The following is a 509,733-nucleotide window of genomic DNA, read 5'->3' as shown; positions in this document are numbered from 1 at the left end:
GTGTGCGCGCGCGCGCTTACTTTTTAGAATGCGCCATTTGTCAAAAGCAAGAGGCATTTCACTATCAACAGGATAACAGATCTTCGGTTTAATGTGTTTTGAAGAAGACATTCTTCTTATCCTGCTAATATTAGTCTTACGATTGTCACTCACAATGCGCAACACGAAAAAACCGCAAGCTTCGAATTCCTTTATTGTTTTGAGTGTTAATATGAGTAGTCCAGTTACAAACATGGCCACCTCCATTTCTTAAAATTTTTCAGGAGAGGCAAAAAACTGTTTAATACATTTCCTACTAACCTTTTGAGTTAATTTTTTGAATGCAGATTCTCAGCAATATCAGAAACATATTTACATAAATATTTTTATATGATATTCCATAGTTAAGTAGAAAATCACTGTTGAAATATGGAGTTGGCCAAGTTTGTAAGTAACCAATGGAGCTGGCCACCTTTGTAACTGAACTCCACGCCTAATGCACTGATTTAACATAGTAAAATGGTCAGTAATTCTAAAATTTATGACAGATGCATTCAACAAACATGTAATATGTAAAATTGTCAATTTTAATGAAGAAAATGCGATTATTTTATAAGTGAGACAAATATAAGAAAGTTGATCTTTCATACATTTTATGATAGTTTTCAGTTTTTTGAAACTTCACAAATCACTTCAACAACTTCAAAATCACCCTCAGTATTCTGAATGAGACATTCACAACAATCAGCCTCTGCAGGTACCTCTGGCTTGGTGTCATTTTCGTCAATAATCTTTTGAAACCATTTCAGTTTCTCATGTTTGTTCCACTCCTCTCCATAGTGTTTCTGAAGCAATTTTCTCACATCTTGTATCTTCAATGGCTTTACTCTGATGCCAGGAACTAGTTCTGTAGGATTTATATCTTTCGGTCGTTTACCTTTTACCTTTACCGTTTATCTTTTTTTCGTAACTGATAAAGACTGCGCAATCTCAAAATTATGATTGAGTTCCCCACTAACAGTAATCGAGTTTGACATCCTTGTTAGCACAAGTCTTTTAATTTGTGAAATTTTAAAGTGAAGTGCTCCAGAATCTTTCACACACGTTTTAGCTTCAGCTTTCCAATCAAGATTATTCCAGTGGGTTTTCAGGAGCTTTACCATTCCATGTTTCCTAAAAACATCGTGGTAGTCTTGTAGTTGAACAATTGTACCCACTTTCTTTAAATCTCTTACAATTGTTCCAAAAACTCTATCGCTCGGCATGTAAGAATGGCCAGTGATATTTTTCTCCGTATCACAAAGTAGCATTTTGATGTATAATTGCCTAATTCCTTTTACGGTACAATAAAACTATTAACAACAGATAAAAATTTCTAGTACAGCAATCGTTCATATCACACAATATCAACAACCACTGTTTACTTCCAGTTCCCACAAAAATCTGTGCCAGTCACGTGATTAAATTGAAACTTATGATTGGTCGACGTGGAATTGGTCGATTTTGTTACCAATGCCTTAAGGAGTTGGACGTTTATGTAACTTAGGTTGATTTTATAATGCTAAATTAACACTGTTATGGCCGATTTTGATACGAAATATTCTCGTAATGAGATTCCCCATATTCTTTACTGTATGAATCGGCAATAACCCCGATTTTTTAAAAAATGGAGTTGGCCATGTTTGTAACTAGGCTACTCATATATAGCTCTGTACCTGAAAGCCTCCTAAACAAGAAAAATGCTGCTGTAACCTTTATTTTGTAGTCGCAGCAGAAATTATAAAACAGAAAAGGTTATTGACTAGGGTAATCCGATTTCTACTTTCGCTTGCACGACAATCATCTTGAGTAGTATTTATTCGCTCAACATGGAATGAAGCGTCTTGCTGTTGAAAGAAGGTGTCGAGTTTCTTGTCATATAACAACTGCTGTTCGATGGACTACCAACAAACACAATCTCTCTGCTTCATTTAGGCGCTGACTTTCTGCTAAGAGGCGCTCCTTTACTGAGAGTGTTATTCCAGTCTCGCAGTTTATATCTCCTACGTAGCGTGAAAGTGTGGATTTATTCGGTGTGCCAGACATATCGTTTCGGTGATCTTGAATTGAAATTCGACGAGAAATTCTGTTTTGAAGTGACATTTAGTCATTGATGACGTTATTCATTGAAAGTAAATTCATGAAACCAAATCCCACTTGCCGATCTGCTTTTCATCTTATATTAAGGCTCACAGTAGTAAATAATATTATGAACATAAACATTAAAACGGTTCACGACCACAGAAACAAGCCAAATAAGGAAAACACTGGCTCAAATTACACCAGCACTATTAGCAATGATCACTGAGTGTGTCTCGTCAAGCAGACTAATGCCAGCTTCTCAGCGCTCCTAGCGCCTGAACTTGTAACTACGCCGTGTTCGCTCATTTACATGTGTGACTGGGCGAATGAGAAGGCGTATTAGCGCAGTCATAGTAGAGGGCGATGATAAAACAAAAACGCAGCAGCACATTGCCAACTGTTACAAAATGAAATGCGGCAGACGAGTACCAACACAAAAGCCGCAACATATATAAAATAAGAGTTTTGTCTGTACATTGCTTAAAATTTGAAAATAAATGGTATTTCTGTATCAGCCATGTCCATAGTAACAAGAAAATGCACTTTTTAATTTTCCGTAATTTCTGTCTGTCTGTATGTACACGCGTCACGAGAAAACGGCCGAAGAGAATTTAATGAAAATCGGTATGTAAAGTCCGGGAATAAGTCGCTACAATGTAGGCCATAAATAATCTTTTACCGGGCGAGTTGGCCGTGCGCGTAGAGGCGCGCGGCTGTGAGCTTGCATCCGGGAGATAGTAGGTTCGAATCCCACTATCGGCAGCCCTGAAAATGGTTTTCCGTGGTTTCCCATTTTCACACCAGGCAAATGCTGGGGCTGTACCTTAATTAAGGCCACGGCCGCTTCCTTCCAACTCCTAGGCCTTTCCTATCCCATCGTCGCCATAAGACCTATCTGTGTCGGTGCGACGTAAAGCCCCTAGCAAAAAAAAAAAAAAAAAAAAAATCTTTTCACGCTGAGAGAAATGGTAGTTTAGGGGAAGGCCTAAAATTTAATTCTCAAATATTTATATCATTAGTGGTCCTATCTTAATGAAAACCGGTATGTAAAGTTCTAAAATAAGTTGCTACAATATAAACTATAAATAATCTTATTCACTATGAAAGAAATGGTAGTTTAGGGGAAGGCCTAAAATTTCATTCACAAATATTTTTGTTATTAGTGGTCCTATCTTAATTAAAATACGTATGCAAAGTCGGCGATTAAGTTGCTACAATCTACGCCATAAATAATCTTATTAACACTGAGAAAAATGGTAGTTTAGGGAAAGGCCTAAAATTTAATTCTCAAATATTTATATTATTAGTGGTCCTACCTTAAGGAAAACCGGTATGTAAAGTTCTAAAATAAGTTGCTACAATATAAACTATGAATAATCTTATTCACTCTGAAAGAAATTGTAGTTTAGGGGAAGGCCTAAAATTTCATTCGCACATATTTGTTATTAGTGGTCCTATCTTAATTAAAATAGGAATGCAAAGTCAGCGAATAAGTCGCTACAATCTAGGCCATAAATAACTTTATTCACGCTGAGCAAAATGGTAGTTTAGAGGAAGGCCCAAAATTTAATTCTCGAATATTTGTTATTAGTGGTCTTATGGACAATTACTATATAAATAGAGTTACATAGTATTAAATTTCCGATCATTTATGTCTTATACATTTTGACCGTATCAGCTATGATAACGGAGATATTCATGAATATGGATTTTTGTTGCTAAGATCATATCAGCGCCGTCACGAGAAAATGGGTAAACAGAATTTAATGAAAATCAGTATGTAAAGTCGGGGAATAAGGAACTACGGTCTACGCTATAATTGATTTTATAAGACGGCCTTATATTACAGAGTCGAAAGAAAACTGAATGTGAAGGACTCCAATACAGAAAGCTCATATCAATGATCAAAAATAACATTACATTGACCATTGTTTGTTGTGATTTGCTTTGTCCCTCTGTTGTCATTCATCTCCGATAGATGGGATTACTGCTGAATACCGAGTTTTTTTTAATTTGCTCTACGTCGCGCCGACACAGATAGGACTCATGGCGACGATGGGATACGAAAGGGCTAGGAGTGGGAAGGAAGCATCCCCTACGTTAATTATGTTATAGCCCCAGCATTTTCCTGGTGTGAAAATTGGAGACCACGGAAAACTATCTTCAGGGCTGTCGACAGTGGAGTTCGAACCCACTACCTCCCGAATCCAAGCTCACAGCTATGCGCCCCTAAATGCACAGCCAACTCACCCAGTCATACCGAGTATAACAGCCTGTCTGAAAATTGGCAGGAAGTAGCTGGGGAGTTAGATAAACTTCTGATATTACTGATAGTAACAAACTGGTTCATCATAGCATTCGAGCTATTCAATTCCTTCTCTGAGGCATTGATTGGAATGAGCAGTGTGCATATTTAACGGAATAATGGCAGAGAAGAGTTCACGGCTGTCTGCGGTCTGGTCATTGGAACTTTGGATTGTTAGATCAGCACTGTTCGTTAAAAGTGAGAAAATGTGCAGTTTATTAATTTGATTGAGTATTTTATATAACATTGCTTCTAATCACTACATTCCTTCTGACGACTTCAGGTAGGAAAAACACAGACAGTCCTTCTGAGAATCCCGTCGCGAAGCATGGGTAGATCAGCTAATAAATAATAAATGAGACAGTTGTCTGAGCGGAAAATAATAACAGCATCATGGATGCAGAACTGAAGACTCGTGGCCTCTGGGATCCAGCATAATGGTTTGTCTTGTGGTCATTTATTGACCTTGTCTATTTCTTTGGATTTGTTATTCTTTGCTTATTTGCAGAGAAAAATACTGTGTTATCAGCTTCAGGGCTGAAGTAGTATACACATGGATTTCCAGGCTTGGTACCATGTATAACAGTTAACCGAGAAAGTATGATGTGTGTTTACTTCAATCTATGAACATCTGACTTCTTGATAGAGGAAAACTTGATATGGTGATCACTAGGAATGGGTCGAATTAGTTAATTTGTATGAACTAGTTCATTCGATACAGTTTGCCAGTTTAAGTCGTTCAAATGAACATGGTAGTTCATAAGCTGATGCCGTGCAAATAGCTCTTGTCCCATCTCATTCAAATGAATGAAATAGCTTATCAACTGTCATGGCGGCACCTAGTTGGAGGAGTGATAGTTTTCCGTGCCATACATGAGCAAGTAAGTTAATTTAGCAGTAGATGGTTTTTGCTTGCGTCTTCGTCCTCCTTTAAAATGAATCACAGATTGTTTAGCCTTAGACTACCCTCAGATGATGTTTAAAGTTTGAGGGTTCAAGAGGTATATGAATCAACTGTTAAAGATTAAGCTGGTAAACAGCTTTTTCCATGAGGAAACATTGCTTTAGGACAGAGGTGCTCACTCTAGGTTTTTTATTGTGCAGGTACACAGCATAAAATTGGGGGACAGATGGGTGAGCAATCAGTGTGTGTGATTCAGTGACAGCAATTTCGTGGTTACGTCACAGGCATGAAGATCAATGAATGACGAATATTCAGTTGAGTATTAAGGGACTAGTGTTTTTTTGTTTTGTTTTTCCATTGGACAGAATTCGAGGTAATTCCCAATATAACCTATGGTTTAAGAAATCATTACTCTATTGGAAAGGAACAAACAAGTATCACATCAATTCATATATATTACTGGTAGAAAGAAACAAGAAAAGGAACACATAATATGACAAATACAATGACAGGTCAGTGTGGGAAGAGGGAGCACAGGAAGAGCAGGCAAGGACAATACCTCAAAATATATTTATACTGCACACAATGAATTGAAATTTTCATTTCAGTAAAAGTCCGCTATAGCAAGGACTCCATTATAACGACATCTTTTTATGTCCCTTGAAAATCCCTATATTAAACTTTGTACTATCCTTCAGTAACAGCGAGAGTCCTATCACTGAAGCATCCGTTATTACGAGTGATTAAGCGTGCATAATTTCTTCCATTATCAATATCTATGCACTCCAGCGATTATATTGAATGTGATCGATCATCTTCGGTATAGATTTTCCACTGTGCACTAACGAGCTCTCGTCGATATTTGAACTTGAAGGCGATATTGGAGTCGATTAGTAATACTCGTTGACTGGTGTTCTACAAGCAGAATTCGAAATGAATAAATGCGTAAATAATGTGGCTGATAGCAGTAGTTAACTCGTTAGAAATAAAGGCTGAAGTAAACGATTGCTTCATTTTAAAACTTGTGTACTGAAATTAAGTAAGAATGCGATACACATCAAGTTACGGCGCAGAGAGGATGGCTGATTTCGGAGGTTAGTTTTATCAAATACAGTAAAGAATACGCGACACTTACGGATTTCGCTTTGCTAAAATGGGAGACAATTCGACGGTGGCGCTCCTAGTGACGATCTGAACAAATCGCGCTAAATTCAAATATCAATGGAAATGGATAAATAAATTTCGTCTAGCAAGGAAGTATTATTGAGATATTAACTTCGAAGTTGCTAAAGCAATTCTGGATAAATGAATGAAGAATTATTTAAACGGTTATTATTCAAAGACTGAAATTAGACATAAACAAGAAGTGAAATGGACTGGTGTGAAATGACTTGATCTTTCATTTATGCATTACTTTTTTAGCTTTAGCATTCCTGCCTGAACTCTTACGGTTGGATTTGTCTTTTTTTCTCATTTAAAAACATTGTATCATCACATTAAGACACTTGTCAATAAAAATATCGGCACATTCCTTACACATATGATGCAATGATTTAACATTTAATAGCTGAACAATTTTCCTCTTAACATGAAGCCTACTAACAGAAAGATATTCCTTACACATATGATGCAATGAATTAACATTTAATAATAATAATGTTTTTTTGTTTTACGTCCCACTAACTACTCTTTTACGGTTTTCGGAGACGCCGAGGTGCCGGAATTTAGTCCCACAGGAGTTGTTTTACGTGCCAATAAATCTACCGACACGAGGCTGACGTATTTGAGCACCTTCAAATACCACCGGACTGAGCCAGGATCGAACCTGCCAAGTTGGGGTCAGAAGGCCAGCGCCTTAACCGTCTGAGCCACTCAGCCCGGCGAATTAACATTTAATAGCTGGACAATTTTCCTCCTAACATGAAGCCTACTAACAGAAAGATAATCTGTAAAATCCCGGCTTTAATCTGAGAAGAGGGATAAAGAAAGAAAAGTATGAAAATGTTGTCGATAGTGATGCTTTAAGGAATATTTACGTACAATTAGAGCAAAAATGTAACATACCCTTGGCTATATTGTCGAGGATTTCTGAAGTCGCTGGCCTGGAAATGATCTGAACAGATCTTATAATTCTTATATAAGCGTAACGTCCCTTCTTTCTTATACACCTTATCCAAATCGCTTCCGTGACATTTCAAAACCCACAGATCACACCGACAACAACACATCGGTATTGACGGTTAACTGCTGCACTATAGAATAAAATATGCGTATTACATTTTATGCCAGTTAAAATATGGGTCGAGCAGGTCAGAAGATTATGAAGTACTATAAAAATCTCTGTCACTGGAAGAATATATATGGAAACACAATATTACTTACATGTTCTTGTCACGAGGGAACCTAAAGAACGACCGCGCATTTTTCTCTACTTCGTAATTACTGCAGCCAAACACAGCACATACCTTTCCCCTCATGTTGAGAGGAGATATCAAGGAATGACACACACTACTATTTATTTATGTCAACTCACTGAAAACGCATAAATAACACCAAAAACTTCACACAAAAATACACGTGCTCTTATGAGAGGATCAGTACTGTTCAGTGAGCTCCAGTAGCTGTCCCTCGATATCTCGCTCAGTGTCGCGTATTATCTCTACTGTATTTGGTGTTATTCAGTAAAACCTATTTAGGCGTTAACTGAGAAAACTTACTATTGAATACACGAATAAAAACTATCCAACACGAATATATAAACACTTGATACGTTTTTTTCCGACATGCATGCATTTGATGACACAGTGAAAAATATAGGCTGTCTACCGTTTCTAAAGATGCGATGGGAGTATCAAAAGGCGTGAAAAAGACGAGGGGGCAAATATGAAAAGCTTTTCCGCTGGGGATTATCAAATTAAAACTGTGTATTAAAAGGTGCGTAAAATAACTGACAATAAAAATAAAAACGTTTGCAGTGGGGGCTCGTAAAAGTATTGTACCAGGAAGGCCGAGGTCCTGGTCCATATTAATTGAAAGAAATGTAATCCCAGCATTAAAGATCCGACCGACGTACGAACATCCATGTAAAGAATGTTCCAGTATGTGCCAGACCCTACGAGTACGCTAGGCGGAGTCAAGTGACGTCACCTGTCGCTCGAAGCTCACCTCCCCTAGAGATATTTCTCGAAAGAATTTTTCTTTTAACAGCTTTTTAACACCTTAACCAATTTCAACGGGACAAACGCTGAATTATAGCAAACATCATAAAAGTTAATCCCTGTAAATTTCAAATTAATTCATCAAACGGTTGTTGAGTTATAACAATTTAAAGTCTCAACGAAATTACGTAATTACGGTCACATGGCCGAGAGAGAGCTGCCACCCCTCCCTGCGCTGGTATCTATATATGTCAAGGCCAGATAGCCCGCAAACCAGTGCAGTACAGTACAGTACCGTACAAGGACAAGCAGACAACTGTGTGAGTGAGATAGTGAAGAGACCGGCCCGCGTACAGTATGTTCGCGCAGTCACGGTAGAAGTACTTTCGTCGTATCTCCAGAACGCGAAATTCTATCGCCGATAAAGGACGTCGCACTGCAGTTAGTATGTCGCGTCGCGATTACAATATAATCCTAAAAAGACATTTAAGACTGTAACACGAGTGAACTTATTGGAGTACAAATATTAACTATTTCATTACGTGTGGACTTAGGCAACGTCAAGTAACATTAAACTTCTACAGAGCCTAATACTTAAGAATCACCAGAACTTATTTTTTTTTCTCGAGTATTGCATTATATTTCTTTATTCACGTCACATCAATATTTTGAATGAAAAAGTAAGAACTTTTCTGAGTTAATATAACAGGATTAGCAGAAAATCTAACTTAATGACTGTGTTCACAGACTGTGCTTATCGACTTGCTTTCTTTTTTTTTTTTTCTTCAAGTGTGAACTGTGTGATTAAGAACGTTTCAATAACGACTGTAAATAGTATTTAGTACAGAAAGGACTGTGATTCTTCATACGCCATAAATAGTGTTCAACAGTGTAAGTGATAACCAGTCGCACTAAATGAATTTTCGTGTGCGAAACTCAACAGTTCCAGCTGTCATCACCTCATCGGGAACGTCAACATCGCCGATCCTGATTCTACATGGAACATTCCAGATGTCCATCTTTCGACATTTGGTAACAACAGTTCTTGTCATAAGTGAGTAACAAACTGACTCAACTTTTTCATTTATTTTGAACAGTGAAAATTCAGTGTCGCGTGTGAACAATTTTCATAATTTTCTCAAAAGTGATAAATTTAATTTCAATTTCATTTCTCGTAGAAAGACTGTAGGATTTCAAGTGTGCTGTATAACGAGATTGACGAACTGAGAACTGAAAACTTTTAATAATTTCTCATATCCATTTACCATTATAAAAGTGTGCTTAGGTTTAAAAAGACTTTAGGTGGAAATTCACACATATGAAAGACTTTGAAACCAATGATATTTATGCCATTTTTTTTCAAGAAGATTATTTTCAACATTTAATTTCAATATAAATTTTGAGTCAACAATCATACCGCAGGGTGAGAAATTAATAAATTGTTTTGGAAAAAAAATTATTTACCATCTATTATTCGCTCTGCGAGACTATCCTTCTCTGTATCGGCTCCAAAAACCAGTTCCACTCCCTGAGGTCCTACTCATGCCCTTTGCCCACAATTTTTCCTGGTACAGTATCGGCGCATTATTGCAGATCACACTCTTCGACCATGAATTATTTGGAGGTTAAATTCGGCCATGTGCAAGCGAAATGACTTTGACCATCATCTTGAATGCGACAACACTTCGATCTACTTGAGTCGAAACTTGAAGGTGCGAGTTTCAACATACGCGCCACCATTGAAAGATGTGGATGCCTGTCCACTTCCTGGATTTGTCTTCATTAATAAAAAATTTCACAAATTTTTCAGTATCTATAATGGGGCTACCACAAGACAAATACACCCCCTGTGGGTGGGGGACACAGACGAAGAATACACCCACGGTATCCCCTACCTGTCGTAAGAGGTGACCAATAGATGATTGTATTAGAACCAAGAAACTACTTGTGATTAGTACCATCACGTAGGGAACACAATGGGTTGCCTTTACTTGCGAGTAGTACCACTATATTAGGTACACAATAGGTTTGTGATTAGTAGTGAATCTGTATGGGTTTGCCAGTACCCGCGATTAGTACCATTGTGAGAAACACCACGGGTCTGGGCGTTGCATGTGATTAGTATCGCTATAATACCAATACATCAGCGACACCATGGGTCTGCGTTGCCTGTGATTAGTACCCACTATATGATGAACACCTCGGGAATACTGGCGCCCGTGATTAGTACACGTTACACTATGGGTTTGCGTTGCCTATGAGTGGCACCATTATGTGAGAAACATCATAGGTCTGCATTACCTGTGCGAAGTAGTAGTAGCATAATGTGTGGAACACCGTGGGTCTATGCTACTTTTATTAGAACCAAAACATGACAAATACCATGGTTCTACTTTACTAGCGATAAGTACCATTATGTAGGGCCCTTGACCTTAATTTTGGACCCCTTTAGACAACAAGCATTCTCGATTCAGGATTGTACATTAGAAGTAGTTCCATGGTCAGTAATACTGTTGTTTATGATAGTTTCTGGGTCGTATCCACTGACTGTTTTAAATTCATATCCATTCATTCTTCTTCATCACTTTTTTGTTCTGGTCAGTGGACGATTTTGAATTTTTAAATTGTCATTACATTTCGTCTCATTTCTTACCATTAGGGGCTGACGACTTAGATGTTAGGCCCCTTCCAACAACAAGCACAATCATCAGAAGACAAATATGCACCACGCTAGTCAACTTCACACGTTTATGTTCCTGATCCTTACGTAGCCTATCGCGCAACAAATAGTACCGTAGCTATCCAGCATTGCATCACTCAACACAGAATACATTTCTAACTTCTGGATGGAATGTGAAATAGAAGCACAAACAGGCTTACTGGGTTATTCAGCAATATCAGCTAAAACCAGAGAGCAAAACTGAACTTTCCTCAGGCTAATGGCTTGCTTCCTGAAGCTATAATCTAAAGCCGAGTTTACACGAGGACAGTATGCAAGACAGGACAATATTGTATTGTCCTGGTATTGTCCTGTGCTCCGTGAACAGTTCCCTTGCGCAGGACAAGACAATATCAAGTCGTCCGCTTTCCATCATGAGAATGGATCCACGATGCCGTGCTCTTCAAGGAAAATTAAGGAAATTGATTCATATCTTATACGAAGATGTGTTAGATATAGTTGAAGACGTTATAACTAAAAATAAGAAGAGATTGTGGTTACGGAAATGGTTGTCACGCAGATCTTCATTAGGATCGTCTGTTTTATTATTAAAATAATTAGAAGAACCTCAAGAATATAAAATGTGCATGAAGATGTCAACTGAATGTTTTGAAGACCTGAGGAAGGTCTCACCGATGATTCAACGTAACGATACATTAATGAGAGAAGCAATACCCGCCAGAGAAAAACTACAAATTACTCTAACATAATTATCAACAGGACAATAAGAGCGATGGTGGGGGAAGGCATTGTCCCGATAGATAGGAAGCGAGGCTAACTCGTAAGACAGTAGCTTATTCATTGTCCTGTCCTCGGCTAGTTCGTTCACACGAGGACAATATTGTCTTGGCTCACTGTATTGTCCAGTCTACTGTCCTCGTGTAAACTCTGTGTAATACAGTAGAGACAATACGCGACACTTACGGATTTAGCCTTGCTAATATGGGAGACAATTCGACGGTGGCGCTCCTAGTGACTTGACCTGAAAAAATCGCGTTAAATTCAAATATCAATGGAAATGTGTATACGGAAATGGATAAATAAATTACGTCTAGAAAGAAAGTGTTATTGAGATATTAACTTCGAAGTTGCTAAAGCAATTCTGGATAAATGAATGAAGAATTATATGAAAGACTGAAATTAGTCATATAAACAAGATGTGAAATGGCTTGATCTTTCATTTATGCATTACTTTTTTAGCTTTAGCATTCCTGACTGGACTTTTAGGTTGGATTTGTCTTTTTTCTCATTAAAAAAACATTGTATCATCACATTAAGACACTTGTCAATAAAAATATCAGCACATTCCTTACACACATGATGCAATGAATTACCATTTAAAATCTGGACAATTTTTCTCTTAACATGAAGCCTACTAACAGAAAGCAACGTCGCCATAAGACCTATCTGTGTCGGTGCGACGTAAAGCCCCTAGCATCAATCAACAGAAAGCAAATCTACAAAATCCTGGCTTTAATCTGAGAAGAGGGATAAAAGAAAGAAAATATGAAAATGTTGTCGATAGTGATGCTTGGAGGAATATTTACGTACAATTAGAGTAAAAATGTAACATTCACTTGGCTGTATAATCGAGGATTTTTAAAGTCGCTGGCCTGGAAATGATCTGAACAGATCTTATAATTCTTATATAAGCGCAACGTCCCTTCTTTTTTGTACACCTTATCCAAATCACTTCTGTGACATTTCAAAACCCACAGATCACACCGACAACAACACATCGGTATTGAAGGTTAACTGCTGCACTATACAATATAATATGCGTATTATATTTTAAGCCAGTTAAAATATGGGTCGAGCAGGTCAGAAGATTATGAAGTACTATAAAAATCTCTGTCACTGGAAGAATATATATGCAAACACAATATTACTTCCATTTTCTTGTCACGAGGGAACGTGAAGAACGACCGCGCATTATTCTGTACTTCATAGTTACTGCAGCCAAACACAGCACATACCTTTCCCCTCATGTTGAGAGGAGATATCAAGGAATGACACACGTTACTATTTAATTACGTCAACTCACTGAAAACGCATAAATAACACTAAAAACTTCACACAAAAATACACGTGCTCTTATGACAGAACCAGTAGTTTTCAGATCTACTCGGTAGAGAGAGCTCCAATAGCTGTCACTCGGTATCTCTCTCAGTGTCGCGTATTGTCTCTACTGTATTTGCTATAATTTACTCTAAAGTTCCGGAATTCAAGGCCATTCCCGTTTTCCTGTAAATTTCCCCGATCTGCCTCCTGTGGCAAGGGCTGTATGTGTTAGAAATCACGTTCCTTTCACAAGAGACGATAGAGAACAGTTTCAGGGCTGGGAAAATGTGATCGTACTGAGCGATAAAAATGAATTTTTTTTGACACAATAAACGAGGTATTTTTAAATAGATTTAATCCGACGTGAATTGGGACTTTGAATTTACGATGTGCTAAGTGAGAAATCGCTTTAATGAGGAATGCGCACTACGAGGTTACACGATATTTTCTTCCGCCTGGTTAAGTTTCGGAAAGGGTGTTCCCGAGTAATTTACAGCGAAAAGGTTATCATTACTCTACTGGTGCTTGAAATACGTTTTCATGACACACATCCACGAACCTACTACGCTGGCGTAGCAGGGGGAGAGGTGATACTCCCAGGGCGGATAGGGGGGTCCTAACCGGCTTGCCGGCGGACTTGGAAATAAAATACCTCTCGCGGACCAAACACACTACCCCCTGCGGGTGGGAGACGCACATGTCGAATACACCCGCGGTATCCCCTGCCTGGCGTAAGAGGTGACTAAAAGGGGCCCAAGGGACTCTCAACTTGGGAGTGTGGATTGGCGACCACGGGGCCCTTAGCTGAGTCTTGGCATTGCTTCCACTTGTGCCAGGCCCCTCACTTTCGCCTATCCTGTCCGACCTCCCTTGGTCAGCTCTTGTTCTTTTCCGACCCCGACGGTATTAGAGCATTCGAGGCCTAGGGAGTCTTTCATTTTCATGCCCTTCGAGACCCTTGCCTTTCTTCGTCCGTTACTTAATTTTTCGAAGTGACGGATCCCTTCTTTCTTTTTTTCTCTCTCTCTCTCTACCCCCTGTGGGTGGAGGACGCAGACGAAAAATACACCCACGGTATCCTCTGCCTGTCGAGAGAGTCGACTAAAAGGAGCGACCAAGGGATGATTGTCTTAGAACCATGAAACTACTTTGATTAGTACCATCACGCGGGGAACACCATTGGTCGCCTTTACTTGCGAGTAGTACAACTATACTAGGTACGAAATAGGTTTGTGATTAGTATAAGCAGTGACTTGGTTCGCCTGTGGGTTTCCAGTACCCGTGAGTCGTACCCATGTGAGCAACACCGCGGGCCGATGCCTGTGAGTTGTACCACTATATGAGCGACACCGTGGGTCTGCGTTGCCTGTGATTAGTACCCACTATGTGAGGAACACCACGGGAATACCGGCACCCGTGACTAATACACCTAGGTGAGGAACCTCATCGGTTTGCGTTGGCTATGAGTGGCGCCATTGTGTGAGAAACACCATAGGTCTGCGTTACCTGTACGACGTACAATACTTGTGAGTAGTACCATCATTGTGTGGACCACCGTGAGTCTTTGCTACTTTTGATTAGTACTCCAACATGACAAATACCATGTTTCTACTTTACTAGCGGTAAGTGCCATTCTAAGGGGCCTTAGACCTGGATTTTTGACCCCTTTAGACGTCAAGCATCCTCGAGTCAGGATTGTGTGTTATAAGTGGTCCCTTGGTCAGTAATAACTCTTATTTATGATCTTTTCTTGAGTCGGATCCACTGTTTGTTTTGTTTTGTTTTTTTGGTTTATTAGTACGTTTACATGCACGATTCAGATCGATCTGAGTACACTTCCCGTATTGAAAACGCCATGTAAACGGGGACTCAATTCGAATTGAGTTCCATGTAAACTCGGATCGTACTGAGATCGTATTGAAAACGACTGGGCAGACACTTCATGTTTGTTCTGACGAAATTATCATCATCAAAGGTCTGTCGAAATAACAAATATAATAAGTCGCTAAATGTATTTACCTATATAAATGATCAGCAACTGCAATAATATTATAAAACGGCCAGCTCTTGCGATTAACAAAATCACGATAACCTTCTGTTGGGGGTAAAATGGGAATGTGCGTTCCATCTATTGCACACATTACATTTGGAATACCACACACACTTTCAAAACTGAAAGTTATCTCCTGGGCTTCTACTGCATTTGGCGTTTTTAAATTCTGAGATATGATATCGATTTTACTACAATTCTGTTCATGTTGACTGGTGGATTCAATACGATACGGTACTCAAATAGCCTACTAAATGTAAACGCGAATCTTATTCAATGCGGTAAGTGTACTCAAATCGATCTCAATCCCCATGTAAACGTACTACATGTCCATCCGTTCATTCTTCATGACATTTTTAAATTTTGGTCAGTGGATGATTTTGAACTTTTTGTTGACATTCTATTTCGTACTATTAGGGGCCGATGACCTCGATGTTAGGCCCTTTTAAACAACAAGCATCATCATCATCATGATACATATGAGGTTAGGTTAGGCGACTCTGTTTGAATAAGAAAACGAAAGTTTGCCACTGGAGTGATACTACTCCAATTCTTCAGAATGAAATTGAACATCCGCGTTCAAGTTGTATCGGAATTAACGATTTAAGTCGTAGTATGGAAATCTGGAAAAACGCAAGTTTTGAACAAACGGATTGGGAGTTTTCCCGACTTTAACGAAAAATCAGATATAGCGACAATCCTCTATAGTAAGTAAATATTTTAAGATGTAGGCGTAGGGAGGTGGCAAACCCATCGCCCAGTGGGAAACCACTGCAATCAGCCACCCGAGTATTGGCGGGAAAACCTACCTCATTGGGTTAGGAGAAAATGCCAACCCAGAATCCTGAATATCTGGGGTTGTCCCTCTGCAGTTAACAACCGTAGTTGTAAATCGGAGCTTGCTCCACCCAAGAAAATCAACCATGCAAAGGTCTTTTAGGGAAAAAAATCCATCGTCCTGTCCAAGAAAGCAGGAGAAGGCTACATCGGATTCGGTGGGTAGCCACTTCGAAGGCGTCAATGAGTCAGAACGTTGGCAATCACCCATTCCTATGCCAGCACATAAGAACAGGATCAAACAAGATCAGATCAACAACATTGCAACTCATAATTATCTACTTAAAGCAGGAAAACTAAAGAACTTGACGGGACGAATTAGATAAACAGAAAATTTTAGTATCTGGACTCCAGAAGATGATAAATACTACTGAAGAACAATTCGAATCTCAAGGCTACAGAATTTACTACGGTAAACCTGGAATAATTGTTATGTAACAATGCCCCCATATCGGAACTGGGTATATAGCAAGACCGACTCCAATCCTCAGACCGTAATATTAAAAAAATATGGCGGCCGAAGTAGCCGGATTGCTGGTAATGGCTAACACGAAAATATCACGTGTTTACGGTGGTAAATTAACATGATAAATGTAACATCATAGGGAAAATCACTTTTACACGCATGAAAACGCTTCGCCAACAAGAATCACATATATTCTACTAGAAGAGAGATCAACAAGCTGATTGTTTAGAAATATCAATTCGTCAAATAACGTTTTTTCTTAGATTTCACTTCGCTGGATGGATGAAAATACATGATAAAACTGTTAAAATGATACTTCTAACATCATTGTGAATGTTTCAAAATAAATTAAGGTACGAAATTCCTCGATTTATTCGCTGTGAAACTGTGAAACACAATTTGTTGCCTTAGTTTTGAAGTGGTGAACAATTTCTTAAATTCAGCACCCAACGAATAGTAAGTACACCTGAAATAATAATGCTATTGGCTTTACGTCCCACTAACTACATCTGTTACGGTTTTCGGAGACGTCGAAGTGCCAAAACTTAGTCCTGCAGTAGTTCTTTTACATGCCAGTAAATCTACCGACACGAGGCTGACGTATTTGAGCACCTTCAAATACTACCGGTCTGAACCAGGATCGAATCTGCCAACTTAGGGTCAGAAGGCCATCGCCTTAACCGTCTGACCACTCAGCCCAAGTACACCCGAAATGATTATGTTAACCCAATGAACGGCCCTGGTAATGCTAACATAATGCTGACATATGGCATAGCAGCACTTCACACAGTGATAGTAATCTTATTAGTGATGAAACGTTCAGACACTAAAGATATAATAGGTTTTTACTCATTAACCTAGTAAAATTTTACAAATTTGCAATGTTTATATTCTCAGTTCATAACTTGCAGATATTCCCTACTATATTCACTAACTGATTTTACTTTTCGGACATACCGTTATATGATATAGACTGCACTTTTGACCACAGAGAGAGCAAACACACTCATTGTTCGGTTTATGGAAGGTGGTATTCCTGCAGATACAGTGGTGAAAGCCATGTATAGCTAGCCTGGTAACAACACCCCTTTGTTCTTGAACTTCTGTAGTCCAGTTTCTGTCACATATACCACTTGTGCTGTAGAACTCCTCTTCATTTCTTCTCTCTTCACCTCTCTCAGTCGTTGAAGCTTCTGGCTTGATCTAGTAGCTGGCAGTGAGTATTTTAATCGTACGTTCTCTATGAAGAAGGTTCCCCTCATAAGAACATAAACTAGCCTTGAAGGTGACGCCTTGCTCACACACATTACTCTCTTCATGAAATACGCCGTCACATTTTAAGTTTCCGTTAAGTCAATAAATGACGGCTTTACCCAAATTATTTCAATACCATAGGTGACTATTGGCTCTATAGCACTGTGAAAGTGTTTCATCGCCGTATCAGTTGACAGCTGAGTTATGTACCTCTGATGTCCGCGGCGGATTTTTCCTGAATATGTATCCTGAAGGAACTTCCTGTAGATTGCATGGTGATTCCTAAGTACTTGTACTTCTTAAAAACTTCAAGCAGTTCACCATCTAACATTATGTTGTCTTTTGCTGCTTGTTTCCCTCCTTTTATAACACCATTTGGACAGTTTTCTCATTATTTATATTAAGATGATTAACCTCAATCCATTTCTGTAGTTCAGCTATTGCTGTTTTCACTTCTTTGTTTGATGATCCAATCATTATATCATCTGCATATATGATCAAAGTAGCCTTCGAATTATCGTTTATGATTGACATGACATCTGCCGTTAGTGTATTAAACAGAGTAGGGCTGATAGGATCACCATGCATGACACCGTTGGTTTGAATTATTTTCCTCGATCTTATGTCGTTGTTATTTTTTTACTTTACGTCGCACCGACACAGATAGGTCTTATGACGACGATGGGATAGGAAAGGCCTAGGAGTTGGAAGGAAGCGGCCGTGGCCTTAATTAAGGTACAGTCCCAGCATTTGCCTGGTGTGAAAATGGGAAACCACTGAAAATCATCTTCAGGGCTGCCGACAGTGGGGTTCGAACCTACTGTCTCCCGAATACTGGATACTGGCCGCACTTAAGCGACTGCAGCTATCGAGCTCGGTATGTCGTTGTTACTAATTTCAATGTAATTGTATCTCATGATGTTTTGTATTATCAAGGTGAGTGGGTAGCTTTCCCCTATAATGTCTCCCAATTCTTCCCGTGGCTTTCTTCTGTTCACTAGGTCAAAGGCTTTTCTGTATTCTAGTATTTTTTCTTGGGATGTCGTAATCCTTTTTGTACATTAGAAGTTTCACGGGAATTCCAAACTGGGAATCTGGTAGATCAGGATCAGTTAGTATATTAAGCCTTTCGTTAACAATACACGTAAATACCTTAAAGAGGACATCCTTCAGCACAATTTCTCTATAGGAATCCGGGTTGTCGAACGATCCTTTCCCTTTGTAAAGAATTTTCATTGTTGCTGTCCTCCATTTTTTTTTTTCGTATTTCCCTGTTTGAAAACATTTGTTTAAGAGGGCCACCCATATGTATATCAGGTTATCTGCAGATGTCTTCAGGTGTTCCGAAAAAATTCCTTCCCTTCCTGTCGCTTTTTAAAATCTTGGTTTGTTACTCTCATTATTTATTTAGTAATTACTGTGTCATTGAACTCATCACTTGCGGGCTCAATATTGTATGCCTCGTCTGAGTACATTTGATTTAAAATTCCAATGAAATGTGTCTCCCATGGTTCGATAGAAATTTCGCAAGATGTATTTGCAGTTTTCCTATTTAATGCCACGTAAGGATTTTTAAGGCCTCTTGTACTTGCTTTTTCGCCTCTTTTTCTACATACTCCTTTCTCTTCGTTTCCAGTATAATTTTATATCGTCTTCTCCTCTGCGCATACCGTGTCAGTCTTTCCTTTTGATTGGACGTTTTGGCTATGTGTAGAGCCTCCAAAACTACCTTTCTTTCTCTGTAGCATTCGTTATCGAATCATAACTGTGCATATCTTTTCTTACGTTCTACACAGGCTGATTGTAGCAGGCTTGTAGCAATATTTGCGGCTTCATTTAATTTTCCCTCTTCAATGTGCTGTTTTGCCTCTTCGACCTTGTTGTAATTTTGTTTTAATTTCTCTACATCTTTCTGGTGTACCTGTGATGGATTTCTGTCTTCTTGTTCCTTGCCGGCCCCTCCATATGATTGTTGTCAACGGTACATGTTTCCTTATTGCTGCAGCTAGTGCTACCTGTTCAATTATGTTTATTTCATATCCTCTGTAGAAAACCAGGTCTATTGCGCTAGATCCGTTCGATGCTATATAAGTTACGAGCTCTGGCTTGTTTATAAGAGTGAATCCTTCCTCATTCATAATGTCCAGTATGATTTCTGTTTTCTGATTTGGTTTATCTAAACTCGCGTTGAAATCCCCTGCAAATATTACGCTTCTTTCGGTTTCTACCTGTATTATTGCCTTCATAATTGATTTCACCGCATCCCCTAGAGAGGTGTCTGGTTTTAAGTACATTCCAATAATGGTCAGGCTTTCATCGTAACTATGTTGTATTCTTTTCTTATTTCTCCGATCTTCCCCACTGTTGGTTTGAGGAGTATTAAGACCCCTTCTGACGGCCTACCTAATGTTGATTGTGTTGTGAACGGGTTTAAGACGAAGTACGGCAATGCCTTTAGTACAACTATTCTAAAGCTCTAAAGCATTAATAGAGAAATGGATTAGGAATATACATCGTGACTATTTTGAAGTTGATGTCAAAAGAGTAATGTAATTTTGAATTGATTCCTTCTGCGTTAACTCTTATCAAGTAGACTACTCAAATTGAAACTCGTCTTCGTAGGTTACAGTCATCAATGTTTAGAGCCAATAGAGATGTTTGCATTCATGTCCCTCAATGGGTACAGACCTATTGTATCTCGAATGTCTGGCCGTTTCATTACTAAGTTTACCATCATTGCGTGAGGTGCTGGTATGCCATACGTCAACATATGTTTTGAGAGATTCCAAAAAGGAAAACTTAGCTTTACCAGGGCCGGATGTTCTTTCCTCTCTAGGTGCTGAACATTAAAAATTATCCACCCCTTCAAAACTAAGGCAACATGTTATGTTTCTTAGTTCCTCCTTTTTTTACATTCAAAATGGTGTTATAAAATATATTGTTTTAACGGTTTTATCGTGTATTTCCATCTATATAGGGACGTGAGTATGTCTAAACCTTCCTTATCCCGTTTCTCTACGGGATCGGGTGTGACATGGGATGAATCTTCGTAGCGAGTTTTTATGACCAGATGGCCTTCCTGTCGTCAACCTCATCAGAGAAGTTAATGAAATGAAAGTAATGTCGTGATATATGATAGTAGGAAGTGAGAGGGTGAAACCCGGTGCCGAAATATAGCGTAATCCTGTCGAATAGCAGTAAGGGGTCTGCTAAAGGCTTAAAGTCTCCATCCGACGGACGAACGACTATCAATAGTGTCATACATTTGAACGCTGCGGAGAGGTTTTGAACGGAATCCAGCTTTTGGCACGCAATCTAGTGATTAGAAATTGTATACCGCCACCTCTCTTAGCCTGTCGGTCAGCATTCTGATGGTGAAATCTTTTTCGACCAACGGGATTCTAACCAGCTAACCACGGTGTCAGACCATATAGACTTGACACAACAATCATGGTCACCAGGCGGGCTTCTTATTTGACTATGTGCAATTTCTACAGAAGCAGCTTGCTTGTTACGAGCTCTGGCTTGTTTATAAGAGTGAATCCTTCCTCATTCATAATGTCCAGTATGATTTCTGTTTTCTGATTTGGTTTATCTAAACTCGCGTTGAAATCTCCTGCAAATATTACGCTTCTTTCGGTTTCTACCTGTATTATTGCCTTCATAATTGATTTCACCGCATCCCCTAGAGAGGTGTCTGGTTTTAGTAGAATATATAATTCTAGATTATTATATGTGATGGGTAGTTGCTGGCGAAGCGTTGTCATGCGTGTAACAGTGATTTTCCTTATAATGTTACATTTATCACATTTAATTACCGCCGTTGGTATAATATGTACTTGATATTTTCATGTTCGTCATTACCAGCAATACGGCTACTTCGGCCGCCATGTTTTTTAATATTACGGTCTGACTATTGGAGTCGGTCTTGACTCAGTGGTGGTGCGTGAGAAGTGTATGCAGCACTGGATGTAGGCTCCACGCTACCTGCCTCACTGTCATTGCTGGCAAAGAGGATAGAATAGATTGATGGGAAGTTGTTGCTGCCTGTCCCGCAGTCGTGGGACAGTTGTAGAGCAAACAACATCACTGTAGCCAATTGATTACATAATGGAAACATTTACATGTGCCGAATTACCTGATATTCACCTCGTTTACGGAGCAGCTGGAGAAGCTGCACATGCGGCGAGGAAGCTGTATAGACAACGATTTCCAAACCACCGTATTTCCAATAGCACAACGTTCGTCGCTGTGTACCGAAGGCTGTAGGACTCAGGCTCGCTTCATCCTCGGATCGAGTGTCGTGGACCGCATCGTTATCCCTCGGATCTTCGGCGGGAAGAAGGAATTTTTCTAAAACTTGTCGAAGAGAGACCGACTATAAGCACAAAGACCTTGGCAAGACAAGTATGTACACCTAATTAGACTGGTCATCGTACCATTGCGTGAACATATTGCACCCACAGCACTACCAAAGAGTTCAGCAACTCACCAAGCAAGTAGCCGCATGGTTTGGGTCTCTTAGCTATCAGCTTGCATTCGGGAGATAGTGGATTCGAACCCCACTGCCAGGAGCCCTGAAGATGGTTTTCCGTGATTTCTCATTTCACACATTTCACACCAGGCAAATGCTGGGGCTATACGTTAATTGAGGCCACGGTTGCTTCTTTCCAATTCCTAGTGCTTTCCTATCCCATCGTCGCAGTAAGACCTATCTGTGCCGGTGTGACGCAAAGCAAATTGTTAAAAAAGAAAAGTTGAGCACTTCCAAGAAGCGGATTACCTACCAAAAGCTGAATTCTGTACCTGGTTCTTGCAACGATATGATCGTAATGCAGACGTTCCCCACAGTGTGTTGGTTACAGATGAGGCATCCTTTACCTGGGAGGGTATCATTAATTTTTACAATGCCCATACATGGGCAGAAGAAGACCCTCATGCCATTCACCAAAATCATTTCCAGCACAAGTTTTCTAAAAATATTAGGGCTGTAATTTTGGGAGATCAGTTTCTTGGATCATTGGAACTGCCTGCTTGACTGACTGGCTCTAGTTATCTCCATTGTCTGTAGTCTTCTCTGCCAGAGTCTCTGGACGACGTTGCACTACAGCAAGACCAACTCCAATACTCAGACCACAATGCAAAAAAAAAAAGTACATGGCTGCCGTACCAGGCCAAAGCTGACATGGCGACGAATAACCTAATAATAGTCATAAGAAATTTGTAGTACGAAAATATTTATCCATGGTTATCAAACACGCAATATTTGAAACATAAAATAGCAGTGGTAATTTAAATTGCGTTTTTATTTTTTTATGAGAGTATGTCACATAGAGCGGACTTTGAAAGCTTTACAACAGACTGTAAGTTATATGTACGACTTCATTTAAATGTAAACACATACTCAAGAAAATTACAGACTAGGCTAAGTAACATAACACCAACAAAAAAATCAGTTTTCCTTCTCTTAACACTAGCACAACATACCTATTAGGTCATTATTCACCCTTCACCAAAATATTGCAGTCAAACAAAACTAGTAGTGCACACTTCCAACAAACAAATTAGGCCTACAGACTAAGCAACATAACACCAAGCACAGAAAAAAATGTGTTTTCCTCCTAACTTATTAACACTAACACGACATACACATTAGCTCATTATTCACCCTTCACCAACATTTTGCAGTCGAACCATACTAGTAGTGCACACATCCAACATACAACTTAGGCCTATAGCCAAGCAAAGAAAACAGTTTTCTTCCTAACTTAATAACACTAACACAACATACCCATTAGCTCATGATACACCCTTCACCAAAATATTGCAGTCAAACAAAACTAACACTGTGCATATCCAAAAAAACAATTTTAAAGAAAGTTTCTACACCAAAAAATAAACATTTAATTACTCAAAATTAATTTATTTATTTATTTATTACCTTAAAGTTACTTGCTGCTGAGTTTCAATTCTTTCCTAATGTGCTGTTTCTGCCTGAGAGTTGTTTCATCAGTCTTTCTCTTGGCACCCTGCTTTTCTCAAGTTTCTTGGCAATTTCTTGGGAGATTTTCTTTTCATTTAAGACCTTTGTGTAATTATTAATAAAAATATTGGCCAGAATTTTTACACACTTCTTCATAATTCTGGTCAAAGGAACTCCACACTTGCATACATCACTCGCATTATCAATACTACTTTCAAAGGTTTCAACTCCTAAAGCGACTATCGCATCCCTTTGGTTTTCTAATTTTGAAAATTCTGCTTCATAAGCACTACTTATGAGGACCTGAAAGAGCATGAATATTTTACAACACATAGAAACCATGATCGGTGATGGGCACTTCAAGCCACCTCTGTTTAACTGCCTAAAATATGAGAGCATTTGGTCAATATCACAGTGTATCACCATTTCTTCTTCGGACTGTAGCATCTCAACACAATCAGCACATTTGTTATACTTCTTAAGCTTCTCAATAACCTTTATACTAGTATAGCTGGCAATACAAATGAGAATCTTCTGTGAGTGGGGTGGGATTGTTACACACTCTATGCCACCTAATGCTAGCTCAATCTTGTCTAAATTCTGAACTTGTTTCTTCTGGACACTGTGTAGTTCAGTTGAAAAATCATCGAGTGTGAATTCACCAAGTGTACAAGAATGCATTTTTAGTATGCTCAGCACTTTCAATTTTCTCTCCAACTCAAGAATCTGTTCAACTGAAACATTATAAGCATACCCACTTAACCTTCTATAAGACTCCAAACCTTCCTTCCAAACTATCAGTTTGTAACTTTGCTGTAAGTACATATGACCAGTTAAAATTACTAAAAATGTACCTACACAACTGAACTATTGCTGTCAAAGTATGTGTCAAAGCAAGGTAAGTTTCATTACTCAGTTTCTCTGCAGCATGCGACATGTGCCAAACATCAATGTAAACTTTCAAACTTTCTAGGAGAGTGAGTTTAGGATCATCAGGACCAGTAATGGGATTGGAGTCATCATTTTTGGTATATTTTCCCTTCATTGGATGCTGAACATTGGATATTGCCCACACCTACCAATCAACTTCAAGAACTGAATTGTGCCAATAGAAATATCAACACCTTCACTCTTCAACACTTCTAGAGCTGCAATATTCTTTACATCAAAAATATTTACTGCCAAGGAAACATTCTGCCGTTCCACTGAAGTAGGAAAAAGTGCTTTTCTTGATAAATTCGATGCCAGTTTCAAAAGCATGTTTCTTTCTGAGTGGAATACATCTTTCAAGTCTGAAAATCTAGCTTCAACTGTAGAATACTGACAGGTAGCAGTACCACCAGGAACAGTGAGCATGTTACTAATTACTGGAAAAGTCTCTTCAACATTTGGAATAGTGAATGATTAGACCTATTGAGCCAGTTATTTCTGATACACTTGAGTATGTGAACACTATCAAACAGAAGACAAATGACACTCGATGAATTAAATGTGTTTGGAATACAAGGTTTTAGAGAACCACCACACAACAATTCAAACATTCTTCTGTTTGTACTATGATTGTCTGAAAACATACACACAACTTCAAACTCTAATTCATTCATAAGTTTTAAAACCTCCATTGTGAGTTTCCAAAGTGTTTCTGCATTTAGTTTTGTTACCGGGAAGAGACCAATAACGTCTTTGTGGTCAGAAAGAATTAAAGACGACATAAAAAACCTGAATGGTGGTAGCTGGATCCAGCTCAGAACTATTTTCTGCCACTCCCAAAATCTTTCCACCTTTATATGTCAGTTTAGAACTGACAAAGACTTCATCCAACATCAATGTCACAACTTTATCATTGTGTTGGAGAAGTTTAGCCTTCTCCTTCAAAAGTGCTTTTTGAGAAGGCCCAATACCAGTGCTATTTGGACCTATTTTTGTCAAAAAGTGTCCTAAATAGACAGGATGTGGTAAAGTCATCACATGTGTATTCCTCAACATGCGATAAGCCCCAGGAAAAGAATAAATCGGGGCCTTTTAAAACTGTTTGGACATACATAAGGTTTAAAATTCTTACATATAAATAATCTCAGATACTACAGTATACTTGCGATGCTTCTCTCCTGTAAAAAAGAAAGCCCAAAAAGTATGTAATAATAATAATAATAATGTTATTTGTTTTACGTCCCACTAACTACTTTTTAAGGTCTTCGGAGACGCCGAGGTGCCGGAATTTAGTCCCCCCAAAAGTATGAATAAGGACTAAATGCGTAATTTAAGAGGACGGTGTTCAGGTGCAGTTAATTAACACAAAATCAATTTACTGTTCATAGTAAGACTTCTAACAACATACGTTTAGAAGGAGGGCTCGTATATTTAGCTATTTTTTGTCTAAATGACCAGAAATTTGGTACCTATAATTCTGCCCAACGACCGAAATTGTCCTTTCTCGTTACGAAGCGGATGAGCGAAATTTTAGGCCTACAAACGTTGGCGAGATTTTGGGGTAAAATAGACAAAATATTATCATCGGCGGTTTAGACCCTAGCTTTCTGAGCCCAAGTTGGCAGGTTCGAGCCTGGCTCAGTCCGGTGATACTTGAAGGTGCTCAAAATAAGTCAGTATCCTCTAAATAGATAGATTTAGCGGCACATGAAAGAACTCTCGTGGGCAAAAATTCTGACACCTCAGCGTCTCCGAAAACCGTGCAAGTACTTAATGGGACGTAAAACCATTATTATTATCATTATTATTATTATTATTATTATCATTATTATTATTATTATTGTTGTCAATGTTTTCTAAACGTGATTGCAAGTGAAAATATGACACTCGGTTGTCGTTGCAGCCTATTGTGGAGTTTTTATTCAGCTTTTCCTGAAATGTATGATTTGCTTGAAGATTTTAACTTTTAAAATTATTTCCGGTAATGGAAGGGGAGAGTGGTAAAATTATTTGATTGAAGAGAATACTTACAATATTTTTACAATTTGATTTACATCACACCGACACAGATAGGCCTTACGGCGATGATGGGATAGGAAAGGACTAGGAGTGGGAAGGAAGCGCCCGTGGGCTTAATTAAGGTACAGCCCCAGCATTTGCCTGATGTGAAAATGGGAAACCACAGAAAACCATCTTCAGGGCTGCCGACAGTAGGGTTGGAACCCACTATTTCCCTAAAGCAAGCTTACAGCTGCGTGACCCTAACCGCACGACCAACTCTCTCGGTCAATAATTCATAATGCTTGTATATAGTCCTACATGACATTTAAAGGAATAATAATATTGACGAAAGTAAAGGACTCATGTGTTCACACGGTGTTGCAAATCTCTAAATTGTAAAAAGTGGTAAGGTATAAATGGGGACTGCTACACGTATTGTACGAAGGGAAAGCAACAAACTGCATATACAGAAAATATATTCAATAGCTTTAAATAGGCCTACTATAAATACACACAAAAAGGGAAAAACGGACCACAGTTCCAGGCTATCATGCACATCTTTTCTTATTTTCTTTTTTGTACCAATTCGCTTTACGTCGCACCGATACACATAGGTCTTACGATGACTATGGGACAGGACAAGGCTAGGAGTGTGAAGGAAATGACTGTGGCCTTCATTAAGGTACAGTCCCAGCATTTGCCTGGTGTAAAATTTGGAAACCATCTCCAGAGCTGCCAAAAGTGAGGTTCAAACATACTATTTCTTGAATGCAAGCTGGCTGCACTCACTCGCTCGGTATCATACACTTGATTTCTCTGGATATTCGCTTGCAAAGGCATGACCATTCAGTGGAAGGAAAATGTCATCCCTTATATTTCGTAAAACATTAATTTCAGTCTTCAAGGTAAGATATAAAGAATTTCATTCATGCCGACAGGGGAATCAGTCGCGAAGTCAGTCCAAGTAGGCCAATTCACATGACAATAAGTGTCACGCAAAGTATTATTTTATACAACGGAAATGAATTTCAAGGAAAATACCTGTGAAATGATATGCCATGGACATTTGTGAACCTCACTATGCAGCCATAAGCTGCACAGGAGACTGGCATTTTCCTTCAGAGAAGTATATACTTCAATTTATCGGGAAGCTCCAGTAGTGACAGTGCCAAACAATCCAGCTTTTGCCAAACATCGCACTCGTTCAACTTCGCACGCGACTGCAGCGTCAATGCTACCTCTAGTGTATAATTACTAACTCTATGGGTATAGTCCCGACAGCTGGCAATCGAGGTCCTCCGAATTAAATCCACTATTTTTATTTCTGTAGCCACCTCAAAAACTTGGTGTATCAAGAGGAAATTGCCGATGAAGGAACTCTAAGACAACGTATTTGGGATGCCGTCGCAATTGTGAGAGCTGACGTGGAGGTGTGGAGGCGGGTAAGGGCTTTATGGCGTCTCCACAAGGAAGTCTGTCATCAAGTTAACGGATGACATTTCAGTATTTCCTGAACTTCGGACGTTCAAGTACATGTTCCAGTAATTTCGGAGTCATGTTCAGAGTTATGATTAATAATGCGGAGTTGTTGACAGTTCAATATTTTCACTATTTAAGCGTGGCGGTTAACTTTAATAATAATAATAATAATAATAATAATAATAATAATAATAATAATAATAATAATAATAATAATAATGTTATTTGCTTACGTCCCATTAACTTATTTTTACGATTTTCGGAGACTCCGAGGTGGCGGAAATTTGTCCCACAGGTATTCTTTAACCTGGTAGTAAGTCTATTGATATGAAAGTGACGTATTTGAGCAGTTCTAAATACCACCAGACTGAACCAGGATTAAGCCTGCCAAGTAAGGACCAGGAGCCAGTGCTTTAACCGTCTGAGCCACTCAGTCCGTAAACTTTTATTTTGATACTGTTAATAAGCACTGCAAACGCAGCAATAAGTTACAATGCTTTCTTTTACCATTATACATGTTCTTTTCGTATGGAAGGACGAACTGTAGATACGTTTAATTTGTTGTTGTTGTTTGAGTCATCAGTCCATAGAATGATTTGATGCAGCTCTCCATGCCACCCTATCCTGTGCTAACCTTTTCATTTCTACGTAACTATTGCATCCTACATCTGCTCTAATCTGCTTGTCATATTCATACCTTTAATATTTAATATTTAACGTTTAATTTATGTAGTTTAATAACATGTAGGCTACATTATCCGTTTGAAACAAAACGTTCGATGTGCTTTAATAAATCACTTTCAATACTACTCATTTGGATATCGTTTCCCGTGCATTATTTCCTTCACGCAAGGAAGATTGTTCACGTATACGTCAGGATGATTTTTCCTTGTTCATTCTCTCTTTATGCAATGCAAAACGGGGATAGTAGCACACTTCATATCCTGGAGTGGCTATCCCAACCCTACGCTCGAATAATAATTATAATACGGTACCACACAACCTTACAGACCCCGCTGCGACACAAATGGTTAGGCCATTTCCACACTCACTAGAGAATGGGACTGATGACCACAGATATCCCAATCGCCTAAAGGACCTAACAGCAACAGAACCCACATCAACACCGGCTAATCGATACATCTCCATTAACCGAGTACGATGACCAAGGCCGTCTGAAAATCTTGAAACGGAAACAAAATGCTAACAATTTCTCGTTGGCAGGTTGCCCGTAAATAAACAAAACTGGTTGGTGAAGAATATTACGTAACATACCATGACCCAGTAGCACCAGCCTTCAGCTGTTATCGTGGACAGGCTGCCCATATACCGTACATAAACAAAGCAAAGGTAACCATTCATATCAAAGAGGCGTATTAACTACTCTAAAAACATCAAATCCCTTTGCTCACGAAAGTAACTTCTGACGATTACTAAAGAAAATGATATGTATTGGTTCGACATATCATTCTCGATTGCTACAAGAAATATCTGCATTCATAGCCCTAACACTCTGTATACCCTAGTACACTATTCTGATATCGCTAAACGCAAATACCGACTTTCAAGAAGCCTTTTCTCCGTGATGTTCAGACAAACATTCAGACAGAAAAAGGTTGAAATGAATCGGGTTTTTTTTTTTTTTTTTGTATTCCTCAACTACGAAATATGAGGCCAAAAAAATACCGAGCGGAGTGGCTATGGTGCCAAGCTCAGCATTCGAGAGACGCGTTGGTTCGAAACACACCGTCGGCTGTCCCGAAAATGGTTTTCTGTGGTTTCCCATTTTCACTTCCAAGAAAATGCCGGGGCAGTTCCTATTCATAGGCCACAGCCGATTTCTTCCATCTCCATACCAAGTTTCATTCACCATTCATTTCATCTTAATTTGCTGCTCGACTGAGGCTGGCGTCAGGAAAGGCACTAGACCATAAAAAACTTGCCATATACATTTATCTCACTTCATCCCCGACCCTGTATCAAGAAACGGGACGAAGGGGGAGACAATGAATTATAAAAATAAATTTTGTAATCAGTGGCGTACATAGATGTTTGTCGGTGGGGGGAGCCATTTTCAGGACTGGTTCTTCAAAGGCAATTTACCGATATTATTATTATTATTATTATTATTATTATTATTATTATTATTATTATTACAAGGTATTATTTTTGTCGCAGGTCCTACTTTCAACGTGAGAAAACAAAGTGATTCGATCAATAATGGGGTTTTATTATTATTTTATATTTAACTTTTTAAAAGTAAATTCAAATGATCTCTCTCCTTGCGTACGCCACTATATGTACTTAATATTAAACAATGAGCAGAAAATAATTACTCTGGTTGGGACGCCTCGTTGCTCGTTCATAACCAGAGAAGGAGGTGTTTCGAGGTAGAGGACATTCATCAAATCGCACACTGGATTGTTCTCAATTTGGGAATATGTAAACTGCGCCAATGGGCATCTGGGGCTAATTTACGCTTTTCGTCGCCATAAGACCTATCTGTGTCGGTGCGCATAAAGCAAATAGAAAAGAAAGAAAAAATTATGCTTTCATACTAGCTGCTGATTTAGGCCTACTGAGCCACTGTTTGAGTGACTGTACCATGGATATCACTTAGTTCATATTTTATCACTTTCACTCCTAAAGGGTGGTGGCCAAGGTTTTATTTGAATGTTTCCCTATTGTTTGGACTTGAGTCATACCCGCTGTTCTCTTCATTTCCCGAAATTCGTGAAAACAATTTAAAATACATATTAAACAAATATTACGTAAATACTTAGTGAAATACTCAGTAAATGTTATATACTTGTAACAAATGCCACTTTTGTTGCCGAGGTATTAACCACTGCTTCCCCCGGAATGATGTTTCTTTACGAAACATATTATTATATTGATATACTAGCTGATCTACCCTTACTTCGCTACGGGATTCTAAGAAAGACAGTCTTTGTAGTTTTTCTAACCACAGTTAGTTAACTTAGACCATTACAAAAACGTCAGTAGGAATGTAGGGATTAAAAGCAATGCTATAATATAAAATACTCGCTCAAATTAAAAACCGCACATTTTCTCACTTTTAACGAACAGTACCACGATGCCGATCTAACAGTCCAAAGTTCCAGTGCTGGTATGACCAGGTCGCAGACAGCCGTAAACACTCCTCTGGCATTATTCCGTTAATTATGCACACTGCTCATTCTAATCAGTGCCTCAGAGTAGAGATTGAATAGCTGCAATGCTATGATGAGCCAGTGTGTTACGTACCAGTATGTATGTATGTATGTATGTATGTATGTATGTATGTATGTATGTATGTATGTATGTATGTATGTATGTATGTATGTATGTATGTATGTATGTATGTGTGTGTATGTGTATGTATGTATGTATGTATGTATGTATGTATGTATGTATGTATGTATGTATGTATGTATGTATGTATGTATGTATGTATGTATGTATGTATGTATGTATTGTGACCGTTCGTGGGACGCCTAACTCGGAGATGATAATAAATTTTATAATTTCGCTCGACTAGTATTCAGGGGTTTACATGATCTTCCACTCAGGGCATGGCCCTTCGGAAAGGAAGCGGTCACATCCTATCAATACTTAGTCCGATAATAATCTAACATCAGATTCAAGATAATAAGCTCACTAAAACTAGGCATAAATGAATATTTGCAATGAGAAATTGGAAGTATAATAATTTTAATAAAATGAAATTAACTGGCTACAACTGAACAACTGAATATGCAACGTAAAAAAATATTAACTTTGTGCATCACAACCGCACCGTATTAAAGAATCAAGTCCATCTTGAAAAATAATTGTCAGTCATTTAAGTTAAAATCACATCATTACGCAACACTGTTTCATTTAAATAAATATAAATTGATATAATGGAAAATCAGCAATTTCAGTCTCAAATCGATCATCTTGTTTGTTCATTTCTGACGTATTACTAGACGAACCTGTCCTCCCTGCTCTACTTCTCTTATTACTTCATTATAATTACCTAACTAACTGAGTAATAACTTGAATTTTCTAACAGCGCATGATAAACACCGAAAATCCATCAAATACATAATAATATCAGTGCTCCATGATCAATTAACTGCATGTCTCCGTCCAACCAACGGCGTCATGTGGCTGCACCTGAAAAGGTACTATCTACTGACATAAATAAGCAAACTATCAAGTGCCAGACGATCTGCGTTGCATCGGCTCCATTCCATCCTGCTGAAAATACACCTACAGCGCTAACTTACTACCTCTAGCAATACTACAAGCTGATCTACAGTACAGGTGACAATAATCTCACAATCAAATAGTCGTTCGAGTAGCTTGTCGAAGATCCTACTCGTATATTCGTAAATACATTCCGCTACCCATGTGATACCAAATTAAACTCATGTCAGCTCGCATGCCTATCCAAACTCTTCGAAAAGCATTCAAAACAACGCTACGAAACACGCTCATCTAATAAACTCAAATATACGCGGCGGAAATACCTTTCAATACTATTATCCTAACCATTGGCCATCTCAAAGAATTACATTACTACCGCAATTCACCACTCAATAAATCATTCCCTGCTTATACCGTCAACTATACCTTTAGATGACCCTACATATTTTACGCTACACAATGTCCACCACATAATGAGAAATCATCATCCCCTACATAAATGAGCTAAATATCTTTGAAGAGCTTCACTATTATTCATACGACCATCACTGAGTCGATCCACTAAACATATCACAACACTCCGCGGAATTATACATTACCATAAGATCACCACTTCAAATATTTCACACATCAGCACATCAAAACTTACCTGTGGCATTCAAGATCACACACGCCTTATAACTGTTCCACAAACACCGAAAACAACGCAGGAAAGATCGCCTAACCCTAGTATTCACCAACGGAAAACGATATTCTAATATACGCAGCAGCATTACATGACGTTACCAACACCGTTAGCACGTTAGAACATTCAAGTCATTTCATTTTATATCACCTGTGTGACATTAAAAAAAAATCTACTTCTACTATAAGCATCTACAAGTAAACAAGAAGGGCAAGGTTCGACTACTCATCTGACTTCTTCGTTTTTCCATGGGTATTGGTCGTCAGGTTATTTCTTCAGCCATCTCATTCATCTCGGCAGAGTGCGGATCCACCAGGATCCTACCAGTTTACTCGGACATCTCTTCTATATGAACTTCCTTATTCACAAATATAGGCAACATCTTGAGTTCAACCTGAAACTTGAACAGAATGGTTAGATCGAATTCGTACATATTTTTTAAATCCACTGTTATAGATTAATACTGGCCTGTGTAAATTTTATATCGCTCAATGCTATAGGCCTACTTAGTTTGTTAACGTATTTAGGCCTCAACTTCTTCAATTTTATGAGCTTTAATTCGGATATACGGGCTGAGCTCTCTATTGCTTCACGATCCTTTTTGTACTCTTCAACAATCGACATTTAAAACAAATTCCAACTTCATTATTTCAATAAAAAACGAGGCTGCTTTCCATAAGCTACACAACTACGATCCTGATTTCTTTACATCTGGTTTTGACATTGAGGAACGTTATCACAGAGATCCACAAAGGAACACACGCTACTATTGTTTGTTCTTTCCACTTGAAATACGTCACGCCACACGCCTGTTAGATAATTAAATGCATATAATTCCGGCTCAGTCCATGGCCTCCTTAATGTCTGTTATACTAGATGTGATGTCTGGCCGATTTTCTTCTCAACTGTTACTGCAAGTATTTATTGATACCCGCTTGTGACTACACGGTTTTACACGCGGTCCGATGTGTACCACGGGGTTCCGAGCTTGATCTATCGATTCTCATCCATACGATCTACTATCAATTCGCGAGTTGTGTCGGCTCATATCATACGAATATTAAATTCGCCGCACATCAACAGTTATTTTACCACCATGCCGTCCACATGCATTTATCATGCTTATGACCTCCAATGACTCTCTGACATGTAATTGCACGTCATTGGAAGGTCATAGTATGTATGTATGTATGTATGTATGTATGTATGTATGTATGTATGTATGTATGTATGTATGTATGTATGTATGTATGTATGTTTGTATGTATGTATGTATGTATGTATGTATGTATGTATGTATGTATGTATGTATGTATGTATGTATGTATGTATGTATGTTGGGTATTTAGCCCGAAAGCTGGTTGGATCCTCCACGCCTCCACCAGTACCAGTAGTATCAGAAAATGTATGAACCAGAGGAATGACATGCTTAAGAAGAAAGTTATCTAACTCCGCCAATATTCAGGCAGGCTGTTATACTAGGTACGACCGGGCGAGTTGGCCATGCGGTTAGGGGCGGGAGGTAGTGGGTTCGAAAACCACTGTCGACAGCCCTGAAGATGGTTTTCCGTGGTCTCCCGTTTTCACACCATGCAAATGGTGGGGCTGTAACGTAATTAACGTCAGGGCCGCTTCCTTTCCACTCCTAGCCCTTTCCTATCCCATCGTCGCCATAATACATCTGTGTCAGTGCGACGTAAAGTTATTGTTGTTTAATGTTATGAGCTTCCTGTATTGTAGGCTTTCGCATTTAGTTTTCTTTCGACTCTGTGGTATTAGGACGTCTTACGAAAGTATTTATAGCGTAGAATGTAGTTCCTTATTCCCCGACTTTACATAACGATTTTCATTAAATTCTGTCTACCCATTTTCTCGTGACATGGCACTGATATGGACTTAGCAACAAAAATCCACATTCATGGATATCACTGTTGTAGCCGGTACGGTAAAAATGTATAAGACATAAATGATCGTAAATGTAATACTATATAACTTTGGTAATGCAGTATTTGTCGATAGGACCATTAATAACACAAATATTTGAGAATTAAATTTTAGGCCTTCCTCTAAAGTACCATTCCACTCAGCGTGAATAAAATTATTTATGACCTAGATTGTAGTGACTTATTTCCCGACTTTGCATATCGATTTTCATTTGGATAGGACCACTACTAACATAAAAATTTGAGAATTTAAGTTTAGGCCTTTCCCTAAACTACCATTTATTAGACCTAGAGTGTAGCGACTTATTTCTCGACTTTACATACCGATTTCCATTAAATTCTCTTCAGCCGTTTTCTCGTGATGCAGACAGAAATTACGGAAAATTAAAAAGTGCATTTCCTTGCTACTATGGACACGACCGATATAGAAATACCATTCTTTTTAAATCCTGAGCAGTGTACAGACAAAACTCTTATTACAGTATATATATATTTGCTATCGATATATAAGCCCTAGACGTTTGAATGTGTTTCTCCAGGCATGTGGCTTGACACCCTCATGGTCGAGAGATTGAAGCTGAAAGATCCAAAGGTGAACACTGACGCAGTTTACACACTTTTCGGGAGGTAGAGAGATTGATCCTTCTACATTCCTTTGACAGCTGGCGCAGTTTTGCTATCAGTCCACAACTTCACGTCTGATGGTATACAGGCTACCCAAATAAAACGAAAAAAAAATGCGATGACACTATCAAAGAGTGATGTGTTAAACAGATAAGATATTCTTGTGGTTGCAGGAATGATACATCTATGACGATCACCTTAACGTCATTGGTTGATGACGTAGTCGTGATTCGCTGAGTGAATAATCCTAACCGCATGCATGTAGCTCGTGGATCTGACCGAGTGCGTAGGCCTGTCAGTGGTCTGCGAGTTGGTACAGTTGTCAGGCGCTTTGTCTTCGTCTGGTAAGTACAGCCATTATTCTACTGTTATCAGCTGTTTCGTTCATGGTTCATGGTCCTCCATGCTTGAACAGGGATGCTACAAATACGTTCAAGTAAAAAATAAGCGCCAAGCTGACAATACGAAGAATCACCGTCTTCCGGCTAAGTTTAAAGCTCTACAGCTCGAAGTAAGTGACTAATAGTGGCCATATAGAATGTGGATTTTATCTTCTTCTCCTCCCTGTGGAATGCTGAGATTGTATTTTGGTTCAAGTATGATTGATTCTATCCCAGGCTCCGATGGACTATTTTTTTTTTTTTTTTTTTTTTTTTTTTCAGTTTTGAAAATATTGACAACTATAGTTACCTTATAGAACTCGATATGTATGTATGTATGTATGTATGTATGTATGTCGAGTCTTCAGTCCAAAGATTGGTTAGCTCCCCATCAGCCGTCATTAGATAGCCTAAGCGTCACTAAAGATCTGTACTAACGAAATAAGGAATGATTGCTTTCCTCGCCGCCGGGCTGAGTGGCTCAGACGGTTGAGGCGCTGGCCTTCTGACCGCGACTTGGGAGGTTCGATTCTGGCTCAGTTCGGTGGTATTTGAAGGTGCTCAAATACGTCAGCCTCGTGTCGGTAGATTTAATGGCACGTAAAAGAACTCCTGCGGGACTAAATTCCGGCATCTCGGCGTCTCCAAAAACTGGAAAAGTAGTGGGACGTAAAACCAATAACATTATTATTATTATTATTATTTCCTCGCCGAGTCAGAAAGTGCTATTGCCTCCGTCAATTTCATATTGTTAAGGGCAATAACACAATATACAGAATGTTCCTAAAAATGCGAAAAGTAATCGGGACGTGGATAGCTCACCTCAAAACAAAACGTCCGGAGTATTGTACATCGTGATCCAGGCAATGAATGCAATTAAGGGCTCCATGCCCACTGTAAATGGTTAGCGTGCTGGCCTTTGGTCACAGGGGTCCCGGGTTCGATTCCCTGCAGGGTCGGGAATTTTAACCATCATTTGGTTAATTTCCCTGGCGCGGGGGCTGGGTGTATGTGCTGTCTTCATCATCATTTCATCCTCATCACGACGAGCAGGTCGCCTACGGGAATCAAATCAAAAGACCTGCACCTGGCGAGCCGAACCCGTCCTGGGATCTCCCGACACAAAAAGCCATACGCCATTTCATTTCATTCCAATGCAATTGAGTACTCGCAGCAACTTGAACATGTTAAAAAAACCGTCGAGAATGATTATTGGTAAAGACAAGTGGGAAAAATGGCAGGAAGATACTCGGAATGAGGAGGTAAAGGCTAATTTAGGAATGATCTTGATGGTTGAAGTTTCTACGTATATAAACAGGCTTCGGTGGTTAGGCGAATGGAGGAGGATAAGTTATCTAGGAGAATAATGGCCTCGGCCTTGGGGAGTAAGAGAAGTAGGAGACCAAGGTGACGATGGTTAGATTCAGTTTGTAGTGATTTAAGGATAAGAGGTGCGGAACTAAATGAGGTCACACAGCAAATAGAGGATTTTTATTTTATTTTTACAATTGGCTTTACGTCGCACCGACACAGACAGGTTATGGTGACGACGGGAGAGGAAAGGCCTGGGAGTTGGAAGGAGGCGGCAATGGCCTTAATTAAGATACAATCCCAGCATTTGCCTGGTGTGGAAATGGGAAACCACGGAAAACCATCTTCAGGGCTGCCGACAGTGGGGTTCGAACCCACTATCTTCCGGATGCAAGCTCACATCTGCGCGGCCCTAACCACACGGCCAACTCATCCGTTAAAAAAAGACGATTGTGAGGGCACGTAAGTTAATTTAGAAAGGCTTGCAGAGTGAATTTTGAAAGGCATAACAGTCTATAATGAAGGTGTGTGTACATTTCGTATACTCTGGAAAGTAGACAGAAAGGAGAGTCTTCTAATATGGATCCGCTACTTAGCTTTAATTCATGTCTACACATACCAGCACGTTAAAGGACTTCTTTTCAGGCCTATTCACTGATTAACATTCAAGGCTATCACTATGGTTTTGATGCGTTGATTGATCTGCCAAACATTATAACACGTAGAGGAACCTATTTATTTATTTATTTATTTATTTATTTATTTATTTATTTATTTATTTATTTATTTATTTATTTGTTTGTTTGTTTGTTTGTTTGTTTGTTTGTTTGTTTGTTTGTTTGTTTGTTTAACATCGCACTAACTCAGATATGTTTTCAGCGACGATGGGATAGAAAAGGGCTAGGAATGGAAAGGACGCGACCATGGCTACAATTAAGGAACAACTCCAGCATTCTTCTAGTGTAAAAATAGAAAACCACAGAAAACACTGTCCATGTCTATCGATGCTGGTGTTTAATCACGCCATTTCCCGAACGCAAACTTACAACTACACGGCCCTTACCACGGAGCCAACTCGGTCTTTTCAAGAATGATGATTGATGATGTTGCAAATGGACTGGAAAAGAGGGAAAATTATAGTTACAGGAAAGATGGTAGTTGTACGAGACTGTTGATATCATGGTCATAGCCATCCAACCTTCAGTTATGCTTGGAATCCGAACTATAGGGTCGTGACTTTACATATCAAAACTTCCGCATATAGTATCATGGACTCGAACTGTGGACGCCTAGATGAGAGGCCAGTGACGATTTTACTCACTTAAGTTCCCCCTCGTCTCGTTAACGTTGGGACAAGAATGAATATGATTAAACCTGGAGAGATCGAAGGAGAAATGATAATATAAGACCCATCCTGGGGCCCAGTAGTAGCCAACCCAACCCTGCCTCATACGTTGTGATCGATCGATCAATCAATCAATCAATCAATCAATCAATCAATCAATCAATCAATCAATCAATCAATCAATCACCATTGATCTGCATTTAGGGCAGTCGCCCAGGTAGCAGATTCCCTAACTGTTGCTTCACTTTTCTTAAATGTTTGCAAAGAATTTGGAAATTTATTGAACATCTCCCTTGGTAAATTATTCCAGTCCCTAACTCCCCTTCCTATAAACGAATATTTCTCTCAATTTGTCCTCTTGAAGTCCAACTTTATCTTCATATTGTGATCTTTCCTACTTTTGAAAACACCAGTCAAACTTATTCGTCTACTAATGTTATTCCACGTCATCTCTCCTCTGACAACTCGGAACATACGACTTAGTCGAGCAGCTCGTCTCCTTTCTCCCAAGTCTCTCCAGCCCTCCAGACGGTGTGCTTTCCTGCGTTAGAAGTTCACTAATGATCCGTCATTATGGTGTTAATAGTGCTGAAATGAAATTGCGTACGGCTTTTAGTGCCGGGATATCCCAGGACGGGTTCGGCTCGCCAGGTGCAGGTCTTTCTATTTGACGCCTGTAGGTGACCTGCGCATCATGATGAGGATGAAATGATGATAAAGACAACACATACACCCAGGCCCCGTGCCATTGGAATTAACCAATTAAGGTTAAAATCCCGACCCGGCCGGGAATCGAACCCGGGACCCTCTGAACCGAAGGCGAGCACGCTGACCGTTCAGCCAACGAGTCGGACGTTAATAGTGCTGAATGTAACCCACTGTTTAAACTAACATAGGTTGTGGAAGTAATTTCACCGAGTGAGTTGGCTATGCGGTACGGATCACATAGTTGTAAGCTTGTATTCAGGAGATGGTAAGTTGAGCCTTACCATCGTCGGGAGCCAGAATATAGTTTTCAGTGGTTTTTTTTTCATTTTTTTAATGTTCCTGCCGGAGCTGTACTTTAATTATGACCTTGGCTGCTACCTTCCAAGTTCTAGTCCTCTTCTGTCCCAGTGTCTCCCAAATCCGCCGTATTAAAGCTACGTTCAACTATAGCAGAAGCAACAACAACAAGAAGTAACCTTTGGCTTCTTCGACTTTGACTTGCCGGCTGTCGTACCAGATCTTAACTCACGCTGTGGATCAGTGGTAGATTCTCGGCTGGGTCTCAAAATCGCTGATTCTAACTCGACACAGGTAGTCGGATTTTTGAAGGGAGGAAAGAAGTCTAGTTAGCAATCCATGTCGTGTGATGTCGGCATGTAAAAGATCTCTGGTGACAAGTTTGGTGTTTACCCGACCACAGCCTGTGACTATACCACCCACTAGAGATCTGCTACCGAGGTCGATAGCCGCAGTCGCTTAAATGCGGCCAGAATCCAGTATTCGGGAGATAGTGGGTTCGAACCCCACTGTCGGCAACTCTGAAGATGGTTTTCCGTGGTTTCCCATTTTCACACCTGGCAAATGCTGGGGCTGTACCTTAATTAAGGTCACGGACGCTTTCTTTCCACTCCTAGCCCTTTCCTGTCCCATCGTCGCCATAAGACCTATCTGTGTCGGTGCGACGTAAAGCAACTTGTAAAAAAAAAAAAAAAAAAAAAAAAAAATTTGCTATCTGGCAGAGTAAAACGGAATGTCGAAATTGACACGGAGGCAACGTAGATGATGTCAAATATAAATGCCTGTACACAACAGCTGACGCTATATGATTTTACGATTATTATTATTATTATTATTATTATTATTATTAGTGGTATTGCCCCTCCGCAGTCGGGGGATAGTGAGTCTCCCTTTTACCTGGAGATCCTGCGTTCGATCCCCAGCCAGATCAAGGATTTTTAACTGGATCTGAGTACCGGTTCGAGGTCCACTCAGTCTGTGAGAACAATTGAGAAGTTGTATAACGGTGAGATACCGACCCCGGCCTAGAAAGCTAAGAGAGGATTCGTCGTGCTGACCCCATGTCATATCATAGTCTGGAGGCCTTTGGAATGAGAAGCGGTCGCTTGGTAGGCCAAGGTCCGTCAGGGATTTATAGCAATGGAGGAGAAATTATTATTATTATTATTATTATTATTATTATTATTATTATTATTATTATTATTATTATTATTATTATTATTATTATTATTATTATTATTATTATTCCGGGGATACCGTGAAACCCAGAGGTGAAAGAAGGTGCGGGCATGAATGGGTGGATATATAAAGAACAGAATACTAATTTAAAACTTTAAAATTTATATTTCCTCCTAATATCATTTTCTTTTCAAATTTTAAATAGGGTTAGAAAATAACAATTAATCAGGTACAAGAGTTTAACTCGTACGCTTGAGTAACGATTTTAGAGAGGTCTAGAATAATCAGATAACAATAATTTCACAATATGAGCTTTAAGCTCCCTAATTACAAATTTTACATGACCACTGCTGCTCCTTTCCACCAACAGTCAAGAAGACGGATCTCCCAATTTTTACACCAGTAGGACGAGCGTCCTTACTCTCTACACAATTACTTCCTAGGAGACTATTCTCCAAAATTACAAGTTCCAGGCCTATTAAGGCACCTACCTACATTTTACAAAGCCAAACAGTAAACACTCTCTTATATGGTCAACAGTCTACATAATTTACCTTAAAAGTAAAAGAATGAAATTGACTTTAACAGGGGTAACAAGTACCCATACTACGTGGCCTTTGGTGAATACAAAAGGTTAAAGTTACAGGCCGAAAATCAAAAGGTTAAGATGCGAACACTTGCACTCCCTCAAATTCACACGAAAATACCTAAAACCCTATGTGGGCTTATGGCCCGACGTTACAGAGGCTAAGCCTATACTATGGAGGTGACTAGATGGAAAGAAAGTTTACAAAATTAAGATAAATTTAAAGGTTACAAAATCATAGTCACCTCAATATCAAGTTGAGAGGGAACACAAGAGGGTTCCTCACTCTTTATTCCGTAAGTTCGGGTAAGTTCTTTAGACTTGAGTGAGAATTCACAGTTACATTGCGAAAGAAATGTGAAATCAATCAGTCACTACTGATCTGCATTTAGGGCAGTCGCCCAGGTGGCAGATTCCCTATCTGTTGTTTTCCTAGCCTTTTCTTAAATGATCGCAAAGAAATTGGAAAATTATTGAACATTTCCCTTGGTAAGTTATTCCAATCCCTAACTCCCCTTCCTATAAACGAATATTTGCCCCAATTTGTCCTCTTGAATTCCAACTTTATCTTCCTATTGTGATCTTTCCTACTTTTAAAGACACCACTCAAACTTACTCGTCTACTGATGTCCTCCCACGCCAACCTTCCCCTCGAGCTAGCTTTGAAAGACAATTGTTGTTAAGCAGAATCTGCCATTACCTTGAGCTGGTGGATCTCTTGAAGATGGACGAGGGAGCCCTTCCCCCTGCCTCCGCTACGTACACACTCTAAACCTCTTGACTGGAGCGATCTCAAAGACAGTATGGCCCGAAATGTCACAGCTTTTAAATCGGAGAGGAAGGTTTCAGATTTCTCTGGGTCGAAACCCTGACACACCCCCAATTTTCACGGGCCAATCAAATAAATATCAAAAACCGTAATTGGTTAATTAAATAAATGTACACATTTTCTGATTGGTTAACATATTAAGTTGGCGGGAAGAGATAGAAGTGTTGAAAACTTTAGAACACCAAAAACAATCAATACAAAATTCAGTTTAGGAAACCTTGACACACAAAATTACTTCAAAATTTAATTGTTCATTCTCGTACCAGAGGGCGCATCTAAGTTGATAATAGAGACATATCGAAAAATGTCCAAACTTCTTGTATCAAACACTTTGACGACCGAGTTCTAGATGGCCTAGTCAAAGGCGCTTAATTTAAATGCACTGGGCGAGTGTACCTCCGGTACATTTATTATTATTATTATTATTATTATTATTATTATTATTATTATGCCACTTTTCCAAAACCGGTGGGGTCGCGGGGGCGAACTGCGTCGCACATATGGATTTGGCTACATTTTGCGGCCAGATGCCCTTGCTGACGCCAACCCTATATGGAGGAATGTATAATTTATTACTATTGCGTGTTTCTGTAAGTGGTTGGTTGGTAGTGTGGTGTGGTGTCTGTATTTGAAGAGTGTTGGAGAAAACACAAACACCCAGTCCCGAGTCAGAAGAATTAATCAGACGCGATAAAAATCCCCGACCTCGCCGGGAATCGAACCCGCGACCCTCTGAACCGAAGGCCTAAACGCTGACCTTTCAGCCAATGAGTCGTATTATTATTATTATTATTATTAGTTTATTATTATTATTATTATTATTATTATTATTATTATTATTATTATTATTATTATTATTATTATTAGCAAGGCCTAGTTGGTCATGGCTTTGACGAGTAGAATAACTTGTTCGACGGAGGTGTAGCCTAGTTGTTAGGAATGTAATCATTTATTGCAGCCAGCGGCCGTGGCCTTAATTAAGGTACAGAAGGGTCCTCCTTTTACGACATTTGGCTGCATCTTTTCTGGAACTAGACCGACGACCTGCGAATCGTGATTTGTAGGCCGCTCACCCCCCATGACGTAGAATCCCTTGACTGCCAATTGGCATTTAAGAGTGCTTAAATGCGAGAGATCTGTGTCAGCAGATTTACTGACATCATAAGAAATTCCTTTACAAGGCAAAATACAGGCAATCTAGCGTCTGTAAATACATATAGCAGAACGTTGTTATTATTATTATTATTATTATTATTATTATTATTATTATTATTATTAATTACTTTTCTGCTAGCGGTTTAATGTCACGCTAACACATCGAAGGTACTCGGTGACGCAAGGAAGGGAAAGGTTAGACGGGCTTGGGAGTCATGCCGAGAAATTAGCACCAAACACAAACACGCCGTGGGTGTTACCGTAGCACACTTACTAAGGCACGATCGTGTCAGCACGGAGGTGCGTGTTCAAATCCCTCTCATGGCAAAGTTTTTTCTTCGATTCTTGCTCCCAAGCCTGTCTTGGGCCACGTGCAGATTTAGCAACGTTACCGCGCAAAGCCCACCAAGGGCCATAGCAGTGTTGAAACACCGGATCCCGTGAGATCTCCGAAGTTAAGCAACATTGGGCGTGGTCAAGATTTGGATCGGTTGCCACGCGCTGTTGAGGGGTGGGGGGGGGGGGTTAAGGGAATGGAGGAGTAGAAAGGAACTGGCCACCCTACCGTACGTAAACTCCGGCTCAGGCACACCTCTGTGGAGGTTCGGACCTGGCTTCGGACAGAATAGACCCTTACGTTACATTACCGCGCAAAGCCCATTTGAATTCGCCCGCGAAGCGATCTGATTGGCTAACTCCAGCAGCTGATAAAATGACAACGGCGTGAAATATCGATTTTTTTTTTTTTGAAATTATGTATCAGTATGGCCAACCCTCCAACGCTCATATACTCGGTTCACGTTGTTTCCTAGTGTACCGTACCTACTAGCCGTTAGCATCTTGGAAAAGTTGGTACAATTTCACGATTGAAAAAGCCTAAAGAGCTCGAAAAAATTGTTATTATCAAACTACTGTAGACCAGATGGAACAATCATTTTGAACCCTTATTTAATATCTACTGCCGGCCCCGTGGTGTAGGGGTAGTGTGTCTGCCTCTTACTCGGAGGCCCCGGGTTCGATTCCCGGCCAGGTCAGGGATTTTTACCTGAACCTGAGGGTTGGTTCGAGGTCCACTCAGCCTACGTGATTAGAATTGAGGAGCTATCTGACGGTGAGATAGCGGGCCCAATCTAGAAAGCCAAGAATAACGGCCGAGAGGATTCGTCGTGCTGATCACACGACACCTCGAAATCTGCAGGCCTTCGGGCTGAGCAGCGATAGCCTGGTAGGTTAAGGCCCTTCAAGGGCTGTAGTGCGATACTTTAATACTTACTGGTTGTATGTCCCACTAACCACTCTTGCCGTTTTCATACAAGCCGCGGTAGCAATTGTTTCTCGCAGTTCTTTTACGTGCCAGAAAATCTACCGACACGAGGATGACGAATATGAGCGCCTTCAGATACCACGGAACTGAGCTAGGATCGAACCCAACAACTTGAGCTCAGAATGCCAGAGCTCTACCGTCTGAGCTACTATGCCCCGTGAAACATAATTTAACAATTAACCAACCTTTTTAGGAACTCTTCTTCTTCTTGATCTGTTTACCCTCCAGGGTCGGTTTTTCCCTCGGACTCGGCGAGGGATCCCACCTCCACCACCTCAAGGGCAGTGTCCTGGAGCGCCAGACTCTCGCTCGGGGGATACCACGGGGGAAGATGACCAGTAACTATGCTGCATAGGGGGAATGGGAAGGTTGGAAGGGATAGACAAGGAAGAGGGAAGGAAGCGTCCGTGGCCTTAAGTTAGGTACCATCCCGGCAATTGCCTGCAGGAGAAGGGGGAAACCACGGAAAACCACTTCCAGGATGGCTGAGGTGAGAATTTAACCCACCTCTACTCAGTTGATCCCGAGGCTGAGTGGACCCCGTTCCAGCCCTCGTACCACTTTTCAAATTTCGTGGCAGAGCCGGGAATCGAACCCGGGCCTCCGGGGGTGGCAGCTAATCACACTAACCACTACACCACAGAGGCGGACTTTTGGGAGCTCGTGTTTGGGAATACCCAGATGCAGCCGTCAAACTAACTGGCGTGGTGTGTTTAATCTTTCTGAGATAATTGTTATCTTAACTCACACTCTGTTTACAACGATTGTGGTAGAGCAGTCACGGATATTGCGCCTCGAGACAGAGGACGAAACGTGACCTGAGGGAAAGGTAGCTGAGTAGGACATAGTTGGAATCTCGGTCAGCGTAAATAAGATATGCAATATTCTAGTTTCTGTTCTTTGTGACCGACTAGTTCACCTGAATGTGACCACCATTGATGGTTTCGAGGGGGCGTGATAGGTACAGTAAACAACATTTTACAACTAACGATTTTTCAGTGAAAATTCATGTAAATATGTAGAGGCATGAGTTTTTCGCATTAATTTATGTTTGATTTCGCGAAAAGGAAATAATTTTTCGCGTTATTTCGCGAAATAGGGCTGACCCTATCGCTTTTATTTCGTTTTAATCCTTTCCTAAAGTTATTCATAAAGAGCTTAATTCGTGAGATTTGTGAATTATTATTTATGTGGAAGATAGATAAATAAATATAAGCATTATTGATAATAATTCATTATAGGGTGAAAGCTATGGCCGTGTAGGGTGATGGGGTAATTTGTTATGTAATCTTGATTAGGGCTTATTATAGTATAGTACTATATATATTATCACAAGATTAATAATCGCGTACCGGTATATCTGGAGATCCCTGTCGATGTGCGGATATATTTTGTGGCTGTTGTTGTTGTTGTTGTTATTGCTAATAAGTTTTCGGTGACAGTGATATACTACCGTCCTAAGCGAATTCAACGCATCTGCAGAATTTTAGTTTTTGTGATAAATGTATCCCGTGGGTTTTGTAGGGTGGTTTTCAACGATTTTGCATAGCCAAAATTAATATATCTACAACCAACATCGAGCTATTAGCCATATTTTGTTTGGCGTATGTTACAAAAGGGGCTGCCTGGCCGAGGCGGTAAAGGCGTGCTCGGTTCGCCCGGAAGGACGTGGGTTCGAATCCCCGTCAGGAAGTCGTAAATTTAAGAAACGAGATTTCCGCTTCCGGAGGTGCATATGGCCCTGAGGTTCAATCAGCCTACACCAAAAATGAGTACCAGGTTAATTCCTGGCGGCCGGGCGTAGAGCTAATCACTCTACCCCATCACGTGCCGAGGTTAACAATGATGGAAGCTTTTACCTTCCACTCCTCCAAGGGCCTTCATGGCCTGTACGGAGGTGACTTTGCTTTGTATGTTACAAAATCGCTGTTTATGACGACTTAAAACTTAGCCGAAATGGCTATCTTGCATCGTATCTGCTCAAAAATACGGTAAGCGTGTTACGGAAACAGCAGAGAACTCAAAATCTAAAATGTCAATTATCTCAAAACATTTTGTACGTATGTTGAATTCGCTTAGGACTCAGTATAGAAAAGGGCTACAATTGTACGTATGTTGAATTCGCTTAGGACTCAGTATAGAAAAGGGCTACAATTGGGAAGAAACCTTCATTAAGGTATAATCTCACTATTTACCTCGTGTGAAAATGGGAAATCGCGGGAAACAATCTTCAGAACTACCGATGAACCCGCTACCTCCCGAATGTAAGAGTATAGGAACGCTACTTGTACCTCGCAGCCAATTCATTCGATTACTGCGGTTGATGATGATCATAAGATTAACAATCATGTTACTAACTTACCTGAATGTAATCACCATTCACTGTATGTTAGGGTTTAGTAGTAGGTGGGTGTGATGACTGAACAATATTTCACCAAGGCGCCTGCTGTTCAAATCTCAGCCAAAGCATGTATTTCCCATTATTAATGTACTATATAGAGTTGCAGAAAATGAGTTCTAACATGTAAATATAGTGTTTCCGGACCCATGTTAATATAACATATTTTCTTCTTCTGCGTGTAAGGAATGTTCGAAGTTTGGCTGTACCTTATTGTTAGACCCAGAAATAATTAAACGAAAGTATTTAAATTGTTTAATTATCATTGTTAGGTCTTTCTCGGTTTCTCTGCTCCTACTTAACCTGTCCTCACATGAACCCACCATCACGGACAGTTCATGCACACAACTTCATTTATCGAATTCATTCCCAACAGCCTTTATACCGTTTATTGGAATAGCCCTTTAACCATTGTTCCCTTCTGCTTAAACCACCGACCGTTCTCGCTACTTTGATATCTGTTACCTGTAGCTTATGAATTAAATATTCTGAGTCCACCCATATTTCTTTCCGTCTCGACAAGGTCGGCCGCTTGCTCGAAATGCAAGGATAGCTGTTTAAACTCATTTTCCTGTCATAGAAACAGAATACCGTTGATCACAACTTTGAGCTTTTTCATCATAGTTATTGTTACCGTGTTTTAGCGGTAGTTATGCGTAAAAGAAGGTGCGGGTGTGAATGGGTTTCAAGCTACGAAATTATAGTGCATGTAAAATTAATTTAAAATTTAACAAGGTTATATTTTCTTTTCAAAAACAAAGCAATAACAGACATGGCAGGTACAATGTAGCAAAACAAGGGGAGTTACAATATTTACAGGTTTTGGGCTTCACGCCCTGACTTCAGCGATCAGCTCAGTTTTACCACAAACACAAGTTTTAACAGAGGGGCAGAAAACCCCATTCATCCCTAGGAGCCCCTGGCTCCGAATTACACAGAAAAGCCTCCACGAGGCATATGACACTCCATTTTCAAAAGAGCGATCCGCTCTCAAAATTTAAGCCTCTCAAAGGCCACACCAAACTCTACCTTCAAGCTGTCCTCTAAGGACGTATTCACAGGGGTAAAATACCCAACCTACTGAGGTCTATTACATGAAAAGAAGGTTGATTACATGACCTCTAAAATAACAATTTGAGAGGAGGCTAACCGCACTCCTGATACACTTTGTTTAAAACCTACTTGGCACTAGGCCGATAATACAAGGGCTAATCCCATACTACAGAGGTGACTTAAGAAAATAACAATTTACATTACATCACGGAAGAATTGGTTTGAGAAAATAAGTTCACCTCAAAACAATATGAATGGGAACTCGAGAGGGTTAGCACTCTCTATCCCAATATGTAGTTTAGAAGATAGGATAGGTACCAGTAGTCTTTACATTTTAAAGGAAAGTTACATGGTGGAAGGCCTAGAACCCGCCCCGAAGGTTAAACTGCTGAGCAAGCAAAGAAAGAAGTTATTACTTGGCCATTACCTTGTTGTAGACGCCGCCGAAGAAAGAGGCGCTTCCCGCCTCCTGCTATGTACTTAATACACTGAAAGATGGAACAGAAGTGGCCCCGAGACCCTAAAATCAGCAGTTTATATCCTCTCGCGGAAGATTCTAGGCATTAGGGGAAAGAAAACACCCTCCCACAAAATTTTTATTGGCTAGGGAAAAGAAACCCCTACATAGAGGAAAAAGAAACACATTATTGGTGGAAAATTAATTAAAGAAATTCGGGATTGGCTAGATCCAAACTAAGGGGAAAAAGAGGGGTATACAGCCAACTTAAACAATGACAGAAAGAAATTTAACAAAGAACAAACTCTTGAAATAAAAATTTCTCCAACAAAATAGTTCTTTGACTCCGCACTAGGTCGCACTATTGTTGATCTTCAGTAGTGTCCTCTAGAAGAGAAAGTTCACACTTCTTACTTCAAGCGAAACAAAAACACATCAAAAATGACACAGTTCACAAACTCAAAAATTTCCAGGTAGTGACATCTTCTGAGAAATTAGTAGATTAATAGTGTAGATAAAGTTCAGACTTCCTCCAGAAGAGGAGTTTCAACCGGCGCAACTTTTAAATAAACAGAGTAGAGGTGTACCGCCCGGTACAGACCTCCCCCCCCAAAAGTTCCTCCAGGGGTGACACATGAAATCAGTTTGAAACAAGTTCCAAGTTATAAGTTGAATATGAAAATAGATTACAAGATTTTCAGAATGTTGTGTGATTCAGTTTCACAATTTGTTGTTGCAGGTGAAGTAAAGTCTTTCTGTTTGTAGAAGTTGAATTTCTGAAGATAAACTTTTAATACTTGAAAGTGATGAAAAATTTGGCAATGTCCACCAAATATTGTTGTTGAATTCCCAAGTGTAATCATTACTTATAGTAACTGTTCATGTAGTTGATGTTGATGAAGTGAGGTGGCCAGACCGGCCGTTGCAGCTGGCGTCCAAAGGAGGCCGCTCGGACCCCTCAAGTACCCTGAGATACCGCTCGCCCGCACTATGAGGGGAGCAGAGGAGTTGAAACACGCCGCGCCCGCGGTGAACATATACAGGCTGCGGGCAAGTAGCAGGTCGTGCGCCGCACATCAGCCTTGGCCGGGAGGAGAGCTCCGGCTCGCCGGGCACATGTCGTCTTCGCTGGAGAGGAGGGGGCCCATCCCCCTCCCCAGTCGCTGCACGGCGCTGCGCGGCTGCGGGGGCGCTGAAACATTAAAGCTAGGCGGCAGAATTGTGTTGGACAATCATCTTCTTTGAGGGTACAGGCTTGTGGAGAGGTTGAGGGGCCAGCGGCGTGTAGATATCCATGGCATTTACTATTATGAAGCCACAGTGTAAGGTGGAGCAGGAGACGGGAGCGTGGTAATGGCCGTGGCAAGAACAGGATGGCAGTTTAACGGATCGGGGCAGGTTTTACACAAGGCTTACATCAAAACCAAAATATTACAGAAGGGGCAGAATGCCTTAAAAATGAAACTCAAAAAAAAAAAAAAATAACCTTCATATCCTTTCAAAATAATATGAAGCAAGTTAACAGAGAAATTACACCGGTTTCACCTGGGACAGGTGAACTCTAAATATCCTCTCGGTGGCTGGATTACTTAGCAATAAGGTAACCGGCGTAAGAAAATCGAGAATGATACAAGGCCCATGAAATCTGGGGGCAAGCTTGCCCGCGGGAACAAAATTTTTGACCATAACCTGGTCACCTACCTTCAAAGTGGTGGGTCTCCGTCCACGATCATACCTTTCCCTAACCTTTTCATGAGATACTTTAAGATTAGCTTTAGCCTTCTTCCAAAGATCTTTAATGTTGTCCGGATCTATTGTCTCGGGCAGAATGTCATTCAGAGACCAGAGGTTAGAGAGCGGCGTGTTGGGAACGAACTTAAACATCAAAGAAGCTGGAGTAAATTTGTGTGATTCATGAACCGCCGAATTCAAAGCAAAAGCTAACCAATGCAGGGACGTGTCCCACCTAGAATGATCTTCATGATGATAGGCAATAAGTGCGGACCTGAGATTACGGTTAACCCGTTCAGCCAGAGATGGTTGAGGGTAATAAGCAGATGTAGTTACATGAGAGATGGACAAGTCAAAACAGAATTTACGAAACAGATTTGATGTAAAAGCTTTAGCATTATCAGATACAATGTATTGGCACGGACCAAAAGAAGCAAAAATAGAATTTAGGCAAGTAATGGTGGACTGAGCGGTAGCCAGCTTAGTCGGAAATAACCAAGAAAATCTAGTAAAGCCATCTACGCACACAAAGATGAACTTGTTAGCATTACCCTTTGACTGGGGGAAGGGTCCTACATGATCGATATACAGGCGTTCCATGGGGCGCGACGCTTGATGCGAAGACAAAAGGCCTACCTTGGTGGACATGGTGGGTTTACTAAGCAAACAAGATTTACAAGCTTTTACAAGTTCACGGATTTCACCGTCCATACCTTTCCAAATGAACATTTCACGAATTTTTTCACGGGTTTTAAAGATTCCAAGATGCCCTCCTAATGGGGTCTCATGATAATACTTGAAGATCATAGGCACAAGAACAGCTGGAACGACAACCTTCATCATCTTGTCATGCCTCGAAGGGCAACATAAAACACCATTCCTCAGAACATAAGGGACGACATGTTCCCCAGAAGAAAGGGTTTCCATTATCGGAGCCAGCGTCGGATCTTCACGTTGGTATTTCTCGATATCCCTAAAGAGCATGGGAACATCTGTTAGGATGGCATTAACCTCAGATAGTATGGACTCGGAAGGTGATGAACTGTCGTCAGGTTCATGGGTCTCGACGTCGTTAGAAAACATACGGCTGAGTCCATCAGCAACAACATTTTCAGTACCTCTGATATGTCGTACATCGAATTGGAAGGCAGAAATACGGATGGCCCAACGGGCTATACGACCAGTACGACGCGGCCTACCTAAGACCCAGCTTAAGGCTTGATTATCTGTCTCCAGATCGAATTTGACGTGTTCCAGATAGAGACGGAACTTTTCTAAGGCGAATAAGACTGCCAAACCTTCAAGCTCATATATGGAGTACTTTGCTTCTTGAGCTGACAATGTCCTAGACGCATAGGCGATGGGTCGCCTCCCTCGTTCAGTCTGTTGAAGAAGGACTGCAGCTACCGCCGACGACGACGCGTCGGTTTGGACGATGAATTTCTTCGAGAAATCAGGCATAGCAAGTACAGGGGCATTACAGAGAGCTAATTTAAGGTCTTCAAAAGCGGCTTGTTGAGAAGGTCCCCACTCAAATTTGATGCCTTTCCTACGTAGAAGGTTTAAGGGCGCCGCTCTATTAGCAAAATTAGGAATGAACTTCCTGAAGAAATTCACCATACCGATGAACCTGGCGATACCTTTAATGTCCTTGGGAGGTTTAAAATCACGGATGGCCTGTGTTCTAGAATGATCGACTGCTACTCCATCGGGTGACACAATATGCCCTAGGAATGACATAGAGGGCTTAGCAAAGGCAACCTTGGACAACTTAACAGTTAACCCAGCCTTACGAAGGCGATTGAGAACTTCTCGCAGATGGTCTAGATGTTCTTCAAAGGTTTCGGAAAATACGACGACATCATCCAAGTAGTGATATAAGTACTCAAATTTGATGTCGGAAAAGACCCTATCTAGTAGCCTAGTGAGTACAGCTGCCCCCGTGGGGAGCCCGAAAGGCACGCGGTTGTATTCGTATAAATTCCAGTCCGTGGCAAACGCTGTAAGATGTTTAGACTCTTCGGCTAGAGGAATTTGGTTGTAGGCCTGATTCAAATCCAAGATCGTGAAGAACTTGGCCTTACGAAACCATGAAAAACAAGAATGAAGGTCGGGAAGGGGCACAGATTGCAACACCACCTTCCGATTGAGAGCCCTGTAATCAATGACAGGCCTGAAGCCTCCTTGGGGTTTCGGGACTAGAAAAATAGGCGAAGAATACGCTGACTTAGAGGGCCTAATAATACCATCCTTCAACATCTGATCGATGATTTCTTTTAGAGCCTTCATTTTAGGTGGAGATAGCCTATAAGGTGGAAAACGGACAGGAATCGAATCCGTGACCTCAATTTTGTATTCAATAAGGTCAGTAACACCAAGAGTATCAGAGAACACCTCGGGAAACGACTGACACAATTTGCGAATACTATCAGCCTGCTCCTCAGGTAGATGTCTAAGGTCTAACAACATCTCATCCTGGGTAGGCGAAATAGATGAACATGATGCAGAATTACACTTTAATAGAGGGATTTTACAATTAGAGGCAAATTTGAATGTGCACGACTTACTCTGAAGATCGAGCACAAGACCCGTGTGAGACATGAAGTCCGCTCCCAGTATGATGGGGCAAGACAAATGCTTGGCCACAAACAATTTGATTTTCCATGTAAATTTAAAAACCCGAATTTTGACATGTAAGGAACCTAGAATTTCTAATGGAGATGAATTAGCCGAAACATATTTAACAGGAGATGAGTCATAGTCAGGGAGTTTACAAACAGCTTTCAATTTAGAATACCAATCAGCCGAAATAATGGAACAAACACTGCCTGAATCTAAGAGAGCTGTTATAGGCTCGTTATTTAACTCAATCTTAAGAAAAGGAACAGGTGCGGGGGTATCCGCCGCAATCCTAAGGCACTCTTTAGGGCATTCAAAAGATGAATTTGAAGGCTGGTCGTTCTCTGCATTTACAACCTGTTTACTAGGGGCTGAGTCTCGGGAAGATGGATTAGTCGGCTCAGCCGACGCCACTAGTCACTTTTTATTATTGGCATAGCTGAAATTTGCACCAGAAGTTGAGCAGGAGGGGGTGCTATTTGAGTTTGGGCAATTCTTGGCGATATGTGAGAAGGCCCCACACTTAAAACAGCCTTGTGATGACCCTGCTCCATTCCTTGTCCCACTTGACTTGATCAGAGGACACTTATTCCGCAGATGGTCAGGCGACCCGCAAGCATAACATTTACGGGGATTGACTGGTCGGCGAGGTGGAGGCCGAGTGTTACTAAAGGAAGGCGGGGGTTCTTTCGCGACACGCAAAGAATCGGCGTATCTAACTCCTTCCGCTGAGACTGCCAATGCTTCAAGTTCCGAGAAAGTTTGCGGGCACGCCGCGAAACACAAATATGACCTATAGGATGGTGAAATACCTTCCACAATAGCTTGTACAATTTGATCCTCAGGGAAGTGAAGAGCAAACACCCTAGTATAAAACTTAATGTCCTGTATGAAATCAGCCAAGTTTTCATCCAAACGCTGTACACGATAATAATACTTCTGAATAAGGGAGGACCTGGCCCTAGCCGGGATGAAGTTAGCTAGCAAATGGGCATGGAAATCCTCGATAGAAGATTGCTCGGCAATGGCTCTAACTATTTTGTCAGATAGAACACCAATAGCATAAGGATAGATAATTTGCAAAATTTGACATGGGGAAAGAGAAAACACAAGGGCATGATCCTGAAATTCCACTAGAAATCTTAAAAATGAAATTACGTCACTGGTGGTGTTGACGGAAAACTTAGAGATACCTCTAAGCAACATTGCCAATGGATGAGGCAAGCTGCTGAACCCAGGTGACATAGTCATTAAAGGTTTCAATGGCAAAGAAGTTAATTCAGAGCGGATGTTACTCAATGACGCACGGCGTTCAGATTCGTTGTTCGATGGGGCAGAGATAGTTTGAGCAGCAACGGTTATCCTATTGACTTCTCCCTGAGGAGGCGCTTCCTCGTTACCTACATTCACCGTGGCGGGTTGATCAGTTTTGGGAGGAACTTCGCCGGTTAGCAATTGAGTGACCTTATTAGACAATTCAGAAATAGTTTCAAGGAGCGTATTAGCGTCCTTCCTCTGAACGTCATTCACCTTTAGAGACAACAGATCATTAACTCTATTTGCAAAGTGATACAGCCTGCCTTGCACACGCTTAATTTGATTAGGAGACGGATCGTTCTCATCAAAAAAGCTGACTACAGATGCTAGCCCAGTAATATTCTCGACAATCGTGGAAAGAGAGTCATCAATTTCTTTCTCTCCCAAGTTGGGGATGGAAATGGGCAAATCAAGGGACTCTCTAAGCTTGTTGGTGTCGATTGCAACCGTGCCTCCAGATTGCACATTTCTGATAGTTAACTCGTATATCAACTCCTCTTTGCGCAAGTAGTTAAGGAGGAGAACATCGCGAGGGCCGGGCATGATGACAGAACAATTTTGAAAAACTCAAAAAATTCCAGCAACTGAGAAAATTGTTAGAGTTCGAATCAAAGCAATGTTTAGCCGTCAAAAGGGGCTAAATTGAGACCCATTCAACCACGCTCTGCTACCACTTGTTACCGTGTTTTAGCGGTAGTTATGCGTAAAAGAAGGTGCGGGTGTGAATGGGTTTCAAGCTACGAAATTATAGTGCATGTAAAATTAATTTAAAATTTAACAAGGTTATATTTTCTTTTCAAAAACAAAGCAATTACAGACATGGCAGGTACAATGTAGCAAAACAAGGGGAGTTACAATATTTACAGGTTTTGGGCTTCACGCCCTGACTTCAGCGATCAGCTCAGTTTTACCACAAACACAAGTTTTAACAGAGGGGCAGAAAACCCCATTCATCCCTAGGAGCCCCTGGCTCCGAATTACACAGAAAAGCCTCCACGAGGCATATGACACTCCATTTTCAAAAGAGCGATCCGCTCTCAAAATTTAAGCCTCTCAAAGGCCACACCAAACTCTACCTTCAAGCTGTCCTCTAAGGACGTATTCACAGGGGTAAAATACCCAACCTACTGAGGTCTATTACATGAAAAGAAGGTTGATTACATGACCTCTAAAATAACAATTTGAGAGGAGGCTAACCGCACTCCTGATACACTTTGTTTAAAACCTACTTGGCACTAGGCCGATAATACAAGGGCTAATCCCATACTACAGAGGTGACTTAAGAAAATAACAATTTACATTACATCACGGAAGAATTGGTTTGAGAAAATAAGTTCACCTCAAAACAATATGAATGGGAACTCGAGAGGGTTAGCACTCTCTATCCCAATATGTAGTTTAGAAGATAGGATAGGTACCAGTAGTCTTTACATTTTAAAGGAAAGTTACATGGTGGAAGGCCTAGAACCCGCCCCGAAGGTTAAACTGCTGAGCAAGCAAAGAAAGAAGTTATTACTTGGCCATTACCTTGTTGTAGACGCCGCCGAAGAAAGAGGCGCTTCCCGCCTCCTGCTATGTACTTAATACACTGAAAGATGGAACAGAAGTGGCCCCGAGACCCTAAAATCAGCAGTTTATATCCTCTCGCGGAAGATTCTAGGCATTAGGGGAAAGAAAACACCCTCCCACAAAATTTTTATTGGCTAGGGAAAAGAAACCCCTACATAGAGGAAAAAGAAACACATTATTGGTGGAAAATTAATTAAAGAAATTCGGGATTGGCTAGATCCAAACTAAGGGGAAAAAGAGGGGTATACAGCCAACTTAAACAATGACAGAAAGAAATTTAACAAAGAACAAACTCTTGAAATAAAAATTTCTCCAACAAAATAGTTCTTTGACTCCGCACTAGGTCGCACTATTGTTGATCTTCAGTAGTGTCCTCTAGAAGAGAAAGTTCACACTTCTTACTTCAAGCGAAACAAAAACACATCAAAAATGACACAGTTCACAAACTCAAAAATTTCCAGGTAGTGACATCTTCTGAGAAATTAGTAGATTAATAGTGTAGATAAAGTTCAGACTTCCTCCAGAAGAGGAGTTTCAACTGGCGCAACTTTTAAATAAACAGAGTAGAGGTGTACCGCCCGGTACAGTTATCTTTGAGCTTTTTCATAAGAGTTTAACTTAAAGTTACCGTCTCACGGGGACAGTCCCCGAATTAATACTTTTGTCCCTGGTAAAAATATGTCCCCGGAATATTCCCGATTTTTAATAATATCCGAAATTGCCCTCATTTTCAAACGTAGTCTGTTTGATAGCATTCGTCATGCTGAAAGTTAAGTTCCTAGAAACCATTCCACAGCGAGAAAAATTTGAGGATACAGTAATTTCTTCACAACCTAAATAGGCATGCTTACCTTTGATGAAGATGCTCCGTTTGATGAAATATTATCTTCAGTCAAGACAGTTGTGAATCAAGATAAGAGAATGGAATGTGAACCATGCCAACATTACAAGATGGAGTGATGCTCTTTCTTTTTTAAAAAAATCTTACATATTTGAAGGAGTAAACGATCCCTTACGTTTATTCAGCCGCAGAAACCTGTTGAGATCTTCTTATATCAAAAATGTTCCCAGAAGGAAACATAATTTAACTTCGTCGAAAGCAAAACGTTCAAACACTTTAGGCTTTTTCAATCGTGAAGTGACCAGCGTTTCGCCCCAATGTAGCAGCGGACTCATCACTTGGACTGCCACACCTTTCCAAGACGCTGACGGCTACAGTAGGGCCCACGAGAGTTGAAGTCTGACGTTTAGCGCCACCGGCGAGAAAAAGTTGACTAACGCTGCTCGAAAATGGCCTGTTGCTATGGCAACGATAACAGAGTTGCAACATTTTAGGACGCTATAATCACGTGGATTGGCTTGCTCTCAGTCACTTTTGTCGTTCATATTCTGACTGATTTATTTTCTCGATGAAGTATCGTCTTCCTATTGTGTTTATTATACGTAGTTTATTCCTGAATTGTACAGGTACCGTTAACAATCCGAGTTAAATAATAAAAAACTATCAATGTGGGTAGTGTTGTTCTATTCTGTGATTAACATGTGCATTTGTTGAGGTTATTGTCAGAAACTGATGATTTTGTTAGTGATTATGAAATCTTTTATATATATCGATAATGTCGTGTTCTGTCTTAAATGCTGGAATTATTAACACTAGCTTAGGAACCGGTCAAGGGTAAATTAATTGTATTAGGCCTAGGCCTACATGTTTTATTAAACACTCAGCCTGTCTGAAAGGGTGGTAGGCTGCAAATGGAGGTAACTATGACAACGCAGCGTACTTCGTAGTTACAGCTTTCGCCGCTCACCTGTCAGACTTCAACTCTCTTGGGCCCTACTATAGTGCGCCGAGGAGACACCACTGCAAGCGTATGCAGAATCACGGCCGACTGGATCCCTCGCTGGGCTCCTAGCTACCAGCTAGTTAGAGTTGTTTGATTTTGGCAGAGCAGTTTGTTTCAATCTTGTAGTAATTTAAGTTAATATGATAATAACGTAAATAATAATATTAGCAAGAACGTTGGCAATAGCAGCAAAGGGGCCAATGACCTAGATGTAAGGCCGCTTTCAACAACAATCATCATCATCAAGCAATAGCAGCCCTCGCTCCGCACGACCTTACTTCTAAATTGAAGTTTCGCAAAACAAATGAGCATCGCCTTACCTCTGTTGCCAGCGCGCTACGCCCGCGAGAACAGCTGATACAATATGACCGCGATAAACAGCCCTTGTAAAATGTAATACCGTACTCAGAAAAACTAATGAATATGGATTGAAAACAAATTCACAAAAACTACACTTACTAACAACATCTGACACTAATAAGTATATTATTAAGAATAAAAGAAAATGAGGAAATAACACATCACTCACCGCTAATGGCAGGCACAGGAAGGAGGTTATGGCCTACAAAGGGAACACTCCACTAATCTCAGAGTTACTGGAATCCTCCAACAATATGAAAAACACACTAATTACTGAAGGAAAATGCAAAAGATCGCGAACCATACCGAATACCATACACGCTAAGCGAAATACGTTAACCACGTGGTGAATATAATTAATGTAGTTGGCAACTAGGTTTCGAGATCGTGCTCTGCCGATATAAATCGATATGAATGGCAGCTTGGGATTGGTTGGATGTCTATGCTTCAGCGCATAATCACCAGAGAGAGCCAAAATCTTCCAAAACGTCAATTTAGAAGTAGAGCCGTGCGGGGTTAGGAACAAAGAGGATAGAATAGACGGTTAGGAACTAGCTAGAGCGACGCATCAAGTCGGCCGTGGTAAGACAATGCAGGAACGGTGCACTAGGGGAAGTATGTATATACCACTTGGATAAATGCTTGCCTTACGATTTTATATCTATGTTTGTCAGAGAGTAATGCTTCTGTTAGAATATGGACATGATTCGAACTTGTCAGTGAATGAGATAATGTACTAATGCAGTCAAATCCATGTTCTTTGTTATCACAAACTTAAAATGACATGCCAGGAATTTGTAACAAAGCTTTCTTCAAGACAGGACATATTACCAAAGATTTTCTTCGGAAAAGTTGAGTGATTTTGCCAGAGCAGTTTGTTTCCATCTTGTAGTAATTTAAGTTAATATGATAATACAGTGAATAATAATATTAGCAAGAACGTCGACAATAGCAGCAGAGGGGCCTATGACCTAGATGTTAGGCCGCTTTCAACAAGAAGTATCATCATCAAGCAATAGCAGCAGAAAAAACAATAACAACAGCATTAACAATACCGGCAGTGTATGTTAGCGATCGTACTGTGGAACTAACATGTATCCCCGGATTTCTGGTTGAAAATCCGGTAATCTTAGCTTACCTGCGGCTTCATACACATGGAATTCTTTCAAGTTTGTTACGAATTTCAATCGGCTGTAGTTCGTCCCGTGACTAGATACAAACTATTTCTAGGAAGTCCGGACATCGTGGTTACGTGTTATCTTCCTCACCGTGTCGTCTCAGAACTCACGCGTCTTAAAACTCACGACTACCTATCAAAATTCACGAATTCCGAGAAGAGGATTAGTAAGAGTAGGTTTCTTTACCTGGGCCAGTCTCAAAACTCACGAGCCGGGCCAATTCTCCTTTGAAATGGATAAATGCCCACCCTACTCATATAACGGCTGTAGATATTTAAACATTTAATCGGAATTGTGCGAGAAAGTCCATTGTTAATGCCAACCGGAACTGCGTGACCTCTTGTAATTGGCACCTCTGTCGTCAAGCGACGAGGCTGTCGTATAGGACATAGGAAAAGTTTTCATTTCCCTTTTCTCTGGCGGGTTTGGAGCTTTGAAGGAGTCGAGAGATGGGTTGGGGCAGTTTGATTCGGTGAAGGAGATGGGGGCGGGAGTGTTCCGAGTTCTTGACTTAGTGCTTTATTATTTTGTTTCTTATTACCTTTTAAATATTTGAAAACATTCAATTTTAATACATACAATGGAGTTTGAGCTTTCGTGTGGGTACAATTGTGACTGAATTATTATAAAGATTGAATTTGGTGATAGTTTACAGTTATGCCAGTTATTTTCATTTGTGGTTCATTGCATTTACATAGTTTGTATATGGAGTTTATACATAGAGAATTGGATTTACAGTTATTTACAATGTTGGTTGATAGAATTTTGTACAGTGACGGAGTGAATCTGCAGTGGTGAAAAACTGAGTTATATTTTCCCCCTAAAATACCATAATTAAATATACATTACGTACTGGAGGCTTGGTCTGAAGCTCTCTCCCACCGTTGCAATGTTATTTTTTAACATATTGTATACATATCGGGATTCTAGTGCTACCTATACCATGATTACATTATGTACCGGTACAGGTTTTTTCAGTTGATATCCATTTGGAGTCTTTTTACTTTACAGTGGTCTTACAGAGAATATTTACAAATTGCTGTGCTGCAAATTTGTACAAAAATATTGAGTTAGTAGTTAATGTTTAACAGTTCATGTGAGATGAAAGTTAGAAGCCTGACACAAGTAAATGTTATAGGCTTCAGTGAGGCCGACTTTCTGACCCTTTCGCCAGAGACTTTGAAATAAATGGAAGAAGCATCCTTGCAGTTTGACAGAAGGAAATACTTCATTTATTGCTTTGATAGTAGCTGCCTCTAAGTCGATCTTTATTTCATTTGGGTTCCATTCTAGGATCTGATTTAAGTAATCTCTTTGCGTTTCTCTTGCAAATATCATAGGTGTTATATTTGTTTCCACACCGGTACTTGCAAGATCAGCATGTATCGTACATAGCTGTGAAAACTGGCTGCTGTAAATTTTGAAAGTGCCATCCATTAAACATGTCCTATGCGCTTTGAGGAATTCTCTTCCTTTTGCGCTTGAAAATACTAATGTTCTTTCTCCATTGATGTTGCCTCCAAAAAGAAAGGTACTGCCATCGGTCATGCGTAGAGCACCTTCGTCTAAATTACTATTGTTTGGGTGTGATGGTTCTCTTTTTGACTCCCTGGGCGTTATTTCGGCGTCTGTAGAGCGTTGCTTTTACATTGAAAACTGACGTACTTGATCATTTCATATCATCTTTGCTGCAAGTATTCAAATTCTTCATTGCAGACCTGAAACAAACAAGATTATCGTCAATCAGCCACCACTGATTTGCATTTAGGACGGTCGCCCACGTGGAAGATTTCCTATTTGTTGTTTGCCTAGTCTTTTCTTAAATAATTGCAAAGAATTTGGAAATGTATTGAACATCTCCCTTGTTATCGTTACCATCTCGTACTTAACTTATAGTAATACCGTAATAAAAGCACCAACATGCCTTAGACCTAAATATTCACTGATTCGGAACAAATGTACGAATGTGATTTCTAAACAGTTTCCATTAAAATGACACAGATCACAGACTTTTAGCTAAAATACACAGACGGACACGCACGGGTCCCTAATAAAAAATAAATTTTTAACTTACTTGTGTAACTGATGTTCTTGGCCTAGATGACTGCTTGCTTCATCAGGTACACGCCTGAAACCTTATACCATTTGCTTTACGTCGCACCGACGCAGATAGGTCTTATGGCGACGATAGGAGAGGAAAATGCTATAGTTGATGATGATTATGATGATGCTTGTTGTTTGAAGGGGCCTAACATCTAAGGTCATCGGCCCCGAGTGCTCTAAGTTCATTCCATGTTAAGAAAACAGTATTGCTCTTATGACAACAGGGTTGCCATATCAAACGGCTCTGCTCAACACAATCACGGATAAACGGCGGCACATAAAATTGTGAAATTTAATATTGAAGTTCAAGATAAAAAGCCGTAGAAACTAAGCTTCAAATTATTTTTATGAACTAAAGGGGACGGGGTGTTTATAGGGTCTATTTTTGGTTTGTACAGAATCATAGGTAAACTACAGCATTTAAAAAAATTCTCAGCTTTGAAGTGTAAGGCAAATTGGGGGGGGGGGGGGGGGGCAGAGAGAAAATATTTTTTATAGACTCGAGGGGTGAGGGATGCATTTAACTGCATTTAATAAATTTACTCAGGCAACGCGGGGTACTACTGTGCTGTCGTATCGCTCACAAAAACAATAGTAACACTTAAATGCGGTCGTGAAGAAAGTGGTAAAATTAAAATGCGCTTACGAAAAGAACAGCTAAATAACAAAACTAAGCACAAATAAAACACACGGCAATTTTTTTTATCAGTACAAGTTATACCACGATGTATCACTGGACACCACAACAACGAAATCTTCAGTAACAACTTCAGTACAGTACAAAAATAATAGAAAATACACAAATACTATGTAATATGACACCAACTCCCATTCAACACAAGTACGAACTGATTTAAAGTATAAAAACACACACGCAACAAATAAATACTGTAGATGACTTCACTACAGAAGTGACCGGGCGAGTTGGCCGTGCGCGTAGAGGCGCGCGGCTGTGAGCTTGCATCCGGGAGATAGTAGGTTCGAATCCCACTATCGGCAGCCCTGAAGATGGTTTTCCGTGGTTTCCCATTTTCACACCAGGCAAATGCTGGGGCTGTACCTTAATTAAGGCCACGGCCGCTTCCTTCCAACTCCTAGGCCCTTCCTATCCCATCGTCGCCATAAGACCTATCTGTGTCGGTGCGACGTAAAGCCCCTAGCAAAAAAAAAAAAAAAAAAAAAAAAAAAACTACAGAAGTGAGCTGCCTGCGGTTCATAGAGTGAAGGACTACACGGTGCTTGTACCACAGCAACACAGAAGGAAAATGAAGGAAGGCAACGAAGCGATGACTATTCCTGCCATTGTGCTTCCTCCCTACAAATATATTTATGAAAAAGAAAATGGTATATAGTTATTTTAATAACTCACGGGAAAAAATGTCTCATCCTTTGTATATGTCTTTCGTAATACATTACAAAGTACAGTATAACATTCGTTAATCACGAGGAATTATGGGTGTCTCGGAGGGGGTGTGTTCACTCGTTGTAGAGCCATAAGACCAATGCTGTTTTCTTAACGTGGAATGAGCTATAGGGAGTGGGAAGGGAGCGACCGTGGCCAAGCAGAATAACTGAGCCGAGATCTGTGCTATACTTGGAGAGTTTGGTCTGCGGTAGAGCGATAATTCCTATTAAAAACACGGGATGACGGGAAGTCCCTTTCTAAAAGTGGGTGGACAAACGGGGTTGCAAGGACAGCGTGAGTCACCGCGGAGGTGATCCCTCCTGCAGTCATCACAGGTACATGCTCTCCGGAGTCGTGAGTTTTGAGATTCATTAAAATGTTGATTTAGCTACTAGTTTGTTGTCGTGAGTTTTGAGACGTAATCGCGCCCTAGTCGCATGGAGTTGTTGTATGGCCTGTAGGCCTATGCATTGCCTACGTTATACCAGCACCACCTAGATATCCACTTAGTACAGTATCTAGGCGGTGTTGGCTATACTTAAGGCCGTGAAGGAGATGTTCTGAGAAGCGGCTCGGCATTGCACCGCTAGATCGCATTGTTAAGACCTGTTAAACCGTACGCTTTTTTTTCTAGTGGCTTTACGTCGCACCGACACAGATAGGTCTTATGGCGAGGATGGGATAGGAAAGGCCTAGGAGTTGGAAGGAAGCAGCCGTGGCCGTAATTAAGGTACAGTCCCAGCATTTGCCTGGTGTGAAAATGGGAAACCACGGAAAACTATCTTCAGGGCTGCCGTACGCTTTTATCAGGCGGGGATTCATAATTCGCCGCGTTTGAATTGAATGAATAGATATAACACACTTATGACTTATGAGAACAAAAACTTTCACTTCACATTATAATAAATAACCGCTTTAATATAAAACGTTAAATAGCAGTAAATATTCTGCTGCATACTGTGAATTATAATTTTAGCACTTTCCGACTTAGGGGCTTTGTTATGAAATTCTTCATGAAATCAATGACAGTCGTAATATTTTTTGCATGACTGTTATGTATTGGTTTGAGAAACTTTGTTACAATAATATCAGGGAGCGGCTCTTGATAAACCTCACGTATAAATGTTGGTATGAATTTGCTTACACCTTAGGAGGGTGATATCGGTCTCATTTTTCCTCACACAGTTGTCATTTCACTTCATAAAATCTTTGCGCCGTACCTAATTTATGATGGAATGTATGGACTGCCATCCTTGTGACATGTCGAAGTTCATAGTTTGCGCCTGTAGCGTAGATATTCGAGCCATACATGGTCCCATTCTGAACTCCTCTATAAATAATGGTTCTTTACAGAGCTTGCACGCTAATCTCGATTGCGTATTCAAAGGTACGCATTTTATTTTCTCTAAAGTTCTAGATCGGTTACAGATATTTTTCCCAAATAATTTAATTAGTTTAAATAATTTTGATACTATTGGTAGCAATAGGGCTGATTGCAGCATGGTAGTGCTGCTCTTATAGAGAGTTTATGGAGGTCTTTAATTTTATATTTCACTCTGGTAGGTACTACTGCTCTCTCTCTCTCTCTCTCTCTCTCTCTCTCTCTCTCGTGTGTGTTCTGAAGGAGTTAATTGTCACAGTGATCCCAAGGCAATTGAAGGAATTAGCTAATCCTACATCTTTATTACATTATATAAAATATGAAGGACGCACGAATGCTTTGAAGAGCTATCTCGACAATGTTAATTCTCGGCAAGGACAGGGCTAAAGTCTGCCACCTAGCGGCAGAAAGACGGAACCGCTGTGACTGCACTTTTGGCTTTTAAACACCTGCATTTCACGGCCTTGTCAGTGTATAACATGGGCAATGGTATATATATGATACAGTAACAAGGTGTCTTCAGCTTAAAACCTACATGAGCAATCTTGTAACGAAAAAAGGCAGGACATTTTTGAAAATTGAAAATACTGATCTACTTCTCCCGCTATTTTCGCACTAGCTAGTAGTCGTGGGTGTGAATCATGCTGCAGTTGTAGACTTGGTCCGGTTCAATTTTAATTTAGTGTGGCTATTTCTAGCCGAGTGCAGCCCTTGTAAGGCAGACCGTACGATGAGGGTGGGCGGTATCTGCCATGTGTAGATAATTGCGTGATATTGTGGTGGAAGATAGTGTTATGTGTGGTGTGTGAGTTGCACAAACACCCAGCCCCCGGGCCAGTGGAATTAACCAATTAAGGTTAAAATCCCCGACTCGGCTGGGAATCGAACCCGGGGCCCTCTGAACCGAAGGCCAGTACGCTGACCATTCGGCCAACGAGTCGGACAGCCCAGTTCAATGGAAGGCCTGATGCCAACCCTATTTGAGGTGTTTTTGTGGAGAATTGTAGTGTGACGTGTTGTGTGTAAATTATGAAATGTGCATTGATACAAACATAAAATCCAGTATCCGAGTTCATGGAATTAAGCAAACGCGGCTAAAATCCTCGACCCGGCCAGGAGTCGAACCTAGAACCATCTGAACCGAGGGCCTGGAGCTTATAAGTAAATAACTCTTGTGGTAAAATAAATATTAAAGTTTCACTTTTATTAAAATGAAGATAATAATAATAATAATAATAATAATAATAATAATAATAATAATAATAATAATAATAATATAGTTTCAACTACTATATGCAGCAATTTAAATTTGGCACCATTTAGATTGCCAGTACTTTTAGTTTTATTGTTCCATTTTATTCTGATAGATTGCAAAAAAAGAAATGAATGGCGTATGGCTTTTAGTGCCAGGAGTGTCCGAGGACAAGTTCGGCTGGCCAGTATTGCAGGTCTTTTGATTTGACTATATTAGGATGAAATAATGATGAAGATGACACATACACCCAGCCCCCGTGCCAGCAAAATTAACAAATGCGTCTGGCGGGTTTAAACTCACAAAATTGGGATCCGAAGGACGAATTTCTATCACTGATCTACAGAGGAAGTCTATATATTTCCAGAGAAGGTGAATAGAATAAATATATGTCTTTTGCTACAGTTTAAACAGGAGAATTTCTAGAACTAACGAATAGAATGTGTTATGACCGCTATCAGCCTTCTCATTGGTACAAGTGATAGTCCAAAGTCATATGCGAAATTTCAGGTAAGTTACTACGTACGTATTATTATTATTATTATTATTATTATTATTATTATTATTATTATTATTATTATTATTATTATTTTCAGACCAACTTTGCTTTACGGGAGCGAAAGCTGGGTGGACTCAGGATATCTTATTCATAAGTTAGAAGTAACAGACATGAAAGTAGCAAGAATGATTGCTGGTACAAACAGGTGGGAACAATGGCAGGAGGGTACTCGGAATGAGGAGATAAAGGCTAATTTAGGAATGAACTCGATGGATGAAGCTGTACGCACAAACCGGCTTCGGTGGTGGGGTCATGTGAGACGAATGGAGGAGGATAGGTTACCTAGGAGAATAATGGACTCTGCTATGGAGGGTAAGAGAAGTAGAGGTAGACCAAGACGACGATGGTTAGACTCGGTTTCTAACGATTTAAAGATAAGAGGTATAGAACTGAATGAGGCCACAACACCAGTTGCAAATCGAGGAATGTGGCGACGTTTAGTAAATTCACAGAGGCTTGCAGACTGAACGCTGAAAGGCATAACAGTCTATAATGATAATGAATGTATGTATGTATGTACTATTATTATTATTACTATTATTAAATAATAATGCTACTAGCTTTACGTCCCACTAACTACTTTTACGGTTTTCGGAGACGCCGAGGTGCCGGAATTTTGTCCCTCAGGAGTTCTTTTACGTGCCAGTAAATCTACCGACACGAGGCTGACATATTTGAGTACCTTCAAATATCACCGGACTGAGCCAGGATCGAACCTGCCAAGTTGGGGTCAGAAAGCCAGCGCCTCAACCGTCTGAGCCACTCAGCCCAGCATTATTATTATTATTATTATTATTATTATTATTATTATTATTATTATTATTATTATTATTATTTCCGGCTTCTTGGCTGAAAGGTCAGCGTAGTGACCTTCGGAATATAGAGCCCCGGGTTCTATTCCCAGCTGGCCGTGGGTTTTAACCAGTTTGTTTAATTCCTGCAGCTCGGGGGTTGGTTTTTTGTGATCATTTTAGCACACCCCTTTACTTACAGCACATCACACTGCAACGATGCTGGCTGAGTAGCACAGACGGTAGAGTGCTCTCTTTCTGAACTCAAATTGGAGGGATCGATCCCGGCTCAGTCCGGTAGTATTTGGAGTTGCTCAAATACGTCAGTCTCGTGTCGTTATATTTACTGGCACATAAAAAAAACCTCCTGCGGGACAAAATTCCAGCACCTTAGTGTCTCCGAAAACCATAAAATGTAGTAGTAGTAGTAGTATAGATTCTCAGCTTGTGTATTGTGGACTCTAACCCTTTTCCAATATGCATATTGATATCCTAGTAAGTATATTATTCCGCTTGACAGAATGAAATCCCATCTACTGGTCTGAACATAGCGATTTCCGTTCCACTTAATTCCAGGATGCTATGGTTGTGTGGAGGAAAGAGGAGGGAGCATAGAAGGAAGAGCTAAACACTTCCTTGTCTGTCCAGTCTCCATATGAGACAAAGAAGATTCGTACTAGGAAGCTTCCTGAAGTTGAAAATTGCGAACAAAAACAAGTAGATTTATGTACAGCAAAAATAGAGTTTCAACAAAACATACTGTAGGCTATATACAGTCCCCAAGGAATACCAATATGTCTATAAAGATTTTATTGAAAATGATCTAACTACTTCAATACATATTATCACTTTCCGTATCATCTTCGTACTTTTTATAGCTACCTTCTTCTTTTTCTTGATGGATGCAGTGTCTCTTGGCATAGATCACAGCAAAATGTTACTTTCACTGAAATCTGTCTCATAATGGCCGTGGCAATATGGAAGCTGCCCTGAGGTGTGGATGGCGCGAGTAATGAGATTCGGAGCACGGTTGGTGCATCTGGGTTATGAAAGGTGTTACTGGTGGTGTCAGCCATCCTAGCACAATGAGAAAAGCAATGGGAACCTCCTTCACTCCTACGTATGGCGCCGCCGCCGGTTTTTGTGGTTTCTGTGTGAATGGATAACTTTTGGTGGTGCTATTTGAGGATCCAACCACCCTCCGAGCTGAAGACTTAAGAGACAGGCTTTTTATATATGTATTTGGAACGGAATTAGTGTATCGCATTTCCGACTGTTATCACTGACGTTTCGGTGCATATTGTATTAATAAGAATGAAATGGCGTCTGTCTGTCTTCTGAAACATCATGTCTAAACGGTTGGGCGGAATTACATGATATTTTCCGCAAACATTTTCAGAGGGATCTGTGGCATAGCGATGTTTTATGTCAACATATGTGTATGTTGGGTATTCAGCCCGAAGGCTGGTTGGATCCTCAACAGGTTCACCATTAGCTGTCATAGATGGCCTAGGTGTCACTGAAGAGGCGTACTAGGGAAATGCGGAGTGAGGTAGTTTCCCGTTGCTTTCCTCACTGAGCCAGAAGTTGCTATTGCACATCAGTCTGCCAAGCCCACTGAAATGCGTGCACCGACCACCCTATGAGCGACATCTTCACACCATTCATAGCAGGGACTGGCTGCATAAGGAATGGCATTACTAGCGTCACTCATACCTCAGCCACTTTCATATTGTCAAAGCCAAGGATAAGACTGAGACAGGTCACTGAAAGTAACAATTTTATTCTAGCCCATACCAGAAGACATAGTGCACTGTAAACACTACATCTTGCCAGCAAAGGCCTATAGACTTGAAAACAGCAGCGACGGTTAGAGGTGGGGAGGGGGCAGTCGCCCTTTTATTTTGTGGAGAAAACATTGCATTTTATTTCATTTTAGTCGATTGAAATTAGGATTTTTTTAAAAATTTGTACAAGCCCTGTTGTGACCGAGCTCGATAGCTGCAGTCGCTTAAATGCGGCCAGTATCTAGTATTCGGGAGATAGTGAGTTCGAACCCCACTGTCGGCAGCCCTGAAGATGGTTTTCTGTGGTTTCCCATTTTCCAACCAGGCAAATGCTTGGGGCTATATCTTAATTAAGGCCATGGCTGCTTCCTTACCGCTCCTAGCCCTTTCCTGTCCCATCGTCGCCATAAGACCTATCTGTGTCGGTGCGACGTAAATCCAATTGTTAAAAAAAAAAATCCCCTATTTACAACTGGCTGTGTGACCTCATTTAGTTCCGGGGTGGGTCACTGTAACGTCCCAAAAAATAGCATTTGAAAAGTTCATTTGAAATTACAAATTACCGTACCTTAAAGAAATCACGACAAAAACCACCACCATCGCCAGTTAACATGTTTGAACAGTGCTTCCATGTTACCGATACTCAGCATCCTTCTATTCCATCGTCGCCATAAGACATATCTGTGTCGGTGCGACGTAAAGCAAAAAAAAAAAAAATATAATAATAATAATAAAATTACGGCGACCCTTGTTTGGGTCGCGATTTATAGGTTAAGAACCCCTGGTCTACAGTGTAATATGCAATACTTGAAGTGCGATATGATTGCATGTATGAGATACACGCAATGGAAAAATAATGGAGGCAGATTATACTATGAACTGTGTCTGATGTGACATTTGGAAGCTAAGAACCTGTTAGGTGGCCATGAGTCCATATGCGAATGTAAATCCGCCCACTTCCAGTTACTTGGAGCGAGTACCAAACCAACTCGTTTTGTGACAGTTGACATGATGATATTTCTGCTGGGAAGGGAATTTCTGTAGTTACGATAAGGAGTTCCAAATGTAAACTAATACGGTGAATTGCCCTCAACTATTTTAATTAACATCAACAAAGGAGTTAAAAGAACAGTCTAATATCTATAGACAGCAGAGACTGTGTGGCTAAAAGATGGGAGGTATGTGAACTTACGAAAGACTATCAGAAGTGTCGAAAACTCTTGAGTACCGTGACATGACGTGTCCGTTTGAGAGACTCTTGTTTGCCTAATGATTACTGAAGTATTCAAAAGGAATGCATGGAAGTTCGTATATAATTTGGAGAGAGAATCGTAGCATTATTTGTAGTAGAAATAGTAAAGCCTCTCTAAGCAAAGGACGTGATAGTCGAGTTGCTCTGATATTAGCTTCTAGCCAAGGCAGCGAAAGTTCGAATACCGGCCAATACACGCACATAAAACTAGCGATCCTGGGCTATCAGCAGTCACGTAAAACTATAAGTTTGCTGTTTTTCTCAAAGCCTCTCCGTAAAGGCTATAAAGGCCCTTGCCGGCTTCCACCATCCGTAACCTCGGCTCTAAATGGAATAGAGTGGTTACCTCTATGCCTGACACCCCCTCCCCACCCCCCCCACCCCCACTTTTCCCTTCGATTTTTGTGTAGGCTGGGTAGACCTCAGGTCCCTATGCCTCTGCAGAGGTAAAAACACCTCCGCTAGGCAGTCCCTCAATAGTTGAAATACCAATAAACATTGCTGTTCAAAACTACTGTACACACAGTACCGACATATGTACAGTACATTTTATTTTACATCTACTCTAATTATAGGTTTGTCACTAGGACAAAGTATATTTCATTTTCCATTTAGGTCCCTTGTGCTATTTGTATAAGTGTTGTTTCCTCTACTCAAAACTTGACAGATGTTCATACACTGAATTAAGTTTTGCAAGAGGCGCAGAAGAGACCAAGGCCTTTGTATTTCCTTGCCGTGTATATATAACATGCTCTGGCGTATCGGTCGGTAGTTGAAGGACCTCTTCCAGGTTGCTTTTTACTATCTTATCTGCATCGCATAGAAACAACTGTGGAAATTTGTGTATAGATGTTGCCCGGAATGGAGGTATTGAACAGTTTAGAATTTGGAATTTGTGGTCTTCTTGCAGTAAAAGTGCGTTAACAAGAATTTCTACACGGTATCTTAGTTCTTCAGAGTGTTTTGAAGATAACAAACATTTATGCCTAGATACTGTATTGGTTCACCAAGGGCTTGTCCGGCTTTATGGCTAAATGGTTAGCGTGCTGGCCTGTGGCCCTGGGGTCCCGGGTTAGATTCCCGGCTGGGTAGAGGATTTTAACCTTCATTGGAAAATTCTAATGGCTCGGGGGCTGGGTGTTTGTGCCGTTTTCAGCATTAGATTTTATCATAGGTAGGATCCCAACCTCACAGACACGCAGGTCGCCTATACGGCGCCAACTCGAAACATCTGCACCAGGCCTCTTCAGAGGCCACACGCCATTATTACCAAGGGCTTGAGTTCTTACTTCTTGTTGATTTATACAGCAGCTTTTATCTGAATATTTATCTTTCTTGACGCATACAGCTGCAGATTTAGAAACACTGATGTCGAGGCCTATTTCTTGAAAACGTTGTAGCGCAATTTTAGTCAGTTCAGCTGCTACGTCCACGCTGTTACCGATGATTACCGTGCCATCTGCGGAAGCTCATGATCGTTCGTCTTTGTTCTCCTTTGATTAGTGGGAAACCATATTGACTAGCTATGGATTCTTCAGATAACTCTGCAACAATGTGATCTGTTGATAAATTATACAGAGCAGGAGATTGTGGAGAACCTTGCAGTAGCCTATGTAGTTTAAATTGGATGGGGTCAATTTTCTGGTTTCGTGTTTCGATTTAGTACTATTTTCTTCTTTTAAATTCATAATGAGATTAGTCAATTTATTGGGAATACCTGAAGAAATCGAGAGTATTCCTTAGATGGAGGTGTCCCACATTGTCAAACGCTTTTCTGATATCTAAAAATACCACGCAGGCGTCGTGTTTGTTCACCGTAGCCGAACGCAAAACCGCCTCTAATATCGACGAGTCTATTTGTCTTCCTAGGGATTTATTGAATCCCTTCTTGTTCTGATTGAAACTAATATGCTGACGAAACCTTTGGTCTAGTACTCTTTCAATTACCCCCCGAATTCTGCTACAGATGGTGATTGGACGCCAGTTAGCTAGGCAATCAGTGTCTTCGCCTTTGTGAACGAGAGCCGTCCTGGCTCTTTTCAGAGCGGATGGTACAACACCAGTTTGCAGCATTCTACAATTCAACGAAATGGTTTCACAGGCAATTTAATTCTTAATTGTTCGAACAATGATATGATCGGGACCGCTGGCCGTGTCTACCGAAATTCTCTTTATTGCAGCATTTACCCTTTCTTTAGAAATATTGTCATTACAAATTTCGTATTGCTCAATAAATTCAGCTTCGCTAACTTTCTAAGGGTATTCCGGTCTCATGTTATCATTGGTGTTTGAAAATGAAGTACGTAAACAATTTTTGTCTATAGTGCATAACGATTCTTCGCACCCGAATACTGTGCGAATAGCCTTCCTACGTTGATTGTAATCATGAAACTGAGCTAACCGATACCCTACAAATATTTGCACTTTCGTTTCTCTTTGTCTTTCTTAGTAGGTCGTTCTGGATTGGAACTAGTTTTATTTGATCGCTGACCAACTAGACTCACAGAGCGCGTTGATGCTATGCGGAATATTGAACACCTCACGCATCGCCATGTTGTGGGCGCTTCAGTTTCGAATGCATAGTTAACACAGTTAGTTACAGTTCCTCACGAGCTTCCTTATTTAATAGTGTAGGTTAGTGATCTGTTTATTATACAGGGTGAAGCCTAACTCCACCGACAAACTTTCGGAGGTTGTTCAGGGATACCTTCTGAGTAGCCTATATAGGTATATCGGGACCCGTGGTTTCCGATGGCTCGTTACACAGTAGTTGCATTGCATTTCGTTTCGCTTGTTGCCCCAATTAGCTTTGTATCTGTATTGCACTGAAAATAATAATAATAATAATAATAATAATAATAATAATAATAATAATAATAATAATAATAATAATAATAATAATAATAATAATAATAATAATAATAACCAGTACGTAAGCCTGTCTTCGACGGTCAAAATTAGTATGTAAAATGTAATTAGAAATTTGAAATGAACATGTTAATATATCTTAGGAATAAAAGTTACACTTAGGATGTTATATACGTGTCAGTTGTACAGAATCGTAACAGATAGTATGAAATTTCCTTATAATCCATATTGAGTGTAGTTGTAGATGGAAGTTGTATTTTGACGTTTATGGATCTGTGAACTCTTGATAAAGCTATAGTACATAACTTATAGCTATCCATGGGTAAACAGTGGTGTGGAGAGATTCATCCCAAATCTATGTAAATTTTGTTCCTGTGCTTTGTTGCCTGTGGTAGGGAAAACTTAGAAGAAATTGGTTCCGTTTAGGAACGAATGGTATGTCAGAATTTCCAAATCTATTCTTGAAATAAAACTTGTTTTTCCTGAATCCGAGTCCGTCAGTATTTTTTCATGGACAGTATCTTTGCCTAGCTTTACCCACAGAGTTTACCACAGTCAAACTCGTTCCATTGCACAGAGCAACATTAGCATTTAGATTGTGAAGAAGAATATTAGAACGCATCTAACTTTTATGTTTATCTTGTGAGGTGAAGGATCAAGAGAGTTAAAGAAAATACATGTACTGCCTCATGAACATCGTCGCATTCTGCGGAGTCAGTGGTTAATGTATTGTTATTTTGTCCCTTCTAGAATGTTCAGAACCTGTTGGTTGATAATGTTAATTTGTCCTAGTACTTTCGGAAAAGACATTAATTCTCATTTGGATGCGAAGAAAAACGAATTAAATATTGTACAATAATTTTTGGAATTTGATTTTAGAAATCTCAATGCAATTTTGGCCTAGTTCTCCACTGATTCACTACAGTTGGACTGTACAGCATTAACAGTCCTTTTTGGTTTAAATATCTTAATTTAGGGCTATAAAGTAGAGTAATTAAAAATTGACTAAATAGGAGTCGGGAACAATGAAGATATAAAATCGTTCTTCGACTGATATTTGAAGTTGTTAGAAGTGGTTCAAAACTTCTGCAGTTCATTTAACTGTCATTTTCAATTTCCCACCATTTGTACGTAGATTTCTGATTTATTTCCTAAGACAATACCTTCATTTTTGTTGCAACTCCTTTCAACATCTCAATAAACTTAAAAAGTAATACGGAATTATTGCATTTACTTTCAGTGTCGTAGCTTGATTAATAACTGACAGCAACCTGTCTATAATGTTGTAGCTCAAACAATATGGCGGTCACGCGTATCCATTGTTTTAATTCTGGCTGCACATTGCTGAGGTGCTCGTTGGCTGTACGGAAGGTTTTGCTCGATTGTTTTCCTTGGCAACCGTGAGAGGTGTTGTTTGAACTTCAGCAAATAGTTTGAAGTTTATTTACTGGTATATTTTGAAGAACTTTGTGCCTCCAGTCGCTACCTAATACTTACACATTACGATACGCTTAGTCGTGTGCTACGTGTTTTCATTATTTGGTTGTGAGGATTCTTTTTTCTTGTTTAAGTGCTAGTGCCGTGTGTTATTATGGCTGCCTCCAGTGGAGGTGAAAGCCTTTTGTTAGGAGATAAGTTAGTTGTTGCGCAGGAGGAAGAAGTTCGGATGCAAGACGAATCTTCTGGAAACCTGGCAACTCAATCAATTTTGACAGACTCACAATTATCACAAAATTCTAATTCTAATGGTGTCAATGTACTGCCGCCTATGGAACGTGAACAGTATTCCCATTCACACCTTGGACCTTATATTGTGTACGTTGAATCTCTGGAAAACAAAAATTTAGGGCAACTCCATCCTATGGCCCTTGGGAGACATTTTTATGAACGTAATATTCCCGTCCAGTCTATCTCCCGTAAAGGTCGTAATCGCCTACAAATAATTTTTAATAATGCGGGCCAAGCCAACGATTTTCTGTGCCACCCTCTGCTCACATCTCTACATCTTAAGGCATACATCCCGTCATCTAATATTTTTCGTGTGGGGATTATTCGAGATGTGGATAAGAACCTTTCTGAAGACGACATTCGACTTTATCTTACTTCAACCGTACCGGTTAAAGCAGTACAACGTCTCAATCGTCGCATTGTTTCCAATGATGGAGTTGGTTATGTCCCCACTGGGTCAATTAAAATTACTTTTCGAGCCCAAAAGTTGCCTACACAAGTGTCTCTTTTCCAAGTCTACTTGCATGTTGAGCCTTTCATTTTTTCCCCTGTTCTTTGCAGAAAATGCCTCCGATATGGTCATACACAGGCCCAATGTCGTGCACAGGTAGCACGCTGCGGAAAGTGCTCAATGGAGCACGCCACCGATCATTGTACATCTCAAATTGCAAAATGTGTGTATTGCAAAGGCCCACATCCAACGGGAGCAATAACTTGTCCGGAACACAAATACCAACAAGAGATAAAGAAGGTCATGAGCACGGAACATATCTCATTTCAAGATGCTAAGAACAAGACTTCCCTCCCTCATTATCATCCGTCTCAACACCCCCAGGATTTTCCCTCCCTGGTACCAGAACAAGTCTCTTCTTCCCCTGTTCAAGATTTTTCTAGAAAACGTAAATTTACACAAGTAATCCAGAAATCTGCCCCTCCGCCTTTGACTCCGGGTTATGATAGAACTGGTTATCTTGCCTTGGTACGCCCTGACCCTGGTTCTACGGGCCGGGTTCCATTTTCTTCTCCTCCGCCTGCTACAACACCATCTTCTCTTCCCACAGCATCACCTCCCTCTACTTCGGGTCCTAGTTACCCGCCCCGATCCCACGACTCTCAACTGTTAATACAAAGAAACCAAGTACATCAAGAAATCCAACAAATCTTATTCTTGCTTCTTCAGAATGTGGGAGGAGAGTCTCCCATTTCACCGGTAATTTATCAACTACGAGATCGCATCGCTCATATCCTTACCCTATATGATACGCGTTTTGCAGTGGAACGCTAGAAGTCTTTTTCATAAAAAACATGAACTTCAACTGTTAATTCAGGAAACATGTGCTAACATCATTATAATACAAGAAACGTGGTTTTATGCAAACACCCTTTTTCATCTTCCTGATTTTCGAGTCGAACGCCTTGATACTAATGGAAGTGAAGGCCTTGCCATTTTTATTCATAAGTCTATTCCATATGTCCCCTTTCTTCTGACGCATTGCATTCCAAATACTCTTGCTTTAGGTATTATCGTGCGAAATATATATTTCATCAATATGTATTGTCCTCCTGATGTTTATATCTCTACCTCTCACTGGTCCCGCTTCCTTACCCAATTTGATTCCATAGACAATGTTTTTCTCTTTGGTGATTTTAATTGTTCCCATACTGCCTGGGGTAGTTCTAAAGATACATCTAAAGGGACAAATTTTCTTACGGCAACTCAATCCCATCACTTTACCCTTTTAAATGACGGGTCCCCAACTCGACTCACCCCTCCTGGTTCACCCCCTAGTTCTGTTGATCTTTCGCTCTGCCATGACCACATGACTCCTAATACCGTGTGGCATATACTCAGTGACACTCATCTGAGTGATCATTTCCCTATTATTATTTCTTTTGGTGTTTGTAAACCACCCTTTTCCTCATCCCCACCCTCTCAGCTCAGTAATATTCGGTCTTTCCGAAATTTTGATAAACAATCGTATTGTAGTTTCCTTCACACCCATTTCCTTCAATACACGCCCAATACCTTAGACTATCCTACCCTTCTACGCATTCTCTCCTCATATGTTGAGACTTTCCATCCATTCAAATTTATCCCCTCCCTCTGCCCCCGTCCTTATCAGAAAATACATTGGTGGGACGACGAATGTCACAAGTTAATACTGCGGCGAACAGCTTTATTTAAATTGTATCGTAAGAATATGACACTAGCTAATTATTTAACATTGAAACGTCATAATGCATGTATCAAACGCATATTTAATGCAAAGAGACGCGAGTCTTGGAAGGCCTTCATCTCCTCTCTTAATCATCGCGTATCTGCAACATCCCTTTGGAACGCCATTCGCGCACTTACCCGTGTTACTTCTGTACATCCTGCGCATTCGATTATTCTGCCTAATGTCCTTCTTTCTTTTCTATATACTATAACACCTGACTTCACAATTCCGCCTCCCTTTTCTTCTTTCCGTCCCATATCCCCCCAATTTTCTGTTTTACTTCAACCCATCCAACTGTCCGAATTACAGTCCGTTTTACAAGTAGTTCGTAGTTCATCTCCTGGTCCTGATAGTATCACTTACACTATGCTCCGACTTTTACCCCATACCGGTCTTCTTGTCTTACTTTCTCTTTTTAATAATATCCTTCTCACCTTACAGGTACCGGCACAGTGGAACAACTTTCATTTAGTCCCAATTCTTAAACCTGGAAAAGATCCCTCTTCTCCTTTAAGTTATCGTGGCATTGTTTTAAGTTCCTGTGTTAGGAAACTCTTTCAAAAAATTATACTACGGCGTCTTCTCTGGGTTATGGAGAAACATCAGATCCTTCCTAAATATCAGTATGCCTTTTTTAAAGGACGTAGCACACAAGATCCACTCAATATTTTGTTGACTGATCTCCTACTAGCTAGACATCGTAAACATAGCACTATTACTGTTTTTCTTGATATTCAAGGAGCTTATGATTCCGTTCCTTTACATCTATTATGGTCGTGCCTTGATTCGCTTGGCTTTCCCTCTGCTTTTATTTCTCTATTAGAACGCCTATATACTTCTCGCACTCTCATTCTCAAATCCCCCTTCCCCCCGTTTCCAGGAAGACACGTTTCGCATGGAGTCCCACAGGGTGATATACTAAGCGGTATCCTCTTTGCGCTTTATATGCGAGATTTAGAACGTATAATTACAAAGAACGCACGAGTTTTAGCTTACGCAGACGACTATGTTTTATACGTATCACATGATAGTGTTGATGTGTGTAGGAGAAAAATAGAATGTGTCCTTCATGAGGTTGCTCTCTGGTTACATGAACATGGTTTCTCTCTCTCGCCTTCCAAATGTGCTGCAATCCTATTTACCCATACTCGCGCTCCTAACCGTTCTCCTCTCCTTCTTGATCGTCTTACTATCCCCTTTGTTAATCAGCATCCCTACCTTGGAGTCATATTGGACCACAAATTATCATGGTCTCCTTATGTGGTCTCTCTTCAACGTAAAACTGATCGTTTTATTTCTATTTTACGTACGATCACCCGTCGAAGTTGGGGCGCTGACCCCGTTACAGCTATTCTCCTTTACAGAGCAACTATTCGATCCTTGCTAGATTATTGTGCTCTTTTTATCGACACCGCTTCTGCTACTACCCTTGCACGTTTAAATACAATACAATACCGCGCACTACGTGTCTGTTTAGGAGCACTTAAAACTACACCAACCAATGCCTTATTAATAGAAGCCGGTGAACAGCCTTTAAAGATTCGGCGACAGACTATAGCCGCTAAGTATGTCCTCAAACATTTTACTGTCACCCGGTCTCAGCTTATCCCCAAGCTACGACTTTTACATTCTTATTATTCTTCCAAATCTCCCCGTGGAAACCGTGTCCCTGCTTTATATACCGCATTTCGTTCTCTTATACCAAGAGAAGATGAGCTCCTCCGTTTACCCACGTTGCCTTTATACTCTATCCCTTATGACAGTCAGTCCTTTTGTCCTCAAGTAATTATATCTTCTTCTGAATCATTTTCTTGTCTAACACATTCTACTCCTCTTTCCCCTCTTGCAACTAAACGTATTCGACTTTCCCTCTACATAAGGGAAGTAAGCATTTTTACTGACGGATCAAAATCAGCACACGGCGTTGGAGCAGCCTTTTATATCCCCCAACCATATACTCTCTCTGAGTTTTCCCTCCCTTCTGCCTTTTCTGTTTTTACCGCCGAATTGTTTGCTATTCGACAAGCCCTCATTACCATCAGGTCACATGCTTATGATAAGGTTACGATTTTCACGGATGCACAAAATGTTCTGCATGCCTTATGCTCGCCTCTCTCTTCCCCTAATTGGTACTTATATAGCGTTAAGTATCTCTTATATATCCTTACTCGTTCTGGTGTTTATATAACTCTAGTTTGGGTTCCCAGTCACTCTGGTATCATGGGGAATGAGACTGCTGATCAGGCAGCTAAACGAGCATCACAACAATCCCCCTCTCTTTTTCTTGCGATCCCCCCTTCTGATCTCATTCATGAAGTGCGGGATATAGCATATCAACATTGGCAGTCCGATTGGAATGAAACGTCACGAGAAAAGGGATGTTTTTATCATCAATTACAACCTGTTATTCCTCTTAAACCGTGGTTTTATTATGGTACGTACTCTCGACGCCATATCACATCTATTATACGTCTACGTTTTAATCATGCCCTTACTCCCCAATATAAAAATCGTTTTCATCTTCCTCCCCCAACTTCCTGTGCTTGTGGCTTGTCTGATACTGACAGTAATCATCTTCTGTTACAATGTCCTGCTTTTGATGTTCCCCGCCAGCGCTTCCTATCCTCTTTGCTTAACATGGGCATCCCCTTCCCCACAAGTATTTCGTGTTTATTATCCTCTCTAACTCCTAATCTTGTGAACAGCATAAATCAGTTTCTTGATGAAGCACATATTATATTATAATCCTCTGACAGTCTCTTTATGCTCTCTCTTCCATTGCAAAATGTTTATCATAATTTTGGTAGGATATAAATCTCTTTACCCTCTGTCTATATGTTATCATCGTTTTCTTGTGTGACTCCTATAGAATGTTTTTTTTTCCCTTTTTTTTCTATCAATTACTTTTTAAAGTACAATACGAGTGATACATGTGTCAGTGTTAAGTAATTAATGTTTTCGTGACTGGACGATAACACATGAGTCCAACCACACCTTTCAAGAAGAAGAAGAAGAAGAAGAAGAAGGTTTTGCTAATATGGCGATGAGCACAAATCTTGGCCCCACCGAGAGAATGCATTGCAATACGTGTCGCCATCTCTGTGTTATTCTGTGGTCGTTGGCAACCTCCTCAAATACAGTAGAGACAATACGCGACACTCTGCGAGATATCGAGGGATAGTGATTAGAGCTCTATCCAGCGGAGTGACCTGGAGTTAATGATTCTGTCATAAGAGCACGTGTATTTGTTTGTGAAGTTTTTGGCGATATTTATGCGTTTGCAGTAAGTTGACATAAGTAAATAGTAGCGTGTGTTGTTCCTTTATATCTCCTCTCAACATGAGTGGAAAGATTTGTGCTGTGTTTGGCTGCAATAACTATGAAGTGCAGAAGGATTCACGGTCTTTCTTCCGTTTCCCTCGTGACAAGAAAATGTAAGTAAATATTGTGTTTGCATACATATTCTTCAAGTGACACGAGGTTTTTGTAGTATTTCCTAAACTTATGACCTGCGCGACCCATATTTTAACTGGCATAAAATATAATTTTATTTTATTGTATAGTGCAGCAGTTAACCTTCAATACCGATGTGTTGTTGTAGGTGCGATCTGTGGTTTTTGATTTAATTAAGGAAAATGCCTGTGCATATGTGTGTGGCTGCTTGTGTTCCAAGTTATTCCATTTGGAATGCCGTAATGCGTTGTCAAGCACTGAAGAAAATGTAGGTGACTTAAGAAATGTACATATTGTTTTGAAAAATATGATGATGCAAATTTGCTTTATTCTAATATAATGGCAGGTATTACCTATAGGGAAATTTTGAATGTTTTTGAGGCTAAATTTATAGATTCTCTTTCTGTTAGTAGGCTTCAAGTTAAGTGGAAAATTGTCCAGCTCTTAAATGTCAATTCATTGAATCATGTGTTTAAGGAATGTGCCGATATTTTTATTGACGAGTGTCCTAATGTGATGATACAATGTTTTTTAAAAGGAGGAAAAAGACAAATCTAGCCGTAGAAGTTCAGGCAGGAATGCTAAAGGTAGAAAAGTAATGCATAAATGAAAGAATAAGCCCTTTCACAGCAGTCCATTTCACATCTTGATTATATGTCTAATTTCAGTCTTTAAAATAATAACCTGTTAAATAATTCTTCATTCGTTTATCCAGAATTGCTTTACGAACTTTGAAGTTAATATCTTAATAACACTTTCTTTTAGACGTAATTTATTTATCCATTTCCGTATATGCTTTTCCATTGATATTTGAACTTAGCGCGAATTTTCAGGTCACGACACTAGGAGTGCAACTTGCGAATTGTCTCCCATTTTAATAAGGCTAAATCCGGAAGTGTCGCGTATTGTCTCTACTGTATTTGACCACCTACAGCGGAGCTTCAGATAGGCTATGTAATTTTCTTTAAAAAGTCAAAAAAGAATCTTGGTTGTGAGAGTTTCAATGTAGTTTTCTAGGAAAGGGGAGACAACAACATATATTTGGTGTGAATTTCAGCTGATGAAACATTCTAGTTTTTTTTTTCCATTATCGCTGTGAATGACAGACAGAATAGGAATTTTATACATACCTATATATAGATGTTACATTGTTTTACGTCCAATATGTTCAATATTGGTATCGTCTACGTCTGCTCTTTGGATTCCTCTGAGTGTTTTTTGTTGACTTACTAATTTCGCTCTTTATTCAGCAGGATGTGCTCGATATGTCTTATAAACTTAAAATACTTCCCGCAGTATGGACATTGCTGCTCCGCCCGGCGCTTCGGCTGGATGGTGTGTACCGGCCTTCGGTTCAGAGGGATTTTAATCGTTTCTGTTAATTGCTGTAACGCGAAGGCTGGGAGTTTGTGCCGACGGGTGGGGCCAGGCGTGAAGACCGGCACTGTGCCCCAGACCCGTCTCCCGAATGCAGAGGCGTAGAGCCATGGTAGAGCCGTGGCCACCTTTCCTGTGCTCGGTGTTGAAAACTAGTCAACTGCTTCAGATGGGGCCTAAAGTATAAAACTCGATGCATCTCTCTTACGATTCGTTTTACGTGAAAAAAGCTCATGGCAATATTTATTTAGAATTTTTGTACTATACTTCTCTTTCGGAGTCAGTGAAAAATAAGGGAAATATCAGTAGCAGTCGTGTGAAAGTTTAAGGCCACAAGACGGTAACTAACTCTATAGACTGTAAAGACACCTGGTATGGAGATCGTTCCGGCACGTTTTAAAGTCAGAGTACAGAGCTGTTGGACCAAGGGTAAGCCGTGACCTCTTAAGGGACGAAACCCAAGGGCCGAAACCCACTCTGAATCTACCGACCTGTTAAGTATACCGCCCCGAGGCTGGGTGAATCCTCAAAACACTTCTGCTTTAAACTTTTAAGACATAGCGAAAGGCACGGCAAGTACAATGCTCGTTTGGTTGTTTATGAAGAAGCTATTGGATATTTTAAAATTTAATTCTTAGTTATTTTTATTGTTCAGTTATTTTAACAATTATCTCCAATGACTGGAGATGCATTTTTCTCGACTGTAGCAAAGACGATTATGCAGTTCCGGGGCTTGCCACACCGTACCGCTAGATGTCATCGCCGTCGCTGTTCGCATTCCACTCAATGCGCTTGAAATACAGCTGTTCGGTATTGCCACAGTCAAGTATTTGGTTGACTTACGGGTGGAGTTATGCCTGCTATGAGGTGTTGATAGTGAATAGGGAGTGTGCACATTTAGTGGAAAAAGGCAGAGCAGTGTTCAACGCTATCTGTGGCCCGGCCAATCCTGCTCTGGAATTGGGCGTTATTAGAATGCCAGCGTAGTACTGTTCGTGAAAAGTGAGAAACTGTACCGTTTTTCATTTCATCGAACATTACTATGATAGCATTGCTTTTAACCGTGACATTCCAGCCGGGCAATATTGCATTATTTTTTATTTTAAATTCCGGGAACAAAAATACACAATGCAATGAATTCTTTAAAAATAGTTTATAAAGACCTCGAAATAATTAAAAACGATTTGTGAGAATACTGACCTCACTGCAATGGCCGATGTCGAGTTAAGTTTAGTACTTGTTTGTGTCTGTTACAGCATCACGGGAAAATGGATGGATGCATTTTAATTCAATTTGGAATTTCAGTTTAGAATAAGGTCGAGTAGGATCTTAGCTACACGTTGTTGAAAAATAGTCAACAGGAGGGGCTGCTTCAGATGAGGCCTAAAGTATAAAACTCGATGCATCTCTCTTACGATTCGTTTTACGTGAAAAAAGCTCATCGCAACATTTATTAAGAATTTTTGTACTATACTTCTCTTTCGGAGTCAGTGAAAAATAAGGGAAATATCAGTAGCAGTCGTGTGAAAGTTTAAGGCCACAAGACGGTAACTAACTCTATAGACTGTAAAGACACCTGGTATGGAGATCGTTCCGGCACGTTTTAAAGTCCTTGTACGTCTGTCAGTAATTTTTTTTAAATTAACCCGATATTTGGCTTTCATTTATACCGGAAGGAAGAGGTCTAATCAAGATCAGAAAAAACACCTAAAAGGGCAACAGAGAGCAAGGAAGCGCGTACTTCTCAAGCCACTGACAGGGAGAGGCATGCCTCAGAATCCGGGAACAATAAATATTGGGGGGGGGGGGTGGACAAAATGTAATCACGCATATGCTAAGTGGTTGTTTCGTCAAGAGCGGGCACTGCAGTTATTTAGTAATAATGTGCTATCACGTGCCTGTATATTCACGATAGCACTACTAATGTTTAAAAGAGATATAATCCAAATCCGCGAATTAGGCAAAAGCATTAGCTCATTGACAAATGATTCCGGACACCTCCTTCCGAAGAGGATCTTTTAATTCATGCCTGACCGTCTATATAGACAATATCTACATTATAACATGGCATGAATGCAAGCAAAATTCCTCTGTCTCTCTAAAGCTGCCCACGTTACATTAACGTTATATTTGCTGGTCACAGACTTGAGATTCCTCTGTTGAGAGGTGCTAAATGGGATGAAAGTCAATCCACTATCACTAAACAAGAAAGAAATTGCTCTCACAGTTTCACTTAAGAGCCAGATTTACGACCGCACCACGCTACTTACCAAAGCACGCTTTCACATTCTGTACACTCACACATTAAACAAGTGGCGAGCAATTGTTCCCAAGGTACGATATAACACAGTGTGTAGGCTAAACTTGTAAGACAGGAAAAGAAAACACAGTACCTACATTTTTACATAACGTTTATTAATTTTTAAGGTACTTTACTTTGCACCGACAGGTCTTATGGCGAAGATGGGGTGGGAAAGGGCTAGGAGTAGGAAGGAAGCGGCTGTCGCGTTAATTAAGATACAGCCCCAGTATTTGCCTGGTGTGAAAATGGGAGACCACGGAAACTATCTTCAATGTTACCGACGGAGGGGTTCGAACCCACTATCTTCCGAACGCAAGCTCACAGCTGTGCGTCCCTAACCGCACAGCCAACTCGCTCGGTACATGTTTATCATGTAATCTGATATCTCTCTACTTTTCTTGCACAGTTGAACGAATTCATTGCATTTCAGTATACAATATGGCTACTCGGTGCTCAACATAAGTTACGTGACCTCTTTTTAAAGGGGGATGCTTATGAGGACCACAATTTAACAGAAATTCTAATTAATGTGTATGTTTAGTTTTCATCTCGCAGACTGTATGGATCCTCAGCAGCTCCGCTATCAGCTGTCATAACCTAGGTGTCAATGAAGAGCATAATAGGGAAATGAGGAGTGAAGTAGTTTCCCGTTGCTTTCCTCACCGAGCCAGGAGTAGTTGTTATTACATTCAATCTGCCAAACACACTGAAATATACCAGCCGTCCCTATGAATGTCTGTTTCAGATCATTCATAATAGGGGCTGGCTGCATAAGAAATAGCATTACTAGCATAGCTGTCCGACTCGTTGGCTGAATGGTCAGCGTGCTGGTCTTCGGTTCCGAGGGTCCCGGGTTCGATTCCCGGTTGCGTTGGGGATTTTAACCTTCATTCCTTAATTCCAGTGGCTCGGGGACTGGGTCTTTGTTCTGTCCCCAATATACCTGCAACTCACACACCACACATAACACTATCCTTCACCACAATAACACGCAGTTACCTACACATGGCAGATGCCGCCCACCCTCATCGGATAGTCCGCCTTACAAGGGCTGTATTCGGCTAGAAATAACCACACGAAATGATATTACTAGCATAGCTCATACCGTCATGTCGTCAAAGCCAAGGATAAGACTGAAACAGATCAATGAAAGTAACAAATTAATTAATTCATTCATTAATATCAAAAGACATAGTGCACTGTAAAGACTGGGTCTCATCAACAAAGGCAGAATTCTAATTTATGTCACAGTTAACTTGACTTTGTACAAAGACTGGCATGTAACCCCCACTATAATAGTAAATAGATGCTAATTAGTTCTTGACATAAATACAATAATAGTTAATTTCTCCTAAATGGTTTGAAATATGTTACATTAATGGACAGTGGCTTCGCCGACATTTCGCCAATATCTGCATTTTAAATTATGTTTATAATTACGGTAATTATTCTTGTGGGTATTTTTCTTGTTAGCTGCGAGTAATTACACAATAAATGTACTATAAAATAATGTTAGCTTTTAACAATGTATTACTTCAAGTTTCCTCACTAAGACCAGTTTCCTCTGGAGTGTAACAAACCCTCCCTCACTAGATGCGTAACAAAATATTCACTTCACCATTCAAAGGCTATAGGGATGTATCACGCAAAACTTGTCCGCTAGGCAGCGTAATGGTAGTACCCGGTATGCGCTTTCCGCTGCTCGATTGTTTTACATTAGTCTTATATGGAGTATTCCTACATTTGCGATCATTGAAACGAAACTTTTGCTTTAAATGCGTTTTTGTTAAGAATGAATTCTTAAAGTACAAATAGCATTTTGATAGCATTCTTAATACGGTATTTTTTCTTTTCTTTGCCGGTTATAGGCGTACATAAGGCACGACATTGGTGTGACAGCAGTGCCTGGGGCTACATCAGTACGACTGAATTTCATTTCCGTGCAGCGTACGAGGTTCAGGATCTTGTTTCGGACCATAAGCCAAATACCGGTATAAAAATTTCAAATTTGGAAGTAATGTTCAGGAAGTCTGAAACTGGTGGTGCTCCAGTGTCCAATTATAGGCCACTGTGTGATTCAGGGTACCGTACCGCACACGGTGTTATGGCTGTTTTTATACTTCTATATCTTCTTGCTCTCGGAGTTATTTCCAACGTACCGGTGCCATACCATGACAATATCGAAGGTACAGCGTTCTCCTTAAGTCTTCGTCTTTCGTCTAAAATGATTGAAATACGTCATAATAACTTTTCAGAATGTACTACCTTATTATCAAATTATTTCTTAATTAGTAATAATTAGCTTATTTACCAGTTTCAGTAATGCCATAATCTTCATCTGTAAAATGTTTCGAGCAGACTTTGATATTAGGAGTCATATTTTTATTTCGTAGGTCCTGCCTACGAATCGCATGCAACCACTTTTTACGGAAAGCATCTTGCTTAGGAAATTGATGGTATGAATACGCTCGACCTTGATTTTGGGGCATTGGGGCACAGCAGTAGTCAGGCATCACAATTTTCTTGTCATCTTTGCTGTCGTAACGATATATTAAATCTTTAACTTCAGCATTTAACTAGGTAACTTCCATTAAAAACACATATAAACAAATGACGATCGACAAGCGCATACCGGATACTACACGTGAGACATCTATCGGTAGTGTTTCAGTACATCCCTATTCACTAGCCGCTAGTTAGTAGTGACGACCGTCACACAGGCGAGTACAGCGCTAGTGATGAGTGAGTCACGTGACTCCAACTCGTAACTTAGAGGCTGGTAAAACCGCCAGTAAAACTCTCGCTAGCGAGCACTAGCTCCTTGAGTTTTGGGTGTCACGCTTGGCTAATAACCAGCGAGTGCTCGCTGTTAATTACTGGCAGCTGGTAAACTACCCTGGCATGACACAGCGCTCGCTACAAGACTGATCGCTTCTCGCCTGGTGGAAGGGGAACCTCGCTAACACATATTTTTTCGCTTCGCCACAGTATCTCTAAGATTTTTGTTCGGCCGGGTGGTCCTCAACTTTAAATTGCTACCCAGCCGACCATAAATAGCATATAGGCTGACGCCTCGTTGGCAGTCGGCCTTCCCAACCCACCATGTCTTACTGCCTAATCCCCGGAGTAGATCCAACCATCTCTGAAGATGCCATCTACCAAGACCTTCGTACAGCCGGCGTCCCGGCTTATAACGCCTACCGATTGATGGATGACCTCACTTCCACTCCAACATCGCAGATTTTGGTACATCTCCCGGGAGACGACGCCCTGCAACGCCTCTTCGCCTCCGGAGCGACCATTCGCCATAAGACCTACGCAGTGGTGCCACCTCCGATGTCCATCCAAGACCAGCTCTCTGCGGATTCATCGATTGTTCCAGTCTTCAACGCGTCTCTACCCCGGATATTGCCTCAGCCACCATCATTCTTCTTCTGAACGACTCCTACTCCCACGACCACTATGACGACCGCATATACCAGTTCTCAACTTCCCATCACCATTGTCACAACTTGTCATCCTTCACCAGTAATGTCCTCATCCCTCCCACTACTCACGCCTACTACAACCCCGCCACACTTTTCCACCCCGTTGACTTGGACCACCGCAGCTCCGTCATCGTCGCCTCTACAAGACACCTCCGCAACAGCCGACGCCCCACCACCATCGCCACAGCAGCAACCGCCGTCCATCCATGCCACGTTTAGTTGCGTCCTACGCGGGATTCCACCTGACATCTCTGAACGGGCCATCCTACAGGAACTCCACGCGGACGGCGTTCCCGCCCGACACGCGATTCCCATCCACAACACCAACGGCCCTACTTACTTGGTGCGGCTCCAGCTTTCCAGTGCCGACGACGTTCAACATCTCATCCGTACCGGCGCTCGTATCAACGGCCATCGTCACAAAGTGGAGCCCTCCCGTTCTCCACCCCAACCTGTTCGCTTTCCTTCAGCTACTTCACATCGTCGCCCCCGGCCAGCCGTTCCTCCTATTCCACCTTTTCCACAAGTTTGTCAACCCCCTCCCCAACCTAGTTTCATTCCCCCCACCCCTTCCGACATTCGACCTTCTTCGCTTTCTTACCACTTCTCTTTCTAATATCACAGCCACCCTCCATCTCCTCACCTTGCATCTCCACCCAAGACCTCTCTTCTAATCTTCATCTTTCCCAGCTTTGCACTTCATCTTTTCCCTGTCTACTCTTGCACTCTCCTCTGAATATTTAATCCTTGTACACATCCCCGATAATGAAATACTATCCGCACACACCTCCCAATTCCATACATCAATTACCCTCCTCCCCACACCATTACTCCTTCTCCAACCTGCTGAAACTCCTGGCCAGAGTGAAGGCGTAACCTTCAGGGTGGCCCGCCCTACCCCTTCAGGGTGGGGAATGAAAACTTTAAAAAGAAGAAGAAGCGCTCGCTAGCCGTCAGCATACCGGCTACATTAGAGGTTCTTTAATTTCTTCATATCATGGATCCCCTTTGCAAATCTGATGGCACATATGGAACCCTTTACATAAGCACATAAGCACCTTTGTAGAAAATGAATTTCTTTTATCGAAAACTGTGTGCCATATACAAAGAATGAACAAAGTAAGCAGTATCCTGTCGCGGTGGGCTCTCAGGAGCACATGAGCACGTGAACACCCAGTTCTAATGGATATTGACCCATTCCTGGATAATTCAAAATTGTTTCCCTTGTTTCTGCCTCATTTCGTCAATCGATCGAAAGTATTCGACTTATTTCGAAGGTCCGTTACACTGACAGCTGTTCGTTTCGACTGACAATGCAGAGCTGCTGCTGCTGCAACGTGTTTCATTCCCCGCCCTTCGGGCGAGGCGGGCCCCTAGACAGTGTCGCTGTCTCCCAGGCCGGAGATGTTGAAAGAATTGGGGAAGGACCAATATTGTAAGGAGGAGGGTAAGTGGAATTAATGGTTGAGGAGGTGTGCTCGGATGTTATTTAAATACCAGGGATGTGTGGAAGGGGTGAAAATTCAGAGAAGTGTACTAGGGCTGCCATGAAAGGTTAGTAGGTGTAAGGTTGCGGAGATATTGTACAAGGAGGTGATGAGAAGTCTGAGAAGGTCGGCTGTTAAGGGTGGTGAGAAGGAGAATTGAGTTGGTGGACGAACGTGCGAGGGAGTTCGATATGAGGGGGCTGGCCGGGGTCGAAGACGTGGGCTGGTGGGAGTTCTAGGAGGGGAGCGTGAAGGTTCCACTTGATGTTGACGACCGTAGATACGTGCCCCGCTGGTAATAAGACGTTGGACTGCTTCTTCCGTAGGCAGGTGGAGACGGACGAGATAGGTTGGTCCGGAGTTGTTCCAAATTCGGAAGGCACGACGCACAGGAATGCCTTCGAGATTAAGTTCTTGGATAACCTCTCGATCTGAGATGTCAGGATCCACGCCGCGTAAGACACAACTATGCATAGTGGTGCGATCTGGCAGTGGTGATGTTGAATGACGCACGGTGTCTGCTGGAGGTGAAGGCTGTAGGACTGGTGTCGTAGCAGAGGTTTCTTCAGCGATGGTCGAACGGTTGAAGTAGCGGGGAGGGATGTACAGGTAACTGGGCGGATCAGGGTATGGCGGCAGAGGAAGGGTCGTAGTCAGAAGAGGGGAAGAATGGGAGTACGTAACCGTTGTGATAGGAAGGTAGGGAATGCGAAGTGCGCAGGTCGTGGTGGTTGTTGTTGTGGTAGGAGTGGTACTGGTTGTCATGGTGAGGAGAAAAGAGTAGGTAGAGGGGTGGCTAACTTCCAACAAGGCGTCAGCCAATTTGCTTTTTTGAAGTCGGCGAAGTAGCTGGAGTAGAGATGCTGAGCCACCCGGCCGACAAAAAAAATTAAGGAGTAAGCGGAGTTCTGAGACGTACGAAGAGTTCAAGAGCTGATGCAAGTTTCGAGTTGCGCGAGAAGGATTTCCAATGCAGAGAGCGCACTGGAGATTTTGCTACGAGCCTGAAGACTATACGCATGCGCATGGAGATGACGTCATGTTTTATGCACAGATAACTCCATTAGCGAGGAGCACGGTAAGGTATATGTGCCTTTCATTCTACAACTACCCTCAAACAAGTGATAGTATTACAGTTGACCGCAAGGGTCAACCACCTCCCCTATTACTGTTGGCCACAGCTCCCAGAAGTTATTATTGCATTACATCGCCGGAAGATTTCGCTAGTAGGTAATTCAGACCATGGTTCGTAATCGCGGGAAGAAGTTTGCTTTACATTGTGAGTGGAGAATCGTTTCTATTTCAGTTACTTAATTCAATTAATGTAGTAATAATTGCACGCACTATTTTTATGCTTGTTGTCATACTTAGGTGAACTTCGTGCTGGGCAAATCCAAGAATATTGTTCGCATCTTTTAATATTACCTACAATACAGCATTGTAGATGAGCCTCCGTGGCTCAGACGGCAGCGCGTTGGCCTCTCACCCGCTGGATACCGTGGTTCAAATCCCGGTCACTCCATGTGAGATTTGTGATGGACAAAGCGGAGGCGGGACAGGTTTTTCTCCGGTACTCCTGTTTTCTCTGTCATCTTTCATTCCAGCAACACTCTCCATTTTCATTTCATAGCATCTATCAGTCATTAATATATCACTGTGGGAGTGGCGACCCCATCGTACTAATAGCCTATATCTGATTCATTCATTCCATCCCTGACCCGGCCAATGACTGGAAAACAGGTTGTAGGTTTTCATTTTCATTTTCACAGCATTGTAGCGAAGTTGCTGTGAATTTTACTTTTACTGAGCTGAGTATTGAACATGCCAACTTTCAGAAATCCGTCTGAGTCACTCAGCCCGGCAGTCGTATCTTTAGTTTTGTTGCACAGTCACTGATTAGTTTCGGAAAAATGCATCCTCGGTTATAGGGGTTCTACCATTTTATGAGTGGAGAAGCAACAGTACAAGGAACTTTTAGTGAAATGATTTAAGAAAGTTATTTTATACTGATTTTGTACTGTTTTGAGACGTGAATGCACAATTTGTTGTGAACCCCCTGAAAATTTTGTCACGAGCCGCCACTGGCAGTATCTATAAAAAATTATGTTCTTCAGTGTAATGCAAAAATGAATGGCAACTCTATACAAAAATGAAATGTAATAATCAAGTGCAAATTGCATAAAACAAAACAAATACTCAATTCTGTTTTGAAGTTTATTAGAATAAGAACGTTGTTATTGCTTGGCATGAATAAGATGGAACTGTGGAACCGTTTTTGACAAGACAATGTGCTAGTTATCTTTGACATACAATCGATGTCCACTTGTTTTTTGTTTTGATATAAACAAGTTCTGAAATCCCGCCTCGCAAAGGTATATAGGGTGAATCACCTGAAACTTGCACCCCGAATATTTCTGAGGTGGAAGGTGTTATTGATGTTCTGTTTTCACAGAAATGAAGTGGAACCAATAGCTCATAATTATAGTTCATACATAGTCATTAATAATTATTAGAATGTGTATATATTTTAGAAAGTTACGTTTTCAAATGGAACAAATCCTATTAATCGTAACAAAATAAAACAAGAGTAAATTAGAATGTCAAGGGCGTATTTTTATTTTTCTTGCTTTTCAGCATTCTAGTACAAGTAGTTTGCGAGATATCGTATTTTGAAAATTGTAAATACCGGCATTTCTCTGCTCCATGTGTCATTACTAATCTAAAAAAATGTGAATAAACAAATTATTTGGATTCTGAAAAAGAAAGAGAATTGGTCTTCAAAGACTATGTTAAAACTGACGACCACCAGCTCCAATACAAGGGTCTAGTCTGCCATGTAGAGATTGATGTACACGTTCTAGCATTTCATCAGAAATTTCAGCGCAGGCAGCAGCAATTCGTCGTTTGATATCATCTGATGTAGTCGTTATGTCCTTGTAAACAGTGTCCTTTAGGAGCGAAAGAAATCTAAAGGGGTCAAATCTGGTGAAAGGGCCGACCAAAGTAGAGGTCCCCTTCGTTCAATTCAACGATTTGGAAACAATCGGTAAAGACAAGCTGTAGTATGTCGTCCACTATGCGTTGGATAGCCAGCATACTGATATCACATGCTCCTCCTAGTCTGCAGTAAAACGCCTTCTAACAATAATAATGTTATTGTTTTTACGTCCCACTAACAACTGTTGACAGTTGACGGAGACGCCGATGAGCCAGAATTTTGTCCCTTAGGAGTTCTTTTACGTGCCAGTAAATCTACCGACACAAGGCTGACGAGGCTACAAATACCACCGGACTGAGCCAGGATCGAACCTGCCAAGTTAGGGTCAGAAGGCCAGCGCCTCAACCGTCTGAGCCACTCAGCCCGACCGTCTTCTAACATCTGTGGAAGTTGGTCTGTTAGGAGCTTGAGATAATTCTGAGAATCTAGCGTTCCGTCTTTAAAAAGGGCCAAGATCTGATGGTTCACTGTTCCACCAAACATTTAAACTCCATGGACGCTGACGTTCCACCTGAAGAAGCCAATGGGGGTTGTGTACGAACCAACAGTGCATGTTTCGGAGGTTTACTTAACCATGGTTTGTAAATGTTTCTTCTTCGCTAAACAAGATGGGCTACATGAAAAATGTGGTTTATTTTGTCTTAATGCTCATGTACAAACAGTAGCGGCGATTAGGTGGGGACAGTTGAAACTGGGATGCAACTGGGAATTATAGCAATTATTTTTAAAAAAGCAATTTGTACAAACCCTGTTGTCTTATCAGCTAATTCCTTCGTTTATTTTCTTTTATCACCGAGCTCGATAGCTGCAGTCGCTTGAGTACGGCCAGTATCCAGTCGGGAGATAGTGGATTCGAACCCCACTGTCGGCAGCCCTGAAGATGGTTTTCCTTGATTTCCCATTTTCACACGAGGCAAATGCTGGGGCTGTAATTTAATTAAGGCCACGGGCGCTTCCTTCCCAGTCCTAGCCCTTTCCTGTCCCATCGTCGCCATAAAATCTATATCTGTCGGTGCGACGTAAAGCCAATAGCAAAAAAAAAAAAAATTTAAAAAATAATCATAAACAAATTCTTTGCGGAAATACGTACAAAATGTCGTTCGACCCGGGTAACCGATTTGGATAGCGTCACAGCAAGTAGTGGAGACTTTCCTTGTCCTGAGAGGAAGGGTAGCAGGGGTATTTTTTTTTTCTAAGGTCATGGACACTGAGGTATGATACACCCGCTTGCCGCGCACATTCGTCTGTCTGGCAGTCTCTTCAGCGTCTGTTAGCTTTTAAGTGTGTAGTCAAATAATTCTTTTTTTTTTTTTTTTTTTTTTTTTTGCTAGGGGCTTTACGTCGCGCCGATACAGATAGGTCTTATGGCGACGATGGGATAGGAAAGGCCTAGGAGTTGGAAGGAAGCGGCCGTGGCCTTAATTAAGGTACAGCCCCAGCATTTGCCTGGTGTGAAAATGGGAAACCACGGAAAACCATTTTCAGGGCTGCCGATAGTGGGATTCGAACCTACTATCTCCCGGATGCAAGCTCACAGCCGCGCGCCTCAATAATTGATTTTAATTGTATATTCACGCCGTATTTCTTTTTCATTGCAACAAATGTGAAATATTGTTCCTTTCGTTAAAATTTTATTGCACAGTACAGTACTGAATCGAAATATCAGCAAACTATTATTACCGCACTTACAATGGTAAACTGTCAATCGTTACCTCTCTGTGGAAGCTCGCACAGAGAGCATTAAAAAAAACCATTTTGTAGCCTTAATTTTAGTTTTGATGCATATACGCCCCCCCCCCCCGGCCGCTATATCCCGCAAACCCGGGTGTTGTTTGTTGTCTGTATTTTTAATTTTTTTTTATAATTTTTTTTTCCAGTACTTTTAATTGCTAGTCGCCGCTACTGTGTACAAAAGTTAACACGATTGTCAAAACCGTTTCCATGCAGCTCTTGGTGGAGACAGACATGATACGATGTAATTTTTGGCGGTGGAGAACGTGTAGTGCCAGCCATGGCAGTAAGTACACACTTGCCTGACACATGCCACTTCCTCCGGCGATTGCACAGTAGCAGTGTTGCCAACACGGTGGTTTTACCACTAAATCTAGTATTTTTTACTTCGTCAGAGGGTAAATTTTAACTCATGGTTGGCAGTGGGAAATTTAATCTTTTTTCATGTTTATAGTAGTGGATATTTTGATGATTTTCCAACTTAACTTTTATGCAATATATAAACATGTAATAGTTCATATTTTTTAAGTTCTTGGTGTTGACAGTCATGATGCCATCAAAAGGCGAGGCGGGGAAGACCCGAACTGCGGGCTGAGCTTGGATGCAGGGCATTCCCATAAAGAGAAGGAGACAAGGTACACTTCAGTGCGTCTTTCTTCTGTCATAGTGAAGTGCCAAATGCACTTACGATTGTTATAGAGTCATTGCTTTCCCTTTCTTAATCGTGTAACTTTGACACCAGAGCAGAGATAAATTTATCAGTTAAATAAACGTGTCTCGAGCCATGCACACCGCGAATTTATGTGTAAAGTAATGAAATACTGCGATACGAATAGCACCAATCTATCTCGGGAGCTAGCAAGATTTACACTGACGCGCCTAGTATTTTGCCATGGTCAAATGCGGAATTCGAGATAATTTTTATTCAGCAGACCCTTACTAAAATTAAAGCAAAAATTAGAATGAGGCCCGAAATGATAAATTTGCAGGACTGAGAAGAAACAACAATGCTGCCTCATGAACTACCAAATTAAGTATTATAACAATACAATCTGCTTTACGTCGCACCGACACAGATAGATCTTACGGCGACTGGTATAGGAAAGTGCTAGAAAGGAAGCACCGTGCCCTTAGTTAAGGTAGAGCCCCAGTACGTGCCTGGTGTGAAATGGGAAACCACGGAAAAACATTTTCATGTCACAGTTCTCTGCGAAACGTTAAGAATTTCACCTCTTGACACGGCATAAGACCAAAAGCCTATACAGTATCATGTCTATAAGTACGGGCCGTGAAAGCATTAATGGCAAAATTTTCAGGGCTGTCGACAGTAGAGTTCGAATCCGCTATCTCCCGAATTCAAGCTCACAGTCGTGTGCCCCTAATGCAGCATTACGACAATTAAGTTAGGAATTGTCAAAACATAGCAGACATATCTCCCTCATCTGTGCCTTCTATCGAAATGTTAGGAACAGACATCAATGATCACGGACTATAGGTTCATCTTGAAATATATTTCGAATACTTTAACATTTGAACTAAAAGGATATACTTAATTTCCTTTTTCATGTAGTATTTCCGTAATTCAACTAATCTTAAGAACGAGATGTTGCGGAGGTTAGGGGCGGCTAGTGGTTTCTGGTGGTTTTCAAGCGGCCGTTTAGTTGATTATCCTATTCCACTACTGGCAACACTGCACGGTAATGCTGGGAGCGGAGCAGTTCCTCTTATGATTGCAATCGGCGAATGCAGCGCTACATCCGGTATTGTCTGTGTCTGTTAGGTCATCAGCCCAGAGGCTGGTTGGATCCTCAAATAGCACCACCAAAGGTTATGCGGTTATAAGGAAACCAAAAAAACCAATGGCAGCACCAAAATGAGGCGTACTAGGCAAGATGAGGAGTGAGGTAGTTTGCCATTGCTTTCCTCACTGGGTCAGAAAGTACTATTGCAGCACAACTGACCCTATGAGCAGCACCTTTCATAACACTCAGATGCACTAGTCATGCTCTGAATGTCATTACTCAGCACTACCCATATCCCAGCAACTTCCATATTGTCACAGCCATGGATGTTGACTAGGACTTCGATGGAAGCTACACTTTACTCTGGCCTGTGCCAAGAGATGGATGCAAAAGTACTGTATCCATACAATCCAGTTGTAAACTGTTGCTCAGGAACCAATCGTTGCTCCGGAGGGTCGAAGGAGGACGGAGGAACAGTACTGCGTGTATGCTCACTTCCAGTTGCTGTAATGGTTCAGAGCGGATGTGCTAGCAACGTAGTAAATACTGCTTTATTTGTATGAAGAAGACGAATACATGAAATACGTACAATCTCATTTATCGTTAGTATTTAATTTGTCGATTACTTTTTTAATAATTTGCTTTACGTCACACCGACGCAGCTAGGTCTTATGGCGACGATGGGATAGGAATTGCCTAGGAGTGGGAAGGAATAGACCGTGGCGTTGATTAAGGCACAGTCCCAGCATTTGCCTGGCGTGAAATTGAAAAACCACGGAAAACTATTCCAGGGCTGCCGACAGTAGGGTTCGAACCCACTATCTCCCGAATGCAAGCTGATAGCTACGTGACTCAAACCCCGAAGCCACTTGCTCAGTCCACTATCGTTTATACATAACGTAACAGAAAATACGTAGATTTTGAACGTACAGCACCAGCATTTGCATGACATAGGACGTCATATGCATCTGTGGAGGCCGTAGTGAAACCTGCATTTTACATCCGTCCCGTGCACCGTTGCAGCAGTTCGCGGATTAACAAATTTGAATTACCCGCCAGTGACTTCACTCGGAGGTCTTCGGAACAAAAATGAAAACAACTGCTCTGCTCCGCTCCAACCGATCCCAACACTAGTTGTAGCCCTGAAGACGCCTTTCCGTAGTTTTCCATTTGTGTATGGAACAATCATGTGCACTTACGTACACTTCATTTCTGTGAAAACAGCACATCAATAGTAGGCCTACCATTTATTAGAATGTGTATTATTTTAGAAAGTTATATTTTTCAAATCGAACAATGCCTATTGATATTAACAAACTAAAACTAAAGGTAATTAGAATGTCAATAGTGTTTTTTCTTTTCTTTTTCGGGATTCTAGTACAATAAATTTACGAGCTATCGTGTTTTGAAAATTGTAAATACCGACAAATGTCTGCTCCATCCAAAGCATGGTGTATGGAGATGCTGTTTGTGCTTGTGCTCTGTGCGCGGAACGATATCGCAATAGATTCCCGAGAGATATCGTTGCCAACATTGGTTAGAAGGGATTCGGCTTTAGAAGCGTTTAGGACGCTCGACCGAGTGCATGAACCAAATATCCGAACTTGCGGTTCCTCTCGTACTGAGCAAGATTACGATCGCAACGACCAGTCATTAGTAGGGTAAAACGAACCTGTCCCACGACGATCTAAACCCAGCTCACGTTCCCTATTAGTGGGTGAACAATCCAACGCTTGGCGAATTCTGCTTCGCAATGATAGGAAGAGCCGACATCGAAGGATCAAAAAGCGACGTCGCTATGAACGCTTGGCCGCCACAAACCAGTTATCCCTGTGATAACATTTCTGACACCTCTTGCTGGAAACTCTCCAAGCCAAAAGGATCGATAGGCCGTTCTTTCGAAGTCCCTGTGCGTACTGAACATCGGGATCAAGCCAGCTTTTGCCCTTTTGCTCCACGCGAGGTTTCTGTCTTCGCTGAGCCGGACACCCGCGTTATTCTTTGACAGATGTACCGCCCCAGTCAAACTCCCCGCCTGGCAGTGTCCTCGAATCGGATCACGCGAGGGAGTGACAGCAGTCACGCCGCCGCTCGCGCGTGAGCAGGGAAGAATCCCAGACGCACGCACGACGACGACACGACTGACGAGGGTCCACGAGCACGACGCATCCTTAACACGCTTGGCTCGAGAATACCGTGACGCCAGGGCTGAAAGCAGGTGACGCACGCGCTCCGCCCAACCGTGTATGTAAAGAAACGATAAAGTAGTGGTATTTCACCGGCGATGTTGCCATCTCTCACTTATGCTACACCTCGCATGTCTCCTTACAATGCCAGACTAGAGTCAAGCTCAGTCCGGCCCCGCGGTGTAGGGGGCAACGCGTCCGCCTGTCACCCGGCGGCCCCGGGTTCGATTCCCGGCCGGGTCAGGGGTTTTTAATTGTAAAATGAATAATATCCCTGGCTTGGGGACTGGGTGTTTGTGTCGTCCTTAACATTCCTTTCCTCACATTCAACACTTTACACTTCCGCAATTTCTAAATACACGCATGTTCATAACATATGGTGCAAAATAGGCCAAAAGATCTTTCTAGGTCGACGCCCCGAAAAAAAGAGTCAGGCTCAACAGGGTCTTCTTACCCCGCTAATTCTATCAAGCCCGTTCCCTTGGCAGTGGTTTGCCTAGATAGTAGATAGGGACAGTGGGAATCAAAAAAATAGAGACTCAAGATTTTCACGTCGTATAGAGGCGCATAAAACTACTGCAATGTGCGGATCTACAGCTACAACGGCTAGAACCCTCTTCTCGAGTCACTCACTTGTTTCTGTTACGTTTTCTAGGTGTGGCACTTTCATTTTCCCGTAGTTGGTTGAAAAGGTTCACAAATCATTGTCGAGATGGATGACGTCTACTGGGATATCGTTCCGCGCATAGAGCACAAGCTCGAACAGCATTCTTTCTACAATCTCCATACACCATGCTTTTGGATGGAGCAGACATTTTTCGGTATTTACAATTTTCAAAACACGATAGCTCGTAAATCAATTGTACTTGAATCGTAAAAAAAAGAAAAAAAAAAGCACCCTTGATATTCTAATTACCTTCAGTTTTAGTTTGTTAATTATTCCATTTGAAAAATATAACTTTCTAAAATAATACACATTCTAATAAATAATTATTAAAATGTGTGTATTGAACCCTTTAGGTCCATATTGAGGGATACCTACCTTCCTTACCTATCAGCAAAGTTCATGAGATCTGTCTCTTGGGTCGTATCGGGTTCTTCGTCACTTGCTGAGGTAAAGGTAGGGTTCAGTAATTCTAATCTATCTACTGGAATGAAAGGTCTGTTTAAAAGATTCCTATTTATTCAGGAAAATTCTGAAGCAATCTGATATGTCAACGGTATCATAGAAGTCAATTGTGTCCACTGGACACCACAATCATTTTTACATAAACGTCAGAACACTGGTGTGAGACTTTAACGTAACTGCCTGACGGGCATTCATACTAGAAACCATTGTCTCAATTATTAATCATTTAAGAAAGGAAAGTCTGGAAATCCTTAAATTCGGCTTCCATGTGAGACCACATGTACCATCATAGTGATTCGTTATGGTCCAGCCCTCGTAACACGAACTCTGGACTCTGGGTATAATTAAGGCCGTCCAATCGGTATGTGCCACACAGTGGTTCTACGGCATGGACCCTTAATTGAATCAATGTGACCTGCGTCTATGTCATGGACCGACATCTAATCTTCTAAGTTACTTTAAAGTCAATGTGGATGATGACCGCAAGGAAATGATGCTACAATGGCATATGCCCTAATCCAAGTCACTGAGGTTGATGACCCCCTGACCACCCAAGTTTCTAGGCTGAAGGCTAAACACAATTAAGTTACATCGGTTGATGACCAAAGTTTCCACTTTACTATCCCCAGCACATTCACTGCTCAATCAATCAAAGTTCAATAATTACAGCAATAGCAATGCTCACAAACTTTGTGGCAGTAAAATCCATTTCCTTCGGATATGTCCCCTTAATCGTTACTTTATATCTTAATATTCCCCCAGAAAAACAAACTAAAATTTCCAGAATGCATCTCCAAGTTATTCGCTTGATTAAAGTTATTTCAAATGCGGTTTCACTGAATTTAATAATTAAATAAATTTAAATGATTTAACGAAATGTTAAAGAACAGTAAATTTTATCTCCGCGGACTCTGGTTTCTTCACAAATTCCTACGCAGCTGTGATGTGAATTCAATCTTGTGATGTTTGTCTGGCTGGAAAAGAATTGTTACATAATTCATGTCCAGTTATATATCTTGTCTCATGATTTCACACTTTAAAATCTAATCTAGTCCTAACCGTTATTAACACTTGGATAGCCTATGAATCTACGTACAAACCAAACAACTCGCCATATAATTACGATGTCATATCTCGTCATACCATTTATGAATTTTGCACACCCCTCACAGACAAACCAATCATCACGACCATCGCTCTATATTTTGGACAACCCTGAATTTGGTTACTCTGTTCCTTATACTCAAAGTTCGTGATTTCAAATGTTCATTACGTCCCCAGTTAAACAAATTTTACAGTATTTCACAATACTCAGATCATTACCGGCTATGAATTTCAACTAAATCCAGCATTTTAACGTTTTCCCCGGCCAAGAATACAGTACAATCTCAATTCCACGCCTGTCCCGTTATCACAGCTGAGGCCTCTCGTCCCCAAGTTCGCTTGGCAGTTACATGAAACACCTGGTTTATTCCAGTTGACTGGCTTCTCAAAATGCTCTCTTTAAACTCTGCCGACAAATTTAAACAAATACGATATTCTAACCAACAAAATGCACAGATTATGCTTCAAGATGTCCACACTAGTTATACGCGTCGCCAATTAATACCGCTATGGATTTCTATGTATTTCTTTCCATTCCCAACATTATAAAATATACCTCGGGCTATCGTGTCCCGGCTTCAATGACAGGACTCTAATCTGATTCGCACATCTCATCTCAACTCATATAAAACATTCCTCGGGCTTCCATGTCCCGGCTTCAATGACAGGTCCAACCTGATTCACAAATCTCATATCAACAAAACTAACCTCTGTTTCCCAGCTCCACAATTATCATCGACAAAGAACTGGAATAAAATCCTTACTAGAAATCTCGACGTCTAATATCGCACAATGCATTAATCATGAATAACTTCGCATAAATGATATCGTATTTAATAACTTGATTTTTACGAGAAATGACTGAAACATTCTACTAGATCTTTTTATTGTCAGTCAGACACAGTTTAAAATGGGCCTAGAAAAACGTTTCTCTCCGTGACCAAATTCATCACCCTAGGTTCTCACCCGACAGCGCGCTTCCACTCGATTGAAAATGAGTGACCATGGATTCCTACCTTATTAACGTCAAATTGAAGACAGAAAAATTTTACGTCGACTGAACATCTTAATTTGGCATCACAAAATATAGGCAGTACACTCACACGGATGACGATCTACATTGAACGTGATATCACTTCGAAACCCTATTCAATAACTTTTTACAACATTATACGGCACTCGCAAGACTTCAAAAATTGTATCCAAGTGGAAAATAAAACAAATGACTCTTTTAGTCGTATTCTCACATTTACAAAACTTAGTAGGGGTGACTACTGCGTCGTATATCCCCATTCAAATACACTTTTAGAGATCATGAGACAAGATATAAGAGGTAGTAAGATGGAAAGTCACCTACCTCATGCAGTCACACCATTGTTCGTCATAGGGCTCACCTGCGACCCTGGCATTTTATTTAGCAATTTTTACATTCATGGCTGTACAGCTCATTATGTTTCCTCAGGTTTCCTGGAATAAAGCATTTAAAAAAAGAAAATACCCTTCACTTGTTTGCTGAGCGCACACGATGGACTATAATTATTTCCGCACACGAATTACTTAATCACATTAGAATTTATTCAGTACTTTGACCGTCCTATCTGGTACAATTATTTCACTCAAGAAAACTATCTCCTCATGGAGACAAGACCTAGCCACAATGGCTAAAATCTGCAGTTGAACTCAGTCTACTTTCGTTGGTTTGATTTCGCAGAGCAGCTCAACAATTTTTCGTCCGCTTTGTATCACAAATGCCGGAGAAGGAGACTTCGTCATGGCGTCCCTTCATATTTATAGCAGTTACCCCCTCTCTTCGGATATCTCCCTTTGCCGCCAAGAAAATTTCTATACATTTTCTGACTTAACTGAACTGTAATTTCAAGAGTTTTGAAAGTGACTACATGCTTGCTACATTTCTGGCGGTAGTGTTCATGGACATTTAAAATTTTTACGGGTTCGATTTGTGAGATGATTGACCTCCTTTGATAGGCACTATATTTTTTTGACTTGGCTTGGATCACGCCATGTACACGCGCTTTGAAATAGTTCACAAAAATGAGTTGAGATTCTTCCGCCGTCGACACGTGTGGCTGACGTCACGTACCCCAGAGCGTGGGACCGAAGGTAATCACCCCCTCGTCACGTGTCAAATCCATGCTATCAAGAATCCAACTTTTAAATGATTGTCGATTTATGCATAATGTTCTTAGGGCACAAAGGTCATGGGTTCAGTATGGAACAATTATGAGCTCTTAGGTACACTTCATTTCTGTGAAAACAGCACATCAATAGTGCCTTCCATTTCAGAAATATCTGGGGTGCAAGATTTAGGTGATTCACTCCATATAGTGAGAAACGGTATTACAACACCCATAGCGTAGTCGTTTAACTGTGATACTTAATATTTGTATTAAATTGCTCAGAAATCAAATTTCTCCGTTGCTATTATTCTGCTCACATTAAATTGATAGTGAATATAAATGTACATTTCCTATTGACTTTCATGGATTCCCCGAAGCCCATCCACGGACTCTAGGTTCAAAACTCGGGGCTGCATTGTTTGAGAGTGAACCAATAAAAGCAGACATCAATAGTGAGCACTCTCTTTAGGGATACTATTTCTTTTAAGAGAACGTAATCTTGGCTTAGATGAGTATAAGAACTAGAATGCTCTGGATGTCGATACATTCTGAAAACCACATACTTTTCTGTGAACTGGGTTCGTAAATAGCATTCTTTGTGTACTTAATCTGTTTTCCTCGTAGCCGTACACACGTAAGTTACCTTCTGAGATCTTTAAGCACCTGCGGCTTATCATCCTTTATCGCTCCGTAGGTGGTGTCAGTTACAGCAAGTGGGCAGTTAGTCACACAATAAACTGTGGATAATGTTCTGAAGGATATAATGCAATGTAGTAAGCCGTTCAAGTTTACGGCTGCGTATTCATGAGGTATGTCTAATAAGAATTCTTGATTCGGCTCAGGGACTCGGGAAGGAACCAGTGACAACTCGTAAATTCTGGTTTAGGGGATGCATCTGGAAAAAATGCAAACATCGACGCAAATAGACCGTCATTCCAAACACATTTTTCAAGAGAAAACAACAAACAAGGCCAACTGAAAATTTTATTTAAGATCTCACATCCGCTAATCCAATGGTCTGTTTCATAAATATTTCTGTTCAAATGACGAACACACAACTTAAGCTGTGTAGTTACGTTCAGAGTTGGACGCGGTTGTCCTTCATTTATAATTAAGTTTTTCTCCGTAAAAGAAAGTATACTAAATGTTTCTCTTAATAATCGTTCAATTACACAATGGTGGGAATTCAATTCGGATTGCGCGGCAGAAACGCGAGACCCTGGCGCTCCTACATCCATGCCTGCTGAACTACTCTCTGATCGGTGTGATGTCATTACAAAATCGCATCATTCTCGCATTTTCTTTGTTTGATATTTACACTACAAGCACACGAAACTGAATCATTTATATTACAACACACATTTGTCATATATAATAATTTACAGCACAAGAAAAGAACGGCTCGCAAGCAAGAACTCCAGTATTTCACGAAATAGCAAATAAATCCCGGCCACACGCGACAACTTACAGGATTCCACCTTGCACTGCCCTCTTGACGGATGTGGCTGTTCGTTCCGCATTCCAACCCCACGAAAGAGATCAACAAACAACACGGGTCCAATGCTCGTGCTGCCATCTCTGGAGTAGTTTGGCAATTAGTAGCAGTCACTAGCCAGCGACGCTAGTTTCATCCAAGACCGACTCCAGTCCTCAGACCTTAATGCTACTCTCGATCGTTCAAAGATGCCGATTCGAGTAGCAGGAATTGTTGTAAATGTGGGTTTGTTTTGGTTTGTTGCAACGAGCTAGAAAGAGGACTATAGAGTGGCTAACATGGCTGCTACAGCGCTCTGGGTGGTGCCAAGACGAAATAGCGACTCCATAGTTTAAGCGCCATTCATATAATTTCTTCCGCATACGGTGCGATACTTTTAACAGATTAGATCGAAGAAATTATGCTCTCTACGTGTGTGGCATGCAATTGCATAAATTGTAGAGAAAACACGAAGAATAAATATCATATTTCAGACAAGATTTTTTTTTTTTTTTACTAAAGTACACAGTTTTGGGCGATTAGCAGAATTACGTTGCCTGTGTAGCACAATCCAGCACGTGTACATTAGGCCTACTTTTATTTTCTTGTAGGAACTGGCAGCCAAACACGATAAAAATGTATCCTGCCTGACTAAATGGCTCAGACGGTAGAGCGCTAGCTTTCTGAGCCCAGTTTGCCATATTTGGTATTTGAAGGTGCTCAGATAGGTCACCTTTGTGTCAATAGATTTACTGGCCCGCAAGGGAACTCCACCGGGGCAAAACTCCGGCACTTCAGCTTCTCCGAAAACCGTACTAAGTAGTCGGTAGGACGAAAAACCAAGACCACTATTTATTATTACATTGTATCCTACAGAGCACATTTCCCCCCAGCATTTTGAAAATAAATATAAAGTGAACAACGGTGTTACAAGGCGCCTGCTGTCCAACGCCACACCTACAATATTTAGAATTTCCTAGTCACCACATCCCCTCTGCCAACGATGAGGACTTTCAGTCCTACATCACCACTACTACTGAGCGAGTTGGCAACGTGCTTCGCGGTATATAGCTCTTAGCTTGCATTCGGGATATAGTGAGTTCTAATTCCACTGCCGACAGCACTGATAGCTGGTTTTCCGTGGTTCCCATTTTCACATCAGGCAAATACGGGGGCTGCTGTACCTTAATGCCACTGACACTTCCTTCGCAGTCCTAGTATTTTCCTATCCCATCGTAGCTATAAGGCGTGTCTGAGAGGGTGCTACATAAGGCAAATAAAAATCGGCGTTACCGTAATCTTCTTCCAAAGATAACCGAAGTGAATTATCTAGGAAAGTTAACTTATGTGGTTTAAGAGCATTATCACAAGAAGAACTGTTCTCTTTTTCAACAATTATTTCAAATTGTTTATCCTACAAATTCTTGTTATTATTATTATTATTATTATTATTATTATTATTATTATTATTATTATTATTATTATTATTATTATTATTAGGGGATACTTTATTACACCATTGTTCACTTCAAACCTTGTACCCCACGGCTCTAGAATACTTATTTTTCGTAAATTATTATTAGTTTTACGTCCTATTAACTACTTTTTCGGATAAGCCAGGTGCCGGAATGTTGTCCCGCAGGAGTTCTGAGGGATATCAGCACCTTCAAATACTATCGTACTGAGCCAGGATCGAACCTGCCAAGTTGTTTAGTGTCGGCTCCTTGGCTGAATAATCAGCGTGCTGGCCTGTGGTTCAGAGGGCACCGGATTCGACCGGGTTGAGGATTTTAACCGGGTAGTCGACAATTAATTACTCTGGATTCGGAACTGGATAACCTTCTTCATCTACACACAACAGAACATACTACAAACCACTACAGAAACACGCAATAGTAAATACATCACTCCACCTAGGGTTGGCGTCGTCAGGAAGGGCATCCGGTCGCAAAATTAGGCTAAATCCATACAAAATTCCAATTCCAGGTAAATGGAAAGATACTAGGATTTATTATTATTATTATTATTATTATTATTATTATTATTATTATTATTATTATTATTATTATTATTATTATTATTATTATGAAAGTTATATGAATTATTTCTCGATGTTGTTATATTACTTTGCTCAAGGTTTTCTGTTCTATATTTTCACTCCCTGTAAGTGGGTCTAAATTTTTGGCAATGTCTTGTGATTTGTTTTGTAATTCGGACTACTGGAAATGCGCTAATTTTCTTTCTTTATACAATATGTAAGTACGTAGCCTGTATCTTGTATTTTTAATGTCCTTTTAAACAGACATTGCGCATCTTTGAGTGCTTCCCTAATAAAGAAAACTGTGAAACGGTATTTATTCCCGCAGCCTCTGTACTTGCTTCATCACAAGCCCACTCGATTTGATCGCTTACAATATGGCGGACGTGGCTTTCAAGTAGATTCAAATATGGTGGTCCAATAGCCACTCTATAGTCCTCTTTCTAGCTCGTTGGTTTGTTGTTATCGTATGTAGTCGGTGTAATTTTATGAAAGTTGGCAATAAATGTTAGTTTCTTTGTAGAATATAGGTGTGCGAGTGTATTTATATGAGTCAGTGGACACATAGGATCTGTAATTATACGCAGTAATGTGAGAATGTGCTTGTTTTGATCGTGTTTTTACCCATTAAAGAACATGAGTGCACTACGTGGACCAGGCACTATGGCAGTGCCTCTCATACAACTATTCTTAAGTTTACTATGGAATAGAACATTAAGAGAGAAATGGATTGGGAATATACATCGTGATTAATTTGAAGTCCATGACAAAACTGCAGCGTGCATACATCATTTTGAGAATAAGTCTGTGGTTAGGGAAGCCATTTATCTAGTTCCAAACTATTCGTGTTCCTCGAAAAATATTAATTTAGATAGAATATAATTGATATTGTGATATTCCGTCAGTGACTATGTGCTTCAAAGTGTCGAGTGATTTAGATGCATGTGTATTTTACAATAATCTGTGCTTTGCCTGCGGAAATGTTTGGCTGGATCTTGGGGTATAACAAAACTTATAAGTGTGACAGATGGAGCAATCTGTATATTGTTACATAGACGAAATAGTGACTTAAGAGGGATTAGCTGGGTTTGTAACGTAGGATTTTACACTACCAACACCTTCCGATTCATGCTGTGGTTGCCTGTTATCAAGCAGACTGCGCCGAACTGAAGCTCGTCCATGTGGTTAAATAGCAATGTTTAGTCAAAAGTGTTTTTGCACTCATGTTCTTTAATGGGTAAAACCTATTATATCTTAAGTGTCCGAATGTTTCATTACTAAGGTTACTCATTGTGTGAAGTGCTGCTATGCCATATGTCAACATTATGTTAGCATTACCAGGGCCGTTCATTGGGTTAACATAAACATTTCGGGTGTACTTGGGCTGAGTGACTCAGACGGTTAAATCGCTGGCCTTCTGACCCCAAGTTGGCAGATTCGATCCTGGCTCAGTCCGGTGGTATTTGAAGGTGCTCAAATACGTCAGCCTCGTGTCGGTAGATTTACTGGCACGTAAAGAAACTACTGCAGGAGTAAATTTCGGCACTTCGACGTCTCCGAAAACCGTAAAAAATGTAGTTATTGGGACATAAAGCCAATAACATTATTATTTCGGGTGTACTTCCCATTCATTGGGTGGTGAATTTAAAAAATTGTCCACCACTTCAAAACAAAGGCAAGAAATTATGTTTCATAGTTCTCGTGAGAGCGAATAAATCGAGGAAATTCGCACCTAAATTTATTTTGAAACATTCAAAATGATGTTACAAACATCAGTTTAACAGTTTTATCATGTATTTTTATCTATCCAGCGAAGTGGAATATAAGAGAAAACGTTATCTGACGAATTGAAATTTCTAAATAATCAGCTCGTTGGTCTCTTTTTTAGTAGAATATATGCAATTCTAGTTGATTATATGTGGTGCGTACTTGTTGGCGAAGCGTTTCCATACGTGTAAAAGTGATTTTCCCTATGATGTTACATTTATCACGTTAAATTACCGCTGAGTATATAACATGTACGTGATATTTTCGTGTTAGCCAATACCAGCAATCCGGCTACTTCGGCCGCCATGTTTTTTAATATTACGGTCTAAGGATTGGAGTCGGTCTTGTTTCATCCATCTCTGAGTATCGATAACAATTCATATTTATTTTTCATTACAAATACAAAGGACGTAACACACAATCGCATGTATGGGAAATTCGCCACTGGAATAAACAGTTTAATAATAATAATAATAATAATAATAATAATAATAATAATAATAATAATAATAATAATAATAATAATGAATCGTCTACTATGACAATCTCCTAATGGGAAGCGTGTCATACTAAAAGAGAATATATATTGTGGTGCCGTGCATTTGCTGGCTAAACCTAGTGTTTACAGTGCACTATATCTTCTGGTATTGGCTAGATCAAACTCATTGACCTGTCTCAGAATCATCCTTAGCTTTGACGTTATGAAAGTGACGAGGGTATGAGTTATGCTAGTAAAGCCATTCCATATGCCGTCAGCCTCTGCTATGAACTGTATGAAAATGTTGCTCATGGGGTCGGTTGATGCGTGCGTTTCGGTGGGCTTGGAAGAATGATATTTAATAGCAACTTCTGGCTCGGTGAAGATAGCAACGGCTAACTACCTCACTCATTCCCCTATGAGATCTATTCACTGAGGCCTAGGCCATCAATGGCAGCTGATGGCGAAGCTCTTTTGAGGATCAAACCAGCCTTCGGACTGAATACTCAATAAGCATACATACATACATACATACATACATACATACATACATACATACATACATACATACATACATACATACATACATACATACATACATACATACATACATACATACATACATACATACATACATAATGAGGCCTGCCGTGAAAAAAACCTACGAACATTTTGCTACAATAGAATAATATCGTAAGTATGAAGGTTGAAAACAAAAATGTTAGCTCTCACTGTCGCTGAATTGAGGTTAGAGACCCATGGCCCAAACAAATTCGTTCTTCCTAATGTTTTACCTGCAACTCTGGCCGACACCTTCGGTGCCATGTTGATCTTGCCCCACGGCTCGAACCAATCAAAAACAGATAACAGGCGTAGACATTCTTTAAGCACCTCAGCATTTCCTGCCATTGATACAGTCGCCACTTTTATAACGCTAAGAAATCTTCGAACAAGATCACACTGAAGACGTCACGATAAAAAAAAAGAAGCAAATGAAAATGTACGGCTTTGTATGAAAAAAACGAAAAACAACGAAAATAATTCTCGATGAACGCTGTTCCATGAAAAATAAAACATTGTCAGCATCTTCAAAACCCGACGTGATAGAGCAAAACAGTTTTCAGATTTGAAATCAACATGAAAATCTGCACTAGAAACAGTAAACATCCAGTGAGATATCCGCCCCTTGTCAATCGATAATAGCTATATCAAAAAATGTGCCATTTATAAAAGTTGTGCAAAATATAATCTTTGATCTTGTATATTTCATGTGTTTTTCTGTACAATGAAAAGTAACAGAAATTATCGTGATCTCCAAAAATATTAGTTCTATCTAAAGTAAATCAAACCAAACCCAATGTCGCAACAGCCCCAAAGGGCCATGGCTCAGCTCGAAGGTCTACAGATTACGAGGTGTCACGTGGTTATCACGGTGAATCCTCTTGGCCGTTATTCTTGGTTTCCTAGACCACGGCTGCCATCTCACCGCCAGATGACTCCTTAAGTGTAATCACGTAGGCTGAGTGGACCTCGAACCAGCCTTCGGATCATGGTAAAAATCCCTGATCTGGCCAGGAATCGAACCAGGGACCTCCGGGTAAGAGGCAGGCACGCTAGCCGTACACTGCGGGGCCGGCATCTAAAGAAGTAGCAACAACAAATATACACTGATAAAGAATTGAATTAAATATAGCAGCTCTTTTGGCAAAATTGCACTGTGGTCGTCGCGGCAAATGTAAGGAATGGCGTGGCAAGTGAATGAAATGTTGCCGTACACCATATTGCCCTTGTGAGTATCATTTCAACTCAGAAAGGGTAAGGCACAAAATCTCAGCACATTTTATCGCCACCAGATTGTTATCACCATCTCTGAAATTGTGTAGGCACTGAGATTTTCATGGGCCACTGTGTCAAAAGTGTACCGTGGGTACATGGATTCGAACAAAATCACCGCCATCGGGGTCATCTACTGTGGCGTACAACGTGTTGATGATTCGGGTCACTACGGCTAGCTCGGATGGTAAGAGTGGATAGACCGGCCACAGTGCGCGCCCATTCAATGCTCGACAACAACAATTCAACCATCCAGAACAATCTACTCGCAATGTCGTACAGAAGCCACCATTCCACAAGATTACTTCTGCTCACCGCACGTCACAAAGCGCAAAGACTGACATGAGGAAAGGAAAAATGCTGTCAGATACTTGGAGCAAGAAGAAAGGCTTCCTGAACTGGTGAGTCGAGGTACCAGTTGGTACATGCCGATGGCAGGGTATGCGTGGGTCGTCAAACACCCCTCTTGCCAGCAGCATACAGTTCAGTCTGATAGTGATGGTTTTCTCGCATGGGGACTGTTCAAGTGGAATGAATATTGGAACACTAGTTATATCTGCAAACGTCCCCCACCGGCGAATGATAGATGAACATGAGGATGCCTGCCTGTTCCCCAATGTCACCTGACCTCAGTCCTGTTGAACACATCAGAGTTGCTGTCGAGAGGGATAAATGCGCCGTGGACCTTGCTCTGACTGATCTCCGTGTATTATGGGAAGGCGTACAGAGGTCATGTGTAAATTTGGTTTCCAGCGCTGTCGATATCTTGTAGAGTCCATGCCACCGTCATTGGGGTGAAAGGGGGTGTTATACGCTACTAGTCAGGTACCGGTATCTCTCATTCTGTTTGCTCAACTGTGTATAAAATCCAACTTACGTTCTAGTCTTTATATCTGATGGAGTGTTACCTTGCGAGCTATAATTACGGAAATATTAACTATTTTATATTTGTATTCGTAAGTCTTTGCTGGCAGGACCTATTGTTTACAGTGCACTATGTCTTCTGGTATGGGCTAGAGCAATTTTGTTACTTTCATTGATCTGTCTCTGTCTTATCCTTGGCTTTGACAATATGAAAGTGACTGAGGTATGAGCGATGCTAGTAATGCCATTCCTTGTGCAGCCAGTCCCTGCTATGAATGGTGTGAAAACGTTGCTCATAGGGTCGGTTGGTGCATGCATTTCAGTGGGCTTGGCAGACTGATATGTAATAGCAACTTCTGGCTCGGTGAGGAAAGCAACGGGAAACGACCTCACTCCTCATTTCCCTAGTACGCCTCTTCAGTGATGGCTAGGCCATCTATGACAGCTGACGGCGGAGCTGTTGAGGATCCAACCAGCCTTAGGGCTGAAGACTGAACATACATACACATAGTCTATCAACAGCGAGCATCGCCGACATGGAAATATTGTTCAGTCATCAAGGTGGCATGCTAATGGCGGTAGTAGTGGTTGTTACCGTGAATGTTTTATGAGCTGCACAGGGGGCAGTGGGGAGGATGTTACTGGGGGATAGACACCCCCATCCCCATGGAAATTTTAAAAAAGAAAATAAACAGAAACTAGCAATAAACAATAAACTAAATAAACATTCAGAGACATAATTGTAGAACCAACAGAACTGTTGAATCTATTTTCTAAGAAGCCTCGGAAGTTGGTTTTTAGATTGTAAACTGAACATGTCATTCGCAGTAAAACTGTTAACCTTGTTCTGTATTTTAATGTAAGAATTTGTAGTGTACTGCAATCTGAATATCAACATAATTCACTTGTATCAGCGTCCTTATAATGGCAAGTCGTGCATGCGCGCACCACAAAAGCACTTTCATTGTGTTCTATCATAATTGTGTAACTATAGGGACCGTGCGTATAGCGAGTGCTGCCATCTGGTGGCTTTATCTTAAGTAACTGGTAGGAGCGGTTGGAGCATTTTTCACCATCGAGTTATTGAATAGTGTTTTTTTATTTTACTAGCTGTAAGTCTTTGGCTGTTCACATTGCTTACTGAGGTAGCCTACATTTTGATTAGGTTCTTTCAGCATATTCTCTAAGCATGAACGATACTCATAGTACCGCACCAGTAAACGCAGTAAATGTCACGTGAACTGTTCCGTGTACGGTTGTAATTAAACCTACTAAAACAGCCCACCAGGAACGAAATTTTTTCCTTTTCCAGCCGCAGCTGCCCATAAATCAGAAGGGAAGCATGGATAACATATTTAAAACGTTCAACACTTGATGGAAAACTGTGGGTTCCTGCCATTAATTCCAGAATCTGCATCCGACACTTTACTGATGGAACACCTACCAGAGACCCTGATAGCCCTGGATATAAACCTACTTTGCATATGTTACCACGAAGAACTAATGAGGACGAAATACAGAGGGATCTGACAGTCAGGTACAAGAGGAGGAAAAGGAGACAAAGTGAAATGCAAGAAAATATGAATTCTATTCCTGAATCACAATCTCCCCTAACTGTTTGTAGTATAGGTATTCATACTGATAATTTACCATTTTCATATGACCAGGGAAATGTAAATGTACTATTTTGTAATTTATATTTGCCCAGTGATAATTCAAAATGTGATTCAGAAACTCTGACGATTTTACACACGAAAGTGTTAGACAAACAAAACACGTACGGAAGCGCTGCGACGTAGCAGAAAAAATAGTTGTAAGGTACTAAGGTATGTATCCATATGACTCTCTTCGAGTAAAATATTTCGTACTTTTTCTTAATTTACCGCAGATTTTACACTTTATTTGAGTAAAAAAAATTATTATCTTCCATTTGGGACAAATCATACCGTGACATTTCGTGGATCGGATTAGTTCACGTAAGCAAAGGATCTAAATTAAGATTTTTTAAATTCTTATCTTAATGTTAATATTATATGGGGTTCGACTAACATTTGTCTATCTCAGACATAAACCAGATACTTCTTTTGAAAGTTTTTCTTCCACCTGATATATGTGATGGCTATCATTAAGCTTTCTTCCTTTCCTTAAAGTAGAATTCCTAAAATACTGAGAACTCCACATAATTTTCTGAAAACCCACTAGAATAACAGCATTCGACATAGTTGATTAATTCAAATTATACGTATTCACAACACTGGCGTAGCCAAGGGGGGGGGGGGCCACTGGGGCGGGGCCCCCCCCCAAAATGTTTCCTGAAACTAGAGCGAAGATCAGCCGTTGTTTTACGTACGATACGAACAACTTAAAACTTACACCTAAATGACGAATTAACGAAGCGACAAAGAATCTACTAGCAGGGCTCAATACGGCCATTCATAATTCTCCATATTTGTACTGCTTGAATGAAAGGAAGTCACTTAGGATTGTGATGCGCGGGGATATTTCACTGTAGAGGCCTCAGTATTGGGAATGTGTTGACAAATGCCAAAGATGAGGAAAGGGGCAATTAACTAGGGATTACTCAGTAGAGGGCCGGAACGTGACCACCGAGATAACTGGGTCCACAGCCAGAAACAGTTGAACAACATCGTGTCAGCTTTTGCAGATCAGTTCCAGGAAACTGGGGTTGTACCGTGGTTGAAAGATGTGCTGTGTTTAAGTTGCAGCGTTCGGAAGACTGTGACAGGATTGTGAGCTGCACGTTAGTTTCTCATTTTGTGCCATATAATAACTTTATTTGTCACTAAGGGCAAAATAATGTGCATCCTCGGTAAGTTATGATTTTTTTTAAATTCTAATAGCAAGACAGATCGCAGATGCGTACCTTAGTTCTATAGGTAGGTCCATATATTTTGTCAAATGCCAAGGGACTGATTGGAACTTCAAATGGCACCATCAAAAGTGCATGTAACTACCTTGTAATTAGCGGACGTGATAACTCAGTTCCAATGGTTCTATCTTCTCATCAAGACGGCCGAAGCTTGAGTCGCAGTCGATGCATGAAACATTTTTAAAATGGGAAGTCACGTTCTATTGATACCGATTCTGCTTAAAACACTAGGTCGCGTGCCTTACTTTTTGTTACGGAGTTTTCCGTGGTAGTTAGAGGTGAAAGAAGGTGCGGGTGTGAACGGGTCTCAAGCTACGAAATTAGAGTTCATGTAAAATTAACAAGGTTATATTTTCTTTCCAAAATAAAGAAATAACAAGCATGGCAGGTACAGAGTAGCAAGGCAACAAAATGTAGTTACAATATTTACCGGATTTGGGCTTCGCGCCCCGACTTCACAATTCTTGGGCAATCAGCCCAACCTTACTTCAAAATAAGTTTTAACAGAGGGGCAGAAAACCCCATTCATGCTCAGGAGCACTTGCTCCAAATTACACAGAAAAAGCCTCCTCGAGGCATACAACACTCAATTTTCAAGAAAGAGCCACTCGCTCTCAAACCTTAAGCCTCTCAAAGGCCACACCAAACTCCACCTTCAAGTTGTCCTCTCAGGACATAGACACAGGGGTAAAATACCCAACCTACTGAGGTCTATTAAGTGAGAAAAAGATTAATTACATGACCTCTAAAATAACAATTTGAGAGGAGGCGAACTTGCGCTCCTAATACACTTTGTTTAAAACCTACTTGGCACTAGGCCATTAATGCAGGGGCTAATCCCATACTAAAGAGGTGACTTTAGAAGGAACAATTTACATTACGTTAACGAAGAATAGGTTGAGAAAAAATAAGTTCACCTCAAAACAATATGAGTGGGAGCTCGAGAGGGTTAAGCACTCTCTATCCCGATATGCAGTTTAAAGATAGAATAGATACCAAGGGTCTTTACATTTTAAGGAAGGTTACATTATGGAAAATCTTCGGACCCGCCCCGAGAGTTAAACTGCTGAGCTAGCAAAGAAAGAAGTTATTAATCGGCCATTACCTTGTTGTTGACCGCTGCCGAAGAAAGAGGCGCTTCCCGCCCCCTGCTATGTACTTTACACACTGAAAGATGGAACAGAAGTGGCGCAGAGACCCAAAAATCAGCAGTTTATATACTCTCGCGGAAAGTTCGAGGCGTTTTTGGAATGAGAACACCCTCCCACCAAAACTTTATTGGTTAGGGATAAGCAGCATATTCAAGTTGGGGGAAGATACATCAGATTGGTCAGAAATTAATTAAAGAAATTCGGGATTGGCTAAATACAAAACAAGGGGAAAGAGAGGGGTATACAGCCAACTTAAACATAACAGAAAAAAATTAACAAGAAACAAACTTTTGAAATAAAAATTTCTCCAAAAAACAGTTCTTTCACATCGCACTAGGGTGCACCATTGTAGTTTTTCAGTAGTGTCCTCTAGAAGAGAAAGTTCACACTTCTTACTACCGGTAAAACAAAAATACATCAAAAGTGGCACAGTTCAAAAACTCCAAACTTTCCACGTAGTGACATCTTCTGAGAAACTTGAAAATTAATACCGCCGATAAAGTTCAGACTTCCTCCAGCAGAGGAGTTTCAACTGGCGCACATTTTAAATTAGCGGCGTGGAGGTGTACCGCCAGGTACAGACCTCCCCCCCCCCCCAAAAGTTCCTCCAGGGGTGACACATGCAATTTGTTTGGAAACAAGGTCCAAGTTTTGATGTTGATATGGAGATTAATTGCAGAAGTATTTATAAGATTTTCTTAATTTGGTTTGATTCAGTTTCAAAATTTTGTTGTAACTGGTGAAGTAAAGTCTTTATGTTTGTAGAAGTTGAATACAGAAGGAAAACTTTTAATACTTGAAAGTGAAGAAAAATTTTCAAAGTCCACCAAATATTGCTGTTGAATTCCCAAGTGTAGTAATTGCTGATAGTAAATGTCCATGTAGTTGATTAAATAGGATGGCCAGACCGGCCGCTGCAGCTTGTGTTCAAAGGCGGCCGCTCGGACCCCTCAAGTACCCTGAGATACCGCTCGCCCGCACTATGAGGGGAGCAGTGGTGTTGAAGCACGCCGCGCCCGCGGTGAACATATACAGGCTGCGGGCAAGTAGCAGGTCGTGCGCCGCACATCAGCCTTGGCCGGGAGGAGGGCTCCGGCTCGCCGTACACTGGTCGACCTCGCTGGAAGAGAGGGGGCCCTTCCTCTATTCCAGTAGCGGTACAGCGCCGCGCGGCTGCGGGGGCACTGAAACATTAAAGCTAGGCGGCAGAATTTTGTTGGACCATCATCTTTTTTGAGGGCACAGGCTTGTGGAGAGGTTGAGGGGCCAGCGGCGTGCAGATATCCATGGCATTTTATATAAGCAAGCCACTGTGTGTAGTGGAGTAGGGGACGGGAGCGTGGTAATGGCTTTGGCAAGGACAGGATGGCAGTTTAACGGTTCGGGGCAGGTTTTACAAAAATGCTTACATATAAAACAAAATATTATAGAAGGGGCAGAAAGCCTTAAAAGTGAAACTCAAAAAAATATAACCTTCATATTCCTTTCAAGATAATATGAGGCAAGTTAGCACAGCAATTATACAGGTTTCACCTGCGACAGGTGAACCCTAAATATCCTCTCGGTGGCTGGATTACTTAATAACAACGTAACAGGCGTAAGGAAATCGAGAATGATACACGGCCCATGAAATCTGGGGGCAAGCTTGCCCGCGGGAACAAAATTCTTGACCATCACTTGGTCGCCTACCTTCAAATTGGTGGGTCTCCGTCCACGATCATATCTTTCCCTAACCTTTTCATGAGAGACTTTAAGATTGGCTTTAGCCTTCTTCCAAAGATCTTTGATATTATCTGGATCTATTGTCTCAGGTAGAATGTCACTCAGAGACCAGAGGTTAGAGAGCGGCGTGTTGGGAACAAACTTGAACATCAAAGAGGCTGGAGTAAATTTATGTGATTCATGAACCGCCGAATTCAAAGCAAAAGCTAACCAATGCAGGGACGTGTCCCACCTGGAATGATCTTCATGATGATAGGCAATAAGCGCGGACCTGAGATTACGGTTAACCCGTTCAGCCAGAGATGGTTGAGGATAATAAGCAAAAGTAGTTACATGAGAGATGGACAAGTCAAAACAGAATTTACGAAAAAGATTTTATGTGAACGCCTTAGCATTATCAGACACAATATATTGGCACGGACCAAAAGAGGCAAAAATAGAATTTAAGCAAGTAATGGTGGACTGAGCGGTAGCCAGCTTAGTCGGAAATAACCAGGAAAATCTTGTAAAACCATCTACGCATACAAAGATGAACTTGTTGGCATTTCCCTTTGACTGGGGGAAGGGTCCTACATAATCAATATACAGGCGTTCCATGGGGCGCGACGCTTGATGCGAAGACAAAAGGCCTACCTTGGTGGACATGGTGGGTTTACTGAGCAAACAAGATTTACAAGCTTTTACTAGTTCCCGGATTTCACCGTCCATACCCTTCCAGATGAACCTTTCACGAATCTTTTCACGAGTTTTAAAGATTCCAAGATGCCCCCCTAATGGGGTCACATGATAGTACTTGAAGATCATAGGCACAAGAACAGCTGGAACGACAACCTTCATCATCTTATCATGCCTCGAAGGGCAACATAGAACACCATTCCTCAGAACATAAGGGACAACATGTTCCCCAGAAGAAAGGGTTTCCATTATCGGAGCCAGCGTCGGATCTTCACGTTGGTATTTCTCGATATCCCTAAAGAGCATGGGAGCATCTGTTAAGATGGCATTAACATCAGATAGTATGGACTCGGGAGGTGATGAACTGTCGACCGGTTCATGGGTCTCAACGTCGTTGGAAAACATACGGCTGAGTCCATCAGCGACAACATTTTCGGTACCTCGGATATGCCTGACATCGAATTGGAAGGCAGAAATACGGATGGCCCAACGGGCTATACGACCAGTACGACGCGGCCTACCTAAGACCCAGCTTAAGGCTTGATTATCTGTCTCCAGGTCGAATTTGACATGTTCCAGATAGAGACGGAACTTTTCTAAGGCAAATAAGACTGCCAAACCTTCGAGCTCATAGATGGAATACTTGGCTTCTTGAGCCGATAGAGTCCTAGATGCATAGGCGATGGGTCGCCCCCCTAGTTCAGTCTCTTGAAGAAGGACTGCAGCTACTGCTGACGACGACGCGTCAGTTTGGACGATGAATTTCTTTGAGAAATCAGGCATAGCAAGGACAGGGGCATTACAGAGAGCTAATTTAAGATCTTCAAAAGCGGCTTGTTGAGAAGGTCCCCACTCGAATTTGATGCCTTTCCTACGAAGAAGGTTCAAGGGCGCCGCTCTATTAGCGAAGTTAGGAATAAACTTCCTGAAGAAAATCACCATACCAATGAACCTGGCGATACCTTTAACGTCCTTGGGAGGTTTAAAATCACGGATGGACTGTGTTCTGGAATGATCGACGGCAACACCATCAGGTGACACAATATGCCCTAGGAATGACATAGAGGGCTTAGCAAAGGCAACCTTGGACAACTTCACAGTTAACCCAGCCTTACGAAGGCGATTGAGAACTTCTCGCAGATGATCTAGATGTTCTTCAAAGGTCTCCGAAAATACGACGACATCATTCAAGTAGTGATACAAGTACTCAAATTTGATGTCGGAGAAGACCCTATCTAGCAGCGTAGTGAGTACAGCTGCTCCCGTGGGGAGCCCGAAAGGCACGCGGTTGTATTCATACAAATTCCAATCCGTAGCAAACGCTGTAAGATGTTTAGACTCTTCGGCAAGGGGAATTTGATTATAGGCCTGATTCAAGTCCAAGATAGTAAAGAACTTGGCCTTACGAAACCATAAAAAACAAGAATGAAGGTCAGGAAGGGGCACAGATTGCAACACCACCTTCCGATTGAGAGCCCTATAATCAATGACAGGCCTGAAGCCTCCTTGGGGTTTCGGGACTAGAAAAATAGGCGAAGAATACGCCGACTTAGAGGGCCTAATAATACCATCCTTCAACATTTGATCGATGATCTCTTTCAATGCCTTCATTTTAGGTGGAGATAGCCTATATGGTGGAAAACGGACAGGAATCGAATCCGTGACCTCAATTTTGTATTCAATAAGGTCAGTAACACCAAGAGTATCAGAGAACACCTCTGGAAACGACTGACACAACTTACGAATACTATCAGCCTGCTCCTCAGGTAGATGTCTAAGGTCTAACAACATCTCATCCTGGGTAGGCGAAATAGATGAACATGATGCAGAATTACATTTTAACAAGGGGATTTTACAATTGGAAGCAAATTTGAATGTGCACGACTTACCCTGAAGATCGAGCACAAGACCAGTGTGGGAAATGAAGTCAGCTCCCAATATAATGGGGCAAGACAAGTGCTTGGCCACAAACAATTTGATTTTCCATGTAAATTTAAAAATACGAATTTTGACCTGTAAAGAACCTAGAATTTCTAATGGAGATGAATTAGCCGAAACATATTGAACAGGAGATGAGCCATACTCAGGTAGTTTACAAACAGATTTCAATTTTGAATACCATTGGTCCGAAATAATTGAACAAACACTGCCTGAATCTAATAGAGCTGTTATAGGCTCGTTATTTAACTCAATCTTAAGAAAAGGAACAGGTGCGGGGGAATCCGCCGCGATCCTAAGACACTCTTTGGGGCATTCAAAAGATAGATTTGCAGATTGAACATTCCCTGAATTTACGACCTGTTTGCCAGGGGCTGAGCCTCGGGAAGATGGATTAGTCGACTCAGCCGAAGCCACTAGTCACTTTTGATTGTTGTTGGAAGTTGCACCTGAAGTTGAGCAGGAGGGGGTGCTATTCGAATTGCGACAATTCTTGGCGATATGTGAGAAAGCCCCACATTTAAAACAACCTTGTGATGAACCAGTTCCATTCCTTGTCCCACTAGACTTGAGCAATGGGCACTTGTTCTGAAGATGGTCGGGCGACCCGCAAGCATAGCATTTACGAGGTGTGACTGGTCGGCGAGGAGGAGGTGGCCGAGGATGACCAAAAGAAGGAGGGGGTTCTTTCGCGACACGCAAAGAATCGGCGTATCTAACTCCTTCCGCTGAGACGGCCAATGCTTCAAGTTCAGAGAAGGTTTGCGGGCACGCCGCGAAACACAAATATGACCTATAGGATGGTGAAATTCCTTCTACAATAGCCTGTACAATCTGATCTTCAGGAAAATGAAGGGCAAACACCCTAGTATAGAATTTAATATCTTGGATGAAGTCTGCTAAGTTTTCATCCAAACGCTGTACACGATAATAGTACTTCTGAATAAGGGAGGACCTGGCCCTAGCCGGGATGAAGTTAGCTAGCAAGTGGGCGTGGAAATCCTCAATAGATGATTGCTCGGCAATGGCTCTTACTATTTTGTCTGAGAGAATACCAATTGCATAGGGATAGATGATTTGCAAAATCTGACATGGGGAAAGAGAAAACACAAGGGCATGATCCTGAAATTCAACTAAAAATCTTAAAAATGAAATTACGTCACTGGTGGTATTAACGGAAAACTTAGAGATACCTCTGAGCAACATTGCCAATGGATGAGGCAAGCTGCTAAACCCGGGTGACATAGTAGGTAAAGGTTTCAATGGCAAGGAAGTTAATTCAGAACGTATATTATTCAACGATGCACGGCGTTCAGACTCGTTGTCCAATGGGGCAGAGATAGTTTGAGCAGCCACGGTTATCCTATTGGCTTCTCCCTTAGGAGGCTCTTCCTCGCTACCTACATTCATCGTGGTGGGTTGATCAATTTTGGGAGGAACTTCCCCAGTTAACAATTGAGTGACCTTGCTAGATAATTCAGAAATACTTTCAAGCAACGTACTAACTTCCTTCCTCTGAACGTCATTCAACTTCAGAGACAACAGATCGTTAACTCTATTTGAAAAATGATATAGCCTGGCTTGCACACGCTTAATTTGATTAGGAGAAGGATCATTTTCGTCAAAAAAACTAACTACCGATGCTAGCCCAGTAGTATTCTCGGTGATCGTGGAAAGAGAGTCGTCAATTTCTTTCTCTCCCAAATTGGGGATGGAAATGGGCAAATCAAGGGACTCTCTAAGCTTGTTGGTGTCTATCGCAACTGTGCCTCCAGATTGCACATTTCTGATAGTTAACTCATAGATCAACTCCTCCTTGCGCAAATAGTTAAGATGGAGTACATCGCGAGGGCCGGGCATGATGACAGAAAAATTTTGAAACAGGAAAGATCAAAATTTCCAGCAACTGAGAAAATTGTTAGAGTTTGAATCAAAGCAATGTTTAGCCGTCAAAAGGGGCTAAATTGAGACCCATTCAACCACGCTCTGCTACCACTTGTTACGGAGTTTTCCGTGGTAGTTAGAGGTGAAAGAAGGTGCGGGTGTGAACGGGTCTCAAGCTACGAAATTAGAGTTCATGTAAAATTAACAAGGTTATATTTTCTTTCCAAAATAAAGAAATAACAAGCATGGCAGGTACAGAGTAGCAAGGCAACAAAATGTAGTTACAATATTTACCGGATTTGGGCTTCGCGCCCCGACTTCACAATTCTTGGGCAATCAGCCCAACCTTACTTCAAAATAAGTTTTAACAGAGGGGCAGAAAACCCCATTCATGCTCAGGAGCACTTGCTCCAAATTACACAGAAAAAGCCTCCTCGAGGCATACAACACTCAATTTTCAAGAAAGAGCCACTCGCTCTCAAACCTTAAGCCTCTCAAAGGCCACACCAAACTCCACCTTCAAGTTGTCCTCTCAGGACATAGACACAGGGGTAAAATACCCAACCTACTGAGGTCTATTAAGTGAGAAAAAGATTAATTACATGACCTCTAAAATAACAATTTGAGAGGAGGCGAACTTGCGCTCCTAATACACTTTGTTTAAAACCTACTTGGCACTAGGCCATTAATGCAGGGGCTAATCCCATACTAAAGAGGTGACTTTAGAAGGAACAATTTACATTACGTTAACGAAGAATAGGTTGAGAAAAAATAAGTTCACCTCAAAACAATATGAGTGGGAGCTCGAGAGGGTTAAGCACTCTCTATCCCGATATGCAGTTTAAAGATAGAATAGATACCAAGGGTCTTTACATTTTAAGGAAGGTTACATTATGGAAAATCTTCGGACCCGCCCCGAGAGTTAAACTGCTGAGCTAGCAAAGAAAGAAGTTATTAATCGGCCATTACCTTGTTGTTGACCGCTGCTGAAGAAAGAGGCGCTTCCCGCCCCCTGCTATGTACTTTACACACTGAAAGATGGAACAGAAGTGGCGCAGAGACCCAAAAATCAGCAGTTTATATACTCTCGCGGAAAGTTCGAGGCGTTTTTTGGAATGAGAACACCCTCCCACCAAAACTTTATTGGTTAGGGATAAGCAGCATATTCAAGTTGGGGGAAGATACATCAGATTGGTCAGAAATTAATTAAAGAAATTCGGGATTGGCTAAATACAAAACAAGGGGAAAGAGAGGGGTATACAGCCAACTTAAACAATAACAGAAAAAAAATTAACAAGAAACAAACTTTTGAAATAAAAATTTGTCCAAAAAACAGTTCTTTCACATCGCACTAGGGTGCACCATTGTAGTTTTTCAGTAGTGTCCTCTAGAAGAGAAAGTTCACACTTCTTACTACCGGTAAAACAAAAATACATCAAAAGTGGCACAGTTCAAAAACTCCAAACTTTCCACGTAGTGACATCTTCTGAGAAACTTGAAAATTAATACCGTCGATAAAGTTCAGACTTCCTCCAGCAGAGGAGTTTCAACTGGCGCACATTTTAAATTAGCGGCTTGGAGGTGTACCGCCCGGTACACTTTTCTTTAGTACTTTTGAGTAACAACCGCATCATTTATGATGGTGTATTTTGAATATCAACCATTCTTCGGGCTTACCTTGTACCTTAAATGGTGAGTGGATGCAGTGGCGTACCCACGAAATAATTTCAGTGGCCAAGTCTAGGCCAGTAGCGTGGTTACAACTTTTCCATGGAAGGGGTTGTGAAAAGATATTTTATTTTGTATTTAGAATTTGCTTTACGTCGCACCGTAGGTCTTATGGCAACGATGGGGAAGTAAAGGGTTAGGAGTGGGAAGGAAGCGGCCGTAGCCTTAATTGTATGTTCAGTCTTCAGCCCTAAGGCTGGTTGGATCCTCAACAGCTCCGCCATCAGCTGTCATTAAGGTGTGAAAATGGGAAACCACCGAAAACCATCTTTAGGGCTGCCGACAGTGGGGTTCGAAGCGGATGCAAGCACACAGCTGTGCGCCCTTAACCGCACGGCCAACTCTCCCGGTGGATATGAAAAGAAAGCCGGTCCTACCGAGTGCGGTGACGGATCTTCTGTAGATATTGATGGTTTTGATTGTTACCATGTAATTATATCCAACAATCGAAATCATGGCTTCTGTATTCTAAACCGGCTGCATTATTGAAACTGTTCGTAAAATTGATAATATCGTTCTTCGTTTGTAAGGAAGTAGAATGTTCATTTAATTTTTTTCTAAAAAAAGAACCACTTTGGTACTACGCCCCGTGAAGGTGACTACCTGCCAGGTCGTAGATATTTCGATCACGGGAGACTCATGGCCAACTCTATTGCACCCACAAACAAGGCTGTATCTTCCCGATCCCATGCCTTTCTTAACTCTGTCAGCGGCGGGCATCGAATGCAGGATGCCTTAAGTCTAATTCTAAAATAAGGTGACCTAAAAGTAACAAGCCGACCCCGCGGTGTAGGGGTAGTTTGCCTGCCTCTTACCGGAGGCCCCGGGTTCGATTCCTGACCAGGTCAGGGGTTTTACCTGGATCTGAGGACTGGTTCGAAGTACACTCAGCCCACGAGCTTATAATTGAGGAGCTATCTGACGGTGAGATAACGGCCTCGGTCTAGAAAGCCTAGAATAACAGCGGAGAGGATTCGTCGTGCTGACCACAGGACACCTCGTAATTTGCAGGACTTCGGGCTGAACAGCGGTCGCTTGGTAGGCGATGGCCCTTCGGGGCTGTTTCGCCATGGAGTTTGGTTTGGAAAAGTGTACAGAGAAGGAATCGACACCCCTGCAAGGCTCTTTAGTTTCCAGCTAGTTCTTCCGTCCGGTCTCGTGCATTTAGGACAGTTGGAAAACGTACGCCTTAATAAATGCTCTTCATAAAACCTGTGTAAACATACTAACTGAATCTATTTATAACAATAATCACAAACGCCTCCTTTTCATGTGGTTCAGTTGGTTGAGTCGCTGTCCTTCTGAGTCCGACTTCGCAGGTTCAAATCCCGACTTTGGTCGGTGGCCCTCAAAACGGTGTTGAAATGGCAACAGCTCCATGTCGTTGGTTTCTGGCACGTTAATAAAAATTATACATATGAATATTAGCGTCATAAAACTGTAACTTAATGCTATTATATTCTGCACCCCAGGCTTGCGAGGGAAACGAATTAACAATTTGCTTTACGTCGCAACGACACTGATAGGCCTTATGGTGACGGTGGATAGGAAAGGCGTAGGAGTTGGAATGAACCGGTCGTGGCCTTATTTAACGTACAGCCCCGGCATTTGCCTGGTGTGAAAATGGGAAACCACGGGAAACCATTTTCAGGGCCGCCGACAGAAGGGTTCGAATCCACTGACTCCCGGATGCAAGCTCACAACTGCGCTGCCCTAACCGCTGGGGAAACTAATAGGACAAGGTAAACACTCCCTAGCATATGTTGTGACATATTTTTCTTTACCAACTAACAAAAATCTATACCCATACCCCTTAAATTCTATATTTACTTATTTATTTATTAGCGCCTTTTTTACAGTGGCGAAGTTAGGGTTCGAGGCCCTCTCGTATACTTAACCACATACTAATCAAACTCTTAAATAAAATACTGAGATACGTAAAACAGTTAAAACTACATAAATTAATAGTTTTAAAAATAAATTTTAATACATTACTAACTAAATTAATATTAAAACTAATTAATATTGAAAAGTGCGGCTGCATGGCTAAATGGTTAGCGAGTTGGTCTTTGGTCACAGGGGTTCTGGATTCGATTCCCAGCAGGGTCGGGAATTTTAACCATCATTGGTTAATTTCGCTGGCACGGGGGCTGGGTGTATGTGTCGTCTTCATCATCATTACATTCTCATCCCGACGCGCAGGTCGCCTACAGGTGTCAAATAAAAATACCTGCACCTGGCGAGCCTAACATGTCCTCGGATACTCCTGGCACTAAAAGCCATACGTCATTTCATTTCAATATTAAAAACTCTTAAAAATGACATCCTCAGGCACGCACATATTCACATGTCAACCATTCAGTCAGCTGTCCTCAGCAGGTAGTCTCGGCAGGTTTAATTTAATTTCGTGAGGCTATTTCTAGCCGAGTGTAGCCCTTGTAAGGCAGACCCTCCGATGAGGGTGGGCGGCATCTCTCATGTGTAGGTAACTGCGTGTTATTGTGGTGGAGGATAGTGTTATGTGGTGTGTGTGAGTTGCAGGGATGTTGGGGACAGCACAAATACCCATCCCCCCGGGCCATTGGAATTAACCAATGAAGGTGAAAATCCCCGACCCGGCGGGGTATCGAACCCGGGACCCTCTGAACCGAAGGCCAGTACGCTGACCATTCAGCCAACGAGTCGGACGTCTCGGCAGGTGACCTTAATAAACAGCTAGTTTCTCTGAGCTGAGCTGACAGGGAATTCCATAATATGACGCCGATCACCACAAATAATCTATTAATTGTATTTGTGCGGTGCAGTGGAATAGAATGATAGGATCTAGAACGTGTATTTAAGTTGTGAAATGATGATAAAAAGGTGAATTTAGAAGAAATATACAGTGGCTGACTTTCAGCTAACACTCCTAAACACCATCGTTAAAGTGTGTAGCTGCCGACGTTTATCAGGCTTCAGCCATGAGACAGCCTGATAGTATGGGGTGGTATGAACATCGTACCCGATGTTGTAAATAAATCTCAGGCAGGAATTCAGTGCTCGTTGAAGTTTAAGTGTTTCTTCTCTCGTTATATCAACTAATACAACGTAACAGTAATCAAGAATAGGGAGAATGAGTGTCGTTATTAGTTTTGCCTTTAGCTCAAATGGAAATATATCCCTCTGCCGTTTAAGAGGGTGAAGCACTCCAAAAGTCTTTTTTACGTATTTCTTTCGTGTGACCAGAACAATCAAGTGTTTCATTCATAAATAAGCCAAGATTTTTAACCGGTTTACTGTGGGGAATAATGTTCCCATTCAGTAGGATAGGCGGGATTGCGACATTGTTTGAGCAGCTCAGTAATTTTCGTGGTCCAATTATGATTGCCTGAAATTTTGTGGAGTTTAGTATAAGAGAATTTCGTTGTGCATATATATACTGAGTCATCAGAGGTCATTGTTAATATCTTGTCTTGCAGTGTCGATATGTTATTTCCTGTCACGGATGGTATGTCATTGATATAAATACAGAAAAGTAAGGGCCCTAGAATACTGCCCTGCGGGACACCACTAAGTTTCATTTTCCATTTAGAGGCCTTGTCGTTTACTGTTACACTCTGTTGATGGTTACTCAAATAATAACTAAGAAAAGCGCAGCCAGGTCGAAATTTAGCAATTCCATTTACTTTATCGCAGTCGGAATTTCTATAGTGTCAAAGGTGCTACTGAAGTCAAGAATGATAAGTTTAGTGAGCAGTCGTTTGTCTATAGCGTTTCTTCTTACCTTCAAAAGTGCTGTCGCGGTACAGTGACCCTTCTTAAATCCAGATTGCAAAGGGTCCAAAGAAGCATTTTTATTTAGGTATTCCAGAACTTGCTCATATACTAAACGTTCAAAGGCTTTAGAAAGCGCAGGGAGTATGAACACATGACGAATGTCAAAGAGAGATTGTGGGTCTAAACTCTTAGGTACCAGTACAATATTCAATATTGTCTGATTCCCAGACAGTAGGGAAAATTCCGTTTAGTAAACAGTAGTTCAGTATGTGCGTCAGTATAGGCAGGACAGCACCAATAATGTTATGTATAAAAGTAATATGATTATCATCTACACGCGTGGCCTTTGATTTAATCGAGTACAAAGCCTTTTTAACCTGATTTTCTGTGACACTGTGAAATGTGAATGGTGGATTGGCTGGAGGGGAGGGCGGTGATTCGGTGCAGTTAATTGGGGTAGGTTGAATATTTATTCTACTAGAGTAATCGTTCAGTTCGTCAAGTAGAATATCAGGAGTTGTCTGGCTCTGTTGATGTTTTCCTATTCCCAGAGCTCTAAATTGGTCCCATACGCGACTGGAATTAAAGTTGTTAGCTAAATTCCGGAAATATGCACATTTTTTATTTCTGATTAACTGCTTTGTGCGATTTCTTAAGATGCGGTAAGATTCGAAGTCTGTGTCATCTAAGGTTTGTTTATGATGTCGAAATAACGAGTCACGGTGGGCCATCATTCTCTTGGTTTCAACATCTAGCCATGGAGGAGGGCGAGAAACCTTTATTCGACGTGTATGTGTGTGTGTTTCTTTGCCGCATTAATCGTATAAAGTGTGACTTCTTTATAGCTTATCTCATGACCATTATTATAATAAAATTACCGTATTTATATTCTGGCTTGGGGACTTGGTATTTGTCCCAACATTTTCCTCTTCATATTCAGACAACATACTACACTACCAAGCACCAAAGAAACACACAACAGTGATTACATCGCTCCATATAGGGTTGGCGTCGGGAAGAACATCCGGCCGTAAATCAGGGCCAAATTCACATGTGCGACAGAGTTCGCACCCGTGACCCCACAGATGTAGGAACAACGGAATAATAATAATAATAATAATAATAATAATAATAATAATAATAATAGTAATAATAATAATAATAATAATAATAATAATAATAATAATATGATGATGATGATGATGATGATGATGATGATGATGATGATGATGATGATTACTATTAGCTTCCGGAATCCGCACGAATCCACCACTCTTACTTGGATCCAAGGAGACTCATTTCCTTTTTAGGTATTCTATACCACCTACACTTTGGAAGTTTGGTCACCTATCAAAATAAATGCCCCCCCCCCCCCAAACTGAAATCCTGGCTACGCTACTGATTCACAACACATCTCAATAAGTAAACGACAGCTGATGTTATTCTGGTGTTTCTCCTGCCGATGAATAATCGTCTCTTCCGCTAGGGGCGCTGCGGTCGAAAATTTGTTGTTACGCACGGTCCCTTATGGTACACTACTGAAGCTGCATAACTATTTAACAGGAAAATACCAAGAATTAACCATCTGTGCTTTCTTGTAAACAGGAATTGTATCCAATATCTTGTCATTGAAGTGTCGTACAGATAGTATAGTAGGTCTATACAGAACAATATGTGTATGATTGAGTGTATAATCTGTTGCGTGCAGACTGTGGGAAAGTACATTCACCGTCGAACGCTTTGAAGGATTCTTTCTTAAATGAAATGATCCTACCAAGCATAATGTTGTAAAACTGAAAACCGATCAGATATTTCCCTTATCATTTCTTCGTTTAGTGATTGGTTTACTCAGTAAGCACTACTTGTAAATGCATTGCCTGAAGAATAGCATTTTTGCAGACGGTATATGAATTACAAGATACATATTAACAGTTTGTCCGACTCCTTGGCTGAATGGCCAGCGTTGAGGCCTTTGATTCAAAGGGTCCCGGGTTCCATTCACGTCTAATTAATTCTTCTGGCTCGGGGGACTGTGTGTTTGTGTTTGTCCCAACACTTTCCTCTTCATATGAAGGCAACATACTGCACTACCAACCACCACACAAACACACAATAGTGATTAGATCCCTCCATATAGGGTTGGCGTCAGGAAGGGCATCCGGCCGTAAAACAGGACCGAATCCCGCGATCCCACGATTGTGGGAAAAGCGTAAGAATAAGAAGATGTTTGATTGACAGTTTATTTAGTCTGATTATCAACGGGGGGGGGTCTATGCTAATCCCTAGGCCACGGTGATGGTTGGAGTGGGATATCTTAAAAGTTTACCGGGCTGAGTGGCTCACCGGCGCTGGCCTTCTGACCCCAACTTGGGAGGTTCGATCCTGGCTTAGTCCGGTGGTATTTCAAGATGCTCAAATACGTCAGTCTCGTGTCGGTAGATTTAATGGCACGTATAAGAACTCATGCGGAACGAAATTCCGGCACCTTGGCGTCTCCGAAACCCATAAAGGTAGTTAGTGGGACGTAAAGCCAATAACATTATTATTATTTTACATCCCCTGGAGACGATCCTCTTCCCAACATAATCGATCAAGTTTTCCCCCAAAGTGACTTAATCACAATAAGAAAAACACAATCCTACTAAATCACAATAAGAAAAACACAAGCCTACTAGACATCGGTACAATCACTCATCAGATGCCAGCCTCTGATAGACTGGAATTATTTTTAGGAAAGGCCCACGCGCCGGACATTTAAAACCTGCGGTAGACCTTTAAATGCAGTATGTCGGAGAACGGGGAGGAAAAAAAAACATCGCTAATCGTTCCGCAAAAAGTCAGAGGTAGCCTATATTTATGATGAGAAATTATAAAATCGATTTTTCGACAGTTTTTTTTTTTTTGTGGCTAAATTTAACTTCCCGTGTCCCTTAATGAGAAGCCAGTAGCCTAACAAAATCACTCCAGTATCAAGCTCTCACGTCCAGAAATGCAATACACAGTAAAACATAACATGTGTACAGTAATAAAATCGTATACTGTTGTCTCTCCTATTTTTTTCTTCCTAACACTTTTCTCAATGTATTGGGGTCGGGACTTTAAATTGGCCCAGTTTTTCAGGCGGATGCTCTTCCCGACGCCAACCCTATGCGGAGGGATGTTTCTGTGCTAGTTGGTATTGTGGTGTGTGGCATGCAGATAGAGAGGTGTATGTTAGAACGAACATAAACACCCATTCCCCGAGCCGTACGCAATTAAAATCCCCAGTCCAGTCGGGAATTGAACCCGGGGCCCTCTGAACCTAAGACCAGTACGCTGACAATTCAGATAAGAAGCTGGACAATCTTAGACTGTATTACCTCTCCAAATACTTTGTATACTAATACAACTTAGAACTGAATTTCTTGATCCCCTAGCCAAGTCAAGTCATCCCCGTACAGGCCATGAAGGCCCTTCGGAGGGGTGGAAGGTAAAGTCTTCCACTATTCGTAACCTCGGCACTGGATGGGGTAGAGTGGTTAGCTCTACGCCTGGCCTCCTTTGCCCCCAGGAATAAACCTGGTACTCACCGGGCGAGTTGGCCGTGCGCGTAGAGGCGCGCGGCTGTGAGCTTGTATCCGGGAGATAGTAGGTTCGAATCCCACTATCGGCAGCCCTGAAAATGGTTTTCCGTGGTTTCCCATTTTCACACCAGGCAAATGCTGGGGCTGTACCTTAATTAAGGCCACGGCCGCTTCCTTCCAACTCCTAGGCCTTTCCTATCCCATCGTCGCCATAAGACCTATCTGTGTCGGTGCGACGTAAAGCCCCTAGCAAAAAAAAACCTGGTACTCATTTTGTACTCATTTTTGGTGTAGGCTGAGTGAACCTCAGAGCCATGCGCACCTCCGGAAGTGAACTTCCTGACGGGGATTCGAACCCACGTCCTTCCGGGCGAACCGAGCACGCCTTTACCGCCTCGGCCAGGCAGCCCCATAACGGTTAAAAGAGTATTTATATACCTAATGAGTGTTCGAGGATGCATGCAGGGGGCTTTCCCACTGTCGGATTTGTTGTGTAGTAGCGGCAGACGGGGAGACGCAAGAGAGTGCCTCTGTTAAAAATAGTACCTGTTTGGGTTGATTCACTTAGGAATGAAACCACTTCAGTGTATAGCGCAAGTGGTCGGAACTGTGTCTGTTCCTTCGGTATGACGGTGTTTCGGCATATAAAAAGTGTGCATTTCCTATCGAAGTGTAGTCCTTGGATTTAATGTGCAGAATTAGCATGTTTTTGTTGATACCTACGTGTTCCTATTTTGTGTGAAATAAGTGGTTTGCAAAGGCAGAAAGTGTGCTTAGTTCAAATACTATAGTATTTTCCATATACGGTACTGTTTATTGACATTTTGCGTGTTTTGTCTAACGTATATAATTTGGTGGCATCAACCGCATTTCTGGTAAGTTGTAGATTTTCTTTAGTTATATTCCGATTAAATAAAATTCCCAAGAAGTATTATAGTATAATAATTTCTTGTGGCTATTTCTAGCCGAGTGTAGCCCTTGTAAGGCAGACCCTCCCGATGATGGTGGGCGGCATCTGCCATGTGTAGGTAACTGCGTGTGGAGGATAGTGTTATGTGTGGTGTGTGAGTTGCAGGGATGTTGGGGACAGCACAAATACCCAACCCCCGAGCCAATGGAATTAACCAATGAAGCTTAAAATCTCCGACCCGGTCGGGAATCGAACTCGGGACCCTCTGAACCGAAGGCCACTACGCCAACGAGTCGGAAGTATTATAGTAAAGACAAGGAAAGATGGAGTGAGAAATGAAGACGCCAGGAAGGAAATTGTAATAAATAGGCTAAGTTGGTTTGGACAGGCAAAGAGAATGGAGGAAGGTAGGATATCGAAACTGATAAATGAAAACCTACAACCTGTTTTCCAGTCTTTGACCGGGTCAGGGATGGAATGAATGAAGCAGATATAGGCTATTAGTACGATGGGGTCGCCACTCCCAAAGTGATTTATTAATGAATGATAGATGCTACGAAACGAGAATGGAGAGTGTTGCTGGAATGAAATATGACAGGGAAAACCGGAGTACCCAGAGAAAAACCTGTCCCGCCTCCGCTTTGTCCAGCACAAATCTCGCATGGAACGACCGGGATTTGAACCACGGTATCCAGCAGTGAGAGACCGACGCGCTGCCGTCTGAGCCACGGAGGCTCATCGGACCTGATAATGGTGGCTAAATTTGACGCAAAAAAAAAAAAGAACAAGAGGGAGATCGGTATAAGAAGAAGGAATCTGGAATGGATCAGAATTGCAGAAGAAGAGTGGTGGAAGGAAAGAGGAAGGTGGTGAAGTACCATAAATATCCTAAAACTTCTGGAGCTAGATAAGGGGAAATTATGATATTCCGGTGTTAGGGTACGAATATGCCGGGTGGGTTTACTTCTCACTCAGTACTCCTTTTTCTTCAGAGAGGAATCTGGGAGATGCAAAACAAACCCATATACTGTATTTCAATAGTGGCGTTCATACCGGCACTTCACTCATCCCTCTTCTCTCCGCTCCTCCTTCAAAAATCAAATCGGTTTGATTTTGGAGCGATGAGCTTCTTGAGTGCTGTTCCGTGATTTGTTGACTCAATGTCCAGGCCGCCTACTCATAATGTCATCGGCCTATGTTTATTGAAGGTAAAATATCAATATTAAATTAGTAGACTACTTGTTTAATACAGTATTGTCTTTACTCTACAAATGTAATCTTTCGTTGAAGTGCGGATTACTTTATTGACATGGAGCATAATATTACGTTACTACTGCTTACGTAATTATAAACCGAGCTCGATAGCTCCAGTCGCTTAAGTGTGGCCAGAATCCAGTATTCGGGAGATAGTAGGTTCGAACCCCACTGTCGGCAGCCCTGAAGGTGGTTTTCCGTGGTTTCCCATTTTCACGCCAGGCAAATGCTGGGGCAGTACCTTAATTTAGGCCACGGCCGCTTCCCTTCATGTCCCATCGTCGCCCGCCATAAGACCTATCTGTGTCAGTGCGACGTAAAGCAACTAGCAAAAAAAAAAAAAAAAAAAAAAAACGTTAATTATAATGACCACTTTTTCTTCAAAGGAAATAGGGTTGACATGATACGATAGTTGTTGTACTTCCGTGGTTTCGTATTGCCTTTAATTCCTTTTGGCAAATATTGAAATGTCTGCATTCTCCTTCTTCTTCTACCACTTTTTCCCACACCTGTGAGGTCGCGGATGCGAACTGTGTCGCACATGTGGATTTAACCATGTTTACGGCCGGATGCCCTTCCCTGACGCCAATCCTATATGGAGGGATGTAATCACTATTGCGTGTTTCTGTGGTGTCGGTAGTGTGTTGTGTTGTCTGAATATGAAGGGGAGAACGTTGGGATAACCGCAAACAGCCAGTACCCGAGCCAGAAGAATTAATCAGACGTGATTAAAATCCCCGACTTGGCCGGGGATCGAAGCCAGGATTCACTGAACCGAAGGCCTCAACGCTGACCATTCAGTCAAGGAGTTGGCATTGAAATGTCTGCATTGGCTTTCTTAAATAATCATGGAATTTCTGTGGGTCTTTCTTCACTTCCTGGTATAAATGGTGATATTCACCGAATGTCTGCTTTCTTGTATTAATTGGATGTGCGCTGTACATACCTTCTGCCAGAACTTGAAATCAAATACAGTTTGCTTGCTACTGCAAGTTCATCATCACTACTGCTACTCTACTTAACCATTATGTACACGGATAATTGCGAACATTTACATAAAAACAACATTAAATTTAAAGAACACAACGCGATCTTCTTATGAATGCAGCACAATCGTAACTGGATGAAAAACTTTTCTTCGTTAATGAAGAAAAAGCGAGGGTCCTGCACCCGGTATGTGAGCCTTTGAATGATGAGTGGAGAGCTCTGCTATGAGCGATGAGTGAGGAGTAATCTACCCGGCATGTTCGTAACGTTATTTCTTAACCCTTAAGCACACGCGCCAGATCTTAAGACGCAGGCACACGCGTGGGGGTGCTTTCCACCCCACATATCATTGTATTGTAAAATATGAATTACTGTATTAATTGGAGCTTTTAAGATAGTTAATGTCAGAATGACTCTTTCTGCGGGGATCCGGCCATAAAGGTACAAGAGAGGGGAGAGCACAGGGAAGTTATTTGTACATTTCACTATGAAATAAAATGACCTGGGTGGATTCCACCCCATATGCGTATGTTTGAAGGTTAATGCTTTCTCGTATTAAGGGGCGGATCCTACCGATGTTTTGGACCAGAGATGAAAAAAAAAAAAATCCTTTGGTACTAGTAGACTCTTCAAATTTTGTATATGCGGCCATTTTTAAAGGTCGTACGGAGGCATTTAAATCACATCTATGTGCCTCTTTAACTGTGTATGCCCGTTCTAACTTTGCTACTTTTTTTTCAAACGTACCGGTAACAATTTCTAGAATTCAAAATGATAAATTTGGACTTTGTTAACTTCAAGCTTTAAACAAGCATCATTTCAGTACCCATGTTTAAAATGATTGATACCTTGTATCAACTCATGGAAAAATCAGTTATTTTTAGGATGTGATCCCTCTTACTATGAAAATTGTCAAATATAAAAGTTTTTAATTAAGAGCAAACATAATAATATAAATTATTCCTTTGACCTCCCTAACTTTCAGAAAAAAGACAAGTTACAACCCAGAAAACAAACTTTTGGTGCCCCTGGTGCATTTTATAAAAATACTGGTTTTTTTTGTTTTTTTGTTTTTTTCGAAAAGAGAGCCTAATTTTGCTCAATTGAAACCAAATGTTGATATTTGTTTTACTGTGCAAACTGTTCCACCGAATTTAGTATAAATCGGGCTAAAAATTTCCCGAATGTCTTTTAAAATCCTGTACCTGCCTGGAATACGTAACTTAAATAGTGTGATAGCACTATATGTTGGTATAGTGGAGTTTAGGAATTTTATCCATCTGTTGGATACATCTACCGGGCACTGTAGTTTTGTAAATATAAGTAACTCTTCACCTTCCTCATACCAATGCCAGCATGTTATCTTAAGCATATATTTACCTTTGTTCAGGAGTTTGGACGGTTATATGGATTGCAGACATATCTACAGTATACCGATGGTGGTATCCTCCTTTACAGTCCCAACAACATATTTAAATAAGCAATATGTTATTTATACGCAGATGTGTCTGTATGACTCACTCGTCTAAGCTGATAGAGTGGTTTCCGAAAGTTACTGAACTTCAATGTTGTGAGGAGACACGCAAAAACACTTGAGGATGTATTTCCAATCGCTGTCTTATACTGTATTTCTTGTGTTAGGTAATCATTTCGGCGGCCGAAAGTATACGCTGTTGTTACTGATTTATATTTTGTAGTGTGGAGCATCTTGGTCATGAGCCTTGCTAATTTGTACACAATCGTATCGTATCGTAATCTGTTTACCCTCCAGGGTCGGTTTTCCCTCGGACTCGGCGAGGGATCCCACCTCTACCGCCTCAAGGGCAGTGTCCTGGAGCTTCAGACTCTGGGTCGGTGGGTACAACTGGGGAGGATGACCAGTACCTCGCCCAGGCGGCCCTACCTGCTATGCTGAACAGGGGCCTTGTGGGGGGATGGGAAGATTGGAAGGGATAGACAAGGAAGTGGGAAGGAAGCGGTCGTGGCCTTAAGTTAGGTACCATCCTGGCATTTGCCTGGAGGAGAAGTGGGAAACCACGGAAAACCACTTCCAGGATGGCTGAGGTGGGAATCGAACCCACCTCTACTCAGTTGACCTCCCGAGGCTGAGTGGACCCCGTTCCAGCCCTCGTACCACTTTTCAAATTTCTTGGCGGAGCCGGGAATCGAACCCGGACCTCTGGGGGTGGCAGCTAATCACACTAACCACTACACCACAGAGGCGGATTTGTACACAAACTGTTTGAAAATCCTTGGTGCAAACTGTGCAGTAATTAGAAAAGGGGATGGACTTAGTGGATCAACATTCTTCACATATTTGTCAAAAATCTACGCAGACAACTGTTTACTGTTATGGTAGTGTTTTTGTATTTGTATTAATTTGATTATCCCTCAACTTTGATCAGGTAGCAAGAGAGCTTGATAGATGTAGAGAAACGAGTCGTCGTTGGTTGAATCCTGACATTAGTATTTTTTTTTTTTCAGCGACCTTCTTTCCTTCACCAAGCAAACAAAAACATGCTACCTTTCATTCGGTCAAGGGGTATTTTCTCTTCTACCTAGCCTGAAAATAATACAATTATCACTCCCACTATATAAACAAAAAAGGTATGAGACTCCAAAATGTAAATGAACTCTTTCATACTTTCAGTGGCGTGCGGTGAACACGTTCGTTACCCCAGAGGCAAAAATGATTTTTAAATATAAGCATCGTAGCCCTACTACACTCTCTACAGTCAACATTACCATTGTATAAGGCTGCATTTTTCGCCGGAAGGTCTACCTAAGGAAGGTCTTTCAAGAATATTTTCAACCACAAACTCGCATATATTTCCAAATTGATATTCATGGCAGTAACGGCACCATCATATCTTAATTTATAGCAGATTTTAAACAATGTACTTACAGTTACATCCGGTGACACTTCGTGATAGTACAATACAGTCATGGTTTTCACAAAAATACACTGGGACTATTTGTTTTTAACTTTAAAAGCCTAACGTTAACTGAATCAGCATAATTTAACTGGTATTTTACCGTTGCCGAAGTTTTATAGTTTAACTCGCCTGAGTGTACGTGCATCAACGACAGACGAGAGAAAGTATTCGTCACTTCGTATAACACATGTTATATTCCAAGAGAACACCAAAAAAAAAAAAAAAAATCACCATATACCATCATCACAAACAACCAACTACAACATTATTTTATTTCGCGCTTAGTTCTGTGTTCATGCTGGGCAACCTGAATATTTTTCTGCGGCTCTCCGAGAACATGCTCTACACGTGTCATCAGTGAATTGCTCGAAAAAACTTTATACATGCCAAAATCGGAGAAAAAATGTCTTCTATATTACAATTGATTTCATAAACTGGCTCTATTTTTATTAGCAAGACGATGTGCAAGTGGCTAACATGTTGATATTATTCTTGTAGTCCGACTCGTTGGCTGAATGGTCAGCGTACTGGCCCTCCGTTCAGAGGGTAGCGGGTTCGATTCCCGGCTGGGTCGGTGATTTTAACCTTCATTGGTTAATTCCAGTGGCTCGGGGGCTGGGTGTTTGTGCTTTCCCCAACATCCCTACAACTCACACACCACACAAAACACTATCCTCAACAACAATAAAACGCAGTTGCCTACACGTGGCAGATGCCGCCCACCCTCATCGTAGGGTCTGCCGTACAAGGGCTGCACTCGGATAGAAATAGCCACACGAAATTTTATTATTCTTGTAGTCTCTAATGTGTGGTGCTGAACACTTCGAGTGTCAAGTATTAAAACTAACATACCTTTTCCAAGCTAGCTGGCCTGTCGTCGTAAAGTGCTGTCAGGGGAGGGCACACAGCCCCGCCCCGCTCCCAGGACAAGGAAGCTTCAAGCGTGATGTGAGTATACTTACATCATGGCTTCAAGTGCCTGCGTCAACCAAAGCGACTTAAATTTCGTTGGGGTGGCTCTCTTTCGCGCCGGCAAGGAAACCTAGCTCGCTTGAGAACTTGAAATGCGGAAGAGCGAGCGGATTTTCGAGACAGCTGTACTTGGCGAGTTGGCCGTGCGGCTGTGAGCTTGCATGCGGGAGATAGTGAGTTCGAATCCCACTGTCGGTAGCCCTGAAGATGATTTTTTTTTTTTTGGTTTTTTTGGTTTCCCATTTTTCACACCAGGCAAATGCTGGGGCTATAACTTAAGGCCACGGCCGCTTCCTTCCAACTCCCAGGCCTTTCCTATCCCATCGTCGCCATGACCTATCTGTGTCGGTGCAATGTAAAGCCACTAGCAAAAAAAAAAAAAAAAAAAAAAAAAAGTTCGCAGTTTCTAAACTTTATAAATAGCGTTCTAAGGAATAATAAGAAAATGTAAATGTAAAGTTATTTACTCCAGAAGAGCTGGGGTACATGGGGCTCAGTGTACGCCACTGAATAATTTGTGTAATGCCGGTACCTAGCTGTTGCATGCTCGTCGTTGAAGGGTTATAGTTTTTGTAATTACAGCAGTAATGCTATCTAGCGGAGATCAATGATAACACCTCAATTAACTACAGTCAGTGTGATGTTACTGTTCATCACATCATCAGTTTTATGGGTTAGACCATAACTTCAAATAATGCATAACGCCAATAACGGAAACTCAGTGCTAAAACAGGCTCTACAGCTACTACTAGCGCTCCAAGCGGTCTAAGCTGAAGCAACAACAGTTTGGCGCTAAGAAGAATGATTGCTGCCCGTGTGATTACGAGCAGGTATTCTACTTTTTTATGTTGAGCTGTAAAGCCGGAAAGGTTTGTTCGGTATATTTATGCAAGGAATATAGGTCGTTTTCCACGTTTCCACTAGGTAAAGAAGCGTAAGTAATGATGACCGATAAGAGTAAAATAACTCTTCTTTGTTAGAATGAATTTCAGCTACAGTTTTAGATTGGTCCATGAGCTTTGATTATTTATCTATTGTTGTTATAATCTTCTATTTCAATCTAGAACTTGTGCTGAGTGGTTTCCATAAATTATATATGGTGCCATTTGTATGCGGATGAGGTGAAGAGTTACTTATATATTTACAAAACCACATTGCCCAGCAGAAATGTCGAAGGACAGTCACTTTATTCAAGAACAATAAGAACAATACGATTTGTGGGGTCAAATTCTCTAGGTGCTCTGATCAGATTATGTTGATGTGCTCAAAGCAACATTTTGAAGGTGATTAATCTATTATCTACAAAAAGACATAAATAAAAGCAAATTTGTAAATGACCTGAAGAAATTGAAGGTAACTACCAGAAGATGATGAAAATAATGTTTTATTTTTGTAGTTATGAATACTGAGTCGCCTCTGTGGTGTAGTAGTTAGCGTGATTAGCTGCCACCCCCGGAGGTCCGGGTTCGATTCCCGGCTCTGCCACGAAATTTGAAAAGTGGTACGAGGGCTGGAACGGAGTCCACTCAGCCTCGGGAGGTCAACTGATCAGAGGTGGGTTCGATTCCCACCTCAGCCATCCTCGAAGTGGTTTTCCGTGGTTTCCCACTTTTCCTCCAGGCAAATGCCGGGATGGTACCTCACTTAAGGCCACGGCCGCTTCCTTCCCTCTTCCTTGCCTGTCCCTTCCAATCTCCCCATCCCTCTACAAGGCCCCTGTTCAGCATAGCAGGTGAGGCCGCCTGGGCGAGGTACTGGTCATTCTCCCCAGTTGTATCCCCCGACCCAAAGTCTGAAGCTCCAGGACACTGCCCTCGAGGCGGTAGAGGTGGGATCCCTCGCTGAGTCCGAGGGAAAAGCCAACCCTGGAGGGTAAACAGATTAAGATAAGTTATGAATACTTTTAATAAACGATTTAGGGATGACTATGACACATTGAAATAATATGTAAAATGTATGTATATAACTGTGTGTACATAGTGTCTGAAAGAAATAACAAACCCTGTCATATACAGTTTATTTTATATCTCATTAACGCACGAATACGTCAAACAAAGCGAATATCCGGTGTTGACGTTGTATATTATTTGACTACATTTATTTTTCTTGCGGGTCGGCTGTATTACGGGATCCAAGGTCAAGGGAATCCTTCACTATCTCTACAGAAACGCACGGCTATTATTTATACTCAGAGACATTTAATTCAGAGCCTCCGTGGCTCAGGCGCCAGCGCGCCGGCTCTCACCGCTGGGTTCCTGGTTCAAATCCCGGTCACACCATGCGAGATTTGTGCTGAACAAAGCGGGGGCGGGGCAGGTTTTTTCCGGGTACTCCGGTTTTCCCTGTCATATTTCATTCCAGTAACACTCTCCAATATTTCATTTCATCTGTCATTCATAAATAATTGCTCCAGAGGAATGCGTCAGGCTTCGGCAGCCGGCACAATTCCTATACACGCCGCTAGACGGAGGCTTCATTCATTCCATTCCTGACCCGGTAGATTTCATCTCGCTTGACCTCCTAGAATATTACACTCTCTCTCTGACACTGAGTTTCTTCCAGAGAATTTTGTCTGATGGTTACGGACTTCTGGGTCGATGTGAGCACAAACATTACATTTCTTTTGATCATTATTTCCTGCAATTGCTGGAAGATATAACCTCTACATTTCCTACGACTACTGGATTCCTTGAAGACCGCCTAACTTTCTATTATTTCTAATGTAGTGGTACTTCTTTCAACATAGGAAATAAATATCAACGGAGAAATTTGACACTGTATGCTTTGGCCCCCTTAATATCGCTACGCCACTGGACACTACTCAAAGCAACAGTGCCGGCCGGGAACTTCAGTATGGCCCGCATGGCTGCGCCACGGTAGCATGTCGTCAGTCTATCACATGATAACCGAAACGAGTGTCAGGTATTGGCGTTGTATAGCATTTGGTCGCATTTAATTTTCTTACTATTCCGCGTTATTACGTGATCGAAGGTTAAGGGAGTCTTTAATTTCCTTCTCCTTTCATTACTCCCTTTTCTCTTATTCATATTCTTCACGTGTTTCTTCTATTTTTTGATGATCCTTATTAGGGGAGGTAGGTATCGGACGGCGGCTGGTATCGGACAATCACAGATGTCTTTGCTAGCAGCATGTCGCAGAACCTGTTTAGTTACTCACAGGTCCGCTTGCATGTTAATAATAATAATGTTATTTGTTTTACGTCCCATTAACTACTCTTTTACGGTTTTCGGAGACGCCGAGGTGCCGGAATTTAGTCCCGAAGGAGTTCTTTTACATGCCAGTAAATCTACCGACACGAGGCTGACGTATTTGAGCACCTTCAAATACCACCGGACTGAGCCAGGATCGAATCTGCCAAGCTGGGGTCAGAAGGCCAGCGCCTCAACCGTCTGAGCCACTCAGCCCGGCCGCTTGCATGTTTGAAGGGTGGGTACATCCTATTCAGTCGAAAGGCAGGGTCGTTTATGAGTGGTGGTGTATTTTGTCCTTTGTGTGATTTTCGGCCGGCACGGATTTTTTTTTTTACCAAGAAGTAGCAGCAACAGGGATAAGAGTCATTGAAATTTAAGTACAATAGCAGAAACAGTATTCCTTACTCTGTAATGTCGTGGGTTTAGAATCAGTTTCTTTTCGCACGTTCAGTTCCTATTGTTTCTTAAGGGAGTTATTCGGGCGGTATCGAACAGGAAACTGGCGTGCGGTATCGGACATCATAGGTTGCAGTTCCGTCCGGGTTACTGATAGTACTATCCTTTGTTTTAGGTAAATATGGGGAAGGTGCGAGGTTAATTGGAAGAAAGCCATATGGTACTAGCCGTGAATAGTGTCAGGGGCAATAGAATGAGTATTATTAGAGAGGGCAGTCAATGTTCCTCTGTTCCACAAAAGCACGTTAGGTGATAGAATTAAAGCTCCAGATTCCAATAAAAGCGTGTACGGCGAACAGTGAGACTTATCAGAGAACATTCACAGATGAAGAAGATAATGACCTGTACATGCATATCAAAGCCCCGACGGTCAGCTCATGCCACTCAACAAAAGATAATTTTTAAAACTTGTGTATCAATTTGCTGAGGACTTGAGAGCTGAACATAGGTTTAATAAAATTAAAATTATGGCAGAAAGTCCTTTTTTTATTATTTTATGAAGAGGCACCAGGACCTCCGCTTGAGGACGGCTGAGTCTACCAGCTTGCAGCGAGGAGTAGGCTTCAACAAGGAACAAGTGGATAAATTTTTTTGATAAATTAAATGATCTTATGACTAAATAGTTGTTTGGTCGATCAAAAATCTTCAACGCTAATGAGTGTGATATTTGCAGAATGGCTAAACGTTAATCCGTTTGTATTTTGAATATGAATAAATCTCTTTTTGTTAAAAATATTGATTGTCCGATACCACCCTCCATTTTTCAAACCTACGAAAGTGTAATGACCTCGTAATTTGTTAATATTGTCCGTGTTTTTAATTGTGATTTAATATGTTCTAGTGAGTACGTTAATATAAGAATATAGATGCTTATAAAATTATTCTTTTCCTATTCCTTAAAAAAATTATGGCAGAAAAGTTAAACTGTCCGATACCTCCCGATATTCCCCTATCTTCATCATCAGTATGGGCCGATGACCACATGACTTTGCACCGTATAAAAATCACGACAGTAGGGACCATCATCGCCATTTAACTCGCATGATGACGACTGAACAATATTCGATGTCAGAGCTTTTCGGCGCTGGTGGACAAACTCTATTAATATATCTAAATTCGTGAATGAATATATTTCTTACCGTTGCTCGTACTGTAAAAATTGTATTTTTTTATAATTTTTCTCATGTACAGTTTTTTGATAGAACTAATATTTTCGGATATATTTGGACATTATTGGTAAAACGTAATAACGAGTGTCTCCGTTTTTAATCATCGCACGGTAAAACGTGTGAAACATAAAGGACTGAACATTATATTTGCATAACTTGCATCATGGTTTCCACAGTTTTTTCGATACAGCTAATATTAACGGAGAAATTTGACGTTTTCTGTTTGTTGACCCTCTTAGTATTGCTAAGCCACTGGACACTAAGCAAATAATATATGTGTATAACTAGCTGATGTACCCGTGCTTCGCTACGGGATTCCTAACTGGAGTCAACATAGGTCATTACGAAAACGTCATTAGGAATATAGCGATTAAAAGCAATGTTATCACACACAATATTCCATCAAATGAAAAACCGCACATTTCCTCACTTCTAACGGACAGTACTACAGTACTGGAATGACCAGGCAGCAGACAGCCGTGAACACTCCTCTGCCATTATTCCGTTAAATATGCACACTGCTCATTCCAATCAGTGCCTCAGTAGGGATTGAATAGCTCGAATGCTGTGATGAACCAGTGTGTTACGTACCAGTAGTATCAGAACATTAGTATCAGAGGATTAGCATGCTAAAGAAGAAAGTTATGAACCTCGCCAGCTACTTCCTGTCAATATTCAGGTAGGCTGTTACACTCGGTATGACCGGGCGAGTTGGCCGTGTGGTTAAGGGTGTGCAGCTGTGGGCTTGCATTCGGGAGATAGTGGATTCGAACCCCACTGTTGGCAGCCCTGAAGATGGTATTCCGCGGTTTCTCATTTTCACACCAGGTAAATGCTGGGGATGTACCTTAATTAAGACCAAGACCGCTTCCTTCACACTCCTAACCCTTTCCTATGCAATCGTCGTCATAAGACCTATCTGTGTCGGTGCGACGTAAAGCAAATCTTAAAAAATACTCGGTACGCAGCAGTTATCTTATCTATCAGAGATGAGTGGCAACAGAAGACACAAAGCGCATCACAACAAACAATGGTCAATGCGATGTTGATAAATTTTATGAGCTTTCTGTATTGTAGGCCTTCACATTTAGTTTTCTTTCGATTCTGTGATATTAAGGCATCTTATAAAATTATGTATAGCGTAGACTGTAGTTCCTTATTCTCCGACTTAACATACCGATTTTCATTAAATTCTGTTTACCCATATTCTCGTGACTCAGCGCTGATATAGACTTAGTAACGAAAATCCAAATTCATGAATATCTCTGTGATCATAGCCGGTACGGTAACAATGTATCAGACATAAACGATCGGAAATTTAATACTATATAACTTTAGTTATGCAGTATTTATCGATATGTCCACTAATAACAAATATTTGAGAATTACATTTATGGCCTTCCCTAAACTACCATTTCACTCAGCGTGAATACAATTATTTTTGGCCTACATTGTAGCGACTTATTCCCCGACTTTCCTACCGATTTTCATTAAATTATCTTCAGCCGTTTTCTCGTGATGCGTGTACAGACAGACAGACAGACAGACAGACAGACAGACAGACAGACAGACAGACAGACAGACAGACAGACAGACAGACAGACAGACAGACAGACAGACAGACATTACGGAAAATTAAAAAAGTGCATTTCCTTGATACTATGGACACGACTGATAGGCCCTACATAAATACCATCCTTTTTAAACTCTGATCACTATACAGAGGAAAAATGTGCCTCCAAGTCAGATAGGTTTTCATCCGCCAGTGTAGTGAATTGAGATTTTCTGACTCAGCGGGTACTCCTATTAAACAGATGAGTAAAAGGGCATAGTTTTTGCCCTCGGACTATACACTATTCCCCACGTCGGAAATTAAAGAGTATTCACTGCTCACGAAAATGTGTGGTGTTTCATTTGATCGAGAATTCCATATGAAAGCATTGCTTTTAATCGCGCCATTCCTACTGACGTCATTCTAATGTATGTTCATTTCAGTTGGGAAAACCACTAAGACAGTCTTTTTGAGGATGTAAAAAGGCAGATGAAGAGTGAGTGTCTACCATTATAATGAAAACTCCCCAACCTGATTGTGACTGATGGTATGCAAGCGGGTCTACCATTACAGTGAAAACTCCCTAACTCAGTCTGGATAGTGCTTTTCCCAACTGCAATCAACATAGGTCATTACAATGACGCCAGTAGGAATGTCGCGATTAAAAGCAATGCTATCATAGAAAATACTCGATCAAATGAAAAACCACACATTTTCTCACTTTTTACGAACAGCAGCACTACACTGCCGATCTAACAGTCGAAAGTTCCAGAGCTGGAATGACCAGGCCGCAGACAGACGTGATTCGTGAACACTCTTCGTCTTTTTTCGGCGGAGAGAGGGTCGAATAGTGGAGACTCCCAGGGCAAAAAATATGCCCTTTTACTAATGTTTCCTAGGACTACACGATGAGTCGGAAAATATAAATTCACTACAGTGGCGGTGGAAAAATCTATCTGACTCGGAGGCAAATTTTTCCTCCAAGCCAGAGGAGAAACCCCCTCTTCACTGATAATTTGAAAAAAATTAATGTAGAATTTAATAAAAGTGAAGAGGAAGAAGCTTTTCTTAAGAGACGGCTCTTTTCAGGGTTGAATTTTGAATTATTTAGTGAATTGTTGTGCTATAATTTGGAATAGGCCTAAATTGTCATTCAAGACCAGGCCATACCACCACTACTACTACCACTACTACTACTACTGCTAAGTCAGCCTCTGCCTTAAGTATGCACACTGTTCATTCAAAACAGCGCGTCAGAGTAGGGATCGAATAACTGGAAAACTATGAAGAACCAGTGTGTTACGTACCAGCTGTATCAGAAAGTATATGAACCAGAGGAATGGCATGCTAAATAAGAAAGTTTTCTAACTCTCCGGCTATTTCCCGGCAATATTCAGTCAGGCTATTATACTCTGTATGCATGCAGCAGTAATCCCATCTGTCGGAGTTGAGAGGCAGCATAAGAGACAAATAACATCACAACAAACAATGGTCAATGTTATGTTATTGTTGATCAATGTTATGCGCTTTCGATATTGTAGGCCTTCACATTTAGTTTTATTCCGACTATGAAATACCACCCATCATAGTCGGTACGGCAAAACTGAATAAAACATAAATGATGGGAAATTGTATTCTCTGTAACTTTTGTTATGTAGTACTTTTCGGTAGGACCAAAACCATAGGTATTTAAAAATTAAATTTTAGGCGCCTTCCCCGAAACTAACATTTCATCCAGGGTGAATAAAATTGTTTATAGCTTCGACTGTAGTTTCTTATTCCCCGACTCTGTATACCGATTGTCGCTCAATTCTGTTAACCCATTTTCTTGAGGCTCGGCGTCGATATGGACTTAGCAACAAAAATACAAATTCATGAATATCTGTGTTATTGTAGCCGGTACGGTAAAATGTATAAGACATAAATGGTCGGAAATTTAATTCTAATAACTCTGGTCATGTAGTATTTATCGGTACGACCACTAATAATATAAATATTTGAGAATTACATTTTTGGCCTCCCCGCAAACTACCATTTCATTCAGCGTGAATAAAATGATTGATAGCCTAGATTGTAGTAACTCATTCACTGACTTTGTATACTAGTTTTCAATGAGATAGGACCACTAATGATGTAAATACTTAACTATTAAATTTTAGGCCTTCCCCTGAACTACTATTTCACTCAGCGTGAATAAAATTATTCATAGCCTAGATTGTAGCGAATTCCCCGACTTTGCATGCCAATTTATATTAAGATAGGACCACTAATAACATAAATATTTGAAAATTAAATTTTAGGCCTTCCCCTAAACTACCATTTCTATCAGCGTGAATAAAATTATTTATAGCTTAGATTGTAGCGACTTATTCTCCGACTTTACATACTGACTTTTATTAAATTCTATTTAGCCGTTTTCTAGTGATGCGTGTACATACATACATACATACATACATACATACATACAGACAGACAGACAGACAGACAGACAGACAGACAGACAGACAGACAGACAGACAGACAGACAGACAGACAGACAGACAGACAGACAGACAGACAGACAGACAGACAGACAGACAGACAGAAATTACGGAAAAGTAAAAAGTGAATTTCCTTGTTACTGTGGACATGACCTATGCAGAAATGCCATTCTTTTCAAATTCTAAGCAATGTACATACAAAACTCTTATTATATATATATATATAGCTCCCAGGAATGAACGTGGTACTCATTTGTTGGAGTAAGCTGAGTGAACCTCAGGGCCATATGCACCTCCAGAAGTGAAAATCTCCTTTCTTGAATTTTTCGACTTCCTGATGGGGAATTGAACCCACGTCCTTCCAGTTGAACCGAGTAAGTCTTTACTGCCTCGGCCAGGCAGCCCCAAATAATATAGGCTATGGCCTAGTACACAGTTCGACTATTCTTGAATTTAAATACCGGGCTTCGAGAAATTCTGTTCAGCCGTTTCCCCGTGGTGTCGCCACAACTACACAAATACAAAAATGGAACTGAACTTATTTCAGATTTTTGTTTACCTAATTCGAGATAAAAACTAAGTATGCGGTAAAAATTTTAAGTGTACGGACAAAATTGTAATTTTATTTATATGATGTAGTTAACGTATCCAGTGCGTGGGAAATAATTAATTACACCGATACAATCTATAACCGGTGACTGGGATGGTTCAGCATTTTAGTGATGTGTATAACTAGAGTTGGAATAGGTATCCTGCAACTGGTTATAAGACTTTTCCTGCTCTCTTCTGGTCTGATAGTGGACAATTCCGGGGAGAAAAACCACTTAACCGCTATCTTTTTAATGTTAATGTTTTATGTCCCACCAACTAGGTTCTTATATGTGCCAGTAAATCTACCAACGCGAGGCTGGCGTATTTAAGCACCGAAATACTACTGTACTGACCAGGGATCGAATCCGACAACTTGAGCACTGAAGGCTAGCGCTCTACAGTCCGAGCTATTGAACCGCTATCAACGATTGGATTGGCTACGTCTGTGTTTGAGTGGTAGAATGTAGGCCTCCAGACCCCCAGACTGCGGGTTCAAATCCGGCAGATGTAGTCGGATTTTTGAAGGGAGGAAAAAGTCCATTCGACGCTCCATGTCATACGATGTCAGCATGTAAAAGATCTCTGGTGACACATTTGATGTTTACCCGACACGATTCATTAAAACTCAGCCACAGATGCCCAAAAGAGATCCGATTTTTTCTGCCATCTATTAGGCCGTTGAACGTTGAAATTGATGACCAGGCAGCCAGATAGCGTCAAATTAAAATGTCTGCTTACAGTAGCTGTGGTGTGATTGCCATGTGGCCTGTTCCAGGTCTTTGTAGTTGATACGTTTGGATGACTTGCGCATCTGGGAAGTCGGGCTGATGCCATTCAGTAGTTCTTGTTCTTCTTCTCCTTATTATTATTATTATTATTATTATTATTATTATTATTATTATTATTATTATTATTATTGTTACGGAGTTTTCCGTGGTAGGCAGAGGTGAAAGAAGGTGCGGGTGTGAATAGGTCTCCAGCTACGAAAGCAAAATTAATTTAAAATTTAACAAGGTTATATTTTCTTTTCAAAAACAAAGAAATAACAAGCATGGCAGGTACAAAGTAGCAAATCAAAAAGGGTAGTTACAATATTTACAGGAATTGGGCTTCGCGCCCTGATTTTACACTGCTTGGGCAATCAGCTCAGTTTTACCCCAAACACGAGTTTTAACAGAGGGGCAGAAAACCCCATTCATACCTAGGAGCCCTTGCTCCAAATTACACAGAAAAGCCTCCACGAGGCATACAACACTCAATTTTCAAAAGAGCCAGTCGCTCTCAAAATTTAAGCCTCTCCCAGGCCACACCAAACTCCACCTTCAAGTTGTCCTCACTGGACATAGACACAGGGGTAAAATACCCAACCTACTGAGGTCTATTAAATAAAAATGGGCAATTACATGACCTCTAAAATAACAATTTGAGAGGAGGCGATCTTGCACTCCTAATACACTTGTTTTTAAAAACCTAATCTGGCTCTAGGCCACTAATGCAAGGGCTAATCCCATACTACCGAGGTGACTTTAGAAAAGAGCAATTTGTTTTACCTTAACGAAGAATAGGTTGAGAAAATAAGTTCACCTCAAGACAATGTGAGTGGGAGCTCGAGAGGGTTAGCACTCTCTATCCCAATATGCAGCTTAAAAGAGAATAGAAGAAAAGATCGTTACATTTTAGGAAAAGGTTACATGGAGGAACGCTTCGCACCCGCCCCGAGAGTTAAACTGCTGAGCTAGCAAAGAAAGAATTTATTAATCGGCCATTACCTTATTGATGACCGCTGCCGAGGAAAGAGGCGCTTCCCGCCTCCTGCTATGTACTTTATACACTGAAAGATGGAACAGAAGTGGCCCGGAGACCCTAAAATCAGCAGTTTAAATACTCTCGCAGAAGGTTCTAGGCGTTAGGGGAATGAAAACACCCTCCCGCGATGATTTTATTGGTAGATCAATAAACCCCCTACACAATACTAAGAAGAAACACATAATTGGTGGAAAATTAATTCAAGAAATTCGGGATAGGCTAGATTTAAAACAAGGGGAAAGAAGGGGTTAATATTGCCAACTTAACCAAAGACTGAAAAAAATTTAGCAAAGAACAACCATTTGAAATAAAAATTTCTCCAACAAAATAGTTCTTTGACTCCGCACTAGGTTGCACTATTGTTGATCTTCAGTAGTGTCCTCTAGAAGAGAAAGTTCACACTTCTTACTTCAAGCGAAACAAAACCACATCAAAAATGACACAGTTCAAAAACTCAAAATTTTCCACGTGGTGACATCTTCTGAGAAAGTAGAGAATTAATAGCGTAGATAAAGTTCAGACTTCCTCCAGCAGAGGAGTTTCAACTGGCGCACATTTTAAATTAGCGGAGTGGAGGTGTACCGCCCGGTACAATTATTATTATTATTATTATTATTATTATTATTATTATTATTATTATTATTATTATTATTATTATTATTATTATCATCGAGAGGATTCAAAGCAATTACGAAGCTTTTTGGTGAGAGGCATGTCGGTTAGGAATGTACTATACTTTATGTGTTTGGCTCAAGGATTCGCTATATTCGACCGAGCAAGTGGCTGTGCGGTTTGGGTCACATAGCTATCAGCTTGCATTTGGGGGATAGTGGGTTCGAACCCCATTGTCAGCAGCCCTGAAGATGATTTTCCGTGGTTTCGTATTTTCACCTCTGGCAAATGCTGGGACTGTACCTTAATTAACGCCACGGTCGCTTTCTTCCCAGCTCTTTCCTATTCCATCGTCGCCATAAGACATATCTGCGTCGGTGCGACGTAAAGCAGACTGTAAAAAAATACAAGTACAAGAGTACCACCTCACATTGTTTTCAACGTAACAGGTACAGCCACATTTGTTTGGCCAAACAGTAATAAGCGTACTCTGATTAGTTTCTCGGAGCTATTAACTTTCAGTCCCATAAAAATTACTGATATTACTGCTATCAAGGACCATTAATGCTGATAAAAAAATATTACATTGCAATTTTTTGGAATGTTGATTGTTTTGCCTTTAATGGCTTATAACTCTCCACTTCCCATACCTGTGCATTGGGTGTTTCAAAACTTTCATCATTTTGGTGTCTCTACAACGTCATCTGTAATAACTGAGCCGAGCTGATTGGCTCAGACGGTAGAAGCGCTGCCCTACTGAGCCTAAGTTATCAGATTCGATTTTTTTTTCCTGGTGGAATTTGAGGTTCTCAAATGCGCTATCCTCGTGTCAGTAGATTATTATTTATTTTTTGCTAGGGGTTTAACATTGCAGTGCACGAGATGCAGGTGTGAAGTACGTTCAACCTTGTTCTATCCATATGGAAAGAGGGATACAATATTAGTAACGTTCCTTGTGAGTGATATCAAGCCGTGAAGATGTTATTAGTGTTATGCCAATCAGTTTCGTTCTGGATTGTAGATCGGGATACTTTGCAAGTTGCTTTACGTCGCACCGACACAGATAGGTCTTATGGCGACGATGGGACAGGAGAGGGAAGGAAGCGTCCATGGCCATAGTTAAGGTAAAGCCCCAGCATTTGCTTGGTGTGAAAATGGGAAACCACGGAAAACCATTTTCAGGTCTGTCGAATACTGGATACTGGCCGCACTTCAGCGACTGCAGCTATCGAGCTCGGTAGATCGGGATACAATAAAATACCCGACATTAGGTATATTTTCAGTCCCCCAAAACAAAAGGATTTCATTTCTTCAAGCGTCGATTCTTCTTCAGGGCAAAGGAAATCTGGCGTGACTTTCAAGCTCAGAAATCTGTTAAGTCTGCTCGCAAACTTTCAGAAGTAACGTATACATTCTGATGGTGAGTATTTTTTTTTAAAAAATTTAATTCAGTTCTGTGTGTAATTCCGTGTAAAATAAATAACAGCGCTAGCTAGTGGACCTACCTGAAGACCATTGACAGATTGCAGGTGATGGATGGTGAATGGACGGGATAGATATTATGGTGCTTATTGTGTCATTGCGTAATATTTATCTAGTAGGGTAAAAATCTCTCTTCTCTTGGCGCGTAGGTATAAAAAGGATAATAACCCGGTAAGCATTTAGTTTTAACTCCAGTTCTATTATTTCAATGCCTTTATACATACATACATACATACATACATACATACATACATACATACATACATACATACATACATACATACATACATACATACATACATACATACATTATCATTATAGACTGTTATGCCTTTCAGCTTTCAGTCTGAAAGCCTCTGAGAATTTACTAAACGTCGCCACAATCCTCGATTTGCAACTAGTGTTGTGGCCTCACTTAGTTCTATACCTCTTATCTTTAAATCGTTAGAAACCGAGTCTAACCATCGTCGTCTTGGTCTCCCTTTACTTCTCTTACCCTCCATAGCAGAGTCCATTATTCTCCTAGGTAACCTATCCTCCTCCATTCGCCTCATATGATTCCACCACCGAAGCCGGTTTATGCGTACAGCTTCATCCATCGAGTTCATTCCTAAATTAGCCTTTATCGCCTCATTCCGAGTACCCTTCTGCCATTGTTCCCACCTGTTTGTACCGGCAATCATTCTTGCTACTTTCATGTCTGTTACTTCTAACTTATGAATAAGATATCCTGAGTCCACCCAGCTTTCGCTCCCGTAAAGCAAAGTTGGTCTGAAAACAGACCGATGTAAAGCTGACTTCCTTCTTACAGAATACTGCTGATCGCAACTGCGAGCTCACTGCATTAGCTTTACTACACCTTGATTCAATCTCGCTTACTATATTACCATCCTGGGAGAACACACAACCTAAATACTTGATATTATCGACCTGTTCTAGCTTTGTATCACCAATCTGACATTCAATTCTGTTGAATTTCTTACCTACTGACATCAATTTATTCTTCGAGAGGCTAATTTTCATACCACACTCATTGCACCTATTTTGAAGTTCCAAGATTTGAGACTGCAGGCTTTCGGCACAGTCTGCCATTAAGACCAAGTCGTCAGCATAGGCCAAACTGCTTACTACATTTCCACCTAACTGAATCCCTCCCTGCCATTTTATACCTTTCAGCAGATGATCCATGTAAACTACGAACAGCAAAAGTGAAAGATTACAGCCATGTCTAACCCCTGAAAGTACCCTGAACCAAGAACTCATTCTACCATCAATTCTCACTGAAGCCCAATTGTCTACATAAATGCCTTTGATTGATTTTAATAACCTACATTTAATTCCATACTCCCCCAGTATAGTGAACATCTTCTCCCTCGGTACCCTGTCATATGCTTTCTCTAGATTTACGAAACATAGCCTATTCCTCTCATAGCATTTTTCAATTACCTGGCGCATACTGAAAATCTGATCCTGATAGCCTCTCTGTGGTCTAAAACCACACTGGTTTTCATCCAACTTCCTCTCAACCACTGATCGCACCCTCCCTTCCAAGATGCCAGTGAATACTTTGCCTGGTATACTAATCAATGAGATGAGATACCTCGATAGTTGTTGCAATCCTTCCTGTTCCCTTGCTTATAGATAGGTGCAATTACTGCTTTTCTCCAATTTGAAGGTAACTTACCAACACTCCACGCTAATTTTACTACTCTATGAAGCCATTTCATACCTGCTTTCCCACTATACTTCACCATTTCAGGTCTAATTTCATCTATTCCTGCTGCCTTATGACAATGGAGTTTATTTACCATCCTTTCCACTTCCTCAAGCATAATTTCACCAACATCATTTTCTTCCTCCCCATGAGCTTGGCTGTTTGCAACACCACCAGGATGATTTCCTTTTACATTGAGAAGATGTTCAAAATATTCCCTCAACCTCTCCAGTGATTCCCTGGGATCTATTATGAGTTCACCTGAATAATCAAAACACTGTTCATTTCCTTTTTTCCCTCCCTTCCTAAGATTCTTTATTACTGTCCAGAAAGGTTTCCCTGCTGCTTGACCTAGCCTTTCCAGGTTATTACCAAAATTTTCCCATGACTTCTTTTTGGATTCAACAACTATTTGTTTCGCTCTGTTTCTTTCATCTACGTACAAATCCCTGTCTGCCTCGGCCCTTGTTTGGAGCCATTCTTGATAAGCCTTCTTTTTACGTTTACAGGCTGCTCTCACTTCATCATTCCACCAAGATGTTCGCCTTTTCCCATCTTTACACACAGTTGTTCCTAGGCATTCCCTTGCTGTTTCTACTACAGCATCCCTGTATGCCACCCATTCGCTTTCTATGTCCTGAACCTGCTTACTGTCTACTGTTTGAAACTTCTCACTAATCATATCCATGTACTTATGTCTAATTTCCTCGTCCTGGAGATTTTCTACCCTTATTCGTTTGCAGACAAATATCACTTTCTCTACCCTAGGCCTAGAGATACTTAGTTCACTACAGATCAGGTAGTGGTCTGTATCATCGAAAACTCCCATTCCTAACAGATCTCCTGAATTCAAAGTCTGTTAAGATATAGTCTATTATAGATCTGGTACCCCTAGCCTCCCGTGTGTAGCGGTGAATAGCCTTATGCTTGAAGAATGTATTCGTAACTGCTAAACCCATACTAGCACAGAAGTCCAGCAAACGCTTCCCATTCCCATTAGCTTCCATATCTTCCCCACATTTACCAATCACCCTTTCGTATCCTTCAGTTCTATTCCCAACTCTCGCATTGAAATCGCCCATTAGCACTATTCTATCCTTGATGTTGACCCTCACCACGATGTCACTCAATGCTTCATAAAACTTGTCCACTTCATCCTCATCTGCACCCTCACATGGTAAATACACGGACACAATTCTAGTCCTAATTCCTCCAACTGACAAATCTACCCACATCATTCGCTCATTTACGTGCCTAACAGAACTATGTTGCGTGCAATGGTATTCCTGATAAAGAGCCCTACCCCAGACTCTGCCCTTCCCTTTCTAACACCCGTCAAGTACACTTTATAATCTCCTTTCTCTTCCTCGTTATCTCTCCTTACCCGAATATCACTTACTCCTAGCACATCCAGATGCATCCTCTTTGCTGACTCAGCCAGTTCTACCTTCTTTCTTCCATAAGCCCCATTAATATTAATAGCTCCCCATCGAATTCCATTTCGTTCGCCAAGTTGTTTCCAAGGAGTCCCTCGCCTGTCAAATGGGAGTGGGACTCCATTACTCCCATAGGCCCGAGGCTTGCTTAAAATGTTCTGAGCTCGGTAAATTCATGAAGCAGGATGCTACCCTACTTGCACATAGTCCAAGTGAGAATCTCTCCTCTAACGGGTTATGGACCACTGGTGAATTGTATAGTCCCAGCCGCCTGAGCACAAGGAGGGCCACGACTCAGAATATGTCCGAGATGCCCACTCCCATTCCATAGCAATTGGTATCCCGACTCTCAGGACCACTTACTAGGCCACTCAGCCGTTGCCCATGGTTCACGAACTAGGACGTGACTACAGTAACCCACAAACATGAATTATTATTATTATTATTATTATTATTATTATTATTATTATTATTATTATTATTATTATTATTATTATTATTATTATTATTATTATTATTATTATTATTTCAGTGTTGTGATTTTATTAGATGGTATCTTGCCTGCTATATTCATATGTAACCTTGTGTACGTTAACCCTTTCGATATTTCAGCATTTAGCTAATCGGCATTTTTATTTCTACTTGAGCATAGTCGGGTAAAATAATAATAATAATAATAATAATAATAATAATAATAATAATAATAATAATAATAATAATAATAATAATAATAATAATTTCGCCTGGTTATTTCTAGCCGAGTGCAGCCCTTATAAGGCAGACCCTCCGATGAGGGTGGGCAGCATCTGCCATGGGTAGGTAACTGCGTGTTATTGTGGTGGAAGATAGTGTTATATGTGGTGTGTCAGTTGCACAAACACCCAGCACGCTAACCATTTACCCATGGAGCCGGACATAATAATAATAATAATAATAATAATAATAATAATAATAATAATAATAATAATAATAATAATAATAATAATAAGTAATAATAATAATAATAATAATAATAATAATAATAATAATAATAATAATAATAATAATAATAAGTAATAATAATAATAATAATAATAATAATAATTAATAACCTGTCGGGGGACCACTGTTGCTCATGTCCGTAGGTTTAACCTTAAATTACCCTACACATGTCCCCCGGGTGGTGCTAAGTGAGCAACATCAGAATAAGATGAGACCGAACTGTCGTATACGACCTCCCGGTCAAGGAAAATGGAGAAGAATCATACCTAGAGGCCCTTCTCAGGGCCCTCAAGTTCGTAACATTGGCCCTTCAATGAAAATATGCCAGCTTAACATCGAGGGCATAAGCAGAGCAAAGTGTGAACACCTAGCAAAGATTCTCAAAGAACACCAGACTCATATCATCCTGCTTCAAGAAACCCACACGGAAAATGATCTCCAGCTGCAATCCAGAGGGAGAATTCCAGGATTTAAATTAGTGTCCGCAGTTAATCACGCAAAGTATGGGATTGCCACCTATGTGAGGAGTGATATTACCCACTATCAAGTCTTGCCATCCTTCTCAGATAATGAAATATTTACTACCTCAATCAAAGTTTGTGATTTGACAGTAGTTAACGTATATAAACCTCCTGGAACTCCCTGGCCGTCTCCACCAATTCCATCTCTGCAAAATCCAAGTATAATTGCGGGCGACTTCAACAGCCATCACACACTATGGGGATACAAAGAGAATGACAGTAATGGGGAAAAGCTCACTGACTGGATGGAAACTGAAAACCTTAAGCTTATCTATGATGCCAAGGATAAGGCTTCCTTCTCTTCTGCACGATGGAACAAAGAATACACCCCGGATCTCTGTTTTGTAACGCAGTTACAACACCCACTCAGCAACATACGACGCACAGTGCTCAACAAATTTCCTCACAGTCAGCACAGACCAATAATTATCCAGTCTGGATTGCTTGTGCCCATCGTTCACTCCTGCCCGAAAAAGAGATGGAATTTTAAAAAAGCCAATTGGGAAGAATTTTCTAAACATATTGACTCCAACCTGCGATGGATAAGACCTATCCATAGTAACTACAGCAGATTCATCGGTGTGGTTAAAAGTGCAGCAAAACGATGTATCCCAAGAGGATATCGTAAACAATACATCCCCGGCTGGAACGAGGAGAGTGAAAGGCTCTTCAAAGAATTTGAGGCCAATGGTGACCCAGATACAGCTTCGGAACTGTTACAATCCCTAGATGAAAATAGGAAGAGAATTTGGCAAGAAACAGTAGAGTCCCTAGACTTCACTCACTCCAGCAGAGAAGCTTGGAGCCTGATCAGGAAATTGGACACACCAAATAGCAAAATTAGACCGAAAACAAGCATCAGTCTAGACGACATGGCCAAGCATATGATCTGTACCTCAAAGGTCTCAGTTGAAAAGCATCATAGAAGGCACGTAAAGCACCTCCTGAAGGAAAAGAAACAATCGGCTCAACGATCCTCTGAATTCTCTGCCCCATTTCAACTACAAGAAACTAAGCAGGCCTTAGAAAGTCTAAAACCTGGCAAAGCGGCAGGCGCTGATGGTATATATCTAGAGTTCCTTCTTCATCTTGGACCAGCTGCTGCTAAATGGCTTACTAACTTCTTCACAAACATACTAGAGACAGGTAACCTACCTTCAGTCTTCAAGAAAACAAAAATAATAGCTGTATTGAAAACATCTAAGGACCCAACAAAAGTTGAGAGTTACCGGCCAATAGCACTACTCAGTGTTACAATGAAGCTTATGGAAAGGTTGATATATAACAGGATTTTTGCGACAATAAACCAGCATATTCCAGTCGAGCAAGCTGGATTTAGACCTGGACGAGGATGTGAAGAACAGGTTTTAGCACTAGTTACCCATATTGAAAATGGATTTGAGAACAAAATGGTAAGCACGGCCGTCTTCTTAGATCTGACAGCTGCTTATGACACCGTGTGGCAAGATAAGCTCCTTCTCAAATTTATCAGCATCATCCCTTGTCTGAAACTCTCCACATTACTCAGTAACATGCTGAGTAATAGGTACTTCCAGATTTTTTCCGAAGACTCCAGAAGTAAAGTACATAAGATAAATGGCGGACTCCCTCAGGGCTCTGTATTGGCCCCTCTTCTATTCAACCTGTACACACATGACCTTCCTGTAACTAAATCCAGAAAATTCATCTACGCAGATGACATCGCATTGGTTGCCCAACATCAACGCTTCGATGAGTCTGAGTCGACGCTTACATCAGACTTAAAGATTCTAGACAGTTACTTTTATCACAACCACCTTAGACCAAACCCCAAGAAAACTGTTGTGTCTACCTTCCATTTGCGGAATAGAAGTGCTGGGTACAAACCAACCATACCATTCAAAGGAGAGAATCTTCAGTATTGTAGTAACCCAAAATACCTGGGAGTCACCCTGGACAGGTCCTTGACCTACAAGAATCACCTCTATAATGTGTCAGCCAAGATCAAGACCAGAAATAACATCCTCCAAAAGCTGGCAGGTACATCCTGGGGTGCTAATGCCCAAGTCCTGAGATCCACTGCTCTTGCACTCTCTTATTCCGTCGCTGAATATTGCTGCTCTACCTGGCTTAACAGTGCTCACACTGGATTAGTAGACACCCAGCTGAACCAAGCAATGCGTATCATTACAGGATGCATCCGACCAACTAACACACACTGGCTTCCCACCCTAAGCCACATACCACCTCCATCCCTAAGAAGATCACAGTCACTGCTTAACTTGTGGAAGAAAATTGAAAACAATCCTCACCTTCCTATTCATTCTGACATAGCAGCTTCCCCAGCTAAACGACTGAAATCCAGACACCCTTCTTGGCGTACTGCAATGAATTTACAGGACACCTCCTTTAATGTATCGGACGCCTGGAAAGAACAATGGCAACAGCAATCCGCATTACCACATCACCACATCATTGAGAACCCATGCAAGTGCCCAGATGGTTTTTCTCTTCCCAGACGGCAATGGAGGATGCTAAATCGAATTAGGACCGGCCAAGGTAGATGTGGAGCCACTCTCTTCAAATGGGGATGGAAGACATCACCGCAATGTGACTGCGGACAAGGGGAACAGACAGTGGAACACCTTGCATTTGAGTGTCCTTTGCGTAGTTTCAGAGGCTCTATTGAGGACTTAAACTATGTCTCAAACGAAGCTCTTCTCTGGCTATTAAATTTTGACATGGAACTTTAGTTACGAGCTTGAGATGGTAGTTGTATATATTGTAAATAATATTGTATTCATCATACGCTAAATAAAATAATAAATAATAACCTGTCTATGCATTATTTTATTATTGCGAAATATTTGTGTAGTAGGAGACCATCTCTCTACAAAACTTGGCTCTTACTTGACTCCCACTGTTGTAATTAGGATAGGCTTAACTGCAGTTTGGAATTATTTTAATTATTGTGTGTTCCTTTCGATATTCAGTAATTAACGGCGGTTTTCAATCTGTTAGGGTGTTGTAGGATAAACATTTAATAATACAATAGGCCTAAGTAGTTTAGTTAGTATATTAATTGCCTTGTTGTCGTGTGACTCTTGTGTACTATCCTAGACAATATTTCTTTCGTTTGATTTGTTATTGGTTTTTTGATTTTTTTACACAGAATAAATTACGAGATCTTTGCTGATTTTTAAGTACCGGTATCCCATAAAGAAGAGTAAAGAATGGCTAAGGAATGCAGGTGTAGGAACTGTGAGTGTGGCCAGGCATTAAGGAGTGTGAGGGAGGAGTTGTTGAGTTCGAGGAAGATACATTTATTTATTTATTTATTTATTTAATTAATTAATTAATTTATTTATTTATTTATTTATTTATTTATGTTTGCAATTTGTTTTACGTCGCACCGGCACAGGTAGGTTTTATGGCGACGATGGGATAGGAAAGGATTAGGAGTGGGAAGGAAGCACCCGTGGCCTTAATTAAGACACAGCCCCAGCATTTGTCTGGTGTGAAAATGGAAAACCACGGAAAACCATCTTCAGGAAGACAACTAGGATTCTCTCGGAGGACAGGAAGGAAAGGCCTCCCTCCAACAGTGTACGGGATACGGTAGGTGTTCCAGAGGACTGGGAAGGAAAGGGGGAATTGTAGAAGACAGGTAGTCCAATGTTTTAAGGGGAAGGGAAATTGCAGGCTGTATTCAGGAGCAGAATTCAGGACAGGTATCAGTGAGGAAAGCGGTATGAGTCACAGCAGGGAAGATGAGGAGCAGGGAACTGATGCAGAGGAGTGCGGAAATAGGAGGCAAGAAAAAGGTAGGAAATGGAAATGTAGAGTAGAGGATAGGAAAAGAAAGGTGGAACAGCGTCATGGGAGGGAAAAAGGGATGAGGAAGTAGCTTCTGCAGCCGTCATGAAAGATAGGGAGACTACGAGTGGGGGGAGGGGGGATCAAATGAGGTGGGTTGGGTTGAGGCTCTGGTCATGGGTGAAACCACTGTTAGATATGTGTGGAAAGTGTGTGGAGGAAAGGGAATCAGGGTAGAGTGTTATCCAGGAATTAGGTTAAGGCAAATGGTTAGGAAAGTAGAAGAGAAGGAGGAGGGAAAGGGGAGGTGGTATTACACGTTGCAACCAACAACGTAAGGCAAGCAGGAAGTACCAACATAGCTGGGGGTGTGTGGGATCTGGTTAATGCAGCACTGGTGAAGTTTAAAGAAGCGGAGATTGTTATCAGTGGAATACTGTGTGGGAGGGATACTGACTGAAAGGTGATCGGGGATTTAAATTAGACTATGGAGTGGGTATGTGGAAAACTGGGAGTGAGATTTCTAGATCCTAATGAGTGGGTAGGTAGGAGATAGGGATCTGCGCTCAGATGGCCTTCACTTGAACTGTAGTGGTACGTATAAGTTAAGAAGTTTGTTTAGTAGGGTTATAGGGAGGTACATGCAGGGAAACGGGGTGGACTAGGGAGCGGTGATAACGGTACAGGGATCTGGAAGTCAACTAGGGATGACATTAAAATGTTAGTGTTGAACTGTGAAGTATTGTAAAGAAAGGAATATAATGAAGTAATTTAAAAATCCAGATACTGTAATAATAGTTGAATCATGGCTGAGAAATGACATAATGGGTGCAGAAATTTTCTCACGGAACTGGAATGTGTATCGTAGAAACAGGATAGGAATGACAAGAGGGAGAGTATTCATTCTGCTGAAAGAAGAATTTGTAAGCTACGAAAATGTTAAAGATGACAAACATGAAATTCTAGGTGTAAGGCTTATCTCCTAGGCAACTTAATGTTTTTGAGTGTACAGACCTGGAACGGGTGGCGCAGACACTGATGCAGAATTACTTGATAAGATAATCAGCTATACTTCCTGATCAAAAGTATCCGGACATCCATCTGAAGTTGCACTTAGACTTTACCTGTGCCACGTTCCCTATTCTTCTTCTTCCTCCTCTTTTCCCCCATATGTGGGGTAGCGGTTTCGAACTGTGTCGCAAATGTGAATTTGGCCCTGTTTTAGGCCGGATATCCTTCCTGACGCCAACCCCATATGGAAGTATGTAATCACTAGCCTATTGCGTGTTTCTGTAGTACTTGGTAGTGTAGTGTGTTGTCTGAATATGAAGATGAAGGTGTTGGAAAACCACAAACACACTGTCCCCGATCCAGTAGAATTAATCGAACGTGATTAAAATCCCTGACCCGGCTGGGAATCGAACTCGATACCCTCTGACCCGAAGACCTCAACGCTGACCATTCAGCAAATGAGTGCCACGTTCCCTCTTATTTGACATTAATATGGAGTGGGTCCAGCTTCGCCTTTATGGCGGTTTTAACTCTGATGGCGACTATTTCAATGAGGTACCTGAATGTCTGTGGACGAATGGAAGCCTATTCTTCCAAGAGCCGAAACCAGTGGAGGTAGTGATGTTGGACGTTGGGGCCTGGAGCGAAGTCGACGTTCTAACTCACCCCAAAGGTGTTCCATTGGGTTCAGATCGGGACTCTGAGCAGACCAATCCGTTTGAGGAATGTTATTGTCCACAAACCATTGCCTCACAGATACAGCGTTATGACAGGGTGCATTTTCATGCTGATACAAACAATCGTCTCTGAACTGGTCCTCTACTGTATGCTGTATACAATGTTTTAAAATGTGTTCATATCCTTTCGCATTTAGAGTTTTCTTAAACGCAATAAGGGAACCTCAACCTAAACACGAAAAACACCCCCATGGCATAACACTACTTCTGTCGTTTTAAATTTTAAGGACCTTGATAACCCACCAAATATTTCCCTTACTGTAGTGTAAGAGAATTACAACGCGGTCACTTAGAAATTCACTCAAAATTTGCAGAAGATAACATAATGTTTCACTACGAGTAGTGTAACATAATACTTAAACGCATGAAAAGCAATCACATACAACTTCGGAGATAACTCGACTATTTACAGCAGATCGAGCTGTATGATCACTTAGGTACTACTAACTTAACATTGTAAATACAACACTGTGCATGTATTCAACCCTTGTCTCGTTATCTACGAGGTTGGGTATGAAGTGAGTTACATCTTCGTAGCGAGTGTTTACCATCGGATGCCCTTCCTGACATCGACCTCTTCAGAGGAGTAAATGAGATGAATGTCCTGATATATGATTGTAAGAAGGGAGAACCTGAAACCCGGTACCGGCACATATGGAGTTCTTTCCCGCTGAGAGTTGGGAACTGCACAACGTTAGTCTCTTTTAGATCTTGCCGGGATTTCCTCTTAAGCGGGTAGTCATGCTGTGTGAATGCATGGGTGAATGTGCGAATGAATGACGTAGCACTTAAGTATTTACATAAATTCATAAGTTACTTGTAGCAGACCATTAGCTTCCTAACTATAGAACCAATGGTGTATATTATGTTATAAATTACTTGTTTGTTTTTAAATATTGTTAGTATCATCATAATTACCCATTATTACACACTAAATGTTGTAAATAGGTTGTTATATACTCCCTTTTTATCACAGCAGATTGTTTGTTAAACGCTGCTCTCCCCCATTACAATCATCATCGACGTGTCATAATCATCTTATTATTTGTAAGAAAAGACAATTTAACCTTTAGCATAGAATGTGATTAAAAATAAGGGAGGGCCAAGAGCCTTAACTTCGCCACTTATTAATAAATAAATAAATAAATAAATAAATAAATAAATAAATAAATAAATAAATAAATAAATAAATAAATAAATAAATAAATAAATAAATAAATAAATATCACTATATGGTCTGCTCAAGGCTTTACGTCTCCATCCGACGGACGAATCATGATCAACAGTGTCATATGCCATCACTCCTTTCCTACCAGCCAACATTTTGATGCTGAAAATTCTTTACGAGCAACGTGATTCGAACTGGCTAACCACGGTGTTAGACCGTATAAACTTGACGCCTTAACGATCATGGCGACCAGGCGGCTATTGTAAATGCAATATAACAGTATCATGAGTGGCGGCTGGCCCAAAAGCTCACAGGGCCACGTGTTATCCCAATGAACACTAATATCTTAATTTTTACTTCTCACACACAGGACACAGGTTTTAAGGAATGTGACCTGTACTTCTAAATTGCGAAATCTGCTTTCAGGATAGAGCGTAAAATAGTATATATCAGCTCCCAGTCACAACCCGCATGTGACCGTAGAGTAGACGTTTAAAGTACAGGGTTTATGAACGTTGCCTTTGGCTATGCTTCATGGAAAAGAGGCCTGCTGTAATGAGAAAGGGTGACAGGTAGTTCAGCTACACAATTTCCTAAGTTGTATTTCCTAATGTGCTATTGTTAAAATATTATTGTAAGCATGCTGCTGTGGAAAGACAAAGGCGTCTCTACATCGAAAAGAATAAAGACATCCCTGAGAAGTGCAATGGCAACTGAGGGGTAAAAATGCGCTTTTAATGTTTAGCCTATATTTGCATATGTACTATAAATATGAGCGTATATTGTAGACATAATATATGTTTCTGTATTTAAACCATAACGTGCCCTTCCTATATGCAATTTCACGAGCCGCCACTGAGTGTCACATAGAAATTTGCACAAAATGTGCAGGGCTGTTAGATCTCTCTAAAAAAATTGAAATCTTGAAGAATGTGGATGATAGGGCTTTAATACTCTGATCCTCTGTTTATCTGGCAGGTGTATCAGGTAACTGGTTAGGGTCAATGTGATTGGCAGACATATACAACATTCCTTTTTGATTGATAACACAGAGTGCGTAATCAGATATAAAACGATTAGATATAGATGTGGGAATCATAAACAGAATAATGCATTGTGGTGAACAAAATACCATACAAGATATCGTATTCATCTTCTCCCTTTCGCAATGTTTATAATTATGAAGACTGTAAATACGGTTAGTTGCTGGGAACTTCAGCCGCGCGGAAAGGTACAAGGCTGACGTATTTGAGCACCTTCAAATACCAGCGGACTGAGCCAGGATCGTATTACTCAACTACACTCAGTATATTTTATTCGTGTGTTGTGGTGGATACAAGGTTCTCAGTGTAGAAAAAAGAGGATTTATTTAACATTCTGTCTTGTAATATGAAAAACATACTGGTAAAAGCAATTATAGGGTATTTATTTTCTTAATATTTCGGTTTAACTTTACATTTTACAACGTTTTCCCTCTTCAGAAATGTGTTCCTTCACAACATAGGTGCTCAGCTGGGCGCCCGTTGAAGCTAACCCAGTGCGGCCGGGCTGACTTGACGTAAATGCTGGCAGCTTACGTAGCAAGCATACGTCACAGTGAAGCAAGAGAGCAGACGTACTTGAGAGGGATGATGAATGGGGACGTTCGATTGTGACTACGGACCTCTCCTCCACTACTCAGTGACATGTTGATTGGGGTACATTGTTTAAAATAAAACTCTATAATCGCAACAAAAAATGACCTTTTCAAGTTATTCCGGTTTGATTTATACTGCGCTCGATATAAACAGTCATTTTATTTTCTTTTATTTATTAATTCAAAGAAAACTTACACGTTATAATTTTTGTGTTACAGTCTAAAAAGGTATAAGGTTTAAGCGTACAGTCGCAATCATAAGAATGCCGGGTGGAAAAGGAAAAGGTAACGTTTCGGCGAAGATTTTGGCCAACCCTGGGGATGAGGGAGAGGTAAACCAAGGCAACGTCACATGTGTTCGTCTTCCAGGAGGTGTGGCTTGCGACGTTGCGCACTCAAAGGCCACTCCCAGCTCCATTTTTTTTTCGGGAACTGATTAAGATGTTTCTATGGTTAAACATTCTGATCATACTAGCTTTTCCTAATCAAGGAAAACAATTGACTGTAATTTAATTGCGATGAAGTGTGCACGATGTAATCCCACCCCAATATATGGCATTTAATTGTTTGATCAGCGCTGAAAATAACTTCATAGGAACGGTTTTCCAAACGCCCTTGCGTCTCTGATAATCATAATTATTATTTAATGCTAGGTTATTTTTATGGCATTTAATTGTTTGATCAGCGCTGAAAATAACTTCATAGGAACGGTTTTCCAAACGCCCTTGCGTCTCTGATAATCATAATTATTATTTAATGCTAGGTTATTTTTACTTTGGTTTTTGAGGATTATTATTATTATTATTATTATTATTATTAGTAGTAGTAGTAGTAGTAGTAGTAGTAGTAGTAGTATTAACAGGGCCTATATTGACGAAAATAAGGGTCATTCTTTCTTACAGTAGTTGAGAGCGATGCCATTTGATAATGAAGTCATAGTCGAGACCGCTAACATTTCAGCCAGACCTCGCACGCAAGAATTAAAGAAAAAAACTGGAGAATTTGACCCTCAATGAGTTGACATACACATTACGTCTGTTGCCTTGAAGGAGGCGTGTGGTTCTTCCCTTCATTCACCTCTCCCTTCATTGTCTAGCCAGTGTGACATGTGGGCAGGCGGGGAAGCAAGTACCTTCCCCTGTGCGTGTGTTTCGTTCATGCTAGATATCCTCGTACTTCCGTTTTCTCCACATCTCCTCACTTTTTAGATGTTTATTCTTTTAATATATTTAATGCAGCCAAATAGCCATAACAGAGAATATAGGTTACATTGATGGGTTACATATTTGCATAATCACTTATAGACGTTGTTCTTCTTGTACAGAATTCAATGTGGTACTGTTCACACGTTTTTCCACATAGTTTGCACTCACAGTCTATACTTGGGTCATGGAAGTGTTTTGATTTGCAGAGTAGGTGATGAAAACCGTGAACTGCTAATCTTGTAATGACATGTCTTAATTCAAAATTAGCTTTTGTCCACGAGCGATCTATCATTGCCCCTGTGCCATAGAAGTCCTTCTTCTCTCTTCTCCGTCAGATTTGCTAGCAGTTTCTTTGATGCACCGGTGTTCGGTAGTGGCATACTTGTCCTGAGATCTTCTATGAGAAATGATTCCCTTGCGAGGAGATATACAAGTCTAGATCGTGTCGTTTTTGATACACCTATCACCTTCTTTATATAGTTCGCTTTCACCTTTTCCAAGGTTGATAAGTTCCTCGTTGTTAAATGTGTCCAGATAATTTCAATGCCATAAGTCATTATTGGAAGAATTTTTACTCTGAATAACAACATTGCTGTCTCCAGACTAAGTGATCTAATGTCTTTTATTTCATGCATTGCCATCATTGCTTGAGTTGCCTTTCTGTGACATGTTTTGTGAAACAATATGCGCTCGATTGCAGGGTGATGCCTAAATATTTGAAGTCTGATACTATCTTTAATTTTTTATCCCGAATGAAGGTTTCTGCTGAGGCGGGTACTCTCCCTCCTTTCCTGAACATCATGGTGTCTGTTTTTGAGATGTTTATGAACAGCTTGTTTTCGGAGCACCAGTTTTGGACGTCATTTACAGTTTCCTGTAATTTTGTTATGTCTCTTGAGCCAATTACAATATCATCGGCATACGCGCAAGAAAATACTCCCTCCTTTTGGGTAATTCTTAGGATATCTTCTTAGGATTTCATTAAGAAAAAAGTAATATAATTACATAATGCAGCAATTATTTTGTACAGTGTTGTATTGTTGTGTGACTTCCCTGTTCACTGATTTTCTGAAAATAGTATTTAAAATTTAACAGGCATTCGGTGATAAAAGCTAACCTCTAAATGGCGAGAGGGAGTCATCAGAGTGGGGACATCGATATTTACTATCCAAGATTAAAGTACAACAAGAGTGTAAATGAATCAACCAGATAGATGTTCAGTATGCCTTCAAATAAATTACCTCACCGACTTTATTCCCGGTAAGCATGATTGGATTGTTGGTTAGTTTATCGGATAATTTAAACCCAAACAACCACAAACCACAGCTCATCCACCTTAACTTCCTATTATAGGCCTATAAGAACTGGTTTCTAAAGCACCTCTTCAAATGTAATAGTGACAATTGTAATTCATTACGTGCATTATACAAATATTTGAGTTTTTAGGCCTGACTATTTACTGTATCCTGTCAAAATACATAAACTGCAATGGACATAAATAACTTATTTCTTACAATGTAAATTGAAAATGACGTGGATTTCTGCCCTCTTTCTTTCGTTATTTTCAGCGTCCATTTCTAACTCGTGTATTGGAACAGTGATCGAGAGTGACTGGGAAAACTTCACCCAATCTTCAACGGCCTGTGACGTAGTCACAACTTCACTGGTTGAATTAGGTTGAATAGCATGCTCAGCCCGCCCACTTACAGTGCTGGGCGCCCGCGAAACGTGTGAGCACCTCTGCTTCACAATTTCGTGTTTAATGTTATTAATCATTACTTTCAAATAACAGTAGTTACAATTATCACGTTTTTTGTATACTACAAAATATTATTTTCTGATATACGAACTTGTTATTACTTCACACAGAACCGATAATATCCGGTAAGAAAAAGTTGTAGGCTGCTTCCTAGTGGGCTTGCCTGAACTAAAAACCGAAAATAAGCTATGTTTACCGAAGAAGAAAGGCGGTAGGAAAAAGCAAAGATGGAGTGAGCTGTTTTTTGTATATTTGTGTGTAACGATAATTGTGGTGCAAAATTAAAGCGCAGACAAGTTTGATTCAGTGTGTGGTGTACTTCACTGCAAAATTGGTGACACAGACGTGATTCAGTGACGGAAGTGCGTACGGTAATTTTAAACATCGCGAAGTGCATAAGTGTAGTGTAAGCGTAAAGAACAATGGATGAAAACAACACAACGGGTACGCCGTCGTCATATGAGAAATAAGTCTCATTCAGGACACATGATGGGTGAAGCTAACAAGGTAAGCATCAAGATCTCTCCTTTCTGGATAGAAAAACCGGAAATGCGGTTCTTTCAAGTGGAAGCTCAGTTTTCAATCTCAAGAATTACCCAACAGGACACTAAATTTAACTACCTCGTGTCTCAACTCGAACCTAAATATCTTGAAAACATTTGGGACATTATTAAAAGTTCGGAACTGAATATCTATTCCGCGGCTAAAGAACGTCTCCTAAATATCATCAAGGAGAGCGAAGATAAACAAATAAAACGGTTGTTAACAGGCCTAGAATTAGGCGATCTGAAACCTAGTCGGCCTTTAAGGAAAATGCAAATAAGAAGGTGAAGGAACGATCAATCGATGAACGAGGGGAAAAGGACCGCTTTCAGGAACAAGATACATACATTTGAGGTGTTCCTCGAGCCTGCAACAGCGACTAAGGAAAAACAACATTGGACGCATGAAAAGAAAGAAGCTGTTAGCAAGAGAATGAAGGAATACTGGTGCCAAAGAAAACTGAAGTCATGGAGAGTTATTTACGAGGTTCATAGTTGGCCAAAATCGATTATGAATGAATCGAATGCAAGAAATTGTGAGTTGAAAACCTAGGCCTCGAACACCGTAACTTATTGAATTGTTTTGAAGCGGTTAAATGTATGGTTACCTTTACCGTTTAAAATTGTGATGGATGATATCACTAAGGGCACCACAAAGAACTCTTTAAAGGTACAAAAATGGACACAATACTGTTTGTTGATGAAATTGTGATTTGAGGTAAGGTTGTGAGGGGAGTCCAAAAACGCCCTGTTACAGTAAATGAGAAGTTGAGAGTGAAGAACTGGTGTGAAGAAAGGCAAGAGGAGAGGGAAAACAGCAATAGAAATTAGAGATAAAGATATTAACATGTAGGGAGCTTTGAATAATTAAAAAGTGAAGGTAAGGAGAATTCAAGACACATGGGAATCAACCGGAAGAGGTAGCGGAAATCTTCTACGAAAATGTTAAATGAACATGTTAGGCCTACATACAATCAAATATACAACATCGTACACATGTTAATTACACAAACTAACCCATTAACAGCGGGTACACAACAACCAGTAACTTATATAGGCTATATATAACTAATTCCAAATATATGACTTCTCAAATTATCCATATCTGCCACTTAATTTCTTAACCTACATTGTTATCGTTTTCATTGCTTTTCTTTTTTTATAATAAAATATTTCTTATTATTTTATTTTACTACTACTAAAATGTTTTCATTGCGGGCCTCCGAGAGGGTTATGCCCTGCCTTAGCTAAAGAAATTAAAAGCGGTGATTTGAGGTGCGTTGAGGGTGAAGTATGGTGACCGTGGCCTATAAAGGATTCCTGACATTTGCCTTAGTGCAGGAGAATTCAAAACCACGGGAAACCATTTTCCGGATAGTTGGCAAGCTGCAAGGCTAGTAAAAACTGTCCGCTGCTGAGCTGAAGCAAACTCGACTCGAGGAAGTTTTACCACATTCGGTTTGTACTATGCATTGAAGAGACCGTGAAGGAATGGCCACCGATAATGCAGACACTGAAGAATTAAAGTTGCACAATTTTGTCACGACGATACACCCTGGTTATCCGCACGGTAACTAGCTACCGTGGTTATCCGTAGCCATATCTATCACGGGCTATACTTTAAAGGTGGATTGATATTTACAGTGTTTTTGTTGGTTTATGGGTCTTGTGGTGCGATATTGTAATGTGCTGGTAGTTTGTGTAGAGAGTGGTTGTGTACGCTGGGTGGGGGTTTAGTCATGGTTAATGAGATTATCTTTAATTAAGAATATGTATTTTGGGCGACGATGGGTTGTATCTTTTCGGTCTGGATCGTATTGGCCTAGGTTACAGTTATTGTGGTGTTGAGTTGAGTGGTGAAAGTTTGTGGCAAGTGTAAGAGCAAGGGCGTAGTCTAGAAAATGTAGGGTTGTGATATGTAATTGTACTGTACTATGGTGGATTCTTTGTAACTTTTGTATGGAGGAACTGGGTATGAAGCCTATGGCTGGTAGTGCGTATGTTGAGTACTGGTCGTATGAGTGGGGTGAAGATGAGTTTAACGTTGTTTTTTGTTAGTGTAGCCTACTGCGTTTGTGTATTAAGTGGGCAGAGCAATAATGTGTATTGTCTATCTCTCGTTGTATGGCGTCGTGGATGTGTCCTTGTAGTGTTTAGTAGTGAATCTAGTGTGATTCCCAGGTATTTGTGGCTGGTGACCCACTGTATGGGTTGGTTGTGTAATGTGACTTCTTGTTCAATTCAGATTATAAACCCAGTTTTCAGCAGTTTGCCGGTCAAATTAATTAGGTACTTGTCATTTGTTCCTGTCACTTTTGTCGTCATTCGACGAAGCCTGTCGCCCTCCTCTGGGGCAATGATTAATGACTGAGAGATAAAATGAAATGATATTGGAGAGAATGAAAGATGACAGGGAAAACCGGAGTAGCCGCATAAAAACCTGTCCCACCTGTATTATTATTATTATTATTATTATTATTATTATTATTATTATTATTATTATTATTATTATTATTATTATTATTATTACACGTGTAGCTAAAATGCTAATACATGGCCGAAAATGTACGAATATTATCTAAATATTGTTGTTAAGATTGTTCAAAAGATGTTTCATATCGAGAAAGAAACACACACACAAAATTACCGAGTGAGTGGGCCGTGCTGTTAGGGTCGCATAGCTGTGGTGGGCTCGAATCCCACCGTCGGCAGCCCTCAAGTTGGTTTTCCGTGGTTTCCTATTTTCACATAGGGCAAATGCTAGCTGGACTGTACCTTAATTTAGACCACGGCCTCTACCTACCCAAATTCTATCTCTTTCCCAACCTTGCATCGCCGAAAACCTTCGGCGTGTTAATGCGACGTTAAACCACCAGTAAAAAAATTACGATATTTTAAAAAATATCCGACAAATCTGTAATTATCTGACATTTTTAAATGATTAATTTAACTGAGTTATAGCGACAATATAGCCTTAAATTATATAGTGCCGGACTGAATGGCTCAGACGGTTGAAGCGCTGGCCTTCTGACCCCAACTTGGCAGGTTCGATCCTGGCTCAGTTAGGTGGTATTTGAAGGTGCCCAAATACGTCAGCCTCTCGTGTCGACTTACTTTTATACACGAAATCCACCTGACGTTTTTAGTTACTAACATCGGTCTTCTAATGTTTATTTACAGTCGGACACTACAATCTACATACACCCTAAAAATAACACATCAAGACAAAAAGCAATCAAGAAAATATTATGTATTCACTTTCTTTGTCATAAATAGACGTCCGCCTCTGTGGTGTAGTGGTTAGCGTGATTAGCTACCACCCCCGGAGGTCCGGGTTCGATTCCCGGCTCTGCCACTAAATTTGAAAAGTGGTACGAGGGCTGGAACGGGGTCCACTCAGCCTCGGGAGGTCAACTGAGTAGAGGTGGGTTCGATTCCCACCTCAGCCATCCTCGAAGTGGTTTTCCGTGGTTTCCCACTTCTCCTCCAGGCGAATGCCGGGATGGTACCTAACTTAAGGCCACGGCCGCTTCCTTCCCTCTTCCTTGCCTATCCCTTCCAATCTTCCCATCCCCCTACAAGGCCCCTGTTCCCCACAGCAGGTGAGGCCGCCTGGGCGAGGTACTGGTCATACTCCCCAGTTGTATCCCCCGACCAAGAGTCTGAAGCTCCAGGACACTGCCCTTGAGGCGGTAGAGGTGGGATCCCTCGCTGAGTCCGAGGGAAAAGCCGAACCTGGAGGGTAAACAGATGATGATGATAAATAGACTTGTTAAAAACTGAAGAACAACATATATACTGCATAATTAATAATAGTTCCATATACTGACATCTTGAGCATACTAATGAAACACCGGTTAGGTACAAAAGTCAACATACACTGTGATGTTGTTCACTTTCATGCACGATTTAATATTTTGTATTGCCGCATTTTGCTTCGATCACAGCTTCCAAACTTCGAGGCATAGATTCCACCAACTTTTTTGTGTCCGCAGATGTAAAGTTACTCCACTCTTTCATTAAGCCAGCTATCAGATCATCTTTGCTTTTGCTGATGTTTTTTGTTTGTTTATCCTTCGCTTTAGTTTTCCCAAAAGATGTTCAATTGGGTTGATGTCTGGTGACTGGGGAGGCGAATGCAACTGTTTTGGTACATTGTAAAGTAGCCATTCTTTTACGACTGCTGAAACACCCAGTCTCTTCCTAGCCCCAGTTTCTCCGCAGATCGTTTCAAATTCTCCTTTAAGATGGTGAGATACTTCCATTTATCCATAATGCCCTCAATAAATAATATACTACATTCCCAACCCAAGTTCCACACATGCAACCCCACACAAGAACATTTCCACCAACCATGCTTCATGGATGGGACAAGACGTTTCTTCTTTATACTTTAATTCCCTTTTCGCCCCACCTTTTGCTTTCCAGCACACTGAAAGATGTCGAACTTACTCTCATCCGTGAAAAGCACTGTATTTCATAATATGGAATCTTTACTTCGATGCAGAGTTGCAAAAACTAGGCGCTTCTGTTCATTTACATTGCTTATGAACGGTTTCTTCCTTGCTGTTCTACTGTCAAACTCATGATTGTGCAGAAGTCTTCGTACTGTGATGGGATGAACAATATTGTCACTAGTATTTGCTACATTTACCGCCAACTCCGTAGCTGTAATTCTGGAATCGGCATTCACCTTTCTAATGATGTGTCGGCGCTCCCTGTTAGTTAATTTTGGTGGTCGTCCATATCTAGCTTTGTTTTCTACACGTCCTCGGTCATTGTAGTTTCTGATTACGGTTTGGACAATTGCATGATTCTTTCTAAGAATTTCCCCAATTTTTCGCAGAGAAAAGGCCTTTTTACTGAGCTCAATTATATTTTCTCTCACCTCCAATGGCATTTCAGTTCTTTTGGATCCATGTTACGCGATCGGATTCTGTATTGCAATGCACGTCTACTGCTATCAACAAACTCCGTAACTTTAACTGTGTTCATTGCAACGTCTCTGCTACAACTGACGACAGACTCGAAGTGTATGTTGACTTCTGTACCGCAGTAAACACACACTGTTGCATCTATCACGCTTGTCGTGCACGATACTGGTCTGACGATCTTGGTCTATGTTGTTGTGGACATGGACGCAGACATAGAGTTGCACGTACACCTCTGTGCATCCAGGGTTGTACACAACATGCGACTTCAGTGTCACACTGTATACTAACTGTGGAATCTGTCTAGTGTAAGACGGATAGTTGCAGCAGTAATGCTTACTTGCTTAGGTACTTAGGTTATGGTTTTTAATGTCGGGAGTGTCCGATGACGTGTTCGGCTCGCCTGGTAGAGGTCTTTCTATTATCCCAACGGCGACCTGCACGTCTGGACATGGGATGACGATGATATTGAAGTGGGCAGAGGGTGAAACTCGGCGTCGGCACGTAGCCTGCTCGTGTCGAATAACACTTAAGGGTGTGCTCAAAGCTTTATGTCGCCATCCGACGGACGAATCACCATCAACAGCGTCATATGCGCTTACTCCCCATGAACACTGCAGAGATGTTTGGAACTGAATCCAGGCACTTGGCAGGCAATCTAGTGATTAGTAATTCTAGACCACCACCTCTTCTACCTTGAATACCAACATTTTGATGGTGAAAATGTTTTGACCAACAGGACTCGAACTGGCTAACCATGGTGTCAGTCCATATAGACTTGACGCCTTTATGATCATGGCCACGAGGCGGGCAGCGCAGTAATGCAATTTAGCGGAGATGAATGGCAGTCGGAGAGAGGAAGAGAGCACAGCTGAAACAAGAGTCCAGATGACCAAACGTCCCGCATTTTAAGGTATTTTGTAAATATCCAGAGCGGAACGTCATTTGTCCCGCAATTGTTTCGTTTTCTATCTGAACGAATTCTCGTGTTGTCAATCGTACGAATTTTCACAAGACGCAACTGTCCTTGCAATCTAGTTTCAACTAAACATGATCATAGCATAGCAGTATGACCTTTGAAAATGCAAAGAAGAATATTATAGCATCTTTGGAGAAGCGTTTCGGATGTACCTTCCGAGTTAACATTTTAGTCCGTGGCGTAGCGTGGCGTGTATGGCGTGCGTGGCCATTCTGTAGCACGAAACGCATCAGCATACACAGTGTTGTATTAATTAACTGGAGTTCTTCTTTAAGTTTTTGTGATGTTTAAACCCGAGAAGGCAAAACAGAAGATAAACGCGTATGTTCATATTATGCAAAGTGGGAAACCAACACGCCATACTTATCTCCTGATCAATGTGAGGTCGACAAGACATTTTGTAAACTTTGCAAGAAGACGTTCAAGTGTTTCTCGTGGATGAAGGGTCTTCAACACACAGACTGGAAAATAAATTGTACAGTATAGTACAATAAAGATGAGTAAGTCCATTTTTCTATGTTATTACGTCAGTAAGCTTACTCTTGGTCAAAAAAGAGCGGAAAGTGGCAACGCAATGCTTTTGAAAATGTTACCATTTTTGTCGTTTTAATATCCCTCCCAATGTGGAATGCCCTCCTTTTTTGACTGTTTAGTACCTCATTCCTTCCTTCCACAGTTGGTCACCCTATAAGAGTCAGTCAGTGGTAATGTTATTGTTGGTCAGTTTTATGAGCTTGGGATATTGAAGCCATCACATGTACTTTTCTTTCGGTTCGGTGATAGTAAGACATCCGAGATCAAAGGAGTGTTTCCTTTTCTCCTCCTTTCAGGTCTCCCTTTCCTCTTATTCTTTGAGTGATCGTTTCTTCACGTTTTCCTTCTCATTTCGATATCTTCCTGATGAATATCGGCTGATGGTGCAGTCAACAGAAAGGAGGACACCGTTCAAGCATGGAAGACCTAGGAAAACCTGTTTCGTTCTATGTGACGACATCCTTTCTTGTCTCAGAAGAAGGCTGAAACATTTAGCACGGGAAGGGCTGCTGTATCGGAAGAGAGAATACGTGGTTGGTTTGCAGAACTGTCGTGCTACCTGCAATCTGTGGACGTAAGATCTATTATGGAAGACCCAAGCAGGATCTTCCATGAAGACAAGACAAATTTTCTGTTCCATAAGTCCATAAGGTTTTGGGAAAGTACTTTGGACTCAGAGGGGAACAGCTTCTAATTACGGTAACGTCTAAAGAAAATGAAGGCATAACAGTGCTCGGAAATTTCTGTGCCGATGAGCGTTGTGCCTCAACAATTATCATCTACAGCAACATACGACTTCAGCAAATTATCAGAGCAAGTGTACCTGAGCCATGGATCTACGAGACAACAGAAAGTGGCTGGCTGAAGGTCCTAACGCTACCAATCTTCTGCAACCAGTAGATAATAATAATAATAATAATAATAATAATAATAATAATAATAATAATAATAATAATAATAATAATAATAATAATAATACCGAGCTCGATAGATGCAGTCGCTTAAGTGCGGCCAGTATCCAGTATTCGGGAGATAGTAGGTTCGAACCCCACTGTCGGCAGCCCTGAAAATGGTTTTCCGTGGTTTCCCATTTTCACACCAGGCTGTACCTTAATTAAGGCCACGGCCGCTTTCTTCCCACTCCTAGCCCTTCCGTGTCCCATCGTCGCCATAAGACCTATCTGTGTCGGTGCGACGTAAAGCAACTTGCAATAATAATAATAATAATAATAATAATAATAATAATAATAATAATAATAATAATAATAATGTCCGACTCGTTGGCTGAATGGTCAGCGTACTGGCCTTCGGTTCAGAGGGTCCTGGGTTCGATTCCCGGCCGGGTCGAGGATTTTAACCTTAATTGGTTAATTCCAATGGCCCGGGGGCTGGGTGTTTGTGCTGTCCCCAACATCCCTGCAACTCACATACCACACATAACACTATCCTCCACCACAATAACACGCAGTTACCTAGATATGGCAGATGCCGCCCACCCTCATCGGAGGGTCTGCCTTACAAGGGCTGCACTCGGCTAGAAATAGCCACACGAAATAATAATAATAATAATAATAATAATAATAATAATAATAATAATAATAATAATAATTTCGTGTGGCTATTTCTAGCCGGCCGGCCCCGTGGTGTAGGGGTAGCGTGCCTACCTCTTACGGCCCCGGGTTCGATTCCCGGCCAGGCCAGGGATTTTTACCTGGACCTGAGGGCTGGTACGAGGTCCACTCAGCCTACGTGATTAGAATTAAAGAGCTATCTGACGGTGAGATAGCGGCCCAGGTCTAGAAAACAAAGAATAACGGCCGAGAGGATGCGTCGTGCTGACCACACGACACCTCGTAATCTGCAGGCCTTCGGGCTAAGCAGCGGTCGCTTGGTAGGCCAAGGCCCTTCAAGGGCTGTAGTGCCGTGGGTTTTGTGTTTGGTATTTCTAGCCGAGTGCAGCCCTTGTAATGCAGACCCTCCGATGAGGGTGGGTAGCATCAACCATGTGTAGGTAATTGCGAGTTATTGTGATGGAGGATAGTGTTATGTGCGGTGTGTGAGTTGCAGGGATGTTGGGGACAGCACAAACACCCAGCCCCCCGGCCATTGGAATTAACCAATGAAGGTTAAAATCCCCGACGCAGTCGGGAATCGAACCCGGGACCCTCTGACCCAGTACCCAGTACGCTGAACATTCAGCCGAGTTGGACAACCAGCAGATGTGGGTATTTGCACCTCTAAAGGGAGCATGGGAAAGTTATCTTCAAGATGAGAAAATACGAACTCTCGGAGCATCAGTAACCAAGGTAAATTTTGCACTCATGATAAAGGAAGTTTGGGATGATGCTGTTAGGCCAGATCTTGTGAAAAACACCTTTTGTAAGTGTGGTCTCTATACACTAGATCCCAACGCTGTGGACTACACAAAATGTATCGCAGTTATTTTGAAGACACCAGTAGGAAAGCAACCGCAAGGGAATGACGAAGGCAGCACTTTATCCCCTTCCACATTCAATCAGAAGTTAAAGTTAGTTGTGTTTGATGACCTGGAAGCATTCTTGCCTCCTTGTATTCTCGATAAGTTTGACAAACTAAGGCGTGATGGAGAAAAGCAGAATGATGCTGAACAAGATTTGTACGCTTATTGGAAAAGTGTTACAACTGGATACAAAGCGAAACAATGTCGGCTAATCAAAATGAAACGATGATAGTTCATCATCATCATCATCCTCATCATCATCATAAGAAGAAATAAATGATCAGGGCAGAGAAAATTGAGATTTCACGTGGAATGATGAATGTTTAGAGGTGTGTGTATCTTCTCCCAAGAAGAATCTTCCTGGTACCGTCATTTTGAAGAGTGGAGTAAAAGTTCACAAGCCGACATTATTGAATGAGGATGAAATCGCTTCGGAACTTGCTTGCTTACGCATCCCAAGTAGTAGCGAGGATTATTTCAAAAATTTCCTCAAAGTTCCTCAAGTACGGTACCGGTACCAGAAAAACATTACGGTATCAGTTTACTCTAGATTAAGGAAAACATACGCGATATCTTCAAAGGAGTACCGGGAAGAATTGAAGAGAAAGAAAAGAAACAAGGAAGGCTAAAAACATGTTCCCCTCTCTGTGGAAAGATAGACAGATACTGATTTATGTGTTTCTCAGGATATTTTAATATGTATTAACTGCTTCCTCTGCTTTTGTGATTTATTGTATATTCGTTCGATATATAAGATAAAAATCATGTCCTGATCATATTCAATAATTAAAACCTCACTGATCGATATAACGCAGATCGTTCGATATGTATGGATGATTATAGCCTGTATTTGTTATAGCTGTTGAATTTAAGGGCGTCTCGATTCTCGAACCTATAGATTATGCATTTTAAATGTCAGAACAGGGTAGTTGCAACCAATGGATGTTCCGCTAAGGTTTTATCGTTCCTTAAGGGGTCAGTTCTTCACTGGCAAAATATACCGATCAATTATTCATAGAGATGTTTAAGTGTTCGATATAGCCTATAGTGCCACAACCCTAATTGCTTGTTGTATACATATTACAGTTTTACTTAAAAAGAATGTTACCGTAACGCGCAATAATTGAACTTCACTAAATAGACTTACTTCATTTCTAGCACATTCACTCGAGTAGAATGTTCACTCCTCGGACTCTTTTACGTTGGGTGAATATTTGCACGCGTGGACTACATCGGTATTGGAGTAAGCACCCTGTGATGTTGGAGATCAGCTAGCCGTTGTCTTTCTGTTTCCGAGATTGTGCGAGGTCAGGGTGCTTAAATAACAGTTTTGACTTTACGTTGCACCGACGCAGACTAGTCTTATGGCTAGGAGTGGGAAGGAAGCGGCCGTGGCCTTAATCAAGGTACACTCATAGAATTTGCCCGATGTGAAAGTGTGAAACCACAGAAAACCATCTTCAGGGCTGCCGACAGTGGGGTTCGAACTCACTATCTTCTCTGTGCTTCCCTAACCGCCCGGCTAGCTCGCTCAGTGTTTTAAATAACACTCGGCTATTGTGTCATTAGATTCCAGCTTGATGAAGTCATGCGGGACAAATTCCGATACTCTGGCATCTCGTAAAATCTATAGCAATTCAAGGGGCGTTAAACGATTGTTATTGTTCCTAGAAAATAAACACGTTGGCCTAAATGTTTCTCATTACCATCTTCAACCCGACTATCACAATTTTTGGAAGTAACTTATCCCGAGTTGAAGATTCCGAAATTTGTTGGCGTTATCCAGTTTGAACCGATAGGCCTATCTATTATAATAAATTGCGTGTGTTGCAAAAATCTCATGTGCGATATTGTTTATTCGTCAAATATATATATTTTTAAACAAATAACGGTGGCCCTAACTCTTTAGCACATGACTTATCTTCACATAATATTATATTACATTTGAAAAAACCTACTCAGTGAGCATTTTACTGCGTTAACATCACACAACAATCACGAAAAGGAAAAATAGCCAACTAATATGAAAGTCTGTCTACATGAAACGATATAGGAAATTGGGGATTCGCATTTTAATTCGGAATTCAGTGCGATGCTACAAGGACTTTTATCTCTCTCCATCTCATACTAGATTTTCACACTAGTAAGACCTGACAATATACGTAAAAAGATCTTACAAGAGCTCTTGCACATCGCATGATGAAGTGCGAGAGAGGTAAGGCTGCTTTGTCTTGTCATGGAAATATTTGTTTTATGAGCTAGTTTTTTTCTTTTATAAGAGGAAGAATGCACTTGAACTTTAGAGTTAGAATCGTGGTTAACTCATCCCTAGAAGCACCGTAACGAGATCGACGTCTTTCATGTTTTCTTTAACTTTAGTATTGGTATTACGTGAACCAGGGTAACTAGCGAATATTCAAGGTAAACGCAAATTAATTCATTCTTTGCCAAGGACATAGTCGTGTCGACTTTTATGAGGCGCGCGAGTGGCAGACTGCTGTCAAAGTCACGTGCTAGGGCTTTGTTATCGCTTAACAACAACATTCCTGTCATAGTTGCTACGTTGCACTTACGTAATTGCCAATGTGTTCCATTGCTGCAGTGGAACGCAATGTAGGGAACTTTACTTTCCCACAGTGGATGCGGACGTTTCTTCAACGCCTAGCTGAAGGAAACATAATCCAACTTTGTACATTAAATAGGTAGTTAATATGTCGCGCACAATTCTTATATTACGAGTAGGCATATATCAGGCCAATTTGATGAACTTCGACGGTAAGAGACGGGGTGACGGAAATATAGGCCTACAATTATTTGAACAATGATTGCAATCATTGTACCTACACTTGAACAATGGAAAATATATTATGGACTATATAAACCAGCATAACGTTCAAGAACATAGGGCTGTATGAGATCTTAAAACAGGGTTGATTTAAGTGTACCAAGTAACATATTCAGATTTTGCACGCAGGCCTTCGCTACGACGCTTAGTTTTTGCTTCTCGGCTGTCCTCAGGAATTGAGAATTGAGCTCATTCGAGTGCAGCTGCACTCGTTATGTGACCTTCCCCACCCAAACATATTTGATTATTACCAATATAACAGACGTTTTGAAGTGCAGAATCCATACAAGTTTTCTTCGTTATCTAAACAGAAATATAAACAGAAATGTAATATATAAATAACATTTTTGATAATAATTAGCATGAGTTTCGATATACTTGAGACATCCGCCCGTTTTATGCGTCTTACTGCTTTAATACGTGCAGAAAATTTGTAAAACAATTCGTGTTTGTTGGTAAGACTGCCATATTAATCTAATATGGCTGTCGTGGCAGAAAGTTGTTAGAATTTATTTTAGGCACTAGAAATGTTAATGTAAATCGTGTTAACTTGCGGAATCGAGTGTCTATTGTGAGTTCTTGTTCGGGAAGTTGTTCTACTTTTTGTTAATTATATCACAGTAGGTTGATTGTACCGTCTTAATGAAGAACATCCATGGGATTATGTGAAATGTCAAGTTCTACAAGCTGGTTGATAGAAAGTTGATCAAAACACGGAAGTGAGTTTTATATACACATCTTTATACGGACATTGAAATGAAATGAGGATTTGTTAATGTGGTGAGTAGAAATTTGTGTGGCATATGTGTGCAGATTTTTTTAAATGTCGGCAAGCTCTACCGCAACTCTGTTTTGGGCACACCCAGTTTATTAATTGAAACCATGCATGTTCGACGATCGTGGAATTTCCCTTTGAACTTTGTGTATATATTGTATATTTTAATCGTAAAGGTGATTAGTTGATTTCGTTCTGATCACTTGAACTACCTAATTACTTCAATCTCTTCAATGTTGTCAAAAATAGTTTTGACAGCTCCGTGGATCTCCTGACATTTCTATTCATTAAATTGATACCGATTCTGCATTTACTTCCATATCACCCATCTGTCGCGCGTTCTCATTCTTGTGGTCAAAATCTAATATATTTTATTAACAATCCAGCTTATTAAGCCAAATAACGTACATTTATATTTTCTTGCTCACGAAGAAAGTTGTTTATTACTCCTGTGATTCGAAAGAATTGTGTTTCTTTTATTGTGTGTCATTGTGAATATTATATTATGATACTGGATACCAGTTTGCCGCGTTTCATGCTCTGTTACGTGCATAAAGCACTGACATTCCTAGTAATTGTTTCCAGACGTTTAATTTTTCTTTTTCTTATGGAATTTGTATAAATTAGCCTCTCATACGAAACCTCTGTATTTAAAACAGACTATAGTCAGAATTGGATACCGGGTAACACACAATTCGTTACATAGTGGTATCAGATGAAGCACAATCATATTTTAGGGTTATCAGTATTTCAAATGTTTTTATGCTGTATTGCAAACGGGACAAGGGCTGTGTAATTGGCTTTTTATCACTAATCATGCTTTTCTCGATCATATTTATCATTTCTAGGTCTAATTGAAATTACCATGCCAGTCATTTTAGTTTTAGTTTCTTGTGCACACTGCCATTATATTATTAACTATACTGATAGGGCCAAGATTATTTAATGGCCTATAAATTATCAAAGAATGATGTACAAATAAGGGATTTATGACCTAAAAGTCCTTCAAAAATTCGTTAGTTAAAACAAGGATAACCTAGAAATAACTTATTCTAAATTTAGGCTACTTGGTAGGCAAATAGATTTTGAACTTAGTTATAAAATTTGTTACGGATTTTCATCTCGCTTTATACCCAACTTTGTAGAGAAAAAGGCATAAGGGTTTGATGTGCAAGTACCACATAAGCTACTGCTACATACCAACTGGATGTATTTAATTAATCATAGTAATAAATTAAGTTAATGCTAGAAAAATAAACGTAAGTAGGCCCTAACATATTTTGGATTAAAAATCCGAACAGTACAGTTCCTAAATATGATACACAAGGGACTTCCATATAAATACTATACTGAGCCTATAATTTTTATGGGCTTATATATAGCAATTTCAGATCGTAAAAATTAGATGTTCTTCCTCATGTCAATCACATTCAGGGAGTTTTAATGCGCAAACGAATGTTGTGAGGTCGAAAATGATACCACATTAATTAATGGTTTATAACATACTTTATTTTGTTTATACCATAACCATTAATCAATTACGCTGTAATATATGTACACCAGAATAATTTGTATTATTTTTAACCAAATTCTTATATAAGAAGTAACATTAAAGATTATTAGAAAATGACTCTGTATGAAAATTAATCAATGGAACATGAATATTTTAGAAATATATTATGAATATGATAATTATCACCAAATTTTAAAGTGTTATATTAATAGTAATGCTAAATAGTTGCAGTTACAATATACATAATGAAATTTATATTTAAATCTCTTTTAGGCCTAGCTTGATTATGCTAATGTTTAATATTCATGACATATCATCTCCACATTCTTTACACACTACAGTGTGGCAAGTTTGGCAGACTGGGCGATCATATTTGACACAATACAGGTTGGTCTTCTTCTCAGTAGAACGGGGGCACAATGCACATCGTTTCCTCTTTAATCCTTGAGCAATTATTTGCTGTTTAGGACAAGGCTTTTTCAAAATCCTGGAGATTACCATACGGAGTTCCTTCGGTAGCCGGTTATTGATGAGTCTTTCGTTGAGATACGTTTCAGAAAGCTGTGTAGCCAGTGTTTTTATGAAGTCAAATCGAGAAATAGGAGTGTACTTCTTGAATGATGTGTGTAGTATGTATGAATTTACTACAGTTATGTTCAGCATGGCATAGAAAATAGCAAGGGGCTATCTATGTGTTCGTCTACTTGTGCTGTATGTAACACACTTCTGGTCGAGAGAATCTATCCACCTTTAGTACTGTTATAAAATGAAATGATTTCCTCCTTGCCGGTTTCAGGGTCGGTACTTCTTGAGTGATGCATGCTGGAAACTAAGATGACAGCTTTACCCTTTCTTGGGACATGAAAAATTAGAGTATGATCATTTGTAAATCCATACTCCATTGAACCAACAATTCTTTTCCTTTGTGGCTGCAATTCGGATGGTATTTCTTTTTTATTTCTCCGCAGCGTCCCCACGTATGTCGGGTTCCGATTCCTCAACTCTGTAACCACTTCTATAGATCCAAAATAATTATCGGCTGTAATATTACAATTCAAGCCATTAAGTGGTTTTGCCAATCTTAATACGCACTGAGTTGGTTTGGTGAACTTCTTTTCTTCATTTGTCAAGCCAGCACCATCACTGTCCTTTCCAGTATATAAGTAGGCATTTAGAAGGTAATTTGTACGGGCTTCAGATAAATTCATGATTTTCAGACCATATTTTCTGGTTTGCTTGCCATGTGCACCCTAAATTTACACCTACCATGAAAGCCAACAAGCATCTTCTCATCTATACATGCATATGAGCCTATGCTGTAACAATTCTGGCTATTCTCAATCATCCTCTGAAATGTCCATGATATTGGCGCAGCAGGATCAGTTTTCTTCCTTTCATCCCGGGTGGTACTATCGTCAAATCTTACACAATATTTGAGAAGTGAGGTCCTCTGTTTCGATAATATGGCACGAAAATAACCCTGCCAGTACCATCTGTGGCAAACATTGATTCTGAAGTTTCATGGTTAGATTTAAATATAGCACTGAAATATAGAAGTCCAAAAAAAGCCCTAAGCTCTGTGACATTGGTGTCCCTTAGTTCTGTTTTGAGCAGAAAACTTAAGTACTATAGGAATAAAGTTTCTCATTAGTGCGCTTGACTACTTCTTCTAACATATCTGTGCTAAACAAACACTCCCATAATTGTAACGGACTGCATGAATCCCCCATTGCATTTTTCAGGCCCTTTGACAGTAGGAAGTTTGATAATCAGGTTGTGGGCAGGTGTGTTCTCACATTCCTAGTGGGTTCAGTCGATGACCATTTGTATCTATTTTTACCAAAGAAATTAGCTGTTCCGCTATTGGGCTGGTTTATTGTATCACTATTAGCATCGTCAGAATTATAGTGTTGCTCGAATCTGTATTATGTTCAGAATTATAATCCAGATCGTTTTAGTTTTTGCGATCACTTCCATCACTTCCTTCATCTTGTTCCAACACACTATTTATAAAGTCAGGAAAATTAGGATCAAGCACAGGCATACGTCCATGAGATTTAGAAGCCATAATACCACTGAAAAGAAGAGAATAACACTAAATAATACTCAAAATTACACTGTGTCACAGGTGTAGACATTGTTATCAAACGTAACATACAAACACTTACGCTGTCATGGGGTCAATAATGGCACCAGTGATATTTCAACTTATGCAGTGGGAAAACAAATCACACAACTACACAACCACTTCGGCTGCAAGTCAAGCTTGCACTGCTGATAAGGTACAAGGAATGTGGAAGGTCAGAGTAGCAGGCTGATGCAATGCCAGGGCTGTCCAGTTCTACTGGTATCGTAAAAGACCCCACAACAACGTTTGAGGGTTGAGGTGAAACGAATGACGTGATATATGATAGTGAAAAGGGAGAGGGTGAAACTCGGTGTCAACACATAGCCTTCTCTTGTCGAATAGTGCCAAGCGGTTTGCTCAAGGCTTTCGTGTTCCCATCCGACGGGCGAATCATCAACAGTGTCATATGCTCGATGTGGTACCTAATTGAAACTATTATTTTTAACAAGATAGCCTACTCCTTTGGGTTTTAGAATATCAGATTTTGTGATTTTGTATCATATTTAGGGTATTATTAAGTGGTATCTTAAAAGACCCTACTTAATTATATAATAAATGATACTTAACAGATTTTGGAGACTCCAAGTTGGAGGAGTTTTTTACGTGGCATTAAATCTTTTGACATGAGGCTGACGTATTTTAACACCTTGAAATACTACTGGACTGAGCCAGGATTGAACTTGCCACCTTGGACTCAAAACACTAGCACTCTAACCATCGTTGTGACTCAGCCTGGCTTATGATATTGTCTATTAAGTGTGGCAGTAAGTTTTAGCAATTATATTTGAATCACAGCTGGTACAGTTTTCATTAAAATTTCCTTCTACTTATGGTACATATTTTGCATTATTTTCTGTTTTATGTAATGGAAAAATATTCTGCATGCATTGACTCAACCTATTTATAGAATAAATTTAAAAAAGAGAAAAATAAAAATTATCAGCACAGGTAAGAACACACAAGATCACTTTCTCACTTGTTTGCCCGAATTATAGCCTACCATGTAAATTCAGACAATTATAAACATAGTGAAATTTGTAGTTGTACCATTTTGTGGAATTGCTATTTAGTTTGTGGTAAACAGGATGTGAGTGGGACAAGGTGTAGGTACCATTTGCTTATTTACTTCTGATCTCTCACCCTCATTTACTAAACAGTCTTTTTACTGCCTCATGAGTGAGTCACAAGACTTCTGCTAATCTTGAAATGGCTTGAGGCCAGCTTGTATTATTTATAGATGGTGAAGAGTTGGAAATGGGAAGAAACAGTCCTAAATAGATGAATAGCTACATATTTTAAGCCCATTAATACTAGGTCATCAGATTAACTCCTTAAAAAAGTATTTTCCATATTTTCTTTTAAGAACTTTAGCCAGGCAGATTTTGGTAGTTAAAATAGGAAATGTTCACCTCTGTTGTGAATAAAGCTTTATGGAATGACTAGTCCTATTAATTTTACTTGAATTATTATTATTAATATTATTGTTGTTGTTAAGAATAACAACTTAATTATTGATGTTAATAATAATAATAATAATAATAATACTACTGTAACATAAATGAACATTTAAAAATAAAATAAACTTGTGTCCTTGTCCTGAGGAGGTGCAGCTCTTTTCAGGCACACCCTCAATGGAAGTGAGCTGCATGTACCATTTTAAGCACATGCCTGCCCTCCTGCCATTTTTAAATTTGTGGTAGTACTGGGAATAGAACCTGGGCCCCCCGAGGACAGCAACTAATAGTGCTGTTACGCTGTGGAGGTGGATGTGTAAAAATAACATGCAAACTGAAATATGTTATGTAATACATATATTACTTATGTTATATAATAGGCCTAGTTTGTCATTCTACTGTACTACAGACCTGAATTTAGACATATTTAATGCACATAACCTTGTGTTGGTTAAGTCTTCCACAATGCAAGAATAGGGACACCAAGAAATGTTTGTAAAATGGAGTATATTCTCCCCCCCCCCCCCACACACACACATTTATTTTCATTGAGACAGAGTGGTGTTGGTGGGGATTATTGTTTTAAGAGGATGTAGAACTGGTTAACCATCCTCTGTTAGCACTAATCAGAGGAAAAAAAGGAAGGACTCCAACACTTCGAAAAATGAAGGTATCGGCCGAAGAAAGACGAGGGCCATGAAAGGGCATGAAAATAAGACTCCCTAGTACTTCACACATAATACCACTGGGGTTGGAAAAGGACAAGAGTTGACCAAGGCAGGTTGGATAGGATAAATAAAAGTGAGGAGCCTGGCACAAGTAAGTGGAAGTAAAGCCAGGACTCACTTAAGGGCCCTATGGTTGCCAACCCTTGCTCCCAAGTTAAGAGCCCCTGAAGTATCTTTTAGTCGCCTTTTACAACAGGCAGGGGGTACCATGGGTGTTATTCTAACACCCCCACCCACAGGGGGACATGGTGTGAGAACCTTACTTGCATAACTGGACTTTCATCTTGACCACACAGGTCTAAAGATTTTGTGATAGCCTAGTCTTCAATTCAGTGGGTAGTTTCTCAGCAGATTTCATCTATTTGTTGTAATGGTTGCAACCTGCAGACAGCATTACAGTTTGGCTGTAGAAATATAGTTGTGGTATTAGAGGTGCCTTTGCAGCATTGTCACATTCATCAACCAGTGTGGATTCATCAAAAGTTCCAGCTCTACAGATGGGATTCTTGCCACATGAATGCTGCTGGAGAAGAGTAAGCCATTACATCTATTATTCCTTGATTCGGATAAAATCTTTGACTACCGAGCTTGATAGCTGCAGTCGCTTAAGTGTGGCCAGTATCCAGTATTCAGGAGATAGTGGGTTCGAACCCCACTGTCTGCAGCCCTGAAGATGGTTTGCCGTGGTTTCTCATTTTCACACCAGGCAAATGCTGGGGCTGTACCGTACTTAAGGCCACGGCCGCTTCCTTCCACTCCTAGCCCTTTCCTGTCCTATCGTCACCATAAGACCTATCTGTGTCAGTGCGATGTAAAGCAAATTGCAAAAGATCTTTGACCATGTCCCACACCAAGTTATATGGTACTCGCTGCACAGCCATAGAGTTCCACAGGGATTCGCCTGCTGTACTCAAACACTACCAGTTGTGTTAGATGCTTAGTCGTCACCTTTGATGACTTCTTTATGGAGTTGGCATCCATCAGGGATCTACGCTGTCACCGCTCCTTTTCATCCTTGTCATGGACACTATAATACGTGATTTGCATTGCGATGTTCCATGGACATTGCTGTATGTTGATGATGTCATGCTTGCAGCTACAATTAGGGAAGAGCTCTAGTGACAAGTTCAGACGTATGCCATTTGCCTTTTGCAGTTTGGGCTTAGTCTTAACACTGCATAAACAAAGTATTTGGAAATAAGTCTGGCTGATGGTTCCATCTTAGTTGATGGTGTAGATCTTCACAGAGCTAACTTGTTCAGATACCTGGGATCATGCTTGCAGGTTAAGTGTTGAATTGATGTTGATGTTAGAGCGTGAGTCAGAGCAACATGGTCAAAGTGGAGGGAAGTTGCAGGTACTTTGTGTGACCACAGAATGCTGGCCTGCGACCAAAACTAACGAAAGTTGACTTCATACAATTGGTTAGGTGGACGTTAGGTGTCTCAGTCCAGCATCACATCTGAAACAATACTCTTATGCAGCAATTTGGTATCGCCCCCATTCAAGATAAAATCTTTACCTGAGAGCTAGAGTAACGTAAGTCCATTTTTTGCCAAAACTGATAAATCTCTGAAAACAAGGTTCCTATGGCCTCTTGTTTTAGAACTAAATTAGATTAAGTCCAAAAGTTAATTTAGAAAGGAAATAGGCAAGTTTGAAATGATGCAAGTCCTAATGCATCGTGGAGTTAAAGTTAACTCATATTACTACAAAATGGTTCTAAATATTTTAGGAATCTGTAAGTGTAAATTCAGGTGCATTGTTATAGCTCTAAGGAAACAAATTGGTTCAAGTCCTTGTTGTGGGACACAATGTGCATGTGCTGCTTTTGACAAGGGGTTGTTGGTGATTCTTTAAAAGACTGAGTCTGTGAAGTGCACTACTTATAAACTATGAATTTAAGAAGAGGGAAAAAGGTTATTAGCTTTATCTATGAAAGCAAATGAGCCTATTCAAAAGGATGTAGTAATTGGCATCAGGATATCCTACTGTGCCATGCTTATTTTTTGACAGAACTGAAGGAACATGTTTAAACTTTATAGGCTAAATGATCAGTACATTACTAGTTTTTGCTCTAAAATACATTGCAAAATTTGTGATAATGTTTCAGAACAAATAAGAAAACACGTCATGAAGTATCCTTCATATGAAAGCCACTATTGTCGAGAAAGGACAGGCAAAATTTATTTTGGAAGTTAACTCAACCTTAAAAAAAAATTTATTCATTGTAGGCCCTACTGTATGTTGAAGAATGCAAGGCAGTTCGAAGAAAGCAAAAGATGGCTTTGCAAGTGGGCCTTTAACCCGCGAGTGGTCGCTATATGAGATTTTCTCTCACATTATTTTTTATTGTGATATTACTTCACAGTGATGAAAGGGAGGTGACTGTTCCCTCTTCTAGCTGAGTTTATAACTGTCGTGAGTAGAGCGATTCACATTTGAAGGGTAAGCACCCCCTCCCCTAGTCAGAACAAAGGTTCCTATATGACCGTGCGCACTGCGTGAAAGTTTCTCTCATCGCGCGACCAATGGCGTTGGTGTTATGTTGAAGTGGAGCGGAAAACTTGCTCCTGTTGTACGCGTTAGTATTTGTATTATGAGCACTTCTTGTTTTTGAAAATGTTACTGTGTTCAGAAACCTTGCTTTTTACGTAAATATTACTAGATATAATGCATGTGTGAGATTTTATTTTTTTACAACTCCAGGACGGAAGTTATTTTTATGTACATTGCACATGTTATTTTAAGTAGCAGTTTGTTTCTTTTATAAACAGCTAATCATTTCATATTTATGTTCGGCTCCATGGCTAAATGGTTAGTGTGCTGGCCTTTGGTCACTGGGGTCCCGGGTTCGATTCCCGGCAGGGTCGGGAATTTTAACAATAATTGGTTAATTTCACTAGCACGGGGGCTGAGTGTATGTGTTGTCTTCATCATCATTTCATCCTCATCACAATGTGTAGGTCGCCTTCGGGAGTCGAATAAAAAAACCTGCATCTGGCGAGCCGAACTTGTCCTCGGACACTCCCGGCACTAAAAGCCATATGCCATTTCATTTTCTTTGTTTCATTTTTATCTAAAATATATAAGGTAGAACTTGCGTTTGTTTTCAGTGGTAAATTTCAGCCTTATGCCCCACAAAACTGAAAAATGTCATATTTATTTTGATGTGAGAAAGTCTCGCGCGAACACTCGCGTTACATTTTGGCCAGTGACCACTCACGCTACATTTTGGTTAGCGATCACTCGCGGGTTAATGAAGAGCAATTTATTTTTCGACCTTCCAGAAATCGGTACTTGTGATTTGTGTGATATGTATAAATTCCAGCTAGAGAATGTGTCAACAGAAGAGAAAGCAAAGGCCATTAAGGAAAAACAAGACAAACACACAGAAGGAGGAGCTTTGAGATACCGTCTAGAAAGTGAGGATAAGGAAAAAAAAGTGTTCGATACAAAGTAAAAAACCATAATGACCGACCTCCAAAAATGTTTGCTAACACCGTACTTATAAATATTATATTAATACACACCATCTGTACGGAACACGAAACTCGTTTATTACAGAACACCGTACTTGACTAATTCGCAGAGTTCTTACTTAAGGAAGCTGTCATCAACATCACCACCCTCTGGACACTGAACTTTACAGTACATAATTTTACTTCTCAAGAGTCTTCATGCATGCTTTGGAGTGAGGTGATAGCAGGGCAAAGAGTTAATGAAATGGCCTCTTCTCTGTCCAGTTGGGCAAACTAGATTATTATTATGAATTGTAGAATAAAAGTTCTGACCATATGGAGAGAGAACTGTGCAAGACAAAAACCACAATCTTACAATGTGCTTAATTTATTTGTGGCTTGTTAACTGTAGTACCCGTCTCAAAGACGTAAATCATAAGTTTCTTCTCAGATGTCACACTCTATGGAGGTTGATGAGGACCACAGCATTATAAAGTGAGCCGAGAAGCATCTGCCAACTAGCACAGTATACTCCTGTGATGACAGGGTGAATTTCATTTCAAATTTGACTAGAATTTGGAAGATTTCAGAAATTTCAGCTCTTTGTTGGAGAGGGATGCCTCCTCATTCATATCACAAGAACACTGAAGGTGATGCTTTTCAGAACATCTTCACTAGTGCGGTTGCAAGAAAGAAATGATGCGTTTAGGGTCCTATTTTACCAAACAAACTTCACAGAATTATTTCAGTCTGTTGATATGCGGCGAAATATTCGGAACCCGGTATATTTGCCAATGAATATTCGATTGGGACAAAGCTTGTAAAAATCAGCTGGTTGAAATATAGAGATTTAACGACGCTTCTGCAGTGGATTCCAGAGAATTATTGTTCCTACTACAGACATCTACCTCATGAAGACAATGTTGAAGATGATGATTAAGGAGTCTTGTTCATCACAATGAAAATTAAAATCCACAGCCTGTTTCCAGTTTCAACCGGCTCAGGAATGGAATGAATGAAGCCCCATCTAGCGACGAGGATAGAAACTGTACTGGCTGCCGAAGCCTGCCACACTCGTCTGGGGCAGTGATTAATGACTGACAGATGAAATGATATTTGAGAGTGTTTCTGGAATGAAAGATGATAGGGAAAACCGGTGCACCCAAAGAAAAACTTGTCCCGCCTTCGCTTTGTCCAGCAAAAATCTATGGAGTGACTGGGATTTGAATCTCGGAATCCAGTGGTGAGAGGCTGGCGTGCTGCCCCCTGAGCTGCGGAGGCATCTGCTGATCACAATGTTAAACAATATTAAAGATTATTACTTGGATGTGATTATTCCAGATTGTATTTTTTTCATAATACTTAACGCTGTAAGTTTGGAGTATCAAAATAAACGTAGAGCCATATGAATGTGTGTACTGTAATTTTATTTTTATGGGAATAAAATAAATTTTAAGTGTAAATTAAATTAATAAATGTGTTCAGTGATCGGAATTACACAAAATATATGAAGAGCAATGATGACCATTCATTGCCTAAGTCACAATGCAACAAAAAGCTCTACAACTGACCTTTTTTCTGTCTTCTGTAAAATTACTAAAATGTGACACATTGATTTAGCTCTCAGGTACAGAAATGTGAGAAGGGTGACTACGATGGTTTGGCATGTCTTTATGGGAAGCACGTAGAACAGTTGCCAATACATCCTATCAACTTGCCGTCGATGGCCAACGACCACGTAGCAGTCCTAAGCAATGATGGCAGGATATTATCAACAAGGACATGAGAATCTGCGACATTCATCCAACTGATGCCCAGGACTGAGCGAAATGGTGATAGAAGATTCTAAAAGTGGACTCTGCTCCTACGGTACAATACTAAGCTGATGATGACCAGAAGTGGTTGTAGTGAGGTGGGTGTCAAGTGATTTAATTGATTTTCTTAAGGTGCTCAAGTCGTTCTCTGATGTTGAATGTAAATATCTGGCGAAGATCTTGTTTGTTTCATTTCATTTAAAAATACTTCTTTGCATGAGCAAAAGAAAGAAGAGGGATAGAGTATATTAACAAAACGATTCTCTAATTGGTGTTCTTTCTTTCTTGAAACGACCACCCTTGTAAAATTCTGTTGGACTGAACATTATAGTCTTTGTTTGCTTATTGCAATATGAAACAAAAACAAACTGTTTCATGAAGCCATTGCTTTGCTTCCTCAAAAGTAAATTACAGCCAAATGCATTAAATTTCACCATTGCTCTTGATGAAGTGATACGCTCCGTAGTCAAAAGGAGTAAAAATCAGTCAGTCCTACACTGTTTATTTATTCAAAAGGTCGAGTTGTAAATTCTATGCACATCCCTATTATACATTGAGTACAAGGTACTTCCTAGATTCTAGCAGAGATGTAGTCTGGAGATTTTGCCGCTGCTCTACTTCTTCCATTCAGAAAGTTGTGAAAAAATTGGGGTTTGAAAGTGAAAAATTCTAATAGCTTAATTGCTTTATATTACAGCAAGCATGTGGCTGTGCAGTTTGGGTCACGTAGCCATCAGCTTGCATTCGGAAGATAGTGGGTTTGAAACCCACTGTCGGCAGCCCTGAAGATGGTTTTCTGTGGTTTCCCCATTTTTCACACCAGGCAAATGCTGGGGCTGTACCTTAAGGCCATGGTCGCTTTCTTCCAACTCCTAGCTCTCTCCTATCCCATTGTCACTATAAGACCTATCTGTGTCGGTGCAACATAAAGCGGATTGTAAACAAAAAAGAAAAGGCTTTATATTACAAGCTCACCCTGTACCTAAATATGCTTTTAAAGCTGGATAATAACCGAGCTCGATAGCTGCAGTCGCTTAAATGCGGCCAGTATCCAGTATTCGGGAGATAGTAGGTTCGAACCCCACTGTCGGCAGCCCTGAAAATGGTTTTCCGTGGTTTCCCATTTTTACACCAGGCAAATGCTGGGGCTGTACCTTAATTAAGGCCATGGCCGCTTCCTTCCCTCTCCTAGCCCTTCCCTGTCCAATCGTCGCCATAAGACCTACCTGTGTCGGTGCGACGTAAAGCAAAAAAAAAAAAAGTGACTGTACAGCATATTTGGATAGGTACTGGATTCTTTTGCTCAAGGCTGTCATATTGAACATTGATGCATTCATTTGTCACTGAACAACAAAGACTATGTGTTTTATGTTCCGTTAGTTACTTTTGATATTTAGGAGGTCCTACTCTGATAACATTTTGTCTGCTAGTTAATCTGTTTGTATGATGCCTTGCATTTGAGGATTCTAAAATCTTTACCGTCTGTGCCAGGATTCATAATCTTGAGCATAGAAGGTGAGCACCTGACTACCTAGGTTCAAATGTGTAACCTGTACCAGTAGATTTACTGACATCAGTCACTTTCTTCAGAATAAAATTTCAACTCTTCAACAGCACTTAAGACTGAGAATAGTTGTAGGAAAATTAATGTTATCTTCATAATTTAGTAGTTTAGTATAGATTGAGGAACAAAACGAAAATGGATATGGATAAACAGAATGAGACTGAGGCAGTTGAATGAGGACATCCAGAAAATCATCGCTGACGAAGGGAGAACCTACCAGAAATACTTAACTAAAGTAGAAGATAAATTAGCCTACTACCATAAAAGGGCAATAGCTTAATGAGAAGTCAGGAAACTACAGATAAACTCATTTGTATCTGGATTAGAAACATGTATTCTGACAACAACCGTAGACATATACATATTTCTCAAGCTTTTTACTAAAGAAATGAGAGAAAATGTCAGAAAAAGTCTCATCTTGCATGATACACTGCTCTAGTTTTCCTAAAACCTCTGGACATCACAAGTGGAAAACATTGTCACAAAGACCCCTGAGTGAAATTACAAAAGAAATAGTCATTGTATAGCTCATTCCATGTTAAGAAAACAGTATTGCTCTTATTGACCTACAAGGAGTGAACACATCCCTCTGAGACACCCATAGTTCCTCATTAGTAAGGGATATTATAATCTACTTTGTAATGTATAATGAAAGATAGGCAAAAAGTATGAGGCATTTTTGCTCGTAAGTTATTAAAATAACTGTATAACATTTCCTTTTTCATAAATACATTTGTAGGGAGGAAGCACAACAGCTGAGGTTTTTTATGTGCCTGCTGTAGTTTACCCCCATCCCCTTTAGTTCATAAAAATAATTTTTAGCTCAGTTTCTTCCACTTTTTTCTTGAACTTAAATAATTTCACAAGTTTATGTGCCTTCATTTTCCTGAGTTACTCTCGTACAATCCTTGTGTAGTCCCTCATTCTGTGAACGGCCAGAAGCTCACTTCTGTAGTGAAGTCATGAACAGTATTTATTTGTTGTGTGTGTGTTTTTAGGTTTTAAATCAGTGCGTAATTGTCTCGCATTGAGTGAGAGTTATGCGATAAGCCTACGTGTGTGATTTCTTTCTTTAAAATTAATACTGTGATCTTTTGTAGAACCACCTACAGTATTTATTTGTTGCGTCTGTTTTCTAGCCTTTATTGCCTGGAGAAATTTTATTAAATGCTGTTAAATGCATCCCTCACCCCTCGAGCCTATAAAATTTATCTGTCTATTTTCTCACCCAATTTGCCTTGCACTTCAGTGCTGAGGTTTTTTTATGTCCCTGCTGTAGTTTACCCCCATCCCCTTTAGTTCATAAAAATAATTTGTAGCTCAGTTTCTTCCAATTTTTTTCTTGAACTTAAATAAAGAATTTCACAAATTTATGTTCTGCCGTTTTCCCATCGTCTTGTTGAGCAGAGCCGTTTGATATGGCAACCCTGCTGTCATAAGAGCTGTACTGTTTTCTTAACATGGAACGAGCTATAGATAAGCTAAACACAGTTCTTAACAAACTGAAACCAAATAAAGCCCCAGGAGAAGACCAGCTAAATCTGGAATTATTTAAATATGTAGGAAATAATTTCAATGAAAGTTTCCTCCAATTGAAAGAATTTGGAAAGGTAGAAATCCTCCTGTTAGCTGGCTGACAGCTATTGTAATATCCATTCATTAAAAAAAAGAGATCTGAGAAATTGTGATAATTGGGATACAAATTCGATATCATAAAAAATAAATTGTACAGGTATTAGTTCAGCTTATAGGGGAAGAACAAAATGGATTCTGCAAAGGATGATCATGCGCTGATAGTTATTTTGCTTTCAAAATTTTGTTAAAGAAGTACAGAGAATTCAATATACAACCATAGAGCATTTTTGACAGAGTAAACAGAGCAAAACTTTAAAAAATATTACAAGAAAGATAAAATCCCACAACAGATAGATGATCCTAGCAATATCCAAATTATACACAAACAATTTAATTGGAGTAAGAGTTAGACACGGTGCTTTTTTGTGGTGGTTTGCAACAGTTCGCAGTACCAGCACCTTTTTCTTGAAAGGAAAAATGAATTTGATATTATTCGGAATATTCTTATCACATTTATTTTGTAGTGTTGGCATATGGCTTAAAATCAAGCATGTTTTTCTGGTTTTTTTTTTTTTTTTTTTTTTTTTTTTTTTGGTAGGTATATGCGTACTAGCACATAATTGAAGTTTCTTAAGCCACCGCTCAAAAATGGTCACGCTTGTCCTATTAACAATTTTGTGTCGTCAGTTTGGAGTTAAGGAAAAACGAAGAGATAATCTTTGTCTTGCTCTTTCATATCCTTCCACATTTTTGGTTATTGTAATACAATAGAATAGGGGGTTTGTTTTCTCACCCTGCAGTAGACAAACTTTTGTTGTCAACGACAATCTAATGGCATCTGTACTGCACCAAGTGCTGTTACTACCAACGTAGCAGCAAATAACTAGTAAATAGCTAACCATCATAGTTAATCTGGGGTTAATGTATGTTTAAATGTAACTGTTTTATTGTTTTAAAAGTAATTTGAAAAGCATAAAACATTTGTTTTTTTCTGCCAAGGAAAGCAAGTTAATTTTTATTTAGTTGGAGCGGGAGGTGCATGTGGTTCACAAGTTAGAGAAGTGAAATGAAAAAAATAATTATTTTGTACCGATGCACAATAAAAGAAAGGTTGACAATTCTTTTGAAGTAGTATCTCCTGAACTACGAACTCTACATCAAGTGAATGTTGATGCAGGTGTAATAGCCTGATGTAACTTGGAAACAATGTTCTGTAACCCATGAGTGAATAACGCAAGTATTGAGCTCAAATTATTATTATTATTATTATTATTATTATTATTATTATTATTATTATTATTCGTTTAGCCCCTTAAGGAGCACGTGGAACCATTAAATAGCACTGGTATTCTTCATCTTCTTGTTCTTATCGTCCCAAAACTTCCTCATCCTTTCACTATGGGCCTGCCTTCTTTCTTGTGTCCATGAGTTTTTGAGTTTCAGGCTTTTCTCAGAATGGATTCTTGAGTGCAAATTTATGGGTGTTGATCTTTTGTCTGTATGTGTTCCTTGTGGTTGCCATTGGATCAACGTTGACTTCTGCGAGGTCCTTTTGTGCATCCACTAGCCAGCGAACTTTGGTTTGTCGGTTTCCGTTGATAATAAGAAATGTTTTCGTAGTCAGTCGTGAGTCATCCATTCGTGCTAAATGTCCATAAAATTTCATACGCCATTTGCGTGCGACTGAAGTGAATCGCTCGGTTAATGCATAGAGTTCTTCCGAGCTTTTTTGCATCCATATACCCTCTTGAAACTTGGGCCTGAATATCTTCCTCAGTATCTGTCGTTCAATTTTCTCAATGTCCTTGATGTTAATGGTGAGTGATGATGTCTCAGTTGTGTAGAGTGCCTCAGGGAGGACAACAGTGTGGTAGTGTTGAAGTTTGGCTTTTGTGGATATTGATTTCTTATCGTAGAAGTTCCAGCTGATTAAGTCTGCTTTACATAGTTTTTCTGTGCGCATTTTGTTGGCTGCTTTTTCATTGCCTGAATAACCAATAATTTCACCCAAGTACTGGAATTGTTTGACTTGTAAAATGTTGCCATATTTGGTTGCTAGTGATGTTAGGTGTGTGCACTTGAAGTCCATGTATTGCGTTTTTTCATAGGAGATGTGGAGACCAGTTTTGATTGCAATGTCGTGAAGCTTCTCGATGGCGTGCCTGGCTTCTTCAGGAGTCGGGTAATTATTGCTAGATCGTCAACAAAGGCAAGACATTTAATATTAATCCGTTTACTTTTCGTTCCCATGTTTATTCTGGGACTTCTTTCTCCCATGTTTTAATGACCTTATCCAGTACTAGGTTGAACAGAAGTGGGGACAATCCATCACCTTGTCTAACGCCTGTTTTTATTTCAAAGGGTGCAGAGATTTCACCCATGAACTTCACCTTAGAGGTTGTATCTGTTAAGGTTTGTTGGATTAACGTGACTGTTTTTTTTATCAGTACCATATTCTCGAAGGGCATTGAACAGAGTATCACGGTCTATTGAGTCGTATGCTTTTTTAAAATCTACGAAAGTGACCACTGTACAGTTTGACTGGCGGTGTTGGAGTATCATCTTCAGGTTCCAAATCTGTTCCACGCACGATCGATGTGGACGGAAGCCTGCCTGGTATTCGCCGATCTTATCATCTGTCTGTTGTTCCAATCTGGTAAGCAGAGCTGGTGAAAGAATTTTGTATGCTATTGGCAGAAGAGAAATAACCTCGGTAGTTGTTTGAATCCATCTTGTCACCTTTCTTATGCAGTGGATGGATCAGGGCAATTTTCCAATCTACAGGTATGACTCCACTTTCCCATAGGTTCGCAATGATGACTTGCAATTGGTCGATCATTTGATCCCCCCCAATCTTCAGCATCTCGGCGATTACACCATCTTCTCCTGGTGCTTTGTTTTTAGATGTAATATGATGCTCCTTATCTCCTCATGAGTCAGTGGAAGTGAATCTGGGTTTGGAGTGGGTATGTGGAATTGGAGTTTCTCAGTTGGTGGTTCGCAGTTGTGTAACTTTTTGAAGTGGTGTTTCAGGATGTCACAGTTATTATGACTTGTGATGTACATCACATTATTTGTGAGGTTATGTCATGAAACATGTGCTGTGTACATATATTTATACGAGTTTAGTTAATGTAAGAACGTGTAATTACCGGGCAAGTTGGCCATGCAGTTAGGGGCGCGCAGCTGAGAGCTTGCATAGTGGGTTCGAACCCCACTGTCGGCAGCCCTGATAATGGTTTTCCATGGTTCCCATTTTCACACCAGGCAAATGCTGGGGCTGTATCTTAATTAAGGCCACGGCCACTTCCTTCCCATTCCTAGGCCTTTCCTATTCCATCGTAGCCACAAGACCTATCTGTGTTGGTGCGACACAAAAAATAAACCTGTAATTAATAGTATATAATTTATTATTACCTGTATATATGATGTGTAATCCATTACAGTATTATGCAACATATTGTAATATCCAGAATATCACTAGGTAGGACGAGAACTATGTAGAATATTCTTTACATTATATCCAGGCTTTAGGTACTCTAGAAATTATGACACATACTTGTAGAAGCCTGGCCAGGCAACCTATATAAAGAGGCGGTCTCGATGGTGAATAGGAGTTATTGTTTAACAGGAGTCGTGTTGTGTTTAAGGCCGACATGCTAATGTAAGCAGTCAACTGTTTCAAGGTTGCAGTCTCCATGTGTTTAGCGATAGGCGGTTGTTAAATATGGTGGTTTGTTGATGTTTTCAGAGTGAAGTGATTTGTTTGTGATGGCAGTGATTAAGGCAATGCGTGTTAATGTGTAAATAATGAGTTATGAATAAATAAGTGTACCAAATGATAGCATTTTGTGTGCGTTTTTGTGGATACATCAGTGTGAAGAAAACATTGCAAGTGCCGATAGATTTACTGCAGTTCAAGAGGGGAATGATTCTGACAATGATTTCTTCTATAGAAACGCCTGGCTTTATGCAAAAAAATTAAATGATAGGTTGTAAGGTGTGCCAAGATTTTACAAGTTTAGGATCAGAAAAACAGATTGAATTGAAAATTTCAGTAGAGTGGGCCAGTAGTAAAATCAGTACCTTTGAAGGCATACATCACATCTGGAGATATGAACAAAGTGTGCAATTGAGTTTATGAAAAAGTTTGGGCGTGCACCGCAACCTTTTTTCTTAGAAAAAAAAAATGCACTGGTTAGATATAAAAGATATCCTCATCATACAAAATCTCTACTGGAATCAGCAATCCACAGTCAAGATTGAACTAATAAGAACTTAGAGATGAAGTATCAAAAGTAGTACACCAAGGTTGGATAATTTCGCCGCATCTATTCAACCTCTATGCCAATCACATCTTCAGAGAAACCTTGCATGATACTGAGCTAGGTGTGAAAGTAAATGGAGTCATCGTAAACAATATAAGATATGCAGATGACATCCTAATTATATGCTACACCATTGAAGGTCTTCAGGGATTGCTCAGTAGAATTCATCTCAGTGGATTAAGATATAGTCTAAACATCAATATTTAGCTGAAGCAACCATGAAGGTATTTCATTAAATAATAAAAATATTGAACAAGTCAGCCAGTTCGCATACCTTGGGAGCAGCGTGACAGACAGTCTGGACCCTGAAAAGGAGATCAGATGCCTTATTGAGATTTCCTGATCATCTTTCCAAAAAATGAGGTTATTCTTTTGTGATGATAATCTAAAACCTCAAACAGAGGCAAAAGCTGTTGAGATGTTATGTCTGGTCAATGCTCTTTTATGGAGTAGAGACCTGGACTGTCACAGCTACACAACCTTAACCCTCATGGCCAACTCCCTTGGTCATCGTCATAATGAAGTTCAGTGATTTCTTATTGGTTTATGTTTCTTATTCTGGCTATTCTGTTATTGGAAATTTGTTTGTTTCCAGTATTTAAAAATGTTTTAAATCTTTTGTTAATGGTACGTTTTGAGAGTTCGTTGTCCAGGAAAATGATCAGTTATTATAAGTGTTTCATGTTACTTTATTTCAAGTATGGCTGTTAAGTAACTGCGATGGGGAAAAAACTGTCTGTTCTGTCCTTTCATAAAAGGGCTAATACTAATAAAGAAGACTTTGGACATGGTATACCATCCGGTCATTACGAAAGGCAAGCGTCTCAAAAGAAAATGAGAAATCATTGCTCTATAGCAGCGTTCATCTTGCTCTTCTGCGAAACGAAAAGATGTTGAAACATATTGGTCAGTGCATGCATTTCAGTGGGCTTGGCAGACTGATATGTAATAGCAAATTCTGGCTCAGTGAGGAAAGCAACGGGGAACTACCTCACTCCTCATTTCCCTAGTACGTCTCTTCAGTGATGCCTAGGATCCAACCAGCCTTAGGACTGAAGACTGAACATACATACATATAACTAAGACTGGTTAAACAATTTTGAGTGGTTTTAATGTTTCCTGTGTAGAAGAAATTACTGTAAAATGAGAAGAGGGAATATATGTTACAACTTGGGTTGTATTCTGAGGATAAACTTAGTGGTGACCGAAGTATTTAGAGTGCCTGCTTCTTTCTGACTTAAAATTTCATCTCCTGCTGTAAAGAATACCCATTCTCAGCACTTCTGTAAGTTCTGCTTTTAAGCCTGGAAGTGTACATGTATGTTTCAGGGACACTAACCTTACACTGGGGCATTGGGTACCCCACAAAAGAAACTTATTTTATACATTCACGTCTCAATTTATTTTAAAATCTCATGAAATCTGTGACCAAGCTCGATAGCTGCAGTCGCTTAAGTGCGTCCAGTATTCGGGAGATAGTGGGTTCGAACCCCACTGTCGGCAGTCCTGTAGATGGTTTTCTGTGGTTTCCCATTTGCACACGAGGGTTGAAAAAAGGCCACGGCTGCTTCCTTCCCAGTCCTAGCCCTTTCCTATCCCATCATCACCATAAGATGTATTTGTGTCGGTACGACATAAAGTCAGTTGTAAAAGGGGAAAAAAAAAAAATCTGTGAAATGCATTATTTTCAATAGGTGAATATTTGCAAGGTAGAATAGCACTGTAATCACTGGTAATGAAGTAAAATAAGGTCAAATTTTTAAATCTTTTTGATTTTGGAACTGCTATAAGGTTCACTTCACAACATTTGGCCAAAACTTCAGCATATGGTTTTTGCTTACAAATATCTTTCATTCACTGCAAATAATAGTGATTTTGGACTCTTTGGACAGTCATTAATTCCAAACCTGAGACTAACTAGTGTTGGCTGACGACAGTCATTAATTCCAGACCTGAGACTAACTAGTGTTGACTGACTGGGTCTTATAACTACCATTTTTTATGCAATAGAAAAGTGGAATCCTCTGCGTGTTGATGGGATTTCCAATCCTTGTCATTGCCAGGATCTCTTTATTTCTCCTGCCAATGTGAAAATAAATTTGTCTGAAGCATAAAGGGAAAATATATATTCTATCACATCTTCAACAAAGTTTATTTCCATAATTGACTAGAGCATTTATGAAATCATCAAGGATATCGGGCTCAGATCTATATGATTCTGGTAAAATCTGTTCACTGCTTTCAAGGCAGTTGATTTCAAACACACTTAACACAAAGTAAAGAGATACATATTAAGAATGTATGTATGTGCGTGCGACGTAAAGCCACTAGAAAAAAAATAAAAAAATAAAAAAAAATAAAAAAGGTATGTAAAACCAAACTGGCTTTAAAGAAATAATGTTTCATTAACTTTTCACCAGTAACTGTATGCCCCAAACATATATTTTGATATACAAGCTGTCGTCACTCATTAGAATTAGTGCACAAGCTGAGAGAGTATGAAGGTCAAAGAAAAGTCATGGAGGTAGGAGACTATAGGGGCTGCGAACACCAAATTACTGTGAATTACGGTTCTAGGGTTTAAGAACATGGCTTTTCTTATTAACATTTTCCAGGCCAGTGTAGGGCCTACTATGGAAAGGTTTTTAAATTAATTAATAATAAATTTAATAAAACCAAGCAAGTTAGCTTGGATGGTTTGGGTATAGCTGTGAGCTTATAGTTGGGAGATAGGCCTAGTGGGTTTGAACCTTACTGTCAGCAGTCCTGAAGATGACATTCCATGGTTTCCCATTATCATACCTGGCAAATGTTGGGCCATACTTAAAGGTCATGGTTGCCTTTTTCCCACTCCTTGCCCAGTCTTTTCCCATCGTCACCTTAAGACCTTTTATTATAATCTTGCAGCTTCATTGTCCGTATTGATAGTTCTCGACTTTATACTTGTGTTCCTTAAGACCTGTCTGGGTCTGTGTGACGTAAAAGAAATAGCAAAAAAATTAAACACATTTTTAAAGATTAAACATATAATTGTTTGATAATTTTAATATAGAATTAAAAACTTTCTTCAGCTTATCTGCGGTGTTTCTGGGATTGCTGGTACGTCTCTGACTCATTTTTGGTCTTGGCTGATCACCCATCATTTTTTAAAACTGGATGCCCTCCCTGACACCTTGCAATTCAAGTGAAAATTATAACACAGGATCCACTGGCATTTGAACCTCGGCCATTCAGGTGGAATGTCAGAAGCAAATCTTCTGAGTTAATCACATTCTGCATTTTGAGATAGAATTAATTGAAGATTAAGCTGACTTAGACCTTCATTACTGTTATCAAGTGATAAGTGATTAATAATTTCTTTCAGGGTATAAGGAAGAATAGTTCTAACCCAGAGCAAATATGAGGATAATGGGTAAAGAAAGGAAAATACCATAAAATGTCTGGAAAAATGAGATATCCTAGATATCGCAAATGTATACAGTACTTGTGAATGTGTTGAATTGGAAAGGTTAATGATGTTACTTCTTTCAGATTTAGTTTTCTAACTATTTGATGCTAATCTTAATATTTGAAAACCTAATGTGATACTTTTCAATGTCTGCAGTCCTATTCTGTGGTTTCTTATGCTTTTGATGGTATAAAATACTGTGGTAGATAACATCAGTAAGTGAAGACAATAGCAGTTGCTAGGTCTAGTGTTAGTGATGTTCACCATGTTTCATTCTTGATGAACTTATAGCTTGACTTTTTGTTTGTGTTCCTGCTGTTTGATTATTGATTATTTTTCTCCAGGTATATATCGAAAGAAGTGGAGGTGAAGATGGGTAGCAGATGACCTAACGTTCCCCTTGTATCTCCATTATGAGTGGCCTTGCCCCATCAACGCTCCTAGGAGCCCCAGAGAAACGTACTGAATCTACATTCACTAAGCGACAGAAATTAACAGCTTGTCATAATAATGTTCCTCCTGTTCATGGCCGCAGTAGTCCAGCCTTACATGTTCGTACTCGACTTAGCAACCATCAGCGTAATCTCAGTTTAGATTTCAGGTAAGATATATATATATATTTTTGTTAGACGAAAATTCACTTTGTTATGAAATTGAGAATTTTTTATTTACTACCGTGAACAAATTTATGTTTATTAACCTGTTACATAGGTTAGTATCAGTAATGTGGAAGAAATGGTAGCTGAAGAGAATAGATTCTATAAAATCATGTGGTTGAATTGATATTCAAAGCTTCTCTCTCATATACAGTATATTTTTTTTCTTTCTGAAAGTTGACATCTCTGTATGCATTTGATTTTCAGAAAATGTTAGGAGAAAAGTGCACAAATAAGATTCATAATATTTATTGACACATAATGAAACATTAAAAACTTTTCAGTCTGTCATAAACACTTATAACATACCTTTAAAAAGAACACACACTATTTTTTTACGGGTACGGTATGTTATAGTGTTGTGTGTGTTATAATTAGTATTTTTGATAGGCTGAAAAGCTGTAAGGTTACATTAACTGAGTCGATACTGAAAAGTATGGCTTCCTTAACTCATTATAGTGATGATGATGATGATGATGATGATGATGATGATGATGATGATCTGTTTGTCATAAATATGAACTCTTTCTGAAATAGTTTTTGTAAATTAGATTTTTCTCTGCTCATTGTGGTGATTTTTAAATTGCAGATCTATGGGTATCTTGCTCCCTCCTGTGTCACAAGTTACTACTGCAACTACTCTGACAATGCATCATCGAAATCGCAGCCTGGATTCTGCTCTCCAACGTATTCCTGAAGTAGATATTACTCCTAGTCCTGAGTGTGAACCAAGTGAAAGAATTCCTGGTGCTTCAAAGATTTCCACTGTTGTTGATGGTACACAGAATGAGCCTGGATCTCAGTCTAAAACCTCCACTGTTAAGGGTCGTGATCGAGAAGAAATCACAAGTTTAGGTTCAGATGATTCTGGAATCATCTGTGGCTCGGACAGTGGTTCAGGTAGTGATGGGAACACAGCTACTAGAGAGTCAAGTGTCGAGCAGTTGCATAGCATAAATCAAAGTCATGAGAGCTTAGACTCAACCAAATTGTGTAATGGTCATCGTACTAGAGAGGATTCGGGCATGGAAGTAGATGATGTGGTTAGTTTACCTGTATCTCTGGACGTAAGTCAACTTACAAAATTTTCCAGTGTGAGTGAAGACGATTCAAGTGTTTCAAAGTGCAGCCACAGTGTCGAAAATAGTGATTGTGTTGAACAATCTGGTGCTTCCACTTTGGCAACTGAAAATCAGTCCTTCCCATTATTGCCTTCTTCCTCTCCTATGACCCTGTGTTGTGGTGGTAATAGCGGTATTGGTGGTGCAGACTCACATAGACCGGAAAAAGATGTAACGCAGATCAAGGGCGCGAAAGGTTTTCTTCTGAGACTGTTTGAAAGTAAATTATTCGATATGTCAATGGCCATAACCTATCTTTTCAACTCAAAAGAACCAGGAGTGCAGAGTTACATAGGTGAGTGTTTTTTGTAATTTAATATTTACATACATACATTATCATTATAGACTGTTATGCCTTTCAGCATTCAGTCTGCAAGCCTCTGTGAATTTACTAAACGTCGCCACAATCCTTGATTTTCAACTAGTGTTGTGGCCTCATTTAGTTCTATACCTCTTATCTCTAAATCGTTAGAAACTGAGTCTAACCATCGTCGTCTTGGTCTACCTCTACTTCTCTTACCTTCCATAGCAGAATCCATTATTTTCCTAGGTAACCTATCCTCCTACATTCGCCTCACATGACCCCACCACCGAAGCCGGTTTACGCATACAGCTTCATCCATCGAGTTCATTCCTAAATTAGCCTTTATCTCCTCATTCCGAGTACCATCCTGCTATTGTTCCCACCTGTTTGTACCAGCAATCATTCTTGCTACTTTCATGTCTGTTACTTCTAACTTATGAATAAGATATCCTGAGTCCACCCAGCTTTCGCTCCCGTAAAGCAAAGTTGGTCTAAAAACAGGCCGATGTAACGATAGTTTCGTCTGGGAGCTGACTTCCTTCTTACAGAATACTGTTGATCGCAACTGCGAGCTCACTGCATTAGCTTTACGACACCTTGATTCAACAATCACTTACTATATTACCATCCTGGGAGAATACACAACCTAAATACTTGAAATTATCGACATGTTCTAGCTTTGTATCACCAATCTGACATTCAATTCTGTTGAATTTCTTACCTACTGACATCAATTTAGTCTTCGAGAGGCTAATTTTCATACCATACTCATTGCACCTATTTTCAAGTTCCAAGATATTAGACTGCAGGCTTTCAGCACAATCTGCCATTAAGACCAAGTCGTCAGCATAGGCCAGACTGCTTATTACATTTCCACCTAACTGAATCCCTCCTTGCCATTTTATACCTTTCAGCAGATGATCCATGTAAACTACAAACAGCAAAGGTGAAAGATTACAGCCTTGTCTAACCCCTGTAAGTACCCTGAACCAAGAACTCATTCTACCATCAATTCTCACTGAATCCCAATTGTCTACATAAATGCCTTTGATTGATTTTAATAATCTACCTTTAATTCCATAGTCCCCCAGTATAGCGAAACTCTTCTCCCTCGGTAACCTGTCGTATGCTTTCTCTAGATCTACGAAACATAAACACAACTGCCTATTCCTCTCATAGCATTTTTGAGTTACCTGGCACATACTGAAAATCTGATCCTGACAGCCTCTCTGTGGTCTGAAACCACACTGGTTTTCATCCAACTTCCTCTCAACCACTGATCGCACCGTCCCTTCCAAGATGCCAGTGAATACTTTGCCTGGTATACTAATCAATGAGATGAGATACCTCGATTGTTGTTGCAATCCTTCCTGTTCCCTTGCTTATAGGTAGGTGCAATTACTGCTTTTCTCCAATCTGAAGGTACCTTACCAACACTCCACGCTAATTTTACTACTCTATGAAGCCATTTCATCTCTGCTTTCCCACTATACTTCACTATTTCAGGTCTAATTTCATCTATTCCTGCTGCCTTATGACATTTACCATCCTTTCCACTTCCTCAAACATAATTTCACCAACATCATTTTCCTCCTCCCCATGAGCTTGGCTGTTTGCAACACCACCAGGATGATTTCCTTTACATTGAGGAGATGTTCAAAATATTCCCTCCACCTCTCCAGTGATTCCCTGGGATCTATTATGAGTTCACCTGAATTACTCAAAACACTGTTATTTCCTTTTTCCTTCCCTTCCTAAGATTCTTTATTACTGTCCAGAAATGTTTCCCTGCAGCTTGACCTAGCCTTTCCAGGTTATTACCAAAATTTTCCCATGACTTCTTTTTTGGATTCAACAACTATTTGTTTCGCTCTGTTTCTTTCATCTACGTACAAATCCCTGTCTGCCTCGGCCCTTGTTTGGAGCCATTTTTGATAAGCCTTCTTTTTACGTTTACAGGCTGCTCTCACTTCATTCCACCAAGATGTTCGCCTTTTCCCATCTTTACACACAGTTGTTCCTAGGTATTCCCTTGCTGCTTCTACTACAGCATCCCTGTATGCCACTCATTCACTTTCTATATCCTGAACCTGCTTACTGTCTACTGTTCGAAACTTCTTACTAATCATATCCATGTACTTCTGTCTAATTTCCTCGTCCTGGAGATTTTCTACCCTTATTCGTTTGCAGACAAATTTCACTTTCTCTACCCTAGGCCTAGAGATACTTAGTTCACTACAGATCAGATAGTGGTCTGTATCATCGAAAACTCCCATTCCTAACAGATTTCCTGAATTCAAAGTCTGTTAAGATATAGTCTATTATAGATCTGGTACTCCTAGCCTCCCGTGTGTAGCGGTGAATAGCCTTATGCTTGAAGAATATATTCGTAACTGCTAAACCCATACTAGCACAGAAGTCCAGCAAACGCTTCCCATTCCCATTAGCTTCCATATCTTCCCCACATTTACCAACCACCCTTTCGTATCCTTCAGTTCTATTCCCAACTCTCGCATTGAAATCGCCCATTAGCACTATTCTGTCCTTGCTGTTGACCCTCACCACGATGTCACTCAATGCTTCATAAAACTTGTCCAATTCATCCTCATCTGCACCCTCACATGGTGAATACACGGACACAATTCTAGTCCTGATTCGTCCAACTGACAAATCTACCCACATCATTCGCTCATTTACGTGCCTAACAGAACTATGTTGCGTGCAGTGGTATTCCTGATAAAGAGCCCTACCTCAGACTCTGCCCTTCCCTTTCTAACACCCGTCAAGTACACTTTATAATCTCCTATCTCTTCCTCGTTAACTCCCCTTACCCGAATATCACTTACTCCTAGCACATCCAGATGCATCCTCTTTGCTGACTCAGCCAGTTCTACCTTCTTTCTTCCATAAGCCCCATTAATATTGATAGCTCCCCATCGAATTCCATTTCGTTCGCCAAGTTGTTTCCAAGGAGTCCCTCGCCTGTCAAATGGGAGTGGGACTCCATTACTCCCATAGGTCCGAGGCTTGCTTAAAATGTTCTGAGCTCGGTAAATTCATGAAGCAGGATGCAATCCTGCTTGCACATAGTCCAAGTGAGAATCTCTCCTCTAAGGGGTTATGGACCACTGGTGAATTGTATAGTCCTAGCCGCCTGAGCACAAGGAGGGCCACGACTCAGAATATGTCCGAGATGCCCACTCCCATTCCGTAGCAACTGGTATCCCGACTCTCAGGACCACTTACTAGGCCACTCAGCTGTTGCCCATGGTTCACAAACTAGGACGTGACTACAGTAATCCACAAACATGAACTACCTTTGTAATTTAAACTGTAGCCTAATTTATTATTTATATCACATAGGCAATATTTCTTCAACATTTGGGAGGACTCTTTTCAATTCTTTGTTTCTTTAGTTTTGTCTTTTTCTTTCTTTGTAGAGGGGATCATATGCATTATAAAAATTAATAGCCATTGTTAACTGTTCTGATGGCTTGATACACTTCTTGAAGTTTCTTATAAGTAGAGTCCGGATTTCCAGGCAAATGCTCGTTTTTAAAAAAGCTTGTTACACTTCTCAAACTTTGCTGATATTCGTTTTATGACATAACGATTCAAAATAACTGTCCTTTTTCTGTGCATGTATACATGTTTTGGCCTTTTTAGAAGAAAATTCATGCATAGTGTGTATTTTGAAGAGTTTAGATTTAATAGTGAATATTTGGACGTTTATATTGCACAATATGAATTCTCTTCCGACTTTGACGCATTTATAATGTTAAGTTGCATGATAATGTCTTTTGTGGGTTACGGTACACAAGCCCACTATCTCCAGTTCACTTCTAGGTGCCGGCATATGCTATTAGGGCACAAGGAAGGAGTAGAGGTGCGAAAATACTAGTTTTTTGTACTATTACTATTCTATATTTTTTTATAAAAATTAAAGGTATTCTTAAAGTTCCTGCTAGTGTTGCTGCATACACAGAGAGTTCGACAGATTTGCCTTTGCCACCACAGCGTATTCTAACAAGATGGGGTACCTGAGTAAATGCTGTAATCTTTTAGGCTTATTGCGATAATTTCGAAGTAGTTAAGTTCGTAAGAATCGGTAATCTGGACTATAGGATAAATGGTGACATTAATGAATTTTTTTTAAAAAATTTACCATCAGTGTACGTAATGCCACTGATTAGGCATCATATCACTTCATTGAATTACTTTTTCCGGTTTTAGGTTGAAGGCAGTTTTCCAGTAAAGGATGCTGCTTGCATTAAAGGTGTGCAAGTGGAATTCTGCAAAAAGAATGTGCAGTAAGACTTAATTTATATCAAGGGCAGTGCGTGGTATTGTTGCAGTGTTGCACAACTCCCAATAATTTTGCACTTCATTTGTCGTCTTTTATTCTAATGTTTTAGTTTAACAATCCTAACATATATTCGAAAACCTGTTAAAATCAACCCTCTTTGATCGTTCGCTGTATTAATGCTTCGTAACGGACCACTAAACACTGCTGGCTTTGAATCAAACTCAGGGGGTTTGCTTTCCTACACCAACTCGCTAGCGGACACTGCGGCGCAATGTACCTCAGCAGGGACGAGCCTAAGCCTGCATAGCATCAGGTAGCATGCTCGCCGGTTTTGGTCTCGGGGAGTTGGACGAGACCAGCAAGTTCCCTACCGAGAAACAGTTCCAATGTCCCCGATAGATTGCGCCACTCTGCGGAGATTAATTAATTCCTACTCTCTCTCCTCTCGCAAAGATAATTTCATTTCCATGTTTTAAATTTACAATTTTTGCTTTACGTTGCACCGACGCAGATAGGTCTTACAGTGACAATGGGATAGGAAAGGGCTAGGAGTTGGAAGGAAGCGACCATGGGTGTAATGAAGGCACAACCATAGCATTTGCCTGGTGTGAAAATGGCAAACTGCGGAAAACCATCTTTAGGGCTTCCGACAATGGTGTTCGAACCCATTATTCCCTAAATGCAAGCTCACAGCTAGGGGACCATAATCGTGCTTCTAACTTGCTGGATAATTTCTTTTCCACGCCATACCAGACCACCCACAATATTACCAACATCTTGCTTCAATGAAAAACAGAAGGGCAAATTTTCAATTCAAGTGACGCAAAAATAACTTTTCCATGCTGAGTGGCTCAGACGGTTAAGGCGCCTTCTGACCCCAACGTGGCAGGTTCTATTCTGGCTCACTCCGGTGGTATTTAAAGGTGCTCAAATAGGTCAGTTTTGTGTTAGTAGATATACTGGCATGTAAAAGAACTCTTTTGGGACTAAATTCCGACACCTCGGCGTCTCCGAAAACCGTATAAAAGACGTTAGTGGGACGTAAAGCCAATAGCATTAGCATTATTATTATTATGATTATTATTATTATTATTATTATTATTATTATTAAGAGTAACTGTAGTTACAGTGTATAATTAACCTCTTATTTCCTGGGTTGTAATTGCCAGAACTATTTCAGTTTTAGTAGGAATGTATTTCGTTACTTAACGATAATAGGGTTTCTTGTTATTTCTGTAAGCTATTAAAATGTGACACTAAAAATTTTGGTGCAACATCCAATTTCAGATACCACCATCCGCCACTGATTTATGTAAAATCCAATTTTGGCAAATTGCCTGCTGGAATAACAAAGGTGGTAGCTACATGTCTACCCCGTGTAAATTCGTTAGCAATTTATTGAAGACATTCAAATGTGTCTGCAATCTTTGCACAGAAAAATAAGCTGGGGCAGCTAGAGATAAACAGAACAAAGTGATGTGTTCAAATCCTGATTTTGAATTCGTCAAGCTTTTAAAGGATTGTGGTTAAAATCCAAAAGACTTACGGTATAATTTTACCTCGTTTTCCCAAATATTTGCATTTAAGTATGCCCCTGACACTTCTTGTGATGTAGAAAGATAATTTTCTCTGTTTAAGAATGTGCTGACAAATCAAAGCAATTTGGGGAAAGTTGTAAATATGTTCCAAAAGAAGCTGAAAATGTAACAATGTTGAACTGAATTTTGATAGTATTAACAAAGATAGGACCGTCCACCTATTCAATATCATAAATTATGTAACTATTTAGTTAATCATTATGTATTAGGGACTAGTTTCAACCCTTCAACTGGGTCATCAGGCTCAATGACATTTGGAAAAGACATTAAGTTATATGCAATTTACAGTCATCAATATTCGATATATCACATTGGCATGTCTTGATTCACCGATGTATCATACAAGAGTTATTTTAAACTAATGTCACTTGAACGTATGAATCACTTGTTCTTGTGAAAAAAGTACCATGATCTTGATATATGATTTAAATATTCCACATTTAAGACAACACAATAACATTAAAAACTTTTAGGTATAGGACTTTTATAATGTCCTTTGGTGTGGCTCAACCTTCCTCCAGAATAGGTGCACTAGTTACACATACATACATACATACACACATCATCATTATAGACTGTTATGCCTTTCAGCATTCACTCTGCAAGCCTCTGTGAATTGACTAAACATTGCCACAATCCTCTATTTGCAACTAATGCTGTGGTCTCATTTAGTTCTATACCTCTTATTTTGAAATCGTTAGAAACTGAGTATGACCATTGTCGTCTTGGTCTCCCTCTACTTCTCTTACCCTCCATCACAGAGGCCATTATTCTCCTAGGTAACCTATCTCCTCCATTCGCCTCACATGACCCCACCACCGAAGCCGGTTTATGCATACAGCTTCATCCATCGAGTTCAATCCTAAATGAGCCTTTATCTCCTCTTTCCGGGTACCCTCCTGCCATTGTTCCCACCTGTTTGTACCAGCTACTTTCATGTCTGTTACTTGTAACTTATGAATAAGATACCCTGAATCCACCCAGCTTTCGCTCCCGTAAAGCAAAGTTGGTCTGAAAACAGACCGATGTAAAGATAGTTTAGTCTGGGAGCTGACTTCCTTCTTGCAAAATACTGTTGATCGCAACTGCGAGCTCAGTGCATTAGCTTTACTACACTTTGATTCAATCTCGCTTACTATATTACCATTCTGGGAGAACACACAACCTAAATATTTGATATTATCTACCTGTTCTAGCTTTGTGTCACCAATCTGACATTCAGTTCTGTTGAATTTCTTACCTACTGACATCAATTTAGTCTTCAAAAGGCTAATTTTCTTACCATACTCATTGCACCTATTTTCAAGTTGCAAGATATTAGACTGCAGGCTTTCGGCACAATCTGCCATTAAGACCAAGTCATTAGCATAGGCCAGACTGCTTACTACATTTCCACCTAACTGAATCCCTCCCTACCATTTTATGCCTTTCAGCGGATGATCCATGTAAACTACGAACAGCAAAGGTGAAAGCCTTGTTTAACCCTTGTAAGTACCCTGAACCAAGAACTCGTTCTACCATCAATTCTCACTGAAGCCCAATTGTCAACATAAATGCCTTTGATTGATTTTAATAATCTACCTTTAATTCCATAGTCCCCCAGTATGACAGACATCTTTTCCCTCGGTACGGTACCCTGTCATATGCTTTCTCTAGATCTACGAAACATAAACCCAACTGCCTATTCCTCTCGTAGTATTTTTTTCAATTACCTGCCGCATACTGAAAATCTGACCCTGACAGCCCCTCTGTGGTCTGAAACCACACTGGTTTTCATCCAACTTCCTCTCATCGAGTGATCGCACTCTGCCTTTCAAGATACCAGTGAATACTTTGCCTGGTACACTAATCAGTGAGATACCTCGATAGTTGTTACAATCCTTCCTGTTCCCTTGTTTATAGATAGGTGCAGTTACTGCTTTTGTCCAATCTAGAGGTACCTTATCAACACTCCATGCTAATCTTATTATTATATGAAGCCATTTCATCCCTGCCTTCCCACTATACTTCACCATTTGAGGTCTAATTTCATCTATTCCTGCTGCTTTATGAAAATGGAGTTTATTTACCATCCTTTCCACTTCCTCAAGTGTAATTTCACCAACATTTTCCTCCTCCCCATGAGCTTGGCTGTTCACAACACCGCCAGGAAGATTTCCTTCTACATTGAGAAGATGTTCAAAATATTGCTTCCACCTCTCCAGTGATTCCCTGGGGAGTTCACCTGAATTACTCAAAACACTTCATTTCCTTTTTCCTTCCCTTCCTAAGATTCTTTATTACTGTCCAGAAAGGTTTCCCTGCTGCTTGACCTAGCCTTTCCAGGTTATTACCATAATCTTCCCACATCTTTTTGGATTCAACAACTATTTGTTTCGCTCTGTTTCTTTCACCTACGTACAATTCACTGTCTGCCTCGGCCCTTGTTTGGAGCCATTTCTGATAAGCCTTCTTTTTATGTTTATAAGCTGCTCTCACTCCATCATTCCACCAAGATGTTTGCCTTTTCTCATCTTTACACAGAGTTGTTCCTAGGTATTCCCTTGCTGCTTCTACTACAACATCCCTGTATGCCATCCATTCTCTTTCTATATGCTGAACCTGCTTACTGTCTACTGTTCGAAAATTCTCACTAATCATATCCGTGTACTTCTGTTTAATTTCCTCATCCTGAAGATTTTCTACCCTTATCCATCTGCAGACAGATTTCACTTTCTCTACCCTAGGTCTAGAGATACTTAGTTCACAACAGATCAGATAGTGGTCTGTATCGTCGAAAAATCCTCAGAAAACTCGTACATTCCTAACAGATTTCTTGAATTCGAAGTTGGTTAAGATACAGTCTATTATGGATCTGGTACCCCTAGCCTCCCATGTGTAGCGGTGAATAGCTTTATGCTTGAAGAATGTATTCGTAACTGCTAAATCCATACTAGCGCAGAAGTCCAGCAAACGCTTCCATATCTTCCCCACATTTACCAATCACCCTTTCGTATCCTTCAGTTCTATTTCCAACTCTCGCAACTCCCTACTTGGTTTCCAGTTCCCTGTTCCCTTATCACCGCTCCCTAGACCACTCACTTTCCCTGAATGTACCTCCCTATAACCCTTCTAAAAAAATTCCTATCTTATACATACCACTGCAGTTTAAGTGAAGGCCATCTGAGCACAGATCCCCCTGTCCTACGCACCCATTAGGATCTAGAAATCTCGCTTGTTTCCCACATACCCACTACATGGTCCCATTTAAATCCCCAATCACCTTCCAATCAGTATCTCTCCTACACAGTATTTCACAGATAACAATCTCCACTTTCTTAAACTTCACTCGTGCTTCATTTACCAGATCCCACACATCTCCAACTATGTTGGTACTTATACCTTCTTGCCTTACGTTGTTGGTACCAACATGAAACACTACCAACTTCTCCTTTGCCTCCTCCTTCTCTTCTACTTTCCTCAACATCTCCCTTAACCTAATTCCTGGATAACACTCTACCCTGGTTTCCTTTTCTCCACACACTTCCCCTACATGTCTAACAATGGAATCTCGCATGACCAGAGCGTGAACCCTACCCACCTCATTTGATCCCCTCGCCTCTGTCAGCTCTATCTTTCCTGACGGTTGCAGAAGCTACCTCCTCCTCCCTTTTGTCCCTCCCAGGAAGCTGTTCCACCTGTCTTTTCCTATCCTCTACTCTGCATTTCCCTTTCCTACCTTTTCCTTTCCTTGTACTTCCACACTTCTCAGCAACAGTTCCCTGTTCCTCATCTTCCCTCTGTTGTTCTGCGTGCAGTGACTCTTATCAATTTCTTACAGACACCTGTCCTGAATTCTGATCCTGAATAGAGCCCTTAGCCTGCTATGTCCTTCACCTTAAAACATTAGACCATCTATCTTAGACCATTCCCCCTTTCTTTTCCATCCCACTTTTACACCTACTGTATCCTGTACATTGTTTGAGGGAGGCGTACTTTCCTTCCTGTGCTCTGAGAGAATCCTAATTGTTTTTCTCAAACTCTCAGACTCCTCCCTCATACTCCTTAATGCCTGGCCACAGTTCCTACACTTGCACTCCTCAGCCATTCTTTACAGAGTAATGAAAAGAAAAAACTTATTCTGTACACAATAAAAATGAAAGGAAAGAAATATTGCTATGTTAGTACACATAATCACACGACAATAAGGTATTTAATATAATAATACACTACAATACTACTTAGTCGTACTATATTTTTATCGTACAACACCCTAACAGGATAAAAACTGCCATTAATTACTCAATACCAAAAGGAATTCACAAGAATTACACAATTCTAAACTGCAGTTAAGCGTATCCTAATTACAACAGAATTCTAGTACGAGAGTTTCTACAGATACGTACTTCTACTACACAGATATTTCACCATAATAGAATAAGCATGCGGATTTCTAATAAGTTACAACAATACACTACAATAATTTTTAAACCATGTTCAGATGTATCCTAATTACAGTAGGTACCGGGCGAGTTGGCCGTGCGGTTAGGAGCGCGCGGCTGTGAGCTTGCATCCGGGAGATAGTGGGTTCGATCCCCACTGTCGGCAGCCCTGAAGATGGTTTTCCGTGGTTTCCCATTTTCACACCAGGAAAATGCTGGGGCTGTACCTTAATTAAGGCCACGGCCGCTTCCTTCCAACTCCTAGGCCTTTCCTATCCCATCATCGTCATAAGACCTATCTGTGATGTAGATGTTGATTCCCATATGGAACCTAAAATATTTGTCCTGAACGAGTAAATTTATAATACCAATATAATGGTCCGTTATTGGACATTATAAATTGGACATTCTACATCATTTGATGGCCAGACAGGCATCAATTTTTGGAAATGAGACATGGCTCTCATAGTGCATTGCACTGCTGGTGGCTTCAAGTAGCCTGTGCAGTGGCCTCCACGGTATGCGCTAGCCTTGCGTCTTGGGTGGTGTGCTAAGTCCCAACTGATGAGCCTAACTTAGCACACGAGGGCGAAACACAGGAAACCAAGTATGAGTTAGCCGGAAAATTTATAATGTCCAATAACGGACCATTATATTGGTATTATAAGACCTATCTGTGTCGATGCGACGTAAAGTCACTAGCAAAAAAAAAAAAATACAATAGGTTATTATTACTAAGCACAAGCAGAAATGACAATTGCAATAAATTAAAGTTTGAAATTCTCAAGAACTACTCAAGGATTGCCAACAAAATTAAATACGTAGACAGATTGTTATTATTACGGTAGTACTATCTTATCCTACTATGCTCTATAGAAATGAAAACTGCCGTTTGGTTAAATGCTTAAGTATCAAAAGGGTTACCTTACACAAGGATACACATGAATATAACTGGCTAGATACTATCTAATATACCATATCTACACTACAATTCTCAACTGAAATGTCATGTGGTTATGTGATTATTACAGCTGGTGAATTACTATTATTTTCCCTACTTCGCGGGAAGGAGAATAAAAGTGTCCTTAAATGCCGAAAAATAAGAGGTTATCGACAATACTTTCTCAAAAATACTTCTGTCAAAACTATGCGGGGACTTGAATTGCAATTATTGGGATATAGGAATTTGATTGTTATAAGCTAACTGCCCCTAAATACTGAAAGATTGAGGGTGCAAAGTATAAATTTCAGACACTTGAGCTACCTAATCAGAACTACAAATGATTGGAATACTAGAATCAGCTGATTTTTATTTATATTTTCTTGATTACACTATACACTTCGTTCATGACTAGCCAACAATGCAATATTTGAATATGAAGAGTGACAGTCGATAACAATATGATGACTCAACTATTTTGCTAGTGAAATACTGTATATTCTGTTGAAATCCTTTTTTTAACAAAATTTTCAACAGTATTGCATTTAAATAAATTATTACCTTCGTGATAGGTGGAACAGTTGAACTGCTATTTGAAATAGCCTGGCTAATTTACTGCTTGCACTAATATAACCACTGTGGAAGTTACAACTTTTTTTTTTACTATCCCGTCCTTTGTAAGTATTCGATCAATAAATCTGCTGATATTTAAGTAATATAAGAAAAAAATGGTTTCTTCTTTCATGCAGTCCTTACCTACAACTTGTAATCTAGTAAACGGCTACAGAACTATTCATTGTAAAAATGTAAATAAAAACCACTAATCTCAATTACCACAAACTAACAAACAAACAAACAAACAAACACACTATAAGGTCATTGGACTGAGTGGTTCAGATGGTAGAGTGCTGGTTTTCTGAACCCAGCTCAGTCTGGTGATACTTGAAGGAGCTGGATATCAGTTTATGATTTCACTCGAGGTTGAACTATCAAATTATTTACTTCAGGTGAATTTATATATTAGCATATATATGGCCAGGCTGAGTGGCTCAGACGGTTGAGGCACTGGCCTTCTGACCCCAACGTGACAGGTTCGATCCTGACTCAGTCCGGTGGTATTTGAAGGTGCTCAAATACGCCAGCCTCGTGCCGGTAGATTTACTGGCATGTAAAAGAACTCCAGAGGGACTAAATTCCGGCACTTCGGCGTCTCCAAAAACCGTAAAAGAGTAGTTAGTGGGACGTAAAGCAAATAGCATTATTAAATAGCATATATATGTATATTCCTGTATAGCACTTATGTTATGAAGAATTGTGATGTATGCTTTGAGAGAGTGAAATTGTGTGCGCTTTTTTCTTTTTTTCTATGAAATGCAGCAGCATAGAATAAAGAAGACAGCAATTTCCTTTTCAACTTAAATGCGTAACTATAGCTATACAGGTGTATAGTCTTTCAAATCTCAAGAATATTTCTCTTGAACTGAGTTATTGCACTTTATGTGAAAAACTTGGGGAACATTTGAAAACAAATTATCTTTAGAATAGGCCTATTATATTAAATTTAAAATGCTATTCTGGTTAAGATGCCAAATAGGCATACAAGATTAATTTGCCAAATGGCTGAGATATGGTATGAGAGAAATGGATTGTCATAATTTTGTTGATCTAAGGACATAATAACAGAGTCTAAGGAAAAGTTTTTTTTTTTTTTTTTGAGAGATTACATTGCAGATTGATTACTGAATATACTTACTTGACTATGAGGCGGCTGTATTAAAATGATATCTTTTTTCTGATGTGTTGCTGGAATCAGGCTAGGGAGGGTTTGTGTTGAAAACTTGCAGACCAATATCTTGAAATTTTAAGAGAGGTGGTGTGTCACTTTGAGTATGAAATTCAGTATTTCCTATTACTGAGGTTATGTCATTGGTAAGGTAAGGGAAGATAGGAAACTTAAAAGGGTCCACCTTTTCAATACAAAAATGTTATAGTTTATTTACAACATATATTTACACTTGGAACTAGTTTCGATGCTGTTTGGCGTCATCTTCAGCCAAAATGTGGGAAATAGGCTAGCATGTAGACATTTATATTACACAAGGCGTTACATTAAACAATACACATCTTACGAGGAGATAAAAACAGGGACGAATGTAGAAACAAATGAATCATTGAGAAAGTAAAAGTTATAAATATTAAAAATAACCTTAACCACACATCTTGCAGTGCGAAATATTCGCCTTGAATGATTCCTGAATACAAAACGCACGCGCACACATTTCTGAAGAGCCAGCAGGCAGGAAAAAGTAAAGTGAAACCTTAAGAGTTCTTCTGAGAAGAGTTCATCATTTTTTCTATGTTCCGACTAACTAATGAAGTCTCCCTTGAGTTCCTGATAAACATACACAACAGGAAATTCTCCTTCACTCTCAACAATAGCTATAAAGACCAACGGTAAATTGTATTTTAAATACTGTGCAGAGACGTGAAAGCATGATCTTGAACATGATATAACTTCTTCATTTAACCACCTTTTGAAAGTCTCTCTCTATATTACATAGCTTCATTAACACCACTGGCACAGTCAACCTCCAAACTCTCAGAAAACGTCTTCCTTAATACCATTTTTATATTCTTGTCGAGCTGAATACCAGACCTGTGAAGATTACAAGATTATTTTGTGCATCTACAGAATGGTGGTGTTAATGAAGCTATGTAATATAGAGAGAGACTTTCAAAAGGTGGTTAAATGAAGAAGTTATATCATGTTCAAGATCATGCTTTCACGTCTCTGCACAGTATTTAAAATACAATTTACCGTTGGTCTTTATAGCTATTGTTGAGAGTGAAGGAGAATTTCCTGTTGTGTATGTTTATCAGGAACTCAAGGGAGACTTCATTAGTTAGTCGGAACATAGAAAAATGATGAAATCTTCTCAGAAGAACTCTTAAGGTTTCACCTTACTTTTTCCTGCCTGCTGGCTCTTCAGAAGTGTGTGCGCGTGTGTTTTGTATTCAGGAATCATTCAAGGCAAATATTTTCGCACTGCAAGATGTGTGGTTAAGGTTATTTTTAATATGTATAACTTTTGCTTTATCAACGATTCATTTGTTTCTACATTCGTCCCTGTTTTTATCTCCTCGTAAGATGTGTATTGTTTAATGTAACACCTTGTTTAAAAAATTGGGTTAAATGAAGAAGTTATATCATGTTCAAGTTCATGCTTTCACTTCTCTGCACAATATTTAAAATGCAATTTACCGTTGGTCTTTATAGCTATTGTTGAGAGTGAAGGAGAATTTCCTGTTGTGTATGTTTATCAGGAACTCAAGGGAGACTTCATTAGTTAGTCGGAACATAGAAAAAATGATGAACTCTTCTCAGAAGAACTCTTAAGGTTTCACTTTACTTTTTCCTGCCTGCTGGCTCTTCAGAAATGTGTGCGCGTGCGTTTTGTATTCAGGAATCATTCAAGGCGAATATTTCGCACTGCAAGATGTGTGGTTAATATAAATATAATAAATGTAATATAAATGTCTACATGCTAGCCTATTTCCCACATTTTGGCTGAAGATGACGCCAAACAGCGTCGAAACTAGTTCCAGGTGTAAATATATGTTGTAAATAAACTATAACATTTTTGTATTGAAAAGGTGGACCCTTTTAAGTTTCCTATCTTCCATTCTCAGTTCAATACGGACAAAAATGAAATTCTTAGATTTAAATTGGTAAGGTAAGTTAGAAGAATTTAGTGGTCTCTCTGAGTCAGGTAGAAATAAAAAAATTGGAGCCGGTGGACCGTTCCAAGTTCTTGGCTCTTCACCCCCTCCTTCAGAAAGGATGTGTTTTGAGAGAAATAAATGGAATCAAAGTACAGGCATGCTAATATAAAGAGTTCACAATATTGTGATCTACAGTATTTTTGTTGACTTTGTTATAGAAGACCAAAAGCAGGAAAGACTCTAGATATCATATTCATGATGACGATGCTTGTTGTTTAAATAGGCCTAACATCTAACAATCATATTCATTAACTTGAGGCAGGGTGAGTGAAATATCAAGTGGTGGAACTCTTGTAGTTCAACGTTCCTGCCGCAAGGTGGAGCTAGTGGTAGTTGGTCTTAGCGCGACTGCGGTATTGCATACCGTAACCTGAAACAGCGGGAGCTTCTGTGCGTAATTTAGATACGCATTAATGTGATTATTATTGGGTGCTCTATTAGAATGCAGTGAAATACTGTTTACAGCCATCAGTTGCATTCTTGCTCAGAAAAATTACAAGAGTTACAGTTTTTCATAAGAGGAACAACAAAATAAATGCAAGTGCATGGTCACAAACACACTTATCTTCAGGTTTTGCGAATTCACCCATGTTTACAAATCCATCAAAACTGTACATGGCAGAGTTATATATGATGTCCTCCCGAGCTTCACTTCATCAAATATAAGTACACAGTTACGGTTATTTTCGTTCCTTCCTTCCATACCACTACAGATAGCTGCCATAGCATGAGGATGTACACCATAGTTACACTTCAGTTTGCAAGATAATTTTCTTAGTAATGAAAGTAATGGTAATGGAAGCAGCTGATGCTTTTCACAATATTCTTATCCTTTTCTGGATTTTATGAAGAAGATCAAACTTTTCAAAATAAATTCTGGCTCATAATGCATTCCATGTGATTTTATAAAATGGTGCGAATTGAAGGTTTTTGCTTGTCTGGTAAATTGTCCGTGTTATATTTGAGTACGATAAAGCCCATCCGGTGGCCATGTATACAAAGTCTATATGGTCTGTGGTTAGCAGGTTCAAGTCCCGTTGGTCGAAAAATCTGCACCATCAGAATGTTGGCTGGCAGGGTAGGAGAGGTGGTGGTATACAATTTCTAATCACTAGATTGCGTGCCAAAAGCCTGGATTTAGTTCCAAACCTCTCTGCAGTGCTAATGTGGATAGAGGGGAAATGACTCTGTTAACGGTGATTTGTCAGTCCGATGGGGACATAAAGCCTTGAGCAGATCCCGTGGTGTTATTCAACAGGTGTAGGCCCAGCTCTTAGTCTCAAAAGACTGAAATCACGACATCCACCCCTTTGTGACGCTGCTCTGAAGACGTCCACCAACTTCAATGCTTTGGAGGAGTGGAAAAGCCGCTGGAATAACTCTCCCGACGTGCTCCTGCATAACATCTTCAGAGGGGAAAATATTGTAAATGGATCCCAACTGCCACGTGCAACTTGGTCCAGACTGAACAGGATCAGGACAGGTCATGGAAGGTGCAGGGATTCTCTCTACAAGTGGAATTTTGTACCATCTCCAGAATGTGACTGTGGAGCCCCTCGCCAGACTATTCCCCACATTGTAAGCGAGTGTCAACTACGGGCATATCCAGGTAGTTTGGAAGACTTCCTATCTCCAACAGTGGAAGCACTACAGTGGATTGATAAGCTGGACATTCAGATATAAGAGATAACACTAATGCCTGAACTGAATCAATGTTTTTTGTTATTGTGTATATATTGTATATTATGTATATAATTTCCTTGCCATACGCTAATAATAATAATAACAGGTGTAGGCCATGTTCTGGCACTGGGTTTCACCCTCTCAGAGAGTGATTTAGCAGGGCTGTCCTTTTATGGGCTTCGAAACTCAAGTAGCTTGGTACTCCTGGAAAATTATGTGGCACAGCATTCTCCACCTGTTATGGAGCAATTCCACTGTTTTTACGTCTACCTATATTAAGGGTATCCAGTTTGATCAGCATGTCGTCACTAAAATATATTACATGTAATAAATATCATTTTTGGTCCGTATTGATGATGTAGATTGAAATAATAACATTAAGTTATTTATTAGACCACCTAATCAATACAAAATCGTCTTGGATGATTTACATAAATTTGTTAGCTAATAGTGGGACATGTTTCGCCTTCTCTGAAGGCATCATCAGCCATAGTCTTAACCTTAAATTAAAAATAAGCGTCTAAATAACATGTAGTGATGAAATGAATTTTAAAATCTTGAAGAGATTTGAAGTAAAATAACATTAAAAATAACAATGATGGTTTGAAAATACAATGTGATGAGATACAATAGTGGAAGTATTAACAAAATTAACCTTAGAAGGCTGCTAAAATAAGTACAATGGAATAAAACAACAGATTGTTATACAACAAGTAGTAAGATTGCATAAAAGTAAAGTTGATAGTAATGGCGGTTATAATTAGACGATGGCGAAAAATCTTATGTAATCAAAGTAAAGAGGAGAGAGTAAAAGTCAAAGTTAGTCGAGAGATCCGAAGTTCATTATGATCTTGAAGATAAAGGATGAAAGTCAGATGCATATGGTGAAGTTGTAGAACACGTTGAGGATATGAAGTTGGTGAATAGAAGTTGAAGAACAGTTTCAAATAGGATCACTATGGACCATCTCAAAATTTGAAGTGATGTTCAAATGTTGTAAATTGTGAGTTTGTAGATATTCTAGTTGAAAAAGCATATACAAGTGGAATCTGTAAATGGAAGCAAGAAACGTAGAGTTAATTGTGTGAAAAGATATTTGAAAAATCTTGAAGTAGAATCGTATGCACTTACCACTTGACGGTGACAAAGATAGCTTGTAATATTATGAGTAAGAAGTATTTGCAACAGTAGACTTCTTGCTACGTGTGTTATAACTGAAGTTTTGTGTTGGAGGGGGATCTGTTTGCGTTGACGTAACTATTAGAGGGGGGCTGCTATTGGTGGGAGGGAAGGAAGAGAGTGTATTACTGCGCGTGTTGTAACGGTGTAAGGCTATTGGAGGGAGCGATGTTCCGGTGGGTGTGGCTATGGGTTTATTGGTTGTATTTGAATTAGAGGTACTAGCGGTGGGGGGAAGGGAGGGGGGTATATTAGCTGTAGGGGAGGTGGGAACTCTAATTGATGTGAGGTTGAAGATTTTTAAGAATTTGTTGGTGAGGGAAGTTGATTCTCGTAATAAAATAAGAATCTGTTCATACAAGGGGCTTTTTTTATCAATAGTGTCATTTAGATTTTTATCTTTATTAAAATGTTGGTCGAGGAAAATAAATAAGTTTTCATATTCTGTCATGAGTTTGCTTTTATCAACTCTTTTTAGGATATGGAGGTCTTGTTCTATTGTGGTGAATTTATGCCCGGTGTCCCTCATATGGTTGGCCATTGCGGAGAATTTGTTGTGTTTTTGGGCATTGTAATGCTCGGCGTATCTGGTAGAGAAGCTGCGGCCAGTTTGGCCAACATAAGAAAAATTACATGTAGAGCATTTCAATCTGTATATTCCTGATCCAGAGTAACTATTGTCTGTGATGTTGATAGAGTTGTGATTGAAGAATAAATTGCGATTAGTGTTTTTTGTTGTGTAGGCTATTTTTATTTCGTGCTTCATTAATGAATTGGTTATCGGGTAAATGCTATGGTTAGTGAACGTGAATTTAGCGTATTTTGGTTTGACGGGTTTTAATGGAGTTAAATTGGTAGCTAGTTTTAGTTTGGTTTTATTGATGATTTTATCAATCATATTCGTGTTAAATCCATTGAATTTAGCTATTTCCTTGATGAATAGTAATTCTTTCTTTAAATTAGTAGAGGACATAGGGATCTTTAATGCTCTATATATTAAACTGTGATAAGTGGCTTTTTTATGTGAGTTGGGATGTAAAGAATCATTTTTTATGGTTGTTGGAGAAAAGGTGGGTTTTCTGTATATTTGGAAGTCGAATTTGTTCAATGCTCGTGTGATTTTGATATCTAAGAAGTTCAGAGAGTTATTGAACTCATCTTCTTTAGTGAATTTAATATTATTATCTAAGTTGTTGAGGAATGATAGTATGTTATTGCTGTTGTTGATTTGTTTATCAATGATAGCTATGGTATCATCAACATAGCGATGCCAAAGACAGAGTCCGTTGATGTTATTAATAATCTTACTATGTTCGAGATTATCTAAGTATATGTCGGCTAGTATTCCAGATAACGGGTCTCCCATCGCTAGACCTTCTTGTTTGTAAATTTTCTTATTGAAGGTAAAATAGTTGTCTAAAACGAAATTAAGTAATTTTAACCATTCATCAATTTCGATTTTACTCAATGTGCTATGTTTCAACAGATTGTTTTTTATGATGTTAATAGTATTGTTGATAGGGATATTAGTATACATGTTGGTGATGTCAAAAGAACATAAAACGTGGTTTGGTTGTAGACTGAACTTATTTAGGGAATTACAGAGTTCGATCGAGTTCTTTATGGGGTTGGAGTTGTGAAATTTGAAGTGTTTTTTTAGGAATTTGTGTAGGAATTGAGAGGTTTTATAGGTAGGACTATTGATACTATTAATTATAGGTCGAATGGGGACATCTTTTTTATGAATTTTGGGCAGTGATCTGACTGTAGGTAATTTTGGGTTCATTACAGTTAATTTCTGATAATCTTGATCATTTAAAATGAAGTTAGAATTTTTCAGAAGGTTCTTTAAGTTACGCTGTATTTTGTTTGTAGGATCTTTGTTAATTAAGGTATAGGTATTGTCTGAAAAAAAGGTTTCAGTTTTATTGATGTAATCTTGTTTGTTCATTATTACTATGGTGTTGCCCTTATCTGCTTTTGTAATTACTACGTTGTTGCTATGGATTTTGGATTTCAGGTTTAGAATTTGTTTCGAGACATTGTGGTTATTATTAGATGTTATCTCATTAATCAAAGTTGGGAGTTTCTTTTTTACTTCATATCGTACGTCATTCTGTTTATCAATTGGGATTTGTTTATCGATATTAGTTTCGGTTTCAGCGATGGTAGTGATGATGTCTTCTGCCTTTTTGTGATTAGGCCAATTATGTTTGATGCCTTTATCTAATAGATTTAATTCTTGGTTAGAGAAGGTTGCATTAGATAGGTTGATTGTAGTGGGAATGTTAGTCAAATGGGAAGGGGACACTTTGTTGTTTGTATTTTGGTCAGGAGTTTTACATTTGTTTTCTTGAAGACTAAGTAATTTATGGTTTAGGGTTTTCTGTTTCTTGTCTAATACGTAAGATAGTTTGAGGTCAGTGTACCTTAAAAATGAGCTCCATTCAAGTGGGGGTAATTTCTGAGAGATGGTCAAATGAGTCCTATATAATTGTAAATTTAGTAAAGATTTCTTCTTGTATAATAGTTTAATTTCATTTTTCAACCATATGTTGTTTACTTTCTTTTGAGTGGCATTAGATTTTGAATAGGGATGACTTTTTCTTTGTAAAGATTTGAGAAATTTAGGTACCAACTCTAATTTCAAGCAATCTTTAAGAAACTTGATATCTCTAGAAATCTTGCCTATTTTAATTTTTAGGTTTAAGTACTTGTTAGGTTTTACTAATGCCTGGTTGGCATTGACATTACATGTAATAAATATCATTTTTGGTCCGTATTGATGATGTAGATTGAAATAATAACATTAAGTTATTTATTAGACCACCTAATCAATACAAAATCGTCTTGGATGATTTACATAAATTTGTTAGCTAATAGTGGGACATGTTTCGCCTTCTCTGAAGGCATCATCAGCCATAGTCTTAACCTTAAATTAAAAATAAGCGTCTAAATAACATGTAGTGATGAAATGAATTTTAAAATCTTGAAGAGATTTGAAGTAAAATAACATTAAAAATAACAATGATGGTTTGAAAATACAATGTGATGAGATACAATAGTGGAAGTATTAACAAAATTAACCTTAGAAGGCTGCTAAAATAAGTACAATGGAATAAAACAACAGATTGTTATACAACAAGTAGTAAGATTGCATAAAAGTAAAGTTGATAGTAATGGCGGTTATAATTAGACGATGGCGAAAAATCTTATGTAATCAAAGTAAAGAGGAGAGAGTAAAAGTCAAAGTTAGTCGAGAGATCCGAAGTTCATTATGATCTTGAAGATAAAGGATGAAAGTCAGATGCATATGGTGAAGTTGTAGAACACGTTGAGGATATGAAGTTGGTGAATAGAAGTTGAAGAACAGTTTCAAATAGGATCACTATGGACCATCTCAAAATTTGAAGTGATGTTCAAATGTTGTAAATTGTGAGTTTGTAGATATTCTAGTTGAAAAAGCATATACAAGTGGAATCTGTAAATGGAAGCAAGAAACGTAGAGTTAATTGTGTGAAAAGATATTTGAAAAATCTTGAAGTAGAATCGTATGCACTTACCACTTGACGGTGACAAAGATAGCTTGTAATATTATGAGTAAGAAGTATTTGCAACAGTAGACTTCTTGCTACGTGTGTTATAACTGAAGTTTTGTGTTGGAGGGGGATCTGTTTGCGTTGACGTAACTATTAGAGGGGGGCTGCTATTGGTGGGAGGGAAGGAAGAGAGTGTATTACTGCGCGTGTTGTAACGGTGTAAGGCTATTGGAGGGAGCGATGTTCCGGTGGGTGTGGCTATGGGTTTATTGGTTGTATTTGAATTAGAGGTACTAGCGGTGGGGGGAAGGGAGGGGGGTATATTAGCTGTAGGGGAGGTGGGAACTCTAATTGATGTGAGGTTGAAGATTTTTAAGAATTTGTTGGTGAGGGAAGTTGATTCTCGTAATAAAATAAGAATCTGTTCATACAAGGGGCTTTTTTTATCAATAGTGTCATTTAGATTTTTATCTTTATTAAAATGTTGGTCGAGGAAAATAAATAAGTTTTCATATTCTGTCATGAGTTTGCTTTTATCAACTCTTTTTAGGATATGGAGGTCTTGTTCTATTGTGGTGAATTTATGCCCGGTGTCCCTCATATGGTTGGCCATTGCGGAGAATTTGTTGTGTTTTTGGGCATTGTAATGCTCGGCGTATCTGGTAGAGAAGCTGCGGCCAGTTTGGCCAACATAAGAAAAATTACATGTAGAGCATTTCAATCTGTATATTCCTGATCCAGAGTAACTATTGTCTGTGATGTTGATAGAGTTGTGATTGAAGAATAAATTGCGATTAGTGTTTTTTGTTGTGTAGGCTATTTTTATTTCGTGCTTCATTAATGAATTGGTTATCGGGTAAATGCTATGGTTAGTGAACGTGAATTTAGCGTATTTTGGTTTGACGGGTTTTAATGGAGTTAAATTGGTAGCTAGTTTTAGTTTGGTTTTATTGATGATTTTATCAATCATATTCGTGTTAAATCCATTGAATTTAGCTATTTCCTTGATGAATAGTAATTCTTTCTTTAAATTAGTAGAGGACATAGGGATCTTTAATGCTCTATATATTAAACTGTGATAAGTGGCTTTTTTATGTGAGTTGGGATGTAAAGAATCATTTTTTATGGTTGTTGGAGAAAAGGTGGGTTTTCTGTATATTTGGAAGTCGAATTTGTTCAATGCTCGTGTGATTTTGATATCTAAGAAGTTCAGAGAGTTATTGAACTCATCTTCTTTAGTGAATTTAATATTATTATCTAAGTTGTTGAGGAATGATAGTATGTTATTGCTGTTGTTGATTTGTTTATCAATGATAGCTATGGTATCATCAACATAGCGATGCCAAAGACAGAGTCCGTTGATGTTATTAATAATCTTACTATGTTCGAGATTATCTAAGTATATGTCGGCTAGTATTCCAGATAACGGGTCTCCCATCGCTAGACCTTCTTGTTTGTAAATTTTCTTATTGAAGGTAAAATAGTTGTTGTCTAAAACGAAATTAAGTAATTTTAACCATTCATCAATTTCGATTTTACTCAATGTGCTATGTTTCAACAGATTGTTTTTTATGATGTTAATAGTATTGTTGATAGGGATATTAGTATACATGTTGGTGATGTCAAAAGAACATAAAACGTGGTTTGGTTGTAGACTGAACTTATTTAGGGAATTACAGAGTTCGATCGAGTTCTTTATGGGGTTGGAGTTGTGAAATTTGAAGTGTTTTTTTAGGAATTTGTGTAGGAATTGAGAGGTTTTATAGGTAGGACTATTGATACTATTAATTATAGGTCGAATGGGGACATCTTTTTTATGAATTTTGGGCAGTGATCTGACTGTAGGTAATTTTGGGTTCATTACAGTTAATTTCTGATAATCTTGATCATTTAAAATGAAGTTAGAATTTTTCAGAAGGTTCTTTAAGTTACGCTGTATTTTGTTTGTAGGATCTTTGTTAATTAAGGTATAGGTATTGTCTGAAAAAAAGGTTTCAGTTTTATTGATGTAATCTTGTTTGTTCATTATTACTATGGTGTTGCCCTTATCTGCTTTTGTAATTACTACGTTGTTGCTATGGATTTTGGATTTCAGGTTTAGAATTTGTTTCGAGACATTGTGGTTATTATTAGATGTTATCTCATTAATCAAAGTTGGGAGTTTCTTTTTTACTTCATATCGTACGTCATTCTGTTTATCAATTGGGATTTGTTTATCGATATTAGTTTCGGTTTCAGCGATGGTAGTGATGATGTCTTCTGCCTTTTTGTGATTAGGCCAATTATGTTTGATGCCTTTATCTAATAGATTTAATTCTTGGTTAGAGAAGGTTGCATTAGATAGGTTGATTGTAGTGGGAATGTTAGTCAAATGGGAAGGGGACACTTTGTTGTTTGTATTTTGGTCAGGAGTTTTACATTTGTTTTCTTGAAGACTAAGTAATTTATGGTTTAGGGTTTTCTGTTTCTTGTCTAATACGTAAGATAGTTTGAGGTCAGTGTACCTTAAAAATGAGCTCCATTCAAGTGGGGGTAATTTCTGAGAGATGGTCAAATGAGTCCTATATAATTGTAAATTTAGTAAAGATTTCTTCTTGTATAATAGTTTAATTTCATTTTTCAACCATATGTTGTTTACTTTCTTTTGAGTGGCATTAGATTTTGAATAGGGATGACTTTTTCTTTGTAAAGATTTGAGAAATTTAGGTACCAACTCTAATTTCAAGCAATCTTTAAGAAACTTGATATCTCTAGAAATCTTGCCTATTTTAATTTTTAGGTTTAAGTACTTGTTAGGTTTTACTAATGCCTGGTTGGCATTGACATTACATGTAATAAATATCATTTTTGGTCCGTATTGATGATGTAGATTGAAATAATAACATTAAGTTATTTATTAGACCACCTAATCAATACAAAATCGTCTTGGATGATTTACATAAATTTGTTAGCTAATAGTGGGACATGTTTCGCCTTCTCTGAAGGCATCATCAGCCATAGTCTTAACCTTAAATTAAAAATAAGCGTCTAAATAACATGTAGTGATGAAATGAATTTTAAAATCTTGAAGAGATTTGAAGTAAAATAACATTAAAAATAACAATGATGGTTTGAAAATACAATGTGATGAGATACAATAGTGGAAGTATTAACAAAATTAACCTTAGAAGGCTGCTAAAATAAGTACAATGGAATAAAACAACAGATTGTTATACAACAAGTAGTAAGATTGCATAAAAGTAAAGTTGATAGTAATGGCGGTTATAATTAGACGATGGCGAAAAATCTTATGTAATCAAAGTAAAGAGGAGAGAGTAAAAGTCAAAGTTAGTCGAGAGATCCGAAGTTCATTATGATCTTGAAGATAAAGGATGAAAGTCAGATGCATATGGTGAAGTTGTAGAACACGTTGAGGATATGAAGTTGGTGAATAGAAGTTGAAGAACAGTTTCAAATAGGATCACTATGGACCATCTCAAAATTTGAAGTGATGTTCAAATGTTGTAAATTGTGAGTTTGTAGATATTCTAGTTGAAAAAGCATATACAAGTGGAATCTGTAAATGGAAGCAAGAAACGTAGAGTTAATTGTGTGAAAAGATATTTGAAAAATCTTGAAGTAGAATCGTATGCACTTACCACTTGACGGTGACAAAGATAGCTTGTAATATTATGAGTAAGAAGTATTTGCAACAGTAGACTTCTTGCTACGTGTGTTATAACTGAAGTTTTGTGTTGGAGGGGGATCTGTTTGCGTTGACGTAACTATTAGAGGGGGGCTGCTATTGGTGGGAGGGAAGGAAGAGAGTGTATTACTGCGCGTGTTGTAACGGTGTAAGGCTATTGGAGGGAGCGATGTTCCGGTGGGTGTGGCTATGGGTTTATTGGTTGTATTTGAATTAGAGGTACTAGCGGTGGGGGGAAGGGAGGGGGGTATATTAGCTGTAGGGGAGGTGGGAACTCTAATTGATGTGAGGTTGAAGATTTTTAAGAATTTGTTGGTGAGGGAAGTTGATTCTCGTAATAAAATAAGAATCTGTTCATACAAGGGGCTTTTTTTATCAATAGTGTCATTTAGATTTTTATCTTTATTAAAATGTTGGTCGAGGAAAATAAATAAGTTTTCATATTCTGTCATGAGTTTGCTTTTATCAACTCTTTTTAGGATATGGAGGTCTTGTTCTATTGTGGTGAATTTATGCCCGGTGTCCCTCATATGGTTGGCCATTGCGGAGAATTTGTTGTGTTTTTGGGCATTGTAATGCTCGGCGTATCTGGTAGAGAAGCTGCGGCCAGTTTGGCCAACATAAGAAAAATTACATGTAGAGCATTTCAATCTGTATATTCCTGATCCAGAGTAACTATTGTCTGTGATGTTGATAGAGTTGTGATTGAAGAATAAATTGCGATTAGTGTTTTTTGTTGTGTAGGCTATTTTTATTTCGTGCTTCATTAATGAATTGGTTATCGGGTAAATGCTATGGTTAGTGAACGTGAATTTAGCGTATTTTGGTTTGACGGGTTTTAATGGAGTTAAATTGGTAGCTAGTTTTAGTTTGGTTTTATTGATGATTTTATCAATCATATTCGTGTTAAATCCATTGAATTTAGCTATTTCCTTGATGAATAGTAATTCTTTCTTTAAATTAGTAGAGGACATAGGGATCTTTAATGCTCTATATATTAAACTGTGATAAGTGGCTTTTTTATGTGAGTTGGGATGTAAAGAATCATTTTTTATGGTTGTTGGAGAAAAGGTGGGTTTTCTGTATATTTGGAAGTCGAATTTGTTCAATGCTCGTGTGATTTTGATATCTAAGAAGTTCAGAGAGTTATTGAACTCATCTTCTTTAGTGAATTTAATATTATTATCTAAGTTGTTGAGGAATGATAGTATGTTATTGCTGTTGTTGATTTGTTTATCAATGATAGCTATGGTATCATCAACATAGCGATGCCAAAGACAGAGTCCGTTGATGTTATTAATAATCTTACTATGTTCGAGATTATCTAAGTATATGTCGGCTAGTATTCCAGATAACGGGTCTCCCATCGCTAGACCTTCTTGTTTGTAAATTTTCTTATTGAAGGTAAAATAGTTGTTGTCTAAAACGAAATTAAGTAATTTTAACCATTCATCAATTTCGATTTTACTCAATGTGCTATGTTTCAACAGATTGTTTTTTATGATGTTAATAGTATTGTTGATAGGGATATTAGTATACATGTTGGTGATGTCAAAAGAACATAAAACGTGGTTTGGTTGTAGACTGAACTTATTTAGGGAATTACAGAGTTCGATCGAGTTCTTTATGGGGTTGGAGTTGTGAAATTTGAAGTGTTTTTTTAGGAATTTGTGTAGGAATTGAGAGGTTTTATAGGTAGGACTATTGATACTATTAATTATAGGTCGAATGGGGACATCTTTTTTATGAATTTTGGGCAGTGATCTGACTGTAGGTAATTTTGGGTTCATTACAGTTAATTTCTGATAATCTTGATCATTTAAAATGAAGTTAGAATTTTTCAGAAGGTTCTTTAAGTTACGCTGTATTTTGTTTGTAGGATCTTTGTTAATTAAGGTATAGGTATTGTCTGAAAAAAAGGTTTCAGTTTTATTGATGTAATCTTGTTTGTTCATTATTACTATGGTGTTGCCCTTATCTGCTTTTGTAATTACTACGTTGTTGCTATGGATTTTGGATTTCAGGTTTAGAATTTGTTTCGAGACATTGTGGTTATTATTAGATGTTATCTCATTAATCAAAGTTGGGAGTTTCTTTTTTACTTCATATCGTACGTCATTCTGTTTATCAATTGGGATTTGTTTATCGATATTAGTTTCGGTTTCAGCGATGGTAGTGATGATGTCTTCTGCCTTTTTGTGATTAGGCCAATTATGTTTGATGCCTTTATCTAATAGATTTAATTCTTGGTTAGAGAAGGTTGCATTAGATAGGTTGATTGTAGTGGGAATGTTAGTCAAATGGGAAGGGGACACTTTGTTGTTTGTATTTTGGTCAGGAGTTTTACATTTGTTTTCTTGAAGACTAAGTAATTTATGGTTTGTAATTTTTCTTATGTTGGCCAAACTGGCCGCAGCTTCTCTACCAGATACGCCGAGCATTACAATGCCCAAAAACACAACAAATTCTCCGCAATGGCCAACCATATGAGGGACACCGGGCATAAATTCACCACAATAGAACAAGACCTCCATATCCTAAAAAGAGTTGATAAAAGCAAACTCATGACAGAATATGAAAACTTATTTATTTTCCTCGACCAACATTTTAATAAAGATAAAAATCTAAATGACACTATTGATAAAAAAAGCCCCTTGTATGAACAGATTCTTATTTTATTACGAGAATCAACTTCCCTCACCAACAAATTCTTAAAAATCTTCAACCTCACATCAATTAGAGTTCCCACCTCCCCTACAGCTAATATACCCCCCTCCCTTCCCCCCACCGCTAGTACCTCTAATTCAAATACAACCAATAAACCCATAGCCACACCCACCGGAACATCGCTCCCTCCAATAGCCTTACACCGTTACAACACGCGCAGTAATACACTCTCTTCCTTCCCTCCCACCAATAGCAGCCCCCCCTCTAATAGTTACGTCAACGCAAACAGATCCCCCTCCAACACAAAACTTCAGTTATAACACACGTAGCAAGAAGTCTACTGTTGCAAATACTTCTTACTCATAATATTACAAGCTATCTTTGTCACCGTCAAGTGGTAAGTGCATACGATTCTACTTCAAGATTTTTCAAATATCTTTTCACACAATTAACTCTACGTTTCTTGCTTCCATTTACAGATTCCACTTGTATATGCTTTTTCAACTAGAATATCTACAAACTCACAATTTACAACATTTGAACATCACTTCAAATTTTGAGATGGTCCATAGTGATCCTATTTGAAACTGTTCTTCAACTTCTATTCACCAACTTCATATCCTCAACGTGTTCTACAACTTCACCATATGCATCTGACTTTCATCCTTTATCTTCAAGATCATAATGAACTTCGGATCTCTCGACTAACTTTGACTTTTACTCTCTCCTCTTTACTTTGATTACATAAGATTTTTCGCCATCGTCTAATTATAACCGCCATTACTATCAACTTTACTTTTATGCAATCTTACTACTTGTTGTATAACAATCTGTTGTTTTATTCCATTGTACTTATTTTAGCAGCCTTCTAAGGTTAATTTTGTTAATACTTCCACTATTGTATCTCATCACATTGTATTTTCAAACCATCATTGTTATTTTTAATGTTATTTTACTTCAAATCTCTTCAAGATTTTAAAATTCATTTCATCACTACATGTTATTTAGACGCTTATTTTTAATTTAAGGTTAAGACTATGGCTGATGATGCCTTCAGAGAAGGCGAAACATGTCCCACTATTAGCTAACAAATTTATGTAAATCATCCAAGACGATTTTGTATTGATTAGGTGGTCTAATAAATAACTTAATGTTATTATTTCAATCTACATCATCAATACGGACCAAAAATGATATTTATTACATGTAATGTCAATGCCAACCAGGCATTAGTAAAACCTAACAAGTACTTAAACCTAAAAATTAAAATAGGCAAGATTTCTAGAGATATCAAGTTTCTTAAAGATTGCTTGAAATTAGAGTTGGTACCTAAATTTCTCAAATCTTTACAAAGAAAAAGTCATCCCTATTCAAAATCTAATGCCACTCAAAAGAAAGTAAACAACATATGGTTGAAAAATGAAATTAAACTATTATACAAGAAGAAATCTTTACTAAATTTACAATTATATAGGACTCATTTGACCATCTCTCAGAAATTACCCCCACTTGAATGGAGCTCATTTTTAAGGTACACTGACCTCAAACTATCTTACGTATTAGACAAGAAACAGAAAACCCTAAACCATAAATTACTTAGTCTTCAAGAAAACAAATGTAAAACTCCTGACCAAAATACAAACAACAAAGTGTCCCCTTCCCATTTGACTAACATTCCCACTACAATCAACCTATCTAATGCAACCTTCTCTAACCAAGAATTAAATCTATTAGATAAAGGCATCAAACATAATTGGCCTAATCACAAAAAGGCAGAAGACATCATCACTACCATCGCTGAAACCGAAACTAATATCGATAAACAAATCCCAATTGATAAACAGAATGACGTACGATATGAAGTAAAAAAGAAACTCCCAACTTTGATTAATGAGATAACATCTAATAATAACCACAATGTCTCGAAACAAATTCTAAACCTGAAATCCAAAATCCATAGCAACAACGTAGTAATTACAAAAGCAGATAAGGGCAACACCATAGTAATAATGAACAAACAAGATTACATCAATAAAACTGAAACCTTTTTTTCAGACAATACCTATACCTTAATTAACAAAGATCCTACAAACAAAATACAGCGTAACTTAAAGAACCTTCTGAAAAATTCTAACTTCATTTTAAATGATCAAGATTATCAGAAATTAACTGTAATGAACCCAAAATTACCTACAGTCAGATCACTGCCCAAAATTCATAAAAAAGATGTCCCCATTCGACCTATAATTAATAGTATCAATAGTCCTACCTATAAAACCTCTCAATTCCTACACAAATTCCTAAAAAAACACTTCAAATTTCACAACTCCAACCCCATAAAGAACTCGATCGAACTCTGTAATTCCCTAAATAAGTTCAGTCTACAACCAAACCACGTTTTATGTTCTTTTGACATCACCAACATGTATACTAATATCCCTATCAACAATACTATTAACATCATAAAAAACAATCTGTTGAAACATAGCACATTGAGTAAAATCGAAATTGATGAATGGTTAAAATTACTTAATTTCGTTTTAGACAACAACTATTTTACCTTCAATAAGAAAATTTACAAACAAGAAGGTCTAGCGATGGGAGACCCGTTATCTGGAATACTAGCCGACATATACTTAGATAATCTCGAACATAGTAAGATTATTAATAACATCAACGGACTCTGTCTTTGGCATCGCTATGTTGATGATACCATAGCTATCATTGATAAACAAATCAACAACAGCAATAACATACTATCATTCCTCAACAACTTAGATAATAATATTAAATTCACTAAAGAAGATGAGTTCAATAACTCTCTGAACTTCTTAGATATCAAAATCACACGAGCATTGAACAAATTCGACTTCCAAATATACAGAAAACCCACCTTTTCTCCAACAACCATAAAAAATGATTCTTTACATCCCAACTCACATAAAAAAGCCACTTATCACAGTTTAATATATAGAGCATTAAAGATCCCTATGTCCTCTACTAATTTAAAGAAAGAATTACTATTCATCAAGGAAATAGCTAAATTCAATGGATTTAACACGAATATGATTGATAAAATCATCAATAAAACCAAACTAAAACTAGCTACCAATTTAACTCCATTAAAACCCGTCAAACCAAAATACGCTAAATTCACGTTCACTAACCATAGCATTTACCCGATAACCAATTCATTAATGAAGCACGAAATAAAAATAGCCTACACAACAAAAAACACTAATCGCAATTTATTCTTCAATCACAACTCTATCAACATCACAGACAATAGTTACTCTGGATCAGGAATATACAGATTGAAATGCTCTACATGTAATTTTTCTTATGTTGGCCAAACTGGCCGCAGCTTCTCTACCAGATACGCCGAGCATTACAATGCCCAAAAACACAACAAATTCTCCGCAATGGCCAACCATATGAGGGACACCGGGCATAAATTCACCACAATAGAACAAGACCTCCATATCCTAAAAAGAGTTGATAAAAGCAAACTCATGACAGAATATGAAAACTTATTTATTTTCCTCGACCAACATTTTAATAAAGATAAAAATCTAAATGACACTATTGATAAAAAAAGCCCCTTGTATGAACAGATTCTTATTTTATTACGAGAATCAACTTCCCTCACCAACAAATTCTTAAAAATCTTCAACCTCACATCAATTAGAGTTCCCACCTCCCCTACAGCTAATATACCCCCCTCCCTTCCCCCCACCGCTAGTACCTCTAATTCAAATACAACCAATAAACCCATAGCCACACCCACCGGAACATCGCTCCCTCCAATAGCCTTACACCGTTACAACACGCGCAGTAATACACTCTCTTCCTTCCCTCCCACCAATAGCAGCCCCCCTCTAATAGTTACGTCAACGCAAACAGATCCCCCTCCAACACAAAACTTCAGTTATAACACACGTAGCAAGAAGTCTACTGTTGCAAATACTTCTTACTCATAATATTACAAGCTATCTTTGTCACCGTCAAGTGGTAAGTGCATACGATTCTACTTCAAGATTTTTCAAATATCTTTTCACACAATTAACTCTACGTTTCTTGCTTCCATTTACAGATTCCACTTGTATATGCTTTTTCAACTAGAATATCTACAAACTCACAATTTACAACATTTGAACATCACTTCAAATTTTGAGATGGTCCATAGTGATCCTATTTGAAACTGTTCTTCAACTTCTATTCACCAACTTCATATCCTCAACGTGTTCTACAACTTCACCATATGCATCTGACTTTCATCCTTTATCTTCAAGATCATAATGAACTTCGGATCTCTCGACTAACTTTGACTTTTACTCTCTCCTCTTTACTTTGATTACATAAGATTTTTTGCCATCGTCTAATTATAACCGCCATTACTATCAACTTTACTTTTATGCAATCTTACTACTTGTTGTATAACAATCTGTTGTTTTATTCCATTGTACTTATTTTAGCAGCCTTCTAAGGTTAATTTTGTTAATACTTCCACTATTGTATCTCATCACATTGTATTTTCAAACCATCATTGTTATTTTTAATGTTATTTTACTTCAAATCTCTTCAAGATTTTAAAATTCATTTCATCACTACATGTTATTTAGACGCTTATTTTTAATTTAAGGTTAAGACTATGGCTGATGATGCCTTCAGAGAAGGCGAAACATGTCCCACTATTAGCTAACAAATTTATGTAAATCATCCAAGACGATTTTGTATTGATTAGGTGGTCTAATAAATAACTTAATGTTATTATTTCAATCTACATCATCAATACGGACCAAAAATGATATTTATTACATGTAATGTCAATGCCAACCAGGCATTAGTAAAACCTAACAAGTACTTAAACCTAAAAATTAAAATAGGCAAGATTTCTAGAGATATCAAGTTTCTTAAAGATTGCTTGAAATTAGAGTTGGTACCTAAATTTCTCAAATCTTTACAAAGAAAAAGTCATCCCTATTCAAAATCTAATGCCACTCAAAAGAAAGTAAACAACATATGGTTGAAAAATGAAATTAAACTATTATACAAGAAGAAATCTTTACTAAATTTACAATTATATAGGACTCATTTGACCATCTCTCAGAAATTACCCCCACTTGAATGGAGCTCATTTTTAAGGTACACTGACCTCAAACTATCTTACGTATTAGACAAGAAACAGAAAACCCTAAACCATAAATTACTTAGTCTTCAAGAAAACAAATGTAAAACTCCTGACCAAAATACAAACAACAAAGTGTCCCCTTCCCATTTGACTAACATTCCCACTACAATCAACCTATCTAATGCAACCTTCTCTAACCAAGAATTAAATCTATTAGATAAAGGCATCAAACATAATTGGCCTAATCACAAAAAGGCAGAAGACATCATCACTACCATCGCTGAAACCGAAACTAATATCGATAAACAAATCCCAATTGATAAACAGAATGACGTACGATATGAAGTAAAAAAGAAACTCCCAACTTTGATTAATGAGATAACATCTAATAATAACCACAATGTCTCGAAACAAATTCTAAACCTGAAATCCAAAATCCATAGCAACAACGTAGTAATTACAAAAGCAGATAAGGGCAACACCATAGTAATAATGAACAAACAAGATTACATCAATAAAACTGAAACCTTTTTTTCAGACAATACCTATACCTTAATTAACAAAGATCCTACAAACAAAATACAGCGTAACTTAAAGAACCTTCTGAAAAATTCTAACTTCATTTTAAATGATCAAGATTATCAGAAATTAACTGTAATGAACCCAAAATTACCTACAGTCAGATCACTGCCCAAAATTCATAAAAAAGATGTCCCCATTCGACCTATAATTAATAGTATCAATAGTCCTACCTATAAAACCTCTCAATTCCTACACAAATTCCTAAAAAAACACTTCAAATTTCACAACTCCAACCCCATAAAGAACTCGATCGAACTCTGTAATTCCCTAAATAAGTTCAGTCTACAACCAAACCACGTTTTATGTTCTTTTGACATCACCAACATGTATACTAATATCCCTATCAACAATACTATTAACATCATAAAAAACAATCTGTTGAAACATAGCACATTGAGTAAAATCGAAATTGATGAATGGTTAAAATTACTTAATTTCGTTTTAGACAACAACTATTTTACCTTCAATAAGAAAATTTACAAACAAGAAGGTCTAGCGATGGGAGACCCGTTATCTGGAATACTAGCCGACATATACTTAGATAATCTCGAACATAGTAAGATTATTAATAACATCAACGGACTCTGTCTTTGGCATCGCTATGTTGATGATACCATAGCTATCATTGATAAACAAATCAACAACAGCAATAACATACTATCATTCCTCAACAACTTAGATAATAATATTAAATTCACTAAAGAAGATGAGTTCAATAACTCTCTGAACTTCTTAGATATCAAAATCACACGAGCATTGAACAAATTCGACTTCCAAATATACAGAAAACCCACCTTTTCTCCAACAACCATAAAAAATGATTCTTTACATCCCAACTCACATAAAAAAGCCACTTATCACAGTTTAATATATAGAGCATTAAAGATCCCTATGTCCTCTACTAATTTAAAGAAAGAATTACTATTCATCAAGGAAATAGCTAAATTCAATGGATTTAACACGAATATGATTGATAAAATCATCAATAAAACCAAACTAAAACTAGCTACCAATTTAACTCCATTAAAACCCGTCAAACCAAAATACGCTAAATTCACGTTCACTAACCATAGCATTTACCCGATAACCAATTCATTAATGAAGCACGAAATAAAAATAGCCTACACAACAAAAAACACTAATCGCAATTTATTCTTCAATCACAACTCTATCAACATCACAGACAATAGTTACTCTGGATCAGGAATATACAGATTGAAATGCTCTACATGTAATTTTTCTTATGTTGGCCAAACTGGCCGCAGCTTCTCTACCAGATACGCCGAGCATTACAATGCCCAAAAACACAACAAATTCTCCGCAATGGCCAACCATATGAGGGACACCGGGCATAAATTCACCACAATAGAACAAGACCTCCATATCCTAAAAAGAGTTGATAAAAGCAAACTCATGACAGAATATGAAAACTTATTTATTTTCCTCGACCAACATTTTAATAAAGATAAAAATCTAAATGACACTATTGATAAAAAAAGCCCCTTGTATGAACAGATTCTTATTTTATTACGAGAATCAACTTCCCTCACCAACAAATTCTTAAAAATCTTCAACCTCACATCAATTAGAGTTCCCACCTCCCCTACAGCTAATATACCCCCCTCCCTTCCCCCCACCGCTAGTACCTCTAATTCAAATACAACCAATAAACCCATAGCCACACCCACCGGAACATCGCTCCCTCCAATAGCCTTACACCGTTACAACACGCGCAGTAATACACTCTCTTCCTTCCCTCCCACCAATAGCAGCCCCCCTCTAATAGTTACGTCAACGCAAACAGATCCCCCTCCAACACAAAACTTCAGTTATAACACACGTAGCAAGAAGTCTACTGTTGCAAATACTTCTTACTCATAATATTACAAGCTATCTTTGTCACCGTCAAGTGGTAAGTGCATACGATTCTACTTCAAGATTTTTCAAATATCTTTTCACACAATTAACTCTACGTTTCTTGCTTCCATTTACAGATTCCACTTGTATATGCTTTTTCAACTAGAATATCTACAAACTCACAATTTACAACATTTGAACATCACTTCAAATTTTGAGATGGTCCATAGTGATCCTATTTGAAACTGTTCTTCAACTTCTATTCACCAACTTCATATCCTCAACGTGTTCTACAACTTCACCATATGCATCTGACTTTCATCCTTTATCTTCAAGATCATAATGAACTTCGGATCTCTCGACTAACTTTGACTTTTACTCTCTCCTCTTTACTTTGATTACATAAGATTTTTCGCCATCGTCTAATTATAACCGCCATTACTATCAACTTTACTTTTATGCAATCTTACTACTTGTTGTATAACAATCTGTTGTTTTATTCCATTGTACTTATTTTAGCAGCCTTCTAAGGTTAATTTTGTTAATACTTCCACTATTGTATCTCATCACATTGTATTTTCAAACCATCATTGTTATTTTTAATGTTATTTTACTTCAAATCTCTTCAAGATTTTAAAATTCATTTCATCACTACATGTTATTTAGACGCTTATTTTTAATTTAAGGTTAAGACTATGGCTGATGATGCCTTCAGAGAAGGCGAAACATGTCCCACTATTAGCTAACAAATTTATGTAAATCATCCAAGACGATTTTGTATTGATTAGGTGGTCTAATAAATAACTTAATGTTATTATTTCAACTAAAATATATGTCACACAATCGTTCAAAGTTATCACTCTTCTATTACTTTTTGGAAGTTTTCTGTTTCTTTCACTCATACCATTTAGTTTAGATCTAAAAATGTGCCCACCATCTCCTTTACTATACCCACATTTACAACCGGGTACAAAACAGCCTGGCATGTTCACGATGACATTTTACATTTACCACTCAATACACACGTAAACAATATTTCACCCTTTAATACAGTGTGTCGTGCGTACACAACATTGCGCTCAACCACTACTCGTTCAGACCAACTGATGCGTGTGGCGCGTGGTGTTGAAATATGGAACAACGTTCCCTGGACAACGGAGCTTTATGGAAGTTACAACACTTGATACTTTACTCGTCCTGCTTGAGGTAACTGACCTGAAATATTCAGAAGTAATTACATCAGTTGTTGTTGATAAGAACTTGAGGGTATTTGTACTGATGAGAAAGGGCTTGCCAGCAAGTGAGGAATAGACCCATTACTTAATAATACATTTTTCCTACCTGTTTCAGCCTTTTATAGTGTGTGTCCAGCATTACTAAGAGATGTTTCATACTTCATATATGATATATTAGCACTACATTAGTAATTAATATTCCGTGACTTTTTAATTTTTATTGTAGGTAATAAGGTATTCAGTTTTCCGGACCATGAAGTTGATTTCTACTTACCTCAGCTTGTTAGTATGTACATCCAGATGCATGATGTTGCAGAGGTCATTCATCCATATCTTGCTCACAGGTTAGTGAATAATATTGTTAAAAACGGTTTGTTTTTCATAATATTGTGCAAAATATACAATTAGTGGTACTGTTGAGACATTGTCTAGAAAATCAGTCATTAACATTGTTCTTTTAAGATACACTACGGTATTATGTGGAAGTAGAAGATGGGAATTGGTGATTTTTTTTTTCCTCTTTCATTTTCCTATGCTTTAATATTGTTTGGAATAATTTAGTTAATATTTGCTTTATATTGTATTTTCCAATAAATTTTGTGTACCTTATGTAAGGTTGTACCTAGAATTTTTCAATTGAAGATGTTCTATTGAAAATAAAAATAATTTTTAAATATTAGTTTTATCAACTCTGTTACAATAATTAAAAATTAAATACAATTTACACTTTTTATGACATTTTTTCTCTAAATATTTTTAAATAATCATTTTCAAGAATCCAGCATGTTTATTAACTATTTTGAGTGAGTTTTCTGGTCTTAAAATTCTATTATATTGTGGCTTTTATGGTTAATTTTCATTGGACAAAGATTTTTAACAAAGAGTTGAGCTCAAAATGTCTACAAAATAAAGTGTAAAAAAGCTTTTTTTTTTTTCCTTCTTAATTTTCCCTAAGTTTTCTCCAGATTTTAATGTAAGAACGTTCTGAAAATATTTGGAATCATTTCTACAGTATATTATGGACCAAAATGAAAATTGTTTCTACAGTATTTAACTTTTTTGTGTACATGCTGTATTTTTAACATATTGAAACTTTTCTTTAAATTCAAACTTCAGTGTGCAATAGCTCAAAACCTATTGATCCTATAAAATTTACTTAAGACTTTCTGGCTCATCTTTGCATGCAAATTATATGGAAAAAATTTATCACCGGGCAAGTTGGCTATGCGGTTAGGGGCGCACAGTTGTGAGCTTGCATCCGGGAGATAGTGGGTTCGAGCTCCACTGTCGGCAGCCCTGAAAATGGTTTTCTGTGGTTTCCCATGGTTTCCCATTTTCACACCAGGCAAATACTGTACCTTAATTAAGGCCATGCAAGATTGCTTCCCACTCCAAGTCTTTTCCTATCCCATCGTCGCCATAAGACCTATCTGTGTCGGTGTGACGTAAAACAAGTTGTAAAAAAATTAAGTTCTCATGGCTATTTTGGGTCGCTATATGTGGTAATTTATACCTGTTCTGCAGTATCAGTTGCTGCCTCTAGTAAATTATTGCTCATATATCAATGCAGACTCAAAAAATTCTAATAATTGCACTTTGTTTCATTACTTTTAATTAATTGAAATAACTTGCAACACTTATATAACAGTATTGCGGAGTTGTTAAAAAGAACTAATTTCAAGATCTCTTCTATCCTCTTACAGGTGTACAAAATGAAAGTATTCAAACAAGTTCAATTTTTTGAATGGTTTGTTGTTTAATTTGTAGTACAAAATGGATTAAAAATAACCATGTACCTTAATACAGCAAAACAACTACGCATCTACACTGACAGTCTACGTGCTTGATATAGGGTTAGTCGGGGCAATTCTGGGACAGAAATGAAAACTTTCAAATTCTAAGGCACTAAATCTCAAAGTGGAAAGTTGGCATGATGTTAACTTATTGTAATTCAGTACCCACAGTTCATTTCCAGGAAGAAATTTTTTAAAATCTTATAACTGTTTAGCAATTCCACAAAAACTGTGTCCCACAATTACCCCTTGGTTTGGGGCAATGTTGGGACAGGCATGAGGCAAAAGAGGGACACAGTGATAATTCAGTGAGAAAGCTTGTTTGACAGATACTGAGGCAAAAGTGGGATAGTGTGCATTCATATTATGTGACTGATTAAAAAAAAAAAAAAAGGCATAATATTGCTCTATATTTCATTAATTAAAAAACAGGCTTCTTAACTGGTAAAAATTGATACCTAAAGCAAGAATAATCACTTTTATTTACTACCAAAGTACAGAAAACTTGGGATAAAAAATAACCACTGTCAATACATATTGCCCAATTAAAATATAGGCCAATATTGATATCAAATCTGTATAATCCCGAATACCACCCGCCACCGAATAAGAACCGCCCCCTAAATTTGAGATGGCAAAATATGGAAAAAAAAAAATCAAATAACTTGCATACCTATTTAATTTTTTTAAAAATATACCACATATATAAATTCAAACGGCTTACAGTTAATAAAATTATCACAAAAATCGTAAATAAAATTGATCCAATACTCGGATCGTTCACAGTTCACAGTCGTCTTCTGAAGTTTCACCACAGGAACTTTCGTTGCTGGCATCTTTCCACAAATAGTCTTCCTCACTACCGTCCACTGAATTTGAAATTCCACATTTCTTAAAGCTTTTGGACACTAGATTGTTGGGAATGCGTGCCCATGTGGTCTTGATCCAGCTGCATATTAGTCCCACTTCAGGCCTCTTCACTTGTCTGGTTGGTGTTAACGTGTGATCTCCATCAGGCATCCATTTGGTGTACAAGTGTTTCATTGCAGTTTTGAAAGGCCGGTTCACGCACACATCCAACAGCTGTAGAATAGAAGCGAGTCCTCCGGGAATTATCGCAAGATCAGTTTTTCCTTTCCTCATCATATCTTTTACAGCGTCAGTTGTGTGTCCTCGGTAACTGTCCAATACAAGCCTGTTTCGTTTTTATAACAAAGCTCCTGGGCGACGTTCCCAACGTACTTCACCCAGTCCTCAACTAACGCACTGTCCATCCAGCCGGACTCGTGTTCTAACAATAACACCGGGCGGCAAGTTTCCTTTCGGAAGTGTTTTCCTTTTCAGAACCACATATGGAGGGAGTTTGGTTCCATCCGCTAATACAACATTACCCTGCATTGTTGCTTTTCGTTACCACCTGTTCTGATGGTTACACTTTTAGAACCCTTCGTATCCACTGTATTTTCCAATGGCATTTCAAAATAGACAGGTGTCTGGTCAGTATTTCCAATTTGCGATAGCAAATAAGAATTTTGCTTCCTTAAATAAGTAATGTGACACTGAAAGGCCGTTAATTTTTTCTTCATACGTCCCAGGGAGACGTGAAACAGACGTACGTCTCTGAATGCACAGTCCCTTTCTCTGATAAGTTTCGGATCCATCCGTGTCTTGCAGTAAAATCCTGTGTTTTGAGTTCTTTTGAGATCTCTAGACCGGGCAAGTTGGCCGTGCGGTTAGGGGCGGGCAGCTGTGAGCTTGCATCCGGGAGATAGTGGGTTCGAACCCCACTGTCGGCAGTCCTGAAGATGGTTTTCTATGGTTTCCCATTTTCTCACCAGGCAAATGCTGAGGCTGTACCTTAAGGCCACAGTCGCTTCCTTCCCACTCCCATACCATTCATACCCCATTGTCGCCATAAGACCTATCTTTGTAGGTGCGACGTAAAGCAAATTGTGAGATCTCTAGTGCTTTCAATTGATACATTTCACTAGTAACACCATATCCTAACTCATGTTTTACTATCACAAATTTGTGGAGTCATTCTTCAATTTCCGGTAACACTGCACTCCGCCCACGGAACGCTCTGCGATCGCCGTTACGTTTTAGAAGTTTGTCCTTCTACCGCCAGTCATGAATACACGATTCATCAATATCGTACTTTCTGCCAATGGCACGATTTCCGTATATTTCAGCTTCGCTTACAACTTTAAGTTTCTTACGCACAGTAAGTGACCGTAGACACAGTTTTGAATCCATTGCTTACTATCGAGACAGCACTTTCACGGGACATATACGGAACTCGAATGTGAGTGAGGTAGACTTCCGTTACCAACAGTCTCGACTCTCGCAAAGTACGATATCCCGCAAGATCAGCTATTCGCGCACCCAGCATGCCAGCAACACTTGTGAAACAAATGATGAGAAGATGTACAATATTAGAAGGATCCACCTTTCAATACTCCGTTGTAAATTGAACTAAAAAGAGGTCACAACTTGTTTATTGGGACCGGTTTCGACACATTACAAGTGTCATCATCAGCCAAATAGTAAAATAGGGCAAGATATAAAGATCTTTAAAGATCTTTAAAGCAAAAACATCACTTGCTACACATTGATGTTAAATGCCACAGGGCACCTAATACAATATATGTTTGGCTAAAAGAATAGGCTACTGTAATAGTCTACAATATGTCAGAGTAATCCAATGACCTAGGCCCTATTTTTTCTCCATTGCATATATGGACTCTGTAAATTCATAAGGGATACAATCCCCAATACACACAAATTTAGGTTTTGGCAGTTTCATCATAATATTCAAATGACTAATTAATGTCGCATCATCTTCATCTGGCTGGAATACCGTATTATGTTTGTCAACACACTTCAGACACATCACTTCAGCATCATTATCATCAATTACATTTTGTATAATACATACATACATACATACATACATACATACATACATACATACATACATACATACATACATACATACATACATACATACATACATACCTGTATTTACTGATTTTTTGCTTTCTTGCTACTTCAAATTTCACCAAACCAAAATCTGACTGGTGTACTAAAATACCTAATTTTTACATCTGATGTCTCCTTTTCACATATCAAGTTACAGGTGTCTTCACAATCACTTTTGATATTACAAACTCATCACTGCTTCTGCTGCTTTCTCATTCTTCCATGTCTTTCTTACTATCACTGCTGATTTCTTTCCTTCTCCTTAATGTTTTAGGTTTCGGTCTAGCCTTCACTTTTTCTGATTTAGTCAGTTTCTGTTTACTCCATGGTGTCCTGTTTATTTTGTCTAAAAATCCTTCTGTGGTAATGACTTTAGCACTGCAGTCAAATCATCTCCACTTCGTTGGAGGTGCAGACGTTTTCCAAATTCTTTGAAGCAACAGACGTTCGAAACATCGGATCTAGTCTGTCAATGGGATATTTGTTCCGATTTAGGGGGAAAATCCCAGTACTCTCAAAACCTTTCTTAGTTGTCTCTGGTGTGAGAGCAGTATACCAAATTTTGCAAAGGATGTCAAATTCAGCCTTCTGCATTCTTCTTTGATTCATTCTCTGCCACGCTGTTACAGCCCTATCCCAGTTCTGTTTCAAGTGGCGAAATCCATATTTATCCAACGTCTGCAGAAGATCTGTCGTGTGAGAAGGGAGTTTAACAAGGCATATGTTTTCACCCACGGCCTTCATGATAGTTTCTGGGTCTAAATGAGTCACATGCCCATCCAAGATTAATAGAAAGGGCCTTTCCTTCACTGTTTTGCAGAACTGTGCAGTCTTGAAAAATTCCTGTAGTGACGTATCCTTTTTGTTTTTATTTTATTTTATTTTATTTTATTTTATTTTATTTTATTTTATTTTATTTTTATTTTATTTTATTTTATACAATTGGCTTTAACTAAAGTAACTTAAAAGCAGGTCCAACAACTGTCTCAACTTTACCCCATGAATGTCACAGAATTGCCCCAAAACATGTCCCACAATTGCCCCGAATATGAAAAAAAGAATTTCTTAATGTTGATCCTACAAATACTTAGCTTTAGAGACAATTTCCACAATGCTCTCTGTAAATGTGGATTGAAAATAATTGTTTTAACGACAGTTTTCTCAGAAATTAAAAAAATTCTTACCAGAAATAAATTTTTTTGTGCTGAAAATGAGTGTTTATCATTATTTTTCCTGCTCATCATATGGTAATTTTTTGTAATTTAGTTATTGCCTGCCATTCAATAAACTCATACATTCAATAATGTATTGCCACTAATAAAGCTTACAGATAATTTACTTATAAGAAGCTATGATGATGTCCCTCTTATACCTCAACATTTTGCTGTCCCACATTTGCCCCAGTTGACCCTATTAGGGACTTTGAAATATCTCTGCCATAAATCAATTTTTAAAAAACTTCCTCATTACTTGTTAACTTTTCATACCTATGTACAGTATATTCTTGCACATTTCTTTGTAATATTACATAACTAGATTTTAATAAAATGAACTACTTTATAACCTTTTATTTAATTTTTTCTTTGCATCTCTCCCCTTTCCTTGTGGATTATGGTCATTTTTTTAAGTTTACGAACTGATGGTTATGTATTTCCAGGTGTAGAAAATCTGCTGATTTCTCCTTGAAATGTGCATGGCTACTAGATGCATACAGCTCAGATGCCCATCTTCCTTCTAAAAAAAAGTCACATGGAACAAAATTGAAAAACCTGATCTTGTCAGATGAACTCCGGCCAAAAGATGTAGATCAGTCTCGTCGCCTGAGAGTCAGCACAGGTGGCCCTCCACCTGAGTTAGCTACTCCTAATTCCCCTTCCTCCCCACCTCCTCCTCCGCCTCCAGCTCCTCCTCTTCCCCCTTCCCTTCCTCTTACATCGCCAAATAAGAAAACTCACCAACGTTCACGATCGGATGCTTCAGGTCTTTACCAAGGCCACAGAAGAATGCTTTCCTCTGGTAAGTTTTGTGCTGTTTTGTCCTTCATTTACCTCTGTCCATTTGTCAAGGTGATTAAAATGTATATTTTTAGTTGTAATACTGTAATTTTGTTAGGAAGAGAAGAAAAAGAAGCAGCAGCTGTCTTTTCTTTCTTTTCTTTCCTGGCTTAGCTCTAGCAAGGAGACTGAAATATGTGGTATGTCTAGAAAGTAAGTTCCGTTTGATAATGAAAGCAAAACGGGTACAAATACAAACTATGTATTGCAAAACAAACTACAATTCGTACACTATCTTTCCATATAGGTCCCACATACCTGTCAACCCTTCCAATTTACCCGGAAACTTTCTTTTTTTAAACTCGTCTTCTGGCTTTCTGATTTATTTTTAATTCATCCTATTTTTTACCAATATAACCTCCAGTACGGTCAATACTCTTCCCCTAGAATAAAGGATAAATTCTTATGTGCTTGTGTAATTTACCCAACCTCATTTTCAAGGTTATTTATTTAATGCTTTATTTCGCGAGTGTATCGTCCGCCACCTTCGTGTATCGCGTTTCCTGCTCGCTACAGCAGCATGTATGCTTTACGGCTGGAGATTCGGGGTGGCAATCGTCCTACAAGCAAGAGAGGCTAGAAAATCCTAGCACGCGCTAGTGAGTCATTTAATCGGGACGAAAGAATGAGTTTCTTATTGTGTGGTTAGCGCACTATTAACATCGTTTCTGTGCGTAATTTCCTAGGAGTTGTAGGCCACGTGTTTTTTCTAGCAGTTCTGTGCTGTTCCCCATGTCATAGTCGTATGTTAATAATGTATGAGACATACCGATCTGTTTTGTATGTGGTAGCTTCTCTTATATCAGTGCCTTTTTGTTCATTCCTGCTGCATAATTTTAATGAGTTCAATGTATTTCAGGGAGTTGTGTCGGTGACAGTTTCTGGTATTTTCTCTTCATGCTATGGCCAAAAAACATAAACATTATCTCAAAGTGTTTAGAGATACCTATGAAATTATATTTCTGTTCATTTTACAGTCTAATAAAGGAAACTATTATGCATTTTGTTGCGAGTGTCGGTGTGATATAAATACAGTGGAACCTTGATATCTCGAATCACCTTTGGTGATAAATTTTATTTCGAGTTATCGAAATTTTGAGATATGGAGAATACTGTTTTTGAGCATGTATAGCACATAATTGAATCATATGTATCTCTGGGCTTTTAAAGAATACATTATTTTTAACAGTACTTAAAAATATACAAAGAAACTGTGTTTTACGGCATCACTTTAATTATAACACTTATTATAGTAACTTTTTAGAAGACAGGATACAGTACATACAGTAGTGTAACAAGAAACATAGCTCCGTTAACTCCTTTGGAAAAAAATCAGTTAGTCTCTTCTGTTTGTCGCGATTAACCTTTTTTCCCTTCACGTTGAAACTTCTCATCAATACCACGCAGCCGAGTTTTGTAAATGGAGCTTGTAATCTGTGACTTCTGGGCTTGCTTTCGTACGTGGCTGGTAATTAATTGACACCCGAGAAACAGCGGGGCTTTGCCGATTTTCCGATCACTGGAAGTTCGAGTTCTTCAATTCCCATCGTATTAGTTCCTAGCTTCACTGTAACCCTTTTTTTACTTGTTAACTGTTCCTCACAAACCACAATGCCATATTGCACAGTTAATGTTGCACAAAATTCGAGTTACAGAGTATATTTTGCTGCAAGGGAGGAAATGTTTGCTTCGAGAAATCGAGAAATTTGTTTAACCGAATTTCGAGTAATAGAGAAATAAATACACGTGTAGAATAGGACAAACGGCCAGAAAATGTAAGTTACTTGGAGATACTGAAAATTCGAGTAATGGTGGTTCGAGTGAATTATTATTTGTATGTATGTGTCATAAATGAGTGATTAGGTACTTTTTCTTGTAACCATTTTTTTTTTCTTCCTAGTTTAAGATTTTAAATGTAATAGTCAGTTCACATTGTAACTGTAGATATGTATGCCTTTTATCCTGTCCTTTTTTCACTTAGACATTGGTGCAATATATGTGATGAAATCCAAGAATTATCTTCCTATTTTTATTTCTAAAAAGTTGGCAGCTATGCTCCCACCATTTTGGAGCCACTTGTCATAGCATGGCACAAGTTTTTGTATGCCTTCTTTGTAAAATATTGCAGCCTATGTTGTCAAAAACGTGGCAACATGTCCTTTGAGCTCGTCATCATTGTTTCATTTTTATCCGCCAAGGAACGTCTTCAGGTGCAAAAAGAGATGGAAGTCACTAGGGGCGAGGTCAGAGCTGTATGGTGGGTGGTCAGATTGGCTCCAGCCAAAGTCCTGTGAGGATTGTCACGTCTTGTTTGCAGCGTGAAGTGCAGCGCAGCGCATTGAGTAGGTGGGATAATACAACTCCTTGATTGGACAATTCTGAATAGGATCTTAAAGCCAAAATTCTTCTCATTTGACACACGATACCGTGATTAATGGCTGTCAAAAACTTGACCAACTATTTAATTTTAAAAGCCAATTTCTTGAACTAAATGGTTCAAGCCTTGAAATAATGTTATCTAATGATAAGTGGGAGAGTTGTTTTAGTACGAACTAGTATGAAATCCGTCATTCTGAGTTACTGAAAATTACAGAATATTTTTCACTATTCCTGCACATAATGCAGTTGTAGACCATTTTTTCCATTGATTTCTGCTGGATGGACAAATAAGAGAAATGCTTTTTTTCTTGCTTTTACTTCGAACAGACACAGACAGGGCTTATGGTGACGATGGGTTAGGACAGGCTTAGAATTGGAAGGAAGTAGCCATGACCTTATTTAAGGTGCAGCCCTAGCATTTGCATTGTGTGAAAATGGGGAATGATAGAAAACCATCTTCAGGGCTGCCGATAGTAGGGTTTGAACCCATCATATTTCAAATGCAAGGTCTAGCTACATGACCCAAACCATGTAGACGATTCGCTCGATACCAGACTATTAATAGACTCTGAGAAAGGTAGTTAATAACTTCAAATATTTAAACTACTTTTGGTTTTATGATTATGCTTTTAAGAGATTGGATATTTTGCACTAGATCAGTCTTCTTCTTCCTGGGGTATTTCCCTTTTCATGTTGGGTCCACTGTTCCTCATTGTTTCCTTCATTTTGTCTTGTCTATTGCAGTAGATTCTGCATCTACTTGTATATCCTTCTGCAAGCAGTCCATCTGCCTCTGTTTCAGTTTTCTCAGAGGCTGTCGACGACTAGGTTGTTCTTGCGTCTCTTCTGACCATGTGCCCGTACCACCACAGTCTATCTCCTCTTTTTCACTGACATGATGTTGTTTTGCAACAAATCCAATATGGCTGTCAAATATGAATGATGTTTTACAATCAGAGTGGGAGTGATTTTGTTCTTGGGTAAACACCTATCTGATATGAGACTAAAGTGCACAAAATATTTATTTCCATATATTTTTGCTTTTGGCATATAAGTTTCCGTTGTTCTATATTTCAAGGCATCAAGTCCTAGATTCCACTAAAAGTATCTGGTAACCTTATCCATGTGCTCACAACTTTTGGACGAGGAATGGTGATAATGAGTCTCAACTGGGTCTTGCATTGGTCCAATGGGTACTTGTCTGGCTCTTGTCTTGGCATCTTGTCAAAAACTTCCTATGGTCAACTCATCATCTTTTGTTGATCTCCCTTTTGATTAGTGGTAAATTAGGCCAGAAAATCTGCCCCTTAAATCATTATCACCACTACCACCAAAGTATCATACTGGTGTTAATGTGAATTACGGATAAACATAAAAGAAAATACAATTGCAGTGGTTGTGATGTCCCTAGTTCAAACTGCACGACTGTCATTTTGTAGCTACTGTACGTGATGAGGACTTGTTCTGATTTGTTTCCTGTCGAAATGTAAAGGTTTTTGTTGCTCATCAGTGCATACCGACTTTCATTAAGCTTTTCATTTTTTTGCAAAATGATTTGTTGTACTATGTAGCCTTCTACAAGTAAAACTTCTGCCCTTTTGAAGAGGTTTTAAACAATAAATAACAACTTTCAATTTATGGTAAACAAGTTACCTCATTGGAACCCTGTCATCCAGTTATATTTGGTCATCTTGAGCAGTAGCATGCTCCAACGAGCATCTATCTACACAGTACACTTCAGATTTTTGACTCATACTTTTTAATTTCAGATTAAGTATACAAAAGTCGAAAGACATCTGGTCACATGGTTATGAGAGTGTGTTTAGGAGTTGTACATGTCTTTTTTTAGCTCGTTCTGCAGCACCACTCAGAGCTATCTGGTATAATGCACGCTTTTCGTCCCCACTACTGTACTCATGGCAATTCACACTTATAGAAATCCATTTCTAGTGAAACTATTAGTCTAAAACCTACCTGTAATTTGATGTTCAGAATGTTGTACCTCAGCTGTCAACTATGTGATGATTCTTTTTCTTTTTCAGGTATAATCTGGTGTTAAATGTTTTCTTTTTTCAGGTAGTTTATAAATTTATTTATTAAAAATTTTCTGCAGACTGAAGAACCTAACAGTTATAAAATAATGGTATGTTCTACAGATTGTCTGTAACTAGCTAAGTTGACACGAACATTCTTAAAAATTATTTTTTAGCTACATGCATAGATCTAAGTTCCTTATGCTGTTCACCTTTAAATTTCTAAAGATTCTGTCTACTTGTACTAATATTGTTTACTGTATCTTAAGAGAAATTGAATTGCTCATTCCTATAATTTTTAAAAGGAAAATTGTATATGCAGACTTTTATTTGTGTTGCTTTTATTTTATCAGTGTGTTCATTAACCTCTTTTTTTGTTTTCCTTCCAGGAAATGGCAATAAAATATGTCTGGGTGATTTGAGTTCCGGTCGAGCTTTCGATAATGGTTGTGCCTGTTTCGACAGCTGCTTGGGAGTAGTAAATGATTTGAAAGGAAAACGTACTGACTGCACGTGTAATGTGAGTTTGTGTAAATTAGAAACTATGTAGTACCTTTAACTTGTCTGAGAATGATTAGTCTTAATCCGGAAGTGATTATCGCATCAGGATTTTTAAAAATAAAACAAATTTAGTTTTGGTTTATTATAATCATCATGATCATCATTATTGATTTTTTGCATTTCAGATATAATAAATCATAATTATTTTCTTTCATTTACGGTTTGATGTGGGTTTGCAGTGTGGCAACATTATATATTTGTCTCTCTTTATGTTTATAATTTCGTGTGGCTATTTCTAGCCGACTGCAGTCCTTGTGAGGCAGACTCTCCGATAAGGGTGGGCGGCATCTGCCCTTTGTAGGTAACTGCATGTTATTGTGGTGGAGGATAGTGTTATGTGTGGTGTGTGAGTTGCAGGAATGTTTGGGACAGCACAAACACCCCGCCCCCACGCCATTGGAATTAACCAATGAAGGTTAAAATCCCTGACCCGGCCGGGAATCGAACCCGGGACCTTCTGAACTGAAGGCCAGTACGCTGACCATTCAGCCAATGGGTCAGACTTTATGTTTATGAAATAATGGTGTACAGTATATGTTTTGCCATTTGAATGATCTTAAGATGAAGGCACAGTACTTAACTAGAATTTCAGTAGTTGAAAAGCTTGCTTTATCAGAAACAGCTGGCTGACTAAATGTTAAAAAAAATAATAAAAAAAAAAATAAGAGGAGCAGAAGTCCAAATATGATTTTATTACTACTGTTTTCAAATTTCAAGAAGCGCAGAAGAAATGCCATTTTATATGAAAACTGTCCTGAAAAATTGAGGATAATATGACTGGCAGGGACTAATGTAAATATTCTTTTGTTATTTTTTGTAGTATTTTCATGCACTAGAGAACAAACCTAAATGCTGAATTAAGTCCATCAGCATTTTTTATAACAGTTGAGCAAGGATAGTTTTTCAGAAGTATCCTATGAGATGTTGTTTTACAGCTAAGAGTTTGTAAAAATAAAGCTTCCATTTTAGTATAAAGTGGAATTTTTTTTACCCAAAAATCAAATTACACTTTGTATCTCTCACTCAGAATACAAAGCAATACGTGCACTTCATAGAAATAATTTCATTTTCTTTTTTTCAAGGCTCCACGTCTGTCTCCTGAGCTAGAGTTCATCAAGGCCCTTATCTCTATTGGAAAACTCCTGAGCACTATACCCACCAAAGAAGCAAAGACCACTCGACTACTTGCAGAGCTGAGCACTCTGAATTTAAATCTACCTGCACGTGTTTGGCTACCTATTCACAGTCAGATTCCTCATCACATTGTGCGAATTCCACCTCAGGCTTCTGCTGTTCTGAACTCCAAAGATAAGGTAAATGTAAAAATTGCTTCATATATTTGCTGAAATTTGTCTTAAGAATGCTGAATGCAGTGGTTAACTTCCAGAATAGGAAAATAACTTAAATATGGACATTGAAATGGAATACTTTAATACCATATTTTCTTTAGAAATTCAAACACAGTAATACCTGATGGTGGGATGTGATCTTTATCTGCAGTTAATCCTTTATTTTAATCTCGAAATAGCTAGTATTAAAGCTGCCTCCCTAGATAAGGATGCAAAGATTTACTATAGTGTAGGATGAAATAAAAGCATTTTAATCATCATAAAGGCAGTTTATTATTAGGTGCTGTTCAATCACTTGATGTGATCAGATGATTTATAAAAATAAAACTTGCCTGCACTTCAAATCCAGACGTAAGGATCAAATGTTTCTTACTTCACTCGCTTACAGCTGTGTTTACATCAGTTCATAGCCTTCTTCACCAGATTTCCATGCTTAACAGACATTCAAGTCAAGTTCAATACTATATTTTTTCTTGTGTTTCCTGGACTCGCCACTAGATAGCAACACCTATGGTTGTATGAATTAGTACAGTTGCTCAAAAAGAAAAAAAAGGAATGAGCACATGGTATTGTATTATATTTTTTATAAGTTCCTTGTACAGTGGAACCTCGATTCTCCGTTTTTGGCGGGACCACGGGAAAGAAACATAAAACACGTAAAACTGAAAATCCGGGAATGAATGAACCATCAACACTTTGGCTAAACATCACAAAAATTAAATATGTATAATTATAATATTACAAACACTCCTACACCAAACCAAACTACAGCTCCAATGGGCCTTAGCCTACCGAGCGACTGCTGATCAGTCCGAAGGCCTGCTGATTACGAGGTGACGCATGATCAGTGTGTCCAATCTTCTCAGCCCGTTATTCTTGGCGCTCTAGACGGGGATCACTGTCTCACCATTAGATGGCTCCTCAATTACAGCTAATCGTAGGCTAAGTGGACCTGGAACCAGCCCTCATATCGAGGTAAAAATGCCTCATCTGGCCGGGAATTGAACCCGGGCCCTCTTAGCAAGAGGCAGACAAGTTAGACCGCGGGGCTGGCTTCAGACATTAATTTCCGATGTGAGAGTTAAAAATCTCGAAACTTTATATTCAGTTTACTGGGGAAACTTTGTCAGTTTCCCATGAAAACTTCTTCCAGTTCAGCAATTTTGATCAGCCAAACTCTTCGAAAAATCTAATATAACGCCAAACCAAACAACAATCTACCATAAGTAGTGTTTAATTCTCTAATCTAATAAAATAAAGCACGTTAGATACAAAAGGACCCATCAGTGTGGCAAAATCCCTTTTTTTAATCTTCCATTGTAATTTGGTCACCGGTATACTGTTCATAGACAATTTCTAGAAATCTTGTCCCATGTAAATTAGGCCTACATAGACTTTTAATGGTTATGTTGAACTCGAGAATATGGTTTTGAATGGAAGTATCGATTCTCAAAACTTCTCGAATGCATTATATTCAATTCTGCTGTCACTAATCACTAAATTGGAAAGAGAAAAAATATGAAAACGTCAGAAATTACAGTTATTTGTGACCTTGAGCTCAGCTGGAAAGTTTGCATGCTGTATAAGTCGGTACAAGTGGGAAATGATGCAAACCTTTTTAAAGGTAACGTGTGCAAATAAAATTACTGCAGTTTTTATAACATTTTAACACAAAAACATGAAATTCCCAATCGTATGTTAGGACCAAAACAGTAATAGGCAATCCCAAAACCTCCTATGGCTTAACGTACGTAAGGTGCAATATCTGTTCTGGTCTCGATAACATAATCTTATACAATAATATTAAAATACTAAATTTGTGTTAAGGAGCAGTTTTGATTACTGCCTGAAAGCCCAGTGACTATACAGTGCCCTGAGGGAAGTGCCGAAAACCTGTTCGGTGATACAATCGAAAAAATCTAATGCTGGACATAATGTAGACGTTTTACAAGTACGAACATTCGACGAGACTCCTTCTGTCTTCAAGTAGAGCTGATAAATATGTTGTTTATTTAAATTTATGTAAATTTACTCATTTGGAACAAATATTTCAGGTTCCCTATGGGAATCAACATCTTTATCATCTGATGGGCAGGCAGGCATCAATTTTTGAAAATGAGACAAAGTCTCCCATAGTGCATTTGGCACTGCTGGTGGCTCCAAGTAGCCTATGCAGTGGCCTCCACGGTATGCACTAGCCATGCGTCTTATTGAGTGTGCTATTTACCAACTGATGAGCCCAACATAGCACATGGGGGCGAAACGCTGGGAACCAGGAATGAGTAAGCTGAAAAATTTATAATGTCCAACAACAGACCAACTATATTGGTATTATTCAAGTAGAGCTGTCGAAGTGTGCTCTGTCTCCTTCCGATTGTTGTGGCCACTCTCTGCTTTATGATTTCCAAGGATTTTCTAAACAATACCACCCGAATGCGATGCTAAGATGATCCCTTATGCAAGTTCACTGCCGATCGCCTTTCCAGTAAATTCTTGTTCTAATTATCGCAATGACGGGACTTTAACACCAAGATACATATGTATGCCGTAGCTGTCCTTTTGTGAGGTAGTTTCTTGAAAAACACTTGATCAAGGATTTAGCGTTGATGGGACTGACATTTCTGGATGGTTGATCCGGGAAATCATTTCTTTGAAGAACGGATAATGCGGGATTTTCACAACATGATTTAATTAGGATGCTCGCGGGACCACGTAATTTGAACGAATAATCCAGGAAAACGTAGTTCCCGGGAACGTATAATCGGGGTTCTACTGTAGTTACTTTTCTCAGAAACAATTGACGTTTAGGTATCGCCATCATCATCATCATCATCATCATCATTGTAGAACCCCTCCAGCGTGCTGGGTGGGGTGGTATTGAATGAGTTTTCATTATCTTCTATCCCCTGTTTCCTCCTCTCTCAGCTGGTGTAGCCATCTCTTCCTAGGTCTTCCCACTGGCCTTCTTCCTTCAATCCTTCTTTCTAGGCATGCATGTAGTGTTCTTGTGCCAGGCATTTGCTTTACGTATCCATACCATGTTAGTCTTGAAGTCCTTAGCTTCTCTTCTATTAGGTCCACTTCCAGTTCTTTTCTGATGTCATCGTTCCTTACATGGTCGTTGCATGTTTTTTGGAGGTTAGTTTGTAGAAACTTCATTTCATATGCTAATAATTTGCCGACTTCTCTCCCTCTCAGTGTACACATTTCTAGATTGTGAGGATGGACACAAAGTATGACATGTACAGAGTCATTTTGGTTCTCATGGACACTTTATTATCCCAAAGTAGATGTTGTACAAGGTTGTAGAAGTTGGAACTGCTAGCCACTCTGTTTACTATTTCTTTATTTGCAGTATCCCTGCTGGAAATCATATTCCTGAGGTATTTGAATACCTGTAAACATTGAATGTTTTCGCCTTCAAGCTTTGTATGGTGGCCAGTATCTTTCCTACTAATTTTCAGTGCAACCGTTTTTGTTGTGCTCGCGGGACTGTTTGAACTTTGCTACCCATTTATCCAGCCTAGTTTGTACCTCTCTCTCTCTCTCTCCCTCCACCCCCACCCCCTCCCAGATGGCTACATCATCAGCAAACACCAATGTGTGTAGTTCTCTATCTTGTTCTATCAGGTTTTAAAGAATACTGTCCATGACAGTAATGAATAGCAATGGTGAGTGTGTGCTCCCTTATTGAACACCCTGTGTGGTATTAAACCATTCTGAATGGCCATCCCTAAAACACACACGCCTGTTACAGTCGTGGTACGGCATCTGGACCTTGCCTATGAGATATTCAGGCACTCCCAGTTCTGTGAGGCACTTCCATATGACTGGTCTAGGCACCCTATTGTATGTCTTTCCTAGGTCCAAGAATACCACAGTTAGGTCTTTCCCTCTCTCCCGGTTCCATCAACATCCTTAGGGTGAAGACTAGATATGTTGTTCTTCTATTGGTTCCAAGTCCATACTGTTCTTCTTCCAGAACAGGTTCTGTCACTGCTCGCAGTGTGGTTTCAATAATTTTTCCCATTATTTTCAGATGATGGGAGAGAAGTGTGATACTCCTATAGTTGGCACACTTTCTTCTGCATCCTTTTTTAAATAAATGGATAATAATACCATTTGTCCAGTCCTCTCAAACCTTATTGCTCTCAAAATTCTGTATAGTCACTGCACTCTAGGTATACCTGATGCTTTGATCATTTCTGCAGTAACTTTGTCATTTCCAGCTGACTTAACTACTTTCCATGTTTTTTAGAGCAATTTTCACATCAGACCAAGCAATTGGAACATCATCTCTCCTCGACCTTTCTTCCACCACTTCAGTAGTTTCTCCCATTCAGGAGTGTATCAAAATAGGTCTTCATTTCTAATTTCTTGTTTGTTCCTGACTACATTCCCATTTGCTGTTTCTAGTGCTGTGAGGCCTTCTCTGTCAGATATCTTGCTTTTAACTAGGCTGCACAACATCTTCATGTTTCTTTTACTATCTTCCTGTAGATTTTTGGTAAATTCACCCCAGTACTTCTCTTTTCTCACAATCCTTTTTACTTCTAATTTCCTATTTTGGTATTTTTGGTCTAGCTTTTGTATTTTCTCATCTCTCAGTTGACTGTTGTCGCCATTTCTGGCTCTTTCAACATCCCTCACTTTCTTGGCCTTATTTAGTTTTTCTATATCCTTTTTCACTGTATCATTCCACGAAGATGTCCTTTTATTCATTACTTTCCTGATTGTTCTTCCGCATACTTCTGTGCTACTGATGAAATTAGTTTCAAAATTATTCTATTCCACATCACTACAGCTGGACTCTGACATTGGTAACTTGCTTTTGATTATTTCTAGGAACTTCTGTTTATAGTCCTCTTCCTTTAGCTTCCAATCTTTAATCCTTGGTATCCTCATCCTCGTCTTTGTCTTCAGCACTTGGATTCCTGTCAGGTCAGCCACCAGAAGCTTATGGTCGCTATCAAGACATTCACTAGGAATAGCTTTCACATCTTTTACTCGTTTTCCATGCCTCAGGTCAATTATCATGTAATCTATTACGGACTTATAGCTACCATCCCAGCTGTCCCGTGTTATTTTACGACTTCCTTCTGGAACCATGTGTTCTTTATCAAGTTATTCCTCAAGCACAAATCAAGTAGAAGTTCTTTCGTTTCCCTTGTCCCATATCCAAAAGACCCCATGATCCCTTCATAGCCAGTTGTATCTACTCCTACCCGAGCATTACAGTCACCCATTAGTAATAGGCTCTCCTGATTTATGCTGTCCTAGTTGTTGAAGTTGACTTTCGACTTAGTATTCTTCTTCCAAAAATATTGATGAGTTTTTGGTGTAAACGTACCTGTTAATTTTATGGTGGCTCATTTTCTAGAAAAAATTTACAGATGTAGATTTTAGAAAAACTCAAAATGTAATTTTTAAAAGTATAGAATTTCTTCACCTGAAACCTGCTGAGTTTTTAATTAAATGCAACTACAGTTGAAACTTTGACATCACTTTTAATGACGTATTAGATATAACGGCCAAATCTAATGGTCCCATACAAATCCTATATGAACACTGTATTTAAAAACTCGCTTAGAACGACTTTGCTTATTACGGCTTATCGTATAAAACGATGTGTTTTGATCACATTTTCAGAGAAATGTATCGGGTATAACATTCAATGTTGATTTTTGTTTGTTACATATTTGGTGGTTGCTGACAACAATGTAATGTCTATAATTGTAGATTTCAAATCACTCTGTCAAATAGTCAAGGCAAACGTCACTGTGAAGAAGTTGCAAAGTAAAAGGAAACTGTTTAATATTGTAGAAAAGTCACACATAATGCGATTAGAAAACTGGAAAACAAACGTCAGCATCGCGAAGGATTTGTGTGTGTGTGTACCACAATGAATGATTTCAACAATTTCAGAGGTCAGAGGGAAAATCCAGTCTCTTTTCAAAGAAAATTATTTGAAAATCAAGCGTGCCACAATATCTGAGCACAAAGATATTAAAAAATCTTTACTAGATAGGTTAGGCAGCACAGAACAAATAAAGTGCCGATCAAATTACCTATTCTTCAAGTGAAAGCCAACAAAAATCCTCGCAGTCCCCACTCCACAAATACTGTTCTATAAATACAGTACTTCTTTCAGTTACATTTCTTGAAGATTTAACTTAATTTTGTCAGTCATGTAAGTGTGCAAATATGACATTTTTAACAACAAAAAAAATAAATGTTTGTGCAACTATTAGCTATGGACTATCCCTTTGGTGTCATTATAACCAATTTCAACTGTATTTTGGTTTATCCTCAAAAATTGGTACATCTGAAGAATTTTGCAAAATTTAGCACAACATCCAATTAAGTTATGACATATGAAGTCAAACAATAGCTTGATTCTTTGCATATTCTTTGACCAATAGAGTCAATAATTCGACTCCTATAACAAATGCCATACGAAGGTGGTTTGAAAAGTCCGTGCAAAGTCCGAGAGATGGCACCACCGGCACGTATCAAGGTCATGTTTAGTTAGTAGCATCTCTTGAATGAACGCACACCAAGTTTCAGCCATATTGGTCCTTTTTTTTGTGTTTGGCATTCGTGTGGTGATTAAACATTACTTTATGAAAGGCAAAACGCCTCAGGAGACTAAAGAGAAGCTTGATAAACGTTATGGTGACTCTGCACCTTCGATTAGAACAGTTGATAAGTGGTTTCAAAATTTTCGGACTGGCCATATGGGCACAAGTGACGCTGAACGTTGTGGACGGCCTGTGGAGGTTACGAATCCAGAAATCATTGATCAAATCCATGATATGGTGATGGATGACAGAAGAGTTAAGGTGTGTGAGATTGCTAGTGCTCTGGGCATCTCGACTGAACGGGCACATAATATTTTGCATAAACATTTGGACATGAGAAAGCTATCCGCAAGATGCTCACTCTTGACCAAAAACTGAATCATGTGAAGTGTTGCAAGGATGGTTTTCAGCCTGTTCCAGAAGAATCCAGAGGACTTTAAGCGTCGTTTCGTCACTGTGGATGAAACGTGGATACATTACTATACTCCTGAGACCAAACAACAATCTAAACAATGGGTTACCAAGGGGGAATCTGCACCAAAAAAGGCAAAGACCGTTCCTTCGGCCGGAAAGGTTATGGCGACTGTCTTTTGGGATTCACAATTAAAATTAAAGAAGGTTCAACCTATTCAATACAAAGTGTGTTGTACAAGGTGTTCACAACATGTTATTTATTATTACTAGTACCGGTTTCGACGCTTAATGGCGTCATCATCAGCTAGAAATTACAAAGTGGGCAGGGTACATAACATAAAATTGTATACATGATACATGCATTGCAAAGTACAAATGATTGACAGTTTTTACATTAAGAGCTAGATGAATAATAAGTTAAATATGATGGCATAATATAACGCGTAGAGGCATTATAGTCTAATGAGATAGGTAGGTATTGTATAATAAAATTGGTCTGATGAATGAGAGTAAAAGTCTTAGTATAATAATAAAACGATGCGGTAAAATTGTCCACTCTTCTGTTATCAATGGAGTTATATAAGTCCAGGTCCAGTGTTGTGTGTGGTTGGCAAGACCATCAAATATTTGTTTAAGGTCGGTACGCCTGACGTTGAGTGGTTGAATAAGGTTGAATTTTGAGGTCGTCTGAGCTCAACCTAGGTGATGAAGCTTAAAAGGAAGAAAAGCTAAGTTAATGAAATGGATAGCTAAAGATGGGTTCGCGGCCGAATGTGATGGAATATGGGACTCACCTTGTTCAGCGTGCTGGTTGTGTGTTGTGAGAAGGGTTGTGGACGAGTGAGATGGATGTGAGTAAGTTGAGTATGAGTGGAGGAGAGGTGGGAGGGGCTGGAAAAAGAGAGGGGGGGGGGAAGGAGAGAGGAGGGGAGTGGAAAGAATGGCGGGTCAGGGGGATGGAGTGGTGGTAGTGTGCAACATAGGAGAGTGTTGTGCAGAGCGTAAAAGATAGATTTCTTCTTCGTGAATTTGATGCCTGTAAAGACTTCGATTAGGAAGTCGAAAAGAATATTTTTTCTGAAATTTCATTGAGGTTTAGATTGGGATTAAAAAATTGGTCTAAATGATTAAAACAGTTTTCTGTAACATCGAGTAAAGGGCCTTTGTTTATGTTCTTGAGAATTTCTAGGTCTTTTTCTGTGGTAGTGAAATTATGCTTTGGGTCATGTATGTGTTGCCTATTGCAGAAAACCTATTATACTTAATGGCATTGACGTGTTCTAGGTATCTAACTTTGAAGCTTCTTCCGGTCTGTCCGATGTATGTGGAAAAACAGTTATTGCATTTGAAACGATAAACACCTGACTTTGCGTGAATGTCGGATTTGTTTATTGACTTGGAATTGTGCACTATTTCTATATTTCTATTGTTGGTTCTGTACGAAATTTTAATATTATGTTTCTTGAAGATGTTAGTTACACTGTGTATGTTTTCATTGAAAGTGAAGGTGGCGTATAGGGCGGGTTAGGTCTTTCTTTGGTTAATGTTGACTTTAGTCTGTGTTTACATTTGTTGATAATGCGTTCTATGAATGAGGAATTATATCTGTTATATTTAGTGATGGCATGTATGGTATTCAGTTCTTTCTTTAGATTTTCCTTAGATAAACTTAATCCCAATCTAAACCTCAATGAAATTTCAGAAAAACCTTATATTCTTTTTGACTTCCTAATCGAAGACTTTAGAGGCATCAAATCCACGAAGAAGAAATTGATCTTTTACGCTTTGCACAACACTCTATGTTGCACAATACCACCACTCCATCCCCCTGACCCGCCTTAAACTCCACCTTCCCCTCTCCTTCCCCCCCTCTCCTTTTCCTTCCCCTCCCACCTCTCCTCCACTCACACTCAACTTACTCACATCCATCTCACTCGTCCACAACCCTTCTCACAACACACAACCAGCATGTTGAACAAGGTGAGTCCCATATTCCATCACATTCGGCTGCGAACCCATCTTTAGCTATCCATTTCATTAACTTAGCTTTTCTTCCTTTTAAGCTTCATCACCTATGTTGAGCTCAGACGACCTCAAAATTCAACTTTATTCAACCACTCAACGTCAGGCGTACCGGCCTTAAACAAATATTTGATGGTCTTGCCAACCACACACAACACTGGACCTGGACTTATAAATCTCCATTGATAACAACAGAAGAGTGGGCAATTTTACCGCATCGTTTTATTATTATACTAAGACTTTTACTCTCATTCATCAGACCAATTTTATTGTACAATAACTACCTATCTCATTAGACTATAACGCCTCTACGCGTTATATTATGCCATCATATTTTACTCATTATTCATCTAGCTCTTAATGTAAAAACTGTCAATCATTTGTACTTTGCAATGCATGTATCATGTATACAATTTTGTTATGTACCCTGCCCACTTTGTGATTTCTAGCTGATGATGACGCCATTAAGCGTCGAAACCGGTACTAGTAATAATAAATAACATGTTGTGAACACCTTGTACAACACACTTTGTATTGAATAGGTTGAACCTTCTTTAATTCTAATTGTGAATCTCAGTTCAATACAGGAAAATGAAGTTCTTAACTTATGTCTTTTGGGATTCGCAAGGGATAATCCTCATCGACTGTCTGGAAAAGGGTAAAACTATTACAGGTGCATATTATTCATCGTTATTGGACTGTTTGAAAATCGAGCTGCAAGAAAAACGCCCGCGATTGGCCCACAAGAAAGTCCTTTTCCATCACGACAACGCACCAGCACACACCTCAGCAGTTGTGATCTCAAAATTAATGGAAATAGGATTCCAACTCGTTTCACATCCCCCCTATTCTCCAGACTTGGCTCCCTTGGACTACTATTTTTTCCCCGATTTGAAGAAATGGCTGGCGGGACAAAGATTTTATTCAAACGAGGAGGTGATTGCAAACACTAATGGATATTTTGCAGACTTGGACAAATCCTATTATTCGGAAGGGATCAACAAACTAGAACATCGTTGGACAAAGTGTATAAGCCTAAAAGGAGACTATGTCGAAAAATAAAAGAGGTTTACCCCAAACACGTAAGTCGTTTTTATTTTTGCACAAACTTTTCAAACGCCCCTCGTATAAGTTAAAGCGTAATGTTGTACTCGAGGCTGTACCCTTGAATTTTTTTGCGGACTGGGTTCCAAAAACATAAGTTAAAAGAGCAATGAAAAACACTGATGGGAGTGGTAGAATTCACCCCCAGTTTTCTTTTTCTTTTTTTTCTTTTTTTTTTTTTTTATAGCATGGGTAGGCAACCACAGATCCCGTAGCCTAGGCTCCTCACATTCATCTTTCATCTTCCCTATCCAACCTCCTTGGTCAACATTTGTTCGACCACCACTTTTAGGTTTTCAAGGCCTAGGGAGTTTTTGTTTTAACTACCTTCGTGGATATTACCTTTCTTTTGCCGATGCCTTCATTCTTCGAAGGCCAAGCATCTTCCAAATTCCCACCAATTAGTGAGAGGAGAGGCTGATTGTCCATTAATAATAATAATAATAATAATAATAATAATAATAATGGAGTATAGTCTCCAGAGAGGCCTGGCGCAGGTCTTTCGAGATGGCACCATATAGGATGGGTCCCTACCTAAGATGAATTATAATGCTGAAGACGGCACAAACGCCCAACCCCCAAACCAGAATAATTAACCAATAAAGAGTAAAATCCCTGACCTGGTCGGGAATCAAACCCAGGACTCTTTGGATCAAGGCCAGCATGGTATTTAGCTATAGAGCCAGACAAAACTTGTGTCCTCGTCCCAAGGTGGTAGAGCTCTTTTCAGATGAACCCCGAGGGAGGAGAGCTACATGTGTCATTTTAACCTCATACAAGTCCTCCTGCCATTCGTAACTCTCTGGCAGTACCAGAAATCGAACCCAGGCTTCCGATGATGCCAGGTAGTAGCTCTAACACTAGAAAGGTGGACTTTGCCCAGTTGAACTTCTCTAAAAACAATAACCACCACCATGAACAAATAAAAATGCTCAACTTTTTAGTTATGAAATATATTTAATCAAGTAAGATGATGAAGAAAAGTTCAAGAATTTTTGAAGCAGTACCATTTATAACCCAACGTGTTAAGCAGAAAGATAAAGTCACAGCGGTTTAGTATGCTGCGCACGTTATATTGTGAGCATGCAATGCAAGATAAAGAATTCTGTTATTTGTTTAAAAATGGAGGATACCAATCTACATCCGTCAATCTACCAATTTACAGTAATTACTATAAAGTATGTTTGACACATATTTAAAAAAATCTTATAGAGGCTCAATAACATGAAAATATTTCTGTATGTTTAATAAATATTATGCCACCCATGTGTCACATTTAACAGTTTGTTCCTGTTTATACATTATACGTGAATTTCATTAATTTACAACTTGCACTTAGAATTTTTTAACACTGCATAAAAAATAATTTGTTTGTATTATTGTGAATTTGCAAGGTTACCAATAGCCAAACTAATATTGTATTTATTACCATTAAAGTATACAATTTTTGCATTTGGATAATGTTGGTGAAATAGGGGCCCAATTCACATATTTTGACTCGGTTTATATTACCGTTTTCACTTCATTCTTCAAGTCCATGTTTCACAAAAAAATTGTAAATGCATAGATGAATACATTTTTCCTGTTAAGTACCAAACATTGTCTTTTGACATAATGTTGTAAGCAATCTGAGCAAGTGGTGCACCTGTACCAAACCTGGAAGCTGCATGGAATGGGTCCACCAGTTTTGTGTCCCATGTTTGGTTCTCTATGTGGTTTGTGCACCATTATGGGGAAGAGCCCCAGTTTCCGTGGCACGTTCTCTTCACAGATGAAGCTATATTCACTGGGGAAAGTGTTTTCAATTCATACAACAGCCATGTTTGGGTTGGGGAAAACCTGCATGCTTATTCAACCTTGTGTCTTTCAGGAATGGTATGCTATCAATGTGTGGGCAAGGTTTCTAGATGGCCATGTGATTGGGCTGTAGCTTCTTTCACCTCACCTCATGGTTGGTGTGTACTTGATTTTCCTGCATGATGTATTGCATGAACTCTTGGGAGATGTACCAATGAACATCTGGTTAGACATATTGGGCCGAGTGCAGAAACGATGACTAGTTTTAAGCCTTAGACAACATCTACCTAAACAACGTCTAAATCGAGCATGATCTTTCTTTGCTTAAACAATGTTCAGCCAATGTTTAACTAGACATCGTTGAAAGTTTCAATATTGGTTTGAAAATGGAGATAGAAGTCTTTCATGCAGCTCTTTACCTGTCGCAACGAATGAAATTCGTCGGTGTGTGCGCCGAACATCAGTCAGTTGTTTGTCTTCCTACATATTACTCAAATATGGCTAAGCATGAACATGACTTGCCTACAGATAAAAGTATCGCTTTCGGTGGAAATTAAATCTCATGATATTGACACTAAAGCGACATGCCACCGTACGGGAAGTGTAGCTTTGATTATAGCGTTGTTACAGTGAGTGTAATCTACTCATAAATACGAGGTAGGGAAGATGAAGCAATAGTAATGTGTAACCAAGTGTGTTGTACGGGCCATATAGATGTAGCTTGCATTCTGGAGATAGTAGGTTCGAACCTCATCATCGACAGCCCTGAAGATTGTTTTCTGTAGTTTCATTTCTCACACCAGGCAAATACTAGGGTTGTTATTATGGCCACGGCTCTTCTTCTCCAGTCCTCCTCTTTAAACAATAATCAACACCATCACCACTACTTGCCTTTTCCTATCTGATAGTTACCGAAAACTTATACGATTATATATAAAAACCACACATAACCTACTTTTTAGTTTTCACTATTATGTGTGTTTACTTGGCAGTAAATATAAGTGAATCCCTCCCGGTTGATGTATGCGACAGCCCTTTGACGATCGAGACACGTAATTCTGATATGTATGTAGTCGAAGTGACCTACAATGCCATGGAAATTACCCCATGTATATAATAAAATATATCAGTTGCCAAGAATTGTATTCAAGTTGACAGTTACCGGACTGTCCCTTTGTCAGTCTCAAGAAACACGTCTCTCGAAAAGCGAAACCTTGTTTCAAGATCTATCTCCCCGTACATGTCAAATGAATTGCTGCATTGCGATAATGCAAATTACTTGTTTCATGGTCCATAACCTCTGATTGTGATTCACTCCTCTCATTTGAGTTTAAACAGTGCTCTCGGCAGTGTTTAAACATGACCAGTTGAACATCGGTTTTAGACAATGTCTAAGTGATAAATAACGTCTCTGCAATGCAGCAGCCATACTTAGGCATTGTTTAACCGTAGACATCGTCTAAACACCGTTTCTGCAATTGGTCCATTGTTTCAGCATGGTGGTACATCTCACTTTAGACGTGGAGACCGAGGTTATCTCAACAGGCGATACAGACGAAGATGAATGTGCTACAGTGGCCTAATTGGCTGGCCTGCACATTGCTGGATTTAATACTGCTGAATTTTTTCCTGTGAAGTCACATGAAGAGTCAGAGTTTGGAGACCCCCTGTGGATTCGGAGGAAGATCTGCTTGGTCAGGTTATGGCAACAGCAGATGTTCGAATATACAATGCTCGTTTCAAAATGGGTGGTCACCACTTCGAGCCATTCTTGTAAGTGGATGCGGAAGCTTCACAACAACGTACATACTCCACTCCACTCATTGACACAGCAGATGCAAGACATTTAAATATATGGTGCTGTTTTGCTTGTAGCAGAGACATGTTTCCTGACATAGGTTCCTGTGCAAAATGTTATCTACTCAATCTCCTCTACAAGCCCTCTAAGTATTTAATACCACGAACCTACTACGCTGGCATAGCAGGGGGAGAGGTGATACTCCCACGTGGCACGTCCCAGGTGGCGTATAGGGGGGGTCCTAACTTGCCGGTGGACTTGAGGGGAATAAAATACCTCTCACGGACCAAACACACTTCCCCCTGGGGGTGGGGGACGCAGACGAAGAATACACCCACGGTATCCCCTGCCTGTCGTAAGAGGCGACTAAAAGGGGCGACCAAGGGATGATTGTCTTAGAACCATAAAACTACTTGTGATTAGTACCACCACGTGGGGAACTTGCGCGTAGTACCAAATAGGTTTGTGATTAGTAGCACACAGGAGCACTGTGCGGTCGGCTTTTGCAGTACCTGTGATTAGTACCACCATATGAGCAAGACCATGGGATGATAGCTACCATTGTTCTGCTGTGCCTATGATTAGTACCCACTATATGAGGAACACCACGGGAATTCAGATCCCTGTGATTAGTAATCTTTTGTGATGAACACCATAGGTTTGCGTTGCCTGTAAATGGCACCGCAATGTGAGAAAAACCATAGGTCTGTATTATATGTCGAATTTCATAACCTGTGAGTAGTACCATAATGTGTGGAATACCGTGAGTCTCTGCTACTTTTGATTAGTACTGCAACATGACAAATACCATGGTTCTACTTTCCTAGCGATACGTACCGTTATGAGGGGCCAATAACTTGGATTTTGGAACCCCTTTAGACTGCAAGCATCATCGATTCAGTGTTATGCTATAGCAGCAGTCCCTTGGTCAGTAATACTATTGTTTTACATCAGTTTCTGTGAATGTAAGGCATTGTGGATCGCATCCACTGATTGTTTTAAATTCATATCCACCCATTCATTCTTCGTCCTCACGTTTTGAATTCTGGTCAGTGGAGGATTTTGGACTTTTAATTTATCATTCCATTTCGTACCATTAGGGGCCAATGACCTCGATGTTAGGCCCCTTTAAACAAGCATCATCATCAAGTATTTAATAGGAATTTACAAACATGCTGTATATGTAGCTTTACTCAACATGTTTGCTCGTAAAGCAGCCATTTTCTCTTCCGCCATTGTTTCAATCTGTCTATACTACCAGTCTTTCTCACTACTTTCTTGTCTGTTTCATACACCATATGAATTACATATACTGAATCCATCTGGCCTTCATTCATAATCGAAGGTCATCCTGAAACTTTGTTAAGAAATTGTGTCTCTCTATATTCATGTAAAACTTTTATCTTACTCCAGCAATTCACATATTTCTTCTACAGGCCCCTTATATAATCTATGTGGAGGTCTTAGAGGTAGAAGACATTCATACTTCACCAGTTCCTGCAAAAATAATGAACACACTTCGGCATACAAAATCAGAGGAGAATTTAGCAGCAGAAGCAGCTGCTCAAGCAGAAAGTACATCACTGTGTGCCTTCAGTGTGTATGGTAACCCTGATGAGGAAACTGGAGACTGCTGGTCACAGGAAGATGATGAGATCTCACAGCAGGTGCGACTATACTCATGCTTTACTATAACATAATTTTGTTTAACATTGCTGCTAATATGCTAAGTAAGCAGAAATTTAAAGTTTTGAAAATGCCATAATTAGTTGCTGTAAATTCATACAATGTCATGGCATCTCACTGAAGAAATCAAAACATGAATCTACTATTACAAAAATTCTGCAGCGCCCTTTCATGGTATTTCACACTGTGAAAAATTAAAATGTTGAAAACAGATGGCTTACTTTCTTTTGATTGTACTGACTTCAGTTCCTTGTGTTTGTTGAGACTGGGGTATATTTTATCAGTAGTATACTGGAGTAATATGTTGTACTGCTTAATAAATCAAGCTGGATACAGAAAGCGATTGGAGGAAGAACAACACATCTATTAAATAAGTATTTAGTATTGTATCATTATCTGAGAGGACAGAGTTCAGTACAGTATTACTGGTGCTTATCAATGGTCTTATCACTAGAGATGGGAATTATAGGCACGAATTAGACTGCAAATGTATTTAACCAAGGTGCAAGTGTCGTATACCCACAAGACAGTTCTGCAGTGAGATTTGCATAAATATGAGCGATCTGAACTATCAGAACCCCTAAAATTTATGCAACTTATCGGCATAACTGTAGAGAGGCTAGATTACACTTGTGTCCTGTTCAAATTTGTTGGCATTCTAACCTATTCGTGCCTATAACTCCCATCTCTACTTATCACTTTAAATCATTCTTCCCTCTTGTTTTGACGTACACAGCTTGGATTATTGTTAATGATTTTATCTTCACCATCTATATAAATAAAACAATAACATCTGTCTTATTCTTTTAATTTTTTGCAGATTTTTTTTTTTTTTTTTTTACATGTTTCAGACCTTTTGAAATTGGTGAAATAAATTGTTTAGTGTCTGTATGTCAGTTCGTTTGTTCCAACATCACAGAAGAACCACTGAAGATGTATGGTTGAATCTTGGTATTTAGACTAAGGTAGGCCTTGATTAATGTTTAGGGTACCCTTTGTTTCAAAATTCACCTATAAGGAAACATGAAATACAGACTTCAAAATTAATTGTTTGAAGTCAAAATAATTTCTTTTTTTATTACAAAACAAACCATTAGTGTATTGAGTGCAGAGTCTCAGATTGTCAGTGTCATACTGAGGCTCAGCAGAAGGAATTAGAATGGCAGCACCTTGAACGCCTGTGGATATTTTGGTAATAGTAGAAACCCTCTCTTTTCAGTTTCGACTTAAGCTATAGAGTAAAACTCTGTTAAGAAGATTTTGGTAATGCCTTATAACTTATATCCTGAAATACATGTGAAACACACAGCTGGCAGATTGCCTTGTTTGTTAGTGATACTAAAGTAGGCTGATATATGAATAACAGTCTTACTAATGAAAAGTCCTCATTCATTTGTTTAACACTTGTATAGTTAATACATTGAATAAACCCTGTATAAGCATTGCATATTTTTCTTACTAATAAGCGTGGTATACGCATTGTTTTACCATACTGCACGTATACACTCGCTCCAAGCTGTAGGAATCTCTTCCTGCAATTCAGGGACGTATTTTTTCCCATTCATTACCTTTATGATAACTTTTGCTGGTTACCTAGTAGCTAAACCTATCGAGAAGCCGTGTGGTAGCACAAATAGAAGAGAATAGAGTGTTCGAATAAACAAAAACAGAACAGTAATACACATTTTTCAGTGGTCTATTATTCTCACTAGTAATAATTATGTCACTGATAATAATTACTATCTCATTCCACGCTTGTGTCGATAAGTGTATTGAGAACTTGAAGTTTGCAAGATAAAGAGCCCCCTCTAGGATCTTAGAGAACTTCATATTGTATTCTAAGTGAAAATTTATGTTTTTATTTCATGGCCATTGGCTGCATTAAATGATATTATTAATTAATTTCTGTGTTAAAATTTGAGCTTACTCCTTCATAAATCAATATTTTACTTTATAAGTTCTGTCATCTAGGAGAAATATGACTGGAGACAGTAAATATCGCTAAAATCAACTCGTCACTCATTTCTTTTTCGTCACTTGCTGCTATTCAATGCTTATACGAGGGTTCTGGTCTGTATAAACAATTCGTTGAATAACTACAACAGATGTATATGGTTCATTATTAACAAATTGCACATAAACGGTGTATAAACATGGTATAAAAAAAACTTTTTAACTTTTGGGTATAAAAGTTATATACCGTTTATTAACAAAACTGTAAAAGGCCGGATTGTAACTGTACTTGATGTAAAAGCAATACCGCCCGGCAGGCCTGTTACGTTTTATTTTCTCATTTTAATCCTATAGGTAATGAAGAAAAGCAGGTTTGAAGTTATTTACAGAAATGAGTGCACGGGAAAGTTTTTGGAAATATTACGTGTGGGTGATAAAAGCAATAGCAATGCTATACTCGGCACACATATATATGTAGACAGTTTCTTTCTCCACAATAATTTTATTTCAAGGCTGAAAAATAATGTTCACATTTATGCTAACAGGGGACATGTGATGGGAGAGAATATGGTGTGTGTATTTTTTTTCTGTGCATGGAGGGATGATACCAATATCAGTATTAGAATTGTTATTCGATATTTGCAGTTTTGGTGCATAGTGCATCTGCAAATAATAGTTATGGTTTTATTGATCCTTGATGCATAACTGTTCTTTCTTTATTTCCAGGCTTTGTCACTGTCTGACCAATACTGTCAATATTAAATGTGATCGTAGCATCAAAATATTTTGTGACTTTAGTATCGATATCAAAATATTGTATCGAATGTGGTATCGTTACACACACTTAAGTGTGAAGTTCTCATTTTGGTGTATTTAGTCTAAATATTATATATTTAGCCATCTTGTGGGTGGTGACTTTGTGAATTTTTCATCAAAGAAAGTAATATATATAAAGCCATCTTGTGGTGAATTTAACATTTTATCAATGAGCTCCAATATTTTGTTTTGAATTGTCTCACTCAAAATATATGTCTTTACTATATTCATGATTTCCTTTCAGATGTGTTTATTTATGTGCTATTAATCTTATTTAAGTGCTGTGTGCTCTACAAGAGCCGAAACATGTCCACATTGGTTAGATAAATAATCTTTTTAGATTATATTGTGTATTTATATATACAGTGAAACCTCGTTGGTGTGTTCCTCAGTAACACGTTTTCCAGCTTTGCACGTCGTAAATTCTAAGTCCTGATTCTTATCGTATGAAATGTATATAAAAATACCTCACTTATTGCATCACAAATTTTTGCTATTACCACTTAGTATGAAATGTATATAAAAATACCTCACTTATTGCATCACGAATTTTTGCTATTACCACTTAGTATGATCACATTTTTCCTAGCCCTGAAAATGTTTTGTCATTCCTTGTGAAAGGAATGTGATTTCCAACTCAGGTAAGAAAGAGCCCTCGCCACAGTTGCGTGATAATGGGAAAAGGCCTTGAATTGCTGAACTTCACAGGATAAGTTGCCCTTTCAGGGAGCAAGCCGGAATGTTCAGTTCTGCTTGCTGATTATCAGCAAGATTGCTGAATAACACAGTGAGCCTGTTTGTGCTTGTATTTCGCATTCCATTCAGAAGTTAAAAATTTATTTTGTTATTGAGTGGTACAGTGAAGCGTAGCAAATATTTGTCGCCTAATAGCCTGCATCTGGATTAGGAACATAATCGTGTGAAGTTGACTAGCGTGGTGCATACGTGTCTTGTGACAGCCTATTTATGGATTCAAGAAAAAAGTCATGAAATTCCTTACTAAATGAAGACAAAATTAAAATCTATCAGAAAGTGGACTGGCACACACATCTTTAAGTTGGCAGAGGTAGCGCGGATGTCGAAATTCGTACCTTCGAGTTGGTTGAATTGGAGTTTCGTCGTATTCAAAATGGTGGCCAAACTCGCAGTTGCACATGGTTGAGTTCAACCTCCAATTTTTCTAAACCAGAAAATGTTTAATAACCCACTATTCCGAAATAAAAGGCTTATACTACCATTTGATTTAGAAGGAGTGTGATCTGCAATAATACTTGATATTTTCATGGGCCACCGTGCAAATGTTTTCAAATTTGTTCTCTGATGTTTTTCACACATTTTAATGCACTGTTATCTTATAATCCCTAGGAGAAAACGTTTTCATTTGTTCTCTAGTATTTTTCACATCTTTTAATATAGTTAGATATAGTTTTCACCGTAGGGTACCCGCAGATATACGACATAAAATGCATCGTGTTGGGAAAAATCTTATCTAGTGTTTCCATCTCTCTTCTCGATAGTGTTGGAAAAAATCTTATCGAGTGTTTTCCATATCTCTTCTCGATAGTTTTTATTCACGTATTTAGTAGTAAGTTTTCTCACTAAACACGTTCTTTTTCCTTGTCCCCTGCAGAAACGTCTTAACGAGGTTTTACTGTATATATATCTTTTCTAAAGTTCATTCCTGCCACAACTGAGAAGTGTGCCACACACAGCATCAGTTTTAGTAGTGGCAAGTGTTAAGGATTGCCGGCGAGTTCTCGGTAACCGGGCGAGTTGGCCGTGCGGTTAGGGGCGCGCATCTTTGAGCTCGCATCCGGGAGATAGTGGGTTCAAACCCCACTGTCGGCAGTCCTGAAGATGGTTTTCTGTAGTTTCCCATTTTCACACCAGGCAAACGCTGGGGCTGTACCTTAATTAAGGCCACGGCCGCTTCCTTCCCATTCCTAAGCTTTTCCTATCCCATCGTCGCCATAAGACCTATCTGCGTCGGTGCACATAAAGCAAATAGCAAAAAGAAAAGAGTTCTCATTATAGGGCATTCACGACTAAAACAAAGAGTTCCACATTATTAAAGACGCAGAGCAAATTGGTAATTGTGCTGTAAGAAGAAAGTATGATGAAGACAAGAGTTGTAGTACAGTATGTGATTGGAGGGTTGTGTAGTCACTGTTCTGTGGTGATTGCTGTGTGGTGTGTTGTGTATGAAGATGACAGTATAGGGACAGACACAAATACCAAGTCCCTGAACCAGAGGAATTGACCATATGCGATTAAACTCCCTGATCCAGCCGGGAATTGAATCTGGGACCCTCTGAAAATAATACCTTGATACTGATGCTGACCATTGTCAGGGTACAATGTGATGAATTGATTCCTAATTTTATAATTTATTGTACTATAGTATTTAAATGGTAGGGAATCAACATCTTTGTCATCTGATGGCCAGGCAGGCATCAATTTTTGAAAATTGCCGGTGGCTCCTAGTATCCTACACAGTGGCCTCCACGGTATGCACTAGCCATGCGTCTTGGTGGGTGTGCCATTTACCAACTGATGAGCCTATCTTGGCACACTGGGGCAAAACGCTGGCAACGAGGAATGAGTTAGCTGGAAAATTTATAATGTCCAATAATGGACCAACTAAATTGGTATTGTAGTATTTAAAGTTTTCAATATACAGTGAAACCTCATTAAGACGTTTCTGTAGGGGACAAGGAAAAAGAACGTGTTGAGCGAGAAAATGTACTGATGAATATACGAATAAAAACTATCCAGCAGGGATATGGAAACGCTAGATACAATTTTTTCCGACGTGAGGGCATTGTACATCATGTATCCGCGGGTACAGTACCTATCTACCATTTCTAAAAGGTGTGAGAAACACGAGAGAACAAATATGAATATCCTTTTCTGCTGGGGATTATAAAATAACAAGGACCGGTACACTGAAAGGTATGAAAAACACCAGACAACAAATCGAAAACACGTGCACAGGGGCCAACAAAAATATCGAACTATTATTGCAGATCACACTCTTTCTAAAACAAATGTTAGTAGAAGCCTTTTATTTCGGAGCAGTGGGTTATTAAACATTATTTTCTGGTCACACACTTAGACGCTGAATTGGAGGTTACATTCGACCATGTGCAGCTGCGAGGAATGACTTTGGCCGTTATTTTGAATCGAACAAAACTTCAACCAACTTGAGTGATCGAGTCAAAACTCGAAGGTGCAAGTTTCAACATTCGCGACCTCCACGCGCTTATGCCAGTCGACTTTCTGGCAGATTTTAAGTTTGTCTTGATTAGTAAGGAATTTTTTTTTTTCCTAGTTGTTTTATGTCGCACCGACACAGATAGGTCTTACGGCGACGATGGGACAGAAAAGGGCTAGGAGTGGGAAGGAAGCGGCTGTGCCCTTAATTAAGGTACAGCCCAGCATTTGCCTGGTGTGAAAATGGGAAACCACAGAAAACCATTTTCAGGGCTGCCGACAGTGGGGTTCGAACCTACTATCTCCCAAATACTGGATACTGGCCGCACTTAAACGACTGCAGCTATCAAGCTCGGTAGTAAGGAATTTTACAACATTTTCCATATACAAAATAATATCCGCATCCCCACTTCTTTCATCCGCACCCGCATCCGCAAAATGGTTATCCGCGGATATTGTAAATATTTAACTACAGTATATTACACCCAAGATATTGAAAAGGATAGATCTTTTAACATAATACAATAGGCCTGACACCGGCACCAGAACCCCTACAGTCACAGGTTTATGAGGGTTTATGAGTCAGCTAGGCTTAGGTCAGATTTCCGGCTTTATGGTCTCAAGATTCTTTATATATCACTGTTCTCCCATACCAGTGTCAAGGGTCGCTTAACCACAAGCAAAAATAAGAGTATACCTGAGTGAAAATCAATAAACGTCATTATTTAGAAATTACTAGCAAAATTATCCGCACTGCTATACAGTTTGTATTTGCCAAGACATTAACTCCGCGGATATCCACATCCGTGCAGGGCTCTAAATATTAGCTACACTTCACTGTACCACTCAACACGAAATAAATTTCTACCTTCTGAATGGAATGCAAAATACAAGAACAAACAGGCTCACCCTGCTATTCAGTAATCTTGCTGATAACCGGCAAGCAAAACTGAACATTCCTGAGGCTAACGGCTTGCTCCCCGAAAGTACAACTTATCCTTTGAAGTTCAGGAAGGCCTTTCCCGCAATCATGCTACTGTGGCGACAGCTCTTACCCGAATTGGACATCACGTTTCTTTCAGAAGGGTTGACAAATACGGTAACATTTTCAGGTTTAGGAAAAATGTGATCATACTAAGCGGTGATAGGGAAAATTCATGACGCCAATGAGTGAGGTATTTTTTATATAGATTTAATACGATGAGAATCAGGAGTTCGAATTTACGACGTGCTAAGCGGGTAAACTTGAATGAGGAAGGCACTGAGGTTTCACTGTAAATAAAACAAAGCTGCACAAATGCGCTCAATAATTTTTTCAAAATGTTCTTGCCTAAAATTAAGGTCGTAGGATATTAATTTGTATTGAATAGGTTGACCTTACTTTAATTCTTATAATTGTAAAATTAGGGAGGGGGTTTATCCGACGGCGAAGATTATTTGCATATATATGGTGATAATTATTTCTACCTACTCCATGCCAGTTATAAGAAGTTGCCACCTTCTCCCTCCACATCTCTTTTTTGACTGGATTGTTTGTAGCCCTGTGCTTGATGTCTTCATTAGTCACGTGAATTACATGACCAGATGTACCAATTCCCCGGATTTAAGTGGGGGAGTCCCGATTTTTGGTCCTTCATCCTACTTTCTTGATCGCAGATACTTATCTCCCGATTCTAAGAGCAGATTTAGTATTCTTGTATTGTTTGAAAATCCCATGTTTTTCCTCTACATGACTGGAGATAATTGATGTTCGTTGTGCACTGGCAGGACAAATCCAAACAGCTGATTGTGATCTTAAATGTGACAGAATCTCTAACGTTATGCTTTTTGTTGTATAATTTCTCACATAGCAATGTTGACTGTTAGAATACTTTTAGCATATTTACAAGAATTAAATACACAGACCAGATAAATGCTGCCCAAAAAGGAATTCTGGAAAACAACAAATCTCTTCAGCAAGGCTTTGAGCATAAATTTAGTTCAGAATTTATGAAGAGGCCTAAGGCGGTTGCAATGAAGAGTCATTTGTTCTAAAGCTCAGATATACTGTATACAGTATTGCGTCGTTCCTGCGTCCAGGTCGAGTCGCATGAGATCCAGGCTAGTTCAAATATAATCACATTTCTCGCTATTCAAAGTTTATGGGCTGTGGGTTCCGCATTAGAGAAAGATCACCGATTTATGCTAGTGGAAATACCTAACTTACGCAGAGGACGTCTCCTACCCGTATTCCTAGTTAGTTTCTACCTCCGGCTTACGAATTTACCAAATGGTTATCACTTAGATCTAGGCATCTATTCTAGAAGTCATCAAGAGAATGGCTAAGTTTTACTATGCATTAGTTATTGAAGATCAAGAAAGGTCTGACGCGAATGTATCTTGTAAGGATTAGTCTTGAATAAATTTCAACTTGTCATTGTTTGTTATCTGCTATACTTATTTCTTATCCATTGTGAAAAAAACAATAAAGTAGGTTGTAACAACACACAAAGTGAACTTTTATCACACCACTGAAGTACACAAGCACGAGTGATGAGGTGAACAAACTTGCACCATTCCAACGAGATGCTCCTGAATACAATGCAGTATAAAAATCCACCAGACCTAGCGAAAGAAATTCCAACATTAATAAGAACAAAACAATCACTTATTCGCTAGCTTAGAAGACAATACATTTCTTAAAACATTAAACTGAACAGAAAACTTCCGTCTACTGAATGTACTAATAATTCCAAGAACAATACACTGTAGTGACTGGATAAAGTGAAGCTCTACAAGGAAAATGGACGTAATCCATAAGTACTTGGGGGATGGTTCAGAATAATGGCTTCATAAGTTAGCCAACAGAAAGCAGTAAATTACAGAAACATAAGTTTGAGTAATTGTCGACATACGAGCTGCAGCAGCGTGTTGGTATAGATGAAGTGCTAACTTCAGAATACAAAGAGTTAAAGTTATTATTGAACTGAGGTAGTTGCCTATTTGTTTCTGATCTTGGAGCTGTAAACTTGTCCGATTTAAATCCCACTGTCTATATCCTTGAAATAGTATACTGGCATTTCTCATTTTCACACCAAGCAAATGCCGAGGCTTTATCAAGAACAACTTTAGGGTCTACAGATGATAAAAAACATTAATGGTTATAACTATTCATTTGTTATCAGTATGGGCAAAGTTTGATTTTATTTCATGAGGCACAGTTCTAACCTTAAGTCACATGGTCACGCGCCCTCCATCATTGAAGCATTTAAAAGAACTTGTATTTATAATGTTATTTTATCATGAAAAGCTTTTTTTTTTTTTTTTTTTGTACGTTATGATCATTTCCCACATCTTGGCAAAATAACATGGTCACATTCTAGTTGTGGACTTTCTGTGTCATTCACCAACACTATCCCTTCATGTACAGCTGCTAGAGGAGAAAAGGGATGTGAAGTGAAATCCTCTGACTAAGGTCAGAAAGATTTTGAGACTAGACACTAGAGCAATATAAAAGGTTTTCCACGAAGTTGACTAGAACAGGTTTGTTAAATTTCTTTAAATTTCTTGATAGGTGAAAGGATTTTTATTCCCCTAGAAATTGCCAACCCTTTCTTCAACACAGAAAAAATATCAAACTAAACTCGCAAATAATGTGAGGGGAAAATATAAGCTGAAAAGAGAAATTTTTGTGCAAAGATAGGAACTTCAAACAGTACTTCCTTTCACTGGGAGTGTGTTCCAAACCAGTGGTGCCAGTGTTATGGTTTCTCTTCTAGATCTAGCAGATTTTATATACTTGTAGTAGGGAAAAATGAAGAAACTCGTATTGGTCATGTAGGATTTAGGAATTAAGGAGTTGAAATAACTTCCTAGCAGCAAAGAAGCATTCTTTTCATTTATAATATAGGAATTTAGCACGCTTCGATGGTTTTCCATGCTCTTGTATTGGCGAGGCTGAGCTAAACGCAAATTATAAGCAGTAGCTAAACATTTTCCCGTCATAAACGTTTTTCCATCATGTTGATAATGCCCTTATCTCTATATTGATGCCACAACTTTAAGATTGGTTGGTTTACTCATCCCGATGTATCCCATCTCCTGTGAATCCTATGAACTACCACGTATTTCATGTTAAGCATATTAAACATACTGCTGATGGACAGTTAAGTCTATAAATTTATTTTCATGAAACAAGGAAAGTTCTGTTCTGAGTATTCCTTTTTTTTTTTTTTTTTTTTTTTTTTTTTGTCCAGAGTAATATTTTAAGATTAAAATGTTATGTTGCTATGAAACCCTGATATTAATAATTTCTCTTGTAGTATATGCAGCTGCGCAAGCCAATGGATAGGGATACAATATCTCAGCTCAGTCAAGAGTCCAGTGATTCTCGGGAACCTCCTGTTTTTATTGCTGCTGGTGATATCAGGAGACGTTTATCTGAATCTTTGCATGATTCTCGGAGGCAAGCTTTCACTCATGATCCAGAAGATCCATCAGCTGCTGCACTCAAGGAACCGTGGGAAGAGAAGGAGCGTCGTGTACGAGAAACATCTCCTTATGGTCATTTGGCATCTTGGCGTCTTCTGTCCATCATTGTCAAATGTGGTGATGACCTTAGGCAAGAGCTGCTTGCTTCTCAGCTGCTAACTATGCTACAGAGGATTTGGGAACTTGAAAGAGTACAGTTGTGGGTTCGACCATACAGGTGAGTACTAAATTGTTTGCAATTCCTGTATTCATGCATGAAGGCTCATAAAATTTATCTTCAGAATGGTGAATGATTGTTGTACTTTTAATAAAATATATCATCTACAGGACTTGGCTTTCGTTGTTATCGTGCTACTGTCAGCGCATTCAGCGACATACTAGAAGTGATAATACCAATATAATGGTCCGTTATTGGACATTATAAATTTTCCGGCTAACTCATTCATTGGTTGCCTGCGTTTCGCCCTCGTGTGCTGAGTTAGGCTCGTCAGTTGGGACATAGCACACCACCCAAGACGCATGGCTAGTGCATACCATGGAGGCCACTGCATAGGCTACTTGAAGCCACCAGCAGTGCCAATGCACTATGAGAGCTATGTCTCATTTCCAAAAATTGATGCCTGCCTGGCCATCAGATGATACAGATGTTGATTCCCATAGGGAACTTAAAATATTTGTCCTGAATGAGTAAATATTGGTATTATAAATTTACTCATTCAGGACAAATATTTTAAGTTCCCTCTGGGAATCAACATCTGTATCATACTAGAAGTGGCAAAACATTCCAGACATTGTCCAAATGATTTTACTGAGAAGCTCCTATGTACACTTCTTGATACAAATATCATGAATGTAGTTTCATGTCATACGCGGCTAATTTATAAGTACCATATTTCTCCTAATTCAAAACATTATTTTTTTCTCAGAATTTCATGTGAAAAATCACTGGTCATCTTGCATTTGCAGTTTAACAGTAACCACGCTGCTTCCCTTCACACCCCCTGTGTGAAGAATACACCCACGGTATCCCCTGCCTGTCGTAAGAGGCGACGAATAAAAGGGGCCCCAGGGGCTCTCGACTTGGAAGTGTGGGTTGGCGACCACGGGGCCCTTAGCTGACTCCTGGCATTGCTTCCACTTGTGCCAGGCTCCTCACTTTCATCTATCCTGTCCGACCTCCCTTGGTCAACTCTTGTTCTTTTCCGATGCCAATGGTGTTAGCGCATTTGAGGCCTAGGGAGTCTTTCATTTTCCTGCCCTTCGTGGCCCTTGTCTTTCTTCGTCCGTTACTTCATTTTTCGAAGTTACATATCCCTACTTTTTCCTTCTTTTTTGTGAGTGGAGGACGCAGACGAATTCACCCACGGTATCCCCTGCCTGTTGTAAGAGACGACTAAAAGGGGTGACCAAGGGATGATCAAATTAGAACCATGAATCTACTAGTGATTAGTACAACCACGTGGGGAACACCCTGGGTCGCTTTTACTTGCGCATAGTACCACTATGTTGGGTACCACCTACGCTACTCTTGATTAGTACCGCAACATGACAAATACCATGGTTCTATCTTTCTAGCGATAAGTACCATTACGAGAGGCCGATGACTTGGATTTTGGACTCCTTTCGACTGTAAGCACCCCCTGTGGGTGGGGGACGCAGACAAAGGATACACCCACGGTATCCCCTGCCTGTCGTAAGAGGCGACTAAAAGGGGCGACCAAGGGGGTGATTGTCCTGGAACCATGAAACTACTTGTGATTAGTACCACCACGCGGAGGTCGTTTTTACTTGCGCGTAGTACCACTATATTAGGTACCAAATAGATTTGTGATTAGTAGCACACAGGAGCACCGTGCGGTCGGCTTTTGCAGTACCTGTGATTAGTACCACCATATGAACAGGACCATGGGATAATAGCTACCATAGTTCTGCATTGCCTATGATTAGTACCCACTATATGAGGAACACCACAGGATAGTGCAGGTCCCTGTGGTTAGTACTTTTATGTGATGAACACCATAGGTTTGCGTTGCCTGTAAATGGTGCCGCAAAGTGAGAAAACCATATGTTGAATTTCATAACCTGTGAGTAGTACTATGATGTGTGGAATACCGCGAGTCTCTGCTACTTTCGATTTGTACCGCAACATGACAAATACTATGGTTCTACTTTCCTAGCGATAAGTACCGTTATGAGGGGCCGATAACTTGGATTTTGGACCACCTTTAGACTGCAAGCATCATCAATTCAGTGTTATGCTATAGCAGCAGTCCCTTGGTCAGTAATCATATTGTTTTACATCAGTTTCTGTGAATGTAAGGCATTGCGGGTCGGATCCACTGATAGTTTTAAATTCATATCCGTCCATCCATTCATTCTTCGTCCTCATGCTTTGAATTCTGGTCAGTGGAGGATTTTGTACTTTTAAGTTGTCATTTCATTTCGTCTCATTTCGTACCATAGGGGCCGATGACTTCGATGTTCGACCCCTTTAAACAAGCATCATCATCATCATCGACTGTAAGCACCATCGTTTCAGTATCGTGCTATAGAGGCAGTCCCTTGGTCATTAATACTATTGTTCTACGCCAGCTTCTGTGCGTGTGAGGCACTGTGGGTCGGTTCCACTGATCGTTTTAAATTCATATCTATCCATTCATTTTTCGTCTTCACGTTTTGAATTGTGGTCAGTGGAGGATTTTGTGTTTTTAACTTGTCATTTCATTTTGTCTCATTTCGTACCATTAGGGGCCGATAACCTAGATGTTAGGCCCCTTTAAACAAGCATCAATCAAGCAATCAAGCTTCCCTTCACCCCCTCACATTCGCATAACTCGACCATCAACTTCGGTGTCTTTATTATACATTGCTAGCCACGGCGTGCCTCTATGACACTCTTCTTCTTCTTCTTTTCTAGCCTATTTCAATCCACTGCTGGATATAGGCCTCTTCCATGTGCTTCCATCGTCTTCGGTCTTGAGCCACTTGGAACCAGCGTGTTCCAGCCATCTCTTCAGGGGTCTTCCAATGCCTCTCTTGTGTCCCCATGGTCTCCAGTGAACAATCCTAGAGGTCCACCTGTTGTAGTCTTGTCGAGCTACGTGTCCTACCCATTGCCATTTTAGTCTTGCTACTATCTCTAGGATGTCTGTTACATTAGTTCTTCTCCTGATGTCCTCTGAACGGATCTTATCCTAAGGCTGATCCCTAGCATCTGTCGCTCCATGGCTCGTTGTGTTCGCTGAAGCTTGCGAGCACTTTCCATCGTCAGAGTCATCGTTTCCAGACCGTAAGTTGTAACTGGCAGCACGCACGTATTATAAACCTTGGTCTTCAGGTTAATTGGAACATCCTTGTTGGTGAGGATGAATCTTAGTTTTCGGAATGCAGTCCAACTCATACCTATTCTGCGAGGAATTTCTGCACGTTGGTTGTCTTTTCCAAGTTTTATCTTGTGTCCAAGATAGATGTACTCATCGACAGCTTCTATATATTGGTTTCCCATTTTAAGTGGTCGACTCTCTGGGCTTAGTATTTTCGTTTTATTAATGTTCATTTCCAAACCAATCTTAGCAGAAGCAGTTTTTAATTCTTGGATCATGCTTTCTAGCTCATCTAGATTTTCACTTATGAGCACAATCTCATCGGCAAAACGCAGGTGGTTCAAATATAACCCGTTTATTTTTATTCCTTTATTATCCCAATGAAGGGTTTTGAATACATCTTCCAAGGCAAGGGTAAACAGCTTTGGAGAGATTGTGTCACCTTGTCGAACTCCTTTGCCAACTGGGATTTTATCGGTGATGAGGTCTTCGTCCACTCTGACTACCATTGTTGCTTGATCATAAATCTTTTCCAGAAGCTTTATATACCTTGAGTTTATCATGGCATTTTGAAGTGCCTTCATGATTGCCCAGATCTCCACTGAGTCAAAAGCTTTTTTATAATCAATGAAGGCCAGATGAATCTTGATGTTGTATTCAGTGGTTTTCTCAAGAAGAAGACGAATAGTCTGGATGTGTTCAACAGTTGAGAAACCTTTACGAAATCCCGCTTGCTCGGCAGGTTGATAAAAATCCAGTTCTCTTGTGAGGCGGTTGGTTACAATTTTATTCAGGAGCTTGTAAAGGTGTGATAACAAACTCACAGGACGATAGTTCTCTAAATTTTCCTTATCACCTTTCTTGAAGAGAAGTATCACTTCAGCATTTTTCCAATTTTCTGGTATTCTTCCAGAGTTAATACACTTGTTCATGGCTTCTAGCAGATCTCTTCCACCTAATTTCAGCGTTTCATTCGTTATTTTATCCTCCCCAGGGGATTTTTTATTCCTTAGTTGTTTAAGAGCATTTTCAATCTCAGCAGTGGTTACTTCCGGTATTACTTCATGTGTATAATTCTGGGCTAGTTGTTCATCACTGGATGGTTTATTAATGGTTGATGTATACAGCTTGTAGTAGAAATCTCTAATAACTTCAGTAATGTTTTGCCTATCTGTGACTATTTCTCCATTTTGGTTCTTAAGTTTTGTAATTTTTGGTCTTCCTGTAGACATGCTGTTCTTTAAAATCTTCTTATTTTCTTCAATTGTCTGCATGATCATGTTATTATTAAATTTCCTTAGATCTTTTCTTATTTCCTTGCGAATGGTCTTGTTAAGATTTTTGTATTCTGCTGTATCCCTGTCCATTGTCTTCCTGTCCTTAATGAGCTGCATGGTATTGAGTGAAAGTCGGCTCTTCTTATTAGTTTTCTTCAATGGTATCTCCTTTGCTGCATTTTGAATACTGACTGTACCGGGCGAGTTGGCCGTGCGCGTAGAGGCGCGCGGCTGTGAGCTTGCATCCGGGAGATAGTAGGTTCGAATCCCACTATCGGCAGCCCTGAAGATGGTTTTCCGTGGTTTCCCATTTTCACACCAGACAAATGCTGGGGCTGTACCTTAATTAAGGCCACGGCCGCTTCCTTCCAACTCCTAGGCCTTTCCTATCCCATCGTCGCCATAAGACCTATCTGTGTCGGTGCGACGTAAAGCCCCTAGCAAAAAAATACTGACTGTAATTTTCTCATTAAGTTCGTTCACGTCCAAGTATTTCAAATCTTCTGTTGGGTTAAGTTTTTTGGTAAGAGCTTGTTGAAATGATGATTGATGTGTTTCTAAGTCCTCTACTCTTGGAAAAGTGTACCCCCTTGTCATTTTGGACCGTTCAAGTTTGAGGTCAAATGTAAAGGTTGCTCGAACTAGCCTATGGTCGCTTCCTGTATCAAATCTATTGAGAACAGTAACATCTGTACAATATTTCTTCTTGTTGGTCAGGATAAAATCTATCTCATTCTTGGTTTGTCCATCGGGGCTCTTCCATGTCCATTTTCGTTGGATGGGCTTTTTAAAGAAAGTATTCATGCAATAGAGATTTTCGGCTGTGAGATATTCTAGCAATCTTTCTCCTCTTTTTGTTCTCTGGGTCTCCGATTTCCTTTTGACCCACTTTTGCATTGAAGTCTCCAATGATGATACAGAGTTGTGTCTTTTCTGAATTTTTCGCTTTGGTGATATCTTCATACAGCTGTTCCACTGCCTCTTCGTCAGAAGTACTGGTTGGAGCATAGACATGTATGACTTGTATGGAGAATTTACTATTCAATTTGAGGACGATATATATCACTCTGAAAGAGACACAAATCATCTTGTGTATGAATTCTTTGATATTTTTATTGACAAGAATAGCAACCCCATGTGTAGAAGCATCCCCGTTATTACGTAAGATGACATGACCTGATGGAAGGGTCTCAGCTTTTTCTCCTTGAAGGCGAGTCTCACAAATACCCAGAATATCCCATTTTATGTCATGCAGTTCTTGTTCTAGCCTTTCAAGGTCTTCAGCTAGTCTCATAGTTCTTATGTTGTATGTGGCTATTCTTACTTTTTTAGTCGTTCTTTTCGAATTTTTGCCTCCCCCAGAATCCTTGAGGCAGACTGACGTATTGTCAGTGTGAGATTCTGAGTCTTTCACTCTACTCACCTGGGGTAGTTTCGTTTGAAAATTCGAAGTCATAGGAGTTTATGGAAGGTGTTCGGCAACAAAACACCACGCTTGCCAGACGTGTTCGTGAGTTGCGATTCAGCCGCCCCTAACATGGGGAACAGACGCTGTCGGGGTACCGCCACTAACATGTGGAACCGTCGTGCCCTTTGTGTGTTGTACACGTATTAATCCCCATGTACAGGGCTGCCTCTTCCAACATCTCCGCCGTACCGAAGGTCACCCTCTCCGCCGTTGATGTCGTTGAGGTCTTCACTCGTAACCCTGAGCTGGGACCCTTACCAGATACTACACACCGGGTCACTAGTTCTCGGAAAATAGTGCAGAATGGCAGTCTGTTAGCCTCTACAAATACGTTTCTCAAATCCGCAGAGTGGCATCAAAACATAAGGCCTACTCTCTTGAGCTAATGTACCGTACTGCCGAGCTTCAGCTGCACAGGTAATGTCATTCGAATTGGAACAGCAAGGATGCGGCCCTTAGAATTTTTAGAAAGACCATGGTTACTCAGTGACAAGAGTTATTATACTGTACGTGACGCTTAGTAAAAGTAACTGTTTCATAGACAAAAGAAATATTTTCGCGATGGTCATATTGTAGACATGTGGAGCAGGTATTGCCGGCAAATTTTCTATGGGTTCTCATTGCTATTATGCTGCCAATTTTAAGTTAATGGTTATTAAACACACGGAAATGAAGAATAATTGTGCAGCAGCAAGAAAATATGGCATAACTAGAGCCAAAGTTCACATTGGCGTGAAGACAAAGCTGGTCTACAAATGCATACTGTACAGGAAAGGCATTCAATGGTCCGCAACAAGGACGCTTTAAAGAAGTCGAACATGAAATTGTGAGAAATGTGTGCGAAAAATGCAAGGGCGGAATGATAATAACACGAGATGCGATAGGAATGCGGGCTCGCTAAAAGGAATTCTGTGAACTTTCAAAGGCTGTATCAGATACCTCGAATGAAATGATTAGGGAAGTAGGTAGGCTTTACATGATACTTGTGTGTGTTTATTTTATTTCTAAAATTAAATTTGAAATTTGTAATAAATAAAATTTCACAAAACACTTTTTAAGTCTGATTTAATTTTTTTTACTGAAAAAGTGGGGTTTGTCTTGCATTTAGGATCGGCTTGGATCCTGAGAAATACGGTATTGAATATCCTGGTGCACATGCCTATCCATAACCCAGATATGCCTGAAGGTACTTCCCTTAAGACTTTTTTCAATTATCATATACAGTGGACACTGTTTATTGTAATCACAGGTAATGTTATCAACCGTATTATTTAATCACTTTTATTGAGTCCCGTATGGACAAATACTAAAACAAAAATCCTCCGTTTATTGTGATCATGAATTTGGTTTATGTTATCTTTGTTTTCAAGGATTTCATTCTCAAGTATGCGAGTATTATCGCGCCTTGCCTGAACACACTTACTTCTTCAAATATGAATGTGCTGAAGGCTGTAAAACCTCCAAGGAACGAGTAAGAGTTTTATGTTTTGTGAGTATGTCGGGTGAAAAGCAAAGACTGTTAGTGGTTGGGAAACGTAAGAACCAATGTTGCTTTAACCTTTTAAGTGCTGAGTTACCAGTTGACTGTTTGGTACCTCAGTGCTGAGTTTTTTCATTCGTATGTAAAAAATTTTGTAGAAGCCTCAATTTTTAACTTATCAGTGGGGTGATTAGCTTAAAATGTTTATAAATGTTGGTTGTTTATAAATCTAAATGCAAATGTAAAATCCTACTATTACGTTCAATATTATTTTGAGAGAAAACAAAATTACACTTACGTGCCCATGCATGCATTATCTTTATACAAAGTAAAGAGCCCAAAATAATAATATTTCCTAAAATCTGTAGGCAACTAATACATGTAACTTCTTAGAAGTATATAAGTTGATATTTTAAAATACTTTCCAAACCTGGAATGTGGTGATAGTTAAATGTTTTCTACTGGTCATTTGTGATGCCGATTTGTTTAACTATCTGCACTAACTCTACTGGCACAAAAGTTTCTAAAAAATCAATTATTTTCGGGTTGTCATCAAACACTACTTGGCCCTCAGAGCCTGTCACAGTTATCTGAAACTCTAATGAAGAAAAGTAATCCATCCGCCACGAAATTAGCGATAAAATAGCTTTTGTACTTGTCATGTTTTTCTTCTTTAGTTTAGGAGGAGGCTCTGTTTCTCTCTCGCATACAATATTTTTGGCACTCTCTCTATCACTTTCACTTTCAAAATCGCTTAACAATTCCTTAAAATGATTATCTCTGTCACCACTTTCCGCTGTGGTTAATAACTGAAAGATACTGTGATCCGAAATAACATCGCTGCAAGAACAACTAAATTGTTGTTCCGCCATGTTTGTTTACATCTCAGATGAACTCCACAGACTACAAAAAGCTAAGTTACTTCCCGAAGCTGTAATCTCTGATCAGTTAGTTCTACATAATACCCAACAGATGGCAGAACATGTAAGAGATTAAATTCGCGCTCGAAAGTGAACCGGGAAACTCAAAAAAATTAAAATTCTCGCGCACCGTCTATAGACAGGCGTAGCACTGGTGGACCGGCCGCGTCAGCCCGTCTATAGGCGGGCGTAGCATTCATCAGGTTAAAGGCATCAGTAAGTTTCCAGTGGACTATTGTTCCAACTCTAATGCATGGATGACTGCCCTGATTTTCAAAGAATGGCCGCTGAAGTGGGTAATAGGCTGAGCAGTAAAATAGTTAAGGTGTTGACAACTGTGCAGCACACATTGTGAAATGTGAGCTCAAGAAAATCACTGTGGTTTTCTTACCGGCGAAAATGACTTTAGTAATTCAACCATGCGATCAAGGAATCATTTGCACCATGAAAGCGTATTATCACCATGAAATGCTCACAAGAATCTTAGAAAGTATAGAGGACTCACTTAAAACTAGTGCCAGTGCCCTTGCCAAAACAACCAGCCTTCTCGATGCCCTGCATCTTCTAGCCATGTCATGGTATAATGTCTCATCACATACAATAAGGAACTGTTTCTAGTAGGGGATTTTTAAGAGAGTTACCAGAAGTAGATGAGGATGTTGAACTTTGTCCAACAGGCATAACGGAAGATGAATTTCAGGAATGGATGAACATTGATGAGGGCATCAATTACTGATGCAAAAGATACAGACGACATGTGAGGCAGTTACTTCCGCAGAATTAGATATGAGAGGTGAAGAACACGGAGCAGACGATAGTGATGCTGATGATGACGATGTTGCCGAAACTTCCCCAACACCAACGAATGCTGAAATGGCACAGGCGCTAGATATGAATGGACTTTTGAGAGACAACCAGAACCAAACAACAATTAGAGATTATTTTACATAGCTGAAAACAGTTAACGATATTGCAGTGCTGTGTACCGGTTTCTGTTTCATTGTAGTGCATGTAGGTTATGAATAAATACAGTAGGCTACCTATCAATTTTTATTTTTCGGCTACTGTTATCAGCCGGTTAATGTTATCAAATTATCTGCATCCCAGAGTGATCATAATAAGCGGCGTCCACTGTACATATATATTGCTCTTTGCATAATATACAGTGGTAAAAATAAATGTTGCATATTGCTGGAACATTAATATTGAATGTTGTGATCCAGAAATATGTTATGATATCAATACATTGGTTTGTAATGTAATTCTAGCAGAAACAGTCCATGTTTCTATTGTGAGAGGGCATTTTATGCAGTCTATGGCAACCATGCCACTTTTAAGCATTGCAGTACTGGTGCTGTGTGTCATTACAAGAGTTGTGGTGCTTCAGGATAGTTCAGACGAAAACGTATGATCAGAGGTTCTGTATAGTCACTCTAATGGAGCAGGGAATGAGGCAGATGGACGTCGCAGCGAATGTCGCTGTGAGTCAGAGTGATGTCCCTAGAATCTGGAACAAGTTTCTAGCAACAGAATCAGTTGAGGACCGTCCCAGAAGTGGCCGCAGAGGTACAGGTGTGTAGGACCGATATCTGCGTATAACAGCAAGCAGAAATCCTCAACACAATGTTACACGTCTACGGCGGCAGTTTCAAACAGAAACAGCCACAGGGGTGCAGGTGTCAACACCAACATTACGAAATAGGCTCCATGAGCAGGGATTACATGCTAGACGACCTCTCAAGGCTCCTGCTCTAAATCGGATTTGGAGAGGGGCTCATGTTTCATTGGCACAAAACCACTCTTTGTGGATTAGGCAGCAGTGGAACACAATGCACTTTCCTGATGAGACCCATATCAGTCTCCACCCTGACAGTACTGATATTTGTATATGGAGGCAACAAGGGCAAGGTTGACACTCTAACTGTATCGTATACTGCACCCTTATCAAGGCGGTTCAGTCATGTTTTGGGGTGGAATCATGTATTGCTGCAGGACACCCCTTGTTATGCCAATACCTGGGAGGCCGACTGGTGTAAAGTACTGAGACGACATCCTTGCACGCATTATGGCTCCATTTGGTGAACATCATTAGCACTTATTGTTTCGTTTCAGTCTGTATCATTTATTTTCTTTTCTTAGTTTTAGCACACTGTTTGGAATCAATTATGTTTTTTCACTGAATTTGTCTCAGCGAGTTATTTATTGCTCCATCTAGTGATGTAACTATTGGACATTGTTATGGTTTTTATTTCCGTCATGCCTCTTTTCTTTTTTCTTTTGTTCCTTCATTATGTTTTGAGCACATTTTTAGCTTGTATTATGTAGGTTACTTTAACCCCCCATTTCACTGAAGATGGCTCAAACAAGTCGAAACATGTTTGAATTTTATTGCTCCATCTAATGATGGAATTATGATTTGTATTGAATGAGGAGGATACTTTGATTTTTCCTTTGTAAAGTGAAAATCGTCAATATGGAATGATTCTAATATCTTGTAAAGGTGAAATTAAACAAACAAAATTTTTGGCTGTAATGTCGGATGATACGACGGATGTTTCTGAACTTACTCAACAGGTTATTGTTTTCTGGTATGAAGTAGATGGTGCTGTGTACGAGAGTTTTTTGGGATTCTTTAATCCTGAAACTCAGAATGCAGAAGGACTTGCACAGCGTATTTTAGAGCAGTGAGAAATTGTTTTGAACAACAAAACTGATAAACTTATCGCGCAGACATACAGCAGGGCGGCGGTAATGAGTGATGATGGTGGTGTGCAGACAATAATTAAAAAGTCCTACCAACATGCACATTTTGTGCATTGCCATGCACATCAATTAAATTTTGTTATGTAGAAAGCCGCATCACAGAATCGACAACCCCAAATTTTCTTCAGCATTCTAGCCGAGATACCAGCATTTTTTTCCAAATCGCCTTCACAATTAGCCTTGTTGGACGGCATAAATAAAAGGATCCCTTGCAGATGTTTCTATCGTGAGAACATATTGTATAGCCAGCTACAAATTGTTTTGCTAACTCATTGAATATTCTAAAGCTGCGAATGAATTTCTCCAGGCTATGGATATAGAGAGAAACAAGATCCCTTTATTAGTCAATCAACCTGAAGTCCTGCAGCAAGGAAAGGAAACAATGAGGACATATTTGTAAAAGAGGTGGGTGGCACTATTTCCTGCCAGGCAAAAGAAGGTTTTGCTTTCACTAAACATTTGTCCACTGCGAAGTTGTTCAGTGCATCTTTTTTTGAAGGATCTACTGACTCGACAACTTACCTTCCAGTGAGCTTGATGATACTATTGAGCTCGATGATACTATTGAAGCCTACCTGTTCTTTTACAAAGAACGGCAAAAGATCCACATGGGTTGACGCTTCATACAATATGGTGCCAGTAGGGACAAAAGATCCACATGGGTCGACGCCCCGAACGAATAGCATTGCTATAAATAAATAAAAACCTCTAGCCATAATTGCCATTATGTCACTGTCCCATATATGGGACGTTACGAACACGGTTGTGCAAAGAAAGTGTTTTTTACTAAAAAAGTTAACTAAGTGAGAAGATGCATATTTATAAGAATACAGCTATTTTTACCCTATATATAAAATATATTGAATCTAAAGCACATTTTCATCTGGGGTTAACCTTGATGACATATTAGAAGTTATAGAAGAGAATGGCATGAAAAGGGGTATCATGTAACAAACTGAACTAGTTTTCTGGCCCCCACTCAATACCTGTGATGTTCTCGCTGATGAAGAAACTGAAGATTCTGTGAATACAAACAATCTTCCAGGGAGTCTGCAGACCAAACTTGCACAAGGCAAGAATATTGTTGTCTGCAAGTGGTATGGCAATAGTGTAGTGACCAGTGGTGGCTCACGGATTTCTATTTTGGTAGGGCTGCAGCTAACTTTACAATATGATTAAAGAACACACTTAAATTATCCTTACCATTTATTAAACTTTTGATGAATCAAGCACTACCGATTTCTAGTTTTCAAGTCTGCAATAAATTGTAACATTATATAATGCACAGAGATAATATACACTTAATTTAACATGGCTGTTTCTTTTTTCACTTTCACATTTACTTATACAGAAAATTCATTCTCCTTTACTTATGACAAGCAAAAATGTCAATCACTATGTTGTTGAAATTGATAATACTGTCCATCAGATTCTTTTCTTCACTAATCATTTCCAATGCTGAAAGTCGTTCTGACATTGTACTCCTTAAAAACGTTTTCACTCGCTTCAAAGTAGAGAAGCATCTTTCAGGTTCAGCCATTATCATGGGTGTGGTCACTATTATTCTGAGCAGAATGAATACTTCTGTGCAGCATTCACTAACTCCAGCACCCAACATTATCTCATGCATCTTCATAAGTCCGGAGAGACTTCGGAACTCCTGTCTTTGATATAAAACAGTCAGTTTGGTCACAAATCGTTCTTTGGGCACCATATTGTATGAACCTGCGTGTAATTGGAATGGCGGTAGTGTGGAATGTTGTGTGTGAGGAAAGGAAGATTAAGGACGTCACAAACACCCAGTCCCCAGGCCAGGAATATTAATCATTACAATTTAAAAACCCTGACCTGGCCGGGTTGCTCCCTACACCGCGGGGCCGGACATGGCTAGAGGTTACATGATTACTAAAATATACAAATGTACAGATGTTCTCACATTATTACACTTCTTAACCTTTTCACTTTCAAGTTTTGATGACCAGGCAAACCCTCTGGGCCAGATTATTTTAAAGAAGAGCACCTTTACTGGTAAATTCTTACTGATTACATATTATTGGAATGTATATCCACCCCTTAGCCCCATTTCCCAATATGGGGTCAGGGATGAGGTGAGATTTTGCAGCATGTTTTTACAGTTGGGTGCCCTTTCCGATACCAACATCTGTTGAGAAGATAATGAAGGTGAAATGAATGCTGGTGAATGAAACTCAATCAATACTGATCTGTATTTAGGACAGTTGCCCAGGTGGCAGATTCCCTATCTGTTGTTTTCCTAGCCTTTTCATAAATGATCGCAAAGAAATTGGATATTTATTGAACATCTCCCTTGGTAAGTTGTTCCAATCCCTAACTCCCCTTCCTATAAACAAATATTTGCCCCAGTTTGTCCTCTTGAATTCCAACTTTATCTTCATATTGTGATCTTTCCTACTTTTAAAGACACCACTCAAACTTATTTGTCTACTAATGTCATTCTCTCCAATGACAGCTCGGAACATACGACTTAGACGAGCTGCTCGTCTTCTTTCTCCCAGGTCTTCCCATCCCAAACTTTGCATCATTTTTGTAGCGCTACTCTTTTGTCGGAAATCACCCAGAACAAATTGAGCTGCTTTTCTTTAGATTTTTTTCCTGTTCTTGAATCAAAAATCTGGGTAAGGAAATGGAAGGAATTGGCTGTGGCCTATGAACAGGAACTGTCCTGGCTTTGTTTGGAAGTGAAAAAGGGAAACCACAGAAAACCATTCTCAGGACAGCCTGTGGTGGGGTTTTTGAACCCACTCGCTTCTGAATGCAGAGCATGGCTCCATAGCCATAGCATGTTAACACATTGCTGACCGGATGCTTGAGCTTGTCACATACCCTGTGGACCAGACATCTTTCTACTAAGCATACTAGGGTGCACTTGATTATAAAAATGTACGTAAATATTAAACCAGTCAAGATTTTATCTTTAAAGTTGGTATGAGTACTCAACCAATGCCCCTAGTAGTACTTCAACATATCTAAGATAAGCAAGCAAATGCGTGTTAATTCAACAACACATCATTAATGTTTACACCGTTGTCGTTGTCAGTCACTTGAATAAGCACACTAGGTAAATTACGGCGTGTAGAGGCTTGAATATCACTTCCACTTTCACATTCAGTTTCCACTAATTCATTATCACTATATCCATTTGATCATCGGCATATAATTCTTATCGTCGTCAGCTAACACTGTATTCCGCGGGCGCTCCATCTTGTCATTGACTGAACCGGCAGAAAGAAAGTCGACGTTTCGAAACTAAATCAAAGAATAAAAGAGGCTGTGAATAAAAGAAAAGTGGCAGATATACATCTACTAAGTACTACTAGGGGCATTGGTTGAGTACTCATACCAACTTTAAAGATAAAATCTTGACTGGTTTAATATTTACGTACATTTTTATAATCAAGTGCACCCTAGTATGCTTAGTAGAAAGATGTCTGGTCCACAGGGTATGTGACAAGCTCAATTCTACTCAATGTGCGAGTTCGAAATAGTTCAATATATGGTCAAGAGATGTCACAGGAAGACCGAAAACAATGTCGTGAATATAACCGAGATTTCTCGGGGCCCGTCACCTACCGCTGGCGAGCGTACTACGAGATTTCTCGGGGCCCGTCACCCATGTGTTAACACGCATGGTTACTCATCATCCTCCTTTCCCCTTATCCAGCTTCTGCTGGGTTGGAACATTTATGGCACTTCTCCACTTTCCTCTCTCCCCCACCATTCCTCTTCCATCATTTTGTCCCAATCCAGGTTTCTTCTTCATGCACTCATTTAATTGAATTCATCCACCTTGTTCTAGGTCTCCCTCCCATTCTCTTTCCCTCAAACTTCATCTCCAACATATATTTTGATTTCTTTTCTTCTCCATCCTCTTCACATGTCCAAACCGTGTTAGTTTAGTTTTTCCATACTGACCTCCTTTCTCACATCTTTGTTTCTAAATCTCTCTTTCCTGTCATTCTTCTTAGGTATTTCATTGAACTGGCTTGAATTCTACTCTCCTCCCTACTTGTCTCTGTCCAGATCTCAGCTGCATAGGTCAATATGGGTGCATAATACATTTTGTACATTAACTCTTTTACACTTCCTTGGTACTTCCTTATTCCAGACAAGGTTTCTTACAGTCTGGTAGGTTGCATTGCCCTGTTGCACCCTCTTGCTAAGCTCCATGTCTAGCCTTGTATTCTGCATTAATTCACTCCCTTAGTATTTGAAACTGTCAACAATTTCAAGGTTTTGATCACCTTTCCCTTGTCTTTCTCCTCTTGATATCACCAAGATCTTGGTTTTCTTTGTGCTGATTTATATACCATACTTCAATTTTCTTGTTCAGTGCATCAAGCTGATCTTGTATTTTTTGCTGTTTGTTCCCCAGACCACAGTATCGTCTGAAAATAACAATTTAATCTCCTATTCCCATATGTTTGCTTTGTCTCCATTACAATTTTGTCCATAACTATTAGAAAGAAAAAAAATCGGTGACAGCACGCTCCCCTGTCTTGGTCCAGTTTCATTTTTAAACCATTCTGTCTTTCCAAATGGAGTCTGTACACTGCTGACATAGTTTTTGTACATTGCTTTCACCATTTCTACAGTTTGTATACTCAGTCTCTTTTTCACCATGGTTTACCACACCTTCTCCCTGAGAACACTATCATATGCCTTAGTTAGATCTGTGAATGTCATGACCAGATTCTTTCCATATTTCCAACTCTTTACCATTAATTGCCTCATGCTGAAGATTGGGTCCGCTGTTGAATTCTACTTCTAAAGCCATATAGTTCGTCTTGCAACTCTCCTTCTACCTTTCTTCTCATTCTCTTCTCTGATATTCTTTCCAGTATTTTTACCACTTGCGATAAAATTGTGATTCCTCTATAGCTATCACACACTTTTTTGTAGCCCTTCTTACTGGTATTTTTATTCCCTTTCTCCAGTCTTCCAGCTCATGTTTCTGTTTCCACATGCACTTTAACAATCTGTATACCCATTGTAGACCAGCAGGTCCAGCAGCCTTTATCATTTCAACACTAATTTCATCCATTCCATTCCATACCGCACTCTTCTGTTTCCATCTTTTGTGTAAATTCTTCCCAAATTTTCTTCTCTTAACAATTTCTTACATATCCTTTTTTATCTCTCTTCCATTTTTGCCATGCTTTCTTCTTTTCTTTCACTGCTTCTCTCACCTTCTCAGTCCACCACGGTGTCTCGTTTTTTGTCATTCTCTTCGATTGGCTACCACAGTCACTCTCTGCCCCACTTACAAATGTTCTTTTAAAGTTGGACTATTCATCTTTCACGTTTCCTACTTTAGTAACTGGAATTTGTTTTTTCAGTCTCTCCAGAAATTCTTCCTGTACATTTTTATTTTCTGCACTCTTATTTGGCTATCTCTTATCTCCTGTAATTTTTTTCATTTTCCCCACTGTCATTTTGGCTATTACAACACTTACGATCTCCGTCAAATGCTTCTCCTGCTCAAGCTGTTACATCCATCTGCCCCCATTATTGCCTAGCTAAGCCCAGCCAGTGAGCGAGAGATCCCAGTGTGGACCGTTCGTTCCTGGCTATCCGTTTTTTAGAGGCATTTAGGGGAAAAGGGGTGATGACCAAGCAAAAAAAAAAATTAAAACAACACACATTTATTGACATAAGCATCTAAAAACACAAAAATATCCTTGCTGAAGTTTTATTACAATAGGCTTTCATAATGTTGAGTTCTCCTATGGCAATTACAAATGTAATCCTCGTCCTCCAGTCTTACTGTTCTGGAATGAAAATTAACAACAGATTAGGCCTTCACTGCCTTCAAAAATTAAAGTATTTAAATGAAAGTGTCCAGAGACTTCAATAAGGATTTACACAAATTAGTAGGTAGCTATCTCGCTTATTATTCCATAATAAATTAACTTAAAAGTTCCATTAATTTATAGTAATCTCAGCAGGTGGTCAATGTTGAATTCTGATGAATTTCAATAATTAAAGTGTATAATGTTCATTGATGACACCAGTAGAAATTCTGATTGAAAACCAAAAAGTAATTCTAAAATTTATAATTTTTATTATTATTATTATTATTATTATTATTATTATTATTATTATTATTATTATTATTATTATTATTAATCTCTAACATTATCTGCATAGCATTTTACTTTTATCATCACACGATCGTGTTTACAAATTAGTGTATCTCACTAAATAATTCTCATGGTAATTGTAATACACATTTTCCTGATTGAGTAGATTTCTGATTTATTTTTATTTTTATTATTATTATTATTATTATTATTATTACTCGTTGTCACCTAAATTCAAGCTGATTATGCTGTTTGTGAACCTTAAAATTATGCTTGATTGGCATTTAAAGTTTCAAGTCAGTTGCAAATATTTCAGAATTTTAATAAAAATGCATTGAAAGTTTTCTCATATCCACATGTGAGCTAGATGAAGATTAATTTACAAATCGCTTGCCTTTGCTAAAATGAACTCGATCTTCCATCTAAATCTTTGAATAATGCAAATTAAATCCTAGCCTAGTCTTACTCGACACTAATCTCGTCAAATTGTTCCTTAAGGTGTGCTAAATAAATCAACATGGTGGCAAACAATGTTGAACACAATTCGTGCCGTTGCAATAAATGCACGACCCGATTAAATTACATTAAACAAAGAAAACATGGAAAATATTCATAATTACAACAACACACACACACCACATTCACAAAAGGTAACACGTAATTTTTATATACACAATTTACAACGAATCCTACCCTTATAAATTAGTTAATTATTTTGAGCATGGTTACGTCAATGATATCTGGAGGATGAAATCTTGTCTGGAAATATCCTTACTCCAATAGTGGCTAGTGATTGAAATTCGTGGTATCACTTGAATGAAATACTTATTTAAACAGCAACGGAGATTCATCTAAATTTCTGAAATTAATTTGAAGATTCTAATAGAATTCCATAATCATCACCATCACATGGGTTACAAGTCGCAAATGTAGCGTTCGTGAGCCTTAATCACATTTTTACTCCCTATTCATGAAATATATTCAACATGTGCTCCACTTGTAATAAATCACATTGTGCTCCCAAAGACACAAGTCGTTCACTAATAAATCCACCAATTAATAAATTATTCAATTAATATCGCGCAGGATTGCCGTATTCAGGGCGCATCATAAATTAAGCACATTAAATCTCACATATAAGGAATCTAAAATAATTTATAGCTCACGACTGTTTAATTTCATTCTTAACCCGATCTTTACTTAATTTTATTATTATTTAAGTGTTTATTAGATCTATCAGTCCTCCTGAAATATCATGAAATTAGATGACTCGATCCTAAAGAATGTAAGTGATCTGAAAATGACACTAAATTTGACCCTATCTCACAAATTTTACAGGTAACTCCAGTCCAGATTATTTCCAATATTACAGGTAAACAAATGAGCTTTATTGCGTGGTTAGTGATTTTTAAATCTGTCTAAATCCTAGGTATGAGAACTCATTCAAAAACAGACTACACAGCTAATCTAATAGGTTCCAAATTTGTCACACACATGCAACTCGACTACCATGACACCTTAAGAAATGGAAAATGAAATAACTCAATCTACTACAAGAACTAATAGAGCTATGATTTAGAGAAGAAAGCTCCTCTAGCTTTACAAAGATGAGAAAGAAAATAAACAGTTAAATGGTACTCAAGTTTTGTTGAGGTTCGATTCCAGGTTGAAGTCAGTCATTCCGGCATTTTCCCGGTCAGTCACCCTCTCTGACCAGATGCGCATCACATACTTAGAAGGTCATGGAGACACAGCAGTAGACGTCCTACGATGAAATTAAGATGCACATTGTAGAGGAAGAATCCATCTTGATGTACACCGCGATTCACTGGGATGAATTCCGTCATGCTCCAGAAGTGTAGGCTGTAACTAATACAACAAATATTAAAATGTGTACACACACGTTGGAGTACTTAATGTTCTCGTGGAGAAATAAAATAACTTGGTTCACTAATGCTGAGATTCACTCCATAAGACTTTGATAATAAATTGCACTAATTTTAGCAGAGCGGTTGCCTGCTTGCATGGCAGAATTCTCTTCCCACATGGTTAGCGTTGACCAGAGCAGAGTAGCAGCGTAAAGCAGCAGAGCAGAGCAGAGCAGAGTAGAGAGTGATTTTCTGCGAACATGACATTTTAGAGTCTTCGCTCGGAAGGTGTGTACTTTTTTTTTTTTTTTTTTTTTTTTTTGCTAGTTGCTTTACGTCGCACCGACACAGATAGGTCTTATGGCGGCGATGGGACAGGGAAGGGCTAGGAGTGGGAAGGAAGCGGGCGTGGCCTTAATTAAGGTACAGCCCCAGCATTTGCCTGGTGTGGAAATGGGAAACCACAGAAAACCATTTTCAGGGCTGCCGACAGTGGGGTTCGAACCTACTATCTCCCGAATACTGGATACTGGCCACACTTAAGCGACTGCAGCTATCGTGCTCAGTCGTTTACTTTTTAGAGACGATCATTGGTTCACGGGGTCTCTTGTAATTGGCTGTGACTGTTTCTTGAAGTTTGCTCGCAGCCCAGGTCATTGGCGCGTGGCTTGCTGGAAACACCAGCTCGTCACGTGATCTACCGTGCACTCAGTCGAACACGGATCAATACATTGTCCTTCTAAACAACAGAATTAAAAAAAACCAGTTTGGTGCTCGCCCATAGCTTCCCAGATGATGAATACAGCTCCCGGTGAACAATAAAACTTTTAATGTTAACTTGTCGTAAATATTCTAAAGATAGCCAAATTTGAAGGGGACACATCTATTGTCAGAGATTTGTCGTTTCCACCAGAAAGTAATCAATTGCTGTTTTATTTTTCTGTCACCCCAGCCATGTATGGTAATTTTCCTGCTGTTTTTCTTCCCAAACCATGTGTTTCCCACAGTCATAGAACAGGCTTTTAGGATCGCCATGACAAAGGCTCATTTGAATAAAGAACTTAACATAATCTGTTCAATGGCTAAGGCTAATGGTTTTAGTGAATGCTTTATTGAACGTATTATCAACAAGTTTAGGTACTGTTTACAAACCACTTTGCACAAAGACAGACCTAATCAAAAGGCATTTGCAATATTTACTTATAATAAGGATATATATAAGTTTATTAATGTTTTCAAGAAGCATAATGTCAGGGTTTCGTTTCTTCTCGATAATAATACAGTTGTATTGCATAATTCAGCCTCAGTCAATAGATTGAACCTTCCAAATCAGGTGTGTATAGATTTAAATGTAACGACTGTGGGTGCAATATCTATGTCAAACAGGATGAAACTTTAAAATTAGATATACAGAACATACTAATGCCATAAAATATAACAGGTTTTCTGCGGTAGGCCAGCATATGTACGATCTAAAGCATAATTCACTTCTTTAGAACAGGACATTGAGGTCTTGCAGAACTTAGGGAAAGGAAGTTTGCTGGATGTTATGGAGTGTTGCTATATACACCTGGAACAGTATTTTAATCCAAACCTTAATTTAAATGAGATTTCTGAAAAATCAAATTTTCTATTTGATTTCCTTATTGCGTTTTTAAAAAACTTACATGTCCCGGTCAATAGTTTGGTGTTTCATATTATGCGTAATAGCTGTGCTAGTTGCTTCTTACGACCATGCCCTCCAGAGCTCCAGCAAATTGCCGTTCCTCAGTTGCTCCTCCCACTTTCCTCTACTTCTCCTCTTCAATCCCAACCAACCTTGGACACTTGATTTTTATCACAACACTGCTTGCTGTGCTTAATTGCGCTTCGCATGGACAGTGACCTTTTGAGGTGAGTCACGTAAAAACAATTACGTTATAAGATGCAATTTTATATCTTCAGTGAAGTGATAGTTTATTACATTCTTATTATTACAGGTCCGCATTGAACTAGGAACGTTGTTCTTGATAACATCTCAGTGGACTTATTGCTCGTTTCCACCCCATTAGGATTGCTCCATTAAAGAGGACACTGTAGTTTTTATTGAATTATTTTGACTACGATACTACATCAAGTGCAATAAATTAAGCACATCGTGCTTCAAGACTATTCTATTTTAATTTGTTGTTCTTTTAAATTCGCTTTATAATATAAGTGAGCAAACTGGTTTGCATATGTTTTCATCAGTTTATGGCATAAGACTCGCAAGTCTTGGACTTGTAGAAAACATGAAATTAGAGACAGTATATTTTTAACACAGTTTCATGTTGTTAATATGGTTTTAAATTGTGATCAATTTGACGTTGATAAACTTATGTGATTGTCAATTTTTCTACAAACTTCTATCAGCTGATGATGACACAGAAGGGCGTCGAAACTAGTACTGAATAAGGTGGACCCAAGTTATAATAAAGGTTGTAATTCCATCCTCTCACAAAACTGAACTTGTTTCTCTCCTCCATTCCTTTTCTCATTTGTATATGGTCCGATGATTACTTCGTTTTTTCCTGGTCCATTTCTCACCTATGCATTTAAGTCTCCCATGATGATCTCTTCCACATCAGTTATCTCCTTTCCTAGTTTCTCCAGGAATTCCTCAGTATCCTCCACTTCCTGTCCTTGGTGCATACACTTCTGTGAAGTTCTTCACTTCGTTAGTAATTCTCAGTCTAAATTTCATTATCCTATTGCTGAGGTACTCTACCATATCCACATACTCTTCTAGCTTTTTCAAAGTGATCAGGCCCACTCCATGTTTCACCTCTGTGTCACCACTGCAGAATAGTGTATATCCTTTCCTCATTCTCCTGTTTCCTTTCCCCTTCCATTTAACTTTGCTCAACCCTATCATTTCTATATTGTCTTTCTCCATAAAAACCACCACTTCTGCTTTTCCTGTTAGGATCATAAGGTTGATAATGCCCCCCTTCATGATGTTGGCTACTGCTCGCCCATTTTTCACAGTTTCCCCAGTGCCCAAGGAAGTGTGCGTCGCTTGCAAAGGAGACGCTCTAACCTTTTCCGAGGCAAGTTCAGAAGTACCATATATATATATATATATATATATATATATATATATGCTGTTATTACAGTGAGGTCGCCACTCAGAGGCATTTTATGCCTGCTGCCAGGTGTAACTTTAGGCTGCTCCTCAGGAGTACAGATGCCTTTTGCAACTGCTTCACTGAAGTACGGACTTTGCTGACAAAAGGAAGTTCTTCAGTTTTATCTGCCATTGGAATTGGGGTCATCTTCCGCCATCTAAACCGTTGACCATGTTCTCCTTTCCAGTGAATTTATGTGTCATTTCCTACATTTCCTTCACCTTGCCTCGAAAGGGAGGGCTCCTCTGCCTGTAGCCATTGATCTCCCACTTTGGGTGTCAAGTCTCGTAATGGCCGCTTGACCCGTGGCCAGGCAATCGCAGGTAGTACCATCAGCTGTCACGGTAGCAGGATGATCCTGACCTGACGTTCTTAGATGATGATATTACTGAAATATCGTATAAAATTGGTGATTCCAGAACGGTATCATCAAAATCATGAACATTTGAGGGAAAAAAGGTATCTGAGGAGGTGGTGACAATTCCTCATCAAATTCATCACTACCACTTCGTCTGACACTTTCTTATTATTGAATATAGTCCCCTATATACAGTATGTGCTGCTTCCAGAGGGATATGATTCTGAATTCCGGAAAGTTGGTGTTGTGCATGTATTGAATAAAAATTTCAATAACCGAATGGAAAGACATGTCCAAAATATCTGTTTCATCAACCAACAAATTCAAACTCGGTGAAGCTAAGAGGTTAACAGTACAGCCGAACACAGGTCTAGTTGGAATTTACTCTTTCTATGCATTTGAACCCTTATGTGAGCATAGGTTACTAAAGAAAGGGTATAAATACGAGTCAATTTTGAACAGACTATCCCAGGTTTTTTTGCCAGAGTCATATACAGGATGATAAGACATGTCATCCAACTACTTACAGCTATGGGACACAGACTGGATGACCTGCCATTCTACAGATATGTACTGAATATACTTAATGTTGTAAGAGAAGGTGACATAAGTGATACCGATATAATTCATAATGATGTAAGTCAAACACACAGGTGTTGCATAGATTTTTTTTCTATCACACACTTTATTATTAGAATAAGTCAAAAATGTGTACCAGTATATCTATATTTATCGATGGGAATCGTTTTATATTTTAACTAGCCGATGTACTCGTGCTTCGCTACGGAATTCTACATTGCATATGGAATTCTAGTGTACACGTTGTGAGCAAAATTGTTTTAAATTGATTAGATCTTAACATTGCCCTAGAAACGCGACGGGGAAGTTTTTTTTTGCTATTTGCTTTACGTCGCACCGACACAGATAGGTCTTATGGCGACAATGGGATAGGAAAGGTCTAGGAATGGGAAGGAGGTGGCCGTGGCCTTAATAAAGTTACAGCCTCAGCATTTGCCTGGTGTAAAAATGGGAAACCACAGAAAAGCATCTTCAGGGCTGCCGACAGTGAGGTTTGAACCCACTATTTCCTGATTACTAGATACTGGCCGCACTTAAGCGACTGCAGCTATCAAGCTCGGTAAGACGGGGAAGTCACCAAACTTTTCTCATATGAAGATGGAGTTAGGGAATTTTCACTGTAATGGTAGACCCACTTGCATACCATCAGTCACAATCAGGTTGGGGATTTTTCCTTATAACTGTAGACACTCACTCTCCACCTGCCATTTTACATCCTCAGAAAGACTGTCTTAGTGGTTTTCCCAACTGAAAGGAACATACATTACAATGAAGTCAGTAGGAATAGCGCGATTAAAAGCAATGCTTTCATATGAAATAGTCGATCAAATGAAACACCACATATTTTATCACTTTTAACGAACAGGACTCAACACTGCCGATCTAACAGTCGAAAGTTCCAGAGCTGGAATGACCAAGCCGCAGACAGCCGTGATCCGTGAACACTCTTCGTCTTTTTTTCGGCGGGGAGAGGGTCGAATAGTGGCGACTCCCAGGGCAAAAACTATGCCCTTTTACTAATCTGTTTCCTTAGGAGTACCCGATGAGTCGGAAAATATCAATTCACTACAATGGCGGTGGAAAAATTATCTGACTTGGAGGCAAATTTTTCCTCCAAGCCAGAGGAGAAACCCCCTCTTCATTGATGATTTGGAATAAAATGAATGTAGAATTTAATAAAAGTGAAGAGGAAGAAGCTTTTCCTAAGAAACGACTTTCCAGGGTTCAATTTTGAGTTATTTAGTGAATTGCGGTGCTATAAATTGGAATAGGCCTAAATTGTTATTCTAGACCAGATCATACTACTACTACTACTACTACTACTACTACTACTACTACTACTACTACTACTAAGTCAGCCTCTACCAAGCTCGATAGCTGCAGTTGCTTAAGTGCGGCCAGTATCCAGTAATCGGGAGATAGTGGGTTCGAGTCCCACTGACGGCAGCCCTGAAGATGGTTTTCTGTGGTTTCCCATTTTCACACCAGGCAAATGCCGGGGCTGTACCTTAATTTAGGCCACCGCCGCTTCCTTTCAATTCCTAAGCCTTTCCTATCCCATGGTCGCCATAAGACCTATCTATATCGATGCGACGTAAAGCAAAAAAATAATAAAATAAAAAAAATAAAGAAAATAAATCAGCCTCTGCCTTAAGTATGCACACTGCTCATTCAAAACAGTGCCTCAGAGTAGGGATCAAACAGCTGGAATTTTATGATGAACCAGTGAGTTACGTACCAGCAGTATCAGAAAATATATGAACCAGAGGAATGGAATGCTAAAGAAGAATGTTTTCTAACTCTCCAGCTATTTCCCGCTAATATTCAGTCAGGCTATTATACGCGGTACGCAGCAGTAATCCCATCTATCGGAGTTGAGAGGCAGCATAAGAGACAAATAACATCACAACAAACAATGGTCAATGTAATGTTATTGTTGATGAATGTTAGGCACTTTCGATATTGTAGGCCTTCACATTTTGTTTTCTTCCGACTCTGAAATACCACTCATCATAGTCGGTATGGTAAAACTGAATAAAACATAAATGATCGGAAATTGTATTCTTTGTAACTTTTGTTATCTAGTACTTTTTGATAGGACCCAAAACACAGGTGTTTAAAAATTAAATTTTAGGTGCATTCCCCTAAACTACAATTTTATCCAGGGTGAATAAAATTGTTTATAGTTTAGACTGTAGATTATTATTCCCCGACTCTATATACTGATTTTCATTAAATTCTATTAACCCATTTTCTCGTGGCTCGGCGTCGATCTGGACTTGGCAACAAAAATACAAATTCATGAATATCTGTGTTGTTATAGCTGGTACGGTAAAAATGTATAAGGCATAAATGGGTGGAAATTTAATTCTATATAACTTTGGTTATGTAGTATTTATCGATAAGACCACTAATAATATCAATATTCGAGAATAACATTTTAGGCCTTCCCCTAAACTACCATTTCATTCAGCGTGAATAGAATTATTTATAGCCTAGATTATAGTGGCTCATTCTCCGACTTTGTATAACAGTTTTCAATGAGATAGGGCCACTAATGACGTAAATATTTAAGGTTAGATTTTAGGCCTTCCCCTATGCTACCATTTTACTCAGCGAGAATAAAATTATTTACAGCCTAGATTGTATCGACTTATTCACCGACTTTGAATACCAATTTTTATTAAGATAGGACCACTAATAACACAAATATTTGAAAATTAAATTTTAGCCCTTCCCCTAAACTTCCATTTCTGTTAATGTGAATAAAATTATTTATGGCTTAGATTGTAGCGACTTATTCCCCGACTTTATATACCAATTTTCATTAAATTCTCTTTAGTCGTTTTCTAGTGATGCATGTACATACATACAGACAGACAGACAGACAGAAATTACAGAAAAGAAAAAGTGCATTTTCTTTTTACTGTGGACATGACTGATACAGAAATACCATTCTTTTCAAATTCTGAGCAATGTACAGACAAAACTCTTATTTTATATATATATACTGTAGATATAGAATTGCGGTTTTCAAGTGCTTTCCTAGATATGTTAATGTACCCATTTTTGCTTTATTTTGTTTTTACTAAGTATCTTCCATAAAATATTACATTTGTGAGCCATCCATAGTATTTTTTATTGCATTAACTACTAATATTAAAAATTTTTATGCCAAAAAATACTGCATCCATTTTTGTTTGTGCTATAAAATCCAAGGCATTTACATCTAAACAGATAACAATGACAAGCAGTAATATGATACCTGTCAACATATCTAAAATGTTACAGGCACGTATTCGAACAGCTGTGAGTACCAGAAGTTTTTCGCATTTTGGGATTTGGTACCTTTTGGAAATAAGCTCCTCATGTATATATGCTCTGATATTTTGTTTCTGGTTCTGAAGGCTGTTTTGAGATGAAATTTCTTGAAAATATTAGCGATTTTAGAAACTTAATTTCTAAAATTTGTAAATGTTACAAATTGACTACAATCAGAGATTTTCTTTCTTCTCTCATTGCTTTCCTTTTTTTTATCATTTTCTTTTTTTTTTTACATATCATTTTGTCTATCATTTCTGGGTTGTAGCCATTAGCTGTAGCAATTTGTTTTACTATGATTTCTTTCAATTTGTTTTCTTCACTCATGGGATTTTTTAATAATCTATTAATATAGCTCGTTGTAAGCCGCTTGTTTGTGAGTTCCTGGGGTTTGGAGTTTTTGTTGGTGACAGATTGTGTGGATGACCTAAAATATCAGAATCTGTTCTGTTGTTTTTTGTGTATGTGAGTTCCAAGAAATTTAACTTTTTATAGTTTTCTTTTTCCATAGGGAATTTCATATTGCTATCAAGGAAATTTAAATGACCCAGAAGTGTTTCAGGAGTAAATACTACCGTGTAGTCAACATAACAAACCCATCATTTTATTTCCTTCTGATGTATGTCCAAGATGGATTTCTCAAGGTTATTTAAATAAATTTTGGCTAAGAAACCTGATAGACAATTATAGTTTCCTCGTTTATTTCTATAATGGTGTCATATGATGTGAGCGGTATGTATTCCAACATTCCTTCTAAAGAGACCATAGGCTTAATAGAAGAAAAGTTAAAAGAACCAAGACAGTCACATAGAAATTAATGAAACTATAAATTTATTATGTCTAATATTAGATAATTACTTCACTCTCAATGGGAAATATTACCAGCAAAACACAGGTTTACCAATGGGGGGGTCCTCTCTCAGGTTTTTTAGCCAACATTTATTTAAATAACCTTGAGAAATCCATCTGGAACATACATCAAAAGGAAATTAAATTATCTGTTATGTTGATGACACAGTAGTAATTTTTAAATGGAGACCTCATTACTCCTGAAACATTTCAGGGTTGTTTAAATTTGCTTGACAGCAATATCAAATTCACTGTGTAAAAAGAAAACTATAAAAAGTTACATTTCTTGGACCTCACATTAACAAAAAACAATAATAGAATAGTTTTAAATATCTTTAGGAAATCCACGCAGTCCTGTCACCACCATCAACAAAAACTCCAGGAACTCACAAACAAGCAGCTTACAACAGCTATATTAATAGATTATTAAAAATTCACATGAGTAAAGAATAATAATTGAAAAAAATTAGAGTAGTAAAACAAATTGCTATAGCAAATGGCTACAACCCAGAAATGATTGACAAAATTATATGTAAAAAAAAAAAAAAAAAGATTAAAAAACCAATGAGAGAAGAAAGAAAATATCTGATCGTAGTCAATTTGTAACATTTACACATTTTGGAAATGAATGGGTGCTCGCAAAAATGGGCTAACCAACAAATTTGGAAAAAATTAGTTATGTGCTGCCATCAATTGCGGAAGGTTCAAAGTATCTTCTGTGAGTTGGGCTAACATGAGGCAATACTGTGTGATGAGATACAACGCTTTGAATTTGATGCCATTTTATTTAGGTCAATTTTGTTATTGCAAAATCGGGCTAACAGACATTTACGGAGGAGGCCGTAAAGATGGCGTTGCTGTATATGTAGGTTAGCAAACCTTATCCCCATGTATACTATAGGCTGTGGGTGTTCCTTGTGTTTTTGTGCCAGATGAATGGAAGTATTTAGTAAAAAGAGCTAGAGTAAGAAAGCCATTTCAGTAGTAAAAATGACAAGTGATAAGTTTGCCGTGCCCTTGGAGGGGCTCTGGCCTGCCCAGCGACCGCTACTCAGCCCGAAGGCCTGCAGATTACGACGGGTCGTGTGGTCAGCACGACGCATCCTCTCGGCCGTTATTCTGGGTTTTTGAGACCGTGGCCGCCATCTCACCGTCAGATAGCTCCTCAATTCTAATCACGTAGGCCGAGTGGACCTCGAATCAGCCCTCAGGTCGAGAGAAAAATCCTTGACCTGGCCGGAAATCGAACTCGGGGCCTCCGGGCGAGAGGCAGGCACGCTACCCCTACACCACGTGGGCCAGCATCTTTATGTCTAGTTTACTGTATAAAACACCTTTTTTGTATTGTATGATCATAAAATAAAGTTTGGTTATGAATCTAAGGTTTAACTATAGCTAGGTCAACGCAGAAGTCAATTTTCTTCCATTTTTTATATTCCTATTTTTCCAAGCACTTTTCATTTTAATACAGTTCTAATATATGGTATTGATAATTCAAAGGTACTACATCAAGATAAAATAATGAAACGAATATTATTTTTATGGTATAATTTTTGTTTTTTGACATTTGCAAAAGTTGAGTTATCTCTGTTCTGACAAAATGTTGGTTAGCCTGTTTTTGCGAGCACCCATTCAAATGAAGTTTTTAAAATCACTAATATTTTCAAGAAATTTAATCTCAAAACAGCCTTCGGAACCAGAAACAACATATGAGAGCATATATATAAATTGCATAGTATCAACAAAAAGGATGTCTACACCAATTCGGGAGTATATAGGCTCACTTGCGACAACTGCAAAATGATTTATATAGGAAGGATTGGACGAACCTTAAATCAAAGATACCAAGAACATTTCAAGGCAGTAAAGTACAACAGATACTCAGCTTTTGCGGAACACATTTATAATAATAATAATCACAGCTTTATAGGGATCAAAAAGGACATGAAATTAAATTTTAAAGATAATTATGGATTTGAATTAAACACCTGAGAAAACATCGAGATATTCTTGGCACAGGTAAGGAAATCCAGTAAAATTTTAAATGAAACAGTTGCAAGCAACATTTTATTCACAACCTTGATGTGACGTAATGTCATGCACTTTAAGCACGCTCCATACTTAAAGCTAAACGACTCTTCAGTACTTGATCAACAGTCTGAACACGAGGATAAGCCAGCCTTTCCTATGGGATATTACACCTTTTATAACAACATTGTAAGGTTTATACGTATTGCACACTCTTACACTTGGTCTTTCGTTTGCTTATCTTACAGTTGATCTTAACAGGGCTCCTTTTTAACTTTTTAAAAATTCATTTTGACTACACCCTCATGTGGATTTAAATGTTGTAAATAATTTTAACACTGATGATCTCACATAGCCGGCCCCGTGGTGTAGGGGTAGCGTGCCAGCCTCTTACCCAGAGGCCCCGGGTTCGATTCCCGGCCAGGTCAGGGATTTTTACCTGGACCTGAGGGCTGGTTCGAGGTCCACTCAGCCTACGTGATTAGAATTGAGAAGTTATCTGACGGTGAGATAGCGGCCCCGGTCTCGAAAGCCAAGAATAACGGCCGAGAGGATTTGTCATGCTGACCACACGGCACCTCGTAATATGCAGGCCTTCGAGCTGAGCAGCGGTTGCTGGTAGGCCAAGGCCCTTCAAGGGCTGTAGTGCCATGGGGTTTGTTTTGTTTTTTGATCTCACATAACTTAGGCGTTGTTTAGGTAGACGTTGTCTAAGGTGTAAAACCAGTAATCTGCAGTCAGACCTCTGTTTATAATTGAAAAAGGTAAAATCGCTCATACAAGAGAGAGAATCACTTTACCTGAGAAGGAACTGAAAGCAGTATGTAACGGTAGTTGGATATAAAGATAATGTTGAGATAAAGGAGGCGACTAATACTGGATAATTACTGAAATATACATATGATGATAAAGATATTTGGCAATGTGTTGTGGACAATCTAGGGTACTACTCTGGGGGTTTACCGTAAAGGTTACTGTACTCTGTGAGAATAAACATTATGTAGTATAAGGATTTCATGGCTGAAAGTTTCCTCGCTTTGTATTCTACACCTAGGAAACTTACTCAGTGTTATTCTTACATTCCACAGCACCTTACAATCCTCGCTCCCATCTGTATATATCCCCTGGTAGATCCTGCATTTGTGCAAAGAAAATAGTTCCTGTGACTTATGCACCATACATTGCATTTTTGGGGTTCTGTGGTATATCTTGAATTTCATTGTTACTAATGTAGTCACTTGTTATGAATTCCTCTATTCATCCCAAAACTCAGTTCAGAAAGTATGTCATTCCCTTTGTATAATGCAGACAGCTTATGACACCAGAATTTGTATACGATTCTGCTGTTTCTGTCCAATGACCCCTTCATATTGTGTGTTGGATAGGACAGATATTGATTGTACTTAAACTAAAAGGATTGGATTCGTGTATCATTATTTAAGATATTTATTTATCATATGGCTCTTAGTGCCAGGAGTATCAGAGGACATTTTCAGCTCTCCTGCTGCAGGTCATTCTAGTTGACGTCCATGGGCTACGTACGCATCTGGATGTGGGATGATGATGATGAGGAAGAGGAGAGGGTGAATCACATGTCGGCACATAGCCTTCTCAAGTCAAATAATACCAAAGAGTCTGCTTCAAGACTGTCGCCACCCGATGGACGAATGAACCGCCATCAGCAGTGCCATATGCCCTCACTCCATATGAACAGTGGGGAGAGGTTTGGAATTGAATTCAGGATGTCAGACCATGTAGACTTGACGCCTAAACGATCATGGCTACTAGGCAGGCTATTTTTTAAAGGTTATAAGGTTGGGAACTACTGTATAATGACAAGTTAATGACAGTGGCTATTTTTTATTGACAATTGTAGTGTGGGAGTTATGCATTAAGACAAACATGATCCTCCCTTGAAGGATTATAATTGTGGTCACCTATGGACTTTACCAGTGCTCTGTATGCATTGTATACTTTGCTATATATTTATTTTTTAGAAGCTCAGCGACAGGACAATCCATAAACAACTTTTGCTTCCATCTAAGTCAAATGAACCATTCTATTCTCCACCACTCCACCAATGTATTATATTTATTTCATTGAATCCTGTCACACTTTTGAGAAAAGTCTTGATTTCTGTTCATGACTTTTGAGTTTTCATAGTATGTTTACCTGGTGTTCATACTGTTTTTCTTCTCTTTCTAGGATACTCTGCTTGTCAAATGACAGTGGTTTAATAGAACCTATCTTGAACACTGTATCATTGCATCAAATAAAGAAGCATTGTCAACTTTCTTTACTTCAGTATTTCTCAAGAGAGTATGGACCACATAATTCAGAGGCATTTCTCACTGCTCAACGGAATTTTGTCCAAAGTTGTGCTGCTTACTGCCTTATATGTTATTTGGTGCAAGTTAAGGACAGGTAAGAGAAGTTAATTCTATTTATACCATCAAGACTTAAGTCCAGAATCAAACCCTGTACCTCTGCATGAAGTATCTGCAACAATTCAATTTTGGCAGCATCTTATGTGTCAGTTATGTGCATAGGGGAAAGAAAACAATTTCTAACCTTGCTTATTTGGGAGCATACCTATTCACTTGTTTCACACAACAAATTGTTTAACTTCATATCTGTCTCTAACCTTGTGACTTCCATGTGATATTATAAGATGGCAACTGTCAGTAGAAATGATTTTGTTGATGATGGTTTGACAGAATTTATTATTAATATAAATAAATGATTCTGATGATTATGTTGATTCAAATGAAGACTTGTATTATCCTATGTGTGAGGATGAGGAGGAAGATCCAAACCAATGATAATGATGTAATTAGGCAACTGTGCATTGCTAGAATATGCGATAGTGGTAACAAAGACACCATGAAACTTGTAAATTACTGTTACTCTCTTGGACATATGTATTGCAGGCAATTTGGGACATTTTATTCACAAGGTGATGATTACTGTACTGATATTTTCTCTTTTCAAATTTTACGTATGTCATCTCAATGTTTTGAGTTTTTTTTTTAATTCACTGTTCATGAATCCATATTAGTAGTATATTCATTCTTTTATCATCATGCTAAGGATAGTCATGGTCAAAATATTGGTAGTTATTAACTACAATAGCCTTTTAAACAGAACCTGCAGTATGCTGTAAATTGGTCTGGCATTCTAGGCATATCCTGTGCATACCTGCCAACCCTTCCGATTTACCCGGAAACTTTCCGGTTTTTAACTCTTCTTGTAATTTTAACTTATCTTCCGATTTTCCTATTTATTTTTACTTCCTATTTTTGACCAGTATAACGTCTAGTACGGCCAATACTCTTCCCCTAAAATAAATTCTTATCTGCTTGTGTAATTTACGAAACCTCATTTTCAAGCATATTTATTTGATGCTTTATTTCATAAGTGTTACGTCAGGCGCCTTCGTGTATCGTGTTTCCCGCTCACCACAGCTGCGTGTGCATCTTATATAGCTGGGGATTCGGGGCGGCAATCGTCCTGTAAGCAAGACAGGCTGGCGCATGCTAGCGACTCAGTTAATCGGGGTGAAAGCGAGTTAGTTATTGTTGTTCGCACGCTGTTAACATCGTTTCTATGCATAGTTTCTTCGAAGTTGTAGGCCACTTGTTTTTTTCTTGCATTTCTATGCTTTCCTCCACTGCCAAAGTCATATGTTATTAATGTATGGGACGTATTGAATTGTTTTATATGTGGTAGTTTCGCATATTTAAGTGCATAATTTTAATGAGTTGAATGTTTTTAAAGTGGTTGTGTCGGTGACAGATTCAGGTACTTTTCTCGTTATGGCCAAAAAATATAACAAACGTTATCTCCAAGTGTTCAGAGATACTTATAAATTTCCGTTCATTTTACCATCTGATAAAGAAACTATCGTATTCTCTCGCGTAATTAACGCCCTTGCATAATTTACGCATCCCAATATTTTTGGGTCCAAGTGGAGAAAAAAAATGATCACATATTTGACACACCCACAACTTCGAACATCCATCACGCAGCTCCGGATGCATTTCAAAATAAAGATGTCAACTACTCAAGTAGCAGGCTTCCTATTGTGAAAGCGGGCATTCCAAATACAGGGCAACGTGCTGTTATTAGCCAGCAGGTAATCCCACTGCACTTAAATGTTACGCAACGTTGGATAAGCCATTTCTCACGAAATGCAGTATTTTAAAGAATGTGAAATAACCGTTGCACATGGAATCAGTGTCTCGGATTTGATTAATTTTATGAAGATAAATGGACTTCCTCTTCGACGAAGAACATCATCATGCCAAAAAATGACAAATTATTAAAACCATTTTCATCGCTTTGTGATTAAGAAGCGTAAAATGAAGGAATATAGGAACCGCAGATCAGACGCCAATCAGTTTCGATATGCCACAAAGTCAAACAATCGATAAGAAAGGAACATACAGTGTTATCGTACACGCTACCGGAAGCAAAAAACAACGATGTACTGCAATGCTTGCTGTAACTGCTGATGTCAGAAAGCTTGCAGCTTACATTGTTCTAAAACGAAAAACAATGTCTAAAGCAAAATTTCTGCGAGTAATCCATGTTCGTATTCAAGAAGAAGGGTGGATGGACACGTCACTCGTACAAGATTCGATACGAACGGTATGGGGTAATGTACCAGGGTCCCTCCTTCGATGCCCAGCCCTTCTCGTGTTGGACAGTTTTCCTTTTTTGCTGGTATGTCATTGTTGTGACATTATATGAATTGTACTTTTATTAGTTCATGTTTATTTCAGTTCAGGTCGTATTGTCAGCTCGTAATGGGAAGAATATTTTCCAATGTCGGTACTTCAATCCCACGTGTCTAACTTACTTGATGTACCCTATTTGACTTTTCAGAAAAAATCTCACGTCGGGATTTTACGCCAAATGACGATAACCGCAAATGAGTTGAATCAATTGTCTTTATATTATATTTGATGTATCTTCTAAATGTAAATGAAGTGTAAATATCTGAATTCCTTGAATAATTTACGCATCCAAAGTTTTCGCCTGTATTTTTCGTCAAAAAAGTGCGTTAATTACGCGAGAAAATATGGTATCATGCATTTTGTTGCGTGTGTTGGTGTGACATAAATATTATTATTCGCTGAAGTGTCATAAATGAGAATGATCAGGTACATTTTCTTGAAACCATTTTTATGTTTTGGTAGTTTTAGATTTTAAATTTAATGGTCAATTCGCGTTGTAACTGTAGATATGTATGCCTTTTATCTTGACCTTTTTTCACCTTGACCGTGGTGGAATATATGTGATGAAATCCAAGAATTAAAAAAATCTTCCTATTTTTGGTTTCTAAAAGTTGGTAGGTATGCCTGAGGATCTGGACCTGATGCTAAGAGGGTTAGTAACCTTTCTATATATAGGATAGATTTGCCCATTCACACAAAATTGTTTTTATAAATACATTAAACTATTTTCCATATCTTCTTCTTTCCTGGTCTTTTGCCCAATTGTCTGGGTTTGACACACATGAATTAAGCCCAGTTTTACAGCCGGATATCCTTCCTGACACCACCCTATGTGGAGGAATTCATTCACTATGTGTTTTTGTGGTGATGTGTTACGTAAATGAATATGTGTATTAAGACGATCGTAAACACCCAGCCCCCAAACACATCCAAAGTCGCAAGCATGGACAGGAAACTTTTATCTTTTAAAGAGGTTAATATATTAAGAACAATATAGAAGTTTGGTTAGTAAAATGCGAGTTGGCCGTGTGTTTAGGGGCGCGCAGCTGTGAGCTCGCATCCGGGAGATAGTGGGTTCGAACCCCACTATTGGCAGCCCCGAATATGGTTTTCTGTGGTTTCCCATTTTCACACCAGGCAAATGCTGGGGCTGTACCTTAATTAAGGCCACGGCTGCTTCCTTCCCATACCTAGGCCTTTCCTGTTCCATTGTCGCCATAAGACCTATCTGTGTCGGTGCGACGTAAAGAAAAAAAAAAAGCTTTAAAACATTTTTAACCAATATTAATGTCCACTGTTTCTGAATTGTTTTTTAAGTATAATAACTATGTGACATTCATACAAAAATATATGTAAGTAATAGACTTTGATGGGATAATCTCTTATTCCGGTATATAACAACTAATTCAGGATCCTGATTTAGCTTGGTAAGATAAGTGGCTGATGATGCTTGTAACACAAGTGAAACATGTCGCACAATAACTAATGTAAAACAAATTATATCCTAATCTAACGATTGTATGGTATTGAATAGATAGTTGTCAATAAACAAATTGTATTTTATAGTATAAGTGGTATGTTCCGAGCTGTTAGTGGAGTGATGGCGTGGAATGACATCAGTAGATGAATAAGTTTGAGTGGTGTATAGGAAAGATCAGAATATGAAGATAAAGCTGGAATTCAAGAGGACAAATTGGGACAAATATTCGTTTTTTAGGAAGGGGAGTTAGGGATTGGAATAACTTACCAAGGCAGGTGTTTGATAAATTTGCAATTTATGTGCAATCATTTAAGAAAAGGCTTGGAAAACAACAGATAGGGAATCTGCCACCTGGGCGACTGCCCTAAATGCAGATCAGTATTGATTGATTGATATTTGAGGTTACACTGACCATTCAGCTAGGGAGTGAGATATTTCTCATGTTCTTGCATATTTGTGTGCAAACTTGGTAACACACTCCAACTTCTCAATAGTCAAGACGAGTGTTTCCATTTCTTTAATTAATGGTATTATAATAGATCTTCCCGGGCGAGTTGGTCGTGCGGTTAGGGGTGCGCGGCTGTGAGCATGCATCCGGGAGACAGTGGGTTTGAATCCCACTGTCGGCAGCCCTGAAGATGGTTTTCCGTGGTTTCCCATTTCCACACCAGGCAAATGCTGGGGCTGTACCTTAATTAAGGCCACCGCCGCTTCTTTCCAACCCCTAGGCCTTTCCTACCCCATTGTCACCATAAGACCTATCTGTGTCAGTGCAACGTAAAGCCACGGGCAAAAAATAAAATTAATAGATTTTCCCCTTCCATCCCTTCTTTCACCAGTCAGTGATGTCAAAGTTAGGGGAAGATGGTGGTCATTAACTGGGGTCAAAATGGGTAGGGTAACATGCAGAATAGGATTGTTCATCAAATAAAAACTCTCAGCATTCAAACAAATAAATGATGTGATGAATTAAATGATTGAAGGAATCAAGGGTAGGCTTTTCTCACTGCATCCACCATGTGCTGAAGTGGATGAAGTAGAGAAGTTTTAAGAGTTTTATGGTCTGCTCACACCAATGTGGGAGCAAAAGCGGGAGCACACCTGTCGTGAGCTATGAGTACAGTGGGATATGAATCCATTCATAGCGCATTATCACAGTCCTGTCTAGATGGCGGGACTGCACAGTAACAATTTCAGTTTGCTGTGTGGTGCATTTCCCGCGACCCGCGTTCTAGTTGTGATCAATCTTTACTGATCTGCGTTTAGAGCAGTCATCCAGGTGACAGATTCCCTATCTGTTGTTTTCCTAGCCCTTTCTTAAATGATTGCAAAGAAATTGGAAATTAATTCAACATCTTCCTTGGTAAGTTATTCCAGTCCCGAACTCTCCTTCCTATAAATGAATATTTGCCCCAATTTGTCCTCTTGAATTCTAACTTCATCTTCATTTTGTGGTCTTTGCGGCTTTTAAATACACCATTCAAACTTATTTGTCTACTAATGTAATTCCATGTCATCTCTCGACTGACAGCTTACTACTTAGTTAATTGAAATAATAAATATTGTAGTTCAACCTATTCAGTACAAGTAAATAAGAGATATAGAGATTACATTCTTATTTAATTAAAAGTGGAAATGGTACCGGTTTCGACCCCAGTCTGGGTCATCATCAGCCGATTATAACTCGAAAAACAATGCATAAATAATAAAGAAGTTAACGGTCAAGTCCACATAATATCAGTTGAAGAGGCGATATAAAAATGACGGGGGTAGGCACTGTAAAATTCAGACAAAGTGGAATGTAAGTCAGTTAAAAGAAGTAATGCGTAATCTTCCGAGCATCAGCACGGCACACGCAATGTTTGGCACTGTCTCACAATGTTCATGAAAAGCAGAGAACAGTTAAATGAGCCAGACTGCATACACCGTCAGGCACAAAGTCACAACACAATCCAAATATGAAGATCTAAAGTCATGAAGAAGCCGAATACGAGCAGCTCAACCGAAGTAACTTGCAAGCTTCAGAAGATCGGCGCGGTGTTTACAACGTCAAGTGCTGTAGTTTCATACGCTGACGGAGATTGAAGGATAGATTAATGATCAAGTATTTGCTTAGTTCACGAAAATGTACCTATATATATATATATATATATATATATATATATATATATATATACACTTATAATATGATTCAATATAATTGAATACGTAATTATGATCTTGAAGATTTTTAGAACAGTTAACGTGAAAAAACAATAGTGAATAGAAAAACTGGTAAAAAGCGCAATGAAAACGTGTATACACAGTGCGCTATTTCTTGAATATAAAAAAATCAGGTCGTGATTGAAGTAGTCAAAGTTGGCGGATGCAAGGCACGAGTGTAAATTTGAAAGAGAGGGCCCAAAATGAAGGCGGCAATGTGGGGTTGGTTTTTTTTTAATAGGGGTGAAAAGAAAAATAGGATAAATTAATAAAGAAGATTAGTGGATAAGAAAAGATTAAAAGGGTTTAAAGTTGAAAGGTGGTGAGAGAGGATAAGATAGGGATGAAGGAGGGGTAGTTTAGGGTGCGTTAGGAGGGTGGGTTACTGGAGGTATAAAATGTGGGTAGGAACTTTGTAAGACATGGAAAATTGAATTCAGGTTTTGAAATTTAGAATTTTTGAGAAGAAGAATTAGGAAGTCAAATAGGATGTTGGGTTTTTCAGAAATGTCGTTTAAGTTGAAATTGGGGTTGAGTATTGGTCAAGGTGAATAAAACAATTTTCATTAGTGTTTAAGAGGGGGCCTTTGTTAATGATTTTAAGTATTTTCATGTCTTTTTCAATATTGGTGAAATTGTGCTTGGAGTCATGTATGTATTGTCCTATAGCAGAGAATCTGTTGTATTTAATGGCTTTGATATGTTCGGAGTATCTGATGTTGAAGTTGCGGCCAGTTTGACCAATGTACGAGGAGCTGCAGTTGTTAAATTTGAATCTGTTTACTCCAGATTTTGAAAAAGCATTAGATTTATTTAGTGATTTAGAGTTGTGTAATATATCAAAATTTCTGTTATTGGTTCTAAATGAAATTTTCATGTTATGTTTTTTAAGAACATTAGTTCTGCGAACCATGTGACCTTGCCGCGGTGGGGAGGCTTGCGTGTCCCAATGATGCAGATAGCCGAGCCGCAGGTGCAACGATATCGGATGGGTATCTGTTGAGAGACCAGACTAATGAATGGTTCATCGAAAGGGGGATAGCAGCCTTTCAGTAGTTGCAAGGGCGGCAGTCTAGATGAGTGACTGATACGGCCTTGTAATAATACTCAACATAGCTTAGCTGTGTTGATACTGCTACACGGCTGAAAGCGACGGGAAACTACAGCCGTAACTAACTCCCGAGGACATGCAGCTCTCTCGGTATGAATGATGTACTGATGATGGCTTCCTCCCGGGTAAAATATTCCGGAGGTAAACTAGTCCCCCATTCGGATCTCCGGGTGGGGACTACACGAGAGGGGGCGATCATCAGGAAGATCGATACTGACATTCTGCGAGTCGGCGCGTGGAATGTTAGAAGTTTGAATCGTTGTGGTAGGTTAGAGAATCTGAAAAGGGAGATGGATAGGCTAAAGTTAGATGTTGTTGGTATGAGTGAAGTACGTTGGCAGGAAGAACAAGATTTTTGGGCAGGCGACTACCAAATTATCAACACAAAATCAAACAAGGGAAATGCAGGAGTTGGTTTAATAATGAATAAGAAAATAGGGCAGCGGGTAAGCTACTACGACCAGCATAGTGAAAGAATTATTGTCGTCAAGATAGACACCAAACCAATGCCCACCACAATAGTGCAGGTCTATATGCCTACTAGTTCAGCGGATGATGAAGAAATCGAAAGAATATATGAGGAGATAGAAGATTTAATACAATATGTAAACAGTGACGAGAATCTAATTGTGATGGGAGACTGGAATGCAGTGGTAGGCCAAGGAAGAGAAGGTAGTACAGTAGGAGAATTTGGATTGGGACAAAGGAACGAAAGAGGAAGTCGGCTGGTTGAATTCTGCACTGATCATAATTTAGTCCTTGCCAATACTTGGTTCAAACACCACAAACGACGGCTGTATACGTGGACGAGACCTGGAGACACTGGAAGGTATCAAATAGACTTCATTATGATTAGGCAGAGATTCAGAAACCAGGTGTTGGATTGCAAAACTTTCCCAGGAGCAGACGTGGACTCTGACCACAACTTGTTGGTCATGAAATGCCATCTGAAGTTGAAGAAATTGAAGAAAGGAAAGAATGCAAAAAGATGGGATCTAGACAAGTTGAAAGAAAAGAGTGTGAAGGATTGTTTCAAGGAACATGTTGCACAAGGACTAAATGAAAAGGCTGAAGGAAACACTATAGAGGAAGAGTGGAGAGTCATGAAAAATGAAGTCATTAGGGCTGCTGAAGAAATGTTAGGAAGGAAGAAAAGATTAACTAAGAATCAGTGGATAACTCAGGAGATACTAGACCTGATAGATGAACGACGAAAATACAAGAATGCTAGAAATGAAGAGGGCAGAAAAGAATACAGGCGATTAAAGAATGAAGTGGATAGAAAATGCAAGGTAGCTAAGGAAGAATTGCTGAAGGAGAAGTGCAAGGATGTCGAAGGTTGTATGGTTGTAGGAAAGGTAGATGCTGCATACGGGGAAAATCAAGGAAACCTTTGGAGAAAGGAAATCTAGGTGTATGAATATTAAGAGCTCAGATGGAAAGCCACTTCTAGGGAAAGAAGACAAAGCAGAAAGATGGCAGGAGCATATCCAACAGTTGTATCAAGGTAAAGATGTAGATAATTTGGTTCTGGAACATGAAGAGGCTGTTGATGCTGATGAAATAGGAGACCCAATTTTGAGGTCAGAGTTTGACAGAGCTGTGAGTGACCTCAATAGGAACAAGGCACCTGGAATTGATGACATTCCCTCTGAATTACTGACTGCCTTAGGAGAAACCAGCATGGCAAGGTTATTTCATTTAGTGTGCAAGATGTATGAGACAGGAGAAGTCCCATCCGATTTTCGGAAGAATGTTGTTATACCTATTCCCAAGAAAGCCGGTGCTGACAGGTGGGAAAACTACCGCACCATTAGTTTAGTATCTCATGCCTGCAAAATTTTAACACGTATTATTTACAGAAGAATGGAAAAACAAGTTGAAGCTGAGTTGGGAGAAGATCAATTTGGCTTCGGAAGAAATGTAGGAACACGTGAAGCAATCCTGACTTTACGTCTGATCTTAGAGGATCGAATCAAGGAGGACAAACTCATTTACACGGCATTCGTAGATCTAGAAAAGGCATTCGATAATGTTGATTGGACCAAGCTATTTATGATTCTGAAGATGATAGGGATCAGATACCGAGAACGGAGAATTATCTACAATCTGTATAAAAATCAGTCTGCAGTGATAAGAATCGAGGGCTTTGAAGAAGCAGCAATCCAGAAAGGAGTGAGGCAAGGCTGCAGTTTGTCCCCTCTCCTTTTCAATGTTTACATAGAACAGGCAGTAAAGGAAATCAAAGAGAAATTTGGAAAGGGAATCACAGTCCAAGGAGAAGAAATCAAAACCTTGAGATTTGCCGATGATATTGTTATTTTATCTGAGACTGCAGAAGATCTCGAAGTTGCTGAATGGTATGGATGAAGTCTTGGGTAAGGAGTACAAGATGAAAATAAAGTCCAAAACAAAAGTAATGGAGTGCAGTCGAACGAAGGCAGGTGATGTAGGAAATATTAGATTAGGAAATGAAGTCTTAAAGGAAGTAGATGAATATTGTTACTTGGGTAGTAAAATAACTTACAATGGCAGAAGTAAGGAGGACATAAAATGCAGACTAGCACAAGCAAGGAAGAGATTTCTTAAGAAAAGAAATTTGCTCACTTCAAACATTGATATCGGAATTAGAAAGATGTTTTTGAAGACTTTTATGTGGAGCGTGGCATTGTATGGAAGTGAAACATGGACGGTAACTAGCTCAGAAAGAAAGAGAAGAGAAGCTTTTGAAATGTGGTGTTACAGAAGAATGCTGAAGGTGAGATGGATAGATCGAATCACGAATGAAGAGATACTGAATCGAATTGATGAGAGGAGATCGATTTGGCTAAATTTGACAAGAAGAAGAGATAGAATGATGGGACACATCTTAAGACACCCAGGATTTGTTCAGTTAGTTTTTGAAGGAAGTGTAGGTGGTAAGAACGGTAGGGGTAGACCAAGGTATGAATATGACAAGCAGATTAGAGCAGATGTAGGATGTAATAGTTACGTAGAAATGAAAAGGTTAACACAGGATAGGGTGACATGGAGGGCTGCATTAAACCAGTCTATGGGCTGATGACTCAAACAACAACATGTAGGTACATTTTTGTGAACTAAGCAAATACTTGAACATTAATCTATCCTTCAATCTCCGTCAGCGTATGAAACTACAGCACTTGACGTAAACACCGCGCCGATCTTCTGGAGCTTGCAAGTTACTTTGGTCGAGCTGCTCGTCTTCGGCTTCTTCATGACTTTAGATCTTCATATTTGGATTGTGTTGTGACTTTGTGCCTGACGGTGTATGCAGTCTGGCTCATTTAACTGTTCCCTGCTTTTCGTGAACATTGTGAGACAGTGCCAAACATTGCGTGTGCCGTGCTGATGCTCAGAAGATTACGCATTACTTCTTTTAATTGACTTACATTCCACTTTGTCTGAATTTTACAGTGCCTACCCCCGTCATTTTTATATCGCCTCTTCAACTGATATTATGTGGACTTGACCGTTAACTTCTTTATTATTATGCATTGTTTTTCGAGTTATAATCGGCTGATGATGACCCAGACTGGGGTCGAAACCGGTACCATTTCCACTTTTAATTAAATAAGAATGTAATCTCTACATCTCTTATTTACTTGTATTCAATAGGTTGAACTACCATATTTATTATTTCAATTTAACTCTGATACTTTTCAATACGGAACAATGAAATTTTTATCTTTAAAAGCTTACTACTTAGTCACGCAGTTAGTCTTCTTTCTCTCAAGTCATCATAGCCCAAACTTGGCAACATTTTTATAATGCTACTCATTTGTCAGAAATCACTCAGAAAAAATCGAGCTGCTTTTCTTAGGATTTCTTCCAGTTCTTGAATCAAGTAACCCTGGTAACAGTCCCATACACTGGAACCATACTCTAGTTGGGGTTTTACCAGAGACTTATATGCCCTCTCCTTTACATCCTTACTACAACCCCTAAATACCCTCAAAACCTTGTGCAGAGATCTGTACCCTTTATTTACAGTCCCATTTATATGATTATCTCAGTGAAGATCTTTCCTTATATTAACACCTACAGTAGGTACTTACAGTGATCCCCATACGGAACCTCACCCCATCAATGCAGTAATTAAAACTGAGAGGACTTTTCCTATTAGTGAAACTCACAACCTGACTTTTAACCCTGTTTATCACCATACCGTAGCCTACTCTTCATCTCACAACATTATCAAGGTCATTTTTGCAGTTGCTCCCAATCTTGTAACTTATTTATTATTACTCTATACAGAATAACATCATCTGCAAAAAGTCTTATCTGTGATTCCACTTCTTTACTCATATAATATAAATATAAAAGTCCAATAATACTGCCTTGAGGAATTCCCCTCTTAATTATTACGGGATCAGATAAAGCTTCACTACTCTAATTCTCTGAGACCTGTTTTCTAGAAATATAGCAGCCCATTCAGTTACTCTTTTGTCTAGTCCAGTTGCACTCATTTTTGCCAGTAGTCTCCTATGATCTACCCTATCAAATTCCTTAGATAGGTCAATCGTGATACAGTCCATTTGACCTCCTGAATCGAAGAAATCTGATATATCGTGCTGGAATTCATTGTGACACTGGTGACTGCACTGTTGGTAGTGTGGGTTAGGAAACATTGTATGTAATATCTGTATTCATCATCTTCTATATAAATAAAACAATGTTTGTCCGTCCGTTGGATTTTTTGCTGCATTTTCTTTAGTTTCAGACCTTTTCTAAATGAACGGCAAAAAAAAAAAAAAATGTTTCTTGTCTCTATGTTTGTGTTCCAACATGACACAAGAACCGATGAAGATATTGTGTTGAAACTTGGTATTTAGACTAAGGTAGGCATCTAAAGTTCAGGGTACCTACCATTTCAAAATCAGATTTAACACTACCTTATAATGAAGCGTGAAATACAAACTTAATTATACAAAATTTGTATTGAATAGGAGGATGTAATAATGTCTGATAAGTTAATAATTCAGTACTATTAATACGGTTTCTCTTCATTTCCTTGTGACTTGGGTTTAGAAGGAAGTGCTGAAGGAGAAGAACACTTCATAAATTAATTTGCCATAACTTTTGTCCTATGGAAAATTTTGACAGGATGAAATATTTGAAATCACCCTCTCCCCTCTCTACTTTATGCCAGTGACCAACTACATGATAATTCCTTGATCCAGTCTCTTGACTGAACACATTTAATTTATGGCTTAAGAAGTTGCCACTGATTCTTTTAGATTAACTTATTCATGTGTGTCCATCAGTGATCAGCCTAGGTGCATTTGACTGCCTGCTACCAACCACGTGATCATTCCTTGCTGCAATCTTTCAACTAAATTATGGCTTACAAAGTTGATGCTAATTCTTTTAAAATAACTTATTCAGAGCATAAATTAACATGTTGAAAAGCTGTTCAGTATTCTGAAGTTAGCTGAAGACATACGAGACTGTAGTACAGAGAACACACTCAACAGTTCCCACAGTTTCCTAGTTTTCCTAGCTACGCTGTAGAATGCTTTGCTGTTTGCACAGTTGTTGCACTTACAATTAATTGTTTAAAATTTATCATTTCATTTTTATTACAATTCTTGCCTTCAATTTTAATTGAAGTAATCTGCAGATTAAGTTTATTTTAATTTTAGTCTTCTGATACTCATGGTACATCAGCCCTGGTTCATGCAGGCTGCAAGACTATAGATCATACAATTATAAAGGCATATTGGTACATAGAAAATTATTTATATTAAGAAGTTTTTAACGTTGGAATGTAAATTACCCCATCCACACTTACCGCGCTTCGTGGGCCTTAGTGGGGCTTGTTGATCATAAGACTTCATTCTATTCTCCTCAGTTATTTGTAATTCATAAGAACAGTCAGGAAAATTGTTGATTACATTTTTTTAGTTCACGAGAGGCTTTAATTAGAAGAAGAGTCTATTAGTTTCCGATTATAAAAGGTACAGAAAATGTCTATTATGCCTGCTCGAAGAGAACTAATTTAATGTTCTCATTCTTGGAAGGCAGTAGTGATGAGGCTACTTAGTAGGGGTTGTGAGACAGAAGAGAGGTTGGCATGTCTCACTTAACAGAGGGTTCACTAGTCTTCTTTCAGGGATTCTGAGACCATGTGTCTGTGGGAAGAGTGAATGTTGTCTGATCATAAGTCGCTCCCAGATCCGTCACTAAGAGTTTAGCGCTTAGGGCAACACAAAGTTTCACATTGTCAGTGTCATGTTGAAGCTCATAGAGGGAATTAGAAGATCAGCACCTTGAACACTTGGTACTGCTTAATGCTCAAACTAAGTAGTCTGAATTGTATCAGCAATGTTTGGAGCGCTTCGCAGCTGTTCATTAGCACCATTTTCTTTTCCGTCACCTGGAGCCTAAAGATAGGTGTGAGCAATGATTAGCCTGTCAGCAGAACCTCTATCATGCTTGTAGAGGAGAGGCAGCCGAGCTGTTGGAGGTGGATCGAGAGAGGTATGTTATACTTTGTGGCTCAGAGTCCCACGATGCCCGTGCAGTTTGACTTGGAACTGGAAGGGAGATACACTGCATATTACTGTCTGTCAAACCTTGGGAAGAAAGCCAACAGCAAGAGGCTACAGGCAGGAAGAAGTGTGCATTTAGGCGGTTGTGTTGCAGAGACGTGGTCAACTGCAGATTCTTTTGTGACTTTTCAGCCGATTATTCCAGAGAGGCGGACATCAGCTCAATCTGCTCAGTCCATCAGTACTGCCAGGCCTTTAAATGGAAAGGCAAGTTGAAAGGCCTCTGCTGCTCATCCGGCACAATTAAATTGTCTCGCACTGCTGAACTCCCAGAGCCTCTGGAGATCCCTATTAAGTGGGTAACATCACCTTGTCAAACATTCCTTTGGAGCAACTGAAATTTGTAAGGAGGGTTTTATGCCATTATTTCAATTCAAGATATGGTTTATCATCTGATTGGCTCTGAAGCAGAATGAAAATATATTTTGGGAGTGATTATAAAATCCGAGCTTAACAAAGATTAGCACACACAGCCAATTTAAATTGAGGTGTAGTATGATATAATCCTGTTAAGCTCTGTTGCTTCAGTGCAATTTGTTGATTAGAAGTATCAAAACAGCTTTGTATTCATTACAGGTGAATGAAAGAGATATTATAAAATTGTTGACTGCAAACCTGCCCGTGCCAAGCGTGCCAATTCAGACATGCAAACTTCAATGCTTTCTGTAGGTTACAGAAATTAATTTCCGAAAGAAATGTTTTGTCATTGTGCTATATTTGGCTCCTTGAACCTGTGTGCGAAAGTTACGTTAAGATCCATGATTCTCCAGTACGTGCCCTTCCCTTGTTAGAGAATTCCATGGATGGTACAAGGAATAGAAAAATATAATATTTAAAGACAAAGTTTCAATCGTAATTCTCTTTGATAGGAAGGAAGAGGAGCAACATTGAAAGAAGATATCATGGGCAACAGTTGATATATTTTAAGAAATTTCAGTGCTAGGAAAAGCAATGATTGTAATTCCTTTTGGAATATTTACAAAAATCATATTTTCCTCTACACAAAAATGATTTTAATTATAATAGTGCAACAGCTTTTAAAATATAAATTGATGAATATAATATCTACATACAAAAAATAATTTCTGATGCAGGTATGGATGCCAGTTAGGTTAATATTTTGAAATTCGACAAATATTAAGGACATACAAAACATACTAACATAGATTGTAATATAATTGGTCAATTGGCATGGGTATCCTTGTTTATTACCAGTAATTTGCCTTCCCGCCGTTAATCGCTTGACGACGGGCTCGCAACCGAGTTTCTGCAGGTTGTTATCTGTACGCGTGAAACAACCCACATTTTTAGTGAGCAGTATAAAACTATATTACAGAACCCACTTTACACCAATTTGAAATTAGCTTATTATCTAAGTTTACATGCCTAGACTGTCAGAATCATAGTACAGTATTCACTTGGTGTATAATTGTTATCCTCAATTTCAGAACCATTGTCTTCCATACGAACATGGGCATGGATTCGTCTAAATTCCGTACATTTGAATTAGACATGCTAAATATTAACAAGAATGACACAAACAAGCCTGCCTCTCAAACACTCTCTTTCTTTCCGCACTCACATACTTTCCCGCTCATTTCACAGCTGAGTGTGAACGATGACCCAGCCTCAGGGTATGTAGGAACGTAGCTGTGTTATCAATGCCTTGAAAGAAGAGCTCTCGAGTTATGCTCATAACTAGTACATTTTATGCTTATAGAATCATCCAGTAGTATTCTGGTGCAGCAATAACTCGCTGAAACGGTGGCTAATATTTTTAGCTACAGTGAAATCATGCGCTCATAGATTCTCTGAGCTCTGTCAGCAATAACGCAATAATGCATGTGTAGTTCCTACGGGCGGCATCCCCAGTGTTTTAAAGAATATGTGGTTCCAGACTGAAAATTTGATATTCGTAACATAAGAAGAAATAACTATAATTTTTTCAACCAAACAGGACATCAAAGAGAGTCATAAAAAGAGAGTATTGACTCTTCAGAATTGAACATCATAGAAATAGTTCTTCAACCCATTTACATCATCATCATCATCATCATCATCATCATTTCCCCTTGTCCAGCTCCTGCCATGTCAGGATGTCGATAGCACTTCTCTACCATTGCCTCTCCTTTCACCACTCCTCTTCAGTAATAGGGAACATGTATGGTCCGGGGTTTTAATTTAAAATATGCTAATCTGATTCAAAATTTCATGCAGAATTCAAAAATGTGATCAGAATGTACAAATAATAACTCCAAACATGATAAAAATCTAAAGTACAAAAATGTCGCATGTCGCAAGTACGCGATCTCATTGGTCTGACGTCATCGTACAGGTTGACTGAATTAGCAGACGAAATAACACATAGTGTGCTATGAGAAGCAGGATACACTTTGCGTATTTCTACTTTATGTTAGTGTCTGGTATAGTTAAATTCGAGGTCTATACATTGGATAATAATCTGAGTGATATATTTTAGACTTAAAATGCATCCTGCGCAGACAGTGAGGCAGAAAACTTATAAATGGTGAATAGTGATGTGCTATTGCACACCATCCCAAACAAATTGTTTATAAATGTTCCAGAGACGCTAAAACTAGGGAGAAATGGATTTTGGCGAGCCGGAGAAATGCTGGTGATATATCGGAAAAGTCTACAGTTTATTTTTTTGAAGATCATTTTAACGTTAAGTTGAATTTGTTTGAATTTTCAATCACTTTTCCATGTCAGCTGTTCTGGTGGTAAAACTTTAAGTTTTAATATATGATGTTTTAATTATATGCCTCAATTACATCTTGGAATATGAAAGTAATAAACAGTGCAATAACTAATGCTGATTATTAAAGTATTCTCCAAACCTAACCTATATTTTGGGTGATCCATGGTTATGAACCATATTGACAGCTTTAATTATACCATTTTATCATGGCATACGGCAGTTATTTATGTCTTTATTGAAGAGCTTACATTTGTAAAGACATTTAGGCTATAGCTAAATACTCTATAATATAACAAAAAATAGGCGTGTACATCATGAAAGAAAACAACGTGAATTTAACAAATGCATATCTCTACACAAAACCAATGCTTGTCTGTTGGGGTCTTATAAGTTAACAATGCTCAATTATAATAATTATTATAATATTAATGAAATAAATAACATAATTGCACACAGGGGACAATAGTGATGTTGGTGTTTAAAATATTATCCAACTTAGCCTAAGTTTAAGGTTATACAAGCCTAGTCAATAAACCGAACGGTAAAAATACCGGACGAGTTGGCCGTGCTGTTAGGAGCGCACAGCTGTGAGCTCGCATCCGGTAGATAGTGTGTTCAAACCCCACTGTCGGCAGCCCTGAAGTTGGTTTTCCATTTTACACCAGGCAAATGCTGGGGCTGTACCTTAATTAAGGCCGTGGCCGCTTCCTTCCCATTCCTAGGCCTTTCCTGTCCCATCATCGCCATAAGACCTATCTGTGACAGTGCGACGTAAAGCAAAAAAAAAAAGTCACAGCACCCAAAGACACTCCTGTATTGAACGACTAAAATGTCACCAAGACACTTTTCTTGCATGATATGCTCAGCTTGTTAAAAGCCAAATGTAATTAATGTTATTGGCTTTACGCCCCGCTAACTACTTCTACGGTTTTCGGAGACACCGATGTGCAGGAATTCAGTCCTACAGGAGTTCTTTTACGTGCCATTAAATCTACCGACACGAGGCTGACGTATTTGAGCACCTTCAACTACCACCGGACTGAACCAGGATCGAACCTGCCAAGTTGAACAACTCAGCCCGACTTGTGAAAACTAGATGAAGTCATATTTATCTTCATCATGTTTAACTTTTTCCCTCCGCCAAGATATTTAATGTTTCTCTTTCATGGGCCCCAACCATAAATACATATTTTTTCAGGAATGATAGATTATAGACCTATAGTACTATGATCTTTTTTTCTTAATCGGTTTATCCTTCAGGGTTGGTTTTTCCCTCGGACTCAGCGAGGGATTTTACCTCTACCGTTTCAAGGGCAGTGTCCTGGAGCGTGAGACTTCGGGTATGGTGATACAACTGGTAAGGAGGGCCATTACCTTGCCCAGGCGGCCTCACCTGCTATGCTCAACAGGGGCCTTGTGGGAGGATGGGAAGATCGGAAGGGATAGACAAGGAAGAGGGAAGGAAACGGCCGTGGCCTTAGGTGCCTGGAGGAGAAGTGGGAAAATACGAAAGATCACTTCGAGGATGGCTGAGGTGGGATTCGAAATCCCTCTATTCACTTGACCTCCAGAGGGTGAGTAGACCCCGTTCCAGCCCTCGTACTATTTGTTTTCAACTTTGATGACAGAGCCGGGAATCGAAACCGGGCCTCCGAGGGTGGCAGCTAATCACATTGACCACTAAACCACAGAGGCGGACTAGTACTATAATGCTACCTATATGTTTATGTTAGTACTGAAATCCGATTTCTTGCTTTACTAATGCTGAGAGTAATATAAAAAAAGTTTATTGGATTCTAACCTATTCAATACATTAGAGGATGTTAACATTTTTAGTTAAACATCGTTAAAATGGAGACATGTTTCGCCCCCTATGTGGGGCATCATCAGTCATATCAAAGCACCTCAAAATTACACCAGACGTCTGGTTGGGACTTATGAACATGATATGCGAGAGAGAGTACATTAAAAAACACTTACAAGGTCTTATCTTAAACGAAATAACAAATTGACTAGTTACACATAGTAAAATACGTTAGTGGTTCTTAACATTAAAACGAGGCAATCACATGTACAGTATAAACAATGAAGGTAATTAAAGTCTATTTGATGTTGAGTTCGAAGGTAGTTTTACGTAGTATATACAAATGTTGGAAAATAAAATACAATTTACAATTACTGTACACTTATTTATAATTGTTAATTTTGCTGAGGAGAAACATTCCAAATTTGTCTATTTGTGATTTTGGCTTCAACAAAATAATTCGCCCAAGGATTCATGAGGTAGTCACCTCCGTTGGTCACTCTCTATATGGATGAAGTGCCTAGTGCAAGTGAACTGCAGTTTTATTGATTATAAAATGAGGCTGTGCTAAGACAGAATTAAACAACAATGGCTTCAAATGAAGACAGTTAAAATGTCACTGGATTCTTCCTAGTTGATTAGAGGTTTGCGTATATTTTTGTTGTTGAAGTGTAGAAAGTGTTGGTTGAATGGGCAACGGTCGAAAACGTTGTACAGTGCAATCGGTGTTTGAGCTGTCTTACATATGAGGGAATCTGAAATGGAGGATTTGTCTTTAATTAATTAAGTGAAATGACGGAAAAAGAGATGAAAAGAGGTGGGGGGAATCGTTGAGAAATGAATGTGAAAGTTGAAGCTTACCTTAAAAGCTGTTGAACTGTTACCTAATTGCTAGGAGGTTTGTGGAGCACTGGCTGTCGCTGATGTCCTGCTCCTCGTGTTGTACGTGTGACGTCGTAGAGGAGGGGAGTGGATTTGAGAAGGCGGGGCTGTGGGCATGTGATTGGCGCTTGGGGAGGAGTTGTGTGTATTGGAGGTAGAATAAGGGCGCGATGAGTTGAACGGCTTAGTGAGGGTGCTTGGAGAGCTTGTTTTGAGGACGTTAACAAGTCTTTTGTCTTTCAGATTTAACCTATTGAGCGAAAATATTAATTGTTCGTAAAGAGGGCTTCGGTTGTCTATTGGATCATTTAAATTTTTATTTTTATTATATTTTTGGTCCAAAAAAATGTACAAATTTTCGAACTCGGTCATGAGTTTGCCTTTATCTAGTCTTTTTTAAATTTGGAGATCCTGTTCGATTGTAGTAAAACTATGTCCGGTGTCTTTCATATGGATGCTCATGGCTGAGTGTTTATTGTGCTTTTGGGCATTGAAATGTTCTGCATATCTAGTTGCAAAATTTCTACCAGTTCGACCGATATATGAACTGTTACACTCAGCACATTTCAGTCTATAAATGCCAGAGCCCGAAAATTTATTGTTGTCCGAGTTTATCCTATTGTGGTTGAAGAATAGCTTTTGATTAGAATTATGGCTCTTATAGGCTATCTTAATATCATGTTTTTTTTTTTAAAGGGGTAGTGATTTGATGTATGATGGGGTTAATGTAGGTGAAAGAAGCGTATTTAGGCTTATTTATTATCATTGGGGAGAGGTTCGTGGCTAATTTCAATTTCACTTTATTGATTATTTTCTGTATGATTGGGGGATTGTATCCATTGAAAACAGCTATTTCTTTTATGGTATTTATTTCTTTTTTTTAAAGTTAAAGGTTGACATGGGAATTTTTAACGCTCTGTACACTAAACTGTAAAATGAGGCTTGTTTGTGTAATTATGGGTGAAGAGAATTTTGTTTTATGGTTGTGGGAGTGAATGAAGGTTTTCTGTGAATTTGGAAATCGAAATTGTTTAAAGTCCTGGTGATTGTAATGTCTAAAAAACTGATGAAATTATTGTCCTCGCCTTCTTTAGTAAAGATGCAGTTATCAAGGCTGTTTAAGTAAGTTAGTATGTCTTCACTATTGTTGCCGTGACCAGGATACGAACCTGGGTTATTGTGATTGTATAATAGACTTGTATATTTGTATAGTAGGAATGTAGATATCTTGTTGCTTTTTGTTAAATATCTATAAGTAAAGTTGATACTTCTGACACGAATAAAGAAAGACTATTGTTGCAACTTTTGTCTATTATTGCTAAGGTGTCATCGACATAGCGTAGCCAAAGACACAAACCATTAATGCTGTTTGTTATTTTACTATTTTTGAGGTTGTCCATGTAAATTTTGGCGAGTATTCCCGAAATGGGATCACCCATGGCTAGACCTTCTTGTTTATATATCTTATTGTTGAACGTAAAATAATTGTTATGAAGAACGAAGGTTAGCAATTTTAAGCATTCTTCTATTTCTAACAGACTTAAGGTGCTGTGTTTTGAAAGATTAGTTCGTATGATTTCGATAGTTTTCTTAGCGGGAATGTTCGAGAACATGTTGGTAATGTCAAATGAACACATTATGTGGTTAGGCTGCAAATTAAATTTATTTAAGGTTTCGGATAGTTTTATTGAGTTTTTTTAAGGTGTTTATTGTGAAATGTGAAATGTTTGTTGAGGAATTTTTGGAGGAATTGTGAAGTTTTGTACGTTGGACTGTTTCGGCTATTTAAGATGGGTCGAATGAGAACGTCATTTTTATGTATTTTTGACAAAGATCTGACGGTGGGTAATTTGGGATTCATGTTGATGAGTTTTTTTTTTGTTCGTGTTCGTTAAATAAAAAGGGTGATTTTTTTTAGGAGTGTTTTTAAATTACGCTGAGTTTTTAAGATGGGATCTTTAGAAATTATTGAGTAAGAATTATCGGAAAGAAATCCTCAGTTTTTTGGATGTAGTCGTGTTTATTCATTAGGACTACGGTATTGCCTTTGTCGGCTTTCGTTACTATAACATTATTGGTGTCTACCTTTTTTCTTAATTCGTGGGTTTGCTTGAGAACGGTGAAATTATTGATGTTGGAAACTTCTTTTACAAGGGTGGGTAATTTCTTTTCTATCTCATATCTCACGTCATTTTGTCTGTCGAAGGGAATTTGTTTGTTTATCTTGGATTCAACTTCCGCTATTGTGGTAATTATGTCCTCGGCTTTATGTGGACTAGGCCAATTATATTTTAGGCCTTGGTCAAACAAATGAATTTCATTGTCCGAAAATGTGGTGTTAGATAAGTTGATAGTGGTTGGGGTGTTTTTCCATGAGGGGGTGGAAGTTTCTCTATTTTTGTTTTGGTTTAAGGATTTAGCTTTCTCTTCTATTGGTCCATAACCCGTTAGAGGAGAGATCCTCACTTGGACTATGTGCAAGTAGGGCAGCATCCTGCTTCATGAATTTACCGAGCTCAGAACACTTTAAGCAAGACTCGGACCTCTGGGAGTAACGGAGTCCCACTCCCATTTGACAGGCGAGGGACTCCTCGGAAACAACTTGGCGAACGAAATGGAATTCGATGGGGAGCTATCAATATTAATGGGGCTTACGGAAGAAAGAAGGTAGAACTAGCTGAGTCAGCAAAGAGGATGCATCTGGATGTGCTAGGAGTAAGTGATATTCGGGTAAGGGGAGATAATGAGGAAGAGATAGGAGATTATAAAGTGTACTTGACGGGTGTTAGAAAGAGAAGGGCAGAGTCTGGGGTAGGGCTCTTTATCAGGAATACCATTGCACGCAACATAGTTTCTGTTAGGCACGTAAATGAGCGAATGATGTGGGTAGATTTGTCAGTTGGAGGAATTAGGAATAGAATTGTGTCCGTGTATTCACCATGTGAGTGTGCAGATGAGGATGAAGTTGACAAGTTTTATGAAGCATTGAGTGACATAGTGGTCAGGGTCAACAGCAAGGAAAGAATAGTGCTAATGGGCGATTTCAATGCGAGAGTTGGAAACAGAACTGAAGGATACGAAAGGGTGATTGGTAAATGTGGGGAAGATATGGAAGCTAATGGGAATGGGAAGCGTTTGCTGGACTTCTGTGCTAGTATGGGTTTAGCTGTTACGAATACATTCTTCAAGCATAAGGCTATTCCCGCTACACATGGGAGGCTAGGGGTACCAGATCCATAATAGACTATATCTTAACAGACTTTGAATTCAGGAAATCTGTTAGGAATGTACGAGTTTTTTGCGGATTTTTCGATGATACAGACCACTATCTGATCTGTAGTGAACTAAGTATCTCTAGGCCTAGGGTAGAGAAAGTGAAATCTGTCTGCAAACGAATAAGGGTAGAAAATCTCCAGGACGAGGAAATTAGACAGAAGTACATGGATATGATTAGCGAGAAGTTTCGAAGAGTAGACAGTAAGCAGGTTCAGGATATAGAAAGTGAATGGGTGGCATACAGGGATGCTGTAATAGAAACAGCAAGGGAATGCCTAGGAACAACTGTGTGTAAAGATGGGAAAAGGCGAACATCTTGGTGGAATGATGAAGTGAGAGCAGCCTGTAAACGTAAAAAGAAGGCTTATCAAAAATGGCTCGAAACAAGGGCCAAGGCAGACAGTGAATTGTACGTGGGTGAAAGAAACAGAGCGAAACAAATAGTTGTTGAATCTAAAAAGAAGTCATGGGAAGATTTTGGTAATAACCTGGAAAGGCTAGGTCAAGCAGCAGGGAAACCTTTCTGGATAGTAATAAAGAATCTTAGGAAGGGAGGGAAAAAGGAAATGAACAGTGTTTTGAGTAATTCAGGTGAACTCATAATAGATCCCAGGGAATCACTGGAGAGGTGGAGGAAATATTTTGAACATCTTCTCAATGTAAAAGGAAATCATCATGGTGGTGTTGCAAACAGCCAAGCTCATGGGGAGGAGGAAAATGATGTTGGTGAAATTATGCTTGAGGAAGTGGAAAGGATAGTAAATAAACTCCATTGTCATAAGGCAGCAGGAATAGATGAAATTAGACCTGAAATGGTGAAGTATAGTGGGAAGGCAGGGATGAAATGGCTTCATAGAGTAGTAAAATAAGCTTGGAGTGTTGGTAAGGTACCTTCAGATTGGACAAAAGCAGTAATTGCACCTATCTATAAGCAAGGGAACAGGAAGGATTGCAATAATTATCGAGGCATCTCGTTGATTAGTATACCAGGCAAAGTATTCACTGGCATCTTGGAAGGGAGGGTGCGATCAGTGGTTGAGAGGAAGTTGGATGAAAACCAATGTGGTTTCAGACCACAGAGAGGCTGTCAGGATCAGATTTTCAGTATGCGCCAGGTAATTGAAAAATGCTACGAGAGGAATAGGCAGTTGTGTTTATGTTTCGTAGATCTAGAGAAAGCATATGGCAGGGTACCGAAGGAAAAGATGTTCGCCATACTGGGGGACTATGGAATTAAAGGTAGATTATTAGAATCAATCAAAGGCATTTATATTGACAATTGGGCTTCAGTGAGAATTGATGGTAGAATGAGTTCTTGGTTCAGGTTACTTACAGGAGTTAGACAAGGCTGTAATCTTTCACCTTTGCTGTTCGTAGTTTACATGGATCATCTGCTGAAAGGTATGAAATGGCAGGGAGGGATTCAGTTAAGTGGCAATGTAGTAAGCAGTTTGGCCTATGCTGACGACTTGGTCTTAATGGCAGACTGTGCCGAAAGTCTGCAGTCTAATATCTTGGAACTTGAAAATAGGTGCAATGAGTATGGTATGAAAATTAGCCTCTCGAAGACTAAATTGATGTCAGTAGGTAAGAAATTCAACAGAATTGAATGTCAGATTGGTGATACAAAACTAGAACAGGTCGATAATTTCAAGTATTTAGGTTGTGTGTTCTCCCAGGATGGTAATATAGTGAGATTGAATCAAGGTGTAGTAAAGCTAACGCAGTGAGCTCGCAGTTGCGATCAGCAGTATTCTGTAAGAAGGAAGTCAGCTCCCAGACGAAACTATCTTTACATCGGTCTGTTTTCAGACCAACTTTGCTTTACGGGAGCGAAAGCTGGGTGGACTCAGGATATCTTATTCATAAGTTAGAAGTAACAGACATGAAAGTAGCGAGAATGATTGCTGGTACAAACTGGTGGGAACAATGGCAGGAGGGTGCTTGGAATGAGGAGATAAAGGCTAATTTAGGAATGAACTCGATGGATGAAGCTGTACGCATAAACCGGCTTCGGTGGTGGGGTCATGTGAGGCGAATGGAGGAGGATAGGTTACCTAGGAGAATAATGGATTCTGTTATGGACGGTAAGGGAAGTAGAGGTAGACCAAGACGACGATGGTTAGACTCGGTTTCTAACGATTTAAAGATAAGAGGTATAGAACTAAAGGAGGCCACAGCACTAGTTGCAAATCGAGGATTGTGGCGACGTTTAGTAAATTCTCAGAGGCTTGCAGACTGAACGCTGAAAGGCATGACAGTCTATAATGATAATGTATGTATGTATGTAATGTATGTATGTATGTATGTATGTATGTATGTATGTATGTATGTATGTATGTAATTCTATTAGACACGTCAACTTGTGGTCTAAGGATTTTTGCTTTTTGTCTAATATGTTCTGCAATTTGTGTGCGATGTGTCTTTGGTATGAGTTCCATTCGAGAGGTGTTATTGAGCAGTGATCTAATGTTCCCGATAAAGCTGCAGGTTTAGTAGGGATTTTTTTCTATACATTAGTTTTATTTCATTTCTGAGCCAGATGGTGTTGACTTTGTTTTGGGCGTCTTTAGATTTGAGTGCTGGAATGTCTTTCCTTTGAGTTGATTTTAAGAACTTAGGCACCAGACCTAATCTATTTTTATTTTTATTAGCCTGGTTGCCCTTATTACAACTATGTTTAACTAAAAATGTTAACATCCTGTAATGTATTGAATAGGTTGGAGTCCAATAAATTTTCTTATATTATTATTGAGATTCTTTCAATACTGAAAATAAAATGATTTTCATTACTTGTAATAATGCTGAAAGCCCGAAAATGTAATGTTATTCTTTAATATGGGAATCGGTCTAGAAGGAAATGTTGAAAGTGATATGATTTCTATTCAGGTTTGTTGTTATCCTAATACTATGAGTTACAGTACATTGCACGTATATAAAAGATGCCACTTACAAACTTGCTTTTTATCCGCAAATTTCTGCGGCCACAAAAGTCACTATTTTTCAAGAATGATGACATCTACACATGGTAGATTGTCTGACTGTGCTGTTTTGAACCTTTCTTCTGTCATTTTGAAGTTATTCGCGATCATGAATAATAAACAATCGGTTTTTAGTAACGGCTGATGCACAATGGCTGGTAGAGCTGCATGCGGTACTGGATCGTGATGTCACAGCGCACTGCTTACATCAGAGGCAGTTTCACTTGCCTTGCAGAAAGGCACTTTTAAATATTACCACAATCTAATATGTTTACGTACTATTTCATTGGTGTACTTTTCAAAAAAAAATTTTTGAAAATTATGCATGTTCCCTATTGTATTCCAGTCCAGTTTTCTTTTTCTTATACAGTACTGTTCTTGACAGAGTCCATCCATCTTGCTCAAGGCTTCTCTTTTTCCTTTTACCTTTGTCTACAACACTTGTTTTGGTATTCTTTCCTCCTCCATCCTCATAACAAGTCCAGACCATCTCAATTTATTCTTCTCCATCCTATCATTCAATTTTTCTACTCCTATCTCTTTTCTGGCCTCAACATTTCTTACTCTGTCTCTCCTTGTCTTCCCTACTATACTCCTCAGTAACTTCATTTCACTGGCCTAAATTTTACTCTCATTTCTTGCTGTCAGAGTCCAAGTCTCTGATGTATACGACCCATTTCCAATACAGCACAATATCATAAATAAAGGTGGGGTTTAAGAATATGTTCAGTATAGATTAGATTAAGATATCACAATGTTTAACACAAATACCAAAAATTGTTCGACTGTTTAGAGACCATTTGATAGCTAGGAAGTTACAGGTATATACGAGTAATTACCACAAAAAGAGGAACAATTATTTAATAGTAAGGGATGCAGTCCCAGAAAAGAAATATTGATGTGAACTGTAAGGACCTTAGAAAATAAATATTTTCCTTTACCAAAATCCTTTCGCGGTCTCGAAAGTAGGTTAACTATCCTAGAAATTGTGTCAGATAATACAAATATGAATATCTGCACGTGATATCAATAAACTGCCTGATTAAGTGGCTCAGACGGTTGAGGCGCTGGCCTTCTGACCCCAGCATGGCAGGTTCGATCCTGGCTCAGAGAACAAAAAAAAAAAAACCTGTTGAAACCTACACAGAGAAACTTCCCATTACAACGGCAGAAACAGAAGCAGCCCTTAAGAAGATGCCGGAAAGGAAATCTCCAGGAATTGATGAAGTCAGCACAGACATGATGAAAGCAGCAGGAGTCCAAGGTTTACAGTGGCTACATAGGGTGCTCAATGCAGTTTGGAAGGATGAAAAGATACCTGCTGATTGGAGCAAGGGTGTCATTATCCCCAGTTTAAGAAAATCACCAAAAATACTCCAACTACTGGGGAATAATGCTCCTTTCTCATGGGCTTAAGATTCTTGAGAAGATCTTCGAGAGTAGACTGCGAGTCATCTTAGTGCCACAGTTAGAAGAGGAACAGTGTGGATTCAGGCGTAATAGGTCCATAACAGACCTAATCTTTAGTGTCCATATGTTAATGGAGGAAAAACTAGCAGAAAAATAACTGTCAGGCTCTTCAGTCTGCCAAAACTAACTTTGAGTAAATATGAAACTATTGTTCAGAATGTTCAGAAACAAAAGAAAAGCAGTCAAAACCATCAAAGGATCATCTATGCTGGAATCTATTAAACAGTTGCTGGAGTAGAGACAATGGACTACGTTGTTAAGATAAGTTCCAGATTTCAAGTTCCTAAGTATTTAAACAAAAACATACATATTTCTGAATACAGTGAAACCTCGTTAGTGCGTTCCTCATAACACGTTTTCCCGCTTAGCAAGTCGTAAATTCGAAGTCCCGATTTTCATTGAATTAAATCTTTACCTCAATTATCATGTCACGAATTTTTGTTATTACTGCTTAGTACGATCACATTTCTCCTAGCCCTGTAAATGTTATTTGTCATCCCTTGTGAAAGGAACATGATTTCCAACTCTGGTAAGGAAGAGCCCCCGGTATAGTTGTGTGTAATAATGTTAAAAGGCCTTGAATTCCTGAACTTCACAGGATATGTTGCACCTTTGGGAAGCAAGCCTTTAGCCTCAGGAATGTTTGGTTTGGCTTGCAGGTTAGCAGCAAGATTGCTGAATAACACAGTATTTTGCATTCCATTCAGAAAGTAAAAGTTGGTTTTGAATTGAGTGGTGCAGTGAAGGGTAGCGTATATTTGTCGCCTGATACCCTACATCTGGATTAGGAACATAATCGTCTGAAGTTGATTAGCAAGGTGTATCTATATATGTCTTGTGACAGCCTAGTTATGGATTCGGAAAAAGTCTTGAAATTCCTTACTAATGAAGACGAAATTAAAATCTGTACAAAAGTGGACTAGCACCCGCATTTTTAGCGTGCAGGGGTAGCGCGAAACTCGCACCTTCGAGTTTTGACTCGATCATTCGAATCAACATTTCAAAATGGCAGCAAAAGTCGCAGGTTGCACATGGTCGAGTGTAACCTCAGCGTGTGACCAGAAAATAATGTTTAATAACCCACTGGTCTGAAATAAAAGGCTTCTACTACCATTTGTTTAAGAAAGAGTGTGATCTGCAGTAATGCTTGATTATTTTCATGGCCCCCCATGCACATGTTTTCATATTTTTGTTGTCTGATGTTTTTCACACCTTTCAGTGCACTGTTATTTTATACACCACAGCGGAAAAGTTTTTCATATTTGTTCTCTCGTGTTTTTCACATCTTTTAATATTATCCTCTCATATTTAGAAATGGTAGATATAATTTTCACTGTACCTGCGGATACATAACGTAAAATGCCGTCATGTCAGAAAAAATCATATCTAGTGTTTCCATATCCATGTTGGATAGATTTTATTTGTGTATTCATTAGTACGTTTCCTCGCTTATTATAAACTGATCGAATATTATATCATGGTCAGTTATTAATACATTCTTCTTTTTCCTTGTCCCTTGCAGAAACTTCTTAACGAGATTTTACTGTATTTGAGTGTGAATTGATAGAATCTGATGATGTTCTTTCAAGAACAAAACATGTCATTCTATTTTAATTAAGTTTTTTCTCTTTCAGGTAGTTTATAAATTACGGGGCAAGTTGGCCATACTGTTAGGGGTGCGCAGCTGTGAGCTTACATCAGGGAGATAGTGGTTTCGAACCCAACTGTCGGCAGCCCTGAAAATGGTTTTCTGTGATTTCCCATTTTTGCACTAGGCGAATGCTGGGGCTGTACCTTAATTAAGACCACGACCGCTTCTTTCCCAATCCCATCGTCGCCATAGGACCTATCTGTGTTGGTGTGACGTAAAGCAAATTTTTAAAAAATTATAAATTTATTTACTCAGATTTGGTTTTTGAGCAGAATGAAGAACCTAACAGTTATAAATTGAGTCGAAACTGAAAAGAGATCAAGAGAGAAGATATGAGAATGTGTGAGAAAAAGGAATGTGCTGGAGGAACAGAAGAGGAAAGTTCAGATGTTGTATGAGCACTGTACCGTCTGTGTGCAGGTTGCTGGCTCCAGACCAAAAGTGGAGTCCAACATGGCAGTGCTCCAACCCCATTATTGTTTTTCACCACCATGGATGAAAAACATCAAGAAAGCCCCTGGTGAACTAAATGGAATGACTTTTGCTGATGATGTTATGATCTGAGGAGAAAGAGGAACAAGTACAGTACCTGGAAAACTAGAACTGTAAAATGATGATGAAATTTTAAAAAATACAATTTTTATCAGAAATACTTAACAGTCTATTTGTTCTCATGTTAAATTAGTGAAGGAGAGAAAAATGTGATGATATATCTGGATAATTTAGTTAATTATAGAAAACAAGCAGATTGCAGTAAGCACAAAGAAAAAGGATCAAGGAAGTCCAAGTCCAGCTTACACCACCACGTAATTAGTTACCTGAAGCATTATACTGAATGGAAGGTGAAGTTCCAGGAATTCAATCTCAGAATAAGCAGTAGTAATGGCAATGAACAGAGAGGGATGACTAGCAAACATCATGCTAGTAAACCATCCACTGGAAAGTCTGGAAAACTTTCAATACCTCAGCAGTGTAATTTCTCAAGATACACTAGCCACAAAGGAGGTGATGAATAGAGTGCAGAAGAGCCCTCACTTTTAGCAGCAAGTACAAACACTCCTCTGGGATCCCAAAGTACTAGCAAAATCTAAGCTAAAATCTAAAAACCAGTACTTTATACCGATCTTAACTATGGTATTGAAACTTGCACCCTCACTAAGAAGGACTCCGCAAGGTTACAGGTATCTGAGATGAAGTTCTTGAGGTCCACAATTCAAAAAACAAATTGGACAATTTATGAAATGACGTGGTTAGAAAGAAAGCTGGGATTGAGACGTTAGTGTTTGAATGAGACAGCTTGTCCAGATTGAGCTGGTTTCGGTATGTAATGGGGATGGAGCCAAAAAGGACAGCTTATGTTAATGGATGGTGGGAAGACCAAGAACCCACTGGTTGGAGATTGTAAAGATGGACATTGCTGATTGGGGAAGGACACTGGAGGATGTTGTTAACAACAGGACATATCTCAATAAGACATAGTGGAAAAGGCTTGCCAGCAGTAACTGGGAAACTAGGAACTCTAAAATGATGACGAACTTAAAAAAAAAAATACAATTAGTTATCAAAAATATCAACAGTCTATTTGTTCCCGTGATAAATTGGCAAAGGAGAGAAAAGTGTGATGGTATATCTAAATAATTTAGTAAATTATAGAAAACAAGCAGATTGAAGTAAGTACAAAGAAAAAGTGGTTGAAATTTAAAAGGATTAACAAAGTCCAACTTGCACCATCGCATAATTATTTACCTGAAGCATTATACTGAAGCCGGAGAAGTCTTTGGGAAGGAGAAGTGAAAATATTTAGCTTCAAAGAGCTAATAAAATTTAAATCGCCTTGATCTTTCGCCTACCTTGGCATGAGCATAAGATACTAGAAGCGTGACGACATTGAGAATGTGCAAGGGCATGTTCAGCTCCACAGTGAAGTACTCTGCTCGTTGTTTGGCAGTGTTTAATTCAAACTGAATTTTAAAGTCCAAGCGTTTCAGTGTTAGTGCCAAGGTAGGCTGTAGCGAAATCTCGGATGTTTCAAGAACCGAGGGATGTAGGTTGCGCCAGTCAGGTGACGTCACAATTCCAGTAATACAAAGCACACAAGTATGAAGGATGAGTTCTCCACCTAATCAATACTTTATTTTATATAGTGTCAATATTATTTACATAAAAGGGCAGTACCAGTTTTGACCTTTAAATAGGTCATCTTCAGCTGTTGAAGAACCTGCTTAATAGCGATGTACAGAATAAATACTACTAAAATTAAAATTAAACAAGAATGCCTTAAAATAAACATGAATGCCACTATTCTAAAAATACTTAAGCAAAGGTGCCAACTATTACGGATTGTCCGTAATTATTACGGATTTCACCTCACGATTACGGAGTTACAGCTAAAGGGGAAATCATTACGGAAAAGCTGACATTATCATGAAAAAAAAAATTTTCGGCGGAAACAAAAGAAAAGGAAAAATGTTGAGTCCTTTCGAGCCTTTCTCCTAAATCGTCTTTATTTGAATGCTTGTGAGTTGTGTTACGATCTTGTAATTATTAGTGCAATAAATAATTCCTAAGAAAAGAGGGAGGGGAAGACTCCCATCAACCATATGCTAAAGCGCAGTGATAAAATACCAGACCAAGCACAGTGCAGGGAAGCGTGAGGTAGGAGATGATTACGCCGTCTGATTATTGTGATCATGCATCAACAAACAATACATATATATATATCGCAAGACATCAGTGGAGTAACGCACAGAATATATTTTGGGCCTTTTCCCAAGAGGTGTTCCGTGGTAGGGACACTTAGAATAAATGGGATGGGATACAAGAATGACAACACCAGAAATGACAGATTACAAGTAACAGATTGTATTATAATAGCATCAAAAAAGAAAGACAACATGTGTTACACAAGAGTGAATAAAATAGATGTCTTTGGTATACTCAGGTACAAGAAAAATGGGAATATCAGAGAATCAAACACAAATTATTATATATATAATTCGCTGGGGCCGTCAAGGACCACGTTAAGTCTTGTTGCATTTGACACTGAACTTGGCCTTCTTTAGAGCCCAAATTTCCCTCATTCTTTGTGAGTGGGCCTGCTTACGCTCCTCTGGCCAAGGGGCACCGTGTCTTCTCTTCGGTTGCTCGTCTCATTTTAGCCCGTTTGTCAATATTTTCTTGCGGAAGAGATCTCTGTTAAGGGCGTCTTCAGCTGAGATATGTAGCATTTGCAGGTCTTCTTTGGTATTTCTAAACCAGGGAATTGTGGTTTTGGGGTTTGAATAAAAAAAGTGAAAGATTTCTTTAGTTAACTTTCTTCTGTCCATTCTTTTCAGATGACCTTATAATCGTGCCCGTCTTTTTCTGATTGTGTCGGTAATTTTCTCTATTTTGCTGTAGACTTCCTTGTTGGATCTCTTTTGATGGATTCCATTTCTGTACTTTGATTCCAAGATTCCTCTCACAATTTTGCGTTCTCTTTTCTCCAGTTCTTCAAGGAGTCCTTTGTTGGCATTTAGAGACAGGGTTTCGGCTGCATATAGAATAATTAAATTCTTTCAAGGTCCACCTATTCAATACAATGACGTTTTATTGTGATTTAATCACATGTCAAATAGTCAAATGCCTAGTTTCGGCATCTATGTGCCATCATCAGCCTTGAGTACAAATTGAAACAAGATATATATTCCTAAAACATCTAAAACACATTTTAACTCATTATAAAATAACATACAATTAATGTGGTGATACAAAAATACGATAAAATTATGATACAATTGGTGTTATATAAAATTCTTTAAATTCCGGCTGTTCGTTACATAATTCAGTCTGTGTGCATCCGGGATAAGTGAATTTTTGCAGTTGTATGCTGTCTATGTGAATGACATTTGTTCCTTTAGATATTAGGTGGTTCCAGGGAAGTTTACTTTGATCATATAAGATCGTGATGTAATTAGAGATCAATTCCCACTTAAATTTGAACCTTGAGCAGCATGTAAACGTGTTGTTACACAGACGGAGCGGATGCACACAGACTGAATTATGTAACGAACAGCCGGAATTTTAAGAATTTTATATCACACCAATTGTATCATAATTTTATCGTATTTCATGTATCACCACATTAATTGTATGTTATTTTATAATGAGTTAAAATGTGTTTTTAGATGTTTTAGGAATATATATCTTGTTTTAATTGTACTCAAGGCTAATGATGGCACATAGATGCCGAAACTAGTACCATTTGACTATTTGACATGTGATTAAATCACAATAAAATGTCATTGTATTGAATAGGTGGACCTTGAAAGAATTTAATTTTACTGTAATCCCACTTCAATACGGAACCAATGAAATTCATAACTATAAGTGCATATAGAACTACTGGCTTCAGAACTGTTTCATAGTGACGTATCTTGGTGTTTTGGGAAAGGCATTTTTTTGTTGTAGATTGTGCGGGATGTTTGGTAGGCTATTTCCAGTTTGCGCACTCGGTCCTGAAGTGCTTCTTTGTCCAGTCCATTTTTCATGATGATCTCACCCAGGTATTTGAATTTGTCTACTCGGGTGATGTCCCTGTATTTTGTATGAAGTTTTGGTGGAGCCTCTTTGATGTTAGTCATTACTTCTGTTTTCTCAAACGATATCTGCAAACCAGTTTGTTTGGCAATTTCCTTTAAAATTTCAACTTGAGCTCTAGCGGTTTCTATGTCGTTTGAGAGAACAGCAATATCATCGGCAAATGCTAAGCAGTCTGTTGCGATCCCCTTGGATTTGGTTCCTATTCTCAATGGACTGTAGTTGGTTTCCTGTAATCTCACCCACCAGGTTCTGATGATCTTTTCAAGAACACAGTTGAAGAGTATCAGGGATAGCCCATCACCTTGTCGGACTCCTGTTGTGATGTCAAAGGAATGCGAGATACATCCGTGGAACTTCACCTTGGATTTTGTATCGGTCAGGGTGGCTCTAATTAATGCCAGCAGTTTCAAATCAACTCCAAATTCATTTAAGATGTTTAGCAGGACTTCCCGGTCAATGGAGTCGTACGCTTTCTTAAAGTCCACAAAGACAGACGCATACTGCTTGGACCTTAGTGTACAATATCTGATGATCATTTTGAGATTTTGGATCTGTTCAGCCGTTGAGCGACCTTTTCTGAACCCTCCTTGGTATTCACCTATTTGATGTTCGACTTGTGCTTCCAAACGCTCCAGGATGGCAAGTGATAGAATTTTGTAAGTGACGGGTAGCAAAGATATTCCTCTGTAGTTGTTGATGTTCTTCATGCTGCCTTTTTTGTGTAATGGATGGATCAAAGCTATTTTCCAATCTTCGGGTAGGGTCTCCTTGTTCCAAATTTCTTCTATTTGTTTTTGCAAGATATCAAGTGATTCCTTTGGGGCATATTTCCATAGTTCTGCTACTACTGAGTCTTCCCCCGGCGCTTTGTTATTTTTGAGACGGGCAATGTGGCGCTTGATTTCATCTCTGTCGGGTGGTCTGGAATCTGGGCACCTGAGTAAGGGTTCCTTGGTCTCAATGGCGCTTTGCGGTTTAGAGCAATTAAGTAAATTCTTGAAGTAATCTGCCAGAATGCTGCAATTTTCTTCATTTGACGTCACCAGTGCGCTGTCCTTTCGCTCAAAGCATAGAGATGGTGGTTTATAGCCAGTGAGTTTGCGCTTGAAGGCTCTGTAGTACTCTCTGCTTTCATTCTTCCTAAAGTTTTGTTCTATCTTTTCAATGAGAGATTTTTCGTATTTACGTTTCTCAGTTCTGAACACCCTAGCTGCTTGGGCACGTTGGGTTTTGTAGGTTTCCCAATCATTTTCTGATTTCGTAAAGTAGTACTGTTTCCACGCATTGAGTCTTTCTTGGAGGACTGATTTGTAGGTACTATTCCACCAGGCATGCTTTTTGCTTCTCTTGATTTCTACAACGTTTTTGGCGGCCTCAACAAGGAGATTTTTGGCGTTGTTCAAGTCACAGTCATTTGATCTAGCCTTCTCCTGGAACTCCTCGACCCTTTGCCGAAGTTTATCATTGTCGAAGCGTGTGATCTGTTTGGTTGTCTTCCTTGTGTTTGCGGGAATTGGTTTGAATTTGATAAGAGACATATAATGATCTGAGGCCACATTGATCCCTTTCTTTACCTTGACATTCATAATCTCAGGGTTGTTTCTCCTGGAGATTGCAACACGATCAATTTGGAACTCTCCGAGAGCTTGGACGGGAGAATGCCAAGTCATTTGCTTTCTGGGTAGATGGCAAAAGTGGGTCGACATGACCTGCAGGTTGTGATTTTCGCAAATGGACACCAGTCTTTTGCCGTTGGGATTGGTTCTTTTGTGAACAGGGTAATTTCCTATAACTTTCTTGTACTTCTGTTCACGACCTAGTTGGGCATTGAACTCGCCCAAAAGAAGCTTGACATGGTGTTTGGGGATTTTGTTTAATTTTTCATCCAGTAGGTCCCAGAAATTATCAACTTCGTCTGGATCAGACTTGTCCTTATTGTTTGTAGGAGCTTGTGCGTTAACTAGGGCGTAGGTTTTGTTCGCGCATTTAATTGTGAGTATAGACAATCTGTCATTCACAGGTTCGAAATTTGCAACCGATTTAAGGATCTTGGTTCTAACAGCAAACGCGGTTCCAAGCATCACAGCTCCATTGAGGATTCCTCTTTGCGCTTTGCTCTTGAAAAATCGGTAGCCTTCGGATTCAATTTGTGAAGAGCTTTGGTGAGGGTTTTCAGCTTGCCAGTTTGTGTAAGTGAATTTATGTTGAAAGTTGCTAGAAAGGTTTTAGATTTTGGCCTGAGTTTTTGACTCTTCGGGGTACACCGAGACGCTCCGACTCGTCTCTTGCATGATGTCGAGTCTCCCCCAGAATCCGAACGAGACTCGTGCGGCGTGGCGTTCACGACGAGGGATTTATCCAAAGATTTACTCCCTGGAGTATGTTTCTTGAAATGTTGTGCCATCATGCTTTTTGCTTTGGACGGGTACCCATCCTTTTACAACTAGGGTTGTTAGCCCTAGAGGTTGCCTCAAGATGTTTTCTGGCTTCTGGTCATTTACCAGTCTTCGCCGTAACCCTGGCAAGGGACCAGTTTTTTTTTTTTCATGGTGGTATTTTATTTCCCTACTACCCTCTGACTCTGCTGGCGGCAGAGCCAGCGAGCTTCCCCAATTCTAATGGGACGCGCCCGATGGAGGTAACTGGTAAATCCCCACATCATTATTGTTATTGTTGTTGTTATTATTATTATAGGGGGGAGGGGTTAAAGTACAAAATGACTAGATCAAAAGGATTTTAACATGAATTGAAGTCATACAAAGTTGTACTACGAAGAAATTTTGGGAAAGCGTGATCAATTTTACACAAGTAGAATGGAACATTCCCTAAGGTATTAGGAGGCCAAGTAAAACATTTTATCCCCCAAAGATCAACTCACTTCACTTCAAATAGGAGAGAAGATAGAATGTTTCACAAGCAAGAGAAGGTATACTGTCTGATTCGCAAACCACGATTTTACCATTGAATGGCTGTTAAAATCTTCATAATGTAATATAGAAAGAAAGGAAGGAGGAAAGGAAGAGGGATAACATCTGTAAAAGAAAAAAGAAGAAGGCAAAAGAAAGGAAATGGAAGAATAGGTAGGAATCAGGCCGCTCAGTCCCAGTTCAAAATGATGGAATACATTGTTCACAACACCGCACAAAAAAGGTTCCAGGTCACTTATAAGGTTGCTGATCCACAACTCCTTTTCCTTCACACTCCGATAATAGGTCACAGAAGTGAGAGTTAGTGCACCATAATTTTGTTGAGTCCTGAAGGGACTAAAGTTCAGAGCCAAAAATAGTGGGAAGGCCTATCGAGGCAAGAAAAGGGCAAATATGAAAGCATAATAATAATAATAATAATAATAATAATAATAATAATAATAATAATAAGAAGAAGAAGAAGAAGAAGAAGTAGTAGTAGTAGTAGTAGTAGTAGTAGTAGTAGTCTGCTCACCCGGTCTGAAGAAGAAGATTGAAGTGAGGTTATAACCAACACGGACCAGCCATGCAGAAAGTACAAGCTCCCACAGCTTATTACAATATGCAAAGAACACCTGATCGCCCGTCGAAGGGAGGCGGCGAGTTATATAGGCCAGGGAAGGCAGGCCTAGAAAGTACTGGAGACGGATGACGTCAAGATGTGGCACGGAGAGGGGTGAGAGCCCAAGCAGTAGTGAGGGAGAGTAGCAAGCAGACGGAACGAAAGCAGAGCAGTATAATGTCTACAGGAACGGAGCGATGAAATATGCACAAGGTAAGAAAAAAGTTGAGATCGGGAGCACATAATAGTTGGCAACGATACTTATTCGATCATGACTTCCTTTTGCTACCCGTAAACGTTGTAAAATTCATTGTGAATGAAGGAGCTTAGGCGCTGCTCTTCTCCACTACATATCCTTCAGTAATGTTGTATTTGCTGTGTTAAGTGTACCTGACAGTTGACAGAAAGATTGAGAAAGAAGTGAGGCCTACATTAAGCACATCTGCCCTTTTATCGCTTATGGTTCAGAAAACGAAAATGTCATCACAGTCGGAAGGATGCTTCAAGAAAAACTACACTGAAAAGCAGCTGCGGCGTGAGAAACAAGCTACAAGGAATGTTTTATCACAGAACCAACACGTTGCGTGCAAATGTTATTGTATAATATGATATACTTTTGGATAGATTGCTAGAATGAAGGGCAAAAGGGGTGTTATTATGAAGAAGGAAGGACTATGCTTTGGACTTGACTCGAAATTTTTCTCAGGGGCAGAGGGCGATTACTGATAATCCACTTCCAAGTTGGCACCTCTGCTTAAGGTTAGATATATACATATGGTACAGTTTTGGGGGTTAGAGGACTTTTTTCCTGGCCCCATGATTTCTGCATATTTCAAAAATTATATTTGCCGAGGTTGGATACATGTATATATTTTAACCTTAAGTATTTTTAGAATAGTGGCATTCATGTGTATTTTAAGACAATCTTGTTTAATTTCAATTTTAGTAGTATTTATTCTGTACATTGCTATTAAGCAGGTTCTTCAACAGCTGAAGATGACCTATTTACAGGTCAAAACCGGTACTGTCTTTTTATGTAAATAATATTGACACTATGTAAAATAAAGTATTGATTAGGTGGAAAATTCATTCTTCATACTTGTGTGCTTGAACTATCAATACAGACTATGAAGCTAATAGATTATAGTAATACAAAGCATGCGCTCAGTTGATTTGTGAGTGAGGTACGGTGTAGTGTGCGAGGATAGCTGTTGGAGAGTGGGCAGGGTCCAGTATAATGTTAATTATGCTACTTTGGAATCTGAATGCCCCCAAACTTTATGATACTCGCCTTAAAATTAAAGCCCTGTACATCTTTGTTATTGGGGCTATGATACTGACAGGGTGCTGTAAGTATGAATCTCTTTATCGCAAGTTCCTTTAACATCCACTAACCACCCTTTAAAGTTTAAACACTTGCAGTTTTCAGTAAGCATCTGCTTTGCGATGACTTATCAACAAATCTCAAGGGCAGACTCTTCAGATTGCAAGCGTTGATGTGTGCTTGAGCGGCTTCTTACATGTCACCTGCTCCCAGATCAGCAGCAGATCTGCAGTTTTTATTTGTGCACCACAGGGCAGCACAAAAAGATTGTTGGCTAGGAAGTGTTGAGTAAGCAGTATTTTTTTTTGGTGTTATCCAGAAGCACAGCGTTAAGTAGCTGTATCTTGATCCTTTTGAATCTGTCAGTGGTGTGTAGGTGCAGCCAATCTGTAAATAAATATAAAATCTTTTGTCTCTTCTTAGCTGTTCCATTAGTGTATGATATTCTCCACTAATATGACGCTGAAGATAGTGTTACGAACCAATTTCTTCTTGATTACTATTGTAGTAGCCTAAACAATATTCATAAAATTTTGGGCAGGTGCACATTATAATGCATACAGTGACATTGACAGTGATGATTATGATAGTAGTTATGATAATACAGTAATCAGGGGAGCCTGTCCTCTACAGGATGTGTCCCCATGTGGTGGATAGAGGGTCTCTGTACTTGTGCAGAGCTGAGGACATAAATATAGAGGGCTCAAGCTCAGGGTAAAGAGTGGAAGACTTCAACGACATCTGTGGTGGAGAAGATGACGGTGCAGCATAGATTGCAGAAGATGTAGCCCAGTACTTGGGACTAATGAGAGTAAAAAGTATTTGTACGTTTTGGGGGGCCGATACTGGTTTTTAAAGGCAGTGTCTGATCTCAAGCAGAAGGCTGCCAATAGCCAGTGGACTTTGGTTTGTTGGGTTCCATTATGAGGAAGATTTTCTTGATCAGTCGTGAATCATCTGCTCATGCTATATGTCCATAGAATTTCATAGGGCTTTTCTGTTTTGCTGAAATGAATCGTTCAGTCAGTGAATAAAGTTCTTCAGAACTTTTGTTCATCCAGATACCGTCTTCGACTTTCGGTCCGAACATTTTCCATAGTACCTGCTGTTCCATTTTCTCGATGTCTTTCGTGTTGGCGGTTAATGATGACATATTAATCGCGTAGAGTGCTTCTGGGAGAGAATGACTGTGTGGTAGTGACAGAGTTTGGCTTTGATGGAAAATGATTTCTTGTTGTAGATATTCCAGTTGATTACTTAGGCATTGTGTCTGTTGGTTCATCAGCCCAGAGGCTGGTTGGATCCTCAGATAGCATCACCAAAGGCTATGCAGTTATAGGGAAACCACAAAAACCAATGGCAGTACCAAAATGAGGCATACTAGGCAAGATGAGGAGTGAGGTAGTTTGCCATTGCTTTCCTCGCTGGGCCAGACAGTGCAATTGTAGCACAAGTAACCCTATGAGCAACACCTTTCATGACACTCAGACACACTGGTTGTGCTCTGAATGTCATTACTCAGCACTACCCATACCCCAGGAGCTTCCATATTGTCACAGCTATGGATGAGACTGGGACTTCAGTGGAAGCTACACTTTGCTCCGGCCTGTGCCAAGAGATGGATGTAAAGGTACTGTATCGATCAAGAAATGACAGCAGACTTAGGCAAGGCATTATGTAATTTTTCTACGCGGATTTTATTGGCTACTCGTGCATTGCCATGCTTCCGATAATTTTGTCCATATACTTGAAGTGATTAGATGGTATAATCTTGCCATGTTTGGTCACAAGTGATCCCAGGGTTAGGTTCTTCGAGTCTTTGTAGTGTGTTTTCTCATAAGAAATTTGGAGGCCAGTTTTGATGGTGATTTTGTGAATCTTTTTGACAGCGCATCTGGCTTCCTCTAGAGTCCAGGCAATTTGCTAGATCGTCAGCAAAGGCAAGAAATTTTAGATTGATCCGTTTACCTTATGTTCCCATATTTATTTCTAGTATTTCTTTCTCTCGTGTTTTAATGATCTTATCTAGTACCAGACTGAACAGGAGTGGTACAACTCATCTTGTCTTACTCCTGTTCTAATTTCATCCATAAATTTCACATTAGATGTTGTGTCTATCAAAGTCTGCTGCATTAACGCAGTTTAGAAGCAAGTCCCAGAAAATCACTTAATCATTTAGTGCAGGAAACGAACATATCTATGGGGTTAGCCCACAAAGCAACCAGACTGCTGTAATTTTGACAATATAAAATAATTACAAATTATGAATTTCATTGCTGGTTGCATATCGACATTAACAATATTGTAAATTAATTCTTAGGAAGAATTTGCAAGGTTCCACCTATTCAATACTTAATATCTACAGTTCACATTTAAACATTCATGCCCAAACTAATACAGGTTTTTTATCTTAGAAGTGAAGCTTCCACGGTGTGTAGAACTAGGTATTTAGTTCCTTTTACAGCTGAAATATCTGTGTTTTTGTTCTTGGTGTGACGGATCTGTTCTTTTAGGCAGGTAGAGATCAGGCGTTTTATTTCACTGACATAGCATGTTCGGCAGCTACCTTCAGTGCAGTATACTTCAGAAGCCTGTAGTTCTATTGTGTCCTTCACTGGTGGTAGATGACGGGCTAGCTTCCGGTGTGGTTTATAGATGGTTTTTATGTCATATTTATCCAGTATCTTGCTGATCCTGTCTGTAGTGTTTCTAATGTATGGAAGTATTGCTGTTTTTGGGCGGGTCAGTTCTTCTTTCCCGTTGTTTTCTTCTACGGTGGCCTTTTCTTTGTTTTCTTCTCAGTGGCGTATGCTGCAATCAAGACATGGGCTATCACTAGACTTTGGTTACCCAGTTTCAATAGTTGGTTTAGTGAACGTCAAGCCTTAAGGGTTTTGAGCTGCAGCTAATAGCCATCGGAGTAGCCTGCTGTGTTAAGGATGGTTCACAAGACCTAGCCTCTGCTACTGCCAATACTCAACACCTGATCAATGTAGATGGTAGCCAACAAATCAGCCTCATCGTACTCTTAATTGCCCTAGCTTGGGGACTGGGTGCTTATGACGTCTTCACCATTCATTTCATCAGGTAACCATCAAGCCTTTCCAGAGGCTATGCAGGGGCTGATTGCCCAAGAGTTATGAAGTAAGGGCACTGAGCCCGAACCCAGTAATATTGTACCTACATTTTTGCTACTCTGTACCTGTTATGATTGTTATCCCTTGTTTTGAAAAGAAAATATAACCTAGTTAAATTTTAAATTAATTTTACATTGCCCGTTAATTTCGTAGCTTGAAACCCATTCACACCCGCACCTTCTTTCACCTCTACCTACCACGGATATCTCCGTAACAAGTGGTAGCAGAGCGTGGTTGAATGGGTCTCAATTTAGCCCCTTTTGACGGCTAAACATTGCTTTAATTCGAACTCTAACAATTTTCTCAGTTGCTGGAATTTTTTGAGTTTTTCAAAATTGTTCTGTCATCATGCCCGGCCCTCGCGATGTTCTCCTCCTTAACTACTTGCGCAAAGAGGAGTTGATATATGAGTTAACTATCAGAAACGTTCAATCTGGAGGCACGGTTGCAATAGACACTAACAAGCTTAGAGAGTCCCTTGATTTGCCCATTTCCATCCCCAATTTGGGAGAGAAAGAAATTGATGACTCTCTTTCCACGATTGTCGAGAATATTACTGGGCTAGCATCGGTAGTCAGCTTTTTTGATGAAAACGATCCATCTCCTAATCAAATTAAGCGTGTGCAAGGCAGGCTGTATCACTTTGCAAATAGAGTTAATGATCTATTGTCTCTAAAGGTGAATGACGTTCAGGGGAAGCAAGCTAATACGCTCCTTGAAACTATTTCTGAATTGTCTAATAAGGTCACTCAATTGCTAACCGGCGAAGCTCCTCCCAAAACTGATCAACCCGCCGCGGTGAATGTAGGTAACGAGGAAGAGCCTCCTCAGGGAGAAGTCAATAGGATAACCGTTGCTGCTCAAACTATCTCTGCCCCATCGAACAACGAATCTGAACGCCGTGCGTCATTGAGTAACATCCGCTCTGAATTAACTTCTTTGCCATTGAAACCTTTAACGACTATGTCACCTGGGTTCAGCAGCTTGCCTCATCCATTGGCAATGTTGCTTAGAGGTATCTCTAAGTTTTCCGTCAACACCACCAGTGACGTAATTTCATTTTTAAGATTTCTAGTGGAATTTCAGGATCATGCCCTTGTGTTTTCTCTTTCCCCATGTCAAATTTTGCAAATTATCTATCCTTATGCTATTGGCGTCCTATCTGACAAAATAGTTAGAGCCATTGCCGAGCAATCTTCTATTGAGGATTTCCATGCCCATTTGCTAGCTAACTTCATCCCGGCTAGGGCCAGGTCCTCCCTTATTCAGAAATACTATTATCGGGTACAGCGCTTGGATGAAAACCTGGCAGACTTCATCCAAGATATTAAGTTTTATACTAGGGTGTTTGCTCTCCACTTCCCTGAGGATCAGATCGTGCAAGCTATTGTCGAAGGGATTTCACCACCCTACAGGTCATATTTGTGTTTCGCGGCGTGCCCGCAAACCTTCTCTGAACTGGAAGCATTAGCCGTCTCTGCGGAAGGAGTTAGGTATGCCGATTCCTTGCGTGTGGCGAAAGAACCCCCGCCTTCCTTTAGTAACACTCGGCCTCCACCTCGCCGACCAGTCAATCCCCGTAAATGTTATGCTTGTGGGTCGCCTGACCATCTGCGGAATAAGTGTCCTCTGATCAAGTCAAGTGGGACAAGGAATGGAGCAGGGTCATCACAAGGCTGTTTTAAGTGTGGGGCCTTCTCACATATCGCCAAGAATTGCCCAAACTCAAATAGCACCCCCTCCTGCTCAACTTCTGGTGCAAATTCCAGCTATGCCAATAATAAAAAGTGACTAGTGGCGTCGGCTGAGCCGACTAATCCATATTCCCGAGACTCAGCCCCTAGTAAACAGGTTGTAAATGCAGAGAACGACCAGCCTTCAAATTCATCTTTTGAATGCCCTAAAGAGTGTCTTAGGATTGCGGCGGATCCCCCCGCACCTGTTCCTTTTCTTAAGATTGAGTTAAATAACGAGCCTATAACAGCTCTCTTAGATTCAGGCAGTGTTTGTTCCATTATTTTGACTGATTGGTATTCTAAATTGAAATCTGTTTGTAAACTCCCTGACTATGTCTCTTCTCCTGTTCAATACGTTTCGGCTAATTCATCTCCATTAGAAATTCTAGGTTCCTTACTGGTCAAAATTCGTGTTTTTAAGTTTACATGGAAAGTTAAATTGTTTGTGGCCAAGCAATTATCTTGCCCCATTATATTGGGAGCTGACTTTATTTCTCACACTGGTCTTGTGCTCGATCTCCGGTCTAGGTCGTGCACATTCAAATTTGCTTCTAGTTATAAAATCCCACTATTAAAGTGTAATTCTGTATCATGTTCATCTATTTCGCCTACCCAGGATGAGATGTTGTTAGACCTTAGACATCTACCTGAGGAGCAGGCTGATAGTATTCGCAAACTGTGTCAGTCGTTTCCCGAGGTGTTCTCTGATACTCTTGGTGTTACTGACCTTATTGAATACAAAATTGAGGTCACGGATTCGATTCCTGTTCGTTTTCCACCGTATAGGCTATCTCCACCTAAAATGAAGGCTCTGAAAGAAATTATCGATCAGATGTTGAAGGATGGTATTATTAGGCCCTCTAAATCGGCGTATTCATCGCCTATTTTTCTAGTCCCGAAACCCCAAGGAGGCTTCAGGCCTGTCATTGATTACAGGGCTCTCAATCGGAAGGTGGTGTTGCAATCTGTGCCCCTTCCCGACCTTCATTCTTGCTTTTCATGGTTTCGTAAGGCCAAGTTCTTCACCATCTTGGACTTGAATCAGGCCTATAATCAAATTCCCCTTGCCGAAGAGTCTAAACATCTTACAGCGTTTGCCACGGACTGGAATTTATACGAATACAACCGCGTGCCTTTCGGGCTCCCCACGGGGGCAGCTGTGCTCACTAGGCTACTAGATAGGGTCTTCTCCGACATCAAATTTGAGTACTTATATCACTACTTGGATGATGTCGTCGTATTTTCCGAGACTTTTGAAGAACATCTAGATCATCTGCGAGAAGTTCTGAATCGCCTTCGTAAGGCTGGGTTAACTGTCAAGTTGTCCAAGGTTGCCTTTGCTAAGCCCTCTATGTCATTCCTAGGGCATATTGTGTCACCCGATGGGGTAGCTGTCGATCATTCTAGAACACAGGCCATCCGTGATTTTCAACCTCCTAAGGACATCAAAGGTATCGCTAGATTCATTGGTATGGTGAATTTCTTCAGGAAGTTTATTCCTAACTTCGCTAATAGAGCGGCGCCCTTAAACCTTCTTCGTAGGAAAGGCATCAAATTCGAGTGGGGACCTTCTCAACAAGCCGCTTTCGAAGATCTTAAATTAGCTCTCTGTAATGCCCCTGTACTTGCTATGCCTGATTTCTCGAAGAAATTCATCGTCCAAACGGACGCGTCGTCGTCAGCTGTAGCTGCAGTCCTTCTTCAAGAGACTGAACTAGGGAGGCGTCCCATCGCCTATGCATCTAGGACTCTATCGGCTCAAGAAGCCAAGTATTCCATCTATGAGCTCGAAGGGTTGGCAGTCTTATTCGCCTTAGAAAAGTTCCGTCTCTATCTGGAACATGTCAAATTCGACCTGGAGACAGATAATCAAGCCTTAAGCTGGGTCTTAGGTAGGCCGCGTCGTACTGGTCGTATAGCCCGTTGGGCCATCCGTATTTCTGCCTTCCAATTTGATGTACGACATATCAGAGGTACCGAAAATGTTGTTGCTGATGGACTCAGCCGTATGTTTCATAACGACGTCGAAACCCACGAACCGGTCGACAGTTCATCACCTTCCGAGTCCATACTATCCGAGGTTAATGCCATCCTAACAGATGCTCCCATGCTTTTTAGGGATATTGAGAAATACCAACGTGAAGATCCGACGCTGGCTCCTATAATGGAAACCCTTTCTTCTGGGGAACATGCTGTCCCTTATGTTCTGAGGAATGGTGTTCTATGTTGCCCTTCGAGGCATGATAAGTTGATGAAAGTTGTTGTTCCAGCGGTTCTTGTACCTATGATCTTCAAGTATTATCATGAGACCCCATTAGGAGGGCATCTGGGTATCTTTAAAACTCGTGAAAAGATTCGTGAAATGTTCATCTGGAAAGGTATGGACGGTGAAATCCGTGAACTTGTAAAAGCTTGTAAATCTTGTTTGCTCAGTAAACCAACCATGTCCACCAAGGTAGGCCTCTTGTCTTCTCATCAAGCGTCGCGCCCCATGGAACGCCTGTATATTGATTATGTGGGACCCTTTCCCCAGTCAAAGGGCAATGCCAACAAGTTCATCTTTGTGTGTGTAGATGGTTTTACAAGATTTTCCTGGTTATTTCCGACTAAGCTGGCTACCGCTCAGTCAACCATTACTTGCTTAAATTCTATTTTTGCTTCTTTTGGTCCGTGTCAATATATTGTATCTGATAATGCTAAGGCGTTCACATCAAATTTATTTCGTAAATTCTGTTTTGACTTGTCCATCTCTCATGTAACTACTTCTGCTTATTACCCTCAACCTTCTCTGGCTGAACGGGTTAACCGTAATCTCAGGTCCGCACTCATTGCCTATCATCATGAAGATCCTTCCAGGTGGGACACGTCCCTGCATTGGATAGCTTTTGCTTTGAATTCGGCGGTTCATGAATCTCACAAGTTTACTCCAGCTTCCTTGATGTTCAAGTTTGTTCCCAACTCGCCGCTCTCTAACCTCTGGTCTTTGAATGACATTCTACCCGAGACAATAGATCCGGATAACATTAAAGATCTTTGGAAGAAGGCTAAAGCCAATCTTAAAGTGTCTCATGAAAAGGTTAGGGAAAGGTATGATCGTGGACGGAGACCCACCACTTTGAAGGTAGGTGACCAGGTTATGGTCAAAAATTTTGTTCCCGCGGGCAAGCTTGCCCCCAGATTTCATGGGCCTTGTATCATTCTCGATTTTCTTACGCCGGTTACCTTATTGCTAAGTAATCCAGCCACCGAGAGGATATTTAGAGTTCACCTGTCCCAGGTGAAACCGGTGTAATTTCTGAGTTAACCTGCTTCATATTATTTTGAAAGGATATGAAGGTTATATTTTTTTTTGAGTTTCACTTTTAAGGCATTCTGCCCCTTCTGTAATATTTTGGTTTTAGATGTAAGCCTTGTGTAAAACCTGCCCCGACCCGTTAAACTGCCATCCTGTTCTTGCCACGGCCATTACCACGCTCCCGTCTCCTGCTTCACCTTACACTGTGGCTTCATAATAGTAAATGCCATGGATATCTACACGCCGCTGGCCCCTCAACCTCTCCACAAGCCTGTACCCTCAAAGAAGATGATAGTCCAACACAATTCTGCCGCCTAGCTTTAATGTTTCAGCGCCCCCGCAGCCGCGCAGCACCGTGCAGCGACTGGGGAGGGGGATGGGCCCCCTCCTCTCCAGCGAGGACGACATGTGCACGGCGAGCCGGAGCTCTCCTCCCGGCCAAGGCTGATGTGCGGCGCACGACCTACTACATGCCCGCAGCCTGTATCTGTTCACCGCGGGCGCGGCGTACTTCAACACCTCTGCTCCCCTCATAGTGCGGGCGAGCGGTATCTCAGGGTACTTGAGGGGTCCGAGCGGCCTCCGTTGGACGCAAGCTGCAACGGCCGGTCTGGCCATCCGACTCAATCTACATCAACTACATGGACAGTTACTATAAGAGATAACTACATTTGGGAATTTAACAACAATATTTGGTGGACATTGCAAAACTTTTCTTCACTTTTAAGCATTAAAGGTTTATCTTCAGAAATTCAACTACTACAACAGAAAAACTTTACTGCACCTGCAACAACAAAATTTTGAAATTGCAACCAACCAAATTACTAAAATCTTATAAATGCTTCCGCAATTAATCTTAATATCAACATCAAAACTTGGACCTTATTTTGGAAACAAAGCTTATGTTCTTCTGTGTTACCCCTTGGAGGAACTTTTGGGGGGGGGAGGTCTGTACCGGGCGGTACACCTCTACACCGTTTATTTAAAAGTTGCGCCAGTTGAAACTCCTCTTCTGGAGGAAGGTTGAACTTTATCTATTCTATTAATTCTCTACTTTCTCAGAAGATGTCACCACGTGGAAAATTTTGAGTTTTTGAACTGTGTCACTTTTGATGTGTTTTTGTTTCGCTTGAAGTAAGAAGTGTGAACTTTCTCTTCTAGAGGACACTACTGAAGATCAACAATAGTGCGACCTAGTGCGGAGTCAAAGAACTATTTTGTTGGAGAAATTTTTATTTCAAGAGTTTGTTCTTTGTTAAATTTCCTTCTGTCATTGTTTAAGTTGGCTGTATACCCCTCTTGTTCCCCTTAGTTTGGATCTAGCCAATCCCGAATTTCTTTAATTAATTTTCCACCAATAATGTGTTTCTTTTTCCTCTATGTAGGGGTTTCTTTTCCCGAACCAATAAAGATTTTGTGGGAGGGTGTTTTCTTTCCCCTAACGCCTAGAATCTTCCGCGAGAGGATATAAACTGCTGATTTTGGGGTCTCCGGGCCACTTCTGTTCCATCTTTCAGTGTATTAAGTACATAGCAGGAGGCGGGAAGCGCCTCTTTCTTCTTCAGCCGTTCAACACCAGGTAATGGCCTATTAATAACTTCTTTTCTTGCTAGGTCGGCAGTTTAACACTCGCGGCGGGTTCGAAGCATTTCCATCATGTAACCTTTTCCTAAAATGTAATTACTCTTTTCATCTTTTTTTGTAAAGCTACATATTGGGATAGAGAGTGCTAACCCTCTCGAGCTCCCACTCACATTTGTTTTGAGGTGAACTTATTTTCTCAAACTATTCTTCGTTTATGTAATGTAAAGTGTTCTTCTCTAAGTCACCTCTGTAGTATGGGATTAGCCCTTGCGTTAGTGGCCCAGAGCCAGATTAGGTTTTAAAAACAAAGTGTATTAGGAGTGCAAGTTCGCCTCCTCTCAAATTGTTATTTTAGAGGTCATGTAATCAACCTTCTTTTCATGTAATAGACCTCCGTAGTTTGGGTATTTTACCCCTGTAAATACGTCCTTAGAGGACAGCTTGAAGGTAGAGTTTGGTGTGGCCTTGTGATAGGCTTACAATTTTGAGAGCGGATCGCTCTTTGAAATTTGTTTCTGAATGCCTCGTGCAGGCTTTATGTGTAATGTTTGGGAGCCAGTGCTCCTGGGCATGAATGGGGTTTTCTGCCCCTTGGCTAAAATTTTCTTTGGGAGTAAGGCGGGGCTGATTGCCCAAGAGTTATGAAGTAAGGGCACTGAGCCCGAACCCAGTAATATTGTACCTACATTTTTGCTACTCTGTACCTGTTATGATTGTTATCCCTTGTTTTGAAAAGAAAATATAACCTAGTTAAATTTTAAATTAATTTTACATTGCCCGTTAATTTCGTAGCTTGAAACCCATTCACACCCGCACCTTCTTTCACCTCTACCTACCACGGATATCTCCGTAACAATTATTATTATTATTATTATTATTATTATTATTATTATTATTATTATTATTATTTCTTAATCCGTTTGTCCTCCAGGGTTAGTTTTTCCCTCGGACTCAGCGAGAGATCCCACCTCTACACTCAAGGCCAGTGTCCTGGAAGGTGAGACTTTGGGTCGGGGGATAAAAATGGGAAAGAGGACCAGTACCTCGTCTAGGTGGCCTTACCTGCTATGCTGAACAAGGACCTTTGGGGGATGGGAAGATCGGAAGGGATAGACAAGGAAGAGGGAAGGAAGCGATCATGGCCTTAAGTTAGTTACCAACCCGGCATTTGCCTGGAGGAGAAGTGGGAAACCACAGAAAACCACTTTGAGGATGGCTGAGGTAGGAATCGAACCCTCCTCTACTTAGTTGACCTCCCGAGGCTGAGTGGGCCCCGTTCCAGCCCTTGTACCACTTTTCAAATTTCGTTGCGGAGTCGGGATTCGAACCTGGGTCTCCGGGGGCGGCAGCTAAACACACTAACCACTACACCACAGAGGCGGACATTATTATTATTATTATTATTATTATTATTATTATTATTATTATTATTATTATTATAATTATTATTATTATTTTCTCAGTTGCAAACAATAAGCATGGCCAACAATAAAGTTTGTGAAGTTCGCATGACCCACATAACCACAAATACTTTTCATACTTAGGCCCTACTTAATTTGAAATACCCCTTTGTATGGATTCTTGTTTTTCTCCTCCTGTTCACACTGTAACTGTGTAAGAGGTGGGGTAGGCTTACCATTTTTTATTATCAGCAATTTATCTTCATATTTCAATTGCGAGAATGGATTATCCAATAACTTACACACGGTTCAGCCATTTCACAAAAGTAACATAACAAGGTCACAGTCACGTTAAACACTACAACTTCAGAGAAACTAAAATTGTTCTGAGATCAACTGAAATATACCAATAATTTCCAACTATAAGCAACCCGTAAGATGTCCTGCACATGCAAAAACAAACTCTTGATACTGTAGCACATGGGTGAATCCCATCAATTTGGACACTTTCGGAGAACTTCAAGTCTTTGGGCCTTCTCTTCCATCGCTGTCTCTCGTTAGCGGCGGCGATTTGACGGACCGAAGCCTAGCCCAGCTCAAGGTTAGGATCCCCTCGTTCCCCACACCATTCCGACATTCGCCAGCAAGCCTCGCACGGCGGGTCGAGGGGAGTGGGCCGAAGGCCTAGGATGCGATGTTAGTCTCCGATGCCTTGCTCTCAGAAATGCGAGCGACGTTCTTTTCAATGCTTTCAAGTTTTGTAAATGGAAGAATGTGTCAGATGCTTACATTATAATAAGATTTAGATTTCCATCGTTCTCATTTGAGGCTTGGGCTTCACTGATAGCCTTGGTAACCCTCAGTATACGCCACTGTTTCTTCTGATTCTCTAAAGACTCGTCAGATGTTATTGAGCGAGTAGCCATTTCTCCTGAGGGTTCTCGTGAAGTGTTCCTTCTCTTCTTCGAGATGTTCTGCGTTCAGTATCACTATGACTGTTAATCATTGATGTTAGAACAGGCTGCTTTTGTGATGGGTGGTGCAGCTATTTCTCAACCGTCTGAGCTCTATTCACATAAATATTCAATTCACCATGAAAATCGAGGTAAACGGAAAACTACCGTTCCTGGATGTCCTAGTAAAATGCAACATCAGTGGGATTTTGAGTCATGCAGTGTACAGGAAACCCATACACATAGGCAGCTACCTGCACGCCTCTTCTCATCACCACCTATCACAAAAGCAGGCTGTTCTAACATTACTGATTAACAGGGCCATAACAATATCGGGCGTAGAACACCTCGAAGAAGAGAAAGAACACCTCATAAGAACCCTCAGGAGAAATGGCTACTCGCTCAGTAACATCCAACGAGTCTTTAGAAAATCAGAAAACAAAGAAAAGGCCGCCATAGAAGAAAACGATGGGAAAGAAGGACTGACCTGCCTGAAAACAGCTATACTTCTGTACATTAGAAATACTACAGACAGGATCGGCAAGATACTGGATGAATATGACATGAAAACCATCTATAAACCACACCGGAAGCTAGCCCATTATTTACAACCAGTAAAAGACACAATAGAACTACAGGCTCCTGAAGTATACCACATTGAATGTAGCTGCGGAATGTGCTATTCTCGGTGAAACAAATCGTCTGATCTCTACCCGCCTTAAAGAACCCATCCGACACACCAAGAACAAAAACACAGATATTTCAGCTGTAGCCAAGCATTCCTATGATACAAGACACAGATTATCATTTGACAAGACCAAGATCCTAGCAGCTATCCCTTAGAACCTGGCAAGGAAAATCCATGAGGCTATCGAAATCAAGAAACACCTGAACAATATGAATTTAGGAGGATATAAAATCAGCAATTCTTGGATGCCTATCATACATAAAGACATACAGACCTCAACATAAACATGCAGGACAAACCTCTAGTTACATAACAGAGCGGGCAAATCCCACTACCTGGCTGGGACACATACTTTCCAGAATTGTCACGAGAGAGCCAGGGGGCTTATGTCAGCCAGAAAGGGTAGGATTTATAAAGTCAAGGTCAGGAACCACTCTCGTAGTGTGATTGCTGCCTGGGAGACTGATTACCTTGGATCAAGTAGGGGTATTTCAGTCGCCTTGACAAAGAATACTGCAATGTATTCGAAACATCTGAAAACTGTATGGAATGTACAGAAAACAGCAGCACGGTTCACCATGGAAAAAGAACTGAATAGTACATGTTTTGGCCTCTTTGTGGCCATCATCAGCTAGATTCAGATAGTTTTTAATCTCACACATTAAGAACATGGTATACATGATAAAAAATTTGTAGAAGTCAATATCAATGGACACATTATTGAAAGATAAACACACTAGACTACAGACAAAAATCAACAAGCAGAGAATAGGAAGAGTGATTCCAGAAGCAGAAAGAAAATGACGTTCAGAAAGGATGAAACAGTATTGGGCTGACAAAAAGAAGAAAAACTTCCATAAACCTGACTAAGTAGTCTTATGTTGGCTAAAAAATTAAAATAAAATAAATAAATGGACACACATTCCACAGAAGAATTTGTATTAAAGTTTGTTTTTTAAAATTTTCTTACAAATTTTTAGCAAAATTTAATCCATTTCCATATCTTTTCAATTTCCTTTAAAATTATGATTACTGTTATAAACGTGTCCTGCAAATGCAGAATATTCGTTATTTTATAAAATGTTCTGAATATCGCTGATCTAACGTCTGGCCTGTCCTTCCTATATAAATTTTATTACAATCTCTGCATATGAGCCTGTATACTCCCGAGTTATTATAAATATACACTGACTGAGCAAATGTCCTGGGATAGCGGAGCACTGATGCGCAGGTGTGTTGTCTGCGCACCACACTGTGCCAGCGGCAGTTGTATAGGAGACCTTGTGAACAGTGGCTGTGCATGTGACAGATGTAACATGGAACTTCGTCGTGAGCTGACACCGTTTGAACGGGGTATGGTAGTCGGTGCCCGATGGATGGGAAGTACAATTTCAGAAGTGGCGCGGGAATTCGGCTTCACACGATCAACCGTGTCCAGGGTGTATCGTGAATGGTGAATGCGGGTGTCACCGTCCACAACAGACGAACGACCGGCCGTCTAGCCACCCTCGATGACCATGACCGGCGACATTCGAGACGGTTTGTCAGTAGTGACAGACGGGCAACCGTGCAACAAATCACGGCCGTTCTAGACACGTCTCCCAGTGGACAATCCGTAGGAACATGGGTTCTGTGGGGTATGGGAGCCGGCGCCGCACACGGGTACCACTGTTAACCCAACATCATCGGGCACACCGATGCGCATTTGTCGCCAGTCACCAGGGATGGACACTGGAAAATGGCGTAATGTGATATGGTCGGACGAATCATGATTTCAACTGCACCATGCCGAGGGGAGGCACTGTGTATGGCGCAGATCACATGAAGCGATGGATACTGCCTGCCTCGAAGGTGTGGCCCAGGGCGCTGGTGTGTCTGTTATGGTCTGGGGTGCATTTTCCTGGTATGGAATGGGCCCCCTAGTTGTTCTGGAAGAGACTTTGAATGGTACGCGGTATGTTGAGCTGCTCGGAGACCATCTCCACCCATTTTTGGCCTTCCAGCGCCCAGACGGTTCTGCGGTGTTTCAAGATGATAACGCACCGCCACATCGCTCCCACGTTGCCTGGGAATGGTTCCAGGAACATGCAGCAGAGTTCCAACGACTGCCGTGGCCACCCAGGAGCCCCGATATGAACCCTATCGAGCATATCTGGGATGTCCTGGAACATAGGCTCCGTGCCATGGATCCTGCACCCACGAACAGACCAACATTGGCGGCAGCTCTGCAAACGATTTGGTGTCAGCTGCGTCCAGAGGACTACCAGGGACTTGTCGGCTCACTTCCACGGCGTCTCACTGCAGTTTGCAGGGCCTGAGGAGGCCCCACACGCTATTAGTTGACTATCCCATGATGTTTGCTAAGTCAGTGTATTTGTTGTTTAATATATTGGTATTGTACATTTTCTGCAAGTTGTTTTTAGGTCTAATAACCAGATCTCATCTCAAAAAAATACCACGAAGACACCACAAATAAGATAAAATTGAATACAAAACTCAAGAATACCCTTACGCGAAACAAACCAACAACATGCGTATTTTCAACCGAGGAAAGGGCACAAAGATCGGAGTGTCTTAAGAAGTACTGGGAGGACCGCAAACTCCCGAACAGTCCCTTCAAAGAGACCTGAACGATGGACTGACTAGAGTGATACTATGCGGTCATAAAACAAGAAGAAGAACCAGATTTACATTGAATTTCTAATAAATGTCAGGAATTTTTGTAAATTTCATTTCCAAAGTTTGTGAATATTGCTTATTGTTTATTAGTTTGTTCTTTTTTATTTTCATTTTTTTATCTTTTATTTCTTGTCTGTGTATAATTTTATGTATCATTATTGGTTTGTAACCATTTGCTCTTGCTATATCTTTTACTAGTTGTTTTTCTTTGTTTCTTTTTCCCTCACCCATTGGGGTATTTAACATATTGACAAAACTATTGTATGCAGGCTGGATTATTAGTGTTCGCGTTTATTTTGATGACTGATTGCGTCGGCTTTCTAAAAGTATAAATGTTATGCCATGTTCATCTTTTGATAGTGTAAGATCCCAAAGGTTATATTTATTGTAAATTTATTTTTTCCGTGGTATATTTGATATGTCTATCTAGTGAATTTATATGATCCAAAAATGTGTTGATAATGGAATTAAGTTTCCAAAAACTGGTTCTGATAAACATTAATTTGTGCTGATATAGACTGTGTTTGCATTTATTTACTATTGTTTGTCTTCTTTCCTCTGGATTTTTCAGGCATAATGGTAATATCCTCCTCAACAATGAAGGTCATCTAATCCATATAGATTTTGGCTTTATATTGTCAACTTCTCCTAGAAATCTTGGCTTTGAAACCTCTCCCTTCAAGCTTACTCCTGAGTTTGTTGAGGTGATGGGTGGCCTGGGTTCAGATATGTTTAAGTACTTCAAGATCTTGATCCTTCAAGGATTAGTTGCAGCAAGGAAACACATGGACAAGATTCTTAGTTTAGTTGAAATCATGCGGTCAGGTATGTATCACTGCATTTCCATTTTGCCACTTGCATATTTCTTATTTTGTAGACCTAAGGACAGATTACCATATAATGCTTTCCTTATAGGTTCTCAGCTGCCATGTTTTAAGTCTGGGTCAGCAACTGTCCAAGGATTGAAAAACCGTTTTCATTTGAACCTGACTGAAGAACAGCTGCAGCTGTTAGTGGACAACTTGGTGGAATCTAGTATCCACTCCTTGAGCACAAAGCTCTATGATGGCTTTCAGTATCTGACAAATGGGATTCTGTGAGCATGTAGATATTCCAAACGACAAGATCTCGGTATTTTCCTCTTTAATTGTAAAGAGAACTTATTATATATGGAAAATGCTCCATTGAGTGTTGAGAGTTGGTGATCTTTGCTCTTTCCACCTCTTATTTCAAGTTTCAATTTTGTATGTAATAAGATCTTCTGGAATAGACGTGTTGTATGCAGTGACATGGTTAGGAAAGCTATAGACGGCAGCTGTTGCTCATCTGATGTGAGGGAGTTCATTCACCTATGCTTTATCAAAGCTTGCATTAATCAGTGCATTTATTTGAATATACCCTGAAAATTTTTGTTTATTAACTCTTTGGAGATTCTTGACTGGTGCATTTGTTAACATGTAATGAACAGTCCTCCATGAAAGGGAGTTAATAATGCTGCTAAGCAAGTTGGTAAAGTATGACCTCAAGTTTTGATGCTAAGTGGAAAGTATTTTCCCTCCTTTACTATTAGGAACAAATTGTCTGCATTTACATGTTTCTCTCTTGAGATTGCTCTGCGTGAGCTTGGTAGCTTACATGTAATGGATTCCTTTTGTGTACAGTCTCAGCATTTCATTCATGTCAGAAGTATGGTTATATATGTTTGTGAAATGCTTAGCAATACATGAAACATGGGAGAACTGCCAGGGTTTGTTACTGGTGACTGAATATTGATATATTAGATTTAATATAAAGAGATTTATTCCTGAGGTTATGAATTTAATATTTTGAGTTATATGAGCTCTTCTGTAATATAACTGTCATGATCATCACCATCTTTGTCATTATAGTCTTGGCAGTCATCGTCATAATAATCTCCACATCAAGAAATTGTGAATTTTTTAAAGCAACTAGGTTCCAAGAAGAGTTTTGGTGTATATATGTATTACACTCAGACTATTACAGTTCCATGGCAGTGAGATTTATATGTACAGTTTCTACCTGTAATTTTTAAGGTCAAGTGAGTTCTCAGTATGAATCTGGACTGAAACCATTTAATTCCATGAGCATAAAGTTATGTTGCCTTTGAAAGAAAATCACCAAGTTCAGACTGACTTCTTCAACCCTTGAACTACAAATGGTCTACATATAAAATATATACATATACTTAAAAAAAAATAATTGTGAATATGAATTTCTCACTGTTTTCAACTCTGTGTTAAGTACAAATGTAACACGATTGAACAAGACTGGAGTATTAAAAAAAAAATTGTGGTTAGTTGTATCATATACAAAGACCATTGCTTGAGCATGGAAATCAAAATACTCATTCTCCTGTTATTCTTTACCCTTATTAAAGTGGCAGTCTTTTTATATAAATATAAATATATTATATTGTTATGTATAAAGAGGGGTTTACATTACTAATTTCTGAATGCAGTATATGTACATAGTGAGAGTTGTATGGTATACTGCAAAAAAATGAAATCCATTTTGCATATAGAATAGTGTTTTATACTTATCGTGAAATCTGATTATTGCAATTACAATGCAAGAACTATGAGAGATATTGTACATTGCTTGGCGTCCATTTTTGTATAAGTAGGATCTGGCATATAATGGTTATCATTGTTCATATTATTCAGAATATAATTACTCATTACCACTATTATAATTATTTAAACATGCATTCAAGTTACTGGTTAATTACTGAACTGTTGAATATCTTTTTCATTAAAATAAATGTATAATACTGCTAATTTGCAGCTCCTTTTTACAACATACAAGATTTGTATTTTTGTTGATTCTGGAACCAATCACATCTCCCTAAAAATTGTTAATATTAATTTAAGACTGAAGGGCCATGTGAAATAGAAGTGTGTTTTCATTTACTGCATGTTTTTTCTTATCTTGTTTTAAACCTGCCTTATCAATCCCTTCCTTTTTCCTTGCTTCTGTGTTTACCTTCTTGTACTTTTGTGACTATTTTTATTTTGGTGAAGTTCAGTTTTCTTTTTTTTTTTTTTTTAAATGAATGTTTCCACATTAAAAGTTTTTTAAATCATCATATAATTCAAAGAAATGTTTGTTAATGTTCCATGTGTGATAAGCTGTGATATTTCAAGTTATATTTTAATGTCAAGAATATTTGTCATTTCTTTTTGTTGAAACTCAAATATTTTGGAGAAATATTCAAAATAATTTAAAATTAATGATCTGTAATATCAGGGATTGTAAAACGAAACTTCCTCATCCTTTGACCATGAAGAAGACAGATCGTGGTGGGATATTACCACATATTTCCAATATCAGCTGTTAAAACAGGAAAATATATGGAGTATTACCATATACTGTATATAGAATTTGTTTCCGTATTGAATTGATTGTTGAGCTAGAATTGTAAGTTTAAAATATTTATCAGTTTACTAACACACATTTTATTAATATATTTATGGAGAGACATGGATGTTATAAACCTCATTTAAAAATCTGAAATTATCATTCTCGCCAAGAAAATATATTTTTGTTCTTATTACAATAGCTTCAATATGTCACTATCGAAGTCCTCTTCTTTTCCCCTAATGAGATTATGTGCATTTTCTGGAGAATCTGAGTATAGAAAATTCAAATCTTACATGAAAGAAACTAAATAAGTGGTGAAATGAAATCCTCCAGTAAATGTACGACTATTTATATAAAGAAGCATTAAAATTATTTTATAATGATTTAATTATATAAATATTAAAATATTAAAGGATTTTTCAGGTTATGAATGGAATTAGTTATTTGCTGGTTAGAGAAAAGGAGTACTGAAAAAGCTATACATAGAGCTATACATTTTCCATAATCATACTTTAAAAAAAATGAATATTTTGAGATACCATAATACACATTATTTATGGTCAGTGTTGGGAAGTAAATTGAATTATTTGTAACAAATACATTTAGAATAATTTTTACTTGTAATCATTATCTTTCACAAAACATAATTTCAACTCTTAATTTCTTGAAATAAAATTGTAATCGCTACATTCTAGTAATCAGTATACATTGCATTTGGGAGTTTGGTAACTTTTCAAGTCTATCACTCTCAAGGTGTAACGCCAAAGTAAGTCTGGGATACATAGGGATGTAACGATATTTTAGTATCGATACTTAAGTCACAGAAATGTTGGTACTCCGATGATATTGATACCAATAATATCTTTGACATTGGGAGTGTTGTGCAGGCAATTTTGGACCTGGACATAATGAAAGAGCAGTAACGAATTAACGGTTTTTAAAAAGACCTTCAAAACTCTATTATTAATACGCGTATGCATTATGTAAATATTGCGAACAGTAGAACACTCGCACATCATTAAATTACAAAAACTAGCAGAACATACCCGTCGTCGAGGGGCCAATAGTTGACGATGTTGCTGACTTCTGTTTCTACTGAATGTTCCCTGGTAACGAAATGAGATTTGTTAACATTTCTGTGAATTGGTTCCCAAAGGCTTCTTTGTACGCTATATTAGTGGCCAATCCACCTGGGGCAAAAACCCAGCCGTCCCCACTTGGCCTGTGACTGCTCTGGTATGTGTGCTTTGGCACAAAAAGCGTAATATCCTGGAGAGTCAATAGAATTAAGAAGGAAATTCTATTTTTTTTCTTTTGGAAAACAAGCTAGACTGGTAGCCATGATCGTTAAGGCATAAAGTGTCTATGGTCTGATACTGTGGTTAGGCAGTTTGAGTTTCAATGATGGAAAGAATTTTCACCATCAGAATATTGGCCGGCAGGGTGGGAGAGGTGGTGGTATAACTAATCACCAGATTGCAGGCCAAAAGTCTGGATTCAATTACAAACCTGTCTGCAGTGTTTGTGCGAAGTGAAAGCATATGCTGCTGTTAATGGCGATTTGTCCATCGGATGGGAAAGTTAAGCCTCGAGCAGGCCCCTTGGTTTTATCCGACAGGAGTAGGCTATGTGCTGACACTGGGCTTCACTCTCTCCCTACCTCATTATCATATCATGCATAGGTGTACAGGTTTAGGTTTCGCATGAACATCAGATACAAAGAACTGCAGCAGGCAAACTTAACATGTCCTCAAGACACTCCCAGCACTGAATGTCATATGCTAAATGACAAATAAATGGAGAAAACCAAATTTTGTGTTGCGTACTGAGCTTTTGTTTGTGATAAAACTAACCATTTGCCCATTATTTTTAGTTTATATTGGACAAAACATATATATTAATGGGCACCATCTCTGGAATACGCTTTAAGGTTTTAGTTGAAGGTGTATGAAAAGAGGTTTGCCTCGGCAGTGACAAACTAGAAATCAGTCATAGCAGTAAGTTTTATTCCTACATTTACATTTTCGTAGCTAGAAGGAAGAAGCCATTTCCCTTCTGAAACAGGAAGGAGTTTCCATCTATGAAATGGCCCGAGGCTGTTAGGGCAATGTGTTTTGAAGCAGAAATGTGAAAAAATAAATAACTTTTTCAGTTCTACTACAACAGAACCAGTAGCTTCACCAGAACTGGATGATGCAATTGATGTAATTTCTTACCTCTCCAGTACTTCCAAAGACATCGTATTTATCCTGCGTTATCCATGCTGGGGTGTCTTTTCAGCAAATGCAAAGATTACTTTCACTCAAGTGGTCAAGGCTTGATGACGAGAATTTTCAATCATTTTGTCAAGTAAATGGCAAAGGATTTCAAATGCTAGAAGTTACTTTTTTTAAATGTGGAAAAATAAAAAGTTCCAAGGTATCATGTTTAGTCATATGTAGTGATGATGGTCACTCAATGTCTCTGTGGTAAAAAGAACATTATACAGGATGTATCAAAATTCACTCAAACTTCTAGGGATGATTGAGACAAAAATGGATTTTATTATAAAATAACCATACTTTGGAACTCAGTAGTACAGTTTAACAATAAAAAATTGATACATGAAAAAATTAAAGTCCTGTATCGGGTATCATCGTCTTTGGTAAGTGGTAGAGCTACAGCAAAAAGGTGTAACTCGCTTATTGTTAACTACATGTTCCTGACAAAATGCGACTTTTGGTACGCAATGCAACTGTCTGCATACCAGAATAACATGCAAGAATACAGTGAAATGCTCAATGTGAAGTACTTCACAGTGTTCATTGTTAATGTAAGGAACAGTCCTTAGTTATCAACCATATCTGGTACTCAAATTGAGGCTGTTTTTTCTTTCTTTCTGGTCTCTGTTACTCTATTGTAAAACTGCACCATACTAGCAGTTTCTACATTTCCACTCCAAATGTTTGCAGTGAGCAGTAATTTATTATTCATGTCCCGTTGAACGACTGTTAAATATGCTATGTGCCATGTACACTTAGTGATGATAGCCACTCAATGTCTCTGTGGTAAAAAGAACACTGAATTAAGCAATATACAGGATGTATCAAAATTCACTCAAACTTCTTACAATATTAAGCGTATTCATGCAAGTGCCAGTTAGCTCCGAGGAAGCGTTCCTGTCTGTCAGGGTGAGAATCAGAGTTCAAGTCCTACTCAGTGCGATATTTTTGAAAAAAGAACTTTTAGAATGTTGCATCAGTTATGTTAGTCCTGAAAAGGACTGTTTCAGACACGACTTAATACTTCATCCAGTATTCATCAGCTTGAAAAGTTTGACGGAACCAACATCGCATTGATTCAACAAGCTTCCTGAAGTATTCCACATTGAGGGCGATCTCTCCTCCCATGCTTCCGACTTAACGTCCTATAAAGCATTGTGCGAATGTGGAGGAGGGTGCAGCCAGTGTTTCTTTATATGGAGTTTCCATCTTGCCTACACATGTTGAGTGATTTCAAGACTAGATCTTCAGGAGCCCAGTTGAGCAGTTCAGTGGAGTCCTGCTCAGAAAACCAGCCCTGAACACGACTACTTGTGTGGACTGGGGAGTTGTCTTGTACAAACTGCATTACCTTATCTGGAGATAGCTCTCTCACTCACTCAGAACCATAATATTCTGCAGAATGTCCAAATATTGGTCTGATGTGAGACAGTTATCTATCCGACAAAGTACTCTTAGCCCTGCCCAGCGATATCCTCCCCCAACACGACATAGATATGTGGCCACTGCATGAACACTATATATCTTTTGTCATATTGGACCCCATGGCCTATAAGCATGAACCAGCCCAACCTCCACCAAACTGAAAGAAGTCTCGTCAGAGATCACATGTTTCCTAATACAGTTAACTCCATATCAGCAAAGGAGAGACTCTTTGGCAGCAGCTTTTGTACAATGGACTCAGACTTCTTGTAATTTTTTATGGACTGTGTATGAATATCCAGGAAATTGGTTGCTTGCATGGGCTCTGCCAAGTTTAAGAACAGGTTCTCCTGTAAATTTTCAATCAGCCTGTTGTCTTCTTCCCTGCTAGAAATCCTCTTTAAAACCACTACCCAGTTGACGTCAATTGTCCTCTGACACCCACCACTGCTGTATCCATCTCTGAGCCACCCTAGACAAAACGCCACACTGCATCGCTGCCTCATGAATGCTAAAATAGCTGTGTTGGACAAGAGCCAGCACTTGCTGTCTCGATGCGTGTAAATAATGTGCCATCTCAGAATGGAGTAAAGCTGAATGTAAGTGCATATCACTAGGAGGAGAAAGAACGAGAAGAATAGAATGAGAACGATTGACACAGTGAGTGAGAACCACGGGCCATGTTGCAAAACACATCCAGCTGACTGTACAAAGCCAAAAATACCAAAGTGGACTTTCTTATATTTCATACCCCCAGAGATGCGATTTTTTTATTCTTCTATACATTTTCAGGTGGTTGAGAATAAAACCGTTGGATTCAGTTTAACTGTACCTTTTACAAAAACTATTAAAAAATGTGTCCTCATGCTTCAGTACACGCTCTGCAACACCGAGCCGTTGTCCGTTCACATTCACGTTCAAAGACCTCAGTCATGTGCTGTAGAGAGTACAGAGTGCGAGGACCCAAGTGACATGCTCTTCCTCAGATTCAATTGTAATCTCATATACACTTTTAATTTGCTCTTAACGAACAAAAACATAATACGTGTTGTCAGGGTGCAGACATTCCATTGTGAAATCATGGCATGTTTAAGAGAACACACAATGGTTTTGAAGAATGAGAGTCATTAATGTATCCCTTACAGTAGAGTTTCTGATTTTGTTAGCCAATAATTAATTTCAGGCGCATGGTTATTTAGCAGAAAAAGTTTGTTTCAGTCTCTATCATCCCTACAAGTTGGAATATTTAATTTTCATACACCCTGTATTTTTCCTTGCAAACTTTTGTGGGGATCATAATGAAATATTGGTGCAGAAATGTCATCAAAACAAAAATGAGATTATGGCGCTAGTATATACTCTGAAACTTGCGGCACGTGGTAACATATATTCTTTTTTTTTCATCTGTGACCATTTTAAAAGTCCAGTGGAGACTTTTGAATCACACCTCTAGTTATGAAAGTTCAATCAATCAATCAATCAATCAATCAATCAATCAATCAATCAATCAATCAATCACTAATTGATCTGCATTTAGGGCAGTCGCCCAGGTGGCAGATTCCCTATCTGTTGTTTTCCTAGCCTTTTCTTATATGATCGCAAAGAAATTGGAAAATTATTGAACATTTCCCTTGGTAAGTTTATTCCAGTCCCTAACTCCCCTTCCTATAAACAAATATTTGTCCCAATTTGTCCTCTTGAATTCCAACTTAAAGACACCACTCAAACTTATTCGTCTACTGATGTCCTCCCACGCCATCTCTCCTCTGACAGCTCGGAACATACCATTGAATCAAGCAGCTCATCTCCTTTCTTCCAAATCTTCCCAGCCCAAAGTTTGCAACATTTTTGTAACGCTACTCTTTTGTTGGAAATCACCCAGAACAAATCGAGCTGCTTTTCTTTGGATTTTTTCCAGTTCTTGAATCAAGTAATCCTTGTGTGGGTCCCATACACTGGAACCATACTCTAGTTGGGGTCTTACCAGAGACTTGTATGCGCTCTCCTTTACATCCTTACTCTTCTACTTCTTTAGCGTTTGTCCCGCCTGGTGGCAGGGTCCGTTGTACGGATTCGTTGTCTCCATTTAATTCGGTCACGGGCCACGTCAGGATGTAGTCTTACAGCTTTCAGGTCGTTGTGCACTGTATGGATCCATTGCTGTCTTGGTCGTCCCTTGGGCCTCTTTCCAGCGACTTCCAATGTATACGCTGACTTTGCCAGTGTATTGTCTTCTGCACGCGATACATGTCCAAACCAGCGCCGACGATTTTCCTGCATTTTCTTCTGGATTGGTGCAACGCCAAAGCGTTTCCTAATATTGTCGTTTGAAATATGATCCAGTCTAGTGATGCCAGCTGTCCACCTAAGCATCTTTGTCTCCATGACGCTTAGTCGACGTTCTACCTCCTTCGTAGCAGGCCAACACTCGGTGCCGTAGAGAGCGACGGGACGGATAACAGTCCGGTAGATCTTAGATTTCAGATGGTCCTTCATCCGACGGTCGCAGGTGGCGCCCGTTGTCATTCGCCACTTCAGCCAGGCTGCGTGTATCCTTGTGTTGACCTCATCAGTAAGTCTGCCATCGGCAGAGAGTGTGGAGCCAAGATATTTAAATTTCTCTACTCGTGGTAGATCTTCACCATCAATGTGGATGGTTCCAACTTCTCGAGGATCTAATGTCATGTACTCTGTCTTCTTTTTGTTGAGGCGCAGGCCGTATTGCGCTAGTCGGTTGTTCTACTCTTCTGTTTGGCGCTGGAGATCAGACTTATTCTCAGCAGCCAACATGACATCATCAGCATAGAGAAGTGTCCATGGTATTGGCTTGTGCAGATCGGATGTAACAGTGTCCATCACAAGAATGAACAGCAGTGGTGATAAGGCAGAGCCTTGATGTACTCCTACAGTGATGTGGAAATCATCGGACGCTCCTGCGGCAGCTTGAACATAACTCCGTGGTTCTACGTAGAGCATCTGTACCCACTTAACAAGGTGCTCTGGAATGCTATGTTCTCGTAGCGCTAACCAGATTAGGTCATGTGGCACCCGATCAAAGGCCTTCTCAAGATCCAGAAAAGCGAGATGAAGAGGCTTATGTTTTTTATGGTGTTTCTCAACTAACAGCCGTGCAGCGTGGATTGCATCCGTTGTGCCACAGTTTTTCACGAATCCAGCTTGGTTCGTTGTAAGTTTAGCTATCTGGCGAATCCTTTTGTCGAGAATACGTTCGAAGATCTTCATCGCGTGGCTCAGAAGTCTGATTGGGCGATAATTAGAACAATCGGCAGGACTTCCCTTCTTCTTGAAGATTGGTACGGTAATGCTCCGTCGCCAATCTGATGGTATTTGACCTTCTTTGAAGATCTGATTGAAAAGCTGTGTTAGCCATATTGCCGCATCCCACTGTTCAGAGCACCAGAACTCTGCTGGAAGGTCATCGGTGCCGGTGGCTTTTCCTGGTTTCATCTCCTTCAGAACAGCCTGAACTTCCGTGACGTCAATTTCCTTCACTGGGCCTTCAATAGCGGAGGTGGTTGGGATTGGTGGGTGGGGAAATTCTTCGGTTGAAAGTTTCTCAAAATAGCTCCGCCAGCGTTCTCGCGCTTTCTTTCAGTCGACCAGCAGGTCACCTTTTTCGTCATTGATGCCGTAGAAACGTTGGATGTCTTCCGTTTTGCGGTGCCTCGATTTGAGTAGCCGGTAAATGTGCCGCTCGCCTTCGCGCGTGTCAAGTTTTGCATATAGGTCTGCATATCGGTTTGCTTTTGTTACAGCAATGACCTTCTTCGCCTCACTACGGGCTGTTTTGTAGGCATGCCAACGAGATGGTGTTTTATCTGAAAGAAACTCATGGTACAGCTGTTTCTTCTTCCGCACTGCATCTTTAACATCATCATTCCAAAGCCATATTGTGTCTTTGTCAATCCTACGTCGTCCTGGTTTAGTTGTTCCAAGAATAGAGCGTGTGGCTTCATGAACGGCGTCTTTCAGTTTAGTCCAGCTCTCTTCAACCGTGGTGATTGGTGGCACTGTAATTTTTGTAACAATGTCGGCCTCCTTCTCCTTGTAGCGCCACCATTTGATTCTTTTAGGTCCATTTCTGGGTAAGAATTCAGCTCTTGGCGGCTTCATCCGTAGCTTACAGATGACAGGTCGGTGTTGTATCGCGACGGTTTCGTAAGGAATAACTTTTGTATCTAGGACATCTTTGAAATTCCGTCGTCTCACAAGGATGTAGTCAATCTGAGTTGCATTGGAGCCAGTGTAGTACGTGATTAGATGAGTATCACGCTTTTTGAACCAGGTGTTCATGATGATCAGATCATGAGTTTCTGCATAATCAAGAATTCGTTGGCCGTCGCCATTCTTCTCTCCATATCCATGTCCACCATGGGCAGTGTGGTCTTCTTTCCTCTGTCCAACGTGTCCATTTAGATCACCAGCAACAATAAGGTAGTCTTCTGGTGGCACTTCAGCGGTCTTCTCATCAAGCAGTTCCCAGAAAGCATCTTTTGTTTCCGCGTCTAGGCCGGTTTGTGGAGCATAAGCACTGATAAAATAGACCTTCCTTCTATCCGCGACATATACGATTTTCATCAATCGATCATTGTAGCATTGCACCTGAGAGACAGAACCATCAAATTTTGCTGATATAACAATGCCAACACCGTTAGTTGTTCTTCGGGTTCCATTGTATATGAGTTTGTATCCGCACCCAATGTCACTTGTCTTTGATCCACTCCATCTTGTCTCCTGCACCGCGCAGATGTCTATATGCCTTCTTTCAAGTGCTGTGGCCAGTTAACTGCTTCGACCAGACATAGTCCCGACGTTCAGTGATGCTATACAGAATGTGGGGGCTCGCTTGTTTAGCCGTCGCCGCCCGTGCGACGGTAACCCTTGCATACTTTTTGTGCTGGCTGGGCCCTGCCAACACACGTTGCTTTTAGCGGGGGACGCCCTAGCTGTGGTTCTGATTCCATGAGACAACATTTCCATAAAGATGTGACTGTATGTTTTTACGGTCGGCTTGTCACAGAGCCTTGAAATAATAACATTAAGTTATTTATTAGACCACCTAATCAATACAAAATCGTCTTGGATGATTTACATCAATTTGTTAGCTAATAGTGGGACATGTTTCGCCTTCCCTGAAGGCATCATCAGCCATAGTCTTAACCTTAAATTAATAATAAGCGTCTAAATAACATGTAGTAATGAAATGAATTTTAAAAATCTTGAAGAGATTTGAAGTAAAATAACATTAAAAATAACAATGATGGTTTGAAAATACAATGTGATGAGATACAATAGTGGAAGTATTAACAAAATTGACATTAGAAGGCTGCTAAAATAAGTACAATGGATAAAACAACAGATTGTTATACAACAAGTAGTAAGATTGCATAAAAGTAAAGTTGATAGTCATGGCGGTTATAATTAGATGATGGCGAAAAATCTTATATAATCAAAGTAAAGAGGAGAGAATAAAAGTCAAAGTTAGTCGAGAGATCCAAAGTTCATCATGATTATAATTATTATTAATTAATTAATTAATTAATTAATTAATAATTAATTATAACCGCCATGACTATCAACTTTACTTTTATGCAATCTTACTACTTGTTGTATAACAATCTGTTGTTTTATCCATTGTACTTATTTTAGCAGCCTTCTAATGTCAATTTTGTTAATACTTCCACTATTGTATCTCATCACATTGTATTTTCAAACCATCATTGTTATTTTTAATGTTATTTTACTTCAAATCTCTTCAAGATTTTTAAAATTCATTTCATTACTACATGTTATTTAGACGCTTATTATTAATTTAAGGTTAAGACTATGGCTGATGATGCCTTCAGGGAAGGCGAAACATGTCCCACTATTAGCTAACAAATTGATGTAAATCATCCAAGACGATTTTGTATTGATTAGGTGGTCTAATAAATAACTTAATGTTATTATTTCAATCTAATATCATCAATACGGACCAAAAATGATATTTATTACATGCATTGTCACAGAGCCTGTCGCCAAGCATTTTAGAGCTGCTGCCAGCAAGTAGTTAGGCCGCTCCTGACCTGGAGAACAGACGCCTTTTGTAGCTGCTCCTCTGGAGAACAAATGCTACGTTCCTCTCTGCATTAACTCCCAGAAAGATAGAGTGCCTCATTTGCCGACTACACCGTACCGATGGTCTCCATCTCCACCGAAGTTACCATTAAGGACTTTGACACACTTCCATCATTGATGAAAGTTATTTCTAGTGTGGCCCGAAGACCACAAAAATACAACCTGGACTGTGAGTCCTGGAGGCAGCTCTTCCGCTCTCTCCGCCGTTGGGAATCTGAAACTCCTCTTCCGTCTAATAGACCGTTGGCCAGGTTTCACCTAGTAACCCTAGGCAGGGGCCCTTACAGGGTACTACCATCTGGAGCCAGATGGACCCAGGTTTTTTAACGAGGTGTTACTCCTCCCCCTCTTCCTTCCCCATCACTTGCGGGATGGGGCCCCGGACTTGGGACTGGCAATGGTGGAGTTCCTTTACATCCTTACTACAACCCCTAAATACCCTCATACCCATGTGCAGAGATCTGTACCCTTTATTAACAATCATATTTATGTGATTACCCCAATGAAGGTCTTTTCTTATATTAACACCTAGGTACTTGCAGTGATCCTCAAAAGGAACTTTCACCCCATCAACCCAGTAATTAAAACTGAGAGGACTTTTCCTATTTGTGAAACTCACAACCTGACTTTTAACCCCGTTTATAATTATACCATTGTCCACCGTCCATCTCACAACACTATCAAGGTCACCCTGCAGCCGCTCACAGTCTTGTAACTTTTTTATTACTCTGTACAAAATAACATCATCTGCAAACGGCCTTATCTCTGATTCCACTTCTTTACACATATCATTGATATATATATATATATATATATATATATATATATATAAGAAAACATAAAGGTCCAATAATACTGCCTTGAGGAATTCCCCTCCTAATTATTACAGGGTCAGATAAAGCTTCACCTATTCTAATTCTCTGAGTTCTATTTTCTAGAAATATAGCCACCCATTCAGTCACTTTTTTTTTCTAGTTAAATTACACTCATTTTTGCCAGTAGTCTTCCATGATCTACCCTATCAAATGCCTTAGATAGGTCAATCGCAATACAGTCCATTTGGCCTCCTGAATCCAGGATATCTGCTATATCTTGCTGAAATCCTACAAGCTGAGTTTCAGTCGAATAATCTTTCCTAAACCCAAACTGCCTTCTGTCAAACCAGTTATTAATTTTGCAAACATGTCTAATATAATCAGAAAGAATGCTTTCCCAAAGCTTACATACAATGCATGTCAAACTGACTGGCCTGTAATTTTCAGCTTTATGTCTATCACCCTTTCCTTTATACACAGGGGTTACTATAGCAACTGTCCATTTATTTGGAGCTCCTTCAACCAAACAATAATCAAATAAGTATTTCAGATATGGTACTATATCCCAACCCATTGTCTTTAGTATATCTCCAGAAATCTTATCAATTCCAGCTGCTTTTCTAGTTTTCAACTTTTGTATTTTACTGTAAATGTCATTTTTATCATAGGTAAATTTTAATACTTCTTTAGTGTTACTCACATCCCCTATCTGGACATTATCCTTATAACCAACAATCTTTACATACTGCTGACTGAATACTTCTGCCTTTTGAAGATCTTTGCATACACACTCCCCTTGTTCATTAATGATTCTTGGAATGTCCTCCTTTGTTTTCAGTGTTTTTGGTAAAAACTGTTCTTCCTGGTCTTTTCCCATGACTTGAGGTTGGCAGTATACCGAGCCCAGTTTTACTACTGGTTGTCTTTCCTGATGCCAACTGTATGTAGAGGGAGGTATTCGCTGTTGTGGTATGTTGTAAATGAGGATTTGTACTAAGATGAACTCTATCACCCAGCACCTGAGCCAGAGGAATTAACCAGACGCAGCTCAAATCCCTGGCTAAGCTGGTAATCGAATCTGGGGCCCTCCGAACCGAAGGCTGTTATGCTGATCATTCAGCCAAAGCGCCAATCTTATAATTTAAGTCCATAATCTAAATAAAATGCTTTCTAGACATAATCAGGAGAGATGTCTAAGGGGAGAACAAGCAGTGATGTGATGAGATGAGGGACTTAGCTTCAGAATCAGGCATTAAAGGTAATGCGAGACCATATTTTGGTATGAATTACTCAAAGTAACTCTTTCTAGAATTCGAAATAACTTCCTACGCAACAATTTTATCTGAAGGCCTTCGAATTTGGCTCACCTGTGCTCTCATATAGTATTCATAACCTTTAGTATCCTTTTAAATATCAGCTATCTTTTAAAAATATTTAAAGTTCAAAAAATACTTTTTTAATGATGTGTTAATAAAAATGTCATTAAAATATAAGCAATGTACTGAAACTAGAAATACTACCATTTATTCATTTCAACTCCTGTAACCCAAATAACTAAGTTCCAAAATAATAAACCAGAAATTGTTGCAGTAGAACAGAAAATTTAAATATCAGGAGGGTCAGCCTTTAAGGTGACTTGGTTTACACTTGCGTTGTATGCTCAAGGTTACGAGACGGTGTTATTAAATAAATGCTACATTTACATTTACCCTTTTTAAGACGTGTTCTGGAAGTAATAGTAATTTTATTGATTACTTGTTGAAAAAGTAATTTTAATTGTAATGAGTAACTTATTTCTCAGGTAACTACTAATTCAACCCAGTTACTTTCTTTCTATACTTTTCCCATCATTGTGTATGATGAACATTGGTATGAAACATTTTCCTTTCAAAAACTTGTGATTAATGAGTGATAAAATTATAAAGAGGAAGAGGGATTTCAGTTCACCCACTTACAGTGAATATTCATCATGATACAAGAATGAAATACATCAATTATGATCACTGTGGCTTGGTTTTAACAGAAAATATTGTTATAATGAATGAATGATCTCCAATCTTTGATACAAACTCAACAGTTTCCGTATCATGTTTGCATTCTCTCTTATTTAAACAACTTGTTTCCATAGCTCACTGGAACACATGATCTATAGAGAGTTGGTTCAAACAGAAGAAAATCTCTTGTTCTTATTAGAATTCATTAGTACAGTGAATCACTGAAGGTGAATTTGTTAGAAATACCTTTAAAAGACAGAGAGAGTGGCTATGCGGTTGAAAATTTAGGCGAAAAGTTTGTGTTCTTGTTAAATTTTACTCCATAAATAGTTCGTTTCTATAAAGACCAAGGAATTGACATTACAAGAAATGGGGAACTAAGCACCGTTCGGTTTTATAGATATTATTAAAAGACCTACGACTGTTTGGCAATAAAAATTCTAAGGCTAAATATACTCAGATCACTAATTCTTAAGACTGTAATGATGTGCTAAAATCCAAGCTTGTGTACACTTATAAGCAAATTACAACAAAATAATCCTATGCTACTCATTCTGTTGCATCTTTAGGTAACTGTTATAGGAAATAGAAATCATGCTTTAGACTTTTAGTTTGTCATAGACTATGACATTAGTTGCATACTGTTCAAAAGAGTATGAGGGTGAAACAGTATTTATTAAAACAAGTAGAGAGATCTCCAACACAATACCAAATATGAGTGATTTTGGTATTATGTTAAAAATGAATCATTTTGTCCTTGCATATTACAGTTCATATTCCCTTGATTAAATAATATAATCATTATAAAAGTACTTCTGAAAAGTAATTTGTAACCAAGCTCGATAGCTGCAGTCGCTTAAGTGCGGCCAGTATCCAGTAATCGGGAGATAGTGGGTTCAAGCCCCACTGTCGGCAACCCTGAAGATGGTTTTCCGTGGTTTCCCATTTTCACATCAGGCAAATGCTGGGGCTGTACCTTAATTAAGGCCACGGCCGCTTCCTTCCACATCCTAGGCCTTTCCTATCCCATCGTCGCCATAAGACATATCTGTATCGTGCGACGTAAAGCAAATAGCAAAAAAAAAAAAAAAAAAAAAAGTAATTTGTAAAAATTTTAACCAACAATTATTTGTTATCCCTCATATGGTTTTTTTATCTTTTTCACTGTATATTAATGAATGGAGAATGACAAAATGTAGAAGTGGCAGTGTGCAGTAAAGTACATGTTGATGTGTTTTGCAAAAAGGCCATTATAAAAAAAATATGTGAACTTTTCAGGCGGTGAAAAAAAAAACCATGGTAAAATCAGCTTTTGTTATTTTACTAACTTTCTATACATCAATATTAGCAGAAATTATCTGGTAGTCCATTCGTATTAATGTTACAAGGACAAATGAAATAACAAGTTAGTAATATCCTGATAGACAAAATTGTTGCAACGCCCTTTCTGCATTACATCATTGATGTTTTGGGGAACATTTTGTATTCCACGTATGTCTTGGCAATGGGAACTTAACTGCATTCTTCAGATGCCTGGAAAATATAATCACACATAGCTTCAGAATCAGGCCTTCGGTTCAGAGGGTCCCGGGTTCATTTCCTGGCTGGGTCGGGGATTTTAATCGCTTCTGATTAGTTCTTCTGGCTCAGGGACTGGGTGTATGTGTCCGTCCCAACACACTCCTCATCATATTCAGACAACATACCACACTACCAACCACCACAGAAACACGCAATAGTGATTACATCCCTCCATAGAGGGTTGGCGTCAGGAAGGGCATCCGGTTGTAAAAACAGGATTAAATCCATATGTGCGATGCATTTCGCACCCGCGACCCCACAGACGTGGGAAAAGGCGGTAGCAAAAGAAGTAGCAGCTTCAGAATCAGTCCATAACAAGTGTGCTAACAATCAGTATCATTAAGCAAACTGTTCAGTCTTGATCTTTATTTATGATGAAGGAACCAGCCATCTAACTTTATCTCATGAAGGTCATCATTGGTAGGTCATAGCTTAATTATTAAATAGAAAGCTACTCAGTTTTAGGGCTGGGTCTGGTTATCATGGGTTTAACTTCCACATCATTAGTCCCCTGTAGTCTATATTATTGTAATTGTTTGATAGTTGGGCTGGAATGCTGCTGTGGAATAAAAAAAGGGAAAGGTAATATAAAGTACATGAAACCTCTTAAATTCTAGGAGTGTACTGAATTATAATATATCCTCTCGGAAAAAGCTAAATCTCAGATAAATCTTTACTTCATTTGTGTGCAGAGTGGTGTAGGAGATGTTAAGAGATTGTACAATATTCTAATCATCACTTATCTCCATTTATTAAAGTGTTGACTTCTATCTATTAATAGCTGGTCTTTCTGATCATGCATGATTTGATCTATTGCCTACTCAATTCTCAATCAGGTAATCTTCCTATGGCTATGTATTATCTTATTTTTATCTCTATTCCATAACTGAATCGTAAGGATAACAAAATCATGTGATTCAGTTTTACCACCTTGGTTGTTCCATGAGACTGCTGACTGTTTTGGACATAATTTTTCTACAGGATGATTCAGTTTCTTACCAGTTTTCCTTCTAGTCTGATACTGTTGAAACTGAGTTGTCCACACAGTGTGGGTTATGTAGCTGTCAGCTTGCATTTGGAAGATGGTGGGTTTGAGCCACGCGACCAGTAGCCCTGAAGATGATTTTCTATGGTTTCTCATTTTCACACCAGGCTTCCTTCCCAGTTGGAGCCCTTTCCTGTCTCATCATCACCATAAGACCTGTCTGTGTTAGTGCAACGACATAAAGAAAGAAAAAGATACTGTAGAAGTTATAAGTCCAGACTCTTGTAATGATCTTCAGGGTCTCATTTGTATAGTCTGAAATATTAGCCTACTAATTTCTTTCTTTCAGATATCTTCTACTCAGTGTTTACTTCATAAAAGATTACAGGTGATCAAATAATAATGGAGCAGAAACAGTTCAACCTTCTTGTCCTTGATGTGGTCTTCTGTTGGGAGGAGTTCTTGTTTGCACAGACGATTTGCTCACAAATTGTTTGATGCCACAGGTTTTGCAGCAGTGACTGCTGCATATTAGTACTACAAAGAACATTTTCATTAATTATATTTCATTAAATATTTGTGTTTACATACTAGACTCATTTGTATTTCATGCTGAAGTGTAACAAAATAGTTGAAATTTTGATACCGGTATAATTAGTCCTGGAAATTGGGTTTGCAAAACCCAGATAAATAGGTTCCAGATTAATAACAATATTAAATATTTCTTAAAGCTATATGAAAAGTTTGAATTAATATTGGTAAACATTACTTGGGTTTTACAGAGAAATTAAATTAATTCCAAACAGTCATTATATATACATATATTCCAGTTCTGCTTTAGCTGTAGAATAATTTTAGCCCAAAATTTATAAAGGTTGTAAGCTGTTAAACTGGAACATTTGCTGAAGAATCAAGTGGATGGATGAAACCAAGTTTTAATACATGTCATTTGTGTATGAACTTCTCATACTTGACTGTGGTATATTTTGAAATCTAATTTTATAGTTACTGTATATTATGGATTGCACAGCAACCTTTAAAAATTGGATCTGCATTTATGCGATTTAACTCTCCTGACTTAAAAAAATCTTTGCAAAATTTTATCACAATAATAATTTAATTGTTCCACTTTTCATTGTTAATTATGATTGGGCACTATAAGATGAAGAGAGAGCATTGTATCAGCCTATGGACTGATGAAATTCACTAGGGCAAATTCCATTTATTTCTCAAGGATAGTATTGTATTATAATGGGATTGTGTTAAAAAGGAATTTTATTTTCATAGATTTTTATGTGTATCAAATTCTATAATAAGAATATCTCTTGGTCCTGATGAGGATCTTGGCCATAGCCTAGTGCAGAATAGTTGTGTTAAGAACATGTGATGCTTTAGAGTTTGTGTTTGATACAGCAGTATTTCTGAGTAGAGGATATAAAAGTATTCCTTTTTTTTAGGTGATTTCTTGCTTTTTGTAAATTGATTCATATAGTATCATGAAAATAGCAGTAAGGCCTCGATAGATTCTTGCATGTATAACTCGCACCTTGTATTATTGTTTCTTTGAGGGACAATGTATAGTGCTGTGTTCTGTACAGAGGAAAGGTTTGGTGTAAAATATAAAGTCTTATAAATATTGATCAGATGGGAAAGAATGTTGACAGTGTATGCAAACTTCAAATCAGTGGTTGACAGTGTTATGATACAAATTTCCATAATGTGAAACAGTCAAATAATTGTAACATTGAAGAGATTGAAGAGTGACTCTTTTCAAATGAGAACTTTGCAGATGACCAAGAACATAGAATTAAATAACAAAACAACTGTTTCTTCAAAACTAACAACATTTGGGATGTATGATTATGAAACAATTGTGGGGGAAAAACTGTTAGAATGTCACTGTTATACAATCAAGTTACATAAAGCAAATATGTGCATGATGAAAATAATATGTAGCACTAACAAACCAACACTTTTCTTTAATATGCCTCTAAATACAACAGTATAAATATTTCACAAATGAAAAAACAAGGAACTTGTTACCATTATGTTACTCTTGACTACCTGGGGGAAGCTTTTTAGAATTATTGCTTATTTTTCTGTCATCTATTGACTAGGAAAGAATTGCATCTCAAAGAATTTAAGTCAGACAGTTATAAGAAGTTCTAAGTACAGGGCGTTCAGAACCTTGTGCCCACGTGCTCCATCAGGTCTGGCATCTAACAGTTTACTGACAAGGCGAGTGGTCTCAAGGCCAACCTGTACCACACCATCTATCTGTTAGTTGCATTTGAGTGGGTGTTATATGAACATTTCAGATATGTGATAGCAGGGATGCGATACACTATAGAGCAGTGGATAATTCTTGTTGAGAAGCATATTTTAAAGAAAAAGTTGTATGAAAATGTTTACATAAATCCTACAGTCATTATTTGAAGGCTCCTTGACCATCGAAAAGTCCTGTAATGTGGTTGTTTAAGAAGTGGAAACAGGCTCTGTTTCTGATAGGAAGGAGTGATGTCCTAAATGAGCTCTTGCTGAGGAACGGCTTCAAAATATCTGACTGAGGATGCAACTGAGTCCGAAAAAATTCAACCTGGTGGCTCTCCCAAGAATGTGGCATGCCCGTAGGTTCCATCTTGAAAGCCTTAAAATGATCAAGTTTCACCTGCACAAAATATCTGTGGTTCATAAAATTAAATCTTACTACTGACTCGAATGCACGCTCCAAGTTTTGCAGGTGGATTTTGCTATCCGTACACAACAGAATTGTGGATCCCACACTTCTTTTTATGAGTAATGAAATTTCGTTGCACTACGAAAAAGTCAAGGTACAATGTGTGCAGTCCTGTACTTTTTCAAGAGACAATGATTTGGAGCACTATGTGAATAACATTTTGTGACCATTCACTCAAATGCTCACGGAAGAAGAAAAACAATAAGCTTACTTCAAAAGGACACCACTACAGCTTGCATATCAGCATATTCACTACAAGATGTTTGTGAGTTTTCCAACTAATGGTTTGTGACCTTTATCTTTGGGGTAACCTTAAGCAGAAAGTGTGTAGGAACAACTCTCATACTCTTTGTGCTCTCGAGGAAGAGATCACAGTATAGCTATGTAGATAGGTTCTGAATGCCTGGTACAAGATTACTTCAACTAGTCAAAAATAATCTTAACAAAACTGAGACGTTCATTCTTCACTCATTTTCTTCTTTTTTGTTTTTTTGTTTTGTTTTGTTTTGTTTTTTGTTTACAGTAAATTCATTATTATTAAAAATGGAATAGGCTTGCTTCATCTTTAGAAACACAAAATTTGGTAGACATGGGCTTCTTTGAAATCAAATAACTCTTATGTTTATTTAGTATTAATGGAAGTACTATGGTATAATCATAAGTACAGTATGTGTAAAATATATTGAAAATGAAAAAGCCTGTAATGTTAAATAAACCTTCATGTTTGGTTTAGGTTCTTACACCGAATATACAAAAGTAAAGTTTAATTTCGTTTAGTTCATTTTAAAATTATTTATTTGTTACATTTCATATGGTTAATTTATTGTATTATTTACTTAATTAGGTTTAGCTGGTTGTAGTATTCGCATCTACTGTGTCCAATGTTGCAGAATCAAATAACAGCACAACCGAGCTCGATAGCTGTAGTCGCTTAAGTACGGCCAGTATTCGGGAGATAGTAGGTTCGAACCCCACTGTCGGCAGCCCTGAAAATGGTTTTCTGTGGTTTCCCATTTTCACACCAGGTAATGCTGGGGCTGTACCTTAATTAAGGCCACGGCCGCTTCCTTTCCACTCCTAGCCCTTCCCTGTCCCATCGTCGCCATAAGACCTATCTGTGTCGGTGCGACGTAAAGCAACTAATTACAAGTAACAACTCTCATTATTGTTCCGTATTGAAGATGACGTTAGGCATAGATATCTATGCGTAAAGCAACTAGCCAAAAAATAAAAAATAAAAAAATAACAGCACAGTTCGTCAGCATTTTAGGTTGCTTAAATGCAGGACAAAGCTTCAGGCATCAGATGTTGAAGTATTGAATGCATAGCATAATAATAATAATAATAATAATAATAATAATAATAATAATAATAATAATGATGATAATAACAAAGGAAGTTCTGAATCCTTAAAGAATAACTGTGGTTTATCACAACTAAAAAGGCAATAAAATGGCAACCTACTCTTATATACTCTGGTCTAATGAAAACAAATTAATGAAATAAGGATGAATAAGAGAAATGAAAGAAATTGGTTATAGTTGTTTTAAGGTGCCCGACATCTAGACCATCAACTCTACAAGAAAGGACCGAGCAAGTGGCTGTGTGGTTTGGGTCACATAGCTATCAGCTTGCACTTGGGAGGTAGTGCGTTCGAACCCCAATGTCAGCAGCCCTGAAGATGGTTTTCTGTGGTTACCCATTTTCACACCAACCAAATGTTGGGGCTATACCCTGATTATGGCCATAGTCGCTTCCTTCCCATTCCCAGTCCTGTCCTATCCCATCGTTGCCATAAGACCTATTTGTGTTGGTGCGACGTTAAACAAGTCGGAAAAAACAAAAATGTCTAAAAGAAAGGAATTAGTTTCATGTACTGTAAGTGGGATTATGTGAACTAAGCTTTGGGATCTATGGTTATATTCATATTTGATAATTTCAGAGCTGTCCTTTGGGAGAAAAACTAAATTAAATCTTTGAGGAATGAACATTTGTTTATGGAATGGTAACATCTTTAAATTGCTCTTCAGGTTAGCTTCCTATGAAATAATCATATAAAGTGAAAGAGATGATATGGAAGCCATTTAAAAAATATATTTCTAAGATTCTTTAAAATAAAAAATAATTTCTTCATCTCATGTTCATCAGATTACTTCACACACAGTGATGTATCATTGTTTTTACGCAGGGTGTCTACAGGTCACAAATGTCCTGAAAAAGTCGTCATATGGAATTTTGGTCATGTAAGTCCTGAAATACAAGTCGAGAATACAGGCAATTAAATCAGTAAGCAAAAAACTTGATGATGTGCTAAGTTTACTATTCACAAGTAAGGATGAGACTCTCTTATGAATTTATGAATTTTTCATATTGTATCAACTTAATTCCAATGCAATTCTTCTGTGTAAATGAAGCGTTTCTCATTGAGAATCCACACAGTGTGTCCTTAATCACCATTCGGTCTGTAGTTGGAGCTGTTTCAGCAGTTGGAAGCATAAGAAATGACCCCATCACAAAACTGATGATCTCTGATGTAAGAAGAGCCTTTTCAGAACTGCTTATACTATTCTAATTATATACACATTCTGACTCTTTACCTCAAACAATAATGAAAACCTACACATTCAGACTCTTTACCTCAAACAATAATGAAAACTGTACTAATACCCTAAGTGTTTACCGTAAAAATTACATCTCACATTAAATTCTAGATTTAAACTGTTTATAGACTTAGTTATATTTTATAACATGTTTGTGTGTTTTACACAATGAATCTACCTCAGTTTACTACCTGCTTCATTTGACAATCTCTGACAGTGAGTAAAGATTATAGTCATTTGGAATTTTCATTGTAGCAATACAAGAAGCATTCTTGTTAGACCCAAAATTATTTTAAAATTATTACCAGTTATTGAAAGAGTATGTGTAAAAGTAAATTTATGAACAAAATAGCTGATCTTTGCAGGTAGCAAACTGAGGTAGATTCATTGTGTAAAACACACAAACATGTTATAAAATATAACTAAGTCTGCCAATATTCCATCTACTTGGTGTAGAAAGGGTGATTATTAAAATGACTTGTTCTGTAATGGAAAAGTTTAGATTTTTTTCTTAGCTAAGTATAAAATCGTAAGTTATTTATGAAGTGTTCCTTCCTGCTAGTTGCTTCAGAAGAAAACAGTCCAGACTCCTATTGTTTTGATTCCAAGTGTTGGAATCAATTGCTGCTGAATTGTTTCTGATTTTTAGAGATAGATTTCAAAATATTTCAGTTTGGTGTTTTAAAGACACTGTTGTGCAGTTATTGATCTGCAAAGCTGGTATGCATTAAAGATGATTTGTTTTCAACATTGCTTACCGTTTCATCCAGGCATCTGCTGATAAGTTAGAAAAATTTGAGATATTTATATGTTTTGGTTGTTTATAATAATCATGATATTTAAAAATCACTTTAGGCCACTGTCATTAAAGTCACATTTTGAATGAAAGCACAGCATGGAGTGATAAGGCAAGGGTATCTTCTGTAGATGCTAATTAATGTTTAACCCGCGAGTGGTCGCTAGCCGAAATGTAACGTGAGTGTTCGCGCGTGAGACTTTCTCTCACATTAAAATAAATATGATATTTTTCACAGTGTTTGGGACGTAAGGCTGGAATTTACTAAAATGATACGCAAGTTCTATCTTATATATATATTTTAGATAAATGAAATGAAATGGCGTATGGCTTTTAATGCCGGGAATGTCCGAGGACAAGATCACCTCGCCAGATGCAGGTCTTTGGATTTGACTTTCGTAGGCGACCTGCGCGTCGTGATGAGGATAAAATGATGATGAAGACAACACATACACCCAGCCCCCGCGCCAGCGAAATTAACCATTTATGGTTAAAATTCCCGACACTGCAGGGAATCGAACCCGGGACCCCTGTGACCAAACGCCAGCACGCTAACCATTTAGCGATGGAGCCAGGCATGTTTTAGATAGAAATGAAATGATAAGCTGTTTATTACAGACAAAAATTACTACTCAAAATAACATATGCAATGTAGGCTACATAAAAATGATTTCCGTTCTGCAGTTGTAAAAAATAAAATCTCACACATGCATTCTATCTAGTAATATTTACGTACAAAGCAAGGTTTCTGAACACAGTAACATTTTCAAAAACAAGAAGTGCTCATAATACAAATACTAACACGTACAACAGGAATAAGTTTCCCGCTCCACTTCAACATAACACCAACATCATTAGTCCCACGATGAGAGAAAGTCTCACACAGCGCGCATGGACACATAGGAACCTTTGTTTTGGATAGGGGAGGGGGTGCTTACTCTTAAAATGTGAATCATTGTACTCACTACAGTTATAAACTCAGCTAGAAGAGGAAACAGTCACCTTCCTTTCATCACTGTAAAGTAATATCACATAACAAATAATGTGAGAGAAAATCTCATATAGCGACCACTCGCAGGTTAAGGAATGAAAAAGTCACATAAAACCACATCTTCCAGTGTACTTAAGATAATTTTAAAATAACATGAGCTTTACAATCAGTTAACTTGTTAATAAGATAATTCACTTGCATAGACCAGGTAATTAAATGTATGAATATCGAATATACTTGTGAAATAATCATAAACAAAAATATTTATATAAGCCTCCTATAAGAAATTAAAGGGGGAGAAGGAATACAAAGGTGCTGAAGAGTAGTTTTTAAACTTAATTTGAAATTTATTCTGTATATTTGTAATAGGGGCCTATAAGGAAATTGAAGTTTTTATTCTTTTTCGTTTATTGGTTGCTTTGTAGTTTGTAGTACATTTTTATTTACATGCCTATAGAATGTAAACAAATTGAAAAGCACAAGTTATTTTGAATTTGTCAAGTTTGCATGCTACTCATTCTGTATGTTAAGAATGGATTTAGACAGCAGAACTTGTATAGAACCTGTATTTTCCACTTTGTCATTGTTTTATATTTCTTCTCTTTTCTGTCAGCACATTTATTGGTGAGTTATTTTTCATGGATGATTTAAAAGGAAACCTTAATCTGAAACACTTACACTTTTTTTGCTTTATGTCGCACCGACACAGACAGGTCTTATGATGACGATGGAACAGGAAAGGCCTAGGAGTGTGAAGGAAGCAGCCTTGGCCTTAATTAAGGTACAGCCCCAGCATTTGCCTGGTGTGAAAATGGACAGGCAAGAGTAAAGTTTAGCTTCCACCGAAGTCCCAGTCAACATCCATGGCTGTGACAATATGGAAGTTGCTGGGGTATGGGTAGTGCTGAGTAAATGACATTCAGAGCACGACTAGAGCATCTGAGTGTTATGAAAGGCGCTGCTCATAAGGTCAGTCGTGCTGCAATAGTACTTTCTGACCCAGTGAGGAAAGCAATGGTAAACTACCTCACTCCTCATCTTGGTGCTGCCATTGGTTTTTGGGGTTTCTTTATAACCGCATAACCTTTGGTGGTGCTATTTGAGGATCCAACCAGCCTCTGGGCTGATGACCTAACAGACAGACAATGCACAAACTTCCGCGAATTATCGAAAACCGCAAATTATCCACAGTTTTTCTTCTTTTAAGCCTGGTAAAGAAACAAAGTTATTGGTTAAAATATTGAAATGTATGAACAGACAAAAAAGTAATGACAACATTTTGTGTTATATTGCAAACACAATAGAGGAAAATGAATATACAACAAGAAGTACACAAGCTTTACAAAATGCATGTGGATTATGCCAACAATAACTTATTTTCAGGTTTTCACTTATGGTTAACCTTTTATATTTCACTTTATGACCGCTCATATTGAAAACTTACACAATCACAAATCATGGTTGAAAACTCTTGCATCAAAATTATCTGAAAATTTAAAAAGACTTCTGCACATTCATACCTACGTTGACTCTTGTCAACTAACATGAGTAGACTGTACTGTTTGCACATTCACCTTATGCAACTAAGTTTAGAACAGGTCAACGACTTTGGGGTGTCAGGTAGGTAAGCAAGGCTTTGAGTGAAAGTGCATTCTTCTTGTATTATCTTGGCTTTGAAGGTGAGAAAATTTGTGCTTTAACACTTGCAACAATGTGCTCTAATGTTTTCAAGTTTGCAGAATTCTTATTGCAGTATGCAAATAGACCTATTGTAACATTGAAGAAAAACTTGTCTCCATGCATCATATCACAATGAAATTCCTTTAAATGACGCAGAGATATTATTTTACTGCATGTGATGATTAGTTGCTATAAAAAATACACTCTTCAAGACCTACAAATTAACCACAAAGCAAATTATCTGCGTGTGAATTACCGGGATTCCACTGTACATATTTATCATTATAATGGTCATTGGCTGCGTTAAAGATTATGAAATATTAAATTAAAAGAAAGAAGCCTAGGAAGACAGACATGAGGGAAGGGTTTAGTTAAGACCAGTATGGGGCAAGGGAAGTTGGTGGAAAGAGAGTATAGGTGCTGCGTCCAGAGTTGGGAAGTAACTGAGTTAAAGAAATCGAATTAATTGTAACTAATACTTAAGTAGTAAGTTTTACTTGTATATTTTTGCAAAATGCAATTATTACTCATAATATACTTATTAAAATAGAATTTTAATCATTACATTCTAGTAATCAGTATATATATCATCACATGGAAGCAGAAACAGGGAGGAAAATAAGTAATGATGAAGATGGCTTCATCCGTTCTATTACAGCAGAACTGTTAGTTTCACTAGTGCTGTATGAGGTACTTTCTTACCCCTCTAGTATTTCCAAAGACCTCAAAGACAATATCCATCACGGCTCAGAAGGTTCTTAAAGTTAAACACAGAATGCCTTCAAGAGTGTCTTTTCAATAAATGCAAAGATGTACTTTGGTTTAGCAATGAGAATTTTAAGAACCAAGTAAATTACAAATTATTATTTGAAATGCCATAAGTTAAAAAATTATGGGAAAATAATTGAACGTTCATCTCAGTGATGGTTACCACTTAATGTGTCTATGCTATAAAAAAAACTCAAAATAAAGTAATATATTTTTCTTTGCAAGCTTTTGTATCATTCCAGCACCGTACAAAAAAAAAAAAAAAGGTTTCCTTAAAACTGGTTCTGTGAATTAATTGTAATTTTACTGATTACTTGTTGAAAAAATTATTTGTAATTGAGTAAAATATTTCTCAGGTAACTGTAATTTAGGGCAGTTACTTTTTTCTTGTTTCCATCACTGGCTGTGACTTAAAATGGGAATAATGATTTACTCACCACTACTATTCCTCAATTTTGAAGTATAGTATAGTTTTAGGTGTGTAAAGTGTTATTATTGCTGCAGTAATCAGGGATAAAGTTTTAATTTTTTTTTAATTCTACTTGAGCCCTAATATTAGGTTTAGGTTTTATTTTACTAGTATTTATGTCTACAGATGTGAAAGTAGAGCGAATGATTGCTGGTGCAAACATTTGGGAACAACAGCAGTAGGATATTTGTAATGTGGAAATAAAGGCAAAGTTAGTGAACATGTTGAAGTTGTGTGTGTTATATACAAGGGACTTGGTATACAAGGCACAACATAAAAGTTTATTGCTTCAACATTTTTATACAATATGTACATGAAATAGAACGAAACTTTTCTTGAAGCTTGTTGAGTTGCACACGTTTAATGTTAATATAAGGTAGTAGGCTGAGGGCCTGAATAATATTTACATACGTAAGAATTGAGATTCCTATATACATTCAATCTTGTCTTGATGAGACAGTCTGTTCAAATGAGAGAATGTTCTTGATAGTCGAAAACTATCGGTCATGTATAATAACAAGTGAAACTTGTAGAGAGAGTTCGTATTAGCAGAATGCTAACAGGAGGCATATAACTTGCAAGAAACTTGCGTCTAGTGTTCATATATAGCAGAATGTTATTATTGGAGTCGGAGCACTGTAGGGGACTTGAGTGAGTAGCAGAATGCTTGGATGGGTCCTCGACGTGGCTACGGGATGCAGGACGAATGAGGCAATGTCCAGAGGTGAAACCTCACGGCCAGGAATCAGTCTACCCGTTCAGAACACATTTTTAAGAGGGTACCTCCGTGTCTGACTTGCGGTGTAGTCTGGTCGTTGGACACTGTAGGAGTCCTGGAGAGGCGAGAAACGTTGCTCCTTTTATAGCGCTGGCTGACGTCACAGACGATCACGTCAGCGCACTGCAGTCTGCCTCGTGGTCTCTGGAAACATCCATGTGTCGGGCGGGCTGCGGGCTGCAGAGATTGTAGGCACGGAGGACACACACAACAGTGTGCATGAACTGCTTTGGTGGTGGGGTCACGGACTACTTGAAGAAGAAAGGTTACTTTGAAGAATAATAGGCTGGCTGGGTCATGAGGATGAGATAATGTCTACGAGAACCCCACTGTCGGTATCCCTGAAGGTGGTTTTCTGTGGTTTCCCATTTTCACACCAGGCGAATGCTGGGGCTGTACCTTAATTAAGGCCACGGCTACTTCGTTCCCACTCCCAGGCCTTTCCTATCCCATCATCACCAAAAGACCTATCTGTGTTGGTGCGACATAAAACAAATTGTAAAAAAGAGTCGTAAGAGAGAAGTAGGATGTGATCATAGTTATAGTTGCAAATAGAAGATTAAATATTGTTTTACCGAGCTCGATAGCTGCAGTCGCTTAAGTGCGGCCAGTATCCAGTATTCCGGAGATAGTGGGTTCGAACCCCACTGTCGGCAGCCCTGAAGATGGTTTTCCGTGGTTTCCCATTTTCACACAAGGCAAATGCTGGGGCTGTACTTTAATTAAGGCCACGGCCGCTTCATTCCCATTCCTAGCCATTTCCTGTCCCATCGTCGCCATAAGACCTATCTGTGTCGGTGCAACGTAAAGCAACTTGCGAAAAAGAAGAAAAAAAAGTTTTTATAAACCACTAACTACTTTTTGGTTTTTGGAGATGTCAAGGTGCTGGAATTTATTCCTTGAGGAGTTCTTTTACGTAAATCTACTGACACAAGGCTGATATGTTTGAGCACCTTAAAATACCACCAGACTGAGCCAGGATCGAACCTGCCAAAAGGCCAGCGTCTCAACCGTCACAGCCATTCAGCCAGGCAAATAGAAGATTATGGAGGCTTTTAGTTCATTCTGAGGGATTTGCAGACAAAGTGCTGAAAGGTATAATTATAATTAAATATATATAATACCTCCTTTATAAATTTGACATCTTAGTGGACGGCCAAAAGGGTAAGTTAGAATTGTGAATACTGCACCAGTAAATATCTTGATCAACTGTTGGCTGATTTACTTGACAGCGACAGTTTATTCTGTGTTTCTGTCCTTTAGCCACTCTTCTCTTATATTTAGATGATGTTACAGAAAAGGATAAACTTCAATGTTACTGATCTGATTCGAGAATGGGCAAAAAGGTTCTGTCATTTTGTTGCATTAATAATATTTTACATGGAGAAAATAAACACGACCCTGAAAAAACGTGAAAGGAATGCCAAGCCCTATTTATGGCTCTGTTAAGGTGATGGAGATCTCTTTCAGAGGTTAAAACTATGCGATTACGATCCCCGAACCCCATTATTGTTTAATCTCTTTCCAATCGTGAAACTTTAGTTTTGTATCCATAGAAAAATTACTAAAAATTGATATGGCATTAGTTGTACATATGAGTATCCTTCTGTTTCATTCTCTTTTCTGTTTGTGTTATGAAAAGTCATTGCCGAGGATAGTGTTGAAAGTAAAGAACTTCTAATGTGGAAACAATTGAAAAATTATGTCTGTCTAGTTTTTATACAATATTTTTGAAGTCTGTGTTTAATTCATGTTCTTCTTGTATATTTCCTCTCTCTTTAATGATGTGAATGTTGTCTCTGCTAGACGGAAACTTACACTTCTAAGTGCAAACAGGTTTGTGTAATCTCTCTCCCTCTTTCTCTTTGTGCTTTTTTTAAATGTATTAGGAGATGTTTTTCTTACACCCTTGTTTGCCTTAGAAATTGTAAGAGTGTGAATGACATTTCAGTTCATCTATATTATTGACTGTATTGTAATGTTGTTTATTCCTATTCTATTGTTTGATATAAAACATGTATATTGATGTCCATTCCATTTGTATTTTATGGAATAAAATCAGAAAATTTCAATTTCTAGAATGATTCTTAAATTGTAGGATTATGTGAGAAGAAAGCATATATGATTCCATGTATAGCCACTATAATTTTTAAGCTGGAGTTCTGTTTAGGGAGTATCCCGATCATCTTCAAAGAAATTTGGTTGAGGATAATGTTTATGTTGAGGGCTATAAGAAAGGTACACAGAATTTTTTGTTTTCCTGGAGGAGCCACAGATCACAGAAGTTCCATTAGTTATTTTAATAGCAACAACTTGTTGTTGATGGAATTGTTGTTTAGACTAAATACCTTTGATCAATGAAGAACAAACTTTAAGATAGGTTTTTAACTTCCTTTCCATTTCCTTTTGATACTGAAGGCAGAAAGAGTGAATCTTGGTATAGCAGAGCTGGCGGAAGAGGCACGCCAGCTTTCCTGGGTAAATACGACATCAACCACAGCTCTGTGAGTGAGGAAGGGATCCCTAAAGGCTAAAGGAGAGAACCCCTACAAGAAAACTGTGCAAGCCTCGAAGCAGTGAGTACCCGTCCCCCCTCCCCCCGGAAAGGGGGTTTAGGGCTGATAACCTAAATTAACCCAAATAACGAAATCAGAGAAACTTGAACGAGAAATAGCCAAACTGTATGCATTTTAAGTTGCAAGAGTTTGAAAACCAGGAGAATGTAGGAGGTTGAAGTACACAAATGGGTCGAAAGAAACCATTTCAAGAAGAGTTTTCAATAGAACTGCAGAACTGTTTCAAGGTGATAGTCAAATTTGAAATTTAGGATATTGATCAACTGTGGAACAGGGCTAATCTAATCTTCAGTACAATTTTTGAGGCATTAGTACGCATAAAACAGAGGAAGACGTGAATGGGTATCACAAGATAACCACAAAATCCAAGAGGGGAAAATTGCCAAAACTAAGAAAAATGAAGCATGAGCATGAGAAGCTGAAGGGAGGACTTAAAAGAATTACACTGCAATCAGTTGAACAGTAAAATGTGTTCCCGTAGAGATAAAAGGATTTTGTGAACAACTTAGCCACTGAAGCTGAGCATACAGCAGAGATGTGAGATACTAGAATCCTTTATGCTATTACAAGATGTCTCACCAACAAGAAATGTGGCAGCAGTAAGCCAATTAAGAACAGCAGATGAAGAGATGTCTTGAACAAGATCACTGAGGAAACTGAGGTGGTCAGGGAACAGGAAGAGAAGATACCAGAGAATCAAGGGATCTGTACAGACCTACCAGCCAAGCAAGAGATAATCAATCATACACCTGAAAAAGGGCAAAGCTGCAGTACTAAACAATGTAATCCCTGAAGCAGAGGTGGGACAGGATCCCCAATTCCCCTGTCAATTTCAAGTTAATTCCAGGTACATAATCATTACTTCTTTTGCTTATGCATCAGTTGTTACCCGTGAGTAATGTGACAGTCCTATCCATCTTGTGCAATTCAAATACTTGGAGTTAAAGTGGGGTATCATTCCATTCCTGGCCCGGTCTTTGACTGAATGTGAGTTATTTAAATAATAATAGTGATTGATAAAATATGATACTACAAAAGATTCTGATATCAGAAAAATTCCCAGAACAATGGACAACACCTATAATTAATCCAGTTCATAAGAAAGGTGAAAGAAATAATCCAGACAACTATAGAGGTATTTCCATCCTTGACTACACGTATAAGATTTTCTCTAAGATACTCGGATTAAAAAACAACTTGATGAAGAGTTAGGTGAATACCAGAGAGGCTTTAGACCTTGGAGAAGCTGCTCTGAGCAAATAATAACTTTGAAGCAAGTCATGGCATATTACAGACAACGAAACAAGCCCCTTTTAATAACGCTTATATCGGGCGAGTTGGCCGTGCGCGTAGAGGCGCGCGGCTGTGAGCTTGCATCCAGGAGATAGTAGGTTCGAATCCCACTATCGGCAGCCCTGAAAATGGTTTTCCATGGTTTCCCATTTTCACACCAGGCAAATGCTGGGGCTGTACCTTAATTAAGGCCACGGCCGCTTCCTTCCAACTCCTAGGCCTTTCCTATCCCACCGTCGCCATAAGACCTATCTGTGTTGGTGCGACGTAAAGCCCCTAGCAAAAAAAAAAAAAAAAACGCTTAGAGATTTCAAGAAAGCTTACGACTCCATCCACAGACCTTCATTATTAAAAATTTTAAGTCATTTTGGACTTCACGCAAAGCTAATCAAATTGATTGAACTTGCTCTGGCTAATACAATTTCTAAAACTAAGTTCAAAGGAGAACTTTCTGAACCATTCTTGGTAACAACTGGATTAAGACAGTGCGACAGATTGTCACCTCTTCTTTTTAACTGTGCACTATAGTACGTTATGAGGGAATGGTACAAGAACAACTCCAAAAATATAAAAATTAGAACCCAGAAGGATAACACATTTGAACTGTCTAGGATTTGCTGATGATCTAGCTCTTCTGGCCAGTGATATTCAGGAAACAAAACAACAAATCTCAAAATATTTGTTTGAAAATTTCATTTGAAAAACAGAAATTATACTAACTCAACTTCCACTTGCAAACAAAATTAAGCTGGGAGACCAATAAATAAAAATTTAAATATTGAAGTGAAATAATCACATATAACCTGAACGAGAAACCAGCATGGCAAAATAGAATAGATAAACTGGTTACAGCACAGCATGTTACCAAGAATACATATAATAAAAAGTGTCTCAATTGTACCAAATCATATACCGAGAAAGAAGAAATATCTACAATCTGTACGGATATCAGTCTGCAGTGATAAGAATCAAGGGCTATGAAAAAAAAATATCAGATACCTGGAAAAAAAGTAAGGCAGTTTGTCCCCTCTCCTTTTCACTGTTTATATAGAACAGGATGTCAAAGAGAAATTTGGACAGGGAATCACAATCCAAGAAAAGGAAATCAAAACTCTGAGATTTGCTAATGATATTGTTAGTTTATCCGAGTCTGCAGAAGATCTGGAGAAATTGCTGAATGGTATGGAAACAGTATTGGGTAAGGAGTACAAGATGAAAATAAGTAAGTCCAAAACAAAAGTAATGGAATGCAGTCAAATGAAGTCAGGTGATGCAGGAAAAATTAGAGTAGGAAATGAAGTCTTAAAGGAAGTAGATGAATATTGTTACTTGAGTAATAAAATAACTAACAATGACAGAAGTAAGGCGGACATACAATGCAGACTAGCACAAGCAAGGAAACCCTTCTTAAGAAAATAAATTTACTCACTTCAAACATTGATATAGGAATGTAATGGAAAGGTTAGCACAGGATAGGGTGGTATGGAGGTATGTATCAGACCAGTCTATGGACTAATGACTCAAAGAACAACATGTCTCTGAAAATTTTTGTCTGAAAGGTGGCATTGTATGGTAGTGAAATATGGACGATAACAAGCTCAGAAAGAAAGAGAATAGAAGCTTTTGAAATGTGGTGTTACAGAAGAATGCTGAAGGTGAGATGGATAGATCAAATCATGAACGAAGAGATACTGAATCGGTGAGAGGAGATTGATTTGGCTAAATTTGATGAGAAGAGGAGATAGAATGATTGAATACATCTTACAACACCCAGGACTTGTTCAGTTGGTTTTTGAAGGAAGTGTAGGCAATAAGAATGGTAGGGGTAGAGCAAGGTAGGAATATGACTAGCAGATTAGAGCAGATGTGGTAGTAACATAGAAATGAAAACGTTAGCACAGGATAGGGTGGTATGGACAGTTGTATCAAACCATTCTATGGACTAATGACTCAAACAACACCACAGTGTCTCATACCATCTTAAATCTCAAACCAAACTTCTGATACTGAAAACACTGTGATTGCCACAAAGAAGTGTGAGGGAGACTTGCTGGACACAACAGATGCTCTAAGGGAGGGAAATAAATATATGGAAAATGGACTAGAATAATAAACCAGTGACAAACAAAACATGCCTATCAACTCTTTTTCGCTAGTTAGAAATGGATAGTACCCAAATATCTGACGTCTTATGCAAATACTTGTTATTCTGCCTCTAACATGTTCTGCTGAAAGATCATTTTCTACTCTTAGAAGAATGAAGACCCATTCAACAATGAGTGAAGAAGGATTTACTGCATTGGCTCTTCTGCATACTTATCAGGAAAATGATACACGGCATCTCCATCAGAAGTAATTGGCAGTTTTGCATGCAAGCTATGTGACACCTATGTGGAATACTCCATACAAGAGTTCCTGGAGTATCTGTGCTGCAACAGGATGACTGCGAATAGCCCTATCAAGCAAATCTCATGCATGCTCAATAGAATTCAGGTCGGGACTCACCACTGGCCATTCCATCACTTGAATGTGAAGCCTTTTTTCTGGATCTGTGCCTCTGTATAGGCACTTTAAGGTAGAAACATGTTTCAGGAAGGAGACTCCAGGAATCGGTAACATTTTCACTCCAGCGAAGTGAGAGCAGAAATGTGGTTTCAAGGACAAAAGCCGGGGGCAGCTCACCCTACCTGCTGTATGGGATACTTTTTGCTCTCTCATTTGCATTTATTCACATTGTTGAGACATTGACAGATTGGCTTATTTTTGAAACCTACTATATACTGTTCAAAAGAATAGCATATGCCATGCTGTATAGAACAATAACTGACAACTAGCAGTGCTAGCAGATACACCTGTATTCTTTACAAATAATGTATCAAATGTAGATTCTCAAACAAAACTACCTTAAATGTCTGAACAGTGTCAAAAACAAAATGGGAATAGCCACTCATCCAGTTTGGTTTGCTACCAAACTTGAGAGCTTTACAAAAGGATGTCAGAGAAAATAACCGGAATGATTTTTTGTGTTTCAATAATCCCGCGCTGGAGTTTTACAGGTGGGAGTACTGGAAAGGTCTGACCTTGAGTGACGTGCTTCGCACTGTGTCACTCGCCTCAGGCTTCTCAGTTTCAGGGGAGCAGCTGAGGAAGGAGGCCGTGTTCGCTGTACCCAACGTGGATCTCAAGTTGCAGCAGTGTGCTTCAGTTAGATTTTGCATTCTCCTGGACAAAACTCCACACAAACAGTGGAAGCATTGCAGCAAGCTTACAGAGAAGAAGGTGTGGGAAAGACGCAAGTTTTTGTGTGGCACAAACACTTTAAGGAAGGTAAAACTAATCTTGAGGATGCTCCACGCCCCGGAAGACCCTCAACTTCGAAAACCGACATCAATGAGAACACAGTTGATGTCATGTTGCAGGGTGACCACCGTTTAACCATTGAAGAGATTGCTGGAATGATAAACATCTCCTATGGATCAGCCGAAGACATCATATGCAATGTTCTAGGGCGTGGAAAAGTTTCAGTGAAGTGGGTGCCACGTGTGATTAATGATGAACAGAAGGGTCACTGTGTGATGGCATGTCAAGAATGGAAAGGGAGACTTCGGCGGGAACTAGATATTTTGGACACAGTTATCACATGTGACGTGTTCTGGTTCCATCATTATGACCCAGAGACAAAACAGCAAATTGCCCAATAGAAATATTCTTCCAGTCCAAGACCCAAAAAGGCCAAAGTCAGGCGAGTGCAGGGAAAGTCATGCAGCTTGTCTTTTTTGATAAGCAGGGTATTGTGTACGATCATGTAGTGAAAAAGCAACTTACTGTTACTGCTGATTACTATTGTAAAGTGTTACAGGGTCCACTGAAAAGAAAACTTGCAGAAAAAAGACCACACTTTGCTCAAACGGGATGGATCCTGCACCAGGACAATGCACCTGTGCATCGGGCAATCAAGACACAAGGTACAATAACCAAATTGGGCATTGAGGTGATGCCACATCCACGTTATTCACCGGACCTAGCACCATGTGACTTCTACATATTTCCTGCAGTGAAAAAGGAACTTTGGGGTCATCTTTTTCAAAGTGATCAAGAAGTAAACAATGCAATTTTGGGTATACTCAACAGACTATTAAGAAAGGTCTTCGAGGAGTGTTTTGAACAGTGGACTGAATGCTGGAACCATTGTATTGTGTCTGACGGAGAATACTTTGGAGGTCTGTAAGTGTTTTGACACCCCCTTGTAGTATCATGTATGTCCTCTGTAAGCATTTATCAAGCCTGACACCTATGTGGCATACTTCATACAAGAGTCTGTGGTGTAACAGGATGGCCATGAATACACCTGTCAAGCATATCTCACACGTTCTCAATAGCATTCAGGTCGGGACTCACCACTGGCCATTCCATTACTTGAATGTGAAGCCTTTTCTGGATGTCCCTGGTGTTACCCACTGCATGCACCGTGGCATTGTCATGCATGAGAAGGAATTCATAACCAACCCCGTATGCAGCAACCACCACGTGGTCTAACAAGATCTGGTTGATGTACTCCCTGGCGGTAAGGTGGTCGTGGACAGTAGCAAGATCTGTACGGCTGTTGGCATTAACCTCTCAAGCCGGGAGCACATGAATGTCATACGTGGTAGTCTTATCTATCAGCGGATGCATGTGACATTCACACTGAGCACATCACTTGTTCCAAAACAGTCCAGCTCTGTCATCTCTTGACATTTCTCTGTACTACGCGACATATGAAACCTTGAGTCTCAGTTCTCCCACCTCTTCTGTTTTCTTTGGCCTAGAACTGTAACTTTGTGATAAAATATGTTTTGGTTTCACATTGCCAATTGTTGTTTTTTTTTTTCAAGTGAAAGCATGGCAGGTCTGAGTACATCGTATAATCTCACGTCTGAACAAATTGTAGAATGTTTAGATGAACTGGGTGATAGTGATATTATAGTATTTGATAGTGGTAGCGAGTTTGACAGTGATGAAAGCGATTAAGATTTTTTTACCAGAAAAAAGCGGTGAAAATAACGACGAAGTATACACAGTGACGACAATAGTAATGTTGAAAATGAAAGTGTCTTGCCAGTGAGGCATCAACATACACAAGAAGACTGGAAGTGGAACAAAATGGATGATTCATACATCCCACAAAAAATAAATTCCATTTACTGAAACATGTGGAGTTGTAAACCAGCTAGAGTGCGTTTCAGAAGTATTTAAACTATTTTTCGGTGATGAGATATTATGTACAATTACGGATGAGACAAATTGCTATGCCAATGGCTTTTTGAATTCAAAGAATGATTACCTGACACCGCGGTCCAGAGTTCGTGACTGGAAAAATGTGGATATTGATGAACTGTATGTTTATTTTGGGTTACCAGATTACTGGAAAATGGAAGGAAATACCATTCTGGTGCAAGGAATGCGGCCTTGGACTCTGTGTAGATGGGTGTTTCAAAGTTTATCACACTGAAGCCAACTTTTAGGGGAGTTATTTTTATTTATTTATTATTATTATTATTTTTTTTTTTTTTGTGCAACAAAATGTCTATTGTGGTGTATCTCCTCAAAATTTGGGTTATTTATATGCAAACATTGTCGAGGTATATAAATATTTATTTGAATTACTGTAATATAGCTGCTGCTTGACCATTTAAATTACCGCCAGTAGGCTCTGGCGAGAGAATTTTATTCCCTGCTTGAGGGGTTAATGCCACCCGCACACTATCACAGAACCTTGTCCAGATCCTCCCATTTGTTGTACAGCATTTGGTAAGTAACACTCACCAGGGCCTCTCCATAAAGATACATGGCCATCACTTTTGAGCTAAGGGAAATCTCGACTCATCTGTGAACACGGCTTTCTCTTGGCAAAGTTGCCAATTGATGTGTTTACAGACGAATAGAAGGTAAACTACTTGATAATATCGCGTTAAGCAAAACACTCAAACAGGTCGTATGGGTTGTAAGTTCCTTTCACATAACTTTTCCCTTACAGTCTGATTGGGTACTGTGAGTCCTGTTGCCCTTCTGATATATTGTTGGAGTTCTCTGTCAATAGTGTTATGATGACAATGCAGGAATGACCAGATTTCATTTTGTTTTTTTAATGCATTATTGACCTTGTCAAACCCAGCTGATGAACTGTCCTGTCTCGTATTGATTCCACAACCAAGAAATGACAGACGGGGAGACAGTGAAATCCTCAGCACCACGATGGAAAATGCACCCTTCCTGGTTCAAAGTGACTGCTCTTATGACTCACTGTATATGCTTGAAGGTTTGCTAAATCCGCAAATGACAACGCTATGACACACCAACCTACAAGTATTCACTTTGTTTTGACCAGGCGAGTTGGCCGTGTGGTTAGGGGCGCACAGCTGTGAGCTTGAATCCGGGAGATAGTAGGTTTGAACCCCACTGTTGGCAGTCCTGAAGATGGTTTCCTATTTTCACACCAGGTAAATTCTGGGGCTGTATCTTAATTAAGGCCACGGTCGCTTCCTTCTCACTCCTAGGCCTTTCCTATCCCTTAAAAAAGTAGTTAAAAATGTGGGTTATAGGTAGAGGAAGGTTAATGGATGAAGAGTGCTGATGGAGAGAAGCAATATTGTGATGTGGCGGTGCAGATTTCTGAGAAAGATTGTTGACGAGAATTTTGATTATATTATTATTATTATTATTATTATTATTATTATTATTTATTTTCCTTAAATTGTACATGTACAATTTAGGGGTGGCAGATGGAGAAAGGGCAAGCCCCACATACACGGAAGTGCCTCCATCCATATTGTATGGCTGGTGCAACGTAAAGCCAATTGTAAAAAAAAACTTTGTTTCGAGGGGTCTCCTGGCACCGCACTGCAGGGCTAGAATATAGATACAGTATAGTTCAGACATTTCCTGCTTTGAATACACAAGATATCAGTCTTTGCAGTAAGGCCATTGGTACCAGTTGTGTCAAAAGTACTGTAATATCAGTCGTTCAAACACATGTTTCACTAATTTGTTTTGACAGTGAATATTTTGGTGAAATATTGTGAACATTTTAAGCATTTTCACTCATTCATCTTCTTCAAAGTCACTAGTTGATTATGAGTATGAGAACTTCCTCCACAGTATACAGTTTCTCCTGCATAATGGAATATGGTACCAGAATGCTTTGAGTCAATCGAAGCACTAATATGTTGGTAGTGAATAGTAACCACGCAGCAAGTGATGAACGCATAGGTCACACAAACACTAACCTTTGAACTGATTGCCCCTGACATCTGGTGACTCTGCTATTAACTATAGTTCAGTTCTTATGAGATTCAACTTGACATTTGAGCCGCTGCCTTTTGGCGGAGGCCAAGTGAATTAATAAACAGCCAAACTCATACCCAGCCGATCATTCTAATATAGAGTGCATTAGACTCCAGTTCTGGTTACCATTGTCAATCTGTTGTTTACTGTAACCACATGCTATCAGCTGTGTGTTATATTGTGCTCAGTTCTTTACATGTTTTTTTTTTTTTTTGTTTATATTTTTAGTTGAGTGTGTAAAAATTTGTTTAGTATTTTTTAACAGTATAGCAGTATGTGGTGAATAGTGTATAGCAAGGTACAGTACATTAATACTGTAGTTTATTTAGTAGCTTAGTTTAATATTTTGTTTGGTAGTTATAGGGTAGGTTAATTTTGGGTCCTTGTGTGAATTTTATATTCTGTCACGTTAGCGCCTACATCTAAGGATGAAGATCCGAAGAGAAGAAAGCCCTTCAGATGCGGTACTCCACTGAGGAGACAGGCCTGGGAAATTATTTGCAATGTAAGGGAGTATTTCAAGAGGGAAAAAGATAGCGGTGCACCTTCTTGCCTGTTGCAAAAGCAGTTCAGAGAACAGCTTATGTGATCAAGATTAACAGGAGTACAGTTATAAGCATATGGTAGGTGAAGTACTTTGTTGAGACATTGGAGCCGCCCAAACTTGAAACGCCAGGGAAGAAGAGAAATAAGCCTAAATCGGTAACGGAATTATACTCTTTTAAACTAGATACATTTCGTCAGCATATTTACGCCTACTACTATAGAAAAGAAAACCCTACTGTTGAGAAATTGCTTTGTTCTCTTGACAACAATGGCCTTTTCAGTGGGAGCAAATTTTTCCTTAGAAAAGTAGTTAAAAATGTGGGTTATAGGTAGAGGAAGGTTAACAGACGAAGAGTGCTGACGGAGACGAACAATATTGTGATGTGGCGGTGCAGATTTCTGAGAATGATTGTTGACGAGAATTTTGATTATATTGTATGGCTGGACAAAACTTGGGTTAATGGTTCTCATTCCTGGGGCAGATGATTCAATAGAATGCACTATGGCAGTACCTGGGGAGGGGGCAGAGTCATAGTGACTCACGCCAGTACTTGGCAAGATTTTGTGTCAAACTGCTTGTATGTGTTCCAATCTAAGAAAACCGGAGATTACCACAAGGAAATGAACAGTGGCCCATTCCAGAAATGGTTTGAGGAAATACTGCTGAGCAACTTGTTTGAAAAGAGCACAATAATGATGGACAATGCCCCCTACCACTTGGTCATTCTTGACAAAGCACCGTCAAGGAAAGAATGAGTTTACTTGAGTGATTTAAGAAGCGCAATATTTTGGTTTGCGATGACATGAGGAAGGGGAATCTCGTGCATCTTGTGAACCAAAACAAGACCCAGTGCCCAGTTTATATGGTGGATGAAATAGCCATGAGGTATGGGCATAAAGTAGTTTGCCTTCCACCATACCATTGCCATTTTAATACATGGAACTGATTTGGGCCCAGTGAAGGATTACGTAGCTGCAAATAACCGACTCTTCACAGTTTCAGAAATTGAAAGACTTGTTTTGGAAGCCATAGGCACTGTAAGTGCAGGAGACGGGAGCAAGGTTGTGAGACATATAAAATCTGAGGTAATTTTTTTAAAATTATTTATTTTTGCTATTTGCTTTATGTCACACTGACACAGATAGGTCTTATGGCAATGATGGGATAGGAAAGGCCTAGGGATGTGAAGGAAGCGGCTGTGGCCTTAATTAAGGTACAGCCCCAGCATTTGCCTGGTGTGAAAATGGGAGACCACGGAGAACCGTCTTCAGGGCTGCCGACAGTGGGGTTCGAACCCACTATCTCCCGGATGCAAGCTCACAGCTGCGCACCCCTAACCACATGGTCAACTCATGCGGTGTGAGATAATGAAAGCTTGGGAGAAGGAAAGTATCACAGATGATTATGTGGAAGACTTTATTATCTCGTTACGGTCAAGCGAGAGTGAAACCTCAACAGACGATGGCAGTGCCGATAGTGACTCAGAAATGATTGGTGTATTCCCTTTGTAGGATTTTTCCCCTTCCTTAGTAGAAATTGAATCTATCAGCTATGCGAGCTTTTCTAGATGTTGAGTAGAAATTTCATTTCACTTTCTCACGTTTTATCTACTCGAGGATTGCCCTATTTTTATTTTGTAGCCTTATCCTAAATGTGTTGTGTGTTATTGTTCATCTTATGTGAGTTAGGTATGTTGTTACAAAGAACAATTGATTCTGGACTTATATTTGAGTATATATATTTCCATTCATGATGTGTATCATGAATCAGCTGTTTGTACTCGTAACGATTTGGCACCATTGTCCGACTTCTGGTGAACTGTCAAGTTGAAACTCATAGAAACAGAAGTGTACAAACTTGCAAGAAAATTGCTAGATAAAGCATGAACTTCTCTAGCATTCCCCTGTAGTTGGGGGTTGTAGAATATGATCCACTATCAGGTGCCTGTCGTAGGAGGCGACTAAAAGAGACCTGAGGGGTTCTTAACTTGGGAGTATTGGTTGGCAACCATGGGTTCCTTACTTGAGTCCTGACATTGCTTCCACTTAGTTGTGTCAGATAACTCACTTCTATCCTATCCGACCTCCATTGGTCCACTCTTGTTCTTCTCCGACCCTGACAGTATTAGGCTTGTGAGCCCTAGAGAGTCATACCTTGGCATGCCCTTCATGGCCTTTGTCTTTCTTTGGCCGGTACCTTCATTTTTTGAAGTGTTGGACCCCTTATATTTTTTCCCCCTCTGATAAGTGTTAATAGAGGATGGTTGCCCAGTTGTAATTCCTCTTAAAACAATAATCACCACCTCCAGCAAAGATAACCCAAGCAATACACAATAATAATAATAATAATAATAATGATAATAATAATAATAATAATAAATTGTCCATAACTTATTTGGTGTTTTTGTACATTTATATAGTTAGCCTCTTATTCCTAGTATTTTATAATCAGGATATATTTAGCCAGTATAGTTGTAGTGTAGTAATTCTAACAGTTTGTTTCCTGATTGCTAGATCGTCTAGAATATCTTTGTGTACTACCGTATACGGTACATTATTACCTTCATCTGACATATATACCGTACCTACTTCTGTTCATAGAATACGCTATTTTACTTCTGATGATATTTCCATATTATTTCATTTCATTGAAGAGATAAAAAATGGCTGAGAGAGACAGGCATAAGGACTGTGGGTGTGAGTGGGAACTAAGGAGGATTAGGGAAGAGAAAGCGAGCTTGAGGGAGATAATTAAACTTGTAATGGAGGACAGGAATGAAGGTAAATCTCTCTCAATCATTGTACAGGTAGGTAGTAGTGTCGTGCATTGTTCGAACTTGAGACGGGTAACCAAGACAGAACATCATGTGCCTTGCTGCATATGCAACCAATTGAGCGTGTAAGCTAAAATGCCTGAGTTTGCTCCAATTCGTTCGACAGGGCATGTTCGAAGCGAAGCTTGCTGACTAGGGAGGATGGCTTTGCTTGCTTTACTTACGTTGCAAGCAATGTGTTTTTTCCAGATATAGGGAATCCCTTGTTTGCATAGGGCAAAGCCCGGGAATTCGGAGGTATAAAAGGGCGAAGAAATGATTGAGTTACCCGTTAGTTTTGAGCAGAAGTTCACCATGCCACGTGAATCGACGGACAGCCTTATGGCTAAAATTCAAAGCAGTGTATATAAACTAATAAAGAGAGATGGACTCAGTTCTGATGTTTGGAAGAAGTTCCTGCTTGTAGTCACTGCAGATAGTCAGCAGACAGGGTACCGTATGTTTCCTGTGAAATGTACAATGCACTGTTAACATATAAATCTGGTACAACTTATTAGAAAAAACCACATTTGCAAATTTAATGCTGGATTTTCTCGCCAAGTATTGCCCGGCATTACAAAACAAACCATAACTAGCGCGTGAGTTTTCATGTGTGCCAAAGATTTCCGACCGTTTAACACTGTTGCCGGAGAAAGCTTTAAAGAATTAGAGTAAGAACTGGTTAATATCAGTGCTAATTTTGGAAAAGTAGATATTGTTTATGTGTTACCGCATCATTCCTCCATCAGTAGAAACATCCAAGCAAAGGCAGATGAAATACGAAGCGAAATATTGCCACTGATTTTTTCTGCTATGCACGACAAATGTTACTTGGCTACTGCTGATATGTGGACTGACCAATACAACCAAACCTATTATCTGACGCTGACTACGCAGCATATAGACAGAGAGTGGAAGCTGATCAGTAATGTGCTTTTTACTACAAAATTTCCAAATACAATTAAAACAAGTGCAAGTATAATTGCGAAAGTTCATGAAAGAATGTACGAGTTAAACATTCCTCAATGTGATTATGAAAGACATGTTTTTGTAACAGATCAGGGTTCAAACATAAAGAAAGCTTTCGAAGAACATAGACATCTGCCTTGTGCTGCTCACTGCATAAATACAGCACTTGCGCACGTATTCGAAGAAACGAGATTTCTTGTGGAAGATGCTCCAGTATCTGCAAACAATATAAACACCGCAAAGGCAGTAGTGAGGTAAAAAAAAAAAAAAAAAAAGTATTGCTGCCCAGCTTCAAACAACGGTACAGAAAGAAGTAATGAAGAGGTGGAATAGTCTCTGTACGACGTTACAGTCTGTTTTAAGCAGTATGATCAAATCGTTGCACTGTTGCGAAATCATAATGCCTTCCTAAAGTTAGATGGCTTCAGTTGAGGTTGCAGAAGAGATAGTAGCTTTCCTTAAACCATTCAAAGAAGCAACCGATGATCTGGAACATGACACAGCACCAACAATTCACTTAGTACTCTTGTGGTTCCATAAACTCCGACAGCACTGCTCAGTCAGTGAAACAGACAGTGAGGTATTTGTTAATGATTGACTTCTTCATTTTCTGTCACTTAAGTAATATGCATAGTCATTGCAATAATATTATGTTGAACCTTGATTTTACTTTCAGGAAATCCGTAAAATAAAAATCAGAGCTCACAAGCTATTAAGTGAAAAGGTACAGGTCTCAACTGTACACAAAATAGCCACATTTCTATGGCCCCCGTTTCACCACGTGAAAATATTAGAAGAAGATGAAAGGTAGGGCGTAATGGACGAAGTCAGACGTATCTGTATAACATCTGATATATCAAGTTCCGTAATATAAGCTGCTGTGTGTAATTACTTAAGTGGCTGTATTACAACGTCCATCAAACATCTCGTTAAGTTTGTATTTCTAATTTTATATTTCTCTCTCTGTAGATCCTTCACATCGCGCTGTGCGTGCATCGACTAGCCTACAAAAGCCTCCAAAGAAAAAGAACAAATTGAGTGAATGGATAAGCGACAGTGCTGGCGACGAAGTAGGGATGTACTGCAATATGAATGTTGGTGAAGATGAAGAAGACCTACTGCGATGGTGGAAGGAACACGAAACCGGTCTGCCTACTCTATAAATAATTGCCAGACGTACGTTGTGCATTCCAGCAACCAGTGCAAGTAGCGAAAGAAACTTTAGTAAAGCTGGAATGCTTTTAACAAGTCGTAGGAGTCAACTAGACCCAGACCAAGTCAATGACTTGTTATTAATTCATAACAATCAGAAGAATAAATAATTAGTTTGCAATTAATTCCCAGTTAGGAGCTAGAGTTTGTGGACTAGCCATAGAAAACCTTGAACAAAGAGGAACATTTAAATTACTTTTGAGATTTATATTTAACTTTGTGTTATAATGACTTAACATGAACAGTTGATATAAAATGTCTTTGGTATAGTTAGTAGTGAAATATATAGCTTATGCATTAATAATGTGTATTTAGTTTCCATATACACTGACTGACAGAGCAAATGCAACACCAAGAAGGAGTGGTCAGAACTTTATGCCAATTGCAGGGTAGACTGACGTCACTGAGGTATGCTCATGATGTGAAATGCGCCGCTGTGCTGCGCACGTAGCGAACGATAAATGGGACACGACGTTGGCGAATGGCCCACTTCGTACCATGATTTCTCAGCCGACAGTCATTGTAGAACGTGTTGTCGTGTGCCACAGGACACGTGTATAGCTAAGAATGCCAGGCTGCCGTCAACGGAGGCATTTCCAGCAGACAGACGACTTTACGAGGGGTATGGTGATCGGGCTGAGAAGGGCAGGTTGGTCGCTTCGTCAAATCGCAGCCGATACCCATAGGGATGTGTCCACGGTGCAGCGCCTGTGGCGAAGATGGTTGGCGCAGGGACATGTGGCACGTGCGAGGGGTCCAGGCGCAGCCCGAGTGACGTCAGCACACGAGGATCGGCGCATCCGCCGCCAAGCGGTGGCAGCCCCGCACGCCACGTCAACCGCCATTCTTCAGCATGTGCAAGACACCCTGGCTGTTCCAATATCGACCAGAACAATTTCCCGTCGATTGGTTGAAGGAGGCCTGCACTCCCGGCGTCCGCTCAGAAGACTACCATTGACTCCACAGCATAGACGTGCACGCCTGGCATGGTGCCGGGCTAGAGCGACTTGGATGAGGGAATGGTGGAACGTCGTGTTCTCCGATGAGTCACGCTTCTGTTCTGTCAGTGATAGTCACCGCAGACGAGTGTGGCGTCGGCGTGGAGAAAGGTCAAATCCGGCAGTAACTGTGGAGCGCCCTACTGCTAGACAATGCGGCATCATGGTTTGGGGTGCTATTGCGTATGATTCCACGTCACCTCTAGTGCGTATTCAAGGCACGTTAAATGCCCACCGCTACGTGCAGCATGTGTTGCGGCCGGTGGCACTCCCGTACCTTCAGGGGCTGCCCAATGCTCTGTTTCAGCAGGATAATGCCCGCCCACACACTGCTCGCATCTCCCAACAGGCTCTACGAGGTGTACAGATGCTTCCGTGGCCAGCGTACTCTCCGGATCTCTCACCAATCGAACACGTGTGGGATCTCATTGGACGCCGTTTGCAAACTCTGCCCCAGCCTCGTACGGACGACCAACTGTGGCAAATGGTTGACAGAGAATGGAGAACCATCCCTCAGGACACCATCCGCACTCTTATTGACTCTGTACCTCGACGTGTTTCTGCGTGCATCGCCGCTCGCGGTGGTCCTACATCCTACTGAGTCGATGCCGTGCGCATTGTGTAACCTGCATATCGGTTTGAAATAAACATCAATTATTCTTCCGTGCCGACTCTGTTTTTTCCCCAACTTTCATCCCTTTCGAACCACTCCTCCTTGGTGTTGCATTGCTCTGTCAGTCAGTGTAAAAGCAGTAAAGTATGCTAGCCAGAAGGAATACACGTGGCAGCACGTGAAATTCATTAACTATTCCTCCAACAGGAGCGATATTTACTACATGATTTTCCAGTATTGCTTACCTATAGTTCAGTATATTGTACAATCACAGTCTAAAAATACGAATTTAACTATTGACAGTTATATGCCCAGTCATAAGTGCACCATTGAGGCAAAAGCGAATGTTTCGATAGATAGAGGTGCGCGTGACGAACAGCAGAGTATGGCTAAACAAGAACGAGGGGAAACAAGCACTTCTACCTGTGCCTGAGGCAGTGCGTGAAGGAGCGACTTTGAAGGGGCAAGTTCGAATGAACATAGCTCGCCTTGCCTGTGAGAAGCGAGGTTCAGTCATAGCCATACTCGCCAAATATGAACCGAGCATGGAGCATGTTTTGCACGACATTAGTAGGTAGGGGAGAGGGAAGGAATAGAAGGGGAGATCTTGTGGAAGACAAGTGGGCTAATGTCTTAAGGTCAAGGACAACAAGGTTAAAGGATTTTCCTCAGGAAGTTGGCCCAGGGAAGGTATTGGTGAGGAATTGGTATGAGTCACTGCAGGTAGATCAGCAGAGGGAAGATGGAAATCAGGGAAGTGTTACAGAGGTGGAGCAGGGCAAGAGGAAAGGGAAATGTAGAGCACAGGATAGGAAGAGGGAGGTGGAACAGGGTGGGGTGAGAGGGAGAAAAGGGAGGAGGAAGTGAGTTCTGCAGGCATCAGGGAATTAAAGGGAGACAAAGAGTAGAGGGGATCTAATGAGAGAGGGGTTGAAGCTCTCGTCATGGGTGACTCAGTTGTCAGGCATGTTAGGAAATATGTGGAGGAAAGAGAACCAGGGTAGAGTGTTATCCAGGAATCAGGTTAAGGCAGATGTTGAGGAAAATAGGAGGGAGGAGGGTAAGGAGAAGGTGGTAATTTTTCATGTTGGTACCAATGACATACGGCAAGCAGAAATTGGTACTAACATAGTTGGTGATGTTTGGGATCTGGTAACGGCAGCATGGGAGACGTTTAAGGAAGCAGAGATTGTTATCAGTGGGATACTGTGCAGGAGGGATACTAAATGGAGGGTAATTGGGGATTTAAATGAGACTATAGGAAGCATGATGTTGATTAAGGATGACATAAAATTGTTAGTATTAATCTGTAGAAGTATTGTAAAGAAAGGTATAGAATTAAGTAATTTGATATATATGTGGGAAATTGGGAGTGAGATTTGTAGAACCTAATGAGTGGGTAGGAGATATGAATCTACGCTCAGATGGACTTCATTTGAACTGCAATGCTACATATAAGTTAGGAGATTTGTTTGGAAGAGTTATAGGGGGGTACATTCAGGGAAACATGATGGACCAGGGAGCGGTGATGACAGTATAGGAGCATCATGTCGATTAAGGATGGCATAAAATTGTTAGTATTAATTTGTAGAAGTACTGTAAAGAAAGGAATAGAATTAAGTAATTTGATATATATATATATACACATTGTGTCCAGCTCCATGACTAAATGGTTAGCATGCTGTCTTTGGTCCAGGGGATCCTGGGTTCGATTCCTGTCTGGATCGGGAATTTTAACCGTCATTGGTTAATTCCAATGGCTCGGGCGCTGGTGGGTGTGACGTCTTCGTCATTAGAATTCATCATAGGTGGGGCCCCATCCTCGTAGACACTCAAGTCACCTGTACGGCGTTAACTCAAAAGACCTGCACCAGCCCTCTTGGAGGACACACACCTTTATTACTAGATACTGCAACAGGAATTAAATCATGGCTTAGAACTGATATTATATATGCAGAAAATTTCTCATGTAACTGGAGCACGCAGCACACACATCCATATTTGAGAATTGGTCTTACCAAACATTTATAAGCTTTACTTTTGGCACCAGAATTAACTTTCTTGAGATTCTGCATAATAAAATGTAGGTACTGATCTCCTTTTAAAGTTAAAAACTTCATAATTGTTCCAGCATTTCTTAACTACATTTTCCACTTGCTCAGGCCAGTTTAAGTTTTTCCTAATAGTAACACTTAAGTACTTACAACTATCAACTTCAACAACACCTCCTGCCCCCCAAGTTCGTAATCCCTCTTTCCTGTCATTTTTTATTATTGAAACACAATTTTTTGCTTTTTCCGATGTGGATTTTCATTCAGTTTTCACGCGCCCTTTTTTCAATATTGTCTAAATCCTGTTGAAGCAATAGTTCGTTCTCCTCTGTGTTTATCTCCCGGTATATGACACAATCATCATCAAAGAGGCACACTTCTGATTTTATCGAGTCAGGCATATCATTCATGGAAAGTATGAAAAGAATTGCCCTAATAACGCTACCCTGAGCCACGCTAGACGTAGCGTTTATTGGAGAAAACGTTTCTCCTACTTGCACCCTCTGAGATTTTCCATTGAGGAGTTCTCGTATCCATTTTAACACACTGATGTCAATGTCCGTATGCACTAATTTAAGGAGGATATCGTGTGGTACAAGATCGAATGCCTTAGCAAAATCAGTTACTACTACATCAATCCTTGACCTATTGTCAAGCTTTATCCCGATATATCTTGACATACGAAACAGAGCTGGCTTTTGCAGAAGTCTTCCCTAAATCCATTTATTTATTTATTTATTTATTCATATGGTGATTATAACAACAAATTCAGAAGTACAGGTCCAAGTTTTTCAGCCACTCTACAGTACTTTCTGAAAGATGAAACACATCGCTGGGGCAGCGCAGGATGACATGGTCCATTGTCTGCTCCTCTTCACTGCATTCACACATTGGAGAATCCACCCCAACCCCACTTATGGCATAAGAAATTGCAGTGTCCATGCCCAGTTCTCAGTCTGTTGAGGTGACACCATAGTTTCTTTGGGAGGTCGAATCCCTTCATTTTCTGAGTTAGATTTAGCTCATGAGCATTAGTTCCAAATGTTGAATTTGACCAGTCTGGTTTAGATTAAAAATACCCCTCAAGAGTACACTTGCTGGTCTCCTAGATCAAAGTCATCATGGCAATGGGTAATAAACTTCCTGATGAACTGGTAATGAGGGAGATGACCAGATCTTCTTTGCTTCTCTCAGCAGAGCTTCTTTCTCCTCAGGTGGGGTGGTGAGATATGACTAAGTACAGGTAACGAGTGGTGAGTTGTTGACTTTACACTACCAGTTATGCAGCGCATGGTATCATTCAGCTTAGTATCCACTTTATGTACATGTGCACTTTCCAGCCATACAGGGGCACAGTATTCCGCTGCAGAGTAGACAAAACTGATACCCGTTAATCGAAAGCAGTCAGCCGAGGCTCCCCAGCAACTGCCACAAAACTTGTGCAGGACGTTATTCCTTGTAGTGATTTTGTGAGAGAGCTTTGTTGCTCACGTCCACAGGATTTTACCTATTGATTACCCTGCATGATTCCCCTGGGTGGTACTAAGTGAGCAACAGCGACACAAGGTGATACAATTGAATGACATAATGTCTCATACTTTTGGAAATAATGGTTCTTTTCGGAACCACTCAACAATAGACACTGGATGTTCAATCCGTATTTTCCAACTAAATATTGAAGGCTTAAGTCGTGACAAGTGTGAGTATTTTAGAAAACAGCTGAATAACCTTGACATTAATATCTTCAACATTTAGGAGATGCACACCACAGATGAACAGGACTTCGATAGAAGAGGATGGATTTTGGGCTATACCCTAGTCGATGCTATCCACCATCAGCAGTATGGGATTGCCACCTATGCCAAATCCTGTCTTATAGGAGTTCAAGTTGTTGAGTCAAGTGTCAAGGATCTCATTTTCTCTATAGTAATACAGGTTAATAACCTAACAGTTGTTAATGTGTATAGGCCTCCTAGCATCAGATGGTCTCCTAGCATTTTGCCAACCTTCAGCCATCTTTGTATTTAAACTGGAGATTTTAACAGCCATCATACTAACTGGCAATATGACACAGTTGATGACAATGATGAGGCATTAATTCAGTGGGCTGAAAGTACAATCTGCACCTAGTTTTTTATGCGAAAGACAAGGGCTCTTTCCATTCTGTTCACTGGAGAAGAGACTACAACCCCGACCTAACATTTGTGTCCAAGGATTGCTTTGATCAACCTCTCAGTATTACACATACAATATTGTCAAGTTTTCCAAACAGCCAGCATCAACCAGTCCTGTTGGAAGCAGGTATGAACGTCCCTGGTGACCTCAGTATCTTTACCCAGGAGGAACTTTAATCATGCAAACTGGGAGAAATTCTCTAAACATCTTGATCAGAAGCTGTCTGATATAAATCTAGAACCAACTGCCAGTAACTGTGATGACTTTGTCAGTTATCATTTCAGCTGCCAAATTGAACATTCCGAGAGGTTTCAGAAAATATGGGCCTGGTTGGAATCTAGAAAGTGAGGCTCTGTATGAAAAATATCAAACAACAGGCAGCCATGAAGTAGGTTCACAGCTTCTACGGTCATTAGACAAGAACAGGAGAGAAAAGTGGAAAGTAACAATGAAAGACATGGGCTTTGCAAAATCAAGCAGAAAAGCTTGGAGAGTCATATAAATCGACTTATTGGAAAACATTATTCTAAAAAGCAGTGCACTAACTTGAGCCCAGATGCCATTGCAAATTGAATGGTTGAAGACACCCGAACCAAGAGAGAGAAATGCCATACAAAAACTGTGAAATGTAAGTTCACCAAGCTCAAACACGGAACATAGATTGAGGAACTGTCTAGGACATTCTCTATTCAGGAAGTTGAAGCTGTTATAAAAATGCTGAAAACCAGTAAGGCTGCTGGCCAGGATAATATCTACAATGAATTCCTTTGAAATAGGGATTCACATAGCATAAAGTGGATCAATTCTCTTTTTACTCACATCCTTCAGACTAACAACCTGCCAAAGCAGTTGAAACGGTCAAAGGTGATCGCCCTTCTTAAACCTGGAAAGTCGGAACAGAGACCTGAAAACTACCGCCCAATAGCACTTCTTAGCTGCATTTATAAATTTTTGGAACGAGTCCTCCTCACTAGGATAGCACCACTTATTGAAGTTGTAATCCCTCCACAACAAACTGGTTTCAGAACAAATCGTGGCTGTACTGATCAAGTTTTGGCTCTTACCACTCACACTGAGGCAGGCTTCCAAAAGAAGTTAAAATCAACAGCTATCTTTATTGACCTGACAAGTGCATATGGTAATGTCTGGCTAAATGGACTAATTCTTAAAGTGCTGGAAGTAATTCTCTGCTTGGAAATTGCAAACCTTATTTCCAACATGCTCTGTGAAATAGTTTGTAGTATTCCTAGGTGATTCTAAAAGTCGCAAAATAAAATTAAATAACGGCCTGCCACAGGGATCAGTATTGGCCCCAGTTCTCTTCAACTTGTACATCCATGATTTACCATCAACCACAGCTACTAAGTTCATCTATGCAGAAGACATTGCACTGGTAGCTCAAAGCAGACATTTTGAGGATGAAGAAGGCATTCTTTCAGCAGACTTGGACAAAATGGCAACATTCTTCAAGTCTTGGCGATTGATCCCAAGTGCTTTTAAGACCGAGGATTCATGTTTCCATCTCAGGAACGGTACTTGCAAACTACGAGCCATCTGTTTTATTCCTTGGTGAAAAACTAAAGTACAACCCATTTCCGAAATACCTAGGAGTCACCCTAAATACATGCTGCCCCTTAAATATAATTCCAGAAAAGTCCCATTTTAACCTCAAATACCAGTAATCTACTACTAATTGGTCCATTTTGTTTGCATACGATTGACGTCAAACTTACCGGTCTATGGTTATTCAAGTCTCTCTTGTCACCCCCTATGTGAATAGAACTCCAATGGCCGATTTACTGTACAAACACCTAGAACATTTGTATTGTTCAGTTTCTTATTAAGTATGGTAGGATCGCCTCCCCCCTCCCCCCGGAGTTTAAGTGCCTCCCCGGAAATAGAAAGAATCTGGTCCACAAGATGTATTTTTCTGAGTTTGCAAAGACCTTTCCACATTAAAGCTTCAATATTGTATAAATCATTATTACTTTTCGGAAAATTGTCCCTGAATAACTGTGCCGCCGGACAAAACTACTACCTGTACTAGCCTACTACTACTAAAATATTTTCATTCCTCCCTTGAAGGGGGAGGCGGGCCTCTTAGACGGTGACGCCATCTGTCAGGCCGGGAGATTTGTTACGGTGAAGAAGATGCTTGGAGAAGGTGAGGGGGTTGGCGGCCGTGGCCTATACTAGGAGCTGTCCCGACATTCGCCTTAATGCAGGAAAATGGAAAAACACGGAAAACCATTCTCAGGACAGCCAACGGCTGGGGCCAGCCTGAGGTCCAGCCTTGTCCCGTTTCCCGAATGCAGAGGCGTAGAGCCACAGTAGAGGCGTGGCCACCCCTCTTCTGCTCGGCTGCCCGGTCAGAGTGCAGAGCTGTTGGACCACGGACCAGCCATGGCCTCTTATGGGTCAAGACCCACTCTGTATCTACCGACGGACAAAAATAACCTTTCCGTAGTGCTTATTTATTGCTTTCGCTTTATATAGTCAATGTTGTCACCAATAAACCCCCTTCTATATAACGAAATGGAATTGACTTATTGTCTCCCTTCAATCTTCGTATATATATATATTTTTTAAAGGGTTCTAGGAATTTCGATTTTCATTTAGGATATTCTCAAGATATTTCTCTTCGGCCACTTTCTTCTCTGTTGGCAAATGCTTTACCAAACTTCTGTACTCCGCTTTGCACGCATCATTGTTACCGGTATTTCTTCTGTTGAACGCTCTCCTACTCTTACGTTTAAGCTTCCTAATAGTCGCGGTGTACCGGTAGTACGGCGGATCTGAATTTTCCCTAAATCTCTTTTTGGGAATGAATTTATTCAGTCCAGTATTTGAAATGGTTTTGAAATTCTCCAAAATGTCACCCATTCCCTTGCCCTCCTTTAACAATTAGTATAGAACAACCTTAAATAGTTTTGAAAACCTACGAAGTCTCCCATCGCATAGCACAAAATAGTCTTAGAAATTCCCACATACCTCGTATTAAAAGTTCCCCAAGAGAGATCAAGTAAGTACCACAGCACTGTGGTCACTAATCCCCTGAATTATGTTACAAGATATATATATTGCTATTTTGTTTTACGTCGCACCGACACAGATAGGTCTTACGGCAACGATGGGATAGGAAAGGCCTAGGAATGGGAAGGAAGCGGCCGTGACTTTAATTAAGGTACAGTCCCAGCATTTGCCTGGTGTGAAAATGAGAAACCACGGAAAGCCATATTCAGGGCTGCCGACAGTGGGGTTCGAACCGACTATCTCCCGGATGCAAGCTCACAGGTGCGCGCTCCTAACCGCAAGTGCTCGTTTACGTGTGTTCTTTGAAACGACTTGGGAAAAGCCATTATTCTACAATAATTTATCTGCTTCCTGCGATAGCCCCACACCTCACCCCCGTAGTTGACCCAGCCCAGTTTACTGACTGTAGATTTAGGTCTCCTGCGATTATAGTCCTTTTCTCGAAGCTGATATTTGCACATGTCAATTCTGAAAGACGAGTGATCTTGTTTCAACATGATTTCGGCAGGCGATAAGCTCCAATAATGACTATAATTTGTTTATTGGGTGAATTATTTTTATTTACCCCCACCTCACTTATTTCGCAGTCATCGAGCACCCATTTTAATGTACTGCGTAGCTCTGACCTAACACAAATGAAAATTCCCCTCTCCTTTGGGCCACCTATCCCGTCTAAATGTTAGAAATTTTGATCTGAATATTTCTGAATAATTATGTACCTGTATTATCCGATAACCAACTTTCCATTCCCGCATTAACTAAGATTTAGATTTTTTGCGATTCTATTACCAATACTTCCGCAGTTTACCTGCAACAATCTAAGAAACTTACCCGACCCGGTATCGCTGCCTCTCACAGTATCCTGTTGTGTAGCTGTATTAAATCTGCTCCCATCGTGGATCGTCAGCCGACAGCCCGTTCTGTGCCGTCATCCGGTTGGGTGGAAAAGAACTCGGTATCCCTCGAAAAGAGTTCACCTAGTTCCACCACTCCTCGCAGGATCAGGTGAAATCCTTCTCTGCCGAAATCCCTGACGTCAATCAAACTGTTGCCGTCTACAAAGAGTGACCCGGAACTTTCAGCCATCCACGGAATTTTTCGTTCAACCGGCCAATTTTCTTCCATGATACGTCTGGTCTCCTTAGTTTACCACTATTTATAACATTTGGTTTCGGAACCTCTTTCTTAGTCAAGTTACCTAACTAAATCATAAATGTTCCCCATTATGTAATCAGTCCGTTGCCTTTTTAAATCATAAGTTCCTACGTGGAGAATTACTACTTCGTTATTCCCGGCGCATTCGTCCTCTATTTTCCTGTTCAACTGTTCCGCTCGAATTCCCGGCAGGCACACCACTTTCACTGACATATTTCCCTCTCCTATATGCCGTTCGATAGAATCACCCATCACCACACAGTTTACAGGTTTAATATTCTCCACAGATGAATGAGTGCCTACATTTCTCGTATACACTTCCTGTAACTTATTTTGTAGCTCCGCAATTATGAGATTTGTTTCATTTAATTCCCGATGAAGTTCGTCAATTATTATTTTGTCTCTATTCACATTCCCGTTAATTATACACTTGCTACATGCCATCCTTTCCCTATCACTGCCCAACGCCTGTAGCTTACCACCCTTGAAATGATACCACATTCCACACGTATCACACTTAGCACCAGATCTTAAGTTATCCTTACACTTCACGTTCACGTTCACCACCTCTTCTGAAGCTGCTTGAACAGAGCCTGGATTTAACTCCAAGCCTCCTATAACAAGTACCGTAATGCAGTAATGAGTGCCAACGATATGACACTTCCCGCATAACTTCTGCTGCAGGTCCACATACCAGCACGCATTCCGCAAGAGGACGAGTTCGACTGCGCTAGCGAGAGGACCTACGTGCCTATCGCTCCGCTCTCTCCCCCCTCTCAACGGCTGCGGGTAGTGCTATGCACTACTCGCCCCACACCGAGACCGTCAAGAACTTCGAGATAGACACACACTCGCCCCAACCGGCTACCGCCTCTCGGTGCCTAGGGTTAGTCAGGGATTGCCGTGAGCCAGGGGCCCGTTCGTGTCGGATCACCCCGCGTTCACTAGTTCGCATTAGCTCTTCCCCACATCTACACACACGGGACCAGGTTCATTCTTTCCAAAAGAGCAATCTTTCGAAAGAGCAATTTGTCGATGAGCCTGGGACCACACAGACACTCATCGATCGCCGAGAAGGTCCAGAGATGGCCGCTAAGGCGGAGCAGCTGTTATCACAGCACTCTACCCAAACAGCGGGCGTCATTTCGCCGGTCGTGAATGAAGTGCTGTTCTCACAGCGCTCTCACTCTACGGCCGCCAGCTCATCAGCGGAGGGCAAATCGCAGTTCTCACAGCGCTTCCCCCCGCCAATAACACCCACGGGCAATATATTATTTTTCAGTAGCAATGTATTGAACACGTCCTTAGGGTTCAACACTACCAGCGCGCATAGCGTCACGCTACCGGCCCTCGCTCCGGTCAGTGACCCGGCCGAGCGACAGCTGGGGATGACTCAGCGACTAGGGTGCTCCGAGAGCAGGGAACGGAAAGTACAGGAGCTGAGAGCAGACTTTACCCCTGACTCACAGCTAATAAACCTGACGGGAAACGTTTACCTGACGGGGCAAGCTATGCGCAACTATGCGTGCACCACCACCACCATCACTACCACCACCACGACATCTCCAATAACCACCCCGTCAGCACAGGCCAGCTCTCACATACCAGTGCAGCCGCTCCCCACTCGGTCGGCCAGCCGCAGGGCTGAACCCCGAAATAAGAGCAGGCGATGCCTGGAATCTGAGCTGGGGTGCGTGACGTTGTGCTCGGTCGAACGGGAACCGGAGCTAGGCCCCGAAGTGCCGGAATCCGAGCACGGGAAGGAACAGTCACATGCCTCCGCTGAGGCAGTGACTGTGGAGCAACACCAACACAAACTGGAGGCTACCTCTCCCCCTAACAAGAACCGAACCCTCACACCCAACCCAGTGGTCAGCCAGCCGGAAGCCGGGAAAGCGGGACCCAGTTCCGCCAACCTGAGCGTAGAGGCATCAGCGCACAAGGGAGGGAGGAGGATGAAGAAGCGGACTCGGCGAATGGCGCCAATTAAAGTCCAACCCCCGCCCGGGCGAGCGGGAAACTCGGACTCGGAGTCGGACGAGGCCTCACTGGTGATCGACCTTACAGGCGCATCCCAGGAGGCCGAATCTGAGAGCTCCGAGGGAGAGAGACCCAGCCAGCACGGGGTGACCGAACCCGAGGTCCCAGCCACCCAGCCGGGAAACCAGGGTGACGGCTTCAGGGAGGCAAAGGGGAGGAAGAGGGGGAAAGGGAAAGGGAAAGTAACCCAGCCCCTGAGCCGCAAGGCCCAGGCAGGTGGGAGAAATAACCTAAGTACCCGAGTCGATAGTAGCACCGAAACATCTATCGGCTCAACCCAACCCCAGCACTCCACACACAAGAGGCAGACTCGTCAGAGCCCACCTCCACCACCACAACAAAAGAAACAGGTCACCCGTAAGGGGTCAACCCCCCCACCTCTTACGGTATACACCAAAGACACGAAGACACTTGAAATGGAGCTCCTCAAAAAGCTGCCGCATGATGAGAGAAAATATTATTTCTCCAGGCCGAGAGTAGACGCACATGAAGCGATCCGGCTACACATGACGAGCTTTGAGAGCTATGAAACCGCTATCGTGGTGCTAAGACGGCTAAATGTTAACTTCGTAAGAGTATTGCCCAATAGCACTATGAGGCGGTTCGTAGTGAGGACCCCCATTAACGGAAGCAATGCGGACGAAATCCAGCTAGCCTTGAAGGCTCAGGATATCCCCGCATTCTCCGTTGTGCGGATGAGAGCAGGGAATAGGCCAGCCAAGGGCAACCTATTCCTAGTTGCCGTGGCGGACACCCCAGACGCGGACAATCTGCGGAAAATGCGGATGCTCGCGAACATGCTGGTGTCGGTCGAGCCAGACCGCCCCCCAGCCACCGGCCCCCAATGTGGAGTGTGTCAGAGGCATGGCCATCCAGGGGCGGCGTGCCGACTGGAGCCCAGATGCCGCAGATGCGCCGCCTCCCACTTGTCCCGCGACTGCCCCCACGGCAACGACCCCGCGTACTCCAAGTGCGCTAACTGCGGGGGAAAACACGCGGCCAATTTTAAAGACTGTCCTAGCCGCAAGGACTATGAAGCCGCCCATCAAGGCAAAGGACCAAAGGGTAACAAGCGTGGCAACCCTAAGGCCCAAGCAGGCCCTTCAGGCTCAGGCGCTTCACGCAAAAAGAACCTAGGCCCCTCAGGCAAAAAAGGACCCTTCAGGTCTCGCAGGCCCGTCAGGCACAAAGGGCCAAAAGCAAGATCCTTCAGACAACCAGCGCCCATCAGGCGGAGGCATCTTAAATTTCAAGCCCGTACGGACGGTAGGTAAACACAACCCCGGGCCCTCAGCCCAACCAGCCTCCACCTCCGTCCGAACTAAGACCTCAAACAACAACAACAACAGGAAGGCCCAGCCCCATGAAAATAAACAAAGGCAGGTTAAGTCCACGCCAGCACCTCCCGAGCTGCTAGAGGGCCTGCCCCAAGCCAGCTCCACCCCCCGCAGAGAACCTGCCGATAGCCAGCCGGCATCCGCACCACCACCCCCCTCGCCACCCCCCCTCGCCACCCCCCTCTCACCACACCAAACTCACCAACTACACAGTTACAGGCACAACAGCCAGCGGGGAACATGGCAGTGAAGGCGTTCAGGGAAAGGATAGAAGAAATCCTGAAAACCTTCTTTCCGAACCTGAACCTCTCGGTAGCCATAACCACTGGTGTTATGATGGCCAACATGCTCCCCTACCCCTGGCTAAGGGACCTGGCTAATGCAATCTCCGAACTACTAACCCCGGATGGCTGAAGAACCCAACGAAGATAATAATAATAATAATAATAATAATAATAATAATAATAATAATAATAATAATAATAATAACACGCAGGAGCTTCGAGTTCTAATATGGAACTGCCAGGGCGTCAGATCCAGGAAATATGAACTCGAAGCATTCCTAGCCGCGAACACTATACACGTAGCCCTCCTAACTGAAACCTTCCTCCCACCGGGGAAGAAGTTCACCATAAGAGGCTATAAAATACACCGTAGCGACAAGGCAAACAAAGTCGGAGGAGTGGCAGTTCTGGTAAGGAAGGACATTAAACATATGGAAATTGACTTACCAGAAATGGTCGAGCTGGAGGCATGCGGAATTGCCATGCCAGTGCGAGGAACACTCGTTAATGTCATATCGGCATACTCCAGACCTAAACATCTAAACACACAAGACATAGAATCGGTATTAAGGCTAAATCGAAACACGATACTAGGCGGAGACCTAAACTCGAAACACGCCAGCTGGGGATGCCTGAAACCTAACCCAGACGGCACAAGGCTGTATAACCACATGTTATCCCAGGACTATGTGGTAACAGCCCCCAGCGAACCCACGTTCCTAGCGCCAAACGAACAGGTCGACGATATTCTAGACACAGCCCTACTGCGAAATATTCCTCAAAGACACACCATAAGGGTCATTAACGACCTAGGGTCGAGGCATCAACCAGTAATATTTACACTGGAAGCGAACCCGGAGGAATATGAGAATAACCCCAAGCGCCGACTCAACTATAAAGCAGCCAAATGGGGTAAATTTGAAAGAAAACTCGATACACTCCTACAGGGGACTGAGGACATACAAATAGTAAACCCAGCCCAAACGGACGAATCCCTAAAAACACTCATAAATGCGATCCAGGCAGCCACAACTGCGAGTATCCCGGTACACAAACCTAGACAAAACACTAACATTGAATTACCGGCCCACATTAAAGATCTAATACGACAGCGCAACAGACACAAGCGCAACTGGGCCCGATACCACCGCGATGAAGACCGGATACGCAAAAATGAACTCAGGGTCGAAATCGAAACCGGAATAGTGGAGTATAGGTCTCAGATCTGGAATAACAAACTGAGTACGTTTGACACTAATACCAGACCGGTGTGGAACTTAGCGAGATATTTCACGCGAGAACCACACGTGATCCCAACAATTAAGGGACCTAACGGACCAGTATACGAAAACCAAGATAAAGCCGAGGTGATAGCCGACTCACTGGAAGAGGCCTTTTCGCCCAATGACGAACCGTCAGACCCCGCCATCATTAGGCAAACAGAGGCCAAGGTAGCGGAATTCCTAGCAAACGCACCTAAGCCCGAGGTTAAGAAGACTAATATCCACGAAATTAAGTGGATAATAGACCACCTTAACCCGAAGAAGGCACCCGGCCCAGACGAGATACAGAACATAATATTAAAAAAGCTAACTCCGAAAGCCCTCGCACTACTCGCTAAAATATACAACGCAATGTTCCAATTGCAGTATTATCCAGAACAATGGAAAAAGGCGAGAATCCTTGTATTTGGCAAACCAGGCAAGGACAAATCTAACCCTAATAACTACAGGCCCATCAGTCTCCTGGACGCCCTCAGCAAAGTATTCGAGAAAATACTGCTGAAAAGGCTAATAGCACATATCAAGGAAAGAGGAATCATTCGAAACGAACAATTCGGTTTCAGGAACGGCCACTCCGCCCCGCAACTGCTTACCCGGGTCCTAGAACAAGCGACCTTCGGACTAAACAAGCGGAGAGACACAGGCACGGTATTCCTTGATATCCAGAAGGCATTCGATAAAGTTTGGCACGAAGGCCTATTAGCGAAATTAATAGACCTCGAATTCCACCCAGGGTACATAAGATTAATTAAATCATACCTGGAAGGCCGAGAGTTCCAAGTACACGTTCATAACACACTGTCAAGTACGCGACCGATCAGGGCGGGCGTAGCCCAAGGGTCACTAATAGGACCAATCCTGTTCATTCTATTTACAAATGACATGCCGACAGCGGAACTCACTACCACGCACCTCTACGCGGATGACACTGCTATCACAGTACAACACTTTCAACTAGCATGCACCCGAAAGAGACTACAAGTAGCACTGCGAACCCTCGAGCCCTGGCTAACCAAATGGCGTATCAAGGTCAATGTAGACAAATGCCAAGCTGTAATGTTCACTAGAAAGAACAGACGCACACACAGGCCAGCCAATATAAAACCGCTCAAACTATTCAATCGGGATATAGCATGGCACGACAAGGTCAAATATCTAGGAGTAGTCCTAGATAGAAAACTAACCATCCTATATCACATTAAAGAGATCCAGCGGAAAACACACGCACGACTGTCACAGCTCTATCCCATACTGAACAAAAGATCCAGTATTAACAAGAGAGTAACAATCAACATGTACAAGGCCCTAATTAGGCCAATAATAACGTACGCAGCCCCCGCCTGGGGCTACACAGCTAAGACAAATCTGGATAAGCTGGAGCTAATACAAAACAAATGCATTCGAGCAGCGGCTAGACTCCCGTACGACACGCCAATACGCCAACTACGCTCTATTGCGAAAGTCAGCTCGATAAGACAACACATTCGAAAGCAAACACTCCGAATGTACAAGAAGTCATGGGGTAGTAAGGTCAACCCACTTGTCAGTGGAATCGGACGCTATGACGTCGACCTATACACAAAATACCCCACGCCGAAACACATTCTGTTCAGCCACAGGGTTGGGAGGCCGGGGGGCCAAAGCCGCCCTCGCTCCTAAGCTGACACCTACCCACTACACCGCTCCACTTAACATTACGCCCACACACCACACTGCAACACCTGTATATATGTACATACCTGATCACCTATATTCTAGATTAAGCTATACTAATATTACTATGCTATGTTATGTTTTTGTTATGTTATGTTACAGACCTAGCCACCACCGGTAATCAAGCGAGGGAGGATTGAGATAAGAAATACATCAAGACGAAGGCAACTCAGCCTTAATAAGGGACGACCCAATCCACCCCCGCCCCCTGCCAGCGACAAGGGAGTGGACAGATAACCCACCCCTGATAATAGCATTTAATTTACGATGTACTTGCTTCACAGGACACGAGAGCGGAAGAGAGCGGCCCGCACTCTAAAGTTGTAAATTTTAAATGTATATATGTACAAATTGTTGCAGAGACAAGTGTGTTCCAATAACACCGCATAGAGGGACATCGACAGGCGTAAGAAGATAGCCCCTTGCATTACGTAAGGCTTGGCTTTAATTCCCCCCTCTCCAAAAGGAGACTTGGCACCAGGGACTGCTGGCGGCTGGGCAATGGGACGAACCTGTGGCTCAGAGCCCAGACGCTACCAGACCCGAGCCGCACCAGGCAGTGACAAGAAGGACTGATCCCCTCAATAACAGAAAATTGGCAAGGAAATGGTTATGATTGCATGACACATATTCCTAACTAACACAACCTCTGGTCTTTATCCAGCCCACATCCTTGCATGTGCTATCAAAAGATGTCAGGTTTTACATGTAGGCTCTTTCTTCTTTCTGCCTATGTGGTTTTTCCCTGACCCTTCAATACCATACACCAATACCATATACCTAACACAATCTCGCCTGGTAACGTGTCTGACATGGAAACAGGCAGATACTCCTTGTATCACTTCCCACTCTACCCAGCTATCTCTTTTCTACTTAGAAATTAATAGCATGTCGGAGGCCATGTAGATTGAGTCGATGGTCACGACGGGGGAGCGGGCTACGGGGGCCCCCCGTAAAAAAAAGCATTCCGCAACCCCCTCCCGATTGCTGTTCACCAAGTTGATAAGGAAAAACCCACCGCTGAACAACACGTCCGCTCCCTTCAACAGTCAACTTGCAACGAAGTGATGAACATCTTAAAGAGAAATAGATTAAAGCCATGGGCGCCCGCAGGATCTCTTCCAGGGGGGGGGGGGCACATTAACAATTTTCTTGAATATAAAAACCAATATAACGTCAGCAACATTAAATTGTTTACAGAAACTTCCAGTTATAACATATGCTAGATGACTGTCAGTAATTTCAGTTTATGAAATAATCTGGTATGATATTAAACAATTGAACATCAACACAAGGATGAGTTTTACCTTTCAAACAATCTGTAGTGAGTTAAAGCTTTTCTTGTTTAATTATCTTATTGTTATTTGGATTTTTTAAATCCCTGTTGTTAATATACAGCCTAAATACATTAAATGACCAAATGATTAGGCATTGAAATAACCACTGTTCCTAACCTCACCGACTTGAAGTTATCAATGACGGTACCGGTAGGTTATTTATGATATGCATTAAGTTACAAGGTTTTGTAACTATGATATTTTGCAAATATTATGTGCATAATATGGAAATACTTCCCGCTTTTCAGGTCTGTGAATTACATTTCCATTCTACTGATATTGAGAGAGCTACTGAATGGAAGGCTATGAACAGCACTCCTGGGTAAACCTCTTCTCGAGAAAGGTGGGGTTGTATGTTCTACAGTATACGTGATTATAGTTGAATACCAGAATTTGTACTATCCTAGGCCAAAGCGCTATTATTTCTGACGCAGTTCCATCACCGCTGCGGTGCTGCCTGGATATCCCTCATACGGTATCTTTTGACTTTCAACATCTAGAGCAGATCGTAGGACCCGCAGAGAACGACTGGAAAGTACATATATGGAGTCCAGATTTAAGGAAAACCTTATTGCTCAGGAATAATGAATTAAAACGATTTCGTTCAGTAACCGAAACGTACTTCAAGCAAAGACTAAATTAGAGCCTGTGACGGTAAAAAAAAAAAAATCGTATGTGTCTTATGTTGATACCTGATGTTCCATAACCTAAGACTGCGTGTTATATTGTTATCAATGAAGAATTATTTTTATTAGTGTTTGTTGGAGTTGCACCTATGAAACAGTAATTGTAACCGTCACTAACCAACTGCAGTCTATATTTGAAGATGGGTTCATTCCATTTAACGATTTTTCAAATTTCATTCTTTCTTAATCGGTTTACCGTCTAGAATTGGTTTTTCTATCTGACTCAACGAGGGATCCCACCTCTACCACCTCAAGGTCAGTGTCCTGGAGTGTGAGACTTTGAGTCGGTGGATGAAACAGGGGAGGAAGAAAAGTACCTCGACCAGGCGGCCTCACCTGCTATGCTGAACAGTGGCCTTGTGGAGGATGGGAAGTTCGGAAGGGGAAGGCAAAGAAGCGGCCGTGGCCTTAAGTTGGGTATTATCCTGACATCTGCCAGGAGGAGAAGTGGGAAACAATGGAAAACCGCTTCGAGGGTAGCTGAGGTGGGAATCGAACCCATCTCTACTCGGTTGACCTCCCGAGGCTGAGTGGACCCCGTTCCAGCCTTCGTACCACTTTTCAAATTTCGTGGCAGAGTCGGGAAACAAAGCCGGACCTCCGGGATTGGCAGCTAATCACACCAAACACTACACAACTAAGGCGGACTTCAAATTTAATAAGTGAGAAAATACCCACTATGAAGGAGTTTACTTCCTTATATGCCTTGTAAGCAGTGGAGGATTCAATTTTTGATGGAACAGTTATGTTTTCTCAAGTGTACCAAAATCCAATTTAAGATACTCATGAACATCTCTTGTGCAGTCAATATCACTTCATTATTATCGATACCGGAACTTAAGAAGTTCATCTGGTATGATACTTCCTCGTGAGAACATCTTGAGTAGAGTTAGTAGTAACTTTTTACCAAGGTAATTAGCGAACTCAGGTCATATAACATTTTTGGGTTATCTTGCTAGGAAAGTTGAATTCTAAGATGATGAAGACAAAGATGATGTTCTTTCAATGGATGGAAGTTCGCCTAAAACCACAATTTGATTAAGGGTACTTTTCAGTGTGATGTTGTTCAGCTCCATGGCTAAATGGTTAGCGTAAAGCCTTTTTGTCATAGGGGCCCCGGGTTCGATTTCCGCCAAGGTTGGGAATTTTAACCATCATTGGTTAATTTCTCCGGCACGGGGGCTGGGTGTATGTGTCGTCTTCATCATCATTTAATCCACATCACAACGCGCAGATTGCCTATGGTCGTCAAATCAAAAGACCTGCACCTGGCGAGCCGAACATATCCTCGGACACTCCCGGCACTGAAAGCCAATGCGCCATTTCATTTCAGTATGCTGGTAGTGCCTATGTTTTCATGGTCCATAGCTTAGATTTTAACTATTTAGGCCTAGACCATATTCTGCCAGTAAAATACTTTAAGGCAGAGGACTTGCAAACATTTACTAAGACAGTGATTTTAAGGTTTGAGGAGATAGGTCTTGTATATTGTGTGACTGCTGATAATAATTCAATCAATAAGAGGACTATCGCCTTCTTTACTGATTCTCCTGGACTGAGAGACATCTGTGCTTTATATTTGACAGTGTGTACTTTTTAAATGCGTATTGTATAATTGGCTTAACCAGAAGAGGTAAGTGAAGACATTTCAACAGAGTTCAGCGTGAACATATTCCGGAAAGAGTAGCTACTTCGGAATCCTTGAAAACACTTCGTGCTTTATAGCCAGACATGCAATAGCCCTCGATATTGTTGGGGTTGATAAATGACTTGAATGAAAATGTACTTCCTGTATTGTTCTACAAAAGGGGGATATTGTTCTTATAGACGTATTAGAGAATTTAAGTGTGGCTACTGTAAGGTATTTGTATCTGTCGCTGATAATGAAATTCAAGATAATAGAAATAGCTTCATCAGTCAGACAAACAGAAGTAGCTTATTTTTTCCCAAGCCCAGATGTAGTAACATGTGTACCCTATTTATTTGCTGTAACACAAAAAATCCTAGAAGACAAGGAAGAGTTGTTTTTGAATCAAACAAGTAGGCGAAAGATGTTGCGCCAGATCTCACTTCATAAGTAGCCCTATAATTCCAATATAATTATACAAATGACTGTGATACTAGACCACTGGTTAACCCAAAATTAATGATAAAATAGTCCAGAAACTTCTTGATTCGTTCGGTGGTGTGTTACACTCATATTCATAAAAACAGAAGAGCTTGAAAGACTAGAGATAGAAAGTTCATATTCCACTTCACAGGACATGTTCATTTGTATGTTCTGCAGAAACGATTAGCATTTCAGTCACCTAGGTTCAGCATGTGGTCTGTTGCCTAGTAGGCACTGAGCCCTCCATGGGCACTGATAACTTGTTCCATGCGTGACGGCATCGACGATTATAAGGCGCGAATGACGTCCTGGAGTATAGCCATCCATGCTGCATTCACGTGGTTCCACAGTTCATCTTTGGTGGTTGGCATTGGGTCATAGCGCCGCACCCGTCGTTTCACCATATCCCACACATTTTCGATTGGCGACAATTCCTGTGATCAGGAGGGCCAGGGCAACGGTCTGACATCCTGTGACAACAAGAAAGCACGCCTTCGTGCTGCAACACGTGGTTACGTATTGTCCTCCTGAAATGTGGCGTCTGGGGTATCGTGCAGAAAGGGTATGGCTACGGGTCGCAGGATGTCATTCACGTAGGTCAAACTGGTCACAGTGCCCTGGACACGCACGCACCAACTGTGATTTGTGGTTGTACCTAACAGCACATCACACCATAAGGTCTTGAGTTAGCGCTGTATATCTTGTGCGAATGCAGTCAATGTGATGTCTCTCCCCCTGTCTGCGGCGAACCAATACGGTCTTCTATGAACCATTCTGTACACACCCGTTGCACTGCAGACACACTTCATCCCACACGAGCAGCACGAATGGATGCATCATGTTCTCTCATGACAATAATACATCCTCTTTCAAACTCATTTGAAGGTACGGTTCTCGCATACGTCTGCGAGGTATCTTGCACGTCTGCTCAAGTCACACTGATCCATTACCTTCAGTTTATAGCGACAAAGAGAGCCGCAGGCACATGTTACCAGTCGAAGGTGGTGCGCCGAGAAATCGATGTGAACCTTGAACCTGAGGGCCGACATGGTCCAAATGATAATCATTTCTCAGAACATACTAATGCACATGCCCTTTGAATATTAACTTCCTATCCCTAGTGTTTCAAGGTGTTCTGGTTTTTATGAACGTGAGTGTATATGTTATGATTCATAACATTTTCGGGAAAAGGTGATGTACGGTATATAACTTTTTAAGATAAAATTCAGAAAATTAATATTTGTTTTGGAAGTTCGATCGTGTATTAAATGTTACACGACGTCGTACTCCTCAGTACTCGTTAGGCTGCACAGTGATGACGTCACATTTCGTGTGTAGCGGCCTTGTATTCTAAATATCGTTGATCATAGACGACTTGGTGCGTATCTGACGCTAGCCTCTTTCCTTTACCAGTCTTGACGAATCCGAGCATACAGCTATAATTCTACAGCTTCTCCATAATGCCGCTGCAGCTCTGGCAATCCATGATACTAACAGAATGCTGTGTACGGTAATTATCGCATTTCCAGTTCCAGAGGTGTTGTTGTTAGTGTTGCTAATGGGTTCGTAATAAGATGTTTGTTATTGAAAGTTGTTAGGTAAGAGTTAATTCGTTTGTCTTTTATTTTGAACTGTATTGATTTGATTGTTAATTGTGTTTACAAATCTTTGCATATGTGACATTGTTGTCTGCCTTTTTGTACTACAAAAAGAAGAAAATCAAGGAGACACTATCAATTCAAAAATTGCCTGTTGACTTGGACTAATTGCGTGTCTCAAGGCGATTTCTCGCAATAACTTTGTCCTAAAACAGTCATACTTCTTCTCATGTCTGTACTGGTAGTCTTCATTTCAAAAACGTTCGGCTCAATGGCTAAATGGCAACGCGCTGGATTTTGGTCCAAGGGGTCATGGGTTTGATTCCCGGCCGTATCGGGGATGTTAACATTCATTGGTTAATTCCAATGGTTCGGAGGCTGGGGTGCGTACCACCTTCAGCACAAGAATTCATTATATGTAGGGCCCCATCCTCCCTGGCGCTCAGGTCGCTTATACGGCGTCAACTCAAAATATCTGCACGGGACCTCTTTAGACGTCACACACCATTATTATTATTATTATTATTATTATTATTATTATTATTATTATTATTATTATTATTATTATTATTATTATTATTATTTGTATTTTTGTAGTGGTGACTACCGACACGATTACAACCAGATACATTAATCTACAATTTCTTGGTGGTGAAATCACACCACATTGTTCCATCGAGCAGTATGACTAACCCCAAGTCTGGAGAAGCTACTAGGAGTGAAATAACCCGTATTGCAGTGAAAATGCCTCACATTTGCCGAAAGAATTTAAAAACATGTTTGGTAGAGGTCGAATGTCGAATTTATTACAACATGACCACTGTCATATTTTAGGATCACTTAACAGCGAAGTAGAAGAATACATTTTGGACCTTAAATACAAACCATTATCTGTCACTCCTTACGCAGCTCTCAAGATTCGTCTAACAACGGCATTTGAAGAGTCTGGAAGCCGCAAAGCAAGTAAATTGCTCACTGAAGTGGAGTTAGCAGAGAAGAAACCCACGGCCTTACTACGACAAATGCACACTCTGGCCGGATCTCAAATAATGGAAGATTTGTTACGAACCGTTTTTCTTCAGCAGCGTCTCCCAACAACTGCACGATCAATTTTAATAGCCATTCAAGACATAGTACTCGACGCAATGGCCTCTAAGGCTGATAAAATCGCAAAGATTACCTCTCACAGTCAATTCATTTGCAGTGCTGAAGCACCTGTTCTTACAATGCCACTTCAAGATGACAGAATTTTGCGGCTTGGGAAACTGCTTTCAGAAGTTACGCCCTGCATCTAAGAACTAAGAACTCGTTCACAATCAAGGTCTAATCGAAGTCGCGAAAACGCACATCAAAAGACACTGTGTGCTGGTTCCATTACATATTCAAAGAACACGCGAAGAATGTACTCAACCATGCTCATTCTCTCCAGACACCTAATGAAAAAACATCGGGGAACATGTAGGCCCATCGTTCAACGCGGTACGAGATGAGAGGACTAAACGTCACGCTGCTTGTTCATAATTGACAGCAGTACAGGATTAAGATTTCTAGTGAATTCTAGATCAGGCATTTCAGCCTTACCTCCAAAACAGTCAGAATGGAAGAATCTTAAACTAGAAAACTCATCGTGGTTAATGGCACCACACTACAAAAATATGGCGAGCGGTCATTCAATTTATATTTATCTCAGATAGAGGTTTGCTTGGTCTTTTATCCTAGTAGATGTTAATCATCCCATTATTAGCGCTGATTCCTTAGACTATTTCGTGGTTTGTTCGACAGAGAAGCTCTCGTCTTCAACAGAGGTGAACTAACCGGTCAGGATCTTCATTCAGTACTTACCGTAAGCCCACACAACGAATTCGAGGTCCTCTTCAGAAAATACACCAATCTACTCTCTACAGTACAAAGTCCAATTTCAACCCAACATCATAAACACAACAGGACCGCCACAGTGCGTGCGTGCTCGAAGATTTTCACCTGATAAACTGGCACAAGCATAATTTGAGCTAGTACTACGTGCTCAGTTATCACTTATTAATCATTTAAGCCGAGTTTACACTAGGGCAGTATGCAAGACAAGAAAATACTGTATTGTACTGTGCTCCGTTAACAGTTCACTTGCGCAGGACAAGATAATATGAAGTCGCCCGCTTCCCATCGTCAAAATGGTTTCACGACGCCGTGCTCTTCAAGGAAAATTACGAAAATTGATACATATCTTGTACGAAGAAATGTTAGATATAGTTGAAGACGAAATAACCAAAAATAAGAAGAGGCTGTGGTTACGGAAATGGTTGTCACGCAGATCTTCATTAGGATCGTTTGTTTTATTATTAAAAGAATTAGAAGAAGAAGATCCTCAAGAATATAAAATGTGCATGAGGGTGTCAACATAATACACTGACTGACAGAGCAAATGCAACACCAAGAAGGAGTGGTCAGAACTTTATGCCAATTGCAGGGTAGACTGGCGTCACTGAGGTATGCTCATGATGTGAAATGCGCCGCTGTGCTGCGCACGTAGCGAACGATAAATGGGACACGGCGTTGGCGAATGGCCCACTTCGTACCGTGATTTCTCAGCCGACAGTCATTGTAGAACGTGTTGTCGTGTGCCACAGGACACGTGTATAGCTAAGAATGCCAGGCCGCCGTCAACGGAGGCATTTCCAGCAGACAGACGACTTTACGAGGGGTATGGTGATCGGGCTAAGAAGGGCAGGTTGGTCGCTTCGTCAAATCGCAGCCGATACCCATAGGGATGTGTCCACGGTGCAGCGCCTGTGGCGAAGATGGTTGGCGCAGGGGTCCAGGCGCAGCCCGAGTGACGTCAGCACGCGAGGATCGGCGCATCCGCCGCCAAGCGGTGGCAGCCCCGCACGCCACGTCAACCGCCATTCTTCAGCATGTGCAAGACACCCTGGCTGTTCCAATATCGACCAGAACAATTTCCCGTCGATTGGCTGAAGGAGGCCTGCACTCCCGGCGTCCGCTCAGAAGACTACCATTGACTCCACAGCATGGACGTGCACGCCTGGCATGGTGCCGGGCTAGAGCGACTTGGATGAGGGAATGGCGGAACGTCGTGTTCTCCGATGAGTCACGCTTCTGTTCTGTCAGTGATAGTCACCGCAGACGAGTGTGGCGTCGGCGTGGAGAAAGGTCAAATCCGGCAGTAACTGTGGAGCGCCCTACCGCTAGACAACGCGGCATCAAGGTTTGGGGCGCTATTGCGTATGATTCCACGTCACCTCTAGTGCGTATTCAAGGCACGTTAAATGCCCACCGCTGCGTGCAGCATGTGCTGCGGCCGGTGGCATTCCCGTACCTTCAGAGGCTGCCCAATGCTCTGTTTCAGCAGGATAATGCCCGCCCACACACTGCTCGCATCTCCCAACAGGCTCTACGAGGTGTACAGATGCTTCCGTGGCCAGCGTACTCTCCGGATCTCTCACCAATCGAACACGTGTGGGATCTCATTGGACGCCGTTTGCAAACTCTGCCCCAGCCTCGTACGGACGACCAACTGTGGCAAATGGTTGACAGAGAATGGAGAACCATCCCTCAGGACACCATCCGCACTCTTATTGACTCTGTACCTCGACGTGTTTCTGCGTGCATCGCCGCTCGCGGTGGTCCTACATCCTACTGCGTCGATGCCGTGCGCATTGTGTAACCTGCATATCGGTTTGAAATAAACATCAATTATTCGTCCGTGCCGTCTCTGTTTTTTCCCCAACTTTCATCCCTTTCGAACCACTCCTCCTTGGTGTTGCATTGTCACTGTCAGTCAGTGTATTTTAAAGACCTTCTGAAGAAGGTCTCATTGATGATTCAGCGTAACGATACATCACTGAGAGAAGCAATACCCACCAGATAAAAACTACATATTACTCTAACATACTTATCAACAGGTGTCGGCTTTAGATGCTTACAAAGTATCAAAACCAAGTATATAAAAATAATACTACCTGAAGTTTATGAAGTTATCTAGGAGGGATTGAAATAACACATTAGGGTACGGTATGTATTTAAAAAATATATATTTATAATAATCAATTATTCAAAGCATGCGTGCAGCAATTATTAATAAAGTAGACCCACAGTATACTTAAAAATATTCTTCCATTTTAATCATTAGTTTCCTTAAAGGACAGTTCATAAACAGCTTCTAGAATGTTGGTTTTTGGTGGAACTGTTGTCCCGGCAGACGTACACGGCCCTCTAACGAGGGAAGTACCCCAGCTCGAACGGCTAAAACCGACTGGAAGTGCGCCTAACATACGAAGATATGTCTGTTCTACTACCCATCAAGGGTATTTATCTGTAAAACCCCGCATTAGTGTACAATCGATGTTTGGAAGTTACGGCGTACAAAGTGTGCAGAAACACAACTCGCAGCAGAAACTACCTTGCAACAGACACTTTGGACCATTATAGTAACAAGAAACTGATGTGGTGCAGTATCATCTGACAAAAGGTTGAGCACGTGCTTGCACATGCAGTACCGTGTTGACATAGTCATCTTTCCCACAATAGACAATACTGAGTTGTCCTTTATTCGACGTGTAAATGTGGAGTTTCAATGAAGTGATTAAAACATAGCGGAATGGAACAGTATGCACACTTAACGAGGACAACATGTAGACATACTACATTATTTACAATGTTCCCGAATTGCAATAGTCCAAGCTCAAATGCCACAGTAATCACATTATCAAACGAAGCAACAGGAACATGCACATCATAACCTGCTGTTTGCCATGCGTATATTAACCTAGGTCTGTATCTCGGTGAAGATAGTTGGTTGTGGATCACGGAGTGAAGACGGATGATGAAGTATCGATCATGTAACGTGGCTTGCGTGGCATCTATTTGCAAACGTACAAAATCAACAAGACGTCTGACATAGAGCTTGTATTGCCTAAAAAATATACATCCAGAGGTTGACAGTATTTGGTTGTCTTTGGTGGCAATATCTTTAATGTGATATTTTTATTTGGAAAACATTCTTCATTGACGCTGTAGTCCTTGTGTCCTGACCAGGAATCGCAAAGTAATAGACCTCTTTAATATATTGGTTCCCAAATAAATATCCGCAAGACAAGACAAGATAATAGACCTCTTTCACCAACACGTTCAGCGAGGACCGAATTAAAGAAGCTCTTCATGTGTGCTTTAGTCATTTTTCCACTTTTACTTGCTTCAACATGGATGTTCCGTGGACACATTACTGTCAGTTTCTTTGCAACCTGCTGACCAAACGTTCCATCCTTTTCCTGCAGACAAATGTAACGCTTGTTCGCTAATTTTCTATTCATGGACACAGTTTTGTGATAAATTAGTGCATGAGGGTACTCTTATTTAATTAGACATTCGCGACCGCACAGTAAAGCGTCTAAATGCAATCATTCGATTGAACAGTTACTGCAAATTTTATGGATCACCGATCCGCTGAATAAATATTAGCGCGACCGCACTAAAGTAATCACAGGATTTGTCCTAAGCAAAGTTTATGGCGCAATTATTAAACTGACGGACGTATTCACGACACGCACAGGAGAAATTCTTGCTGCAGGATGGGTAGCTCCCCCCAAATCAGCCAGTACTTATAGGGAGCCTCTAGCGAAGCCACGCTAGGGGACTACCAGGGATACACACTTCACATTGGTATGCAGATACTTGACAGCTTCCCATGGTGATGCGCCCTAATGCAGAATTATCGAATTCGTTGCATATTAGTGGCATGAGACACATCATAATGTTCCGAAATTTTCGTCTTTTTATTTCCTCTAAAAGTCCTCAGGGAGAGTAGATATCACTCAATTCCTGCGAAGTGACAAGCCTGTTACTTGTCGCTTTAAGTATTGTTAATATGGCATGGTGTTTTCCCAGACAAGCTCCACATATCTATATCCTACTCTGACACATCTTCTGTCTCACACATACGATGCCACCCCCGTAGTAGAGGACCGCGCCCAAGCTCCTGCGTCACACCTGGGTTCGCGCCAATTATCACAGCGCCCTATTGTGCAACATTATAATTGCGTTAAATATCACCGTACTCATCATGAACAGTATGGTTCACTGTTTAATCGAACATGTTATTCTTCGTTGTGGAAATAGTCTCTATATCAAGTGGCTTGGTTTTAATAACAACTTCAATTCATAGGTTAATAAAGAGGATGTACTGTACTGTAAAACTTGATTATTCTAGAACCTCTATCTCCCCTTTCTTCTACTGCATAAGACAAATTTAAATATTTAGCCATCATTATTACTACTAGTTAATTTAGGACGTGGTGTGGGATAGGATTAACATTAAAAAACTACACCTGCATTATGTTTCACAAGTTGTATATATTTTGGTATATATATATATATATATATTATAACCGTTCCGTCGGTGGGTGTGGTTAAAATGATATTTGTTTATGTTAAGCCTTGGCTTGTGTTAACGGATTACAAGAGATTCCACTCATGGGCATGGACATTCGACGAGTACCGGTTATATCTTTCTTGTTCAACATCAGGTTCATAAAATAAGACGAGAATTACGCTCCGCCCAACTACATAAGGCTATATTCTTTCACAAGTTAATGGAATGAGAAGATCGCAATATAATTTAACTAATTAATCATTCACACGGAGCTAAAATGACAACAACTACCTTAACCAGGCAACATGATTGAAAATAATAAAATATTATGTCAATTAACAGTTTTTGGTTCTCTTCAAACAAATCATAAATAATAATCTGACATAAATTTCTTAAATTCCACAATTAAAATTCAACATAACATTTGCTGAAGGCTAGAACATGAAAACAATGAATCGCCAAATAGTCCTTTAAAATATCCGCTAATCACGAAGTTAAAGATATGAAATATTCACTTTGTTCATTCATTTTTGTCACTTATTAGCCCAAAGTTTGTCCTCTACCATATTCAATCTGTCATACACCATCGCCTAGCTATTTATCAATCTAACGCACAACTTGAATATCCCAACGATCAATTTCTTATGTCATTTCATACCATAATGTAGTCATCTCTAATCAGCCAAAGTGACCATACAATTCCAATAAAATCAGTCTTGGTAATAACAGCACACATCTGGAACCTTCTGCTCCGCCGTACCTAAAATAAACAACGTCTAACTACTGACATAATTAGTATGAATGATAACACTGGGATTACCTCTTAGCCTCTGCTTCTCCGAAGATTTCCTTTAAAATAAATACTACTGTCTAAGAAATTACTACAAGCAACTACTCACTGAATGCTCCTTGTACTGCCACAGGTGATATTAACCTCTTTAACAACACATCTCGTTATTTTATTCATTTCGTTTCATCGAAGATCCTCAATAATTCATTCTTTAAATGCACACTTTACCTTCTTACTGTGCCATGGATTAATATTCGACGACTTCTCACTCGCTCGACACTTGTAATATCTGGGATACTCTTTAAAATACTGCCAGTACATCATATCGCTTGCCTATCCGAGAATTCTTTTAAAATTGCATGATGAACATCTTACTTTAATCCTTCTCAACCTGGTTTCGTTGACGATCTCGATAATTCACTACATTCCTGTAGTTCCTATTTCAACAAATCATACAATTACAATAACGCATTTATATCACCACAATATTTTCGATGACCCTATCATTCACCATACAGAACCTCATATATGCATCATGCCTATACATTATCATTCTAAATACACAAGCGCATGTATCCGAAGAACCTCATAACAACGCACATGTAAAGTTATCTATCATAACCGACAGCATTATCGCCTTTCACTAGGTTAGCACACGACATAAATCATCCTATAGAAGATCTCGACACTTAACACACATTAACTACTCGTAATTATTCAGCAGAACTACACACGCAGCATCCAATATATCACATCATCTACGAAGTTGTATTTCATGAACATTCGGACAATACCAAGAATCCCATAAAACATTTCCATAAATGCATGTCTATCATCACCTGGACATTCACGGCATTTCGAATCACATAATTTTATTCAAGTTGTATATTATGTCACCTTGATAATATAACAAAGTCTAATTCTACAATAAGCGATCTATAGATAGAATAAATTAGGAACATTATTTTGGCTACTTATCATTGACGACTCTGGTGCTTCATCCCATCTTCCTGGTTGTTTGAGTCACGGACATTCATTTGCATGTCTTATCATCTTAGGTAATTCCACATCAGCACGAACCCATCAAGACACTAGCCATGATTTTAGGCCCACATGTCTGATCTAACTGAAGGCATATTGTAATGATAAACCAGGTCCGTCGGCATTCCAATCTGATACCTGTACAATTAAGATTAGTACAATGCTATAGCATATTCAAAGTATTTCAGTTTTGTTTACAACACTCGCCTTACTCTCGCGTGTTAATACTACACAGTATGTTATCAAACTCTTCCGTATTTTTTATAACAAATCCTTGTTTCTTATAGTTTCCTCAGTCTCTTTTCTCAACGTGTGCCACAGCTTCCTTTAATCAACCTTCTTCTTTCAATATTTTGTATCCCATTGGCACACGTGTTCATTCACTTCAATTTATTAAACTGAAGATGAAAGCAATGGGGCGTCCATTTTGTGTTAGTGTTGCTCCAATGGTGTGTTCTGAAGCATCAGTCTCTACAGTGAACATAGCTTTATCATCTATAGCTGATACTAGTGCATTTTTCACATCATTTTTCAGCGCTTTAAATGCTTCAATAGCTAGTGGCCTCACTGTCACTGTAGCTTCAACGTCGCTTAGCTCCTTAGTGAAAGGAGCTTGTTCTGTAGATATAAAAACTGAAGACCACATTTACAAAGATGTTGAAATTAACATTTTGACAGACCTTTGCTCTGATGTCATTTTAGGACATGATATCCTTGGCCGTCATTCATCTGTAGAGATTAAGTTTGGGGTTACAGAGAACCTCTGAGTATCTACGGATTAACAGTCGCGAAGGTCGAATCTGTTCGACTTTTCCTAAATATACCTCCAGGTTGCAAGCCAATCGCCATAAAGTCCCGACGCCACACAGCAACTGATACCAAATTCATTGAACAAGAATTTCAGCGACTTTTGAATGAGGATGTTGAAAGCTTTTCGTCATGGCGTGCTCAGGTTCTTGATAGATAGATAGATAGATAGATAGATAGATAGATAGATAGATAGATAGATAGATAAAGAATGGGTGAACCCTGCCTTCGCAGGGCTCCACACGTAGGTCTGTGAAGACCCTTTGTGTCTCTTAAACGGGTTTGCCTAGTCCAGCCCTAGTGCTCCTATAAAGGATACCAGTGTCCGGATGTTGGCATTCCTGATGTCTTCCAGGCACACAAAATGTGAGCCAAAGTATCGACGTCAGGTGCTTGCAAGAGCCTCGCACTGACATGACACATGCGCGGAGGTCTCCTCCTCCCTACCGCATCTTCTACACATCGGATCCTGACTGATTTTCATGATGTGTAGGTGTCTCTGTAAGGTATTGTGGCTTGTCAACAGTCCAACTACCATTCCCATTCTGGTCCTATTCAAATTTATCAGGACCTTTTTATACCTTTGGCTAGGCCCTTTGATAAGTTCACGTGCCTGCCTTGCTATAGTTAACCTCTTCCAAATGTTTAAGTGAGACTGGTTTGTCCACTGGGATATTACCAGTTTCACGCTTCGGAGTGACACTCACAGGAAGGGCTTTGGTCCTATGAAAGGACCTTTTGAGCCTTGTTTCGCTAGTTTGTCAGCTTCTTCATTTCCACTGATACCTGTGTGCCCAGGGACCCATAATAGGGTAACTGAGCTAAGTTCACATAGCTGATCTAACATCCTTTGGCATCCCCATACCATTTTGATGTTGTTTTAACTGCACATAGTGATTTTAACGCTGCCTGGCTATCGCTGCAAATGGTGTTGCACTCAGGTTCTTTTTACCCAATCAGAAAGCCAAAAGCGCCGTATGGTAGTTAACTATTCACGAAAAATAAATCAGTATACCGAGCTAGATGCTTACCCACTCCCCCGTATCGAGGATATAGTCAACAAGGTAGCAAATTAGGAAGTGTTCTGTTCAGTTGATTTGAAAAACGCCTATCACCAGATCCCCATCTCTGAGGAGGATCGCCCTTACACAGCATTCGAAGCATGCGGTAATCTTTGGCAGTACAAACGGATTCCATTTGGCCCCAGAAAGAGAGTACCTTTTTTCCCAAAGAACAATATACACAATCATCAAAAATGAAAGAAATAATGGGGTTACTGCTTACCTAGACGATATCATTGTGGGTGGTAAGAACAAGAAAGAACACGACTTCAAATTGAAGAAGTTCCTGAAAGCCTTGGAAAAGTATGAATTCACGATCAACGAGAAGAGTGTTTATTCGGGCAAAACAATAAAGCTACTGGGTTAATTCATCTCCAATCATGAAATTCGCCCAGATCCGAACCGATTGACACCTTTATAAGAGATCCCATTACCAACTGATACTGCTTCTCTTCGATGAGCGATGGGCATGTTCGCACATTTTGCCAACTTCATCCTAAGATTCTCCCAGAAAATACATAACCTTTCAAGTGATAGTTCTCCATTAAATGACAAGACAAAGCTATTGAAACATTTAAAACGCTGAAAAATAATGTGAAAAATGCACTATATCAGCTATAGAAGATAAAGCTATGTTCACTGTAGAGACTGATGCTTCAGAACACACTATTTTTACAACACTAACACAAATGGACGCCCCATTGCTTCTTTCTCTCGCACACTAAACCGATCTGAACAACGACATTCATTCGTGGAGAAAGAGACGCAGGCTATCATTGAATCCGTGAAAAAATGGAGACATTACCTGTTAGGAATACATTTTCGATTCATCACTGACTAGAAGTTTGATACTAGACAACTTGATAAAGTGAAGAATAAGAAGATACTGCGCTGGAGATTTGAACTCTCGTGTTTTGATTACAAAATAGTTTACAGACCAGGAGAACATAACGAAGCTGCAGATGCCTTCTCCAGAGTTTGTTTGGCTATTCAGTGTTGCGGACCTAAACTGAAAATCCTCCATGAAGCTTTATGTCACACTGGTATAACACGGCTTAATCACTTTATTAAGTCGAAGAACTTGCCTTGTTCACTAGCAGATGTAAAGAAGGTCATATTGGCTTGTAAAATTTGTGCTGAATTGAAACCTAGATTCATCAGACATGAAGGTAATTTCGTCAAAGCTACCCGTCCCTTTGAGCGCATCAACATGGACTTTAAGTGACCTCTACCATCCAAATCTAGAAACCGTTATTTCCTCATATTAGTTGATAAATATTCCAGATTCCCCTTCGCCTTTCCTTGCCCAGATATCACCTCATCCACTGTTATTTATAAACTTAACCAACTTTTCTCCATATTTGGATTACCTTCATATGTTCACTCCGATCGAGACTCAGCATTCATGTCCCAAGAATTGAAGACATTCTTCACGGCTGTTGGTGTGGCGACAAGCAGGACGACTCCATACAATCCAAGAGGCAATGGCCAAGCAGAAAAATATGTTGGAGTTGTGTGGGAAACTATAGAACTCGCTTTGAAATCAAGGGGAATGCATATCCAACAGTGGGAAGAAGTTGTACATGTTGCCCTGCATGCCGTAAGATCACTGCTACCAATGAAACTCCCCACGAGCGGATGTTGATACACCAGAGACAATCCAGTTTTGAACTCTCAATCCCCTCATGGCTTCTGACTCCAGGTCCAATACTCCTAAGGAAGCATGTCAGGCAATCTAAGTACGGGCTACTCGTGGAAGAGGTTACTCTTCTTGAAGCAAATCCTGAGTATGCTCATATACAACACCAAGATGGAACGAAACTACTGTTTCGACTAGAGACCCAACACCATTGCCTTCTTCAATAGGCATTTCTGAAGAAAGGGGGGAAGAAAATGCCGGAGGAGTAATAGATGGACAGCATTCCCATGGAAGCCCAGAAAATTTTCACACCCCTGTCTCATCACCCGGATCTTCAAATCCAGCTCCACGCGAGACGGAATCTCCTGAATCATCAAGGTCAGAAGAAATGGGTCCAACCGCCTCTCCCACTCCTGACCAGCTACCGAGACGGAGCACAAGAATCCGCCTCTGTCCTGCCCACCTGAAGGACTATTATCTAGGTGGGGGCGAATTATATAATTTATTTTGTGATCTCTTTGACATGTCTTAATTCAGTTTTAAAGTTGCCTTATTTCTATATTTTCCCTGACACTTTCTAGTCAGATGTTACTGTTGCCACTGAATTTCTTTATGCACCAGTAGGTCGTGAATAAGATGTGTAGTGGCAATGCGCCTTATATCCATCTGTTAAGAAGAACTGCACTTCGTTTGTGGTTTCCAGAGGGTATTTGTGATTTTATTTTAGGTGCTGAGTTTATGCTAGTGTTATCTAGGGAGTCCACGTTCATTTAATAGTGTTTTAGGGTCATATTTATTCTCAGTTTTGTGCCCTAAATATCTGCCATCTTGTTCATTGCTACAATAGTTCCACAGATATCACTACTTAGATGGAAACTCGTTATATCTCTTTTAAACATTTTGCCCTAACTGGCACCCATGTTGTCTCGTCTGCCATCACTACCATGGAGACCACAAAGAAGATGTGCACTCTACTCTCTTTTCACGCGGTTGCCTAGGACACAGAGCCTGCCCATTTTATCAGCCATCTTAAGAAGGGCAAATTTTGATACGACGTGTAGCGTCCGATCCAGAGTGGGCGCCTACACCCGGCGTCTGTTCTCCATGTTAGGAGCGGCTGTATTCATACAGGGTAAGGCAACGGGTTTGATAGCAGGCAGAGACCCTCCTTGGAGGCAGCTCTACACAGGGAGTGGCGCCCCTGCCTATGTGAGTCCCAGAGCACGCTGATCCGGTGTGTAGTATCTGGTAAGGGTCCCAGCTCAGGGTTACGAGTGAAGACCTCAGCGACATCAACGGCGGAGGGGGTGACCTTCGGTACGGCGGAGATGTTGGAAGAGGCAGCCCTGTACATGGGGATTAATACGTGTACAACACACAAAGGGCACGACGGTTCTACATGTTAGTGGCGGTACGCCGACAGCGTCTGTTCCCCATGTTAGGGGCGGCTGAATCGCAACTCACCAACACGTCTGGCAAACGTGGTGTTTTATTGCCGAACTCCTTCCATAAACTCCTATGACTTCGAATTTTCAAACGAAACTACCCCAGGTGAGTAGAGTGAAAGACTCAGAATCTCACACTGACAATACGTCAATCTGCCTCAAGGATTCTGGGGGAGGCAAAAATTCGAAAAGAACGACTAAAAAAGTAAGAATAGCCACATACAACATAAGAACTATGAGACTAGCTGAAGACCTTGAAAGGCTAGAACAAGAACTGCATGACATAAAATGGGATATTCTGGGTATTTGTGAGACTCGCCTTCAAGGAGAAAAAGCTGAGACCCTTCCATTAGGTCATGTCATCTTACGTAATAACGGGGATGCTTCTACACATGGGGTTGCTATTCTTGTCAATAAAAATATCAAAGAATACATACACAAGATGATTTGTGTCTCTTTCAGAGTGATATATATCGTCCCCAAATTGAATAGTAAATTCTCCATACAAGTCATACATGTCTATGCTCCAACCAGTACTTCAATCAATCAATCAATCAATCAATCAATCAATCAATCAATCAATCAATCAATCAATCAATCAATCAATCAATCAATCAATCAATCAATCAATCAATCAATCAATCAATCAATCAATCAATCAATCAATCAATCAATCAATCAATCAATCAATCAATCAATCAATCAATCAATCAATCAATCGATACTGATCTGCATTTAGGGCAGTCGCCCAGGAAGCAGATTCCCTATCTGTTGCTTTCCTAGCCTTTTCCGAAATGATTTCAAAGAAATTGGAAATATATTGAACATCTCCCTTGGTAAGTTATTCCAATCCCTAACTCCCCTTCCTATAAATGAATATTTGCCCCAGTTTGTTCTCTTGAATTCCAACTTTATCTTCATATTGTGATCTTTCCTACTTTTATAAACGCCATTCAAACTTATTCGTCTACCAATGTCATTCCACGCCATCTCTCCACTGACAGCTCGGAACATACCACTTAGTCGAACAGCGCTTCTTCTTTCTCTCAATTCTTCCCAACCCAAACTTTGCAACATTTTTGTAACGCTACTCTTTTGTCGGAAATCACTCAGAACAAATCGAGCTGCTTTTCTTTGGATTTTTTCCAGTTCTTGAATCAGGAAATCCTGCTGAGGGTCCCATACACTGGAACCATACTCTAGTTGGGGTCTTACCAGAGACTTATATGCACTCTCCTTTACATCCTTACTACAACCCCTAAACACCCTCATAACCATGTGTAGAGATCGGTACCCTTTATTTACAATCCCATTTATGTGATTACCCCAGTGAAGATCTTTCCTTATATTAACACCTAGATACTTACAATGATCCCCAACTGGAACTTTCACCCTATCAATGCAGTAATTAAAACTGAGAGGACATTTCCTATTTGTGAAACTCACAACCTGACTTTTAACCCCGTTTATCAACATACCATTGCCTGCTGTCCATCTCACAACATTTTCGAGGTCACGTTGCAGTTGCTCACAATCTTGTAACTTATTTATCACTCTATAGAGAATAACATCATCCGCAAAAAGCCTTACCTCAGATTTCACTCCTTTACTCATATCATTTATATATAAGAAAACATAAAGGTCCGATAACACTGCCCTGAGGAACTCCCCTCTCAACTATTACAGGGTCAGACAAAGCTTCACCTACTCTACCTCTCTGAGATCTATTTTCTAGAAATATAGCAACCCATTCAGTCACTCTTTTGTCTAGTCCAACTGCACTCATTTTTGCCAGTAGTCTCCCATGATCAACCCTATCAAATGCTTTAGACAGGTCAATCGCGATACAGTCCATTTGACCTCCAGAATCCAAGATATCTGCTATATCTTGCTGGAATCCTACAAGTTGAGATTCAGTGGAATAACCTTTCCTAAAACCGAATTGCCTTCTATCGAACCAGTTATTAATTTCAAAAACATGTCTAATATAATCAGAAAGAATGCCTTCCCAAAGCTTACATACAATGCATGTCAAACTTACTGGCCTGTAATTTTCAGCTTTATGTTTATCACCCTTTCCTTTATACACAGGGGCTACTATAGCAACTCTCCATTCATCTGGTATAGCTCCTTCAACCAAACAATAATCAAATAAGTACTTCAGATATGGTACTATATCCCAACCCATTGTCTGACGAAGAGGCAGTGGAACAGCTGTATGAAGATATCATCAAAGCGAAAAATTCAGAAAAGACACAACTCTGTATCATCATTGGAGACTTCGATGCAAAAGTGGGTCAAAAGGAAATCGGAGACCCAGAGAACATTGGTACATATGGACTAGGCGATCGAAACGAAAGAGGAGAAAGATTGCTAGAATACAGCCGAAAATCTCTATTGCATGAATACTTTCTTTAAAAAGCCCATCCAACGAAAATGGACATGGAAGAGCCCCGATGGACAAACCAAGAATGAGATAGATTTTATCCTGACCAACAAGAAGAAATATTGTACAGATGTTACTGTTCTCAATAGATTTGATACAGGAAGCGACCATAGGCTAGTTCGAGCAACCTTTACATTTGACCTCAAACTTGAACGGTCCAAAATGACAAGGGGGTACACTTTTCCAAGAGTAGAGAACTTAGAAACACATCAATCATCATTTCAACAAGCTCTTACCAAAAAACTTAACCCAAAAGAAGATTTGAAATACTTGGACGTGAACGAACTTAATGAGAAAATTACAGTCAGTATTCAAAATGCAGCTAAGGAGATCCCATTGAAGAAAACTAATAAGAAGAGTCGACTTTCACTCAATACCATGCAGCTCATTAAGGACAGGAAGACAATGGACAGGGATACAGCAGAATACAAAAATCTTAACAAGACCATTCGCAAGGAAATAAGAAAAGATCTAAGGAAATTTAATAATAACATGATCATGCAGACAATTGAAGAAAATAACATGAAGATTTTAAAGAACAGCATGTCTACAGGAGGACCAAAAATTACAAAACTTAAGAACCAAAATGGAGAAATAGTCACAGATAGGCAAAACATTACTGAAGTTATTAGAGATTTCTACTACAAGCTGTACACATCAACCATTAATAAACCATCCAGTGATGAACAACTAGCCCAGAATTATACACATGAAGCAACACCGGAAGTAACCACTGCTGAGATTGAAAATGCTCTTAAACAACTAAGGAATAAAAAATCACCTGAGGAGGATAAAATAACGAATGAAATGCTGAAATTAGGTGGAAGAGATCTGCTAGAAGCCGTGAGAATACTCATGAACAAGTGTATTAACTCTGGAAGAATACCAGAAAATTGGAAAAATGCTGAAGTGATACTTCTCCTCAAGAAAGGTGATAAGGAAAATTTAGAGAACTATCATCCTGTGAGTTTGTTTATCACACCTTTACAATCTCCTGACTAAAATTGTAACCAACCGCCTCACAAGAGAACTGGATTTTTATCAACCTGCCGAGCAAGCTGGATTTCGTAAAGGTTTCTCAACTGTTGAACACATCCAGACTATTCGTCTTCTTCTTGAGAAAACCACTGAGTACAACATCAAGATTCATCTGGCCTTCATTGATTATAAAAAAGCTTTTGACTCAGTGGAGATCTGGGCAATCATGAAGGCACTTAAAAAAGCCATGATAAACTCAAGGTATATAAAGCTTCTGGAAAACATTTATGATCAAGCAACAATGGTAGTCAGAGTGGACGAAGACCTCATCACCAATAAAATCCCAGTTGGCAAAGGAGTTCGACAAGGTGACACAATCTCTCCAAAGCTGTTTACCCTTGCCTTGGAAGATGTATTCAAAACCCTTCATTGGGATAATAAAGGAATAAAAATAAACGGGTTATATTTGAACCACCTGCGTTTTGCCGATGAGATTGTGCTCATAAGTGAAAATCTAGATGAGCTAGAAAGCATGATCCAAGAATTAAAAACTGCTTCTGCTAAGATTGGTTTGGAAATGAACATTAATAAAACGAAAATACTAAGCCCAGAGAGTCGAACACTTAAAATGGGAAACCAATATATAGAAGCTGTCGATGAGTACATCTATCTTGGACACAAGATAGAACTTGGAAAAGACAACCAACATGCAGAAATTCCTCGCAGAATAGGTATGAGTTGGACTGCATTCCGAAAACTAAGATTCATCTTCTCCAACAAGGATGTTCCAATTAACCTGAAGACCAAGGTTTATAATACGTGCGTGCTGCCAGTTACAACTTACGGTCTGGAAACGATGACTCTGACGAAGGAAAGTGCTCGCAAGTTTCAGCGAACACAACGAGCCATGGAGCGACATATGCTAGGGATCAGCCTTAGGGATAAGATCCGTTCAGAGGACATCAGGAGAAGAACTAATGTAACAGACATCCTAGAGATAGTAGCAAGACTAAAATGGCAATGGGTAGGACACGTAGCTCGACAAGACTACAACAGGTGGACCTCTAGGATTGTTCACTGGAGACCATGGGGACACAAGAGAGGCATTGGAAGACCCCTGAAGAGATGGCTGGAACACGCTGGTTCCAAGTGGCTCAAGACCGAAGACGATGGAAGCACATGGAAGAGGCCTATATCCAGCAGTGGATTGAAATAGGCTAGAAAAGAAGAAGAAGAAGACATGTTCATTCACTTCGTACATCAGCTCGCATCTTATAATTCCTATCAAAACTATCGGATTGTCATCTCCCTTCCATCTTTTTTTTTTGCTATTTGCTTTACGTCTCACTGACACAGATATGTCTTATGGCGACGATGGGATAGAGAAGGCTTAGGAATTGGAAGGAAGCGGCCGTGGCCTTAATTAAGGTACAGCCCCGGCATTTGCCTGGTGTGAAAATGGGAAACCACGGAAAACCATCTTCAGGGCTGGCGACAGTGTGACTCAAACCCACTATCTCCCGATTACTGGATACTGGCCGCACTTAAGCGACTGCAGCTATCGAGTTCGGTCCATCTTTTTTGATATTTGAGGAACATTCTCTAAGACAAGGATACTCTCTTCATTTGAGGAATCGCGCAAAGGAACACATTTAACTGTTCATTTATCTTCTTAGTGTATACTATCGATTACTCGATATACGCCTTCTTGATAATTATACTTGCACTATTCAACCGTTCCATGGCCTCCGCCATATGATGTTACTGGACCTGAATGTTACATACAAGATTTTACTTCTTCTCTGCTGTTGGTGTAATCTGTTATTTGCTGGTTTCCATTCGTATTTCAAATCCCACTTTCTTGACTCAATTATCCGAACACTACGCGGTTCTGAGCTTAAGAATTTACCCTCATTCTATTTCCATTAAGTTTCCTTTTAAATGAGCGAATTAACTCGGCTGACGGACATAGTTGGACGTGTAAGCTGGACGTAAACTTGCCGGACGTATACCTCGGTACGATCTCCGTTGATCTATTATCTTATTATAACCTTCAATGGCTCCCTTAAACTCGATCTAGAGACCCTTGAAAGGTTATAATATACACATTTTTATTTCTTCAAGTAAATCTGTTCTGTACTTTTTCATGGATTATTTCTGCTGTTTTCGCTGTTTAATGGCACCACCCAGTAATAGTTTTCCTTTCGTTTCACCGGCAACGACAAATGCTGCTATCTTCTCAGCAACTGTAGCATTAGGTAATGACACACGTTGCATAGCTTTACGAAGCAGATTTTCATCACCTACACATCTTAGTTCAGGTGTGTCTTGACGATAATCAAAGACATGCTCTTTGCAGGCATCATCTAACATATTAATACCAGGATCACCGCGTGCCAAGTGGACGTCAAGTCGAGTTCCAGGGCTACAGTACTGGTAACTAGGAAGATGAAGCTCAAAAGGAAGAAGATCAATCACCTTATTGATGAGTCCATGCCCAGCATGTTTCCTCAACTTTCTCCCAGCACGTTTCTTCACCTTGTTCTGCGACAGCTTGCTTACTCTTTTCGCAGCCATGATAAGTGTTTATAAGCGAAGTCAACTCGTTAGTTTAATGAGTTAGCATGAACGGCACTGTCTCACTGATGGTCTCTTACCTAAACTCACTTGTTCATGATGTAAACTACATGTTTGAAGCTCTGAAAAAAAAAAAAAGGATCTTGAGTCCACTCACGAGGCACCTTATCCCAGATCTTCTTCACAGCATTCGCAGCTACATTCACCAAAAATGCTTTCGGTAATGCATTCAGTTCTTCTTCAGTAAAAGTGTATAATTACTTTTTCAAGCATTAAACTTTACGACTACGACCACGCACCTTGCAACAGTTTTTGTACACATATCGCAAGTATTTCGGATAGCACCATCCTTGAAACAAAACCGAACGGGGTTCGAAAAGCAAGCGGGTTGCATTTCAACATAACCGGATTCGTACCAACTATACATCCACATGTTACGAAACCGCGGAGAAGATAGTTGATAGATGATTGTTTTTGAAAATATTTTTGCGCAGAAGGATGTTAATTTTAAAATTGCATAATATAATCAAACAACCAAATTGTTTCCATATACGAGAACGAAGCATATCTAACGCCTGGATCATTCCAGTAGTTCCCTGGGGGAATAATTTTAATAATAATAGTTTTGTTGGCGGGTTTTGACACTAATATATTTGCTTCACTTTGTGCTGTCCACGAATCTAAGAGTAAAACACTGTCGTCTGGTACATTTTGAAAATAAAAATCTTGTCACCACTTTAGAAGTAATGTTTTAGTTAATTTACCGGACGGTGAAGGCAAAACAAAATAAATTATCTACACTAAACAAACTTTCTTGAACAATGGGGCCAAATTCATCGTCCTTTTCTTTTAACACTTCTAACAGTTTAGGTAACAGTTCTCCATCGGCAGAAATTGCAGGCTGAATTGTATAGCTGTGTGTTAATGAGTTCAACGATTGTGCTTCTGCCCGTACCCAGAAAGTTGATGCGCGGAAGGTATCATCATGAACACGCCGAGCATTATTCAGAGCCCATTTTCTAATCTCTTCTTCTTGGACTTTTGTTGTTGTTGTTTAGCTCGCATTTTTAAATTCTTCAAATGTTTCTTTGGTAATAAATTTCAGTATGTTTTGCCTTTGTGCCACCAGATTCTACTTGTAGCTGCCATCTATAAAGGTCCGATTGGTGCCGTAGCTTTTTAAATTCGTGCTGAACGAAGTTAAACGACCTTCCCCCCCCCAACTCTGTTCAGCCAATAATGGTTGCATTCGACGCAGGGTCAAGCTGTTGGTCATTGTCTTCAATTTCTGACATTTGTAAATAATTTGACTGTAAATTAATGTGTTTTTAAATTAATTGTTTTCTGTGCCAGTAAAATTAAAAACACAGACAAAATAAATTAGTCATACTTATATGTCTTGATGCCGAAACGATTAACGACCTGTTCATTCCAAGATTCACGTTTGTTTTGCATAGCCCTACCGAACTGATAAGTGAGTGAAGGGTGGAGGGGAAGATGGAAGGTGGGGAATGCAATGTGGCCTGGCAAGTCGTGGCCTGGTTACCACGAGCCATCGCGTGCTTCTAGGATTCAAGATCAGCTTATACTCTCCCCAGCTCCTCGCTAATGCCGCCACCCGGTAAATTTTCGGCGTTAAATATTGGCGTTTAAAACTGAAAGTGGCCCGTGCGGTTTTCACTGCGCGATTGTACAACTTTGTAGGAATATTGTGTATTCAATTTCAACCAGATTAGAATTTTACACCGAAATCCGTTCCCATGTTAGTATCAGATAGAAATAACATGATGTCTTTACTCTACAAATGATTCTTTCACACTGTCGTCATAAAGTATGTACAATGTGTTTGATTTGCAGCTCTGTTACGAAATTTGAGATGTGGTACATGGTCTGAAACGGAGTCAACTCTGGCACAGGTGCTCAACTAAGTAGAGATGCAATTTAGGAGGAAGAGGAAGAGGAGGATAAAGAGGAAGGAATAGGATGATGAGGAGGAAGAAGGAGGATAAGGAGGAAGTCTATGAGTAGGGTGAGGAGGTAGTTATAAGCTACAAGTTCTATAAGGAGGGTAGAACTCTCAGATAGATAAGATAAGGAAGTAAAATGAAATACGTAGTATACAGAGCGTTAACTACAAAGGTTGCTTGGTGGTGGTGATGGTGATGATGATGATGATGATGATGATGATGATGATGATTGTTGTTGTTTAAAGGGGCCTAACATCTCATCGGTCCCAGAAGTTACTTGGAACATGTTATATCTTGCATAAGAAAGATAGATTTTAAAAGAAATGCGTTAACACTCATATTCATGAGACAATCAGTTCTATTTTTAACACAGTGTCAGTTGTTATTCTGCTACCTCAGTAGAGTAATGCTTGACAGAACCGTTGTTCGTCTCTGACCACGCTCCTATCCAACCTCCCTTAGTCATCTCTTATTCTTTTCGACGTCGACCGCACATTATCCTCTTGCTTCTAAACACATACATACAGAGGTTTGAAATTAGCGCCTATGTCATCCGTTATCCATAGAGGCATGCGTCACCTATCCGAAGGACTGAGAACTGCTTGTCATTTCTTTAGATAGATAGCGCTCTCCGCAATCCTACTTTCCCCCACGGCTAACAAAGTGCGTGAGTAATCCGATTTACAGTAACTTGCCAACTCGCCGTCAGAGTGTACCTCAAGCTGATTTACATGCGCACATGCGCACTGGCTATTCTCCCCTATTATGTCTCTAGCGGGATCTAATATTCATTTGTTTACAGTAACTCACGAAGTCGCGACGAGAGTGCACTGTTATTTCTCTAGCGGGATCTGATATTCTTTGAATTACAGTAACTCACGAAGTCGTCACGAGAGCGCACTGATACGTCTCTAGCAGGATCTGATAGTGATTTGTTTACAGTAACTCATGAAAGTAGTCGTAAGAGCGCACTGTTATGTCTCTAGCGGGATATTTGTTTACAGTTACTCACGAATACGCCGCGAGAGTGTGCTGATATGTCTCCGCTCTTCACACAGCTGAACCAGGATCGAACCTGCAAAGTTTGCCACGGAAGTCCAGCGTCTCAACCGTCTGAGCTACTCAGCCTGGCAGGGTAAGGTAGGTGGTGGTATACAAAAAGCCCAAAAAGCCTTGATAAAATTACAACCCTCTCCAGAGTTCTCATATGGAGTGAAGGCATCTAACGCTGTTGATGGTGATATGTCCGTCGGATGGAGACGTAAAGACTTGAGCAGACCTCTCGATGCTATTCGACAGCAGAAGGCTATGTGTCACTACCGGGTTTTACCCTCTTCCTTTCTACTATCAACTATCTTGAAATTCATTTCATCTTATTATCTTCCCTGATGACGTTGACGTCAGGAAGGGCATCCGGTTATAAAAATCCATCATAACAGATTCATCTCACAACAAACCCAACACCGTAGAGAAACGGATGAAGTAATGGATACACGTTAGGTTATAATATCATGCACCCTTAGCCAGCAGTCCGCATTTCAAATCACCCACGCTGTGAAATCACAGCTCTGTCAGGGGAAGGCCTGCGCGTTCGGTTATGTAAAGATAAGCATGAGTTTTTAAATTGCCCGCGCTTTTTACGTCACAGCTCCGTCACTACTCCAAGGGAGAGACGACAAAGTACCTGTGTGAGGGTAGGTTACAATTCGTGGCCAAAGTTAATTTAACACACGTGTAACCCATCTGAGATTAGATTAGAGTTCCTCTGCGAGGTTAGGTTAACACGTCATCAGGCATCATAACCTCCAAGAGGATTCCATAAATAGCCTGTGTGAGGTTAGGTTAGCGTTCGTGCGCAAGGTTAGGTTAACAAGACATAATGACGTCTTAATCTCATCTGCAGGTCACCTAACCGATTTGTGGCTTCTCCGTGGGCACGTCAAACGTGTTCGTCCAACTTTGTACACGACTGCGGCGCCTGTGCTACCTCTAAAGTATTATTGAATAACTCTATTATCCTAGCGACGTTTTTTGCCAGGAAGGATATATAAAAACCACCGCTGTCTCAATCCTACATTCTTCCCGTTCAATGCTATGAGGTTGACATGCTTCTCAGCGTGAGCTCTTAGTGTTGCACACCTCCGCTAGGGGCACCATCTAACGCACCCAACTTACCTCCGCTCCGTCCTCACGTTGTTGTGTTCCAGTGCATTTGCATCGAGCATTTAAGTGTGTGTCTCTGGTTGTAAAATGATGAATTTTTATGTACATCATAGCAAGAAATTCAAATTATTCAGGTGTGACCATTCCTGAAAACCCCCCAAATAAAGAACTTTGGGAAAATTTGCTTAACGCAATGTCAAGGCAAGGAGCAACGAAAGGTAGTCAATTGATTCTATCCGATTATTCTCATTTTTGTAGGCTGAACTTTACAGATGGAGACAAAAGATAAAACTAAAAGAAATATATATAGCCATAGAGCGATTGATTGATTGATTGATTGATTGATTGATTGATTGATTGATTGATTGATTGATTGATTGATTGATTGATTGAGCGTGCCTAATCGGTCTTCAAATTATCCCAATTACCTTCAAATCAGAAAAATAGCTCCACGAAAGGCCAGACTGCGACAAGATATTTCTTCGGAAGAAATCTGTGATGAAACAAGCTCTTCAACCGCAGGAAATACATTTGATGACGAGTCCGAAATTCATGTGAACAACGATGTCTCAATCCAAGTCAATATTCCAACGAGTAAGAATGACAGCTGTGATCCAGAAAATCGGACATTACAGGCTCCCATCGAGAATTCTGAGACTAAGATAACAGCTGATGTCTAACAATAATGAAATTAAAAGACTACAAAGGAAATTTGAAGGCAACTCATGAAATGATAGTCTGAATAATTTAAAGGAGCAGCTAAATATAATGAACAAAAGGCCGTTTATCTTTAGAATCAAATCCATAATTTTTGTTTTTTGCAAGACAAAATCCGCGCAGTCAGAACAAATCACACGGTACTATGTGACGTGGGGAATAGTATCCCAAACGGTTACGAATAAGGCAGAGCTCCTGGTCTAGTGTCAGCTCCGTCACAAAGTACTCTGGACAGGTAGCCTAAATTGAAAATATTGATAGTGTTTTTCGGGATTTCCCAATTAGTGAAGAAAAGCCTTAGAGCCGAATGTAAAACTCTCAGACCAACAGAGAGGAGTGTAACAGTGATTGCTGATTAAATGAGGTACGGCTCCTCTACGACCGAATCAGTGACAAGTTCGTGTGCGTGGTCAATGTTCAGGGTGTGTGCGGCACTCTCGTGAATAAACTGTTGTATTTTGTTCTAAACGGACTTTCAAAGAAGTTTGCTATTCCTGCTGCCTACTTCCTCGTTAAAGGCTTAGAAGTCTCCGATCTACCCCTTGTAGTTCAGAAATGATCAATGCTGTTGACTGACAATCGTAGAACCATTGTTTAAACATTTTGGAAAGGGAAAAGTGAGAACCTGTGTGACTCAATCAATCAATCAATCAATACTGATCTGCATTTAGGGCAGTCGCCCAGGTGGCAGATTCCCTATTTGTTGTTTTAGTAGCCTTTTCCTAAATGATTTCAAAGAAATTGGAAATTTATTGAACATCTCTCTTGGTAAGTTATTCCAATCCCTAACTCCCCTTCCTATAAATGAATATTTGTCCAGTTTGTCCTCTTGAATTCCAACTTTATCTTCATATTGTGATCTTTCCTACTTTTATAAACACCATTCAAACTTATTCGTCTACTAATGTCATTCCACGCCATCTCTCCGCTGACAGCTCGGAACATACCACTTAGTCGAGCAGCTCTTCTTCTTTCTCTCAATTCTTCCCAACCCAAACATTGCAACATTTTTGTAACGCTACTCTTTTGTCGGAAATCGCCCAGAACAAATCGAGCTGCTTTTCTTTGGATTTTTTCCAGTTCTTGAATCAGGTAATCCTGGTGAGGGTCCCATACACTGGAACCATACTCTAGTTGGGGTCTTACCAGAGACTTATATGCCCTCTCCTTTACATCCTTACTACAACCCCTAAACACCCTCATAACCATGTGCAGAGATCTGTACCCTTTATTTACAATCCCATTTATGTGATTACCCCAATGAAGATCTGTCCTTATATTAACACCTAGATACTTACAATGATCCCCAAAAGGAACTTTCACCCTATCAACGCAGTAATTAAAACTGAGAGGACTTTTCCTACTTGTAAAACTCACAACCTGACTTTTAACCCCGTTTATCAACATACCATTGCCTGCTGTCCATCTCACAACATTTTCGAGGTCACGTTGCAGTTGCTCACAATCTTGTAACTTATTTATCACTCTATAGAGAATAACATCATCCGCAAAAAGCCTTACCTCCGATTCCACTCCTTTACTCATATCATTTATATATATAAGACGATAGGTCAAAACGATATGGGATGATGTGGTGGCTTTTAGGTTTGCCAAGGAATACAGGCTGGTTACAGGGGAGGGATAAGACAAGGTGTGTACTTTGTGGAGATGTGAATGATGAGTTTCACTTGCTAAGAGACTGTGAGGTAACGAGGGGGTTAAGACATGGATTATTGAGTGCCGAGCATCGGGAAATATTGGGGAGAGGAGATGAGAACGCAATACTGAGATGGATTATTAAACAATGGGAAAAAGGGGGTGAATTGAACAGGTATTTTTGTGCGACAAAAAAGGCCTGCGAGAGTAAAATGAAGGAGAGTGAGTTAGAGGGTGGGCAGGGGAATAGGGGGGTGGAATAGTTATCTGTATAAGGGAAGGGGATAGTATGTTAAAATTCTAATGGATTAGGGAATATAGGGACTGAGTACTTAGTTAGGTGGAGTTGGGTAAGAGGACAGGATTGCATGGTCTGTTTGTTTTAAAGTTAGCTGGAATGCAAGTGCTGAAATGCTGAGTGTTGCTGTTTGATTATTGATCAGGTGTAGGTCAGTAACAAGAATGTGACGCAAGTACAGAGCATAATAAGGACACTAGATGAACACTGAGTGAGTGAACTGCTTCAGCTAATGACTGCTAATTATTCTTATTATTATTATCCTTATTATTATTATTATTATTATTATTATTATTATTATTATTATTATTATTATTATTATTATTATTATTATTATTATCCATTTTATTATTATTATTATTTATTATTCATTTTATCGTTATTATTATTATTATTATTATTATTATTATTATTATTATTATTATTATTATTATTATTATTATTATTATTATTATTATTGCATGTGAACATGTATAGGGGCGAAGTCGCCTGTTATGTTCAATAAATGTATGTATATATATAAGAAAACATAAAGGTCCGATAATACTGCCTTGAGGAATTCCCCTCTTAACTATTACAGGGTCAGACAAAGCCTCACCTACTCTAATTCTCTGAGATCTATTTTCTAGAAATATAGCAACCCATTCAGTCACTCTTTTGTCTAGTCCAATTGCACTCATTTTTGCCAGTAGTCTCCCATGATCCACCCTATCAAATGCTTTAGACAGGTCAATCGCGATACAGTCCATTTGACCTCCTGCTATATCTTGCTGGAATCCTACAAGTTGAGCTTCAGTGGAATAACCTTTCCTAAAACCGAATTGCCTTCTATCGAACCAGTTATTAATTTCACAAACATGTCTAATATAATCAGAAAGAATGCCTTCCCAAAGCTTACATACAATGCATGTCAAACTTACTGGCCTGTAATTTTCAGCTTTATGTCTATCACCCTTTCCTTTATACACAGGGGCAACTATAGCAACTCTCCATTCATCTGGTATAGCTCCTCTGACCGAACAATAATCAAATAAGTACTTCAGATATGGTACTATATCCCAACCCATTGTCTTTAGTATATCCCCAGAAATCTGATCAATTCCAGTCGCTTTTCTAGTTTTTAACTTTTGTATCTTATTGTAAATGTCATTGTTATCACATGTAAATTTTATTACTTCTTTGGCCTTAGTCTCCTCCTCTATCTCGACATTATCCTTGTAACCAACAATCTTTACATACTGCTGACTGAATACTTCTGCCTTTTGAAGATCCTCACATACACACTCCCCTTGTTCATTAATTATTCCTGGAATGTCCTTCTTGGAACCTGTTTCTGCCTTAAAATACCTATACATACCCTTCCATTTTTCACTAAAATTTGTATGACTGCCAATTATGCTTGCCATCATATTATCCTTAGCTGCCTTCTTTGCTAGATTCAATTTTCTAGTAAGTTCTTTCAATTTCTCCTTACTTCCACAGCCATTTCTAACTCTATTTCTTTCCAGTCTGCACCTCCTTCTTAGTCTCTTTATTTCTCTATTATAATAAGGTGGGTCTTTACGATTCCTTACTGCCCTTAATGGTACAAACCTGTTTTCGCATTCCTCAACAATTTCTTTAAACCCATCCCAGAGTCTGTTTACATTTATATTTACCGTTTTCCACCGATCATAGCTACTTTTTAGAAACTGCCTCATGCCTGCTTTATCAGCCATGTGGTACTGCCTAACAGTCCTACTTTTAAGACCTTCCTTTCTATCACATTTATTTTTAACTACCACAAAAACAGCTTCATGATCACTAATACCATCTATTACTTCAGTTTCCCTATAGAGCTCATCTGGTTTTATCAGCACGACATCCAGGATATTTTTCCCTCTGGTTGGTTCCATCACTTTCTGAATCAGCTGTCCTTCCCATATTAACTTATTTGCCATTTGTTGGCCATGATTTCTGTCGTTCGCATTTCCTTCCCAATTGACATCTGGCAAATTCAGATCTCCCGCTACAATCACATTTCTTTCCATGTCGTTTCCCACATAGCTGACTATTCTATCAAATAATTCTGAATCCGCGTCAGTGCTACCCTTTCCCGATCTGTACACTCCAAATATATCAAGTTGCCTATTATCTTTAGAAATGAGCCTTACACCTAGAATTTCATGTGTCTCATCTTTAACTTTTTCGTAGCTTACAAATTCTTCTTTCACCAGAATGAACACTCCGCCTCCCATCCTTCCTATCCTATCTCGACGATACACACTCCAGTGCCGTGAGAAAATTTCTGCATCCATTATATCATTTCTCAGCCATGATTCAACTCCTATTACAATATCTGGTGAATATATATCAATTAAATTACTTAATTCTATTCCTTTCCTTACAATACTTCTACAGTTCAACACTAACAATTTTATGTCATCCCTACTTGATTTCCAGTTCCCTGTTCCCTTATCACCGCTCCCTAGGCCATCCCGTTTCCCTGAATGTACCTCCCTATTACCCTTCCAAACAAATTTCCTAACTTATACGTACCACTGCGGTTTAAATGAAGGCCATCTGAGCGCAGATCCCTATCTCCTACCCACCCATTTGGATCTAGAAATTTCACTCCCAGTTTCCCACATACCCACTCCATAGTCTCATTTAAATCCCCAATCACCCTCCAGTCAGTATCCCTTCTACACAGTATTCCACTAATAACAATCTCCGCTTTCTTAAACTTCACCCGTGCTGCATTTACCAGATCCCACACATCTCCAACTATGTTGGTACTTATATCAGCTTGCCTTACGTTGTTGGTACCAACGTGAAACACTACCACCTTCTCCTTCCCCTCCTCTCTCTCTTCTACTTTCCTCAACATCTGCCTCAACCTAATTCCTGGATAACACTCTACCCTGGTACCCTTTCCTCCACACACTTTCCCCACGTGTCTAACGATGGAATCTCCCATGACCAGAGCCTCAACCCTACCCACCTCGTTTGATCCCCTCCCCTCCTGGTCAGCCCTATCTTTCCTGATAACTGCAGAAGCTACTTCCTCCTCCCTTTTCTCCTTCCCATGACCCTGTTCCACCTGTCTTTTCCTATCACCTACTCTACATTTTCCTTTCCTACCTTTTCCCTTCCTCCTACTCCCACACATCTCAGCAACAGTTCCCTGTTCCTCATCTTCCCTCTGTTGTTCTACCTGGAGTGACTCGTACCGATTTTGCACAGACACCTGTCCTGAATTCTGATCCTGAATAGAGCTCTTAGCCTGCAATCTCCTTCCCCTTAGAACATTAGACCACCTGTCTTCTACAACTCCTCCCTTTCCTTCCCCTCCCTCTTGTACACCTACTGTAACCTGTACGTTGTTTGAGGGAGTCCTATCTTCCTTCCTGTCTTATGTGAGAATCCTAATTATCTCCCTCAAACTTTCCAACTCCTCCCTCATACCCCTCAATGCCTCGCCACACCCACAGATCGCGCTCCTTAGCCATTCTTTACGGGGGGGGGGGGGAAATGAAATTAAAAATAAAATAACTTATTTGCAAAAAATAAATGAACGGAGGGATATATTGTCTGGGATAGTACACAACAATAAGGTAATTAATATACGACTACACTACAATACTACTTAGTCGTGCTCTATTTTTTTATCCTACAACCCCTGACAGGATAAAAACTGCTGTTAATTACTGAATATCGAAAGTAATAGCCTACACAAGAACTACACAATTCCAAACTGCAATTAAGCCTATTCTAATTACAACAACAGTATTTTAGTACGAGTTTCTACGGATACCTCTACTACACCAATACTACACAAATATTTTACAATAATAAAATAATCACACTAAATTCTAATAGGATATTACTCGTATACTACTGTACAGTACACTACAGTAATGTTAAACTACTTTCAGACGTATCCTAATTACGGAACCGTACCGTATGTCACTAAACTAAGCACAACAGAAATGAAATTTGCAAGAACTACTGTACTCAAAGATTACCAACGAAGCTAAATGCTTAGACAAATTATTATTAGTATTACGGTCTAATAGATACACACGAAAAATAACACACGAATATAGCAGGCAAGATACGGCACTCATCCATGTTATCCTAGTCGTAACCTTTTTTCAGTTTTAACTATTACCATTTGATAATTGTGAAGTCTCAGTTCCTAGACAGCGAAATGACAGTAATGGCATCATCACCTCCAAATATGTGAAAGAAGTTTATCGTCTCAAGAGAGACTTGACATCCAAGCCTGTTCGGTATTACGAATAAACAGAGGAATATGGAAAGGATGAATGTTCTGCTGTACAAATATTTCCCCAGCGGTCATTGCTGCTCTTCGCTTCATAAAAGAAAACCATGCTCGTTTATAAACTCATACGGGGAATCGACGGTGCGCTTCATGGAATCCATTTAAACATTTTTCACATTCCACGATATCATTGACAGAACTTGTGTGCGTTTCTATTCACAGCAGATAAATGCTTACAATGATTGAATGAGTACGTTAAAATAATTCAGCTCGAGTCAAAACGTGGAAAACTGAAGTTTCTGATTAATGAGACGGCAGATGCTGTCTCGCTAACTGTGAAATCTATAGTGGCATGTGTGTCTTATCTGTTATAGCCATTATTTTATGTTCTCACTATATGATTTTCTGGAGACGCAATAGAAGCTCTATTTAGTGCAGTGAGATTGGGTAGCGGATGTAATGACATGACGGACGCACGCACTGCATTATGTGCTATAACACGTATTCTGATATCTGGTCATGAACAAAGGGTCACCGAAACAGTGGTAGAAAATTGTCTGCGTCCACTGCTGGTAAATAACGGCAATAAAAGGACTGAAAAGGTACTCGTTACTCGTGTCGATAAAATTCTGAAATGTTTATGTAGCCTACCTCGCAGCAGTGGAATGATCGTAACATATTTACTGTAACTGGTAAGGTTGTATACATTTTACGTTTCTGTATATTAAGCCAAGCTCAAATGTGAAATGTTAGTTCTGTATGTCAATTATCTTCTCAATTAGTAACATGTTAAGGATTATTTTTCATATTTTTATATTGGTGTTACGGAAGAACTCTCATTTAACCGACATGTGCTCTGTGTGCGGTAAGTGCTGCCACCTGCAATGTCGGTGTAAACGCAATTCTCGCGGCACAGAGCAGGCAGTATGTATAGAGATTGAGACGGCGGTGATACTGACAAATGACTTCGGTCTTAAATCAAAATCATAACATTGTGAAATGGCTAGAGAGAGGCTTTTCAGATGTGCGTCAAGAGCAGTGTTATAGATTGACTGAGGATGGAATTATACGATACAGGAGGTGAGAAAAATATCTAAACAGTTACGGAGATTTTCTTAAAGAACATGTTAATCATAAAAGGTATAATGTAGGCTACCGATATCGTTATTTACCTACATCTAACTCACTAACATTTTCATTTTATAGTTAACAAACCAAATATTTGCGAATATATTGTTTTAGAACTCCATCATGAACATGAACATGAACAGAGCCTTCTTTTTTTGGTATTACGTTTAACGTTACTCGTTTTAAGCTTTAAAATGAGCAATTATGATACTTGATAGAGTCCGTTCATATTCTAGTTAATAAACTCAAGTTTTAAATGTTTCAATTTTGTATGTATTGCAACGTTAACCGGTAACTGAGAAGGTGCTTGGTGCTATACCAGATTAAATCTTATAATTGAGGACCTCCAGGTTTTGAATGTAAGGTGGCGACCATGGGATAATAGCTTAGTCAGGCATTGACTCCACTTACTTAATCCAGGCTCTTATTTTTCAGCGTTCCCATTCGATATACTTTTGGTAAAATTTTGTTCTCTTACGACCTCTTGCCCTCGACGATAGTGTAATGCACCAGAATTCAAGGCTCTTATCTTTCCTCTACTGATAAATTAATTGTTTAGAGGGTCTGACCTCGTATTATTTTCCATAAAACTATTAATGATAATACTGAAGAACCCGGGAAAGTGAGTGATGTGCCTACCTTATCATCTCCAAAGAAAACCTGGACATCGAAATCAACTTTCAACCTATTAGATCGTGTTACGTGCATTTAGTACGTGTTAAGTACAGAACAAAAATGGCCAACCGGACACCAGTGGGATACGAACCCAAAATCTCCCGATTTCGCGTCGGTGGTTTGGTCTTAGCTCAGGTTTTTGCCTCAACAGAACTCTCGTTGCGATGGAACAATGTTCCAGAGAATAGCAACGAAACGTATTAGGACGCATGCTTCGGTTGTTACCTCAACAGAAAACTCGTTACGGTGGAACAGTGTTCCAAGTTCACGGGATTCAATCAAGAAACATGCTAAGTTGTAATGAACTAAAATAACTTCAGTAATTATCAAGTAATGTCAATCATCAATCACTACTGATCTGCATTTAGGGCAGTCGTCCAGGTGGCAGATTCCCTATCTGTTGTTTTCCTAGCCTTTTCTTAAATGATTGCAAAGAAATAGGAAATTTATTGAACATCTCCTTTGGTAAGTTATTCCAATCCCTAACTCCCCTTCCTATAAACGAACATTTGCCCCAATTTGTCCTCTTGAATTCCAACTTTATCTTCATATTGTGATCTTTCCCACTTTTGAAGACACCATCCAAACTTATTCGTCTACTGATGTCCTCCCACCACATCTATACACTGACAGCTCGGAACATACCACTTAGTCGAGCAGCTCGTCTCCTTTCTCCCAAGTCTTCCCAGCTAAAACTCTGCAACATTTTTGTAACGCTACTCTTTTGTCGGAAATCGCCCAGAACAAATCGAGCTGCTTTTCTTTGGATTTTTTCCAGTTCCTGAATCAAGTAATCCTGGTAAGGGTCCCATACACTGGAACCATACTCAAGTTGAGGTCTCACCAGAGACAAATATGCTCTCTCCTTTACATCCTTACTACAACCCCTAAAAACTCTCATAACCATGTGCAGAGATCTGTACCCTTTATTTACAATCATATTTATGTGATTACCCCAATGAAGATCTTCCCTTATATTTATACCTAGGTATTTACAATAATCCCCAAAGGGAACTTTCACCCCATCAACGCAGTAATTAAAACTGAGAGGATTTTTCTTATTTGTGAAACTCAAAACCTGACTTTTAACCCCTTTATCATCATACCATTGCCCAGCGTCCATCTCACAGCACTACCGAGGTCACCCTGCAGCCACTCACAATGTTGTAACTTATTTATTACTCTGTACAAAATGACATCATCTGCAAACAGCCTTATCTCTGATTCCACTTCTTTACACATATCATTGATATATATAAGAAAACATAAAGGTCCAATAATACTGCCTTGAGGAATTCCCCTCCTAATTTTTACAGGGACAGATAAAGCTTCACCTACTCTAATTCTCTGAGTTCTATTTTCTAGAAACATAGCCACCCATTCAGTCACTCTTTTGTCAAGTCCAATTGCACTCATTTTTGCTAGTAGTTTCCCATGATCTCCCCTATGAAATGCCTTAGATAGGTCGATCGCAATACAGTCCAATTGACCTCCTGAATCCAGGATATCTGCTACATCTTGCTGGAATCCTACAAGTTGGGCTTCAGTGGAATAACCTTTCCTAAACCAGAACTGCCTTCTATCAAACCAGTAATTAATTTTGCAAACATGTCTAATATAATCAGAAAGAATGCTTCCCAAAGCTTACATGCAACACATGTCAAACTTACTGGCCTGTAATTATCAGCTTTATGTCTATCACCCTTTCCTTTATACACAGGGGCTACTATAGCAACTCCCCATTCAATTGGTATAGCTCCTTCATATAAACAATAATCAAAGAAGTACTTCAGATACAGATCTATATCCCAACCCATTATCTTTAGTATATCCCCCGAAACCTTATCAATTCCAGCTGCTTTTCTAGTTTTCAACTTTTGTATCTTACTGTAAATGTCATTGCTGTCATAGGTAAATTTTAATACTTCTTTAGTATTAGTCACCTCCTCTATCTGGACATTATCCTTGTAACCAACAATCTTTACATACTGTTGACTGAATACTTCTGCCTTTTGAAGATCCTCGCATACACACTCCCCTTGTTCATTAATTATTCCTGGAATGTCCTTCTTGGAACCTGTTTCTGCCTTAAAGTACCTATATATACTCTTCCATTTTATCACTAAAATTAGTGTGGCCACCAATTATGCTTGCCATCATGTTATCCTTAGCTGACTTCTTTGCTAGATTCAATTTCCTAGTAAGTTCCTTCAATTTCTCCTTACTTCCACAGCCATTTCTAACTCTATTTCTTTCCAACCTGCACTTCCTTCTTAGTCTCTTTTCTTCCCTGTTATACTGTAGTGGTCCGGCTCCATGGCTAAATGGTTAGCGTGCTGGCCTTTGGCCACAGGGGTCCCGGGTTCGATTCCCGGCAGGGTCGGGAATTTTAACCATAATTGGTTAATTCCGCTGGTCCGGGGGCTGGGTGTATGTGTCGTCTTCATCATTTCATCCTCATCACGACGCGCAGGTCACCTACGGGTGTCAAATCAAAAGACCTGCATCTGACGAGCCGAACTTGTCCTTGGACACTCCTGGCACTAAAAGCCATACGCCATTTCATTTCATACTATAGTGGATCTTTACCATTCCTTACCACGTTTAAAGGTACAACCCTATTTTCACATTCCTCAACAATTGCTTTAAACCCAACCCAGAGTCTGTTTACTTTTTTATTTACCGTTTTCCACCGATCATAGTTGCTTATTAAAAACTCCCTCATGCCTATTTTATCAGCCATATGGTACTGCTTAATAGTCCTAATTTTAATCTCTTCCTTTCTTTAAAATTTAATTTTAATTACCACAAAAACAGCTTCGTGATCACTAATACCATCTATTACTTCGGTTTCTCTGTAGAGCTCATCTGGTTTTACAGCACCACATCCAGAATATTCTTCCCTCTAGTTAATAATAATAATAATGTTATTTGTTTTACGTCCCACCAACTACTTTTAAGGTCTTCGGAGACGCCCAGGTGCCGGAATTTAGTCCCGCAGGAGTTCTTTTACGTGCCAGTAAATCTACCGACACGGGGCTGTCGTATTTGAGCACCTTCAAATACCACCGGACTGAGCCAGGATCGAACCTGCCAAGTTGGGGTTAGAAGGCCAGCGCCTTAACCGTCTGAGCCACTCAGCCCGGCGTTCCCTCTAGTTGGTTCCATCACTTTCTGAATCATGTGTCCTTCCCATATTAACTTATTATCATTTGTTGGTCATGCTTCCTGTCGTTCGCATTACCTTCCCAATTGACATTTGGTAAATTTAGATCACCCGCTACGATCACGTTCCTTTCCTTATCTTTTCCCACATAGCTGATTATCTCTTCAAATAATTCTCAATCAGCATCTGCGCTACCCTTTCCTGGTCTGTACACTCCAAAGACATCTAGTTGCCTATTATCTTTAGAAATGAGCTTTACCCCTTTAATTTCGTGTGTTTCATCTTTAACTTTTTCGTAGCTTACAAATTCTTCTTCTTTAACGAGACTGAATACTCCCCCTTCTACCTATCCTATCCTATCCTATCCTATCCTATCCTATCCTATCCTATCCTATCCTATCCTATCCTATCCTATCTCTACCATACACCCTTCAGTTCCGTGAGAAAGTTTCTGCATCCATTATATCATTTCTCAGCCATGATTCAACTCATATTACAATATCTGGTAAGTATATATCTATTAAATTACTTAATTCTATTCTTTTCTTTACAATACTCCTACAGTTGAGCACTAACAGTTTTATGTCATCCCTACTTGTTTTACAGTTGCTGTTTCCTTAACACCGCTGTCTAGCGCACCCTGTTTCCCTGAATGTACCTCCCTATAACCCTTCTAAACAAATTTCCTAACTTATATGTACCACTGCGGTTTATGTGAAGGCCATCTGAGCGCAGATCCTTATCTCCTACCCACCCGTTAGGATCTAGAAATTTAACTCCCAGTTTCCCACATACCCACTCCATAGTCTCATTTAAATCCCCAATCACCTTCCGGTCAGTATCCCTCCCACAGAGTATTCCACTGATAACAATCTCCGCTTCCTTAAACTTCATCCGTGCTGCATTTACCAGATGCCACACATCCCCAACTATGTTGGTTCTTATACCTGCTTGTCTTACGTTGTTAGTACCAACGTGAAACACTACCACCTTCTCCTTTCCCTCCTCCTTCTGTTCTACTTTCTTCAACATCTGCCTTAATCTAATTCCTGAATAACACTCTACCCTGATATCCTTTCCTCCACACACTTTCCCGACATGTCTAACGATGGGATTCCCCATGACCAGAGCCTCAACCCTACCCACCTCATTTTATCCCCTCCCCTCCTGGCCAGTCCTATCTTTCCTGATAGCTGCAGAAGCTACTTCCTCCTCCCTTTTCTCCATCCCATGACCCTGTTCCACCTGTCTTTTCCTATCCACTACTCCACATTTCCCTTTCCTACCTCTTCCCTTTCTCCTACTTCCAAACTTCTCGGCAACAGTTCCCTGTTCCACACCTTCCCTCGGTTGTTCTACCTGCAGTGACTCGTACCGATTTCTCACCGACACCTGTCCTGAATTTTGATCTTGAATGGAGCCCTTAAGCTGCAATCTCCTTCCCCTTAAAACATTAGTCCACCTGTCTCCCACAATTCTCCCATTTCCTTCCAATCCCTCTATTTCACCTACTGTATCCTGTACATTGTTTGGAGGCCTACTTTCCTTCCTGTCCTCTGAGAGTATCCTAATTATCTCCCTCAAGCTCTCCAACTCCTCCCTCATACTCCTTAATGCCTGGCCACACCCACAATTCCGTAGAATGACGGATTGACTAATGAAATAATGCAGGGCTGAACAGCTATCTGTTACAAATATAACAGGGTTAGTTGAGTAACATGTTATTCTGGTAACATGTTACAAAGCTGGAACACTTACCTTAACCGTTACGTTAAATACCGCCCATCTCTAGTACTGCTACTCCTTGGAGTTTTACTTGTAACATATGGAAAGTTAACCTTCAATTATGTTTTCTCAAACAAAACGTTGATGGAAGAGCAGTTTTCATTATATATATATTAAACAAGGTGCAAATTAAAAAATAAATACGCCAATGTAAATATGAGAATAAACAATCATATGGCTACAACTAGAAAAACAATACAATCCTGTGTCCATCAAAATACAATTTTAACATTGGGAATCAATTTACAACATAATCACTCCAGGGTCATCAGTTTTCTTTTCTTGCCAGAACTTTTAACCATAGCATCAGCATCATTAACATGTTTTGTGAAGTTGTTGATTAAAATATTTGCAAGATAGGGCAAAGATAGGCAGAAAAGTTCATATAGAGGTTTTTCACAATATAAGGAGCACTAAAGTCAAAGAAATATTACTGTTTATTTTATTCCACTCCCTTGTAGCAATACACTTTGCCCTGTAAGCTGAATCAATACATACTTATGATTCTTACTCCGAATGAATGCTACTTCATACTCCTCAGAGATTAAAATCTGCATGATCTTATACACACTTGTAGGCTACACACATTTAAGAGCAATTCTTATAGAACCGATAACCCATCTCTGTTTAAGTTATTGAACATGTCATTTTCCACTGTTTCGTTTGATATGTTTGAGATACAGTATCTGCAATTAAGTTTACTGGCTAGCTTAAAAGCTACATAACGTGAAATGTAAATGACAGGAAACATGTAATTGAAGTCTACTTCTATTTCATTTACTTTAACTAGCACACAGGAAAATTCACTGTATATACCTGTTTCGTCAGTTATGTTCAATGAATCGGAATCTAATTTAAACCTGTCCTTGCTTAAAGATATTTCTTTATATTTTGCAGACCTCAATCGTAGTAAACACTGCACTCTTATCTTCTTCTCAGCTTCAAAAACCTGTAAAGCAGCAATGCCTTGGCATCTGAAATTAAGCGTAGCTTTAGTTGTGGTTGTCATACTTGTGCAACGTAAAATAAAAGTGACACAATCATGCTGTACTTTTAAACTAATGCAATTTGAAAACCACAAACACAGAATGGCTTTAAAAACTATGTAGATTGTCACTATTACACATACTGCAACATGAGAAAGCTCACCTTTGCCGTAAATTTACGTCGTTCCAGGATACCAAATTGCGTGTTGGTTAATGGGATTTTTGTGCGTTGATATTTAGAAATTTCATTATTCGTACTGAAGTGGGATTACAATAATTGAAATTATTAGGGTCCCCTATTCAATACAAAGACATTTATTAATGTGAATTGATCACATGTCGTTCACATGAGGTACCGAACTAGTTTCGGCACTTAACTCGTGCCATCATCAGCCAACGAGTCAAATCAAGTAAACATAAACAACTTTAAAAACAATTTTAAAACACACTGTAACGCCTGCATAGATGAGTATTAAATAAAATATGGTACATGATGATATTGCACTTTAGTACAAAATCCTTTTAAAACTGACTATGACTCAGTTGTTTTATACACATGGTGGTTTGTCCAGCTTGTATATGTCTTTAGTTCCTTAATCTTGTTGAAAATACGCTGTAGATTTTTAATGTCATGTGAAGTTGACACTTTGTTTGATCTCGTTCCGAAAAAATAAACGTGCATGTGATGGACTTGGTTAGATCCAAAGCATTAATTCTCACTTCAATATGGGGTTTTGGAATCTGGAGAAGAAATTAAAAGACGAATTAGGCAAAAGATTGGAAAGAAAGAATAAAAAGAAAAGTCCAGAAGTGACGAGAAACGAATAGAAACGAACTCACCTTGATCAGCCTGTTTGATCGGTGGACAGAGCTGGACTGATGGATGCGATCATGAGTAGAACTGGGAACGGAGCAGTTGCTCCTATGATTGCAATCGGTAGTGCGAGTGCAGCGCTCCCTCCGGTATTCTCCGGTAGTAAACTGTTGCTTGGAAACCAATCGGTGTTTTCGAAAGGCAAGCGGAAGCCTGGGAACGGTAGGGGCGGAGCGGTGCAGTTGTTTTCGCTCGTCCTCCGGAGACCGCCGGTAGTCCTCCGATTGAATTCACTGGCGGAAAATTCAAATGTTTTAATGTGGGGAATGTTGTAATGGTGATTTTAGGAGGAATTACAATTTAGATTTCATTACTAATTCCACAGATGCATGTGTTCCCATACACTTCTGTGGTTTTGTGCGACGCTAAGATGCCGGCATTTTGTCCCACAGGAGTTCCTTCATGTGCCGGTACACCTGCCGACATGAGACTCTCGTATGTGACCACCTTCAAGTACCGTCGAGCAAAGTCGGAATTGAAACCGCAAGCTTGAGCTCAGAAGGCTCTATCGTCTGAACTACTCATCCCGGTACAGCATATAACCAGTTCCAAACAGTTCGTACTCTTCAGTAAAAATTGAAATGGCGGATGACTTTTAGTGCCGGGAGTGTCCGAGGATAAGTTCGGCTCACCAGATGCAGGTCTTTTGATTTGATGCCCTTAGGCGACCTGCGCGTTGTTATGAGGATGAAATGATGTTGAAGACGACAGATACACCCAGCTCCAGTGCCAGCGAAATTAACCAATTAAGTTAAAATTCCCACCCTGCCGGGAATCGAACCCGAGACCCCTGTGACTAAAGGCCAGCACGCGAACCATGTAGCCATAGGCCGGACGTACTCTTCCGTAATAAATGAGCTACGAGTATAATTAATGTAAGAGCATCGTATATAATACATGTTTACATGTAATGGAATATAAGTATTACTTAAACTTGTTTATTATTAATAATATTGTAAATGCATTTGCTACGGTATAACATATGCCAATATTCAATCCACCTGTACCTATTTGCAAACTGAATGTCAGCTGATAAAAATCTGTTATTCATAGCGTAACAAATAATGCGGCGATCTTGAAACGACTACAGCATTGAACGACAAGCGTATGGGAACACATGCATCTGTGGAATTAGTAATGAAATCTAAATTGTAATTCCTCCTAAGATCACCGTTACAACATTCCCCACATTAAAGCATTTGAATTTTCCGCCAGTGAATTCAATCGGAGGACTACCGGCGGTCTCCGGAGGACGAGCGAAAACAACTGCTCCGCTCCGCTCCTACCGTTCCCAGCTATAATCATGAGGTTATGGTTGTGGCGAGGAAGAGGTGTGGGGAGAGGTAGAGGTGGAGCAATTGTCAGGGAGCTGGGGTGGAGCGGAAGGATGTGGTAGTGGGGTTAAATTATGAGGATACATATTACGTATGGTTTGAAAGATCGAGTTGTTTTTTGGCGGTCTAATATTTTTAAACCATTTAATTAACAGATCAGAAAGAATATTAGATCTCTCGAAAATTTCATTTCAATTATAGTTAGGCTTGAAATATTGATCACAATGAATAAAACAATTTTCGACAACGTTCATGATTGACCCTTTGTTTGCTATTTGAAGTATCTCGAAGTCATGTTCAATGTCAGTGAACATATAATTAGAGTCGTGAATGTGTTAGCCTATAGCAGAAAACTTATTATATCTTACTGCGTTGACGTGCTCTGAATATCTGGTTGTGTAGCTGCGTCCTGTTTGACCTACGTAAGAGGCGCTGCAGTCATTACACTTGAATTTATAGATTCCAGATTTAGAAAACCTGTTAGAGGTATTGACAGATGCTGAATGGTGTATAATTTATTAAGTCTGGTTATTAGTTCTGAAGGAAATTTTTATGTTATGTTTTCGAAAGAGATTGGTGATTTGATGGACATCGTTATTGAATGTAAAAGTAGATGAAATGGTAGTTTTAGGTTTTTCTTTTGTGAGACTGAACTTATTGATTATCTGTTCTATAAATGATCTGTTGTAACCGTTGAATTTGGCGATTGCCCTTATAGTGTTGAGGTCGTTATTGAGGTCTTTCTTAGTTATAGGTATCGTGAATGCACGATGAACCATGCTATTATACGCTGCACGTTTGTGTGTTTGGGGGTGTATGGAATCTTAACGAATATTATTGGCAGTTTGTGTCTGTTTTCTGAAGATTCTATATGATAAAGCAAAATGGTTTCTGAGAATAGTTAAATCTATGAAATTAATTACGGTACTTCATTATTTTCAGGAACTGCCTGGTCGAGGCGGTAAAGGCGTGCTCGGTTCGCCTGGAAGGACGTGGGTTCGAATCCCAGTCCAGAAACTCTAAGTACCGCTAGAATTCCCGATGCGGGTGATCTCATGGCCAGTCCATTTCCACTTCTGGAGGTGCACATGGCCCTGAGGTTCACTCAGCCTACACCAAAATGAGTACCAGGTTATTTCCTGGGGGCAAAAGTGGCCGGGCAAAGAGCTAACCGCTCTACCCATTCAAGTGCCAAGGTTACGGATAGTGGAAGCCTTTACCTTCCACCCCTCCAAGGGCTTTTATGGCCTGTTTTTCGGACTCAAGTGTAAATTTGATGTGGGGGTCGATGGTGTTTAGTTGCTGTAGGGTAGAGGTCACATTACTGATTTCTTCATTATAACAAATGTCTCGTCAACATACCTGGCCCAAATAAGGATGTTTGGAAAATTGTTGTTATTTATTTTTGTATATTCCAGAAACTCTAAGTACCGCTAGAATTCTCGATGCGGGTCATCTCATGGCCAGTCCATTTTGTTGATAGATGGTTTTATCAAACATAAAGAAATTATTATTAATGACCAGTTTCAGAAGAGAAATGAAATCTTGTATTTCTAATTTGCTGAGAGAACTCTGTTTGTTTAAGTTATTTTCAATAATGGAGGAGAGTTTAGTTGTAGGCAACTGCCCTAAAAGCAGATCATTGAATGATTATTATTATTATTATTATTATTATTATTATTATTATTATTATTATTATTATTATTATTATTATTATTATTATTATTATTATTATTATTATTATCATCGTATGACATTTACAAGCATAATCTGTAAAAAATATACAATTAACATACAAATTAAAATATAGAGGTAATTAAACTAGAATGTCCAGCTTCGACAACCAGTCCACTGCACTTGGTGTCAATTCATGCAGAGTCCGTAAACCGTCCTTAAATGCTGACAGTGGACAGCTCTCAACAATATGAAGCAATGTCTGCTTCTCAGCACCACACTCACACGCAGCACTTTCACAATATCCCCACTTTTGCACCATATATCGGCACCTGCCATGGCCTGTTCTGAAACTGTTGAGTTTTGACAACTCATGTCGAGGAAGATCGAAACCTGGCACTTTCTTCGTTGGGTCTTTAATCAGAAAGGCGTTGGTGGGTGGACATTGTTCCCATCGTTGTCTCCATTCTGCTGTTACACTGAATTTTTCATAGGAGTGTAGATCAGTCCAGAGTGGATTCCTGGATTTTAACCTCATCACAGGTGGATCTTGTAAGGCATTGAACAAAAGTGAGTTCCTGTGTGCAAAGGTCTTCTTGAGCAACTGTACATTTGCTGCATTTCTCCTCAGATCTGGAGGAGCAATGTTAGCTAAAACAGGTAGCCACTGAGTAGGAGTGGACCTCACTATACCAGTAACAACTCTCATGGTTTCATTGAGCTGTATGTCAATCTTGCTCGAATGTACGCTGTTTTCCCACACAGGAGCACAGTACTCACCAGCCGAGTATACTAGAGAAAGTGAAGCAGTGCGAAGAGTGTTTGCATCTGCACCCCAGTTGCTGCCCGCTAGTTTATGCAGTAGATTTACTCTTGTACTCAGCTTCTTTGACAGATTCGAGCAATGCTGTTTGAACGACAAGGACCGATCCAGTGTGACACCCAGATATTTTGGGAAGAAGTTGTGGGAGACTTCTGTTCCGTTAAAAAGCACATGTAGCTTCCGATTAGCGTCCATGTTATGCAAGTGGAATGCTCTTACTTCCATTTTACTAGGATTTGGTTGGAGTCTCCCTTTGTGAAACTTAGAGAAGCATTAAGGAAATTCACACAGAGCATAAAGAGTAATACACCCAACAAAATCATATGGGCTAACATTCCCTAAGTAATTCCAAATATACACTGACTGAGCAAATGTCATGGAATAGCGGAGCACTGATGCGCAGGTGTGTTGTCTGCGCACCACATGCCCCTTGTGCCAGCGGCAGTTGTATAGAAGACTTTGTGAGCAGTGGCTGTGCATTTGACAGGTGTAACACGGAACGTCGTCGTGAGCTGACACCGTTCGAACGGGGTATGGTGGTCGGTGCCCGACGGATGGGAAATGCGATTTCGGAAGTAGTGCAGGAATTCGGCTTCACACGATCAACCGTGTCTAGGGTGTATCGTGAACGGTTGAATGCGGGTGTTACCATCCACAACAGACGAACGACCGGCCGTCCAGTCACCCTCGATGACCTGACCGGCGACATCTGAGACGGATTGTCAATAGTGACAGACGGGCAACCGTGCAACAAATCACAGCTCAATTCAACAGAGGCCATGCTAGACACGTCTCCTAGTGGATAATCCATAGCAACATGGGTTCTATGGGGTATGGGAGCCGTCGCCGCACATGGGTGCCACTGTTAACCCAACGTCATCGGGCACAACGATGTGCATTTTTTCACCAGTCACCAGGGATGGACACTGGAACAATGGCGTAACGTGATATGGTCGGACGAATCACGATTTTAACTGCACCATGCCGATGGGAGGCACTGTGTATGGCGCAGACCACATGAAGCGATGGATCCCGCCTGCCTCGAAGGTGTGGTCCAGGGCGTTGGTGTCTCTGTTATGGTCTGGGGTGCATTTTCCTGGTATGGAATGGGCCCCCTAGTTGTTCTGGAAGAGACTTTGAATTGTACGCGGTATGTTGAGCTGCTCAGAGACCATCTCCACCCATTTTTGGCCTTCCAATGCCCAGACGGTTCTGCGGTGTTTCAAGATGATAACGTGCCGCCACATCTATCCCACGTCACCCAGGAATTGTTCCAGAAACATGCAGCGGAGGTCCAACGACTGCCATGGCAACCCAGGAGCCCCGATACGAACCCTATCAAGCATATCTGTGATGTCCTGGAATGCAGGCTCCGTGCCATGGATCCTGCACCCATGAACAGACAAGCACTGTCGGCTGCTCTGCAAATGATTTGGTGTCAGCTGCGTCCAGAGGACTACCAAGGACTTGTCGACTCACTTCCATGGCGTCTCACTGCAGTTCACAGGGCCAGAGGAGGCCCCACACGCTATTATGTGACTATCCCATGACATTTGCTAAGTCAGTCTACACAGCAGTATATAATCCTAACACCAGATAAATTATATTAATGTTACCGGAACCATATACTGAAATTTGTTAATCCTGAATATATACTAATCTGTACAAACACATCAAACCAATATCAAACCCAAATACAATCCATCACATATCAGGAATTGGAAAATGCTTTTGAAAAATATCTCCTGGTCCAGATTAGATAACTTACAAACTGCTCAACTTATTACCCTATAAGGACAAAATGATTATACTAAATCAGTATAACAAGGTACCGTATTAGACAACACAGTAATACCATTGGGATGGAACAATTTTGATATACTTCCAATACACAAAGCAGGAAATGTTTCTCTTTTAATGTTAGCTTTTATGAAAAAAACTGTACATTGTAAAAGTTATATAAAATATAATATCTGATCTTCTTTGTTTTTATTTTTTTAAGGTTGATACATTTTTACCATAAAAACTATTGTAATGGAAATATCCACGAATTGAGATTTTCATGTTTATTCCATCAATATCAAATATCACTGATATGGAAATATTGTTCAGTTGTCATAATAATGGACTAGTTGGCGATGGTGGTGCTTGTTGTGATTGTTTTTATAAGCTGAAAACTGCATGGTTCAGGAAGATGATGAAGAAGACTGTAAAAATGAGGGAGGTTGGAAGCTTAGGTCTTGAATACTTTCATATCACTGTGCTGGAAGAAACCAAAATGCGACTGGGCGAGTTAGTCATGCGGTTAGTGGCGCACGGCTGTGAACTTGCATCCAGGAGATAGTGGGTTCAAATCCCACTGTCGGCAGCCCTGAAGATGGTTTTCCATGGTTTCCCATTTTTACACCAGGCAAATGCTGGGGCTGTACCTTAATTAAGGCCACGGCCACTTCCTTCCAACTCCTAGGCCTTTCCTATCCCATCGTCGCCATAAGACCTATCTGTGTTGGTGCGACGTAAAAAAAATGTGATGGCCTATAATGTCCTGAGTCCTTTAACCTTATTTATTTATTTATTTATTTATTTATTTATTTATTTATTTATTTATTTATTTATTTCATATGGTGTATAGAGTATACAGAACTATATATATAATATACACGTAAAACTATATACCGGTGCACTTAAAGTAGATAGAACATCGTTGCTTTATGTCCGTACGTATAACTTTAAAGTGCCCTACACGTGTCCCCCGGGTGGTGCTAAGTAAGCAACAACATCGGCTGTTGGACCAAAGAAATTTTCTCGCGGATATCCCAGCAAATAGAGGATACATGATCATGAGTACAAACGCTTTAACCTTATGAACAGTAACAAAACTAACTAACATAGAACTAGCAATGCCCTCCATAGTCCAAAACAGGGAATGATGGGAAGTATGAATAAGTTGGGTACTGATATTTTTGATTGTTCACACTCTCTTTTTATGAAAAATACCAGAAAATTTTATGTACCGGTATTAAATTCATAACCATTTGGAACCACACTCTCTTTTTATGAAAAATGCCAGAAAATTTTATGTACCGGTATTAAATTCATAACCATTTGGAAACTTAGCTTATTTGAGTTGAAATACTGTATTAATAATCATTATTGTTATTACAATCCTGATTTCTCACACATGCCATATATAATGATTTCTTATTTATAAGTACCTCTAAGATAATGCCATCAATAAATTATTATTATTATTATTATTATTATTATTATTATTATTATTATTATTATTATTATTATTATTATTATTATTATTATTATTATTATTCATACCATTTTTGCCCTTATGGACAGTGTTTGAACTCAAATATCTCATGATGACACAATTTTCACTTCTTTCCCTTCTTCCTCTTCTCTTCCCAAAATCTCTTCATCCTTTGGCTGTGCTCCTGTTTCCTTTGTTCTGTCCACAATATTCCTGGCTTCTTCTTCTCATTTACTATATATTTTGTGTTCCTAATTTTGTTTGTGAATTATTTTCTGTCTCCTATCATTTGCCGGTTGATCCCCACTTGCCTTAAGTCTTCCTCTATTTCATGATACCAATTTATTTTCTTGCTTGAACTGTTTACTACATCAAAGATTTTTCTTTGTAATTCTGTTGTTGTCCATTCTCTGTATGTACCCATAGAAAGTTAGTCTGCATTTCCTGATCATGTCTGTGAGTCTATCAGTGTGCTAGTACAGCTCTTCGGTAGGTCGTTTCATCCATATGGTCCAAATATTTTCCTGAGAATTTTACATTCTATGTTTTTTTTTTTTTTTTTGGTCTCTATGATACCTGATGCTCTAATTGTGGTTGTTTCTGATGCATACAATGCTTCTGGTAATATGACTGTTTTGCAGTGTCTAAGTTTGGCCTGTCTTGATATGCTTTTTTTAATTATAATATGACCGTGTGAGTTTGTATGCTTTCTGGAGTTTTTCCGTTCGTTCCATGTTAGACGCCTTGTTTGATCCTCCTATTAGTATGTATTCCCCTAAATATTTAAATTTTTCGACTTTTTTTTACGGATCCATGTACAGTATTCATGGTATGCACATTGTTGTTCTGTCGTTCCATGTATTGGGTCTTCTCGTAAGATATCTGTAGACCTGTTTTGACACCTATTTCATGCAAGCGTTCCATTGCTTCCTCTGCCTCCTGTGTATTATTGCTGAGTATTGCTATGTCATCTGCATATGCCAGACATTTTATGATTGTTTTTGTTTCACATGTTCTTCCCAGCTGTATTCCTTTAACTTGTTCCACTGCTTGATAATTTTGTCTAACACCATGTTGAACAAGACTGGTGAGAGCCCGTCTCCTTGTCGGTCAGCTGTGTGTATCTGGAAGGCTTCTGAAATTTCTCCCATGAACTTGATCTTGGAGGTGGTGTCTGTAAGCATCTGTTGTATAAGTGCCCTGGTTTTTCTGTCAATGCCATATTCTTCCAGTACGTCAAAGGCGTCTGTCTGTCTATGGAGTCGTATGCTCTTTTAAAGTCCACAAAGGTAACTACAGTGTTTCATGTTTGTCTGATTTTCAAAAGTGTTCTCAAGTTCCAGATCTGTTTGATGCATGATCTCCATTTTCTGAAGCCTGCCTGGTATCCCCTATTTGTGGATCTGCTTGTGGTTCTAGCCTGTTTAACAAGACCTTAGAGAAAATTTTGTACGCAACTGATACTAACAAAATACCTCTGTAATTATTTGGATCTGATTTATCACCCTTTTTATGTAATGGATGGATTAATGCACATTTCCATTCCTCTGGCACTTTTTCTGTGATAATCTTTTAGATTTTTTTTGTGATGTTTTCATCTTGGAACTTCCAGATTTTGACAATTATACCATCCTCTCCTGCTGCTCTGTTATTTTTCATTTGTTTTATGATTTCCTCTAGCTCTTCTATTGTGGGTGGATTAGAATCGGGGTTGGATGTAGTTTTTTGGAATGATAATTTTTCTGTGGGTTTCTTGCAATTATGAAGTTTATCAATGTAATGTTTGAGAATTTTACAGTTTTCTTTTGTGTTTGTTTCCAGGGATCCATCTGTTCTTTGGAAGCAGAGGCTAGGAGGTTGATATCCCTTAATATTTTCTTTGAAAGTTCTGTAAACATTTCTGGTGTTATTTCTCTTGAAATCTTCCTCAATTTATTTTAGCCTGTTGTCATATGATCGTTTTTCTCTTCTGATTTCCTTCGATGATTGTTTCTGAACTAAGTGAAATTCCTTCCATATTTCTGATGTCCTGTTACTGCTGAACTTCTCCCATACTTGTTTTCTTCTCTCAATGGCTTGAACACAAATTATGTTCCACCATCTACATTTTCGTTTTCTAGAAGCTTGTCCCCAGTGCATTGCCTTCTGAACTGTCTTCACAAGATCTGTCCAAATGTCTATTGATGCCTATGAATTTCTTCAACAATTTTATCCCTGTTTATCTTCAAGTATTCCAGACCAGGTTTGACTATTTTGTTTTGCGCTGTCTTTTTCCGTCTTGGGATTGGCCTAATCTTAACTTGTAGTAAATAATGATCAGACTCGAAGAATCCTTTACATTTAAAATTTCCTGCATATATTTCTTGGAAATGGCCACATGATCAATCTGGAATTCTCCCCACACTGTGTTGGGTGCTTTCCCTGTTGTAAGTTTTCGTCTTGGCTTTTGAAATTGTGTTGACATAATTTTGAGGTTAAAATTTTGACAGTATTTTATGAGGTGTTCCCCATTTTTGTTTGTGCGAATGTGTGCCGTCTACAGACCTGTTATTTGTCTGTATTTTGTCTCCTTACCTAATTGCGCATTGAAGTCTCCCATTAAAATTTTCACATGTCTTTCTGGTACGTTGTTGGTTACTTCTTCCATGTCTTCCTAGAAGTCTTCAATTTCTTGTGGCTTCTTTCTGTTATGGTCATTTGTAGGTGCATGTGCATTGATAATTGTGTATGCTTTATTACCTGATTTGAAGGAGAGCGTGGAGATATGTTCTGATATGGAACTGAAGTCTATGATGTTATCCATGACTGATTTGTGTACTGCAAATCCTGTACCAAAAAATAATGATGTGCCTCTTCTGATAGCAGGTTTGCCTTGTAAATCCTGTAGTTTTCTGTGTCAAAATGGTTTTCATCTATGAAGCGCATCTCTTGAATGGCAAGAATTTTGATGTGAAATTTTTGTAGCATGTCTGTGAGTTATTTTAGTTTTCCAAGTTTGAAGAGAGGTTCGCATTGAGAGTGCCAATGTAGTGTTTGCAAATGTTCCTGGTCCCCCAGAATTCGATGACCAGGAAAGTCCAGTGTGTTGACTGGGGCCTGAGGTAGTGGATTTCTTTCCTTTTGTTCCACCATGATTACTTCAAGCTGAAGTAATTACAGACTTAATTGTTGAGATCAAGCCATATTTCACTGCCGCACCTACTAGGTGAAGAGACGCAGACCACTAGCCGCTGGATACCAGAACAGACACTAATAAATTTCTTGATATTGTGTGTTTGGTCCGCGAGAGCTATTTTATTTCACTCAAGTCTGCCAGCAAGCCGGTGAGGACCCTCCCCCAACCACCACCTTGGATGCACCACATCGAAGTATCACCTCTCTGCCTGCTATGACACCATAGTAAGTTTGGGGATTATTATTATTAACTGACTTTTGTTAACTGAGGTATACTTTGTCTCTTCCTCTGTCTCTCATCTCCACATTACTGCTACAATCATATAGTAAATCACCCCATCGCCGATGGGTACGGCAACTAGTTTAAGAATAATTATATGTAATGAAAAGGAACAAACAAATGTCAAATCTCTCCTGAGAAGAATAATTATGTATTAAATAGTATCAATTTTGTATGTTGCTGCTGTTTGTGAAAAGGACTTGCAGAAACTTCAGTCAGAACAGTCCCAGAAACACAGCCCTGTCTATTTAGGGTATGCGTGAAATCTCTAACATAACCCTGTGGTGTTAGTATTGATCTTAACTTTATATAGTAATAAAGTTTATGCTTATGCCCTTTTCTCATGTATATCCAGCTTTCTTATTGTCCTGTACTTCTCATGTCAAGACATGATCTGTCAAGATGGCTGCTCAATGAGTATTCATGCCCACCCTCCTGATGAAGCAGGAATGAGCTCATTGGGGATGAAAAGAGATGAATGTAGAAGGACAGAGATTGATCAGGAGAGAGTCTATTTGAAGATGGCAGTACGAGGTTTGATAACCATACTCCGCAATCATCCATATAATATTTGAAGAACCTACATCATGCCGCATTCCAGATTTATTCCTGAGCCTTGTGATGGTTATTACTATATGGCAAACTAGCAAACTCACCAATAACTTAGAAGACAAAATACTGTGTAGTCGATATACTTTGTGCTTGTGGCAACCTCCCCATGGGGGAACTTGTATTATTCAATTAATCAATTAATCAAGATGTGGAGATTGTCCTCGTTCTTTTGTGTTTTCATGTTTTTCCTTGTCTCCTTTTTTAACTGCGCTACTTCTCATACTACCATGTCATTGTGTTCATTCTATTATGTGTTAATTTTCATGTTCCTTGTTTCAAATCACTACAGCTTCTTTACTGATCAACTATTCTTAAAAGTACTTCAGTAAAAAATCAAGATTATTCAAAAGCAAGAAGGAATCCAAATTTTATAACCCTTGTCCCAAAAGGGTTTCAATTTCTTCAAGCAAGGCACTGGATTCATGAGCTACTAAACTTGAATTTCTTGTCATTTCTTTTCTTGTAGGAGTGTCTCCATGTTTATATCTTCTAGTCCTGAGTATTTTCATTAATACTATTGCAGTAGCTACAAATGCTGTTGACTACTGTAAGCTGTGTGATACTCCTGGAACTCATACAATGTGTCTGTATCCAAAGGTGAGAGTTATATGCATTCCTTATATCAAGCTTAGCTAGAAGCTAGACAAGAAGAGCATTCTTTGATTTTCAAAAGATTAATGCACATTTTAGCAAACATAATTAATGGGTAATTATACAGTATAGGCAGTTACTTTGTATCATCACTCATAATATTTGAAAGCATTAGATAATTTATTCATTTTTTCTGATTATTTTACATTATTTTCAAAATTGGTTGGTTCATTTAATAAATTAAAAATTTAAAAAATATAAATACCACATGGATACAGGATTATTTTCTTTGATCCAAATCAATAATATTCTTCTGTTAGTTTTGACTATTATTTATTTGTAAAGATTACAAAGCTTGTGTTTTAATATAAAGTAATTAAATTTTCTTCCACTACTGGCTTTCAAGATTAATGCAGAATATCATGCTAGAAATATCTCCCTCTTTGCATGTCTGCTTTCCTAAACTATCCTCAGAGATCAGTGAGATGTACACGATAATACAGAGACCCAGCTAAGCCAGACATTTCTTCTATATACTAATGTTAGACTACTTTCATTCTCCCTGTCTGATTACTAATTGTGAAATATAGGTTTGCTTCTGACTCCAATGCTTGTAGGCTTTGTAATTTCACACCTATCCAATCCTGGTGAGGGAACCCTACAACGGAACCATACTTTAATTATGGTCTGACTCGTAACTTATGTGCTCTCTCCTTTACATTCTTTCTACAACCACAAAATACCCTCATAACAATATGGAAAGATTTGTAACCTTTATTTACAGAACCATTAATGTGATTACCCCAGTGAAGATCTTTCCTTATATTAACCTCTCAGCGTGGGATGACTTTCACTAACTGACTACCCTGTGCTATAGGAGGAGTAGAGCACCAAGCATGCTATGAAAGCCGCTTTTAGTTAAATGGGCATAACTAACAAACAGTTCAATGAATTTTACCAAAATTTTCAGTTAATCATTAATGCATAAACACACAAACAGCATAAGTTACTGGAATTGCCTAAGATCAATGAAGTGGAGAACTCTTGTAATGCTTTCATATCGAATAAGGAATATGGCTGAACCAGTAGCTAGTACCTGCTTTTTTGAGAAATATGATCTCAATATAGGTTTCTGTACTATGCTCATTAACATATACAATGCAAAAACTACATTTCCCTCACAGTAACTGGTACCCATTCATTTACCCTCTATCGGAATGGGAATAACATACGGTGTGACCACATGTGATGTTGAGCATAAATATCTGCCTGTTCTACTACCATCTTTATGAACTCGACAGTAAAAAAACAACTGAAAATTTTTCATAGGATATAAGCAGTTCTTTGCAGCATTCTGAGACCCTAACCTGCCATAAACATTTCCCTTTGCCCTCTGTAATTATCCGTATCTTCCCACACAAACCCATCATGAATAACATTATGAACAATATTTTCTCGCATAACAAAAGCAACATCAATATCACGATGACTACTTTCATTCTCAGATTCTATATCCTAGTCCTCGTTTAATGAAATGAAATGTTCTGCATCATCATTCGGTACGTCGTTAATTTTTGAATTAGCTATCACAAGAAAATGTTTAGCTGCCATAATGTTAACAACAGAACTTGTTGATTTTTCAGATGCAATATATCATACATAGGGAGAGAATCTCAAGGATAATATCATACATAATCAATAAAACTCAATAGATATACATCAAATAACAGACTGATGCTTCATATATACATATATCTTACTACATTTGTAATAAACAAGAACTATTCGCTAGACAGAAGCACAAAGCAGAAGCTGTTATGCATGTGCAATGTACGTCACTCCGCGGACACTTCACGTTGAGTGGTTAATACTTATGTACTTTCACCCAATCAACTCAACACAGTAATTAAAACTTACACGACTTTTCCTCTTGGTGGAACATACAACCTAAACTTTCATCCCATTTACTATAAAATCATTGTCTCCTGTCCATCTTATAATGTTGTCAAGGTTTTTCTTGCTGTCAATTACAATCCTGTACCTTATTTATTAATCTGTACAGTATAACATTATCTGCAAAAAGCCTTATCTGTGATTCTAGTTGTTCTTTACTTATATCATTCATATGGATAAGAAACCTTAAAGGTCCAATAGTACACCTTGCGGAACCCCTTCTTAATCATTACAGAACCAGATAATGGTTCACCTGTATTTCTGTGAGTTCCATTTTCTATAAATTTAGCCACCTAGTCCATCATTCTTTTGTCTAGTCCAATAGTCCTAATTTTTTCAGTATACTATACTTCCATACTTCGGCCAAGGAAGAGATGGATCAATCAAATTAGAAATGATCTAGCTGGATGAGGTTTAGATTTTCAGCAATTTATGGAAGAAAACCTTTACATGGGCAGAAGTAAATAGAGAGCGCTCATTCACTACACCCAGGAAACTGGAGCTGGTTCAAGATGATGATGTCGTCCATGATCTACACTATAAAAACTCTTGGATAGGTCAATACGATGCAGTCCATTTGGTCTCATGATTCTAAAATATCTGCTGTTATCTTGCTGGAATAACGTTCACTTTCCTAAACTTGAACCTGCCAGGCTGAGTGGCTCAGATGGTTGAGGCGCTGGCCTTCTGACCCCAACTTGGCAGGTTTGATCCTGGCTCAGTCCGGTGGTATTTGAAGGTACTCAAATATGTCAGCCTCGTGTCGGTAGATTTACTGGCACGTAAAATAACTCCTGCGGGACTAAATTCTGGCACCTCGGCGTCTCCAAAAACCGTAAAAGAGTAGTTAGTAGGACGTAAAGCAAATAGCATTATTATTAAACTTGAACCTGCTATCAAATCACTATCAAAGGATAGAGAAGGGTCCATCTATTCAATACCATTAGCTTGTATAGTGTCCTATATATCTGGGACTAGTTTCAACCCCATATACACTGAGTCATCTTCAGCCATGATCCAATTGGAAAAAAATATACTCACATACATACAGCCAATAATAAAGCAAACAATCTGGTATGTCTCAATTTACAATCCAAATTTAAAACATTGATGAAGTCCGAACAACACATTCAAAACTGAAATCAAATGACACATCAAAACTGCTGCCGTTGGTGCCGAGCTATATCAACGCTCCTACAGCAACCAAACGTTCCTGAGTTGATCTGGGAGTTGGCATTCCCCATCTGTATAAATGAGCCACTTGGTTTATAAATTATGTTTTGTACAATAGTAATATGGGTAATGGTTTGTTGAAGGGGAACATTCATAACTTGAATAAGTATTCCTTTTCATTGGATGTAGTGATTTATTGTTTAATTTGGTTTGAAGTGAATGTCTGAAAAGAAAATATTGAAGTAAATTATCGAGTAAAGAAGGGAAGCTAGAAGATTGAGATGAATATACAGTACAGCTATATGAGACTCACCTCTACGTGCTTCATAAATTGTGTGCACTTGGTACAGACACCAACACCAGATTGACTGTTGAGAGGGAGCAGGAGTATAGCTTATGATGGCAGGGGTTAGAGGAGGGATGTATGAGGAGGGGCAGGTGGGAGTCGGGTAGATAGATTTAAACTGATTGGCAGACTTAACGTGTCTTTTCCGCTTATAACTTTGCATATATAGGAATTATTATATCAAACAGAATATTAGGTTTTTCATTTATTTCATTAATATTATGGTTAGGGTTAAAGTTCTGTTCAAAATGAATGTAACAGTACTGTTCAAAATACATTCAAATACATTAATTTTAATTGTTTGTCCACCCATTCAGTCACCCTTTTGTCTAGTCCAACAGCCCCAATTTTGTTAGTGGTCTGCCATGATCTATTCTATCAACAGCCTTGGAATGATGCAGTTCATTTGACCTCCTAAATCTACAATATCTGCTATATTTTCCTGGAATCATACAAGCTGAGCCACACTGGAATAACCTTCCTTAAATGTGAGCTGCCTTCTATCAGTCCAGCTAGTAATTTTGCAAATATGTTTTATGTAATTATTGCTTACATGCAACACATGTCAAGTTGACTGGCCTGTAATTATCTGCAGTATGTTTATGACCTTTTTCTTTGTACACGGGGACTGCAGTAGCAACTCGTAACACATTCAGTACTAGACCAGTTTAGGTGATTAGTGAGACCTTCATAGGTGAGGCCGTTGGTTAGTTAAGTGCTTGCATGAACAAGCTGCATTTATATTTGGTCTATATAATCTGTACAGCCCTCACAAGAATAGGGGACTGAAGACACATAATAAAGGAGCATTTTTTCTTTTTAGTCATATGAAATGCCTTTGCTTGCAGGACCTAGTGTTTACAGTGCATTATGTCCTTTGGTATAGGCTAGAGCATTTTGTTACTTTCATAGATCTGTCTGTGTCTTATCCTTGGCTTTGACAATATGAAAGTGACTGAGGTACGAGCGATGCTAGTAATGCCAATCCTTATGCAGCCGGTCCCTGCTATGAATGGTGTGAAAATATTGCTCATAGGGTTGGTTGGTGTATACATTTCAGTGGGCTTGGCAGACTGATATGTAATAGCAACTCTGGCTCGGTGAGGAAAGCAACGGGAAACTACCTCACTCCTCATTTCCCTAGTACGCCTCTTCAGTGAAGCCTAAGCCATCTATGACAGTTGATGGCAGAGCTGTTGAGGATCCCACCAGCGGTATTGCTGACGGACTGAACATACATACATTGTCATATGGAGCATGCACATTGATTTGAAGGACCTGTTTATTTTTATAACTGGGAATGTTTGTGATATATTTTTCCACTACACAGCAAGTTTCTCTTTCCCACAGTGCACTGGTAGGCCTACTGTGTTTATGAATGAAACCATGGTGAAATAAAAACCTCTCTTTGAGGAAACACTTATAAAGATATTATATAATGATGATTCCAGTGATGAATTGACACCTGAATTGGAAGATTTAGGAAATAATTATGAAGATGCAATTTCTCTTTCCACAGTTGACATGATGATACAAGTATGTGAATTGAGTGATACTAGTAATCCAGGTTACTGCTTTCCTGCTCTAGGATTCACGGCAAATATTCAGAGGTGAACATTCAAACTAAGGTTGAAATTGATATCATGTCCTTTGTAAATCTGTTTCTCAATGATGAACTTTTTGAATACGTGTATGACCAAACAAATTTTTACACAAGTCAAGTAATTAGCTTGGCAGTGTGACCATTCGGTAAGAATTCAATACATCAAGTGAGGAAACCTGTTGACATTTCTGAAATGAAAAAATGTTTAGGACTGATGATTATCACAGCCATTGCTCAAACCCCGATGTCAAAATATATTGGCCTGAAGATCCCTGTTTTCAAACTAATTTATTTTAGAAAACAATAACTCGAATTTGATTTTTAAATCTTCTTTCTTGCCCTTCAGTGACAGCAGCTACTATGATGATAGTACTGACGGACTGTACAAGATTAGGTCTATACTGGAAAGACTCGGTGATAAATTCTCGACCTGGTACATCCCACAAAATAAAATTGCTCTGGATGAAGGCTGTGGCATATGAGATTTTGAATATATAACCCAGGCAAAGTTACAAAATATGGATTTTTAGTGAGGATGGTTTGCGAGTCAAATTCAGGCTATATTTGTACTCTCAAAAATTTACGATGTAGGGGCATTTCACTGAGGGATACAATCATTCAGCTTATGGATCCCTATCTAGGTCAAGGGTTTAATGTGAACATGGATACCTATTCTAATAGTGTGGGTTTAGTGCAAAGAGCTGCATCAAAAAAATCACAACTGTATGTGGGACAAAAACTTGGAAGAAGGAGGACATGACCTTCATGAGAGATGAAGAAGTGCTGCTGCTTTCTTGGAAGAATAAAGAAGTCATCATAACGGTATTCACAGTTCATTCAGCTGAAATGGTAGAAGTACCAAAAACTCAATTTGGAAATTTTTTATGAAGCCTGAAAGTATAGCTGAATACAACCAACACATGCAAAATGTAGATACTGGAGTGCAATACCTAGCAATGTATCCATTCATCCAGAAAACTGAAATGTGGCCTAAGAAACTGTTTTTCTATTTACTAAAATGTGCTATTTTCAGTCCATTCTGAGTGTATCAGAAAAAAAATCACAACCAAAAAAAAGTACATTTTTTTACATTCATGTAGACAGTGTAGGCACGGAAGTAAGAGAGGTACCATTTCCAATTAAATCTGAAGTGTCCACATCACCTTCAGCTATGATCAGCCCTAAAGTATCCCCTCCAAAAAGAGCCCCTGCTAAGGATCTATCATTTAGGCTGGATGGAAAATTGAATGAGCATGGTCTCTTAAAATTTCCTGCCTTGAAAAGTGACAGTCATCCAACTAGAAAATGTAGGGCGTGCCTAAAGAACAAAATAGTGAGGGCAACAGTGTGGTATTCCTTTCCACTGTGGAGACTGTTTCACCAGATATCATAATGGCAAAGTCTACTAGGATGCTGTTTTTAGGCCTGTACAACATTTTAGAACAACTAGTTTAGGAACAATATTCAATTTTGTTGTTTTCTGTGTAAAGGGCTACAAGAGCATTTAAATTGTTGACCTGTGGGTTTAAATGTCCTGCTGAGTGGTTGGTACTGAATGTGTTAGAGTGATATACAAAATATTGAGTCTAGTAACTATACAAATGTAAATGTTATAACTGTGAAAGTTACAACTCCATATAATAATCTGTTTTTATAATTATCCTAGTAATAAAACTATAGATATTTAAATAAAAAGTAGAATATTATTTTCTATTTTCCCTAATCCAAATACAAAACAAAGTAAGCCTAATCTATGTAACCTCACTCACTCACTCACTCACTCACTCCGTAGGCTTCTGAGGGACGTGAAGTTCCCGTGCTGATTTGACAATCCTCTTCCATCCTTTTCGATTTTGAGCCTGCTCTTCCTGAAGGTCTTTTCCCATTAAGAGATCCCTTGTATAGATCTACTGGTGCTCTGCTACTCAGTACATGTCCAGCCCAGTGCAGTCTGCTGGATTCTATCATACCCATTATAGTGTGTAATCTATGTAACCTACAGTACATAATCTACCAAACCCCAGCAGAACTACTCAATACAAAATATTTTAGAAAAAAGGAAATCACTAACTGTGACACTCTCCGGGAAACTATGCCTTAAGTTGCATGACAAAATTTTACGTTACAAAGGAAAAATGCAGGAAGGGCAAGAAATATCCATTTGTAGATTTGAACATCATCTGTTAGCCTGATCCTTGAACTACATGATGAAAGGAATGACAGTGACATGATCATAGGGAAATGTCTTCAGAATAACCTTGGAAACAAGCTGTGCAGACTAACGAAACCATACCTTAATTCACAGTTTGATTTTAATATTGGCGACTTGAGGTATGGTTTCTTAAATGAATTTCCTGCACTGTCTTTTATAACTGGTAATTTTAGCCTGCACAGGATCCCGGTCACAGTGCTGTGATTTGTTTCTTCATGCTGAAAAGTGCATCTGGTTTACATGAAGAAATAACGATTTCTTTTCTGCCAGTGGTTCCTACACATTTTTTTATGACTGGACTTTTAGTCTCATGAAAAGGAAGTATCGCACTTCTTCTCTAACATATATTGTCTCAGTCATTTAAGATAGCACGCCCGAGTCAAAACTTAACAAAGCTGTTACCATCGTAAAAGAAACTGACAAGCTGTTAATAAATGTGTATGACTGGCAACATGGTTGGAAAAATGTTCCTTAGATCATATATTACAGTCATTTTACTATGAAAAAGAATATGCCTGGGGTCACCACATGTCAACAAAATTCAGTCCCGCTGTAATTATGAAAATTTGGATAATCTTCCTCAGAGCCTACCTGAGAAGTTGGAAGTAAAAGGCATGACTGCAAAAAGGACAAAATATCTCTTCGACAACATTCAAGAGTACTACACAGCAGAAACAGTGGATTCATTTTGCCAACAGCCAATTGACATTAAGACTGCTGAACCTAAGCCAAGTAGCAAGATGGATTGTGTTTGCAAAAAGAAAAGCCATACATAAATAAGAACATTCCATAAAAATGAGCAACAATTCAATTTTGTTGTAAATCCTTAATTGGATACTGACTGTGTGTAGTTTCAAAATGATCTTTTAAAATATCCAACATTATTATTATTATTATTATTATTATTATTATTATTATTATTATTATTATTATTATTATTATTATTATTATTATTATTATTATTATTATTATTATTAGCAAATTCTCCCAATATTGGAAGACGTTTAGCAAATAAATCAATTCTTCTGGAGATTTTTCTTGTTTCTACAATAGGTTCATTTTTTCCGAGAAGGCTTATTTACGTTCTGCCGACCACTTTGTTCTGTACTGTTTTTGTTGTGGCTGTACTGTTGTAGCTTTGAAATTGTTTACTTTGTACGTAAAGATGTATCTTCTTCTTATTATTATTAACATTAGCATTACTACTATTATTATACTCATTGTATCCTTATCTTTTTTGTACATTTTAAGACAGAACTTTTGCATACAGTATATGAGTGACACATGATCAAAATTTCCTTTTTCACTTTCTTCAAATTTTAAACATTTACATATATTTAACTAGCTGATGTATCCGTGCTTCGCTGCGGAATTCTACATTGTATACAGAATTCTAGTTTAAGCAGTATACACATTGTGAGTAAGATTGTATTAAATTGCATAGCTCTTAACATTATCCTAGAAATGCAACGGGAAAGTCACCAAACGTCTTTTCTTATGTGAAGATTGGGTTAGGGAATTTTCATTGCAATGGTAGGCCCTCTTGCCCACCATCAGTCATAATCAAGTTGGGGAGTTTTCATTATAATGGCAGACACTCTCCACCTGCCTTTTTACATCCTCAGAAAAATGTCTTAATGGTTTTCCCAACTGAAATCAACATAGATCATTACAATGACACCAGTAGGAATGTCGTGATTAAAAGCAATGCTGTCATATGAAATACTCGATCAAATGAAAAACAACACATTTTCCAACTTTTAACGAACAGTACTACGCTGATAATATAGATGTTGATTCCCATTGGGAACCTGAAATATTTGTCCCGAATGAGTACATTTATAATACCAATGTAGTTGGTCCGTTATTGGATATTATAAATTTTCCAGCTAACTTATTTCTGGTTGCCAGTGTTTCGCCCCAGTGTGCTAAATTTGGCTCTTCAGTTGGTAAATAGCACACTTACCAAGACGGATGGCTAGTGCATACCTTGGAGGCCACTGCATAGGCTACTTGGAGCCACCGGCAGTGCCAATGCACTACCAGAGACTTTGTCTCATTTCTAAAAATTGATGCCTGCCTGTGTATGTGTACATATTGTACCAGGAAAAAATGTTTATCTTTGAGGCGCTTGACACTAATTTGATGAGTATGGACTATATCTTAGGATGTGGCTTAAAAACATTGGAGTTGGTACAGAGAGGGGTATAGTTCATCGAACTTAGAGGTTTTTTAATAATCTGAGTTTATTGATCATTGAAGACAAGTTAATATCACCTTCATACAGCAGAATTGAAGTGTTGTGGCCGGCTGGTAACTCCGGACCCTGGGATGGTGCTGGATACGGCCTGGGTAGGAACCATGCCCGCCTGGATGAGAAGTTCTCGAAGTTCTGGAATTTCTCGAAGTTCTGGAATTAAGAGTTCTCGATTCTCCAGACGCACACGTTCCAGGGTTCAGTCTTTGAGACGTGATTCACATGCAAGTTCCCCGTACGGTGCTCCATTTATTTGTAGCACTGTTAAATAGATATGACCTTTAAATTATTGCATCTACTCGTACAATGAAATATGGCAAGTGTTACTAAATCATTGAATCGAAAACCTTCCTAAATCGTCACTTGAAAAACAGGATGATTGAACTAAATATTTGACCTTGTATTGCTCGAATTAATGTGTAAAATCTCGAGTTCATGACGTGAGCTTACTAACACAGGCATGGTAAACTAGAATGTTCTATAGGGTTACCAATTATAGTCACCACAGTTCTTAATGCACAGTTTATGAAGTTTCGGAACACATTGGCACATTTGCAATAAGCTTAGTAAATGAAATAGTACTCGGAAAATGTCTTGTTCCGTCGATAAGCAAAGTAAATAATCATTAAGGAAAAATGGTACTTGGAAAAGTCTAACTCCATAAATTGTGAGTTCACTTATAACACTGGAAAGTTCTATGTTCCCTCAGAACATGGCATGTGTACTCTGAGTTGCCACAGTCTACTATGTTGACACGAGTCTAAATACAAGTCCTGATGCAGTACTCGGAAAGTATTTCATGTTTTCACAATCGAATGCAATGTTTGAAAATACCCTAAGTTCCACAGTTTGTCATGAAACATAAGTTCAATGTTGTACTTGGAAAAAATCATACCATTCACACGAAAGTTTACGTTGCCACAGCTTTGTTGTAGAACACAAGTCCAACTTACACACTCGGAGAATTTCTATGTTGCTGAAATTGGTCCACCAAAGTACGAGTTCGAAATACAAGTTCAAACGTGATACTTGCAGAAGTCATGACACTCACGAGAATTCTAAGTTCCTAGTCACCGGAACTCAAGTCCTAACGTGGCACTTGAAGAAAGTAACAAAGTTCCAACACTCGAATTTCAAAGACTTATCCGACTACAGGTTCATTCCACACTCGTAGCGCTCCTCCCGTCACCCATGCTGAAGAGACGGTGGAGTGACATATACTGAATTTGTAGTCTGGATTGCCCTCCTTTTATACCGGATTGTGGGGAAGTATCTAGAACATGGGTATTATCTACCCCTATAACTCCTAAAGTACACGGTGGATTTTCCTAAGAATTTGACAGGTTGCGTCTATTATAATGGTCTTCATTATGGCAGTGTCAAAATAGCAATATTTTAACACAAAATAGACTTTTGCAGTTGGGCTGGGACATGACCATATATGGTCACGTAGAGCTCACTCGAGGCGGCTATGTCACTCGCTGAGTACGTCATTGAGTTCGGCGGGCTGCCTATCCTCTGCCTCGCGCGAAGTTCAACAAACATACTTCAAACTTCTCTTCTGTAGCGGCGTTCTTCGTACTATATATATGTATATTTACGGAGAATGTTTTTTAATGAAAATTATTTTGATACGCAAAGCTGATATTCCTTTATCCAATGAAATAGTCAGATTTTCTTAAATCCTTAATATGTTATCAGAGTACTATACCCCATTTTCCAATCAATTTTTTCGAAATTCAATAAATCCTGTCTTACAACTTCAAAGTTACATACAGTGATCAATTTTTAAGCTAGAGACTTCTGGTTTTCATGAAAGTGTTCACAAATTTACCTACTATCAAGACATAAAGTAAACAAAAAATGTGATTTTCTGACTTAAGGTATGGTTTCCTGGAGAGCATCACAATTACTTATAACAAACACAAATTATTTATTCCACTGACTGGATCACTCAAAAATCAGTTTTTCTATTATGCTAAGTAATAACTACCTTATCACTTCAATTAGAGAGATCACCTTCAACAGCTGATCATCACTAGTGCAACCATACTGGTACCCTTATTCTTTTACAGGATCAGAATTATTCCTACTTTTCTCCAACTAACATGATTATGTGATTATTATCACCTTGTTACATTATAACTAGTGTTACCATTTTAATAACCAACAACATTGTTAATAATTTAGTTATTTTTACCCCTGAATCAACTTTAAAATATAAAAAAAATAATGATTTTTCAAAACTTGCCTTTTTTCTTCAATCTTATGCACTAGACAAATAGTAGAAGTGGCTGTAGTTCTCACAGCACAGTAAAACGGAGTAACTTCTATAAATCAGTAAATTTATCAAACTATCATGATACCTTTGGATGTGGTATGACTGAAGAATGTTGTAGAATTTCAGTTGGGATTATATGTCCACACAATATAAAATAATAGCATATACCACACAAACCACTGTCCCCCGCTAGTGCAGATGCAAGGAAGACCAGACTTCTACTCTGGAATCAGAAGATCCCTTTTCATCCAGAACGCTTAAAATTGGAGGAAAAGCTCCACCCCTGGTCATGAAGAAACCTGGACAACATGGAAGGCACTGAACAGACTAAGAGCAGGTGTTGGGAGATCAAAGGACAATATGAAGAAATAGGGCCGCCTGAAGGGTGATCAGACCCTATGTGAATGTGGCGTGGTACAAACGACAAGGCACCTTATTAATTGTCCTCTATGCCCTGTCAAATGCACAGAACTTGATCTGGCACAGGCCAGTATCAGTGCTGTTAACGTGGCCAAATTCTGGGCGGATATTTTGTAAATAAATGTTTAATTTTATGTAATGTTGTAATTTCATATATTTTATCTAATTTGCATCTGTAATCTATATTGTGCTACTGACATGAATAAATAAAACCACTGTCATGAAACATTTTTACTTGTGTGTTACTTCTTTCAGGAAGGGCCAAGTGACACATGCGTTAAATATGAGAAAAGACCAATAACAACAGAAGAAAAGCAGTTGATCGTGGATCTTCATAACAAATGGAGGAATGAGGTTGCACTGGGAAGAGCTAAATCTAGGAAAGACAACTTTGGTTATCAGCCTCATGCAGCTAATATGAGACAACTGGTAATTTATTCATATGCTGTAATTTATATGCTGTTAGAATCTAATAGTTCTCTGTCTCAGTATAATTAACCAATAAGATTTCTAACAATGGAGGACTAAATCTTAGTCTAAAAGTATTTTAATATTTGAATAAACTGCTAGATTTTTGTTAAGTTTCCTGGTTAATGTGTCTGCAAAATACTGAGACAGTAACACATCTTACCAAAATTAAAGCTAGTTCTACATTTATTATAAAATACTTGGCCATCCTGCCAATAATTCTGTCTGCCCTAGTAACTCCCCTAACAACCACCAAGCACTAGCATTCAGCCAGCTTGTAGCACCTAGGCAGCTATCAGCTATTGCGATGTGCCATGGTTATAGCATCATTATTTAGTGACAAATCTCAGATCTCAGTTGTGATGGTTAACTGCTGATTTCCACTGTGTAACACTACTAAGCGAAGGGAAAAAGAACTGTCCTTCCATGAGTTTCTGTGTGATGGTCTTCCATGAGAGGAATGATTGAAGATAAGTGATGGCTGTTTGCTTCATTCTTTCATTAAGCATGCTCATTGGTCATCTTATGAAATTTAAAGAATTCCTGCACATGAAACTATATGCTATCCATCCGTTTTAGGTAAAGGCAGGAAACAGTGGCACTGTCATATCCTAAGGATATGGCAAGCTGGGGACTGGATAGGGTTCTAAAATGCACTCAATTTACAATAAGAACACCAAGTTAAGGTGGCTTAATGCCAAGAATTACTATATTGAAATTTCCCAAAGTTATTCACTGTACAAGTATATACATCTATATACAACTCTTAATGCTAATTTAACCTTGAATTTAGGGAACTTCCTAAACCTGCACAATTTTCTCTCTAGCTAAAAGTTCTTAGTTCCCTATTTAGTTCATCCAATATTAGATAATACTTATCTTCCGAGCGACGGGAGTCTTCTACGACGTCTTCTCTCTTGAAGCCTGAGTTTCACTATCACACGTTAGCACACGCTGATACACTTCTTCCCTTCTCTAGTTCCCCAAGAGACACAATTCTGATTTACACTGTTACTGTCCAAGCTAATCCCCATGTGATTGAGATCATTGGTTGTACTGGAGCCTGTTGATCCGTGGTTACCTCTTTCTAACCAATCGGTCCGATCTTGTACAGTCTTGTCCCTGTTTCCTTGATAGTAGGATACTTTAGTCCCTGAGTGATGCTTCCCTGTAGCCTCCTCAGTGCAGTTAGTGTCTATTACGTGGGCTCCTCCAGAGACCTTCACTCCTGTTGAGGAACAGCCAAAGTCTTTAACTGTCACCTCTTATCTCAAGTCTTTACTGGCAGTAGAGACTACTGTATGTGCTCCAACTGCCTGTCAGATTCCGGTACGTTCCCCTGGTCGCGTAAGCCTAATTTACTTAAAACGGCTTCCTGTATATTCTAGTTAATTTACAGGGTCGCCAATGCGTTCCCTTTACCCTAACACTCTATTACTGGAGCGTTCAGACTTCCTGACATATTGTCTAAGAGTACTATTATCAATGATAATATTCCTGACTTCGAACTTCACTTCAAGTTCTGTTCGCGACCTGACTGGCTCAATGTCTCCGCCAGACCTTCAGCTTCCTTCCCAACTACCTCTTCTGACTGTGAGCTATGAACTAACTGATCACCTCTCTGAGTTCTCCCTTAAGTTAATTCAGTATTTCGCTGTTGCTATGCTCAGCCGAACTTTGAACCCTATATACTTCTGATTTGTCTTATTCTCATTGGCTGGCAGCATCCCTTCCCTGAGGGAATTCTCAACCTTTTCAATTGTTCCAGAAGGTCGAACCTCGGAATTTTCCCTGTACTACGTGCGGTTTAAGCCGCGCTCTGTCATCCTTGACCATGTACATACAGTGATAAGGAATGACCAATATCCTGTGTTTGTTCAAACATTTCACCACTGCCTGAAAGCTCAGAACTGCATCTCTGTTGGTAATTCCCAATGAATATTTCACTCTCATTTTCTTACACATATGATTATTTCATCTTGATGCCGTAAGTTTTATTTCATTTTCAGACTCAAAATTTCTTATATCTACTTTTTATTGCTGCATTGTGAGGTTGCGGTTCGAATTTTATTTTTGAACCGCTTGCTCATGACTTATGACATGTGGGAGTGCCTGATCAGCGATACGACAACACCCATCTGACTGCTCTGTCATCTGCTGGACACATTTTATCACTGAAGATTATAAAACTGGAACCATAGAATAATATTTAAACAAAGTTGTGGTGAAATTATTACCACTACTGTATGCAATGAAAGTGATATGATAGATAAGGATGACGTATGGAACAGTATTATATAAAAATTAGGACAGACACTGCTGCAGAGATTACGCATTGAAATGTTGGCATGTTAATTATATGAAAGGAATAAAAAAGGTTATTTCTTTGTATTTCATTTATTTGTCAAGCCCACCTGGTGGCCATGATTATTAAGGCATCCAGTCTATATTGTCTGACACTGTGGTTCGCTGGTTTGAGCCCTGTTGTTTCAAAAAATTTCACAACCAGAATGTTGGCTAGCAGGGTAGGAAAGGTGGTGGTATACAATTTCTAATCACTAAATGGCGTGCTAAAAACTGGATTAATTTCCAAACCTCTCCACAGTATTTATATGGAGTGAGGGCACATGCTGCTGTTGATGGTGATTCGTCCACCAGATGGTGATGTTAAGCCTTAAGCAGACCCCTTGGTGGTATTCGACAGGAGTAGTCTATCCTACTATCATATATCTTATCATTCATTTCATCTCATTAATTCCTTTGATGAGGTTGACATCAGGAAGAGCATCCGTTCATAAAAACTTGCTACAAAGATTCATAATTATAATTAATTATTTTAACCATAATGGTTAATGCTGGCTTGTTTTGATTTGGATGGTAGATTAAAGTGATACTGTATGCGGCAAGTTTGGTCTTTCTGGCTAACAATTGATGCTTTAAGAGAAGAATAGTTGTATCTGGCTTACGTGTTGTTCATGTCAATAAAGGTCAAGGTCCTGTTTTGTTTTTCTGAGTATTTGACAAGCAGCTATATCAAACCAAAGAAAGATAGAGAAGGACCATGAAGTAAAGGAAGTTGTTGAAACAGTAAGAGCTGTTAATAATTAACATTTTTGATGCATCAATCTAGAATTTTATGAAGACTCTTTTAGCAAATTTTTCATTATATGTTTTGTATTGTTAATGATAATCTAAGATTAGAATTTTATGTTTGTATTTTAACTAAAACATTTCAACAGTTGTTATAAATGTTTAAAATTATTTAATGTGTTGTGATGTTTTGAACATCACAGCATGTACATAAAATTATCAAACAGTGGAATTAATTGGAAAGATGTATATATTTAATTTGTGGTAGGTCATTCTAAATTATTATGCTTATATATATAGGGTTTATAGTCATCCATTTCACATTATCACCTCATTTCTTTGTATCACGGCAATAACGAATTCTGAACAAGCTGATTCTTGAGTAAGGTATTACAACATCACCCGTATTAATAGCTTGCAGTAAATTTCCAGTAGCCCAAGGTCAGGCGACCAGACACGCCATGCTAATTTTAGCCCTTTATCATTGACATTGCAAGATTGCTTAGCCCCATCCATATTCTGAAAAGTCAGTTATAACTTGTTAACTCCTACTTTTCGAAGTTTGCTACATGATGCTTTTATTGGCTGTGAAATTTCAACCTATGTGAATGAACTTTGCAAAACAAGATGATGGATATATGAGAGATAACCACTACAGAACGAGATGATCATCAAACAGCTTCAACATCATTGAATGTGTCCCAATACCAGAATCTACAAATGGTGAGCTAATGGCATAAATTACTGCAAGTCTCCGCATAACAGTTAATTTTCTTAAATTTTATTTCATTCAAATTTTCTTTTGTTTCTGTAAGTTTAGTTTTTGTAAATACGCCATCATGTTGATCATCCTAATAAATAGTTATTTTAATTGGTACGTTCAGAAATTATTATTAATGATCCTTAATTTCCGAGTTAGTGTGTACTTAATCTCTGGGAGTTTTTTCTTTTTTTTTCTTTTTTTTTTGTTAGTGGCTTTACGTCACACCGACACAGGCAGGTCTTATGGCGATGATGGGATAGGAAAGTGCTGAGAGTGGAAAGGAAGCAGTCATGGCCTTAATTGAGGTACAGCCCTAGCATTAGCTAGGTTTGAAAATGGGAAACCATGGAAAACCATCTTCAGGGCTGACGACAGTGGGATTTGAACCCACTATCTCCCGGATGCAAGCTCACAGCTGCACGCCCCTAACCGCACGGTCAACTCACCCAGTCTGGGAGTATTTAGAGTCTCATTGTGTATTATAATTATTATTAATTATCAACTATCATCTTCAAGCCATAAGTTTAAAGACTTGTGCCCATGGGATACTGTTTATGGTGAGGGAAATGAGCGAGTATTTATTTATATTAAAATTAAGGTGACCTGGCACGTCACATATTGTCTGGGGGCAAGAGTGGGTACATTGCAGCGTCAAGTAAAGAATTTGGGATTATAATGATATAATAGGTCCAAGAGTATATTTGGTAATTTTACGCCACTGAAGAAGAGAACAGTTTAAGTATCTCGAAACATGTACAGCTTTTCAAAAATTGTTAATAGTATTGACAAAGTGGAACAAGATGTTTAAATTAATGAATGTGTGATTAACAAATATTCATCTCACTTCATACCTGACCCCATAGAGAAACAGGACAGGGCTGGACACACACACAAACACACATCATTTATTTGTCATACAACATCAATACTTAGGTGTAGTTGAATACAGGGATTTGAGAAAACAAGTATGAAATGTCAGGTTTATTTGAGGCATTGATTCTCTGGGTGTACTATGGCCTCACTCCACCTGCTGACTGCATCTGTATCCTTACAGGTGTGTTCCTAGATCAATTTGCCACTGCACCGTCTCCAGCATACACCTCCTCAGCTTTGCAGTACTTCTCAAACCAATATACTCGCTTAGTGGATGTCATTTTGGGCTTGTTGAATTCCTCGTATGATCCTCATTGTAGTTTGATATGTTTTCAGTGTTCTTTTGTCTGCTTGTTTTGCTTGTACTTGGAGGTTTTGCCACCAATTTTTTACTTTTAAAAAATTACTTTACATTGTACCAACACAGGTAGGTCTTATGGTGATGACAGGGTAGGAAAGGGCTAGGAGTGGAAAGGAAGCAACTGTGGCCTAATTAAGGTACATCCCCAGCATTTGCTTGGTGTAAAAATGGGAAGCCACTGAAAACCATCTTCAGGGCTGCCGACAGTAGGGTCTGAACACTCTATCTTCCGAATGCAAGCTGGTAGCTACGTGACCCAAACTGCAAATTTTCACTTCTCTTGTCTAAAATTTTTGGTTTTCCACTATTATATCTTCATGATGCTTAACAATCTTTGCTTATTGGTCCATTATACAGTGACTATATAGAAACAGTGCAGCCAGATCGGTTTGATTTCTGATTGGCCACGCTTGAAGTCTTGCTCGCTCTGCCATAATCCTCCCTAGTATTGTAAAGACGTTGTTTTAATGGTTGCAGTTCACAGAATAGGTGAAAATGCTGGGTTGTTGTATATTCAGCTATACTAAACAGACCAAAGAATCATGAAGGTATTGTCCTAAAGGAGGAAAGTTTCAGCAGAAAGTGCAAGTGCAAGAACCTGAAATACCTCAACATTTCAGCAAAACGTGCCTGACCTTGACTCTCAGTGAAAAGAATTATTTGTATTGTTTGTTGGGTTGTCAAATTAAGAGCATTATGCAGAATTCCTTAGAAGCAACTTTTAATGGAATTCTAAATCAATTCTAAAATCTAAGGAAATAAACAAGTACTGTAAGAATGGTCAAGAGTAAGAAGAAAGGCATGAGGGAATGTTATAATGATAGATAAAAACGGAAATGAAGTGGAGGAAAAACGAAAACTCAAAGGAATGTGGAAGGAGTATTTTGAAGATGTACTAAATCCAGGAGGATGCATTGAGGAGGAAAGTATAAGCACAGAGGAAGGAAGAAATATGGAAAAAGAAAAAGACTTAACATGGGGGAGAAGTGGAGGTAGCACTGGACAAGATGAAAGGACGAAAAGCCCCAGGGTTAGATGAAGTGAGGATTGAGATGGTGAAGGCAGCAGGAGAGTTAGGGAAACAGTGGCTTTATTGTGTGCTGAAAATAGTATGGAAGGAGAGGAAGACCCCTGAAGATTCGAAGAAGGGGATAATCATACCTTTCTTTAAGAAGGGGAATAGGAAAGATTTTAAAAACTGTAGGGGAGTCACACTGATGTGTCATTGTGCAAAGGTGTTTGAGAATAGAATCAGAGGGTGGAGGAAAATTTAAGATAAGGGCAGTATGGCTTCAGATTAGGAACATCCACAGTAGACCTTATATTTGCAGTAACATCATTATGAGTGGGGTAAAGATCCACTTATGGCCTTCTTGGACTTTGAGAAAGCATATGATTGTGTGTGCAGAAACAAGGTATGGGAAGCCTTACAGAAAAATGGTGTCAAGAAGCAGACAATAGAAAGAGTGTGGGAGATGTACCATGGGAGTGTCAGCTGTGCGAAAGTAGGAGAGAGAACAGACTGGTTTGGGCAAAAAGTGGATTAAGACAAGGAAGTGTTCTGTCACCTTTCATCTTCATTGTAATAATGGATGGCAAGGAAAATTGGGGAAGGAAAAATGAAAGTGATCATGTTTGCAGATGACCTGTTAGTCTGGACAGAAAAGGAAGAAGATATCCAGGAACAGTTAGATGCATGGGAAGATGAGGTGGAACAATATGGAATGAAATTTTATGCCAAAATGAGTGAAATAGTGATCACAACTAGAAAGAAGGAGAGACCTATGAGAGGGATAATGCTTGGAGGGGAACAGCTTAGGAAGGTAGAGAGTTCCAAATACTTGGGAAGTATCATAGTGGAAAGTGGAAGAAATGATAAGGAAATAATCGAGCGTGGAAGACTAGCAGGAGCATTCCTGAAAAGTGTCAGAAGCCTAGTTCATAGCAAGGATGTCCCTCAGAGAAGCAAAAGAGTGATATACAGAATGAACTATGTACTTATTCTGATGTATGCAGCAGAAACTAGGGTAATGACGCTGAGAGTTGTGACTAGGAAGCAGGCAATTGAAATGAAATTTCTGAGAAGCAGAATAGGAGTGACATGACTGGATAAGATTGTGACGTGTGCTGCAAGAGTTTATATATTTGGCCTTCTTCAAGTAAATTCTTTATCATTCAAAATTGTATTAAATTTTATCGTTGAAATTTGTGGGACAAACTGTACCACACATGTAGATTTTTCTGGGACTTGCACATTCGAGGTCTTTCCAAGGACAAGACAACAAGCATCAAATAAAAGTATTTAAATGTGATTGGCTTAAATAAATCAAAAGGTAACTCCTGTGCAGTCATTGGTCATTAATTTTGTGGAGCTGCTCCTAGTTGCACCATCCAGCACGAGCTACCTTTGGGAAGCACGTCGCAGGGTGTTGAAATTCTGTCTTCAGCATCATGTAGAATGGACGTGTCAGGAGCTCTGTGCTCCATGGGAGCTCTGACTTCTCTTGGGGTAAGCAAAACTTAAATTTCCTAATGTAACTTAACTTTATTTTATTTCACTTTTTAATTTGTCACAGGAGTTTACCCGTCCATTTTTTTCCTACCAGAAATCAATTGTCATTTAAGATGGTGTAAAGAGGTCTTGCATTCATCTTCACTTAGCCATGAGGCAAGCCTTTTCTAACATTTTTTAACTTAAATTTATTTTTTTAAGCTTGACCTCAGTAAATCTGCTTCTTTTGGAATTATTTTCCTTTGATCTGTAATTTTTGTTTGGTGGTGGTGGTGGTGGGGGGTGCTGAACGTGGTTGCTTCACATTACAAGTATTTTCCATGAAGATTAGCATCAGTAAGATTGTAATACTGCAACTTCAGGGTTTGTTTTTCTATTTTGTGTTTTATGTTAACGGTAGTGTTCATAATTTCCTTTTTAGATGTTTTTGTAATAAATAAAAATTTAGGATAAGTAAATATTAACTAAATTATTCTTTGTTCTAAGTTTCGGCCACAAAAGTTCTTCGATCCACAACCTTGTAGGGTTCCTTCCGCTATCCACATCCTGCCATTAGTTTCCATGTATTTTACATTGTTTAATTTTGATTTTATGATATGGTTTTAACGATTCTAAGTTGTATTTAAAGTCCAAATTGTAACTGCTACAAAGATGAGAAATGAGAAGGTTAGAGATTTAGTAAAAGAAAAGCCACTACAGAGTGGGATAAAGACATCTAGACTTAGATGGTATGGATACATGAAGAGAATGACAGAAGAAAGGATACACAAGAGGATGCACGAAATGGAGATAACAGGAAAACGACCCAGAGGAAGACCAAGAGACAGGTGGATAATATGAGTAGAACAGTGTGTACAGAGAAGAGGAGATGACTGGCCAAGAGTGAAGAGGGAGAAGTGTTGGGAAGACAAGAGGAGATGGAGAGGCTTATGTTCCAAGCAGACCTGGCCAACAGCTGAAAATTGCATATGATGATGATGCAGAATTCCAGACATTGTGAGGAATGTTTAAAGAGTTTAGGTAGTTTAAGAGTCCTATAGTTTACCTTATGAGAGGTTAATTCAAATTAAATGTTTCAAAGAGAGCACATTATGATTTGTAAATGAGATTACATTTCAGTTTATACTAGAAGTTGAAGAAATTTATTCTAACTATATTGATATATTGAAGTCACAAAGCAAGTATATTGATAAAAAAATAATGGTTTTCATATCTGGAGTGAAGAACAACATTTCTGTAATTGTGGTATCTGAGTGTCATGATTTATTGAACATATTCATAATGAGGTACATTGTATTTAGGCTAAAATTGGTTCAAGGAGTAAGAAAAGTAAAATTGTTTTTAGCAGAAAATCTGTGGCAGCACATGCATCTGTAATTTAAATTGTGTTTGATACGCTAAGGTGATCGGAATTCTTCTGACCAACCACACAAAGACACAGAATACTGTGAGAAATCTTGTCAAACAGACCTGCTTAACTTTGACTGCGTAACTCAAAATGGTATGTAGATGTAAGTGTTTAAGAAAGAGTGTAACAGAAGGTCTGGGCAGATAGAGAATAATGCATAATAATTAAGCCCCTGTAGGTGCAAAATGCTGTTTAAGATAATCCATCTGGTTGAAGTGGCCTGTCTCACTGAAATACACTAATAACAATTTTGTGTGGCTATTTCTAGCCGATTGCAGCCCTTGTGAGGCAGACCCTCCGATGAGGGTGGGCAGCATTTGCCATGTGTAGGTAAGAGAAATGAACATGATGTTATTTGCAGATGATATTGTGATTTGGGGAGAAGATGACAGGAAGGTTCAAGAACAGTTGAATGTGGTGAATGGGAAGATTGAAGAATGTGGATTGAAAATAAGTGTAGAAAAGAGTAAAACTCTTGTTATGACTAGAGGGGAGAAAGAAGGGAAAGGTCAGATTAGACTTACAGACAAGCCCCTGGAAGTAGTGGAAACATTTAAATACCTGGGGAGTGAATTAATGGAGAATGCTCGACTGGATGCTGAGATTAGTAAAAGGATTCAAGCTGGAAGTTGTTTCTATCATAGTGTAAGAAATATGTTATGGGACAAAGATGTGCCAATGGAAGCAAAGGATACTATGTACAAGAAAGATGTATTACGTACCCATAACAACTTACGGAGCAGAAACTTGGACAATGACAAAGAAGGATGAGAGTCGAATACAGGCAGCCGAAATGAAATTCTTGAGGAGTATGATACAGAAGAGTAGAAGAGACAAAATAAGGAATGAGAAAATCCGGGAAGAAATTGGAGTGGAAAAAATGAATGATAGAATAGAGAAGAGCCGACTAAGATGGTTTGGGCACATAAAGTGAATGAGCGACGAAAGAATGCCAAAAAAGGTGATGGAAATGCAAATCCAAGGAAGGAGAGGCCATGGACGACCACGATTGAGATGGAAGGATACCATCCAACGCAGCATTATAGAAAGAAACCTGGACTGGGACACAGTGTTGGAGGAGGAGTGGTGGAAAGACCGAAGAAAGTGGAGAGGAACCATATTTGCCCCTACCCGGCTACAGCTGGATAAAGGGAAATGATGATGATGATGATGATGAGGTAACTGCGTGTTATTGTGGTGGAGGATAGTGTTATGTGTGGTGTGTGAGTTGCAGGGATGTTAGGGACAGCACAAACACCCAGCTCCCGGGCCATTGGAATTAACCAATGAAGGTTAAAATCCCCGACCCGGTCGGGAATCGAACCCGGGACCCTCTGAATTGAAGGCCAGTATGCTGACCATTCAGCCAACAAGTCGGACGTATGAGGGTTACATGTGTGTATATCTTTAAGCTGTCATGTGTAGAAATTTTGTGGGGGTATGAAGTATTCATTATATCCTAAAATAGAGAAGGGTATATCCCTAATGAATTGGGTTTCAGATAATATTATAATGTCTGGTTTATTGTCCAGTTGATTTAACATAACTAGCATGCTTTCAAAATTTGTTATCAGGTACATAATTCTCATTCCTGCAGTATAGTTGATTAATTTGTTCAAGTCTTGAGCGATGTTTACAATGACTGTAGTGCTATTATCTTGTGAAGTACAACCTAACTCATTATCTGGTTTCTTATTCATAGCCTATTTTCTAGTATTACTATTTGTAATTGCTTGGTGCATACTTCAAGAGAGAACTTCAGTAGAAGTATATTTATGAATCACTTGGCTTAGGTATACATATCCTAACTTGTATCCTCAGTCTCTCTGCTTTGTAGGAGCTGTTGGTAGGTCAGCTGCAGTCTTGATTTACAGCATGGGGCTGTCCTCATTTTCCCTCATAAAGATCTTCCCGTTCTTGGTCCAAGCGAATTTGTAGTTCGCGGAGTGTTTCGTATTTCTGGCTAGCCAATATAGATTTTGGTTCTGTTTTGTTAGATGTTCATTTAAATATACTGTTGTGTCCCCACTGACTTTAATATCTGCACAGAGAAGTTTCCCATGCTTTCTGTTTTTGTTCATAATCATGTTTTTTGTTTTACATGAATAGAATTTTGCAATTATGAGAGGAGTCTCCTTCCTTCCATTCTTACCTGTAATTGCTGGGAGTTTGTGGCAATACTCAATGTCCTGGTCAGGTTGAATTTCCACTCCAACTGCACCTGTAACTTGAGTCACTATATCATACACATTCTCGTCCTTAGAGACTGGTATGCCGGCGATTTCCAAATTATAATTTTTAGAATATTGCTCAAGATCATTGATTTGCCCGCCTGGTGGCCATGATCGTTAAGGCGCTGAAGTCTAAAACGGTCTAACACCGAGGTTAGCCGGTTCGAGTCCCGTTGGTCGAAAAAAATTTCACCATCAGAATGTTGGCCGGCAGGGTAGGGGAGGTGGTGGTATACAATTTCTAATCACTAGATTGCGTGCCAAAAGCCTGGATTAAATTCCAAACCTCTCCGCAGTGCTCATATGGAGTGAGGGCATATGACGCTGTTGATGGTGATTCGTCCGTCGGATGGGGACGTTAAGCCTTGAGCAGACCCCTTGGTGCTATTCGACAGGAGTAGGCTATGTGCCGGCACCGGGTTTCACCCTCTCCCTACTATCATATATCACGTCATTCATTTCATCTCTCATTGACTCCTCTGATGAGGTTGACGTCAGGAAGGGCATCCGGTCATAAAAAACCGCCACGACAAATTCATCTCACCTCATGCCCGACCCCGTAGGGAAACGGGACAAGGGCTGGACAAACAAACATTGATTTGCTCCTTCAAATGATTATTTCTTTGAGAGCACTATTTTCAGCCTTGCTGCTGTTCACTTCACTCGTTAGATTGTCTATGCACTTTGTAAGTTCACTATTTTGCTGTAGCAGTTCATCAAATTTTCTGGACTGAAACTCTAGTTAAAGGAGAGTTATGGAGTTGTGATGTTAATACTGCTGTGGCATATCAATCATGGTGTTTAGTATAGTGATGTTGGTGTGTTGCTGCTGTTATTGTGTGTGTGCGTGCGTGTATGCATGTGTGCGTAAACATTGCTCACAGTGGTAAGGACATGAATGTAATAATGCCATACATTCATCCAAAGAAAAGTGAGAAAGCTAGCAACAGAACTCTGGACTTGGTTTATATGTTGGAGAGTAAGATAACTTCCTATCTTGAAGTAAAAGTAATCTTGAAAACTGCCAATTCAGCAGTTATAACTAGCTATCTGATCGAAATAATTAAGAATAATATTGACTATGAGGGCTGCCAGGACATGTTTGCATCCAGACATAAAAATATTCCTGCTCTGGCTCTGAGGTGGCTATGTGTATCCTTCTACTGATTTCATTAGTATAGTCATGGTGATAGATTCTGCAACTGAAACAGCATTTCCTTAAGTTTATCATCATTCCAAACCACTGATTATTAATATGAGGCATGTTTTTTAAGTATGTATCGTTTTTAAATATGGCTACTACAGCACTTCGGTCACGGTTCAGGGCCTGCGCACTCAGTATGTACATCTGCAGGCTAGCCACAATGTCATTATGGAAGCATTTATCCATATTTACATTTGTTTGTTCGTATTAAAAATACCTCTGCCAATTAATGGTACCACCAAGTGTGAAGTACATGCTGTGATTTGTTTTCTAAATGCAAAAGACATGAAAGCCATCGAAATTCATTGGCAGATTAGTGAAGTATATGAAGAACTGACTATGAGTGAAGGAATGGTAAGAAAATGATTTAGAGCATCTAAAGAAGGTCATACTAATGTCCATGATGAGAAATGTAGTGGGCGACTGTCTGTCATTACTGAAGACTTGGTGCAGAAAATTGAAGCAAAGGTTCAAGAATACAGATGCTTTACAATTTTGTCACTAAGTTATTGAATTGCCTGAAATTTCATTAGTGTTCTTTATGAAATTGTGGCAGAACAGTTAGATTTATCAGATGCTGTGCTCACACTGGGTGCTGAGGATGCTGATGGAGGTGCACAAAACCAAGCACGTAGTCAATGCTTTGACTTACCTTGAGCAGTACAGTAATGAAGGTGATGTGTTCCTAAGCCGAACTGTCACTGGTGACAAAACATGGGTGGCTTAGGTTACACCAGAATCAAAACAGCAATCCATGGAATGGAGACACTCAACATCACCCAAGAAAATGAAGTGCAAGCAAACGACTTCAACTCGTAAACTCATGTGCACTGTGTTTTGAGTTAGGCAGGGTGTGTTGCTCATGGATTTTTGCAACGAGGTGACACAATAAATGCCGGCACTTATTCTGAAACCTTATGTAAACTCTGTCATGCAATCCAAAACAAACAAGGGAGATTCTTTTGCTTCATGACAATGCGCGACAATTTGATCATCCTTCATATAGTCCTGACCAAGCGCCTAATGACTACCTCTTGTTCCTGCTCTTGAAAAAGCATTTAGGTAAACACCACAATGATGATGATAATGATGATGATGATGATGATGACCTAAAAATGAATGGGCTGCAATGGCTGGCACATCCGGCAGAAAATTTATCATCATCATCATCATCATCATCATCATCATCAGAATTTCCTTCCAGCAAGCCGGATAGGAATTTTGTGAATGATATGCCATCATTGAATTCTGTCCTGGTATAGTTTTTCCCTCTACACTGCATCTCATGTTACTCCTCTCCTCTTGAGATCTTCATTAACCTGTCTGTCCATCTCTTTCTAGGCCGTCCAATAGGTCTTCTTCTGGGCACCTCCATCTCCAGATATGGGCAGGGAGTTCAGGT

The 509,733-nt window shown here is 39.5% G+C and overlaps 1 protein-coding gene across 5 annotated transcripts; it reads left to right on the top strand.

Annotated features, from left to right (window-relative positions):
- Positions 1-35,946: 35,946 nt before the first annotated feature.
- Positions 35,947-410,341, top strand: fwd (phosphatidylinositol 4-kinase beta fwd). 5 transcript variants are annotated; one of them, XM_067136952.2, is made up of 12 exons: positions 35,947-36,037; positions 201,399-201,655; positions 202,300-203,126; positions 239,968-240,085; positions 246,174-246,532; positions 251,372-251,502; positions 252,626-252,856; positions 268,045-268,275; positions 278,578-278,963; positions 310,451-310,669; positions 364,609-364,862; positions 409,923-410,341. In XM_067136952.2, the coding sequence occupies exons 2-12, from the start codon at positions 201,468-201,470 to the stop codon at positions 410,114-410,116; spliced, it is 3,138 nt and encodes a 1,045-aa protein (XP_066993053.1). In that variant the 5' UTR covers positions 35,947-36,037; positions 201,399-201,467; the 3' UTR covers positions 410,117-410,341. The 5 variants fall into 5 exon arrangements, with proteins under 5 accessions (XP_066993053.1, XP_066993054.1, XP_066993052.1 ...); XM_067136953.2 differs by lacking the exon at positions 35,947-36,037 and adding an exon at positions 178,765-178,985; XM_067136951.2 differs by lacking the exon at positions 35,947-36,037 and adding an exon at positions 178,765-179,046.
- Positions 410,342-509,733: the final 99,392 nt, after the last annotated feature.

This window comes from Anabrus simplex, chromosome 1 (genome assembly GCF_040414725.1).
Source record: "Anabrus simplex isolate iqAnaSimp1 chromosome 1, ASM4041472v1, whole genome shotgun sequence".
Classification (NCBI taxonomy): Eukaryota; Metazoa; Arthropoda; class Insecta; order Orthoptera; family Tettigoniidae; genus Anabrus; species Anabrus simplex.
Note: the sequence above shows the minus strand (reverse complement) of the source record. Positions and strands in the feature narration are given on the sequence as shown.

Bases quoted from the DNA above. Each gene is read 5' to 3' on its own strand.
- fwd (XM_067136952.2), top strand. From the start codon at position 201,468: ATGAGTGGCCTTGCCCCATCAACGCTCCTAGGAGCCCCAGAGAAACGT. The intron at 251,503-252,625 runs GTGAGTTTGTGT...CTTTTTTTCAAG, and splicing joins GTACTGACTGCACGTGTAAT to GCTCCACGTCTGTCTCCTGA. The intron at 252,857-268,044 runs GTAAATGTAAAA...TTTCTTCTACAG, and splicing joins TTCTGAACTCCAAAGATAAG to GCCCCTTATATAATCTATGT.